The sequence below is a fragment of the Balaenoptera ricei genome, chromosome 2 (assembly GCF_028023285.1).
Source record: "Balaenoptera ricei isolate mBalRic1 chromosome 2, mBalRic1.hap2, whole genome shotgun sequence".
NCBI classification, from domain to species: Eukaryota; Metazoa; Chordata; class Mammalia; order Artiodactyla; family Balaenopteridae; genus Balaenoptera; species Balaenoptera ricei.
Window position 1 is genome coordinate 124,337,934 of NC_082640.1, and position 549,528 is coordinate 124,887,461.

General features: G+C 38.9%; 7 protein-coding genes, 1 non-coding gene and 1 pseudogene across 24 annotated transcripts; 4 read left to right on the plus strand and 5 right to left on the minus strand.

The window, feature by feature from the left end:
• Positions 1-35,432: 35,432 nt before the first annotated feature.
• Positions 35,433-38,207, minus strand: CFL2 (cofilin 2). The gene is made up of 4 exons (XM_059914085.1): positions 38,074-38,207; positions 36,684-36,991; positions 36,489-36,565; positions 35,433-36,405 (listed from the first exon to the last, which is right to left on the minus strand). Exons 1-4 carry the CDS (start codon positions 38,074-38,076, stop codon positions 36,293-36,295), a joined length of 501 nt encoding a protein of 166 aa, XP_059770068.1. The 5' UTR covers positions 38,077-38,207; the 3' UTR covers positions 35,433-36,292.
• Positions 38,208-43,988: 5,781 nt separating this feature from the next.
• Positions 43,989-46,305, plus strand: LOC132360830 (nuclear receptor coactivator 4-like; annotated as a pseudogene).
• A 19,725-nt stretch (positions 46,306-66,030) lies between these two features.
• On the minus strand, positions 66,031-157,158 carry BAZ1A (bromodomain adjacent to zinc finger domain 1A). 2 transcript variants are annotated; one of them, XM_059914088.1, is made up of 27 exons: positions 156,949-157,158; positions 156,314-156,484; positions 145,951-146,229; positions 122,814-122,957; positions 120,124-120,225; positions 113,585-113,672; positions 109,650-109,784; positions 108,431-108,530; positions 107,475-107,641; positions 105,452-105,547; positions 104,617-104,755; positions 103,155-103,301; positions 98,839-98,934; positions 98,499-98,723; positions 96,886-97,051; positions 96,540-96,653; positions 93,415-93,539; positions 90,218-90,814; positions 88,277-88,440; positions 87,404-87,558; positions 86,930-87,078; positions 73,269-73,516; positions 72,950-73,176; positions 70,975-71,444; positions 69,194-69,336; positions 66,780-66,867; positions 66,031-66,328 (listed from the first exon to the last, which is right to left on the minus strand). In XM_059914088.1, the coding sequence occupies exons 2-27, from the start codon at positions 156,424-156,426 to the stop codon at positions 66,132-66,134; spliced, it is 4,674 nt and encodes a 1,557-aa protein (XP_059770071.1). In that variant the 5' UTR covers positions 156,427-156,484; positions 156,949-157,158; the 3' UTR covers positions 66,031-66,131. The 2 variants fall into 2 exon arrangements, with proteins under 2 accessions (XP_059770071.1, XP_059770070.1); XM_059914087.1 differs by lacking the exons at positions 98,839-98,934; positions 156,949-157,158 and having other exon boundaries at positions 156,314-156,451.
• Positions 157,159-212,843: 55,685 nt separating this feature from the next.
• Positions 212,844-237,366, minus strand: LOC132359671 (uncharacterized). Its single transcript, XM_059914095.1, has 8 exons — positions 237,227-237,366; positions 226,757-226,878; positions 225,003-225,141; positions 221,949-222,070; positions 219,933-220,043; positions 218,195-218,301; positions 214,598-214,688; positions 212,844-213,120 (listed from the first exon to the last, which is right to left on the minus strand). Exons 1-8 carry the CDS (start codon positions 237,321-237,323, stop codon positions 213,004-213,006), a joined length of 906 nt encoding a protein of 301 aa, XP_059770078.1. The 5' UTR covers positions 237,324-237,366; the 3' UTR covers positions 212,844-213,003.
• A 117-nt stretch (positions 237,367-237,483) lies between these two features.
• LOC132359669 (signal recognition particle subunit SRP54) lies at positions 237,484-315,455 on the plus strand. 5 transcript variants are annotated; one of them, XM_059914094.1, is made up of 18 exons: positions 237,484-238,004; positions 238,949-239,062; positions 247,090-247,200; positions 249,454-249,545; positions 250,517-250,601; positions 254,471-254,575; positions 255,377-255,443; positions 255,522-255,579; positions 265,345-265,495; positions 266,572-266,720; positions 267,024-267,124; positions 267,631-267,717; positions 271,237-271,310; positions 271,521-271,629; positions 276,095-276,265; positions 279,412-279,507; positions 313,026-313,123; positions 314,758-315,455. In XM_059914094.1, the coding sequence occupies exons 3-18, from the start codon at positions 247,123-247,125 to the stop codon at positions 314,962-314,964; spliced, it is 1,728 nt and encodes a 575-aa protein (XP_059770077.1). In that variant the 5' UTR covers positions 237,484-238,004; positions 238,949-239,062; positions 247,090-247,122; the 3' UTR covers positions 314,965-315,455. The 5 variants fall into 5 exon arrangements, with proteins under 5 accessions (XP_059770077.1, XP_059770073.1, XP_059770074.1 ...); XM_059914090.1 differs by lacking the exons at positions 313,026-313,123; positions 314,758-315,455 and adding an exon at positions 280,380-280,911 and having other exon boundaries at positions 237,487-238,004; XM_059914091.1 differs by lacking the exons at positions 238,949-239,062; positions 313,026-313,123; positions 314,758-315,455 and adding an exon at positions 280,380-280,911 and having other exon boundaries at positions 237,487-238,004.
• A 2,036-nt stretch (positions 315,456-317,491) lies between these two features.
• Positions 317,492-341,911, minus strand: PPP2R3C (protein phosphatase 2 regulatory subunit B''gamma). 8 transcript variants are annotated; one of them, XM_059914102.1, is made up of 14 exons: positions 341,704-341,903; positions 335,915-336,016; positions 335,324-335,451; positions 332,436-332,540; positions 331,604-331,716; positions 331,102-331,199; positions 330,179-330,249; positions 327,150-327,282; positions 325,539-325,594; positions 325,386-325,461; positions 324,438-324,574; positions 321,834-321,971; positions 319,602-319,661; positions 317,492-317,793 (listed from the first exon to the last, which is right to left on the minus strand). In XM_059914102.1, the coding sequence occupies exons 3-14, from the start codon at positions 335,414-335,416 to the stop codon at positions 317,605-317,607; spliced, it is 1,269 nt and encodes a 422-aa protein (XP_059770085.1). In that variant the 5' UTR covers positions 335,417-335,451; positions 335,915-336,016; positions 341,704-341,903; the 3' UTR covers positions 317,492-317,604. The 8 variants fall into 8 exon arrangements, with proteins under 8 accessions (XP_059770085.1, XP_059770084.1, XP_059770082.1 ...); XM_059914101.1 differs by having other exon boundaries at positions 335,886-336,016; XM_059914099.1 differs by having other exon boundaries at positions 335,882-336,016.
• A 440-nt stretch (positions 341,912-342,351) lies between these two features.
• On the plus strand, positions 342,352-469,305 carry PRORP (protein only RNase P catalytic subunit). Of its 3 annotated transcripts, none has more exons than XM_059914105.1 (8): positions 342,352-342,405; positions 342,737-344,019; positions 345,753-345,800; positions 346,285-346,417; positions 398,303-398,410; positions 464,122-464,270; positions 466,968-467,163; positions 468,987-469,305. In XM_059914105.1, the coding sequence occupies exons 2-8, from the start codon at positions 343,031-343,033 to the stop codon at positions 469,116-469,118; spliced, it is 1,755 nt and encodes a 584-aa protein (XP_059770088.1). In that variant the 5' UTR covers positions 342,352-342,405; positions 342,737-343,030; the 3' UTR covers positions 469,119-469,305. The 3 variants fall into 3 exon arrangements, with proteins under 3 accessions (XP_059770088.1, XP_059770091.1, XP_059770089.1); XM_059914106.1 differs by having other exon boundaries at positions 342,375-342,453; XM_059914108.1 differs by lacking the exon at positions 466,968-467,163 and having other exon boundaries at positions 342,359-344,019.
• Positions 397,635-397,769, minus strand: LOC132361449 (small nucleolar RNA SNORA1). The gene has a single exon (XR_009501737.1). It is a non-coding gene; the product is annotated as a small nucleolar RNA SNORA1 (small nucleolar RNA).
• Positions 469,306-486,034: 16,729 nt separating the features above from the next.
• On the plus strand, positions 486,035-507,492 carry PSMA6 (proteasome 20S subunit alpha 6). Of its 3 annotated transcripts, XM_059914111.1 has the most exons (8): positions 486,123-486,202; positions 493,949-494,163; positions 499,781-499,875; positions 500,336-500,417; positions 501,147-501,302; positions 503,898-504,076; positions 505,350-505,444; positions 507,268-507,492. In XM_059914111.1, the coding sequence occupies exons 4-8, from the start codon at positions 500,402-500,404 to the stop codon at positions 507,323-507,325; spliced, it is 504 nt and encodes a 167-aa protein (XP_059770094.1). In that variant the 5' UTR covers positions 486,123-486,202; positions 493,949-494,163; positions 499,781-499,875; positions 500,336-500,401; the 3' UTR covers positions 507,326-507,492. The 3 variants fall into 3 exon arrangements, with proteins under 3 accessions (XP_059770092.1, XP_059770094.1, XP_059770093.1); XM_059914109.1 differs by lacking the exon at positions 493,949-494,163 and having other exon boundaries at positions 486,035-486,202; XM_059914110.1 differs by lacking the exons at positions 486,123-486,202; positions 493,949-494,163 and adding an exon at positions 486,310-486,460.
• Positions 507,493-549,528: the final 42,036 nt, after the last annotated feature.

The following is a 549,528-nucleotide window of genomic DNA, read 5'->3' on the forward strand; positions in this document are numbered from 1 at the left end:
ATTATAACTCTGAAAGGAACACTGGGGTGTTGAATTTTTTTCCCTCGCTACATATACATCATGATGATGGTGATAGTGATGGTGATGATGAAGTTAATGACAACAGCCCTTAAGTAAATATGCTTAAGTTATTACATGAGGAGAAAAATGGTCTTTTGCAGGAAAATCAAAGGTCCTTTCTTTGACATGTAAGAGATTGTATATTATACCCCTGTTTACCACAGAATAGAAACCAGAGTCTCTAAAGTACTTTAAACTCTCAAAATTAAAAATGCTGAACTCTGCAGATGCATTCTGTAAATGTATAAGTATGGCAGAAAGCCAGAAAGTTCCTGGAAGACAACAGGATGTCAGCCCAGCTTTATGAAGCATATGTATTTTCATCATATTCTTTGTTTTTTCTATATTTTCAAGTTGTCATAGATCTCTTTTTTTAAAATAATGCATTACTGTCTTTTTAAAAAATTTATTTGTTTATTTATTTATTTTTTGGCTGCGTTGGGTCTTCATTGCTGCGCACGGGCTTTCTCTAGTTGCAGAGAGTGGGGGCTACTCTTTGTTGTGGTGCGCGGGCTTCTCATTGCGGTGGCTTCTCTTGTTGTGGAGCATGGGCTCTAGGCGCACGGGCTTCAGTAGTTGTGGCATGCGGGCTTCAGTGGTTTTGGCCCACGGGCTTAGTTACTCCGCGGCATGTGGGATCTTCCTGGACGAGGGCTCGAACCTGTGTCCCCTGTATTGGCAGGCAGATTTTTAACCACTGCGCCACCAGGGAAGCCCTGTATCACATTCTTTAACAGACCAGGAGGAAGCAGAGGCATGGGCCACATCCTTGACATAATGTATTTCTGCAATTCTAAGGAACACCAACAGCATTTGGGAGAAACAAAAAAGGCAGTGCATTAAATGTTCACACTAGCAATAGGCTACATCCATCCTGATTTCGGAACTTTAAAGTGAGAACAATAAAACTGTATCTTAGAAGTAAGGAGTATTGTACTTTCTGTTTAGGTCTTTTACAGCACATTATTCTATATCTTGAAGAAAAAGTTATTTCAATAATAGTGTTGCTAAATACATGCAAAATTGGCTTTCAAATAGAAACGATAGAATCAGTACATTCAAAACTAGGCATAAGGTTAATTGAATACTCTTTTTCTGGACTCAACTGTGGAATATAAAGATTTGGTAAGGCTATGAATAGTAGAGACCAACTTCTCTAAGCCTAGTTTTCTCATCTACAAAACGGGTAAATTAAAGTACCACCATCATAAGATTGGTGTGAAGACTGAATGAAATAATACATGTAAAGTGCTTAGCATAGTGCCTGGAACACAATACTGTCTCCTGCTCTGAAGAAATTCAGAAGGAACTGCAAAGAAGGGGCTGGGGGATTACTTATTCCTGGTACTATTCAATCCAATCCAACAAACATTTCATGACCACCTACTGTATGCTAAGAATTGGGCTGAGAAGTGCATTAGGAAGAAATAAAGAAGAGTGTTGTGCCCATCTTGTCTTAGGAAGATGAGAAATATTGGGTACATTTAATTTTATTAACTGAACTTTGTACTTAAATATTGACTGCTATACTTAAGTTATCAAATATTATTAAACTTTAGGTATTAAGCACGTTATGTTGCTCTAAATATACATACTTAATTTAATGTATACTGTTTTATATACATGACTTCGGGATAATTTTGTATTTGTCAGTAATGCTAACCAAAGAATATTTTATTTTAAAGTGGTACTCACCCTTGCTTCTGCAAGAAAATTAAAATAAATGAGCCAATTGGAGTAGAGCTCTCACCTCTAATTACTGGGCCTTAGGAGTAAACGAATGAAAAACTACCCTTTAGTTCTGAAATAGCAAACTTGGAGATATACTAGGACATGGCAGGTCCTTGTTCCTGATGATAAGGGTGAATGGCCTTGAAGGACATTTGAAGATTAGATGTTATCCTAGGTGTGTGTACTAGTCAGTTTCCAAGATGGCCCCCAGTGATCCTTGCCTCTGATAACAGCTGCCCCAGTCAAAATCTGATTGCTTTCTCACGGAAGACCCCAAGCAAGAATTTCCTGGCCAAGCCCTTTCCAAATTCCTGACCCATACGTGATTGCAGTTGTTTGAGGCCACTACATTTTAGGATAATTTATTACTGATACAGAACGTATTGAGGTAAGGTTAAGTCATTGAAGGTTACTAAATAGAGAAGTAAATGGTCAGACTTGCATCTTAGAAGTAATTCTGCCTGCGAGGTGGAAGTTGGATGAAGGAGGTGGACGCTGAGAAACTAAAGGCAGGACACTAGTGAGGGAGCGATCATACCATCCAAGGACGAGGTGGTAGGGACTGAAACTGCATGGCAATCAAGCTGGAGGCTAGAGAAACAGATTGTTAACCAAAACTTCAGAAGCGGAGACCTGACTGAAATAAAAAGTGTTTACTTGTGGTTTGTTAGGACTGCATCCGGGGAGACACAGATTCTAGAAGCACTTGAATTGTGTTTGGCTGTACAACAAAGTGCGGGAGGCTTATAAAGGCAAAAACTGCAAGGTTACAGTCAGTTAAATGAGTTTTTATCGAGAATTGTAATTTGGAGCTGGCAAGATGTAAGGGTGCTTATTAAGTAAGGATTGGATGGGGTCTGAGATCGTTGCACAGTTATAAGGGGAGACCCTGAGACCATAACGTTGCAGCTGGCAGGTGTTGTTCTGAAGACAGCTGGTGGTGTCCTTGGGTCTGCTATGGTTCAGTAAAGTTCAGGTTCTCAGTGGTGCAGAGACTGTCTGAGACCAGATCCTCAATGGCTCCCCAACTCCATTTTTGTATGCCTGAACTGCGATTACTCCATTATAATTTCTACTTGTCATCAGGATCAAGCAGTGTTTATAAAAGATAGAACTGCCTCCATTAAGTGACTGATCGCCTGTGGCAGGAAAGGTAGAGACTAAAATGGTTTCTGTGTTGTTTTTTTCTTCTAGAATCTTGCCATATTTATAGATTCCCCAGCTTTGACTACTTGCTGAAGAAAGAGTCAGTCTCATGCTACTTCTCCATCTCAGCTCAGAAATCTCCCTTTGAAGGTCTCACTCTTTTATCCAAGATAAATGTATTTACCTAGTTGCACTTCGTGGATTTAAAATAAGTACTAGCTATAAATATGTTCCCATAACTCGGGGGGTATGTGGGTGTTTTCCTTAAACTAAGTGTTCTTTAAAATATTTCGTTCTTCAAGATTTTTCTCATATCAGCGGTTTTCTATTTATTTGAAGAAACCCTAAAAATGTAGTCTGCATTTCATATGTTCTTTTAAGCTACTTAAACAATATTTTTAAGACATCAGTGATGTAATCTGTTTTTAAGAGCAATTGACTTACTTTAAATTAAAACTTAAACATATGCCCATTAAGAAATTAGCCAAGAAAAAACAGTAACATTAATCTCCTAAGGTTTTGTTTTTCAAAAAAGGTTTTCTTTTTAAGTTTGCAGAAATCTTTTGGGAATAATTAGTTTTTACTTTGAAGAAACATTTATCGGAAGTTTAGCAATTCTTTCTATTTTAAATCAGGCTCTCCCCTTGGAACCAATGCATGCCTCTGGACCCGTTATGGCTTTGACTCTAAACAAGGCTCTCCTGGGGACTTCCCTGGTGGTCCAGTGGGTAAGACTCCGCACTCCCAATGCAGGAGGCTCGGGTTCGATCCCTGGTCGAGGAGCTAGATCCCGCATGCATGCTACAACTAAGAGTTTGCATGCCCCAACTAAGAAGCCTGTGTGTTGCAACTATGAGCCTGTATGTCACAACTAAAAGATCCCACATGCCACAACTAAAGATCCCAAGTGCCACAACAAAGAGCTGGTGTAGCCAAAATAAATGAATAAATAAATATTAAAAATAAAATAAAATGAACAAGGCTCTCCTTCTTTGCTCAGGCAGTACTGTGAGGGATTTCCCAGCTACCTGTGTGAACCTAAGAAACTATAACTCTTCCCTGTAAAAACCCCTGTGTTTGGGACTTCCTTGGTGGCGCAGTGGTTAAGAATCCACCTGCCAATGCAGGGGACACGGGTTTGATCCCTGGTCTGGGAAGATCCCACATGCCACGGATCACCACAACTACTGAGCCTGCGCTCTAGAGCCCACAAGCCACAACTACTGAAGCCTGCGCCTAGAGCCTGTGCTCTGTAACAAGAGAAGCCACCCTGGTGAGAAGCCCACACACCGCAACGAAGAGTAACCCCGTTCATTGCAACTAGAGAGAAAGCCCACGCACGGCAACGAAGATCCAACACAGCCAAAAATAAATAAATAAAAATAAATAAATAAAAATAAAATTAAAATCCCTGTGTTTGAGCTCATAAAACTCAATAAAAACAAAAACAAACAAACAAAGAAAACAAACAACCCAGTCGAAAAATGGGCAGAAGACTAAATAGACATTTCTCAAAGAAGACATACAGATGGCCAACAGGCACATAAAAAGATGATCAACATCACTAATTATTAGAGAAATGCAAATCAAATGTACAATAAGGTACCACCTCACGCTGGTCAGAATGGCCATCATTAAAAAGTCTACAGATAACAAATGCTGGAGAGGGTGTGGAGAAAAGGGAACTTTCCTACACTGTTGATGGGAATGTAAATTGGTGCAGCCGCTATGGAAAACAGTATGGAGGTTCCTCAAAAAACTAAAAATAGAGTTGCCATATAATCCAGCAATCCTACCCATGGGCATATAATTAAAAAAGATACATGCACCCCTATTTTCATAGCAGCACTATTCAGAATAGCCAAGACATGGAAACAACCTAAATGTCCATTGACAGATGAATGGATAAAGAAGATGTGGTACATATATACAATGAAATACTACTCAGCCATAAAAAAATAATGAAATAATGCCATTTGCAGCAACATGGATGGAACTAGAGACTATCATACTAAGTGAAGTTAAGTCAGAAAGAAAAAGACAAATATCATGTGCTATCACTTATATGTGGAATTTAAAATATGACACAAAAGCACTTATCTATGAAACAGAAACAGACTCACAGACATAGAGAACAGACTTGTGGTTCTCAAGGGGGAGGGGGGTGTGGGGGGAGGGAGGGATTGGGAGGTTGGGATTAGCAGATGCACACTACTATATGTAGAATGGATAAAGAGCAAGGTCCTGCTGTATAGCACAGGGAACTATATTCAGTATCCTCTGTTAAACCATAATGGAAAAGAATGTGAAAAAGAATATATATATATGTAAAACTGAATCACTTTGCTGTACAGCAGAAATTAACACAACATTGTAAATCAACTATACTTGAATAAAAATAAATTAAAGAAAAAAATCCCTGTGGGGAATTCCCTGGTGGTCCAGTGGTTAGGACTCAGAGATTTTACTGCCAAGGGCCTGGGTTCAATCCCTGGCCAGGGAACTAAGATCTTGCAAGCCACGCAGTGCAGCAAAAAAAAAAAAAAAAAAAAAATCCCTGTGTTTGAATCATTTCAAAGAAACATAGAGCATAGATCACAGTAAGGTTCACTTCAGGATAAGCTGTGTGGTATGAGTCGGGGGCACTTGGGAAAACTCCCTTCCAGAGACTGCTTTTCCTTTGTTTTTCCACAGAAACTGGGATCCCATTATTAGATAAGCATGATTCTGGCACTAATTCTGATGGGTGGGTTTTTTCCACCACACTAAGCAATTCTCCGACACCAGCTGAGTGTCCTGCAATTCAACTCAATTCTGACACTATCTGCCCAAAGATAGCATCAGATCCCACAGGTTAAGGGCTCTGTCTTGCAAGACTGTCCCTACTTCAGATGCCAATCACAAGTCCAGGTTGTTACCTGTGCTTCCGACCCAACAGCTATACATTAGAGGTTTCCATGACTCCCTTCTTGGGTTCGATTAATTTTCTAGAGCAGCTCACAGAACTCAGATACCAATTTACTCACTAGATTACTTGTTTATTACAAAGGATATTAAAGGATTCGAATCAACAGCCAGATATAGAGATATATAGGGGGAGGTGCCGAACAAAGGAGCTTCTGTCCCCATGGAGTTTGGGGCCCAGCACAGTGGCATGTGGAAGCATTCTTGTTCACCAGCCTAGAAGCATTCTTGTTCTCCAAATCCCGTCCTTTTGGGTTTTTATGGAAGCTTCATTACATATGCACAATTGATTAAATCATTGGCCACTGGTGACTGATCAGCTTCTAACTCCCCTCTCCTCCCTGGAAATGGGGGCGTGGGACTGAAAGTTCCAACCCTCTAGTAGTAGGCCAGGAGAATCAACCATATTCTCCTGGCCTACTGCCCTCAATCTGAGGTGAGGTCCAAAAGTCACCATTAACATCACAAAAGACACCTTGGTCACTCTCTTCACTTGGGAAATTCCAAGGGTTTTAGGAGCTCTGTGCTAGAAAAAGGGACTATGACCAACTATATATTTCTGATTATGAATAACAATATCACAATGAGTCATTATTAGATGACTCCAGGAGTCCCTTACTAAATTGTATGTGACCTTTGTCAATGAAAAAATTAATCAGTAGCAGATCTAAGAAAGAAATGGAAAATTGTATTGGCGCCAACCTGAGGATTATAACCTGGGAGACGGTCTTTCAGAAAGCTCTGAGGACTATTTCCCTCTTTAGAGGTCAAAGTACAGTTATCTTTGAGACAAAGGGCTATAGTCAATTGACAGTTTACACAATCCAGATTTACACATGGGTCTTGGCCCTTTACAAGATTAAGAAGGAAGGTTATCTCGTTTATGAGATTAAGAAAGAATGTTATCTCCTAAAGAGGTCTGGTTAAAGCAGATGCACAACATGCACCAAAGGGAAGGGAGGCGGCCCAAACAGGCAAAGAAAAATTTCATGTTTAAATTTTTCTTATCTTGCCATAAAATATGAATTTTATTTCATCACCTTGTAGAAAGGGATTTTCCACTGCCCCCTAGGTTCATTCTCCACCCTTCTTCGCCCTGATTTGTAGGGTGGCTGACCCGTACAGACTAGTTCAATGCCTTTGACTTCTAGTTGGGTTCAACCAATGAAGACCCCCAGGAGAGATCAGAGGAAGAGTGGACAGTGAAGGTGCTGTTATTATTATTTTTTAAAATTTATTTATTTTTGCTGCATTGGGTCTTCATTGCTGCGCACCGGCTTTCTCTAGTTACAGGGAGTGGGGGCTACTCTTCGTTGCGGTGCACCAGTTTCTCACTGCGGTGGCTTCTCTTGTTGCGGATCATGGGCTCTAGGTGCGTGGGCTTCAGTAGTTGTGGCACGCAGGCTCACTAGTTGTGGCTCTTGGGCTCTAGAGCGCAGGCTCAGTAGTTGCGGCACACAGGCTTAGTTGCTCCACGGCATGTGGGATCTTCCCAGACCAGGGTTCGAACCCGTGTCCCCTGCATTGGCAGGCAGATTCTTAACCAGTGCACCACCAGGGAAGTCCTGAAGGTGCTGTTATAACTGCCCAACTTCAACCCTGAAAGGTCACCTTGGGCTGCTTGGGTCCCCTGACCAAAGGTCACGGCTCCTCTTCTGGCAAGCTCCATGTCTCTCTGGAGAAGCTGCTCCCTCCCTTCATCCTTCTGGGACTAGGGGTGGGAATAGCCCTGGGACTGCTGTTCCTTGTGGTCTCTCCCTACACACTACACACACTTGTGTAAATAGTACCTTTATTAAACCCACCTTGAATTATCCTAATTTGAGTGTGCCATCTGTTTCCTCCTGAGACTTTGACAGATACTCCTTGATAGAAGCAATTTACCAAGCTATTATTGGCCATAAACATCCAATTATAAATTATGAGATTGCTTTACAAGGTATAACTACCGAATGGTAGTGGGACTAGGACAAATAAATCTTCACAGAGATAAAAAAGAAACAACACAAAGCAACAGAAAGAGCAAGAGGTTTGAAATTAGGAGATCTCAGTTTGAGTTCCAGATCAGCAGTTTACAACACTTCTGGGCCTCATTTTTCTCACCTATAAAGTATGAGTTTTAAAACTGATCAGTGGCTTTCAATTTGTATTTCACAAAACCCCCCAGTTTCATAGAGGTACTTCAATGTCCACCAGCGTGGGAGGGGAGAGAAGCAAAGAAAAGATAGGAGGAAAGAGACAGAGCCCCATCCCTACTCCAGCTAGGGCAGCTGTGCTGTCAGATTTATGTGGAACAAGATAACCAAGGACGTGACTGAGGAGTCCAGATCAAGGACAGGCTACTTTGCTCTGGAGATTTCTCAGGTCATGGATGCAAAACTGGGTATTCCTGCTGCTGGTCCTCTAGGGAAAGGTGGGCTTTCATATGTGTGTGTGTGTGTGTGTGTGTGTGTGTGTGTGTGTTTGTGTGTGTGTTTAAAGAGCAGTTTGGGATTTCTGCCCTTTGTGTGCAGTAACACTGGGTGCGGAAGAACACCCTCCCTCCCTCTTCTAGGACCCATTGCAGGTATCTGCGGTGGAGGACAATCCAGGCAATGCTGGGGGTGATGGAAACCAGCCTAAATCTGAGTCCCCAAACTCCCAGCAGAGACCAGTAGGCAAACCAAGTGGAGGACTGGGTCCCAGCCTGAGTCAACCCTCTGATGTTCATGGATTTATTACTGAGAGGAATTCTGGGGAGGGAAAAAAAAAAAAAAAAGATTTTCCTGGGATTGGGGTGTGTGTGTGTGTGTGTTGTTAGTTTTAATGTTAAAAGGAATGTGACTGAATTTTAGACCCGTATTTGGTAGGAGCGACATATATTCATGACTGTGTGTAGCACGTAATAGGTGCTCAATAACTGTGGAATGAATGAATGCATGGATGAATTCTGGGTAACACTGCATTAGAAGATAAAAATTCTGCTTTTAAACACATGTATGAAAAGCAGTAATCTAGTTCACACTGGAAGTCCGGTTTGCTCTGATGGCCGACGAGCATGGGCATACCTGTTCTGGCTATATCTTTGCAGGTTCCTCAGGGACTATCAGGAAGGGCTACTGGCCACGAGCAAGAGGAGAGCAGGGAGGGAAAAAGAATAGAAAAATCAAAATTTCAATTGATGCACAATTTTTTTTTTAATGCTAATACTCTTTTTTAAAAAAAATAATTAGGCTGTGTTGGGTCTTCATTGCTGTGCGCAGGCTTTCTCTAGTTGCAGGGTGGGGGCTACTCTTCGCTGCGGTGCGCGGGCTCTAGGCGCACAGGTGGCTCGCGGGCTCCAGAGAGCAGGCTCAGCAGCTGTGGCGCCCCTGCATTGGCAGGCGGATTCTTAGCTATTGTGCCACCAGGGAAGTTCCACACTTCTTCTTTTTTTTTTTTTTTATCTTTGTCTTTGGTATTTTCTTTCCATTACGGTTCAATAAGCTCAAAAAAAGCTTTAAATGATTTAAAGCTGCAAAGTAAAGTCACTAGATTTTTTTCCAGTTTTTCATTTTGAAATCTTTATAGATTCACAGGAAATTGAAAAGCTAGTACACAGAGACTAGTGTACGCTAGAAACTGTATACCCTACAACAAAATATATTTTTTAATGTAAAATCCAGTTAAATAGTTTGGGACCACTTTATTCCATTTAATTATTCTTCTGAAATGCTGATTAATTTATTATTTTTTATAATTAATTAATTAATTAATTTATTTTTGGCTGCGTTGGGTCTTTTTTTTAGCATTTAAAAATTTTATTTATTTTATTTATTTCATTTTTTGGCTGCATTGGGTCTTCATTGCTGTGTGCAGGCTTTCTCTAGTTGCAGTGAGCAGGGGTTACTCTTCATTGCGGTGCATAGGCTTCTCATTGCGGTGGCTTCTCTTGTTGCGGAGCACGGGCTCTAGGTGCGTGGGCTTCAGTAGTTGTGGCTCGCGGGTTCTAGATTGCAGGCTCAGTAGTTGTGGCACACAGGCTTAGTTGCTCCATGGCATGTGGGATCTTCCTGGACCAGGGCTCGAACCAGTGTCCCCTGCATTGGCAGGCGGATTCTTAACCCCTGTGCCACCAGGGAAGCCCTGCATTGGGTCTTCGTTGCTGTGCACGGGCTTTCTCTAGTTGCAGCGAGCGGGGGCTTTTCTTCGTTGCAGTGCGCGGGTTTCTCATTGCAGTGGCTTCTCGTTGTGGAGCACAGGCTCTAGGCATGCAGGCTTCAGTAGTTGTGGCTCACAGCCTCAGTAGTTGTGGCACATGGGCTCAGTAGTTGTGGCTTGCGAGCTTAGTTGCTCTGCGGCATGTGGGATCTTCCTGGACCAGGGCTCGAATCTGTGTCCCCTGCATTGGCAGGTGGATTCCTAACCACTGCGCCACCAGCGAAGTCCCTGAAATAATGATTACTTTAATACTTAGGATCCAATAGAATTGATCACATTTAAAATGGTATGTCAGACGCACTTCTGATTAAGGAATCAAGCTGGTACCAAAAAAAGTCATGACGCTCTCTCTTTCAGATGATAAGCCTTTAGAAAAAGGTCACTCAATGGGAAAGTTACAGAGATAAAGGGTTGTATTTATGGTGTTTCTAATAATTTGAGTCCTCTGTGAAACTATCAGCTGCCTGGCTTTCTGGAAGGTAACCAGTAGAGGGCACTCTAGGCCTCAAAGACTGCAGAAAAAGCTCCAGGATTGCCAGAAGCCTCAATCGTTTACCTTCTTCAAGATACTTTCACCTTATTATGAGCTTGCCTGCTGGATGACTGCAGAGTAGGGTTTTTTTTTGTGCGCATGTGATGAAAATAAAAAATTATGAACTCTCAAATAACCATGTTAATATTACACAAATAATTTTTTTTTAGATCCAAGGTTCTTGCATCAGTGTTCCCTAATTATTCAACTTGGTTTTTGAATCAGTTACTTTTATGATACAGGATTCCTGGACATAACCTACCCACGATTATCAGGATTTCATAACCCTGAACACTCTTGCCTGAATCCATATACATTGCCTGAACCTAAGTACAATGCGGATCTATTTCTACGCCAGCTTTTAATTAACCTATAAAACACTGACGTGCTCCCAGCAGTTTGGCAGGGGAGCAAAGCATGCTCTTTTTTCACCTTTTATAAACAGTGTATAAAATAGGATTATAACTTCCCCATGAACATGCAGATACAACTAGAACTTCACCACAAACAAACCAGCGGGTACTTTAGATGCATCAAATTTCCTCTGGAAGTGGGAGGAAAACTAATATTTGCCAAAGATCCAGCATACGTCAGGCGCTTGCTAGGTGTTTCCTGCACACGAGCTCATTTCAGGCTCCTATTGTCGTGCCTACTTTACAGCTGGGGAAACAAAGGTGCTCAAGGACATCCAGTTAGCTAGTGGCAGGGGGAGAAGCAAACCCAGATGTTTCTGGCCTCGTGTGCCTCTTTTTCCCCCGGGGAGCTACCCTGGTCTCTGTTCAGCCACTCTGCCACCATTTTCCCTGTCACTTTCTGGGACTGTACTTCATAGGCGGGTTCATTTTCAGTGATTCCTGGTTGTCTATATTTTGGAATTTGCCTGTTAATTGAATATGCCATCTGTTGTTGTGAAACTGATGAAACTGCCCCAAACAAGGGTAATAGAGGTTTAAAAAGAAAAAAGAACTTTTTTGTAGGGGCTGAATGTTGGGAGAGGGGGGTTGGGCAAGGGCGGTGAAGGGAGACTTTTGTTTTTCAGTCTGTTATTTCTGTAACGTTTGAATATTTTATGATTTGAACATAACATATTCATGCAGTATTTTTTTTAATAGAGAAGGAGAAAAAGAAACTTTCTGGGAAAATATGAAAAAACAAGGTAGAAAGGGCCACAATACAGTATATATTCTATTTTTATGATATATTTATAGTAATTTGAAGATAAAGACCTCTTTTGAGAGAGCAAAAAAGACCAAAGTCTCATTATATGGCTATTCTCTTCTCTTCATCCCTCACACCCTATACTCAGAAACACAAACAAAAGCCTCTTTTTGTTTCCTCTGACGGAACAATGATGACTAAGTGAATAAATCATCCAGTCACCAAAACTTCATTCCCAGTCATTTGACACCATTTAGGGAATACTATGTTGGAAATGTGCAGCTGTTCGAATCCCCACCAGCACCACCCCTTCAGATGAGCGCATCTGAGGAATAGGAAAGAAGTAGTCAATACTACAGTTTCTAAATGAACGGTGGATGTTCCATTTAAACAGTTATACTGTTAATTTGAAGGTGAAAAGGGTGGAAATATGTTCCCCCCTTTCTTCTCCTTAACTCCAGCACAGATTATTTTCATAAGAAATTGAAGGAAATAAAGTTAAATTTTTTAGGGTTAAATTTACAAACTACAGCCTGTTAAATTCATTCACGGTCCTGTAAACAACTCTAAAGTAAGGTTTGTACCAGGAAACTGAAGTACGATGGTGTTAAATTTTAGACACGAAAAGGGTTTAATAATCTCCCCCTGATGATTCAGTATCTGCTGAGAAGAGTTTACCGCAGAGAAACTCGACAATAGGAACAGTGTCACCACACTTCCCCCTCCTCTATTACTCATACTGCTTTGAAACCTTATTAAAGCTGGTGCATTGTGAAAGCCCTATTTATTCTAGTTATTCTGGCAAAAATTCCCTTGTTAGGTAGCAAGAGCACCTCAAACCTCTTTTCAACTTTCAGCAGCCAGTATCCTACTTTCCCTCGTTCTCACCACCTGAATAACCTGGAATGCTTATGTATTCAGCAGTGCTTCCTGGGTGAGGCAAATTTTGTACATATTTATTATTATATATACACATGTATACATATTGTGTGTGTACACACACGTGTATATGCACACGCATTACACATATATGTATATACATGTGTGTATGTTCATATGTCTATCTTAAGAAACTGAGGGCCTACAGAGCAGATTTTCCTTTTGCCTGCCTTTACTGGTTTTCTCTCTGATCCTTTTAAAATCACTGAGTTACTGGCGGATAGATTTGTTCTTCACAAACCTTTCAAGGTAATCATATGTGTAAGATCTAGCTAACAAGCTGAGTGGATTTGCTGCAGTCATTGTGACTATGTTATGTTCACCTATTTGATATTTTTGCTTCATTCTCTTGGTTCTCAAGATTTCTTGGCAAATATGCTTTTCAGAGAGCTTCTTAATTCATCAACTTAGGTGGCCTTTTGTTTTTAATAGTATGAAAATTTATTATTTTACGTAACAAGAAGTCCAGAGGTGGGGCAGCTTTGGACTTGGTTAACTCAGTGGCTCAATGTTGTCAAGGACACAGATTCTTTCCACTTGTTCCCTGGCCATCCCAACTGAATTGGCCTTTGTCCTCCCGTTTGTTCCTTCATGGTCTCCTCGGCAACTTCTCTTCCTGATAATTATTCTGGATTCTTTCTCCGGTTTCCTTACCTGAAGCAGTTTTGCATCAGGAGATCTGTGTGGGGTTTTGCACCTCTAGCTTGCCCACCACCCTCCCCTCCAGAAGGTTACCTGATCTGACTCCAGCTGGTATAGCTCTGGGTCCCAAGGTCCCTCTCCTGGCCTGGTCTTGAGAATTAATTTGCACCTTGAATTTAAATCCATACGCAGCTAAGGGGTGGGACTCATTGTTTCTTCCTCATTACCTGGGCACCCCACCCCCTGGTTCTTCTGGGTCTCCAGCGTGTCCTGCTGCTTCTCTGACCTGGAAGTCTTCCAGGGTTCAGACTGGTCCTCCTCACAGAATGGTCTCTCCCCTGGGAAAGTCACCGTTCTGTGGCTCCCCCTCTCACTCCTCTGTGACTCCCCCTCTCACTCCTCTGTGACTCTCTTCACCTTACCTAGGGAGAGATTCTGGTTCCCATCTCCAATCATGGCATGTTGGTCTTGTCACCTGCATGTTCTGTCATTACTGTGACTTGAACGTGCCCCAAGCTGAATGCCTCATTCCTTCCCCACCCAGACTTGTCATTGTGTAGCTGCTGTTAACATTTATTATTGTATTTCAATGTGGTTTAAAGCTAAGATCTGAAAAATAGTGGGATTATATTCAGTACAAGCCACTTCTTTAAGAAGTACATGGGCCAAAATGAAGATGAAAAATTGCTGCATTTAGTTATGAGGTCCATTGATGTAAATGAAAATTAAGAGGAAAACAATAGCTCTAGCTCCAAAGGCGGAAGGCCTGAATTTCAGAGTGACTGGATGAGACATGACAATTAAATGCAATGTGTGATTTTTTTTTCCCTTTTTTTTCTTTTTGAAATCTAGATTAAAAGAAAAAAAAACCTACAAAGGATATTGTTGGGACAACTGGGAATATCGGAATATGGACTGTATTTTAGATTACACTAGTGCATTAATGTTAAATTTCCTGAGTGAGATTCTTATTCCATGTAGAAGGAATGTCCTTGTTCTTAGGAAATACATACTAAAGTATTTTGGGATGAAGTGTCAGTGTCTATAATTAACTCTTTTTTTTTTTTTTTAATCATAAGCTCTTTTTTAAAAAATTTATTTAATTTATTTTATTTTTGGCTGCATTGGGTCTTTGTTGCTGCACGCGGGCTTTCTCTAGTTGCAGCGAGAGAGGGCTACTCTTCGTTGTGGTGCATGGGCTTCTCATTGCGGTGGCTTTTCTTGTTGTGGAGCACGGGCTCTAGGTGCGCGGGCTTCAGTAGTTGTGGCACACGGGCTCCAGAGTGCAGGCTCAGCAGTTGTGGCACGCGGGCTTAGTTGCTCCATGGCATGTGGGATCTTCCCGGACCAGGGCTCAAACCCGTGTCCCCTGCGTTGGCAGGCGGATTCTTAACCACTGCACCACCAGGGAAGCCCTATAATTAACTCTTAAATGGTTTAGCTGAAAATTAAAAATTAAAAAGCAGAAAGAGAGAAAGCAAATGCAGTGAAATTCAGTTGATAAATCTAAATGAACAGCATATGGTGTTCATTGTGCTACTTGTAACTTTTCTGTTTGCAATCTGTTTGAAATTCTTCAGAATAAAAAGTTGGGGAAAAGCAGTGACTGGTGGAGAAAATCACTTTTCTGATTCAAGGACTCCGTGTGTGTGTGTGTGTGTGTAGGGGGTATCAAGGTTTAAGTTTATATTTAGAAATTTCGGAGGTATAATCATTCAAGAAACAGATGTGATCATTGCCTGTTTAAAACCAATGACAGTTTGAACTGTTCTAACGGGTGGAAGGGCTGCTTAGGAATGCTTGCTGAAGACAGGGGTTGCGTCAGTCTGCTCTCTGAAGGCCTCTACCACTTGGCAGACAGCCCTGTTCTCTGGACATACGCCCCGTGAAGGAATTGGGCTGCATATCTCAACTGCAGTGCTCAGATACAGGAATGGTCGCCTGGCTCTGTCCCACGGATTGGGTCACCATGGGAGGTGAGAAGTAATGCATTGATCCTGTCAGTTGTCAGGCTCTGTTCTAGGCTTTCACGTACATCATCTCTTACCATTGCACAGCTTCCCGGTGTGGTAGGAATTCTCATTCCTGGCTACAAATGAGAAAATTTTTTTTTCTTTTTGAAAACACAGTTGAAACTAGATATGGTTTTTATTTCCTTTTTTTTCTTTCCAGAAGAAAGGTTTTTTTAAATTTTAAAAGTAATATTTTTACCAGATCAAAATCTGTAACAAGAGCTGCTAGTTGTTGATACGGCATAAAGTAGTCTGATTTATGTATATTATGTCATTTGCCTCTTGCTGCAACCTCGTAGGTAGGTATTCCTCTGAAGGGAGGTTAAGTAACTCACCCAGCTCACTCAGCTACTAGGTGGCAGAGGTAGAGCTAGAACTGGAACTCAGATCAGGCTAACACCAAAGTCCATGTTCTTACTTACAGCTGCCTTCTAATTATAAATATGTATGTGTTTATTGTAAAAATATTTGAAAAATACAGAGTCTGAAGAAGAAATAAATTCCCCTGAAATCCTGTCTACCAAAATAAATCGCCAGTAACATTGTTTTCAATCTTTTTCTCTGCATATATCTTTTGTATATATAATATATATATTTGCATAAATATTAAGTGAAAAGCAAGAGACAAAACTACACTGAATAATTCTACTTTTCAAAAATATGTGGGGCACTTCCCTGGCGATCCAGTGGTTAAGAATGCACGCTTCCAATGCAGGGGGTGTGGGTTCGATCCCCCATCAGGGAACTAAAATCCCACATGCTGTGTGGCATGGACAAAAAAATAAAATTAAAAAAAAAAAGAGAGGCTTATTTAAAAAAAATGTGGAAATGATAAATAAACAGGACTCTTACTCCACATTCATTTTTAATCTAACATTATGTAATGAATGTTTCCCAATATCATTAAATATTACTCAGAAGCATGATTTTTTTAATGGCTGCATATTTCATTGTGTACATTTTCTGTAATTTAGCCTTTATATTGATTCTTTTTTTTTTCCATCAAAAAATGGTGGGAAATATCTACATAAATTTTTGTTCTATTTTTATGAATGATCAGATATATACTGAGCTCCTACTGTGTGCCAGGTACCTCTGTGCTCGGCACGAGAGACAATGGTGAGCAAAAGAGGCACAGTTCCGTCCTTCAGGGAATTAGCAATCTAGTGGGGGAAATTTAATAAACATTAATCCACTGATCATATACAAAATTGTAAATACATCCTGTGATAAAAAGGGAAGGCACATGTTGCTGGACGGCACATACCACCAGAAAAACCTGTCCTAGTGTGTGGGATCATGGAAGGTCTCCCCAAGGAAATAATATTGGGCTTGAGATCTGAGTGAAAAGTAGGAGCTAGCTGAGCAAGGAAGCTGAACAAGAGCATTCTAGGCAGTGGGAACAGTGGATGCAAAGTCCCTTTGACAGGAAGCAGCACAGGGCATTGGAGGAAGAGTCAGTGTAGCAAGTTTACAGGAGGGGGTACAATCCTGAAGCTGGGTTAGGAAATCTCTCTTTTTCTTTCGTAAAGAACCAGTTTTTACAATCTTGGTTTAACTGAAAATTTAAAATTTAGGAGTTGTTTAATTTCCACATATTTGTGAATTTCCTAAATTTCTTTCCATTACTAATTTCTAATTCCACTCCATTGTGATCAGAGAACATACTTTGTTTCAATCCACTGAGTCAAACTAGAAAAGCAAAGATAATTTTTTATTTGTTTTGTTTTCCTTTAATCTCCCAAGCCTGGGCACGGCGCATAGTGGCAGTAAACAGAAGGACCAAAGTATCACCCCACAGATTCGCTTACTGGTTATAGGGGAAAACACAGCTTTGTAATGAGAGGGATCAGACTGCAATCGTATGACTGCACTGATCGATCTTGGCCTCAGTATTGGTGGGGCAACCAGATATTGTGTGCACCTGACATGATGTAGTATAAAGGACACAGCATTACCTATGAAGTATTCTCACCAAATATGTTTAACCTGAATCTAACCAACCTTGTATATCCAACTACCAGCTTACAAGGAATAGAGGAACAAGGGAAATGACATCCCAAGGAAACCATCAGACAAAGTGAGAAGGTAGGACATTCTTCAGGACATACTGAGTTCTTCAACAAGTCAATGGCATTAAAAAAAAAAAAAGTGGAGACTATACTAGATTACAAGAGACTTCTGAAGAATAAAACAAGGGGCTTCCCTGGTGGCGCAGTGGTTGAGAGTCTGCCTGCCCATGCGGGGGACACGGGTTCGAGCACCGGTCTGGGAAGATCCCACATGCCGCGGAGCAACTGCGCCCGTGAGCCACGATTACTGAGCCTGTGCTCCGCAACGGGAGAGGCCGCGATAGTGAGAGGCCCGCGCACCGCGATGAAGAGTGGCCCCCGCTTGCCACAGCTAGAGAAGGCCCTCGCACAGAGACGAAGAGCGAACACAGCCATAAATAAATAAATAAATAAATAAAACTTAAAAATAATCTGTTTGTACTTTAAAAAAAAAACAAAAACACAACGAAATGCAACATGTGGATTTTGTTGGACGGTGGTTTGAACACACCAGCTGTAAATGACATTTTGGGGAAAACTGGGGAAATTTTAATATAGATCAGGTATTAGATTATATTAAGAAATTGTTAATTTTGTTAGGTGTGATAAAGGTCTCTCTCTGATGCACAGCCAGGGCTCAGAATCTCAGGTTCGGGCTCAGTGAGACTCAGGCAGCAGACCTAGGTGTCCAACAAGACCAATAGTAGTCCTAATCTCCCTGGATTTAACCTCAGCAGGGAGAGAAAACCACTGCTACAGGAATACCTCTGGATAAAAAGAAGTGGTTGCTAAAGGTCTGATATCTGAAAAGTATGCATGGCAGGTCTGTAATACATAAAAATTCCAGTAAGTCCAATAGATCCTTGGGAAGAACGTGGATTTCACTGGAGTGAAAATTGTTCTGGAGCTCCCAAGGATCCAATATTATGATTGATTCTTCAGAATAAATCAATAATAAGTAGAGTCATGTGCTGCCCTATTTTTCACCTGTTCTATGTCACTGTCCAGGAAGAAACTAACACTTCCTGTTGGAATTTTTGGTAGAACTTCAGCTTTGGTCAGTTCTCTCTCATAACTCCTTCCTCATGTCCACACACAAAATGTGGGGATGTGAAAAAGCCTGCATTAGTAAATGGGATTTCTTATTTTGCCTTAGAATAGGCTTGTTTGTGCATCATATGAGCTGAAGTTCATGCTACCTTAAAAAAAAAAAAAGTTGTGATAGTTTAAACTGTCTGTTTTGTTTTCTGTTAATTTAACTGTTCATAGAATCCATCACCCTAATAAAGTTAACCACAAATCGGACAGCTGGATCACCACAGTTTGGATGGCCACCTACCTAGTTCCACTGACTGGTCCAGGAATACTGCAGAAAGTAAAGTCCATGAATCTTTATTTTAGATCTCACTTCTCTTATCTTGATGTAGAGCTTGCAGCCCCAGATTCTACATAATGTTTCTAAGTATTGGGAAAAGGAGGAAAGGAAGAAATTCACATGTATTGAGTAGCTATTATTGGTCAGGCATTATACTAACTACTTAATCTATTTTCAATCATTTAATTGGGGATGAATATAAAGTAGTAGTTAAGAAGGTTGACTCTAAAAAAATGAAAGCAGAGGGAGAGAGAAGGATGGAGGGAAGAAGCAGGGATGTAAAACTGGTAAAATATTAACAATTATTGAATCTAAATGGAGGGTATACAAGTACTCTGTACTATTCTTTCAACTTTTGAAATTTTTCACAATAAAAAAAAGAATGTCTTTAAATAGTTAAACATAGTTGTCATGTGACCTAGCATATGACTGCTAGATACATAACCAAGAGAAACGAAAGCCCGCATCTGCATACAAAAAAACTTGTACACAAATGCTCACAGTCCCATTACTCATGATAGCCAAAAGGTGGGAACAACCCAAAAGTTGAAGAATAGATAAACAAAACTGGTATATCCATACAATGGAATATTATTTGGCAATAAAGAGGAATGAAGTCCTGATACATATGCAAAAATATGGATAACTTTTGAAAGCATTATGCTAAGTAAAAGAAGCCAATCATAAAAAAACACATATTTTATGATTCTATTTACATAAAATGTTTAGAATAGGCAAATCTATAGAAACATGAATTAAATTAATAGCTGCCTAGGGCTCGAAGTAGGGGATTGGAGGTGGAGTGGTTGTTAATGGATATGAGATTTCTTTTAGGGGGGATGAAAATGTTTTAAAATTAGATTGTGGTGATGGCTGCATAACTTTGAATATAATAAAAACCACTGAATTTTACACTTTAAGTGGGTGAATTGTATGACATGTGAATTATATCTCAATAAAGCTGTTTAAAAAAAAAAAAAGAATGACAAGTCTGGAGTCAAGACTGCCTGAGTTTGGATCCTGCCTCTACCACTTCCTTTGTCACGTAAACTTGGGCAAGTTATTTAACCTCTAAGCAACAGTTTTTAACCTGTAGAGAAGTACTAGCACCACTACTAGCCTTGTTTGGGGGGATAATCTATTAGAAAGTCTACGTGAAGTGCCCACAGTAAATGCTCAATAAATATTAGCTATTATCAATATTACTGGTTATCCAACAACCCTAGAGGTTGGCATTAATCCCATTTTTCAGATGAGGACTCTGAGCCCAAAAAAGTTAATACTTTGACTATGGTTACGCATCTAATAGAAAGTAACAGTGGGCATTCTGATGACACATGACTGCAAAAGCCAGGCTTTTCCACCATAAAATTTTGCCTGTCAGAGTAGATGTATCTTTTGTGGTATAATATGCATTTATAGAAAGTGCTTTAAGAGTCATGTAACTCATGTGAGAAATCAATATGTTGAAAAAAAAACCACTTCTAATTTTGACATAGCCTTTTATGCCAAAGTGATATTATTTAATATTCCCCAGACTTCTCTAGCTTGATCATCTGATATAAAGGGGATCAATAAGATCACAATTTGTCTTTGTGAGAAACAAGCATACTTTCCCTCTATTCATGTGGTATTCTGAATGGCCCTGGGCTATTTTTACAGCCAGGTTAATGGAATTAATAACATATTATCTAAGCACAGCACTGAACACTTTCCACCTGTGTTAAAGCTGTTGACATATTTCTTCTCTTCCCCTTCTCAGCCAAGCTCCTTTAGGGCGGTTAAGGATTTTATTTTATTTTATTTATTTAGTTTTTGGCTGCATTGGGTCTTCATTGCTGCACGTGGGCTTTTCTCTAGTTGCGGTGAGCGGGGGCTACTCTTTGTTGCAGTGCGCGGGCTTCTTACTGCAGTGGTTTCTCTTGCTGCGGAGCACGGGCTCTAAGCGCGCAAGCTCAGTAGTTGCGGCACACAGGCTTAGTTGCTCCGCGGCATGTGGGATCTTCGCGGACTAGGGATCAAACCCGTGTCCCCTCCATTGGCAGGCAGATTCTTACCCACTGCGCAACCAGGGAAGTCCCTGGGCAGTTAAGGATTTTAAACATAGAATGTATTCAGTAAATTATTTTTGAATGAATGAATAAATGAATGAAGGAACAAATACATGCAAGCCACACCCTTCAGCAGTCATTGGCTCTAATGTGGCAATAGATTTTCCTACAGATTGGGTACTTCATATTAAGGACCAGATGGAGAATAAGATTTACAAATAAAGAGTCAAGGTCCTCCTCATCCCAGAAATGGGCAAAAAGCCATAATAATCCATATTAAGCTGTAAATTCAACTACCACTTATTTCTGAAAAATACTAAAAGTTCCCTTTAATCATCTCCCTCTCTACCCCACTCCCAAAACCAAACACATATACGCAGCTGGGATTTTCCTGTTTCCTCCTTAAACCTGTTAAACAATGTCTGATTAAGGTTAACAATCTAGAATAGGATGTACTTTAGTGGCATAAGTGGTCTATACTATGGAGAGCCTTCCAGCTACCATAGGAAACAAGTCTGTGTGAATACTTAAATACAGAAGTCTAGCCTGCTACACCAATTAGACCTGAGTTTTACACCTCCCTAGAGGGAAATTATATACCTGGCACATGTGTGTCTGGCACGTACTATGCATTCAGTAGTAAATGTCTGCTGCCTGAATGACAGAAATAGTCCGCTTTTCTTTGGTTCCTATTCATATTGCCCATATTTTAGATTAGAATTCTCATTTTTCCAGTACAAATTTGAGTTCCACTGTGCGGGTTAGGGGCAATGCTACAGATGAGAAAATAAGAGGAGGTTTGAAAATCAGTCCCATTAGAGAAAGAGGAAAGTGAAGAGGTTTATGGAAAACCAGAGTCCTTTATACTAGATTATTCACTTGGGTTTTAACTCTCTGCCAGTCAATTCAGTTCTCCTTATTCTGTGGTCATGGTATGGCCTCAAACCTGTCTAGACTTTTTTTTTTTTAAAATAAATTTATTTATTTATTTATTTTGGCTGTGTTGGGTCTTCGTTGCTGCACGCGGGCTTTCTCTAGTTGCGGCGAGCGGGGCCTACTCTTCGTTGCGGTGCGTGGGCTTCTCATTGCGGTGGCTTCTCTTGTTGCGGTGCACAGGCTCTAGGTGTACGGGCTTCAGTAGTTGCGGCACGCAGGCTCAGTAGTTGTGGCTCGCAGGCTCTAGAGCACAGGCTCAGTAGTTGTGGTGCACGGGCTTAGTTGCTCTGCGGCATGTGGGATCTACCTGGACCAGGGCTCGAACCCGTGCCCCCTGCATTGGCAGGTGGATTCTTAACCACTGCGCCACCAGGGAAACCCTAGACTTTTGTTCATGAATGCTCACAAAGAGGGGAGAGGAGGCAAAGCAAGAGGCAAATCCACTCCCAATTTTGAAAAAACAAAAAAACAAAACAAAAACCCCCTCATAGCACAGGTCTTACTAAGTAAAAGTCAGTGATGTCATCTTTGAAAACAGAGGGCAATGATTTAGTGCACTCAAAGACTGTGAAGATTGTGGGCCTCCCTGATAATTCCCTGACCATAGGCAAAATAAATATCCAGAGATAAATGAGGCAGGATATTCTACTGTAAAATCTGGAAACACAGGACCACTAAGATCCTCCCTAGTTCATATGAAATTTCATTCAATTGTTCAACAACCTTTTAATTAATTAATTTTATTTATTTTTTTGGCCATGCCATGCGGCTTATGGGATTTTAGTTCCCCGACCGGGGATCAAACCCAGGCCCTCGGTCGTGAGAGTGCCGAGTCCTAACCAATGGACTGCCAGAGAATTCTCAGCAACCTTTTAATTTAAGTTCTTTCTATGTACCAGGGAACTATTTTAGGTGTTGAAGATCCAAATTAGGGGCTGAAAAGAATGTGAAACATGAAGAACGTTAGGAGACAGCTGTAAGAAATAATATTGGTAGAAACCTTCTCTCAACCCTATAAGGCCCCATAGAGTACTGGCTATTCTCCCTCTTCCTTGACAGGTAAACTTCTTGAAAGAATAGTGTGTACCTATGTTACTGTATAGAATTATGAATAACCGTCCAGAAGCTTGTACAGCAATGTGAGATGGTCATGACACCCAAGCCTGTCATCAGTGGACCTGTCTTGTTGAAAAGAGTCTAGATCAGTTTGGTTGTCATCCAACCCTTAGGGTACCTTACACCTGGTGCAAGCGGCATGCTAATCACGCACAGCCATCAGTCCACGACAGGTTAGAAATTACAGATATTGTGCTTCACCACGGACATTTGAAAAGCACAGGTTTATACCACACATTCTCCACATCATCGCTCGTTCAGTCTTCAAGCCCTTTCAATCTGGCATCTGCCCTCCTCACTCTGCTGAAAATGCCATAGGAAAGGTCACTCTCCTCCTTATGGCCAGGTTTGGTGGATTCTTTTCTGTCATCATCTGTGACATCTCAGCAGCACTGACATTTTTTTAAAAAATAAATTTATTTATTTATTTATTTTTGGCTGTGTTGGGTCTTCGTTGCTGTGCACAGGCTCTTCTCTAGTTGGGGCGAGCGGGGGCTACTCTTCGTTGTGGTGTGCAGGCTTCTCATTGTGGTGGCTTCTCTTGTTGTGGAGCATGGGCTCTAGGCACACGGGTTTCAGTAGTTGTGGCACGCTGGCTCAGTAGTTGTGGCACACGGGCTCTAGAGCGCAGGCTCAGTAGTTGTGGCACACGGGCTTAGTTGCTCCGCGGCATGTGGGATCTTCCTGGACCAGGGCTCGAACCCGTGTCCCCTGCATTGGCAGGCGGATTCTTAACCACTGTGCCACCAGGGAAGTCCCCCTTTGCTTCTTTAACACTGCAGAAATTGTGTTCTCCTCCTACCCCTCTGACAACTCCTTCTCTTTGTCTTCTTTCCAGGCTTCTCTTCTTCTGGCTTCTCCTTGGCCTGTTCCTCATGTCAGGCTACACGCACACAGATTATTGCTGGGCAATCTTACTGATGTTCCATGCCTTCCACTACATCCTGCTGACTTCTAAATCTCTATTTATAAACTTGATGGTATACTAATGTGCTGAGAATGTTTACAAAAGAAATAAGTTTTAAGTTAAAAAAGCAAGATAATCAAGTTCTTTGTTTACAATTGTTTTCAAAATTACACTTTAGCCCCAGAAACCATTTTTATTCCAAATGAAATTTTATATTAAATTCTAATACATAAAACAAAATAAAAGCAGTTTCTTTGAAATGGAGGTGAGCCCTATTCATTCAGTCTTTTACTTTCCTGGGGCTTCTCAATAATCACTAAACTACAGGGTTTCTTAACCAGAGGTCTTTGGATCCCCAAGGGATCCATGGAAAGAATTCAGAGGACCCATGAAAAATTACACCTTCATTTTAACTAATCACTATTTGAAAACTACCAGTTCCTTCAATTATAAATATAGGCCATAAACCACAGTATTATCAACAGTATCTATGTGTTCATCACCAATAGAAATCACAGACACATACAAGCCATCCTGTGTTGTTGCAGATATCTCAAAGTATCATTTACCTTCTTCACAACATATTACGGTAGTTATTACTGCCCTAGATATTGTTGTACAATGTGTTAAAAAAAGCATACGTATGAAGGTTATCACTTTTGATTGATACATAAGAGGTATATTATTAAAACATTATTCAGAGAAGGGATTCATGGGCTTTACCAGACTGCCAAAGGGATTAATGGCACAAGAAAATGTTTAGAACCCCTGTGGAAACTCAGGGCTCCACGACAATTTACCCACATGAAACACAGAGCTTCCAGAGTAAGGTCTCTACTTTGGCCCTAGTCCTTCTCCAAACTGATTTAATGGAAGTGGTGATAAAAAGGCCCTTTTTGTTCTTGATGTTAAGGAGATATTCTCAGTGAAGAGCCTCTTGGAACCTCATTTTAAATAATAATTTTATATTTGAAGTGAAAATATCTTGATTTTTAAAAAATATTTACTCCCAGTGCTGTTTAAAACTCACTTCTAGGAAATCTTTTCTCTTTTTTTTTTAAAATTAATTAATTAATTTATTTATTTTTGGCTGTGTTGGGTCTTCGTTTCTGTGCGAGGGCTTTCTCTAGTTGCGGCAAGCGGGGGCCACTCTTCATCGCGGTGCGCGGGCCTCTCACTGTCGCGGCCTCTCTTGTTGCGGAGCACGGGCTCCAGATGCGCAGGCTCAGTAGTTGTGGCTCACGGGCCTAGTTGCTCCGCGGCATGTGGGATCTTCCCAGACCAGGGCTCGAACCTGTGTCCCCTGCATTGGCAGGCAGATTCTCAACCACTGCGCCACCAGGGAAGCCCAATCTTTTCTCTTTTGATCCTTCCTTTTTGCTGCATTCCCTCAATGTTTATTCAATTGTTTATCACTGAATACTTATTAGTTCACAGGTCTATTTTGTCTCTCCAGCTGGATTATAAAAGTGCCCTTGAGAAGTTTATTTCTCAGGATGGCCAGAATAGTATTCTACAAATAGACACTCGATAAATGCTTCCTGATGAGTGTAAGGCTTTTCAGAAAAGTGAACTTATTTGCCATAAAAGCAACATTAAAAACCAATATGGCTGAGTAATTTTATTACAAGGTGGTAAAAAAAGAGGAGTCTCAGATTCTGGACAGTACCTGTGAAAGGAATTAAGACACTATGTTTATAAATAACTTTTATTTACTAGTAAGGATTAAAAGTCTTCTTTAATAGAAAGTGATCCCTCGGATGACCTGAAAATTCTATTTTCTTTCACCAGCAGAGTGGGCCAGGCTTTCTCTAATGAGCAGATTATGTGATGAAGAACATTGCTAAATTCTTTCTAAAGTCTTTGATCCAGGAATTCAGCCATGGCTTATATGTGGATGGACACGAGTTTTACAATCAAAGCTCAAGCACAGAATAATGGAAAATACAACCATGATTTTTAAAACTATAGGATATTCCACTTCAAAGATGCTATAGCTATGGTAGATTTAAATTTTCCTTATCTATTGAAACCACTGTTGTACGAAAATTACTGCAAATCAGGCTTGTAAATCTAAATTCAAATAGCAGACCTATGACATTCTAGTTATATGATTTATTTCATGCTTTCAAAATGTTACCTTCATTAAAAATGTATTTAATATTTTTTTCTTTCCAAATTACAAATTTCCTGTTAAGTCTTTTCTGAGCCAATCTGATGCTTAAATGATCTCAAATGTCAACAATACTAAAAAAACAGCTAACATTTTTCTAAATGATGATTAAAGCCTTGCACCCTTTAATTATGAAATTAATCAAGTCCTGTCAATTCTCCTACATACCTCTCAAACATACCCACCCCAAATGCACTTGCCACTGCCTCAATCCAGGCCTAATTGCCTCCAATTTCTTCACTCTCCCATACACTCTCAATATGGTCACAAAGTAATCAGATTTGTGTTTCAGAAAGATCACACCACCCTTCTGCTGAAAACCCTGCTCTGGTTCCTCACCATGCACAGGCCTCATGTTCGTTAGCACGGTACCCATGGCCCTCAGTGATCTAGCTCATACCCACCTCTCCTGCACTTCTGTCGTCACAGTGCTTCACACTAGACTAATCAGCTATAAAGAACTATCTGCAGGGCCCTGTACAGCTTTCCTTTCTCCAGGACCATCCTTTCATACTGAGTTCTGGTGAAGTCCATCATCCTTCACAACCCAGCTCAAACATGACTTCTTCTAAAGGCCTTCTTGAAGCCCATCCAACTCCAAAATTAATCACTCTCTCTTCTAAATCTTGTAACATATCATTGTACTTACCATGTTGTATTATAATTGTTTATAGGCTGGCCTTTTCTACATTACTGTAAACTTTTTGAGACCATGAAACGTATTTCATGTTTGTTAAATCGAACTGAATTTGATCTAACGATCTAACTGGGTAACAGAGATGGGATGTTTCCAGAGTGATTCATAGTGGCCAGGATGATCATGTTTCTCCACAGCAAACATAAATCTTACGTTTCTTTAATCACAGGGATTATCAGACCCTCTTGGAATGGCATACAAAACACAAACTCTTAAATATAGATTATTTCTGGCTTAGTGCAAAATATATACATTACAGGGCTTCCCTGGTGGCACAGTGGTTGAGAATCTGCCTGCCAATGCAGGGGACACGGGTCTGAGCCCTGGTCTGGGAAGATCCCACATACCATGGAGCAACTAGGCCCATGAGCCACAATTACTGAGCCTGTGCATCTGGAGCCTGTGCTCCGCAACAAGAGAGGCCGCAATAGTGAGAGGCCCGCGCACCACGATGAAGAGTGGCTCCCACTTGCCACAACTAGAGAAAGCCCTCGCACAGAAATGAAGACCCAACACAGCCATAAATAAATAAATTAAATAAATAATTATTTTAAAAAAATGTATATATACATTACTTTTTTTTTTTTTTTTTTTTATAAATTTATTTATTTATTTATTCATTTCTGGCTGTGTTGGGTCTTCGCCTCTGTGCGAGGGCTTTCTTCAGTTGCGGCAAGCGGCGGCCACTCTTCATCGCAGTGCGTGGGCCTCTCACTATGGCGGCCTCTCTTGTTGCCGAGCACAGGCTCCAGACGCGCAGGCTCAGTAATTGTGGTTCACGGGCCCAGTTGCTCCGCGGCATGTGGGATCTTCCCAGACCAGGGCTCGAGCCCGTCTCCCCTGCATTGGCAGGCAGACTCTCAACCACTGCGCCACCAGGGAAGCCCTACATTACGTTTTATCTTAAATTTTTTGGCAGGGTACATAGTAAATTAAAGGATGGTTTACTTACACTGTGCACTAGGAACTGGCATCTATTAAACTTTATCATACACATACCAGCAGAAAAGTAGAGTCCTAACGATACTGGAAACTTCTGTAAAATAATTCCATTGGGGAAGAGTAAAAATTATGCAAAGGGTGCCTATTATCACATCCCAATGGAACAAAAGTAGGTGGCATGAGAAATATAGGGACATTTTGTGGCTTCAAATATTTACACTGGATGGCCCCAAGTCATACAGTAAGCATTCAGGTAGGTGCAATGCATAATTTTCAAGATCTAAATCCGCTCCTCTGTCTGTATCTAGAGCCACAGCAAATTTCTTTCTGGGGTGAAAAATACTAAGGAATGTGCACAAATAATATTTAAGGATAAAATCTCCCCTCTTACCAGCATATACTAATAACTTAAAACTAGTTTTAAATACAGCAATCTCCCAATTAGTCGTAATTATTTATTATTATTATTATTTTAAAATTTTATTTTATTTATTTTTGGCTGCATTGGGTCTTTGCTGCTGACCACGGGCTTCCTCTGGTTGCGGCAAGCGGGTGCTGCTCTTCCTTGTGGTGCGCAGGCTTCTCACTGCGGTGGCTTCTCTTGTTGCGGAGCACGGGCTCTAAGCATGCGGGCTTCAGTAGTTGCAGCATGTGGGCTCAGTAGTTGTGGTTCACAGGCTCTATAGAGTGCAGGCTCAGTAGTTGTGGCGCACGGGCTTAGTTGCTCTGCGGCATGTGGGATCCTCCCGGACCAGGGCTCGAACCCATGTCCCCTGCATTGCCAGGCGGATTTTTAACCACTGCGTCATCAGGGAAGCCCAGTCGTAATAACTTAACACAGAAATTAACTCATGATTAACTTTCTTATTTGTTCTTTTCTGTATTTTGCAAAGGTTCTACACTGAACACGTTATTTTTGAAATACAATTATTTTAAAGAGTTACCCAGAAGAATATCAAACATATTAGCTTTGCCCAATTTTTAGGTTTTTCCTATGAGAATGTCATTAGATTTTCTTTGTTTCGCCTAAGGCTCAGTTGCAAAAATTCTATTCATTTCTTTTACATATTGCCAAGAGAAAATCTGAGTGAAATAAAATATCTAGCTCAGAGAAGGAAACTTTTTGTTACAGTGGCAATGACACGTCAACTAATCCCAAAACTTTTTTCTATAGCCAGGGCACAGGATATCTAATTCAGTCACCTGGTATTTCTTAAGAACTGCTATACTGTGATAACCATAAAGCATTTTTTTTAGCAGGTAGATAAACAAAACTAAAATAAGGAGTGAAGTAGTGCTAAATCAACTTCGTAACAAATATAATTCTAATGCAGCAATTATTCAAATTGTACATATTACTCAATATGTAATAGCATTAAAAATGGTAAATCAACAATTTTATTTTTTTTTTACTTTAAAACTCAGTTAAGCCTTAAAAACAAAATAAAACAAACAAACAAAAACCCGGATACATTCTAAAACCTAAATATAGTTCAAATTAGGAAAATGGCTAACACCAGTTTTGCTAGCTTCTCATCCCCTTTCTCCCTCATGTAAAAGACTTTTTGAAGTGGAAACTATAAAATTTCTACACATTTCTTCATAACACAGTTATCAATAAGCAGTAGTGAGTAAAGGGACTATCACTCTTTTTCTCTCTATCCTTGACCCACAGCTATTTTACACACAAAAGGTTTAATTAATTTAATCTTCACATACGATTATTTTCTACTTATTTCATAAAGTCTGCATCTCTTTCATATCTTATTTCTTGTGTGCTATAGCAGAGTTTTATGATCTCTAGAACAAAATACTCTGCTGCCATTTTTATACTTTATAAAACTGTGTCTAATTATGCCAATTTGGGAACTGCCTTTCTTTTTATCTGGTGATTTAGTTTGCAGCTAATAAAAAAAAGCCCCATCAGCTCACAGGAACACACAGAAAGCTTTGGGCCACATGCCCAGGAATTTTGTGATTCACTCAGTAACTATCATCTTCCCAAAGGAAATATTTGAAATTCCACTATTAAACAAGAAAAAAAATGCTACTAGAAAATATACCGTTAACATAAGTGCTTTTTTATTTCTGTGAGAAAATTATACATTTGAAAAAATCTGTTCCAAATTTTTGTTATGCCGAATAAAATACCAAAATGTCGTACCTGCATAATCAAATTAGCTGACAGAAAAAAGAAAATGAAAAATATTTATATACCTAGATGAAAAATAATCAAAGCTACTTCCAAGTGAACACGTCTAGGGTACACATAAGAAAAACCTAATAAACTAAAAAAAAGTCAACTGACGTTTTATATTTTCAAAGATTTATCAAATGTTTGTTCTCAGATACTACTGTTTCAATACTCTAAAGTTGGATCAAGAATAAACCTTCTTGGGCTTCCCTGGTGGCGCAGTGGTTGAGAATCCGCCTGCCAATACAGGGGACACGGGTTCGAGCCCTGGTCTGGGAAGATCCCACATGCCGCGGAGCAACTGGGCCCGTGAGCCACAACTACGGAGCCTGAGCGCCTGGAGCCTGTGCTCCGCAACAAGAGAGGCCGCGAATAGTGAGAGGCCCACGCACCGCGATGAAGAGTGGCCCCCACTTGCCACAACTAGAGAAAGCCCTCGCACAGAAACGAAGACCCAACACAACCAAAAATAAATAAATAAATAAATAAATAAATAAATAAATAAATTTAAAATTACCTTTCTCTAAAAAAAAAAAAAAGAATAAACCTTCTTGGGGCTTCCCTGGTGGCGCAGTGGTTGAGAATCCGCCTGCCAATACAGGGGACACGGGTTCGAGCCCTGGTCTGGGAAGATCCCACATGCCGCGGAGCAACTGGGCCCGTGAGCCACAACTACGGAGCCTGAGCGCCAGGAGCCTGTGCTCCGCAACAAGAGAGGCCGCGAATAGTGAGAGGCCCACGCACCGCGATGAGGAGTGGCCCCCACTTGCCACAACTAGAGAAAGCCCTCGCACAGAAACGAAGACCCAACACAGCCAAAAATAAATAAATAAATAAATAAATAAATAAATAAATAAATAAATTTAAAATTACCTTTCTCTAAAAAAAAAAAAAGAATAAACCTTCTTGGGGCTTCCCTGGTGGCGCAGTGGTTGAGAATCTGCCTGCCAATGCAGGGGACACGGGTTCAAGCCCTGGTCTGGGAAGATCCCACATGCCACGGAGCAACTAGGCCCGTGAGCCACAACTACTGAGCCTGCGCGTCTGGAGCCTGTGCTCCACAACAAGAGAGGCCGAGACAGTGAGAGGCCCGCGCACCGCGATGAAGAGTGGCCCCCCCTCGCCACAACTAGAGAAAGCCCTCGCACAGAAACGAAGACCCAACACAGCTAAAAATAAATAAATAAATAAATTTAAATAAATAAATAAACCTTCTTTCTCTTAATAATGGGAACAAATTCTTTTGTGTGCCTTTAATGACACAAGTACAATCAAAAGCAAATATGACTTCTTTAAATATTAATGATGTTTTAGACACCTCACTGGGATACAGTAATATCTCTTTTACCTATAGCTCAGTTATTTTACAAACCTTACTGAGAAAAAAAAATAAAACCAAAACCCAGACAATACACCAAGTTCTTTGAACAGCCATAAGGAATGTTAGAAGGCTCAGTCAGGCATTTTGCTCTCAAGCCCTCACTCTGAGTCTATTCAATTCCTTCTATACAATTCTAACAAATGTAGCTTTCCAAGTCACATGAGATGAAAAGTAACAATAAGAGAAGCTGCCATAGGCAAAGCATACTGATAACAGCAAAATGCAGTATCTGAGAATTTACAAGTATGAAAATCAAAAGGAAAGCAAAACAAACAGAAAAGGCATAAAAAGCCAAAATTGACCTTTCTGAGGTTAATTACTTAAGAGCAATCATATACTTCAGGAGACTCTCAAGTTAGTATGCTAGCACATTGTATAATTGAAATGATGACCTTGAGTCTTCAATACAATTCCTTCTATTTAATTATCACATGTTGGTATCAGCCTGCTTTTTGATAGGGGAACTGGTTTGCTTGGGACTGTACCAGCTTAAGCCTAGCATAATTATTATTATATAATTATCTCCAGGTATAATTATTACTAGCTCTCCTTTTCACTCTCAAAAAGAATGGTTTGGACTGTAAATTTTAGAGTCATCCTACTGAATGCTTACTATGTGCCAAGAACTATTCCAAGGGCTTTCATTTATCCTCACCGTCCTGTGAGATGGGGTATAATTATTATCCCCTTTTTTAGATGAACTAAGGCTCTGAGAGGTTAAGTGATTTTCCTAATCACTAAGATCATTCAATTAGGAAGTATTAAAGGCCTATATTTGAACAACCCAGACAGTTTGATACCAAAGTCCTAGTGTTTAACCACCATAAGACACTGTACTATTTCTCTTTAGAAAGATGGGTAGAAGAACAGCGAGAGGGAGATATCCAAGCTTTTGGAAAAGGATTGAGAGGTATCAGCTTTCTAGAAAATGCGTGTATACAAACTGTCCCATAAACGGATTTCGTAGTCCCATAAACTTACAATACTGAAACATCCCATAAACTTACAATACTGAAACATCTAAGAAAAACTTTGAAGTGTAAAAATATTTCAGATTTTTATGAGCATGGGCTTTCTTAGAAAACAAAAATTCCAAGACTATTTTTCAAGTATTCTTGTGATGCTACTTTAAACACATACTAAATAATTAGTTATGTCCTGCTCAAAAAGTCAGATTATTCCATCTTTTAAAAAAGAAAATTAGTAACTCACTGTACGTTACTATATGAAGGCAGAATGAAAAGTATACTGGACTGCAATCTGTTTTGCTACTCAACAGCTGGGATGTCCCTTAACTTCTCCAAACTTCAGTTTCTTCATGTGCAGCAGAGAAATATGGTTTAGCTTGTTAAGAGGACCTAAGGAGATCAAACGGATTTCAAGTGCCTTGAGAACTATAAAGGATTACCTAAATTTAGAGTATTAATTAATTAACTAATATACAGTCATAGATTTTCAACAACCTGGATCATAAATTTATGCCACATATTCCAAAACGATAATATTTCTTTATTTCCTCTTTAATTTTTACTTCAAAATTTGGGGAAAAAAACTATAGTCTTTGGTCACATGTGAAAAAGAAAATTACACTAAAAAGATTAAGAGCAGCCATGAACAACAACTCAGGGGCTACACTTTATACTTCATTCTGTAAAACAGACCCTGTTTATCAGGTAATTAGTCCTTAAACAACCTGTGAGATTAAGTAAAATAGTTACAATAATAAAATAAAGAGGTTCAAAGGCTTCCAATAAATCTTGTTAACGTGGTTCTTAATTATATTTACTTAGAGTGAAGTTTAAATAATTACATTTATATAGTATTTTCCTGTCTCCCAGAAAGCATTTCCATATCTGATCCTCAGCAACCAGGTATGGTAGATAGATATCATCATTCTCATATAAAGAAGAAACTGAGGTTCAGAGAGATTAATTTGCACAATTGCTTTCTGACAGGAAATTGAAGTGGAAGGATGACTCCTGATCTACATGGAAAGAAAGCAATTATTTGGATGCTCTAGAGCAAAAGAAAAGCCTCAGACCTATTTATTGGCTGAGATGAGACACAGAACATTTATACATTCATGCTGTCCCAAAAGCAATATTCATTGGAGCCTGCCTGCACATCTCTAGTAGCTTTAATGTTCATAGAAAAATGAATATTCATGTCTGTTTGGGATCTCAAACTATTATTAAATTTGCAAGCAAAAACAGGACCAGTGAAGAACTGAACCAGATTATTTTTTCAGAGTGGCAAACCTAATGAAAAGTGTCCCAACCCCTCTATGATTTACCATTGCTGAGATTATTCCTTACCAAGGAAACACTTAAAAAAATTTTCTCCCAGAGCTCATTTGCTAGATTCCATAAATTAGCTGTTACAAAGAATCTGTATCAGAGAAATTCAAACCTAATAAGAGGCTTTTCTTCCAACCTACTAAAAAGGCACATTAAATACACAACATTGGCCACATTATTTTAGATAATGATGGAAAACAACAGCTGATAGCCAGTTTGGGACAAATGCCAACTGTTTCCATTTATCTGAAAATGTCAAAACTAATTGCTACAACACTCAGTTTTCAAAGAATATTGATATCTCTAAATGAGAAAGTATGTCAACCAAAAATCCTAAAAAACAGACTAAAGATAATGGTGCCTCCCTGATCTGCAATATTAGTTAAAAAAAAATTTTAGCGTCCCAAAGTAAACACATCTCAACAGCTTTACATATTTTCATATACTTTATTTTTTAAACACTTATAATTTTGCAAGCTAGCAGTAAAATATTGTCCTCAATATTTTACTAATTAGCACCGTATACCTTTTAAAGCTAACTGGAGCATTGTTTTATTTAAATGATTGTGAAATAAAATGATCATTTCAAATACCTAATTAGTCTCAACACATGAACCATTAATTATCATTATTTTTGGCTTTATGCACAAAGATGTATTTCAAAGATGAACTTAATATTAGTATCAGTTCTGTCAATCTAACAAATCAAAGTACCACAGTTTAAAGCAATATTTAACCTCTGAAATTATTATATAATTAAAGAGGCATATAAGAAAGTTGAGAAATCACTATAAAAACAAAAGATACTGCACAACTTTAGAGTCCCTTATTTTTTAGAAGAATGAGGAAAATAATGAAAATTTTCATGGTACAAGTATCAGTTACATATATGGTTTAGTATATATATGTCAGTATTCTCACGCTTTGCTTATGAGTTTGGCCTTACCAAAAAGCCATCAAAATGTCCAGGATAATTCACAGGGACAGCTGGAAGCCTGAAATAAAATTGCTCAGTGCAAAAGATCCCAAGCCATTCATATAACCAGGATATTTAACTCCTATTTTTGTTTCCATCTGAAAACCCTGTTGAAAATATGGAAAAAAATTTAACCAAACTCAAATTACTTCCACATATTAAAACAAGGGGAATTTTTCATTTCCTGTTTCCTAATAAGAGCATTCTTCAGAGCTATGGGTTTAAGTTCTAAGCTACAATCCACTACTTACTAGCATGCCTGTTTTGCATACCAGTAGAATCAAGTCCAGTTTTGCCATTTGTGGATAACTATGACAAGATACAAAAGCATGTGTTTGCCATAAATAGCTCTGGCTAACAGCAAACTGCTCACACTGAACAGATCAAATTCTCTATAAGGAGAGCTGCCTGGACCACAGCCAAATCCCACTACTAATGTTTAAGACTGCTGTATCAATTTTTTTTCAAATTTGTGAAGTATATTAAGAAATAGTAGCTGAAAGTTCCTAAACATGAGAAGTATTATTAAACTTTTGAAGGACATTTTACAAATTATTTTCATTATGACCAAATGTGCAATAAGAGCTTCCTGCTTCTTCTACTACTAGTCAACTAATTAGAAATGTAAACGTGAATTAAAAAATAACTACCCTAATTTATCCAGAGAACAAATCAGATATTGAAGAGTATTTATGTCAAAGTGCAAAAAGATAATTCCTGATCATTATTAACACATAAGGAAATAAATAAAGCTTATAAAAGTACACCTCTATAACGTTAATATTTTGTATTAGTTGGCTTTAGGATAGAATATTTTTTTAACCAAATAAACACAACAAACTGGAAAACATCACGCAAGAATGTTGTACAAAAAAATTCTTAAATGACCAGTGCAGAGATTAATAATAGCTGTTTACCCTAGGAGTTGCTTCACATGGTATTCTGCAAAATGTCCAAGGAAAACAAGGCAACATTCTGTAATATGCCACAATTTTTATTGCAACGTGGCCATTTTTGTGAGGGTGCGGTTTGATCTCAAAAACAATGTTCCATTTAAGGCTCTTTTATACAGAAATTGCCATCATGACTGATATTCAAAGTATCTTTAGTGTCGCAAGACTAACATGGTAAACATAAAACTCCTACACTTATTCAGTAGTGTACACTCAATGGAAAACAAAAAGGCATTAATAACAGCTATTTCTTTTAAGAAGATACGCAGGTAACAGGAATGAACACTGAGGTACTAGGATAAGTTGATGACACAGTTAACTTAATTGGCATTCCTTTTGGGGTGGGGGATTAAACTCATTACAAAAAAAGTGCTTTCAATGCATAGTATTATATTTGCGCTGCCATGTCACAAAAAATAGGCTTGCCAAGGCAGGTGAGGTGTATGAATGCTCAAGCCTCACAGAACTGCAATCAAGTGCAACTATAAATAATACTGAATAAAGTTTACCATCTCACCAGTGGATAATACTTTCAAGGCATTCAATTAGCTTAACCCTTTGTAGTGTTCTAAGCTATTCACATTGACATTCACATTCATTGTAGTGCTTGCTGCAAGGGAGGCATATAACCAGTTGTTTTGGCTAAAATATGATGGGAAGGCATTCCTTGGGTTCTACGTAAAGGTAACAGTATCAAACAGTCTAATGGCAATCACTGATAGGCTGCTTACATGAATGATATTTCCTTCATTCACTGTGTTGGAAGGACCCAGTGGGAAGAGGAAGAAAAAAAAAAAAAACCAAAACCTAATACTATTCCAATTGACTGAGCTGGAGAAATGGAAGCTCCTTAAGATCCAGATGGCACTTGACTGTCATTTTATAAGGGTTTTCCTTCAAGTGAAACTACTACGTTGCCTCCCAATTTCTCTCCAAGTGTTGAACGGTCCTTTATATCATCCAAGCCATTTACTTGCCACTCATGTTTAATACCTAAAAAGAAAAAACATTATCCCGTTACTTTATTATAAGTAAGAGAGGACAATTCTTAAGCACAAAATATTCAGTGTTTGTACCTGTAAATTTCTTTTTAATGGCATCTTTAGAGCTAGCATAAATCATCTTGCTTTTTAAAGGTGCACTTTCAGGAGCCCTACAGGGGGAAAAAAAATTGTTGAATCCTATTTAAAAGAAAAAAGAAAGGCAAAACTGACTATGTTAATAATAATCCTTGCATTTTAAAAGTACTTTTTTCTTTTGTTTTTACACACCAGAATATAAATACTAGGTCTTCTTTCTTAGACTCTTTTGTTTCGTATGTGGCATCGTACAAAGCATATCGGCAATCATTCAGAGGTAGCAACTTCACAAAAGATGTGTAGGGGTCCTCTACAGTATCACCAATGTCACCCACCAAGATCTGCTTTGCTTCCTCTACAATTATTTGTCTTTTGTCATCGCTTAAACAGAAGAGAACTGCTTTCTTTCTTTTTTTGATCTCCTCTTGTGTAGAAGATTTCCTTACTTTCATATCATTAAAAACTTTGATGACTTCATCATTCACTGTAACTCCAGAAGCCTGAAAATAAAGAAAGAACAGTAATTTAGAACAAGTATTTTGGTTTTAGCCAAAATTACTGTTTGCCTAGAGAGGATTCACTTTAGTCTGGCTATCAAAAGTTGCATCATACCATGTAAGTAGTCCCATCAGATTTGCAACTTTTTAAGTATCAGTATATGATGCACCTAAGGATTCTAACTCATCCTGCCCCATTCATCCTTTTTTAAAAAGGGGTTTGGAGGGTGAAGTAATTGGCAGGTAGAGGGAAAGGGACAAATACAGGCTGTCCCATCCCTGAAATGTTTCCTATTTCACTGGGTGATGTCAGAGCTTCAGGAGCAGCAGCAAAAATACCTTCTGTATTGTGTCAACCCGGCAGGCCTTAAAAAAACACTTTCGGATTTCAGTTAATGCTTCTACTATTTTTTTCTTTAAAGTCATCCTAGCCAGGGCCCTTTCCTCATAAGGAAAGAGAATCAAGTGTGAACTCCAAACCGCCCACGGCTACAACATAATTGCCTCACAGCTCAAATGCAGACGCTTCAAAACTAACGGATCGCGTGTAAAAGCTTTTTACCGCGAGAAAGCGTGTTCAAGAGTTTTCCCACCTCCTTAATCTCCCCCTAAGGGTTTTACGACAGGCCCTCAAGACCCCCACCGAAAGCGTCCAGCAAGGGCTTTACAGCACGTACCAATCTGAGAGCGCGCGTGGGAATAAAATTAGCAAGGGGAGGGCAAAGGCGGCGAGCGGGGTGGGGGTAAGGCTCGGCGGACCCTCCCGCGCCCCCAGCTGCCGCCCGCCCCACTTAGGCCCGGACCCTCGCCCCGCGACCCCCGCCCCGCGCCCAGGCCCTCCCCCCGCCCCCCCCAGGAATCCGAAGAGCGGCCGGGCCGGACCTGACGGCGGGAGGGCAGGCCGGCCGGTGGAGAGAGAGCAGCGGGGCCGCAGCGCAGGAGCGCCCACCTTGGAGGCCAAAATCAGGTTAAAATGGCGGCCTCAGGCCCAGGGCCCCGCGGTGCCGCGCGGGGGGCTGTGCTCGCCGCGCCCCGGCCCCCCGGCCCCCCGACCCCCGGCCCCTGTGTCGGCGCGCCCGCCTTACCATAGCGCCCGCGGCTGAAGCTGCGGCGGCGGCTCGGGCTCCGGCGGTGTGGCGCTGCGAAAGGAAGGAGGGGCGGCCGGGAGGCGGCGAGTGCGGGGCACGCCGGGAGTGCGGCCCAAAAGGCGGCGGCCGCTCGGGGGGCTGCGGCGAGGGCGGGGTGGTCACGTGGGCACGCCCCGGGCAGGCGCTCCAGCCCGCCGGCCCCCCCGCGTCCTCGGCCTGACCCAGCGCGCGCGCGCGCGCGCAGCCGCCCCCGCGGGCTGTGCGGCCATGGTCCGAACCCCGGGCCCCAACTCGGAGGCCTCCAACGCCGGGGCGCCACCCGTCCCGTCCGCCGGCTCCCACTGCGGGCGTTTCCACACTGCCTCCCGAGGGCCAGGGCGCAGCTCCAGGGGTTGGGCGCGTGTGAGGCGAATGGCGCTCCAAGGTGTCTCTTTTATTCCCTTGTGGTTTCCACTGAAAGGGGCTGGATTCCTCCGTTGTGGGACTTTTTGGAAAACCCCCATCAGAGATGGCGCGAATTATTTAGATCGCCTTCCATCAATTCAATGAGAATAAACACTGGGGGGGGGGCGGAGGGGGTTACCCTAGTTGATTGAATTACTCAGCAAAAACAAAATGATAAACAGAGGTGGGAAATCGCTTTCTAAAAGTCTGTGGTTGGAATAATAATAATAGGGGGAAATGTGGGGTAGTAACATCCCCTGGTAATATCCTTTTATAGATTAGACGTGGTAGGAAATTGATTGCACTCTCTGCCAGTAGTCTTCCTCAGGAGGCCCCAGCTACAACAGCTGCCATCAAATAAGTGGACCCAAGAGAAGAGTCCTCCCTCTTTGGCAACCACAACCTCTTCTAGCAAAACCCATATAACTGAGCCAAGGCTCTTCTCTAACTAAACCTTTTTGATACTTGTTACGAGTATCCATCGCATTTATCATAGAAAAAATTGGCACCGTGTACTTTGAGGAAATTTTTCATGAAGATTCAATGCTTTATGAGTGTATAATGAAAATGTTTTAAATGAAACACTTTATGTGGTTACGTTTAATAAAAGGAAGATTTAATAAAGTATTTCATTCATCAGTGTTTGGGCTAATTTATGCTACCTTTTTTCCTGAACATTTATCATTTCTACCTTTCTTCATTTGTAAAATTGGTAATATGAATTTAAAACTCTGATTAATAGTTGAACTGATTTTGTGAAGAAGACTTGCACTAAAAAAGTAGAATTGTTGAGTGACTAAAACTGTTGGAAACAAAATAGTAAGTGAGTGCAGATAAACCTTAAGGTGAACTAAGCCAGAAGTGCAGTGTAACGGCAAGAACTTCGGGCTGGGAGTTGGGAAACGAGTACTAATCTTGACACTGCCCCATCTCTGTAAATTCGAAGGGCTTTCAATCCCTGCAGACCTTCATCTGTATTATAAGCTGTGATTATCTTTAAAGTCCTTTCCAGCTTTAAAATTCAGTTTCCTAGTATGCCAGTGTTTCTCAGGAAATGGTGTGCATATGTTCTCAGGATTCAGTAAATTTAGGGATGGAAAATCATAATGAGAAGGGTTATGCCCTAGTTTGTGTGATAAATTCTTATACCCAAAAGTTAATATATTATAAATGGAGCATGTTAGGTATTGCACAGGAAACACCTATTATTTATGTCCATAGCTTGTGCTTATTTTCTTAATGGGAAGATTGACTTAGTTTATTTTTATTTTATTTTATTTTTATAAATTTATTTATTTTGTTTATTTATTTTTGGCTGCGTTGGGTCTTCGTTGCTGTGTGTGGGCTTTCTCTAGTTGCAGCGAGTGGGGGCTACTCTTCGTTGCGGTGCATGGGCTTCTCATTGTGGTGGCTTCTCTTGTTGTGGAGCACAGGATCGAGGCACACGGGCTTCAGTAGCTGTGGCACACGGGCTCAGCAGTTGTGGCGCAGGGGCTTAGTTGCTCCGCGGCATGTAGGATCATCCTGGACGAGGGCTCGAACCTGTGTCCCCTGCATTGGCAGGTGGATTCTTTACCACTGCACCACCAGGGAAGTCCCTTAACTTAGTTTAGAGACAAAAATTGGGAAGAAATTTCCCAATGTCTAAGCATGAGTCTTAAGCAAGTAGGTAATAATACTTTACATTAGGTGGTACATTACAGTTTATGAAACCTTTCCTTTTCTTGATGTCTCTTGAGGCTCCGAGAGAATCATGGAGAATGAATCTCCAGAGCTCCAGACATTTGCTCTGTGTGGGTATCAGCAGTTTTCCTTCTTGAACTCTTCCTCTCAGGGTCCCCCTCCTTTCTCAGCCTTGAATTTTGCATCAAAGAGATTCTACAGGGGCTACAGCCCCAGCAGAGACCAGGTCTGGGGACATGGGGAGCTAGATTAGGTGTTAGAACCTCGCCTACCAAAGCTGGGGATTCTGAAGATGTTAATTCCCCCCCCCCTCAGCTGTGATATCAACCCCTTTCCAAGCCTCCCTGTCCCTCTCCCCTTCCCCAGAGTTCACACTTCCCATGTACTAGGATTCTTTTCCTGAAGATGTTTTCTTGTCTTTGCACATATTTCATTGCCTTGTAATCACTTGTTTACGTGTTCTGCCACCCCAGTAGATTGGAAGCTCCTTCCAGGATCGGAGTCCTACTCATCTTTGGATTTCTGGAATCTGGTACATAGTAGGTGCTCAATAGATGATAAAGTAACAACTTTAAGGTGCTTTAGTGCTATAAAGAGAATAAAAAGGAAGCTCCCGAAGACTGCAAGGCCTTTCTACGTGCCCTTGTGAGGCCAGATCTTAGACCGTCAGAGTCAGTAACAACTCTTCACACCTGTTGTTTATAACCAGAACTTACCGCCACTTGGTAAAGCGACAGCATTACCAAGCATTGATGCATGAATTTTGGCCTCTGTGTGGTGGAGGGGTCTGAGTGTCAGACATCATGTGTATCAGTTTCCTGTGGCTGCTGTAACAAATTACCACACATTTAGTGGCTTAAAACAACACAAACTTATTGTCTTACAGTTCTGGAGGTCAGATGTGAGAAATGACTCATGGGGCTAAAAGCAGCACTTCATTGCTTTTGGAAGCTGTAGGAGGAAAATCTGTTTCCTTGCCTTTTCCAGCTTCTAGAGGCTGCCCACATTCCCTGGTTTGTGGCCCCCTGAGAGCACCTCTGCTTCAGTCATCACATCTCTGATTCTCTCTCTCCTGCCTTCCTCTTTCACTGCTAAGGACCACTGAGATTACCACTGGGTAATTTAGGATAATCTCCCATCTCAAAAATCATTTACTTAACCACATCCACAAAGTCCCTTTTGCTGGACTTCCCTGGTGGCGCAGTGGTTAAGAATCCGCCTGCCAATGCTGGGGACACGGGATCGAGCCCTGGTCCGGGAAAATCCCACATGCCATGAAGCAACTAAGCCCATCTGCCACGAGGACTGAGCCTGTGCTCTAGAGCCTGTGAGCCACAACTACAGAGCCCGCATGCTGCAACTACTGAAGCCCCTGTGCCTAGAGCCCGTGCTCTGCAACAAGAGAAGCCACTGCAATGAGAAGCCCGTGCACCACAACGAAGAGTAGCTACCGCTCACCGCAACCAGAGAAAACCCGTGCGCAGCAATGAAGACCCAACGCAGCCAAAAATGAATAAATACATAAATAAATTTATTTTTTTTAAAAAGTCCCTTTTGCTATGTCGGGTAACATATTCACAGGACAGGGACATCTTTGGGGAGCCGTTATTCTGCCTACCGTACCACATCTGTTCTCTTTAGCAGTTTCAAGCCCAAGGAAATGATTAACGGGTGGGACAGAAGGACCCTAAACAATCCCGTACTAGAAGGCACACGTCTAAACTCTAACTTTCCATTTGCTGGACCACACATGGTTGACAGCAACAAAAAACCATTAGGAACTAAGTGAGAGTAACTTCAAAGAGGATGGATCAGCTCTGACACAGCAGTGGTGCAATCTCGGGCTGTTTCCATTTAGTTAACTGCTCCACGGCTGTTTCCTCGTGTGTAAAATGGGGCTTATGTTACCTCCTCCCTCTCAGGGTTGTGGTGAGGATCAAGTGAGATAATGTACGTAAAGCTCCTTCCAGCACAGGAAAAGGTACCCTGGGGCCATTACCATCAGTGCAGAGTGAAGGGGAGAGCATGATTTTACCAACTCACAGCCAACAGTCATGAAGCAATCCCAAGTCTCACTGGTATTGTTTTGTAAGACTCAGCTAAAGTTTTTGCTCAAGATTTCTTAGAAAATTGGAAAAGTGAATACCCGTAATGCATATTCTCCCACAAAACAGACTAGATGGAGTTTCTGTGGCATGTAAAATTTCAGAATCATTTTTCAAGTCTTCAGTAAAACAGTGAATCTGGAAGATTATGTAGATAAATTCTGTTCAAGCCCCACTCCCTGTCAAGACACATCATACTCAGCTCCCACAGCCACTTCCTGACAAAGACAAGTGTAAACGTAAAGATGCTCATCACTTCCAAATGTACTTTTCTACCCACATACCTGCTTCATTTGACATCTCTTTCCTAGCCCACACCTGAGCTAAAAGACGGGTCAGGAGGAAAGTCATGCATTTTTCTAAATCCAAGTTTGAACTTAGAACTAGAAAATAAACATTGTGGGAGATGTGTGTTGGAGTCTGATCTCTGTGACTCACTCCCTGATCCACAAAACTCACTTTGCGTCTTCCATGTCTCATCCTTAGTTCTTTCTAATTTAGGAAGATGACTTCACAATAAAGGAACTTAGCAGTCTATGTCAAGGGAAGAGGGGATGAGGTAGAGGGTAGCAGTAGTGAAATGTAGTAAGTAGTGAAATGTAATTCAAAATGGTCTCAAACTCTACAGTTATAAATGCTAGTTTCAATTTATTTACTCGCAAACACATTTATCAGATCCACCTATCAGTTGTTTCTGATATTAATTGAATTCGTTATAAGTAGCAACTGGTTACCTAAATTATACAAACCATACAAAAACAGCATCTGAGAAAAGAAACTTGCTAGTAATTTATTTAAGGTGGAGAGCCTTTGTTGAGCTTACTTTATTACAAAAGCTGTGGATTTTTATATCCCAGAGAATCATACAGACATGAAAAATGTAACATACTAAAACTGTATGTTAACAGACATGAATAAGAGTAGGCAAGAGATCGAAAACCAAATCAAGAATGAGAAGAGTTTATTCATTTCATTCATTCATTCATTCCTTTATATCATTCACTGAGCATCTCTGCTAGGGTAAAGAATGCAAGGATAAGAATAACACAGTCCCTGCCTTGAAGAAAGTCAGTTCTGTGAGAATACATCAAGGAAGCCAGTATCTATGGGACAATCCCACGCATGCTCCAGTGGGGTATGTACAGGATGCCTTGGGAGCAGAAGGAAGGCCAGCTCAGTTTGGAGCGAGTTGGGTCTTTTTTTTTTTTTTTTTTGGCTGCGTTGGGTTTTCGTTGCTGTGCCCGGGCTTTCTCTAGTTGCGGTGAGCGGGAGCTACTCTTAGTGAGTGTGCGGGCTTCTCATTGCTGTGGCTTCTCTTATTGCGGAGCATGGGCTCTAGGCGTGCAGGCTTCAGTAGTTGTGGCACGTGGGCTCAGTAGTTGTGGCATGCAGGCTCTAGAGTGCGGGCTCAGTAGTTGTGGCACACGTGCTTAGTTGCTCTGCAGCATGTGGGATTTTCCTTGACCAGGGCTCGAACCCGTGTCCCCTGCATTGGCAGGCGGATTCTTAACCACTGCACCACCAGGGGAGTCCCATGAGTTGGGTCTTAAGGGATAAGTGGAAGTTAACTAGGCAGATAGGGACAGGACATTCAAAGCAGAGGGAACCAAATGTACAAAGCCTCAGCAGTACCAGTATAAAGCACAAGAAACCTCAAGTTGCTAGCTACGACTGGAGCCTATGAGCTTGGTAGAGAATGAAGATGGAGTAGTAGGAGGTACCAGTTCTTGTGAGCTTTGTATACAACCGTACAGTCAGAATTGCATTCTGCAGGGCATAAGGGAGACAATAAAGACTTTTCAAAGGTGTTTTTTTTTTGCGCGTGCTCCGGCCAGCCCGTCGGACGCTGCCAGGCTCGCGGGCGGGGCGCAGCTTGAGGGTTCGGGGAAACTTTGTCACCCTGGTCCCGGAGAAAGCAGCGTCCGGCTTGCCGGGCAGCTCGCAGGGCGGGGACCTGGCCTGCAAGGAGGAACAGGGGGCAGAAGGAGTACCTCACGGGACCAGAGTGGCTGCTCCAGTAATAAAGAACCCCTTTTGAGGTGTTGTGATGCACGGAGGGACTTGGTGGAGTTCTTCGGGCTGAACAGCAAATTAAAGATAACTTGCGAGAGGTCAAAGCCCAGATTCACAGCTGCACAAGTCATCACCGGGAATGCCTTCGAAGCCATGAGGTGTGGCTGTATGAACAGGTAGATCTCATCTATCAGCTTAAAGAGGAGATGCTTCAGCAGCAGGTCCAACAGCTCTACCGGTTACTGGGCCGGTTCAATTGTCTTATTCATCAGCTGGAGCGCACCCAAAACAAAGATGTAGCCAATCAAGTCTCCGTGTGCCCGGAGAGACTGGGCAGTTTGACCCTTAAACGTGAAGATTCGACTGTCCTACTCTTTGAAGCCAATAATAACTGCCCTGCACCAGGCAATCACCACGTTTGGGTCTCTCAAAACCATTCAAATTCCTGAGCACCTGATGGCTCATGCTAGCTCATCAAATATTGGGCCCTTCCTGGAGAAAAGAGGCTATATCGCATTGGACAGCAGAAGTCAGCATCCAGCACCACAGCGGTCCCTCTCATCGAATGGCTCCTTGGAAGCAAACCTGCCAGCGGTTGCCAGGCTCCTTACATACCCAGTACCAATCTGCAGGACTGGCTCACCCAAAAGCAGACCTTGGAGAATAGTCAGACTTCTGCTAGAGCCTGCAATTTCTTCAATAATGTCTGGGGCAACCTAAAAGTCTTGGAAAACTGGCTCCACAAGAGTCAGCAACAAGAAGTTTCTGTTGCTGGTAAACAAGTTACCAAAAGTGTAACAGCTATTCTACTACCAGTTCTTACTCCAGTGAAATTGAAAAGGTTGGAGATCTAGTGCTTCTTGATCAAGATGAGGTGGAGCTTTCTGATTGGCTGGTGACTCCCCAGGAATCCCATAAGCTTGAGAAGCCTGCGAATGGCAGCTGTGAAACCAGTGAGAAGTTTAAGCTCTTGTTCCAGGTGTTCCAGGAGTCCTATAGTGTGAATGATTGGCTCGTCAAGCCTGATTCCTGTACCAGTTGTCAGGGTAAAAAGCCCAAAGGTGTGGAGATTGAGAACCTGGGCAATCTGAAGTGCCTGAATGACAACTTGGAGGCCAAGAAACCCTTGGCCACTCCCAGCGTGATTACTGAGGATTGGCTTGTCCAGGATCATCAAGACCCATGTAAAGTAGAGGAGGTCTGCAAAGCCAGTGAGCCCTGTACAAGCTTTGCAGAGTGCGTGTGTGATGAAAATTTTGAGAAGGAAGCTCTGTGTAAATGGCTTCTGAAGAAAGAAGGAAAGGATAAAAAAGGTATGCCTGTGGAACCAAAACCTGAACCTGAGAAACATAAAGATTCCCTGAATATGTGGCTTTGTCCATCCAGAAGAGAGGAAACAACAAGCTAAGGCACCAAAGGCAATGGCTTCTTCTAGAATTGCTGATTCCTTCCAAGTCATAAGGAACAGTCCCTTGTCAGAGTGGCTCATTACCCCCTCATGCAAAGAAGGATGTCCCAAGGAAGTGCCTCTTACAGAGGACAGAGCTGGCATACCATAGCTTACAAGCCACTTGGCCACTTCCTGGTGTCCCTTTAACACGGCTGACTGGGTCTTGCCAGGAAAGAAGACGGGAAATCTTAGCCAGTTATCCTCAGGAGAAGACAAATGGCTACTTCGAAAGAAGGCCGAGGAAGTATTATTTAATTCGCTCCTACAGGAGGAACACAACTTTCCCCCAGACCGTTACGGCCTCCCAGCAGTTTGTGATCTCTTTGCCTGTATGCAGCTTAAAGCTGATAAAGAAAAATGGTTGTATTGAACTCCTCTACAGATGTGAAGGAATGGAGTACTAGAGTCAAGCAAATTTTCTGCAGATTATCACAAATCCATGAGCTGAGTGACTGCGGCTTGCCAAATCATTGCGTTTCTGGGTCTGATGTAGTTCCTTTTCTGCCTAATTTTGAACTAGTGAAGAGAAATAATAAGTCATCAAATTATGTTACCATGTAAAAGAAAAAGGCTGTTTGTTGACGCTGAGGTGATTCAGTTTCTTCTTACAGAAGTATTAATTCACCCCTACACTAGAAACACAGCATCATAGTGGGTAGGTCTTTTTCATAAGCCTCCACAGCTCCTTAGTTTGGGTTGTTGTTAGAAGTACATTAAAGCACTGTAGTTTTAAAAATGAAATAGTTCTATAATCAAGGTGTGTTGATGTATTCTAAAACTAGTAAACTTACCTAACCTTTTGATTGCCCTTCTTTGGATGCTTCCCTTGTTGTGGGTTTTCTTCCATTAACGGTGAATTCTTCTGTTTAATTAATATAATTTAATATAGTATAATATATTTCACACAAATAATTAACCTTGCCAATATAGTGGTTTTTCTTACCAAAACATATATTAACAATCTTGGCAATTTTTGACATTAATTACAAAACATTTTAGCTTACATGCCAGATTCTACATTATTTTTCTTTTTTTGAAACAAACTCAGCTATTGCAAGTTTCATCTTAATTCCCTTCTCTAAACGCTATTATTAAAGTATCTAGACAGCTCTTTCAGAAGGGCTCCATATTGCTTGAAGACTATATTCAGGGTAAATCCTAGCCTCTTTCAAAATATTCTGAAGAACTACAGTAGGAAGAGCCCCAGTGCTGACTAATCAAAAAGCAAAAGGCAAGACATGTTGGAAATGTAGTACTTGAATTATTCACTATCCTAAGTGTTACTGGTGCATCCTGTGTAAATGGAAGCTGAACTGGAAACCTGGTGCTTTTAACTAGGCATAAATTAAATGTCCTCTCACTGCAAGCATAGCATACCTATTCCTTATAATGCAGTGACATTTTAGTGAATAGGCTGTTTTGAACACTGTGCCTTGGGGTGTTTATTGAAGCTTTATGAAAACTATTGATGTTTCCTTAGTATCCTTAAAATTATGTCCATGCTTTAAAAAGTTTCTCTGTAGGAGAGGAATGGTATTTATACCATGTTTTAAAATTCTGTAAGATGAGACATCTTAGTTGCTTTCCAGGCTTTTAAACTATTAAGCCGCTCAACTTGCCTATGTGTTATTGGAAATACTTTAAAAGTTTGTGATGTGGTCATCTAGAAAGCCCTTTTGGGGAAACTTCACAGTCCCAGTGTCATTGCCATACAGCTTCCTTAGAATTCTTGAACCACAGCTGAAATGAGCCTATTATTTTTAGTTCCCCCAGATACCATTTAGAACTTTAAAACTAAAGGTGGTGGGTAAAAACTTAAGGAGCCTTTCCATTATCTTAGGTTGCAGGAAACTTTGTAGTATTTGAGGTTTAACACATTGTGTATCACTAAATTAACATTAATCACTATGCTAATGAGTATGTAAAACACTGTTTTGCGTTGATGCATTTTGTACCTCCCTCCATTAAAAGTATAACAGCCAAAAAAAAAAGGTGTTTTTTTAATAACAGCTATGTTGAGATATTGTTCACATACCATAAAATTCATCATTTTAAAGTGCACCATTCAATGCTTCTGAGTATATTCACAGTTGTGCAACCATCACCACAATCTAATTTTAGAACATTTTACTCACCCCCCAAAAGAAAACCCCATATCCATTAGCAGTCCCTCTACATTCCCTCCTCCCCTCAGTCCCTGGCAACCACTAATCTAGATTTTTGTAGATTTTCCTGTTGTGAACATTTCAGATGAATGGAATCATATGTAGTCTTTTGTGACTGACTTCTTTCACTTAGCATAATGTTTTCAAGGTTCATCCATGTTGTAGTATATGTCAGTAATTCATTCTTTTTTATGGTCAAATAATATTCTGTTGCATGGATATACCACATTTGCTTTATCCATTCATCAGTTGATGGGCATTTCAGTTGTTTGCACTTTTTGGCTATTGTGAATATTGCTACCATGAACATTTGTGTACAAATTTTTGTGTGAACATATATTTTCATTTCTTTGGGATATACACCTAGGAGTGGAATTACTGGGTCATATGGTAACTTCATTTTTAACCATCTCTCAAACGTTTCCAAAGTGGCCACACCATTTCACAATCTCACCCACAATGTACAAGGGTTCCAATTTCTCTATATCCTTACCAACACTTGCTATTGTTCGTCTTTTTTATTTTAGCCATCCCTGTGAGTGTGAAGTGGTATCTTATTGTGGTTTTGATGTGGATTACCCTAACGGTTAATGTTGAGCATCTTTTCATGTGCTTATTGGCCATTTGTACACCTTCTTTGGAGAAATGTCTATTAATATCCTTAGTCCATTTTTTTCATTGTTATTTGTCTTTTTATTGAGTTGTAAGAGATTTTTAAAATATATTCTGGATATGTCCCTTATTAGACATATGATTTGCAGAAACATTCTCCCATTCTGTGGATTGTGGGCTGTCTTTTCACTTTCCTAATGGTGTCCTTTTTTTTAATTGAAGTATAGTTAGTATAGAATATTATATTTCTTAATGGTGTCCTTTGAAGCTGAAAACTGAAATTTTGATAAAGTCAAGTTTATCTAGTTTTTCTTCTGCTGCTTGTACTTTTGGTGTTATAAGAAACCATTGCCTAATCTAGGTTTATAAAGTTTACTCCCATGCTTTTTGTTTTTAGTTTTTTCTAAGAATTTTATAGTTCCAGCTTCACAGATAGGTTTATGATCTATTTTGAGTTAATTTTTTAGTATGTCAATGTAGGGGTCCAACTTCATTCTTTTGCATGTGGATATCCAGTTGTCTCAGAACCATTTGCTGAAAAGATTATTCTTTCCCTTAAATTTGTTTTTTAAATGCTGTTATAGGTATGCTGGCAATGACATTCTAAAATGCTATTAACTCTTAGATTTATGATTGCTTGCTGACAAATTAAATTGACAACAAGAAAAGAATTTCTCTTGTATTTCACAACTAGATGACTTGTGTGTCTGAAAATTAATTTCTCAATAAGCATGTCAGGAATGTAGTTTTGTTTTCTAAGTATTGAGTTTCTACCGTGCGCCAGAAAATGTGCTTGGCGCTGAGTATAAAATGAACAAAACAGACACAGCCCCTGCCTTCATGGATCCTGTAGTCTAGTGAGAAATTAACAGGGGGTCCTGATATAGTTTAGGGAAATTGAGGAAGGCTTCTCTGGTTGAAGAGTCCCCCCAAAAAACAACAGCATGAAAAGAAGACTGAGCAAGGAAGGAGCTTGACCTTTGGGGGAAAATAAAAGGCCACTGGAGCTACAATGTTCCAGACAAGGAGAGAAATACAAGATGAGGCTGAATAAGTGGTCAGGGCCGGTGAATGGAGGACCTGTAAATCATTTCCCAAACCGTCCGTGAAGGCTTCCCGGTGTCCCAGCAAACTCTCGGGGACGCCGCTTTTGCTTTGAATTTTAAGGGAAACATAGCGCCATCTGTCGGACACAAAGGGAACTACTCAATCGTGCTGGTTTACACTTTAATTTCAGATGCCTCTACGTTCCATCCAAGGGGTACTCGGCAGCTGGTGTGATAAAAAGCAAGTCCCTCGGGAAAATCAGTGTGGAGCTGGAAATGAGGGTGATTGTGTCCAACCCGATTCCAAGGTTTGAGAACTTAAGCAGTGCCCAGCAGGTGCAAAGCTGCTAAGACATAAATATTGTTTGAACCTAATTACTTAATAAACAGAACTGGTAGGTATTTCTTTTGGCCCACGAATGCCCTGAAAAAACTATTATGATATTAAGGCCACCGTGAACAGAGAAAAGTTGGGAGCCTCTACTGTTAAGGATGTTGGGGCTTTATTCCAAGTGTTACAGGCAGTTATTAAAAGGTTTGAAACAGGGAGAGTGACATGGAGGCTTTAAGTTTTTCTAGTAAAGTGATATTTTAAAAATCTAGACATTTTACCTAAAGTGATTTTGCTTTCAATTACTTGTTCAATTTTAAAAATGTCTTAGGTTTAAACTCTAATTAAGGACTCCAGTGTTTTCCTCCCTAACAGACACTTTTGCCCCAAGGTGAGAGACCAATCAAGAACCCAAGCAGAGGTGGGCTTCTTTCACTGGCTTAAAGTTGTTCCTCCCTCCACAAACTGTCCACAAAAAAGGAGAGAAGGGGCAGGACCCACTACTCTGATGGCTCTTGGTTCACTTAATGTTGGAAAGGATGGAACAGAATTTTAAACATAGGTTAGGCCTGGAAAGCTGCCTCCTTTTTAAGTTGCTTGAAATTTGTATCCTCTCAAATGGGTTTGACAATTGTAGCAGAGATTGCTGGTCCTACCAGTGTCCACTGGCCCCCTTCTACTTTAATAAAAGAGCATCAGTCTCCATTTTATTTGGAGTTATGCCCCCCTCCCCAGCTAACAGACTGAATTTTCCAGCCTCTTTTGACTAGGAGATGTGGCCATGTGACCAATTCAACTGACGATATGTGACCTTCCCAGAAAGCTGCTTAAAAGGAGCTGAGTTAGCTGGAAGGTGTATTCTCTTTGCCCTTCTGCCCTTCCTTCTTTTGGCTTGTGGCACAGATTTGATGGTTGGAGTACTACCAGCCCTCTTGGACCATGAGATGACCTTGAGAATGAAAGCCAGATGCTAGGGTGATGGAGCAGAAAGGTAGGGGGAGCCTGTGTCTGTGATAACTGTGGAGCTACCATACTAGTCCTGGACAGCCTTCCTCTGGACTTATATATGTTAACCTAAAACAAATAGATATTTCTCCAGCAAAGATGGGTTTATTCAGGATCAGCAAAGAATTGCAGTTCAGGGTCTGCAACCATGGTGAGCCGCATGCAGTTCCTCTCTGGGCAAGGGAAGGAGAATGCTTTTTATTTTTATTTATTTATTTTGTGGCCACGTTGTGCAGCTTGCTGGATCTTAGTTTCCCAACTAAGGGGTTGAACCCCGGGCCACAGCAGTAAAAGCTCAGAGTCCTAACTACTGGACCACCAGGGAACTCCCTGGAGAATGCATTTTATATGAAAGGAAGTGGGCGGACTCTAGTAAACAAAGGGTCTATGGTTTTTCATTGGCTGAGTCCTTGCCGGGAAAGAAAAGTCTTTCTTCTTCCTCTGGGGGCTCTGCTAACCTCGCAGGGCATGAGAGCTCCCCCTTTTGGTCTCCCAACTTTATTTAATTGAGGTTTCTGTTGATTCATTTTTTATATACATATTTGACAGAGAAATTTCTGTCTTATTCAAGCCGCTGTTACTTGGTCTGGACTGTTTTTTGTTTTATGCCACAAAATCTATCCTAATAGTCCTCATGTATGATTACCCAAAATAAGGTCACAGCCATTGAACCCTTTCCCCAAGGTGGGGATTGCCAGTTTCACAGATGGGTTTTATTCAGTATCAAAGAATATTTTTTTCCTCTGGAAACTGTTTCAGCCCCAACTTTATTCTCAATATTTTTTTTTCTTTTTTTTTAAAATTTTATTTATTTATTTATTTATTTATTTATGGCTGTGTTGGATCTTCGTTTCTGTGCAAGGGCTTTCTCCAGTTGCGGCAAGCAGGGGCCACTCTTCATCGCGGTGCGCGGGCCTCTCACTGTTGTGGCCTCTCTTGTTGCGGAGCACAGGCTCCAGACGCGCAGGCTCAGTAATTGTGGCTCATGGGCCCATTTGCTCCGCGGCACGTGGGATCTTCCCAGACCAGGGCTCGAACCCGTGTCCCCTGCACTGGCAGGCAGATTCCCAACCACTGCGCCACCAGGGAAGCCCTATTCTCAATATTTTTAGCCAGTGCCCTCCTGTGTCATTATTTAGGCAGGAGAGAGAGAGAGGAAAATCCTTTCCCATCTTGATATAAAAATATTTTCTTATATATTCTTCAAATAATTTTGAAGTTTTGTTTTTTGCATTTAGGCCTCTAATTGAGTGACTCTGAAGGAACACCATAGAAGAGCACCAGAGAACAGGCTTTTATTGGGCTATCCAAAATGCTCAAGAGGAATGCTTGTGTGGTTGGCTGGGTCGTATGACAATCTTTGTCCTTGGAAACCCCTTTCCAAACCAATGAGGACAGTTTGCCTTGGCTGTGTAGAAACATACTTTTTGACCCAAATTTGAAAAATCCCTATGAAATAGGAATAACCAAAGGAAGTACTTGAAATTATTAAAAGATTTTTAAAACCCTTGGTCTCTTTTTGACCATTTATCCCTTTTCGGCAGTAGCTCAGAATATTTTTAAAAATGTAATGATTGCATTATTTATCTATGTAAGATAATTTTGCTAAAGCCTTCATCTCAAAAGTTTGCCCTTCAAGATTCTGCCCCTGGAATTCCTACCTTCAAACATGCCCATTTAGAGAGACAAAGAGCTCTTGTTACGTTTGGGGTGGGGGCAGTGGAAGATGTTTTTGAATCTACTAGGAAAGAGTTCAAGCTCAGAGTCTTTGATCTGCTGGGATTTCTAACACATGTGAACCCTCAACACACTTTCTCTAATTCTACCAGATGTAGCCAAGTTGTTCAGAGAGAGTCCATCAACTCATAAGTTGCTTTAGTTACAGATCTCTTGCTTTATATTATACAGGATGGATTTCCAGATGTTCTTTTGATTTGTAGTTTGCTCATTTCCCTCCAAGAAATTGTCAAGAAATGGTCTGGACTAGTGGACCCTTTATCTTTGTTTGCCCTAGGAGGTGGCATTGTTAGGGCACTTGGCAAGTTAAATACAGTATTTTGTACACTCTGACACTGTTATTGTTTAGACTTTAGAGAGAAAAAGAACAGAGTTGAAATGGAGGAAGAGTATTAGGAAAGAAGCAGATGGCTTGAAAAAAAATTTTTTTTCTTCCTCTGAAATAAAATGAGACTGCCCAGCCTTACTGAGATCCAGGAGATCTCAGGATGAAGTTAAATATGCAGTTGTAATACGACCCAGCACACATCTCTTGGCTTTCCTGCAGATTTAACAGCCATGCTATTTTATTGAGTATCCACTATGTGCCTGGCACTTTATTGGCCCAACTCTTTCTACAGAAAGGCTTAACCAACTCATTACTAACTCTAATGGTAAACTAAGCAGAGAATTCAGTGATAGTCCTTGAAGCAGACATAAAAGTGTTCAAAGAGGTACATTCTGGTTGTATCTGTTTATCTGTCCTTTCAATTAAGAACAGATACTTGAGACTTAGGAGACATTTTCATTTCTACCAATTCTCAACTTTTAATAACCAAAAATAAGCACCATTATAAAATGAGATAGAGAACATTGAATACTCAACTGTCTCTGCAGCTTCCATTTTGCCCTGAGAGAGGCAAAAATACTTCATTGATGAGCTTACGTCACTAGCATATTTCTTATCATTTGATCCATAGACTAGCATCAGCATCCAAGAACTTTGAAAGTGTTAGTCTTTTGCTACCACAATGTTGCAGACTGAATCATTCTGAATCATATTGCTTTTTTTAACCCTTCAAATGAAAATTTGCAAGCTTTGGATGAACATAGAAGAATAACAGAGATGGAATAGTTGAATAAAGTTCAGGAGTAGGGTAGAATCTGAGACAATGAGAAAATGACTGTAGGGGTAGTTCCATCCATTTGTTTATTTACACAGAAAATTCTTCCAGAAAAAAAAAAAGTTTAAAGTTGCTTAAAAGACACAGGGTTGAGCTATCAGTATATTACATTTTAATTTTCAAAAGGGCACAGGGATGGTAAAACAATAAAGTTTAGCCTTAAGTTTCCTGGTGGTCAAGGCAAAAGGGAAAGTCCTTGAGTTAAATAGCTCTAATTAGCTAATAAGAAGAAGCATAAAGTTTGTAAGGAGAAAGTCTTTTTCTGGGACTAAATTCTAAGAGGAATTTGGTTAAATAAAAAAATTAAAAGTTGAATAATATATGTGAGGAATTTTTGCATGCTTTTTTCTCATTTAATTCTCACAAAAGTATTGTGAAGCATAGTGCGTCATATTCGTCTTACAGATGAGGAAACTGAGGATCAGAGCAGTTATATTGACTGGACACAGCTGGGTTTTGAACCCTGATATAGCTGAATTGAAAGCCTACACTATGCACCACACTGCCTCTCAGTGGACACTCATGTATATTGTGTAGTTTTGGACTGTGAGTTCATTTTCAGTGGGGCTTTATCTGTGGCAATATTCTGCAGCCTGGATTGAGGCATAGTCCATCCACAATAGTTTTGCATTTGTTTCTGTTAGGCACTTCAGGTATGACTAGTCCCCAAGGGCTTCTTTTTCTAGGATCTTGAGGTGAGACCTTAGATTATTAACTTGAGACTTTTCCTCTTTTCTAATGGATGCATTTTAGTGCTATAAATTTTCCTCTTAGATCTGCTTTAGCTGTGTCCCACAGATCTTGATATGTCGTTTTTTTCATTTTCATTCTGTACAATTTTTTTTTACTTCTCTTGATACTTCCTTTTTTTAATATTTCTTTCTTTCTTTTTTAGATTTATTATTTATTTATTTATTTTTGGCCATGTTGCGGCACATGGGATCTTTGTTGAGGCATGCGGGATCTTTCATTGTGGTGTGCGGGCTTATCTCTAGTTGTGGCATGAGGGTTTTCTCTAGTTGTGGCGCGCAGGCTCCAGGGCACGTGGGCTCTGTAGCTGTGGTGCATGGGTTCCAGAGCGCATGGGCTCTGTAGTTTGCAGCACTCAGGCTCTCTAGTTGAGGTGTGTGAGCTCAGTAGTTGTGACGTGTGGGCTTAGTTGCCCCGCAGCATGTGGGATCTTAGTTCCCTGACCAGGGATCAAACCTGCATCCCCTGCATTGCAAGGCGGATTCTTTACCACTGGACCACCAGGGAAACCACTTGATACTTTCTTTTTGAAGTATGTTCTTTAGTTTCCAAGTGTTTGGAGATGTTGTTATGTTTCCATTGTTGATTTCTAGTTTGATCCCATAGTGGTCACAGAACACACTCTGTATGATTTCAGTTCTTTTAAATTTGCTGAGGTTTGTTTTATGGGCCAGGATATGGTCTATCTTGGTATATGTTCTGTGGTTATATGAAGAGAATGTATATTCCACTGTTGTTGGGTGGAGTGCTCTATGAATGTTGATTAGATCCTATTGGTTGATGATGTTGTTTAGATCTATATCCTTGCAGATTTTCTGTCTAGTTGTTCTACTATTTTTTTTAAATAAATTTATTTATTTATCTATTTTTGGCTGCATTGGGTCTTTGTTGTGGTGCGTGGGCTTATCATTGCGGTGGCTTCCCTTGTTGTGGAGCATGGGCTCTAGGCATGCGGGCTTCAATAGTTGTGGCTCACAGGCTCTAGAGCGCAGGCTCAGTAGTTGTGGTGTACAGGCTTAGTTGCTCTGCAACATGTGGGATCTTCCCGGACCAGGGCTCGAACCCGTGTCCCCTGCATTGGCAGGTGGATTCTTAACCACTGTGCCACCAGGGAAGTCCTGTTCTACTAATTGTTGATAGAGGGATGTTGAAGTCTCCACTTTTAACTGTAGATTTGTCTGTTTCTCTTTCCGGTTCTATTAGTTTTTGTTCCACATGTTTTGCAGCCCTAAATGCATACACATTTAGAATTACCATTCTTGGTGAATTGATCTTTTTATTATCATATAATGGCCCTCTCTGTCTTTGGTAATCTTCATTGCTCTTAAGTCTACTTTATCTGATATTAAAATAGCCACTCCTGGTTCTCTCTTTTTTTAAAAAACTTATTTATTTATTTTGGCTGCACTGGGTCTCATTTGCGGCATGCGGGATCTTTAGTTGCGGTATGCGGACTTCTTAGTTGAGGCATGCAGACTCTTAGTTGTGGCATGCCTGCAGGATCTAGTTCCCCGACCAGGGATCAAAGATGGGCCCCCTGCATTAGGAGTGTGGAGTCTTACCCACTGGACCACCAAGGTAGTCCCACTCCTGGTTTTCTTTTATCGATGTTTGCATGCTATATCTTTTTCCACCCTTTTAACTTTCAAGCTACCTATACAGTTAAATTTGAAGTGAGTTTCTCGTAGACAGCATATAGTTAGGTCATGTTTCTTAATCCATTTTGCCAATCTCTTTTTTTAATTAATAGTCTATTTGAGCACTTTTAGGTTTACAGAAAAATAGAGCAGGATGTACAATGTTCTCATATAGTTCCTAACCTCAGTTTTCTGTATTAGTATTATCTTCCATTAGTGTGGTATATTTGTTATAATTGATAAGTCAATATTGATACACTATTAACTGAAGTCCATAGTTTACAATAGGATTCACTCTTTGTGTTGTGTGTTGTATGTTGTATGGGTTTTAACAAATCTATAATGACATGTAGCCACCATTATAGTATCATACAGATTAGTTTCGCTGCCCTCAAAATCCCCTGTTCACAGCAAAATTGAGTGGAAGATTCAGAGATTCCCCATATACCCACTACCCCCAATACATGCATATCCTCCCAAATTATCAACATACCTCACCAGAGTTGTGCATTTGTTACTACTGATGAACCCACATTGACACATTATTATCACCCAAAGTCCATAGTTTATATTAGGGTTCACTCTTGGTGTACATTCTACGGGTTTGGACAAATACATAATGACATATATGCACCATTATAGTATCATACAGAGTAGTTTCCCTGCCCCTTAAACCTCCTGTGCTCCACCTATTCATCCCACCCTTCTCCCTAACCTCTGGCGGCAACCCCTGATCCTTTTACTATCTCAGTAGGTTTGCCTTTTCCAGAATGTCATATAGTTGGAATCATACAGTACGTAACTTTTTCAGATTGGCTTCTTTCACTTAGTAATATGCATTTAAGGTCCTTCCGTGTCTTTTGACGCTATGATAGCTCATTTCTTCTTAGCATCGAATAATATTCCATTTGTCTATTTGTACCACGGTTTATTTATCCATTCACCTACTGAAGGACATCTTGGTTGCATCCAGGTTTTGCAATTATGAATAAAGCTGCTTATAAACATTCGTATACAGGTCTTTGTGTGGACATAAGTTTTAAGTTTTCAATTTCTTTGGGTAAATAACAAGGAGTGTAGTTGCTGGATGTTTTGTAAGAAACTGCCAAACTTTCTTCCAAGGTGGCTGTACCATTTTGCATTCCCACCAGCAATGAACGAGAGTTCCTGTTACTCCATATCCTCCCCAGCATTTGGTGTTGTCATTGCTCTGGATTGTGGCCTTTCTAATAGGTCTATAGTGGTGTCTCGTTGTTCAATTTGCATTTCCCTGATATATGATGTGGGGCATCTCTTTATATGCTCATCTACCATCTATATATCTTCTTTGTTGTCTTAAGGTCTTTAGTCCATCTTTAAATTGGGTTGTTCATTTTCCTATTGTTTTGTTTTAAAGAGTTCTTTGTATACTTTGGATAATAGTTCTCCAAACATGTCCATGTCCTAATCCCTGGAATCCCTGTGAATGTTACCTTACATGGCAAAAGAGACTTTAAAATGTGATTAATCTAAGGACTTTGAATGGGGGAATTATACTAAATTGTCTGGGTGGGTGTAATCTAATTACATGGGTCCTTAAAATCCGAGAACCTTTGCTGGCAGTGGTCAAGGAAGATGTGACAATGAAGAAAGACACAGAGAAATGTAATGTTGGTAGCTTTGAAGATGGAGGAAAGGGGCCATGAGCCAAGGAATGTGGGTGACCTCATGCAAACAGAGCCTTCAGAGCTTCCAGAAAGGAAAGCAGCCGTTTGGAAAGTTTATTTTAGCCCAGTGAGACTCCTGTCAGACTTCTAGAACTAAATTTGCATTGTCTAAGCTGCTAAATTGGTGGTAATTTGTTACAATATCAGTAGAAATCTAGTACACTGAAACTTTCTATTTTTTCATCTGTTTCAAGTGTGTTTATAATTGCTTATGAAGCATTTTTATCATGACTGCTTTAAAATCTCTGTCAAATAATTCTAACAGGTTATCTTGGTGTTGCCATCTTTTTTTTTTTTTTCTCCTTCAGTTTGAGCTCTTCCTGGCTCTTGGAATGAATAATTTTTGATTGCATCATGGACATTTTTGCATTATGAGACTGGATCTTATTTAAACCGTTTGTCAGTAGCTGGCTTTCTCTGACCCCACTGACAGGAGAAGTTGGGGCTGAGCCTTGTGACTGCCAGATGCAGACAGAAGTCAGTTTTCCACTCAGCTTGTGTTGACACCAGAAAGGGGGTGCTCCTCATTATTGCTGGGTGAGTTCTGCCCCCTCACCTGGTCTCCACTGACACTGTGTGGGGAGAGAGGGATACCTCATCACTGGCTGGTGGGGATGAACCTCCAGGATCTCTGCTTGGTCTTCTGTGACACCACTTCAGTGGGCGGTATTGGGCACTTCATTTTATCCTTCTGAGGGTGGAGGTCTAGGCTCCCCACTTTGTCTTTGCTGGTGTGGTTGGGGTTAAGGCCAGTTTCGTCTGCTGGAATAGAGTGGTTATTGTTTGCATGCTTTGTCTTGTTAGGCTGCTCTTTCCTGATCCTTTGGCTAGAGAAGGATTTGGTTGAGGCTGGCCTTTTTGTTCATGCCATCTGGAATTTCCAATTGCTGGCTTCTTCCGCACTGTCTCGATACACGCGTGAGTCAAAAAGGAAACCCAGGGGACTTCCCTGGTGGTGCAGTGGTTAAGAATCCGCCTGCCAATGCAGGGGACACGGGTTCGAGCACTGGTCCCGGAAGAGGCCACATGCCGCAGAGCAGCTAAGGCCGTGCGCCACAACTACTGAGCTTGCGCTCTAGAGCCCGTGAGCCACAACTACTGAAGCCTGCGTGCCACAACTAATGAAGCCTGTGTGCCTAGAGCCTGTGTTCTCAACAAGAGAAGCCATCGCAATGAAAAGCCCGCACACCGCAACGAAGAGTAGCCTCGCTCGCCTCCACTAGAGAAAGCCCGTGCACAGCAACGAAGACCCAATGCAGCCAAAAAATAAATAAATGAATAAATAAATTAAAAATAAATAAATAAATTCTAAAAAAACATAATGACATTTGTGTAAAAAAAAAAGGAAACCCATGAAACTCATCACTGTGTTTTTCCTCAAATCCCAAGGTCCCTAGTCAGTCTGCCTTCATCTCCACCTTTCAGTCTTAAGTTTGCTTTATACATAATGTCCAGGGTTTTTAGTTCTACTGAGAGGGAGGATTGGGGGAAAGGATGCCAACTTTATCATCCTGGAAGTGGAAGTCTGCCTAAAAGATCACTTTCTACATTTTTTTTTTTAAAGTTTTAATTTTTTTGGCCGCACGGCCTGTGGGATCTTAGTTCCCTAACCAGGGATGGAACCTGCGCCCCCTGCAATGGAAGCGTGGAGTCTTAACCACTGAACCACCAGGGAAGTCCCTAAAGATCACTTTTTAAGGTTGGCTTTTCTTCTTATAGGTTTTTGGACAACGTATTGGCAGATTTTTTTTCCAGTTCACATTTTTAGTAAAGGTGTAATCCTATGAGGGTTTTGGCTTTATATGGATTTTCAGTCCAACTCTGATCTGAATGAGCCCCAGGAATTATCTGCATGTAAGTTTTATAACCCAAGCCCCTAGCCCATCAACTCTCCTTGAGCTGCTGCCCATTCACCCCAGTACAGCTACAGCTTCAGCTTATGTCACTGCCAGAATGTTTTTTCAGCCACTCTCTTGTGAACTCAGCTATGAATTTAAACAGATGCTTGCTGTGTTTTAGTTAGCATTTATGGGTGTTTAAAAAATTTATTGTCGTAAAATATACACAACATAAAACTTTCCATTTTAACCATTTCTAAATATACAATTCAGTGGCATTAAGTCATACTATCATGCAACCATCACGACTATCCATTTGTAGACCTTTCCATCATCCAAACAGAAACTCTGTTCTGGGTGTTTTGAACAAGTTTTTAGGTTATCTGTTTCCTGCTGGTGAAGTGGTAGTCAAAAGACATTTCAGGTGGAAGATAGAGCAAGGGAAAAGGATGGAGCTTAGAAGAGTCCTAATACCTGAGAGACAACGGAGTCCAGTGTGACAGGAACCAATAGATAGATGGTGTGGTGGGAAGTGATAATGAGGCTGACAGAATGGTGACAGATTGTGCAGGCCAAGCTAATCCCACTGCAGGTAATGGGGAAAGGAAATTTGTAAATAAGAAATTGAGTTGCTTAGTGTTGTTATTTAGGAAGATTGCTCTAGTAATAGGGAGATCTTGCAGACATAACAGTCCTGTTAGGGGAACCACTGACAGAAACCACCCTCCCTGGCCAGGCATGATAGTAACCACTTGCATGAGTTATCTTACAACAGGAGGTCCTGGTAAGGAACGTGGAACTAACAAGCGACCACCAACCGGAAGAATTCGGGAAAGGTCAAAAGGAGAGAGGGGACTCCAGTCTATGTCCTATCAACCTCCCAGAATCCTTCTCGCTGGAATCCATCTTGGCTGAGCGATGCACACCACCAGGAAGGACCCTGAGTCAGAGTGACTGGCCAGAGACAACCCGGAAACTAACCCCATTACCATAAAACCTGAGACAGTGAGCCACATGGCAGAGCAATCCTCCTGGGTTCCCTTACCCTGCTGCTCTTCCCCCCGGGGTGCTGTTTCCCAATAAAGTCTCTTGCTTTGTCAGCACGTGGTGTGTCTCCTTGGACAATTCATTTCCGAGTGTTAGACAAGAGCCCACTCTAGGGCCCTGAAAGGGGTCTCCATTCCTGCAACACTCCTACACTTCCTATTATCCAATGTATGAAAAGTTTGCTGATATATTTTTAGTTTTCTAGTTGTTTACAGCAGGATGTCAAATCCTGCACCAATTCCTCCTCCGTGGGTGGAAGCAGAGGACCAGCATAGGGTAGTTGCTAGGTTTCACTGTGGGACTGTATGCGATTGCTCAGGGACTACACATATAGAGCTAGATTCAAAGACAACCAAGGATGAGAGTACAGGTCAATCTCGACTTTTAAGGAGTGGCCAGAGCAAGGACCAGTGAAAGCAATTAGGAGTTCTTCCTATTTGTCAAACACCTTTGTTTAAATTATCTCTATGTATTATTATTCATTCCAGATCAGGGATCAGCAAACTACAGCCTGCAGGCCAAATCTGGCCCACCACTTGTTTTTGCAAATAAAGTTTTACTGTAATACAGCCGCACATTAATTTATGTATATCTCTGGCTACTTTTGTGCTACAATGGCAGAGTTGAATAATTATGTCACAGGTAGATGGTTGTCAAAGCCTTAAATATTTCCTATCTTGTAGAAAGTTTGCTGAGCCCTGTCCTAGAGGACTGTGGGGACTGAACAGTGAAAAGTGCATGGGATCAGGCAAAAGAAGAAATACCACAAGAAGCCAAGGCAGGAAAATATTTAAGATTAAATGTCTATTAGCTGTAGAAATGCTACACCACCCCATTATCCAATTTTTAGTTTTTCACTCTTCTGATCATTAGATCATTTTTAATGATCTGATTACAGAAGCAGTTATATACATGAAAATGACTAGCTGTTTAAGTAAATGCATGACTGGTGTATCTGAGAGAACGGTTCCAAATGAGGTGAGTCCTAGACACAGTGGAATACTAGACAGCACACAGATGAATATAGTATCACAATGTATTCCACTAAGTGAAAAAAACTGCTTAAAATATGATTTGTATACCACGATCCCATTTTTGCTGAAGAAAATAATCTGAAAAATTATACATCAAATTTATTTCTTATATATTTATTGTTTTCTATTCTTTGGACAATAACCATTAATTAATTTTATATCTAGAAAAAGTAAATTTTTCATTTTACTGGGGAAAAAAATAATACACCTCTAATATTGACCAAATCAAAGGCTTAAATCACAACCTTAAATTTTACACAGAGATTTGTCCATCAATACTCTGAATGTATTTCCTCAAATTTCTTTGATAGGAAGAGTTACTGGTTCCCAAGATAAAACTTTAACTGAGAAAAAGAATGAATGGAAAGATTATAAAGGGTTGCTCAGTCATTTATATACCATTAAATTACTTATACACTGATGTTCCTGCATATTTTTTCTACAGGTTTGCTTTGATATCTTTACTTAATACTACAAGTTCTCTTCAACAGTGAGTATAAAGGCTAATGTGGAATTTGTAGCTTAAGTACAATCTTCCTCTTGTTAGTGAAATTAACCTAAGCATTCTGCCCATTTTTCTGAAATCAAACAACTTACCCACGCGTGTAACTCACCATACCTCCTTTTCTCTCAAGAAAAGGTCTAAAATTTTAAAATATTCTAACACTGGAAAAAAATAGCAAACAAATAAGAGACTGAATGATATTGCAAGAACTGCTACCTCCAAAGCTTGGCATAGGTATTAAATTTCTGCTTCTCACACGTTTCTGCATATGCTTAAATATTAATAAGGACCCTGTAGCCAAAAATACATGGTAACTAAATCCAAAGTTCGGAAGACTGCAGCTTTTACAATACAAATGCACCCTTCAGTACATGAATAAAGAACATTAGGACAGAGATCCTGAGAACTACAAATAAAAAAGGAAAAGAATCATGTGTTTACAATGAATATTGCTCCAAAAAATGCGATGTAGATTATTATCTGACACGAATAGACGTACATATACATTCTCTATTTTCCCTTTTGTCCACCCTTTTACAGTGTTCACAAAGATAAGTCTGCATATTTCTCATCTTCTTGGAGGCACCCTAGTGTACCAGAAAGATGGAACGTTGACAGCCTGGTATCATTTACTCTGTGATCTCGGGCAAGTACTTAGAAAAACAAAATCCATCTGAGTCTAAACCTCATTTGAAAAATGGAGAGAATAACAACAATAACAAAACCAATTGCTTTATTTATTTATTATTATTTTAAAAATAAATTTATTTATTTGTTTTTGGCTGCGTTGGGTCTTCGTTGCTGAGCGTGGGCTTTTCTCTAGTTGCGGCGAGCGGGGGCTACTCTTCGTTGCGGTTGGCGTGCTTCTCATTGCGGTGGCCTCTCTTGCTGCAGAGCACGGGCTCTAGGCGCACAGGCTTCAGTAGTTGTAGCATGAGGGCTCAGTATTTGTGGCTCACAGGCTCTAGAGCGTAGGCTCAGTAGTTGTTGCGCACAGGCTTAGTTTCTCCGCGGCATGTGGGATCTTCCCAGACCAGGGCTCGAACCAGTGTCCCCTGCATTGGCAGGCGGATTCTTAACCACTGCGTCACCAGGGAAGTCCTTGCCTTATTTAACATAAAAAGCATTTCCCATAGTTATTAGATACAAAGGATAAAAACTTTTATATTAATGGGCTTGGTATGTAGCAGGATGTGTTAATTCCTTTCCCTTCTGGCACTCTCTTGCAATTACAAATCAAGTGCTGTTAGAAATATAATTCATCTGAACTCAGTAAGAGATACCCAACTGACTGAAATGTCTCCTTCACTGTCTTAAGTTTTCTCAATCATGTTTTTGGTCTACTTGTTCCATTATGCAGTCCTCTCTCCTTGAATAAAACTGTAAAAGCAAAACAGAAGTCAAATAATGCTGACTGCTTTCTTGATCATGGCAATGTGACAGTCTCAGCCATTACCATACATCCTTGTGTGTTAACCTTGTTGCTCTGTAAAATTTCAATTACTGCAGATATGTATGGGAATAAATGCTGCTTTTTGTATATAAGACAATCTGGCTGGGAGGTTAAAAGGCAATGTCCTGGGAGTTCCCTGGTGGCCTAGTGGTTAGGATTCTGGGCTTTCACTGCCATGGCCCGGGCTCAATCCCTGGTCGGGGAACTGAGATCCTGCAAGCTGTGTGCCCCCCTGCTCCCCAAAAAGTCAGTGTTCTATTTTAACTGAGTCTGAGAAAGGCAACATATAAGATAAATTGCATGTTTTAAGACTGACTTTCAGACTTAATAATTCAACAATTAGTTGATCAGAAATGACCCCTTTTTATGTTTATTGTCTTAGAAGAAAAACAAATATAAAAGTTACTTGTTATTAAAGAGTGAAGAATATTAAGTAATCAGGTAATTTACTATTAAAATGTAATTATATTTTAGAATTCTCTTTTGAATATTTAAATGCTTTTTTTTTTCTTTTTGGCCACATGGCTTGTGGCTTATGGCTTATGGGATCCTAGTTCCATGACCAGGTATCGAACCTGTGCCCCCTGCAGTGGAAGCACGGAGTCCTAACCACTGGACCGCCAGGGAAGTCCCTTAAATGCTATTAAGTAAAACTTTCTAAGAAATTTGGTTATTGGCGTATGAAATTATTACAAATTTACCAATGGTTACAGATATGAACATATTCATGTAAAGAAGCCAGGGAATTGATCATCTCAGAGTATATGAAAAAGAAATGAAAGCAAAGAGGGATAACTTCCCAAACAAATGAACCTAGTTAATTAATTATTTATTTATTTTTGGCTGCATTGGGTCTTCGTTGCTGCACGCAGGCTTTCTCTAGTTGCAGTGAGCGGGGGCTACTCTTTGTTGCAGTGCATGGGCTTCTCATTGTGGTGGCTTCTCTTGTTGCGCAGCACGGGCTCTAGGCACGCGGCCTTCAGTAGTTGTGGCTCGCGGGCGTAGTTGCTCCGCGGCATGTGGGATCTTCCCGGACCAGGGCTTGAACCCGTGTCCCCTGCATTGGCAGGCGGATCCTTAACCACTGCGCCACCAGGGAAGTCCCCAAATGAACCTCGTTAAATCCTCAGGATTTTAGATGAGAAAATAGAGGGATGGTTCTGTTTCCTGACTCCCTAAAAGCCCTACAGAGGATACCTGACTTCCTTCTGCATCCTAAAAAGGAACAGCTATTCCTCCAAAACTGAGGCCCCTATGTTTTCCATACCTAGGAAAGAGCATTTATTTTATTTAAAAAAAATTTTCAGGGTTGTGGGCGTATTCCAAACTTTCTTTTCTCTTTTTAATGAGAATCCCTGCCATAGAATGTTACTGTTACTGATGGGAGGTATCTTACTCCTCAAGGGTTTGGGCAGAAAAAGATGCAAATCACTGCTATAGAGACTCAGGTACAATAAAACATTGGTTCCTATGGTCTATTTATCACATGTAGAAGTCCAATTCTGATTTGTAAAAAATTCCAGAAATTCAGAATATTTGAAAAAAAAAGCATCATTTTACTTGTACACTTAAGTTGTACATAGAAACTTATAATACAGTTCTGTAAAACTGAAAGAATTGCCAGGGAAAAGGGAGGGTGTTACCTTTTATTGACTGATCATTAAGGAAGTTAGAGAAATAAAACAAAAACACAATAAAATGTTTAAAAAATTAAAGGACATTTTCCAGGTACAAATTTTATAAATACAAAACAAATTCACAAATTACTTTGAATGCTAAATAAATATCTAGTTAATAAACTCAGACTCAATACCTCCAGCCAGCACTGGTACAGCACTTCAAGGAATAAAGTTGGATTCATTCATGTATAGTGTTGAAAGAATCTGCTCATTAAACAATTCTTAGACGTATACACTTTTTTCTAAACTGTGCTATCATGGAAGATTTATCTGTGTAAATAAATCTCCCTTAACACCACACTTCTAAAAAAAAAGTCAATGACAAAATAAATCATAGGTGAAAAAATATTTTTTGAGATACTGGGACACATGAATGATCTCAAAATGCACAAAAATCTCTGTAAACCAGTACTGTAGCCAATACATCTATCAAATTTATTAGATACTGAACAAAACTGTAGCAAAGGAAATCTTTCCTACATTCTCCTGAGTGCTTAATATTAAAGTTGAGAATATAGTGCAGGCCACACTTCAATGTGGTCAATCAGTTGTTATTGCTTTATACATATATGTCTGCTTTAGAGCATGATTTAAATGTTCCATTTTCATGAACAATATGTTTTCTTCAAATATATCCTTTAGAAAGACAAAATCAGATTCGTGACTTTTTTGCAGCTGGTGGTGTGCTAACTTGATCCACACTCCCAGGTGTGACGTTGAGTCCAAGTTTTTGAGCCTGAATATGAAAAAATGCTTGCAGCCTAGTTCCAGCTTTTGCTTCACTTGTGTTACGAGGGTTGTACTCAAAGCAGTTCGAAAACATTAACTCAATATCATCGATAAACTCAGCTAGAACGAAAAAACCAAATGAGATTAGAATGAAAGAAAGTAAATTATAAATACAATCTTTGTATCATATCTGGAAATGTCATTAAGAAAACAGAAGTCCACATTTTTCTTTAGAAATTGATGACTCTGAAACAAGGTGGCAGAACTGAAGCTTAAAATTGTTTATAAATACTTTAAAAAACTGTTTTATTGAAATTATACAATTATTTAATTAGATGTATTTTATATAACTGAAAAGAACATCTATTAAGATGAGATTCTATAAAATATCTTTAACTCATTCAATCCCCATCCATCTTTCATTTCCATATATGCATACATAAGCATTTTAGGGATTTCTTGGGATGCCATCTATACAATTATGTTAATATACATCATTTAAATAAAAAGAAAAACAGCCTTTACCTCCTTAAAGGAAAATAATTATCAGAGAAAAACATAAATTACTCACATGCTAGTTTATATTCACATTTGTTCACTTTTTCACGAATTATATTTAAGGCAATGGGCTTTTTGATGATGTCATAATAGTCTGGGACCTGTAAAATAATTCAAATATATCTCTCCTATAGAAAATTTATTGAAGATAAGTAGTCAAATACATGCAAGTTTTGCCCTTAAAAGCAACTGAATATTAACTTCTGAATACTATTATTCCATTAAAATTACATAATACATTTCAGTCATTGTAATGTTGTAAAAGCTTATTTGATACTATAAAAAATGTTAATGTATTGTGAAAAACAGATTATGGGTTTGCTTGTGTGTTCTCTTCCTTTCTCTGTCTCTCTCTCTATATAGATACATAAATGTATTTATAAAGAAATTTCTGTAATGACCATGACTGAATTTGTAATAAAGAATAAAATACATGTAACAAAACTTAATTCAGCACAAAACTACTCAGGAAAAATAAGTTACAGTCCAACTGAGAGTTAATTTTTTTGTTGTTGTTAAATATTTATTTATTTTTGGCGGCATTGAGTCTTAGTTGCGGCATGTGGGATCTTCTGTTGCGGCGCGTGTGCTTCTCTCTAGTTGCCCCACGTGGGCTTAGTTGCCCCGTGGCATGTGGGATCTTAGTTCCCCGTCCAGGGATGGAACCTGTGTCCCCTGTGTTGGAAGGTGGATTCTTTTTTTTTTTAAATATTTATTTATTTATTTATTGCTGTGTTGGGTCTTCGTTTCTGTGCAAGGGCTTTCTCTAGTTGCGGTGAGTGGGGGCCACTCTTCATCGCAGTGCGCGTGCCTCTCACTGTCACGGACTCTCGTTGCGGAGCACACGCTCCAGACGTGCAGGCTCAGTAGTTGTGGCTCACGGGCCTAGTTGCTCCACGGCATGTGGGATCTTCCCAGACCAGGGCTCGAACCCGTGTCCCCTGCATTGGCAGGCAGACTCTCAACCACTGCGCCACCAGGGAAGCCCAGAAGGTGGATTCTTAACCACTGGACCACCAGGGAAGTGCCAGAGAGTTAATTTTTATAAGACGCTATTCAATGTTAATTAATCTTTCACATTCTGGTTCTAGAATTCTCAAAGTAGAATTCTGACGATGTCACTTTTTCATTCAGAAACCTTCACCTGATACTGACAAGTGAGGCCCTTTACAATCTAGTTGTGTCTGAGCCCCTCTAACACACCCTCTGCTCCATTCAAACCATCCATCATTCCCATATTCTCATTTCTAGGTCTTAACTTGTTGTCCCCTCTTCCTAAAATGTCCTCACTGTTGAAATTCCATCTTTCTTCAGTGACCAGATCAAATAGTTCTTCCATAAAAAAACTTTCTAATTCCTGCTATTCCTTCCTCCTGAAATGCTCAAATCAATTCCTTCTCGTCTCTACTTCTGAAAGACTATTAAACTTCTAGTATAACTAACACTGTCCTACCTCTGCTATGGCACACATCACATTCTGCCATACCTATATATAAATAACAGCTCAAATCCCTTAGTTAGGTCAGGCTATCTCTGTTATTCAAGAGTACCCATCTTTTACATCAGTGTTTCTCAAAATGCTGTCCCTGGACCAGCACCATCAGCATCATTTGGGGACTTGTCAGTAATGCAAATGGTTGGGCATCATCCCAGACCTAGTGAAACAGACTGGGGTGGGGCCCAGTCAGCTGTGTTTTAACAAGCCCTCCATTGACTGTGGTGTATGCTAAAGTTTAAGAAACACTGTTTTACATAATAGAAATGCCAATAATGGTACTCAGTTGAATCAATTCCATTCATATTCATTACACAGAATAAAAAGTGAGGTTATTTCAACACATTGTCATCATTTATAAGAATCAGTCACAGGGGCTTCCCTGGTGGTGCAGTGGTTAAGAATCCACCTGCCAATGCAGGGGACACGGGTTCAAGCCCTGGTCCGGGAAGATCCCACATGCCGTGGAGCAACTAAGCCCGTGCACCACAACTACTGAGCCTGTGCTCTAGGGCCCGCGAGCCACAACCACTGAGCCCGTGTGCCACACCTACTGAAGCCAGCGTGCCTAGAGCCCATGATCCGCAATGAGAGAAGTCACTGCAATGAGAAGCCCGTGCACCACAATGAAGAGTGGCCCCCGCTCGACGTAACTAGAGAGAGCCCACGTGCAGCAACGAAGACCCAACGCAGCCAAAGATAAATTAATTAATTAATTAATTAAAAAAAAAAAGAATCAGTCACAGGACTAGAAGGGACTGAGGAGACTATGCTAGCTCCATTTTTTTCAATATAGGAACAAACGTTCCAAGATTTGTTTTGTTTTTTAAGTAGACAGTGACTAAACAAGTATTTTGACTACCTTAAAGTTGCCATGCAGACTAAATCAGATAATACACATGAATACATTTTATAAAGTCTAGTAGTATTACCTGGATTTTAGAAACGAGTTTCAAAAAAGGCCAGCTGTCATCATGCCGTACCAATTCCACAACAAGTTGTTCAAAAGCGGACAATTCATGAACTCCTCCCTGTCGACCTGAACTCCTTCGATTAAGTGTCATAGGAGATGATTCTGAATAAACAATTATGTTAACTTTAGGTGATGACAAAACAAAATATTTGATCACCATAAGCTAATCAGGACATATAAATACAAACTAAATTCAAACAGAAAATCGACACTCTACACACTGAGATGTTAAACTGACTTACATTCTGAGAAATAGGTAAATCTGGACCAAGTATTCGTTATTTCCTTTCGATCTTAAAAATTTCCAATTGAAATAAACACTCATTAGGAACAGATTGTAAAAAGAGTGTAATACAAAAGGAAATTCTAGAACACAAAGTTTGTGGGTTGTTACTCCATTTTATTAAAAATATGTTTTTAACTACAGTAAAATGAAATCCTCTGGCATTTCCTGAAATACAACCTTAGGAAAATAACCTCTTCAGATTTAGAAACTTGGCTTCTTTATAAATTACCTTGCATAATAGAAAATATTTCTCAATGACGAAATAAAAGATTATTCTTATAAATCTAATTTTATATGGAGAATTTTCTTAAAGCAAAATGCTTTCTCATAAAATGTAAGGTATATAATGAGATCTAAGGTGAATGAATTAGTAGAAAAGAGTAGTATAGTCCATATATAGATCTAGGTGTTTAAATTCTCTGCTTAAATGTTAATCCACACATTTCCCCCTTTATTTGTCCTTAGAACCAGGCTAGTAAGTTCACAAATCAATTAACAACAACAATATTTTTTTCAGCAGAGTTTTTTTTTTTTTCTTTCTTAAAACAAAAATGCTTCAGGTGTACTATTTTCCAAATAGCTTGGAGTTCAGGATTGGGGAAGAGCAAAACACATAAGGGGATAGGAAAAGCTAAATTAGATCTCGGTGCAAAGTTACCTGATACTACCCCCACCCCGCTGCCAAACCTGACGACCTGGCGACTGCATTATGTTCCATTCTTCCACCAGTGAATTCCTTAATCCTGTCATGGGTTTGAATAACTATCTAAAATTCTTCAAAGAACAGTAGTAGCATTTTTTATGTTTAACTTCATTTTTTGAAATATCAAAGTTTTACTACTACTGACATTAAAGAAAAAAGAGGATAGGATTAGAAATAAATGGGTAAAGAGATTATTACATGGATAAATATTACCAACAACTTACATAAACAATTTATATAATATATATATAAATATTAAAACAACAATTATCAGAATCAAAAAGACAGCTGGTAATCACTCCCTAACAATATTACTGTTCCCAACTCTCCCTGCCCCGAAATTCAGTATGTCAGGTGGGAACCTTATCAAATTACCTAATGTAGCTTGTCTAGGTGATGATAAGTACATGTGTTTTGAAGGAAGCAAAGGTGGAAGAGAATGAAACGTGTTATAATGTGGTATACTGAGGCTGTTCAAGTATTGGCCAAATCTCTCCATTAAACACAGAACACTGTTTGCAAATTTCTTACAACTACCCTACTACACTAGTAGAAATACTGGTACTGTAGTTTACCTTTATTCCAAATACCTGCCCCTTCCTTGAACATTATGCTTCAGGTCAGGTTGCTCCCTAATAACTCTGTATAGTGGACAGCCTTTCAAAAATGATACAAAGTATCTCAACATTCAATCTTTCCAAATTACTCAATTTTCTTAGGTAAGAATAGCTTAAATTAGACTTCTTCATACCTGTAGATTGTCTTTTCCTGCCTCTTCTCTTGGATTCACTATCTTGGAGAGAAAGTTTTGAAGCAACATTTAGAGATCTTGACTGCTCACTTGACTTTGTGGCAATGACTCTGAAGTTAGGGAAGTTGGGACTATTTTCTGGTGTATTATTAGCACTTTTCCTGCCTCTGCATTTTCTACGAGGACTAAGTAGTTCCACGAATACATCTGCTTGCAGTGGGCCATGACTCTGGCGAGTAGAACGACTGGCAATTCTTAAAGATTTAGTTTCTGTAGGAGGAGCAGATTTTATCTTTCTTAGGCTTCTACCAGTAGCTTTAGAAGAAACAGTTGTTTTTGGTGTACTCTGCTGACTCCTTGAAGTATATCTTCCAGGATCTTGTCGTTGGCCACGACTTGAGAAAGAAGAGCTAAGTCTCCCTCTTGTTTTAATTGGTAATGTAACTTGTGTTCTTCTTCGTTTTGGTGGGCTATAAATAGTGTTAGAAAACAATTATTGTACAGACCAATGATGAACATATGAATTACTTCTATCCCCCTTGTTCTACTACTCAGCCAATGAGTTCTACATACATAACTTTTGTGTTACTGAGACTTATCCTGTACTCAGTTCTTTAAACTTAGAATCAACAAACTCTTCATGGAAATCTAAAATGTGCTTTCATATATTTCTTTGTAATGCAAAGACAATGTTTAATAATTTCTTGGTAACTCCAGGACATCATCATGAAAATCAAATCCTAGGTTGTGATAAACTGTAATAAAATTCTCAGGAGAACCGAAAAAATGGACTTAATCATGTTGAAAAACTTAAAATGCAAATCTTTTGTCTCCTTATGCTACAGGAGACTGTCACTTTTCATTACTATTGATACTGAGGTAATCTACAGTTTTGGCCAATGGATCCCACAAAAGTAGGCCTTAAACCTACTGTTCCTCAACACTAAGCCAAGAATCTCTTTGCCATCTTTTGATTCTTACTGTAAGATACAAAACTAGATTCAACCCTTTAATTGCCTTTCAGTTGTAGACAAGGATGATACAACCCCATTAAGCCTCCTTATATCCATCTCCCCCCATACCTGAACTTCCAGTTTACTTAAAATATTTCCAAAAATTCTCCAAGTTCTTTATCATCCTTATGCTTAACACAATACTGTCATTACAAGCTACAGGGAAAATGGCTCCTGCTAGTTGGAGCTATTGAACAACTTGTTTAAAGTAGAGGGGGTGGCTCTCTCTACTCATCCTCCTCAGTCTTTGGCCTTTTTGTACTGTGTTGGTTCTAGGTTGCCCTTGCTTCACATTCATTTTCTTGATTCCACAAGAATGGAGCTCAAATGTTAAAAACAAGGGGAGGTCTTAGGGACAAATAAAGGGAGACTGCCCCAGTGCTGCCACGGCAGGAATAACCAAAGCCATTCATTAGGCCTGGGTGACACAGCTTGCTAAGCTGCAGAATACTTGGCTATACAGTAGTATAGAAGTTGTTTCTAGGTGCTGATGTGGTACGAGTATAAAAATACAATGTGCTTCCTGGCATTTCTCTCTCTCTCTCTGTAGTCTGCCAAGATCACCAATATTTGGGTATAACTGCTTGAGAAAAGCAAAAGAGGCATTGGGAGCTGCATTCATCTCTATCTCATGAATATCCTCTGGACTGCTTATTTGCTGCTTTCAGCAAAAAACTAAGTAATATCAACCTTGATGTGGCTCTGAATTGACATCCTAACCAAACTTAAACTTACACTTGATTTTATGATCTGGCTAAATTCACAAAGTGACTATACTCCCTTGGGAATAATTTCATATGTTTATAATACATACAAAGCAAGGGGAACTTTATGACACTATATTGCACACTAGTTTTTTGTTTTTAAATTATGGGCCCCAACCATTCCATTTGCATTTGAAAAGTCAAGAGACTGTCTAGTTAAAGACTCGAACTCTCATTTTATTGCATGGTAGGACTTACCTGACATCTTCCTCTTCTTGAGAATCATCTTCATCTTGTTCTACCTCATACTCTTCCTCCTCACTTTGACCCTCTTCATCATCATCATCAACTTCATCATCCTCACTTTCCATACTATCTTCCATCTCGTCATCACTTTCCAAGGATGGTCTCTGTCTAGAGGAGAGTCTTCTAGAACGTTGCTTTGGCCGACACTCTGGACAAAACCAATCTCCTTCAGGCACAGTCTGATAAATCACATAAATGATTATTAATCATCTGTCACTCAAAATCTCAGTGTCTCAATTCTAATCTGAGAAGCAGAAGAAGAAAAAAATACCTTGAGCTTTGGTCGAACACAGTAGGTATGATGACCCCGATCACAGCCATCACAAAGTACCATGTTTTCAGCATCACCCTTCTTTCGGCATATCTTGCAACGGGCGTTCAGTATAGACTTAGACCATATTACACTACGATCCAAGGTGGAGAGATGAAGAAAGACTTGGGATAGACTGGCAGAAGAAAGGAGAGACTCTCTCCAACGGTCCAGGACTGTTTTATAAGAACGCCCACTGTCACTGGCATCTTAAATGAAAAGGGAAAGTGATTAAACTTCCTAGGCAAACCCTAGATATCTCCTATAACTATTTTCTTGGTAGTGTAAATAGGTTGGAATTCACAGTTCTTCTCTCCTGATACTTCACAAAAAGACCACGTTGATATTAAAAACAAAAACCTCGTGTTAAAGAATATTTGCTGAGCCACATCTTATTTATGACATAAGGAATTACTTAAATCCGTAAACCAAATGCTGGGGGATTTCAATAGTTAAAAGAGAAAAATAACTTAGGCAATGTATTCTCAATCTAGTAATCTAGTTCTTTGTATCAAATCTTGACGTAATTTAGAAAGCTCGCTATATATGATTACAAGTCAGCTACTATTCATTTGAATCAAGAATGTTACTGCCTCATTTCAGATAAAAGATGGACTGCTCTCTAAGTATAAATCATATTTAAGGTTTCTTTTGGGGATAATGAAAATGTTCTGAAATTAGATAGTGGTGGATGGCTGTACAACTATGAATATACTAAAAACCACTGAACTGTACAATTTAAAAGGGTGAATTTTATATATGCGAAATATATCTCAATCTAACTTATTAAAAATATCGATTATGTATAAATGCCAATGATATTGTCTTCTATACCTAAGAAAGTATTATTTTTAAAATAAGGTAAATTAAAAAAATGTTAATACCCCCTTAAAAAGAACTTTCAGCACCAATTTTTATACGGAAACATTTGAACCTATTAAGAGTCATTTAGGAAGTTTTCAAGATGGCGGAAGAGTAAGACATGGAGATCACCTTCCTTCCCACAAATACATCAGAAATACATCTACATGTGGAACAACTCCTACAGAACACCTACTGAACGCTGGCAGAAGACCTCAGACCTTCCAAAAGGCAAGAAATTCCCCACGTACCTGGGTAGGGCAAAAGAAAAAAGAAAAAACAGAGACAAAAGAATAGGGACGGGACCTGCACCAGTGGGAGGGAGCTGTGAAGGAGGAAAGGTTTCCACACACTAGGAAGCCCCTCGCGGGCGGAGACCGCGGGTGGCGGAGGGGGGAGCTTCGGAGCCACGGAGGAGAGCGCAGCCACAGGGGTGCGGAGGGCAAAGCGGAGAGATTCCCGCACTTCCCGCACGGAGGCTCGGCGCTGACCAGCACTCACCAGCCCGAGAGGCTTGTCTGTTCACCCGCCGGGGCGGGCGGGGGCTGGGAGCTGAGGCTCGGGCTTCGGTTGGATCGCAGGGAGAGGACTGGGGTTGGCTGCATGAACACAGCCTGAAGGGGGCTACTGCGCCACAGCTAGCTGGGAGGGAGGCCGGGAAAAAGTCTGCAGCTGCCGAAGAGGCAAGAGACTTTTTCTTGCCTCTTTGTTTACTGGTGCGCAAGGAGAGGGGATTAAGAGCGCCGCTTAAAGGAGCTCCAGGGACGGGCGTGAGGGGCCGCTATCAGCGCGGACCCCAGAGACGGGCATGAGACGCTAAGGCAGCTGCTGCAGCCACCAAGAAGGCTGTGTGCAAGCACACGTCACTATCCACACCTCCGCTCCCGGGAGCCTATGCAGCCCGCCACTGCTAGGGTCCCGTGATCCAGGGACAACATCCCCGGGAGAACGCACGGTATGCCTCAGGCTGTTGCAATGTCACGCTGGCCTCTGCCGCCGCAGGCTCGCCCCGCATTCCATACCCCTCCCTCCCCCTGGCCTGAGTGAGCCAGAGCCCCCGAATCAGCTGCTACTTTAACCCCGTCCTGTCTGACTGAAGAAAAGATGCCCTCAGACAACCTACACGCAGAGGCGGAGCCAAATCCAAAACTGAACCCCAGGAGCTATGTGAACAAAGAAGAGAAAGGCAAATCTCTCCCAGCAGCCTCAGGAGCAGCGGATTAAATCTCCAGAGTCAACTTGATGTACCCTGCATCTGCGGAATACCTGATTAGACGATGAATCATGCCAAATTGAGGAGGTGGACTTTGGGAGCAACGATATACATATATTTTTCCTTTTTCTCTTTTTGTGAGTGTGTATGTGTATGCTTCTATGCTTCGTTGTGTGATTTTGTCTGTACAGCTTTGCTTTTACCATTTGTCCTAGGGTTCTGTCTGTCCTTTTTTTTTTTTTTTTTTAGTATAGTTTTTAGCACTGTTATCTTGGTGGATTTGTTTTTTGGTTTGGTTGCTCTCTTCTTTCTTTTCTTAATTACTTTTTTTTCATTTTTAACAATTATTTTTTATTTTAATAACTTTATTTTATTTTACTTTTTTCTTCCTTTCTTTCTTTTCTTTCTCCCTTTTCTTCTGAGCCGTGTGGCTGACAGGGTCTTGGTGCTACGGCCAGGAGTCAGGCCTGTGTCTCTGAGGTGGGAGAGCCGACTTTAGGACATTGGTCCACCAGAGACCTCCCGGCTCCACGTAATATCAAACAACGAAAGCTCTCCCAGAGATCTCCGTCTCAACGCTAAGACCCAGCCCCACTCAACGACCAGCAAGCTACAGTGCTGGACACCCTATGCCAAACAACTAGCAAGACAGGAACACAACCCCACCCATTAGCAGAGAGGCTGCCTAAAATCACAATAAGGTCACAGACAACCCAAAACACACCACTGAACGTGGTCCTGCCCACCAGAAATACAAGATCCAGCCTCATTCACCAGAACACAGGCACTAGTCCCCTCCACCAGGAAGCCTACACAACCCACTGAACCAACCTTACCCACTGGGGGCAGACACCAAAAACAATGGGAACTACGAACCTGCAGCCTGTGAAAAGGAGACCCCAAACACAGTAAGTTAAGCAAAATGAGAAGACAGAGAAACACACAGCAGATGAAGGAGCAAGGTAAAAACTCACCAGACCAAACAAATGAAGAGGAAATAGGCAGTCTACCTGAAAAAAAAATTCAGAGTAATGATAGTAAAGATGATCCAAAATCCTGGAAATAGAATGGAGAAAATACAATGTTAACAACGACCTAGAAGAATTAAAGAGCAAACAATGATGAACAATGCAATAAATGAAATTTAAAATTCTGTAGAAGGAATCAATAGCAGAATAACTGAGGCAGAAGAATGGATAAGTGACCTGGAAGATAAAATAGTGGAAATAACTAGCGCAGAGCAGAATAAAGAAAAAAGCACGAAAAGAATTGAGGACAGTCTCAGAGACCTCTGGGACAACATTAAACACACCAACATTCGAATTATAGGGGTCCCAGAAGAAGAAGAGAAAAAGAAAGGGACTGAGAAAATATTTGAAGAGATTATAACTTGAAAACTTCCCTAATATGGGAAAGGAAATAAGTCAATCAAGTCCAGGAAGCACAGAGAGTCCCATACAGGATAAATCCAAGGAGAAACACTCCAAGACACATATTAATCCAACTATCAAAAATTAAATACAAAGAAAAAATACTAAAAGCAGCAAGGGAAAAACAACAAATAACATACAAGGTAATTCCCATAAGGTTAACAGCTGATCTTTCAGCAGAAACTCTGCAAGCCAGAAGGGAGTGGCAGGGCATATTTAAAGTGATGAAAGGGAACAACCTACAACCAAGATTACTCTACCCAGTAAGGATCTCATTCAGATTCGACAGAGAAATTAAAACCTTTACAGACAAGCAAAAGCTAAGAGAATTCAGCACTGCCAAACCAGCTTTACAACAAATGCTAAAGGAACTTCTCTAGGCAGGAAACGAGAAGGAAAAGACCTACAATAACAAACCCAAAACAATTAAGAAAATGGTAACAGGCACATACATATCGATAATTACCTTAAATGTAAATGGATTAAATGCTCCAACCAAAAGACACAGACTGGCTGAATGGATATAAAAACAAGACCCACACATATGCTGTCTACAAGAGACCCACTTCAGACCTAGGGACACATACAGACTGCAAGTGAGGGGATGGAAAAAGATATTCCATGCAAATGGAAATCAAAAGAAAGCTGGAGTAGCAATTCTCAAATCAGACAAAATAGACTTTAAAATGAAGACTATTACAAGAGACAAAGAAGGACACTACATAATGATCAAGGTATAAATCCAAGAAGGAGATATAACAATTGTAAATATTTATGCACCCAACATAGGAGCACCTCCATACATAAGGCAAATGCTAACAGCCATAAAAAGGGGAAAGCAACAGTAACACAATCATAGTAGGGGACTTTAACACCCCACTTTCACCAATGGACAGATCATCCAAAATGAAAATAAATAAGGAAACACAAGCTTTAAATGACACATTAAACAAGATGGACTTAATTGATATTTATAGGACATTGCATCCAAAAACAATAGAATACACTTTCTTCTCAAGTACTCATGGAACATTCTCTAGGATAGATCATATCTTGGATCACAAATCAAGCCTTGGTAAATTTAAGAAAATTGAAATTGTTATCAAGTACGTTTTCTGACCACAATGCTATAAGACTAGATAGCAATTACAGGAAAATATCTGTAAAAAATACAAACACATGGAGGCTAAACAATACACTACTAAATAACCAAGATATCACTGAAGAAATCAAAGAGGAAATCAAAAAATACCTAGAAACAAATGACAATGAAAACACGACGACCCAAAACCTACGGGATGCAGCAAAAGCAGTTCTAAGAGGGAAGTTTACATCAATACAAGCCTACCTCAAGAAACAAGAAACATATCAAATAAACAACCTAACCTTACACCTAAAGCAATTAGAGAAAGAAGAAGAAAAAACCCACAAAGTTAGCAGAAGGAAAGAAATCATAAAGATCAGAAATAAATGAAAAAGAAATGAAGGAAACGAGAGCAAAGATCAATAAAACTAAACGCTGGGTCTTTGAGAAGATAAACAAAATTGATAAAACACTAGCCAGACTCATCAAGAAAAAAAGGGAGAAGACTCAAATCAATAGAATTAGAAATGAAAAAGGAGAAGTAACAACTGACACTGCGGAAATACAAAGGATCATGAGGGATTACTACAAGCAACTATATGCCAATAAAATGGACAACCTGGAAGAAATGGACAAATTCTTAGAAAAACACAACCTTCTGAGACTGAACCAGGAAGAAATAAAAATATAAACAGACCAATCACAAGCACTGAAATTGAGACTGTGATTAAAAATCTTCCAACAAACAGAAGCCCAGGACCAGATGGCTTCACAGGTGAATTCTATCAAACCTTTAGAGAAGAGCTAACACCTATCCTTCTCAAACTCTTCCAAAGTATAGCAGAGGGAGGAACCCTCCCAAACTCATTCTACGAGGCCACCATCACCCTGATACCAAAACCAGACAAAGATGTCACAAAGAAAGGAAACTACAGGCCAATATCACTGATGAACATACATGCAAAAATCCTCAACAAAATACCAGTAAACAGAATCCAACAGCACATTAAAAGGATCATACACCATGACCAAGTGGGGTTTATCCCAGGAATGCAAGGATTCTTCAATATATGCAAAACAATCAACATATTGATTAACATACTAACAAATTGAAGGAGAAAAACCATATGATCATCTCAATAGATGCAGAAAAAGCTTTTGACAAAATTCACCACCCATTTATGATAAAAATCCTCCAGAAAGTAAGCATAGAGGAAAGTTACCTCAACATATAAAGGCCATATATAACAAACCCACAGCCAACACTGTTTTCAATGGTGAAAAGCCGAAACCATTTCCACTAAGATCAGGAACAAGACAAGGTCGCCCACTCTCACCACTATTATTCAACACAGTTTTGGAAGTTTTAGCCACAGCAATCAGAGAAGAAAAAGAAATAAAAGGAATCCAAATCGGAAAAGAAGAAGTAAAATGGTCACTGTTTGCAGATGACATGATACTATACATAGAGAATCCTAAAGATGCTACCAGAAAACTACTAGAGCTAATCAATGCAGTTGGTAAAGTAGCAGGATACAAAATTAATACACAGAAATCTCTTGCATTCCTATACACTAATGATGAAAAATCTGAAAGAGAAATTAAGGAAACACTCCCATTTACCACTTCAACAAAAAGAATAAAAAACCTAGGAATAAACCTACCTAAGGAGGAGAAAGACGTGTACTCAGAAAACTATAAGACACTGATGAAAGAAATTAAAGATGATACAAACAGATGGAGAGATATACCATGTTCTTGGATTGGAAGAATCAACATTGTGAAAATGACTATTCTACCCAAAGCAATCTACAGATTCAATGCAGTCCCTATCAAACTACCAATGGCATTTGTCACAGAACTAGAACAAAAATTTTCACAATTTGTATGGAAACACAAAAGACCCCGAATAGCCAAAGCAATCTTGAGAAAGAAAAACGGAGCTGGAGGAATCAGGCTCCCAGACTTCAGACTATACTACAAAGCTATAGTAATCAAGACAGTATAGTACTGGCACAAAAACAGAAATATAGATCAATGGAACAGGATAGAAAGCCCAGAGAGAAACCCATGCACATATGGTCACCTTATTTTTGATAAAGGAAGCAAGAATATACAATGGAGAGAAGACAGCCTCTTCAATAAGTGGTGCTGGGAAAACTGGACAGGTACATGTAAAACAATGAAATTAGAACACTCCGTAACACCATACACAAACGTAAACTCAAAATGGATTAAAGATCTAAATGTAAGGCCAGACACTATCAAACTCTTAGAGGAAAACATAGGCAGAACACGCTATGACATAAATAACAGCAATATCCTTTTTGACCCACCTCCTAGAGAAATGGAAATAAAAACAAAAATAAACAAATGGGACCTAATGAAACTTAAAAGCTTTTGCACAGCAAAGGAAACCATAAACAAGATGAAAAGACAACCCTCAGAATGGGAAAAAATATTTGCAAATGAAGCAACTGACAAAGGATTAATGTCCAAAATTTACAAGCAGCTCATGCAGCTCAATATCAAAAAAACAAACAACCCAATCCAAAAATGGGCAGAAGACCTAAATAGACATTTCTCCAAAGAAGATGTACAGATTGCCAACAAACACATGAAAGAATGCTCAACATTACTAATCATTAGAGAAATGCAAATCAAAACTACAATGAGGTATCACCTCACACCAGTCAGAATGGCCATCATCAAAAACTCTAGAAACAATAAATGCTGGAGAGGGTGTGGAGAAAAGGGAACCCTCTTACACTGTTGGTGGGAATGTAAATTGATACAGCCACTATGGAGAACAGTATGGAGGTTCCTTAAAAAACTAAAAATAGAACTACCATATTACCCAGCAATCCTACTACTGGACATATACCCTGAGAAAACCATAATTCAAAAAGAGTCATGTACCACAATGTTCATTGCAGCTGTATTTACAATAGCCAGGACATGGAAGCAACCTAAGTGTCCACTGACAGATGAATGGATAAGGACGATGTGGCACATATAGGCAATGGAATATTACTCAGCCATAAAAAGAAACGAAATTGAGTTATTTGTAGTGAGGTGGATGGACCTAGAGTCTGTCATACAGAGTGAAGTAAGTCAGAAAGAGAAAAACAAACACCGTATGCTAACACATATATATGGAATCTAAGGAAAAAAAAAAAAAGGTCATGAAGAACCTAGTGGCAAGAAGGGAATAAAGACACAGACCTACTAGAGAATGGACTTGAGGATATGGGGAGGGGGAAGGGTAAGCTGGGACGAAGTGAGAGAGTGGCATGGACTTATATATACTACCAAATGTAAAATAGATAGCTAGCGGGAAGCAGCCGCATAGCACAGGGAGATCAGCTTGGTGCTTTGTGACCACCTAGAGGGGTGGGATAGGGAGGGTGGAAGGGAGACACAAGAGGGAGGAGATATGGGGATATATGTATATGTATAGCTGATTCACTTTGCTATAAAGCAGAAACTAACACACCATTGTAAAGCAATTATACTCCAATAATGATGTTAACAAAAATAAAATAAAAACCACCACCAAAAAAAAAAAAAAATAAGAGTCATTTAATTGGATGCCATTAATCTAGGCAGTCTCTCATTGTACATTGGCCTGTGATATCCACCTTCGATTGATCTTCAATACTGCAACAACTACCTTAGTTTTCCTAAGACATTACACTTAATTATAAAGGGCCTACCACATCATGTCAAAATTCTGCAAGATATATGACTCCACACACAGTTTGGTCCTATCACACCATATTTTCTACTATTATCCTCAAATAAAACCTCATGTGCCGTGTCATAATAATTAAGAGAATGTAGGCTATGGAGTCAGTCTGTCTTGAGGTTGAGTACTAGCTCCCCTATGTGAGCCTGGGCAAGTTCCTCAACCCCTCTGTGCCTCAGGTGCCTCAGCAGTAGTATGTGGTTAGTTTATGCCTCTGAGGGCTGTTGGGAAGATTAAATGAGATAATACATATAAGACATGTAAACTGTCTGTCATGGAGTAAATGCTATTGTTGTTATCATTATTCCTCCATCATACTGTTCCTCCAATATGCAGTACTTTAAAAGATATGAAACAAATCTATTCTATGGCCCCTGACTTTAAGAAAATTTTAATATAGCTGGGAGGGTGAAGATATACACAATGAGTTGAAGTCATAAAGCAATAGACCTGCCAAACACTAGTGGATCTCGAACTTCTGTCTGACTGTTGGGCAGGGAGGGAGAGACAGGACATGAAACCCAGGGCCCACTCAATGTGGTGAGTCCTCTCTTAAAAGTTAGGACCCCCAAAGGCTACACCTGAAAGCATCAGGGTGGACACAGCTGCTACAAAGAAAGAGGTAGCAAGTAAATCTGCTCATCTGGACCTTGGTGTTGGGTGGAAAGGGGAAGTAAGTCTACTACTATGTAACTACAAGCAAAGCCTTGAACAGGTTTAAAACCTGAAAAAACACAAACTAAGATTTTAAAGTGGTCCAGGATTCATAGTGACCTCAGGTAAATGGCAGAAACAAGGGCAAATCTTTGCAAATGCTCTCTGAAGAAATTGCCATAGATTAAGTTCTGAGGAATGAGAGTTAATAGTCAAAACCCACAAGGCACATGTGGAAACATTTTAAGCAAGAGCCTGCAGAATCTGACCCATAAAGACAAGAGATGCAGAATTAGACACAATACAAAATAACTATGTTTGGGACGTCCCTGGTGGTCCAGTGGTAAACAATCCGCCTTCCAATGTAGGGGACTCGGGTACGATCCCTGGTCGGGGAACTAAGATCCCACATGCAACTAAGCCCATGCGCCTCAACAAGAGAGAATCCGCACGCCACAACTAGAGGGAAGCCTGAGCGACACAATGAAAGATCCTGCACGCCTCAACAAAGATCCTGCGTGCCACAGCTAAGACCTGACGCAGCCAAAACAAACAAACAAACAAACAAAAGACCCCCCCAAACTTGTAAAGAAAAACAACTATGTTTAATATATCTTAAGAAATAAACATTTGAAAGTATGAGTAAATGACCAAGCTGTTTGAAAAAGCATCTGGACCTCTAAAGATAATTGAGATTTATAACTCAACGAGAGAGGGAAAAAAAATGGATGGGTCAAATGACTCCTTAGACAAAGCTAAAGAGAAATACCAGCAAAGAGGGATATAAATGCAATAATACAGTCCACTTGATTTATTTCCACCCTCTCATTTTGAGCTTTCTATTTATCTTGATTTTCTAATATAAGTCTTCATGAAAAGTTCTGGCCTGAGTGGGACCTCCAAGGAAGAAGGCAACAAGAATTGCTAGTTCAAAGATCTTGAAGAAATCTTTCTGTATAAATCAGAGAGCATTCTTATTGGTAATGGCAAGAAATAAGGTTGCAGAGGCCAATGTGGAACAATGGAAGAAAAATTATGAAGAACTTTTGGAACCTAGAAAGTCAGTTTGAATGGTTCTTAACTCAAAGGCTGGTGAAACACTATGGGTTTTGATCAAAAAGGTGCTTTAAGAAAATTAAACCAGTGGTAGTTCAAGGACCAATTTTTATCCCACCTACTCCTATCCATTTTAAATATTCTAAATATACGATATAAATGGATGTCCACATTTTTCTATTTTCATATAAGTACTTAAATAAGGATAAAAAACAGTATATAAAATTGATTCTATTTTTCTGTTAATTGTTTTTTCATCTTAAACTTTGCTTCTCCAGATTATACAGCTCTCAAGGGCAGAAATGTCTTGTTTTATTTTCCATTATGCTAGCACAGATAAATTCCTCAAGATATTGCTAATTAAAAGTTTTTTACTAGGGACTTCCCTGGTGACACAGTGGTTCACAATCCGCCTGCCAATGCAGGGGACACTGGTTTGATCCCTGGTCTGGGAAGATCCCACATGCCGCGGAGCAACTAAGCCCATGCACCACAACTACTGAGGCCTGTGCTCTAGAGCCTGTGAGCCACAACTCCTGAAGCCCACGCACCTAGAGCCCGTGCTCGGCAACAAGAGAAGCCACTGCAATGAGAAGCCTGCGCACTGCAATGAAGAGTAGCCCCCGCTCGCCGCAACTACAGAAAGCCCGCGTGCAGCAATGAAGACCCAATGCAGCCATAAATAAATAAATAAATAAATTTATAAAAATATTTTACTAATATAAAGTAATGGTAGATTCATATGATCAAATATCACACTGGAAGATTTTATACTGTTAACTGCCACTATACATTAATCCATGTCACCATGCCATGTAAGCTTCTCTAGGAGATAAAACAATAACATCTCCTACTCCATAATTCTCCCTATGCTAGTAAAGGAAAAAAAATGCTGTGAATAAATACTATATGTAGAATAAGTAAATATACATTCCATAGCTGTTAACTCTTTTAACTAATAACTAAGTATACTAAGGTTCAACGATGTCAATTTTTTATATACCAGCTTAAAAGAGTTTGATTAGCTGAGGTATGAAATGTAGAAAGAAAAATGTTAGGAAGATGATATTACCCCCCCAATGCCATTCTCTTCCAAAAAACCAAATCCAAGGTTTTTCCTTCAAAAGCTAAATGTGTAAACCACTATTCAGCAGTAAAGAAAGTAAAATCATAGTTCTTTAAAAATACAGAATTCTTTAAAAAGTTAAAAATTTACCATCTGTCACACTAGATTGATCTTCCTCTCTCTTTTTCTTGTCTTTTTTTTTTCTATCTCCCTTTTGATCTTTATTAATTTCTGTGTTACCTAATTTCAAATTGATAAAGTTAGTTTGACAATTTTTTTCCCCATAGCTTAAGGGTTTAACCATATGGATGACTTTATAAATGATTAAATTATCAACTTAAACAATTCTCACATGTTACCTAAAATCATTAATTGAAATATGATTATGTTCCCCAAGTTAAAAAAGCCTAGTTTTATCAATGTGATTGATCACTAGCGTAAGAGGGACATACTAGAGAAGGTGGAACATAAGTAGAAATTTTATTTCTTACTTGGTTCCTCAAGAAACAAATAATTTCTGAAGCTAAACTGGGAAAATTCCTACTATAGTTAATTTGCTATGTTGAAAAATTATCAGGAGAATGGAGGATTTTAATAAATATTCTATTTCAAACATTCATGAAGTGGAACCCCCTTTTCTCTTCCGGATTAAGGATATTCTTGATTACCTTGCTCCAAATATTTAGACTATCTTAAAACTCTAGAGGTACCTCCATTTTCTGTGGTCTCATTCAAAACAGACCGTTCAAAGGCTTAAACAAAGAGTTACAGACACCAGTTCTTCTATTAACTTTGAGGCAGCAATGGTAGATGGTAACATCCATATTACAAATGATCAACATCTGACTCTGACCAACATTTACAAAGTAAGTAAGGTAAGTTGAACTTGTCTTATTTCATTTATTTTTTTAAGATCCCCAATTAAAATTGTTTCTACGTCTCAGGATGAAATGAATGTTCTAATGCTGCTGTATACAAACAAGCATAAGGAACACTATAGTTCTCTGCTCTTACATAACCTAGGAGATGTAAGTTGCAACATCTCTCAGTGTTAACTTTTTCCCTTTGTGTAAATATTTAATAAAATGTACTGAAGAAAATACAAACACACTAAATAATTAATTTGATCCCCCCCCAAACTTATAAATAACTTTAATTTATGGCAATTTCAGAAGTGGGAAAATCAGCAGAATTGCATTTTATCCCTCACCCCTTTAGGAATCACAGAATTAATGAGTAGTAATAACATCTTACATTTATAAGAGCTCTATGACTTACAAATAACTTCTAATTGAAGTAATTGTAAATTCACACGTGTTTGTAAGAAACAATACAGAGATCCCTTGTACACGTAATTTGATTTGAACACAGAAAATATTAAGAAATACTGAAGACAAAATAGCAGTGATTCAACAAATACAAACTTGAATATCTTTATGGTCATATGTATTTTATTTCTTACAAGTGCTACTTTTGATGTGAAAAGTGAGTTATTAAGCTCATGGTGGAATTATCAATTTATAAAAAATATAAAAATATGGATAGGTTTATTAGAACAATGAGATACTAGCCACAAATCCTTCAATTTAAAAATAACATTTTACAAATATATTGACGTGCCAAAATTGCTCTCATAGCATCATCTATTTATGAAAGCTTTGTTCTTACTACTCAACAAAGTAACATTCAAATCATTTTTAAAGGATTTTCGTCTCCTCAAGTTGCTCTCTCAATACGAGACCAAAAAGATATGGTTTAAAAAAACTGTTTCTTCTAGTACCCCACTATTGAGATACAAACTATCTCAATATGATGAATTATAAATTAATTCCATTTTTCAGAAAGACCACAGGGAAGTAGAGGCAGTTATGACATGAAAACTGATTTGGAACTTGACACATATATTTTCCTAAAGACATAATGAGTATGTTCCTAGATTAGTCCCTAAAAGCATATTAATTTCACAATTGCTGAAACACATTCCTGATAGAATTATTTCTGTCATCCTAACCATAAATTACAGAGCATTTCCTCATCTGTGTACCCTTTAACACCTGGTATTTCTGATCTGGTACTTCGTACACAGTGCTCAGGTGAGTGACCACATTATTAAACCATACCCCTAATGGGGGACATTTAAGTAGCTTCCTTGAGGTTCTGTTTTAAATAACAACAACAACGAATTTATGTATAGTCTTTGATTATTCAGGCTAGTCACAGGATTTGGTAATCTTTCTTCAGAAGACAAGTTCATAAAAGAAGAGACTGACAGAAATAGTTAAATAGACATTCATTAAATACCTAGAAAAAAATTTTTTAAAGTATTTAAGTATTATTAAAAAAATAAATCTCACCTGAAAGAACTCACATTTTAAAATGAAAATGCAATCTTAAAATTTTCAAATTAGTCAATCAATTTTATTGTCAGCCAATAAAGTTCTATCAACTAAAGGGCAATTCAAAAGCATTTAAAATATAACTAATATTTTGAATTAAAAACAGATACTTACCAAGTGGCGCTTTGAGAAAACGCCGCTCAATGCCCTGCTCTATTTGAAAGAGTGCCATTGCAAGATAATGAACCACGTTGCTTACTGACTGCGGTGTACTTCCATTAGTTGAGACAGTACTTGGAGATTCTGTTTTTATGCCCAAAAGTCTACAATTAAAACATTGAACAGTGAGCACAGGGATTATCTTATTCCCCATAGCACCACACATAAAGTTTTGTTAAGAGCAAGTCTTCAATCGAATCCACAAAATAAAGAATAGGCAATTAAGGAATACTTGAAAAATACTCCCAGTTTAAATCTGTCATATCTACAGCCACATATAACAAGGATCTTCAGTGGTTACAAATATTAAGGTCCTCACAATAAGATTTTAAAACAATTTTTTGAAGAAAAAGAAACATTTACTTTAAAAAAAAAAAGTATAAAATGGCAAGGAAAAGTGATGATTACTTTAGAAAATCCTTTTTGTACCTGTCTTTTACTATGACCTTTGCTTGCTCATCAATTTCCATCTCCTCTACATCTTCATTCACAGTTTTAATTATACCATTTTCCTTGTTCTCTTCATTTAACAGCTCATACCGCCCACTTTCTAATGCTGATCTCCAGACGTTTCGGTCTGTAACCTGTAACAAAACCCAAATTTACTAACCCTGAAAAATGACATATACTGTTCCTAAGAAATATGAGGTTCAATGTACATATGAAAAAGTCATGAATATTCTAGAACAGATTGTGAATCAAAAAGGGATCTAAAAATAAGGTTACTAAGTGGCCAAAATGGAATTCGTATCATTCATAGATGGAAGCTTTAATACCTTACTCTCTATATAGTGAAATCATAAACAATTCTAAGATTGGTCACCTGACAGTAGCAAAAAAGTGACAGATGATAGCAAAGGAATGAACAGAACACACATACCAAGCATGAATTACTTACAGATTTTAAAAAGGTAACAAAGAAACCAATAAACAAACCAGACTCAGCAGAGGAGGCAGGAGCTAGTCAAGGAAGAAGAAAATATCCTTACACATTTCAACATCTCGGATGAAAATGCCATAAAACAGATACTTTTTAAACACCAAAAGTTAATATTAAAAAAGGTCAATTATGTTCATTAAATTCTGTTTAAGAAAGCAGATAGTCATATAGCATATTTAAGAAAGATTTTCTATCTATATATAAACAATTTGATACAGGGGAATAAAGTTAGTTTTCATAAAAAATATATCACTTCCTGGTATTTATTCAGAACACACATGCCTTGACTATATCAAATAAATTAACAAATATGGCCAAAATTCTGGTAATTAGGCAAATTTAAAATGGGAACAGGTACAAACCTTGATTGCTCCTAATGTTCCTTGGTAAATTCTGTCTTCAATATCCAAAAGAAAATCTCTCAGCCTCAACTCAAGCTGCCTTTCTGCAGACATCTGAGATGGATCATATGCATTGGAAGATCTTCCCCGACTATATGTAGGTTTGCTATCAGTTTGAGGTTTGTCTGAAATAGTTATCAAATATCTTTATTATTATTTTCTCATTAAAAAATACAGTTACTCATCTGACTGTATGATTGTGAGACAATGGATATAAAAACACTCAGTAAATCCTCAAGTGTGGGGGGAAAAAAAAAAAGGAGAAAATGTTTGCACATCATTTATCTGATAAGTGATTTGTATCTAGAATATGTAAAGAACTCTTACAACTCAATAAAAAGACAAATAATAGAACTAAAAAATGAGCAAAGGATCTGAACACACTTTTCTTTCTTTCTTTTTTTTTGGCTGTGTTGCGAGGCTCGCGGGATCTTAGTTTGCCAACCAGGGGCCCACAACAGCGAAAGCTCTGAGTCCTAACCACTGGACCGCCAGGGAATTCCCCTGAACACACTTTTCTTTAAGGAAGATATACAAATGGCCAATAAGACCATGAGAAGATGCTCAAGATCATTAGTCATTTGGGAAATACACATCAAAATCACAATGAGATACCACTTCACACCTCTAGAATGGCTAGAATCAAAAAGTCAGATAATAACAAGTGTTGACAGGGACATGGAGAAATTTTAACCCTCAATATAAAATGGTGAGCCACTTTAGGAAACAGTCTGGAAGTTCCTCAAATGATTAAACAGAATTACCATACGATCCAGTAATTTCACTCTTAGGTATATACCCAAGAGAAATGAAAACATGTGTCAGCAAAAATTTGTACACAAATGTTTATAGCAGCATTATCTGTAACAGCCAAGAGGTGGAAACAACAGAAATGTCCATCAACTAACATATGGATGAATAAAATGTAGTATACAATGAACATTAATTGGCCATAAAAAGGAATGAAGTACAACTTAAATGAACCTTGAAAACATTATGCTAAATGAAAGTCAATCACAAAAGACCATATACTACATGACACCAGTCACATAAAATATTCAAACAAGGAAATTTACAGTGACAGAAAATAGATTTGTGGTTGCTTAGGTCTACGGGGGTGGCAGCTAAAGGGTATGGGATTTCTTTCTGAGATGATGAAAATGTTCTAAAATTGACTGTGTGATGGTTGCACATATCTAAGAATATACAAAAAAACCACTGAATTGTACGCTTTAAATGGGTGAATTGTACAGTGTTATGAATTAAAATCTCAGCTTTAAAGCTGTTAAAGAATTGTGATCAACAGTTTTTAATCCTGAAGAGAATTAAAGTAGTCATGGTAATAATATGACCCTAAATTTAAGAGTTCTCTACCTAGAAAATTTCACCTAAAAATGCCTTACTGCTAAAATTTACACCTAAAAATGCCTTACTGCTTTCTCTTATCTGTCATCAATAGACCAGCCATCAAATAAGAAATACTGCTACCTGATCTGTCCTTGCAGCCCATCTCCAAAGGCGTGATCACTAATGGAACCTGTCCCTGGACCCTCAGCCAAAACCTTCAGTGAGTGACCTCACTCACTATTAGATCTCAAAAACCGATGGTAACCTTAGTGCCTCAGGTGTTCAATCTACTGGTCAAGGAATGAGATCAGGAAGAGTACGTAACTGCTCACATCGTCAGCTGTGTTTCTCATAATCCAAACGGAAGCCAGTGGAATCTAGAAAACCTTATTTCTCTAACTGGCAAACTTTCCCTAACTTAGGAACTGAGAGCATAGTCCAAATGAAAGAGAAGTTGTTTTAAACACAGCTCTAATAGTTTGAAAAATGTTTAATCCTGAGCCAGAGATTATTGGGAAAGAAAAATAAAGGAAATAGGTTCCATTGAAAATTTACCTGAAAAATGAAATTTCTCTTCAGAAAAACGGGCTAGCTGTGCATATATTCTGCGTTTCTCTTGCAACAAAGTTTCTTTTAAGGCACTTTCTCTATGTCCTCTAGAATTAAGAGCTTCAATAAGCTGGTCCAGCTGTTCACAAGAACTGTAAAAGCACCACCGATTTGGCTTATGCACTGGTTTTGGCAGCTGCACAGAATCATCACACGGACCTTGGTCAATGCTGGAGGTAGATTCAGACATCAAAGAATCTCCAGTTTTAGTGGATACCTGAGGATCTTGAGACTGTACATTATCCTGAAATGATGAAGGCCTCGGCAACAGCATGTCTTCAGTGAGACCAGAATAATCCTCTTCAATAAACAATCCAGGAATAGAAGGGAAAATCCAATACCGCCTATACATGCGGTCGCGGCCCAAGGGAAAGATATTGGTACATGCTATGGCACTTTGGATTTTTTCTAAGAGCTCTTTCTCTTTTCGCTGGTGTTCCTGTTTTAAAGCTTCTTCCTCATCAGCAGTAAGAGGCTCTCTTGTTACACAGCTGACCTCTTCTTGCCTTGTACATTCTTTAAATCCATTTTGTCCCCTTCTCCCTATAATCGAAACAACCTTTGATCACCATCATCATACTTTAAATTTTCATTAGAAAAATACGATACAAGCTACCCCAAGTTACTATACGTTTTGGACTGAACTGTATGCGCCACCCCCCATACCCCCAATTCATAGGTTGAAGTTCTAAACCCCAATGTGACTAAATTTGGAGACAGGGCCTTTAACGAGGTGATTAAGGTTAAATGAGATCATAAGGGCAGGGCCCTAATCCGACAGGACTGGTGTCTTTAAGGAAGAGAGACCAGAGCTCCCTCTCCACTTGTGGGCACAGAGGAAAGGTCATGTGAGGACACAGTGAGAAGGTGCTATCACCAGCTGAGAGAGGCCTCACCAGAAATCAACCCTGCTGGCACCTTGATCTTGTACTTCCAGCCTCCAGAACTGTGATGAAATAAATTTGTTGTTTAAGCCACCCAGTCTGTAATATTTTGTTATGATAGCATGAATAGACTAATATACTATGTTAATAAGAAACTGGCACACTTAAATATGAAGGGACACACAAAAATCTTCCATCTCCATACTGGAGAGTGTGGGCACAGTCTGTTAGTTATTTTGCAACATACATTCAGTCCTTCCTCTAAGGCAGGAGTTAGCAAACTACTTTTGTAAAGGGCTAGCTAGTAAATATTTTAGGCTGTGTGGGTCATATGGTTTTTGTCACAGCTACTCAACTCTGCCACTGTAGCATGAAAGCAGCTATAGACAATATGCAAATGAATGAGCATGGCTATATTCAATAAAAACTTTATTTATGGTCACTGAGTCTGAATTTCATGTAATTTTCACGTCACAAAATATCATTCTTCATAAAATTTTTTCAACTATTTAAAACTGTAAAAACTCTTTTTAGCTCATGGGTAATATTAAAACAGGGGGCAGGGCAGATTTGGCCAATGGGCTATAGTTTACTAACCTTTGCTTTAAGGTAACAGAACCCTTAATTATTAGGCACCTAGCAATCCAAAAGAAGGACAACATTTCCCAGACCCTCTTTCCCTAGTAAACATGGCTACATTAGAAACTACTGGTCAAAGAGGTGGGAGCAGAAGCATTATATGTAACCTCTGGGTTATGCCTCTTTTTCTTCTTTCCCTCTTCCAACTAGATAGAATGGAGACAAGGTGATAAATCATTTTGGAACATGAGGATGGCAGCAAAACCCTAAGGATGACAGTACCAACAAGACAGAAGGAGCCTGGATTCCTGGTGACCTGCCTGGACTTTTATGCTGTGTTGAAGAATTAGACTTCTCTCTTGTTTTAATCATTGTCATATTGCTTAAATGGTTGGGAAGTGTTTCTTCTTTCTATTTCTTTTGCCTGAGTTTGTGTAAGATTGGAATTATCTGCTTCTTTAAAATTTGGCAGAATTCACCATAAAGTTGCCTAGGACTGATGTTTTCCTTATAGGAAGGCTTTTAATACGAATTCAAGATGTTTAATGGTTTAGGACAATTCACATTTTAAATTTTTTCTTTAATCCATTTTTATAATTTGCACTTTTCTAGGATTTTGCTCCTTTTTGGCCTCTATTTTCAAATTTACTGCTATAAAATTGTTATGTTATCCCCTTATCATTAAATTTCTGCTCCATCTGTAGTTATGTTGCTTCCATTTTTAGTCCTAATTTTTTATTGTGACCACCCCCCCCCCCCAAATCAATTTCAACAAAGGTTTATCCAGTTTGTGTCTTTTTCAAAGAACCAACTTTTGGCTTTGTTGTTCTTCTCTATTGAAGTTTTATCTTCTATTAATTTCTACTCATATCTACTGTTTCCTTATATTTGGGGAGATTATTCCAGTTTCTACCTCTAACTTCTTAAATGAATGCCTAGGCTCAATTTGCCTTTCTTCTTTCCTAATTTGCATTAAAGCTATATAAACTTTCCTTTAAATAGAGGGACTGTATCCAACAAGTGTTAATATGCAGTATTAATTGGTTTTAAATATTTTCTAATTTCCATTAGGGTTTCTCCTTTGACCCATTACTTGGAAGTTTGTTTTAAACTCTAATAATATGAGGTTTATTTGCTTTGGATTTCTAAATCAACTGCATTGTAATCAGACAGTACAGCCTCCATGATACAAGAGATTTTCTGTCTACTTACAATAACCATTTAGAAAATAAAGCAAAAAAAGAAAAGATACCATCCAAATTAGAGGCACAGAATAAACTTAAGGATCTCCTTAATAGTTATCAAATGAAGACGGTTAGAGATCCTCAGAAGTAATTTGTACCAAGCTTTCAAAAAAATGTATTTCCTTTGATCCAGCAATTTATGAAATTATTTTACGGCAGCAGAGATATCCATTCCCAGCAATATGACACCAATTACAAGCATTACTGATCTCTTGTACCTCTAGCAACTAAGAGGCATTCAATGCATGTAGAATGAGTATGTTATAGAATAAAAATTTCTATTTGGTCAATATAAAGTAGTAAATATGAAAACTCAACAAACACACCTCGGAATCTCAAATGGAAGCAATCTAATATATATTTCAGAATAGTGAATTAATAAAATGCCTTATCAATTAAAAACAAGCAAGAATGCCCTAAAGAAATTCTGTATTACCCCTTCTGCTTCTTTTATGTGCTCCTGGGTCATCTTCATCCTCAGTAACTGTGTCTTGATCTTGTTCCTTTTGCTCTATTTCTTTGCTCTCAGTGCTAGTATCAAAATCTTCCCTTTCTTCCTCCCTTAAGGATGAAAACAAAAATTATATTCATTAATGAATATATACTTCCATGCATGAAATATTTATTGCCTGCGTATGAAGTGCCAGGCATTATGCTTAGGAAGTAGTGAACGAGATAACACAGAGTTTACAGTCTTGCAGAGAAAACAGATAATTATATAAATCATTGTAAAATTAAAATATGTAATAAATACTAAAAAAGGAGAAGTTCAAAATGCTATGAAAGCATTTCCAGGAGAACCAAATCTAGTCTCAGGGATCAAGAGAGGCTTTGCTTAAAGAAGTGACATATAAACTGCGAGACTATGGGGACTGGGGAGGGGTAAGGCGGCAGGTAAGAAGAAATCTTCATCTCTAGCAGAGGGGACAACATGCTAAGGCACTGAGCTCAAAGGAAAAGGAAGGAGCTTATAATTTTGAGAAGGTGTAAACAAAAAAGAAGTAATTCAAGATATGAATGAGAAAAAGCAGGGCTAGGTCATACTGGGCCTTGTAAGGCATCATTCAAAACGCAATGGGGAAAAAAAAAAAAAAAAAAGCAATGGGAAAAACGTGGACGAGTTTAGAAAAGGGAAATGACATGATTAGAAGGCACTTTTGCTGCTATGTGGAAAATCATTTGAGAGAGAAAGTAGATGAGGGGAGACCAGTAAAGAGGTCACTGTAATAGTCCAGGTAGCTGGCTGGGAGGTGATGGTGGCTCAGAGTATAAAGGAGATAAATAGACAAACAGTGGAGGAGGAAAGCAGACAAACTTCAGATATAATAAGTAGGAAGAATGAGCACAATATGGATGTTTTATCTAATCCACTATATTGTTCAAATCAAAACTAAAGTTGTATGAAACCTGAGTTAATTCTACCATTTATGTTCTACATTCAAAGACAGTTTTGTAAACTCAAATGTATTCAGGAACCAGAGAGATAATGTAAATAAGTGAGGCTAGATGAGTACAAAAAATATGAAGTGGTGGGATCTGTAACATGCCTATTTTCCCTTTTTAATAATTTGAGATATCACAAGGAAAAAAAATTTGTAACTATGTGAGGTGATGAATATTAATGAAACTATGGTCATCATTTCACAATATATGCATTTATCAAATCATTGTTTTGTATACCTTAAATGAATACAATATTTTATGTCAATTACATCTCAATATAATTGGAAAAAGTTTATAAAACGTAAAAAAAATTGAGAGATAATTCACATACTGTAAAAATCACCATTTTAAAGTGTACAATTCAGTGGTTTTTAGTAATATTAACAAGGTTATACAATCATTGCCTCTATCTAATTCCAGAAGATTTTCACCATCCCAAAAGAAAAACCACATAGCCATTTTCATTTCCTCTTCCCCCAATGCCCCTGGTAACCACTCATCTACTTTCTGCTATGGATTTGCCTATTCTGGACTTTTCCTATAAATGGAATCATATAATACATGGCCTTTTGTGACTGACTAGCTTCTTTCACTTAGCATAATATGTTCATCCATGTTGTAGCATGTATCAGAATTCCATTCCTTTTATTGCTGAATAACATTCTGCTATATGGATATACCACAGAAGGAATATATCATTTTGTTTATCTATTCATCAACTGATAGACATTTGGGTTGTTACCATTTTTTGGCTATTAAGAATAACGCTGCTATGAACTTTCGTGTATACATTTTTAAGTGAATGTATGTTCTTAATTCTCTTGGGTATATACCTAGGAGTGGAACTGCTGGTCACATGGTAACATATGGTTTAAATTGTTTGATGAACTGCCAAACTTATCCAAATCAGCCACACCATTTTACACATCCCTGTGAGCAATGTATGAGAGTTCTAATTCTTTCATATTCTCACCAACATATGTTACTGTCCCTCAGTTGAATTATAGCCATCCTAGTAAGCGTGAAGTAGTATCTCATTGCAGTTTTGATATAAGTTTCCCTAATGACTAATGATGTTGAGCATCTTTTTATGAGCTTCATGTATATCTTCTTTGGAGAAATGTCCATTAAAATCCTTTGCCCATTTTTTAAATTGGGCTGTCTTTTTACTGTCGAGTTGTATGAGTTCTTTATATATTCTGGACGTCAGACCATCATCAGATATATAATTTGCAAAAATTTTGTCCCATTCTCTGGGTTGCTTTTTTTTATTTTCTTGATAGTGTTCTTTGAAGCACGGAAGTTTTCAAATTTGGTGAAGTCTATCTATTTTTTCTTTGGTTGCTTGTACTTTAGGTGTCATATCTATTAACTTTCTTAAGGTATCCAAATAAATTCCTTAAAGTATTACTGATGGCCATATAAAATACAACTGATGCAAGTTTGTGACCTATGATCTTAAGATGTAATAGGTATTTTTACATCAAAGTATAATCGAAAGTCAATACACTAAATTTGGAATACTGAGATTTTTAGAACTTCCTTGGCAGATTTTATTTAAAAATGATTATTTCTGCTAAATTTGAATATGATTTGCCATCTATAGTATGGGAAAAATTCCGACTTGTCTTCACAGCCAATCTTCATCCCTAATATGCTGAAATGCAATGAAATACTTAGGCAGTCACTAAATTATTTAAGATGCTGACATCCTCTCCCTACACCTTCTACCAGAAGCTCCAATCTCATCTCTATTCCTCAAAAGGCTTGAAGGAGCTCTGTAAACACAGTGTACAACTGTGATGATGATGGTGGAGAGGAGAGATCCTACTAGTAATGCTAGAAACTGGTTAACAATAGCCTATTGAAAGTTTTCTGGGAAATTATAATTTATAACATTAATTCTATGAGAAAATGAGTTCTAGATTCCCTAGAAGTGCTTTTTTTTTTCTTTTTAAACATAACACATGTATATCTGAGGACTGTCTGTATGTAAATTTCATAGGCTTGCTGACACTATCATATGTTTTCTAAAACTTTTGAAAGCATTTTAAGAGTTTAAGGTGCTGATTTTTATTCTTTATGTGATCCAGATAAGCAGTGTAATTCAAACCATACCCAACAGATATATCTGCAACTGAATTTCTTCGCTCATCTTCCTTTAGTTTTTCTTGTTTCTCCTTCATTTTTTGTTCTTGCTCCTTAAGTTTTTCTTCTTTCCTTTTACGAATTCTGAAAGTTAAAATAAAATATTATAGTCTATCTGATACTTTTAACTTTTAGTATCTTGCCTTTAATCATAAAATTATAGAAAATGCTCCAAATGTTATCACAAAACCATAAAGTAGTTAATCTATTCATAACCTCTCAGTGTGAGCCAATGCCACACTGCAGCCCAACATGGTTTCAGATGTAAAGAAATAAACAGCTTTCATTAGCACAACTGACTATAATTATTTCTTACCTAGCAGCTGCTTCTTCCCTCTCTTTTCGATGTTGTTCTGCTTTTAACTCCCGAAACTCCTGCTTTGCCTGCCGTAATATGTCAACATAATCTTCAATGAAATCCCTAGTAGAAACTAGGGTCAGTAGTTTCCCACAGAGAGCATGAAGTATCTTCATTTTTTCTCCTGTCAAAAATTGGTAAATAACTTCTGGATTATCAATGACAAGAAAAATTTTAATTTGTGGCTCAATGTGAAAATGTTTAATAAAGACCAGGGAAAAGTTTCTTAAGATCAAACATGCCAATGGCATGTACGGAAAAAAAGCAACTTTGAATCCAATTAACAGTTATGTGATAGACAAGGCATTTCAAATACTAATGACTACCTTATATACTAATTAAACAGACATGAAAAATTTTCTAATTGCAAAGAATTAATTTTCAAGTTTTAATTTTCAGGCTCATGTATGAAGTTCAAATCAAAACTAAGTTATAACCACATGAATTAAAAACAAAAAAAGGCAATACGCAAATTGCTACTCTGAAAAGACTGCATAAAAACACTACTATAAATTATAAAAGTTATATGTTAGATCAACTATATCTCAATAAAAAAAATTTTTTTAACTATATGAATCTTAGGAATTAGGTACCCTTATTATATGTTCTATTAAGCATATTAAATTCAATTCTATATATTTGTACATTATAATTTTTTATTTAGAAAAAGGGAAAAATAACTTCATCTTATTTTTACACATTGTGCCTCATATGTAAACTTGAGGCACAAACACTCAAATGAATATTAGAATTTTGCAGCTACAGCTTAAATTTCTGATATACTAATAAGTAAAAGTGAAAGCTAGCTACTTCTCACTTATCCTTCTAAACTTAGTAGATGTAGTAAACTAACCACAATTTGTTTGGTTTTTTTTTTTGGCCTCACCACGCAGCATGTGGGATCCTAGTCCCCAACCAGGGATTGAACCCACGCCCCCCGCAGTGGAAGCGCGGAGCCCTAACCACTGGACTGCCAGGGAAGTCCCCATAAATTTTTAAAGTAACAGAAAATCCAAATAGAAAAAGAAAAAAATCATAAATAATTAAAGCTAATATGAATAACAACAGTAGTTAATTTACATCACTGTATTCCAACAATTTTTTTTTAAAGACTGCTTTCTCTCTCTTTTTTTTTAAATAAATTTATCTATTTATTTTTGGCTGTGTTGGGTCTTCGTTGCTGTGCGCGGGCTTTCTCTAGTTGCGGCGAGTGGAAGCTACTTTTCGTTGCGGTGCGTGGGCTTCTCATTGGGGTGGCTTCTCTTGTTGTGGAGCATGGGCTCTAGGCGTGCAGGCTTCAGTAGCTGTGGCACGCGGGCTCAGTAGTTGTGGCGCACAGGCTTAGTTGCTCCGCAGCATGTGGGATCTTCCCGGATCAGGGCTCGAACCCGTGTCCCCTGCATTGGCAAGTGGATTCTTAACCACTGTGTCACCAGGCAAATCCCTCTCCTTCTCTTTTAAAACTGAATATCACCTAAAATTTTCTCATCAGCTACCAAGTTTTCCGGGCGTAAGAGGATAAGAGGGTAGGAAGTAGGCAGATTATACAAATTCTAACTTGCAAAGTTTACCTGGTGTCAAATCATACACTGAAGTGCTTGACAGTTTCTTCACTAGACTGGGGTTGCTCAAACGAAGCTCCATACAGGCATCATCTGTAGCATCAAATCCTCCTCGTTTTTGATACCTGTACTTTGCATTTGCTGATGTTACATCAGCACCTGAAGCTAAGATGTGTAGTCTGAGGATTTCAGAAAGTGTGCAGCTATCAAGATCCAAGCTTTTCAAACTGCAGCCTATAGTTGTTAAAAATGATATAGTCATTTAGAATATAAACAATAAGTCCTCAGCAATGTAAAATATACCTTTATAAAAATAAAAAAGCAAACAAAAAATAAAACCTACACATACCCTGGTGCAACTGCGGCCATGCAGCTGCCAAAGTTGCAACTGCAGACAGTGCAGATTTTGTGGGGTCTGCATCTTCATCCAAAGCCTCCGTTAAATCTTTAAGGAAATAAATACTTCATTCTAGTGCAAATCAAAGCTTGAATATTTGGGAATAATACCCTTTTAAAATGATGAAAGAAACAGCAAACAGCTTAACATTCAGGAACCTCAAAAGAACCAACACTAGGTACAACAAGCATCCTTCACATTCTGCCTAGTATCCAACTAAAACTATAAATCCTAAGACATGCACTACACACTAATTTTTCCCTTACTTAACAGAGAGAAGACAATTTCCAAGTTGCAAACAAGATGCACATACACATTCCAAAAAAAAAAAAAAAAAAGGTAAAATACACTTTAGAATGAAAAACAAATCTCCTTGCTCAACCATAACTTTAGAAAAGTCTACTTTGAAAATCAGAATCTGTTTGAAGATACCCAAATCTTTTATAAATATTTTAAGGTTGAATCATAACAAAGTATAAGTTGTAATCATCACAAAACCAGCACAGAAAAAGAGCTAAAAGAACTTAAAGACAGTACTGCTGTCACTTAAACAGAGATTTATCCTCTTCATTTAAATTGCTTGTTTTTATTTTGAAAACTTGCCGATCCATGAAACAATAGGAAGATATCCCTGTATTTTCTAAGTAAATTCCTTTAGCTTTGAAAACAGTGCTTAGCCTACAAATAGGACTAAAGAGCAAATCTACTGGCACAAATGTATTTAAACCATTAGGATGTATAATTATTCCTTACATAGATAATAAAATTAAAATGTCACCTATGAAAAAACTTTAAGCTGATAAAAAGCCCTTCTGTTATACCAAAGTACAGCAGACACAGCTTCAGACTAAGAGTCAGATAATGTATATTCTAGTCTTAACTCTGCCAATCCCTAGTTCCTAGTTACGTAGGCTTTAGACCAGTCACTTAATTGGCTTCATTTTTCTTACAGGGGTAAGTCTAGATCAGCAGTTTTCAAATTCTTCAAGTATTTCTTGGAAGTACAATATAAAAGAGATAAAAGATGCCCTTGTTAAAGTAGGGAATAGAGATGACAATCCTGCCCATTCATTTTTCCAACTCTGCTGCAGTAGCACAGAGGAATCCCCGTACAATTTGTAGAGTTCCATGGATTAGAGCTGGAAAATCACTGGGCTAACCTGGTTCTGTGGTTCCTTAACTTTCCACTATATGATTCCCTCCCCAAAGTTCACAAGCTGAAAAAATGAACCTTAGAGAACAGAAGTGCTGTCCTTTACTAAAGGAAAAAGGCGGCTCTGGGATTATGTCTGATTACAGTCATTGACAATTTCATGGCATTTTAAAGCATAAACACTACCACACAGGAGAAGTTATCTGACTAAATGCTACATATATGCATAAGTTATTCCTACCAGGCCATGAATCTAGTCAAAATGACAGACATTATATTCTTCCTCAATAGGGAAATAGTAGACCTAAAACTTTTTCAATTTTCATTTTACATATAAAGCCAAACAAACTTAAAATTAATACAGGCAGTCTAAAATTAACAACAGTCCTAGTTACAGAGCTGTATAAGTGTACTGGTTCTCTTCCTTTGCAGCAATTCAACCTATTTTATCTATAGTAAGTTATAATTTTCCTAGGACAAAGGCCTTAGGAAATGGACAACCAACAAAATGACAGCTTACTTTTAGTTGTGTTTAACATGTTAAAATATGTATTCTTTAACTCAGTTATCCACCAAATTGCACTCTCAAGAAACTGTAAATATCATTCTAGGATTTGCCGAGACAGTCACTCAGGTACATCATACCAAGAGAATATAGCTGAACTGTATATGGCTTGACTATGTGAAACAGATACATTTATCACCATCATAATCTAGAATTAGGTGCACACAATTTCAACACTAAACAATAACATCTCAGCAAATACACAAAACTATTCTGTATAAGGAGAATGCTCTTTTTCCTGTACTTTGAAAGGCACTAAGTTCATGATGTAAGACTAACGAGAGGAATTGATATTTTTAATAGAAGAGTTAAAAAATTGCTGGTCAAAATTTCCAAGATTTGATATAAAAACAGGGAGACCAAAGACCAAAGAAATCAGATGTTCTGGAAGACAGATAATTACTCTTTGCCATATAATAAGGTAATATAACAGTCATTATGAGGCTCTAGGCCAGAGTGCCTGAGTTTTTATCCTGTCACTTTCTTATTAGCCAAATGTCTTTGGGCAAGTTAATTAGACTCCTTAAGACTAAGTTTCTTTGTGTGTAAAAGGCAGAAAATACTTACATCTTCCTCACAAGGGTGGTATGAGGATTAAATGAAACAACGCATATATAGTGTCTTACTAGCTTTGTGGTCACTTACTATCTTTGTGATCTTCAGCAAATAACCTCCCTGAACCTCAGTTTTTTCATCACTAAGATAAATTCATGCTTTTATCTTCTGCCCAATTTCCCGATTTCTCAAAATAGCAAGAAACACCTTACATAATAAGACCAGCTAAAGAGGAAGTAAAAGAATATTCAATCCCATTTGATTATTCAGTGGCTTTCAGGAAGACTATGGAAGAGCTTTTTTGTTTCTGAGATGGGAGAACATATGAAAAATATCCGGGGGAACAGCCTAGGGCCCTTAATGAAACTGAAATAACCATTTAAAATGTGGCCAATAATAATACACAAGTGAGAGAAGGGTGAAATTCCTTGAGTATTTTTTTCTCCCTCCCTAACATTTAAATAGTTTCAAAAAGAGCATTAAAACCTTTATTTAATGGTCAATACATATTCAGAGGTAGACTTTATAGACAGTTCTATATAGGAGTAGAGCTATAAAAATTGCAGATCAAACAAATCATGAATAGAAAATATAATGGCAATACAAACGTCAATATTACATATATTTTTCCTTTACATTAGCTGATTTTCCAATACAATTTCCTTTTGACTCCACTGTTTGTCATCAGGATTTCCAAAACTACAAAATTCACCTGCTTCAAATCCTGAATTAAAAAAAGCTTTTTGTCTTGTATTAAGGTCAGAATTTGGTCAATAACCCTGTGATGTTATTGGTCATTAAGAAAACCTAAAGGCTAAAAGAACGAATATATGTTACATTGTCTCTCTTAGATAATCCATCTTTAGTGCTTGTCACTAGAAAATCTTTAGGTGTTTTATAAATGGATTTACCCTTTTGTCTTCCCTTTAAGTAGAGTTTCATTTAATTGACTAAATCATCTGAGATGACAATGAGGACCACATTGCTGAAATGGCCTTGATAAGGGACCTATGGTGATTAGCACTCAAGCTAGAGAATATATTTTGCTTGAACTCAGCCTGTAAAATCAAAAGGCAGCTGACATTGGCTACATACTCATAATTATCCTATTGCTTCATCGACCAGGCATAAAGGAAATTAGCTCAAATTATCTATGGCCAACCATGCTATCTGAATGGAGGAATGTTCCATTTTTTTTCTACCAAGATTCTGCTATCAAGATGTCTCCAAATAGTTATCTCTTATTGTAAATTTTTATGGAATACACTAAAGTATTGTTTAATAGTCCCATCTCATAATGTGGCAAAATTCACAGAGAGTATTATTCAGGAAGTCAAATCAACCTTTTAATATAAATGCTTAACAATTCCCCTGATTGAGGTAAATCCTAAATAAAACAGTGAACATACTCTACTCTGTATTAAAAATAAAAAAGGGTTTCCCCAAGAATTATTCCTACAGTAATATGTACCACACGCTGACTCTAGATACTTAACTGTATAGAATTTAAAGAGCAAAATTTCTAGTTCAAACCAATTACTGAAATTTAAAAACTAAATTTTACTTAACTCTGGTCTAAAAATTGTCAGATAGGAAATGAAATCAGTGGTAATATTTTCAATTTAAAGTATTAATAACAACAATTGAAGTAATTCCTTAGGTGGGGGAAAAAAATCATGCTATTTAGTAGAATTTCTTGGAATTAGATACTAGTCAATGAAATCTGTAATGCTCCTAAATAGCAGGAGAAATCTAAAGGAGTAAAAAAGCAAGACAGACTGGTGGGGTGGGGGCTGCAGCATTTTTAAGGCCATCAGAAACAGGATACATTAAAACAAAGTTGTTCTAAGACAACTGATGATGTGTTGCTAGTATATGACTCAAAAATCAAGTAATTTTATAACTGTAAAAGCCAAGTAAAGTTAAAAATTAACTAATCAAAAATTAGTTTCACTACAAAGCTACTATCAGCAAGCAATAACACTGAATTCTGACCTTTGGTGTCAGCATCAGTTATTTGCTCTTTGGCTACTTCCTCTTCTTCTTCAGCTATCGCCTGGAAGATGGCAGTCAGGAAGAAAAAAAGCAATTCACATAGTGGGCCTTCACTGTCATTTCCTACAAGAGCTTCCTCTAACACTTCTGCGAATAAAATGTTTAAAATGAATTTAAAGTTCTGGTCATGTACTGAAAAAACAACTCCATTGGAATAATAAACATTTTAATCAACAATAGCCTGTGTAACTATTTTCTTAACTGCCCATTTATCAAAGTAGAGCCAAGTATTATTCAAGCCAAAATCAAAAATAATTTATAATGATTACAATAAAATACAATAAAATCAAAAGCCAAAATCACTGCATTCAAGAAAGCCAAATTAGTCTCAGTAGACTGATACAGTATTTCATCTAAGTTTAAATTTGAGACGCAAATTAAGGCATATATTAAAAATTATAATTTTACTCTAATTTGAATAACAATGCCAAAGATTTATTATTGTTGTCCCACTGTTCTGAAGAGCTATGTGGGACATTACTGTTTACCAAATAGTGCACATAAGAGGTAATCATCAGCATTAGGTGTAATCCTAAAATTGTGTTCAAGTCATAAATGTTTCTCATCTAATTCATCTAACCTAAACTTCTTACCTAAACCAGCGTTGTTTAGACCTTCTTGATCTGTAAGGCACAATGATTCATGCTTCATCTAGCTCATAAAGAAAAACTGAGGGAATGTGAAAGCCCTCCTGAAGAATTTACTCTTATTAAAATAAGAGTGGCATTATAATTCTGTCTTTGAGAATCTTTATTTGGATCTTAAGAAAATTATTTTGCTATTGGTCAGCTAAAAATCTAAAATGGGATCCAAAGCCCTTCTCATACTAATTTAGCTCTTATAAATGATGTAAATAAAAAGTAATAGTATGTAAGTGCAGAGGCAAAACAGAATCATAAATTAAAGTTAGGCAATAACTTGTCTCCAAATACGGCTGTCAATTTCTCCCCTCCCTGCACTTACATACCATGCCACCCTCAAGAAGTAGAGTCTATTCCTTTGCCTCCTTGAATCCCAGCAGGCCTAACTAATGGAATATGGCAGAAGTAAGGTTTGCTAGTTCCAGGCCTGGCCTTTAAGAAAACTGGCAGTTTCTGCTTCCAGCCTCTTGGAGCACTCAGCGGCCACATAAGAAGTGCAGGCTACTCTGATGGAGTGGGACACCATGTGGAGGAGCACCGAGGCATCAGGCACGTGTGTGAAGAAGCCATCTTGAACATCTAGCCAGGTGAGCCTTCAGATGACTCCAGTCCCAGCCACTGTCTGACTGTAATCACATGAAGGACCCCAAGAAAGGACTGGACAGCTGGGTCCAGTGACTCCACAGAACTTTGAGAGAGAATAACTTGTTCCTTTAAGCCACTAATTTTAGCGTGAACTACAACACAGCAATAGCACTTGCCTAGGGTAACTCCCTCAGGAAACTCATCTTGAAGATCAAAAAGCTCCCCAAATGCATTAAGGAACTCCAAAACCATCAGAGCATCACCAAAGATTTCAGGAGGTAGTCTAGTTTTCACTGGAGTTGGTTCTGGAAGTTCCTGCAAGATTAAACAATTTATATAACTATTTGAACTAAGTACAGGAAATTGTAAAAGACAGATATGATATACTCTTACCTAAAAGAATAATTTCACGTAAAGAATTATTTCATGTGGTTCTCAACACTGGATGTTTATCATAATCCCCTTTGGAACTTTAAAAATTATAGATGCTGTGGCTTTATTCCAACTTTACTAAATCACAGTCTCTAGGGACTTTTTCCTTCATCAAACTAAGAACATAACTTTAGGCTGAACTATACTTCTGACTACCTTTCCTAGTTAAGAAGGACTCCTAACCTAGATTCTGAGGTCAAGGCATTAGCCGTGTCAATATGATCTTCAATGCAGTATTTTCCTTAGGATATGGAACAGAATTAATCCATCATCTATTGACTTAGAAATGGTTCCTTATAAACTGAGATGAACGAGTTTGGTTTGGATACTTTGGTTATTTCTGGAGAGGAGCAGACTCTTTGTCTAGCAATCAAACTAAATGTATGCCTGGCCCCAGTGGTTACTGGACTACCAAGGATAGCACAGATGACCAACTATTTCCACAGACTAAGAATCATTATCAAAGCTTGTTATAAAATACTAACAATGTTACTTTGGAACTCTAAATATAAGCATTTGCTTAACTGGCTACTTCCTCTGTTGCACAGGTGTGTGAAACATCACAGAACAAGCTCATACCTTAAGATCATCACATTCCATATCTTCTCTAGGTTTACTCCACTGTTTTAAGTATTCCATATACTTTTTCTTTTCTTCACGCAATTTCTCTCTTTCCTAAAACAAAAGGTTAATAAAAATTCTGATAAGAAATTTATAAGGCAGCATCAGCATCACCTCAGAACTAGTAAGAAATACAATTACTTGAGCCCTACCTAGACTTATTGAACCATGAACTCCGGGGTTGGGACCCAGCAATTGATGTTTTAATAAACACTTCTGGTGATTCTGATGCACATTAAAGTGTTAAAACCACTGATGAAAACAATGCCTGCCTGACAGAACTGCTACAAAGACGAAAAATGTTCAACACATAGCAGCTCCTGGATAAATATTAATTCAATCCAACCCTGTCTATAGCAGCTCTCCCTCTACTTTAAATCAATTAGATCTTAACTAAAGAGGTAAGAAGTTCTTAGAGTACCTAAAATAAAACCTCCCCTTATATTTGTAATACATTTGTTTTCAAGATTCATTTAAACCTGACTAACTGCCTAGAGACACACAGAGGGGACAGTATACAATTGGTGAACTTTTCGCTCACTTGGTCTTTTGAAACCCTTACTTCTTGTTTCTGGTATTTGAAACTGCAAGATAAATACTGACCCTAAAAAGTCTCTAATAAAGCAAAATGTAAACAAAATATTTTATTATAATTATTTCCAATAAATATATGTTAATGTATGTAATAATATATATGTTTATGTTAATATTCTTTCTTTGAAATTTAGTAACACTGAAAGTAAACAGATATACACTTATCAAATTTAACATGAAACAACTAGATAGTTACAGAATTTATTAACTGTGCTTCGAGCGGTCTGCTGAAATAAACTCCCCCTCCCCCCAAATAATTCTTGCAGGATGTAATGAGATGAGTATTTTCATTCACTGTTGCTAAGTGAATATACATAAGTACATCTGGCAAACAAATATCTATGTCCACGATGTATAGAAAGTTTTAAAAATGTTCTTACCCTTGACCTATTATTTCAGTTCTACAAATTTATCCAGACACAATCCAAAAAGAGGAAAGACTTTTGTTCATAAATTTGAACAAAGTATCATTATTTATGAGCAAAAATTCTTAAATGTTTACCTATATCTATTTGATTAACGATTATATGCAGTCACTAAAAATTCCACCTCACTTGTTTAGTTTATTTAATACCATGATGGAATGTTTATAATGTTAAACAAAAAATATATATACAGAATTATAAATACTGGATCTTATTCTTTAAGGCCCAGAATAAAGACTAGAAATAAATTAATCAAAGCATTAATGCTATCTCTAAATGTTACCATTTAGATTACAAGTGGTTTTTTTTTTTCTTGTTTTCTACTTTTTTCTGGAGTAAACATGTATCAGACACTCCCTACTCCCACCCAAGGGGCTATAAGAAATAATTCAAGAAACACATGCAATTTAAATGAGCACAATGTGTAACACCTAGGCTACTTGTGAATATCCCAGGAAACCAATGACAATGACTGACTTTAGAAGAAACCAGCTATAGAATTCTCTAAGGAATATCTACCGCTGAAGGTTATAATCAAAGATTTGCTGAAATACCTATTATCACAGATACCTTATTCTTTAAGGAGAATAAGAACACTGCACTAATTCTTATTAATCATGCATTTTATTGTACTTTTCTAACGATGTATTTTACTTTTGAAAGTTTTACATATATTGTCTTCCCTAAATATGGAAGTCTAAATAATGAAGAAAATCAACTTTAGAATTGTACTTTAGAAGAGGCTTTGAGGTGTAAAGGCATGCATATATGTTGAACCTTAAATCATTCATTAAATCTTCCAAAGCAAAAGGGAGATAAACCAGTACTGTTTATCAGTGCTCTATGCACAACTATGAATGTAAATGAAAGTGATAAAAGCATTTGAAAATTAACCATGAATTTAAATATATAAAGTACTATTAACTATCTGTGGAGGGCGTAACTAATATACTTGAGTATACCTTTTCTCTTTCTATTTTAAGCCTCTCTTTTTCTTCTTTCTTCTTCAGTCTCTCTTCTTCAACAATTTTCTTCAATTCTTCCTTCTTTTTCTCTTTATCTTCCTTTTCTTTTTTCTTTGCCTCTAGGGCATCTGCTTTTTCTCTTTTTAATTTAGCCTTTTCAAAAGCTGTGGAGAAGGTCAAACTTAGAAAAGTACACAGACAGAAAATAACACATTTTTTTAATGTAACAAAAGAATCCCTGAAATATCTTAAGGTTAAATCAAGAGAGACTCCCAGGGGTTGTAAATTACTGGAGCGAGTCAGCAAGTGATTAAAATGGGAAGAGCAAGTTGGCTGTGTTTAAGACAAACTACTGCCGTGGGACAAACATATACCTGCCTTTGAAAGCCCTGCTATTCAAAGTGTGGTCCTAAGACCAGCAGCAAGGTATCACCTTGTTGCAAATGCAGAATCTCTTCTCCCACCCAGGCCTACTAATTTAGAATCTTCATTTTTAGTAAGATTTCTAAGATTCCTGTGTACAGTCACATTTGGGAAGCAATGTTTTATAAGGCTGTAGGAATCAAACAAAAATGGACCAGAACAGTTTGAAAGCCCTAGAAACTTGCCAACTTGTGCTTAATCTAGCGTTAGGTCAGTTTAACAGGGGATATGTTATACCCTGAAATACTGTTTTAAGAGATAAACAGAGGTCTCATTTAGTAAAGAAATTAATTATAATCTGAGGGAAAAAACTATGTTTAATAAAAACCAAAACAGAAATATGCCATTTTAGAAACAACCCCTGCCTGGGCACAGAGAAATATTCTTTCCTATAACTAACAGTTTTTGGAGAGAAAAAAGGTGTTAAGAAGGCAGACAACAAATGAAGTTGAAGGAATTGGAGAACTAACATTTATTAAGCCTGTTCTGTTTGCCAAGATCTTTGGTATATCCTTTACATTAAAACTCACCCAGTGACTTCATTTCTTCTTGTTTCAAAAGTTTGTCTCTTTCTTTAGTAGCTCTGTTCCTATAACCTGCAACAGTCTGTTTATTAGCAATGCTGTCCTCCTAAAAAAAAAAAACCAAAAACAAAAACCCAGAAAACTAAAGTTGTAGAACCACTAAAGTTGTAAACTAATCGTCTGCTTTGTTCTTACAGTAAAAATAAAAAACAAAAAATTCAATTATACTTTATACTAAGGTTTTATTCTAAAGTATAACTGAACATTTATTAACTCTAATCATAGTAACATACAGAATATGAGTTAATCCTATAGTTCTACAAATTAGTACAAAAACCTCCCAGGAAAAACAACCAGTAATATATAAGAGGAGCCTTAAAAATATGCATTAGAAAAACAAACAAACAAAAATCTTCCAGGGAACTTTATAAACTAGATGGTGTAGACGTCAAATAAGAAAGAGACAGAGAAAAGACATGTCAGAGACATTTTTGTAGCCAATATTAAACATGTCAAAAGTTTATTTTTACTTTATTTCTTGGGAGATTAAGGTCTCTAGCCTGCTTAATTGTGATATCATTATCTCGTATCTTTTTTTTTTTAATTTTTTTTTTTTAATTAATTAATTTTTGGCTGTGTTGGGTCTTCGTTTCTGTGCGAGGGCTTTCTCTAGTTGGGGCAAGCGGGGGCCACTCTTCATCGCGGTGCGCGGGCCTCTCACTATCGCGGCCTCTCTTGTTGTAGAGCACAGGCTCCAGACGCGCAGGCTCAGTAGTTGTGGCACACGGGCTTAGTTGCTCCGCCGCATGTGGGATCTTCCCAGACCAGGGCTCGAACCCGTGTCCCCTGCATTGGCAGGCAGACTCTCAACCACTGCGCCACCAGGGAAGCCCCTATCTCGTATCTTTTAAATGATCTTTACATTTCAATTCCATAACTTATTCCCTGTATTTCATTCTGCTTTACATTTTAGTGATTGCTTATAGGCTTGCTTCCACTTCAGTATAAAATCCCTGTGGCATGAGAATCATGTCTAATTCACACTTGAAACTTCTACAAGCCTCACTGCTAAGCAGTTATTAACATACAGTACCCACCTTTTTTGTGTGTGAAGGAATGTGTTCCTTCTTACAGGCTACAGAGGTGAAGGGAGCCAAATCCCACTCTTAATTTTGGTTAGTTTTATTAAGAACTACAATGTAGTTTTTATCTATTCTCTACTTACCTGACTAACAGATACTCGTTTGGGAGGTCTCCCTCTTCTTCTGTTAGCCAGACTGAAGATAAATGTGGGTGGATCATCAGGGAAAAAATAAGAAAAATCTTGTTCTGCTATTTTATATGTTGAAAGAGATGATGCCTTCATTAAAAAAAGACACAGGGTACAATAATAACACATTAGTAAACCATATACAGATAAGTGCTAACATGTCATATGATTACTGTTAAAGACCAGGTCAAAACCATTAGAATTTTATGTGTATTATGCAGTAACATATATTTTATTTCTTGATCCTTTTAAAAACTATATAATTAATCAGATTTACCATAAAGAAAACAACAATTCAAAGGATTGCTTCACCATAAAGTACTCAAGAATGCTTCAACAGTTTCCTGAATTCTAAAACTATCTCAAAATTACATTTATACAATAATCTTTTTTGTTTGCTTTTGACTAATTTTGTATGAGATTTTCTATGTAAATAAATAATCCATATATTTAATATTAAAAAATCCACTGTATTAAACCAATACATTCTTAGCCATTTCTAACTGCTGAACATTTAGATTCCCCCCCCAGTTTGGAGTGATAACTTAGATACTTTATGTATCAAATTTTAAAGTTGGTCTGGATAAAAACAGAAATATTGATCAATTCCTATAAAGTTTCAACTCAAAATTTAAGTTCGGAGAAGTCAACCTCATCTTTACCATGAGTGGTGTGGTTCTAGGATAATTTGCTAAAATCAAGAGTTTCTCTCCTTCTACTTCATATTCGGAACTTGTTCACCTTTCATCTATGTCCAACTCTAAACTTCTTCTTTTTAAAAAATATTTATTTATTTAATTGGCTGCATCAGGTCTTAGGTGTGGCACGCGGGATCTTCGGTGCGGCATACGGGATCCTTAGTTGCGGTGCGCAGGCTCCAGAGCGCGGGCTCTCTAGTTGTGGCGTGTGGGCTCTAGGGTGCGCAGGCTTAGTTGCCCCGTGGCATGTGGGATCTTAGTTCCCCGACCAGGGATCGAACCCGCATCCCCTGCATTGGAAGGCGGATTCTTTTTTAAAATAAATAAATAAATTTATGTATTTATTTATTTATTTTTGGCTGCATTGGGTCTTCGTTGCTGCACGCGGGCTTTCTCTAGTTGTGGCAAGTGGGGGCTACTCTTCGTTGCGGTGCATGGGCTTCTCATTGCGGTGGCCTCTCTTGCTGCAGAGCACCGGCTCTAGGCGCGCGGGCTTCATTAGTTGTGGTGCACGGGCTTAGTTGCTCCGTGGCATGTAGGATCTTCCCGGACCAGGGCTCAAACCCATGTCCCCTGAATTGGCAGGCGGATTCTTAACCACTGCACCACCAGGGAAGTAGAAGGTGGATTCTTAACCACTGGACAACCAGGGAAGTCCCTAAACTTCTTAATTTTGATTAAGCAATTCTGAAGATTACTTTTGGTCTAACGGCCAAGATCATCATTCTTTCTTTCTCTCCAAAAAAAAAAAATGCCATTTACAGAAATACAGAAAATGTGATGATACAAAATTTTAAGTTATTAACAAAATAGGAATGCTTCTACTTGGAATTCAATTTTCTATATAATATTTTTACTTTTGGTAGAACATAGCTTTTAACACCTAAAAGTCAATCAGTTCTGGCCATCAGAGTAAATCTAGAGTCCATTAAGATTTTACATTAAAGTAAATTCCATTAAGATGGCTGTTTACTATCCCACTTAAATAACCTGTGAATGTAGAGAACTGCCCTTTAAGTATGAATGGGTGGTTTCTTCTCAAATACATACCCAAAAAAGGTCAAAATAGGTTTTAATATATTAATCGCCAAGGTGTCCTCATTCACACACACAACACACACAATAAACAAAAATACCACATCTTTGTGTTCTTGCAGGTACTCGTAACAACGGTCTACACTCACACACAGGGTATCAAACTTTGTTGTTGTTGTTATTTATTTATTTATTTATTTGGCTGTGTCGGGTCTTAGTTGTGGCATGCAGAATCTTTCATTGCAGTGCACAGGCTCTCTAGTTGTGGCTCGCGGACTCCAGAGCACACAGGCTCAGGAGTTGTGGCACACAGGCTTAAGTTGCCCTGCGGCATGTGGGATCTTAGTTCCCCGACCAGGGATAGCACCCGCGTCCCCTGCATTGGAAGACGGATTCTTTAGCACTGGACCACCAAGGAAGTCCCCAAACTTTGTTGTTTTGAGGGGGTGTGTGCATGTGTGCAAGTACACTAGAATATCCACTAACCGTCTTTCATTATACTCTAAGAGAAAAATGTTTACTGTCACCTTAACTTTCAATATTTATTAAGTAAAGTTGAATTTCTTTTCATGTTTACTGACTTTGTTTTCCTTGGTGAATAACTGCTGATGTCCTTCGACATTTTTTCCCTAATTAGGTTGTTTTTGTTCACTGATGTGTAAGAGATCTTAGAAAGTTAGGTGAATTAGCCAACTGGCTATTTATGATACACATATGCAACTATTCACACATTCACTGACTGCCTGTCAAGTGTCAGGCACTGTTCTAGCCACTTATCACAAGTATCTAAATCAACTTCTTGCAAGCATCATTCTACATGGCTACCTGTTCAATACTATATAGACAGAATGCTTAAATTATCTTCTCTTATCAAAGACAAATATTTTAGAAATTTTTCTTTCAGATGATTCTACCTTATGTGTTTTCAAGTTTTAATACTTCATCCACTGTGAATTTTGATCATGTCTGTCTATTTTTCTAATGGGGTGTTTATGTTTTATAATTGATTTGAGCTCCTCACTGTATTCACTGAAAGTATTTTTCCTCCAGCACTTGCCCTTGAAATATATTCATGACATTTTTAAACCTACGTAAGTTTATACTGTCAAATCAATCTCATCTTTGGTACATCTTTTCTACTGCTCCTTCTAAGTACTTCAGCATAAATGACATTAAGAGTTATCTCATGTCTTTTTTTTTTTGAGTTAGACCCAACTTTATTTTTTCAAATAGTTAACCAAGGGTCCCAGTTCTATTTATTAAATAATCTATCTTGGTCTCTAGATTTGAAATGCTACTTTTCACAAAGAGTAAATACATCTATTCTTTTACTTCATATCTTTTCTTTTGATGTAACATTTACATATGATGAAATGCACAAATCTTAAGCATACAGTAGCTGATTTTTGACACATGCATACATCTCTCTAACCCATTCTTTTGCTTTTTTACTTAATGTCTCTCTCCCAGTATGAGTTAAATATTTCTCATTTAAAAAAATCAGTTTTAGTTTCACCATTTAACTTTTTACTTAGTATACAATGTGAGGTATCTAAACTTGATTTTTTCCCTCTGAATGGTTATGAATAAAATATAATCTATCTGCTTAGTATTGGTCTCTGAGATTCTTTTTATTATATATATATTGTTTTCCTAACTAGTAGGATCTATTTTAGCATTGTTCTTTGACTCTGTTTTTGTGAGCCAGTACTACACTATTAGAAAGCACTAGTTGCCCTACACGCATAACTTTTTCTTTTTTTTTCAGCCGCGTGGCTTGCGGGATCTTAGTTCCCCAACCGGGGATTGAACCCACACTCCCTGCAGTGGAAAGGTGGAGTCCTATCCACTGGACCACCAGGGAATTCTCCCCATAACTTTTCTTTCTCCAAGTTTTCCCTCTATTCTCATCTGTCTTGGTTGATCTTTTTTATACACGGAAAAAAGTGGAAGTACCTGACCCACTTAGCTATTCTAGCAATTGCAAAAAACAGTATTTAATCCAATGAAAATTACTAAAACTGGCTCCAGATAAAAAGAGAGCTATTTTCAACCAAATTTGGAGTAACATTTCTGCAATGTTACAACTTTATAACACCGCTCATTTTTCTCTTTTTTCCCCTTCTTTCCAACAAATAATATCACTGTTCTGATTACCTTAATTTTAATGACTCCATCTTGTGGTTCACAGTGTTGCTTCAGAAAAAGCTTTAGTTTATCACGAGAAAATAGGTGTTTTCTCCGGCTACAAGGGGAAAAGGAGGAGAAAGAAGAAAGTGTTAGTATCAAAGAATTCAATCTGAACTCCATCATCTCTTTTGAATGCATAACCTCAATTTCAAGCCTAGGAAAAGAAGAAAATTTCATTTTCCGATAGTAGTTATGTAGAAGTTACGAGAAACTTCATATAGAAGTATTTATGTAGAATGTTATAAAATCAGCTTGAGTGGATCTACCATGAAAGTCCATTACAAAAACAGCATATGGGGCTTCCCTGGTGGCGCAGTGGTTGAGAATCTGCCTGCCAATGCAGGGGACACGGGTTCGAGCCCTGGTCTGGGAAGATCCCACATGCCGCGGAGCAACTGGGCCCGTGAGCCACAACTACTGAGCAACTACTGAGCCTGCGCGTCTGCAGCCTGTGCTCCGCAATGAGAGGCCGCGACAGTGAGAGGCCTGCGCACCGTGCTGAAGAGTGGCCCCCGCTCGCCGCAACTAGAGAAAGCCCTCGCACAGAAACGAAGACCCAACACAGCCAAAAATAAATAAATTAATTAATAAATTAAAAACAACAACAAAACTTTCCCTCCCCCACTCCCCGCCACAGCACTTTGACCTTTAAAAAAGAAAAAAAAAACAGTATATGCATTTGTTGCTTAGGAACCACTCAGAAATCAAATAAACCTCAAGGAAAATATACCACACAGAGTAAACCAAATTTTATAAAACTAGATGATCATTCCTACAAGTATCACCATTAAAATTCTTAACATAATAAAAATTCATAGATTACCATATATTATCACATAATACTATGTAAATCAACATTCAAAAGGATATTGTGAATAGAACTGAACATGGGTTTTTATCAAATTCTAAAATATTTTGTATTTAAACATCATATGGCAGCCAACAAATTCATGGGATTAAAATTAAAGAGAGTTAGAGTTATTATGATTCTAAAAATACACCTTTTCATTTTCCCTTGCTCCCAAATTAAAAAACAGAACCACCACCATACACAGAGCAGAACAAAAAAATAACACACAAGTATTTCTGGAAAGGTTCTGGAAAGAAAGCAAATGTTTCAACTGAATTTAAAGTATTCCTTTCAAGAAAAAGCCAGGTTAAAAGCTTCTATGAGTAAACAAACAATATAGGAGTTTTTAAGTAGTAGCCCTCCCCCAAATATATATTCTTTTCCTAAACTACAGGAAGGACTATACGAATAAAAGGATCTGAAAAAGGATCCCAGCACCATACAGTAGCTGAGAAGGTAATTATCTTTTGACTATTGACTAAATATACTAGTCCTCAAGAAATGTATTGTCCTACCTGGCACGTATTGGCCATATATATATATTTTTTAAAGACTTTTTTGATGTGGACAGTTTTTAAAGTCTTTACTGAATTTGTTACTATATTGCTTCTGTTTTATATTTTTGGTTTTTTTGGCCAAGAGGCTTGTGGGATCTTAGCTCCTGGACCAGGGATTGAACCCGCACCCCCTGCATTGGAAGGTGAAGTTTTAGCTGCTGGACCACCAGGGAAAGTCCCTGTTTTGTTTTTTTTTGTTTTTTTTTTAATAAATGATATTAAAATTAAAACTTCAGTTCCTCACTATTACTAGCCACATTTCCACCATACTGGACACCACACATATAACCTTTCTATCATTGCATAAAGTGCTACTTGTCAGAGCTACTCTATCATATCAAGTCTTCCTTACAGGAGTATTAACATTTCTTTATTATAGGAACAGTATTATCTTTTTTTTTTTTTTGGCATCCATAACTCAAATACTTCCTCTTTTCCATATTATGTGAAGCATATTCCAGACACTGTATTATTTCATCTGTAAGTTTTTCAGTATGTATCTTTAAAAGAGAGTAGCTCTTTAAAAAATATAACCACCAAAGCATTATGTAAAATACTATAAATTAGTAACAATAATTCCTTAATATCATCAAATGTCCTTTCAGTGTTCAGATTTAGTTGTTTTGCTTCGTTTGTACAGTTAGTATATTTGAATCAAGATCCATATAAGGTCTGCATATTATGATGGGTTGATCTGTCTCTGAAGGTTCCCCTCTACCTCTTTTTTTTTTTTTAACGTTTTTATTGGAGTATAATTGCTTTACAATGGTGTGTTAGTTTCTGCTTTATAACAAAGTGAATCAGTTATACATATACATATATCCCCATATCTCTTCCCTCTTGTGTCTCCCTCCCTCCCACCCTCCTTACCCCACCCTTCTAGCTGGTCACAAAGCACCGAGCTGATCTCCCTGTGCTATGCGACTGCTTCCCACTAGCTATCTATTTTACATCTGGTAGTGTATATATGTCCATGCCACTCTCTCACTTTGTCACAGCTTACCCTTCCTCCTCACCGTGCCCTCAAGTCCATTTTCTAGTAGGTCTGCATCTTTATTCCTGTCTTGCCCCTAGGTTCTTCATGACCATTTTTTTTTTCTTTTAGATTCCATATATATGTGTTAGCATACGGTATTTGTTTTTCTCTATCTGACTTACTTCACTCCGTATGACAGACTCTAGGTCCATCCACCTCACTACAAATAACTCAATTTCGCTTCTTTTTATGGCTGAGTAATATTCCATTGTATATATGCACCACATCTTCTTTATCCATTCATCTGTCGATGGACACTTAGGTTGCTTCCATGTCCTGGCTATTGTAAATAGAGCTGCAATGAACATTGTGGTACATGACTCTTTTTGAATTCTGGTTTTCTCAGGGTATATGCCCAGTAGTGGGATTGCTGGGTCGTATGGTAGTTCTATTTTTAGTTTTTTAAGGAACCTCCATACTGTTCTCCATAGTGGCTGTATCAATTTACATTCCCACCAACAGTGCAAGAGTGTTCCCTTTTCTCCACACCCTCTCCAGCATTTATTATTTGTAGATTTTTTGGTCATGGCCATTCTGACCAGTGTGAGATGATACTGCATTGTAGTTTTGACTTGCATTTCTCTAATGATTAATGATGTTGAGCATTCTTTCATGTGTTTGTTGGCAATCTGTACATCTTCTTTGGAGAAATGTCTATTTAGGCCTTCTGCCCGTTTTTGGATTGGGTTGTTTGTTTTTTTGATATTGAGCTGCATGAGCTGCTTGTAAATTTTGGACATTAATCCTTTGTCAGTTGCTTCATTTGAAAATATTTTCTCCCATTCTGAGGGTTGTCTTTTCATCTTGTTTATGGTTTCCTTTGCTGTACAAAAGCTTTTAAGTTTCATTAGGTCCCATTTGTTTATTTTTGTTTTTACTTCCATTTTTCCAGGAGGTGGGTCAAAAAGGGTCTTGCTGTGATTTATGTCATAGAGTGTTCTGCCTATGTTTTCCTCCAAGGGTTTGATAGTGTCTGGCCTTACACTTAGGTCTTTAATCCATTTTGAGTTTATTTTTGTGTATGGTGTTAGGGAGTGTTCTAATTTCATTCTTTTACATGTAGCTGTCCAGTTTTCCCAGCACCACTTATTGAAGAGGCTGTCTTTTCTCCATTGTATATTCTTGCTTCCTTTGTCAAAAATAAGGTGACCATATGTGCATGGGTTTATCTCTGGGTTTTCTATCCTGTTCCATTGATCTGTATTTCTGTTTTTGTGCCAGTACCATACTGTCTTGATTACTGTAGCTTTGTGGTTTAGTCTGAAGTCCGGGAGCCTGATTCCTCCAGCTCCGTTTTTCTTTCTCAAGATTGCTTTGGCTATTCGGGGTCTTTTGTGTTTCCATACAAATCGTGAAATTTTTTGTTCTAGTTCTGTGACAAATGTCAGTGGTAGTTTGATAGGGATTGCATTGAATCTGTAGATTGCTTTGGGTGGTATAGTCATTTTCACAATGTTGATTCTTCCAATCCAAGAGCATGGTATATTTCTCCATCTATTTGTATCATCTTTAATTTCTTTCATCAGTGTCTTATAATTTTCTGCATATAGGTCTTTTGTCTCTTTAGGTAGGTTTATTCCTAGGTATTTTATTCTTTTTTTTGCAATGGTAAATGGGAGTGTTTCCTTAATTTCTCTTTCAGATTTTTCATCATTAGTGTGTAGGAATGCAAGAGATTTCTTTGCATGAATTTTGTATCCTGCTACTTTACTAAATTCATTGATTAGCTCTAGTAGTTTTCTGGTAGCATCTTTAGGATTCTCTATGTATAATATCATGTCATCTGCAAACAGTGACAGCTTTACTTCTTCTTTTCCGATTTGGATTCCTTTTATTTCTTTTTCTTCTCTGACTGCTGTGGCTAAAACTTCCAAAACTATGTTGAATAATAGTGGTGAGAGTGGGCAACCTTGTCTCGTTCCTGATCTTAGTGGAAATGGTTTCAGTTTTTCACCATTGAGGATGATGTTGGCTGTGGGTTTGTCATATATGGCCTTCATTATGTTGTGGTAAGTTCCCTCTATGCCTACTTTCTGGAGGGTTTTTATCATAAATGGGTGTTGAATTTTGTTGAAAGCTTTCTCTGCATCTATTGAGATGATCATATGGTTTTTCTCCTTCGATTTGTTAATATGGTGTATCACATTGATTGATTTGCATATACTGAAGAATCCTTGCATTCCTGGGATAAACCCCACTTGATCATGGTGTATGATCCTTTTAATGTTCTGTTGCATTCTGTTTGCTAGTATTCTGTTGAGGAGTTTTGCATCTATGCAACAGTATTATCTTTTGGTGTTAACAAAGAGCTGCAAGTCATTTAAGTCTTCTATTATCAAGTATAACTTTCCACCTTATAATTCTTTGCCTCACCAATTAAGAAGAAAATGAGTTAATACAACTGAAACCAAGATCTAGCAGAATTATATTTACAGTATAAGTCAAAAAGTAAATAGAAAAGTGAAAAATATTAAATAGGGAATTACATTACATAAAAAACATATCTTGAACTAAAACCAAAAAAAAAAAAGGAAAAAACTCAACAGTGAATAAGGAAAACATTGGTTGTCTCATCTATGCTATTCATTAGTCCATAAACTGAATAAATTCAAAAGTTTGAATAATTCATGAGCATTATCTTGGAAATGCTATTTTTCAATATACAATAAAGTGGAGAATGCTCCAGAGATCTTACATTAATGATAGGTCCCCAAAAACAAACAAAAAACTGCACAGACCCATACAGTTTATAGAAAGTAATATACCTGACTCAGGATCCACTCAATATTTATAATATTGTTATCACTTTTCTTTGGACTCATGAGTATATGGGCGGGGAGGGGGGGGGGTGGGCAACAGGGATGAGAGAATAAATAAAATTATTTTACATAAAACAAAATGCAAGACTGATTCCTAGGTGGCAAGTTGATAGTTGGCTGACGATGTCAACTACTTACTTGCAGGTGACTAAGAGACTAACCTCAGCAGGCAACAACAGGGATTTTCCTAAAATATATCAATGTAACCTAGAGCCAGTTCTTTTAAATATTAACCATTCAGTACTTCTCTTTCTCTTTTTATTTTTTTATTTTTTAAATCTTATTGAAGTATAATTGATTTACAATGTTGTGTTAATTTCTGCTGTACAGCAAAGTGATTTGGTTATACATATATATACATTCTTTTTCATATTCTTTTCCATTATGGTTTATCACAGGATATTGAATATATTTCCCCGTGCTATACAGTAGGACCTTGTTGTTTACCCATTCTATACATAACAGATGTACAGAATGCAAAGCATCTACTTATCCCAAACTCCCAATCCATCCCTCCCCCATCCCCCTCCCCCTTGGCAACCACAATCTATGTCTGAGTCTGTTTTTGTTTTGTAGACAAGTTCATTTGTGTCATATTTTAGATTCCACATATAAGAGATATCACATGATGCTTGTCTTTCTCTGTCTGACAATTCACTTAGTATGATAATCTCTAGGTCCATCCATGTTGCTGCAAATGGCATTATTTCATTCTTTTTTATGGCTGAGTAGTATTCCATTGTATATATATATATACCACATCTGCTTTATCCATTCATCTGTCAAAGGATATTTAGGTTGTTTCATGACTACCTCTATCTTTTGATTAGGTCACAAACAGGAATTTTTAAACATACTCATTTTTTATTAGTTAACTTCCTCAGAAATGGGCAGAGACTGATCAGATGTTTGTGTCTAATGAACATAATATTACAAATGTGATGTATTTCTAAGCACCAGGTTTCTCAGCTTTGAAAACTGAGTTCTCTCATGAGAAGTGCTTCATAAATAGAATCCTTCTTAATTTTTTAGATGTGAAGACTATTTGGAGTTAGTTACTAAACTAGACAAAGGGCTCATGGTGCATTAGGAATCACATTATCAGTCTATGAGCATATAAATATACATGTATTTTAAAAAGGGAAGCAATCACTCGCTACTACCCATTTGTTCTACAGCAAATCTCCTTAACTGAACATAATTATTCTACTTTAAACCACCATACAGAAGATATGGAATTTTACCTGATTTGTGTTGCTTTAACAATAGCACACTCATACAATTCTTTTTTAGTGGGTTGCACCTTGTACTTGAATAATAAGGGATCGATTGTATCTTTCTTCTTCCTAAAAAGAGCAAAGACACAAAATAAATTAATAATTTGTTTGGGGGACTTCCCTGGTGGTGCAGTGGTTAAGAATCCGCCTGCCGATGCAGAGGACATGGGTTCGATCCCTAGTCCAGGAAGATCCCACATGCCGCAGAGCAACTAAGCCCGTGTGCCACAACTACTGAGCCTGCGCCCTGGAGCCCATGCACTGCAACTACAGAGCCCACGCACTACAATTACTGAAGCCCACGTGCCTAGAGCCCATGCTCTGCAACAAGAGAAGCCACCATAATGAGAAGCCCACGCACCGCAACGAAGAGTAGCTCCGCAACTAGAGAAAGCCCGCACGCAGCAACAGAGACCCAACGCAGCCAAAAATAAATAAAAAATTTAAAACAAAAATTTGTTTGGAAACATGATATTTTACATGAAATGTAGTTTCTAAGGACATACTATAACAGAATCTAATGCATTTTAATTTTAATTATGATTTTAGAAGTTACTGATATGCCTCACTATTTTATTAGCCAAAATAGTACAAAGCACTATTTTATGTTTGGTAGCTACTTTAATTACTCATTCAATAAATTTTCCTTGCGTGAAGAAATTAACTCCAGATGAATAAGCAGACTATCCAGTTTAGGTTAGATAAATTTATAAACAAACAAATAGCTCTTGGATTTACTTTTAAACCTTTTTTAGCTATGTAATCCAAGAGCAAAAGTGGAGATAATGTAGTTTACCCTGTTTCAAGAACTAGCAAAGAGGCTACACATTTAATTTCCACCCCTACCAATTTCTCATTTTTTCTTCTCTTTTGAGGGTATATTCATTCATTCATCCATCCATTCACTAAATAGTTAAGAGCCTACAATGTGCCAAATACTAAAGAATAAGGATTCACTGGTGAACAAAATAGAAATACAGTGGGGAGACAAACAAAACAGACAACAGGGTAGGTGGTAAGTGCTATGAAGGGAATAGAGTGCAGAGTGAAAGGTCTCTATTTCATATAGGGTGATGATCCCTGATAAATTGACCAGGTAGGGCTTCCAAGAAGTTGACATTTAAGCAGAGATCTGAAAAAAATGTGGGAGCAACCCATGAAAAAACTCTTGGGGAAATGAGTTTTTAAAGGAAGAAAGAAAAGAGTGTGTAAAGGTCCTGAGGGGGAAGCATGCATGGCTTGCACAAGAAGCAGAATAAACAGGGAGAAAAAGAGGAAGGTTCAGTCAGAGAGGCAGCAGCAGGGCCAGACTACGGGTTACCATTAAGGGCTTTCAATTTTACTCTGAGTAAAGACACCAGAGGAGGGACTTCCCTGGTGGCGCAGTGGTTGGGAATCCACCTGCCAATGCAGGGGACATGGGTTTGATCCCTAGTCCGGAAAGATCCCACATGCCTCAGAGCAACTAAGCCCATGTGCCACAACTACAGAGCCCACGCGCCACAACTACTGAGCTCAAGCAGTCCAACTCAAGTAGTGCAACTACTGAGCTCAAGTAGTCCAGCTCAAGTAGTGCAACTACTGAGGCTCGCGCGCCTAGAGCCCATGCTCTGCAACTACAGAGGCCACCACGATGAGGAGTCCGCACACCATAACAAAGAGCGGTCCCCACTCGCTGCAACTAGAGAAAGCCCTCACGCAGCAGTGAAGACCCAACACAACCAAAAATAAATAAATTAATTTAAAAAAAAAAGAAAAAAGACATCACAGGATTCTGAATAATGGGGTGATAATGATTTAACTTACACTTCAGAAGGATCATTCTGGCAGGGATGAGGGGAACAGAGTGCAAACAGGGATACCAGTTAGAAAGCTAATGCAATAAAACTAAGTGAGAAAAATGTTGGCAGTACAGACTAAGAGGGTAGTGGTGGCAGTAGAGGAAAGTGGTTAGATTCTGGAAAAGCTGCCTCTGTGAATGCAATCGTATATGTAAAGGGGATATAAGTGGGGGTTACAGAGAAGAAAATGATATAAAGGATGATAAAGAGAAGCATTGGGCAATTGGGTAATGAAAGTAAGATACAGTCCAAGTGATATAAATACAGTACACACACTGCAGACAGTGCCAATCTATAAGGATTTATATGATTTTTCTCCAAGAGCACTCAGCTGACCAAAGCTGTTAATTGACTAAATCTCAGAAACTTACAGTTTCTTTACTATATGCACCATAAAGTGAATAATAAAGGACAGAATGAGTTTTCCCAGGTAAACAAAAGTGGAATGTATAACTGAATGAAGTGAGCTTCAATTGTTCTTGAGCAGCTGACTAGAATTAACTAGGTAAGTTTCAGTTTTTGCAAATTCTAAGGTGTTGTTGAACCATATTGTTTAGATGCATAGTGTACCACTGTATGACTAGAAAGGAAGAGAAAAAATTATTTCAATGGGATATCAGTACCCAATTTGACATATATACATACTTACTTAAATAAATAAATACATACATACATACATACTTATTTATTTAGGCTGTGCCACATGGTTTGTGGGATCTCAGTTCCCCGACCAGGGATGGAACCCGGGCCTTTGGCAGTGAAAGTGTGGACAGCCAGGGAATTCATACATTTTAAAAATTATTAAAAATCACCTACCCATTTTGAAAAGAACTGTTTTGTGTTTCTGAATCATCACTATCACTGATGATAATAGTTTCTCCATCTATATTGCTGACATGTCCATTAGCAAAACCATTTTGGTGTGATGGAGGGAGGACTTCCAAAATCCTACACTGTAACCTGAAAGAAAATGATACATTTAAAAATGCAAATCATTTGATATTTTATAATCAAACATTTCAGAGCAATCTATTTTGAACAAATGAAAAGCAATTTTGTAGAAACTATGGCTGATTACTATAACCAATTTAATAAAAGAGAAAATCTGTAACATCCAATTTAAGTAAAGGTTAGCTACGATTTAACACAATACAAGACTATTTTAAAAATCAATTTATCACGATACTTAGCAATTATATTCATCACTAAAGTTACTGTCTAGAAATCAAATACTGGCATAATATCTCATTATACAGATTAGGCCTTACAAGAGTTTTTCAAAGCATTCAATATTTTAAATTCTCAAATTCTCCTGATCGTAACCTTTTTTATTCTCTTTGTAACTTATATTGTGATTTCTGATCTCTGGAAAGCTTCCTATTCACTAACTCTACCCTATTTTGGCTTCCCTTACCTCTGCCTGTTGTGTCTGGATTTTATAGGCTGCAATTTCAGACTCACTCACCACAACTGAAATATGTCCCAATCTCATTTTTACTGTGCCGATTTTCAATTGATAAATAATTTAAATTTGCTATAGCCATACAATGGAACATTATTCAGCAAAAAACAGGAATGAAATACTGATGCACTCTATAGTATGGATGAACCTTTAAAACATTATGGTAAATTAAAGAAACCAGATGGAAAAGGCCATATAATATATGACTCCAGGGACTTCCCTGGTGGCGCAGTGGTTAAGAATCCGCCTGCCAATGCAGGGGACATGGGTTCGATCCCTGGTCCAGGAAGATCCCACATACCGTGGAGCAACTAAACCCCTGTGCCACAACTACCGAGCCTGAGCTCTAGAGCCCACGAGCCACAACTACTGAGCCTGCATGCTGCAACTACTGAAGCTCACGCGCCCAGGGCCCGTGCTCCACAACAAGAGAAGCCACAGCAATAAGAAGCCCATGCACTGCAATGAAGAGTAGCCCCCCGCTCGCCGCAACTAGAGAAAGTCGGAACGCAGCAACGAAGACCCAACGCAGCCAAAAATCGATCAATAAATAAATTTTTAAAAATTAAAAAAAAAAAAGATTCCATTTATATGAAATATCCAGAATAGGGAAATCCATAGAGACAGAAAGTAGACTAGTGGTTACAAGTAGTTTGCCCTTTTGCCTACATGTTTTCAAAATAAATTTTTGCATTTACAGCCAAAACAGAATCATACAATTCCAGAAAGACAAACAGTATACTTAGAGCTGATTCATTTTGGGAAGCTGGTGAATTTTTACAAGGTAATTGCACTTATTTTCATTAGTGTACATTTTAGCGTATGCTTGCTTATATTCTCCTTTAGGAGAACATCTTTAGTATCCCCAACAAAGTCTAATATTGCTATTAGGCACAGAGAAAATCAGGACCATGGATTTCCTGCTAGGAACTTTGCACTATACACAAATAGAAGAAACCAACTGGTTCCACAGCACCCTGAGGTTTAAGAATCAACAAAATGTAGACTATGTGGGTGAATCTAAAACTCTCAAAGCATCTTATCCTCCCCCCTCAACTCACTTCCTCTCACTCTGAGACTTATAAACATTCAATTAAAAGTATCATATGTGGGGACTTCCCTGGTGACGCAGTGGTTAAGAATCTGCCTGCCAATGCAGGGGACACGGGTTCGAGCCCTGGTCCAGGAAGATCCCACATGCCGCGGAGCAACAAAGCCCGTGTGCCACAACTGCTGAGCCTGTGCTCTAGAGCCCATGCTCTGCAACAAAGAGAAGCCACCGCAATGAGAAGCCCGTGCACCGCAACAAAGAGAAGCCCCTGCTCACCGCAACTAGAGAAAGCCTGCGTGCAGCAACGAAGACCCAATGCAGCCAAAAATAAATAAATAAATAAATAAATTTTTAAAAAAAGTATCATATATGACTCCTTAATAATTTGCTCCTAAAAAAAGAATTGAGAAAAGAGAGAAAAGACTCAAATTACTAAAACCAGAAGTAAAGTTGGAAAAGATTATAAGAGAATACCATGGACAACTATATGCTGACAAACTGGATAACCTAGATGAAATGGACAAATTCTTAGAAACACACAAATTGACTCAAGAAGAAATAGAAAATCTAAATGGATCTGTAACTATTAAGAGGGTTGAATCAGTAATCAAAAATATCCCAACAAATAAAAGCCCAGGACCAGATGGCTTCATTGGTGAGTTCTACCAAACTTCTAGAGAATTAATACCAATTTTTCTTAAAATCTTCCAAAAGATTGAAAAGGAGAGAACAGTTCTTAACTCATAAGGCCAGCATTACCCTGATACACAAACCAGACAAAGATATGGCAACACATATAAAGAACTCTTAAAACTCAAAAAAAAAAGAGAAAAAAATCCAATTCAAAAATGGGCAAAGGACCTAAATAGACACTTCTCCAAAAAGGATACAAATGGCAATAAGCACATGAAAAAAACGCTCAGCATCATGAGTCATAAAGGGAATGCAAAATCAAAACTGCAATGAAATACCATTTCATACCCACTAAGATGGCTATTATTAAAAAATATGGAAAATAAAGAGTGTTGGGGAGGATATAGATATTGGAACCCTCATGCATTACTGGTGGGGATGTAAAATGGTGCAGCTGCTGTGGAAAACAATATGGCAGTTCCTAAAAAAAATTAAACACACAATTATCATATGACTCAGCAATTCCCCTTCTATGTATATACCCAAAAGAACTGAAAATAGGAACTCAACAGACACTTGTACACCAATGTTCATAATGACATTATTCACAATAGCCAGAACGCAGAAACAACTCAAGTATCTATCAACAAATGAATAGACTAAAAAATGTGGTATATACACATACAATGGAATAGTATTCAACCATAAAAAGGGATGAAGTTCTGATACATGCTACAATACAGATGAACCTTGAAAACATTATACTCAGTGAAATAAGCCAAACACACAAAAAAACAAATATTGTATGAATCCACTTACATGAGGTATCTAGAATAGGCAAATTCATGGAGATGTAAAGTAGAATAAAGGTTACCAGGGGCAGGAAGGAGGGAGAAATGGGGAGTTATTGCTTAATGGGTACAGAGTTTCTGTTTGGGATGATGAAAAAGTTCTTGAAATAGTAGTGATGGTTACACAACACTGTGAATGTACTTACTGCCACTTAATTATACACTTAAAAATGACTACAATGGTAAAGTTCATGTTTATGTACCACAATTAAAAAAAAATTTTTTTTTGTCCTAAGAGTAAAGCTGAAGAAGGCCCAATTACCAAGCCTACATTGGTAGCAAATGGAAATGGTGTCAAAAGAACTGCAGGCTAACTTTCGCCACTGGCTGATAGAAATAAACCAGTGTTTCTAAAGAGGAACAACTATAGGAAATTATATCAGGCAATTATGTAGTCTAATGGTTAAAAGGTTCTGTAATTTAGTGACATGAACTGCACGAAAATAAGGAAGGAATCAAATGGACCCACTTTTGAAGGGCCTAGGTATGACATCCAGGGATCATATGGCTCAGGGTTCCAGGAGGTGATAAAGGAAGCTTTTCAGTGAACCTGTGACAAGGTTCTTCAAGTTAGAAAAAGAGGTAGTTTTCACTTGGCAGAGTCCAGGTGAGTGCCCCTAAGTGGCAGTAGTGGTTGTCATCAGAGAAAAAGTAAACGGGTCTACACTGGGCACAGGAATGGTTGGTGTGGTGCCTAAAATGGTCTGACAATCCATTGAAGGGAATAGTCTATGATCCCAGTAGGGCCCACAGAGCTACAATAATTTAAGAACTAATTCATTTAAAACTAACAGAAAATTAACAGAAATACAATTCTCTGATAGAGGAATAAGGGAGAAGGAAACCAGTACAGCTTAGAGACATTGTCTATAATGTAGTAAATGTTTTATATATAAATTATCCTAGTTATTTTCAATGCTACTATTAACTTTGTACCACACCCAAACCACAGGTCAATTCTTGCTAATCAAGGCTAGGCCTCTCACTGGTGCTTAGCTAAACTTCAGTTAACCGCAAGATGTCAGGTCAACACGTTCTAACAGATTTCCAAAGAGACTTAGTCTATGTCTTTCAAATCCACTTCCTGCAATTTCTTGGTTCTAGGGAGTCCAAAGAAGATTGGGGTGTAAAAAAGGTTAAAGAATCACGAATTAAAACCCAGCTAGTGGGTCTTGGAGAGTACAGAAACTCTAAATTAATGTTATGCTCCATTCTTTGAGGACAGAGTGGAGGCTGACAATCAAAGAAAGGTCCTTATTATTATTAGCGTTCCTGTGTGCCAGATAAGTATATCACTTTCACATATTTCTCTCGTCGTATCAACTCTGCAAGGTACACGGTTTTCAGTAGGTGAAATTCAGGGTCAGAGAAGTTAAAGCATTTGTTTATGGTCACACAACCAGTAACGCTACAGCCAAAACTTTAACTATTTGACTCTGAAGCCCATATGTTTTCTAATCTTCCACTCTACTACTGGAGTTGAGGGGTAACACAACACTATATTGACCCAAGGGTATTTCAGAGCTTTAAGTCCAGGTAGTCAAGAGGCACTTTTGGAGCCTCTCCGAAACACATTTCAAACTTAAACATAGTTCAGAGTGAAAGCAAGTCTGTGGAGCAGCACCAAGCACAGAATGAGGCTAGAGCGAAAGTTCGCCATAAACTTCTAACAGTGACCAGCTAAACATGGAAAGAGCCTTCTATGAGAATATTCTGGAATGGTATATATATATCTCCCCCCAAAAGTTGTTTTTGTTTTAATAGTCATTTAACAATAGTTATATTTCAATTTATATCTCAAAATACAAATTCATTAAAACAAAAGCAAATTCTAGAATTGAAACATATGCAGAATATTTACAAGGTATTTGGGTAGAAGATAAATAATTAACAGCAAAAGGAAAGAAGAATAGAAACCTGGGGAGACCTACTTGACATAAAAGGGCTGCCCCTCTCTGTTTGGGTCTCTAAAAATAGAATATGCTGAATCTATGGCATGCTTCACACCTGCTCACCTGTGCTGCCTCATTAACCTTTTATTTTCTTGTAATACAGGTGCCAAGAACATTTATTTTTAAAATGCTATGCTTGAATAATTACTTCAACTTTATAGGTAGAAACAGAGTAAACCTGCTTAATTTTAAGTTTAGAGTTAAAAAAAATTCAAGTTAAGGAGGTTAGGTGATACCTCATTTTAAGTGGAGGAAACCAGACCGCTCAACAAGTCTGCCTACTTCAAACAAAAAGACTGTGAATTATGTTGATTACTTGTCAGTGGGGAAGAAGCAGTCAGAAAACGTTGCTTTGTTTGTAACCTCTCACTTTTTAGACAAACTGATCAGAGCAGCTCAAAGAATGTTTCATTTTGAACTGTTCTGAGACTCTTTATGGACCAGAGAACCACATCTTATTATTTCTCCAGTTGGCATTTGACCTATTATAAGCCTAAATATCATAAGACAACTAGAATCATTAGATTCTTGCTAAAAACTAAATCTGTTATTAAAAGGTATACATAATACAAATAAAAATCTTTGGAAAGAAAATTCTAGATATAAGATATATGAGTTAAATCCTACATATCTCTAAAGCTTCAAACTTCTGGATATTATCAGTATACTGTTAAAACTCTTTAGTATTCAAAATTATCATCTTAAAGCTACATGAGTTAGTTTGGTTAAGGTATCAACCAAATTAATGAAAGCCTCACCAAAATACTTTAAAATTCCAATTAGTGTATTCAAATTAACAGACATTCAAAGTGTTTGTGGGCTCAGCTTTATGTTGATCTGACATACTGATGCCAACAGAGATGATAACCTCGTGAGGAGGCAAGACAAACACACGCAGATCAGAGAAAACAAAACATTAAATATAATGAAAAGCCACCACAGACTTAGCAGCAAGTGACTTCTGTTTCAAAATGATAATAGTATTTCAGAACACTTAACTTGCCTCAATGTGAAGGATGGATAGGAAAGGAAGAGAAGCAGGCTTCTTGCCTTTCCTCTATCTTGCTGCCATCCTGAACAAGGAAAACAATGGTCACAACCTTGGGATGACAGAGCAGAAAACAGGAAAAAGCCTGGGTTCCTGACAACTTTGTAGACCTGCCCTAACACTACAACTTAAGTACTTAGTTCTACATGAGAGAAATTTCTATTTTGTTAATGTCCCTAAAATTTTTCCTATTATAGGCACCCAAGTCAAATTCCAGCTGAGGAAAAGCAATATAAGCAATCTATTAGGTATACTAGGTATTTTTATTAAACAGTAGTCAGTTTATAACCTGATCTATGTTAAATTTATTTTGAGTCAGAGTACTGCATTCTTCAGCTCAGCCAAAAATGCTGAATAAGATTTTCAAACTTGAAAGTTACCAAGTCACTGGCAATACAGATTTTTCAAGTCATATTTGTTTCAGAAAACAAAGTCTGAAGTAGAAAAATAAATTTAACAATCTATGATTTGTGGGTGTGGCATAAAAGAGCAACATGAGGGATCCCCGCAGTGACAGAAATATTCTGTACCATGACTATATTAATGTCAATATCCTGGTTGTGATACTGTACCACTGGGGGAAATTCTGTATTATTTTACAACTCTATGCGATTCTAGTTATCTCAAAATAGAAAGTTTAGTTTAAAAATGCTAATGATAAACATTAGGAAAATATTAACTCCAATTAAAAGCATACATTTCACATCACGGGGGAAAAAAATCAATAAAAAGACGAAAGTAATGTATATGTATCACTAAAAAGCTACAGTAAATAATGACACTGTAGTTTTGGCAGGATAGCCATACAGCTCAATAGAAGGGAGTCCAGAAATAGACCCAAAATTCCATTTATATTCATATTCTGGAAGGGTCAAAATTATAAGGACAGTAAACAGATCAGTGGTTGCTAGAGTCTAGAAGGTGAGGGCAAGGGGTGACTACAAAGAGGCACAAAGGTCACTGGAGGGAGTATGGGTTCGATCCCTGGTTGGGGAACTAAGACCCTGCAAGCCATAGTAAAAATGTGTGATGGGTTACACGACTATGCATCAAAAGTCAGAGTCAGAGCTATACAATAAAAAGGATAAATTATATCATAAGAAAGTAATGTACTTTAATTAAGCTTTATTAATTTAGATTACTTAGGAATAAAGACCTATCTGAACGTAAGTTATTTAATTTAAATTATCCCTTAACTTAAAAGTAAAACATTTACTCCTTTTCTTAAAACAATATATACGAAAATGGCTAACTGAAGTAGGTCTACTTGTTAGAACTTATTGAAGTATAGATGGGTCCTGCTACACTTATCAGAAGACTAGCCAGAGAGTTCTTTGTAATGCAAAAACTCCATAAAGGGAGTCCTTTTCTATAATTTGTTTCCATTTCAACTATAAACATAATAACAATTCATCTTAAAATCCCTATTTTTCATGGAAGAAGTTCAATATATTGGTGTTCTCTCTTACAACGTGAGATAACCAAATCAAATAAAGTCAGATGATTTCTGTACATCAAAATACAGTGCATAGGGCTTCCCTGGTGGTGCAGTGGTTAAGAATCCGCCTGCCAATGCAGGGGACACCGGTTTGAGCCCTGGTCCGGGAAGAGCCCACATGCCGCGGAGCAACTAAGCCCGTGCGCCACAATTACTGAGCTTGTGCTCTAGAGCCCGCGAGCCACAACTACTGAAGCCCACGCGCCTAGAGCCCGTGCTCCGCAACAAGAGAAGCCACCGCAGCTAGAGAAAGCCCGCGCACAGCAACGAAGACCCAACACGGCCAAAAGTAAATAAATTAAATAAATAAATTTATAAAAAAAAATACAGTGCACAAAAAATAACTACAAGAATTTGCAAAGAAATTATTATATAACTAACAAATTAAGATGACAAAATTATACTTATTACTTCCTGCATTCTCGAATTTTTTGAGCTGGAAGCTCAAACAAAATAACCCGAATATTATCTATTATCCTTATGGTCAATAAGCATTCTTAATATGACAACAATGAAATCAACATGCTGACTGACTGACTGACTAGAAGTAGATAAAGAAAGATACACAAACATCTTTATAAAGATAAACAGTAAACATCAGCCCATTCTAATGGCCAATCACAGCAAATTATTAATGGAGCACTAAATTAATTTAGCATTACAGTACCTTTTATTCATTCTATTTCAATGTTAGTGATATATTCACTAGCCAAGTAAGACTTACCTATGCCCTTTTTTGCCAGTTTTATTGAGAAATAATTGACATATATCACTGTATAAGCTTAAGGCATACAGCATGATGGTTTGATTTATACATATTGTGAAATGATTACCACAATAGGTTCAGCTAACATCCAGCAACTCATATAGTTAAAAAAAAAAAGAGAGAAAAGAAAAAAAATTCTCCCTGTGATGAGTATTCTTAGGATTTAATCTCAACAACTTTCCTATATATCATGTAGCAGTGTTAACTATAGTCATCATGTTGTACATTACATCCCTAGGACTTACTTATAACTGGAAGTTTGTACCTTTTGACTACCCTTCCTCCAATTCCCCTCCCCTCTATGTCCTCTTAATGTATTTATCTTATTTAGTCCTTCATTAGTCATTCATATGTATTTTACTTATCTTTGCCCTACAAATTCTATTCCTACTACCAACAGACTATATAATGTTTGAGAACAATAAGTACTAATGCTTTTCTCATATTTGATTATCTGCTTGCATCCAACACAGTGGTTTTTCAGAGAAGATACTGAATTTAATTGGCTAAAACAAAAAATGACTCAAAACTATCCCATCAAGCTTTATTTTCTTTACAGCCCTAATCAGTATCTGAAATTATCCTGATTTGTGTTTTTCTCTCTTGCACTTGAATATAAGTCCCTAGTCCTTATCTTATTCACTACCCTCTTCCCAATACCTACAATAGCACTGAGCACACAATGTTTATTGAATGAATCACAAAAAATTGGCTTTGTGTATACTTTAAGTACTAAATCAGAATATTCCCTACCACCTCTAAGAAAAAGTCATAAGTAATTGCATTTTTCATCCCTGGAAACTGTGCCAAAAGACAGAAAAACAATAAATAAATAAAAGTGCTGGGACTTCCCTAGTGGTCCAGTAGTCAAGAACCCACCTTCCAAAGCAGGGGACGCGGGTTCGATCCCTGGTCGGGGCCGTGGGGCAACTAAGCCTGTGTGCCACAACTACTGAGCCCGTGTGCTCTGGAGCCCCCGCGCCACAACTAGAGAGAAACCCGAGCGCCCCAACAAAGATCTTGGCGTGCCGCAACTGAGACCCGATGCAGCCAAATAAATAAATAAAAATAAATACTTAAAAAATCCTATCAAAAAAATACATTAAAAATTTCTATTTTCCCCATGCTTGCAGTCACCTTTTGTTGCCACTAGATAGCATTCTTTCCCCTGCAAGCAAAATATTTGAAAAGAAGAAAGCTTAATCAGCTCAGAATGCAGAAGTAAAATAATTAAGGCACCCTCTGATGAGTACAGCGGTTAAAAAATATAAATAGCAGGAGAACCTGTTTAAATGAAGGAGCTTTTTTCCCTTTGAATCAATGATCATAAAATGCTGCTGATTTTCAGACACTCAACAATATGGATCACTCAGAGTGAATGATCAAAAGCTTAATCTAACCACATTATATACAATCCTATTTGCTTCACACTTTGACAGAAATTATAAAATGCGCAAATAAAGTGAAAAGTTAAATAGTGAGTAATCAGTAAGTACATTCAATTTATAATCTTTCAATCCTGCTTAAGGGCTATCTTCTAGTATTTCTTTCACACTCATTCCGCCCACACAGAAGCACTGCCTGTGCTTGATAACTTCATCACTTGTGACCTTGGGCAAGTTTTAGTTAATTAAGCTCTGTGTATGAACTCCTCAACTGTAAAATGAGCAAATGAGCACCTACCACATATGGCTGTTGTGGAAATTAAATAAGATAGTGTAAGTAAAAAGCTTAGAACAGTGCCTGGCATATAATAAGCTCTCAAAAGTTTACTGGTATTGTCATCATTTCCCTAAAATGACATACAGTGAACTCTGAAGAACAGTGACTGTGATGTAAGAAAATTAGGGACTGGCTACAAAAAAAGATGAGTCATCACAGCTGGCAGGCTCTTCACTTGTCCCTGACAAGCACAGGAAGGATCTAACATTTACTGAGTGCTTTATGTGCCAGGCACTATGCTGGGCTCCTAAAAAATATTAACCACTGTGACAGACTGTTACAGTTATGGCCCCCACTGAGTCACAGGCCTCCTTGATCCCCCTGCCCACACATTAACTCTGGACTTGCTCATGTGACTTGCTTTGGTCAATGGAACACTAGCAAACATGGAGCAAGCTGAGGCTTGATATGTGCTTGCACACTGGAGCTTTGCCTTCTCTTGCTGCTGGGAACTCTATTCCTACCCTGGCAACAAGTTCGGATTGGCCTCCTGAAGGATAAGAGGCCACATGAAAATACCCACCCCAGTCTGAGGCCTCAGACATGTGAGTAAGGCTACAGTAAGCAACCTAGACAATACAGCCCCAGACAATAAGAACATTCCAGCCCACTACGGAATCATAAGACTGTTTATTGATTTAGGCCACTAAGTTTTGGGGGTGGTCTGTTATGCAGCAAAAGCTAACTAATACAACCGCTATATGAATGTAGATATTACTTGCTTTACAGATTAGTATAGAAGATTCCCAGAACTAGTAACTCAGTTTGGTTCCAAAGGCTTTTTCCACCATACCAAGCCACATCTACATGCCATACTCTGAGGTTCTAGATTAAAAGGGTATCTCTGGGGACTATATTCTTTAACCCTTATTTCAGCAGTAATCTTTCCTCTCTACCAGGAGTCAGCACACTATGGCCAATGGGCCAGATTCAACTCACTGCCTGTTTTGTGTGGTCTACGAGCAAAGAATGGCTTTTACATTTTTAAATGGCTTAAAATAAAAATAAGAATATTTTGTGACATGTGAAAATAACATGGAATTCAAATTTCAGTGTTTATAAATAAAGAATTACTAGAATACAACCATGCTCATTCATTTATTGTCTATGGCTGCTTTTGCACTATAACAGCAGAGTTGGCTGGCTGTGACAGAGACCATATGGACATCGAAGTCTATAATATTTCCTATCTGGTCCTTTATTTTTTAAAAAGTGTGCCAACCTCTACTCGGAATTATTCTCTTGGCATATGTTTTTGAGTTAAACAAAGGATTTTGCCTGGCCTTTAGTGATGAGCAGACTTTTTTTGTACTTTTATCTCTCCTTTTCCTTTCATTGAAAATTATTTTAGCTTATCTCATTTCTCTTAGTTCTCTTTTAACTTTTATCTTTGGACAATCTCTGAATTTGTCTAAGAAAGGCAGATAACCCCATTTTATTTATTTATTTTTTTATACAGCAGATTCTTATTAGTTATCCATTTTATGCACTTTAGTGTATACATGTCAATCCCAATCTCCCAATTCATCCCACCACCACCCCCCTGCCGCTTTCCCCCCTTGGTGTCCATACGTTTGTTCTCTACATCTGTGTCTCTATTTCTGCTCCAGATAACCCCATTTTAAAAATGGTTATTCAGAACCACTGTGATCTTATATTGGCTGAATGGAACAGACCATAAAGGAGGTAGAAGATGATATAGGAGAGAGATTTTATTCAGAAGACCTCTAACTTCCCAGACCTGAACCTATGTAATAACCACGTAGAAATGGACTTCCCTTTTATTCCTAACAGGGATTTCAGGACAGAAGTAGCTATACATAGTCTTCTCTCTTTTGTGAGATTCGTCTCTAATATTCTCCTGCCATAGTGAACTAAGAACTTCAGGACTACTACTAGTCTACTTCACCATCCCGCTGCTAACCAGTTCAATGAGACACAAATTGAAGTAAACATTGTTTTCCTTTTATAATAGAAAAGAGGTGAACCTCAATTTACTTGCCATCCCCCATTTTTATCACTTTTCTTACTACAGTAAGACTCCCACAATAAAGACCTTAAGTCCTTGTGGAGACTCAGCTGACTCTTTGCACTTGGTATTAGTACAGAGGATCAATAAAGAGGTTGCCAGAGAAACCAACCACCCTCCTCCAACATTTACCATTCAAAAACTTTTGAGAGGCATTAGGCAGATCCTCCTAATGGCCAATGCAAATTTGAAGGTCCTTAGAACACCGAAGAAAATGAATACATTTGTATGATCAGTCTAAACTTCACTGAACTATTTTGTTAAGAATCGAGCAGTTGAATCCATACAGACATATTTACAACAGAAGCTTTATATGTTATTTGAATTAAACACGTTTAGAAAAACAAATTCATTTTCATTTATTTTTGTGACTACTTAATAGGGATTTTTAGGATATAAAAAGGGTTTCCCAGGATGGCCTCCAATTTATATTATTATACAAGTAAATAAGGATTCTAAATTTTAACTGTTCAACTTGCAACAACAATCCAGCAGTCAGTCAGGCTGTAAGTCTGGGTCTCCGATACATACAACAATATATATCTAAAGAAGACTCTAACTAGGAATTCCAAGGAAAGAACAGCTGTCCCAAATAGCCTTTTTTTTTTCTATTAATAATTATATCATCAGCATACTAGGGTCATCAGGAACTAAAGACTGAGACAACAATTTGAGGATGTTCCTTAGGACTCTCCTTGGCTAAGAACCAGGAATTTTGACCTTAAAAGGGCAGTAGTATAAACTGACCAACAGAAAGCCTTCTATTTGAAAGAACTACAATAAACTTAATTAATATACGTTGTTAAAAGTTATATGCTATATCTGCACCTAAATAAGAAGCCTTCCTCCTCAATCCTTTCTACTAATTTATATTTTTCTCTGTCTTCAAATTTCTAGTCAAATAACCCTTTTCCAAAAACTTCTCCTTGGATTAATCCCACCTGGATCCACTCACTGATATCCAAGCATGTATGTTTAAATCAAAATAACTGTATTGTTCCTCACTTACACCTTTTATGTTCATCTTATCTCCTCAATATATTTAGTATTTCCCTTTGTCCTCAACATTAATGCATTTTAATTAATTATGATGCACTAATATAATTTAGGTTAGCAATACAAAAAGGAGCTCAACGATTAAAAAGTCCATTTTCTCATTTCCAATTCTAATATATAATAAGTACCTACTCTCTGTATTTTAGGCTTTTATGCTAATTTTCTTTTATTCATTAGACTAAAGTGCTTGAAGCATTCCACCAATGCAACATAGAAAGCCACAGGGAATACACCTTGATATCTGAATAGATAAGAGCTCGAGGTGGCTGGTCTCTATTTGATGCCAAAATTGATATCAGTTTGTAAGATTAAAAAGAATTTCATAATCTTCATTTTACAAGGCAGTTCTAAAAACAATACTGAACTGTAGTCTCTTATGCTTCTTGACTAGATAGCATTTCTAAATGTTAAATCTAAATAGTATGGGGATAATATTGGGGAAAATCTAGCTATCAGTGAAACTCCGGTGCAAATCCAATTCTGCTATTGTATTGATTTAACCTACATTGGAGAAAAGGTCTGTCATTAAGTCATAGGTCAGAGATTACGTGGAAGAAAATGCAGTTCATTATTTTCAAAGAGCAAATTCACACAAGGCTAACAAAAGGACTAACCTTCTCCATCCTCAGAAAAAGGCAATATTCCAAGTAAGCTTTTTAGGAACACACAGTTTAGCGAGTTTATGCAAAACCAATTAGAAGTGGTGCATGTGGTTTTCTAATGTAAGAAGACATCCAAATCATTACTAAGTGAAAAAGCTACTTTTTTTTTTTTTTAATTTAGTGTAGTATAGAAAAAAAGAGAACTACGCACTAATTTTTTGACAGTGGTTATCTCTGAAAGGAGCGTTTGGGAAATGCACTCCAGGCTTTCACCTTTTACTTTTCTCTCTTGTATATAAATTTTTATAGGAAAAAAAAAAAAGCAGATTTTTTAAAAATTATAAACTTCAGCCTTGATAAGCAGAGCATATAATTTTTTTTTAATTTAAAGACTTTGGTTTTTTAGAGCAGCTTTAGATTCACAGCAAAATTGAGAGGAAGACAGAGATCTCCCATATACTCCCTGCCCCTGCCACATGCATAACCCCTCTATCAATATCCCACACCAGAGAAGTAACACTTGTTAACAATCAATGCACCTACATTAACACATCATTATCACCTGAAGTTCATAGTTTACATTAAATTTCACTATTGGGGTTGTACATTCTATGGGTTTGGACAAAAGTATCCAGTACCACCGGGTATTTTTACTGCTTTAAACATCCTCTGTGCTCAACCTATTCATCTCCCCTCTACCCCATTCAACCCCTGGCAGCCACCGATCTTTTCATTGTCTCCATAGTTTTGCCTTTTCTAGAAAGCCATATAGTAGGAATCATACCACACATATCCTTTTCAGATTGGCTTTTTTCACTTAGTAATATGCATTTAAGGTTTGTCCATGTCTTTTCATGCTTGAAGGCTCATTTCTTTTTAGCACTGAGTAATATTCCATTGTCTGGATGTACTGCTGTTTATTTATTCATTCATCTACTAAAGGATATCTTGGTGCTTCCAACTTTTGGCAATTATTAATAAAGCTGCTATAAACATTCGTGTGCAGGTTTTGTGTGGACATAAGTTTTCAACTCTTTCAGGTAAACACCAACAAACAAATAACCTTTTCAAAAATTCTGGGTCACCCATCAATATCATGAGAATTAAAATGAAAGCATCTAGCACACTGCCTAGCATACAGGAAAAGTTCAATAAATGCTAGCATATTTTTATTCTGCAACGTTTTCTAACGTTACCAAATTATATACTGAGCCAGGCCAGTATACTTTGTAGTTAATGTTTACTCCATGTCCTCCTTTGCTATAAGGTCCCACTTCTTGCTTCTGTCAGTATATCTGTTGGGTTGGCCAAAAAGTTTGTAACATCTTACAGGACAACCCGAATGAACTTTTTGGCCAACCCAATACTTTTAGAAGTACCTTCTCACCTGCTGCTTCACATTTCCTATGAATCTTTCAGCTCCCAGGACATCTTGACTGTGCTTATAAAATGTCTGAAAACAAGTTGCCCAAAGCCTACTTTAACTAAAAAAAATTACCAAATATACAATTATATTCTGACTCATTTTAAAAAATTCTTTCAAACTCTAGTCCTTTCTTTACACTGAATGATGACTCAACAGTCCAAAATGTTTTTTGTTGTGTGATTTCTACCTCCTTTTTCCTGATTCAATTCACCAGTTCTAGGGCTGGGGAGAGAAGATGAGCTTATCATGCAATTATTTGAGTTCTAGCTCACCATCCTCCCAATCCTTTATTAAACAATGGTTATCAGGCTCGTCAAAAAAAAAAAAAAAAAAAAAAAAAAAAGATAAAGTTACTTGAAACTTGGATGTCTTGAAATCTGCTTGTGTAGCATTTTTAGAAGATCACATACAAATGAGGGATGATTGTCTTCAAAAACAAACAACTATGTCTTTCTAAGACACTGATATTGTTAACTATGGGGTTTCCGCTCAGAGTTGCAACAGAGAAATTTGATTCCAAGTTACAGTGTCCCAGGCAGCTACTGCAGCCTCACATCACTACTGGCATATCCCAACAAACAAACAAAAACAAAACAAAACTGCATGACCCCCAATAAACAGATTCAAATACTAACAAGACACCTACATCAAAAGGCAATATTGGGACTTCCCTGGTGGCGCAGTGGATGGGACTCCGTGCTCCCAGTGCAGGGGGCCCGGGTTTGATCCCTGGTCAGGGAACTGGATCCCACACCCATGCTGCAACTAGGAGTTTGCATGCCGCAACTAAGGAGCCTGCTTGCAGCAACTAAGATCCGGCGCAACCAAATAAATAAATATTTTTTTAAAAGGCAATATTATATAATACAGCTTTTAAAAATTCACATTCATTATGTCATTTTACCCTGTGAGGCAACCCTGTAAGGCGGGGGTCCATTTAACACATGAAAAAAGACTAACACTTAAGAGTTTAAATTACTTGCAAAGAACCATACAGCTAATCACAAATGGCAGAATCCAAAACCAAGGACACAGTGATACTGAGAAAGAAATGATTTTGTAAGTCAGCCCTATCTGAATTTAATCCTACAATTTACTACTTGTAAGATTAGAATGGACGCTCCACGACTTTGCTTTGTTCACTGTTGTATCTCCAGTGTCTGGAACAGTGCAAGTATCAATAAATAGCAGGTATCATTAAATACATGGTAAACAACTATCAAAAAAAACACAGCTTCTTTGGATCTCTGTTTCCTCATCTGTAAATAGAAACCGTAAGCCCTTGTCTCGTATCTGCTGATATAATGTATATACAAAGCATCTGGTAGTTATTTAAGAATTAACAGACCTGACTACCAGTTTAGTGTTTTCTTCACAAGACCAGCCATCCTCTCACTTTTCCCATAGGCTCCAAAGGAAGCAGCAGAAAACAAATGGCAGCATGATTGGCAGGCAAGCTGGTGGTAATCAGGATGGGGCATGTAAAGAACTAAACTGGTGTGGTTCAGTCAAGTAGTCTGCTGTTCTCTTTACTTCATCTGCAATAGCAATGACAAAGGATCTTCTAGAAGAATCTGTCTTCGGATTGCCAATTTCAAAACAGAAAGTCTTGGTGGGTAGGGAAGCACCTAATCTATACTTGTAAGGTGCAAAAAGAAAAGAAGAAGGGATATCTAAAGGTAAATGAGACAATAAGAATACTGAAGTGAGAAGATCCGGAGTACTCATACTGAAATAATTCAGCCTAAGAATGGGCCCAGGGCTTCCCTGGTGGCGCAGTGGTTGAGAGTCTGCCTGCCAATGCAGGGGACACGGGTTCGAGCCCTGGTCTGGGAAGATCCCACATGCGGCGGAGCAACTAAGCCCGTGTGCCACAACTACTGAGCCTGCGCGTCTGGAGCCTGTGCTCTACAACAAGAGAGGCCGCGATAGTGAGAGGCCCGCGCACCGCGATGAAGAGTGGCCCCCGCTTGCCCCAACTAGAGAAAGCCCTCGCACAGAAACGAAGACCCAACACAGCCAAAAAATAAATAAATAAATAAAATAAAATTAAAAAAAAAAAAAAAAAAGAATGGGCCCATCCACTTCTCTGTAACATAGCACGTTCTTTCCAGTAAATCTAATCCAGTAATTCTAATGGATGAAGAAGTCTTTAGGACCACTGCTAAATTCTGCCAACATAGATAGAAACAAAAGGTAGATGTGATTGACAAGTAGCACAAAAGTTAAAAGCAAAGGGAGACCGCTTGCTGTGGCTGGAGAGGGCCCTCACGCAGAAACGAAGACCCAACACAGCCATAAATAAATAAATAAATAATAAAAGATCACCAGAGATATTAGCTTCATTTAAAAAAAAAAAATTAAAAAAAAAAAAAAAAAAAGCAAAGGGAGATGGTACTGCAAATGGTACCGTAAAGAATGTGAAAAGACAACTCACAGAATGGGAGCAAATATCTGCAAATCATATATCTGCCAAGGGACTTATACCCCAAATCACAAAGAACTCTTACAACTCGGTAATAAAAAGATAAATAACCCAATTTAAAGATGAGTAAAGGACCAGAGAAGACATTTCTCCAAAGAAGATACACAAATGATCAGTAAGTACATAAAATGATGCTCAACGTTATTAGTCACTAGGGAAATGCAAATCAAAACTACAATGAGATACCACTTCACACCCACTAGGATGGCAAAATAAAAAAGACAGACAATAATAAATTGTCCATACATATGGCTTGGTGAGGATGTGGACAAACTGGAACTCTCATACATTGCTAGTAGGAATGTAAAATGATGCAACTGCTTTGGAAAAGTTTGGAGATTCCTCAAATGCTAAACATAGTTACCAAATGACTTAGCAATTCTACTTCTAGGTATATACCCAAGAGAACTGTAAACATATGTTCACACAAAAACTTGTACAGGAATGTTTGTAACAGCATTATTTATAATTGTCCAAAAGTGGAAGCTCAAATATCTATTAACTGACAAATGGATAAACAAAATGTGATAGAGCCATACAGTAGAATTTGTTTCTCAATAAAAAGAAATGAAATACTGATACATGCTACAACTCCGATGAACCTTGAAAACATTATAGTTAAGTGAAAGAAACCAAACACAGAAGGGTACATACTTTATGATTCCACATATATGAAATGTCCAGAATAGGCAAATCCACAGAGACAGAAAACAGATTAGCGGTTGCCAGGGGCTGAGGGGAGAGTGCAGTGGGGAGGGCCTGCTAACTGGTACAGGACTTACTGGGGTTATGAAAATATTTTGGAATTAGTGGAAATCATCACATAACTAAAACCCACTGAACTGTACACTTTAAATGGGCGAATTTTACAGTGTGTCAATCATATCTCAATAAAGCACATTTAACTTAAAAAGCAGAGGGAGATGTATGTCCTGTGGAAGGAAATTCTTGTAACGTCACATTCTAACTTTCAAAGAGTGGAAAGTGGGAGTAGGAGCACAGACATCTCATACTGTGGATCCTATGGATCCCATGAAGATAGTAAGTGCCTGCTATTTCTCAGCCACTGGGAGAAATCCACTGAATTCTCTAAATAAGCTTTGTAAGGATAAGCCTCAAGCCACAGTCAGATACAAAGGCCACAGGAGCCTGCAGATGAAAGTCAACAGGGATACTGAGGAAACTCAACCTGGAGCTTCTCTCATCACTGAAGCTGGATTTGCCCTAGTTGACCCCCTGAGGACGCCAGAACCTTATCACTAGCATCATCACCTCAAAACTGAACTGAATCCCAAAGTTACACAAGCAGATGTGAAGCCAGAAGGGACACATGTTCCTTGGGGTCTAGAGCACTTTCCAAATGAAAAGCATCATGCCAAGTCCTCTCCTCGTATCAGTGTAATAGAATAAGAGTTTACAAGCATGACAGAGAACCAAAAAAATCAAAATGGAAAAAGATGGACTCTTTTTACTTGTCATTTATTGAATACTTGCTGTGTGCATGGAACATCACATACAGCATCTCAGTCAATCTTCACAATAATTCTACTACATACACAAAGAAGAGATAAGTGATGTTAAATAACTTCCCCAAAAGTTACACAAGTAGTACGCAGATGGGAGAGGTACAATTCCAACCAAAGGAAATCTAGTCAAGTTTATATATTAAAGTTATTTTAACTGAAATTTAAGTTAAAAAGGTGGAAGGATAAAGGTGTATGCAGGAACTAGTATCGAAAGTTGCAGAAATCTCAAGTCAGGCTTGAAGCTTAATTATAATATAAAATAATAGAAAACCTAGCCAATAATAGAAGAAAAATACTAACTTCCATATAACCCTCTTGGGTCAACAGGAGCATTATTCCCCTAGTAAAATGTCACTATATTCTACTTATATAGCAATTCAAAAAGGTGCACCCCACACACACACACTCATTTTAGTCTCACAATAAGCTGAAAGGATGTCATTGTCCAACAAGGTCAGTCTGACTCCAAAGCCTAAACCCTTCACTACCACACAATTCTGCTTCCCATAAAACTAAAAAACTTTTCTCAAACTATAAACAAACATCAAAGATAAAGGTATTCTATTAAAACCAAGTGTTGAATGTGTATTTATTGAAGTTTTATCCATTATTCCTTAATTCTATCATTATTCTTCACACATATTTTTAAGTCCTTTTTACATTTACCACACATTTAAGAAAAACCAAAAAATGAAACAAAAATATTTGCAACAAAGTGACAAAGAGTTTAATATGCCTAGTATTTAACAAAGACCTTTCATAAGTCTACTGATGACAAAAAAGCCAAAAGAAAAATGAGCAAAGGACCTGAAAAGCAAATAAACACTGAGATATCATCAGATTTGGCAAAGATGAAAAGACTAAAATAACCAGTGTTAGTGTGAGTGTAGGAAACCCAGGCCTAGCCTCTATGGCACTCTGGACCTGGATGCTCCTGAATTACCTCATTCATTCGTTTATTTTAATACCCGGCAAGTTGACATGTTTTGTCTCTCCCTTCACTGAACTCTTTAAGGACATCTTAATCCTTGTTATATCCCTAGTAACTAGTGTCTAGCCTCTAAGTGACACTCATGAATCACCTAAGCAACATGTCTGTGAAAGGCAAAATCAGAGCAATCAGAAATATCTGGGTCTGAGATGAGAGCAAAGATGGCTAGACTCTGATAGTATTACTTTTTGAGGCCTCTGCATCTTACCATCTACCCAGCTGCTGAAGGCAAAAAAGTCAATGAGCCATCCAAGATTTCTCCTTTCCCGCACAAAGATTAAGAATGGCCAGTATGTACCATGAAAATTAAGCCTTAAAAATTTTTCAGAAAAGTACCAATTTCTTATACTTTACAATTTAAAAGCTTCATAAGCCAGAAGAAGTGTGTTTTCTTTTTTCTTTTTGAGGTTCCCATTGAATCCACTATAGGATTCTTTTCTGAAAATTAATTAATTAATTTTATTTTTGGCTGCGTTGAGTCTTCATTGCTGCATGCGGGCTTTCTCTAGCTGCAGCGAGCGGGGGCTATTCTTCATTGCAGTGCGCGGGCTTCCCACTGCAGTGGCTTCCCTTGTTGCGGAGCACAGGCTCTAAGCGCATGGGCTTCAGTAGTTGTGGCAAGAGGGCTCAGTAGTTGTGGCTCACCAGCTCTAGAGTGCAGGCTCAGTAGTTGTGGCGCACAGGCTTAGTTGCTCCGCAGCATGTTGGATCTTCCCGGACCAGGGATCCAACCCATGTCCCCTGCATTGGTAGGAGGGTTCTTAACCTCTGTGCCACCAAGGAAGTCCCAAGAAGTATGTTTCTAATGAATAATCAATAAAATTGTGACTCTCAGATTTCCCATTTCTACAATGTACCCTAGTTTACTACTGTCATTAAAGCTACAACTATCTGAAGCCCATTTTTAAGGTACAACCAAAAAAAGCTATACAAAAAACACTGAACAACTATATTTCTAGATGTAAGCAATATTTAACCTAATGTTAAAGGTTAACGTATCCCAATGATTTTTAAGTTAGAAAACACTTGTGGCATAAGTCAAATAAAACAATGACTATAAGGAGAAAAAAAATTGTCCTGGTCCCCAAACAGGCCCTATTATTCCTTTTGGTGATACAGATTGGTATGTTCTCGGTGGGATTACTGGTGACATATCAATCTTTCCTCTTGAAAATAAAGATTTTTTTTCCCAAAAGTCATGAGACAAATGAAAAATCCTTCAATTTTTACCATTTGTTGCTTTTACAATTAAAAAAAGAACTTCTTCAACTCTTCACCAAAATCAAATCCAAGCGAATTCAGATCTTAATATAAACACCTCCTGGCTTTTTAAGACTCATGCAGAGTAGCATTTAATAACTAAAATGGATTATATTAAAGACATTATTCTGAAATTACATAAAAACTCATGATGATTCTCCAAAATAAGATAATAAAGAACATAATTATTGACATATAATTAAGAACATATATAGTGGGGCTTCCCTGGTGGCGCAGTGGTTGAGAATCTGCCTGCCAATGCAGGGGACACGGGTTTGAGCCCTGGTCTGGGAGGATCCCACATGCCACGGAGCAACTAGGCCCGTGAGCCACAACTACTGAGCCTGCGCGTCTGGAGCCTGTGCTCCGCAACAAGAGAGGCCGCAATAGTGAGGGCCCCGCACACTGCAGTGAAGAGTGGCCCCCACTTGCCACAACTAGAGAAAGCCCTCGCACAGAAACGAAGACCCAACACAGCCAAAAATAAATTTAAAAAAAAGAACATATATAGTAAGTTTTGACTGCTAAAGTTTAAAATTCAAAAAGAGGGACTTCCCTGGTGGTCCAGTGGTTAAGAATCAGCCTTCCAAAGCAGGGGACGTGGGTTCGATACCTGGTCTGGAAACTAAGATCCCACATGCTGCGGGGCAACTAAGCCTGTGTGCCACAACTACTGAGCCCGCGCACCGCAAAGAAGAGCCCATGCGCCACAACGAAAGATCCCACATGCTGCAACTAAGACCCAATGCAGCCAAATAAATAAATAAATAAATAAATAAATATTTAAAAAATAAAATTCAAAAAGAAAAAAATTTTCATTCAGGCTAACAAAGGGGAAAAAGTATCCCAAAATAGTCACTGCCTCAAAAGTCAGGAGGCTATAAAAAGTTTTAATGCAAATAAGGATTACTGTAATAAATATCAGTGACTAGCCAATCATAAATGCTTAAGATTTCAGGAAAGTAATGATACTTTTTAATTTAGTGCCATAGATAAACTCAATTTAACTTTGCAATATGAAAACCCCACTTTTTTCTTGAAGACCTGGGTAAAAGAGAAGAGAACTTAGTAGAGTATATAAAATTCAGTTTTCATCTTATCAAAGAACTACTAAAACCCAGCAAGAAATACAGGCATATTTAAACTAATAGGTAACGTAATGAGAACACAGTAGGTATCTTTAAGATTTTTTACTCTTAAATAAAGGTGAAACTTCGATATAATAGAACATACAGTAAATAAAAAAGAGAAGGAAGGTGGTTTATATAAAGTAATGGACTAATCTTCAAGATATGTTGAGTGAAAAAAGGTATAAACTACAGTATGTTACCTTTCGCGTTGAAAGGAGCAGGAGATTGTGTGTGTGTGTGTGTGTGCACGCGCGCATATGTACATGTTTTTGGTGGTCTCTATAAAAATTAGCTTTGGAAAAATACATAAGAAACTGTTAACACAAGGGCTATCTTGGGGAAGGGTAACATGGTAGGTGGAAAATAGTAAAAGGTAAGCTTTTCCTCAGTTCATCCCTGTGTGTACTTTGAATTTGATCAATGTGAATGTATGTATAACAAAAGAAAAAATTAAAAGTACTTTACCTTGCACCATTGTTCCTAATGACTTCCACAGTTTCTTCAACAAAATATCGATCCTTGACATACGCAAAAATATCATCACAAATTTCATGTAAGCGTGAACGATGGGTAAGGTTGGTCAAGTATAAAACTGGAATAATTAGTGGTTCTGGAAAACTCTGAAGATTCTGTCTTGCTTTTTTTTCTGACTCAAGTGCTTCCTGATAGGTCAGTCCAGGTCTACCCGTCACAGCACAACTCCACACCAGACTGTTGCACAGAATGGTTCGTTCAAAAAAGTCACTGATGAAAAAACAAAAACAAAAATCCATTACCTATCATTTCACAAATTTTACATTAAAAGCTGATAAAGGATTGTTCCTTTATTGCAAAATTTTACACAGAATCATAGAACTCAAACAAAAGTTTAGTAACTGGTCAACTTACACATTAATATTACAAACATAAGAAAAAGTATATTTAAACTAGACATTTATATTTTGCAATTTACAGGTACATTCAGCCAAAACTGGACTTTGATTTCTATCAGTTTTGAAACTGAAGTGAAACAAAATAAACTCAACCTTTCTTTTTTCCTTCTAATTTTTAAGCTTTTTGTTCCAAAGCAGTCAAAACATTGTCAATTCAAGCACTTAACTATGAATTTTGAAAGGCTTTAACATAATAGTGAAAAACTGGGACATCTAAGCATCAAACAATAAGAGAAAAGTTAAATAAATTATAGTACTTCATATAATGAAAAATCACAGTCATGAAACAGAAGGAGAGTTCTTAAATAATGTAAACAGGGAAAACAACTTTCCAGTCTGCTTCCCTCCTATATTTTTTCAGAGTAAAAGCTTATCCAAACAATATATATAATACGGTCCCACCTGTGTTAAAATTAAAAAAGAGAAAGGAAGAAAAAGAAAGGGTAGAAGGAAGGAAAGAAGGAAGGAAGGAAGGAAAGTAGAGAAAGATAACTTAAGGAAGCATAAAATATTCCTGGAATGTTATACAAAAATCAAGGTAACAGCTACAGAATGGGGATGGGACTTAGGGACCATTCTACCCAGTGCTTTTCTGCACTGTTGGGATTTCTTACTATAAGCCCTAATTTCTTTTCCAAAACTCTATTCAGTTATTTTTAAAATGCGAGAGACCTACTATATGGAAAGATTTCTAAGGTATATTAAAGAGAAAAAAAATCACTGAATGACATAATTCCATATGCATTAATTATAATAATAGCAAAAATGTGCAAATGTTCGTATTTATACAAATACCATAAACAGATGTTCCCTATGGAGAAAGGGAGGGACTGGGAAGGAATAAAGAGGAAAATTTGTTATTCTAAATATTTCCATATTGTTTGAATTTTTATAATGAGCATGTATTCATATTGTTTTTATAATAAAAATATTTTTTAAACAGAAAAGGTTAGACATATGCAAAAAGATTAACAGTAGTTGCCTCTAAGTGGTTAAGATATGGGTAAATATTTTGCCTGCCTCTATATTTCAGTCTACTTTTCAACAGTTATATGTAACCAACATAATTCACTATTCTCTTTTTCTCCTTCCTGAAATACCCCTTTCCTTCTCATCGTTCTAAAAATTATTAAAACTGTTACATGTTTATTTCCTTGTTAGTATATCTGTACAGGTTACCCCTGTAGTAGTCTGATGTCCAAAGAAGATTTGGAGTAATTCCATTAAGATAGTTTCATTTGCAAATTTGTCTGTAGATTCTACGAGAACAACAAAAACTGAAATCTATGGAAGTAAAGAGAAACTAATCATACCTTAACATAAATGAGATCTAAAGAGATAATATACATATGCCAACTTACATGACTAATTCAGTACAAGGGAAATCCTTTTGAAGTATGTACCCTTTAGTAATGGAGATAATGGGTGTATATCATTAAAATACAAAGTAAAAAGTGATTATCTTTACAAAACAGAGGCAGATATCCTTCGGGAATTCAGAGGAAGGGAAGGAGGAGAGGCAGGCACAAAATATCAAGAAAAGTACCACATTTAAAAATTTTTAAAGAAATACTAATGAAATTAATATATTTTATTTAACCCAATATATTCCAAAATAGTTCAATATGTAATCAATATTGAAATAATTTACTTTTTTTTTTTTTTTGGTACCAAGTCTTCAAAATCCAGTATGTATTTTACATTTACTGCACATCTTAATTCTGACTAGTCACATTTCAAGTTCTTAATGACCAATGGCTCCTGCATTGGACAGCACAGCTCTAGCCATAGCAGGTGGGTATTTGATAGCCTGGGGTATTTGGTGCCATGGCAGGCAGACAGACTTTAGACTGAGCTGCAGTAAACACTATTTAGATTTGTTACCATTGTTCAAAATACCAAGGAGAAGAATGGTACAAGTGCCACAAACCTCCACTAAACATGTGGATAGACAGTAACCAGAGACAGTACAGCTACCCTTCTTCACCCAGGTTCCCATAGCCTCCTGCAAAGTGTTTGTTCCGTATGCTTCCTTTGTGTCTATCTACCCTACAAAGGTCTTACATTATAGCCCTGCTGTGCACAAAGATCCACCCTCAGGAGGAGGGAGGCAGGACACACTACCACAGCGGCCATTTTTTAAAATTAATTTTTATTGGAATTTTCTTTCACAGTGGCCATTTTAAAGCCCAAGGCTACTTCTCCCTATTCATCACTCCCTATTCATCATGGCACCATCTCTAACATTATATACCTTCACTTACTTCCACTTCTATATTCTGCTCTTCACCCATTCATCATACACATTCAAATGTGTAGGATTTTGTTAATAATGCTGAACTCTAGGGGATAGGTTACAGTGCCTCTTCAATTTCAATATTATAAGAATATAAATAACGAAAATTTTACAAGAAGCACACTTTTATTATTGTGAGTAAAACTTAATAAAATACAAAGTACTATTTTACATCAGTTTAGACTAATACAGGTATGTCTCCAATTTATTGCTACATTCCTTCAACAATCCTCTTCACTAGAGATGGGCGTACTACTGGCCCGGAGGTCAAATCCAGACTTCCACCTGTTTTTCGAGTTTTATTGGAACACAGCCACACCCACATCTTTAGGTATTGCCTATGACTGCCTCCTCACTACATCTGTAGAGTTGGGTTGGTGCAGCACACATCTAATGGCCTGAAAAGCCTAAAATATTGACAATCTGGCCCTTTAAGAACAAGTTTGATGACCTCTGCCCTTTGCCATTATTTCTTAAGGAAAAATTGCTTCTGAGTTACCAGGTCAAGTACTGGTAAGAACACACTTCTAAAATAAAGTCAACAAATTAAGGAACAAAGGGCAACATACTGTTAACTTGCTGGGTATTTGGAAAACTAAAAACCTAAGAGAAGAAGATTAAGAATGAAGTGACATAAAAACCAGAAACCAAATACAATTCAGAAAAGATAAATGCAAAGCATACTCTATTTACTTAATGGCCCAAAATGTATTAACTAGAGGTAAAACAAGGTAAGAAAGATACAGCCCAATACTGCAGAAGAGATCTAAGGGACATAAGCAAACTCCTCTGTCTACAAAATAATTAGTAACTGAGAAATGCAGCCATAGGTTAAAAACTAACACAATTCCTGACTAAAACAGCATATGGTAATGCAAGAGAAGGGAAGTATGGTTTATAAGCTTAGAAAAGTAGTAATTGCTAAAAGACAGCATGGGTTGTTCTAACAATTTCCTTCACTGAAGGGGTTACAAGAGCAGGAGATTAGGTGATCATGGGCATGGCAGACTACACATGCCTTATAGGGAGAAATAACTGCTAGATGAAAATTACATTTATTACATTTATTCATAAATGGTGAGGGGGAAAGTTCAATTATAAAGCTTAGTTTAAAAAAACATTTTACTATTACTTTGCACTTTACTTAGTGCTGCCTCAGACAAACTTAGATAGTGACATACGAGGCAGGCTCTTAAAATCTGCAGGTGACATTAAGGTGAGGAATAGCAATACAGATTTTTAAAATCTGGACACTGAAGCCTTAAGTAGAAATCAACAAAGGTGAAACATAGCTCCATCTTTCAGGACCCAACTCAGACGTTATCTCCTATCTGAGGGCTTCCTCAATTCCCCAGCAGTTATCAGTTCCATTTTCTATGTTTCCATTACACTGGCTCCTCAGCACATATGTGATTTATGCCGCTGTGTTATAGACATACATTCACTTCTCACTAGAGGGGGACAAATTATCTCAGCATCTCCAAAGACTTTCCAAAGTACAGTGTCAAGAATAAGCAAATATATTCTCATTGGCAGTCCACATTTACTTTTATGTGTATCTAAAAAGAGAAAGTACACATGTGAATGGGAAGAAGAAAGGAAAGAATCTGAATCTCAGCTTTGTCACTTGTACAATATGACTTGGGTAATTTATACAAACTTCACTGAACCTGGTTCCCCTTCTGTAAAATGGGGACAATGTGTTCCATAAACAGTTAATATGAAAATTAAATAATACAGTATGCCCAACATACTATATGTGCACTCAATAAACATATCAATTCTTACTGTTTAGGTACCCTATTCGCAGAGAGATCCTAGAAGAATACACAGAAGAATAACCTGTATGATAGAGCAACAATGTCAGAAGAACACATATAAGACCTGAGAATCTTTGAAGAGAAAGTTTGGCATTGGGAAGGAGGGTAGGAAAAGGAATTAACTGTAGATGGATTATCAGTGAACATCCAAAATCCAATCTGGATGACCCAAGTATAAAATCTTATCAGTTGCATAGTGGTAGACTATTTGCAAAGAGGGTTGAAGGTGTGCAGGCTCCTAAGAAATGACTTTCATACTCTTCTCACAAGAGGTAGAGTCTATTTCACCACCCCTTGAATCTGGGCTGGACCTGAGACTGGCTTTGACCAACAAAATACAGAAATGACATTGACAGATGTCTACTCTCACCCTCCTGGAACCCTGAGACCAAGGTCTCAGGAAGAAGAAGCCCAAGTTAGCTTTCTGAGGATGAAAGACCACATGGTGAGAAATGCCATCCCAGTATATTAAATTATCACATAGCACACTTTAAATATCTTACAATTCTATTTGTCAATTATACCTGAATGAAGCTGGAAAACACACACACACAAAGAAAAGCCATCCCAGCTGAGGTCCCTGACATATGACTGAGGCCACCTCTTACTCCATCTAGCCTCAGCCAAGCCTGACTTCATCTGACTTCACCTAAATGAAAGAGCACAGAGAGACGAGCAGAAACCACAATGGCAACCCAAAGAATAGTGGGCAAACAAAATGCATGGCTGTCTGAGCCACTAAGTTTTAGAGTGGCGTGTTATAGATAACTGATAGATATATTCCGTCTGCAGAAAAGAAACATGGTAGCCTGCTAAGCAGATAAAAGGTTAAAACGCAAAAAAAAAAAAAGTATTTAGGAATCTCTGTTATACCATCCACAGAAAAAGGACTCATAGACCCAAATACCTGGGCCATGTGGCAGACTTATTCCTAAAGAGGAGCTGAACATCTAATTTGAAGACGCTAGCTATTAAGATTATCCTACTCTCCTTGAAAACCCTATTCTCATGAAAGGGCCTTCTGATAATAACTAGATTTCATACATAGCTGATTATCAGTTTGGGGAGTGGTCTATGTGAAGGGCATTTTTCCCTACTATAAATTAATGGCATTCTGGTTTTTACATATAGTATCTAGAATTTAATCACTTGGGAGTGTAGTAAAAAAAGTCAAATGTCTGAGCAGACTGTAGATAATGGTACCTACACAAAGATCTAGGCAGCCAGCTTGAATTCCAAGCAATGCCCCTATGTTTTTGGTGCATACTTATGCAAACTTTAACAAATATTAGGAAGAATACTCTATAATAAGCACTACGTGATGGTAAATATGAACACAAACTCTAGAGTCTTAGGTATGTGAGTGAGAACTCTAGTGTCACCAATTGCTAGATAGGTAGTTTTTGAACTGATCTTGGACTTACTCTTCCTTCCTCAATCCCAACCTCCTCATCTGTAAAAAGAGGACAGTTGAAAGGACTGAATTAACAAGTGAGGAGCTGATGAACAATGAAAACAGGATGCTTTATAAATTAGTCAAACACTTTTCACTGGACAGCCAGGTTGAAACATAAGCTGGTCTGTCAGCGATGTTGTGGAAGAGACTCCTACACTGTATATGAAAAGTGTGATTCACTCACAGATGGGAAATACATTCCAATTCCAAGAGTCTAAATGCCTAAAAAAAGAAGTCATTTTATTAAGGAGATTAAAGTCACTAGGTAATACAAACCATTTTCCTAGCCCACAAATCTAGAATTTCTGGTATTCAGACTTGACTGCTCCTTATTTGAACAATCCACAGACAAAAAAAGAAAAAAAAATTTTTTAAACAAAATTGTTGTCTGCTAACTAAATTACAGAATAAATTTTTATTTCCTTTAAAAGATTAAACTATGCACTTTATTCTGTTCTCTTTATCTACGAGCTTCGTTTTTCTTATATTTTTTCCCCTAGGTTCCATATATAAGTGAGATCATATGGTATTTGCTTTTCTCTGTCCAACATTTCACTTAGCATAATGCCCTTGAGGTCCATAGGTATTGCTGTAAATGGCAAGATTTCATTCTTTTTTAAGACTGAATAATATTCCATTGTGTATATGTACCACATTTTCTTCACCCATTTATCCATCAATGGACACTTAGGTTGTTTCCACATCTTGGCTATTATAAATAATGCTGCAATGAACATGGGGGTGCATATATCTTTTCGAATTAGTGTTTTCATTTTCTTTGGATAAATACCCAGAAATAGAATTGCTGGATCAATATGGCAGTTCTGTTTGTAATTTTTTGAGGAACCCCCATACTATTTCCCATAATGGCTGCACCAATTTATATTCTTATCAATAGCGCATGAGGGTTTGTTTTTCTCCACATCCTCCCCAATACTTGTTATTTCTAGTCTTTTTGATAACAGCCATTCTAACATGTGTGAAGTGATATCTCATTATGGCTTTGATTTGCCTTTCCTTGATGATTAATGATGTATAGCACCTGTTGGCTCTCTGAATATCTTCTCTGGAAAAATATCTGTTCAGATCTTCTGTCCATTTTTAAATCAAGTTGTTTTTTTTTTTTTGCTATTGAGTTATATGAGCTCTTTATGTATTTTGAGTATTAGTCCCTTGTCAGATATAAGATTTACAAATATTTTCTTCCATTTCGTAGGCTACCTTTTCATTTTGTTAATGGTTTCCTTTGCTGTGAAGAAACTTTTTAGTTTGACGTAGTCCCACCCACTAGGTTATTTTTGCTTTTATTGCTTTTGGTGTCAAATTAAAAAAAAAATCATTGCCAAGACGTATGTCAAGGAGCTTACCACCTATGTTTTCTTCTAGGAGTTTTATGGTTTCAGGTCTTATGTTCAAGTCTTTAATCCATTTGGAGTTAATTTTTGTGTACGGTGTAAGACAGTGGCCCAGTTTCATTCTTTTGCACTTTATGCATTCACCTACAGTTAATGTGCTATTTTTAATAAGTCTTCTTTATTTATGGAAAGCAGGTCAAACAAGAGCTAGCAATTAGTTAAAGAGCATATAGTTAAAAAAAACAAAAACAAAATGAAGGAGTTTGAACTGTATAATCACCAAATAACCATCTTTGTCATAGTCCCTGTCTCAAAGAATTCAGGGTCTAGGAAAAGAGAAAATGTGATGCAACAAATACATTGTATTACCATGCAATAACTGCAGATGTTACACTAGATAAAATGGAGGGTGACCGTTGCTGCTAGAAGGACAAAGGAGGAAGTGTTAGGCTATAATATCAGGTAAGACACACAAAACACTATTTAGCAATTAAAAGGTCACTGGCAACCTGTAGTAACCAGAGTTAGAGGCAGTTACTTTGCATTATGCTGGGAAGTGAAAAAGGTGCGGAGGTGTAGTAAAACTCTTTGAGACTGATTAGAGAAAGTTATATTCAAGAAATCAAAAACATGAGCAAATAGGTGAGCATAGTGATCTTCAGACAAATACAAAAGAAAAAATTCAAAATAATGTACTTAAAGGATAATCTTCAAACAAATTCACATAAACCAATTTGTGATTCAACGAATTAGTGAAAACAGATGTTTCCTTCATAGTTTCTCCAGACTTGTGGCAAGGGTCAGATTACCATCATCTGCAGACCACCATATAGCATCCACCATGAATGTATTTTTAGAAAGATCTCTTTGTAATCATCTAAGAGAAAGTAATCCAAATTTTAACACAATTAAATGGCAGTCTTCTTCCAGTTTTATGCCAATTCCAAGTCATAAACGTTAATAGCTAAGAACATCAGTAGTTCTGCTTTGGTCAGGGTAAATGATTAAATATCTTTGCTCCCAAACCAATCACCTCTCCTAAACTGCTTGTAATTTCCAAAAACCCAAACGCTTCAGCACAGAGCAAAGAGAAAACAAAACATTTAAATTTTAATGTCATAAGACTACAGGGGACACAGTTCCTTAACATTAATGGAAGGTAGGTTTGGAATACCAAAAATCTCTTCCTTTATCATCAAGAACCTAAGTATCTGAAAAGTGTTCAAATTCAAAGAGGCTAGGGGCCATATTTATGCTCCCTTCTAAAGTGAGAGGAGTGTCTCAAAAAGATAAGACTGCTTACATAAAAGCAGAAAAGTTTAAATTTAAGCCCATTTCCTATCTTGTTGGCATTTTTAAATACAACTTCTTGAAAAAATTCAGAATTACCAAGGATTTTAACCTAAATCTTCTTTAAAAATAAGACATCATCCTTGTCAAGTTACTTAATCCAAATTCACTTAGGTAGTTATAAGACTGAACTCTGAGTAACAAAACAAGTCTGTACAGGAGCAGAGTAAGATGTGCACTCCTATTTAAAAGTACTGTCTGCTGAAAAACTTCTCTAGATATGACATGTTTACGTGTAACTCCTTCTGTGGAGCCGAAGAAAAAAGAAGGCTTGCTTAAAATAAAAGCTCAAAGGAACTGTCCTTTCTAACTTCACTAGTCATTTCTCAGACAGGTGCAGAGTTTGCTTAACGCCCTCCCTCCAGCAAGCCCCCACTCAGAAAAGGTGCCTCCTACACCCAATTTATTTGGTTGCTATAACACTTGGTTTCTAAGCCACAAAGGGACTCCTTCTGAGTGGAGAGGATAAAGCGTAAGAAAAAGGGAGGATCAGGCTGTTTCAGCGATTGATCAATTCAGGTTCTCACTTGGAGATCCTGTTTACACACAGAGCTCTAAAACGCCCCGTTATTTGGTGTCACGGGACAAGGGGATCTCTCGGGATAAACCAGGCAAGGGACTAAAAATTGAGGGGTTGAAACTACACAAGCAGCAGCTCCGGATTCTTGTCAAAACAAAAGCGAGTGGCACATGTCAGGCGGCCCCAAGCGCAGGGGGATAAAGAGGAGGCTGGCTGGGGTTGGAGTTGAACTTGTCTTAGCCCCCTCCCCCAACTCCCACCGCCGCGCTCCGGGCTACGCAAAAGTGAAAACGAGGGGGCGCCCAGGGCCCTGCTCTCTCCCCCTCCTTTTCCCCCGCCCAGTCCCGACTTCTTCCTCACCCGGTCTCCCGGGGGCGGAGACGCCGAGTTCCCCAGGGCCAGGAGTTAGTCACCGAGAAGAGGCGGTGACAGAGCGCACGGCTCGCTTCGCACACTCCGAGGCCTAGCCGCACCGGACCAGAGGCGGCCGGCGGAGGCTCTAGCGTCCCGGGCTTGCCGAGGAGCCCCCTCCCCGGAGTCTCAACTCCGCTCCCACCCCACCCCCGCCCCTACCCCGGGCAGCTCCAACGTCAGGCTCCACTCCCGACCGAGGAAACGACGCCCAGCCCGGCCGTTTCCTGCCCCCGGGGGCAGGGATTCCCTCCCCGGACCGGGGGACCGCGACTCCATGCCGCTGACCCGAGCGGGGATCCCCTCGGCCGCCGGGCGGGGATCCCGGAACTGGCCCCGGAGCGCGCGTGTGGCCGCGGCGGGGAGGGGCGAGGCGGGGAGTTTCCGCCGCTCGGCGGCCGGGCGGCTGCCGCGACTAGCAGCTGTCCCCGCGGCCGGCCAGGGACCCCAGCCTCCTCTGCCCCGGCCGGCTCTCCCCACGCACGCCTCGGCCGATCAGGCCTCCCGGGGGCCCCGCGCAGTCACCGTGTCGGACGCGGGGGCCAGAGAAACGCGGGCCCGCGGCCACCCGTCACTTTCCAGTCGCCCCGCCAGAAACCCGGGGCTTGGAAAAGGAGAGAGACAAAAGGACGCTGGGGAGGGAGTCCCCACACTCCCTCGCACCCCCCGCGCCCGGCCCGGCCCTTACTCGTAGTGGCGGAAGATCTCGTTGGTGACTTTACAGTAGAAAACTTCCTCGTCGGGCCGCAAGTCCGCGGGCGGCTTCTGTCTCACAAACGGCTTTCGGTGTAGCAGCGGCATCTCGTCTCCGGCCGCGGGCTCACCCGGACCCTCGGCCGCCCGCGCCGGCCCCGCTTCCCTATCAAAATTGGAGGGAAAGGAAAACCGGTAAGGTGGGGAGCGCTCGGCGGCGGCGGCGTGGGCCGGTCCGCGCGCCGGGGGAAGCTCGACTGCCTTTTGTGTGATTGACGCGCCGCGGCTGCCACCCGAGCCGAGGTCGCTCCTGTCGCGGTCGGGGTATTGAGCCAGCGGAGCCGCCCCACCTCCGCACGCCCGGCTGCCGGCTCACAATGGGACCGAACGCCCCGCCGCGCGCAGGCGGTGCGTGAGCGGCAGCGGCCCCCTCCCCCAGCGCCCGCTCCCTGCCCGCCGCCGCAGCGGCCGCGGGGCTCACAACGTGCTCGGCGCGCAGCCGGCCGGCCCGACGCCGCGAGGGAGCTCGCTGCGGGCGGACCCCGGCGCCGCTCCGCTTTGTTCGCCCGCTCGCCTACACTTCTCTGCCGGCGCTGGCCGGCTCCCGAGCGACCACACCAAGCCCCTCACCTGCGAGCACGCCGGCTGCCACTTCTCCACCTTCTCAACTACAAAGGCGGCGAGGGGAGGCTCTGTCCCCCCGGGGGGTCGCTTCTCGCCGGCCCCGCCGCGCCGCCGGCCGCCGCTTCTCCAGCTGCCACGGCCTGGCTCCTCGCGGGGGATCGCGTCCCACCGCCACTTCCCCGCCTCTCGGAGCTCCTGGGAAGTTTCTGATCTACTTTCGGCTCAGAAGGAGGAAGAGCTGTTGGGAGGAGCTTTTCACTTCTCGCTTCTACCTTTTTATTGGCTACTCGATGACTTTTACAGCCTGTCACTGATACAGGAAGAGACGGCGGAGAGCCTGGGAGAGCTACATTATTAATTAATGAAGCAACCCCTTGTGAAGAATCAGAAGCATCCTCCATGTTTGCGATTATCAGCCCAAAGATCTGGGAAGAGCGCTGGGGTTTCAAACAAATAGCTAACAAAGTAAAGCCTTCCTCTTCAAGTCTGACACCAGCGCTTGGTTCCACAATGGGAAAAGGATTCCAATTAAGATTTAACTTGTATTTTAAGGATGGGAAGAGAGATGAGGAATAAGAAGTGAACAGTATTTTGAAATTTTCTTCTTCAGAATTAGAATTCACCTGTCTAAAAAAATACTTTGCTTGTGTAAACATTCGTCTTGAAAATACCTTTCTTGACACCGTGCTCTTTAATACTTAGGACAATTCAAAGTCTTAGCACAGGAAAAGACCAAGAAAGTATACGTCAGAAAATGTCATCATGCCTATAGGACCCGCTCATATTTAAAACTAAAAACCACACCTTTAAAAAGTAATGTTTAGAATACGCCGCTGAATATATTATGCAAGGGATCAGTATTTAATTCAATCACTCAGAATTTTAAAGATTATGAATTTACTAGTGAAATTTCCCCTAAAACAACTGTCCCATATCTATGATTTCCATTTGTGGAACTAATTTTAATGCATATAATACGTGTGACTTTTGAAGTAAAAAGTTTTCAAAACTACAAATAACTCCAAATGTTTGCCAGCTTTGTATTAAATGGTCATTTTTGCTACTGCCCTTGACATTTGCTTATTTGTAGACTAACCTGTAAGAATGGGTCTAAAAGACAATAAGTTTGAAGAAGTCCTTCAACAAAGGATGTAACTAATTACTAATACTATGAAATGATCTCAGTTGTAAAAACAATGTGGGATCATCTTTGTATCTTCAAATTAAGTACATATGTGCATTGGAGCAGAAAGTGTAAGGAATCTATCCCAATCTCAAGAGTTATTATTTTTAAACTTCTTTTAAGATACTTCTATGGTGGCTAGCAAAATAAAATTTTGTGATTCAAAAATCATTAATAAAATTAATGCACCTTAGTGTACAGATACAGAAGTCAAAGAGGCTTGGAAATGCTCTGAGTAGCAAGTATATTCCTTAGCCTGGATAAGGTCTTCAAAAAATTATGCATGCAAAGATTTGGTGTTTTAAACTGGCCTCCAACTAGTACACTGAGTGACAATATAGAATTCCCTTCATAGAAAGTAATTTCCCAGGTTAAAAACTTAGAGCCTACAAAAAATGGGGACAAGGAGGATAGATAATTTTCAACTGATATTGAAGCATCACTCTCACAATTCAAAATCCCACCTTAACTGTTAAGCTAAAAATAGATGAAATTTTATTTTATTATATAGTATTTATCTTTCTTAGATCTCACTATTTGCTAAGCTGCTAAAATAATCTTGTTAGAATCACCATCAAAAATAGTAATGTTGATTTTACTTTTATTAAATACAAATTTTTTAACAACTGGATTCTTTTTTTTATACTAACCTAAAATGGAAATTTTATTCTACTTCAAAATACTATCATCTCAATGTCCCTACTACCATACTCAGATTTCAATACCATCATAACTTGGTTCTCTGAGTTACATACATAGGATTTATTTTAATTTATGATAATTAACCAATGTTATACATAGTTATTTCAGAACGTGTTTAGTAAATTATAAATAATATATTAAAAGGTTTAGTTTTTATATGTTTATAATGTTTGATCAAATTGATAGCATACCTAAGCTACCTCAAAGTAACACTTCTCTTAAAGTTATCCTACATATTTACTACTAAAAACTTACCTAATATTTATTTCATATTTTGGTATCATGATCACCTCCTTGCTTTACTACTACTTCTAGACTTTTGAGAGTGAAAAGCTCATTGCTGTATTCAGAAAGTAAAGGATACTGTCATAAAATAGGACATTGTGTAAAAAAAAATTGGAAATATTGTAAAGGAAACTATAAAAGTTAGGATATCACAAAGGAAAAAAGGAGAAACAAATTAATTTAAATTTTTAATAATTTAATTCAGTTAAACATTTGTCCTCCATTTATGTGCCAAGACACTGTACTAGCTCATGTAAGGGATACAATATAAATGTATCCTGGCCTCAAAAAATGTACAGTCTTGTAGGTAAGAGATGATGTAAAGACAAACAATACAAGGATTGTGTGAGTCCTAATGATCATGAGTAATATAATGCAAAAAGAGAAGTAGAAAAGATTAAAAGAAAATGTACAATAAAAGCGGGACCCAGGGTCGGTCCTAAATGAAGTTATCCACAGGGCATGATTTGAAGGGCAACATAAAGCTCATGTTCCAGCGTATCCTCCCCAGTCTCAAGATGCAACCCTCCACCCTCTGTCACCTCTCTGGGTGAAGACACCAGTAGCCCCCACTTAAATGTAAAATGTAAATATACTAGTTAGGGCATATATCAATCTAATATCATCAAGACCTAGTTTAATATTTGAGAAGGTATACTGCCTTGGATAGGTAAAGATAAAACAAGACTATGAAATATATATATTTGTAAAAGCTTGAGCTAGTATACTTTTCCTGTCTTCTATTGACTGATTAAGAAAGGCTTTACTTAGGTGGTTTGGTGAGACAGTAATTACTTAGAACTGAAAGAAACTTTTGGGAACTCTTAATTCTCTCATTTTGCAGCTGAGGAAATGGAAGCTCAGGAACTGAAATCTAGGCCTCCTGACTCCTTGTCTAGTCTCTTTAGACCACACTGCTCTTTCTGTAGATTTGATAATATCTAATTTTCTTGTATACCCTACTTGCACTGTATCTGTAAATGAGCTAAAATACTATTACAAATCCCTCCTGAACTGCTAAAATGTGTATGGGGATAAGATATATTACGCATGATCAGAAATAATAGTTTTTGAGAATTATCCAGAAAAGCAATAGTAGTAATACGAATCTTAAATTTGTCCAATTGAAGAGCTGACAAATCCTATCTCCATGCTTCAGTTAACACATCTAACAAATATAAACACTTCATGTCCCTTACCTCTAAGTAGCCGTGATACAAGTATTTAGAGTATAGCTGAGAAAGGTGTCTTATAAATATATACAAGGAGTATCTTCAACTTCGTAACTCCTTTCCTTAGTATCCTTACCTGACACCTGTCTCAACTCTTCTATGATCTCTTTTTAATGTCTTTCTAGTTCATGGCATTTTGCCTATAAAAGATTTATATATATTGTTCTTTGGAAGCAATGAATATCTGAAACCATTGGCCTAGTATTAGGTTAGTGGTGCTAGACCTTAGCTGCCCATTGAAATCACCAGAGGGGTTTTTGAAAGATACTGATGCTTGGGTCATACCCTAGACTAGTTAAAACAATTTCTGGGGTAGGGACCCAGGCGTCTGGGGTTTAAAAATCTACTCAGATGATTCTAATGTACTGCCAAGGCTGAGAACTACTATGCTTAGAGGAGATTGGATTGTTAATGCTGAAGTAGTAATGTTGGCAAATTTGGAATTCATTTTTTATCCAACCACTTGGATAGTCATGAATTATGGGATGGTAGGAGGGGTTGAAAGAATGTCTATGGCCATCATCATTATCACAGTAATAGTTTACATTTAATGAATGCTTCCAGCTTGTCAAGCATTGTGCTAAGGGCTTTAAGTGAATCATCTCATGCAATTCTTACAACAAAGTACTATTTATCACTTCCATTTTACAGATGAAGCCATTGAGGCACAGAGAGGTTAATTAAGTAGTTTGCCCAAGGTCATACAGCCCAGAAGCAGAAAAGCCAAAATTATCAACTCTGGAGTCCAAGCTCCTTACTATTGTACTACTGTATATTTCCATGGGACTGATTTGCTAATCTAGCTCAGATATAAATTGAAACAGGAAACTTGAGCCAATGCACTAAACGGTTTAGAACTTGTAATGATCAAGAATGTTTGTTAGAGGAAACCATGGAGAATTTAAAAAATTATCTCAGAGTGGGGAAAGCCTAAGTACCATAACACAAAGCCCAGAATCCATAAAGATAATTCTATAAAATAAAAATTAAAAATTTCTGCACGACAAAAGCTACCACAAAGTTGGAAGATGAATATCAAACTGGGAAAATAATTATTTGCAACTCACTGACAAAGGGATAATTTCCCTAATATATAATTTCCTATTTCCCTATCATCTACTAATAAATCACAATAACCTAAGAGACACAGAAAAAGAAATATAAATGGCTTTTAAACATATGAAAAGATTCTCAGCCTCACTCATAATAAGAGAAAAGCAAATTAAAACTACACTGAGATGACACATTTCATCCTTCAGATTTGCAAAGATCACCATCATATGTTGGTAAGTCCGGAGAAACAGGCACAATCTCTATTAAGGGCAAATTGGTGATATTTATCCAAAATTACAAATGTACATAAACGTTCTATCTCTAGGAAGATATCCCACAAGTATATTTGAATATAAGGCTCTTTAGGGACTTCCCTGGTGGCGCAGTGGTTAAGAACCCTCCTGCCAGTGCAGGGGACACGGGTTCGAGCCCTGGTCCGCGAAGATCCCACATGCCGCGAAGCAACTAAGCCCATGCGCCACAACTACTGAACCTGCGCTCTAGAGGCCGCGAGCCACAACTACTGAAGCGCGCGCGCCTAGAGCCGGTGCTCCGCAACAAGAGAAGCCACCCACAATGAGAAGCCCGCGCACAGAAACAAAGAGTAGCCTGCGCGCTGCAACGAAGACCCAACGCAGTCAAAAATTCACAAAACAAAACAAAAAACCCCACAAAAACTTTAGTTTGGCTTTGTTAGGAATGGCATAATGTTAAAATTAATGGAAATGTCTATGATTAAACAAAATTATGGTGTGTTCATACAATGGAATGGTATGCAGACATAAGAAAGAATGAGAAAGTTAAAAAAAGTTCATTAAAATATGTATGGGGGGCTTAATATATATACATATTTGCTTGATATATTAAATGGACCTGGAAAGATATATTGGAAAATAACACATTTGTTGCCTCTGGAGAAAGAGTTGCTAGGGGACAGGGATCAAAGGAAGACTTTTCACTTCGTAGAAAGATGAATAAAAATTTTTAAGATACAGAGATTAGATGCTAAAGCGGCAGGTCAGGACAGATAGCTGATATAATAAAGTCCTCAATGCAACAATTGGAAATAAGTTTAGAACTGCAAATAAAAAGTAAAAATGTCTGTTAAATATTTTACAGGGCCTAGCATAGTGCTCTTCCCATGACAGGAGTTCAATACAAATTTGTTGGATGGATGAACGGTTAGATGGATATATAAAATACAAACTTAATTTGATTATAGTAAAAGAAACAGAGTCATATGGGTGGCTGATTTCATCTTAACCTAGAAATAGAATTTAGATTACACATTTCCAAGAAACTCCCTCTAGACTGTTTATGTTAATTATTAGCTATATACCAATTTACAGAACAAGTCATACTATATTCAGCCAAATAGATTTATTATTATTTTTTAAAACAAGACATACAAGGAACAAGTAGAAGGTTTTAAAATTTGAAGTATAGGGTTCTTTTTCTTATTTTTATCAACTGCAAAACTAATTTTTAAGTTTTAGTTTATCTGGTAAAATAGCTACCAGATAAAAGTTGCACTAATATTTACCATCTCATTTACTAATTTCTGTTAATACTGAGTACAAAATACTGGAATATACTACTTTGTTCCTCTTTTTCTTTAGTGTTCAGGCTATAACCTATTATCAGATATTATTTTAGATATTACTATATAATTTTTTAAATCCTTTAAAAAAGATTTACTACCATGCCTGGAACACAGTAGGCACTCAAAACCTATTATAGAAAAGTACTAAGTTCTTTCCTTTTTCTTATTTTCTTATAATATTTAAATAAATATTATTTATAATATTAAATTTATAATATTTATAATTAGGACCATGTCTTTTTTTACCAGTTAGCTCAAGTGGTTGAAGCATGGTATTCATGGTATACTGCAAGTGTGACACTGATAACTAGCCCCATATTGTAATGCATACATGGACTACCTGGCAATTATGGATGAAGAGACAGAATTAAGACAGTTAAAATTCAGAAACCAGTTCTGAACATATTACCGCTAAATTCTAATCTAAGAGTTCCTGGTGAAACACGTGCTAATGCTACAGGCAGTATAAGATAAAATATTTAGGGTTTTCTCCCTTTTACCTCTGTTGCCATCATCATACCTAGAACCCAGGAGTCATGCTACTATCCTATTTTCTCTAGTCTAAATGTTTAGGTCAATAAACATCTTCGGGTGTATCTTGGCACTGTGTCTTGACACAACTGAAATTTATCTTTTTCAGCTGAAAAAGCTTTTTTAGCTACCAGCTAAACTCTTTCTCAGTAACTTTTTAGCATCTAGAAACCACATACCTGGCGTCTAGGAACTAGTTTACCTACCAGAACAAGCATCTTGCCTATTTCAAGTACAAAAACCAAATTCCCCAATACTAAACACCTCTCTTTTTACCATTTCAAACTTCCCTCTTAAAATAAAGACCTCACTCTCAGTTCCGGTGTGGTAGGCAGAATGATAGCCCCCAAAGATGTCCACAGCCTAATCCCCAGAGTCTGTGAATAGTTATCATACATGGCAAAAGAAACTTTCAGATGTGATTAAGGTTAAGGACCCCGAGATGGGGCAAGCTGCCTGGATTATCCAGGTGGACCCAATCTAATCACATGAGTGCTCAAATGTAGAGAACCTTTTCTGGGTGTGGTCAGAAATAGATGGGAGGATTGAATAAAGGTTAGAGGAGTAGGATGTTGCTGGTTTGGAATGGAGAAAGGAGGCCACAAACCAGAGAATGTGGTGGTCTCTAGAAGCTGGAAGAGGCAAGGGAACGGATTCTCTCCTAGAAGCCTCCAGAAAGGAACATGAACCTGCCTACACCTTTATTTTTGCCCAGTGAGACCTGTGTTGGACTTCTGACCTACCACTAAGTTTCTGGTAATTTGTTAAAGTCGCAATAGAAAAGGAATACATCCAGCATGAAAATATTCTTAATTCTCAACCGATTTTCATAGCAATGAAAATCATAACAAATGATATCTTTGAACTTTAATGAAATATTTAGATTTTTCAAGCTGAGGTTATTAGCAACTCCTATTTCTAGAGTTTTCTGTCATGATTCATCCAACTGCTACTCCTCCAAATTGCAAAAAATTCATCTAGTCATTTCATAATGCATCTTCACCTTAACCATATACAACCATACCATATATAGAGTCAGAATGAACATGTATATAGTAAGAGGATGATTATAAACAGACAAAGACTTTTTTCCCTCATTAGTTTCTATCTCCTCAGACCTCCAAAGGGATCTTGCTCCATCAATCTTCCTTCTATCCAATATCAGGCTTTCCTTCACCATTGAGATCTCTGCCCTTAGGCTGTAATCTAGTGCAAGTTTCTTTCATGGGGGTGGGGGGGTGGAGGATTAAGTATATCTTTCTTTATCTTCAGCACTATTTCTCTTCTCTTCTCAACCAACATTTAAAAAAGGAAACCTAGGCTCCTTGTTTCTACTTTTTTATTTCTTAACCTTCTGTATCCTCCCCATCCTCCCCTAAAGCTGCTTTTGATTCTTGAATCCCTAATTGCCAAATCCAATAGACTCTAACGAAGGAAGAGTCCACCTTATTCATTCTGCTCCTTGACGTCCTCTCCTACCTTGGCCTTTGTGACAGGCTCTCCCCTGGTTTTCCTCCTACCTCTCTGAACTGCCCCGAGTCTCTTTGGCATCACCTCTTCCTCCTCAGCCTATTTCCCTAAACCCTGGTGTTTCCCAGCTTTCTTCCATCCTTTCTCATCTCCCGTCACTCCTCAGGGAAACCTGTTCTAAACCAGTATCTCCTCCTGACTACATTAACTGCCCCTATTCTCAATGGAATATGAGCTCTTCTAGGGTCTTCTTGTTTCCTTGGGGACTCTACCACAGCTTCTTGAAGATTTTTGAGATGAGGAATGAGTCATCAAACTGACATTTTATAAAGATTAAACTGGGTGTGGTATGTAAGACTGACTGTATTGGGTAGAACCTGGAGGCAGGGAAACCAATTGAGAAGACACATGAAAAGTACGAGTGTGGAATGACAACAGCCTGAATTATTGCCAGGCTGAATTAAAGCCAGGGGAAATATTTCAGTGGACATATTTAGTGACAGAACTTGATGACACATTAAAGAAAGGAGAGGAAAGGTCAGAGATGACTCAAAAATTTCAGATCTGGGAGACTGGAAAGGTAATAACATTAACAAAATTGGGGTAATCGGGTATAGAAATAGGTTTGGGAGGAAGATGAAGCATTGGATTTTAGATATGGAATAGCAAAGCAGTTGGAAGACTGGGCTCTGAAATCAAAAGAGAAATCAGGATTGAGGCTATAGATTAGGGAACTGTTCCCAGAAATATGATTTTAAAAGCTACTAAAGTTGATGGGTATACAGTAAATAGTTAATCCTTGCTAAATAAATAAACCTCTTGATATTCTTTCCTCTACTCAAGTGCTCAGCTCAAGTAACAGGATGTTCTAGACACTCACCAGCACTCCTGTTCCCACCATGGGTAACCCCTGGCGTTTGCTTTCTGTTGCCTCTTCCTGATTGATCACTGGAAGGTACTACAAAACGTGCTCTCTAATCTTAGGGCCTCACAGACACATTTTAGGGCCTCACAGACACGCTAACCTCCTTTAAAGTCATCTCACGTTGACATTCTATTGAATACCCTACAACAGTTTTTCTAAACCTCTTTTCATTTTTCTCAAGCCTCTCACCTGATCTTCCTTTCTTAGCCACACCTTGCCTCCTAATTTATTTACAAAATCTGGGCCATTCAGATTGAGAACAACTTCTTTTCTCAACCCAAATTTTCTTTTCACCCCACCTTCTTTTCCTTCACTATTGTCTTCACCTTTCCAGGGCTACAGCTGTGCCTTTGATCATATTTCTTTCAACCTCTAGGTTCTTATTCCATGACTTCTTTCTCTTGTATCTCCCCACTTCAGTTGCTCCTTTTTTTTTTTTTTTTTTTTTTGCCTACTAACAAATTCAAGCCCACCTTATCCGTAAAAAACCTTTTTTCCTTCAATTTGATTTCCTCAGAGCTACCATCTTATTCCTCCTTTTTGGTGTTACTAAGTAATATAAACTTTACCACTATATGTCATCTTGATAGTGGTTTGAATTCTTGCTGGAGCAGTTTTACTTATGTGAGTATGTCCTATATGTTTGTGTCATAGTCTCCAAAATGTAAGTTTCAGTAGGGCAGAAATCATGTGATAAATTAATCATAAAATATTTTTAGTTATGACTAATCAAGAAATAGTTGTGAGAGATTTGGGATGCTGATTTCTGAGAAACAATAAATAATATAATACTACTTTGCCTTTATCTGTTTCGAAGGAGTTAAAATTGTAAATGCACTTAGAGTTGTCATGTGATGGTTATCTCTTAGTCATAAGTCAGGATTTTTCTGATGTCTATAACAATAGCAATTATACTCATTTAAGGCTGTAAGCAAGAGTCTTGGGTAATCCTTACGGCAACAAATGTAGAAGTTAGCATAAGAAGTGGGCAGTCAAGTTTTAAACCTAGTAGGCACCTTGAGAACACTAATTTTTTTCCACTATTAATTTAGATACAATTAATCTTACTTCATAGAAGTTATTTATGTTTTAGAACTTTCTAGCAGGAAAGTTGACAGTGCCTTCCCCTCAGTATGCTACACATACACCTACGTTTCTCCTTCTATCATAAAAAGCTACCTTTTCACCCTGGTCCACTATAGCTGCCTTCCTAATTGTTGATGAAGTTAGAGAAAATGCCAGAATGTATTGCTAAGTATTTGGGATTTAAGAGCTAAAGAATGAGCTATGTAAAAACTAATTAATTTGTATAACCATCTTTTAGAAAAAGTTATTTTTATAATTTTACAACAATAAAATATGTATTTTATGTTATCTCAACAAAATTAAGGCCCCGCAGCTAGAAAACTTCTGAAAAATATCTAAAGATATTATGATCTATAATAAAGCAAGTTTATTCCTTATAATTAAGTATAAAAATTCAATTAAAAATCATTTAGAGAGCAACTGCTAGGTATAAAGCACTTTGCCAAGCACTGAGCTTAATATTTAAGTATAATATAAGAAAGTCATAATGCATATATGCACTAATATGTATAAAATAGATAACTAATAAGAACCTGCTGCATAAAAAATAAATAAAATAAAATTCAAAAATTCAAAAAAAATAAAGTCATAATGGCTCAGATTAAAAGTCTATGTTACAAATATGTATCGGAGAACTACATTCTATATTATTATTCTTGTCTTAGAGATAATAAAGCTGAGGTATATCAGGGTAAAGAAATCGTTCAAGACCCCACACTGTGCAAGTGGAAGAGCTGGGATTCGAATTCAGATTGATTAGCCATCAAAGTCTATATATTCAACAAATACTTCTGAGTGCCTTTTATATGTTAGATACTGTTCTGGAGACTTGGGCTACATCAGGGAAGAAGACAGAAGATCCCTGCATTCTTGGTGTCTACATTTGTTAGCTGACAACTCCTCTGTCTTCTCCCCTGCCGCCCATCTACACAGGTAAAGACGAATTTACTTTCCCAAGATTAACCCTTCCACCAAAGTTGTTGATTTTATCACCTTTATCGCAAGTCTCCTTTGAAACCTGGCTTAATTATTGTCTCTTCCACTGGACCCATCCAACTACATTAAATACACGGGTCTCGTCTTGAAAAATGACTCTACTTGTCCCTATTTCCATTCCTTTTTCTCGCTCCACACCATACCCCATATTCCACAGCACTCTTCTAACCGTCTGCTACCTCATTTTCCTTCGAAAGGTTGTTTATAGTCCTCATGCCATTCTGACCACTCCTGAAAAGTCCTTCCGTGATTGATGAGAAGTCACCTTATCCTGGCTTTAAAAGAATTGTATTTCTACATCCATAAGAGTATCTTTAAGAAAGGAACAGGACCATCTCCTGTGAATACTGTCATCGCAGTAAGATGTTGAATAAGTCAGAAAATTGGCGAATTTTTTTCTTGAAATCAACTAGAGGAATTTTTCCTTTCACATTTTTTTAAACATCTTTATTGGAGTATAATTGCTTTACAATGGTATGTTAGTTTCCACTTTATAACAAAGTGAATCAGCTATACGTATACATATATCCCCATATCTCTTTCCTCTTGCGTCTCCCTCCCACCCTCCTTATCCCACCCCTCTAGGTGGTCACAAAGCACCGAGCTGATCTCCCTGTCCTTTCACATTTTTAAGAGCTTTCTAATACAAACAAGAAGATACAAATTCATATTTATTGTATCATGTATTTCATTGGAAAGTAGAGATAACTACAAGCTAGTATAAAAGTCAGATTTCATTTCTACCACTCAGAAGGTGACTCAGACTGCTTCTGACTCAAGGTACACACTCAGAACCAGATACAAGAACTTAAGAAGCATGGATTTGGAGTCATTTAATGGTAGGACAAAAATTTCCACATAAATCAAGTGTATTCTAGCCCAGTAATACCAACAATTTAGTGCCTCTAAATCATTAAGAAAAGATTAAATTATATTCAACATACTATTCAAGAGTCTGAGCGTGTATATACTATATATATGTATATATACTCTATATATACACACACACTTTAAAAAAAAATCCTTTCTATTGTGAATTACATGGAACAGCGCACAAAATAAATACACAGCTCAATGAATTATCACACACGCACACAAACACTACCCAGGTAAAGAAAGAGAATATAGCCTGTACTCCAATGTTTATGAGATTCATCTATGTTGTTACACATAGCTGTAGTTTATTCATTTTCATTACTATGTGGCATTCTAGCATATGCATTCACCATAATTTATCCATTCTTCTGTTGATGAATATTAGTTTGCAGTTTTTGCCTATGAATATTCTTGTGCATGTCTCTTGGACACGTGAATGTATAGACAAGAGTGAAATTGTTGGGTCATAGGATATGCATATTTTTAGCTTTAATAGATAGTCAAACTCTCCCAAAGTGGTCATACAAATCGGCACTCTCACCAGCAGCATTATATAAGTTCTAGTAACTGCATATCCTCACTAATACTTAGTATTGGCTCTCTTTTTAGCCATTCTGGTGAGTATGTGGTAATGCCTCACTGAAGCTTAAATTTGCATTTTCCTGATTGCTAATGAGGTTATCTTTTTATATGTTTATTGGCCATTTAGATTTTTCTTTGGAATATCCTTTTTACATTTTAAAAGATTTTTATATTAGGTGGTAATAAACAATAAATTTTGTTAGGTGGAACAGGGACAAGAAACAGCCATTAAAGTGCTTTAATTTTGCTACTGGTCTCTCTGAGCAAGGCAAGAAAAGACCAAAAGTTGCTCTGTACAACAAAGGAGAGTCATTGTTTCCATTGACTGAGCTTGAGGCCAGCAAATATAGAGAAAATATTATTTTCTCAACAGGCTTTAGAGAAATTTAACTATGTTTCAAAGCTTCGTTTGTAAGTTTTGTGGAGTCTAAAAGGACAAGGAGGCTGCAGCCATAGAGATACTACTCTTGTCATATCCCCTTGTAGGCCTGAGGAGAGAGAAGGCATTAACTTAAAGAATGGACTTCAACCAGTTTCTAGTGGCTTTCGGTAGCAGCAGAGAGTCTCATAACCAGAAAGAATATTTTCAAGAGAGAGTATAAGCCTGACTGGTCCTCCCCCATAGGCTAAAAGTGAAGCTGCGGTGGAGGCTGGGATGGGAGGGACAGCTAACCACTGGGTGATCATATATGGGAAATTCACAAATACAGAAGTTTCATTTCCCCTCCACGTCAGATTATTGAAGATTTTGGTAAATTCTGCTCGATCAGATGAGAAGAATCCCTTATTTGCCAGATGTCCCTATAATAGTTAAGGCTAATTAATTATGCTAGAGAAGCAATAGGCTGTTGCAGAAAGCAAATGCCTTGGTAAGACTGGGGTTTTAAATTTCCATTTGGCACCTAAAGCCTTGGGAAATGAAGTTTACTCATCTATAAAGCGTAGAGGTAGATTCCAGGCTCATAAATGTTTCTGTGCAAATTCAATCAAAACTTTGAGGCATACATACATTATAATCAATAATATCTAATCTATTATAGAAAATAGAATGCTATGGAAAGCTTTATTATTACTCGTTTTATAAAGTTAGCATAACCTGAGAACAAACTCTGAGGCACATAGCACACACACACAAAGAAAACCACAGATTAACACCATTTATGAAAACTGATGCAAAAAAATCCCAAATAAAATATTTGCAACCAAATTCAGTAGTATATTAACAGAATAACACACACTAACCATGAGGGCTTATTGTGAGAAAGAATAGATTGTTCAACATTAGGAGATCAATAAATTAATTTCAACACATTAATGGATCAAAAGAGTAAAAATCCAAGAGTGCTTTGAGAGAGAACAAAAGAGAACTTGATCAAATTCAATGTCTGTTCCTGGTTTGTAAACAAACAAAAGTGTAAATGAAGACACAATAAGGCTTATGCTTTATACAACAAATTTCAAACTTAACATTAAAACTTTAGTTACATTTCCACCAAAATCAAGAACAATAAAAAATCCCCACTATTGTTGTTATTCTTCATATCTGTTCAGGAAGCTAGCTAATAAATAAGACAAGAAAAATAAATAAGAGGTATAAGTCTTAAAAAAAGAGAGAGAAATTTATCACTATGTGTAGATGATCTAATTGTCCAGAAGACGAAGAGTCAACTAAAAGACTATTACTACTAACAAGAGAGGTTCAGAAAGATATTTGGTTACAAGAAAATTTTCCTATATAGTAGCAGTAACATTTGGAAAATATAAGGGAACTGAGGATGAAGGTACATGGAATCTCTCTGGCATTTTTTTAAACAACTTCCTGTGACTCTACCATAATTTCAAAATAAAAAGTTTAAGATGTTACACAGCCCACAAGTGGAAGCTAAGAAAATGAACTGCTAGAGTCTGTGGTATACCAGACCCTTACTGGACTCACCTAGGATGTTTTTTCCAGAGAAAAATGGGACTTAAAAACAAACACGCTGAGATAGATAGACCACCCTTTCTACATAGCAGCAAAATCAAAGTGGTCAATGTTTTTATTTGCCCTCCCACCAAGAGAGGAACTACTCATGCCTTATCTCTGCAACTTGAAAGATCTCTTTTCTACTTTTAGGGTTTCATGTTCATTTTAACTTGATTTTACCTTTTAAAAAATGCTGGGCAAAAAAAAAAAAAAAAATGTTGGGCAGGCACACAGTTCAACACGATCTGGGCCCAGCCCTCTCTAGAAATTGTCCTAGTGTCCTCCCCTCAAAGTTACAGCTGCACTCACACATTTCACCTCTATTCCTATGCTGTTTCTGTTCTTCCTCAGAGTTCCTGTAGGCCCCCTGATCTAACTCACTAAGAACACCTGCTCTGACGCCTCTATGCTACAGCAACAGCAAAACTTTACTTTTCTAGGAAGGTCCTTGGGTCACATGGTAGCTCAATGCTACTCACTTTAAAAGTAAGATTCTTTGGGACTTGCTCTCTGTGGAGTATTTATTTAGTCTCCGACTCTCCCAGGATTTAGCTTCCCAACAAAAAGCATATTCTCTCTATTCTAACAAAGTAGGAGGTTTTGTTTTAGCCTGAATATTGCTTCTCTGTCTTTTGAATGGTTTCAGGCTTACAAATCATCTATTAGTAGCATAACTTTCCATGCATGTCCTCAAGGACAGCCTAAAATTTTGCTGTAATTTTGCTGTAACTCTGTTCTTCATAATAATGGGGTTTCTCAACTATGTAGGTTCCTGTATCTTCTGGAGTCTACTCCTACTGTATGCTTGGACCTTGGGAAGTATATTCAAATGTTAAGATTCCCAAGAGGCAATCAGCACAGAAGGTTCTCTGCAACTTGCACTTATCTGTTTTTTGCATTATCTGTGTACAGTTTAAAGCTTGAAGCAAAGTAGCAGGTCTAATAAAAAGCAAATTTTGAACTGTAGTGTTTTTGTTTGCCTTTTAATTTTACAAACACATTCCAAAGCTGTTGCAACCAGTCTGTTCAAGAACAAAAGCTCATTAGTATGTCTCAACAGTCAGAGAAAACATAAATTGCAATAAGTAGGGCTAAAATTTCCAAAATAATCAGGACCTAGGAAAGTTCTTACATAACTTTAATTGGCCTGAATAAAAACTACTATTGCGTCTAAATTTTGTACAAGTCAGATATACTTCCATAGCCCAAGCCCTTGTTTTGCAAGTACAGATTAAGAAAATGTATTAGACTAAGCACTATCTTCTCAAGGAAGCACTTGCTGTACCTCCACCCCCAAACATCCATAATACTCCTGTTGCCCTTACTCCCCTACAGACCTCCTATGACACATTGTATCCATTTGTTTATATGCCAGTCATCCTGGGATAGGGGTGGGCAGGGACCGTGCCTTCCTCCTCTAAAACAAGACCTGACATACTGTAGTCCCTTACTTAATGGATCCTGAAGGAAGGAATACAAATGAATGAATGCTATGAAGAATCTGGACTGTATTTTTGCATCTCTATTGTACGAATTTATAGAGAATTTGAAATAGTTTTTCCTTTCTTGAATTATGAACAAGGTTGGAATAAATACATGTTAAAGGTGGGATGGAAAGAACACCAATGGAAGCCAAGAGATTTAGTCTCTTCCATTAACTCTATTCACCAAACTTCTGGAGGTGGGTTAACAAATCCATCAAATAAGAGGTTTAAATCAGATGCTTGTCACAGAACTAGCTGATTCATAGATTTTGTGAGGTCCCTCATTATTCCATAGTACAAAAATGTAGCTTTGTGCTTTAGAGAAATTGGTGTTATTAACAGTCTTTGGAGTGATTGTTATTAATTATAGGAAGGTATTTTGTCTTTTCACATGACATTGTCCTTGTGCATTAGTAGAAGAGCACTTTTGTAAATACCCCTGTTATAGCACTTTTCACTGTAAGAGCTTATGGAAAAACCCGAACGAATTTTTTGGCCAACCCAATATAATTATTTGCCTCCTTGATAGTTTCCATCATTAGACAGCTAGCTCCTCAAGGAGAGGGGCCAGTGCTGCTATATCTTATGCATCCTTGTATTACCCCCTCCAGCACATGTCTGATGCAGAGTGGGCCTCTACAAATATTTCTGGAAGAATGAATTAATTTTCAATATCTTAGGTCCACCTTGAACTAGTGCAAGCATAAGGTTTCACATATTTCTAAAGGAGCTCTATTTTTGAATTTAGGAGTATTCATGGTTATTTTAAACTCCTTTGTATTTCTCTGTGGCTTGTGCCATTATTGTTATTTAAATTTTTTAATTTCACTTTAAATATGTAAGAGAGCTTATTAACCAGGAACTGATTCATATATCAAGTGGGTAGAGCACAGAATTTAATTACCTATTAACTGTTTGTCAGAGGGGTTGTGAATCTTAATATCTGCAAAGGCTTTTACCGTGCTGGGATAAAAGACAATCAAGACTAATGCATCATTAGCAACAGGGCAACCACAATCTACATGCACAAATTTGAAAGTACATCTAAAATACCATTTCAAATTTTGTAAGAAGACATGTAAACGTGCCACATCACAGCTACCACCAAAAACAGAAATAATTTAGATTTTTACTAATGCTTTTTATAGTCAATGACTTCTGGGTAAAATATTTTATCTTTGTTAACAGAACTTAATGTTCAGCTACATTTTAGGAGGGTTTTTGTTTTGATTTATTGCTGAGGTGGTTGTTAACACAGTTAGCTCCCAAATTACTTTATCTCTAAAGCATGCCAATATTTCATAGTAAAACCACTTCATTGTCCCTCAATTCCCATGATCCAATCCATAAGAATACTTTTCTTTTAAATATCACTCAAATCAAATTTAACTTTCCTACTTATCACCATGATCACCATCCAAACGCAAACCAATCATCTCTGGCCTGAAATAGTTCCATGCCCTCTTACTCTACCTGTAGTTATTCTTCCTTCTCTCTAGCAGCTCTCCATGCTACAGATTTTTTGTTTTTTAAATAAGACCTAATCATGTCACTTTCAACTCTACAGCCTTCAGTGTCTTCCCATTGTCCTTAAAGCTCACACTCCTTAGCGCAGCCTTCGAAATCCTGGTCATCCTGGTCCCTCACCTACTCCAGGTTCCTATTCCAATCACTGCTCAGGCGCCCTTCTTTGCCAAACTCACCTTCTTTCATTCCCTGGTACTCCTGATCTTTCCTGGTGCTGCTTTCTCTGCTGGGAATATTTTTCCCACTGTTTTTTGCTAGTTACTTGTACTCATCCTTCAGAGCTCATCTGTCTCTTCCTCATGGAAGCCTAGCATGACTTTCTTAACTAAATTAAATCTGTTTTCTATAATTTCTCAGAGCACCATGTGCGTCTCTTCATAGCCCTTACCACAAGGACAGCTTTCTATTTATTTGAGTGATTATTTGATCCTTCTGCTTCTCCCACTAGACTGTATACTCCATGAGGGCACCATTTGTTCACCATTAGAGTCCCAGCTCCTAAACAGTGTCTGGCACATAGATGCTCAATAAATACTTGTTAATTCTATTCTATTAATGTTTCATCTAGATTTACCACCGCACTAAAGTAATAAATAAAGATTTTGAAAAGCAGAATCCTAAAAAATGAAATCACTTTCCAGAAATAATTTTATTAGTTTAATTATTAAATCTGATAATACAGAATTACATGAGATCAGAAGATTTATGTTACAAAAATTTTTACCAGTAATAACATTTTTACTAGCACATATCAATGTCACTCTCTCCTTTGAACTGTTACTATGAAATAATAATAAAAATAACATGACATTTATTGAATGCTTACTATGTGCAGGCACTGTGTTAAGTGCTATATATGTATTATCTCATTTAATCTTCATAATACCCTCGATATAGGTATTATTAAACCCATTTTACTCATGAGAAAATTAAGGCTCAGAGAAGTTAAGTTGACTTGCTCAGTCAGACAGCTACTAAGTGGTAGAGGCCGTATAGCCAATAGTCAACCCAGATCTGTCTGACTCCTGATTCCTTTCCCCATCACTTCTTAACCACGAATATCAGTATACTAAGAGGTACTAGGACATCATAGGCTATGTTAGACCAGCTCTGACTTTGAGACTCAGCTGTGGCACTGACCAGCCACTTGATCTTAGACAAATTACATAACCACCTCACTCCCACCCCCAAACCTCAGCTTCTACGAGTATAAAATGGAAATAATAGCACCTATCATGCAGGGTTGCTGTAACAGTTAGGTATACTACTACATTGTATATAAAGTGCCTGACATATAATAGGTAGTCAATAAATCACTTTTTATTATTGCCTTATATGGTGTCTTTATTTTTTTTTCAAGTAACTTGTATTTGGCAACATTGTGTTTTAGATTGTCCAGGATAGTCCTCATTTCTATGATTCAGAAGCACAGTCACCAAAGATATATTTGCCAGAGCATGTGTCCTATTTTTTTGGTTTAGAAAATAGGATCATTATACTCAAATATCATTTAGCCGAGTGCTACGCCTATAAAAGATACCTAATAAATCCATGTTAAATAACTGAATGATTATTGTACAGCAAATGTTTGAAGAATTCACAGGTAAACAGAAAAATCTGCTTAAAGTGGATCAGAAAGAATAAGCAGAGTTCACAAATTACCTCTGAGTTTTATCTCTGATTTATTCAGTTCTGAAATATAGATCCACTTTAATTTTTACAATTTGATGCAATAATGAAAAAGCAACATCACTGTCTTCACATTTAAGTCTATATTACTGATTAGTCATAAAGTTATGATTCAGCATTCATACGAGCAAAATAAATGAGCAAATATAATGTTAAAATGATGCACAATATTTAATCATGCTCATGGGAAAATACAAAAAAAATTTTATTTAACTGAAAGAAATGCGTATGATTCAAATTGTCTACAAAAGTACTGAAAGTTAATTGAACTATCTGGATGATGGTAAACATATACAAGAACCCTCCAACGTAATTACTGAAAACAACTCTGCTTTCAAAGCTATGTCAATTTTTTCCCCAATTTCTCCCTCAGGGAGAAACCCAAATTAGGTACTATAGTTTAAAACCAGATTCATGAGGTCTACAACTGATATATATACTGTGTATGAAATTTAAAATTATAACTCAGTTTATATCAATCAGCAGTATTGATTTAAAACCTATAATTAGCGCTAATGTAAAGTGCCAATCGCTTTCTTATTTTATTGACTTGCTAAGTAGGGAAAAATTTCACACACACAAAAGTTAAATTCTATAGCAAATTCATTTTGAGTGTCTAACACTTCCAAAGTTTTATCCACCCTGATTTAATATTGATATGAATTAACATATTATACATGTTTTAAATTAGAAATTTATAATGCTATATTTAAATCTGTGTACTTTTATAAATGGTAGTATTGTAGAAAACCACAAGATTATGATTTTAATCTCATAATTATTATTTATTTTATATTTATAATGTAATGAATAATCATTAATTGCCATTACATTCCTATGAATATGACCACATTTTATTCCTATTTTATAAAAGATTAATATAAGAATGCATATAGGATATCTAATAGTAACAAGGCCAGGAAAAAGATGAGTTTCTGCTATGTGATTTTGGCATCAGTTTCCTAATTCTTACTTCAAATCTGGATGTTAAAAAAAAAAAAATTCCCACACGGAAGACACAACAAAAGCTAAGCAATAGCCCCATGATAAAGAACTATTTTATATTTAAACAATACATCCTTTCCAAATGTAAGTACTTGTCAATTAATTTGGTTAGGAACAAGACCACTCTTGGAAATAAGCTAATTAATCTGTTTCCCAGGTGGGATTTGAAAGCCATAGGGAGAGGCCTTTCTCAAACCTCTTCCCTAGGTTCCCAAGGCAGCTGTCAGCCACTGACGTGTTAGTTTGAATAAGTTTATCCGTTACCAACCCGAGTAAGACTTGCAGGAAACAGGAGCTCAGTGCGGAAAGGGAAAGAAAGGGACAGCTGCCAGGCTAGTGAATCCGCAGTGGAGACAGTAGGCAGTTTGGGGAGCAGTCCCTGGAAGAATGGAGAATGCAGAAAGATGCCACAGAAAAGGAGATAAAGGATTCATGGAGAAAAACTTCACCTAGTTCACAATTTTTCAAATAAGCTGGAGTATTTAGACAGTTGATTCCAAGCAGTATTCAAAATAGTCAAACTGTAAATACTAAATGCAGTTACAGATAACAAAAGTTCTAAACAGCTAAGAAATACTTAAATAATTACCTTTTTTTGGTGTTGGAAAGTTATAGGCTGAATTTCATATTGCTGTGAATGTATTATATTTATTCTACTGTTTTTTTTCCTTCTGGCAGTTAAAAACCAGTAACTTACAGGAAAACAGTAGTATAATCTCAACATTCTATTAAAGTTGCCCATAATCAGTAGCTGAGCCAATACTGAAGTGGTAAGGTGATTTACTGTCAGTTACAGTGAAGTAAAGATATACATGTGTTTTTAATCTCTTTTATTAGAAAAGATGAGATTACTCAACCTTTAAGTTATTGCAGAAAAACATATTCTTACTGTTTCTCAGTTATTCTTTGTACACAATTCTGATATATGGGCTATAATCAGGTGTTGAGTTCAAAATCTGAAAACATAATATAGATAAAGTATTTGGGGGAGGGTATATGTCCATATTTTTGTCTGTTTCAGACATGTGCAGGGATGTCAAAGACAGAAGAGAAAGCCTATATTCAATAGGCCCTCTGGGCACTATTGAGCCCATGAAGCTCTCCTCAAAGAATAGAGCAGAGGACCTAGAAAAGGACCATCCCCCCACCCTTCTTTTTTTCATATTTCCCTGAAGGAAATCAAAGTGTTTTATTAAAACAAAGCAAAACAAAAAACCAAAAACCACCACCACAGACACACAATAAGGATGGAATTAACAAGAGATGAAATTGCTTAGTCAGCAGCTTCCAAGCATCATTTCAAATCTGAGTCTTCGATATCCCCCTGACAACTTGAAGGCAGGCAGGAAGGTAGGCTTTACCCACTAGTGTAGCAAAGAACAACAGCATATAAGAGAGCAGTTTGTATGGTGGTTCCTCAATTATGCCCTGAAGTCTGGCAGGCTGGGGTTTGAATTCTAACTCTGGCACTTTAATAGCTGTGACTAAACAATGTGTGTCAGTGTTTACTTCCTGATCCTGTGCCTATTTCCTGATCAATAATGGAAGTTAGTGCCTTCCTCAGAGGGTTGTTCTGAGGATCAAATAAAATAAGCACCTGACATGGAGTAAATATTAGCTATTCAGGCATCATCATTAACTCTCTCCCCTACCACTATTCTGAAGTTGGAAAAGGCAGATTTTGAGGCAGATCATAAAATATGTTACGACTGACTTGTTGATAAATATTTGTTGAGCCAAGTCTGCCTTTAGCATTCTAGCTGTATGCCCAAGATACTGAAGATGTTAAATTTCTGTCTTGATAATAAATATTCTTTCTTTATCTTTCACCTGCAGATTCTCTTCAGGAGCTTGTGGGAAGAAACACTTCAAAGAAGAAATAGGCCTACTGCTTGAGGGAAATGATATGATTTTAGTAGCTGAAAAAAAGAGAGTTGAGCTACTTGATTACTATATTGCTTCCATCTTCTAAGCAAAAAGAAATATTTTCAAGCTGGAAAAAAATCAAAATACTACTTGGAAACGGGTCTCCAGCCCCTTCAAGATAAAACTCGGAGCATTATCCACACCCCTAGGACAAGCTTTAAAAATCTGCAAATCCATAATATCAGTATCAGAAATTCAGAACTTTAAGGCCAGCTACACACAGAATTTCATCTACCCCATCCAATCTACTGCATTCACACAAGAGTGTGTATTGGTGGGGGACATACATATTGCCACCTCCAGATGGAGAGTAAACTCCTTGATTATTCAAGTTTGTCCAAGTTCAGCACACTGGTGCTTCATTCATGTATGTTAAGTGAACAAACCTAAAGGCAGACTAGAAGTTCACAATATGTGAAGAAATAATAAGAATTAGCCATTCCAACAGAGTTCAAGACTCCAGGACTCCTGAGAATTACACATTTAGATGCTGGAAAAATTTGGCCGTTGATTTCAGTGTCAGTGTTAGTAATCTCTGAGAAATAGTGTATTAATAAGGGATAGGGGTGAGCAGGTTTCTGGAACACTGTAGACTGGTCACTTTTCAAATTTTCAATAGTATGTATTTCAATAATTACACAATGTAAAGCTTGATTCTGATAGCCTGCAACATGGAAGTACATAGTGATTATTAGAAGCTAAAATGTATTCTCTCAGAATGTAATTCAAAATGAATCCCCTTTCCTCTTTTGCTAAAGTTACTGGGTTGGTATATCAGGGGAATTCTATAGCCTGCCTTCGCTAATCACCATGGGTGAACAGTAAGAGGAGCTGACCACTATGAGAGCCATTCATGAGTATGGAATTTTAACTGTACAAGGAAATAAAATCTCTCAAATCAAACCTGGAACTAGTAGGCAGGGATCAAATTATATCAGGTTCATGAACAGGAATATTTAAGGCAGTAGTACAGAAACACAGGCAGGAATCAATCTATGGCTGCTTATTAGAAATGGCAGACAAGTCAGAAACCTTTACTGGGTGTCAGAACAGAAAGATGAAGAGGTGGTTATCCGGAAGCAAGAGTCATTTATCAAGGAAACCAAAGAAATGGTGAGGGGAAAAGCCAAGCGAGGTAGGCATGACAACTAAGTTCTGGGGATACAAGTTACATGGATAACACTTTTGGATCACAGTTTTTTTTCCTAATGACACCGCATCAGATGATAAAGGCATCCTTCCTGGTTTTTAAGTAACCAGGACCCTAACAATGGCAAGCTGTAATTCTAGAGCACTGTTTCTCATCTCTGGCTGCAATTAGGGGTTTTTAAAAATACCAGTGCCAAGGGTCCCAACCCTAGACCAATTAAATCAATCTCTAGGGGTACAGTCCAACCTTCAGTATTTTTTAAAAGCTCCCCCAGGTGAATTTAATGTGCAGTGAAGGTTGTGAATTACTATCCTACAGGGAAATCTCTATTGTACACTGCTCTCAAACTTTAACGTGTGTACAAATCACTTGGGGAATCTTGTTAAAATGTAGATTTTGAATTAGTAAGTCTGGGTTAGGGCCTGAGATTCAGAATTTATAACAAGTTCCCAAACAATATTAGTGGGGTTGGTCCAGAGGCCATACTTAGAGTAATAAGGCCTAGGACAATGCTATAGGCCTCTAGTTCTAGCCCTTTTCTATTGAAAATTTTATATTGGATTAAGATCTATAGGCATGGTTATCAAATATTATGATCATACAAAGAGAGAGATAGCAAAACAGTATCTCAGAATTAAGATTCAAAAATATTTTCATAAGCTGAAATAAACAAGATGAAATTTATTCCTTAACAGGGACCATCTCAAATCTATCTTATAAGCTAAGACAATTCTGAAAAAAAAAAAGATATTAAAATATATTATAAAGCAATAATAATTTCACATTGTGGCAATGGCTTATGAATAGACAGATTAATTAAATTGAATAGTAATTAGAGAAATACATTTTAAAACAAAAGAATTTGGAATATGATAAAAGTGGCTATTTAATATGGGGAGGATTGTTCAGTTAATCAAATTGAAACAAAAGAAAAAATGTCTGGCTTATTTCACTTAGCATGATGTTTTCAAGGTTCATCCATGTTGTACCATGTATCAGAATTTCATTCCTTTTTAAGGCTGAATAATATTCCATTGTATGTATATATGACATTTGTTTATTCATCTGTTGATGGGCATTTGGATTGTTTCTACCTTTTGGCTATTGTGAATAATACTGCTGTGAAAATTGATGTACAAGTATCTGTTTGAGTTCCTGTTTTCAATTCTTTTAGGTATATACCCAGAATTGGGATTGCTGGATCTTATGATAATTCTGTTTAATTTTTTGAGGAACTGCCATATTGTTTTCCAGTATGCACCATTTTACATTCCCACCAGCAATGCATGAGAGTTCCAATTTCTCCACATCCTCACCAACATCTATTTCCTTCTTTTAAAAATAATAGACATCCCAGGGCTTCCCTGGTGGCGCAGTGGTTGAGAATCTGCCTGCCAATGCAGGGGACACGGGTTCGAGCCCTGGTCTGGGAAGATCCCACATGCCGCGGAGCAACTAGGCCCGTGGGCCACAGTTACTGAGCCTGCGCGTCTGGAGCCTGTGCTCCGCAACAAGAGAGGCCGCGATAGTGAGGGGCCCGCGCATGGTGATGAAGAGTGGTCCCCGCTTGCCGCAACTGGAGAAAGCCCTGGCACAGAAACGAAGACCCAACACAGCCATAAATAAATAAGTAAATAATAATTTAAAAAAAAAAAGAATGAATCTCTTAAATAATAATAATAATAATAATAATAGACATCCCAATGGGTGTGAAGTAGTATAAGTAGCATCTTATTGTAATCGTGGTTCGTGTTTCCCTAATGACTAACATCTTTCATGTGATTATTGGCCGTTATATATCTTCTTTAAAGAAATGTCGACACAAGTCCTTTGCCCATTTTTAAATTGGGTTGTGTTTTTTGTTGTTGTTGTTATTGAGCTCTTACATATTTGGGATATTAATTCCTTATCAGATATATGATTTGCAAATGTTTGCTTTAATTCTGTGGGTTGTCTTTTCACTCTCTTGATAGTGTCCTTTGATGTGCAAGAGGTTTTAATTTTGATAAAGTCCAATTTATCTATTTTTTTTCCTTCTGCTGCTTCTGCTCTTGTTGTCACATCCAAGACAACCCTGCCAAATCCAATGTCGTAAAGATTTCCCCCTATATTTTCTTCTTAGAGTTTTATAGTTTTAGCTCTTACATTTAGGGCTTTGATCCATTTTGAATTAATTTTTGTATACGGTGTAAGTTAAAAGCCCAACTTTATTCTTTTGCATCTGGATATCACCAGGCCTTTTAGTAACATTTATTTTTCTCATTTATAAACAGGATTGTAATAGCTACATCCTACATTCTCTTTTAAACCTATTATATATAACATCATATTGTTAATAAGATGACTACACTGTGGGCAATTTAAGAAGTAGATTTTAATTCCATAAGACATTTTTTGTTGATTGTATTTCGTAGGTTGACTACACTCTACACCACAGCGTCTTAGCGGCCTATAAAGAAAGACATCAGGTGTGTGGAAAAAAGAAATGGACCAGGGGCTGAATTTAAACAAACAAACAAACAAAAATACCGCCAGGGGTTGTTAGGAAGAGGAGTCAACTCTAGGGATGAGCGCTGTCTTCACCAATAGGTTTGGAGACACGTAGTGTTAAGACCCCAGCTACCATTAAGGACTTTTATAATTAGAGTCTAGAAGAGTCCTCTGATGCTCTTGTGGAATAAAGGCATTTCTTGGTAGTTTGCAGCAGACCAGTTTTGTTTTCTGCTCGGCGTTAACCCAGGAATTTTACCACTCACCCCGGCTGGGCTGCGCGGCCGCCCTCCCGCCGGGCCCGCGCTCACCCCTCGCGTCCGGGTCGCCCTGGTCGCGGTCCTCGCATCCTCCCCGGGGTCCGCCGCCCCTCCGCGGGCCTTCCCATCCTGCCTCCCCTCCTTGGAGCCGGCCGCTCCTCTTGAGCCGCGGCACTCGCGCATCTCGCGGCTCCTCCGCAGCCGCCGCTCGGCTGCAGAGGCCAGCGCTCCACCCCGAATGACCCCGTGGCGGTTTGCGGGGCTGTGCTGTTCCAGCTCCCGCAGGGCGAGCCCTCCGGCGTGGGGCCCGGCCCTGGAGTGTGGCTGTGAGCCCCAAGAGACCTGCAGACCTCTTCAGACCACCGTGTATCTTTCAGGACAGGATTTCTGCGGACAGCATTTGGAGTGTCTCCCGCCAAAAGCAAAACACTCGGGACGACAGAAGCTTAACTCTGCTCTTACCCCCAGCAGAGCTTCAGAAGGTGGGGCAGGTCGCGGTTGAGCAAGGGAGGCTGGGTCGTTGGGTCGCTACGGGGATGGGGATACGGGTGGCGGCAAGCAGAACGGACCTGAACACGTTTACAAATCCAGCCTCTTGTGAGGTTATGAATCGCGGCCTGGTCCGACGGTTATGACCTAGTGAGACAATTACCTACCCCTGGTCACCTACACAGCACTGCCTTTGACTGAACGATACCTTTTCAGAGCAGATGCTCGGGCTTCCTCCGTTAATATGTACATGTGGGGTGGATATCATAAGTCATAAACTTTAGTGAGAAGTAGGCTGATATCAAAAATTAAAAAGCAGAAAAGAACCTCAAGATGATTATGCCTAAAAAGTCTGCTTACAGACAAAATCATAGAAAACGTATTCTCTTCTTGAAGATTCCTAAGTATGGAGATTTTAAAAGATTATTTAGATAGTTAAGTTCTTCAACACATGTAAATGTAGTTCATGTACGAATAAGGCAGCGTGATAATAACGGGAAAAGTCAAGAACTTGGAATCAGGGCAAATGTAGTTGAGTCCCGGTTCTGCCTCTTTTTAAATTGCGGACTTGGGCAAATCACCTAACCTCTCCCCGCCTTAATTTCGTCATCTTTAAAATAAGAATAAGAATAGCATCAACGTTATCATACTGTTACAAGAAATAAATGAGGTAGAGTATATTAAAAGTATATTGTAAAGTGCTATATAAATATTAAATTTTCAACAAATGTGTGTTGAAACTTACACTGTAGCCATTTATTCCCAGAACGACTTATTTCTATTTTTTATCTTTATAATCAACATTGACACTTTTCTCTACATCATTGTATTGGTCACTGCACACCACTTTAAAATGGTTTTTTGTCATCATATTCTATAACTTTAATTTTGGTAAGGCCAACCTTATGAAAATTTATTATTTTCTGTGAGCTATGACATTTACAATTCAGATGCCACCAAGTGGATGGTGGTGCCTGTTTTATGGTTGTGTGGGCTTACTGGCTAGCATATTCTCTGATTTGGATAAAAGAAAATAGATTAGTCTAGAACCTAGCCAATTTTTTCTATCATATCTATTTAAAAAAATAATAGTCCTAAAGTATGACCTACTTAATTACTAATGACATATGTTGGATATCTTATTCAATAAGACATAGAGACACACAAACACATATTCAAAGCCCTTTCCTCACTCAATTTCAACTTTTTTTTTTTTAATAAAGGGATTCTTTTTTTAAAAATAAATTTATTTATTTATGGCTGCGTTGGGTCTTTGTTGCTGCGCATGGGCTTTCTCTAGTTGCAACGAGCGGGAGCTACTCTTTGTTCGTTGCGGTGCACAGGCTTCTCATTGCGGTGGCTTCTCTCTTTGCGGAGCATGGGATCTAGGCGCGCGGGCTTCAGTAGCTGTGGCATGTGGGCTCAGTATTTGTGGCTCATGGGCTCTAGAGCGCAGGCTCAGTAGTTGTGGCGCATGGGCTTAGTTGCTCCGTGGCATGTGGGATCTTCCCAGACCAAGGATTGAACCCCTGTACCCTGCATTGGCAGGTGGATTTTTTTTTTTTTTTAATTTTTATTTATTTATTTATTTATTTATGGCTCTGCTGGGTCCCCGTTTCTTGTGCGAGGGCCTTCTCCAGCCGCGGCAAGCGGGGGCCACCCCTCACCACGGTGCTCAGGCCTCTCACCATCGCGGCCTCTCCCGCCGCGGAGCACAGGCTCCAGACACACAGGCCCAGCAACCGTGGCCCACGGGCCCAGTCGCTCCGCGGCACGTGGGATCCTCCCAGACCAGGGCTCGAACCCGTGCCCCCCGCACCGGCAGGCAGACCCCCAACCACTGCGCCACCAGGGAAGCCCGGCAGGTGGATTTTTAACCACTGCACCACCAGGGAAGTCCTCAACTCTTTTTAATAACAACTTGCCAAAACCATCAAAGGTTCTTTTGGAGTTGAAGCCAGAGCTGGAATGTTGCAGCTATTAGAATGGATGAAAGGTGAAGGCAGTAGAGAGCTACTGGAGTGGTGCATTCCTGAAAGCCCTGAAGAACAGGTGGGTCAAGTTACCAAAGTAGAGCAGGTAGGGTAGGAACCAGAAAGGAGTTGTGGTATGCTCAGCATTAGTAACTGGGATGTCAGGGAGAATGTTGACATCAAGTCAGTACCAAAATGAGCCAGGAAATTAGGACACCAAAAATGATGCCTTACCAGGGCAGCAATTAGGGACCAAGATGAGTCAGGCTGCCATGGGAAAAAGCCAATGTATCCTTGTATTAAATCTTGTATGCAAACGAATGCCACCTGGAAACTAGAATCTCCCTTTGGGTTGATGTCAACAGCTTTCCACAGTTGTCTTCCTTTTTAAAAAATCTGATGTTTATTGGGCACTTGGTATGTGCCATCAGTGTTCTAAGCACTTTATTTGTATTATCTCTTGTAATTTTTATAACAATCCTATGAAGTAATCTATTTTTCTGCATTTTGTAGAAGAAACTGAGGCAAAGGAGGTTAATCAGCTTGTCCAAGGTTACTCACCCAATAAATATTAGAGCTGTGACTCTATTTCAGGCAGACCTCAGAGCCTATGCTCTAAGCCACTATAGTACATGGCTCGCCGCAGTTTTAACACATGCTTATCAACTATCACCATTTCACCAGGCTCAGCCTTGAGAGAGATGGCTAGAGGCATGCATATCAGGCCCAGATATTATTTAGTCTATTGTTTCTGTTAAGGACATAATATTTTAATAATTTTTAAAGAAGTATAACTTAAGGGGAAAAAATCTTTATCTTTATTCCCTTTGAGGTTAAAAAGCCTCTATATAGTTTTCTGCATAAAAGCACTTGAAATTTTGCCATCAGAATTCTTCATCGTGGATTCTGCTCAATTTTTTTCATTTATGGAAGACAAGTTAGCTTTATTGTTCCTCCTTCAAGGAAAGACCACATTTACCTCTCTGCATTCTAACTCTCAATCCCTGCATCTTTTCTTTGTGGAGGCATATTGGATTTAAAGGGATTTCAGGATATCCAAATGAAAATGTCAGCAAATGAGATATGTGGGGTTAGAAATCAAGAGAAATTAGGACTAGAGCTATGAATGTGGGTGTTACTCATGGAGAGGTTATAGTTTAAGTCGTGGGAAAATATTCAAAAAATGAAAAAAGAGAGCTCAATCCAGATGGAAAAGACTTTATGGATCATTCTAGTTCAGTCGTTTTCACAAATCTCAACTCCCCAGAACAAAAAAAATCCAGCTCTACTGCTGTACCTGTGATGATGGAAACTCATTACCCCCTGCATTAGTTTCCTCTTGTCACTGTAACAAATTACCATGAATTTAGTGGTTTAAACAACACAAAAATACAGTCCTACGGTTCTGGAGGTCAGAAGTCCAAAATGAGTTTCACTGGGCCAAAATCAAAGTGTTGGCAGGGCTGAGTTCCCTCCAGAGGCTCTAGGGTAGAACCTGCTTCCTTGTCTTTTCCCGTGTCTGGAGGCTGCCTGCATTCTTTGGCTCATGGCCCCTTCCTCCATCTTCAAAGCCAGAAACATAGCATCTTCACATCTTCCTTCGTCTCTGGCCCTCTGCTTCCATCATCACATCTTCTTTGATTTTTCTGCCTCCCTCTTTCATCTTTTAAGGACCATTATGATTACACCAGGCTTATCTGGAAAATCCAGAATAATCTCCTTAAATTAATCATATCTTCAAAGTCTCTTCTGCCATGTATGGCAACATATGCAGGGGTTCCAGGGATTAACATATGGACATCTTTGAGGGCCATTAGTCTACCACACCCTGCAAAGTAGCCCACATCCTAATGGCTAGAAAGTTCTTATATTGAGCTAAACTTTGCCTACATTTTGTGCATTGACCCAGGCTTTGTCTTCTGAAGTCACAAATATTAAGTTTAATATCTGCCACATAACTCTCCTTCAGATACTTGAAGATATATTGACCCCCTCTCCCCCAAACAAAACCATTTCTTCAGCAGCTTAATAGGATATAGTTCCAAATTCTATTATCTTGGTTGGACTCCTGTGGAAAACTTTGTTTTATCAATGTTTATTTGAAAATGTGGTGTGGCCTGATCAAGCAAGAATAGGTAGGGCCAATATTCCTCTGGTTCTAAGCACTGAATTTTAATTAACGAAGCCCATGATTGTAGTCTATTAAATTGCTGTCTTTCCAAATACTACTGAAGGACATGTTTACCTGAGCTATAACTGTAAAGTTGATTTTTAACTAAAATACTGGCTTTTACAATTAGGTTTATCAAATAACTCTTTAATGTCAATGAACAAATTAATAATCCTTAACTACATGTGATCTACACACTTAATTACATGTGAGTTCCTATCCAAATCATTAATAAAAAAGTTAAGTGTGATGGAGCCCGTAACAGAGCCTTGCAGCATAACTGAAGGACTTGTCCAAGAGAACATTTATCTGCTTTCTTGGGCCTAAGTCCTTCAAACAAGATCTAACTGCATTATAATCTGAGCCACAGTTTTTCATCTTGTCCACAAGGAGTTCAATGTTTTATGCTCTTCATATAGCATTCTCCTTGACTACCAATCTACCAATATACCAATATTATCTGAAAAAGAAAGAAAGTTAGTGTAGCTTAAGTTATTTTTGGTAAACTCAGGCTGGCTGCCAGTGATCAACATCTTCTCCTTAAGTGCTCTCAAATCACCTATGAAAATACATTCTAGACTTTTTCCTGGTACTAATATTAAGTTTGCCAGAATACAGTATGCAGACTATATTTTCCTTCCCTTGCTGAAAATTGTCTTGTTCTGACTTTACAGTCTTTTGATCCCTCTCTTCTTCCTTACAGTTCCTCAACCGTGAATCATTGTGATGATGTACAGCAGGAATGGCCTCATCTGGAAACCCTCTTGGTCCAGGCTGGGTTGTGAGGCATGTTCAACTCCTCAGAGACTAATAGTAAGGAACGCAAAGAGTAGTTTCATCATGTGAGAGGAACGGGGTAGATGGTATATGTGGAGGCTGTATCGATGATTAAGTACAAAATAAATAAATTTCATTACTTTCAATTTAATTGTGTATTTACTTAGCTTCCTTACAAGTCTACAAAGAAGTTAGAAGGTGACTAGAGGAGCAATAGGAAACTTTTTGTTCTGAAGCGTAGAGATCTTTGATCAAGTACATACTGGTAAGAGACTTACCAATATATAACCAACACAACCAACAGTGAATAGGTTTTTATCACAATTTATCACTTTCCAGGCTAAAAAATCCTATTTTTACATGTGAATAGTTTATACTCATACCATTAATCAAGAAAATACGGCAACAGAAGCATAATCTACAATTTTGATGATTTTTAATAAATAATCTGGTGAAAGACTTTTAGTGGGATAGGTGCAATTAGGTACATACCTGGTTTGGGTACTGGTGCTCTTAAACATTTGTGGAGGTTATAAATTTAGTCTGTTTCCACAATATAAGAATACATAGATATTGAACAAAGACTAATTTAAAAACTGACTTTTTTTTTTTAATACCATATATATATATATATTTTAAATTAATTAATTTATTTTTGGCTGTGTTGGGTCTTCATTTCTGTGCACGGGCTTTCTCTAGTTGTGGCAAGTGGGGGCCACTCTTCATCGCGGTGCGCGGGCCTCTTACTGTCGCGGCCTCTCTTGTTGCGGAGCACAGGCTCCAGACGCATAGGCTCAGGAATTGTGGCTCACGGGCCTAGCTGCTCCGCGGCATGTGGGATCTTCCCAGACCAGGGCTCGAACCCGTGTCCCCTGCATTGGCAGGCAGATTCTCAACCACTGCACCACCAGGGAAGCCCTTAAAAACTGACTTTTAAATGTCAAATGAGAAAGATTTTTGGAAATGGTTATTCTCCTCTTGGGAAAACTTGCTCATGGTAGACTTCCAATTGATATTTGTTAAATGATTAAAAACTTGGTAGTACCATCCAAATTATTGGTTTAATTAAAATTTGTCTATGTTAGCAAACTCTCTCTCTAGCTGCTAAGGGCAGCATTAATAACTTGCATACAGAGAGAGAGAGAGAGAGACACTTGTGTAATGAGATGCCATAGACATTTCTAATAATTATATTTTTATGAAAAAAAATAGAGAAAAAATCCTCAATTCTTTAGATATTGAGATGTCTTTGCATTTTTTTAGATTTTTCAACTTGTTTTTCTTAGTTTTTATAACATATTTCATATTTCAGCAAGGAAAAACTTTAAAAACCTCTGGCATGTATAGCACCATGTTTTTAATTAAAATGCCAAGACTATTCTCTTATAATGCTAGGTAGATGTGTTTATTAGAGCATAAACTCTCTGAGCATAGAACTTTGTGCTATTTGTCTTTATATCCCCAGTACCTGGGGCAGGAGGAGTTCAGTAAACGTTTGTATAAATGAAAACATTACCTTTCAGATCATCTGTATGAAGAGAACAGAACAAAAGAGGATGTATAAAGATTTTCACTTACTTAATTTAGTACATCGTCTTTACAGATGTTTGGTGTTTATCGTCTCTGGAGAACAAAAGTGGTCTGAAGCTGAAGAGATAGTTCTTCATGACTTAAGCAATGAAGAGAAATGAAGAACTAAGTTCCATGTTTACCCATTTGACTTGCTCTTAAACTTTAGTCTGAGTTCCTTATATCCCCTCCACAAAATGGGCCAAGTCAGTTAAGTAAGGTTACCAAGAAGTTTTGAGGATATGTGAATGAATGTGAAAAACCATTCATTATAACAGCTACATAAACATTGTACACATTTAAGAAAAGAATAGTGCTATTTAAATTTTATATGTATACAAAATTAACAAATCCTCTTTGGTCTATATCATTCTAAACAGCATTTTTATACCTACAGTTTGGGATTTTGACCTTTTGGTTAATCCAGAAATTTGGTCCAGTTAGTTCTTTCACACATGTGTGCATGGGTGTGTGTGTGTTCGTGTGTAAATTTTGGTTTTGCTCTCACGTCGGAATTTCTCATTTGTCTCTGGCAGTCATAGATAACATTACTTCACAGAACCACTCTAGGAGGCGGTTTAGAATAATTATTTAGTTTTATGGTCTTGTGAAGCTAGATTTGTTTTTTGATAGAATGTATGTAATACAAATCTTTCTCATTAAAGTCCTCCTAACAATAGAGAAAAGTAAATATTACTATCTCAACTTTCCACAAAAGATCTGGAAACCAGGGTAGCCCTAAGATGTTCATCTTTATCAAGTCCCATTTTTAGCTTTAAAAATTCATGGACTATTTTGCCAGAATATGTATGTTCATTATCTTGATTGTGGTATTGCCACAGGTATGTACATATGTCAAAACTCATCAAATTATACACTTAAAATGTAGAGTTTATTGTACATCATATATCCTAAGAAAATTGTAAAAAAAAATGTAGCTTCATGGAAGAATGAGTGAACTATAGTAACACAAAACATAGATGAACGCCACAAACATAATGTTCAGCCAAAAAGCCAGATACAAAAGAGTACATGATATGTGATTCACTCTTAAGGGATGGTAGTAACTCAAAAGGAGTATAATGAGGTCTTCTGAGGTGATGGTGATTTTGTTTCTTGAATTGGATTACATGGGTCCATTTACTTCATGAAAATTCATTGAACTGTGCTTTTATGCACAGGATCTCTGTGGTGAGGGAATAGTTCTGTATCTTGATTATGGTGGTAGTTATACAAATCTACAAAGATGTGATAAAGTCTCGTAGATTTTTTATACACACATACAAATGAATGCATGTAAAAGTGGTGACATCTGAGTCTGAGTGGTGAAGTCTGTGGATTGCACCAATGTGCAATCAGTTTCCTGGTTTTGATATTATACTACAGTTATGTAAGATGCTACCATTGGGGGAAACTGGGTGGAAACTCTCTGTACTGATTTTTCAACTTCCCGTGAATCTATAATTATTTCAAAATAAAAATTCTATTGTGTAAAGTAGTATTTTAGTATGTGAGCATCTTTTCAATTTTCTACTTATATCCCCTTTCTAGAAATTTCCCTCCTCCCCCCGCTCAGGATTGTGGTGAAAGCTGTTATGTTCAGTCTAAGTGGTCCCAAACCTAGATGGCAGTTGATTAGTCCAGGGGTGGGCATCTATCCTAAAGAGGGAATTAGAGCCTTTTCCTGAAAAAATGGCATTTGGACTGGGAGCTGTCTCTCTTCATGTGCCTATACCTTGTGAATTCAAGAGCTTTCCAGAGTGTCCTGTTTTCCATTGTGTAGTCAAGGGTAGCAGAGGAACCTGGTCTACAGAGAAAAGGTGGTATGAAGTAGATGTACAAAAAGCAGGAGACACAGGAGAGGGAGAGTCCTTTGGACATTCTTGGCTCCTTACGTGCAGCTGAATTCCCATCCTTTGGTTTGCAAGAGCCTTCTATGCCTTTATAATAAATCCATCTTCCTATCTAAAAAAGATCCATTTGGATTTCTATTAGTTGCAATCATAACGAATCCTAATAAATACATCTAGGAAGATAAAACCATATTTATCCTCAGGCTTACACTTAGAATGTTTTTTTTTTAATTTTTAAATTGAAGTATAGTTGATTTACTATGTTGTGTTAATTACTGCTGTGCAGCAAAGTGAGTCAGTTATACATATATGTACATTGTTTTTTAATATTCTTTTCCATTATGGTTTATCAATTTTTTTTAAATTTAAGAAGTATGACTTTACAGTATCTGAGATAAAGATTTCCACTTCCCCATAGTGCAATCTCACAGGATGTACAAAAAATTTAACCCGTCCCTCACATTTTCAGGTGAGAAAACTGAAGCCAGAAAAGTTAAGGGACTTAGCCAAAATCATACAGTCAGCTTCTAGAAGATCCAGAATCACTGTCCTGTTACCTCTCTCACTCCAATATTACATTGTATGTCCTGGAGGGAAGCCCCAGGTTGCTCCATTGAAGGTTTTATTTGCTTGTTTTTAGTGTAGAAGCTGCATAACTAATGACTCAGAACGTGGTTAATAAGGACCTACTTGAGAGATCAAATGAATAAGGGGTAGGGAATAGGGCTATAAATAGAGTTATAACTATAGGCACTTAATACTAAGAAAAACTTTAACTTTTATCATTATTAGTCATAGAGCTATTCCATTTATGATTAGGACAGATATACAGTCTTTTGAAAGTCAAAGGAAACATAACTTCAGGACAGATTAGGCGAACATTTTAATTCAAATAGTGAGTATCTAGAATTGAGGGAAAAATTTAAGACTATATTAAACAGGATGTCAATACTCAGTTTGACGTACACTTCCTGAGAGGTGGAGGTTTGCTCTGAAACTTCCTGCTTGGTCATAAAGGGGAACAAAGCAACTGGAACACGTTAGTCTTTCTCTCTCAATCTGGTCCAATGTGGTTGATGAAAAATGCTGATTTGGGATTATTCTTAAAAAAACAAAAGTAGCTGAAACACAGCTTCGTGTTGACTGTATTTCAGGAGGCACCTGTAAGGTAGGAAAGAAGTATTTACCCAGTTTTTAAATAAAGAGAAATCTGATAAACACGTGACTTGCTGGAAATCAAAGCACTGAATAGAAGAAGTGTAATTTGCAGCTTTCAGTTTCTATGTTCCCTTAATGGAAGTAGCTGCTCTTATCACTGACAATGCATTGGCCCCCTAAAGTTGTAGCTGTCTACTTTTTGATGAAAGTTGTCTGTTGATCGTGCCCCAAATGTCTCTGCTGGGGCTGTGGACCATCACATAGCCCTCTGTTATGCGTACCTGTAACTCTCACTACTCTTGTTCTCCCCTAAACCGCAGATCGTCTTATCTTTTTAGTAATTCCACTTGTAGAGGGGCGTTTTAATATTAATTTCCCAAGAGTAGGGAACCCAGCTCCATCACCACCTCAGGTGCATATGGGTTGTGCTTGGTCTTGATTTCCTGGAGCTGTACTCTCCCAGAGAGCAAGCACTCACTCACTCACATGCTTAAGACCTTAAAACCTTTGGGCTAGGGGGAAAGAAAAAATTTTCTCACTATACAGTTGCCTAAGAAAGCAAATAACTGAAAAAAGATAAAAAAGGAAGGAAGGAAGGGAGGGAGGGAGGGAGGAAAGGAGGGGAGGGGAGGGGAGGGAGGGAGGAAGGAGCAAAAAAGAAATAAATAAAGGCTTCCCGGTTTCTTAAGATGTCTTCTGAGGGAGGGGTGTAAACAGGGCAGGAAAGGCTTCTTTGACCCTCATGGCAAGTACATTTCTTCTTGTACTTGAGTAGAGCCCCAACGCTTTCATACTCAGTTGGCTTCCCAGTGTCCACACTCCTTTCTGGAACATTTTCTATCTCTTCCCGGCCTGCAGCATTGCATCTTCATAATATTGCTTTGCAAACAAATATATCATGCCTGTGGGTTTGCTACTAGCATTTGGCATAATATTAATTCATAACCCACTCCCAAGTCCCCATTAGGCACAGTTCCAGCTTGCAACTCTGTCACAGAGTTATCCTTATAAGTGTATTCAATTTAATTTAGCAAACACTTGTTAAATAGATACGGTGAGATAAATTAGAACTCATAATCCTATAACTTTGAAACTATGATAAATATCCAACATTGACAGATGATATTAAAAAGGTACAGACAATAAATAGACACTCAGAAAGTGATGACAGGAGAGAACAATTCCAAATGAGAATGGTGGGATTTTAGCAAAGTAGAACCTCGTTTGAAAAAAATTACTATTCTTTTCTTTGATGACAAAAAGAATACCAGCTTTTCATTCTTAAAAGTTTGAAAAACACAGAAAAGCAGAAAGAAAGAAAAAAATACCCACCCCTGAGATAATCACTTTTAACGTTTTGGCATACACATTTCAACATTTCATTTACATACAGCCACCAACACACACACATACAACAGGGATCTTATCTATGTAACACTCTGTAACATTTTTTAACCTAGCAATATTTTGTGAATATTTACTTACATCCTGAAATAGTCTTATATATCTGATTGTCAATTCCAGAATATGGATGGTCTATACTTAATCCCTGCTATTAGATATTTAGTTTGTTTCCAATTTTTAAACATAAACAACACCGTTGTTAACTACCATACGGAAATCATTTTGTAAATATCAGGTTATTTTCTTAAGTTCCTAGAAATTGAACTGCTTAGTTACCTATTTAAACATTTTAAGGCTTTTATGACACTCCTACCAACAACATGTGAGGACTTCCTATGCTGATGGGTAAAACTTTTCTAGGGGTGACAATATCCCTTCTTTGAAAACTTGATTTGTTTTGAAGATGCAGAAATTGTATAACAGAGATTTTCCTTCTTGATATGTCATACCAGGAAAAAGACACAATGCTCTATCCATTCTACCCTGCCAGCTTGGTGTTTGGGCGGAGAAGGGTAAGTTTGTGTTTAAGGTGGTATCACACCCTTGTCACGTGAGCTACAATACGTAGATCAAAGAGGAGAAAAGTTTGGGGCGGTTCTTTTCATCTCCAGTTTGCTTGTGCTTAATGCCTTCTGTGCAATACTAAGCAGTCTACTACAAGTGGACAGTATGGGTCTTTCTTACCTGAATCTTCTCCCCTTCAAAGATAACAAATTCATTATTCATTATTTCATCATTTCATTAAATATTCATGAACTGAAAGATCAGGTCTACGATTTTTTTGTGTGTGTTTAATTGTAAACTATGTAATTTTTATTAAAAAAAAGAGAAAAAGAAAACCAAGTGGCATTAACTTGATTTGAGTATATGCATGATGAGGGTTAATCCCTTCCTGTTTTAATGACTATGGCATTAAGTGTATATATATCTCAATTTTTAGTGCAGTGCAACCTATCATTGAGAAATTTCAAGACTATTATTTAAGATGTTGATTGTATGATATATAGGTGTCATATGTGTGTGGTTTAACCTAAGACACACTTAGGATAGGGGACAAAGTATATTGTGGCTTTATTACAAACCTGTATTAAGAAGTACATAGTAGGGCTTCCCTGGTGGCGCAGTGGTTAAGAATCCGCCTGCCAATGCAGGGGACACGGGTTCGAGCCCTGGTCTGGGAAGATCCCACATGCCGCGGAGCAACTAAGCCCGTGCGCCACAACTACTGAGCCTGCACTCTAGAGCCCGCGAGCCACAACTACTGAGCCCGTGTGCCGCAACTACTGAAGCCCGCGCGCCTAGAGCCCGTGCTCCGCAGCAAGAGAAGCCACCGCAATGAGAAGCCTGCGCCCCACAACAAAGAGTAGCCCCCACTCACTGCAAGTAGAGAAAGCCCACGTGCAGCAGCGAAGACCCAATGCAACCAAAAATTAAATAAATGAATAAATAAATAAATTAAAAAAAAAAAAAAAGAAGTACATAGTAATATATATATGTATATATAGTAATCCTGGAATAACAATAGGTCATATATTATTGAAAAATATTATGTGAAGCAAAATTTTAACTAGTGATTTATTTTGCTTGTCTAGCACTCACCACTCCTACCCCTCCCCCAAGTAGAATATAAAGACTGTGAGCTTGTCTGTCTTGTTCACTGCTGCATTCCTATCTTGAACAGTTCCAGATCTGCAGTAAAAGGCTTACAAATATTTGCTGAATGAATGAAAAATAGACATAATTTTAAAAGAATAAAAAATGGCCTTAATTTATAAAAGTACTATAAACAAAAGTTCTAAAGGCATCCAGTTATAAAACAAACCAGATTTTTCAACAGAGTTGCATGTTTAATCTAATTCCAAACCTTAAAGTGGTAGCACAAAAAAAAATAAAGTGGTAGCACGCATTACTGGTTCTCAATGAATGATGTAGTTGGATATTAGTAGTAATAGTTAAAATGCAGGTGACTAATAAAGGCATAGAGGGGTTCATAATACCAGTGTCATAGTTAGCCTTTGGGGTTCTGACTGAACATTTGAGAAAGGACAGAGCATCAGTCCATGTGGGCAGGTGTTTAAGCCTATAGAGGATGAAAAAGGAGGTAACTGCAGTAGTAATTTCTCTTTTTCTGATTTTGTGGGCTTCTATTTAACTTTTGTTTTTCACCCTTTATCATCCCAAATTAGAGGATCAGTTAACTCCGGGGCACCTGAGTAACTGATCTTTGGTAACTTGATAACTTACATAATTTTAGGAGAATTAATTAAAATATGTTAAACGTAATGGAAGCTTAGCAAGCCCTATCTTTTTCCAGATGACTACCATGTGTACCCTTTAAACTTGAACTTTTAGCGAAAGTCTTTAATATCAGAAAAAGGCAGATTTTTTAAAACTCATTTTTATTATGAAATATATACACCAAAGAGCATATAAAACATAAAGATTTTTAAAATAATGACTAATGAAACATCTATGTACCCACCAGCTTGAGAATAATTTCTTTTATATATATATATATATATATATATATTTTTTTTTTTTTTTTTTTTTTTTTGGCTGCATTGGGTCTTCATTGCTGTGCGCGGGCTTTCTCTAGTTGTGGCGAGCGGGGGCTACTCTTTGTTGCAGTGCGCAGACTTCTCATTGCAGTGGCTTCTCTTGTTGGAGAGCACGGGCTCTAGGCACGCAGGCTTCAGTAGTTGTGGCACGTGGGCTCAGTAGTTGTGGCTCGCAGGCTCTAGAGCACAGTCTCAGTAGTTGTGGCGCACGGGCTTAGTTGCTCCACAGCATGTGGGATATTCCCAGACCAGGGCTCGAACCCGTGTCCCCTGCATTAGCAGGTGGATTCTTAATCACTGTGCCACCAGGGAAGCCTGAGAATAATTTCTTAAATTAACTATTTATGAAAACTGTCAGATGAATTGTCTGTTCTCCAGTTGAGCTTTCACAGAATGGTTTAATTAAATACATAGGTCTATTAAAATCCACAGCTCTGATAATTTCTACTGCAGAGTACTTATTTCCAGAATTGAAGATAGTTACTACAGAGTTAGGAGTATACTATTTTTCAGAATAGTGGAGAGCTAATTAGATACTTATGGCTTGTAAAAATAAAACCTCATGATTTTTAAAAATATTTATTTATTTTTAATTTATTTTGGTCACGCTGGGCCTTAGTTGCACCTCGCAGGCTCTTTGTTGCAGCATGCGGACTTAGCTGCGGCATGAGGGCTCTTAGTTGAGGCATGCGAACTCTTAGTTGCAGCATGCATGAGGGATCTAGTTCCCTGACCAGGGATTGAACCTGGGCCCCCTGAATTGGGAGCGTGGAGTCTTACCTGTTGGGCCACCAGGGAAGTCCAAAAGCCTCATGATTTTTTAACGGAAAAGTGTGACTGGAAACTACAGTTCTTTTTTAAAAAAATATTTATTTATTTATTTATTTATTTATGGCTGTGTTGGGCCTTCGTTTCAGTGCGAGGGCTTTCTCTAGTTGTGGCAAGTGGGGGCCACTCTTCACCGTGGTGCACGGGCCTCTCACTATCGCGGCCCCTCTTGTTGCGGAGCACAGGCTCCAGACACGCAGGCTCAGTAGTTGTGGCTCACGGGCCCAGCTGCTCCGCGGCATGTGAGATCTTCCCAGGCCAGGGCTTGAACCCGTGTCCCCTGCATTGGCAGGTGGACTCTCAACCACTGCGCCACCAGGGAAGCCCCGAAACTACAGTTCTTTAAGATTAATTTCTAAACTGAGAAGTGAGGTCATGACACAATCTCTAGGCAAGTTTCTAAGATTTTTCTGGGCAATAACTACCTTAACTGGGTAAGGAATAAATCTCAGATGAATATTAATTTCTTCTTTGAGTGAGATTTGAGCTAAGGGTAAGTTAACATTTATCAAATGGAATCTGTATTAGTTTTATCTATTGCTGCACAACAAATTACCACTTAGTGGCTTGAAGCAATAAACATTTATCTCACAGATTCATTTCATTTTGAATAATTTCAATTGCTGTATCTTCAAGTTTACTGAGCTTTTCTTCAGCAGTGTCTGGTCTGCTGTTAAGCGCATCCAGAGTGTTGTTCATTTTAGACGTTGTTGTTGTTGTTTACCTCTAAAAGTTTGATTTGGGTCTTTTTTATATTTTACATACCTCTTCTTATCATGCTTGTACTTTCCTCTACCTTTTTGAAGGTATGGAGTATATTTATAATAGCTGTTTTAAGTATACCTCACAGAGTTTATGGGTTAGGAAGCTGGGTATGGCTTAGTTGGGTCTTCTGACTCTGGAACTCTGGCAAGGCTGCAGTCAAGGTGTTGGCTGTTGCTACAGTCTTCTTAATGCTTGACTAGACCTGGATCCACTTCTATTTCACTCAGGAGGAGGTTGGGAGGATTTAGTTCCTCTCAGGGTGTTGCACTGATGGTCTCAGTTCCTCACTTCATGTTGACTGGAGGCTGCCCTCTGTTCTTTGCCATCTAGACCTATCCACTGGGCAGTTCACAGCAGGGCAGTCTCCTTCATCAGAATGAGTAAGTGAGAGATCAAGAAAGAGAGGAAGATGGAAGTCACAGTGTATTGTAATGTAATCTCAGATAGGACATCACTTTTGCCATATTCTATTCATTAGAAACAAGACACTAGGTCCAGTCCACCCACAACGGGAAGAAATTATACAAAGGTGTGAAATCCAAGAGGTGGGGATCATTAGGAGCCTCAAAAAGGAGCAGAAGATGTTTTATTCCTGGGCAGTTAGTGGAGGGTAATAACCACATCCCTGGCCCATTGACACCCTTATATAGTAGCATTTCTACTTTTATCAGTAGCCTTGTGGGCTCCTTTCATCCATTTGTCAGGAATGCTGACCATACAGCTTTTAGGTGATTACGATCTAGGAATGCCTACTGGAGAGGTCACTGTATGATAGTCCCTCTTCGGTTGCACCACCCCATATGAAAACTGTGTTTGAAGCTTTCCATGCTTTTTGTCAAAACCTAGAGGTGATTATTTTTCTGTTTGGAAAATGTGGGATAACCCATCTGAGGTGATTTTTTTAAAAATCTCACAGGGAAAAATGTATTTATTATTTCATTTTGAAATTTTTCTTTTAAAATAATTTCTTCTGAGTTGCTGTCTCTGCCCTGTCATTCTGTGACTTGTGCTGGAAAATGATTCTACTTGTTTTTGGCTTCATTATAGTAACAAGTGACTACTTGAAAATTAAGTTTTATGCTCAATGGCTTCCATAAGTAAGCTAATTTGTCAAATTTTACTTATGAGCAAAATTGCAGTTGTACGGTGGGTTTTTAAAACGCTGCTAGACCTAGAATGTGTTTAATACTTGAAGCTGTAAAATCAAGATATAATAAATGACTAAAAGAGTTTTTGATGTGTTTTCTAAAAGCCTTTGAGGTGTTACCTAAGCTGCTTAAGCTGGTACTATATTTTGGCAAAGTGTCATGATTGTTTTTCTCATTTCTCAGTTGTTCATTTTAGGCTTTTTTTGTTTTTTCTCTGCTTCCCACGTTTTTAGCTTCCTCCATCTTGTGAAATGATTCAGAAATTTTTTAATGTGGATTGTTTATTGAATTAAGAAAATATTAGGAAATAAAAAATTTATGGTATCACTTCTGTTATCAGTATGGATGGCATAACAGGGACCAGAACTAGTCTCCCACCTAAAAAAATTTTTAAACTGAACAAAATGTGTGAATATTTTTCAGGTAGCAGATAGCAGGCAGTGCAGGACAGTGATTTCTCAGGAAGGAAATAAACAAGCTGAGTCCTATGATTGCCCCTAGCTGCAGGAGATTTTGCAGGCTGCAGCATAAGGAGAAGGAACCCAAACAGAGATCAGCTACCCCTTTGAGTTGAGGAAACAGAATTTGAAGATCTGGGAGGTGAAGGCATCAGATTTTGATGGTGAAAACCAGAGGAAAGAGCTGCACAGAAGAAGATCTTGGATCTTCAGCTGAGTACTGGTCAGTACATGCATGTGAGAAAACTACCATGGCTGGAGAAAGAATCACTGGAAAAGAATAAACGGGACACAACTTGGAGTCACACAGGCCAGGAATAATTTGTGTTCCAATCAGATAGAGTGGAAAGACCTCCTAACATGTAGTGCATCGAATAGAGTCTTCAGAAGGTTATTGCCTCAGTAGTTGGGCCAAATAAGCCCTATATTAAAGGCTGTTCTGGACCTGCCCAACAAAGCTTAAAAGTAAGCTTCGAAAGGGTCAAATTGTTTTCAAGTAATGTAGCTGCATCCCAGAAAAAAACCCCTAAATATGTAAAATTCCTTTACATTCCTTTGCATTCCTTTGCATTCCACAAAACTCCAACACAATGGCATCTAGTCAAAAATTAGAAGGTATTCAAAAAAAGCAGGAAAATACAATCTGTAATGAGGAAAAAAATCAGTCAATAGAAACAGTCCCAGAAATGCCACAGATGATAGAATTAGTTAAATTAGTTAGGGATATTAAAACATCTATTATGAGTATACTCCATACCTTCAAAAAGGTAGAGGGAAGTACAAGCGTGATAAGAAGAGGTATGTAAAATATAAAAAAGACCTAAATCAAACTTCTAGAGATAAACAACAACAACGTCTAAAATGAACAACACTCTGGATGGGACTAACAGCAGACTGGACACTGCTGAAGAAAATATTGGTAAACTATATATATTTTTTAATATTTATTTGTTTGTTTAGGCTGCGCCAGGTCTTAGCTGCGACATGCAGGATCTTTGTTGCATCTTGTTTAGTTGCGGCATGCGGGATCTTTAGTTGTAGCATGCAGGCTCTCAGTTGTGGCATGCATGTGGAATCTAGTTCCCCGACCAGGGATCAAACCCGGGCCCCCTGCATTGGGAGCACAGATTCTTACCCACTGGACCACCAGGGAAGTCCAAGGTTTAGTAAACTATTGCTATGAAGACATAGCAATAGAAATTATTCAAAATCAAGTGCAGAAAGATAAAAGACTGGGGGAAAAAAAGAGTAAAGCATCATCGAACTGAGGGATGTCATGCAGCCCAGCACATATGTAGTTAGAGTCTCTAAAGGGGAGGAGGAAGATGGAGGGATGAAATAAATATTTGACAAAATAATGACCAAAATTTCCCCAAATTTGGTGAAAAGTATAAGCTCACAGATCCAAGAAGCTCAATAAATCCCAAGTCAAAGGAACATAAAATATAACACACCAATGCTCATCAAAATGAAATTGCTGAGGACCAGTTACGCAAAGAGAATATTAAAAGCAGCCAGAGATTAGTGCAGATTCCTAATCAAATTAATTTAAAATGAAAATAAAAGAATACTTTAATAGCAAAAAAAAAAAAAAAAAAGCAGCCAGAGAAACAAGATACAATTACAGAGAAACAAAGGTAAGAATGACAGAAGCAGTGCAAGCCAGAGTACATAAAGCAACATCTTTAAAGTACTGAAAGACAGAACTGTCAATGTAGAATTCTGAATCCAACAAAAATCTTTCAAAAATGAAGTCAAAATAAAGACATTTTCAGATATGTAAAAGCTTAGATAATTCATTGTCAGCAGTCCAGTTGAAGAAATGGAAAAGGTAGTTCTTTAGGCACAAGGAAAATTATAACCAGTTGGAAATGTGGATCTACACAAAGAATTGAAGAGCTCTAGAAATGGTAAATGTGTGGGTAAATATAAAAGTCTTTTTCTTTTAAAATATTTTTGAAATAATGGTCTGATTAAAGCAACAACAACAACAACATATCGTGTGATCTATATGGAACTAAATATGTATGACAGCAATAGCACAAAGGCTGGGCGGGGACAGAGGGAAGCATATGGTTATATATGACAAAGGGAATATATATGGCTAGTATATAGCACAAAGTCTGGGAGGGGACAAAAGGAAGTATATGGTTATACAATCTTTATACTATACAGGAATTGGTATACTTTTTTTTTTTGGCCACGCCGTGTGGAATGCCGGATCTTAGTTCCCCAAGCAGGGATCGAACCCGTGCCCCCTCCATTGAGGACGCAGAGTCTTAACCACTGGACCGCCAGGGAAGTCCCAGGAACTACTATGATATTATGTAAGGTAGCCTGTGATGCGTTAAAGATGTATACTGTGAACTCTAGAGCAATCACTAAAAAACCCAAAGATCTATTGCTAATTAGCAGATAAAGATAAAATAAAATCACTGAAAGTATTCTAATTAATCCAAAAGAAGGTAGGAAAAGGGAAAAAGCAAAGAACAGATGAGACAAATAGAAAACAACTAGAAAAGTGGTAAATTTAAATTCAATCCTGTCAATAGTTATAGTAAATGTAAGTGGTCTAAACACACAATTTGAAGGTAGAAATTGTCAGAGGCAAGCATTAGCCTAACAACCAGATCAGACAAAGACATTTCAAGGAAACAACAACTACAATCTACACACCAATATCCCTTGTGAACATGGATTCAAAAATGCTAGCAAATCAAACCCAATAATTTATAAAAATGGTAAAACATCATGACCGAATAAGGTTTATCCCAGGGATATGAAATTAGTTTAACATTTGAAAATCAAACAATGAAGTTCACAATTTTTACAGACTTAAAAAGAAGAATCATGTAATTGTCTCAATAAATGCAGAAAAATAATTTGACAAAATTCAGTATCCACGCATGATAAAATTCTCAGCAAACTAGGAATAGAGAGGAACTTTATTTAACTAATAAAGGACATGCACAGAAAACCTATAGCTAATATCATACTTCAAGGTGAAAGACAATGCTTTTCCCTCAAGACCGGAAACAAGACAAAGAGATTTGTTCTTACCACTTAGGTTCAACATTTTACTGAAAATCATAGCTACTGCAATAAGGCAAATAAAAGAAATAAAAGCATATAGATTGGAAGAAAAGAAATAAAATTGTTTTTCTAAAGAAATCAACAAGAAACATACTAGAACTAATAAATGAATTTAGCAAGATTGCAGAATACAGGTCAATATACAAAAATCAACTGTATTTCTATATACTACCAAGAATCAGAAATTGAAAAGATTTTAAATACCATTAATTGAAAATATTAAAAATATGAAATGCTCAGGAATAAATTTAACAAAAGAATTACAAAATCTGTACTCTGAAAACTATAAAATATTGCTGAGAGAAATTAAAGGAGACCTAAGTAAATGGAAAGATATACCTTCTTCATGGGTGAGAAGATTCAGTATTGTTAAGATGTTTATCCTCTCCGAATTGATCTCTAGAGTCAATGCAATCACAATGAAAAGCCCAGCATGCGTTTCTGTGGAAATTTACAAGTGGATTCTGAAATTTACATGGAAACGTAAAGGACCTAAAATAGCCAAAACAATTTTGAAAGAAAAACAAAGTTGGAAGTTTTACAATGCCTTATGTCAAGACTTATTATAAAGCTATAGTAATCAAGATAGTGTGGTATTGGCATAAAAATGGAAGAATAGACTAAGAGAACAGAATAGAGTCCAGAAATAGACACACATTATACGGCTAAATGACTTTTGACAGAGTTTTCAAAGCAATCCAGTGGAAGAGGGAATAATCTTCTCAAAAATGGTGTTGAATAATTGAATATCCATATTCAGGAAAAAAGCCAAACTAGTTCTTTACCTTATACCACATATATATGTATGAGCAAAAGTGTAAAACTTCTACAAAAAAAATAGGAGAAAATCTTAGTGACTGGGTTAGACAAAGATTTCTTATATAGGAAGGACCACAAAAAACACAAGCTATAAAGAAAAAATTGATAAAGTAGACATCATTAAAGATTTTTGCTCTTTAAAAGACACCACTGAGAAAATGAAGTCAAGCCATAGACTGGGAGAATTATTTGCAAAACATATCCTAAAAAGAATTTGTATTCAGAATATATTTAAAAACTCTTACAACTCAATAATAAGACAACCCAGTTTTAAAATGGGCAAAATATTTGAACAGACATTTCTTCCCCCAAAATATACAGATGGCAAATAAGCATGTGAAAAGATGCTCAACATCATTAATCATTAGGGAAATGAAAATTAAAAGCAAAATTAGATATTTCTATATACCCATTGGAATACTTAAAATGAAAAAGACTGGCTATACTAAGTTTTGGTAGAAGAACTGGAACTTTCATACACTGCTGTTTGCAATACAAAATGATACATCTACTTTGGAAAGCGGTTTGTCAGTTACTTAAAAATTTAAACTTATATCTCTCATGTGACCCAGCCATTCCAGTCCTAGGTTTTTACCCAAGAGAAATGAAAGCATATAATCGCACAAAAACTTATACACAAATGTTTATAGCAGCTTTATTTGTAATTGCACAAACTGGAAACAACCTGAAGTCCATGAAATGGTGAATGGGTAGAAAATGGTAGTATATCCATACCATGGAACATTATTCATCAATAAAAAGGAACAAACTATTGACACATACAACAACATGGATGGATATTCAAATCCTTATGCTGAATGAGAAAAGTTTGACCAAGAAAGTGTATGCAGTATGATTCCATTGATATAAAGCAAACTGATCTATCATGACAGAAATCAGATCAGTGTTTGCCTGGGGCAGAGGTCAAGAGAGGGATGGATGACAGGGAGAGAAATCTCTAGAGGGGATGGAAATGTCTATCATCTTGATTGTGGTAATGGTTTCAAAGGTGTATGCTTATGTCATGGTATAGTTACTAAACTTATTGCAACTTATTGTATGTTGATTGTACCTCAATAAAACTGTATGGTTTGATACCAATATTAACATCAGATGTAGTACATAGAAGAACTAGTTAGAAATTCTAAATGTGTATCTTAATAGAGCCCTACAAATTGGTTTCTACAAACTGTTTTACCTGCAAAAATTGTAGTCCTTTTGCCATAATCAAAGATATATTTTATCAGTGCCACCTCTTTCTCACACAAGTCACTCTGATCCTTCAGTTTTGAGTATGCATGCATTAACCAGTCCCAGTACCTATGATCAGTTTCCCAGCAAACTCATAAAATACAGAGAAAAAAGGACAGCATATTCCACTGCTTTTAGGCCTGCTGCTCATTGGTTTTTGGAAAATTTGCTCTCTTTTAGAACTTGGTCAGCCAGACATGTTCAAAAAATCTTGTTTCAGGTCTACAATTATAAATGTAAGAGTTATCTTTAGTGCTAAAAAATGTATGAAAGCTATGAAAATTCTGGATATCCATCCAGGGACCTCAGTGGACTTACATGAGAGGAGGAATAGAAGACCACTGGTTTACAGTGTTTTCAGACTTACAACTTTCTGTCCACATATATATGAAACAGTAGGTGATAGTACTAAAATTATCTCATTCCTCCTAACGAGCCTACTGAGATTAAGACAATTTTTAATACAATTATTTGCCTTCTGAAAATCAAGCATGTACTGGTTAAACTAAGTACAGGTAGTTCTCTCACTTTATAATTTAATAATATCAACACTGCTGTGCTAAATAATTACCCAACTGTTACAGGATAAAGCCACAGATTGTTTACAACCTAAGGTACTTTTTTTTTTTTCTACCTCATTTCCTTGTTTTTTAAAAAAACAGTTTTATTGAGACGTAATTCACATACCATACAATATATGGTTTCAACCATTTAAAGTGTATAATTAAACAGTTCTTAGTATATTCACAGAGTTGTGCAACTGTCACCACGATCTAATTCTAGACTATTTTTATCACCCCTAAAAGAAACCTCGTACGTGTTAGTAGTCACTTCCCATCCTCCCTCTGCCCCACTCTCAGTCCTAAACAACCACTAATGTACTTTCTGTCCCTATAGATTTGCTTGTTCTGGACACTTCACATAAATGGAATCATACAGGGACTTCCCTGGTGGTGCAGTGGTTAAGACTCCGTGCTCCCAATGCAGGGGGCCCGGGTTCGATCCCTGGTCAGGAAACTAGATCCCACACGCATGCTGCAACTAAGGAGCACTCCTGCTGCAACAAAGACCCGGCGCAACCAAATGAATAAAATAAATAAATAAAATAAATATTAAAAAAAAGAAACGCTGTGGTTTAAAAAAAAATAGAATCATACAACATGTTATCTTTTGTGACTGGCTCCTTTCACTTAGCATATGGTTTAAAGATTCATCCATGTTGTAGCATGGATGAATATTTCATTTCTTTTTATTCTTAATAAATTAATTCTATGCATCAGTTGGCGGGTATTTGTTGCCCCTATCCTACTTTTTGGCTATCATAAATAATGTTCTGTGAATATTTGTTCATAGTACAAGTTTTTATGTTGGCTGTATATTTCCCTTTCTCTTGGATAGTATCTAGGAGTGGAATTACAGGTCATATGGTAACTCTGTTTAACATTTTAAGAAACTAGCAAAACTTTTGCAAAGCAGCTACACCATTTTTTATTCCTACCAGCAATACAGAAAGTTTCCAATGTCTCAACAACAACCTAATGTACTTTTCAAGTTTCATTTTATCCCATAAATTGTGGGTCTCATGTTGCCAGAACACAGATATATTTTAAGGAAGTTGCTTTTTCCCACTTTGCATAGAAGCTCCAAATATAATTTTTCTTTTTCTAAGAAAATGGAGTTAGACTAGTTTATCCTAAGGTGTCCTCTAACTCTAAAAGTCTATCCTTCATCTTCCAACAGAAAGAATGGCTCTTGTTATTTGCACCTTACAGTTTGACCTAAATAATGATGTCTGTTTGGCAAGGAAAAATAAACAAAGTTGGAGTCCAAAAACTGAGTCATTGTTTTAAGGAAATCATGTATAGTCTCTCTCTACTAGTTGCCCTTTCTGCCTGTAAGCCAAAATCTTAGCATATTTTCCATGTTTCCAGTTGATTTTGAAAAGCTCAAGTATTATTTTATTATGTATGTACAATTTAGTAAATGGGGGGAGAAAAGGAAGAGACTGAACCTACTTTATATGTAGGTAACTTTCAATGTGAAAATAGAATCACATTAATAATTACCATCTAGGATGTTATATTCATAGTATCAAGCAACAACAATAAAAATGTAAAAGCCCTATTGTGCTTCTCTTTTATTCAAAAGCCACAAATTTTGAACTATGACCTAGTTGTCATTTTTCCTCTTGGGTTGAAGGCCCAACAGATTTATACATCACGGCTGTAGCTCATACGTTTGACAGTTACTCAAGCATGTTGATGAGGAATCCAAAGGCAAAATGAAGAGGCTTCTCTCCATTAGAATCTGTAGATTTTGTCATTAATATTAGGCCGTGAAATGTAAAATATAGAGGCAGCATAACAAAAGAGCATAGGCTTTGGAGTTCAGATAGAAAATAGGGTTGAATCTTGGCTCTGCCATCTACTAGATGAACAACTTTGGAAAGTTTCTTACCTTCACTAAAACTCAGTTTACTCATCTGTTACTCATCTGTTAATAGCTCTTACTTCACTGGGTTGTTGACAGGATCAATAACACACTGTGCACAGGTGACACACTGTGCCTAAAATATGTGTTAATAAATTTTAGTGTTTCTTGTTTTCTGAAAATGTTGCTTGAGGGCTCAGGATTTAAATATATATTACCTTCCTGGTCTGGGAGTCTGTCTTGATTTAGGTCAGTATCGAAGTGTCTTAACAGAGCCTAGTTAAGGATTGATTCCTTAGTTTGTGATATTTTCCTTCCATTAGATTTAGGTGAGGTTTTCCATACATTTTTTTTTCTTCTTAGTCTACAGAATTACATTTTCATTAATCCATGTTGAATTTATTCCTAGGAGCTTATCTTGGGCATATTTTTCTTTTCCTCATCTTCCTCAAAGAAAGCAGAAATTTGAGAAAATCAGTAAGTTTTAGACAATTTAACAACCAGATGATGATCATAGTTGTTGACAAAAAGCAATGTGAAATTCGACTCTCTTAGAAATGAGCACTGATACAATTGCTTGATACAGTTATGATTATTGTATCTATCAGTTTTCTTGGGACACTTCTTTAGATAAAAAGACTAAAATCAATTTCCAATTCTATTTACGTGCTTTTTCATGTGTGTATCTCAAGATATCTATCATTCAGTTAATGTACATAATACTCCTGTGAAACTCATGGTTTGAAAATATGAATTAACTTATTTTACAACTGGGTGAACTGCAGCCTAAAATGGTTGAGTTGCTTAAGGCATCTGGACAAGTCTAGGGAAGTTAACAGCAGCCCAAGTTCCAAGGCCTGTATAATTAACATTGTATCCAGGAAATGAGTTCCTCTTAAAAGCAGAAAACTGTTACTGTGCTAACACATCCCCAGTGAAACCCTTAAGGGTGTTTTTTTGTTTTGTTTTGTTTGTCTGTTTGTTCTCCTGGCTAGATTCTTATTAATTTACATGAAAAATGTTTGAAACTTTATGTCTCAACCAAATCCTTCTCTTCAATGCTAATAATATTGTTTATCTTGTGTGTGTGTGTGTTTCTCACTCTTGGTAGGTTCCTTTTCTAGCTGTTTTCTTAATTTTTGCTTCCCAGCGTTCTTTTTTTTTGGCCATATACTTAGTATTTAACCATTTTCTTATGCTGATAGTATGAGATTCCATTTATTAGATTTCTTGCTATTATCTTTTAACTTAGTAAATTTGCTGTAATGCCTCATTGATTTTCTTATGCATCTTTAGAAATGTAATTTAAAAAATTCTATTCACTCTGGGTCTATGTACTCCCCCAACAAAGTGCCAAGGCCTCCTAAATACCTCTGACTCTTTTCTTTTCCCTCCAGCCCCCGAGATGCTATCTTAGTTCATTCTCATTGGATTCACTGGACCACCACAGTGGCTTTCTGACAAGGGTATCCTCTTGCCTCTTGTTTTCAATCATCATAGATAATGTCTCCAGAATCATGTTTCTATAGTTTTATTCTGACCATATCAGTATGCTGCTTAAAACCTTTGAATGGCTCACCGTGACTCAGCATAAGATGGGATCTCCTTGGCATACCATACCCTTCCTGATCTGGCATCCATTTACTTTGCCAGCCTCATGTAGTCCCACCCTGGACTCTAGTCACACTAAAATACTATCCTCTTTGCTTCTGCATATACTGTCCCCTCCACGAAGGACATCTTCCCTTACCCTGTATCTATTGTATCCCTCTCTCTCCGTAGAGTGTGAGTTCCTTCAGGGTGCAGCCAAGTGTACCATTTTTGTATTTGCAGAAGCTGGCAGAGTGCTAGGTATACAGTGGGAGCTTAATATGTTTGTGTAATTAGTGCAATTAATAGTTGAATAGCTGTGGAATTCACCATCAATGTAAAATAACTTAAAATGTCTACTGATGAAGTTTTCATGAAATTCTGAAATGTTTAATCTGTGGTATCCCAAAACAGGACCTGGTTGGGACCTCAAGGGGTCTGCATTGGTAGAGGAGATTGGAAATTGGATGAAGGAATGAGGTGACAAAATTTGGATAAGCTCTATGAAGTTTAGTCATTTTAAAGGAACATTGGCAGTAAAAAGTTCTATAGTTCTAATAGGCAACTTTATTTTGTTTTCTATCAATTTAACTTTCATCAAATTGGTCATATATTTTTACGATGTAAAGAGCTAAATAATTCAAACGTTTACTGTAATCTTAATGTTTTCACATGTTTGAGCACCAGTAATGCTGTATGAAAAATTGTTTTTCTTTTTGTTTTGTGTACTTTTCATTTGGTGGCTGAAATATGAAAATATCTTAACTCTGCTACCCCCACCCCCCAGACTGGAGCCTTTGGAGACAGACTGCATCGACATCAGAGGGTGTAGAGGGAGGATGAGGCTTAGGAGTGACAAACTACAAGAAGTGTAAGACTGGGCTTCCCTGGTGGCGCAGTGGTTGAGAATCTGCCTGCCAATGCAGGGAACACGGGTTCGAGCCCTGGTCTGGGAGGATCCCACATGCCACGGAGCAACTAGGCCCGTGAACCACAATTACTGAGCCTGCGCGTCTGGAGCCTGTGTTCCGCAACAAGAGAGGCCGCGATAGTGAGAGGCCCGCGCACCGCGATGAAGAGTGGCCCCCGCTTGCCACAACTAGAGAAAGCCCTCGCACAGAAACGAAGATCCAACACAGCCAAAAATAAATAAATAAATAAATTTTAAAAAATAATAATAATTCCACGTACAGAATATTAATACTGGAATAGGAATGTCTCCTCAATATCCTATTAGTTCTAATATTTGCCTCAAGCATTTGTTTAAAAATGTGTTAAGTATATACATGTCACACAGAGTATTTTCCAGTATGTTAGACTGTTTATACCTTTTTTTTTATTCTTTCAACTAAAGATCCACAGTTGAACATCTAAAATCATAGCAGTGACAACAATATTTAAATAATCATCCATTTTTTCTGTAACTTTAATCACATATCTATGGAAACCACCAATAATCTGTACTCTTGACTACATTCCACTAATGATGGCTGAATACTTATTTTTATTTTACAGATGAGGGGCTGAACGATTTGAAACTAGGTTTACAAATAGACTTCCCCTCTCATGATCCAGAGTGTTGCTAGTACTCTCTCTCTGTCCTGTCAGGGCCTTCTGGAATGGGTGTTCTGGTATTCACCCAGGGCCATAGCAGCAGATTTTGCTTTAGAGGTTCATACTTTTGAGGAGCAGTCAAATCAACACTAGGGCAACTGGGATTCAGAGTTTGGCAACTATAGTTTCTCAAGAATAGGCACAGCATAAAGTGAAATTCCATTAAGTGTTACGTTTATAATTATGTGTCATATTACTAATAAACTCATTTTTTATGGATGATTACTATTTGTATCTTACGTAATGCTCTATTTGCTATAGCTAGTATTCTTTGTTGTGTTTGAAATCTAAGTGCCTAAACATAAGTTATTACAATAAACCAATAAATTTTTAATTATATATAAAACAATCATATAAATAACAGCTACAAGCTATTTTAAAATACTTTAAATTAAAATTTCTCCTTTTCTATAAATCTTTCTAAAAATCTCAGAAAATCACAGCGTCCTGGAAACATCCATCAATTGTTACTCAGATATATCAGAAGTTCTGGGGGGTTTTCGGTTTTGTTTTATTATTATTATTTTTGGCCATGCCTCACAGCTTTTGGGATCTTAGCTCCCCGACCAGGGATCTGCCGGGCCCTAGGCAGTGACAGCATGGAGTCCTAACCACTGGACACCCAGGGAATTCCAGAAATTTATAGTGACTTCTTTTTGGGTGACCAGCATGGTAAGAATGTTTAATGGCTTAGCAGGAATAAGTAACTCCTGTATGAACAAGAAATTATTGGAATTCCAGCATTTATTCTGATATTCAATATTACACCAGATCCTAAATATTAAACTTATTAATATCAACAGTAAAGGTGAAGTTCCAAACTTCTATCTTTTTATTTTTAGCATTTGTTTGCCTACTGACCAACAATTTTCTTTTAAAAGTTAGAATTGACTGCCATTGCAAATTCTTTTTCATAAGCAAGTGATGACAAAAAGTGTATTAGATAAATCCCTTTCAAAAGATAGATCTCCAAAAGGTTCTGCAATTCCAAAATGTGGGTTAGTTTAGTTTAAAAAAGTAATTTCAATATGCTAAATATGAAATTACTGGAACTAGTTAAGTGTTCAAGTTTTGATGTTTCACTGTATTCTTGGAAAAAAAAAGTTTTGCTTCTCCTGATTTCAAAAGAAAGTCATTACAGAAAAAATGGAAAATTCAGAAAAGTACAGAAAAGAAAAAAATAATAAATTACCAGTAATTGTTCCACCTAGATATAACCTCTATTTATATTTTAGAGGCTATCTTTCTAGTTTTGCTTTTTCCTAGCAACTGCAATTATTTTTTATTGTAGTCCTTGTGCTAGCCTCCTCAGAGAAAGCTGTGTACAAGGATCTTACAGAATAGAGATCTAATAAATGGGGTACAATGTAACCTACCTTCTCCTCCACCCCTCCTTCATAATAGAAGCTACTTCTGGTCTTTTTGGGGGCCATATCTGGACTTGGTATATAGAGTTAGTGACTAAAGAAGGACACATGTTGGGACTTCCTTGGTGGTCCAGTGGTTAAGACTCCGCACTCCCAATGCAGGGGCCTGGGGTTCGATCCCTGGTCGGGGAACTAGATCCCTCAGGCATGCTGCAACTAAAGGAGCCGCATGCTGCAACTAAGACCCGGCACAGCCAAATAAATATTTAAAAAAAAAAAAAAAGGGACTTCCCTGGGGGCGCAGTGGATAAGACTCCACGCTCCCAATGCAGGGGGCCCAGGTTCGATCCCTGGTCAGGGAACTAGATCCCACGTGCATGCCGCAACTAAGAGTTTGCATGCCACAACTAAGGAGCCCTCAAGCTGCGACTAAGACCCGGTGCAACCAAATAAATAAATAAAAATTCAAAAAAAAAAAAGTACACGTTTATATTTTTAACAAAATAAAAGACACCAGGGGAAAACCAAAATTTTTTCACACAAATATTTTAATAAAATTATCACGCAAAGTTGTATATATATACATACAACTATTTACAAATATGTGAGCATATGTACAAAGACTAGAAAGGAATATACAGAAAAAATATGTGTTAGGATACTGGGGTTCTGTTTCTTTTAAATTATTTTGTAATTATTTTACACTGAGGTAGGACTATTGTAGTGTTAGAGAATCTTGTATAAATGTATTTGTTCAAGAGCTTCCCTGTCAATATCCTTTTCTGGGTATACATCATAGTTCAGTGGTACCTCTTCAACCCAGGGAGATAACTGTATATTAACCTGGAAAAAAAAAGGTCATAAACAAATATGAAAATTGCAGAATGAACCTATTCTCTTGAATTTCGAGAAATCATGACTAAGTAATTGAACACAAAAGATTTTTATTACAATGAGAGGGACTAAGTTCTACATGGTGCCACATAATTCTTTGTTGTATTAAATGGTAGGTTTGTGGATTCAGGGACTTAATTAATTTACCTTGATTTTGGAATTTTAAAGAATAAAGAACATATAGTATAATTATTTTAATGTAAATAGTTTAATAATTAAACTAGCTTAAACAATAAAAGATTAAAACAACAATGGGAGTACACAGAGAAACGGTTCATATACACACAATGATGGTGCTAAGAGGTTGCACGAGAGGGGGCAATCTCCCTCCATAACCTTTATCAGGCCCTTCCCTTCACACTGCAAACTTGGGTCTCCAGGATACAGAAATTCTGGAGCCACCAATGGATATATTTGTTTAAAGAAGTTTCATTAAATAGGAAAGCAATAACGTTATTCAAGAATTCATATATAAGGACTCTTTCAAAAATATTTTACTTTGGTAAGTGAAAATCACTGAATTATTTCAATACATATAGACATTATAAACTGGAGAGCACATATTTTAAAAGGTATGTTTTTATGAGTATGGAAAAGTAGGGTAGAATCATACCACTCATGAGATAGGGATCTCATGGGGAGGGAATTAGGTGGGGGGAAACTGGGGAGATCAACATCGTTTCTTTATATATCTCTGGATTATTTCCCTTGTTATGACAAACATGAATTACTTTTGTAATTTAGATGATTGACAAAAATTTTTAAAGACAGTATTATTGATGATTGTTTAGTTTTTTAAAGGAAGAAATATATACTTAAATTTGGCAGTGCTTATATGCAAGGAAAGAGATATTAAAGAAAATGATAATTCGACTCTGTACTAAGAAATGCCACAGTATCTTTCATCCAGGGATCTCAAAGAGCTTTACAAACATTAATTAACCTATGGGTCAATTTATTGGGCTGAATCTTATTATTAAGTATCAGCCTTATTTTGTACGGAGAATCTGAGGAACATAGAAGCAGTTTGTGCAAGATTCCAAACTTGACCTAGAAGCTCAACTGTGTTCAGGATGTGGGCCTCCAGTCCCCTTACTGATTCTAGAAAGCTGAACAGCTCTGTTCCTTTTGTTCTCAGGGAAAAAGTTATGATGTGGGTGTTCTAAGTCTCTTACAAATATTTAATAGCATTTGTTAACCTAAAAAAAACTGTAACCCCACAGTTGGAAAAACTGGGTGGAGAAGCAAAGGAATCTGTACACTTTCAGAGCTCTTGATGCCAGTGAACAAACAACAAATCAGTTCTTAAGCCATAAGGTTTTGCTATTCTTTCTAACAGAACATTTCTAGAATATTTTAACAGCTATCAGAAAAAAGCAGAAGAAAAGTTTTGACAATAAAAATGCTGGGAAAGAGGCTTACATACCTGAAGACCTGAGAGAGAATCTTCAAGACTTGGCACTGTCACTAATAAGGATCCTTGTTTCCTTACATTATGGCTGATATATTCCCAGGCTCTATAACACATTCAAAACTTATATGTTATGCTTTACCAGACACTGGATATTTTTTCAAAATGAGGATGACAAAAAAAAATATAGCCCAGGTGATATGTAGAAATCCAGATGGGTAAAAATGTTTGCCAGCAGAAAACAGGACCACAGCAAGATGCTAGAAATTGGTAAATTCAGTTCCTGAAGGGATGTTGGCAAAATTGTGAAGTTACAATATTGAGAGAGATTTAACAAGATGGGGATTAGGGTTAACACAAGGGATTGTGAGTAAGGCCAAAAGGAAGTTTTCATAACTGATACAGAAGTCAAAGTTGGATTAGCGTTACAGCCTCTTCAATTCTTTATGAACTGTCAAACTTTCTGCAGAATGGAACAGGGCTGAGGGGTGTGAGTGGGAAAGAGTCATGGAGAAAAGCCACAGAAGCCAGAAAACAAGCAAAACTAAAATAAGAGTATAACATATAGATTAGATCTTTTAAAATAATATCAAGAGTGAAATCATACTTTATTTGGCTGTCAGAAATATTCAATGGAAAGAATTCTGGACACTATGGCACCTGAGAAGTTTAATGAGATCAACTAGATTTAAAGCACGATGGCATGCCATGTGCATATATATGTGTCAGAGGGCAGTGTCTGACCAGTTCTGATTAACCTGTAGAGCAGACATGAATGGGATTTCTACACTGTGCACGAGTCTTGACAGTACATCCTGCTATTGGGGAGCAAGGGTCAAGCAATGCAGGGATGTGCACCCCTTGTAGTGGGGCAGGTGGGCAGCAGGGCAGCAGTATCATTTGCATTTATTTTAGTTACAGCAATGGTTATTGGGTTTAGTATATTCTGGAGCTTACTAGGCAAAACGATACAAATGTTCTTTTTTTCAGGCTAGATATAAAACCAAGAAGCAGTGTTTGATAATAAATATCACTGTGCTTGGGCTAGAGCTAAGAGTGATATTTATTTATTTATCACTGTGCTTGGGCTAGAGTTTGTTGTCTTGATGTAGTTCCTTAGAAATTATATATTTTACAAGTCTATTTAGTAAGACTGAAGAAGCTGAGTATACTGGCACGGTTGGGCATGGCTCTCAAAATAGCACTTGCTGTTTCTGAGAAGCTGTCATTGTAGTAGCTGTATGTTTCACCTACTGAAAAAAAACAGAGGCACCTTTTAAACTAAGAATTACTCTACTTGCTACAATACAAAATTATATAGGTAAATGATCAATTTTGTCAGAACGATTCCAATATCAGAATGCTTTACTGTATCTTCTAAACTTTCTCCCGTGTACTGTCAATCATGATGAAGATAATTAACCATGAGAGGCTATAATCTATCTATATTTAGAATTCACTGCATTTGATTAACTTGGAGAAATGACTGAACTAACTAACACATGGTCAGTACCTATTTGGTGAGTCATGCAGAGTTTGTGAATTAATTTTCCAAGATAGTTTTTTTTTTTGAGATTATTTTTTTTATTTATTATTTTTGGCTGTGTCTGGTCTTAGTTGTGGCAGGCGGGCTTCTCTCTAGTTGCGGCGTGCGGGTTTTTCAATGGACCACCAGGGAAGTCCCCCAAGATAGTTTTTAAAACAACCCAAACATGAAAATACTTTCCAGTATCAAGTTAACAGGTAGCATTCATCATTCTTCAGCATTCAAAATCTTCGTATATGAATCTGTGAAGAGTTTAAGGCATTTTTCTCTTTTAACTTCTTATACAGCATAAACCTACTATATTTCATTCTCCAACAATTATGTAATGTTTTGACTACTGGTCATGAACTTAAAAAGGTAAAAAGCTATACATACTTTGTCCACTGGAAATTAAGCTTAAAGAGTGCACTATGATTAAAACAACTTGTTCATTTTGTGTTTCTGGCATTTAGCCTGTGACCAAAAAATCATCACCCATTCTGGCTGAGCTTTTAGGATATGATTAGCTTTCTGTTGAACTAGTTTCTTTTTAAACTATTTACACTGTTAATTTTGTACTAACCTTAACCTACAAGTAATAGATATGTGTGTGTATGTGTGTGAGAGAGAAAATATAGACGGTAAAGGGGTGGCAGGATAAAGAGGGTTACTCATTCAGGATTCTACTCCATATTAACTGTTTATGGTCTATAATTATGTCTTTTTATTTCTTGCAGTAGAAACCTCACTGATGCACTAATCCAAACGTGTGTAATGCCCTTTCATAGATATGGAAAGGAGGTTTCCTGCATCTAGAGTATACGTATGTCATTATGATAAATAAATCAGCAAGCCTAACTGACCAGAAAATCAGTGTCTCAGACTACAGGAATTTTCTAATTAGAGGAACTTATAAGTCCTGATGAGAAGTCAGAAAAGCGATCACAGGGAATTCCCTGGTGGTCCAGTGGTTAGGACTCCACACTTACTGCCCAGGGCATGGGTACAATCCCTGGTCGAGGAACTAAGATCCCACAAGCTGCGCAGAGCAGCCAAAAATTAAAAAAAAAAAAAAAAGTGATCAGAGATTTGCTAATTTTTCTATTGCTTGAATAGTGGAATAAACTCCAGGAACCTACTATTACCACATTAAGAACATTTTAAAAATTTGATCATTATTCACTGTTTCCTAGCTGAATATTCTTATATCTTGTTTTTTTAAAAATTTTCTTTACTTATTTATCTTTGGCTGAGTTGGGTTTTCGTTGCTGCGTGCGGGCTTTCTCTAGTTGTGGCGAGCGGGGGCTACTCCTCTTCATTGCGGTACATGGGCTTCTCTTTGTGGTGGCTTCTCTTGTTGAGGAGCACGGGCTCTAGGTACGTGGGTTTCAGTAGTTGTGGCAGATGGGCTCAGTAGTTGTGGCTCGCGGGCTCTAGAGCACAGGCTCAGTAGTTGTGGCGCACAGCCTTAGCTGCTCTGCGGCATGTGGGATCTTCCTGGACCAGGGCTCGAACCCGTGTCCCTTGCATTGGCAGGTGGATTCTTAACCACTGCGCCACCAGGGAAGCCCTATATCTTGTTTTATAGTCATTTATAGGCACCAGTTAACTCCCATAATTTTGTGATAGGAGAGCATAGGACATGTTTTTTCAAAGAAAAGAAAACTGAGGCAGAAAAGAATAAGTATAAAAACCCACTGGGAATTGATAACTTCTTGCATCCCAGACTGCAAAGCAAATGCTTGGGTCATGAAACCATTTTATAACTACTCAAAATTAGATGTAATATTTACAAGGTTAGACAACCAAAGTTTATTTTGATTTTCATTTAGACATAACACATTTCCTTATTAATATAAACTCCTGACATTTGAGGTCATTTCTGCAAAGTTTAATATCACTGCTGGGGCCCCGGGTTTGATCCCTGGTTGGGGAACTGAGGTCCCACAAGCCTCGCAGTGTGGCAAAAAATAAATAAATAAAAAAAAAAATAAAAAGTTTAATATGAAAACACTTCTACCAATCCCTTTTCATACTTTGTTAGATATATTTTAACAACAGATTTCTTGCTTGAATAAATAACGTACCTGGCCTGTTCTGCCTCATTAAGAAAATATTCAAAGACATTATTCATTATAATAACATCAGCATTTTGCAGAAGTGAACCTTGTGTACAGATGTCTGCATGAAGCACCTAAAAAAGAATGAGTTCATGTAAGAGAACAAAGACACCATATCATATAATCACGTAAGAAATAGCTATTGATTCAATGATGTTGTGAGGCAATATGGGAGATTCACACTTCTTAAAATGGGAGAACAGTATATTTAATACTACTACCTATGGAAAATACTTAATACCTAATAAAAACCATAAACTTGTGAAAATTTTATTTGTTTTAGATGGAATCATTTATATAGTTATAATTACACTCTTTTCACTTCCAGTTCAGAGCTTTTTCCATTATATCACTAGCTATTCTGGCTCCATCATCAACTGGATTTGTACCTTTGGGTAGTCAGTGTCTTCATAAATAAAATGGAGTAATATATGTCCTGATTCACAGAATCAAATGGGACCATATAAAATTTAAAAAGTAATTTATAAATTGTAAAATGTTAATACAAATATGTTAACTGGCCTTGTCCGACTCTTCATCTAAAATTCACTTGAATATATTATCTATCCAAGAAAGCAAACAAAACAATTTATTGAAAAAACTATATACCTCAAAAAATTAACTTCGACTATAATCAACAAGTCTTGTAGACCACAGGCAAGATAATAGGAGGAAACATTTATTTGCTCAAGAGCAAAGCAAATAACTTTTATTTTAAAAAGAAGAGAAAAAGTTTTTTATATCATATGATTTCTTTCCAAAAAAGAACTTAGCCTTACAAATAAATAATATCCAGAATGTTTAAATCTCGATTTCTAATTAAATCAATATTCCTGTTAGTTATGTGATTCTTATTATGTAAGAGCAGTGTGTTTTTGTTCATTAAATATGGGATAGTGAGAAAAATCCATGAACTTATTATTGGACAATGAATTCTCTTTGATCACTTGCCTCTCAATTTCCAAGATGAGAGAGACAAAGAGAAAAAAAAAGGAAGGATGGAAGGAGGAAGAGAATGAAAAGTTTTCCTTCTATAAGAAAGGGGAAAGCTATATCCTTAATCTTACTAAGATATGTCTTTCAATATTTGATTGCATTGAATACCAGAGATCCTTAGATACACAATACTTCTGTGCATTGCCATTAGAAGTGTAGGATCGCTAGTGAAATGACAAGGATTACTGCATCAACCAAAAAACTTCCTTTCCCCTTTTTTGTTATTTTTCCCCTTACATATAAGAAACAGAAAATTTCTGTCATAGCCCAACCCAGGACATCATTCTCCCATGAACTGCTATTCTGTGGCACCCACAATTCCTATTGAAAGCTTATAAAAAGATAAAAACTGTGAGCATTACTTAACCTTTTTGTTTACTTTCAACATTCAGAGTTTAATTAAATACACTTCTGACCAACATCAAGAGATTCAAAATTACTGCTACCAAAACTATAGTTGATATGAAGAAAATTAAGAAAAAATTCTACTTTCTAATAAAATTTGTGAGGAAGAGAAAAATGTGAGTGGAACATATTGATAATAATTCATCTTTATTATCAGTGTTTTAAAATATTAAGTTAACTCAATCTGTTTCCACACAACAGCAATCAAGAATAGATTCAAAAAGAGTTTCCAACTCCAATGCGGAAGAAATTTGGCTAAACTATGCTATACGGTGGATAACAGAATAAACATTTAAAAGGGTACCTTTATTCTGTCAGTGAACTGGTACTTTTTTATGACCATTTCCTGCAACTGGCAAAAGTCTCCATTCAATTCTACTCCATATAGTTGTGATGCTGAACTGTAAAGATAACCCTAAAATATGAAGATACATTATGATGCAAAAGAATTCACTTCTAGTTGTGGGTTTATTTCTACTTGAAATTTTAAAAGTCAAACTTCTTTTTTTTTTTAAGTCTTTATTGAATTTGTTACAATATTGCTTCTGTTTTATGTTTTGGTTTTTGGCCGCAAGGCCTGTGGGATCTTAGCTCCCCAACCAGGGATCTAACCCGCACCCCCTGCACTGGAAGGCGAAGTCTTAACCACTGGACCACCAGGGAAGCCCCTAAAAATCAAACTTTTAAAAATAGAATTCAATAAAGTAAAAATAAAGATAAAAAGGAAAGATAAATAACATTTTATAATTTATGTAAAACAACTTTTAAGAACTTAGACTCTTACTCATCGAGACCTTGATTGTAGTTTATTAATTTCCGTTATTTAAAAGTAATCATATTTTTAAAGATTGATTTACTTTTCCTGATAAAACTGTGCATTCAACAAAGTTGGAAATGAGGAAAGTGATCACATATAGATTCTTTGTTTAATACCCTACTTCTGTAATTTCTTGGGAAGTTACATCAGGGGAAAACAAGAAAGGCATTAACCTGTGGGAAATATAATGGAAACTCATGCACAGTCTGACACAAGAGGAGGGTGGCTGGAGGTGTGTCCTGTTTGACTTTGAGAAGTCAGCCTGGTGTCTGGCAATCCACCAAAGATACTGGCCATTAGTTAACAAGGATCATCAAGAACTGACTATATATTATTATGTATCTATTTTTGGTTGTAATCACAAAAAATAACCTGGAAGGAGAGGTCAAATCATATTCTGAAGACCATTATACATCAACTAACACTTACGTGTAAACTAAATTTATATTTATAGCTCATCATGGATTTTTAGAATATGATCAATGGAGCATATGTAAGTATTCAAAAAATTTTTGTTGACTGAATCAGTGACGTACTATAGAGGAAAATGACAATATGTTTAAATTCATTAATGCTGCCAAATACCTGCATAGCCACAGTTATTTCAGCTATATACTTTTCTAACAAATAAAAAAATTAACAAGAATGGACAAAATATGGTAAACAAGCGTAATCTCTAATGTTCTCCAAACAAAGCCATCTGATAAACTGTACTTTCTATTATGGCTATTTTTCCTAATTGTAGAATAAAAGTCAACACTGAAAAATAAATGAAGCATGAAAGAGTTAACTGTTTCTGTTTAGAGCAGGCAGTGATGCTGGGAACTGATAGGGCCTGTTTCTGGCATGAACATCTACTGCTGTTGGCCACATGTTTTAACACATCTGCTAATGACAACCAGAAACCACATTTCAGTTTTTTGATAAAACCATTTAAGAATATTAAAAATGCTCATGATTTGAATTTTTAAAAAAAAGCCACATTGAAGACACAAAAGTCTACATTCAAACTTTGGATCATAGAAAACTAGAGCACGATGTGTCCTGGATATCATTTAGTTTGCTCACTTACAGGTCAGGAACTTGAGGCACAGAGGTGTTCAGGGACTTGCTCATAGCCATAAGCAATTTCCCAGGTCAAGTAAATTTGTCAGTTTTATAAGAGCTCTTATCAAAACTCAGTATACTATACTATTTTAGCACAGTACAGAAAATGGAGTTAGAAGGGCAGTAAGTGAGTGACAGAATAGCAAAGTGTTATGAGGGTCACCTGTTGCTGTTTTGCTGATATTCCTTCACTTGTGTCACAGAGTCAAACTAGTAAAGGAAATCAGAGAGCTGGCCTTTGAAAGTCCAAATTCGATACACTATTTTAACCATATTATTCTGTTACTCTAATAAATAAAGCCAAGCTGTCACCTTGGATGGTGGCAGGCAAAACTGATGCTAGTAGGAGAAGAAAGTATTTCCAAATGTTGAGTATGTCCACAAGCTGGACTTTACCCCGTAAAGGACGATGCCAAGCCTGGAGCCAACGTCAACCAAGACCTTTCCCGACAGATCAGGGAGTACATGATGATAAATGAACTTCAATTCCATGAGAGAGAAGGAATGAGAAATAAACCCTGGAGAATTAGAACAGAGTAAACATTAAATTCTGCTTGGGGATTAACAATTCCATTCTGTATTTCTAATTCTTTCACCTGTAAAGTGTATTTCATGCTTTTCTTAATCAATGAAAGCCATTCAGAGGTTATTTAGAAAAAATTAATGTGATAATTTTGTATTCATTCACTCTGAGCTGTATTAGACAAGAACAAATATGAAGTCTCTGACATTTAAAAGGCCTCTAGAGGGAATTCCCTGGCGGTCCAGTGGTTCCACTGCACGGGGCACGGGTTCCATCCCTGGTCAGGGAACTAAGATCCTACAAGCCGCGCAGCATGGCCAAAATCATCATCATTCATTATCATCATCATCATCAAAGGCCTCTAGAAAACCGCTACTCAGCTGCCTGTCCCTACCCCCATGCTCCTCATTTCCTTCCTGCTGCTGCTTAGGGTGTCCTGGGTTTTCCCCTTCCTCTTCTCCCTCTGACCTGCTGTTCCCAGCAACTGCTTCCTAACTCCCATACCATCCGGCTTTCTCACCCTATCCCAGAGCCAACCACAGGGCTTCCACCTCTTGCTGCATAGACTGTAAACTACCCAATGAATGACCATCTCTGGAGTGGAACAATGTGGCAGCCCTGACCAACCTAAAGTGTGTTCTGGAGTACAGGAGAGGGGTGGTATGTAAGGAGGTTAAGACACTCCTAAACTGTTATTTCCCTTAGTTTAATTGCTACAATTTCTAGTCTCCTAGCCCACCTTCTCACTCCATTATTTCTGTAATGAAATACCTGGGAGAGCCTGAGTCTGTTTTTTCTGATATGGAGGTAACCCAAAGACTTTCTCTACTGTATGCTACATGATATAATGGTCAGGAAGGGGAGAAACTTTGATCATAACTAATGACTGGTGGCAAAGAAAACGGAAGCAGGCAGGCTAATCCCTTGGAAGAAAATAAAGGATGACTAGGCCTCAGAAGTAACACTGGAGGTGATGGGGTGGAGGGGGGTTGACCACCATAGTCCTTATCTCCTCTCATCCTCACGATCCTCTTTGCCACGTTAGTGCTCCTGCCCTGGGCTACAGAGTCATCGTTAGTGTCTTGTAGCTGGACAAGCCCCTTTCATATAGGGAATAAGAGGCCCACACAGTGATAGCTTTTTCAGAGTCATTATAGCTATCTGGGCTGGTCTGGGTGTCCAGACACTATTTACAATCTGGTTTTTATGTGAAAATACATCCTAACCTCCAAATTTTTCTGTGTCAAACATAGCTCTTCTGTAAATTTCTGTACATCAGATCTGATATGGTGTTATTTACAATTCACTTTTTAGTTTTCCCTCTATTGTTCTTTTTCTTTTGGCTGCACTGGGTCTTTGTTGCTGTGCGTGGGCTTTTCTCTAGTCGAGCAGGGGCTACTCTTTGTTGTGGTGCACAGGCTTCTCACTGTGGTGGCTTCTCTTGTTGCGGAGCACGGGCTCTAGGCGCACGGGCTTCAGTAGTTGTGGCACACAGGCTTAGCTGCTCCGCGGCATGTGGGATCTTTCCGGACCAAGGATCGAACCCGTGTTCCCTGCATCGGCAGGCGGATTCTTAACCACTGCGCTACCAGGGAAGTCCCTTCCTCTACTGTTCTTGTCTAAGTCCTTTTCTATTCTGTGAACTACTTCAAATGGAAATAAGTACTATCTAAAAATAGAATCTTAAATCAGTAAACCAGGGTAGTTTAATCCCCAACTACAATACAGGTACAATATATTTGTATTAGCAACATACTACAAATTTGGTAGTAGTTAATTTTTGAGAATAATATTATCTAAGATCAGTAATACAAGCACAATATTACTTACCCACTCTAAGCAACACCTCTAAATCTAAGTGAGCAGGGAGATTGAAATAGCATGTTTAAATTAACAGCCTAGCCAATAATATCCAGTTTGAACAAAAAATATATTAACAGAAGAGTTAACATCTTAGCAGCATGGAGTCAGTCTAGTTTCCCATTTGAAACACAGGTGCTGCATCTGAGGGACAGAGATGCAGGAGACTGTCACTAGAATTGTTCTGGGTTATAGACCGAAGATGCTCCAGGATGTCAAATCATGGCCTGAATAGACTGTCAAGATTATCTATATCCGTCCTCTGAATCCATGCCCATCCAACAATATTTGATTACTATCTGACTTCTCAAGTAGATGTTTCTATGGGGAGAACGTTTTCAGCCCCCTTGGCAGTTATATTTCTCATTGTAAATAAATCAGCACTATGGTTAAATGTGAATCTCTTTTGAGTATATAAAGTATGAGTCAGTTTCCCTGTATTCATTCACTCTGACTAGTTGCTGGACCTGAAAAGTCACCTCCAATTAAACATGCTCAGTGAAAAGCAGAAATATCCCCCTGGGAGAGACATGAAGTGGCCTAGCCTCCCTGGACGATGTTTCTATTTAGTTTCCCTGACTGCAATAATTGGTAATGGCTAGGCTGCAGGTTGTCCTTTTGCTTTCAAAAAACAGTGAATGCTTGGGCAAGAATCTGCATACTCGGGACTTCCCTGGTGGCGCAGTGGTTAAGAATCCGCCTGCCAATGCAGGGGACATGGGTTCGAGTCCTGGTCCAGGAAGATCCCACATGCTACAGAGCAAATAAGCCCGGGAGCCACAACTACTGAGCCCACGTGCCACAACTACTGAAGCCCACATGCCTAGAGCCCGTGCTCCGCAACAAGAGAAGCCACCACAATGAGAAGCCCGCACACCGCAATGTAGAGTAGCTCCCACTCGATGCAACTAGAGAAAGCCCACGTGCAGCAACGAAGACCCAACGCAGCCAAAGATAAATAAATAAATAATTAATTAATTAAAGATATTTAAAAAAAATCTGCATACTCATGACATGTAAGGAAAAGTACACACGAAGTCATCAGGTTTGCAGGCTTGAGTGCCCACCTAAAGGTGCCGTCTGGTGTGAGCCGCACACCATACAGTAGTATCTGCTCAGTTTTCCTTCCTCACATAATGAATCAATAAAGTCTTCATCATAAAGGAATGCATCAACGTGAACTGTGGGTTCTGGCTGCTGCTGTATCTGGTGGAGAGAAGAAAAACATCAAAAGAAACAAAGTACAAAGAAGTCTCTTTTTATTGCTAAATAAGGCAAAACATCAGTGGTTCATATGCTAAAATTCTGAGAGCAACGACAAGGCCCAGGAAGACAAGTTTTGATTATGGAAGTCAGCAACTCTGCTCTGCTTTTGCTTTATTTTTCAGACACTAGCAACTTGTTATTTGACATGCCATGATGCAAAACATGGCTATGAGAAATAGATTAAAATTTTAGTTGAAAGGAGTATTTTGAGACCATCTTGTCCATCCTAAGTAGTATATTTTACAAATAAAGAAACTGATACCCAGAGAGATTTCTCCCAAGAAATGATACTAGTTAGTTAAGAACGGGAAGAACTGAAACTAATATCAGGTCTTCTGAGTCCCAGTTAGTTAAGAACGGGAAGAACTGAAACTAATATCAGGTCTTCTGAGTCCCACATGTCAGTGACTTACCCATCAAAATACTTAGCAAGTAATCTTTGCCCAGAAGCAAAGTTTTCAAATAATAACAATGTTAATAAAACTCCATGCTTACAAATAATAGCACTTTATTAATACTGGTGGTACATGATATAATAGCAAGCAGCTACAGAGAAAAATATGTCTGATTCCTTCTACTTTAACACTAAATAAAGAATCAACCTATCTGCTTGGAAATCTACAAAATTATATCTACATCTATACACACACACGCATATATAAGTATATAAAATGTATGAACACATACAAGGGCCAGAAGGAAACAAAGGAAGAGAAAAACTGTTGGGACGGGGGATTGTGGGTCCACCATTAACATGCAATGAATACTTTTTTCTCTCTTTATATATTGTGTTATATCATGAGACTGCTAAGATTGTTTTATTAATAACATCCAAACTGTATTACAAATATTGCTCTGTTTTTATACTACCCACTATTTTCCTCCTGTAAATGACTGGATGATTACTAAGATTTACTGAGTGCTCACAGTGTGCACAGAACTACTAAAAATGTACAGGATTTAGTACCTCTGCTCAGGAATTTACATGCTGAAAAACCACAAACGCTGCTACTTTCAGATTAGTGGGGGAAGAAGAAATTATTATTCTTAGTTTTGCTTTAGGAAACAGTATTCATAGCATATGTATCCCATAAGAGTTGGGCTTTGAAGGTACTTGAATGAGGGGGCTGTCTGGAGAAGAAAAGTGAGAATTCTAGGAATAAAGGAATAGAAGAAGCAAAAATTGTGTAATGCTAAAGTAGGAGAAGGAAACAAAGGGGTGAACTTCACCCTTGATAAAAGCCACGGAAATGGAACAGGGAAGAGAAAACCAGGACAATGATGTAGGCAGGGACAGATTAATGTCGTGCCTTGATTTTGGGGGTGGGGGTGGGGTTGAGTGCTTGGCAAACAGGACACCCTCAAAAAATATCTGTTGAATGGATGGTACTAGGGAGCCAGAAGGTTACAGACTCAAAAGAATTGGGGACATGATTGAAGCACCAAACGAAAAAGCAGAATTCAGGACTGATTAGACTGGAAAGGCTAATGGGGTTAGGGGAGAATAGGAGAATCCTCAAGTAGCACTAAGAGTAAATTAATTTAACATATTTACTTTTTGGAGGGCTAGATGTTCTGAAGAAAGCATGGTTTCTAGAGGTAAGCAATTCCGAAGGTCTTCTGCTATGTTTTTCAATATAATGTCATTATTGTCTTGAATGAATTCATCAAAATCTCCTGCAAAAAAAAAAAACAAAAAAAAACAACCAGATACAGCTTTTATGGTTGTACTCATACCTAGACTAAGTGATTACAATGGATGGATATTTTCCATCAGATAGCATCAATTTATAACAATAAATAAACCTTCTAACCAATGAAATATTTAAATTTTAACAAATGTTCCATTGAAAACATTGAGTTTTTCCTTTTTCCAAACTGCTTGAAAATATAACACTTGACTATTTCAGCCTGTTATAGAACAACAAAGGCATTTAAAAAATATGTATTATTTTTCTACTTTATTTTTACTTAAGAAAAGTACTGCCATTAGTTTTTAGGGTCTTAAACTTACCAGTAAGTAGTCAAATATTCCTTTTGTGACCATATAGATCTTACAAGTTTAGGAGGCACCACACAGGGATTACTAAGAAGATAACTTTAATCTGAGCATCTCTGCCTCCAGTAAAATGTACTCAAGACTTCGGATAACAAGCACTAACAGATGGCACCAACTATAGAATAAACTTTATCAGAATCATGTTGCTCCACTGCATTTGAACAGCAGATAAAATGATCATTAAAACAGCACATTTCTGATGGCTGTGGCCTACCTTTGGATAATCTGGCAAAAAGGGAAGTGTGTGTGCATGCCGATGTATATAGCAATAAAGATGGAGAAGGTAAGAGACTGACGGTGAATCTAGGTGAGGGTATAAAAGTGGTGTTCATTGTTCTGTTTTTTCAACTTATCTGTGTGTTTATAAATTTTTTTAAATTGGCTCTACAAAAGTATGATTTCTAAGCAGCTCATATAATTTTAACTAGAATGTGACTTATCTGGAAGTAAAATACTCTAGTAAAATTAGCTATAGCCTGAATGCCAAATATAGACTGGAAAGGACTACTAATGAAAACATTTTACTTTTTTCTTAAAAGACTTATATTGATTCTTCCTAGAGTAAAAGGACCTCGAAGGGGTTGTGTTTTTCTTACTGTTTTAAAACAGCTATAGAAGGAAAACAAGGAGATTCTGAAGAAAATATCATCCATCTCCACATCTTGCCCCCCAAATCTTTGGTTGTTTTAAAATAAATTCATGATTTCCTTCTTAAACATAATAATTCTTGTGTTGGGTCAGAATGCAATTTTCATGTCACAAATAACAAAATTTGGATAATATTTTCTAGTTTGCAAAGTTCTTTCACATAGAAACTAGGTCATTTAAGTATTATAACATCCATGTAAGGAAGACAAAGCAAGATTATATTCTCTGATTTACAGAGGAGGTAACTGAGTCTTTTAAGGTTAAATGAACTGTGAAAAGTTACAAAGCAGGCCAACAGCAGCACAAGAAACAAATCTAGGTTTTTTGCTTCTAAATAAAGCTACTCTTCTTTTTCACTTTTTCCATTCTGTTTCCCTACGTACAGAGGTTCTTTCTCTGTATAACTTCCTTTTGAGCAATAGTAGTTAATATGAAGATACTGATATATTATTTGGCTCCCTGAACTAATGTAGAAAGGCCTTTTAGCTCTTTTTTCTTTCCTCACCTATCTAGTATAATGACCTAAATTGTTGCTTCAAATTATTTCTAGAAGAATGCAAAATATAAATTATAGAGAAATGAAAATACTATGAAGATTTGTTCCAAATTGTTTTAGGTGGAACTTAAATAGCACCTGTGATGCATTTTTTAAAAAACTGGCCTTTTTAAAATGGTATTCTTAAAATCTAATTAAATTTTCTCAAGGTGTTAATTAATACCTAACATCTGCTTAGCTTCTCTCTGTAGACGGAAAACTGTCTAGAAGCCTCTATGACTTGCATTTAATTCTAATAATATCACTCACACCATTGATTCTTAGCAAGTTCTCTCAATTTGTAAATGGTATAACTGAAGAAGCCAAAAAAAATCACATTATACCAAACTAAGATATTTCATAGCCCAACTTCTTTGGATTTAATTCTGTAACATAAACAACCATGTTAGGAAAACATAGTTTTCATAAGGGCCGGCCTTATAAGAGTCTTACAGTGGAAAGGGAACTTAATTACGAACTATTACCAAATGGCAGAATCCATCCATGCATCTCTGACATATGACTGTTTTTCAGTCTTCGCCTGAACACATTCGGGAACAGCATTTCTTCCACGTGCTGAGCCAGAATCTGCCTTTCCATAACAGCTCATTTTTCTAATTTCAGCTCGAGAGGAATCATCATCTTTAATGCTATACGGTATTTATTGAATGAGCACTTTTAAGGCATGCTAAACTTTGTGCAGTGCTTTTCAAACACCGTCATTTAATCCTAAGAATCCTATATGTGGTACTATTATCACTTCTATTTTATAACAAAAGAAGAATGTGAGGTCAGAATTTAAGTTACTTGTCTCAGGTCATACTGGCCAGAAAGTGGTAGAGTTGGAATTTGAATGTAGGTCTAACTCTGAACTCTTAGTTACTATACCATACAGTCTCTCTAAGGGAGCTCAGAAGGCGGCTGGCTAGTAAGCGCTCCCCTATCACTACCTTAGCCTTCTCTTCTCCCTAGCTCTGACCACGGTTCCTCATATATTGTGGGAACCATATCCACTGCCATCTGGTTGCCATCTTCTGGACTTGTTCAACAGCCCCTTTAAATGTGGCCCTGGAACTGAACTCGATTTGGCAATTTAGTTCTCTAATCCATGACTACCTTAGCTTATTTTCCTCTTCTATCACTTTGTAGTGTCTAGGGCTCTGATTGCTACTGCTACTGGGTTATTAATAGACTTGGAAGGGGTGGTGGTGGTGAACCATCTTAAACAGTCATATGTGAAGATTGAGGGAGCTGGAGAAATGAAAGATGGGAAGGGCTGCAAATTCTGAACCATCACAATAGATTTCCCCATGTCTCCCTAGTTAAATATCTTTATTTGGGAGTCAATCCCCCAATTAATGTAAGCATCGCCAGGCAAGATGAGAGATATTATGAAATTGTGTGTTAAATTACTCAGTCATTTTAAAAAGGCAGTATTAAGTGAAGACTCATTCCCAAGGATACCAGGTGAAAATGAGAACTGACACCTCTTATCCTGGACAACAAACTCTGATTCAACTACATTCAAGGGTAAAAAGAGATTCCTTCAGTTACAGCAGGGATTCTTCACCATGGTCCTAGTTAACAGGATCCACATATGGGCTTTATGCAGTCCATAAAAGGCCTAAAGTTGCATGCTTGGTTGTATACATAAATATGTATACTTTTCCAGGAAGAAAATTCTCAAAAGATATTTCATAATAATAGTTAATATTTGTTGAGCACTGTACGTAAGGCACTGTGGAAATTTTTAGCTCAAGAAGGCTAAAATTAGTTTCATTATCTGTAGTGGTTGGCAAATAACTTCTGAAAAGAAGGGCAAGACATTTTTGCCCTAATAATGGCTATAAAACAGGTGGAAAAGGCATGATATGATAGGATATTACTGAAGTGTGTAAAACTGGAATTCATTTAACATTCTATCATCATAAGTATTTGTTATTAAAATCAAATTCCTTAAAACATTATTTTAAAAGGCTGTGTAATGTTCCACCATATGTATATTACTTAACCATTCAGTCCTACTACTATACATTTAGATACAATTGTAACTGTGAAAAATTGCACTGCAATTTACACTGCAACTAACATTTTGGCATACATCATCTCTCTGTATTTATTTCCTTACTATAAATTCTTAGAAGTAGAAGTACTTAAACATTTTAAAGGCTTTTGCTACATATTGTCAAATTTCTTTCCTGAAAGATTATACAAATTTAATCTATCAGAAAAGAATATGTGTTTCATTAAAGCCTTATAGCATTGAATAGTACCATAAAAACAAACTTTGTTGTTTTAATTTGCATTTCTTTAATTACAAGTGAGGCTGAACTTCTTTTAACATGTATAATAGTTATTTCAGAATGTGTGGTAACAGTACGTTGCTTGGAAAAAGTTAAAGAAAGGTGTTAATCAGTTGCCTAAGGACAGTAAGGTTTTTCTCAAATTACGTATGTAGGTGGGAAGGGAGCGGAGAAAGAAGAGCTTCACTAAAGAGCAAAATTCATTCTTTAAAAATTTCCTACTTATATTTAATTAAATACATGGGGACAGAGAAGTCACCAAAGCTGACAGTCTATGAATCGAACTCCACTTTTTACATCTAGTCAGGTATCAAGTGCTATCACTTTCTCTTTTGAATCCACTTCCTCTTTATTACCGCTTCAACTACCTCATAGGCACGCACAGGCACCACCTCACATTTAGAATACCAGGACAAACTCACAATTAGCTCCTGAATTATCAGTTTCCCCCCGATATACGATATCCTGCACACCGATTTTAAACTAATCTTGCTTAAACTTCACTTTGTGTCACTCCTTCTCCTTACAATTTTGGGATAGCTTTTCACTTTTCAACATATGAAGTGTCACTCTAGACTTTCAAGGCCCTCTATATCACCAGAGGCTAACCATCCTATTTTCTATTCTCATTACTCTCTAACATAACTTTTGCTCAAGATGTGCAAATCTCCTCAGGTGTTTTCCATACTCCTTCCTGTTCATACTGTTCCTTTCAACTCTATGACCCTGCCTTTTGCAATAAGGCCCTGCTCAAGTTACTTCATCTCCATGAAGTCTTACGTTCAAACTCTGGCCTTAACTCACCCTTATCCTTACCTCTGATGACTTACAATACATAATTAAACATTGGGTTATATATTTCCTATTATTCATTCATATCTTATATTACTCTGAAGTTCTTATTCAAATTTTAAAAATTTACTGAGGGGACTTCTGGTCCTAGACAAGATGGCTACTTCCCTCTTTTTCCCCTGCTCCTCCCCTCTAAATACAATGAAATATCCTGGAAATAAATCAACAGGCAACCATAAAGGACTCTGAAAGCTAGAAAAAAGGTAAACTGTCTAGGGACCTGAGGATTTAAGGAAGGAGGGTCACCGCAGTGAATTCCCTCCTGAGTTTTCCTTTTATCTTCCATGTAGCCTGGACTGGGCCCTGGAGAGGCCTGCATCTCAGAACTACCAACAGCCAGACTGAAAAAAAAGAACAAAATAAAAACTAAGAAAAGCTTGCTCTCTCTCACCAGACTGTAAAGGGGAAGAACAACAGAGACGTACTGGGAAGCCCTAATCCCTAGTCCACACCTGGGGCTGTGGCAGGCTATCTGGTAACAACAGGGGAGACTGCTGTCCTCAGACCCTCTACCCAGCAGGATAGAGACCCAGGCCTGAGGTCTCCCAGCCTTCTGCCCAGTGGCCAAGAGCAAACCAGGCCCTGTACTGCTTGTCCCCTACTCCCACTGGTGGAAGGTAGCTCAGTGACATAGGGTGATCCAAGAAACTGTCTTTCTCCATGCAGGCAACACCAGCATAGATTGAGCAGGAGCCCCAGCAATTTCAAGGAATGAAGCAGACCTGAATAGCACTGCAAGGGCACTGAAAACTAAATTGTTATCAGAGCTACAGCCCACAAAAGCAGGCCAGAACCAACAGGTTAAACTTAAGCAGGGTAACTGCCTACTAAGATAGAAGATTTGAATAGGATCAAGTCAGCATAATATCTAAAATATCCAGGATAAAATCAAAATTATCCTAGCATACAATCAGAATATCCAGGATACAATGGAAAATCATTTATACCAAGAACAGGAAGTCATTATTTGAATCTGGCAATCTAGATGCTAACATGTAAATTAATCAGAATTTGGATGATCAGACAAGGTTTTAAAGCAGCCATAATAAAAATGCTTCAATAAGCAGTTAAGAATTATCCTGTAACAAGTGAAAAAAATAGGAAATCTCAGCAAAGAAGTAGAAGTCATAGAAAAAGAAATAGAAACTATAAAACTAAAAGAACAAACAAACAACAACAACAACACAAAAACACTTGTTGAATGGGTTCAGTAGTAGAGATGACAGAGGATAGAATCAGTAAACTTGAGTTGACAGATCTATAAAATTTATTCCATCTGAACAACAGAGAGAAAATAGACAGAAAAAAAATAACTGAACAGAGCCTTAAGGATCTGTGGAATAACAAAAGATCTAACATTAGTATCAGAGCTCCAGAAGTAGGGGAAAAAGTGTGGGGCTGAAAAGTATTTCAAGAAATATAGCTAAAAACTCCCCAAATTTGGTTGAAGACATAAACCTACAGATATAAGAAGCCAAGCAAACTCCAAATATGATAGACCCAAAGAAATCCACATAAGAACATACCATGAACTGCTAAAAACAAAAGAGACAAAGAACAAATCTTAAAAGCAACCAAAGAGAAATGATTCACTCCCTATAGGGAAACACCAATTTAAACAGTGAATTTTTCATCTGAAACCATGGGAGCAGACTTCCCTGGTGGCACAGTGGTTAAGAATCTGCCTGCCAACGCGGGGGACACGGGTTCAATCCCTGTTCCAGGAAGATCTCACATGCCGTGGAGCAACTAAACCCATGTGCCACAACTACTGAGCCTGTGCTCTAGAGCCCGCGTGCCACAACTACTGAAGCCCATGCGCCCTACAGCCTGTGCTCCACAACAAGAGAAGCCACCGCAATGAGAAGCCCGCGCAACACAACAAAGAGTAGCCCCCGCTCACTGCAACTAGAGAAAGCTCACACGCAGTAACGAAGACCCAACGCAGCCAAAAAAAATCCAAAAAACCCCCAAAACAAAACAAACAAAAAAACCCCCAAAAAACAAAACAAACAAAAAACCAAAAAACAAAACAAAACAAACAAAAAAGCCATGGGAGCCAGAAGATTACAAAATTTTTCAAATGCTAGAAAAAAAGGACCACAAACTGTAAATTTTATATCTGATGAAATTATCCTTCAGGAATGGAGAAGTAAAGAAAACCTCAGATGCAGAAAAACTAAGAATTTGTTACCAGCAGACCTACCCTTAAAGAACTGGTAGAGGAAACCCTCCAACAGAAGGGAAATAGCAGAAGAAGGCTTGGAACTTCAGAAAGGAAAGAACAACAGAATGGGTAAAAACAGAGTAAATTCATTAGACTATCTTTCTCCTCATTAGCTTCTTAAACCATATTTGATGGTTAAATAAAAATTTATAAAACCATCTGTAATAGTGCTCAATGTATATAGAGAAAATACATAAAACAACCATATTTTTAAAGTGGGGGAGGGTAAAGGGACCTACATGAAAGTAAGATTTCAATACTTCATTCTAGTGATAAAACATTGATACCAGTAGATGGTGATGTTACATATGTATACTGTAATAGAGTAACCACAAAGAAAACTATACAAAGAGATATACTCAGAAACACTATAAACAAGAACAGAATTCTAAAACTGTTCCATTTACCCACAGGAAGGCAAGAGGAGGTAAGAAATTGAGAAACAGAAGGATCAAACAGGAAACAAAGATTGGAAAATCTGTAAGTTATGTGGCTACTTCCTCAGTGGTAATAGCAATATAATATAGAACTGCAGTAGTATGCTGTTCGACAAATGTAACTAGATCCCAGGCTTTGCTTTTTAGATTTGTCGGAATTTCAAAGAACCTCTAACAGCTCTGTAGCTGCTGTTCAGCAACAGGTTCAATTCTGCTCAATGAAGATGTATTTAAAATACAGGAAACAGAAAAGCTTCTAAAAGCTTCTAGTCACCTACTATTAACTTCTTTAAGCACTTAAATATTTTCTTGATTATTTTATTAATTTTCTTATAGCACACTTTAATTTTCTATCCTTTATAACTTGATTCTTAATAGAAATTTTTATGAGTTGTTGGTTTGACATCTTCATTTGTATTTGCATATTCAGGAAAAATTCAGAGGCTTCAGAATGGTGTTTGTTAACAGATAGCTGTTAATAAAATGTAATTTTTAATATGCCTATTGGGGACCTCACATACAGTTCTGGCTCTCAGCTCCCTTCACTTAATGGATTGCAGTCACTCTCCTATACTTTGAAAGCTAGATCAAGAGCCCACTATATACATATACAAGAAGTAGAAAAGAACAGATGCTCTGCCACAAGATTAGAATCAATGAGCTGAAGTCCTGCTGTATTTTTTACTCCTTTTATTTATTTATTTGAGGGGGGAGTTGTCTTTGTGTGCTTTGTCCCTCAGACATTTTTCATCCTTCTTTACTGGTGCTCATTTGTTTCCTAGACTTTGGCCTAAGCTGTACCAAGGTAAATACAGGCTCTATCTTTATTTTTTCTGTATCTTCAGTTTATATCATACTTTGACATGTGCTTGCCTCTGTCCTGGTCCAAGCTTTTGGTTCTCAGCCTGATCCCAAATGACCTCAGGTCTTGGCATGATAATCCCACTATTCCTTCAGAGACCAAGAATATCATTCTTCCTTTTGTGTATTTAAAATTATTGTGATTTTTACCTGTTAGCAATATGTAGATTTTTTTCAGTTTCAGTAAACTCTGTGAAACTCAAAACCAAAATCATGCCTATTATTATCTCTTGCTATTCCATTAAACGGTATAAAAATTCAAGGAGAGTTATAATTATCAAAGGTCTAAGCAAATGTCATACAAGTAAGACATTATGCAATAATTTTTTTCCTGGAAGAAGGAAGTTAATTCGGAAAATGAAAAATTGTTGATTGGAAGAATCTTTTGTGCTGTATTTCATAAAAAAGTACACTATAAGTGTCAGTTTGGGAAGATGAGAATGTTCTGGAGGCAGATGGTGATGATGGGTGCACAAAGTAAACGTATTGTACTTAATGTACACTTAAAAATGGTTAAAATGGTAAATCTTGTATTATGTATATATTACCACATAAAAAACATATACCAATAAATTACACTACTTTTAAAGATTCATATTAAAACATACTCCTTCATTTTAAGCTAAGTGACACTCTCATTTCTTAAAATATTCATGTAATAAACATTCTCCAGAAACTCAGTTTGTGTTCTAAATTGTTTAACAAATTGCTTGAGCTTCTCTACTACAGGATCGGCTGGAGAAAGGCACAGAACGTGGTGTTAGAAAAAGTAAAAACATCTTCTTTAGCCAATGGTATTGGGCCTTCTTGTTTACAAAATCATCATACAAAACATGCTTTCAACGAGTTTGAAAAATGGAGTCTCAACTGATGCCTCTAAAACTGGAGATTTATTAGATTACAAATGGCTCCACAAAACTGAAATCTTGAGGGCAAGGATGTTTTAGTAATTGTGCAATTGCCAGAATCAGGCAGTAGATGGCATTTTTGTAGGCACCCAGGGCTTTTGGAATAAAATATCTTGTAAATTCCTACCTTGAATCTCGTCTGTGTGTATAAATATGAAGCTAGCTCTTTGGTTTTCTCTACTTCCCAGGCTAAATCTCACTACCAGATGTCCAAGTTAATTTTAGTTTGGCATCTTATCTAAAATGATCTTCCAAAATGTGTAGTAGTAGTAGTAGTAGTAGTAGTAGTAGTAGTAGTAGTAGTAATAACAATAATGATAATACCCAAACGATTGATTCACTCTAACATCACAAAGAGAGAAAGTTCTAGGAAGAACCTCACGGATGGAAGTCTAAAATTGGGAGTCATCAGCAAACAGGAATATTTCAAGTCATGAGTCTAGATGAAAATAAACATGGAAATCAACGTTTAGGGGTACAGAAGCAGAGCATGGTTTGGAATAGTTCTCCAACAAGGACTATCCTATCCTCTTGTGCTTTCACCAGGCTTCACTTTGCCAAAACAGATCTATCCCATTCTTCAATAACTCGACCTAATAACCACATTTCCTCGATTCTAACTTGTGCTTTTTTAGTATTACTATCATTGAAAATCAAAGTCCTGTCCTCCCCTCCCCCTTTTCTACCTCTCCCCACCCCGGAACACCTGCTATTAAATTGATGGCCCATTTTACAATTGAGAAAATAAATGCACTAGCTACATGTGATTTTGCCTACAGGGTAAAAACTTTCAGCTCTACAGCCTGAAACTTCTCTTGCAAAGGGTTTTTTCAGGTAGTATCCTACTGGTCGTCCCAAATTTGTGGGAGTAATGGGGAGGAGAGCTAACCCATCCCCCCGCCCCCCCCTTTTTTTCCTTCAGAAAAGAGGTGAGACACAAGGCGGCTCTAGCCGCTTGTCTGAAGTCTGTAGCGGAATCACAAACCCAGAGCCAGGTCCTCCTGCACCCAATCCTAAACTGGATTCTGAAACTGACAAAAGTTTGCTATGTGCCCCCCTTCAACCCGCTCCGTAGCAGAGCAGAGACCAGCACAGCTACCCCATAGAAGGCTTCTGGCCTCACCCTAAGTCCCCAAGGTCAGTGCCCATAGCATATTCTTGCCCCAACCGTCTGACTCTGGCTCTGATCGCTTACGGGTAGTTCTCATCCACTGGAGAAGAGCTGGGAGGTCTGCTGGAGCCACCGTACGGAGTAGCTGCAGTACTGCTTGCCGAGCTGAGCGGAATTCCATGTTGGAGGAAAAAGCAGAGAAGGGGAAGGTTCGCACTGCGCACGCGTAGGCAGAGGCGGGTCCAGACACCTGATTCGACCCGGGGTGGAACCCGCCTCCCTAGGCTGCGAAAGCCCTAAGTCCCGCCCCTTCTTTGGAGTTTTCACTTGCTCCCGGGAATTCCTACACTCAGACCTCCCTACACCCCCGTCTCTCTTAGCTGGTGGTGCTCAGCCAAGTCATTTTTTCTTAAGGTGGCGCCTGGAGGCTGGACTTCTTTCCTGAGATCGCATTCCTAGAGAGCTTCCTATCTTAATACTAACTTTAATGCCGCAGTTATTGAGCGATAGAAAACGCATGTCAAAAGCCAGTCAAAGCAAAGAAACAAATCAACAAACCCTTTCGGTAAACGCACTGAAGGAACGCGGCGGGTGCCCCGGAAGCGGAAGTGCATCCTCTTCATGAAAGGCTGGACTACGCCGAGTGGTGACGTTACCTCATTGGGCGGAAGGTTCGGTGGCAGTCATCGGTCTTCCAGCTGGTGGGAGTTGGCGTTGCGGTGCTGGGCGCTGGGACCCTAGTTTATGTGGGGTAGCACCTCTCTGTCTGATCCCCGCTTTCGTTGGTTTCCTCCCACGGCGTGGGGCTTCGCGAAGGACTCCCCGGCCCCTTTGGGTCACGGCTGTAGCGGTGCCTTTTGCGGTAAGTGTCTGCTTTTTCCCGCTTAACACTACCGACTAGCAGCTAGGGGCAGCCCTAACCCTACTTAGGGGGGCTAGACACTGGAGGGAGTCGGCGTCCTTGGCCACCGGCTGTCGTCACCGAGAGGAAGGTGCGCTGGCGCTTTTTCATCTCGTATTTCCCATCAGAAGTTTTATTAAAAGATGCGCTGTGACCCTTTTAAAATTGTCTTCAGATTTACCCGATCCAAAATAAACGTAAGCAGTTGCAGGCTTGACTTTGTTTTGCTGTCGTGATCAAGGATTTAGATGTGGCTACTTCTCCGAAAATCTTTTGACTTGTACCAGATTTTATTTTTCCATGTTAACTTGTGCCTAATTAACACATTGTTCCGCCTATAGTAGGCTTTCAAAAATGAATAAGGGATACCAGTTCAGTGCCATTGACGACTTAAAGTATACTGATGGCTCTTTCCGTAGCATTTGGTGCTGCTAACCATTTCTTGAAGCTCTTTCGCCTATTGGCGTTCTGGATGCTATTATCACCTAGTTCTTTCATATGTTTTATTCAACAAAATATTTACTCATTCTTAGCTATAGTGATACAGAAATTAGTGACACGAACCCTGGCATTGAAGAGCTAACAGTACGGTGAGAGAGAGGCACATAAATAAATATACATTACACCAAGATGAGTAATGAGAAATTCTAGTAAGGCAAAAAGAGCCATGAGAGCTATGGGAACACAGATGAGAGTGTGCTACTTAGGAGATTTGTGACCCTGAGCAAGTTGTTTTTCTGATCTAGCCTCAGTTTCCTCATCTACCTAATAAGCTTAGTATGAGGATGAAAGATTAGGTAAGGTGTTTGGTACAGTGCCTAGAATACAGCAGTGGTGGTGCCAAAGGGGAGGGGAAATATTTCCCTCAAACCTCTTTCCTTTGATTTTTTGATCTGATCAATTAGTATTTTCCAACCGAATGTGAAGTACTGTGCGAAAACATCTTCAAGCCCTCCTTCAAAGAGATTACTCCTGTAACTCCACCTGTCTGGAAATTCTGGACCTGCCACTGGAATACAGTAAGATACCCATTAAGTGGTCACTTTTCTTTGTTTTCAATTGATTTGCTTCTGAATGCCTTCGGAGAGGGAAAGGGAATTAGTAAAAGCTTCTATCCTTTTGATTATTCTCAGTCTTCGTTGACTCTCTCCTTTTGGTTGGCCCTTCACCATGGCTCTAACCCAAATGCTCTCCTTGAGAGCTCTCATCTACTTCCATGGTATTATCCTTGTATGCCAACCATTTCCACATCTTTTTCTCTAGCCTCTGTTTCATGAAATAGTTCTTTAGTTTCTGCAAATTCAATAGGTCTAAAACCAAACTCACTCTCTCCACCTTCCTTTTTTTCCCTTTTTAAATGACATACGTCCTACACACAAAAGTGCATAAAAGCAGGGATTCCTAGTGTACCTTTGAGTTTTGGCCCCATGTTTCTAGTTAATTTTGTGATATTTGTTTGTTCCGTTTTAAAAAGGATAATAAAATGAGCACTCAATATCCAACCTAGTAGAAGAACATTACAAATAACCTTTAAAGCCCCTTGAATCTTTTCTCTATTAACTCTTTAACTTTCAACCCAGTTCTCTTTTTGCCTTCCATTCATTGGTTAATGGCATCACTAGCCACCTCGTTAGTCAAACTAGAGGCCTTAGAGTCATTTTTGCCTCTGTTTCTCCTTCATTCTCCATAACCATTTGGTCATTAGGTCCTATAAATTCTGCTTTATGGTTAGCCCTTGGCTTGAGCCCCTTCCCCTCATGTTCTTCAAGCCCACATCTCTTGAATAGACTTTTGGAGTATGCTTAGTGTATGTAGTCTCCTTGCTCTCCCTTCAATGCATTTGCTACATTGTCTCTAATTTTTAAATTATAGAACAGGTTTTTCATTCTCTTGTTTCCCTTGAGGAGTGTTGCTTCATGCAGTGATTATTAACCCTGGCTGCACATCAGTATAGCCAGTGAAGTGTTTCAAAACGTAGATGGCTTGTTTTGCTCTCCTAATCATGAATTTAGATGAGGCCACTTCCCCCATAATCTTGTGATGTTACCATCCCTAGAGATTGTGATTGAGTATTTAATTTTTAGCTGACAGGTGTTAGCTGAATGTCACTGAAATTACCCATCGCTTGAGCATATGCCTCATCCCTCCTCATCCATATTTTCAGTCTGTGTTCTTTTCAACTTCAAGGCAAACTATTTCCAAGGAATTCTTTTGACTTTGTTTTAATTTTCCTCTTGGTAACAGTTTACATAAAGATTCTTTTTATGAAGGACTTGACAGCCAAAAAGTATCTTAAAAGAATTGATTCCCATTGTTTTTTGAGTTATTACCCATTGTTGCTTATTGAATTTTTGGTATACCTTTTATATTAAAATGAGTTTTAAATTCAAAAACAGAATTATTTTAATAAAGGGAATATTTCCTGATACTACTTTGGTGCAAAATAAGGCAGGGAAGTCAGTGGTGGTATGATGCATAATTTATCTTCTGAAATTAACAGAGGAGTCTTGTCTTTGTTAACTTGATGTAATTTATTGATTTGGAGTTAGAACTTTTCTCATGCTGGTACAATTCCTGGAGCACATAGTAGGTGTTTAATGAGTGACTAAAATGAATAAGTCACAACACCATCTCAACCTCTAGTATAATATCATTCTAATTCTCACAGAGCATTTTGAAAAGTAATTAATTTTCCCCTTAACAAAAAATAATACTCTAGTCATTACCAAAAACTTGAAAATTGCAAAAAGATATAAATTAGAAAATAAAAATTACTAGTTATTCACCATCCAGAGATGACAAATATTATTATTTTCTAAAAGTTTTACTGAAATAAAATTAACATACCATACAGCTCACCTAAAGGGTACAATTCAGTGGTCTTTAGTGTATTTGCAGAGCTGTACAACCATCACCACCATCAATTTTAGAACATTTTCATCACTCCATGAAGAAGCCCCATACCCACTAACACTCACTCCTCATTTTCCCCCGTTTCCCAGGCCCTAAGCAACTATTAATCCACTTTCTTTCTTTACAGATTTTTCTCTTCCGGGCATTTCATATAAGTAGAATCATGTATATTCTTTTGTCACTGGTTTCTTTCATTTAGCATAACGCTTTCAAGATTCATCCATGTTGCAGCATGTGTCAGTACTTCATCTCTTTTTATTATCAAATAATATTCCATTTGGTGGGTATACCACATTTTATTTATCCACTCATCAGTTGAGGGATATTTGGCTTTTTTTCACTTTTTGGCTAGTATGAATAATATTGCTAATGACCATTCAAGTACAATTCTTTGTGTGAATGTGTGTCTTCCTTTTTCTCACACGTACCTAGGAGTGGAATTGCTGGGTCATATAGTAACTCTGCGTTTAAAATTTTGAGGAATTGCCAGACTTCCAAAGGGCTGTACCATTTTACATTCCCACCAGCAGTGTATGAGGGTCTGATTTCTCCATGTTCTCACCAACAGTTGTTATTATAGCTATCTCAGTGTGGGTCAAGTGGTATCTGATTGTGCCTTTGATTTACATTTCCTTCGTGGCTAATGCCATTTTTTGGATATTAGTTTATACAAGATACGATATATGCAGTTTTGTAATCTGACTTTTGCATATAAGCATATTTTTAGCATTAGCAAGAATATTTACAAAAGATTTTCCCTCATTTCTTCTTTCCTCTTCATTCTCCCCAAACCATAATTCTTATGAAAATTTGCCTAAATTATATGCATAAAAAATAAAATCTATGGGAATGTATTCCAGAGTATTATTGGTGGTTATCAGGGGACAAAAGAGGGGGTAGGGTTAGGGGAATTATATTTCTACCTTTAATGTTTCTGTAATGTTTGAATTTTTATAACAAACGTGTATCCTCTTGTAATCACAAAACATAAAAGTGACTTATTTCTTTAGAGGACTAAGTATATTCAGAATGAAAAAATATTCCTAAATTTAAAGTCATTAACATTATATTAGTTATTCAGATATAATCATTTTACCAAATAAAATACCAATAGGCCACTTTATTAAATAGTTTACTTTTCTATGGTTCTAGACTATGAATACATAATGCTATGCAGAATTTAAAAAAATATATATGTATATACACACACACATATATATATATATTTAATATTATAGTCAGGAAAGCAAGTATTGGTTTGGGCTATTGACTAGTTTATAGAAAAGTATATAATATAGAAGTCATTTTTCTAAAGATATTTACTAATAATAGTATATTTGTATATTTAGTTCTTTAGTCTAATATTGATCCAATAAGTTAGTCATTGACTCGGGCTTAGAAGAACTTTTTAATAGGCATTTTCATTATAATAAGATTTGGAATCACTGATCATTAGGATCTGTTTATATAATCTCAGATCAGGCAAGGTTCTGGCAGGATTATTTTTAACTGCTTATGTAGAGAAAAGTGGCTGTTTGGACACTCCAGCTTCTATTGAATAATAACCAGGTACATGTAATTCGCACTAAATGTTAAGTATTCTGGGGGAGTGATTGCTGAGTAGTGGGACAGTCACTTTAGTAGTGTTCAGAAAATTTCCAGTTTACTCACACTTCAGTTAACGTTATAGGGAGAGCCAATTGATATCATTCAAGAAAAGAAGGAAAATAATAGTTAATATACTGTGCACTTGCAGGCAGTTTTATACATATTGTCTCATTTAATCCTCACAACAACCTTTCAGGGTAACTACCTTGATAATGGTATTATCTCCATTTGGCAGGTGAGGAAAGTGAGGCTCAGAAAGATTAAGTAACTTGCCCAAAGTAACCCAGCCAGTATGTAACAGAGCTGGGATTTGAATCCAAGTCTGTCAGGCTCCAAAGTCCATGCTCTTTCCAGTACTTCACACTACAGCAGGTAAGTATGATACTTGGCCCTGTACTTGCCTTATTTAGGGCACCCCAAACTTGAGACTGTTTCCATCACCTCACAATCCAACTCTTAGCCAGACTCTGTTAGAAGAACATGTGATGGGCCAAGATCAGTCCTTGCACATCCTGATTGCAGTGGTACTTATCAGTTCTTTCTGGACATTGCAATTATTACTCTTCCATGAAGAGGAATGTGCATCTTTGCTTTCAAAATATGATTTCCTTTCTTGTAGTATAGCAGCAAAATTCATCCCAGGAGTTTGCCAGCAGGCGTATTCAACCGTATCGTCTAAAGCATCCATCATTCATACTCTAGGACCTAAGGCTCTGTATCCAAGGGACTGTAGGAAGTCATTATGCTTTTTTTGTAGGGAATGGCTGTTCCATTCCTTCACCTGCTTATATGGTAAAATTGTTGTGAGGGTGGAATGAGATAATAGATGTTAAACTATATGAAGTACTATATAGTAATCCCTTACCTTTCCAACAGCCCCATCTAAGTAGAGATTCTTTTGTGAAACTCTAGTACAGGTATACACATAATTATTTCTATAAATCTTTTTAGTTAGCAGAGAGAATTTTGAGTGAGGGTGCTTAAATAGTAAATTATTCCAATTTGAGATATAGGGTTAGCTATTAACATTAAAAAAGATATTTTGTATTTTAGTGTGCATATTAGAACAAGGCGAAGTTAATTTTTAAGAATCTTGTTGGAAATTCTGAAAAGTTATAATAAATAAGGCAAATGAATACTAATTGTACAATATCAATTATCTAGGTCATTGATTTTTTTTTTGATTTGTCATGTTATCTTCATTGGTTTATTTTAGTGGTCTTTTGAGAGAGATTTGTAAGGCCTTTCATGACTTTGGTTCCCTAGTCATGCTTTTTCCCTAAGGTCTTAAATACATCATTCACCCATAAGGTTAATTTTTACTAAAGGCTTACTACATAGGCTGAAGATAAATGAAGCAGTGAGCCACGGAAGAGAGCAAAAGAGGCAAAAATCCCTGCCCTCATGCAACTTACGTTTCAGTTGAGGGAGCTAGACTGCAAATAATATACAGTTGACCCTTGACGACAAGGGTTTGAACTGCGTGGGTAGCCTGATGTGCAGATTTTTTTCAATATAGTACCTGTATTTTCATTTTACAGACTTTTAAATTAAGTGTGGGGATAAGTTTGTGTTCAATTAGAGATCACAATATGTGGAATCATAAGAACTAGGGTTTGAGTCAATTCTATCCAAACTGTTTCAGCTTCCTGCCTTTGGGTGAGTCAGTTTCTTTGTTTTTGAGGCACAGAAAGCAGTGCGTGGATTTTCTGTGGAAGGGGTCAGTGCCACTAACCTCCCTTTGTTCAGGGGTTAGCGGTAAGTAAATCATGTTAGTTGGTAAGAAAACAATGAGAGAAAAGGAAGAGAAGGGAGGCTGCAGTTTTAAACAAGTGATGAGGGAAGGCCTCATTGAGAAGTTGCATCTGGACAGCAGCAGTCCGACAGAGATGAGGGAGGGAGCCATATTGTTAACCAGAGGATGAGCATGCCAGCTGGTGCTAAGGCCCTGAGGTGGAAATGCGTAGCAACAGCAGCAAGTAACAGAATCCTCGGGGAGGGTGAGGAGAGGGCCTTATAGTCCATTCTGAGGACTTCACCTCTGTGTGAAATGGGAAGTCGTTGAGGTTTTGGACGGAATTTTAATACCAGAGTTTTCAGAAACACATCCTTGGAAATTGCAGGGGAAACACTGTATTAATAAAAGGTATTATTAGATATTATTCCCTTACTGAAGTGTAGGTTTTTGTAATCAGGCAAATATATTTTAAAATATGCTACCAATAAGTACTTACGTAGGAAAACTGTATTGGAAAACTTCACAGAATTTTTTTAATTTTTAATTTAAAAGAGCCAGTCAACATGGGAAGGTAAGAGTTAACTAGTGTAGCTTTTTAAAATGGAGGATGAAAAAATAAATAAATAAAATGGAGGATGATCTGTTTATGACATGAACTCTAAAAAAGCTAATTGTGATGTCATAATTAGGATTATATTACTCCTGGTAATGCAATGGTAAAGGAGATAAACTGAAACATCTATCAGATAACTGAATCTTATCTCTTACCTGAAGAATATTTACTTATGCGATAATAATTTGGTATAATGAGTATGGAATAAGAAGTTAAAAGTTCTGGATTTTTTCTACGAAGTGGTTGCTCTTCCAGCTTAAGTAACCATGTAATTGTAAAAAAAAAGAAAATTATGGTAAGTACATCTTTTCAGTTCCATCAGGTATTGGTAATAAGTTTTTAGGTTATAATTTACCAAATTTTACCTGAATGGAAGTGTAGTGTTTAATGTAGAGCTCAACCTGGAATATCTCTTTGCCAGTGATAGGTCCTTGAGTGTCTTTTCCCTTCCTGCTTCTTTTGACTCCCCTCATCTTTCCACTTCCTCTATGTTGAATGAGTCAGCTCTTTTGTCCTCCTGTTTCTATTATTTTTAATCTTCTCTTTACTCTATAGATAGGATCTAGTCTAGGTAATCTTGGTTGACTAAATTAGACCAATTAGCTTGGAAGAGTTACCAAAACAGCTGTTTTGAACACTGAACTTTTCTGCCAGTATTGTTTATATTTCTTAACCTGGTTTTCAGAGCCCTTTACAACCTGTATTTCCTTCTAACTATGTGGCCCTCTGTCCTGATGAGAATGTTTTATTTACTGTCTTCAAAATAGTACTCAATAATCTATAAGTAAAATGTATACATAAAATATGAATATGTCCCAGGCTTTTCCCTGTCTCCATTTCTGCTTATGCCATTTCACCTTCTTCAAACTCCCTTTTGTCCTTTTCTCCACCTATCCAACTACTACCCTATTTCAGGATCAAATTCATGTTCAACCTTCTCAATAAGGCCTGTTCTGTCTACTTGAGCTTATTTTTTTCTCCTTTGAATTTTTACAGAAATATTCATTGGCAGTTGACCATAAAATTTTATTGCTAGTTTGAACTACTACTTTTCTGGTGTTAGTCAAGGTTCTCCACAGAAACAGAACCAATAGGGTATGTGTGTGCGCGCACACACACACACACACACACACACACACACACACACACATAAAAAGAGATGTGTTATAAGGAATTGACTCACATGATCATGGAAGCTGATGAGTCCTAAGATCCACAGGGTGACTTGGCAAGCTGGAGACCCAGGAGAGCTAAGCCGATGGTGTATTTCTAGTCGGCAGTTTGACAGGCTTGAGACGCAGGAAGAGCTGATGTTTCAATCTGAGTCTGAAGGCAGACGAAAGCCTATGTCCCATTGAGAAGGCAGTCAGGCAGAGGAATTCCTAGATTCACTTTATTTTGCTGCTCATTCATGTGCCTTGTCTTGCTAGCTAGTAGGTAAGCAACTTGAGGGCAGGAAATACCAGTCATATTTGCTTGCTTACCATCCATGAATCCTTGCATCCTGACTTACATGTAATAGGTACACCTACCTATTCTATAAAACCGTAACATTTTAGAGCTGGAAGGGGCCTTGGAGGTTATCTTGTTTTAGAGTTGGGGAATCAAGAACAGCTTTTTAATAATACACCTCTTTCCTTAGTTTTTAGAAGAATGAAATGAGATAATGCAATGTGCATGAAAAGTTAAGTGATTTACAAATTTTAAAACTTTTTTTTTTTCACTTAGAGCATAAATCAAAATAGTTGTCCTTTAATTAGACAATATTCCTGGGTGGAGATTTCACCTTTTTCTTTGTCTTTCTCACCCTTTTTTTCATTTAAAAATGTATATAACACATCAGTCAGTTATTCATATTTAGAAGTATGTCCAAAATGAATACGTTTAATTTGAGATGTCATCATTTCTTCAAAGCATATTATCTGACATGTTAAATTTGCTGATTCATACAGAATATTCCAGTTAGGTATTCAAATATAAGGCATCATAACCAAGTGGTAGCTTCAGCTTCTGGACCTGACAGTATTGAAGATGCAGGTTGAGGCTATAAAAGTTGAAGTTACAGTATCTAAACACTAGAGTACTTTAATTTGAATTTACTCTTCTTTAGAAGTCTTCAGTTATGGGAACTGGTGTTGATTGTTTTTAGATGTTTTAATTTTTTTCCTTCCTAGAGTTTCTTGTAATCACGTCTTAAAGCCTTCAGGATGGTACTAGCAGACCTTGGAAGAAAAATAACATCAGCATTACGCTCATTGAGCAATGCCACCATTATCAATGAAGAGGTATGTAAAATATGTAAAATACATGTGATTGTACATCATCACTAGCATTGGAGATGGATGATTACTAATCTCTGTGTAAATACCAGTAGATAAAACCCAGAAATGGATACACTAGGTAGCGTTTTTTATTGAGAAATCAACTATCTTAATTTCAACTTTCAATAATGAATTACCCCCCAAAAAACAAAACAAAAACCACCTTAACTTACATGTAATAATGACGTACCTTTTATATTTTGAAAATGGCTTAGACCTGGAAATATACTTTTGCTTTCTCTCTTGACATAGGCCTAAAACTTTAGTATCCTGCTTCTTCCTTCTTGGCTAGGCATGCATGTATCTGACCTTTTCTCCTTGACTTTTATTTAGCATTCTTATGAAAGGCTAGTATTTCCATCTTGGCTACTTTGATTCATTTCCTCTGTAATCCTCATTCAGTTTTTTGGAAATTTTGTAAGCTGACTCCTTATATGGTATCTGAAATACTTTTCCTCCAGGTTTTATTATTTTAAGTTTAAGGTATTTCTTTCTCCCATTTTTTTCTCCACACATTGTATCTTAATGGTTTGTCAACTGAAAAAAGATTATAGTATACTTTATATTTTGTGGTACCAATGGGAAAGTACTGAATTTGGTTTTAGAAGACCTTGTTTAACATCCCACTAAACAAATGGTAGAAATTTGAGCAAGTCAGCTTCAGATTTCTTAATGTATAAAATGAGAAAATAGCATTTACCTTTCAAGATGATTTTAAGGATCAAATGAAATAATAGATAAAAAGTACTTTCTAACTTGGAGGTTTAAGAAAATTCTAAGATAGCATTTGATATCAACACTTTAATAAGCTAATGGAATTAAATAATTTGGGGACCATCTTTGAGCTCGGCTAGTCCAGACTCTCATTTAACAGCAACGGAAAGTCAGTTTCACGTGTTTATTTATTGGAAGAACCAGGGTTAGAATCTTTTTTCTAATTCCTGTTTTTCTAATTTCCCTAATTCCAAGGCTTTTTCTAATAATTATTATTAAGTAATAAATCATAATTTAAACCATTGTTTAGCCTTTGAAATTCTGAACAAATAAAATAACAGCTTTCCAAACAATTTTCCCTGTTGTATAACCCTTATGCTGTTTGTGTTTATGGTAGGAAAAAAAAAAAAAAAAGAAACCAGGGAGAAGAGGTTGGTGGGAAGTAAAATAACAGATGTTGCTTGAATTGGCAGTTTCTCTGTTCTTGGTGCTGTGCTACTAGGGAATTAACAAGGAGAAATCCCTCTAATGAGAGATCAGTTCCATTTTTATCAATCCCTTTAATGAGGGATAGAGAAATCTGATAAGCCGCTGTATGACATATGACCGAAGTTGATGATGAGAATTCATTCAAGAAGTAATTGAGGGCCTACATTTTTGCAAACATTTTTGCTGGCACCAGGGCTATAGCAGTAAACAAAGTAGACTAAAATTCCTGTCCTCATGGAGCTTACATTCTAATCTGTAAACACTTATTTCCATGAGCAGCTAAGGGGTTATCTTTTTTAGAGATTTTATAGCTTGTGACCATTTAACCACAGTGCCTTGCACCTCAACAAATACGTGATGATAGTGAGTTATTAATGGAGGATAGTTTCCTTTTCAACTTTGTTCCTCTGCTCTGAGTGGAAGTAGTAAAGCTGCTAGGTCAGACTGAGTCATTTTCTTTTGTCACATTTTTTGTCACATTTTCCTCCATGATAGTCCATGATAGCAGATGTTGTGAATATACAGTGCTGCATATCAGCAACAGGAATTCAATGACATAGAAAACTTTAATGGCAACATGTATTGTGTAGTAACTTTTTGACTTGTATATTGTCTTTACTATTATTACTTTAACGTAGGGATAAAATTGTGACGGTTAATACCTGGTTGAATAAAACGAAATGGAATGTCTTTTTTTTTGGCCGTGCTGCATGGCTTGCGGGATCTTAGTTCCCCTACCAAGGATCGAACCCTTGCCCCCTGCAGTGGAAGCTCAGAGTCCTAACCACTGGACCATCAGGGAATTCCCTGAAATGTCTTATTTTGACAAAATGACTAGACATTTAATAAGATTCTCTCTCGAAGACTAACTGAGAACCTTTCCGCCCCCCAATGGTGTAGTATTGTTTTTATTAATATTAAGTTATGGTAGTATATGATTACTGGTCAATCATTGTTTTTGTATGGTTGAAATGATACACTGGGCATTTTAAGTTTTTATTTATTTATTTGCAGGTGTTAAATGCTATGCTAAAAGAAGTATGCACAGCATTATTGGAAGCAGATGTTAATATTAAACTAGTGAAGCAACTAAGAGAAAATGTAAAGTAAGTTAAATTAATCAAGTAAAAAACAGGCAAAACTAAATATAGTTTACTGGGATGAGGAGCTAACTAGAAAAGTCTGCTATATTTTGAAATGTTTTTGCTATACAGCACTGGGAAATAACAGAACTCATATGTTGGAAGACTTTGTTTATAGTGCATTTCCATTATGATGGTTCAGAGAATAAACTACATGTGGCTTTCATTTAATTATGGATTTCTTTCCATTCTACTACTCCTTTATCTGAATGGATTCAATCGTATACTGTATAGTATTTTAATAGAAAAGCCTGTTAACAATTTAGATTCATCATAGAAAAGTGGTGCCATTTTAATCCTCTTCAGACTAAAGATGACATTAATCAGCCTCCTTCATTATTGGAGAATTGTATTCTTTTTTGTCCCCTTTTGGTTTCTCTGTCCATATTTGAATAAAGGAGTAACGTGTGTGGTCTCAGTAATTGTGGTAATTGGGAGGGGCACTGACTGGGACAGGGCACATAGAATAATTGAGAGCACCTCAACTAGCTGCTTGAATCCTAGCCCTTGTCGTGCTCAGGCCATCCCTCCTTTTCATATTGTCAGACTGGGTACTAAATAGAGAACTACTAGCATTTAAGCATTTAGACTACAGCAAGTAGTCTTATTTTCTGCTAGGTGTGAACATGTATAAATTCTGTATGCTGCCAGAAAAATAAAATCAATACTTTACAGTAATATGAGGACAAATTAATACTTAGACTTTCAAAAGAAAGCCTTGAAAAACTAGCAAAAGTCTTGCATCTAATATTTTATGGTAAATTCTTTATGGTATGGACTTATGACTCTGTAGTAATTGTATGCATGTTAATTAGAAGACTATTAATATGGATGATTGAATATTCTTACATTCTTTGGGGCAAAAGCTAATTTTGTTTTTAGAGTGTCTTAACTGACTTTTCCCCCTTCTACCCTCAAAAACCGTCATCATGAAGGTCTGCAATTGATCTTGAAGAGATGGCATCTGGTCTTAACAAAAGGAAAATGATTCAGCATGCAGTATTTAAAGAACTTGTGAAGGTAAAAGTATATCTAGCTTGTGCTGTGAATTTCTGTAGACTCACTACATTAGCACTGCAAACAGTAATACTGTTTCAGAATACTTTTTTGTGTTTTTATAGAATATCTATCTGTATTAAAAATATTAATTGAAGGATTATTAACTTTTCTGAAGTGGCTTATTTTTATCATAGGCTTTCCTGAATGCAAAATTCTGAGTACAGGTATGAAGGCCAGTATTATTCCTGCAAAAAAATGCCAAAGCCAAGTTACAAAAAGTAAAACTTCACTATATATTAATTGATGGAAGAGCCTCTCTGAGTTTATCCTCTTTTAATATCAAGTTTTGCCTATTGAGCGTCCTGCTTTTGTACAGAAAGTCACTCTTGGCAAGAGTTCTTTTCTACACTTTCATTGTGTCAAAAATTCCCTTTGAAAAGATCAGATATCCCTATTCTTGCCTAGATTTTAGGCAATTTTGAATTAGTGAAGTTTTATTTTGCAAGTTGTAAATATAGCCTTTTGCCCTGTTCCACATTAGAATTGATATTGCTGCTGCTGTTGTGAAAATTATGATGAGAGTCTTAGAGCTTTAGAAAATATGTTTGAGTCCAGTTGTAGGGGAAAAAAAGAAAGGAAGTAAAAAAAATTTTTTAAGAGCAACAAGTATCTGCTAGTGGTCTCGAGTATTTTTCCCTATATTGTGTGAATAGTTTCACTTAACTCCTTTGTTTCTAGCAGAGCTGATTGGTACTTTGAAAAAGTCTAGTACCTCGGATGGTTGTGTCATTTCAGTTTAGTCCTGTAGACTAATTAATTTAAAAAGAAATTCAGGAACTTCCCTGGTGGCACAGTGGTTAAGAATCCGCCTGCCAATGCAGGGACACGGGTTTGAGCCCTGGTCTGGGAAGATCCCACCTGCCGCGGGGCAACTAAGCCCGTGAGCCACAGCTACTGAGCCTGTGCTTTAGAGCCCACGAGCCACAACTACTGAGCCTGTGTGCCACAACTACTGAAGCCCACGTGCCTAGAGCCCGTGCTCTGCAATGAGAGAAGCCACCGCAACGAGAAGCCCACGCACCCCAGGGAAGAGTAGACCCTGGTCGCCTCAACTAGAGAAAGCCCGCACGCAGCAACGAAGACCCAGCGCAGCCAAAAATAAATAAATATATTTATTAAAAAAAAAAAAAAAAAAAGAAATTCAGAACCTAAAAGAGGTCAGGAAATTTATCCAGTTTTCCTTCTCAGTTTGTGGTTGAGAAAAGTAAGACAGTTAGTGGTAGACCCAGGTCTGATCTCTAAACTCCTCACAATATTTCCAGATTGCTTTTCATCTAACACCTGAGGTCAGCACAGGGTGAGTGAACATTTTTATTTTTAGGGGTTGGAATCTTTAGGCAATTCTGGAGCATCAAGTGCTTTGTTAAGATGGCTTTACGGAGTACCTACTTTATTCCAGGCAGTATGCCAAATACTGCTGATAACAAAGATGAAAAAGACTTGACCTTATACTCAGAAGCTCATGGTCTAGGACAGTGGTGTACAAAGCAAGGACAAAACTGTTTTCATAATAACACTAAGACATTATTTGCGTTTTTTCAGCCTTCTTTACTGCAAAAGCAATGGTGGGTAAAACCACTGGGTAAAACTCCCTAGCATGAATCAAGGCAGTGGTACCAAACTATACTAGTAGTCATTGAACTCTTTCCTCCCACACACTTGCGGTGAAAAAAAAAAAAAAAAATGCCAGTTTCATTTAAGAATGTCTTTGATGGAGCAGTAGAGATTATTAGTAGTATTAAATCTTGACCCTTGAATACACATGTGTTTGTAAGATTTTGTGTGATGAAATGGGAAGTATGCAGAAAGCCCTGTTGCTGTGTACTGAAATTTGATGGTTGTCTTGAGGAAAGCAAATGTATAATTGTTTGATTGCAAGCTGAGCTAGCCACTTCTTTCATAGAACGCCATTTTTACATGAATGAACAACAGACATAATCTGTGGTTATTTAGACTTGGGCCTTTGGCAGATATTTTCTCCAAAGTAAATAAAGTGAGCTTGTTACTTTAAGGCAAATAACTAACAGTATTGTAGCCAGTGATGAAATTCCAGCATTCAAGTGAAAACTAGAAGCTTGAATCTCTACCATGAGTTTCACAGTGTTTCAATATTTAACTTTTCTGGTGAGATCAGTATTGATATTAATAAATAAAATGTTTTGATGTTGTATAGTGCAGTGTGTCAACAATGGAAGATCTTCCTAACTGAGTGAACCAATATTCTCTAAGTGACTAATGTATGATGTTACAAAAGCATGTACCAGGATAAGATCGATTCAAAGTCCAAGATAGAATAACAGATTTTAATGTAATAGAGTATGAAAGTTCAGTACTGCTGTTCTAGGATGAAGGAGGAAGAGAAGATATATTTATTTAAAAAAATCATTATTCAATAAAACTTATAGGTTGCAAATAGTAGGTTCATAGAGAGCTGAGTGATTCTGCCATGGGATATAGAGAATGGAGGTGAATATGGGGCAGCATTAGTGTTCTGAAAGGATCTAGGAGGAAGGGCAGTGGATTTATGTTTAAGATAGATTTTGTTTATTTCAGCCCTGTGCCTGGGAGGGAGATAACAAAATGTGTTTTCTTTTCCTTCCTTTTCTACCACATGGCTTTCCTTGAAATTCACGTATAATATGGATTATGTAACCTTTATGGTATCATCTAGCATGGGCTCAGCAAATTTCTCTTAAGAACAAATAGTTTCGGCTTTGTGGGTCATATGGTCTCTGTTGCAACTACTCAGGTCTGCTGTTATAGCACAAAAGCAGTAAATGAATGGGCATGTCTGTGTTCTATTAAAACTTTATTTACACATAGTTGTAAATATGGTTTACGTCATCTGGTCCTAGGACATTAACTACTATTATGGTTTTATTATCATATGGAGATACAGGTTTCAAGCTCTGAACAACTGACTTGGAAATGAATTATTTTTTTAAATGAACTTTAAAAATGCCTCATGCTTGTTAATTTGGGGACTGTCCATATATGTATCAATGCCTTAATTTTCCACTGATTGTCATTGTAAAATTAGTGATTATTTTTTACTAGCACTTTAAATATAATAACTTTATAGGACAGTATATCTTTGGCATTGGAGAATTTAATATTTGACTGACCTGGAAAGTCTTTCACATGTAATTTGTAATTTTGTTCATATATAAACATTTGTCAAATTGAACATGAAGATAGGTGCTGTCCCAATATGGTAGCCACTAGTCACATGTGGTTATTGAGCACTTGTAATGTGGCTAGTCCAAATTGAGATGTGCTGTAAGTAGGAGATACACGCCAAGTTTTAAGACCTAGCATGGCAAAAGGGAATATAAAATATCTTATTAATTTTTAAATATAGATTACATGTTGAATTATAATATTTTAGATATATTGAGTTAAATAAAATATTAACATTAATATCACTTGTTTTTACTTTTTTTAATGTCACTACTAGAAATTTAAAAATTCATATGTGGCCTGCACATATATTTTATATTTCTGCAGTGCTGTTGTAGTTTGCTCCTTTGGCTCAAACTTGGTCTCACATTCACACTCCAGCTTGTTCTAAAAAATATTTTGAGATCCTTACCTCTGAATTGGTTTGGGAGTATAGGCTTGCTTATGACTTCACCGTGTACTATTTTAAATTCTTAAATTTCACTACGTGTGTACAAAGGGAAATAGAGTTGTATTAGAATGGTAGGATTATGGTTGCCACTTACATTGAAATGTCTATAAATTACTTTTTCAAGTTAAAAGTTGTGGGGAGAGGGGTTTTGAATGTAAGCGTATGTTAACCTGATTTTATTTTTGTTTTTGGTATGTAGCTTGTAGACCCTGGAGTTAAAGCATGGACACCCACTAAAGGAAAACAGAACGTGATCATGTTTGTTGGATTGCAAGGGAGTGGTAAAACGACAACATGTTCAAAGGTAAATTATACTTAATTAAAAAAACAAAGTCATGGAGAAGATATGTTTGTATAAATCAAGTTTTACGTTAAAGTCAGGATTTGTAGTATTGTTCCTTTACAATTTTGTGTTGCTTGATGTATCTATTATGTTTTTGTAATAGCTCTTTGTAGGATAAGAGCAAAGAATCCCAGAGTCTTTCTCGTGATAGCTTTTTGCAAGAATGGTAGACTTCTATATAACTATGCTATTTCTTTTACCAAAAAGACTGTTCCTGTCCTTTAAGGAGATGAGGATATGATTTTTGGAGAAGTGAACGTGGAAAGTTTACCTTATCTCCTATGGCTCAAGACTCCCTTTTCACAATGTCTCACCCAGTGTAATACGTATGAATCTTCATTTTGCATATCTTCTTGCTAATTTTAAATTCATTATACCACCCCTTCCTCCATAATTGGGTGCCTCAACTTTGTTACAAGATTTTACTTCACAAGCCTCAACTTTGTATAGTTTAGAAAGAAAAAAGGGGAAAGGATTATTTCTTAGAAGGTTATGTTATTGTTCATTTTTAATTAACGTTAATAACATTTTTTACTATGGTCATTTGTTGCTTGATCGTTTTATATCTTTTGAATGTGACTGTGTGGCACTTAGAATTTAAACTCTTCAGGAAATTTTCTGTATTCAGAATTTAATAATATTACTTTTAGGAGAATATGAGCAGTTTTATTTTACTCCTTAAGTAAATAACAAGTGTAAACAGAAACAATTACATGTATAATAAATTTGTATTTATTGATTTTTAAAATCTTCCTTTCCCAGTTAGCATATTACTACCAGAGGAAAGGTTGGAAGACCTGTTTGATCTGCGCAGACACGTTCAGAGCAGGTATTGTGTTGAAATTTGAAAATTGTTTTCTGAAATTTGTATTTTCAAGTTTGAGGACTCATTAACTCTATTTCTTAGGGGCTTTTGACCAACTAAAACAGAATGCAACCAAAGCGAGAATTCCATTCTATGGAAGGTGGGTTCCAGTTTTTATTTTTATACTCATGTGTCTCACCTTATCTGTCTGACTTTATTTAATGCTATCTGGTCACATTTTAATATATACTTATAAGCTTAAATCCTTTCTGGAACAAAGTAGAGGTATAATTAATACATTGTTATCTTTTATTATTGTAACATGACTCTTCTGACCCAGCCTGATAGATCAGAGCAGATGTTGTTTAGTTTATAATTCTGCCTGTACTTATCATCCTGCCTTGCATGCTTTCCAGCATCCTTCTGCTTCTCTTCCAGTTGTTTAAGACCTATCTGAAGCATTCCTCCAGTCAACACACTGGTGAATTCCATATTGTCTATTTCTTTAGTACATCATCTTTGAAAGTTTGTGTTTGATCATCCTAAAATGCTTTATTCTGATCATTGCTATCCTTCATTTGCTACATTACTGTTCAATTAGGTGGTTTGTATATGTTAAAATGACTAATTAAAAGAATCGAGTCAAGATTGAATTTAGAAGGACTTATATGAGGGAATAGCATTTCTTTTAATGTTATTAATATCAATATAAAAAGGTTATTAATATAGAAGGCTTAAAGAAGCTAAAATTTGAGGTAATTAAATGAATGATATCATTTTGTTGGTCTTTATTTTCTACTTTTTGGCTGGCCAAAAAAACTGGTGAACTTTAGCTATGATATGTTCTTTATTTAAATTCTTTTCCTTTTAGTGTGGTTTTTTTGTTTTGTTATGGTTTGGTTTTGGCCATGCCACATGGCTTGCAGGATCTTACTGTTTCTCTGACCAGGGATTGAACCTGGGCCCTTGGCAGTGAAAGCGTGGAGTCCTAACCACTGGACCACCAAGGAATTCCCTCTTTTAGTTATTTTTTTATGATAATTTCTAGCAAGTAGATTAAAGAATAATGTTAGGAATTTTATTTTTAGGATAAGAACTTTTTCTCACATAGATTTAAAAATCAAGGGATAATAAACAGCTCTACCTTTAGGGTTCACAATTTGCAAATGATATAATTTAGCTGATAATTACTTGAACTATCAGCCAAAGCCAGAGCATTGATTTTTAACCAGTATTCTCAGTACCGTTTATTAAATAATCTCTCCTTTGCTTATGTAAACTTTAAAAACATACTACGTATATGGAGTAAAGTATTAGCGGTCATTGTTTCCTCCAGAAAAGATGAAATGAATGGGGCTGGGGGGAGGACTTGAACTGTATCTCCAATATTAAATTTACATATTAGCATTTATTGGGGGGGTGGTAGATATGTTTGTTATAGTATCATTCTTTTTAAAAGAAACACTATTTTAATTAAAAATTTTAAAGAAGTGAAAGCACTAACGGTTTCACTTCCCAATTATCAGCTTGTAGCATGTCCATCTGTGCTTTTTTCAGTGTCTATATAAACAAATACACAGACATACATAGATAATTTTTAACTGAAATGGACTCTTATGTGCTTTGTACCTTGATTGCTTTGGTAGTGGTTATATATGGGTTGTGTAAATTTGTCAAAGCTCGTTAAAATGAACAATTAAAATAGTGCATTTTTAGTATGTAAACGTACCACTATACAGTTGATTAAAAATGGGATCTTATGACAAGGTAGTTATTACTCTTGGGAGGGAGTGAGGTGCTAATTATGTTGTTTTCTTGATCTGGGTGTGTTTGCTTTGTGAAAATTCACCAAGTTTATAATTGTACAGCTTTTCCACATATATGTTATACTTCATTAAAATGTTTACTTAAAAATGGGATCTTAATAATTCTGGGCAATATACTGTTTAAGATAATTCTTTTTTATGACATCATTGTATTCCATTGTATGCATGTGTATAATTAATCAATCCCCTTCTTATGAACATCTTTGATAATATTTCTTTCCACATTTGTAAGTTTTATTTTAATAGTATCTTTATCTTTTTTTTTTTTTTTTTGCATACGTTGGGTCTTTGTTGCTGCGCACGGACTTTCTCTAGTTGCGGCGATTGGGGGCTACTTTTCGTTGTGGTGTGAGGGCTTTTCATTGCGGTGCACGGGCTTTTCATTGCGGTGGCTTCCCTTGTTGCAGAGCATGGGCTCTAGGCACATGGGCTTCAGTAGTTGTGGTTTGCAGGCTCTAGAGCGCAGGCTAAGTAGTTGTGGTACATGGGCTTAGTTCTCAAACACTGTGCCACCAGGGAAGTCCTTCTTAATCATATTTTTAAATAGCTGGTAATGCTAATTTTTGTCTTCTTTTTCAACATTTATTGCTTCTTTCACCTGCTTATTTTCCTGGGTAAATTTTAGATTTTTTTAATCAAGTTCTAGAAAGAAAAATCTCCCTAAAGTTGTGATTAGAACTACAGTGAAACCAATTAATTTAGGGGAGAACTGACATCTTTACTATACGTGTATAGTTCCATTCAGGAACCTGCTATGTCCTTTTTGTTAAAAAATTTTGTCCTTAAGTATAATCATTTTCTTCATTTAAGGCTCACATATATTCTTATTAAGTGTATTTCTACTTGATTTTTGTTGTTAATTTAGGGGGAAACTTTTTGTTAACATTATATGTCTTTTCATTTGACAGTATTAAACTATATCAAAAGTTGCCACTAATCAAAGGAAGGCAAATTAAAATGAGATCTTTTTTCTTGATTTTCAAGTTCAATAGAGTTTTGGTTTTTTTGTTTTTAATATTTATTTATTTATTTTTTATTTTGGCTGTGCTGGGTCTTAGTTGTGGCACACAGGATCTTCGTTGTGGTGTGCAGGATCTTTTAGTTGCAGCATGTGGACTCTTAGTTTTGGCATGCTGGCTTCTTAGTTGCAGCATGTGGACTTCTTAGTTGTGGCATGTGAACTCTTAGTTATGGCATGCATGTGCGATCCAGTTCCTCGACCAGGGATCGAACCCAGGTGCCCTGTGTTAGGAGGTCAGAGTCTTAGCCAGTGGACCACCAGGGAAGTCCCAAATTAAATAGAGTTTTGAGGATTGTGAAAATGTAGTAAAATAGGAATGAAATTAAAGTTTTGTGACGGACATTTTCCTTTTAAAAACCAAAAGCCTAAATGATCAGACCATTTGATCCAAATTCAACTTGTAAGAGTATGTCATAACAATTTCAAAGAAACAACGTTACTTACTATTCATTTTGGCTATAGTTTTAAGACCAAGAAATTGGAAAACCTTAAACGGCCAACAGTAGGGCATTTATTTAATAAATGATAGCATAGCCATCTGATAGAATGCTATATAACTTAAAAGTCATGTTTTACAAGAATATTTAATGATTTTATAAAATGCTTACAAAAGGATGGCTATCATCAAAAAGAATACAAAAGACAAATGTTGGCGAGGATGTGGAGAAAAGGGAATCCTTGTACACTGTTGGTAAGAATGTGAATTGGTGCAGCCGCTGCGGAAAACAGTATGGAGGTTTCTCAAAAAACTAAAAGTAGAACTACCATATGACCCAGAAGTTCCACTCCTGGGTATACATTCGAAAAAAAACCCCACTAATTCGAAAAGATAATGTACCCCAGTGTTCATAGCAGCATTATTTATAATTGCCAAGATACATCCCCAAACACAGTAAGTTAAACAAAATGAGAAGACAGAGAAATATGCAGCAGATGAAGGAGCAAGGTAAAAACCCACCAGATCAAACAAATGAAGAGGAAATAGGCAGTCTACCTGAAAAAGAATTCAAAGTAATGATAGTAAAGATGACCCAAAATCTTGGAAACAGAATGGAGGAAATACATGAAACGTTTAACAAGGACCTAGAAGAACTAAAGAGCAAACAAACAATGATGAACAACACAATAAATGAAGTTAAAAATTCTCCAGAAGGAATCAATAGCAGAATAACTGAGGCAGAAGAACAGATAAGTGACCTGGAAGATAAAATAGTGGAAATAACTTCCATACAGCAGAATAAAGAAAAAAAAATGAAAAGAATTGAGGACAGTCTCAGAGACCTCTGGGATAACATTAAACACCCTAACATTCGAATTATAGGGGTCCCAGAAGAAGAAGAGAAAAAGGGACTGAGAAAATATTTGAAGAGATTATAGTTGAAAACTTCCCTAACATGGGAAATTAGTCAATCAAGTCCAGGAAGCGCAGAGAGTCCCATACAGAATGAACCCAAGGAGAAACATGCCAAGACACATGTTAATCAAACTATCAAAAATTAAATGCAAAGAAAAAATATTAAAAGCAGCAAGGGAAAATCAACAAATAATATACAAGGGAATCCCTGTAAGGTTAACAGCTGATCTTTCAGCAGAAACTCTGCAAGCCAGAAAGGAGTGGCAGGACATATTTAAAGTGATGAAAGGGAACAACCTACAACCAAGATTACTGTACCCAGCAAGGATCTCATTCAGATTTGACAGAGAAATTAAAACCTTTACAGACAAGCAAAAGTTAAGAGAATTCAGCACCACCAAACCAGCTTTACAACAAATGCTAAAGGAACTTCTCTAGGCAGGAAACACAAGAGAAGGAAATGACCAACAAAAACAAACCCAAAACACTTAAGAAAATGGTAATAGTAACATACATGTCAATAATTACCTTAAATGTAAATGGATTCAATGCTCCAACCAAAACACATAGAGTGGCTGAATGGATGCAAAAACAAGACCCGTATATATACTGTCTACAAGAGACCCACTTCAGACCTAGGGACACATACAGACTGAAAGTGAGGGGATGGAAAAAGATATTCCATGCAAATGGAAATCAAAAGAAAGCTAGAGTAGCAATTCTCAAATCAGACAAAATAGACTTAAAAATGACTATTACAAGAGACAAAGAAGGACACTACATAATGATCAAGGGATCAATCCAAGAAGAAGGTATAACAATTGTAAATATTTATGCACCCAACATAGGAGCCCCTCAATACATAAGGCAAATGCTAACAGCCACAAAAGGAGAAATCGACAGTAACACAATAATAGTAGGGGACTTTAACACCCCACTTTCACCAAAGCACAGATCATCCAAAAGGAAAATAAATAAGGAGACACAAGCTTTAAATGACACATTAGACAAGATGGGCCTAATTGATATTTATAGGACATTCCATCCAAAAACAACAGAATACACTTTCTTCTCAAGTGCTCATGGAACATTCTCCAGGATAGATCATATCTTGGGTCACAAATCAAGCCTTGGTAAATTTAAGAAAATTGAAATCGTGTAAGTATCTTTTCCCACCACAATGCTATGAGACTAGATATCAATTACAGGGAAAAGACTGTAAAGAATACAAACACATGGAGGCTAAACAATATGCTACTAAATAACCAAGAGATCACTGAAGAAATCAAAGAGGAAATCAAAAAATACCTAGAAACAAATGACAATGAAAACACAACGACCCAAAACCTATGGGATGCAGCAAGGGCAGTTCTAAGAGGGAAGTTTAGAGCAATACAATCCTACCTCAAGAAACAAGAAACATCTCAAAGAAACAACCTAACCTTACACCTAAAGCAATTAGAGAAAGAAGAAGAACAACAGCAAAAAACCAAAGTTAGCAGAATGAAAGAAATCATAAAGATCAGATTAGAAATAAATGAAAAAGAAATGAAGGAAACGAGAGCAAAGATCAATAAAATTAAAAGCTGATTCTTTGAGAAGATAAACAAAATTGATAAACCATTAGCCAGACTCATGAAGAAGAAAAGGGAGAAGACTCAAATCACCAGAATTAGAAATGAAAAAGGAGAAGTAACAACTGTTACTGCAGAAATACAAAGGATCATGAGAGATTACTACAAGGAACTATATGCCAATAAAATGGACAACCTGGAAGAAATGGACAAATTCTTAGAAAAGTACCACCTTCCAAGACTGAACCAGGAAGAAATAGAAAATATAAACAGACCAGTCACACAAGCACTGAAATTAAAACTGTGATTAAAAATCTTCCAACAAAGGAACTTCCCTGGTGGCGCAGTGGTTAAAAATCCGCCTGCCAATGCAGGGGACATGGGTTCAAGCCCTGGTCCAGGGAGATCCCACATGCCGCAGAGCAACTAAGCCCGTGCTCCACAACTACTGAGCCTGCACTCTAGAGCTCGCAAGCCACAACTATTGAGCCCACGTGCCGCAACTACTGAAGCCCGTGTGCCTAGAGCCTGTGCTCCACAACAAGAGAAGCCACCGCAATGAGAAGCCCATGCACCGCAACAAAGAGTAGCCCCCGCTCACTGCAACTAGAGAAAGCCTGTGTGCAGCCAAAAATAAATAAATAAATTTATTAAAAAAAAAATCTTCCAACAAACAAAAGTCCAGGACCAGATGGCTTCACAGGCGAATTCTATCAAACATTTAGAGAAGAGCTAACACCTATCCTTCTCAAACTATTCCAAAATATAGCAGAGGGAGGAACAATCCTAAACTCATTCTTCGAGGCCACCATCACCCTGATACCAAAAGCAGACAAAGATGTCACAAAAAAAGAAAACTATAGACCAATATCACTGATGAACATAGATGCAAAAATCCTCAACAAAATACTAGCAAACAGAATCCAACAATACATTAAAAGTATCATACACCATGATCAAGTGGGGTTTAACCCAGGAATGCAAGGATTCTTCAATATACGCAAATCAATCAATGTGATACACCATATTAACAAATTGAAGGATAAAAACCATATGATAATCTCAATAGATGCAGAAAAAGCTTTCGACAAAATTCAACACCCATTTATGATAAAAACTCCCCAGAAGGTAGGCATAGAGGGAACCTCCCTCAACATAATAAAGGCCATATATGACAAACCCACAGCAAACATCATTCTCAATGGTGAAAACCTGAAACCATTTCCTCTAAGATCAGGAACAAGACAAGGTTGCCCACTCACACCACTATTATTCAACATAGTTTTGGAAGTTTTAGCCACGGCAAACAGAGGAGAAAAAGAAATAAAGAATCCAAATTGGAAAAGAAGAAGTAAAACTCTCACTGTTTGCAGATGACATGATACTATACATAGAGAATCCTAAAGATGCTACCAGAAAACTGCTAGAGCTAATCAATGAATTTAGTAAAGTAGCAGGATACAAAATTAATGCACAGAAATCTCTTGCATTCCTATACACTAATGATGAAAAATCTGAAAGAGAAATTAAGGAAACACTCCCATTTACCGTTGCAACAAAAAGAATAAAATACCTAGGAATAAACCCACCTAAGGAGACAAAAGACCTGTATACAGAAAACTATAAGGCACTGATGAAAGAAATTAAAGACAATACAAACAGATGCAGAGATAATACCATGTTCTTGGATTGGAAGAATCAACACTGTGAAAATGACTATAATACCCAAAGCAATCTACAGATTCAGTGCAATTCCTATCAAACTACCAATGGCATTTGTCACAGAACTAGAAGAAAAAATTTCACAATTTATATGGAAACACAAAAGACCCTGAATAGCCAAAGCAATCTTGAGAAAGAAAAACGGAGCTGGAGGAATCAGGCTCCCTGAGTTCACACTGTACTGCAAAGCTACAGTAATCAAGACAGTATGGTACTGGCAGAAGAAACAGAAATATAGATCAGTGGAACAGAATAGAAAGCCCAGAGTTAAACCCACGCACATATGGTCACTTTATCTATGATAAAGGAGGCAAGAATATACAATGGAGAAAAGACAGCCTCTTCAATAAGTGGTGCTGGGAATACTGGACAGCTACATGTAAAAGAATGAAATTAGAACACTTCCTAACACCATACACAAAAATAAACTCAAAATGGATTAAAGACCTAAATGTAAGACCAGACACTATCAAACTCTTAGAGGAAAACATAGGCATAACACTCTATGACATAAATCACAGCAAGATCCTATTTGACCCATCTCCTAGAGAAATGGAAATAAAAACAAAAATAAACAAATGGGACCTAATGAAACTTAAAAGCTTTTCACAGCAAAGGACACCATAAAGGAGGTGAAAAGACAACCCTCAGAATGGGAGAAAATACTTGCAAACGAAGCAATGGATAAAGGATTAATCTCCAAAACATACAAACAGCTCATGGAGCTCAATATCAAAAAAACAAACAATCCAATCAAAAAATGGGCAGAAGACCTAAAAAGACATTTCTCCAAAGAAGATATACAGATTGCCAACAAACATATGAAAGGATGCTCAACGTTTCTAATCATTAGAGAAATGCAAATCAAAACTACAATGAGGTATCACCTCACACCGGTCAGAATGGCCATCATCAAAAAATCTACAATCAATGCTTGAGAGGCAGTGGAGAAAAGGGAACGCTTCTGCACTCTTGGTGGGAATGTAAATTGATACAGCCACTATGGAGAACAGTATGGAGGTTCCTTAAAAAACTAAAAATAGAACTACCATATGACCCATCAATCCCACTACTGGGCATATACCCTGAGAAAACCATAATTCAAAAAGACACATGTACTCCAGTGTTCATTGTAGCACTGTTTACAGTAGCCAGGACATGGAAGCAAACTAAGTGTCCATCGACAGATGAATCGATAAAGAAGATGTGGCACATATATACAATGGAATGTTACTCAGCCTTAAAAAGAAACGAAATTGAGTTATTTGTAGTGAGGTGAATGGACTTAGAGTCTGTCATACAGAGTGAGGTAACTCAGAAAGAGAAAAACAAATACCGTATGCTAACACAGATACATGGAATCTAAAAAAAAAAAGGTTCTGATGAACCTAGGGGCAGGACAGGAATAAAGACGCAGACGTGGAGAATGGACTTGAGGACATGGGGCGGGGGAAGGGTAAGCTGGGACGAAGTGAGAGAGTGGCATTGACATATATACACTACCAAATGTAAAATAGCTAGTGGGAAGCAGCTGCATAGCACAGGGAGATCAGCTCCGTGTTTTGTGACCACCTAGATGGGTGGGATAGGGAGGGTGGGAGGGAGACGCAAGAGGGAGGGGATATGGGGATATATGTATATGTATAGCTGATTCACTTTGCTATACAGCAGAAACTAACACAACATTGTAAAGCAATTATACTCCAATAAAGATGTTTAAAAAAATGCTTATAAGAGGGTGTTAAGTGGGAAAGTATGTTTAAAACACTATGTAATACAAGTTCAGTTATTAAAGAAAATGTAAAAAAAGTTGAGGGATTCACAGCTCATTCAGAAAAGATACGCAGCAGAATCATACAGGATTTCTGGCTTCCCTGGTGGCACAGTGTTTAAGAATCCGCCTGCCAATGCAGGGGACATGGTTTCGAGCCCTGGTCTGGGAAGATCCCATATACCACGGAGCAACTAAGCCCGTGCACCACAACTGCTGAAGCCCGTGCACCACAACTGCTGAAGCCCGTGTGCCACAACTACTGAACCCTGCATGCCTAGAGCCCGTGCTCTGCAACAAGAGAAGCCACCACAATGAGAAGCCCGCGCACCGAAACGAAGAGTAGTCCCCGCTCACTGCAACTAGAGAAAGCCTGCGTATAGCAACCAAGACCCAACGCAGCCAATAATAAATAAATAAATAAATTTATTAAAAAGAAAAAAGAATCATACAGGATTTTGTAATTGGAAAACTGGTTACTGCTTCATGCTGCTCTAGAAGTGGGTTGTTATATTTAATACGTATTAGATTTTATAATTCTAAATTGACATTGTGATCATTATGACTTTTTCAGAGTAGATTAAGTGTGCACTAACAATTTCCAAATTTTTTGTATTTGGAAGTTTTGCTGCTAAGTCATTTTTCCATGTTAAATAGCTATACAGAAATGGATCCTGTCATCATTGCCTCTGAAGGAGTGGAGAAATTCAAAAATGAAAATTTTGAAATTATTATTGTTGATACAAGTGGCCGCCATAAACAAGAAGACTCTTTGTTTGAAGAAATGCTTCAAGTTGCTAATGCTATAGTAAGTAGCTTAATTTAACAACATTATTAAGACTTTGGTTAAATTAATTATAAACGCTGATTGAGTTTATGAACCATATAAATTATTTTTTGCCTATAAGACAGATTCCAAGTAATTTATTTTTATTTTGGGCTCCTTTATCTGTATGATAAGGACTTAATCTTCTGTACATTAATATGAAATTTTCATGAGTATTGAAATGTTTCCTTTCTCACTTAATCATCTTATTAGTATGTATAAGAAAAAGTAACAAGCAAAAAAAATGAGAATTAGCCTTTAATAGCTGTTGAATTTCCTTTCTGTAAATTATTTAAATTAAATTAAAAACATTTGCTTTAGGTGAATTTTGAAAGACTTTTAAAATGAAGCATTTAAAAATATTAATCATCATTTAGTGTCTCTTTAAAATTGTGATGGAAATAACTTGGGAAGAAGAAGTGGTTTATAGGTAATCTATAGCACATATTATGAACCCATGTTTTGCCATTGAGGTGTTGGCAGTAATTCTTTGGTTAATGATTAATACTAATACGTTGTTTTGTTTTGTTTAGCTGTGCCATTATTTTGACCTAGGTGAACAGACCTAAGGGAAATATCCTCATCTGTCCTTTATTTTGGTTTCAGCGCACACTCTTCTACTTTTTTTCTCTGATTTACTTTTGCTATTCCATTTGTCTAGAGTGTGATTCCTCTAGATCGTTGCTTAACTTTTTCCTCTTTATTCAGGCCTCAGCTCAAATGTTACCTCCAGACAGGTCTTCCCTGACCACCCTACAAAAAGAAGCCTCCCACACCTCAAAACTGATTTTCTCTGTTCCATTTTAATTGTTGTACATCTGAAATATTTATTTGCCTATTTTTTTAATCTGTCTCCAGTGACTAGAATGTAGGCCCCACAAGGACAAGGATTTTCTTATTCATCTCTTTGACTGAGGACATAAATGGTGCCCAATACATAGTAAATCAGTAAATACTGATTGATTGAATAATTATAATAAATACTTTTTATAGCTTCTAATGATGAAATTTGCTTAAGGTCAGTAAAAATATATATCTTTTCTATTTAAATTTTCTAGCAACCCGATAACATTGTTTATGTGATGGATGCCTCCATTGGGCAGGCTTGTGAAGCCCAGGCTAAGGCTTTTAAAGATAAAGTAGATGTAGCCTCAGTAATAGTGACAAAACTTGATGGTCATGCTAAAGGAGGTGGTGCACTCAGTGCGTAAGTATCATTGATGTTATTGTCCTGTGTCTTGGGCTTAGTGTGTGTGTGTGTGTGTGTGTGTGTGTGTGTGTGTGTATTTATGGCTTTCTTATTAATCATTTAAAATATATTCCAATATATTCCAATATGTTTAATCATTTAAAATATATTCCAACAGAATTTTGGAGTACCTCTGATGTAGTTCTCTTTTAGCTAGTGAAAAGAAACTTGAGCTATGTACCTTTGTCTAATTACCTTTGAAATCTTCTAGAAATTTGTTTTCCTTTTTGAGGTTATTTTGTGTTTTCTTTTTCTTTGCAGAGTTGCTGCCACAAAAAGTCCAATTATTTTCATTGGTACAGGGGAACATATAGATGACTTTGAACCTTTCAAAACACAGCCTTTCATCAGCAAACTTCTTGGTGTGTACAGTGGTGGGGATATAGAAAAATCTTCAAGAAATAGTGTGAATTTTTAGGACAGATTAGGATTTTAATTCTGCCCTCTCACTAACTAGCTCAGGAAAATCATTTTCTTCTATGATTTATCTTCTTTACCTGCAAAATAAGGATGGTGGTTATCTGCTTCCTGTAGCTAGAGTGGTAAAATGAGCTATTAGATGGAAAGTTCCTTGGAAAAGTTTTAGAGCTCAATACCAGAAGCATGTTGTTGTAGTAATAGCAGTGATAATGGCAGCAAAACTTTCATAATGTCTCCAGGTGTTCGAGAGCATGGAATTTGGAATTAAACCCCGGGCCTCAGTTCCTGCTTTGTCACTTAACCTCTAGCTTCAATTTTTCACCTGTGAAGTGCAGTAGAAATATCTGAGCTGCCTATCTCACAGGCTTATTATGTATGTGCATGCATTTTGCATAATGTAAAACAGATACACTATTAGTTATTAATTTTACTTTTTTGGGTCTTATAGGTATGGGTGACATTGAAGGACTGATAGATAAAGTCAACGAGTTGAAGTTGGATGACAATGAAGCACTTATAGAGAAGTTGAAACATGGTATATGAGTAGCAAAAAGCATTTGATCTCAGATGACTTACCTGGATTTCTTTTGATAAAGCTATAATTTGTTTGAAATGATACGTCCATTAAAGTCAATTCTTCAAATGTTTACTGTTTTAGATTTATATACAAATCATTTTAAATCTCAGGCATCTAAGCAATTGTAGAATGGAGTGTTTTTATTTTCTTTCTTGTAATCAAATTGCATTAAGATTAAAATTGAAGCTTTCATTGGGTTCCTTGGAGTAAAACAGGTTAAAAGTACGTTAGAATACTCTCTTCTGATTTGTTTGTTTACTTATAAATTTTATATTTATATGTAATAAAACATATAAAAAGAAATTTAAAAGAATGAGATTAATTACCCACACATGGTTTTCTTTACTCACATTGAAGACAACTCCTACTGAAACGTGATTAAGAGCTCAAGTTTTTTAACCTAACATGTGACTTTTTCAAATTACTTAACCTCGGACTACCCTGGTGGTCCAGTGGTTAAGACTCCACGCTTCCACTGCAGGGGGTGTGAGTTCGATCCCTGGTCTGGGAAGTTCCACATGCCGCGGAGTGAAGCCAAATTAATTAATTAATTAATTAAATTGAAAAAAAATCATGTTCAAATTACTTAACCTCAATTTTCTTATGTGTAAAAAGTAGATAATACTAAGTATCTTCTTCATAGAGTTGTGAAGATTAAATTAGCTGATATATGTAAAATGTCCAGCATGTGAGAAGCATTTAACATATTACTGACGATTTCTGTTTTTCTCAAAATGATATTACTCTTAATTTCCATGGCCGCATACTATCCTGCCTCTTTGCTCCTTCTCATTCATCTTGTCAGGTGCCTATGCCTTTACTTCTCAAATGTTGATGTTTTCCAGGGATCATTCTAGGCCTTCTTCTTTCTCTGGAGCTTCAGGCTCATATCTGTATGTTTCGATGCTTAGATCTTCCTTAGACGTTTAGTTCAGTTTATCCTTGTCTTCCCACCCTAACCTCCCACCCCAATGTTATCATCTATGAATTTAACATCATTGTCTTGTTGCCAAAGTCAGAAACTTGGATGTTGTCATCAACTCATCTCTTCCTCACTCTGCCCAGTCCTTTTCCCATCAGTCGTTAGTCCTAGTGATTCTACCTCCTAATTATCTCCATTCCATCCCCTACTTTCCAGCAACTATGCAAGTTCATCTCTTATCTAGATTGTTTATTCTAAGTCTTTTAACAGATATTCCAGTTTTTTGGACTCTTCCCCTTGGATCAGTTTTTTATACTTCAGCTGAAATGATCTTTCAGAAATGCAAATTTGATCCTATTACCTTTCTTAAAATCTTTCAGTAGCTTCCCATTTCCCTTAGAGTATTTTTGAATGACTCCACTATCTAACCCACATCTTCCGAGTCGTGTTTTGACACTGTTGTTTTTAGCATTCTGTGTGCTGGTCATGCTGAATTTCTGTCAGTTTCTCAGATGTACGCTGCTGTCTCTGCCTTTGCCCTTGCTGGTCCCTCTGCCTGTTAGATAGTTATCCTCTCTTCTTCCTACTTCTGTGCTTCTTTATCCCAGCCAAACTGGCTAACTCCTACTCATACTTCAAGTCTTTCCTTAAATGTGCTTCAGGGACATTCTACCTTATCCTTAGACTAAGTTAGAACCCCCTACTGTATGTTTCCATTGGATCCTGTAATTGCTGTATGAGTCATCACAATGATTTGATGTCTGTCTTCCCTGCTGGAAAGTGAAGGTAGGTTTCATAGCTGTGTTCTTCCTCTTTTATGTTCACAGTACCTAGTACAATTTCTGGCACTTAGTAAGTCTTTAGTAAATATTTGTTGAATGAATGAATCTATCCTTTATTGCCTGATTCTTTCCCCCTGCCTTCCTCTATCATAAATAGCCCAACCACTGCTTCTACTACGACACTAAACTGGGTAATATATTCCTAGTCAGTCTGCTTTCTGACTCCTAGGTCTCTATATCTCTGCATTTTGCTTCTGCTTCTAACATTCTACTCATTTCTGATATCACCAAGGGCCTCCTAATTTCCAAATGGAGTGACCTTTCTCTTTCCTCTTGGCTCCCAATATTTAACAGTGTTATCTGCCTTTTATATTTTCAAACTCTTCACTTGGGTTCCATGACAGTGGATTTCTTATGTTTATCATAGCTTCAATTGTCATTTCTGTAATATGTATTTTAGCCTTAACCTTCTCTACCACTGTTTTATTCTGCATTTCTAGCTGCCGGCTATAACATTTCTTTTAAGATACTGTACTGCTACTTCAAATTCAGAATGCCTAAAACCAAACACCATTTTTGTTTATATCTTAGGACAAAAATAGAAAATAATCTTTCTCCTTTGTCTTGTTCTTTCTGTTTTTCTTCTTAACTGAATTTACATAATAATGAAATGCTCACATTCTAAGAATATCATTCAATCAACTTTGACAAATGCACAATAATCTACACTCCATCAGGAAAGAGAACATTTCCATTACTCTAGAAAGTTTGCTTATTCCCCTTCACAGTAAATACTTCATATTATAGGAATCCTAGAGTGTATCTTTTTTTCCCACATGGTTTCTTTGACTCAGCATAATATTTTTAATATTCATCCAGGTGGTTGTACTCACCTGTAGCCTGTTCTTTTATTTATTTATTTATTTATTTATTTTATTTATTTACTTTTGGCTGCGTTGGGTCTTCGTTACTGCACACGGGCTTTCTCTAGTTGTGGTGAGAGGGGGCTACTCTTCGTGACAGTGCATGGGCTTCTCATTGCGCTGGCTTCTCATTGCAGAGCACGGGCTTTACACGCATGGGCTTCAGTAGTTGCGGCCCGTGGGCTCAGTAGTTGTGGCTCGCAGGCTCTAGAGCGCAGGCTCAGTAGTTGTGGCGCTTGGGCTCAGTTGCTCCGCGGCATGTGGGATCTTCCCGGACCAGGAAGATCCTGGTCCGGGAAGACCAATGCAGATTCCTTCCTGCATTGGCAGGTGGATTCTTAACCACTGTGCCACCAGGGAAGCCCATAGCCTGTTCTTTTATTGCTGAGAGTAGTATTTCATCCAGAGTCTATCCATTTTCCAGTTCATGGACAGCTAAGCTGTGTAAGAAACTCCAAATAATCTTCTAAAGTGCTTTTGCCCATTTTACAATTCTCATCAGCAGTATATGAGAGTTCTGCTTGTTCTACATTCTCTTTAACTTTTGGTGTTGTCAGACTTTTTAATTTCAGTTGTCCTAGTAGGTATAGTTTGTCTCCTTTGTTTTCACATTTCCTGTATTTATGTCCATTTTCTCTGATAGAATATGAGCTTCTCTAGGATAGGATCTGTCTGTCTCCGCTGTATTCATCCTGTGATCTTGTGTGTAGTAACTGCTCAGTGAATATTTATTGATTGGATATTTTATAAGTGTGCTTCAAGATGAACCCATGATTAAGGAAAATATTAGTTTTATTGACTGGAAATGTTCATTCTCTAATATATCTGCATCATTTATATTGTATTTCAGGTCAGTTTACGTTGCGAGACATGTATGAACAATTTCAAAATATCATGAAAATGGGCCCCTTCAGTCAGATCTTGGTTAGTTATACTAAAAAGTTTTTTTCTAACCTCTTTTGTTTCTGTTAAAATTTCTAAGAACAGATATACTTGCTTTAATTATTTTAATATTTGGGTAAAAATAGATACTTTTAAAACTTAGTATCAACATTAAAGCCATTAGTTAAATGTGAACATTCTGAACAATTAATCTCAAGCTATTATTGATTTTATGTTTAATATATCTTTTAGGGGATGATCCCTGGTTTCGGAACAGATTTTATGAGCAAAGGAAATGAGCAAGAGTCAATGGCAAGGCTAAAGAAATTAATGACAATAATGGATAGTATGAATGATCAAGGTAAGTTGGTAGATTATTTGACTTGGAGGGCAATGTTCTGAATATCAGCAAGTTGAGAGTTTAACTGTGTTCTTGTGGACAAGATGGGGAAAATTTAGACTGAAAGATTATTGTTAGGGAGATTTCTAGCTGCTTGAAAGCTCTTGCTCAAAGGGTTGTGATTACTGGGTTGACCTCCTCATTGAGAGAAATGTCTAGTATAGGGCTTCTCCAAATGAGTTCTGTGGAGAGAACACAAGTTCTTTATGGTGTTGATAGAAATAACTTAAAAGGGGAGTTCTGTAGTCAAATAAATTTGGGGGAATGGTGAGTTTAAAAAAAAAAAACTAGTAAGTTTATTTATTGTATGTCTCCTCAGAGCTCTAATATGCTAACATGAATTGGGAATCTGTAAGAGAGAGATAGTTTATGCAGTGTTTACCAGCTTACTTTGCTCTGTAACTCTCAAGGTTTCGGTCTTCTCAAGTACACTGCTCTATCTCTAATCCTACATTATCCCTCTCTCCTGTACTTTCAGGTCCTCAGCCCATGAACATTTCTAGACCCATGACCTCTTTATCTTTTTCCCAGTTTTTTTAGCACCCTTTCTGATTCAACCCAGCAGGCATGCCAAACATTTATCACCCTTTTGTAGGCCTTCTACTCTTGATCTCTGTTCTTATTTACAAAGAAATACAGGCTTTGGGCATTGAATTCTTTCAGCCTTTGGCTGATTTACCTATGAGATTGTGACAGCCACAAACCATTCTTAAAGCTTTTTCAAGGACCTCTCTCCATCAGTAAAATCCTCTCCTATATCTGCAGTCTCTCCTTACCTACTGACTTTTTTCCCCCATCAATATATAAACATTCTTTCTTAAGTTCACAATTTCACATTTTCTAGACTTTACTTCTCCCGCATGCTTTTACTCTATCTCTCTTTTCAGTCAGGCTTCTTAAAAGAATGGTTTATGTTCCCAAACTACTGAAATCTCTCCCCACCATTACTGTGAAATAAATCATATAAAGATTTTCAGTAACCTTCTACTGGTCTACTCTAATGGATACTCTTCAGTTTTTTTCTTGACCTTTATAACATTGGATGTTAATCACCTTTTTTTCTTGGTTTCCATTATACCATCTCCCCATTTTACCCTTACCTTTCTTGGTTTTTTTTGTTTGTTTGTTTTTTTGTTTTGTTTTGTTTGTTTGTTTGTGTTTTTGGCTGTGCTGTGTGGCTTGCAGGATCTCAGTTCCCAGATCAGGGATTGAACCGGGGCCATGGCAGTGAAAGCCCTGAATCCTAACCACTAGGCCACCAGGGAACTACACATACCTTTCTTGTTCACTTAGTCTCTTTCACTGGTCTCATCCTCACCCAACCTCTTAAATGAATATATGCTACAGGGTTCTGTCCTCAGCTAATGTTTCTTATCATTCTGCTCAGTTTTGAATAATTTATCCACATCTATGCTTTGTCTACTGCCTGATTATTTTTTGTAGTCTCTACATCTTTCCTGATCTCTAGGCCTTCATAGTAACCCAAATAATGTTCCTCTCTCATCTCTGTATCTTCAACACTATTAAAAGTTTTGCATGTAGAATTAATAACTGCAGCTGTATCTAGAGTGTTTATTCTGCCCTAGGTACTGTCCTGAGCACTTTACATATTTTAACCCACAACAACTCTTAAGGGACAATTCTGGGGTCAAAATCCAATCTAGCTGTTACAGATTAGGATACAGGGAAGTTGAGTAATCTGCCAAAGGTCACTAGTTAGGGAATGGAGAGGCTGGGCTTCTGGCTTGAGAGTCTATACTCTGGATCACTTCCTGTCTAGGTGCTCACTGAATGGTGGACAGACATCTCTATTACATGTCTGAGAGTTTTCTGAGGTACATCAGGTCAAAAATGTAGTGCTTCTGCTTTGGTGAGTGACACTTCCATCTATCTATTCAGTCACCCAAGCTAGAAACTGGGGTCAACTTAGATTTACTATCTAGTCATTCTATTGATCATGGGTATAGAGGTATTGAGATGCCTAACTTTTCTCCTTTCAGTTGTGTCAGTTTTGCTTCGTGTATTTTGAAGCTCTTTTGTTGGGTGCATACACATTTAGGATTGTTATGTCTTCTTAGTGAATTGACCTGACCCTTTTATCATTATGTATGTAATGTTCTCCTTTGTCCTGCTCCACTTTATCTGATACTAATGCAACCACTCCAGCTTTCTTTTAATTAGTTGTTTGTATTGTATATCTTTTTCTATCCTTTTACCTTTAACCTACCTGTATCATTATATTTGAAGTGAGTTTCATATTAACAACATGTTATGTTTTTTCTTTTTTAATAATTCTGATAATCTTTTAACTGATATATTATTCATATATTAGGATTTAGTTCTGCCATTTTATCTTTTGTTCTGTTTGTTCACTCTGATTTTTTTTCTTCTGTTTTCTCTTTTCTACTTTCCTATGGATTGTTTGAACATTATTTATTATTCTATTTTAATGTATCTGTATGTTTTTGAGTTTGTTTCTTTGAGTAGCTTTCTTAGTGGTTGCTCTAGGTATTACAATATATATACATATTTAACTTATCTCAGTCCATTTGTATCAGTATTTCATCACTTCAGGTACAGTATAGAAACCTTAACATCACCTTAGACTTAGTGAGTTATACTTCCTAAATATTTCTCATATCTTCTCTCTCCTCTTTGTCTCTATATCCCCTGAATTAGTTCATACACTCATCATTCCTTACCTGGATTGCTACAGTAGCCTCCTGACATTTCCCTTTCTCTTTTTTCACTCCTCTTTTAATCTGCCTTCCTCACTGCCACAAGAATAATCTTTCTAAACATAACGGTTCTGGGATCGAAATCTTTCAGTGGCTCTACGTTGTCCTCGTGATGAATTCCCAACTCCTAAGCCTGGTGTACAAGTTCTGTTATAATTTTGTCCTTACTTACTTGTATAACCTCTTAAATCTCTCAGCTCTTATCCATGCTTTGTTCCTTCTACACAAAACTGTTTTCATTTATTCTAGGAATCCATGTTCTGCTTCCTAGAATATCCCTTGCTCCTTTCTCTCCTTTACTTATACTTGTCCTTCAGGACTACACAGTTAAAGAGAAACCACCAGCACGGAGCCTTTCCTGACTTCCTTTCTTCTTTGAATTATGTCCCCTTCTGCTTTTTGCTTAACTGTGTCCTGTTGCTTGCCAGGATGTGCTGTTATTCGCTGTCTTCTTTCTCTCACTCCATTTGAGCTCTTGGAAGGAATATGATACACATTTCTAAATGTTTTATCATGAAGATGTGGCTTAAAAGCTGCATTTATGAAATGGATTTAGAGGTTTTAACGGACTATAAGTTTATTATGAGATAATTTGATCTTTATTTGTATTACATGAGTAATTAGTCTTCCCCTGGATTTCAGTTCACTTCTGGACAATATGCTTAGAGGGCATAGACAAATTAGAAAATGTAGTTAGGAAATCAGCATGGTAAATGGGGTGCTAAACCATGTTATAAGAGGAACAGTCAAAAGAGTTGGATATTTGTCACCTGGAGAAAATTCACAGGAGTCATCATGGCTCTCAAATAATTTGAAAGCCTTATTCTTTGTGCCTGGCAAGGAGACATGTATGCAAAATAGGAAGGAATGTCAGGCAAACATATTTCATTTTAATATGTGAAAAGATTTTCCATAATTACAGATATTAGAATGGCATAGATTGACTTATTTTGGATAGTGGGTCATCTCTCCTGGAGTCGTTAAATCAAAGTTAGGTGATCACTTATTGGGGGATATTGTGGAGAGAATGCAAACATAATAGAAATTTTGTTCCTGAGATTGCATGCAACTAATGCCATAAGAAATGTACCTCGTATTCTAAGAGTTATCAAAACACTGGAAGGAATTAACTCATTCTTTATGTTACAGAAAGCATTAAAAGACTAGTAGTAATTACTTGATTATATAGGAAATATACAATTATTCTGTTGATTATAGATAGAACCTACCTACTTCTACTTGCTTATATGCCTAAATTTATGATTTAAAGGATAATAGTTATTTAGAGCTAAGGTGAGCACTTTTGTTCCTTTTTGAAATATACCTTATACCTCTGGCATATACTCTGAGGAGCAGTTGGATATGAGATATAGAAAGGGTGGACAAAGAAAATTTTTTCAAAGAAAAATTTTCAGAATGTTCTATTTTACTTAAACTGTAGGGTGAGTAGATGCGTATTTGTTTTATTGTTTTTATAGCTTATGGATATTATAAATATTCTTTTGAATATATTCCCTGCTTATTTTTTAAAAACCAGATGCAGACACACAGCAGATGATAACAACATTTGTTAAATCTGGTTGGTGGTTTGACCACTGTATTTTCTGTGTGTAAGATATTTGCATGTAACTGCTTTGACAATGAACGTTAATTGTGTGTACGAGAAAGTTATTGACCCTTGCCTACAGAACTTGACAGTACTGATGGTGCCAAGGTTTTCAGTAAGCAACCAGGAAGAATCCAAAGAGTAGCAAGAGGATCAGGTGTGTCAACGAGAGATGTACAAGAACTTTTGACACAATATACCAAATTTGCACAGATGGTAAAAAAGATGGGAGGTATCAAAGGACTTTTCAAAGGTAAGAAAAATAACAAGCTCATCATTAGTTGACACACCGAAAGGAAAGAAGGAGGTTGAGAAACTAAAAATTAAAGCCAGGGAGTACTGCCAGTATTAGAAAATATACTGCTGAATTTCATGTTATATTCAAGTACTTCCAGGATTTATAGTGCAATCTGTGATTTATCTGTTTTCTGATTCAAGGTAATAAATGCTAATATTTAAAAAAATCACACTTAATGACTTTATTTTTGTGACGTTATAGTATATATTAAAGAAAATTTAGAGAATATAAGGAAATATAAGAAAAAAATTTAAAACACCCATTACCTTTACTCCCCAGAGAATCCCATGGGTCTTATTGCAAATAACATTTGATATAACTAGTGTTTTTTCTTTTCAAACATCATGACTTTTTTTCCATATTGTCAGATATTCTTCAGAATATAACTTTTAACCACTGAGTACTATTCCAGTTACGCATGTATCTTTGTTTAGCACAATGCATCTTTGTTGGATGTTTAGGCTGATTTCATATCAGTATCAGTTTCTGTGCAGTCTTCTGTGAGGCCAGGGATTTTGTCTGTTTTGATCAGAAATATAGTAGATGCAGAATAAATTTTGTAATAATTCAGTATTTCCAGTTTAATGGTCAAATGTTTTTCAATGTTTTTTCGATTACTCACGTTTAACATTTCTTCGTACATTTATTGGTTTGAATTTTCTTGGTGAATCCCCTCTTACTTAGGTTACTTGTCCATTTGTTTTATTTTTTTCCTTATTGCTTTGTAATAACTCTTTAAAATTCTTGGACTATATCTGCAAATAGTTTTCCCAAAATTTCATTTGCCTTTCATTTTTATTTATATTTTTAATTAAAAATGAAGTTTTTATTTTTTAAAATTAATTAACTAATTTATTTATTTGGCTGCATCAGGTCTTAGTTGCGGTATGCGGGATCTTCGTTGAAGCACGCGGGGTCTTTCATTGCAGCACGCAGTCTCTTTGTTGTGGCGCGCGGACTCGAGAGCACGCAGCCTCAGTAGTTGCAGCGTGCAGGCTTAGTTGCTCCGCAGCATGTGGGATCTTAGTTCCCCGACCAGGGATCAAACCCACATCCCCTGCCTTGGAAGGCGGATTCTTAACCACTGGACCACCAAGGAAGTGCCTGTAGTTTTCATTTTTAATGCAGCCAGGCCTTTTAGTTTGGTTTCTTTTATACTCATAAAAGCCTTCCCCATGTTGATATCACAGTAGTCACCTATATTTTCTTCTACTTGTTGTTGGTTTTTTTTTAGGTTTTACTCTTTATCCCACCTAGAATTTATTTTGCTGTGTATTGTCTAAGGTAAAAAGATAAGTTTGTTTTTCCAAAGGGTTAAAATCAACTGTCCTAGCCCTCTCTTTAAAGTTTTTTTCTATATCATAAACACTATTAAGATGAATTATTTAAGAAATACTGATTAGGCAAACTCCAAAGATGAATAATACCACTGAATAGCTTTCTAAAAAAGATGGGTATTTACATAAGTTTTTATCACGTTTTGTCTTTGACAGTTTCCTTATTTTCCTTGCCTGCTATATCCTATTTTCTTTTTTGTGACAAGGGAGAAAAGTTAGGCAAACAAATTTAAAATTGGTTATAATTCCTAACGTCACATACTATTTCAGATAGTGATTTATAAACACATTAAGTCAGTTTAACATCTTTCCCAAATGACCCTGACTGTTCTTGATAGAACTACTGCAGATCTGTTGGTCAGATCTTGTCTAAGCATTAACTGCTCAATAAAGACACAACCAAGGTGAAGTGGGCAGTGGATATGGTACACGTCTTTGTCACACCAAAGTCTTAATAATTTTTTGAAGTTTTAAGTCCTCAGAGACAAAAACTCTTACCACAAATCACCAGTGGTCGTAGAATTCACATCTTACACAAATTTATTAATTATGAAACATTTTTTACAGGTTTTATCATCTTTTATAAAAACACATTTTCTTTCATTCATAGTTCTTAATTCATTTAATTTATTCATATTAGCCAGCTTTGATCAGAGAATCAGGGTCATCTTTGATTTGCATTTTCACAAATGTTCTTGAGAAGTACCAGAGTTAATGTTCCTTTGAAATAAATAGTTTTGCTGAAGCAGCTCTACTTATTCATTGCTATTGTATCAATGATGTCTTTGGCTTTCTGTCTCTTAAGAGCACAGCAGTTATTCTCTAAAGGATGCTCTTATCGCTTCTGCCCCAGTGTGCATCTCTTTCATTGGCTGCCTTTTTACTGTGGAGTTTCGACTGAGTGTGTAGAAATTCATTAATAAATGGAGTTACATTATTCTTTCTATTCTCAGGAGCTTTTTGTTGTTTATAATAGCTTCTTAGATATACACATCTTCAGGTTCTCTCATACTCATTCTTTCATATCCATTTATCAGTAATCCACTCTCTTTCCCAATTAACCCATATCTATAAAGTTTTTTGTTCAGCATTCTACCATGTCACTATTAAACAATTGTTATAGCTTACTATTAATAACCACTGGATATGGTTTTGCTTATAGTGGCTCATTCACAGATATAAGTAAAAATGTTAACAAAAATTGTAGCCCTTAAGAAAGTTCCTTAGGGCTTCCCTGGTGGTGCAGTGGTTAAGAATCCGCTTGCCAAAGCAGGGGACACAGGTTCGAGCCCTGGTCTGGGAAGATCCCACATGCCGCGGAGCACCTAAGCCCGTGCACCACAACCACTGAGCCTGCACTCTAGAGTCCGCAAGCCACAATTACTGTGCCCATGCACCTAGAGCCTGTGCTCTGCAACAAGAGAAGCCACCGCAATGAGAAGCCCATGCACCGCAACGAAGAGTAGCTCCTGCTCGCCGCAACTAGAGAAAGCCCGAGCGCAGCAACGAAGACCCAACACAGCCAAAAATAAATAAATAAAATAATTAAAAAAAAAAAAGAAAGTCCCTTAATATTGAATTTCACTTGTTCTTTCTCAAAAATATGTATGTAATTGGGATAAAGAGTAGAAGGGAATATGTACAAATAGAAATCATTGTATTAGAGTGATAAGATTATAGGTTTTTTTCTTTATATTTACTCAATTTCTATGATACCCTGATTATATTACAGTCTATATTGACTCAAAACCTTTTTTTTTTCAGGTGGTGACATGTCTAAGAATGTGAGCCAGTCACAGATGGCAAAATTGAATCAACAAATGGCCAAAATGATGGATCCTAGAGTTCTTCATCACATGGGTAAATACAAAGTTGTTGCCAGTTGCTAATACTTGGTTTAGTTTATAAGGGTTGAGTTTTAATAAGTCTTTTGTTGTGATATGAAAATCTGTTCAAACAATGTATGATGTAAGTAAAAGGACCATCTAACTTCTAAGTTGAATGGTTGTAACAGTGCTGTATAAGCTGAAGTTTTATTCACTCCTCTACTGCTGTTTGTGATTTTTGAGCAAGCTACTTAATCATCTTTTGTTAATGCTTGTTCTGGTGACCTTTTGCCTTAGTTTAGAATCTGGATAGTTTCATTGATGAGACTTTGGAACTATATAACGATTTTGAAAACCCAGTTCCACTTTTACCATGTAACCTATAAAAAGTTCCTTAAACTTTCTGAACCTCACTTTCCCCTTCTGTAAAATCACAGGCAATAGCTCGTCAGGAAATTATGATGATTAAATGAGCTAATAGATAGGAAAGCATTTAGTACAGTTCTGGGCATAGAGTAGATGTTCAATAATGGTGAATTGTTTTCTTACTTTAAGTCCTATGAAATAACTACCCCCGATCGCTGCCCCAAATTATTACTATTTACAAGACTCAGACTTCCCAGGAAAAAAATTTTTGTTTAGATTTACTGACTCCCTACTGTGTGACAGGTACTGTTCTAAGATCTCTTCATGTAGTATGTATTTCTCATAATGTGATGAGGTAAGTTATTCATTCTCTTTTATAGATGAGTATACTGGTTATAATACAAATTTGTATGTACTTTAAGGCTGATGCAGTCAGAACCCAGTATATTTTTTAGAAGTTCAGGTACTTATTAGGCAAAAGTAACAAATGTTTCAAGTTGTGTTTAATAATTATCTGATTTTATTCTACTCTCACTTTAGGTGGTATGGCAGGACTTCAGTCAATGATGAGGCAGTTTCAACAGGGTGCTGCTGGCAATATGAAAGGCATGATGGGATTCAATAACATGTAAAGAAGATGCCTTAATATAAACTGACTCAGTTGATTACATTGTTTGCTGAGACCTCAGAGTTTCCCTCCTTTTTGCAAATGGGAAAAAAAAGTATTTTTCTTGTCTGTCTTGTGCCTTTTCTTTCTCTTCTCATCTTTTTTCCCCCTCCTTTTCTTTTTCCTTCCTTCCTTTTTCCCTCCCTCCCTTTCATATAAGGGAGGAATATATGGTTTTTGTGGAAATCATTATATTTTTGCTTTAGAGTTTCTTCTGTTAGTTTTCAGCCATCATAACACTTCTTAAGTTAAGCAGATCATGATGTAACATTTTAGTATTGATACTTAAAAGTTTTTAATTGTCTCAAAGGCCAAGCATTGCATTTGTAAACAGTCCTGGTCAGTAGTTACATGATGTCTCAATAAAAGTGCTGTAAAATAAACTTCAAAGTCGTTATAAGTTAAGGGGTTGTTAACTTTCTTTATGGCTTAAAATTATCAGTGTATCATGTTAAAAGGCAGACAGAGGAGCTAATATGTAAAACTATTCTCATAAGTATAACTTTATTGGGACATATGATAGAGTAACCTAACCATTAGTATTAGGAATTTTTGTTTAACTTGGAATAATCAAGATAATTTTGCCGTAGAAAATCTTAGGTCTGCCATTTAAATTGAAATTGTGAATTTGGTTACAGTTCACAATTTAATGTTTTGTATATAACTTGCATTTTTTTTACCTCATATTTTTGAAGCCTTAATGGCAATATTTGATTTTCTTGAGAAGCCAATTTTGTTATGTTTCTTACATACCAAAAATCTGCTTGAAGAAATTGATATACTTTGATGATAATAGCTAATGTATAGACCTCCTAATGGGAATATAACTGCAAATATTAGGCTGTCACTATTATATATTAAAAATAATGAGACCATGACAAGATTGACTTGGTTGTTGGTTACTTTGGATTGCTGCACAGTTCAATTAGGACAATGGCTTTTCAGTAAGTTATGGAATTAATTTAAAATACTAGAATAATTATTGTACCTACTCATTATTGACATCATGAAGATAATAGATATGGTATAACAGTTTATTTTGAACTAGAGTGAACTGATTTTGAACTAGGATGAACTGATCTTCAGCAAAGAATTGATTTGTAGAAGTAGAAGAGAGTGAAAGAAATAGCTAGTTTTTATAGTATTAATTTTTTATAACTCAAGTGTTTTAAAAGGGTCTTAAAATCCAAAGTATCTTCAGAAAATAATTACATAGAGAATGCAACCGATTTTCTTGTTTATTTGGGCAAAGATTTTATATACCACCAAATCATTTTCACCAGCCAAAAACTTTAATATCCCTATAGAATATTGGTATACCCTGTAAAAATTACGTATCTTGCATTCTGCAGAAATGTCATCACAAGGTCCAGCTACAGAAATTTGACAATGGAGAAAATATTGTTCTCCAAATTAGTTTCTTATTAAACTGATGCATACCACCTTTTCTGGGCATGCATTTTTGTGATTTCTATCCTCAGGGTACCACTTTTTCATTTTGACCAAAAAAGGAAATGAGGCACTTGGCCAAACTTTATGGCTTTGGGCATTGTTGTTAGTATTTTTGGGTGTGATGCAAATTATATTTTTCAGAAGCAAAAATAACAGTGGCAAAGGACAACTAAAGGTCCAGAACATGTAGGTCAGCTTCTGTTTCTCTTGCCTCTTCTATAAAATGAGGAAATTGGGGATGTTCTCTGAAATTCTGATTCCATTAATTCCTCAACCTGGCATCTTTTCAGTTACAAAAGCTATCTTTCAGTTCTCACAGTTTTTATCAAAGTACTCATTTTTTGAAAGCCATAAGTACTATATACCAGAATTAAATTCTTTAATAATTTGAACAAATGTCTTTTTATTTTTCACTGTTGTTAAAATTGGTTCCTTAGCTTTTTGATATATGTTCTATTTCCAACTTAGACCACTAGCTAGATCTAATATCATACAACATTGGATTCTTCTTGGATTTTATTATAATGTTACTTAAATATGTACGAACATAAAATTAGGTATAATTTCTTGCATTTACAATGCTTATGTAATTTTAAAACAAAACCAAACAGAGCTTAATTATCAGAAAACTACAATACCTAGAAAAGGCAAATTAATAATTTAATCTGATGGATGTCAGTGTTCTGAAAGTATCATATTTGCTAGCATGTAAAATATAAGGTGTATACACAATGCATTGCAACTTTATGGAGGAATTTTTTGGAAAAAATTAATTAGTTTTCATCATGTAGTAAAAGCAATTTTAAAGTGTGTTACATAAATCATTATATTGTTCAAATAAATACAGTGTGTCATAATGTGAGAAGTCCTAAGTTCTGATATGCAGTAATATTGTACTAACCTTGAATAGACATATAACTAACGCACATAGCTAAAAAGAAATGTATTGTTATCAAAAATACTGATATAGAGAAGACAATAAGACCAGGAAATTACTAGAACTAAAGTTTCCTCATGCATATTAATGTTGGAAATATTACTATAATATTAATACCTTATGTCAGTGAATGTAGAGGTTCTGAAAATTAAACCATAATATAAAATAAAATTGAATGAATTTCTTTTACAGGTAGCTCTAGTACATATAAACAAAAATTTGAGTAAAAAATGGAACAAAGTGTTTAAAATAAATGTGAAGGAATTTCAGCTTGTTGATTGTGTATGCAGTAAAAGCAAGTATTTTACTATAATAAAAAGTAATAGCGGGCTTCCCTGGTGGTGCAGTGGTTGAGGATCTGCCTGCCGATGCAGGGGACACGGGTTCGGGCCCTGGTCTGGGAAGATCCCACATGCCGCGGAGCAACTGGGCCCGTGAGCCACAACTACTGAGCCTGCGCGTCTGGAGTCTGTGCTCCGCAACGGGAGAGGCCACGATGGTGAGAGGCCCACGCACTGCGATGAGGAGTGGCCCCCACTTGCTGCAACTAGAGAAAGCCCTCGCACAGAAACGAAGACCCAACACAGCCATAAATTAAAAAAATAAAATAAATAAATCCAAAGTTTAAAAAAAAAAAAAAGAAACTTTATATATTAAAAAAAAAAAAAAAAAAAATAGTAATAGCAACCACAGAATTTGAATGAGCCAGGGAGAACCATGGCTAAATAACAACTAAATGTAAATAAGTTTTGGTCTTCCTTAAAACCTGGCAATAATTATTAATAAAGCCAAGTAAGGTGCATATTCAAAACTAGAAAGCCATCATCACAGCCCAAATCTGTTTCTGTTCATTGCTGGCATTCTCTGGATTAGAAACGTAGTCATCTTTAAAATTCTGCTCTAAACTCCAGTTACCATGCTCTGAACATTAAGCTATTGCATTACAGTTAAACCTAATGCCTTTTTTGCTTCTGAGCCATGAGTTACAGGAATGATGAATTTATATCTCAAATTTTGAGGTATTAATTTAAATTTTACTTCTAGATCACCTGTATAGTCTATGGCTTGTTGTTGATGTGATGTGAAATTTTGCTATGAGTCTTTTCCCAACACTTTGCAATTAGGGGTAGATAACTATTTGTGCTCATTGTTGAGTAGTTGCTAACGCAAGCCTCTAGTCCATATCCTTCTCTACTGACCTCTTGTCTGTAATATGGGCATATTGAGTACAAGGTAATTTTTGGATGCTTTTAAAGGAAGCTGGTAAATTATGGCACATTTCCTTTGGTAGTATTAATGTGGTGCATAAAAGCTGTTGAGGTTGGCATGCCTATGCTACTGTTTGCAACTCTCATTACTTTTCTTTCTCTTCATCCAAAATGATTATTTGAAGTGCATTTAGATCTTTTAGCTTCATTTGGCTTAAAAGTTTCTCTCATTAGCCTAAAACAATGCATTTCTTGTACCAGTTGGATCATAAATGGAAAAACAATCAAGAAATTGCACAGCAGTACCTGTTTGTAGGAGGGATAATTTAGATGAGTCTGACACTAATAAAATCCCCTATGTGGGGCCTGAGACTCCTCTGACATAAAGACTTTCTTCTCATGGGAAGCAGAAGTGAGTAATATCCTGTGATCGTGGTCTATTTTTCTTAACACACGCAAAAGTTTTATGACCTTCCAGGGAAAAGTCCTGTGTAATGTCTGCATATCTGCATAATTTATGTATCTTGTTTGCTTTTTTTTATTTTAAAATAGAATGAGGGAAATTAAAGAGGTAACCCAAAAGAGGTAAGGGTTGTTACTGGATATATTCATGGACCAGAAATTCCCAAAGTTTCTGACTTTGGGAATCAATTAAGTGGTTCAGAATTTTATTTCTGGCAGAAGTAGTACAAGAAATACCCACCTGTTTCTTGACATTCCATTTGATAGGAAATATAGGGAGTGTGAAGCCCTTCTGTTGATGTGTGTCCTTTGATTTTTTACAGTTTCCTTCTTACAGGTTACCAAGAATTTGGATTGGAGGGTAAATTTGCTCTATATACACAATTAGGTTATCAAGCGCATCTCATCTGTTACTAGGGAAAGGTATGGTTTCCTTAGTACAGAAAAGGTACAGTTCTCAGGATTGTTTTTTCCTTTTGGCAACTCAGCCAATATCAACAATTTTATTTGAGAGAGTTCAGCGAAAGTTCAGCGTGGGCAGTGAACCTGGAGCTCTTCAGGGCACGTCTCAGTCATTTATGCCATTGTTCCTTTCACATTTCCCCCTTTTGCTCATAATTTTTCCTGGAGAAAATATCACCAGGGCAACTTTTAGTCCCACATAGCTGGAGTGGCTTGGTTGCCTGTTCTGGATTCATCATGTTCCTCAGAGTGGGGGTTGGGTGTAAGAGTCAATAAATGGATCAGGAAAATCATTGGCGGCATCATGATATTGTGCTGCCTCAAGCATAGTGGTCTGTGTGAGCCTTAACCAAGCAGAAGAATGGTTAAGTATAGAAGTAATCAATTTAAGCAAGGACTTTATCAACATAAAGAAGCTAACAGCTATTAAGAGCAATAACCCAGTTTGCAGAACAGTTCTGAACCAAGATCCAATGTTTGAGGGTAAACAGCTGAACAAACATTAGGGGAGTGTTAAGGGTATCAGAATGAAGCCAAGCGGGTTTCTTTTGTAGGATCTCAGTTTGAGTTTCTACTATACCAGAAGTATTTATCCAAGTACCGCAGGTGGCATTTAAGATGGCACAGATACCTCCATGTTCTGCCAGAAGGTAGTCTAAGACAAGTCAGTTATGTAACACAACATGAGTAAGTGAGTTTAGGGAGTTAACTTGGTCACTTAATGCTATGACTATGGCATTAGCTATGTCTGCTATGGTGGCAGATTTCGAACCAATTTGTCAAGGGTTCCAATCCTCCACTTGGGGAATATAATTCTTAGATATTTCTGAAATCCCTTAGAAGAGATTTCTCAGCAGAGGAAGGAAGTAGAGCATGTGTGCTATTTGGAAATTTCTGGAGAATTTAACACAGTCAAAGGGGCCATTAAAAATCCTAGGGGACATTGAGAACCTGGGGCTAGGGGGGGTTGAGGCAGGTCATCTTCCAACCACAAAGATATAGCAGATGGAGCACAAAGAAAGGAGTTGTCAAGGTGAAATTAAACCATGGGTCAGTTATATTTGAGCAGCCTAGAAGCCTTCCTTGTTGGAATATGTGGGGGGTCATCATGAGGACATATTCTGCTGCACAGCAAGGTAAAGATGAGAGCCAATGTTTCTGGGTAACCGCAGGGTACTGTTGGAACAAATTGTTCCTAAGAACTATTGGGGGTTTTGTCTGATTCTATTGACCAAACAGGAAAAAGGAGCTGTGAATTCAAGTAGGCAAACATGGTATGCTGGGAGAATAGATGAATTCTGAACAGGACATGGTGGAGGGATATTAGTAAGATTGGAGATAGCTAAGGCAAGGTGATCCCAGTGTTTGGTAAATGATTTGGGGTGCCAATGGCATAGCCAACAATCTTAGATTTCCTCCAGTGGCTAGACTTTGGGAAATGCAAACTAGGGCATTACTCTTCCAGGCATAAGGGTTCTGGATGGATTTTAAGCAAGAATAATAACAGAAGTCTAATGAAAGAACTATCCAAGTAAAATCAGCCATTTTAATATAAAGAGGAGAAAGGGTGGCTCATGGCCTTGGTTAAAGAAAGAATCCTAAGCTGAATAGATTAGTTGAATGGCCAAGAATTGGAGCCAGAGGCTTCTTCCCAGGAGAGTTCTGGCAAGATATATGGTTTTCATAGAATTACCGCCAAAGGAGGATGCCCACTGTATGTAGTAGGGCTAAGAACATTAATAAACCTGAAACCAAAAGGAGGAGTCTCAGAAGTTCAATTCTCCAGTCCTTCATAGTCAAACTTAAGGGACCAAAGGACCTGGGTCATTTCCTTTAAACTTTCATTCCAAGCACACACCCGTGCATGAAAATTTTCACTCCTTGAGAATGTGTCTATAAGGAGTATAAGAAGGAGAGTGGCAAGTTGATATATCATCAATTATTACATATCTAAGGAGACATAGCAACTCTGTGATAATGGCAATTAGAACAAAGGTAAGAAGAGAGATTTCATTAATGGTGATCATGGAGTCTTGGGAGAGTTGTCTATATCAGGTGTCATTTGCTTCACTTTTGGGTCAGTTTCAGCTTTAGGTCTCCCAACTGTTTCAGAGGCCCATTCAGGTGGGGAAGCCTTTTTTAAACGAGAAACGTGAATCTAAGAATCAATGCCTTTATTGGCACAGAGGTTGGTTAAGAGTACCTGATAGGGTCCCTTCCACCTGGGCTGCAAGGAATCCTTTAAAAGATGTCTTTTCCAATAAACATAGTCCCCTGGTTGTAAATTGTGATGTTCTAGGTCTTCATATCCCAGGAGCGCTTTACTGTGTAAAGGTTTTTCAACCAGGTGCTCATTTTTCTTTAGTCTTAATGAGACTTTGGCAATAATGTAAAAGATCTCCCTTGACTAGAAGGGGCTCGTATAGCCCTGAGTCAAGAATCCTAAGTGTTCCAGTAATTATTTCAAATGGTGACAACTTGTGTTTTCCAAAGGGTGTAGATCTTAAGTTTAATAAAACTGTGGGTAGTAATTTAGACCAAGGAAGACTGATAGCCTCAGAGAGTTCTGCCAGTTGTGTTTTGATTATCCTATTGGTTCTTTACACTAGACCAGAGGACTGAGGATCATGGGCGCAGTAGAAATGTTGTAGTATAGGCCAGATTTCACAAACAGCATTTAGAATTTGTCCAGTGAAATGGCTACTTTTATCACTATGTAATTCCAAGGGAATTCCCCAAGTAGGACTAATCCTTTCCAACAATATTTTGGCCACTGCAAGGGTGGTTGCTCGTCTGCAAGGAAAGGCTTCCACTCAATGGGAATACATACAAACCATCACAAGAACATATTTGTATCTCTGAGAGAGAGACAGCTAGATAAAATCCAGTTGCCAGATAGCAAAGGAACCAAGAGATAAAGGAAAGTGGCCTTGAGAATATGAATAGGTTTTCCTGGGTCATATTTCGGATGATCTGATACCTTTGACATATTTCAGTCGCTACTATGGGAGGTTTCCAAAAGTATTTTTTTCCCCAGGCTATCGTTTTATCAGTTCTTTAATCAGTCATTTCATGTATTAATTTTAAGATGGTTTGTTGAGTGACACCAGAAAGAGCAGGGTAACTATTTGGCCCATACCAAAGCCCAGGATGCTGGTCAAATATGCATCCTTCAGAAACCCACCTCTGCTGTTCCTTAGCTGTAGCATTCACTTGCCCATCTCTGATAATATCTTTTTTTTTTTTTAATTTGAGTATAGTTGCCTTACAATGTTGTGTTTCTGCTGTACAACGAAGTGACTCAGCTATATGTATACATATATCCCCTCCCTTGTAGACCTCCCTCCCACTCCACCCCATCCCACCAATCTAGGTCATCACAGAGCACCAAGCTGAGCTCCCTGTGCTGTACAGCATGTTCCCACTAGCTAATGATTTTACACATGGTAATGTGTATATGTCAATCCTAATCTCCCAGTTCGTCCCACCCCCCTTACACCCACCCCAGGCCCACACATTCGTTTTCTGTGTCTGCATCTCTATTCCTGCCCTCCAAATAGGTTCATCTGTACCATTTTTCTAGATTGCACATATATGTGTTAATGCACAATATTTGTTTTTTTCTTTCTGACTTATTTCACTCTGTATGACAGACTCTAGGTCCATCCACATCTCTATAAATGACCCAATTTCGTTCCTTTTCATGGCTAAGTAATATTCCATTGTATATGTGTACCATATCTTCTTTATCCATTCTTCTGTTGATGGACATTTAGATTGCTTCCATGTCCTGGCTGTTGTAAATAGTGCTGCAATGAACATTGGGATACATGTGTCTTTTTTAATTATGGTTTTCTCAGGGTATACACCCAGTAGTGAGATTGCTGGGTCATACGGTAGTTCTATTTTTAGTTTTTTAAGGACTCTCCATACTGTTCCCCATAGTGGCTATATCAGTTTACATTCCCACCAACAGTGCAAGAGGGTTCCCTTTTCTCCACACCCTCTCTGGCATTTATTGTTTGTAGATTTTTTAATGATGACCATTCTGACAGGTGTGAGATGATAACTCATTGTAGTTTTGATTTGCATTTCTCTACTAGTTAATGATGTAGAGCATCTTTTCATGTGCCTCTTGGCCATCTGTATGTCTATTTAGGTCTTCAGCCCATTTTTGGAGAAATGTCTATTTAGGTCTTCTGCCCATTTTTTGATTGGGTTGTTTGTTTTTTTAATTTTGAGCTGAATGAGCTGTTTGTATATTTTGGAGATTAATCCTTTGTCAGTTGCTTTGTTTGCAAATATTTTCTCCCATTCTGAGGGTTGTCTTTTCATCTTGTTTATGGTTTCCTTTGCTGTGCAAAAGTTTTTAAGTTTAATTAGGTCCCATTTGTTTATCTTTGTTTTTATTTTCATTACTCTAAGGAGTGGGTCAAAAAAGATCTTGCTGTGATTTATGTCAAAGAGTGTTTTTCCTTCTTTTTCCTCTAAGAGTTTTATAGTGTCTGGTCTTACATTTAGGCCTTTAATCCATTTTGAGTTGATAATATCTTTTAAATGTTGGGTGTCCTTCCAAGAAGTATATAGTTAACTTGGTGTGAACAGAGTGACCAATGGGAGGAGGTTTCTTTATGAAGCCTGAATCTGGTAATGCTGCAGTCTTAGCAACTCTGTCGGCCAGTCAGTTTCCCTTTCCTTCCTCAGTGTTGTCTTTGGAATGCCCTGCAACTTATTGCCAATTGTTGTGCAGCAAGATTGCATCCAGCAAAGCCTTAACAAAGGGGTCGTTTTCAATTTCATTTCCCCCTGAGCTCAAGAAACCTCTCTGTTTCCAAAGCATTCCAAAATCCGGAGCTACTCCAAAGACATACCTGCTATTAGTGTAAATGTTAGCACATTTGCCAGAGGGCAAAGTGCAGGTGCAAATAGTGTGTATGGTTCAGCTTGTTGGGTTGAAGAAACTGAGGGGCAGAGCACTGGATTCTATTATAGTGAAGGGAGTAGTGATAGCATATCCAGATTTCAGTTGTCCAGCAGTATTTCATAGATAAACCAAGAAATGTCAAAGTTGTCTAAAGGTGTTTCTTGCAATCTGGATGCGGACTAGTCAAAAGATCAGTTGTGGTTATGTAATCATGTGAGATTTTATCTGTTGCTGATGGTAAGAGGGTAGCAGGATTTAGGGAGTTACAATGTGACAAAGTGACATTTGGAGAGGAAAGCAAGATTTCATAGGACGTCAGTCAGCTAGCAGATAAGTGTGTGTGATGTGACTTCAGGAGTGCCTCAGTAGAGTGAGGGACAAACACCTGTAAGGGAGACCCCATAACTGTCTCTTCTGTAGCCTGCAGAAGGGCAGCAGTGGCTGCTATTGCTTGGAGGCAAGGTGGAAGATCTCGATCTATAGGGTCCAACTGGCTCTAAAACCCAGTAGGTCTCTGTTTGCCCTCATGGGCTGAATGAGCACTCCAAGGGTGTTTCCTGCTAACTTCATGAATGAATAGAAAGTGAAGAGAATAATTAGGGTGTCCTAAAGCAGGGGCTGTGGCCAACCGAGTGTCTAAAGTTTGAAAAGCTGATTCAGCCTCATTATTCCAAACAAGAGGATCAGGCCTCTGTCATTTAGAAGGGAAAAAGGAGTTGTGCATACAGGAAGAAATTAGGAACCCAACTCTGCAATACCCTGTTAGCCCAAAAAAAAGCATCTCACTGGCACTTGGTGGCATGAAGCGGGAAACTGAGATATGCTCTGGACACATGTAGGATCCAGTGTTAGCCCTTGAGGGGTTAGCAAATGACCCAAGTATCTTACCTGGGTTTGAACAGATTGGAGCTTTTTCCTTGAGACCTTATGCCTTTGTGTGCTGGCTGAGTGAGGAGGTATAGGCTGTCCTTGAGGCTTGCTTCCTCAGTAGGGGAACATAACAAAAGGTTATCAACATATTGAAGTAAAGTAGAGCCCTGGGCAAAATTCACATTGGCCAAGTCTTGTCTCAATATCTGTGAAGAGTAAGTAGGGTTTTCTGTGTAGCCCTGAGGCATAGTGGTCCAAGTATACTGATGTCCTTCCCAAGTAAAGACAAACAGGTATTGGCTATCGGGATGGACAGGAATGTTGAAGAAAGCACTACGTAAATCTATGACTGTAAAGAACTGTGTGCTCAGAGGGATTAAATTGAGGGTGGTGTGAGGGTTGGGGACTATGGGGTAATGTGATATGACTCTACTGTTTACAGATTAGAGATTTTGAACAAAATACCAACCTTGGCCATGAGATTTGCCCATGGGAAGGATTGGTGCGCTACAGGGACTGGTGCATGGGATTACGGGGCCCTTCTGGAAGTGTGCCTTGACAGTGGGACGAATTCATTCTAGGGCCTCAGGCCTGAGACCTGTTGAGGTGAGGCAAAGGTTTATTAGGATCTACCTGGATCCTAATTGATAGCACCTAATGAATGTGTTCTATGTCATTTGAAGAGGTAGACCATAAGGTAGAAGGAACAGAATCTAACAAATCCTTGTGATTGGGAATTGACAAGACAGAAGCAAGGAGGGGAATCTCAATATCAGGACTAGAGCTGGAAGTAGACCTTGAGGAGTCAATTGCAAGTGTATTTCTCCTTTTTGGGAAAAGGAAATATTAGCTTGTAATTTTTCCAGGAGATCTTGGCCCAAAATGTGTACTGGGACCTAGAAGGAACAAGAAGGAACTGATGAGTTCCCTGCAAAGAACCTATCTCAAAAGGCAAGGCGGGGGGACTTCCCTGGTGGCACAGTGGTTAAGAATCCATCTGCCAATGCAGAGGACACGGGTTCGAGCCCTGGTCCAGGAAGATCCCACATGCTGCAGAGCAGCTAAGCCTGTGCACCACAACTACTGAACCTGCGCTCTAGAGCCCACGAGCCACAGCTACTGAAGCCCGTGCTCCGCAACAAGAGGAGCCACCGCAATGTAGCCCCCATGTGCCACAACTAGAGAAAAACTGCACAGACCCAAGGCAGCCAAAAAAAAAAAAAAAACAAAAAGGCAAGGGGGCCAACTTGCTTACCTTCATAACCGTGTTGGGAACTCACACCATTTGGACCATTTCAGTATTCTGAGGAAGAGCGCCTTGAGGCTGGTGGGGTTCAAGACAGACAAAGTTGTTCCTGTGTCCACAAGAGTGGTAATAGCCTCAGATCCTATTAAAAAAAAAAAAGGTCCAATTCTCCCAACGGTGTTAGTGGAAGTACCGGGAAGATCCCAACACTTTCCTCGGAGCACCATGTGTCTACAAAAGGGAGGTGCTTCTCAAATTTCTCAGAAAGTTCATGAAAAGGGTCAGAGTGAGTGGCTTTGGGCTGCGAATAGGGCCTTCTTTTCAACTTTGGGCAATTCTTCCAGTGGCCAGGCCACTTATGATAGTGGCAGGGACCTGGGCTTAGAAGGAACTCTGAAGAGAATTTTGGTCTTTCCGTTGAGGTAGCTGCTGAGTGGCAGTGGTCGGATGCTGCAGCTGCAAATTCACGATTTTAGTGGTCTTGCATTTCTCTGTGTGTTTGTTTTAGACAGCTTATTAGCCAAATTGACCAAATCAGGAGTGGCCATTGCTTTAAATCAACCTAAAGTGCATTTTTATTTTTAACACCTTTTTTTTTAATCTTTTTCCTTATGCATGATTGATTATGAAACTATATCCCCCTATTTGAGGAGTGGGTTAACCTTAAAAATATTCTTTACTAAAATATATATGTAGCTATGTTAAAACCACATGGAAGTCTTGTTTTTTATTTGATGGACTCTCCTCGTTATTGAATTTTATTCAGCTTTGTTGTCCCAGCCATTCACGGAAATAGGTAGATCTAAATTTACCTTTTTAGCTATATATGCATCATTAGATAACTAAATTTAGGTAACAGTTATGTTTTCAAGTAAATTATAGTAATACCTGAATTTATTTTTTGTCATAGTAATACAGTACAACTTATACTACAAAGTGAAAGAGAGAAAGATTTGGCATGTTGCTTTGTTGTCCATTTTAGTTGATCTATGACAGTCTGGAAATAATGACAAAAATGTCAATGTCCAAAATAAAACCATTAGAATTTCTATGCTTTTCTGTTGCTATGAGTTGTTTGTTTGCAAAAGACTGCTCTTCAATTGCATATTTGTGTTAAAAAATAACTCTTCTTAGGAAATACTTCTGGTTCATGCTGGAATGTGACTTGCATTTTGAATTTTCAGTAAACTAAGAAATGTATTTGTAAACCATGAAAATAAGTTCTGCCTCCGCAGTGAAAATTGTAATTTGATATATAATTGCCATTTTGCAAAATAAAATCATGCATTTATAAACATTCCACTAATTTTTAACGATAAAAGCTGTTGACTACCCTTCTTGCCAGTAAAAGGAAAGGGATTTTTGAATACATGTAATGTAGAACTGTCTTGTTTATGAAAGCCAATTCATGAAGGCTTTAACAATTGGTTCTTTATTTCTCTTTTCAACTTATGCAGTTTTTGCTGCTTTGGATTGTCTCAACCCCATGCTAATGTCACTAGACAGCACTTGTGAACCTTGGCAACAAGCTAGTTTGATTTTATTACCAGAATATACATTATGAATTTCCATCCAATTAAAAAAAAATATAGATGACTTTCAAATAATCAACTTTTGTTTTTAAGGTTTTCAGTTTGGTTTTTAGGTTATCACAGTCATACGCAGGATAGAAAGTGTACAAAAATACTAAGCAGAGAGTAAGGAAAAAGAACTTTTGCACAGGAGAGAAAGGAAGAATTAAGGTTGTATGGGTGTTGGGCTTGCTGTTGCCACGCTGAATAGAAGATATGCCGGGCCATAACTCTGGGGAGCATTTATGAATTTGCCTGGCATGAAAATGGAATCTAGGGTATCGAATGAAGCCCCTCCTCCACGGCCAAAAGAATGTATTTTATTTTTGACCTCTACAACTAGTGAAAATTGCCTGAAAACGCTCATACTAAAACTACAATTAAAGACCATTTACATGGAAATGTTCCAACTAGAGTAATGCAATAATCATTGTAATCATGACTTTTTAATTTGGTTGAACACTGGGAAAAATCTGAAAAGTCTGAAATGTTCCCTCTTACACACACACACACACACACACCCCCTAAACAGATAATAAATTATTCCTCACATTTGTTAAAAATGGAAGCTTGCTAGCCCTCTGCTCTCCTTCAGGTCTCACTTAACTTTTTCTACAGTTACATATACTTAAGTACTTCAGACAGGTGTAAAAGCAAAATTCGCCTTTGAGGTCTTATTTCAAGGGTATTTTGACTAGACTGTCATCCACATGAGAAATGGAATAAGTAGCATGAGCCGTTCATTAAAAAATATATTTTCAGCAACCACATCTCGTCACAAGCCTTTGAAGCACACTACGCAGCCGTTCTCATTTCACGGTGCAGAAACCAAAGTCTGGGAGGTGACTGCCCAGGATGCAGCTGGTGAGCGGCTGAGCCAAGATCCAGAAGCCAGGTTCCCGGTACAGGTACGAGGCATGACGTCACTGGTGGTGCCAGTCTGCGAGCTCGGGACGCGGGCCGGGCCGTAAACTGTACTGCAGAAAGCCCCACCCCGTCCCGTCCCGTCCCGTCCCGCCCCGCAGGAGCCGGGAGTTGCGCAGTCCAGGCGGTGCTCAGCCGAGCCCCGGGAGCTGAGCCGGGTGGGCGGGGGCGCCGAGGCCCCGCCCCTCAGGCCTGCCCCACCCCCAGGTCCGCCCCGCCCCGCCTCGCCCCGCCTCGCCTCGCCTCGCCTCGCCCCGTCCCGTCCCTCCAGCCGTGGCTTGGCGGGGCTCGGCGCTAGGTGGGCGCTGCCGGTGAGTCCCACTTCCTGACAGCGGGTTCGGTCCGCGCCTGGGCGGGGACGCGGAGAATGGAAGCGGGCTTATCGGCCATTACTTTGTATCTCGCCAGCGCCAGCAGTCCTGTGGTGGCGACAACGATGGACCGGAAGCCAGTGAGCCTTGCGGAGGGAGGAGAAGCAGGGGCTGCCTCGGGAGCTGCGGCCGCCGCTCCGTTCAGGGAATCGGCACAGCAGGTAGGTGCGGCCGCCGAGGCTGAGGCCGGGAGAGCCCAGCTTCCTGTCTGCCTTGCCTGCCGCCTGCTCTTTTGGCCTGCCCGGCCTTCCTTCGAGCAGGCCGCCCGCCGGAGGTGCGTCCCGGGGTTCCTCTTCGCGGTGTCCCCGGCTCCGAGCGTCGGCTTGAGGGAAGGGGCGGACGAACCGCAGTCGGAGCGCCGCTGGGCATCGCCTCCTCTGACAGCGCCGCAGACTCCGGGGCGGCCTAGGATTTCGAGGGGTGAGGTTGCAGCTTCGGGTCTGCGAGCGCGAGAAGGAAGGCGTGTCCCCGAAAGGCTGTTCTTGGAGTAGCTGGAAGCCAGGTGACGCCGGCTGCGATCACTTCTCAGTCTCTCCTTGTGGGAGTGCCTGACTTGGCATCTGCCCTTTGGTTAGCAAATAGCAACTGGGCGCTATGCGTTTACAGGCTTTTTACCACCACTTAATCCTTATAACTTCTGCATGAGGTGTGAGTTATCCCCATTTCACCAGGGAGGTAACTAAGGCTCAGAGCTGCGCTGTCCAATAGACATATAATGCCAGGCGCATTTTAAATTGTACATTTTCTCGTAGCCACATTAAAAAACTAAAAAGAAACTGGTGAAATTAATTTTAATATTCTATTTTATTTAACTCAATTTATCAAAACATTTCAACATGTAGTTAATATGAATTGAAATTAATTATAATATTCTATTTTATTTAACCCAATTTTGTCAAAAACCATTTTAACATGCAATTAATATGAAAGTTATCACTGAGATATTTCACAGTCTTTCTGTGGTACTAGTCTTTGAAATCCTTTGTGTATTTCAGCACATCTCAGCTTGAACTGGCCACATTTCAAGTGAGCATTAGCCACATGTGGTTACTCTATTGGACAGCGTAAGTTTAGAGCATTAGGTAAGGTTTGGAGGTTTGTTTTGTTTGGGATTTGGTAGTCTGAAGTAGTAGTGTAGGATCTTTGGCCAAGTAAAACTAATGAAGAAATGGCTTTACCTGAAACCGGCTCAGGAGTATACAGTTTTGATGTTAAAAACCTGAGTTGCTTCTGTGTAGAAATCTTCCCACCCTCAGTGAGAACAAAGCTTTTCAGTGGCCTCATTTTTGAGACTAACTACCTGAATGTTAGTAAGACATTTCCCCCAAACTACAGATTCCTAGAGAATGGTGCCCGAATGTGAGTATAGTTCTAATATTATAAGAGGTAGTTTGCATTAACAAAAGCTTTTTCTCAGGCTAGTCTTTATATGGAATTGTTTTTTCTCCTACTTAAGAAGGGGGAAGGTAACCTGCAAAAAGGAATTCAGGGAAAACACTAATTGATTAGGAAGCCCACTTATTATGTTCAGTTGAGTCGAGACCTGTTGTTGACAGGTGTACTTGAACTGAACCTTTTTAGTCCACAGTGTTTGATGTATTTTCCATTTGATTTTTCCTTCTGTTACTATAATTGTTTTCATCACTACTTCAGCTTTCAATCTTTCTAATAGCAAAGTAAACCTGTACTGATATACCAGATAAATGTTGTTTGAAGAGAGGCTCTTTATTGTGGCTTAGTGCTAATGTTATTTTCACACTCTTGGTTAAAAAATAATAAAATAAATAAAACGTAAAGAAGGCCATAGAGCAAAAAGTAAAAAGTCATAGGAATACTCCCATCACCCGTTTCTCACATTCACATTCCCCAAAAGTAACTGTTAAGTTTCTGGTGTATTCTTTCTGGGATTGCCTATGCATATATAATCTTTCCTGTTAAACACAACTGGGTTCATACTATACAAACAGTTTTCTAACTTTCCCTTTGTGCTCTCTTATTCACATTCCTGAAGCAGAGACATTTCCGGGAACCCCAAATCTATGCCTACTTGACCACAGTAAGAGGGGAGAGGCCAGTGAGGTGGAGACTTGGGTGGCAGGAGAGGCTGCCATCCTGTACTCCTTCATCGGTTTGTCCGAACTGAGAAATCCCAAGTGTCATGTAGGGAAGGGAGTAAGAGTTAGGAGCTTGGGTCTGTGTTCAGAATTAGGCCTCAAACCAGGACATTCAGCAGCTTATCTGACTAGACTTTTGACCAGAATCTCAGCTTCAATATTATTAAAGGAGTTAAAATTTCAGTACTACTTGTTCATTTATTTATTTAGCACCCCTGCTACCAAGCACTTACGATGTGCCAGGAGCTGTAAGCTAAAGGATATAGCAGTGAAAGATACACACTGTGCCTACTCCCATTTTGCCGATCACCTATTTAGGGAAGGTGACGCAGAATAAATTCCAAGTGTAATACATGTTTTTATGAAGTTCTGTGTGCTATGGGAGTATGTGAAAAGAAAATTGCCACTATAAACAGGCCCCAAGGAACAAGATAAGCAGATTTACAATACTGTTAGCCATAAAATGTAATAAAATGTTAATTGACATTGCATCTCATAATTTCCTGGTGTTAGGAAATTGTCTTTTCAGATCTTTGGAGTTTGTTGGAGTTTGTATAATTGACAGTGAAAATTTTCTGACCTGCAGGTTGACTATTTATCTGTAAAAATGAAATGTTTGCAAATTCAGAGAATAACTTTCATTTATAATTGTTGGAAATTTTGAATCAAATTATTTTCTGGTTGGTTTTACCCATCAATACCTCCCTTAACTAACCCCACACTCACCTCTTTGCCAAGTAGAGGTTGGGATCATATGGCATAGATTCTTTCACAGATTTTTTTACTTGACAATCTGGTTCTTTAAGATGAGGGGTTGACAAACTAGAGCCTATGGGCCAGATCCCACCCGCCACTGATTTGTATAAAATTTTATTGGAATATAGCCCATTCATTATGTATTGTCCATGGCTGCTTTTGCAGAGTTCAGTAGTTGTGACAGAGATTACATGGCCCTCAAAGCCTAAAATATTTACTATCTGTCCTTTATGGGAAAAGTTACTCACTCCTGCTTAAGATGATAAACCTAAAACTTGGGTTTTACTGTATCAAAAATTAATATTAAAATTTTAAAAGAGAGCTTTTAAATGTCTCTTTAATAAAAATCTTTATATGAAATGTGATGATTAGAACAAATAAAATACCATTTACGTATTATGTATAGAGAATATTACTCAAAGGTCTGTTTATAATTGACTGACTTTGGTATTAGAATGAAAAATATGAATCACCTTTGAGCCTTCACCTTTGTAGATTTTTTTTTTTACCTTTTGGAAAAACTATAGCCAAGAGTCAGTTAATGAAGTTAGTAGATAAGTTTAGTCCTGTTATTATAATCCAGCCAGAATGTTTTTATTTATTAAAGTTGTCTAAGGAAGACAAAGTAGTGAAGCCAATGAGAGACACCCCTTCTCCTTTGCCTGTGTCTTAGAAAAGACAAATTAAGCCAGTGAGAGATTGGTAGAGGGAGAATGAGAAGCTGCTTGCTCTGATGGGGGTGGGGTGGGGGTGGAATAAGGCAGGGTGATGTACTGTGAAAGGGCTCAACTCTGTCCATTGACTGGGACTGTTGCTTTCACATCAGATCCATCCAGTTAGTATGATAACTGGAGATCCAACCCAGCTCCTCTGACTTTTCCTTGCCTATAAAGTCATGGTCCAAAAGGAGACATTGGTGTCAGGACAACCATAAACCAAATCTCATATGAGGGAAAATGAGATTGGGTAGGAACGGCTCACTATGCTTAGGGACTGGTGATAGAAGAAAGATGGCCTGGGTGGACCATTTGTTGTTCATCTTATTTATGGACACAATGAATGGGCTGATGTTCCTTTATTAAGGGCTGGGATATGTTTGAAACCTCAGGACAGGCTAGGGAGAATTGTGGTTTTTGTTTTTTCTGGTTAATACATAGGTAGCCCATGCTGTCAAGGTTTTCATGGTCTCAGTTTGCTCTACAGCAATTATAGTTGCTGTCAGTGATGTTCATGTGTATCATGGAACAATGCGTGTGTTCTTTGGGTTGGGTATACTTGGATTCAAATCCTGGCTAATGACTAAACTTACCTTTGGGAAGTGAAGGACAGAGAACAGCCATATCAGTTTTCTAAGAAGAACCTTAGAGGATTAAGAGGAAACAATGCATAAAAATAAAGTTACATATACTTGCATAACTGGGCAATTCTAGTCCACTATTTTTATCAGTACAATTCCATCTCTGCAAAAGCAGTTCAAAGAACTTTTCTAGGGTTGAACAACAATCATGGGTTTAAATTATGTGTGGTCATATCTACAAGTGTAAGAATCCTTATAGAGGATGAAATTTTTGAACTCTGGACTGTCTTGGACAATCCCACTGATATGGACTCTAATCATGGCAGTCCTGTAGTCCTGTATCATTTTGCTTTGGTTTAGTTTTAAAATTGTACCAGAGCATATTCTCATCATGGAAGTAAAACAACAACAAAATACAAAAAGAATAAAAAGCCCCCTTGACCACTCCTTTACCTGTACCTCCTCCCCCATCTTTGTACCTAACCCCAAGGGTAACCACTGTTGCCAGATTTTTCTTTACAATTACTTGCACTGTGCTTTTTGAAATCTTCTAGTAAGAAGATACAACAAAGACTTTCTTAGGAATTTAAACTTGAGGCAAAAAGACAAGGAAAAGCTCTTCATCCTCTCCCTCAAAATGCATTTACAGTGAGTTTGGAACATTGGCTATATGTGTGAGGTAAAATTAGTATTTCCCTTGGAATGAAATTTAGATGTAATTGGAATTCTATAGACTATTATAGTTTTAAAATTTGTGAAATCTTTTTACTAGCAGGAAAACTGTGTTGTCATCTATATATTAGTGACTGAGAAATGTAGAAGTTCAGATATAGAATACTGATGCCCTGCTTTCCAGATCTGGTTTACAAATGAGTTTTATTTGGTCTGCACAGTGCTTTAAATTTTTTTGAATTTTAATGTCTTTGGTTGCAGCATGCTTTTCTTCAAAGGTCTACTTTTAATCTATAGCAGTATTTACTCATTTTTGGTACCTGCTTGGACCTAAAAGGCATCTTACTTCGGGACTCCCATTTTGGAAAAGGAGAGGTTCAGAATTAAGCTGAACTGGTTTTGGTTTGCCCACATGTAACTAAGCTCAAATTCAAAGACTTAGCAGGGTTACCTTATACAAACATTTTATGTTACGCATCTAACATATGTACATGCATCTATATGATTCTCCTTTGATATATCAACACATTAATCCCTCCGTAATTAGCATTGTTCTTTAAAATTATTGATGTCCAGCATGTCTACGACATTGGAATTGCTATGACTTGAAGTGTGTTGCTTGATTTCTTTTTTTTTTTTTTTTTGATTTCTTAGCTTTTGACTTAAAAAGTTTAATTGGTGAAGTTCTGTTTTTTAACCTGGGCAGTGAGTATGCAGAGGTTTGCTTTACTATTCATTAAACTCTTCGTTTATGCTGTTGATACGCTTTTCTGTGTACGATCTGTTTTATTGTTTAGAAACGGTTTAAGGATTGGCTTATATTTCTTTATTCCCTAAAATAAAGCAACCGAAAAATTTTTTTTGTTATATGAAAGAAAATTAATCTCACTTGAAACTCTTCTTTTCTTAATTTATTATTTGACATTAGATGAGTAATGAAAGAGGCTTTGAAAATGTAGAACTGGGAGTCATAGGAAAAAAGAAGAAAGTCCCAAGGAGAGTCATCCACTTTGTTAGTGGTGAAACAATGGAAGAATACAGCACGGATGAAGATGAAGTTGATGGCCTGGAGAAGAAAGATGTTTTGCCTACTGTTGATCCGGTAGGTTTGATGCTGATGTTCCTTTTGTCAGTGGGTTTTGTTTTGACTGATTTGTTTCCCTTAAACATTTAAAAATATATATATATATATTTATTTATTTATTTATATTTTTGGCTGCGTCGGGTCTTAGTTGCGCGGGATCTTCGTTGTGGAACTCTGGCTTCTCTCTAGTTGCAATGCGCGGGCTTAGTTGCCCTTAGGCACGTGGGATCTTAGTTCCCCAGCCAGGGATGGAACCCGTGTACCCTGCATTGGAAGGCAGATTCTTAACCACTGGACCACCAGGGAAGTCCCTGTTTCCCTTAAACATTGAATAGAAGGGACCTTTGAGGTTTAAATAAACTGTATTCTGATTATAAAATTATACATTATGATTTTGGTGGAAAACAATATTTTTACAAAATATGGATGGAAGTATTTTCTGTATTTCAGTAGCCTGAATAGTTTATTTTTGAGTGTCAGAGTTCTTTTGTCAGTGTGGATAGGTTTCTTTAAGATTTATTTCACTAAACGGCGTAGTTGAATTCCAGTCCTTTTGTATTAAAGACGATACCACCATGATGGTTTCCATTTAAAGCTTAGAAGTTGTCAGTTCTTTTTTATATTGCCTCAAGTTTTGATTAGAAGATAGGAGTGTACAGTTCTTAACTTTATGTTCCTCACCAGCGAAATTTAAGAATTTCTAAGTTATAAATGATGTGACTGGGGACTTTACTGGTGGCGCAGTGGTTAAGGATCCGCCTGCCAATGCAGGGAACACGGGTTCAATCCCTGGTCCAGGAAGATCCCACATGCCGCGGAGCAACTAAGCCTGTGCACCACAACTACTGAAGCCCACATGCCACAACTACTGAAGCCCGCGTGCCACAGCTACTGAAGCCCATGTGCCTAGAGCCCGTGCTCTGCAGCAAGAGAAGCCACTGCAATGAGAAGCCCGTGCACCACAGCGAAGAGTAGCTGCCGCTTGCCGCAGCTAGAGAAAGCCCGTGCACAGCAGCAAAGACCCAATGCAGCCAAAAAGAAATTAAAAAACAAAAACAAAAACAAAACAAAACAAAAAGATGTAACTGTAAAATTATAAGACTAGCTGTACATTTTTTTAAAAGAAGTGTTGCCTTTCTAAGTAGTCATTTTGAGAGTTCAGTTGATCAAATATTTATGGACTTTCTAGGTGCTGGTGATACGGCAATGGGCAGTATAAATTTCTGCTCTTATATGCTAGTGGGCAGAAAGGCAATAAGCAAGTATATACTATAATTATCAGACTATGGAAAGTGCTATGAAGAAAATAAAGCAAAGTAGCAGAATAGAGAATTATTAATTTAGATTTGGCTTAAAAAATGTTATTACTAATTTTTCATCAGATTTGGTTCTAAATAAATTCTAGTTATTAAAAAAATATCAGATCCAGATTCTCTGCTATAGACAGTATTCAAAGGACTGTGCAGTATACTCTGAAGGCAATTCCAAATGCATGCAGAATGTTGTAGAAGTGTTTCATGCAGTGGAAGAATTGTTGAAATAAATGTCTTTCTTCTAAATTACTTTGAAGGGGTTTTTATTTGTCTGTATAAATTTGTGTATATATGTATGGTTTAAAAAGTCTTTGTCTCAAAAATTGTCCTCTATTTACATAGGAATCGGTAATAAAGACATTGCATAGAAAAAATACATCCTTACTACTTTCCTAAAGGTTTACTCTTTAAAAAAACTTAATTGAAATGCAGTCCACGTAGCATACATTCATCAATTTAAAATTTGCAGCATTCACTGATAGACGCAACCATTACCACAGTCAATTTTTAGTACATTTGCATCACCTCAAAAAGAAACCCAGTACCCTTTAGTTATCACTCCCTACCCTTCATCTCCCCAACCCCTGATGACCACTAATCTATTTTCTGTCTATTGATTTCCCTATTACGGACATTTCATATGAACGAACTCGTATGATATGTGATCTTTTGTGACTGGCTTCTTTCACTTAGCGTAACGTTTTCAAGGTTTATCCATGTTATAGCATGTGTCAGAACTTCATTCCTTTTTTTGATATACCATGTTTGTCAGGTCAGAGACATTTGGTTGTTTCTACCTTTTGGCTGTTATGAATAATTCCGCTATGAACATTTGTGTACAGGTATTTGTGTGGACGTATGTTTTCATTTCTCTTAGGTATGTACCTATGAGTGGAATTGCTGGGTCATATGATAACTCTATACAGGTATCCCCTGCTTTTTGAAAGTTTGCTTTACACCACTTCGCTTTTATGAAAAACCTACGTTAGTACCTCTTTTCGCTAACTGAAAGAAAGCCGAAGAGGATTTTCACTTTTATGAAAAAAGGTAAAAAGTAAAAATAGCGTCCAGAATTTGTTTTGCAGTGAGCCCTTGTAGAGGTGGTGGGCACCCTGAACAGTGAGAGAGGCACCTTGAAGCTCCTTCCCTGGGGAACTACACAGCATCACAGCATCAAGCCGCCATAGCTTTGAACTGTATCTGTGAGCATTTGTGCTTTGTTTCGATTTATTTTGTTCAGCTGTTTAGTAAGATGTGTCCTATGGTAAGCACTTCTTTGCTTTACACAGTTTTGCGTTATGAAAGGTTTCATAGGAATGCTCTACTTTTGGATAGCAGGGAAATCCTGTATTCAGTCATTTGAAGAACCACCAAATTGTTTTCCAAAGTGGCTGCACCATTTAAAATTCCTGCCAGCATTGAATGAGGGTTCTGATTTCTCTACATCCTTATCAACACTTGTTACTATCTTTTTTATTCTAGTTGTCCTTGTGGATGTGAAGTGGCATCTCATTATGGTTTTAATTTGCATTTCCCTGGTGGCCAGTGATATTGAGCATCTTTTCATTTGTTTATTGGCCATTTGTATATCATCTTTAGAGAAATGCCTATTCAGATCCCTTGCCTGTTTTTGTATTTTTTAAATATTTATTTATTTTTGGCTGAGGATCTTTCATTGTGGTGCACGGGCTCTTTGTTGTGGTGTGCGGGCTTCTCTCTAGTTGTGGCACACGGGCTCCAGAGCGCATGGGCTCTGTAGTTGTGGCACATGGGTTCCTTAGTTGTGGCGTGCGGGCTTAGTTGCCCCGCGGCATGTGGGATCTTAGTCTCCCGACCAGGGATTGAACCCGTGTCCCCTGCATTGGAAGGCAGATTCTCAACCACTGGACCACCAGGGAAGTCCTGCCCTTTTTTAAAAAAAAAATTAGTTAATTAATTAATTTATTTTTGGTTGCATTGGGTCTTCGTTGCTGTGCGGGGGCTTCCTCTAGTTGCGGCGAGCCGGGGGCTGCTCTTTGTTGCGGTGTGCAAGCTTCTCATTGCGGTGGCTTCTCTCATTGTGGAGCATGGGTAGGCATGCGGGCTTCAGTAGTTGTGGCATGCGGGCTCAGTAGTTGTGGCTCACAGGCTCTAGAGCGCAGGCTCAGTAGTTGTGGCGCATGGGCTTAGTTGCTCCGCGGCATGTGGGATCTTCCCAGACCAGGGCTTGAACCTGTGTCCCCTGCATTGGCAGGTGTATTCTTCACCACTGTGCCACCAGGGAAGTCCCCATTTGTTTTATTGTGGTTTTTTTTTCCCATTTGTTTTTAAAATCGAGGTATAGTTGATGTACAGTATTACATTAGGTTCAGGTGTACAACATAGTGGTTCACAATTTTTAAAGGTTATATTCCACTTATAGTTATTATAAAATTTTGGCTATACTCCCTGTTTTGTACTGTATATCATTGTAACTTATTTCTTTTATACACAGTAGTTTGTAACTCTAAATTCCTTACCCCTAAGTTATCTAATTTATTATTAAGTTATTCATAGTATTCCTTTATAATCCTTTTTATTTTCCTCTTCAGTCTAGCTAAAGGTTAATCAATATTGTTGATCTTTTCCAAGAACCAGCTTTTGGTTTCATTGATTTTTCTCTCTTTTTCTTTTCTCCATCTCATCAATGTCCATTCTAGTCTTTATTATTTCTATGCTTCTGCTTGCTTTAGGTCTCATTTGCACTTCTTTTCCCACTGTCTTGAGGTGGAAGGTTGGGTTATCTTTCTTATTTCTTAATTAGCTATGAATTTCCCTTAACATTGCTTTAGTTACATCTCATAAGTTTTTATATGTTACATCTTCGTTTTCATTCATCTCGAAGTATTTTCTCTTTTCCCTTTTTTTTCTTTGACTTGTTGGTAATTTGAGTATGTTGTTTACTTCTCACATATTTGTGAGTTTCCCACATTTTTTTTCTGTTATTGATTTCTAATTTCACTCCATTATGGTTTGAGAACATACTTTATATTATTTCTGTCCTTTTAAATTTATTGAGGTTTCTTTTTTCTTTTTTTAATATTTATTATTTATTTATTTGGCTGCATTGGGTCCTAGTTGTGGCACGTGGGATCTTCGTTGTGGTGCGCAGGCTTCTCTCTAGTTGTGGTGTGCGAATTTCTCTCTCTAGTCGTGGCGTGCGGGCTCCAGAGTGCTTGGGCTCTGTAGTTTGCAGCACATGGGCTCTTTAGTTGAGGTGCAGGGGCTCAGTAGTTGTGGCGCATGGGCTTAGTTGCCCCATGGTATGTGGGATCTTAGTTCCCTGACCAGGGATCAAACCTGTGTCCACGGCATTCGAAGGCGGATTCTTTACCACTGGACCACCAGGAAAGTCCCTGAGGTTTCTTTTGTGTCCTAGCAAATGGTCTGTCTTGGAGAATGTTCCATATGTGCTTGAGACTAGTGTATATTCTGTTGTTAGGTAGAGTATTCTATAGATGTCTAACAGGTCTGGTTGGTTTATAGTGTTGTTTGTCTTCTGTTTCCTTGTTGATCTTCTACCTGGTTGCCCTATTCGTTATTGAAAATGGGGTATTGAAGTCTCCAACTATTATTGTTGAATTGTCTATTTCTCCCCTCATTTCTGTTAGTTTTTGTTCTGTTGAGCCACTCAATTGAAATTTTCATTTCAGTTATTATACTATTTCAACACCAGAATTTCCATTTGGTTCTATTTTATGATTTCTCTTAATTGATATTCTAAATTTGATGCAACACTGTTACCATACCTTCCTGTTTTTCTTTAACTATGGTTTCCTTAATTCTTTGAACATACTTATAAAGGCTACTTTGAGTTTTTTCTGTTAAATCCAACATCTGGTCACTCTCACAAGTAGCTTCTGTTGTCTGCTTTTTTTTCTAGTGTACGGGTCATGCTTTCCTGTCTTCTTTGCGTGTCTCATAATTATTTGTTTGAATAACTGGACATTTTAGATAATATATCGTAGCAACTCTGGGTGCTGCCCTCTGCTTCCTCCCTAACCCTCACCTCCCAGGGGCTTGACTTTGTTATTTGCCCATTTGTCTAGTGACTTGATGAGTTATTTTAGTGAAGTCTGTCTCCTCCCCACTTGCTGTTTTCTGCTTCAAACTAGCTGAGCTATAGTTGAGCCTGTATCTTCATAGAGTCTAAGAATTTCTTCCCAAGTACCTTTTACCAAAATCTCCACTGATTTTGAGAGTACCCTTAAGCTTGGACTTTTCCACTTCTGTTGCAAATGAAGTCAGTTCACATGGGAAGAAATTAGGAGCTATCTGTCTTATGGCCTACTTTTTCCTCCTGGGCAAAATCTTTTAGCCAGATCTCTGAAATTGGGGGGTCTGGATAGTAGTGCATTTCTCTGTGACACCCCTACTTTAGCAGCCGAGCGCTCGGTTGGGGTTGGGAACAGAAGCCTTAGGTCTTGGCTCACCTCTTCTGGCATGCAACCACTGTCTTAGGAACTGGGGTAAGGGCGATCAGTGTGCCAGTATTCTCAGTGGCACCATGCTCACGGTAGAGCCTCCATTATGTTAGTGGGGGGCTGATGGAAGGAGGGAGCCCTCACCTGTCACCTGCACTCACCTGGAAGTTAGTCTCAGTAATGGGTAGCTTGTGGGCAGGTTGAGAAATGCTGATTGATGTCCTGTTCCTCCTGGGAGGAAAGCCCTCCACCTGGAAGCTGGGGGTAGAAGGAGCCCTGTGTTCTTAGCTGTACCAGTCTGGCAGTGAATTTCCACTTCACTTTGCTGGGAAGGCCAATGGTCTTGGTTCGCTTACTTCATACTCTTATTTTCTTGTCAAATTTTTATTTATTTTCTTGAATAGATGTTTTTTCATTTGTAGTATATCCTTAGGACCATTTCCAGAGGGTTTAAATGTTTATTTTAAATAATTTTCACTAGTTTCACTGGGTAGTGGGTCCACAGAGTTCCTCCTGCTGTTGTGCTGTAAGTCTATATCCACTCTTTTTTTTAATAGTTAATTACCTTGTATATAGTATGTTGTCATTCGAATTTATTTGAATTTTTAGGCCTAGACTAAGACAAGAAACCTGGGTGATAAGAAACCTGTCTGTTTCCTTCGCTGGGAGGCAGCATACATAGTCAGAGCTGGTTTCAGTTCTGGCTTAGTCCTGGAGTAGTCACCTCCCTGTGATAAAGACTTAATCCCACTGCACTTCAGGTTTCACAACTATTAAAAAAAAGATAACCTTGTCTCATCTACATTAAGAATTGTTTTTGAAGATTAAAAAGATAGTATATATGAATACTCATTGAAAAATGACTAAGAACTATATACATGTAAGGTAGTATTAGATAACAAAGCAAATATAGTAGGTAGCACAAGGAATCTTGCTCAAAAGGTAATTTTAGAACTCTATTGGAATTTGAAAACCCATGACTAATTTAACAATTTTCCCTACATTTCTTATTCAAGAATCATTTGAAAGTTTATGAAATTAACTTGTTTGGCTTCATTCCTGAAATATCCATTTTGAAGTTTTAAAGTTATATTTTCCTTGGTGGTAATTGTGTCTCCTAGTGATTTTTTTAGGCAACGAGTAGCTGCTATTATATACTAATACCATATATATGTGTGTGTGTGTGTGTGTGTGTGTGTGTGTGTGTGTGTATAAATACTGCCAATAGGAAGCTTATGTTATAAACTTAGTTGGAAGCTGAGAGCTGACATTATACTTGACTTCTAAATAAAATTTTCAGAAAAAAATCTGGTACCATTCATGAAGAATTTATAATTAGCAAATAGGACTATCTATGTTGGCTAAGTTAACCAAGACCAAAAAATAACAATTACTTAAATCTTTTGCTAAAAGAGATACAATTCATTTTTTGGATATTTTTAATTGCGGCCTGAACTCTAAATATCTTCGTTTGGTTTATTACTTATGCATGCACATGTTAATGTTAGTCATCATTTTTTTAAATGCTGAAGTCTAATGTAGACTTCTGCTCGTAAAGCAAACTTGCAGATAGTGTTTTTCCTCTTTAATGGGGACACTTAGGTTGTTTCCATATCTTGGCTACTGTAAATAATGCTGCCACTAACAGGAGAGTGGAAATACCTCTTCAAGATTTTAATTTCAGTTCTTTTGGATAAATACCCAGAAGTGGAATTGCTGGATCATTTGGTGTTTGTATTTTTTATTTTTTGAGGAACCGCCCTACTGTTTTCCATAATGGCTGCACCATTTTACATTCCCACCAACAGCATCCAAGTGTTCTAATTTCTTTACATACTCACCAACACTTGTCTTTTTTTAAAAATAGTAATCATCCTAGCAGCTGTTTATAACTAAAGGCAAACCTAGCATCACTTAATGTGAAAAGCAGACTTTCCAATTTCGATTTGCTTCTAATGCATCATAAATCTGATAGGACAAAGGAATTTGGAAAAGGTATTGTTGTATATTTACATAGTAGATATGTAGAACAGACCCAATTAAAGAAAAACCCTGATATCTAAAATAAAGATTTAAGAATAATACTCCTGGGACTTCCCTGGTGGTGCAGTGGTTAAGAATCCGCCTGCCAATGCAGAGGACACGGGTTCGAGCCCTGGTCTGGGAAGATCCCACATGCAATGGAGCAACTAAGCCCGTGCACCACAACTACTGAGCCTGCGCTCTAGAACCCGCGAGCCAGAACTACTGAGCCCACGAGCCACAACTACTGAAGCCCATGCGCCTAGAGCCCATGCTCCGCAACAAGAGAAGCCACCACAATGAGAAGCCTGTGCACCACAATGAAGAGCAGCCCCCGGCTCGCCGCAACTAGAGAAAGCCCACGCGCAGCAACAAAGACCCAATGCAGTCAAAAATAAATAAATAAATAAATGAAAGAATAATACTCCTGGCATATGATACTTGATAGAAAGTAAGAAATGGAGACCTAGATCTTTTTACAATCTTATAATTGTTTTCCTTAGATTTTTACCTTAGATGAACGTTAAGAGTAAACATATTTCCAGTAATTCATTTAACCATTGATTTAGTTTCACTTAGGGTTCCTTAAATATGTGTATATGTGTGTATCTAACTATACATATTAAAAACTTAGATTATGCACGTAACTGTTACCTATATAAATGGACTGATGCCTTTCTTAATATAGTCAGAACTCAAAATTATCTGGGCTCATTTTTGCCTATCAAATTTTTAAAAAGGAAAAGAACAATATACTGTAATGAGGGTACAAGGGAATGGACAATCTCATACATTACTGCTGAATATTTATTGGTAAATTTTCTGGTGTGAAGTTTTGCATTGTGAAGGGAGAGCTTTCCAAATGATTAAATTTTTGGCCTAGTTATTCCACCCTTAGGAATTTAAGCATTTGGGAAATATGCTTAATATTTTCAATATAGTAAATGGGAAAAACAGCAGGATAGAAAAAGTATAGCAATGTTGTAAAACACATATATGCTTAGGAAAAGACTGGGAAAAATATACTAAGATGTTAATGATAATTATCTATGGATGGTGGAAAAATGGGTGACTTAAATTTTCTTTATACTTTTTCCATTTTGTAAGTGTTTTGCAATAAATGAGCAAATATAATAATATTGCTTGCTTTTATAATTTAAAAATAAGTTGTTTCAAAACAAAAGATAGCAAGTCTTAATAGTTCTTTATTAAGGAAGAGATGGAAAATTATGCAGGAAGAAATAGATAATTAAATTTTTGAAGAAAGAGATGAATCTACTTGAGTTTGCACTCATAAATTGGAAGTCTTAAAGACTCAAGATCTTGTCCCAGTTCTGTTACTGGGATGGTGGTGGCGGTAGTGATGCTGGCAGTGGTGGCAGGGTTCCAGTGTAGACTGTGGGTCAGTGTCTGCACAAAGGGCCCTATCCATTCATTCTGTATAACTCTGTGTGATAATGATAGATGGTATTCCTGAATCCTTATCCAGTGTCTCAGCTCTGGAGCAGGTTTGACTCTTTGGTAGTCGCAGCCTGGATATTAGCAATTGTTCTCTCTAGAAACAACCCCAGGAGAATTGGTCCACTGAGAAATGCATGCTTTTCTCCAAAAGCATGCTGAGTCCTTTTCTAAGTAGTTTCTTGGCCTTATCACTTATTATGTGTTATAGAAATTGTTTCCATTCCCTATGTTTCTGTACTGTCCCATTTGCTGTTAAAAAAAAAAAAAGTAAACACTAAAGTCAGAGCATCTTAAACAGAGCCCCTAAACTAACCCTTATCCCCACCTAAGAGATGCCTCCTGCTCTGAATGTAGAAGATATAGCAGATTTTTATCAGGGAGTCAGAAATATACAGTGTTTTCTTGAATGTATTTGTTTGCTTGGACATCCATTCTTGTGTAAAGAGAGACTAAGGAGCTACCTTACTTTTGTGTCTTTTCAGAAATGTTATCACAGGAATTGATATACCTACTTTTCATTGAAAGACTATGTTACATGTTTACTCCTCTCTGCTTTAGCCCATCTGCCCAGTCTTACAGATGTTCCTTTTTTAAAAAATATTTAAAATATAGAACTTTGTTTTTAAATTAATTTGCATAAGAAGTTGATAAGACAGACAGTGGCCACTCAAAATGACTTTGAAAACCCTGAGGTGAAAAATTTTCCTTAACCAGCAAGAAAGGAAATAACACCGAAATTGGCAACTTCGTTAGCTTTAGACAGCGGAGAAGGAAGATACTTCCATTTCACCAATAGAGAAAAAAGAGTCATTTCCAGTGTCTACAGTTTTCAGTCTTACAGATACTCTTGTATTTGCTTTTTTAACGCCCTTATAATCATCAGCATATCTTATCTAAGAAGATTATGGACAGGTTTATCTTTTCCTTCTCTCCCTGGAACCAATATTCAAATAATTACTAATGTGTTTGATTGATTGTAGGCTCTATACTATGTTTTCTTTTCCTAAACAAAAATATTGGTATGATGAATCATGCTCCTATTACTGATTTCATCCACAGAGGCAAACTGTCATCTATGTGGCAAGCTTCACAAAAGTATTCTATGGAATTACCAAGGTTAACTATGCAGGTGTGTAGTGTAGATTGCATTCTGCCAGTGGTCCTAGCCTGCCAAATAGATACTAAACTTTTCTTGGGTTATATGCTCTAGTCCCTTTTTAATCCTTGAAGGAACAGCAACAAAAAACCTCATCTTGCCACTTACTGGTTACTTATTTTCTCACCATTAAAAGTTCATTTAATATGCCCTTAATCTGTTTAATTTCTCTGAACCTTAATTTCCCCACTAAATCATATGTGTGTTGTACTGTATGATTTCTTAGATCCCTTTCCATTGACTGTACACACTCTCTGATGTGCTTTTGAACAATGAAGACAAAAAAGCAACAAGACAGGAGAAAGGAAGGCTCTGGATAACTCATAAATAATTAAGGTTATGACTTAACCCACTCCATTTCAGTGGCTGCTGCCTTTTTTGGTTATTCTGTGGACTTAAGGTGGTGATAGTTGTATGGGTGAATGTAAAATGTCTTTGTGACATTCTCTCTACAAAGCTTTTAATTTTTTTATTGGCTTGTACTCTGTTTATAGTATCATCTATAGAATATTCTAAGTGCCCACCAAGTATTTGACTACTTCTTTCTGGCCTAAATGTATAGAATGAATTTAGGTATGAATGTCGCTAACCTAACCTCTTGTTGCAGACAAAACTTACCTGGGGCCCCTACTTATGGTTTTACATGCTTCGTGCTGCCACATCAACCCTCTCAGGTATTACTTTTTTGTTTGAATATTGTATAACCACTATAATATGCTCCCAGAACAGGAGCTTTGCTAAATAGGGTGTTTCAAAATTGAAGGAGAAACAATTGGGAGTTAGTCACTCCCTTCTCAGCAACTAGCTAGCTAGCTAGCTCACATTGGAAGATATTAATCTAACTTGTACTTCATCTTAAAACATTTTTTAGCTTCTGGATATGCTTTAAAAAAAGGACTAAAAAATAGCTATATTAATTTAGATACAATTTTCATGTTCTTGAAACTTTCCTGTTAGCAGTTATTTGGCTATTTTGCCATTTGATTCCCTGATATTGTTCTCATTCTAACTGCTTATTCTAAAGCCTGTAGTTATAATTCATTTATGTTTTATTTGATTAATATTTCATTTCTTAAGTTGAGATATAACTAAGTCATATTTGAAGGAAATGAATTATCAGCTTATGACTTAATCGTGCTAACTTTAAATATGCGTTTTAAATCATAAAGCTTTCCTCTGCTTCCCATTTTAACTCCCCCATAGCTTCTATTACTTTATGCCTTTCATTAGATCTAAATGTGAATAGTAATTCATTCAACAAACATTTACTGAGCACTCAATATATGCTAGACAGTCTAGTGTTATGAAAAGAACATGAGCTTTACATTCAGACCTGGATTGAATTTTGGATCTGCTTTGTCCGCTTGGGCCAGTTCTTCAACTTCTTTGAGTCTAACCTTTCATAGTGCCTGGCATGTGGCAGGCACTCAGTGAGTGCTATAGTATAATCCATTCCTTTCTCCCAGCCCAGTGATATCCCAGCCCTCTGAGAGTATACATTTTTCTTGAAGAAATAGACATCTAACAGATAATTATGACACCTGGTGATAAGTGTTATAGTAAGAGGTATGAGCAGTGTTATTGGGAGCCCAGAAGGAGCCACTAGTGCTTCTTGGGGAAATCAAGGAAGATAGACAAAGGAGATGTACTGAATGTTCATTATCTCCCCGAGGGTGGGGACTGTAACTTTTGTATTCGTACAGTGCTTTGCACATAGAAAGGGCTCAAGAAATGTTTATGGAATTATGTAAGCCATTTAACTTTTGTATTTTTAGTGTGTGACTTTCTCGGAGAAAAGATTGCATCTGTTTTGGGCATCAGCACCCCAAAATACCAGTATGCCATTGATGAGTATTACCGGATGAAGAAGGAGGTGTGTCTCCTTTTTACATTTTCTTGATTCAGTTTGGTTTGCTGTGGACTTCATGGGTTGTGTAATGAAGACACGTATCCTCTAGCTGCCCCAAAGATAGCTCCCTTATACTAGGCGTTTCATTCTCAAGTCATTAATTTCTTTATCAAATTAGCATACATTTTAGAATTTTTTAATACTGAAATTCCCCTACGATCTATGTGCACAATTAAGCTAGATTTCATGTGCTAGGTGCTGTGAGAGGTGCCTTAGATATGTTATTTAATTTAATCTTCACACACCTCTCTTTGAATTATTATTCCAAATTTAAGATGAGGAAACAAGACCTGGTCTCTGTACTTAGGACACATAGACTGGATGTGGGAGAAGTGGAATGGGTTTGCTGCACAGGAAATGACCAGTACTAGAAATGTGTAAGTGCCAGTTGTTAAGGCACAAAGATATGAGGCAATTTTGTGTGCAGATGTCATGAGGTCTTAGGATGAGGGTGAAATGAGTTTAGCTTTAAAGAGTGAGTAAGCTTTAGCATTTAAGAGTGTGGGCTCGAGAACCACGTGCCCTGCCACTTCTAACTTTGTAACCTTGGGCAAGATACTTAACCTGTATAAGCTGCAGTTTCCTCATCTTTGTAATGAGGAAAATTGCAGCATCCATGCTCAGGGTTGCTCTAAGGATTAAATGAGTTAATATGTAAAATGCTTAGGGCAGCACCGAGTATATATTGGTGAGCTTGAAATAAATATTAGAATCTTTCATTACTCTCCTTCAAGCAAACAAGGAGGGCAATTCAGGTAAAGCTACGATGTAGAGGCATGAATCTGGAAAGCTCAGCTCAGCTGACTATTTGTTATGTGGTTCCAAAAATGTTTTATAACAAATGAGTGTTTTTAACTCTACCAGCCTTGTTTAGAGCCTCATTACCTCATCTGGACTATTGTGATAGTCTCCTAAATGGTCTTTCTCCTTCACTCTCAGGCAATCTCTAGATTAATCATCCTGACAGGTTACTCACTCTGTACTGACTCACCGTACTACAGGGACCAATGCAAATGCCACCATTTCCTCCATCAATTTAGTAGTTCTGGAACTAGAAGTTATTTACTCTCTAAATCTCTATAGTGGTTATTCCTTTCTGTTTTAATACTCTTCTTAAATGTCTTAACTTCCTTCCTAGACTGTAAACTTCTTGAGGGCAGGGACTGCCTTATCTGTCTACTAGGTGCTTATGGGAACACTAATCATGCTATACCACTTAAGTGAATAGACCACCCTATTCCACTGAATAGGCTGACACCCTGTAACTGTAGTGATACAGTATTAGCTAATTTTTTATTTAGATTAGAATTAACCTGAAGAGATCCAGCCCATGTCAAAGTTAATTCAGGTCTCATCTAAGCTAAGCAGTGCTATACTGTGTTTTAAAAATAGCTTCACTACATATACTTCATACAATAGTTTTCAATTTGGAAACAGGGGAAGGGGAAGTATGTTTTGTCTTAATTGGATGAAACTGAATTGGACATGACACTAATGTTTTGGTTAAAAAAAAGGCATAAGCAGCTGAAAGTGGGAGAAAAATACTATTCCTTTTGGACATTTATATTTCAACTATTCTTGATATTTCCTCCTTTTAGGAAGAAGAAGAAGAAGAAGAAAACAGGATGTCTGAAGAAGCAGAAAGACAATACCAGCAAAATAAGCTGCAGGCTGATTCCATTGTTCAGTCAGATCAACCAGAAACACTTGTATCCAGTTCATTTGTGAATCTCAATTTTGAAATGGAGGGAGATTGTGAAGTAATTATGGAGAGCAAACAAAATCCAGTCTCTGTCCCTCCGTAGAATGAAATGATTATCAAACTTCTAAGGTAGTTTTTATACCAGGAACTTTCACACTCTCTATTCAAAGGGACTTAATAGTTATTTATATTTTAAATTATTAAGTTATCTGGAAAGGGAAGAATGTTCCTTTATTCTTAGGCTCTATCTAGCAAAAGCCAGATCTGAAATTTGGATATTTGTACTATGCTTTTACTATGTCAAATTAGTACTTTGGTTTTAAAATGATCTTTTAAAAAAAGTTAAGGACATTCTAGAACCCTAACCACCAATTAAGAAGAGTTAAATTATCAAGCTTGTCTGTTATTTGTGTAAGAAAAAAAAAATAGGTAAGTTGCTGAATAAGGCTAACTGGAGCTGATATTCGTAGTCTCAGATTAAAATGAGGATTTTTCCCCTAGATCTTCTTGTTATGTCTTACATTTATATATTTAACCATTCATTTCATACTAAGGATGGTTCACTGAATGTGTAATAAAAGGAGCAATATGAAAGCATTTTGAATTTTCTTTCCTTGAGAATTAACTTTATTTCATGGGAAGGTGATTGAGTTTATAACACCACCAAATATTAAGATGGGTTTCCATTTTTTAATGAAGGTTCATCTTACTTTCTCTTTCAGTAGTTATTCAAACTTAAATAACTTTGGACATAATGTTAAAAACACTAGTTATGGGATGAATTTATTAATGTATTTGTATTCAAATGGTAATACCTAGTGATTACCCACATGGCATCCTGCTTATGTCACTCTTTCAGCCCTGAATGCCTCCTATGGGTCAAGTAGCTGCTTATGTCACTCTTTCAGCCCTGAATGCCTCCTATGGGTCAAGACTGGGGGACAGATGAAGACTTAACCCTCCAGGGCTCACTGTTAAATATTGTACAATGTGCAATGGTAGCATAATGAAGTTACCTGTCATTCACCACTTCGAAGCAACAACAGTGGATGGTTTGCCTGACCCAGTTGGCCATCTCTGTACCCACTGTGCCATTAGCAGACCTTACAAAAGTATATGAAACTAATTTTGAAAATACTCCTATATGTGTTCAGAATCTTATATCTATATGACTTAGATTTATAACTAAATGTGGGTAAGGAGAAATATGTAGATTATTTCAGATATGCTGCTCTTAAAAACCTATTCACAAACTTAAAGAGTTCTTAGGATTAATGGTTGTTAATAGCCTTCTAAATAGCATTAAGCTTTCAATCTTAACTATATCTCTATAGCTTCAAAGAAACAACATAGGTACAGTGGGCTTATTATGGAAGTCTGTTAGCAATGAACATGAACATCTGCCCACTAAGTTCTTCAACTGAAATTTGAAGGATTTAGGAAAGATAATTCTTCATTAGGAATCCTCAGTTACATGGATTCATGGTATGGTGGTTCATGGCATGTGATGGTGATTTTTTTGGTCATGGGTATAAACTATATAATTTAGTGCTTAAAGGATTAATTGTCAGATTATGTAATGTCATAAATTATAGTTTACCAGTAGCTCTAAAGAATGCTAATCTGATGTGTTCCCTATAATTTTTTGTCTTCATTTGAGAAGATATTCAAGCTCAAATATTTATTTGGTTATCCTGTAAAGGCAAGCATATCTAAAGGCAATCTGAATCTTCTCTCCCTAGAGGCACTAGATCTAAAAGAGTTGACTCAGAAACTTTTCTGATTGTAGTAGAAGGAAGATAATGATTAATAAAGGTTTTACATTTCTTGAATTTTACTTTTTCTACTTGTCCAACAGTGGCCAGTTTGTAATGTTTATATAGTTATTCACTGTGCCTTAAATTTTTATACTTTTTATTTATGCAAACTATAAAATTTCCCATAAATGCATTAAATGGTTTTGTCTTATTTTTAAGCCTCTTTCACTTTTTCTTCCTTTTCAACCCTTTTAATAGTTACTATTCCTTCTGAATCATAGTCATGATATTCTACCCTCTTCTATTCTTTCATCTCTTAAAAATTAAACAGTATAATTGAGAATCTTTACACTTAGTTAACAAATTCTCTAACAAAAGTCCTTAACAAAATGGAGTTAAGTTTTGTAAAATGTAACCCTGGTGATGGTTAATAAAGGTAAGACAAATTTTTTTTTATAACAATGATTTTAATTAAAGTAAAATACTAACTTGAATACTTTTTATTGAAACATTCTATTAAAATAAACATCATGTCCAAATACTTCCCAGAAATGAAATGGCCCTACTCTGATGAATGGGGAAGTCTATAATCTTTGATATACATAATACTTTAGAATATTCAAGGTTAAATGATATAATTTAAACTATCTTTCAAGTATTCAAATTCTTAGTGACTAATGTCAGAACTATTCCATTAAAACTTCCTTTATTTCTAAAGAAAGATTATACAGATTTAAAGTGGACTCCTACCTTCACCAGATCACACTTGCCATATTTGAGCTAAGTGAAACCAGAATTTACTGACTCCTAATTTGGTCCCATTTCTTCCAGACCACTACAACCAAAATTCCAATAACCAGAACATTTGCTGTGTTCTATAGACATATGAAGTGTTTTATTTAGACCATTTCTAAGGATTCTGCTTCAAAGGTTTTACATGCAGCATTCAAGCTTATTTTAATGAATACAGTCTAGTCTTTGAGAGATCATGTATCATCAAGGTCTGCAGAGTTTTCATTATCATTTGCAACAAGGGCTTCTCTATTCTCGTACGTCCAGAAGCCATTCAGATCAATTAGAATGGTGGTGACTGTGTCTCCTTGATTACTGTTGATTAAATCCTGAAGAGAGATTTTCAAAGGATCCTTTGGTTTTACCATGTCAAAGATTTCATCCTGCAAGAGAGGAAAAAAATACAATGAAATCTGATATCTGATTCACTTAATTTCTATCATACAGTGATCTAAAATTCAGGGCTGGCACTTGAGCTTATGTAGAATTTTTTGTTCCAGTTTTTTGTTTTTCATTTAACAGGGAATCCACCTCTTCTCTATATGCACAAAATTTTTTGGGAAGATTCCTTAGGTACAGGCATACCCTTGGAGATATTGTGAGTTCAGTTCCAGACCACCACCATAAAGTGAATATTGCAATAAAACTAGTCATGTGAAATTTTTGGTTTCCCAGTGCATATAAAAGTTATATTTACACTATACTGTAGTCTGTTAAGTGTGCAATGTCTAATAAAATATACATACCTTAATTAAAAAATACTTTATTGCTAAAAAAATGCTAACCACCATCTGAGCCTTCAACGAGTTGTAATCTTTTTGCAGTAGTAACACCAAAGATCACAGATCACCATATAACAAATGTAATAATAATAATAATAGAATATTGTGAGAATTACCAAAATGTGACACAGACACCAAGTGAACAAATGCTGTTGGAAGATGGCACCGATAGACTTGCTTGACTAGGGTTGCCACAAACCTTCAATTTATAAGAAATGCAATGAAACAAGGTATGCCTGTATGTGTCTTATAGAGAAACTGAAGCTCAGAGTTTAAGCTGCATAGCTAATTAGCAGCAAAACGAATGCAGTGTTCTTTGAATATATGTTAACTAACTGCTTATATTTTTCTGTTGTCTTCTAACTGGTGGTAAAGCAAGGCCTTGATTTAAGTGCAAACTTGGCTCAAAGTAAAAACTTAAATGCTTTAGAGCCAAGACAGTGACAAAGCTTCATTTCCAATAATGATGTCAACCTTTTACTCTGGACCTGGAATGGGTGGGGGGAGCTCGGTATTAAAGAACTAGTCATCCACAGTGACACCAAATTGTGCTAAAAATGACTGGAATATATGGAAGAACCTCTTCTATATTATGAAGTGTACTATAAGATTACTTACGGGGAATTAGTACATGTTTTCTAATCTGTAGTAAAATCACTCAGTATTTAATAGCATTTAAAGAGGCAAATTGCATTTTTAAAGGTTAGAACAATTCAGGTGAACAAAATGCATGAACTTTTAATCTTGTGTGTATGTGAAACGTCCCTTTCCAGGTTGGTGGCAGTTTAAAATTACTAGTTCTTAAGTTGCCAGTTGCATAATTTCAAATTTGTCTCACTTATATTAAACCAAAATAGCCCTTTATCTCATTATACTTGGTTAAAACTGGATGGGTTATTTTATTACATTACTTCACCTGAACCAATACTGGATACTCAAAGTGTTTCATAGCTGGTAAAAGTCTGATTACTAAAATGCTAAGTAGCAGCATGTATTTCAAATAGTGGTAGTTTTCATACTGTAAGATTGATATCTCCTTAAATACCAAAGCAAGCAAGCCCTTTGAAGTAGCAGACTAAAAACGTGCCTGAACCTAAATAGCTCCCCCAAATTCAGTTTACAGTGGAATAGACTACCAAAGGATACAGGCTGTACTGATTCTCTTAGTTTTCAACCAAAATGAATGAATGCTTCCAATGAGAACATGAGACTGACAATGCTAAAATCTTATACTGCACAAATCATTAGTCCAAGTATGTTCTCAGTTTCTAATGACTTAAATATTAATTCAGAACAAATAACAGCAAATACTTCATTTGGTTCAGTATTTCATAAGTTGCTTTCAGGTAAAAACCTCATTTAATGCAAATGATTATGTGGTGTTATGTAAATTAAAGGAAAAAAGTAACCTTGACGTCTTGAAATGAAACAGGATCCTGTCCATGGATTTTCATTAGTTCTTGTATGGCCTGTATTTAGTAGAAATAAATCTTTAAATAAAAAACAAAATACGCAACATTCCCTGTCCTGTCCCATGGTCCCTTTCCAGTTCCATTTCCTATCCTATCAGACCATAGGCCTCATCGTTTTAACCACTCTTGCCAATATTCTCAAATTCCTTGACCTTGCTTCACATCTGTTGAGCAAAACCTAAACGCTGGATCAGTGTAACCATCAACCTTTCTAGACCTACACCTTAGCTATGGAGAACTTCATAAAGAAAGTATACAAGAGTACAGATTACTATTGCATAGGAATGGTCTCCACCCCCAGATGGGCCTTTAACAGGCCTAGCAATTCTGTTACGACCTGCTTCTCCCATTTTCCAGGAACGCTGTTCATACCTTCACCATTCTTTAAGGCACCCAATCCACCACCTCCCCTCCCACCCTACACCTTCTCTTCTACTTGACAGAAAAAATGGAGGTAAACCTCCCTCAAACTCTTCTCTTTTATGAACTTTAACAAAAAAATACTGACTGAGAAACTACTGTGATCCAGTTGAACTAACAAATGTTTTAGGTGGGAGTCATTCACTGGAAAATGTGAAGCTTAAAATTCTTGGAAAATAATCAATATGTTCCAAGTGCCTACTCTGTAGTGCCACTGATACCAGAATGTGCACAGGGCATCTCTTTGCAGCAGATGAGAATCTGAGTACACTCGAAGCTACTAGAGCAGGAGACCTGGATGGAATGATCTACAGTGCACCATCTGGGCCCAGCTTTTATCACTGGGATACTGATGTACAAAGGCTCTAACAACAGTCCAGGACCGCAGGGCTCAGCACCAGTAACTTTTTACCTTGGCCCATACAACCAAGCCTAAATAAACTTTGATAAAATAAAGGTATGAAATATTTTCAATGTATTTAATAAATAAAATTTAATTTTCAAAGAGTAGAGGATACTATAAAAAATCTTTATGAAAAGGGATTGTGTATTTATTCCAAAAGATGTATTTACTTTGTTTTCCTAAAACTGAATTTTCTTTTAACAGGTCTGCCTAAAGTGGGGGGCATCCCTATGATGGGTGGTATTATATTCTCAGATGAGCCACTGATATAAGCCCACGTAGCATTCAATTTTTTAAAAATGCATCCTAATACTGGGATTGTAATTTATCCTTATAATAATCTGCAGTCATTACTACCTAGAAAATCATAATAGAAAGCCTTTCAGGGACTTTAACATGAAATTATGAAATATATACTCTGAAACTCAGAAATCAGATAAAGTTATTTTAAAAGTATCAAAAATTTTTTAAGTGGAAAAGAAAAAGCCTCTGGGGGAAAACTTCTTATGACAAAGATGTGAAAATGTCATTTTTATTGTTTAAAAAAAATTTCTTCTTACTATCGATCTTAACCATATAAAAATCAGATGGTCTTCTGAAAACTAGCTATAGAAATGTGGCAATGGAATGGAACACTACTGTACAAAACCTTTCCATCAAGCAGAAAAGTCACCGTTCAAACTGAGGAATGATTTATCTTTTTTTTTTCTTTTTTTAACATCTTTATTGGAGTATAACTGCTTTACAATGGTGTGTTCGGATTTATCTTAAAAGGGAAGACATTCCTACATTTACACCTGCTGCAGCTGAATGCTTATCAGGTAAAATACAACCAAATTCCACTTCAGAGCTCATCATGCTATTCTCTGAGACCACCTACGGCACAGAATAAGTATTTCAGCAAATCTGTTTCACACTGAAATGCAGCCCACAATTCTAGCCAATTTTTAAATTTATATTTTTTACAGCATAGCAATTAAAAGAATCTACAGGTACCAGATGTGCAAAACTCCTGTGGAAAGGAGTTACCTTTTCTGTACTGTATAATTAAAGTTTCTGTAGGATTTTACATACTAGTTTTTAATCACCTAGAGCATACAATTTCTCAGGTATGTCTGTATCTCCACTGACTATCTACGACTAATCAAATCAGTACTGATTTAGCCCATTTATGTTTTTAAAAATAGAAAAAAACAAAACTAAAACCTGACTTGATATCCTTCTGAAATCTGTTAGGTAAATGCTTTTGTTAAATTTAAACATCCCAAGTTAGATAAAATTGTCATTGGGTAGGTAATTTAAACCAAACTGTATAACAAAGACACATTTACACAAATGAGACTTACCCTAAAGAAATAATTAAGGGAAAAGACATTCAGATATCCTTTGTTCTCAATGTCAAGCAATTTGAAAATATATTGCAGAGCTGCAGGTTCTTTTCGGTTTTCTAATGCAAGAACAAAATCAAGGTAGGTCTTATAGTCCTATAGAAAAGAAAATGACATTCATTAGAGGCATTATTTGTAATTAACTTTTCAAGTGACTGATGATTTGAAGATGTTTGTAATCAAAGATGGCAAATTTTTTAAAAATATGAAATGAGAAATCCATACTTAATGTATACTTAATGTTGGTTTCTAGGAATTCTACATAGCAGTTAATCTGTACAGGACAGTTTGAGGGGGCACAGCTCATTTTCTTATGAGAGATTTGCTGTGTTGTTAAACCATAATTTTCATTCATTAGGCTTTTGAAATGGACAGGACAGTGACTAACCTTTGCATGTTGCCACTAAATTTGTATTTTCATTTTGGTGTGGTCATTCTGAAATAGTTTTAAAATTTTAATTCAGATGATTTCCAAAAAGTCATCTTAAGAGTGCCAGAGTGGCTTCCCTGGTGGCGCAGTGGTTAAGAATCTGCCTGCCAATGCAGGGGACACGGGTTCGAGCCCTGGTCTGGGAAGATCCCACATGCTGTGGAGCAACTAAGCCCGCAAGCCACAACTGCTGAAGCCCACGCGCCTAGAGCCCATGCTCCGCGACAAGAGAAGCTATCACAACGAGAAGCCCGCGCACCGCAACGAAGAGTAGCCCCCGCTCGCCGCAACCAGAGAAAGCCTGCATGCAGCAACGAGGACCCAACACAGCCAAAAATAAATAAATTTATTAAAAAAAAAAAAAAGAGTGCCAGATATCCTACAGTGATCTGACACTGTTCTCATCCAAAAAGGGGGCAAGAGAGTACAAATGAAGGCTGAAAAGACATGAAAAGAACAGAAAGCTTTCTCTACGAAAAAGGGATAGTCACAGATTACTTTTTTTGCATGTTTAAAAAAAGTAAAGTACTTGGGAGATTCTCACTTGGAAAAGTTTATAATCTTGGAAAGGATTTTCTTAGGCTAAGATTAAGAATTCTTTTCTGCATAAATTGTAGTATAAAGAGCTAGAGATGCAGCCTCATCATGGTCTAAACTCCATGCCTAACTGTAGCTTCTGATTTTCTTTATTCACCAGGTTATTAGCATACTCCAAGCTCCTCACTGTTAACCGTAGGCAGCTGTGGGAGTCATGAAGCAGAGTTTTTGCGCCTTTCCCCCTTTCCCTTTGCAGTTGGCTAACAATGGTGTTATTTAGAAAACTGCTATTAAAGCTAAATGATAAAACCTAAAACCCTGATTCTCTTCTGACAATATGACCATTTCTTAAACATCATTGGTTTGGAAAAGTTATCAGATCCTTAACACATATTTTTAATAGCAAGAATGGTGATTTAAAAATGCTATTTAGAATTTTCTTCTCAAGTATTTTGCATTGTTGTGATAAAAGGACAGGTGCATGTTAGTAAATCTTTAGCTACTAAGGTAAATCTTTAGCTACTTAGAGTAACACAACCTGATTCTTAGATTTAAATCATGGCATATGTGGTACTGTATCTGACCTGGTAATTTAATGAATGAACCATCTATATGAAAATAGTCAATAGGATTTGCCTGTTTTTCAGATTTTTTTTTTTTTTTACTAGTCCACACTCCTCTACAGTAGGTGCACCGACAATGAAATGAACAAAAATATTAAAATTTTCTGTTTGCCCTGAGTCCATGAGGGAAGTAACGTTTTTAAGCAAATTTACCTTAGGATCAAAGGCTCTGAATCTCAAATAATTTGATCAGTTCACACTTCTTCTTAAGATACTGTTATACACTGATATGAAAATAATGCTGTATCATATCAAGAAAAAGGCTTCTGTGATTAAGAAAATGGACAGAGGACCTGAAGAGTCATTCTTCTGAAGAAGACATCAGATGGCCAACAGGCAGATGAAAAGATGCTCAACATCACTAATCATCAGGGAAATGCAAATCAAAACCACAATGAGATATTACCTCATACCTGTCAGAATGGCTACCATTAAAAAGATAACTAACAAGTGTTGGCAAGGATATGCAGAAAAGGGAACCCTCATGCACTGCTGGTGGGAATGCAAACTGGTGCAGCCACTATGGAAAACATTATGGAGGTTCCTCAAAAAATTAAAAATATAACTACTATATGATCCAGCAATTCCATTCCTGGATATTTATCTGAAGAAAATGGAAACACTAATTTGAAAACATACATGCACCCCAATGTTCACAGCAGCATTATTTACATTAGCCAAGATATGGAAGCAACCTGAGTGTCCATCGACAGATGAATGGATAAAGATGATATGGTATACATGTACAATGGCATACTACTCAGCCATAAAAAAGAATGAAATCTCTGCACAGGCAATATAGTCAATATTTTACAATAACTCTGGTATGTAATCTATAAAGACAGTGAATCACTATGTTGTATACATGAAACTAATATAACATTGTAAGTCAACTATATTTCAATTTTAAAAAAAGGCTTTTGGAAATTGTGGGAGCCTAAATTTTTAAAACTTAGAGATTGAAACTACTACCATTTCTCCATCATAAGTGAGACACTCCTGGAAAACACGGTCTAAGAAGACATTGGTCATGGTTGCCGTTCCATAGCGGGAGAGTTCTTCCTTACTGAGCATGCCATTGTGGTCCTTATCAAGATTCAGATACTGGCCTTGGGAAGAAAGATGATAAAAGGACACTTAGGACCAAAATAAAATTCTAACTAAAAGACAAAAGAATAAACACTAACAAAAAGTTATTTTTATTGGTTAATATTTTGATTTTTAAACTAATTATGTTACAGTCATGGTAGACATCTGCTATCCCTGCAATCTCTATCAGAACAACTGTTAAGCCAGAACCAGTCAAAGAAAACTCATCATAAAGGTCATGCCTTTATGCTATTTCACTTACATCATTATTCGTTTTCAGTTTGCAACCTTTTTATTTTTTTGCAACCTTTTATAACTTTCCTAGGATTCTAAATTAGATGGAGGTAGGGGTCAACCAACATAAAGCACTGAAAGGCTGGCCCTTGAAAGCAGAGGTCAAGGTTGCCAAAATGAGTCAGAAGACCACCCAAAAGGACAATGTAACAGACTAATGAAATTCAAGAAAAAAAGTAAACTAGGCCCTAAAACACACCCCTCTGTGGACCCTGAGAGTAGCATTTTATCACAATGCAAGATCACAGGTGATGTTCATAATAATGTTCCTGAGTCAACAATAAAAAAATCAAACTACATTCTTTATGTTAAAGTGTTAGAAATGTACTAACTTAAATAAGAGTCACAAAATTATAAAACGCAGGTATTTAAACAAGTAAAATTTAATAATCTAGAATATAAGCTCTTAAGAAAATTAGAATACTTTGATCTTAAGGTAAATTAGGCTATGTATAAAACTGTCCTTTGAACACCAGTTAATGAAACATTAACTGAGGAACGGATAATTCAAATTATAGCATTATGATAGGAACATACCATACACCCGTAGGGCAGAAGGAGCAGAAAACCAATTTGTTTCTTGACTCTCCTTGGACAGTTCCTCATCCCTTAACTATATGAGCATAGAGACATAATTACAAGAGAGCAACTGTGAAGTGATATAATTAAGTAGTTTAAAAACATATTTACCTCCAATAAATCATCTAGGAAGCTGCATGCTAAAATATCTTGAATTTTTATCTTCCCTTTAAAGAACATAAACACAATTACTTAATTTTAAAAACAACAGCAACTCAATTTTATAAAGGTATTATTTTAGAAAAGCAATCGCACAACTGATATTTTAAACTTTCCTAGCTCTCATGCTCCAAAGTCCTTACTATGCATTTCTGTGAAAAGGGAAATCTGCAGGGAATATTTAATAAAATCTCATATAGGTATGTCTACCTATATACCCCCAACTATATACATCCAATCGAGAAATTCCAAAATTACATTGATACCAGATTCCAAAAAAAGTTGTGTTAATTTTTTTGTGGTAATGGATATGATACTGTCAGTAGTCAAATAAAGAGACTGTTTCAGTTTTCCTTTGCAGGTTCTGGAATAGAAAGCAATATAGAAGCGTGGTTAGGAGTAGAGAGATGGGATTTAAATGCCACTTCTAGACATGCAATCCTTCTAAGTCTTAGTTGCTTCACACATACAATGTGGGTAATAATACCTTCCTAATGGAGTTATGAGAAGAAAATGAAAGAATCTATGTAAAATGCTTAGCACAGTACTTAGTACATAATAAACAGTCAAAACTGTTGGCTATTATTATTGCGTAAATTTCCAAGGAAAAAGATGTGTGTGTGCCTATAATGGAGGCGTTTAAAAAAACTGACAGCTACCCCGTTCTGTGATGGACTCACAGCTGCATTTTCAAGGACAGAAGGAGTATCAGGGGCTTTGATTTGGGCCTCTGTCCCAGACACATGTATTTAAGCCTAGCAGGTTAGAATAGTTGATAAATGTACTGTTAATGAGGCAAAATTTACAAATCTGATCCTCATATAGGACAGTTAACTTGAAAATGAGAAAAACACATCATGGCTAAATGGTCCTCCTATCTCCCAATTCATATTTTTTTTTTAAAATATTTATTTATTTATTTATTTATTTATTTATTTATTTATTTATTTATTTATTTATTTATGGCTGTGTTGGGTCTTCATTTCTGTGCGAGGGCTTTCTCTAGTTGCGGCAAGTGGGGACCACTCTTCATCGCGGTGCGCGGGCCTCTCACTGTCGCGGCCTCTCTTGTTGTGGAGCACAGGCTCCAGACACGCAGGCTCAGTAGTTGTGGCTCACGGGCCCAGTTGCTCCGCGGCATGTGGGATCTTCCCAGACCAGGGCTCGAACCCGTGTCCCCTGCATTGGCAGGCAGATTCTCAGCCACTGCGCCACCAGGGAAGCCCCAATTCATATTTTTGATCAAAAAGAATAATGCTCCAGTATATTACCTATCAGGGATAGCAAATTATATCAGAATACCTGGCTTCTTAGAACTGGAAAGAATATACTTTATTTTAGAGATGAAAACATTGTAAAAGGTTAGGTGATATTCCCACTGTCACACAGCTGATTATGGTTGGCACAAGTAAATCAAAAGATCTACATATCAAAAGATTTATATATTAATGGCAATAACATGTTAGGAAAATAAATAACATTTTAAAGACTTTTCTCTAGTTATTGAGATTTAGAAGTAATGATAATCTCATAATATCTAAGTTAGATAAGATTTTCTTTTACCTGTTCTTAGAGGGTCTAAAAAGAAGAAGAACTTCCTAACTGCTGTACAAACATAAAAGGAGTAAAAAGATTTTTCCAGCCCATCTAATTGTGGCAAAGTAGGGATAAGTTCCAATATGTAGTTTTCTAAATCCTGAAAGAACAAAACAAAATAAAACTTTAAAGGGTTAAATGTCTGATCTTGTTTCTTCATGAGATACTGGAATATAATTTCAGTCCTAAAAATTATTCAGTATTAAAACTATATGAATGATGAAATAAATTCATTTGTGACTGAGTTTCAGATATTTTTCTTGGCTTGTTGTTTTCTTTAACTTTGTTTATGATGGTCTTTGTTCTCAGATTTTTAAAAATTTAGCTGAACTCATTGCTTCTTAGACTTCTGAGCTTTGTCATACTTAGAAAGGCTTTCCCTATTCCAAGATTATATATTTAAAAGCCTCTCATGGTTTCTTATATTTATTTTAATAATTTCATTACTTTTGCTTTATCCATTGTAAAGTATAATGTTTCTAGTTCATTTGAGACACTTTATAATTTAAGTTGTAGAACAGATGGCATCTCAAACATGGTGTGTCCAAAATTGGACTCTAATTATCCCCAACCCTGGTCCTCACCCATTTTCCCCTATTCCACCATTTATTCAAAGTAAAAAAGTTAAACTTGGTTCCTACCTTTTCTTCACCAAGGCCCCCACCCCTTACCCCCAAAATCTAATCTAGCAACAAATTTTTGTCATTGTTGGGGTGTGTGTGTCCAAAATATATACTGAATTAATCTATTACTGGCTTCTACAGACATCACCCTGGTCTGGGCCACTATCATCTCTCACCTGGACAACCACAGTAATTTCCTAATTATTCCTTCTTTGACTCTAGGCTCCTTAGAATTCATTCTCCACACATCCAGTGATTTTTTAAAATGTAAACCAGGGAGTTCACTGGTGGTCTAGCGGTTAGGAGCCCGGAATTTCACTGCTGTGGCCAGGGTTCAATCCCTGGTCGGGGAACTGAGATCCCACAAGCCACATGGCCAAAAAATAAATAAATAAAATAAAATGTAAACCATATCCTGACAGATTTCAGCTTAAAAATTCTGATGGCTCCCCATTAGTCTCATTATAAAATCCAAACTCTTTATCATAGTCTAACAACCCAATATGTGGCCCTGCCTACTTCTCCAACTTCACCTCCTGTCACTCTAACCCTCGCTCATATGCTCCAGCCACACTGGCTTCCTTCTGCTCCTAGAACAGGTCAGGTTTAACTGTGCCTTGGGGACACTGAACTTGCTGTTCTCTCTGCATTACGTTTTCATAAGGCTGGCTTCTTTCTCATCCTTCATGGCTAAAACTCAATCACTATCTCAAAGAGGCACCTCTTCCATCTTATCTAAAATAGTTCCCCAACCCCAGTCATACACTTTCCTAGTACCCTATTTTCTCCTTAGAACTTGTCACTTTTTGAAATCATGTTGCTGATAATTTAGTGTCTGCCTCCCCACTCTGCTAGGAAAAAAGCACCATAAGAGTAAGGCTTAGCAATGTACCTGGCACAAATAAGTGTTTGGTAATTGCTTATTTAATAAGATTTAGTAAGTGAATGAGAGTTTGCCTATACTACTCAAATTACAGATGTTGGCTCTGGAAATTACTGTCTTTTAAATAAGGAAGACACAAAATCTGGTTTCAAAAGGCAAAGTGCCAAGGTTAGGAGAGTTATTTCTTTTCTTTGAGAGAAATGTTTTCTTTCATTGAGAGAAGGGAACATTACTCCCTTTTAAAAACAACTACAGAGATATTCTGTTGCTTTTCTCTCTCCTCCTCCCATTCCTCTTTCAATTTTTGTTTCCATTCATGGGAAGAGCCAAGAAAAGTTTGTTTTGTAAACCAACTAATGGCTGACAAGAATTCTCAGAGCTATAGAAGTACTCCAATATCTGACCTGAGTAAGTATCAACCAGTGTTTAATACATCTTCCTTGCTAGAGATAGATGGATAGAAGCAAGAACCTTTTACTGTCAAGCTGATCTGAACCTTAAAGGACAAGAATTATAGTGTGGCCCTAGAAAGGTTTTTAAGTGTAAATATCCAGTATGAGCTAACAGATTCTATCTATAGGAATCTGGATAAAACAGAGTGCAACAAATTATAACAGGAAACATAAACTATAACAGGGAATTTACATCTCTTTTAAGTTTTATATCTGAATATTTATTTAAGTGATTAATTAACCTGGTTCATATTTATGCATAACTCCCTTCCCCCTTTGTATATATTTGGGAAAAAAAGCCTGAGCTGAAACGATAGATAGATTGATTGACTGATTTACTTATTTATTTATTTGCTTGCTTGCTTGCCACGCTGCGCAGCATGTGGGATCTTAGTTCCCCGACCAGGGATCGAACCCGGGCCCCCTGCCTTGGAAGCTCGGAGTCTTAACCACTGGGCCACCAGGGAAGTCCCCATATAATTGAGATACTCACACTTATAAGAAGAATAGTGATTTGGATCATGAGGCTATAACATAATTCTCTGTTGATAACCTGTTGATAAGTACATTAGTGCCTAATGGGAAATAAACAGCCTCTTGGTAACTGACCTTACAACCCAAACCTGCAGGTGGGACTACAGTCACATTATTTTTCTTATATTTCCTAAAAAAGGAAAAACTACTGCCCCTTACATTTTAAAACAGTCATACACTGATAACACTCATGAATAACCAAAAGTTTTTCACTGTTTCTTCAATGATTTTTAATCCAGTTAAAACATTACATTCTTTTCTTCTCCTTTAAAAGGATTTTTTTTCTTTAAAGGTTGGAGAAAAAGAATTTAGAAAGGAATTTTTGTGACCAATATACACTTAAAAAGTTCTTTAGTAACACATGTTATTTGTAAAAACAAACAAAGCAGAGAAACAAAATAAGAATTATCTGTAATCTCAACAACCAGTGATAACTACTGTTTAGCATTTTGGTGTCTAGAGCATTCTGGTGTCTAGCATTTATTAAAGTAGGTTAATACTTACAGATTCCCGAAGATACCCTTGTCCAGCAACATCATATAAACTGAGGCCTATTCTTGTTTGATGAAGCCAAACTGACAATAAACAAGAAAATGAAATATAATTATTAAGATCTATCCTTTAGTATATATATATGCATAAAAGGAGATAGATTAGAGAGACAAGCTAATTTAATGACTCTATAAACATATTTTTCTCACATGTATTACTTATCTCATTAATCCAAAAATTGTTTGAAACAAAATAAATATACCATAGAATTAACTGCAGATATCAACAATTCTACCATGCCTAAAGTGACGATAAAGTTGATGCCCTTGAGAATAGTGGTGTGCCACCAAAACAGGAGTTCTGATATTATGCCTTTAATGAAGCAGCTTTTATTCTACTGAGGTTAATTACCACAACCAAATATTAAAGATGGTACACACAGGACTTGACAGTCATTATGGAACTTATAGGAATCATAACAATTCCAACTTGTTTAATAAATACTCCTTGAGATGATGCTACAGTTGTGAGTTTGAAACTAACCTCTCAGGCAACTCAACCTGTAATATATTGGCGAAATAAAATTACCAGTGAATTAAAGTATTTCAAATAACCATCCATTAAAACTCTTGGTTCAGCTTTTGATATATCTAGTTAGCTAGTATCTTCAAGATACATGAGGCTTTTGTTTTGTTTGTTTTTTATAATAATGAACCCAAATGTATGGTAGAACCCAAATGTATGGTAGAAGCTCTAGTAAGTTCCAAGAGAGAATCATAATAATAGGAAAACAAATCTTGGTCAAAAGACAAGAATTCTGTTATTCAAATTTACTAAGAGTTGTTTGACATGGAAGGGATACTATAAAAGCACTGACTGGAAACCTACTTGATTCCCAGATAGAAGGAGTTCAAGTACAATGAAAATGAAATCACCTTTTCTCATGACATAATTAAAGAACTGCATGATGGAAATTCTTCCATAAGAATCTGTATGAAGGAGTTTAGCAAAGACTTTCGCTGCGAAAAATTGCCTAAGGAATGGAAATAAAGATTAAATCATCTGCCAATATAATATAAAAATGACTTCTGTATGATTTAGCAGACAACAGCATAAATTCAAACAATTAAAAATCAAAGTGGTGGGAAAAAAATCAAAGTGAGAACTATAGTTCAAAACTTAAAATATTAAGCCATACATCTTTAATTCTATTAAGAATGAGGACCTATAATGCTGTAAATAAGCTATATTATTTCTTTTAATAACTTTATACCAATGTAATTTTCTTGACTGTAAATAATTTTATTAAACTTTATTAGTTTAATGAAAAGCTGACTCAAATTATCATATTATTGACTTAAATTTTCATTAACATTTACTTGAGGCATTTAAAATGCTTAACATAACATACCCCTTTGTTAATTATATTATTCTTACTTGCACTTTGGTCCAGCTTTTTCACCAACCTTTAAAAAATTTTCATAATTAATCATTGCTTCCTCTCCAATCATGGGTGGTGTCTGGTGCTTGTCCAGCAAAAACCATAAGTTCTTAGGAGAATTGCAGAAATTAAGATGTTATAATCAACTGAACAAAATTTAAAAACGTAGTTAAATGTGTTATTTCCATTAAAGTGATAGACTACTGTAGGGTCAAAATGCAAGGGTTTAAATCCCAGCCCTGCTCTGTGATCTTGGACAGTAGACTTAAAGTTTCTGTTTCAATTCTCATCTGTAAAGTAAGGATAACAGTGTCTACATCATATAGTTACGCAGATTAAAGAGGAACTGTATATGAAAATTTCAGAACTTAGTAAACACTCAATAAATGCTAGCTTTTTTTTTTTTGCCGTGCCACATGGCATGTGGAACTTCCCTGCCCAGGGATCGAACCCACGCCCCCAGCATTGGAAGCGTGGAATCTTAACTACTGGACCAGGGAAGTCCAACGCTAGCTATTTTTATCATGTTATGAGTAATCAAAAGGATAATAGGAGATGATAGTCTTCTTAATATTACTCCCTATAGTAGTGGTTCTCAACTTTGGCTGCACATTAAAATCACCTATGGACTTTAAAAAACAATACAACACTATCCTTGGGACACACAAGCTTTGCAGCTGATTCTGGTGGGAACCATCGCTACAGAGCCTGTGCTTTCAGTCACTCTGCACTACTGGCTCCATTTAGGCACCCCGAGATCCCACATGACACATGTAGTACAAATAAGAAATGGCGAACCTCCAAAGCAAACTTTTATTCCATTCTTACCTGTAATTCTTCATTATCTAACAGTTCCCTGCTTTTCCTTTGCAGAAAGACGGCTCTGGATTCTTCTCTTAATTTCTGTAGTAAGACTTCATCTTCAGCTGGCAGCTAAAAATACACTGTAGAGTTAATTTCTACACTTAAATTCTAGACTATTGGGTTATGTAAAATGTATTTGGCCTCATAAAAAACTACATATGCTACTGTCTCAAAATTACTTTTTGTATCTCAATCTTGCTTAATTTCAGATCATCATTTATTTTAAAAGTTCATTTAATAAAAAGAGATCCACAGAGAATTCAGTGATCAGTGAGGCCAGTTCTGCCTGGAAAAGGCTAACCGTCTAGCCCAAGTTTCTTTATTTAGATCCGTACAGGTTTACTTAAAAACTAAACACAACATTTAGTATGTGCCCACAATATATCAGGCATCAATACACATGTTCTAATTTAATCCTACTAGCCCTGTGAGATGCATTTCATCATACTCAATTTAGAGGTGAGGAAATCAAGAGATGGATGACTTTATCAAGAACACATATGCAGTTAGCCAGTCCCAGACTAAAGATTTAAATCTTCAGAGTCCAAGTCTGTTTTAATTTCTTATGAGTTGTTTGGTTTGGTTCCCTGTACTCCTCTGTCCCCTCAATTTCACACCTAATGTTAATGACTTGCCCAAAGTTGTGCAACTAAAGTAACAAAATTTGAATCCAGGTCTTCTGACATCAGGGATTTAGTGTATTTTCTCTTCTCCATCTCATTTCCATTACTGGGTAGTTAGGTACCTCTCCCAATTAAGTAGACTTTAATGCTATTTCCTAGTGACTGCTAGGAGTAAAGTACTATGACAGATGTTCAACGTAGGGTAACCATCCCCAAACTAAATGTGTCAGAATGTCATGCTCTTATTTTACTTTATGACCACCATTTTTTCTATTTTCTCAATGTAGCTCAAGTTTCATTTTATATTTGTAGAGCACTGTTCCCATTGTAACCTTAGACTAATATAGAACCGAATCAGGATTGGCTGAAGAGCAACAGTTTTAGCCAAATATGCTTTCTGAGACTGGGTCATCTTACTTCTTAGAGATAATTAAGCCAATGTCTACTAGTTGGCCTCCAAAGCAGAGGTTCGTCCTCCTGTGGTGATTTCCTTAAGCAGGGCTTTAAAATGACTCATTCTAACAACTTCAAACAATTTGCTTTGAGGATTTCTTCTTACTTTTCTGTAACTTTGCCCCATTAAATGTAGCTAAGTAACCCACAGTCCAAATTGGGGGCTATGGTTTTCACTTTTTATTTCTAAGAACTAAGATGCCATCCCTCCCATCAAAAGGGATGGAGAAGGAATATGTATTAGGAGGTGAGGCTGGGGCTGAGACTGGGATTGTGCTCCAGTGGCTAGTCAACCAGCTAACCAGCCAAGGAGAGAAGTGGTGACCAAAGATGACAGGTGGTTTCTCTAAAGCAGTGGAGTGGAAGTAGAGGAAGAAGAAACAAGGGAACGAACATCCCACAAATCCACATCTGCAGACCAGAAACCATCTGGGATCTGGAAGAGGTCAGAGAAGAGACGGAAATGGGGGAAAAGGGGATTCCCTCAGAAAACACAAGGGGACGGTTGGTACTAGAAATACAGGAAAGTTGAGTCCTGGGAATGGAGTAATGTCAGCATCTGAGGGCTGTTCCTGGGTTAGTAAGATACACTTTCACAATCCTGATTACATGAAATAATGAATATAAAATGCTCTGAGGTACGTAGACACTCAATAAATGGCAGTCCCCTTCCCACTCCCCCAGACTATAAAAAATTCTCAGTTGTCTAACTGCCTCTGATTAAGAAAGTGTGAAATGCAAAAAAGCAACAGCAGTATGTATGATGTGACCCCATTTTTGTTAAACACACACACACACACACACACATATATAGAAATATGTAGAAGGATTCATGTAAAAATGTTTATTTACATCTCTGGGCAATGTTATTATGGGAAAATATCAACTTTACCTGTTTTTTCTCTTTTCCATGACAAACGTGGATTAGTCATATAATTCTTAAAAGGCTGGGAGACATATAGTACTACAAAAAAGTTTCCAATAAAATGGTTCACATGTACACAAGTACAAAAAAGTTTGTACTTGAAGAAATAAGTTAAAATTATCTGGATAATCTACCTCACTCCTTGATGCAAGCAAAACAAAATATTTACTTTCTTTGCAAATAATGTTGTAATTAATTGAGTTTAGGAGGTAACAGGTTTAAGAGATATTCAGCTAAAATTCCAAAGTTAACTTTTCTATAGTAGTTACATTTCCCATAATACCAAATAGGACTTATTCTTTTCAGTAGCCTTCAATTTCAGCTGTAAATATCTTTCTTAAAGTCTTACTGTTTTATCTATAACCCTCCTCAAAGCCTTCTTTACCATTTTGGCACAAGGAAACACATAATTAAGTATAACTCTTAAAGTTTTCCACTCTCAATCTATTTTTCAGTTTAGCCTTGAGCAAAACATTTTACACCCTATGAGTAAAAGACAAAGTTAAACATTGTGATTAGCCAAGTAAATCTAAGTCTTATAGAAAGCCTGGCAACATAATCCAAAAGAATACCTACTACTAACATCCATAATAAAAATTAGGAGGAAGGAAAAAGCCTACAGTTCAAAAAAAGTGGCAAATAACAACTTTGTGTTCTTACACCTACTTATATGAAAAACCAAGATTTAATCAGGTCAAAAATAATAAGGTCAACTAGAATGAAACAATAAATATACAAAATTTAAAATATAATCAATTTGTTTATTTATAAAATATAAGATTTTTAATCCCATTTGAAAAATTACATTTCATTTACAAACTCTGCAAGACATTTGCTTAGATACCACTTACCCTATAATAAAACCGGGGAATGGTCTTATAGAATTCATTTGTGTTTTTTCTACCTCCTTTCCATTCTGAGTAATACTTGGTAAATAAATCCATTTCTTCATCTTTTAATTCTTGTTCACTTTTTTTTTCTGGTAACAAAACACGTTAAGGAGGGGAAAGCACTTTTAAAATCAAACAATGTTTTTTTCAAGACATCTATACACTACGGTGTAATTACAGTACAAAAAAGGCCTTCACAATTGTACTTAGACACTAAGCATCTGTATTAACTTTCTTGAAATACCAAGAATCACTATCTTCAACTGAAACAGCCTCCTCTACATCTTCAACCAGTTCTCAGATGCTCCCTCCACTTATTTTTATCACTATACTTGTCTCTTTCTCAAGTCATTGCCTCTCTTATAGACCTGACATGTTCTAATTCATTCAATCCAAAGTTCTCACTGAGCACCTACTCCAAACAGAGCACTGCACTAGACATTGGGGTTAGAGCAGCGAGAAAATAGGCACAGCCCTTGACCTCATGGAGTTTCAGTGTCATAGTCACTGTTCCTCTACCTACAGCAGACGCCTTCCATCTGAAGCTCACACCTCAGGGTGCTATTACCCAACCCGCTTGCTGCTGGCAGATGGCCATCTCATTTAGCCATTCTTCCATCATGAACCATGAGACTGGTGCACAGCTTTCTTCACCTGCAATCATTAAGGAAGAATAAACATTTATGTGGGTGAAGGTGCCCCCTCAACTCTGAAGGCTTTCACCTCTACTGTACTCTGTTCATTCAGCAAGACCACAGATCTTACCTGCTCCTGTTCTGAAATCTTAAACTCTAATATACTCTCAAAAATTTTCTCTCCTCTGGTTGTTATTCAAAACCTCACTGCACTGGCACAAAAACAGACATACAGATCAATGGAACAGGATAGAAAGCCCAGAAATAAACCCATGCCCCTATGGTCAATAAATCTATGACAAAGGAAGCAAGAATATACAATGGAGAAAAGACAGTCTCTTCCATGAGTGGTGCTGGGAAACCTGGACAGCTACATGTAAAAGAATGAAATTAGAACATTCTCTAACACCATATTCAAAAATAAACTCAAAATGGATTAAAGACCTAAATGTAAGACCACATACTATAAAACTACTAGAAGAAAACATAGAACACTCTGACATAAATCGCAGCAATATCTTTTTGGATTCATCTCCTAGAGTAATGGAAATAAAAACAAAAGGGACCTAATTAAACTTAAAAGCTTTTGTACAGCAAAGGAAACCATAAACAAAACGAAAAGACAACCTACACAATGGGAGAATATATTTGCAAAGAATGAGACCAACAAGGGATTAACTTCCAAAATATACAAACAGTTCATACAACTAAATACCAAAAAAAACCCCCAAAAAACCCCAACAAAACCAAACATTCCAATCAAAAAATGAGCAGAAGATCTAAATAGACATTTCTCCAAAGAAGACATACAGATGGCCAACAGGCACATGAAAAGATGCTCAATATTGCTAATTATTAGAGAAATACAAATCAAAAACTACAATGAGGTATCACCTCACTCCAGTCAGAATAGCCATCATCAGAAAGCCTACAAATAATAAATGCTGGAGAGGGTGTGGAGAAAAGGGAACCCTCTTGCACTGTTGGTGGGAATTTAAATTGATACAGCCACTATAGAGAACAGTATTGAGGTTCCTTAAAAGACTAAAAATAGAGTTACCATATGATCCTATAATCCCACTCCTGGGCATATATATGGAGAAAACTATAATTTGAAAAGATACATGCACCCCAATGTTCACTATTGGAGCACTATTAACAATAGCCAAGACATGGAAACAACCTAGACGTCCATCGACAGATGAATTGATAAAGAAAATGTGGTATATATATACAATAGGATATTAATCCATCATAAGAATGAAATAATGCCATTTGCAGCAATATGGATGGACCTAGAGATTATCAAACTAAGTGAAGTCAGACAGACAAATATCATATGATATCACTTATATGTGGAATATTAAAAAAAAAAGATACAAATGAACTTATTTACAAAACATAAACTCAGACATAGAAAACAAGCTTATGGTTACCAAAACCTCACTGCACCTCAGCCTCATTGAGATCTTCAATTCTGTGATCTGTTTTCTCAAAAGTTTTTCCTCTTCCTGGTCTCACTTCCTTCTCAACGTGCGTGTAGTTGTTTCTGAAACTCCTGCCTGCATTTCTGCCATATCTGCCTTGTTGATTTTTAACCTTGGACCAATTTTACAATCTGTTTACTACTAATGCTCAACGGTGCTGGAGAAAACTGCCAAATTTTGCAAATATTTGGTCCCACAAATTTATTTCACAGTTACTAATAACTCAGCCTCCCCAAACCACCAATACATATTTTATTTGCGCTTGATGTCCTCTTGGTGACTGACTGCTCCAGACTTTCACTACATTCCTCAAGCCCCCTGTGTTCACCCTCAACAGATGAGAATCCCACCCAGTTCACCAACAACTGAGTCTACTGGGCATGGATACCCACAAACATCTGAGTGGGAGGACAGGAAGGTATCAAATCTGCATCTTACTTTCTTCCTGCCAGTTTCAGGGGAAGACGTAGCTCTTCTCTCACCCAAGGCTAACCCCTCATTCTCCCATCTCCTCCCCAAAACTCCTTCCTTTCTACCTGTTGCCACACATAATTCCTTCTTCCTCATCCACTTTCTCAAATGAAAGGCCTGTGTTGGCGATCTCTACTTTCTCACCTCTCACTATCTCTTTATGCAATCCTGCCACTCTACGGAGACTGCCAGGGCAACATGTGACCTAATTGTTTAGTTTAATGGACACACCTGTCCTTGATTTCTCTGTTAAATTTGATACTGTCAATGAGTCTAAACTTTTTGTGGCTTTTATGAGACCACACTCTGTTGATTCTCCTATTTTCTGGCTATTTCTTCTTTTTTCTTTTTCTTTTTTTATTTAACTGATCTACTTGTCTGTCTTTATTTATTCCAATTTTTATTGGAGTACAGTTGATTTACAATGTTGTGTTAGTTTCTGCTGTATAGCAATGTGAATCAGTTATATATATACATATATCCACTTTTTAATTTTATTTATTATTATTATTTTTTAAAAAATAAATTTATTTATTTTTGGCCGTGTTGGGTCTTCGTTGCTGCACGGGCTTTCTCTAGTTGCGGCGAGCGGGGGCTACTCTTCGTTGTGGTGCGCGGGCTTCTCATTGTGGTGGCTTCTCTTGTTGCGGAGTATGGGCTCTAGGCGTGCGGGCTTCAGTAGTTGTGGCACGTGGGCTCAGTAGTTGTGGCTCGCGGGCTCTAGAGCACAGGCTCAGTAGTTGTGGAGCACGGGCTTAGTTGCTCCGCGGCATGTGGGATCTTCCCGGACCAGGGATCGAACCCGTGTCCCCCGCATTGGCAGGCAGATTCTTAACCACTGCGCCACCAGGGAAGTCCCCTCTTCTTTTTTCTTAATCCTCTTCCTCTATCATTTCAACTTTCATAGTTTAATCTCCAAGCCCCAAACCTATGTCACTAACCCAGACACTGCTCTTGAACACTAAACTCACGCATTCAAAACAAAATATTTTCATTCTCATGCTCCAACATACCTAGAATAACTTTCTCTATCCCTCACCTTACTACTCTTCTTCTAATTCCATATTTCCATCTCAGTAAGTGGTACCACTATCATCCAATCACCTGAGCCCAAATTCCAAGAGTCACTTTCATTACATCATTCAACTATTCTAAGGATACACAAGTATAAGTGTGAGTGGATGAGTGCATACACACATGCAGTTTTCAACAGTGTCAGGGATACTGACTCTCTCACTGAGATAAAATTGACCAAAAAAAAAAAAAAAAATTTAAGGTGAGGAAGCTGCCTATCCAGATATCCAGGGGGAACTGCATTCCAGGAAGAAGAAACAGCCAGTGCCAACGCACGAAAATGGGAGTGTCCCTGGTGTGTGCAGGGAAGAGGGAGGCGTCCAGTGCAGTTACAGCAGAATGAGCCAGAGGGAATAGCAGGAGATGAGGGACACCAGATAATGGGGGGGGCGGGCAGGCCACTAGGCCTTTGGAAAGACCTTGGCTTTCATTCTGATGAGGGAGAGAGCCACCAGAAGGAATTAAGAGGCTAATGCAGTAATCCAGGTGACAGATGGCGGTGGTGTGGGCCAGGGTGGCTGCAATGGAGGTGGTTAGGAGTAAATTTATTCTGGATATATTTTCTTTTTAGTCCCAGGATTTGCTGACACACTGGATGTGGGTATTGGAGAAAGAGAGCAGTCAAAGATGTCTCCAAAGGTTTTGACCTGAGTAGACGCGATTGCTGGCAACTAAGATGGGAAAACTATGAGTGAGCAAGTTAGGAAGGAGAGCGGGAGTTCAATTTCAGACAAGATTAACATATCTATTAGATCCAAGTGGCCATGTCAGGTAGACAATTATTGATAGATATATGAACCTGGAATTTGGGATGAGGTCCAGGCTAGAGGTATACATTTAGGAGACATTAGAAAATAGACATCATTTAAAATCGTAAGAAGGTGAGTGTAGACAGAGAATAGACGCTGGCCAAGGCCTCAGCCTTGGGCCCTCAAATGTTAAGTTCTTGGGAAGAAGAGGAAGAAAAAGCAAAGACTGAGAAGGGATGACTGGTGAGGTAGTAGGAAAACTAAGAGAGTGTGTCTCCCAGAAACCAAGAGAAGAAAGTATGTGTAAGAGGAGTGAGTGAACTACTATGTTCCTGGCAGGGGCTGCTGGCTGGTCAAGTAAAATAAGGACAACTGAGCACTGGAACAATGTGGAGATCACTGACAATCATGACAAGCAGGAATCAGAGACAAGGACAGATTCAACCAACAACTCTTTTAACAAGTGTTGCTATAACGAGGCATAGCTACCGGTGGAAGTTAAGAAAGTTTCTCTAAGGTGGGAGAAATACCACCATGTTCATATGCTGATGGGAGTGAATGAGAAAGAAAATCTCATGATGCAGGAGAGAGAGGATGACTGTAGGAGTACACCCTTGAGGAGGCAAAAATGGGATCTAGCACACTGATGAAAGAAATAGCCTTCAACAGAAGTACAACCTATATGATTTACTTACTATTTTATCATCTCTGCCAACACCAAATTGTAAGTTCTACAAGGACAAGGATTTCTGTTTCCTGCTATAGCCTAGGTTATCCAGATAACAGACATGCGATGGAGTGGGTTTAGGAGTGAAGGGGAGGAGAAAGCACAAGTACAGGTCAATTTTCTTAGAAGTTTTCCTATAAGGGGTGCAGAGAAATGTAGCAAAAGCTGGAGGGGGATGTGAGATCAAATGATTTTTTTTTTAAATGATGGGGGATATTACAGCATGTTTTTTAGAGCTGATGAAAATGAACCAGTAGAGAAAGAAAATCTGATGGTGCATAAAGGAGAGGATAAGGCCAGAGTGAAGTCAGTGAATAAAAGAAAGAAACGCGATCTAGCGTTGGAGTACAGGGACTGTTGGCCAGTTCACCATTTTAACAGTGAAGGCAGAGTGCACGGTCGCCTGTAGGGGGTGGGGAGTGGGGGGCGCTGACAGAAATGGTAAATGGGAACAGGTGAGATTCTTCTTTGATTGCTTCTACTTTCTCAAATATATATACTAGTTCATCAGCTAAAGGTAAGGAGTAGATAGGACATACTGGAGGATTGGAGGTTTGGGAGATGAGAAGGAACTGCTTTAGAGTGTAGGAGAGTGAATGTCTAAGGAAACGCGGAAGAAGTGTAAGTGAATGACTGAAACACCTACTTTAGGTTAGTGGACATGAATTAAAAGTGAGGAAATTCACCAAGGTTCCGTTTTTCTCTAACCACTTTCAGCTGTCCTGGATGCAGCTGTGAAATAGTAAAGATAGTTTTAACCAGGTTGATTAACAAACGTGAAGTAGAGGGAAAGAGATAAGGAAAAATGGATTATTAAGTCTAAAATGGATAAGGAGGGAAGTGAAAAGTGTGACAATAAAAAGGCAGTAGGGGTAATGGTAGGTTCTGGTAGGATCAAAGGGTTGATGGCGCCAGGACTCTCAATTATCCCTCACAAGTCTAGGTCAGGACCATGCAAGTGCGTGGCTAAGGTAGCTTTTCATTCCCGCAAATCCCTTCCCAGGGAAGTGTGGGTCAAAACTCTCTGGATCCCTAAACCACATCCCAGTCAGCCTCTTTTGTCAGGAGAGGTTTTACCGAAGCGAAAGGCACGGCTCCCAGGTGCTGCTCCTCCTCCCCATCCATCCTCCCCCCACCTCCCGCGGTTTAGGGCCTGGCTCTCTCTGCGGGCGGCCCCTCCCAAACTCACTGTTTGTACCGTTGTTGGGCGTCGCTATCCGCCGGCGAAGAATTTCTTTCCAGTCCATGGCTGACTCCGGCCCAGCAGTTCCCGCATTTGCTGTTTACTAACCGCTCCACCCCCTGCCAGCTCCCGCGTCAACACTGCCCAGCCCCGTAAAGGTTATGAAGGCCGCTTAATCGCCATCTTGGACGCGGGCGGAAGTCGGCTAACCCGGCCAAATCGATCACCGTAACCACCGCGGAGAATACGGCGATCACGCGAACAGCAGGGAGAGCAGACGTGAAAGAAACGGAGAGGGAGCCTCCTTAAGGCAGCTTTCCAGCTTCAACACGTCGTATTTTAAAGGCGCAGAAGGGAGCCCGCGGTTTTATTTCATCTTGGCCCTTTGGCACTTGTGCACCACGTGACCCCGGAAGTCCTTTGGCTCTTCCGGTTCGAGGAAAGAGCTTTCTAATTTCACAATTTCTTTTCATTGTTCATGGCGGATATCTGGAAGCCCTAAAGTCTCCCTGAATGTAGTAGGCGCCTTCAGCAGCCGCTTGTGCCCCCTCCTGCCAGTAAAAGAGTCAGAGTCGCCTTTTTCTCGCCACCAGGCCGGTCGGAAGGCCTGCTTCCAGCTCAGCCAGGCCTCCGCGGCTGCGCCGTCGCGGTGCATTGTGGGCGGGGTAGTTTCCGCCGCGCTTATGGTTGCGTGGTGCGTGGTACGTGAGTGCTGCGGTGAGTGGTTGAATCAAGTGAACTTCGTTTGTGATAGATCCGTACACAGTAGGTGGTCCCCTCGTGGACCTCCCTTCCTTGCTTGTATCGCTGGCTCGGCTCAGCTCTCTGCCCCTTCCCCACCCCCATTTCCTTATTTGACGAGTTTGGCGGCCAGGGCCCCTAGACTCGGGCTTTCGCCTCTGCCCTGGCTGCCGGTGGGTCTGGGGTAGGGGGCTTCCGACTTTTCGCCCCTTCTGCAGCCTGGCTCCCGTGGGATCCGGCCCCTTTTCAAGGACAGTTGTGATCCACGTGAGTCAACTGGCCGGTCTTCTTTGTGCATTTTCCTCAGGTTCGCGGACTGGAATATAACAGGCAACAGAGGGTTCCTTCTCTGTCCCCTCGTCCTGGAACTTGCGACCAAGGTTGGATGTCCCCATATCCTTGTTTAATGGAGAGAACTCAACCAAGCTTCGTTGCTGCTAGCCCCAGAAGCATTTGATTTGTCTGTGAGAAGCTGAAAATCATCTTTTAGAAAGTTGCGCTTCGAATCTCCGCCCCCTACCCCCAAATCCCTTAATTATGCTATAGAAGTTGGGGCTTTTTGAACATCTCTCTCACAATCTGGTGCTGATTTAACTGCATAATGACTTTCTATTTCACTGGTATTCGAAGCTTTCCTAAACTTTGGAAGAGCAACCCATACCTTGGGCTAGGCCCAGGTCACTCTTCTCTCTCTCTCTTTCTCAAAGACTGTTATGGCATCAGGAACCAAGAGAAGTGGTTTTCTCTTAAAACCGTGTCTCCACAAAATGCCAAAGCAATGAATCTGCTGATTGCCAAAGCCAGATATGTCAGGAAAAAAGATGAGGGCAGTAATAAGCAAGTTTCTGCTGATTCTCCTCACATGTTTGCAGCTGGAGCGGCTAAGAAGAGATCGCAGATGAATCCTCTGAGTAAAGAGCACGTCTTGCCACCTGTGAAGAACATTTTTCAACTCCCGACAAAACCTTTGAATTCAGAGGAGTGGGATAAACTTAAGGAAGATTTCAAAGAAAAGGCTAACTTTGAAAATTGGATCATTTCACAGATGGTTAAATGCCATAGCTCTGTCGATGTGGCCAAATCTGTGCTGGCCTGGGTAGCTGCAAAAAACAATGGTATTATAGGCTATGATTTGCTGGTCAAGTATTTGTATCTCTGTGTTTTTCATAAGCAGACATCAGAAATTATTGATGTCTATGAAATCATGAAAGCCAGATACAAGCGTTTAGAATCTGGAGCGTACACTCTTCTCATCCGGGGATTAATCCATACAGACAGATGGAGAGAGGCCTTGCTGCTGTTAGAGGACATCAAAAAAGTCATGATTCCTTCAAAAAAGAACTATAGTGACTGTATCCAGGGAGCCCTCTTTCATCAAGATGTAAATGTAGCTTGGAATTTGTATCAGGAGTTGTTAGGTCATGATATTGTTCCTATGTTGGAAACATTAAAAGCCTTCTTTGATTTTGGAAAAGACATGAAAGATGATCAGTATTCAAACAAACTGCAAGACATTCTTTTGTATCTAAGAAATAATCAGCTATATCCTGGGGAGTCATTTGCACACAGTATAAAAACATGGTTTGAAAGGTAATTTTGATTTTTGTTTATATGTATATTTTTATTTTAATACCGTTACCTAAAACTAGCCTCCTCCTTTTTTTTTTTATTAGTTGCTGAGAATTACTGTAGTCAGATTATACTTTTTTCTGTCTCTTAGTAAGATTGTTTCCCCTTTAAGACAAAGTTTTCTTTCTCTTTAAAAAAGTAGCAGCGTAAATAAGTTGTGCTAATCTCTACTCATCACATAAAAAGGAAATTGAACACTTGTTTTTATGTATTTTTTCCTTTTAGAAGGATCATTTATTTTGTTTTCTGAGGTGTCTAGTATGATGTGAATATTTTCAAATAGCACTTGTGGCTGGAGTTCATAGCAAGAAAACTGGAGCTGTCTTTGGGTCATATTAGTATTTTCAGAAGTTCTTCTGAAAACTAGTAACTGGTATGATGTGCACATATATATTCTGTTTAATCTATGCATTTCACCAACTTGAGTAGTTAGAGGGGAGAGAGGAATCCTGCTCAAACCTGATATGTGTTAAAGAAGAAAATCTTCATCCTTCCTGTTTTTGATCATACCATCATTTGAGTGCTCTCTCCAAGGCTCTCCTTTGCTTTCCCTTTGCTTTTATTCATGTTACTGGCTGTGTGCGTGCTGATTTATTTCTTCAGTCTTTTGTTCTCTTATTTCTTTACCACTAATTGGCTTCAGGCTCTTTCCTACAGATTCATTCCTTTTGTCTCTGTTTTTCTCTTGCTTTTCTACTATATATTACCTTTACAGAGCTTTGAAGTAGCAATCATGCTTAATTATCTTTCTTAACACATTTATTGAATATCCACAGAGGAGCTAGGTTGTGAAAATCTTGGAATGCGAAGGATTTTGGATTTTAATATGTTATCAAGAGTGCTGGTCTTGGAGTAGTTTTTAAAAAGTAACTGCCAAAACAGTGAGAAAATAAGATTGGAGAGGAATTAAGATTTGAAGCAGGGAGATCTGTTTGGAGGCAATTGTAGGTTTGAATGAGGGATGATGAGATCTTGAATTAAGAACTGGGAAAGGAGAGAAGGCAGAATCAACAGGAATGGATGGTATTATCTGTAAGAGGAAAGAAGAAAGGATAAGTTGATTGAGCAAATAAATCAATAAGTAGTTTTGAATGCCTCCAATTTTAGACTTAGCACTGTGCATGTTCTGTGATGTAAGATCTATTATAATGGCATTCATGACCTAATTGGGAATACAATAGTAGACAGTTATCTCAGAGTGGTGTATAAAATGATAGTGTAAGAGAAGAAATTACTCTGGGCCAGGAACAATCTCTGGCATCTTTATGGAGAAAGTTAGAGTAAAATTTTTTTTTTTTTTGGCTGGGCAGTGCGTCATGCGGGATCACGACCCGTGCCCCCTGCATTGGGAGGGCAGAGTCTTAACCTCTGGACCGCCAGGGAAGTCCCTAGAGTTGAGTTTTGATTTAGAGGTCTGGGCTGCTTTCTGGGCAGGTCCTGTGAAGACAGATTTCGAGTTAAAGATGAGGGTCAGATGACGAGAGAAGCAAAGGGAAGGAGATCCAGAGTAGAGTACCATCAGTTACTTAGCCCCATCACAGTGTAAGCAACCACTCTTCTAATTGAACCGTTCTAGGGAAGTATCCTGAACTTCTCAGAGCTCTTTCCTACGGAGTTTCTAAATACAATGAATATCTTTCTGTTCAGTAGGGATTTGACCCTCTGGTGATTTGGTTTTGCAATCTTTTTTGTAGTGTTCCTGGAGAACAATGGAAAGGACAGTTCACCACAGTCCAGCAAAGGTAAAGGCCAATGTTTTATTTTTAATTTGTTCAATTCAGGTTTAGTAGGTTGTTGTTACTTATTTTTAAAAAATTTAAGAATACCTTAGAAACAGGATAATTAAGTTAGTTAGGATAGCCAAGAAAAAAGTCACGTTTTGCATTTGGAGAATTTGTAGTGCTCAAAATGTTTCTTTCAGTAGGTGCTGTAAGCCTAGTGTGACGCCTCCGAAATGTTTTTCCCTAGAGATTTGGGACCCAGTTGTGTTTTAGGAATGACTTTAAAAACTTTATCTGGGTGCCAGCCATCTACTCTTTTGGGTATTCTGGCACACTATTTTGTTACATTATCTGGATTACAAAAAGTGAGATGTGTATGATGATCACAGAGGTTATAATGTTCTTTTTTTAAACTACCTTCCAATTTCCTCATGTCCTAGAATTATTCATTGTAGAAAAAGTCCTTTTCCAGGACATTATTTAACACATTTAATTGTAATTACAGTGGTCAGTGTTTGGGCTGTGGAAAAACTGTAGAGTCTATTCACCTGAGTTCAGAAGAGTATGAATTTCTCAAGGAAAAAATCATGAGGGATGTGATAGATGGAGGTGACCAATACAAAAAGACGACACCTCAGGTGAGTCTGGAACAGGTCTTGTTGATTCCTGGATTGCTTGTCTTGGGCAGGGGTCGACAATTTTTTTCTGTAAAAGTCCAGATAGTAAGTATTTTAGACTTTGGGGTACGTGACGTCTCTGTTGCAGCTTTTCTACTCTGCTGTTGTAGTGAAAACAGCCACAAAAAATACATAAATGAATACAGTAAAACCGTATTCATGAAAATAAGTTGCGGGCTGGATTTGGCACACTGGCCATGGTTGCCAACCTTTAGGAGAGATTGCTTTCGCCTTTCATAGAATAATTGGGTTAGACTGTCATCCATTTATTGAAGTCAATCCTATTTTGTCTGCACACAAGTGCACTTAAGCCAAAAAGATAGATGCTTATTCTTTGTCTAGGTGCTTCCAGAAAACTGTTCAGTAAACTCCCATGAAAACATTATGGTTTCACAGAAGTTTTCTAGTCAAGAGAGTTTAAGGTAACTTGACAAAATTATTTCCAATTCTTCTTTTTATCGAATTTGATTCTCGAAGTCATTCTTAATAGCTTTATTTTGCTAATCTTCAGTACTTTATGTGGCTTTACTAAGATTAAGTTGAAGTAAAATGCTTTTACCTTGGGGAAAGGTTATCCTTGAGGAAAGGCTGCCTATCGTCTCACTGAATGCTTTTTCTTCAAGATACCAAATAAAAACGAGAAGCGAAAATTGTTCTGCCTTCTCACGTTGACTTAAAATTATCAGAAAATGCCCCTAATGTGAAGACTTTTAATCCTCAGAATAAAGTCAGAATCTGGTCCATGAAAACATTATCTTCATTTTATGGAATACCTTTTAGCTGACTTTATTGATAAAATTATAGTTAACATTTATTAAATGATCCTAAGAGCTTTATATTCATTATCTTATATCTTATTTAACCCTTACACTACCCTATAAGATACTATTTTATTTCTGTATTACGGATAGAGTGATTGAGACTTCAGGAGGTTAAATATACCCTAGGACGCTCCACTAGTAAAATCAAGGTCAGACTGACCCCAAAACTTTTGCCTTTATACTCTGCTGCCTCTCACTGAATGAAAATTCAATTCGTAGTTCTATATGTACTTGACAGCTGACTGGCTGTAGCAGCTCTTAATGCCTTAGGAATTTCTGCCAGCTAAAATGATTTCAACAAATTTCCTTTCTCTCATCCAATATCTGCTGAACACTTAATGTTTATCTTTGGAAGCAGGTGTTAAGATAGATGCAGGGTTGTGTAAATCATGCTGTTTGCTACCAAAGACTTTACATTTCTTTTGTGGGCTAATTGAACATTCTTCCCATCTTCCAACTTTTTATCTAATAAAATTTTCAACCTAAAGAAAAAGTTAAAAAATAGCACAAGGGACAGCTACATACTCTTTGTCACAGTAACCAGTTATTATTCCACATATGCTTTCTGTCTCTATGTGTGTTTTTATGAACCATTTAAAAGTGAGTTGGTAGACATGTTACCTTAAATATCTCAGCATGTATCTTCTTTTTTTGTTTGTTTTTGGCCATGCCGCCCACCTTGCGAGATCTCAGTTCCCCGACCAGGGATTGAACCCAGGCCACAGCAGTGAAAGCCTGGAGTCCTAACCACTGGACCACCAGGGAACTCCCTGTATCTAAGAATAAGAACATTCTATGTAATTAAATGCTATTATCACATTTAAGACCCTTCACATTAATTCAGTGTCATTTAATAAAAACTGCACATTCAAAAATTCCCAGTTGTTCCCCCAAAATCTATTTTATAACTTTTTTCTTCTGACCCAGGATTGAATCAAGAGTCACTCGTTGCTTTTGGTTGTTATATCTCTCTAAATCCAGAGCAGCGCCTCCCCCCCAACCCTGCCTGTTTTTGTTTTTATGACATTGATTTTTTTTGAAAAGTCTGGGTGGTTTGTCTTGTTCAGGGCTTCTCAAACTTTGTAACTCAGAGTCACTTGAGTATCTGTTTAAAATGCAAATTATGACTCACTTGTCCAGAGTGGGGTCTGAGATTCTGTATTTCGAACAAGCTCCCAGGTGATGGGATTCTGGTCTTTGGACCACTTTTGAGTAGCAAGACTGTGGACTAATTGTCTGATGGCTTTCTCTTCATTAATTCAGTGTAAAAGCTTTTGGGGTATGTTACACAGGCAATGCTGTGTGCTTCTTACTGCATCAGAGCAGTCACATATCAGGTTGCTCTCTGTTGCTGATGCTAAGTTTGATCACTTGATTAAGAGGGTGATTGCCAGATGTCTCCACTGTAAAGGTGCAGTTTTTCCCTTTATAATTTCGCTTTGTAATTAAAAATTAAGTAATCTGTGGAGTAATACTTCAAGACTATGCAGATATCCTGTCACCCATTAACTCTTCACCCAGTGTTTTTCACATGACGGAGATGAACTCTGCCTTCAGGATGGTGCAAAGTGATGATTTTCTAGTTCTTTTTTTTTTTTTTTTTTTTAGATGAACTGTGTTAGACTCCATTACCATCATTATTCTTTTTGATGCTCGAATTGTCCCAAATTTGGCCTGTGGGAACCCCTGCCAAGCCAGCTCCTGTGTGTCTTTGACATCCTCCTAGCAAACCCGCCCCCCAATCATTTTTTGAGCATTTCTGTGCTTTCTGGCACAAGATGTCCCAGGTTTTCACCTTGAATTGCTCCTGCCCCAGTCGTGGAATCACTAGTTGAATACTTTTGTTTAAGACTCTTAACGGCTAAACATTGCCATAATTTCTTCTTAATGATTCCTTCTGACTGTAATTCTAGACTAATAGAAGGAAGATTTGTTAGTTTTCTCTGCTGACAAAGATTTAGAACCCAGAGCAAACCTTCCCCTCGGAGAATGTTATACTGCAGGAGGAGTTTCAGGCTCCAGACTGGTGAGAATAGCAAAGAGTAGTCATACATTTAATTACCATAATTCACAAAGCAACTGAATATATTCACAGAAGGATTGGGACATTTTATGACAAGGGAAATTGTCTCCTTTTCTCTTTCCAGGTGTTCTCCCCTTTCCTCGCTGCAGCTCCCCAATTCTGTATCCCATTTTTGTGTCATCTGCCTTTCACCTTTAAGCTATAGATTTAACATAATAATAACATTGCGACCATTTATGGAATGATTACCCTATGTCAGGCACTTCTAGGCCTGTTACACTCACAGCACTCAACAATCTTGAAAGGATATCACCAATTTGAAGATGGGGAAGCTCAGGATGAGAACCATATCCATGGTTAACAGGCAGTGAAAGAAGGCATATGGCTGGATTGGTTCAGGGTTTAGCTTTGGTAATATTGGTGAAGCAGAAGGGGCAGAGATGGATCCAGAGCATTTCTGGTAGATTGAAGTAGAACCAACTCTTTTTGGAACTAGAGGAAACTGCCGCAGACCGGCTGCAGAAAGCTAGAAGTTCCTGGTGGTGAGGGGTAAGGAACTGAAAAGCACCAGTATGGGGTCAGAAGGGCCAAGACAACTGATGGTTGCAAGGCAAGTTTATTCAAAGAGCATGAATGTATATATAGGTTTAGTACGGAACGAATACCAGACAACAAATCAGCAAACCTTGTATTTCCACATAATTCTGTTGCCACTATCTATGCGCCATTATCTATGCGCCATTATCTATGCACCATTATCTATGCACCACTATCTATGCACCACTATCTATGCACCACTATCTATGCATCACTATCTATGCATCACTATCTATGCATCACTATCTATGCATCACTATCTATGCGTCAGCATGCCTTATGGGCCATTCTTTGGAGATACAGACTTCCCCCTCAGGGCAGCATGTCCTTCTTCTGGGGAACAACCAGGGGCTCTTAGATCCAGAGCAGGCACCTGGAACGAAACTGGCCGCAAGCCATTTTCCTTTTTTACGCTCAATACCGCAGCGTCAGGAGTGCATACCAAGAAAGAGACAAGCAGTTCTCCGGAAAGCAGAAAGCTGAATAAGCTTACAGCTTGGGGGCCACCACATTTCCCCCTTTTTTATTATTTTTTTAAAGCTTGATAATGTAGTTTTAAGCCATGAACATCCTGACGCAAGACAGTGAAGCGCCCCATTATAAATCTAACAATACAAGGTAATAAACCGATCACCAATAAAAGTAGTACACCAATTGATATCAGGCCTGAGAGCCCTCCATGAATCCATTGTATCGGATTTAGCCCTTGTAGTTGATCTAATAATCCTTGAATCAAATTCTGGGGTCCATCTTCGTCCAGGTGGGCCTCTTGAATAGCTTGTATTTCGGCATTTAACTTTTGAATATCAAGGCTAATGTGTCCATCAGTCCATACACTTAATATATGCATTTTTACTTTTTCCCAATCCCATTGTGAATCATTATATAAATGTTGAGTTACACAAATCCAGGTATATTTGGCATGACAAATCAAACGCATTTTTAATTTTAAAGCCATAACTTGATCCCCTATTCCTATTAGAACATTTTTTAATTCATCTACTTCCGTTTTTAGTTGGGTATCAATATGACTTTGTAGGGCTAATGCTACACTAGTATTTTTAGATAACTGATTAACATAATGAGCCTGGTGAATAGTTTGTGAAAGAGCAATCCCAGCAGTGGCCGCAGTAGCAGTTAAAGCTGCTAAGGCTAGGATTGCACATATTAGAACACCTATAAATCTCTTTGGTCGTTTTAATGCTTCAGTCAGTTCCAGCCAGGCTTGCATGCCAGTGTTATGATACCATGGTTCAGACAAATTAACAGGTAACATTATATAAGAAGGTTGCTTCATAATCATAACAGATGCAGATCCTTTAACGGGCAAAACACAACTACTAAAGATACAATTAACACAAGTAATATTATAACCCATAGGATTCATAGTGTTTTCTACAATTAAATCTCCAATCAATAAAGCATAAGGAGGAGCGACGCAAGTAATCACCGGTCTATAAGAAAAGGATAAGGCAAGTTTCCAGAATTCCCATTGTTTGTAAAAAACAAGGCTGTTATTATTAACGGGGACAGAAGAAACTAGTATGGTGCCATTATCATAATCTAAAGTACACCAGACAGAGGCTTTAGTCCATGTATCATTACAAACAGGAAAATCAAACTGCGGGAATTCAGAAGCCATAAAAGCAGGAAATTGTAGTCCTGTGACAGTCTTTACGACCGTAATTTGATGTCCAGCTAATAACGTCCCTTGATTACCTATGGTAGTTTCAATACGCAAATAATGTCCAGTATCTTCAATCCTCAAGCGATATATGCATAGAGAATGATCCAACGAAGTATTAGAAGCAAGCTTAGTTACTCTAGCATTCATGTGAATGGGAACGTTATCCTTATACCAAAATACAAAGGTGGATAAATCTTCTCGTCTAGGAACAGTCAAGTAATTTGATTTCGATCTCCCCTCGCCTCCCTGACAAGTTGTCTCCTACTCCGTCGCCGCATTCTTCTCGTCCGCCGGGGGAACCGGTTGGGGTGTGCTGTGGTCTATTGCGAGAGCCTCAGGCGACGCATTCTTCGAGTCAGGGTGTTTATTGGTGATGGCATGATAATGTCGAACCAAGCGCTCCGGGAGCCACCGCGGAGAGTCTGCCTCCCTAGGGAAAACACAAACATGGCCTCGGCCCCATACTAAAACAGGGTCTGGTCCATGCCAAAGGTTAGTCATGGGATCTTTCCATTTAACAAGCACTTTTTCAGGAGGGGTTCCAGAAAGACCTGTAAACAATCGTTCATAAGGCGTGTGACTAAATGCATCTAAAGTTAAAAAATTTAAAATAAATAAAGCATGATTAAGCATAATCTGAGGAGATCTATCATATTCCCCCTTTTTTATTTTTTGTAATGTAATTTTTAATTGTTGGTTGGCACGTTCTACAATACCTTGACCCTGAGGATTGTAGGGAATGCCTGTTTTATGTGAAATATGGAAAGTTGCACAAAAATTGGCAAAAGCTTTACTCGTATATCCTGGAGCATTATCTGTTTTTAAAGCTTTAGGAATTCCCATAGATGCAAAACAATGAAATAAATGAGTAATTACATATTTAGTAGATTCCCCAGCCAAAGGCGTAGCACATATAAAATTAGAGTAAGTATCAACAGTTACATGAACAAATTGTAATTTACCAAAAGAGGGAATATGAGTAACATCCATTTGCCAAAGATGATGAGGGAGTAAACCCCGAGGATTGACTCCAAATTGTGGAACAGGAAGGTGGGGTAAACATTTAGAGCAGGACTTAACAATGTATCGGGCTGTTTCTCTAGAAATAGAGAATTGTTTTTGAAGCATAGCAGCAGATTGATGATGTAAATTATGTGATTGAGTAGCAAGATCCTGAGGTTGAGATAAACTTAAGCCTATAATCTTTGTATTTTCGTCAGCCAATTGATTTCCCAAAGACAATGGGCCAGGGAGACCTGAATGGGCTCGAATATGTAATATGGCTACAGGAAACTCATGCTGACGAATAATCTTTTGTAGTTGAAAGAAAGTCTGAAACAATTGAGAATCAACAGTATTGCCAATTATAGCAGTTTCTATGTTACGCAAAATAGTAACCAAATAATGGCTATCTGTATAGAGATTAAAAGAACAATGTGAAAAGATTTGAAAAGTCAAGGAAATCGCATGTAATTCAACTCGTTGGGCAGAGGTATGATCTGTTTGTTCTTTATGAAGTAAGTCATCAGAAATAACCACAGCGATGCCATTGGCAGAACCATCAGTAAAAACATTTGGGGCATTGAGAATAGGAGTTGAACAGATAGTTTTAGGAAAAATAAATAGATGTTGAGTAGCAAAACGAAGGAGCTTATTAGAAGGATAATGATTATCAATAATTCCTGAATATCCAGCAAAAGCAAGAGCCCAAAAATCAGAGACAAATAATAGCCAAGAATATTGATAAGTAGTATAAGGTATAATAATAGAATTTGGTTCATATCCTACCAACTGAATATTTCTTCTACGACCCAATTGAACAAGGGTTGCTATTAACTCATAATAAGGTGTAATGACTTTATTAGGCGTATTTTTCATATGAATCCATTCAAGAATTCCTGTTTCTTGCCATAATAAGGCGGTAGGGGTATGTGACGTAGCACAGATTATTAATAGTATAGGTAAAGAAGGCTCAATTCTAGTTAGCTGAGCAGATTGTATTGCTTTGTTTACAAGCTTGAGTGCTTGTTGAGCTTCAGAAGTTAAAATACGAGGGGAAGAAGGATCAGGACTTCCCTTTAGGATATTAAAAAGAGGCTGTAACTGACCCGTAGTTAATTTTAAAGAAGGTCGCAGCCAATTAATATCTCCTAATAACTTTTGAAAATCATTTAAAGTTTTAAGAACGTCAGTCCGTATCTCTATCTTCTGAGGTGTAATATTTTAATTTGTGATATACTTACCAAGATATGAGAAAGGTGGGTTCATCTGTACTTTGTCAGCAGCAATGACTAGTCCTGATCGTGACAAATGACTTTGAAGGGAATTATAAGCCTTAAGTAAAATATGTTTATCAGAATAAGCAAGTAATAAGTCATCCATATAATGAATAAAATATATCTGAGGGAACTGTTTACGAACAGGGGCAATAACTTGAGCTACAAACTGTTGACATAAAGTAGGACTATTAGCCATACCCTGAGGCAGCATTTTCCATTGATAACGTTGCATAGGTTCTGTAAAATTTAAAGAGGGTAAGCTAAAAGCAAATCGCAACTTATCAGCCGGAAATAGAGGAATAGTAAAAAAGCAATCCTTAAGATCAATAATAATAATCATATAATTTTTAGGTATGGCTGCAGGAGAAGGCAAACCTGGTTGCAGAGCTCCCATAATTACCATAGTTTGATTAACAGCACGTAAATCTTGCAATAAACGATATTTTCCCGATTTTTTCTTTATAACAAATATAGGAGTATTCCAAGGGCTATTAGACTTTTCTAGTCTGCCCAAAGCAAGCTGTTCATTAATTATATTATGAGCCGCCATTAATTTCTCCTTAGAAAGGGGCCATTGGTCCACCCAGACAGGATTATCAGAAATCCAAGTTATAGGGTCAGCATGTGGTGGAGGAGAATCCAAGGCCCCTAGAAAAAACCCAAGCCTGTTTTATCCCGTTTATTATCAGTCTGTAAGGGTAATTTATTTCCCTGTTGATTTTTTCCCAAACCATTCCTAGGATCATAACCTTGATTTAACAATATATTAGTTACAGTAGGGTTGGGACTAAGCAATAGGATTCCCATTTGTTGCAATATATCTCTTCCCCAAAGGTTAACTGGCAATCCGGGCAATACGTAGGGTTTGAATATTCCTTGATTACCTTCAGCATCCTGCCAATGTAGGTATTGCGAACTTTGTTGTGGAGAATTAGATTGGCCAATACCTTGCAACTGTGTAATGGTTTGGTGCACGGGCCAATTTTTTGGCCAATGTATAAACGAAATAACAGAAACATCAGCACCAGTATCTAATAACCCAGAAAAAGGCCTTCCATTTATTTTTAATACCAATTGTGGTCTTTCCCTACCAATTTGTTGAATCCAATAAACTGCATCAGAGGAACCGAAAGCCCCAGTTCCTCTTTTGTTATGTTGTAAAATTTTTCCTTCTGGTATGAATGGAATTAATAGAAGCTGAGCTATTCGCATACCGGGTGTGATAAGAAAAGATCCTTTTGATGTTTGAACCATAACCTTTAATTCCCCTTCATAATCAGCATCAATCACCCCAGGAATAATAGTTAAGCCTTTCATAGACATACTACTTCTTCCAAGGATTATACCAACCGTTCCCTGGGGTAAAGGCCCAAAAGTTCCCGTAGGAAGGGCTTGGGGTCCCATATCCGAGGTTAATAAGAATTGGGTGGAGGCACAGAGGTCCAGTCCTGCACTATTTGGCGTGGCCCTTTGAAGGGAGGAGATTCCATTCCCTGAGGAACAAAGGTCTGAGCTGGAGGCGGTGGAGCAGGTTGTGAGGGGATTATTGACATTGCTCCAATTGTTTGATGGGGCCGGAGCAGGCCCCTCCGGAAGTTTCCCGACAAGGGAGTTCCATCTTTATGAGTCACTGATCAACATTCTTTAGCCCAATGCCGTCCTCTTTGGCATCGGGGACAAATTGTGGGAGGAGGAGATTTACCTTGAGGCACAGAATTTACGATAGGCATATTAGGAGTATCAACAGTACAATTTTTTGCAAAATGACCTGGCTTCCCACATTTAAAACAGTTTTTACTTTTAGCATTTGGGCCAAATCCTGCCTTAGTTAGGGCTGCAGTTATAGCTGCTCCCTGTAAGTAAGATGATCCAATATCAGAACAAACTCGAATATAATCCTCTAAATTTCCTTTCCTTTTCCATGGACGTATAGCTGCTTGACAAATATTATTAGCATTTTCGAAAGCCAATTGTTTGACGATAATTGCTCCAGAAGGACCATCAGAAATAATTCTATTAACAGCCTGTAATAATCTAGCCACAAAATCAGCATAAGGTTCATCTGCCCCTTGCCTTATTTTAGCAAGGTCTTCAGTCCTAGTGGAGGCAGGTAAATGTTTCCATGCATGTAGAGCTATATGATTGATCTGAGCATAAGCCACAAAAGGGAAAGCTAATTGATCCTGTAATAACTGATGTTGTCCTTCACCAATCAACATCTCATAATTTACTAGCACATTATGTGCAGTATTTCTTTCAGCTTGTTCAGCAGCCTTTTCATAATATTCTGATTTCCAAAGTAAATAGTCGCCACCAGTGAGACAAGCACGAGCAATAGATTTCCAGTCTGCTGGAGGCAATGCTTCTGTTGCAATAGTATCCAACATAGTAATAGTGAAAGGGGCTGTAGGCCCATATTGTGCACAGGCTGCTTTTAAATCTTTCAAAACCTTAAAGGAGAGAGGCTGATATTCCCGATTATTTTGTTGTGGATTTTGAGGATTGGGTCGTTCCACCACCGGGCAGCAGAATAAAGGATCCTCCCCTCTATTAAGAGCTCCCCGTACTGCTTGTTGTAAAGGACTAAGCTTAGGAGGGATAGGGACAGAGACATGTAATTGCTGTAACCGCGGAAGAATATTTTCATCAGGATATTTTTCAGCCTCATATTTGGCTTCTTCACCCGCTAAATCAAAAGAAAAGTCATCATCATCAAGTGAATTAACACTCTTTATCCTCGGTGGCAACGGAGGAGCAGTATCTACTGCAGCAATATGTTCTACAGATTTAGCTGTTAATTTTGGAACTGAATCATAAATTGGATTAAAACAATCTCTTATTAAATTCCACAAGCTAAAAATGGAAACTGAAACAGAAGATGGTCCATGAGCTTCATGATATTTAGATAATTCATCTCCTACACGAGTCCAAATTGCTAAGTCCACTGATCCTCCTTCAGGGAACCAAGGACAAGCATCATATATTAATTGCAAAAATTCCAGAAGTTGTGAGGTAGTTACCTTAGTTCCACGGGCTTTTAACATTGAAAGCAAAACCTGAGCAAATAAATCACGCTCCTTAGAGCCCTTTTGTCCCATATTATTTTACTTCTAACTCTTTCTCGAGTTACCGTCCTAAAAACGAAATTATTTCTTGTGGCCACACTATCTCACTCGAGAGTTCTACTTACCTGAAATCTTCCGAAATGCCTCACGCACTCAGGTCCCTGTTCGGGCGCCACTTGCCGCAGACCGGCTGCAGAAAGCTAGAAGTTCCTGGTGGTGAGGGGTAAGGAACTGAAAAGCACCAGTATGGGGTCAGAAGGGCCAAGACAACTGATGGTTGCAAGGCAAGTTTATTCAAAGAGCATGAATGTATATATAGGTTTAGTACGGAACGAATACCAGACAACAAATCAGCAAACCTTGTATTTCCACATAATTCTGTTGCCACTATCTATGCGCCATTATCTATGCACCATTATCTATGCACCACTATCTATGCACCACTATCTATGCATCACTATCTATGCATCACTATCTATGCGTCAGCATGCCTTATGGGCCATTCTTTGGAGATACAGACTTCCCCCTCAGGGCAGCACGTCCTTCTTCTGGGGAACAACCAGGGGCTCTTAGATCCAGAGCAGGCACCTGGAACGAAACTGGCCGCAAGCCATTTTCCTTTTTTACGCTCAATACCGCAGCGTCAGGAGTGCATACCAAGAAAGAGACAAGCAGTTCTCCGGAAAGCAGAAAGCTGAATAAGCTTACAGCTTGGGGGCCACCACAGGAAACAAATTAAGAATAGTGGATAAGTTAAGTGTGTAGGGTACAGCAAAGAGTTTTTCTCTGAAGAGCCGGAGAATTTTCAAATTGGTCATTTGAAAGTGAGAGAATGTTTGATAGTCTGAGAGCGCTTAAGGACAATTTTAAGCCTTGGAAGTTTGGGTTATTTGTGGGAGAACTGAAGAGAGTATCGCTGGGTGGTGCTGAAGTCCCAACAACTACACTTGTAAGGGCATTGATCTGTGAGCCATTTTCAGCAGTCCTGGGCCATCTAGGTAGAGAGAAGGCAGCTGGATGGGATGGGATGAGATTTTGCTAGGGTGGTACCATCGAGGGAAAAGGGAAGACAGGAGTTGAGGGTGTAGGTGAGAGGGTGGCTTAATTAACAGACCATGAGATCAAGGTTGGTAGAAGGAAGTAAAGATGAGTAGGAGCTCACAGATTAGGAGACAAGGGAGATAAAAGTGGACCGGAATCTCACTGAGGTTGGAGAGCAAGCATAAAGGGAGTGAGAGTGATTAGTGTCTATTAGCGATTCGATTTGAGAGACGGAGGGCTCTGGAGTGGTGACAAAATCCAGGGTATGAGAGTTAAGCAGATGAAGAAACTGAGAGCCTAAATTGCTAGGTGGTCATCCGCAGAGCTAATTAGAGTGTCCATATGATAATTTTTAAAAATAATAACTGCAACCACATTATGGAATGCTTACCAACTGCTGGGCTGGTGATGAAGTCTGTGAGTCCGGTGCCAAATTCTTAATAAACGTACAGATGCCTGGGACAACACAAGGTGATAGCAAAGAGGAGTCAGCAAACTATGGCCCACAGACCAAGTCCACCCTTCCACTTTAAAAAAAAAAATTTATTTATTTATTTATTTATTTTGGCTGTGCCGGGTCTTAGCTGCAGCATGTGGGATCTTTGTTGCAACATGTGGGATCTTTTAGTTGCAGCATATGGACTTCTTAGTTGTGGCATATGGGCTCTTAGTTGCGGTGTGCATGCAGGATCTAGTTCACCGACCAGGGATCGAACCCGGGCCCCCTGCATTGGGAGCGTGGAGTCTTACCTGCTGGACCACCAGGGAAGTCCCTCTACCAATTGTTTTTGTAAATAAAGTTTTATTGGAACACAGCTACAGTCACTCATTTATATTCGGGCATGCCTCGTTTTATTGCACTTTGCTTTATTGTGTTTTTTAAGAAATTGAAGGTTTGTGGCAGCAGTGCGTTGAGCAAGTCTATTGGCGCCATTTTTCCAACAGCATTTGCTCACTTTGTGTCTCTGACACATTTTGGTAATTCATGCAATATTTCAAACTTTTTCATTATTATGGTATTTGTTATGGTCATTCATGATCAGTGGTCTTCGATGTTACTGTTGCAAAAAGATGATGACCCGCTGAAGGCTTAGATGATGGTTAGGATTTTTAAACTAAGGTATGTACATTTTTTAAAGATATAATGCTATTGCACACTTAATAGACTGCAGTATAATGTAAACATAACTTTTAAAACAATTTTTATTGGACTATAGTTGATATACAGTGTTGTGTTACTTTCTGCTGTACAGCAAAGTGAATCAGTTATACATATACATATACCCACTCTTTTTTAGATTCTTTTCCCATATAGGTCATTACAGAGTATTGTTTTTTGTTTTGTTTTTTTCTTTTTGACCACACTGCGCAGCATGCGGGATCTTAGTTCCCCGACCAGGGATCGAACCCATGCCCCCTGCGGTGGAGCGTGGAGTCTTAACTACTGGACTGCCAGGGAAGTCCCATTACAGAGTATTGAGTAGAGTTCGCTGTGCTATATAGTAGGTCCTTATTAGTTATCTATTTTATATATAGTAGTGTATATATGTCGATTCCAATCTCCCAATTTATCCCTCTCTCCCTTCCCCCCTGGTAACCATAAGATTGTTTTCTACATCTGTAACTCTATTTCTGTTTTGTAAATAAGTTCATTTGTACCATTTTTTTAGATTCCACTAACATAACTTTTTACATGCACTGGGAAACCAAAAAATTTGTATGACTCGCTTTATTGTGATATTTGCTTTATTGTGGTGGTCTGGAACTGAACCAAACATGTATGCCTGTCTTGTTTGTGGCTTCTTTTGCCCCCGCAGAGTTGGGTAGGTACAAAAGAGACCATGGGCCTGCAAAACCTAAACTATTTACCATCTGGCCCTTTACAGAAAACAATTTGCTGACCCCTGGTATATATGAACATCATAAGCCTCAGTTGAGGTGGAGAAGTAGCAACTTTGAAGGCGCAGTGGGGACTAGGAAAGGGTCTCTCCTTTCCCCTCAGTCCTATAGCATGCTTTGAGAGAATGAGCAGATACCACTTCAGAACTAAGTAAGGAGACTTCCCTGGTGGTCCAGTGGTAAAGGATCTGCCTTACAATGCAGGGGATGCAGATTCGATCCCTGGTCAGGGAACTAAGATCCCACATGCTGTGGGGCAACTGAGCTCGCATGCCTCAACTAGAGAGCCTGCGTGCTGCAAACTACAGAGCCCACATGCTCTGGAACTCGCACGCCACAACTACAGAGCCCATGCGCCCTGGTGCCTGCGCGCCACAACCAGAGAGAGAAAACCCGCATGCCACAACTAGAGAGGAGCCCACGCACACGCCGCAACGAAAGATCCCTCCTGCCTCAAGGAAGATCCTGTGTGACGCAGCCAAAAATAAATGAAATAAATAAATAATAAATAAATCTTAAAAAAAAAAAAAAAAGAACAAAGTAAGGGGTCATTGATGATCTTCGGAAGAGCAGTGTCAATAGTACACCGAGGGCCAAAGCCAGCCAGGTTATAACAACTGAGTGAACACACATTGAGGTTAAACTCTCCTTTTGAGAAGTTTAGATGAAAACAGGAAGAAGGCAATGGGATAGTGGTGGCTAGAGTTTGGTAGAGGTCAAGGGACGGTTTAGGGAGATGGGAGAGATGTGCATGTTCATAAGATGAAGAAAGGGTTGTCAGTAAAGATAAAAACATTGAGTAAGCAGGACAAGTAGAGAGAATGCGTTACTGATGAGCAAGGTTCAAAAGTAGGAGGGGTTGCCAAAAAGAGCACAGATGGGGAAGTTAGAAATGAAAGAAACCTCTCTGAGACTAGAATAGAAAGAAGATGGGTGTGGATACAGATATATAGATAGGAGGCAAGAAGGCTGAGGGTAATGACATGTGCTGTGTTCAGTGGGATGCAAGGTGAGAGATGGGCATCAGTGGAGGACTAGAGAGAGTGAAGAAGGCTTGGGATGGTGCTTGAGAGGAATGGCAGAGACGCTAACTCAAGCAGAAGGATGTGGCAGGGAGTGGGGTGCTGAGACTTGAATCATTGAAGTTGTAGGCATCACTCTCCGTGAATACGTGCTTTAATATTTTTCCAACAGAGCATGGCTCACCCAGAGTAGTAGTGAAGACAAAATGTAGCATTGGTTCAGATTTTGGGTTTTGTTGGTTAGATGTGGCAACGTAATAGGGAGCAGAGGAAGGTAGTTCTGATAGAATAGTTAACACAATCACCATGGGGCCCAAACTAGATAGGGAAGGAAATAAGGCCAGAGAGCACTTGTCTGGGAGGGCTCAGGGCCTCGTAGTCTCACTGTGGAGTAAAAGAGAAGGTACAGTGACAATAAGGGAATGAAAACTGGAAGGCTGAGGTCAGAGAGCAGGTGACTAAAAATTTGAGACTAAGATTTCAGAGGACAAGCCATTCCGGGCCCTGTCCAGATCCAGGGTAGGGCTCTCAGGGTGTGGCATGTGCCCCAGGGTAAAGTTCAGCTCCAGAGTGTCATTCCCCCCAAATTTTTCATCTTGTGTTTTTTTTGCTTACTATGTGTGTTAATTTGCTAGGGCGGCCATAACAAAATACCACAGATGGAATAAACAACAGAAAATTATTTTTGCACAGTTCCAGCATCAAAGTATAGGCAGGTTTGGTTTCTCCTGAGGTTTTTTTTCTCTCCTTGACTTGCAGATGGCCCGCCTCTTGGTTTGTCCTCACAAAGACTTCCCCTGTGCTCAGGCATCTGCAGGTGTCTCTTTGTGTGTCCAAATTTCTTTTTCACATGAGAACACCAGTCAGATTGGATTAGGGCCCATCCTTATAATCTCATTTTACCTTAATCACCTCTTTAAAGGCCTTATCTTCAAATACAGTCACATTGAGAGGTACTAAGGGTTAGGACTTCAAAATACAAATTCTGAGGAGGCCACAGTTCAGTCTATAACACCATTCATTGCAAATATGTATTAAAACTATATTGTGTTCAGCATTTTAAGTTATTTTGTACTGGGAACAAACAGTTGGAACTTCTTTCAATATTACTTTTTAAAGCTTGTTTATAACTTGGGAATGTGAGGTATAAACCAAGGAGTAAGTACTAATCCATGTTGAGTTTGTCTACTTAAGAAAAATGTATGATTTCAGCTCACCTCCATAAGCATCTAAAAAGAGCATTATCAGAATTGTTTCAGGCTTATATGTTTTTACCAAGTAGTATGCTTTTGTTCAAAACAAAATAAATGAGATGGCACCCTTTAATGAAATGGTTCTCAACCTCAGCTGCTTGTTATAATAGTTCAGGGGATGTTTAAAAATTACTGATGCTCAGACCCCACCCCCTAGAGATTTTGGTTTTAAGTGTACAGTTCAGTGGTATTAAATATATTCACATTATTGTGCAGCCGTCACCACCATCCATCCCCATAACTCTTTTCATCTTGTAAAACTGAAACTCTATTAAACAATAACTCCTCATTCTCCCCTCCTCCCATCCTCTGGCAACCACCATTGTACTTTCTGTCATTATGGTTTTGACTACAAGTACCTCATGTGAGTGGAATCATACAGTATTTGTCTTTTTGACTGACTTATTTCATTTAGTATAAGGGCCTCAAGGGTCATCCATGTTGTAGCGTATTACAGAATTCTCTTCCTCTTTAAGACTGAATAATATTCCATAGTATGCTTACACCATACTTTGTGTATCCATTCTTCTGTCAGTGGGTGCTTGGGTTGCTTCCACATTTTAGCTCTTGTGAATAACGCTGTTATGAACATGGGTCTTTGAGACCCTGCTTGCAATTCTTTTGGGTATATACTGAGAAGTGGAATTGCTGAGTCATATGCTACGTCTATTTTTAATATCTTGAGGAACCTCCATACTGTGTTCCACAGTGGCTGTATTATTTTACATTCACACCAATAGTGGGCAAGGGTTCCAATTTCTCCACATCCTTGCTAACACTGGTTGTTTTCCTTTTCTTTTTGGTAGTAGCTATCCTAATGGGTGTGAGGTGGTGTCTCATTGTAGTTTTGATTTGCATTTCTCTAATGATTAGTGATGTTGAGCATCTTTTCGTGTGCTTATTGGCCATTTGGCTGTCTTCTTTGGAGAAATGTCCATTCAAGTCCTTTGCCCATTTCTGAATGGGGCTTGGGGTTTTTGTTGTTGAGTTTTAGGTTTTTGTTGTTGAGTTTTCTCTATATTTCGACTATTTTTCCCTATATATGATTTGCAAATATTTTCTCCCATGCTGTGGGTTGCCTTTTTATTCTGTTAATAGTGTCTTTTGATGCACAAAATTTTTAAAATTATCATGAAGTCCAATTTGTTTATTTTTTCTTTTGTTTCCTATGCCTTTGGCATCATATCTAAGAAAATCATTGCCAAATCCAACGTTGTGAAGCTTTTGTTCTGTTTTTGTCTCTAAGAGTTTAATTGTTTTAGGTCTTACATTTAGGTCCTGGCTCCATTTTGAGTTAATTTTTGTATATGGTATTAGGTGAGGGTCAAACTTCATTTTTTTGTGAGTAGATATCCAGTTTTCTCAGCACCATTTGTTGAAAAGACTGTCCTTTCCCAATTGAATGGTCTTGGCACTCTTGTTAAAAGTCATTTTTAAAATATATGAGAGGGTCTGGATTTATTTCTGTTCCATTGGTCTATACGTCTATTTTTATGCCAATACCACACTGTTTTAATTACTGTAGCTTGATAGTAAGTTTTGAACTCATTAAGGGTGGCTCCCCCAGTTTTGTTTTTGATTTTCCAAGATTGTTTTGGCTATTCAGGGTCCCTTGAGATTCCATTTGAATTTTGGGATGGGTTTTTCTATTTCTGCCACACACACACACACAGAAAGTCATTGGGATTTTGATAAGGATTGTATTGATTCTGTAGATTGCTTTGGGTAATGTTGACATTTTAACAGTATTGAGTCTTCTGATTCATGAACATGGGATTTATTTCCATTTACTTTCAGCAGTGTTTTGTAGTTTTCATTGTACAGGTTTTTCACCTCCTTGGTTAAGTTTATTCCTAGGTATTCTTTTTGATGCTATTATAAATAGAATTGCTTCTGTAATTTTCTTTTCAGATTGTTCATTATTAGTCTATAGAAATGCAACTGATTTTTGTGTGTTGACTTTATATCCTGCTACTTTGCTGAATTGATTTATTACTTCTGACAGTTTGTGTGTGTGTGTGTGTGTGTGTGTGTGTGTACTTTTATGGTTTTCTCTATATAAGATCATATCATCTGCAAACAAAGACAATTTTACTTCTTTTCCAATTTGGATGCCTTTTGTTATTATTTTTTTTCCCCTTGCTTAACCGCTCTGGCTAGAACTTCCAGTACTGTGTTAAGTGGAAGTGGTGCAAGGGGGCATCCTTGCCTTGGTCCTGATCTAGTCCTGAGGAAAAGCTTTCAGTCTTTCACCATTGAGTATGACGTTGGCTGTCGGTTTTTATATATGGCTTTTATGTTGAGTTAGTTTCCTTCTATTCCTAGTTTGTCAAGTATTTTTTGTTTGTTTTTTTGTTTGCTTTTTTAATGAGAGAGTGTCAAATGTTGTTAAATGCTTTTTCTGCATTATTTGAGATGATCGTGTGTTATTTTCCTTGTTCTGTTTATGTGGTGTATTATATTGATCAATTTTCATATATGGAATATCCTTGCATTCCAGGAATAAAGCCCACTTGGTAATGGTGAATAGTCCTTTTCATATGCTGCTGAATTTTGCTTGCTAGTATTTCGTTGAAGATTTTTACATCAGTATTTATAGTTTTCCTTTCTTGTAGTTTAAAGACACTTTAGTATCCAGTTAACGCTGGCCTCGAAGAATGAGTTGAGAAGTGTTCCCTCCTCTTTAATTTTTTGGAAAAGTTTAAGAAGGATTGGTATTTGTTCTTCTTTAAACGTTTAGTAGAATTCACCTGTGAGCCATCAGGTCCAGGATTTCTTTTTGTTGGGAGATTTTTAAATTACCAATTCCCTCTCCTTACTAGTTACAGGTATATTCAAATTTTCTTCTTCTTGATGATTATACCTCTTTGTCTGCATCTCTGTGATCAGAAGCAGCGGTCTGCAATCAGAGCACAAATCCCCAATATTTGGAGGACAGGGTCCTTTTTGACCACCCTGACTCCCATAAGCTGTGAGCAGACTGCTTCAGGAACATGTGTACAGCTGCCTGCCATGTGGCTTGGGATGAGAGGTGGGTAGCTATTGCCGTTCTGAGAGCTAAAACTGATTAAATTAACCACTGTTCATCATTTAAGGCTTCCCCTGGAAGTTGCAAGCCTTCAACAGACTTCAGAGTTGCAAATTGTTACAAGATCAGACAGATTCTGTCAGTGCACTGTTGTCTAGTCTGTCTAGGGAGATTGATTCCTGGGGCACTTTTCTCTGCCATCTTCCCCTCAAATTGATGAGTTTTGACACGTGTATACACCTGTGGAACTGTCAGTGCTGTCAAGATAATGAATATATCTATCAACGTCAAAAGTTTCCTGCCACTTTATAATGACTCCCTCTTGTACCCACATACCACTCACTCTTGCCACCTCAGATGAACACCATGGGAATCATATAATATATAGTCTTTTTTTGTCTGACTTCTTTAATTCATAATTATTTTGAGAATTCACTTATGTTTTGTGTCTCATTCATTCATTTTTATTGCTGAGTAGTATTCCATTGTGTGGCTATATCACAGCTGTAAATTCATTCACCTGTTAATGGATGTTTGGGTTATTTCCAGTTTGGGGCTATTACAAATAAAGCTAATAACATTTTGTACAAGTCTTTGTACTTTGTGCTTTTGTATTTGTTTCCTAGGGCTGCTGTAACAAAGTACTTCAGCCTGGGTGGCTTAAAATGACAGACATTTATTCTCTCACATTTCTGGAGGCTAGAAGTCTGAAATCAGGGTGTTGGCAGGACCGGTCTCCTTCTGATGACTCTGGGGAGATTCTTCCCTTTTCCTAGCTTCAGAAACGCCCAGCTTCTGGCAGTGCTTGGTGTTTCTTGGCTTTTAACTGCATCACTCCACTCCTCCTCCTCTTCTCTATGTGTCATCTCTTCTTTTTTTTTTAATTTATTTTTTATTTTTGGCTACTTTGGGTCTTTGTTGCTACGCATGGGCTTTCTCTAGTTGCAGCGAGCGGGGGTACGTGAGCGGGCTTCTCATTGCGGTGGCTTCTCTTGTTGCAGAGCACGGGCTCTGGGCGCATGGGCTTCAGTAGTTGTGGCACGTGGGCTCAGTAGTTGTGGCTCGCGGGCTCTAGAGTACAGGCTCAGTAACTGTGGCTCACGGGCCTAGCTGCTCCGCGGCATGTGGGATCCTCCCAGACCAGGGCTCGAACCCGTGTCCCCTGCATTGGCAGGCGGATTCTTAACCACTGCGCCACCAGGGAAGCCCCGTCATCTCTTCTTATAAGGACATCAGCCATTTGATTTAGGGCCCACTCTATCCCAGTATGACCTCATCTTAACTAATAACATTTGTGAAGATCCCCTTTTGGATAAGGTCACATTCCAGGTAGACATGAATTTTAGAGGGGACACTATTTAACCCACTACAACTTCTCTTTCTGTTGGGTACACATCTAGGAGCGGAATGGCCGGGTCTTATGGTAGGTATGTGTGTGGCTTTTTAAGAAACTGCCAAACTGTTTTCCAAAGTGGTTGTCCCATTTTACATTTCTACCAGCAGTGTGAGGGGGTTATAGTTGCTCCACATCCTGGCCAGCACTTAACATGAAGGTCAGCCTCTTCACTTATAGCCATTCTAATGGATGTGAAGTGGTATCTCATTGTGGTCTTTTTTTTTTTTTTTTTTTTGCATTTTTTTTTTTAAAGATTTATTGATTGATTGATTGATTGCTATGTTGGGTCCTCGTTTCTGTGCTAGGGCTTTCTCTAGCTGTGGCAAGCGGGGGCCACTCTTCATCGCGGTGCACGGGCCTCTCACCATCGTGGCCTCTCTTGTTGCGGAGCACAGGCTCCAGACGCGCAGGCTCAGTAGTTGCGGCTCATGGGCCTAGTTGCTCCACGGCATGTGGGATCTTCCCAGACCAGGGCTCGAACCCGTGTACCCTGCATTAGCAGGCAGATTCTCAACCACTGCACCACCAGGGAAGCCCTCATTGTGGTCTTAATGTACATTTTCCTAATGACTAACAATGTTGAGCATCTTTTCATGTACTGAATTGCTGTCCATATATCTTCTTTGGTGAGGTGGTGTTTAGATCTTTCGCCCATTTAGAAAATTTGGTTGTTTTCTTATTACCGAGTTGTAAGAGTGACTCTAGGTGCAAGTCCTGTGTCAGATATATCTTTTGCAGATATTTTGTCTCAGTCTGGCTTGCCTTTCATTTTCACAAAATAGAGATTCTGATTTAATTGCTCTGGTTTGGGGCCCAGGCATCAGGACTTTCAAAAACTCCCAGATGATTTTAAAGTGCAGTGGGGTCAGAACCACTGCTTCTAATGTGAGATTTTGAAGAACCCTAATGTGTGTATGACAGCTTCTTTTCTACAGGATAATTTTGGGTGAAAACCATAGTCATAGGTAAATTGTTAGTTTTTCTGTTTTAAAACCTTAATTTACTGTGCTTAGACATCACAACCAGCAGATGGCAATAGTGTAACATGTAAAAGATTATTCTAGGTTGTAGCCAGGTCAGTCAGGTTAAAGGATTTGATGAGCTTCTTTATCTTTCTTAAACTGCAAGATATCTGTGTAATTTTTGTTTGTCAAGTTAGTTATAGTAGATAAAGAGGGGAGCTGTATATGTAAATTTTAAGTGAGTGAAGCAGAACTCCAAATAATATCTGTGTACTACTGATTCAACTACATGAAACTCATTGACATCAATGAAGATAAAAAAGGTGAATTTGGAGCTATGTGGACAGTGTTAGTTTAATATCAGTAAGATTTTTTTTCCTCTCATTTTCCTTCGTTCTAACAATAACATTAAATTACAGCCTTTTTTTTCGTATTCAGCTGTTCAGGTATGAATTTGTCTTTATTTAATCTTCTTGTTAGGGAAAATTTGAAACATGCAAAAGTAGAGAGACTAGAATAACAAAATCCTAGCTCAATGATTTTTTTTATTAATTTATTTAATTTATTTATTTTTGGCTGTGTTGGGTCTTCGTTGCTGCATGCGGGTTTTTCTCTAGTTGCGGCAAGTGGGGGCTACTCTTCGTTGTGCACGGGCTTCTCATTGCAGTGGCTTCTGTTGTTGCAGAGCATGGGCTCTACGCGTGTGGGCTTCAGTAGTTGTGGCACTCAGGCTCAGTAGTTGTGGCTCACAGGCTCTAGAGCTCAGGCTCAGTAGTTGTGGCGCACGGGCTTAGTTGCTCCGTGGCATGTGGGATCTTCCCGGACCAGGGGTTGAACCTGTGTTCCCTGCATTGGCAGGCGGATTCTTAACCACTGTGCCACCAGGGAAGTCCCAAGCTCAATGATTATTAACTCACGGCCACTCGTATTTCATTTATACTCCCACCGTTCCTCCCTTGCCACTCAGATAATTGTAAAGCAAATCTGAGCTTAATCATTTGTCCTATAAATTGTAAATTCATTTTTAAGCAACTTTCTTTGTATCTCTTATCTTAAGAAATACTCCTTTGTAGAGTGATATTTTTCTTATAGAGTAGGAAGTCCTTTAGAATAGCAATTCTCAAACGTTTTGGTCCCAAGACCCTTTTACATTCTTAAAATTAAGGACTCCTGAGAGCTTTTGTTCATGTGGGATTGTACCGTTTGATAATTACGGGATTAGAAATTAAAACTGAGAACCTTAAAAATATATATATTTTTTTAAATTAATTAATTAATTTATTTTTGGTTGCGTTGGGTCTTCGTTGCTGCGCGCGGGCTTTCTCTAGTTGCCGTGAGCGGGGGCTACTCGTCGTTGCAGTGCGCGGGCTTCTCATTGCGGTGGCTCCTCCTGCTGTAGAGCACGGGCTCCAGGCACGCAGGCTTCAGTAGTTGTGGCACATGGGCTCAGTAGTTGTGGCTTGCGGGCTCTAGAGCACAGGCTCAGTTGTTGTGGCGCACAAGCTTAATTGCTCCGCGGCATGTGGGATCCTCCCAGACCAGGGCTCGAACCCGTGTCCCCTGCATTGGCAGGTGGATTCTTAACCACTGTGCCACCAGGGAAGCCCTAAAGATATTTTTAATTTAAAATAACAATATAAAAACTACTACGTGTGAACATAAGTAATACCTTTTCTCAATAATAATTCTGTCATCTAAACAAAAGCAGTATGTGAGAAGAGAGGCATTGTCTTACATATTTGTAAATCTTTTTAATTATCTGGCTCAATAGAAGACAGCTGAATTTTTATATCGGCTTCTGTATTCAGTCTGTTGTGGTTTGTTATTCTGCTGGAAGCATATGAAGAAAATGGAGGCTCATAGAGATAGGTAGTCTAAAAGGGTGAAAGTATTTTATTGGCATTTTCAGATAATTGTTGTTATTCTTCTCTGATATTATACCAAATCTCCACTGCACACTTGTGAGCAAATGAGCATGAAAAAGGCAGGTAGTATCTTAGTATTACTATAAAAGTAGTTTTTAACCTTACAGATCCCTTGAAAAGGTCTTAAAGATGCTCAGGGGTCCTCACACCAGAGTTGAAGAACCACTGCTCCAGAAATACTCTGCTTTAGATGTGGTTTCCTTTTTCTTTCTATTTGAAAAGTTTAAGTAAAATTTATTTTCCTCAATTTTATTATACAAACATATTAACAAAGGAAGTTAAAACAAAAACAAAACAAAGCAATCTTACTACTCAGCATATCTTGTATTTACTTTCTTTTATCCTCTTTTAGTTCTTATTCTTATTTCATCATCTTCTTTCACTTTCCAAAATGGAAAATAAAAATAATATTTATTAATTATAAAAAATTTTCTGTTGAAATAGACAACTGAAAAGAAAGAAATAGTAGCCCACCACGGTCCTCTCATTTTGAACTTTTAGTGGAGCTCTTTCTTTGGGTAACTTTTAATGAAACTTTAATCATGATAGCAGTCCCCCATAATCCTGTGATTTAGAACTTCTTAAATAAAACTTTAATGACTTGGGATTCTGTTTTCTAGAAAAGAAATTGGAGGAAGGCAAATTGCCTGTAGTACATTTAATTGAGTTTTTAGGGTTAAGTTTAAATCAAACCATTTGTTCTGCTTGATAATATCTCTTCAGTTAATTGACAAAAGGGAGGCCTTCTGGTGTTTCTCTTAACTACAGATTTAAGACAGCACATGTGACCCAAATGAAATGTCAGTATAAAAACTGATCTAATGTAGGTTTTTTGTTTTGTTTTTTTAAATTTGAGAGTGGCAGCTGCAAACTATGAAAGATGTGAACCAGCTGAGCTCTTCATCACAGTCTTCAGAACCTTCCACTCTCATCTTCTGTGGGTTTGAAGACTTGGTTATCTGTAAGATGCATATGAGGTTTTCCCCCAGACTTAAAAAAAAATGTTGAGTGGTAAATGGCAAACTTTGGGGATTTGGTAGTTAAAAAAAACTGAGAAATTTAACGATTTGCAAAGTATAGTTTTAAAACCATGTGTTCTGAAGTCTGTTTATAAAAAGCCCATTAATGGATAAATGGTCCTCAACTTGCGAACATTTTACCCAGTACATACTTAATTAATCACTAATGCTCTTCCCCACTTCCTCTTCTTCAGCTCCACAATTAAAAACTAGAAAACAGGCATGTGATCTCTGGATCATCCAGGTGTATTGGTGCAAGAATTGTGGCCAAAAATGTGAAACTTCTAGAAAAATCAGTGATTTCAGAAGCCCAGGAAGGGTAAAAATGTGAAAAGAGAAGCAGGCTGACTCCTTGCAGTGGCCTTCTTAACATCAAACATTTCCATTTCTTCATCCTTCATTTGCTCTAAGATAGCACTTGCTGAAATTGTACCACTTGGGATCCAATCATTTTTATGAGAATTAGCTTGAAGCAGTGCATTTCCTCCTGATGGCTAGCTGAGTTCTGCTTTACAAGGGAAGGAGAATTGTGTGTGGGTGTGGTTGGTTGCTGCTGTTTTAGATTTGGGTGGGTGATGTTTAGACGTGGAGAACATTTACGGGGGGCAGCTCTGGGGAGGATGCTCGAGTGGGAGGTCTCATGTAGATTACAGTGCTGGAGGCAGAGGGACAGAAGCACCTTTAGTTGAGGAAGTTTGAACAGGGGAGGAGTGTGCTAGGAGAAACTTATTTTTTTCTTAGGCCAAGGGCAAGAAAGCCTGGTCTTTTTTACACCCTGTGATCTTTTCTCCCTCAGATGCAGGCTACTACTATTATTATTATTTTTTAAAATAAATTTATTTATTTAGTTTTGGCTGCGTTGGGTCTTCGTTGCTGCGCGTGGGCTTTCTCTAGTTGCGGTGAGCGGGGGCTTCTCTTTGTTGTGGTGGGCGGGCTTCTCATTGCAGTGGCTTCTCTTGTTTCGGAGCTTGGGCTCTAGGCGCGCGGGCTTCAGTAGTTGCAGCATGTGGGCTCAGTAGTTGTGGCTCGCCGGCTCTAGAGCGCAAGCTCGGTAGTTGTGGCGCATAGGCTTAGCTGCTGCGCGGCATGTGGGATCTTCCTGGACCAGGGATCGAATCCGTGTCACCTGCATTGGCAGGTGGATTCTTAACCACTGCGCCACCAGGAAAGCGCAAGGCTACTACTATTATTGTTATATTGTAGCCCCATGATATAGTTTGGCACGGAAACCAAATCATTTTTTATAAATTTGTATTTATGGGAAAAAGTATTTTGAGTTCTAAGTAACCGTTTTGTAAATGAATTTTTTTTTTTTTTTTTTGCTTAGAAAATGCTTCCTCAGATTTCTGATTCAGTTTTTGTTTCACTGTTGACTAAAGGTATCAATTTTTATTGCCTTTTCATTTGTTCTCCCTAGAGGATAGAATAGTATAAATAAGACAGAAGATTAGAAACGATAGCACATGGGTACTGAAGGCTGACAGCTTACTTCTGAGGGAAGAGAAAACTGCCAGTGTGAAAGAGCAGCTGCTGAGATGTTGAGAATAATGACAAAGGCCTCCTCCATTCTCTACAGCACCAGACGCCTGATCTTTATACAGATGCCCCTCTTGCATTCTTTCTTATCTCAGTAAATAGAACTTTCTTCTTCTGGTTATTCAGATATCAAAAATGGCAGTCAACCTTGACTCCCCTCTTTCCTTCATACCCCACTGCCAATCTACCAGAAAATCCTGTTGATTTACTTCAGGGTGTATCTGACCACTTCTCATCACCTTTACTACTACCACTTTGTGATCCAAGGCACCATAATTTCTAGACAGGACAACTGCAGTAGCCTCCTAACTGTTCTCCCTGTTTCCCATCACCCTGTTATCAGCCAGAGTGATCCTTTTCAGTCCATGTCAGATCACGTCACTCCCTTGCTTAAAACTCTCCAGTAGCTTTCCATCTCAGGCTGAAACACAGAATCTTTACGGTGACCTGTAAGGCCCTTCACAATCCTACCCCTGTTAGCCTCTTGGATCGTACTGCGTTCAGCCATACTGGACTCCTTGGTGTTTCTTGGTCCTACCAGATATGCTCGTGCCTCAGGACCTTTGCACTAGCTATTTCCTTTCCTCCAGATAGCTGTGTGATTATTCGTCTACCTGCTTCAGCTCTTTTCTTAAATATTTCATTCTTAGAACGGTTCTTCCTGACCACCCTATTTAAAATTGCATGTATACCCTCACCCAAGCACTCTCTGTTTTCTGTCCCTGATTTATTTTTCTCCATAGCACTTACCACCATCTGACATACTGTATATTTTATATGCTTTTATTATCTTGTCTCCATATTAGAATAGAAGCTCCATGAGAGTAGGAATTTTTGTCTGTTTGAACCCTGCAGTATTCCTATAATTTAGAACAGTGCTTGGCATAAAATGCTCAATTTGTTCAATTAATGAATAATAGTTGCCACTTATTAAATGCTTGCTATGTGTCAGGCAGTGTGCTAGGGTCTTTGTTATTTCTGATCCTTTTGTTAATCCTACAAGGAAGGCAGAATCTCTTTTTTGCTAGGCCTCAGAGAGGTTAAGTGGCTTTGTCGAGCCAAATTGGTTAGTAGCAGAGCTAAGATTAGAACCCAAGTCTGTCTGTCTCCAAAATCTGAGTTCTGTTCGTTAAACTTCCCTATGTTCATAATGAAATACTGGGTCCCTAAGAAATGTAGTAAGATATCGTTTAGCGGTCTTCATTTGATAAAGTATGCAATGCATTTCTAACAACAGTTTCCATTTTGGATTATCTTCACTTTAAAAGATTAAAATGAAATAAAATTAGATGTCTAAAGGAACATGCCTTAGTTATCTGGAATGTTTACTTGTATGTAAAACACATTATTCCTCCAAAGTACAAGGTAGAAGGGAGTATACTTGTATTCTTGAAGAAGTCTAAGAGATCTTTTCAAATATTACTTCTGCTTCTTAATTTGTTTTAATGCTTTTTTTTCTAAAGCAAACATTTATATAAGGCTTATTATATGCTAGTCACTACTATAAGTACCTTACAACTATTAACTCATTTAACATCATCTTTATAGTAACCATGGGAAAGTTGCTTCAAGACTCTTGTTCTGACTGTTGCCAGGCAACCTAGTTATGTGTTAAGAAAAGTCAGATAAGGTCATCTTTTCCTAATGGGGGCAGAGATGAGGGCAGAGCCCTGAAGACAGTGCAGGGTAGAAGAGGAGGCTGTGATTTAGGTGACTGAAAGTGCAGAATCTGTATCTAGCACAGTGTCAGTCTGGAAAGGAGGAAAGGGACATCAAATCATTGCTGACGTTTTGATAGTATGAAGCTGTTTAGACTACCTCAGTGCCTTTCCTTAATATCTTTTTTTAAATTAATTTTTACTGGAGTATAGTTGATTTACAATGTTGTGTTAGTTTCTGCTGTACAGCAAAGTGAATCAGTTATACATATACATATACGTATATCCACTCTTTTTTGGATTCTGTTCCCATATAGGTCATTACAGAGTATAAGTTGGTAGGTCTCAAGCAGAGCCCATGACACCTCCTTATTATCCAGCACTACTTGTTAGCTATAGGTTGAAGCTTAGCAAGTGGTTCTTCTCCCTCAGGATTTCAAGAAATAGGAAATAGAAGAGTTAAGAATTTGGTACATGAAAATATCAAACTTGAATCTGATCACCATCTAAAGCCAACTACTAATTTACAGGAAATATATGGGACATATCCAATATTATACCTCAAAGATACAATCATCAAATCCAAGCTAGGAAACTATAAGATAAACAACCTAGTTTTTCCCAATAAATCAATAGCAAGCAGAGAGAAAGAGAGCCAGAGAGAGGGAGAGGGAGAGGGAAAAGACCTATAGATCAAAAGCAATTTATGATTCATCAATCATTTGCAGTGTATGGACTGTATTGGGCCATTAATTCCTCATCTGAACAGTCAAAGAGATCTGAACATCAGTTGTTGGAGATGTTAAGAAGTTATTGTTGGGAGTTCCCTGGTGGCGCAGTGGTGAAGGATCTGCCTTCCAATGCAGGGGACGTGGGTTCGATCCCTGGTCAGGAGCTAGATCCCACGTGCATGCTGCAACTAAGAGTTCTCATGTCGCAACTAAGGAGCCTGCTGGCTGCAACTAAGGAGCCCGCCTGCTGCATCTAAGACCTGGCACAACCAAAAATAAATTTTTTAAAAAAAGAAAAGAAATTATTGTTGTTTTTTTTTAGGTGTAATAATGCCAGTGAGTTGTGGGGTTTTTTTTGGCCGTGTTGGGTCTTCGTTGCTGTGCACGGGTTTTCTCTAGTTGTGGCGAGTGGGGGCTACTCTTGGTTGAGGTGCGTGGGGTGGGCTTCTCATTGCGGTGGCTTCTCTTGTTGTGGAGCACAGGCTGTAGGCGCACGGGCTTCAGTAGTTTCAGCACTCGGGCTCAGAAGTTGCGGCACGTGGGCCCTAGAATGCACAGGCTTCAGTAGTTGTGGCATGTGGGCTCAGTAGTTGTGGCTCATGAGCTCTAGATCGCAGGCTCAGTAGTTGTGGCTCACGGGCTTGGTTGCTTCATGGCATGTGGGATCTTCCCGGACCAGGGATTGACCCCATGTCACCTGCATTGGCAGGTAGATTCTTAACCACTGTGCCACCAGGGAAGTCCCGAGTTGTGTTTTAAAACTCTGTATTTTAGGGAATTCCCTGGCAGTCCAGTGGTTAGGACTTGGCTCTTTCACTGCCGAGGGCCAGGGTTCAATCCCTGGTCGGGGAACTAAGATCCCACAAGCCGCGTGGTGCGGCCAAAAAAAACCCCCAAAACCATAAATATTTGAGAGCTACACACTGAAATATTTATGGATGACATGATGTGATGGGTGAGATATGCTTCAAAAATAACTGGGAAATGGGGGATGGGGTAGGTGGGGTTACATATGAAGCAAGATTGGCCATGAGCTGATGAAGTTAGTTTATGGATTCATTGAGATTTGTTATTATATTATTCTGTCTACTTTTGTATATGTTTGAAATTTCCATTGTAAAAATCTTTTTTAGAAAACTGACATGTTAAATAAATGCTTATGTACTTTCAGGATAGAAGTTATGAAGAGGGAGATTATAAAATAATGCATCCTTAGTGAATTTCATGCAGAGGCAACATCTTCCTGTAATATTTTTCCCCATACTCATTATAAAAGATGAAAGTAGTTTAGAAATGTAACCATAGAAAGTGAAAGTCCATTTCTTTAATCAAGTAGTATTTTAAAAAGACTGAAAATTGTCATGTCATTTGCACATGGTAACATATTTCTGTTTCCATTTATGAAATGTGTGAGAGAGGAAATTTAGATCAGAGCTGGAGAGAGATTTCCTACTGAACCACATTGTTTTTGCTTTGCAAAAGGGCTATTAATATTTGTTCTGGAGTTAAAAAAAAATCCTGTACATGTTATTCCATTACGTAGTGAAAACTATAGCTAAAGTGGCAATCTGGAATGCTCCAGTGTGCATCTACCCCAGCCGTTAGTGCAGACAGCAGCTCCCGATTGATTCTGGGTGGTTAGGCCTTCCATGAAGGGAAATTTGAACCTGAGAGCTTATACATCCTCAGCAGTGCTAATTGGGAGATCTGGAGGAAGGGGATTTCCACTCTTTGTAATAAGCTCTCCAGGCACATTTCCTCTTTGTTTTTGCATTTTCCTCAGCTGTGCAGCAGCTGCAGGGAACTAAAATGTGATTTCCTGCACTTAGGAGTGCTGGCTTTTCTTTTGGAGACTTATAATTGAAAGAGTGGAATGTATATGGATTGAGCTACCTACACAGATGATTTCAACACTAGTTTTTTTTTTTTTAATAAATTTATTTATTTTTTATTTTTTTATTTTTGGCTGTGCTGGGTCTTTGTTGCTGTGCGCGGGCTTTCTCTGGTTGCGGTGAGCAGGGGCTACTCTTCGTTGCGGTGCGCGGGCTTCTCATTGCGGTGGCTTCTCTTGTTGCGGAGCACGGGCTCTGGGTGCACTGGCTCAGTAGTTGTGGCTTGCGGACTCCAGAGTGCAGGCTCAGTAGTTGAGGCGCACGGGCTTAGTTGCTCCACGGCATGTGGTATCTTCCTGGGCCAGGGCTTGAACCCGTGTCCCCTGCATTGGCAGGTGGAGTCTTAACCACTGTGCCACCAGGGAAGCCCCTAAACACTAGTTTTTAAAAAATTGGTTCCCTGCTTTTGTGCCAGTGGTAGATTTGCTCAGATGATTTGAATTAGCAGATAAACCCAGGCTTCTTCAAAGGCAGGCATCCCTCTTGATGGACCATTGCTGTAATTAGCAATGTGATTCTTTGCAAGCTGACTGAAAAATGAAGAATGGCAAAATTACATTATGCTATATTAATAAAAATACTATATTTTTTTGGCAGATTCATGCCATATAGATGCTTATGTTTGGGGTTGACCTGAGTATTTAACCTGTAAAATTCTCCAAAATGAGAAAAGTGAGCAGAAGGTATTTTTCAGGGAAATGAGATAAGGCCTCATCAGGTATGTACCCACATGCATTGTCACTGGGAAATGAAAAGAACTTAGTAAATGCTCAGGAGCTATTAAACATTAGGTGAAAGATGAAAGGCCTTATCATAAGTTAATACCTTTTCTGCAGTTGTTGTCAATATCTCATGACCTAATAACTGTGAGTCATTTTTTCAAAATATATTTGGGGGCTTGCACTACGTTTAAAGATGGGCCAGGCCTTTGGAGATAGAAAGTGTTGAAGTGACCTCTTCCCAGGTTGCTCACTATTGTGTGGATGATACAAGGTTTCTGGGCCTGCAGAGAAACACCATATGATTATTAGAAAGCAAGAACTGAGTATTATTAATTTTAAACGTTTATAATTTTATTTTATTTTTCCAGTTTCACTGAGGTATAATGGACATATAACAGTGTATTAGTTTAAGATGTAAGTAGACTACCCCTATGAGTAAAGGAACGATAATGGATTTGTGGGGGAGAGGAAAGGACCATAACTCTTCCTTTCCTTGCTTTATGATTAATCCTTGGTTTTCAGGTTTTGTTCCATGGGATTCTGAACCCCCAGAAATGTTGGTAACATTTTGTGTAAATATGCGTGCAGTGTTCCAGGTGGGTTATGGACTAGCAGGTAGATACCACACATAACATCCAGGGTAAAATTAGATAATTCCTAGTTTATATAACTAAGAATGCTGGAATGTATCAGAAAGTGGCCAGATAGAGAAGAAGCACGTGTGGTATACTTCAGCGTGCTTTCCCTAGGCCCCTGGAGCCCCCAGTGGGGCTGACTAGGCAGCAACAGTGTCCACTCAAGGTAAGCTCTCTATCTTAATTCATGTTGCATCACAGACCTTTTATACTTAGGCTGACACCACTGTTCACAAAGATTTATGCCACAATCTTTGTGCCTCTTTTATGAATATTGGGCTTTCCTGGACTCCATGTCCTCTCCTCACCAGAGGAAACCCATTTTCCTGCAGTGAGGGTGTATATTTTTCTCCTGGAAGAGGACCCAGAGCTTTTATGAGTGACCCTGATGGGATTTCTTCCTCAGCTTTAGTTCCTTCTTGTCCAAGTGACTCCCAGATTGTTTTCTGCTTGTGAGACATTTCTATGTGAATATGCCATTATGAATCCAAATTCAATGTGTCAGAGATCAAATTCTTCATAAATGCTTCTTTTCTAGCCTCCGATCACACACTGTTGAGTTTCCTTTTGTGATTTCCCCTTTGCCACCCAGACTGAGGAGATTAAAACTGATTTTGACTCCTTTCATATCCTTAACCTTTGTGTCAAATCTGTTAATAACCCTATTGTGTGGCACTTCTCATATCTGCTTCTGCTCCATTCCCACTACTTCTATTTTGTCTAGGCCTTGTAGCATCTAAACCTCAATGTCTGTGTTACCTCCTAACTGGTTTTCTTGTGTCTATACTCTTCCTTCCATCTTTTTTTTTTTTTTTAATACTCTTGCTAAATCAATCTTTTTAAAACACTGGTTTAATCATATTATTCCCTTGCCCAAAAAACTTCTGCAGTTTTCCATTCCTACCCTGAAAGTAACTCCTTCTCCACAGTTTTGCTACAACCTACTTTTCAAGCCTCATCTCTTACTACTGTTCTTTACAAACGCAGGTTTCAGCCGGAGCTGGCTACTCACTGGCTCTGGACTGCATTGCTGTTTTCTTCCTCTGCTTTTTCCCTTCATCTAAAATGTACAGGAGTACATTCCTATCCCTCTTTGAGGAACAGGGCACCCAACTTTGTATTCTCCGCAATGTTTGGCATCCAGTAGGTGTGCAATAAGTATTATTTATATAGTAAATCATCCAAGGTTTATATTTCTTATGTGATAGTTACTATTTATTTAATTATACCTTTTAATCATTACAATAACTTTGAAGGAAGGAGTATTTTATATACGTTACAGAGAGGAAACTGAGGCTCAGAGAAGTTTATTAACTCGCCAAAGCCACACAGTTTAAGTCACGAAGCCAGGATTCAAACCCCGATCTTTGGATTCAGTTACACATGCTGTTTACGCTATACCAGTAATTCTACTTCCCTTTTAGTTTGGTGTATGTCTTTTGAGGATGGAAGAGTGCTTAATACTTAATACTTACTTGCTTAATTAACGGCAGCACAAGAAAAGGTGTGCAGACATGAAGTAGCAGTAATTGCTAGCAGGAATAATGAAACACATGCAAACTGTGTCAAAGTTCACAGGAAAATAGAATTTCCCTTAATCTCTTTTATTACTGGTGGGATGACTCATCTTCCAGTTGTACATTGCTGTTAAGTTATTTGATATTTGTATAAGTTAGACATGGGAGGGAAAACCACTGATGAGATGTACAAGACACGTCATTTGAGCTTGTGACTTCCCGGGATATCCCCAAGATTTCTACCTGTCTTCTTGCCTCTTCCATTTACTGTTTGACCCTTTCACCTTCTGAGTTTCTTTCAGAGTAAAATCACTTACCGTTTTTTCCCTGCCCTCCATGTGGACAGCTTCCGTAGGCTACTTTCTTACTACTGCAATGCACAAAGATTTACTATATGCTTATTTAACGTAAGTCAGACTTAGTATTGTTTAACTTAAGCACTAGAAATTCCAGGATTTAAATTTTTCCCTTCTCTATTCTTCCTCTTCTATTCTTGATTTTTTTTTTCTTTAAAAGAGGATGAAAAGATAGCTCAAACCATTTTTCTTTTTAAATTAGCAATAAAATTGAGTATAGATGATAGTAAATTCTGCTTCATGGCTATGAGAACATTTTAAACTTTGGTGGCTTTTGCAGATACAACTGAAAAATTGTTGTTCCTGCTTTATAAACAAAATAAATAGCTCATTCAGCTCAAAGAAGTGATGAGTTAAATAGGAGTCAGAAATAGAGGTTGTATGTTTTTTATGTAGTCATTAACTTGGTCTTTTTTTCCCCTCTGCATCTCAGTTTTCTCACAGGATTGTTTTGAGGATCCAATCCAAAGATATATGCATGTTGTAAAGCGTAGAGTAATCTGCAAGGATGCACTATAGGCAATCCCCATCAGAGAACACTTGATCTATGAATCATCTATACATACATGTGTACTGCAGGGGCAGTGGATCTAGCTTTTCTGAAGGGGATGGGCTGAATGGTCTCTTTGGCCTTTGAATCAGAATACATGGGAACAAGTGACATGTAGACATGCTTTTCTTACACATATGGAGGCAGCTGGGTTATTACTACTTCAGGGATTCAAACATTCTGCCACCATATGAAGACAGAAACCCATTTGTTAGTCAAGGAACAGGAAACAGGCAAAGTTATTTTCCTGGTATCCTGTTTTAAAACCCAAAGAGTTAGAGATGGTGACAAACTGTTGGTAGAACGTGTACTGTTACCTGCTTACCAAAGCACATGGGGAGGCTTTTGTAGTATAGACTATTTATAGTCAGCTCATTTAATTTTACTGAGTCCTTACAAAAGCCCTTTGAAGTAGGCAGCCCCACTTTACACCGAGGCCCAGAAAAGTGAAGTGCCTTGACCAAAGTCATATCAGCTAGTGAATGGCCCAGCAGAGAATATGCAAACCCAAATCGGCTTATCACTGCCAGTCCAGGCTCCCTTAGCATCCTCACAGCTGCTTTGAGGGCTCCTGTATGTACCTGAGGAGGATAATAATAAAATTGTATCCAAAGTTATTGTTAAAGGAAACATTTTGAATTTGGTCACTTTTTCAGGGTGAACAATGAAACATCTATAAAGACTCTTCAAAAGAGCCCTGGGCAACCCTCCATAATTGCTTTTCTCTGGAAATCTTTTTGAGGAGTTTGAGTTAAGTTTTGTCTATGTATAGTGCTCAGTTTTTCTACAAGACTTTTCTCTCCCTTATTTGAAAAATAAGTGTTTACTTTCTGATTTTGGGGGGAAAAGACTTCCAGTGAATTTTATCTGTGCCATACTTTTATTTTCTTTTGTTTTGGGATCATCCAGTGAAAGGACTTAAATATTTTGCGTGTTTGCTTCCAAGGACGGGGAGAAATTAGGCACTAAGTTGGTGTTTTAGAGCCGGTTCCTGGTTGGTTGTGAAGCATAGGGGATTTCCAGGATGTGTAAGCATGGATGAACTCCTTGAACTGAAAGCAGAATTAAAAAAAAAAAAAAGTGGTTAACAGCATTTCTGGGTTTCCAGGATCCAAGCCATGTTATTGCCTTTCCTTGCCTGATTTGTTCCTTTCTAATTTTGGAGCAAGATTCTATGATGAAAAATATATTGTCTTTTTGCCTTTCTTTTAGCTCTTCTCTGTGTCTGTCAGGATATGATATGAAAGGGAAGGGGAGTGGGATTAAAAAGAATATAGCTTTTTGTTCTACCTCTTAGTTTAATTTCTAAACTATCTTTTTATTTTTTTAATTTTTATTAGAGTATAGTTGATTTACAATGTTGTGTTACTTTCAGGTATGCAGCAAAGTGCATCAGTTATACATATAATTTCTAAACTATCTTTACCTGAATAAGATATATTTCCCCAAATCCCAGGCAAGATTTAAGAAGTAACTTTATCCTGTGAGTAAATATATTCTGCCTGGGATATTTAGTAGGAAAATCTACTTGGAAATATACCTGGCTGCTAGAGAACATGTCTTTAACTCGTGATTCTAGATGGTTGAGAATTCTTTAGTGAAACTTTTTCAGTCTTTTATGTAATTGATACTGGGCTATCATTTTGTATTTTAAGACAAAAATAGGTTATGTTCTTCCTCCTTACCCCTGCTCCTCTCTCCTCTGCCTCCTCTCTTTTTTCTCTTTCAAGCTGTATAGTTTTCCATACTGTCGAATGACCATAATTTAATTACTTGTTCAGTCTTCTGTTAATATATATTTAGGTTGTTTCAGACTTTTACTACTACAAAAATGCAACAGTGAATCACCTTAGACATTTGTAATTTCTCACATATTCTAACACAGATGTAAGATTCCTGCAGATTGAATTGCTAGGGCAGTGGAGATGTATCAATTTTGATTGGCCTTCATGGAAAATGTATCAGTATACACACATACTGATCAGCAAAGTATGAGAAGTCTTGTTTCTCCACACCCTTGTGTTCCAGTGTGTCATCAAACATTTTGATCTTTGCCTATCTGAAGAGAAAAATGGAACCTCGGTATAAGGTTAGTTTACCATTTTCTTAATGGGTAAGTCAGGCATCTTTCCATAGCTTTAAAAGCCACCTGTATTTCTTTTCTGCAAAGTGCTTGCTTCGGTCTTGCCCATTTTTCACTTGAGTTATTGAGGTTTTTTAACTGATTTGTAGCAGCTCTTTATTTGAAAAATTGTGATTTGAATTTCAACTTTTTGAGGCTTTTTTCCTTATGCACATTTTAAAATAGACAAATATATCAAACTTTTCTTTTATGGCTCCTGGGTTTCATACTTAGAAAGGCCTTTTCCTTTACAAGATTATTTAAGATGAATAAACACAAATACAAGCCTCCTTTTGCCCCCTACTACTTTTGTTGTTTTTCCTTTACATTTTTGATCCATTTGGAATTTTTTCTGGTATAAATGTGGTAGGGTTCCAACTTGATTTTTTTTCTTTCCTTCAGTTAATTACCTGGTTATGTCAACACCATTTATTTAACAACCCATCTTTTCTCCCACTAGTTTGGGATGCCACTTTCATCAAATATCAAATTCCCATATATATTTGGGTCTGCTTCTGGACTTTCTATTCTCATCCATTAATCTGTGCACATGACCACACTGTATTGACTATTGTAGTTTTGTAACATGTCTTAATATGTGGTAGAGCTAATCCTTAGAACTGGGGTTTTGGCTCTTTCTTTATAAACTGTCAAGGGTAAATATTATAGACCTATGATAAAATATATTGATAATGTTCCCTGGGGCAAAATCGTGTTTTGTATATATGACAGTCCCATTACCAGTGTCTTTTAAACATTTTTGACCACAACTCAAGTACAAAATACATTCTATGTAACAACCCATTTTATAACTGACAGAAACATTTACATGCTGTTGCTACATGTGTTGGACTGCATTTTAATGTTAACTTATTTAATCATAACCTCAAAAATGCTGGTTGCAACCTATTAAATTGATTTCATGACCCAGTAATTGGTTGTGACCTGCAGTTGAAAAAATACCTCAGTCGATTTCTATTTCAGTGAAATCCCAATAGTCCTTATTAGCCTTTTTTGGAGTGGGGAGCAGGAGAAGGAGGGTTATCTCTCCCTAAATAAATTAGGGAGACTACATCAAAGCAAGTAGGATTTCTCAACAAAAGAATTCATGAACGGCATTTGCATTTCTCTCCCATTTTGCAAGTACCTTGTAAGGAAGGGCAGTATTCTTGATTGGCATGCCTTCTTAAAAACATAGGCCACAGCTTACTAATGTGTGCTGTTCAGGAAAAGGAAAAACTGTTACAAGGCAGGTGCCAGGAGGTTCAGGTCCATGTGAGGACTCTTCTACCATCTTCAAACAGAGTTGTTTTGTTGTCTTCTGGCTTTTAGGGTTCCCAGCTTGGTTATTGTTGCTCTCTTCCACTATACCTCAGGTGAGAACATGGATTTCTAGGTTTCCAATCCAAGTCTACCACTTACTAGTTATGTGATTTACTTGACTTCTCTGTACTTTAGTCTCCTAATCTGTTAAGTGGGGAAAATGATAATATTGATACCATTGATAAGGGAATAAAAGAGTTAATATATGGAAAGCACTTAGAATTCTTGTTTTTCTGTATTTCTGTGATCTACATAGCACATGGAAAGCACTGTAAGTATCTTTGTGTTATTATTATTATTTGGCCTGGATGTTTATAGGATTTTTTTCTTCAACTTCAAAATTTAAAGTTTTGTGGGAAGAGGAGTAGGTGAATTTTTTCATTAAGTTTCCCGGAATCTCATGAGTCCTTAAAGACATATTTTTGTCTTAGGAAATTTTTAAAAAAATTATTAGTTCTCATCTTTTTGTTCTGATTTATTCCCGAGAACACCCTTATGAGGCTTAAGTTGGATTTCTGTTCTCTGTCCTTCATATCTATAATGTTCTTTCTTTTATCTTTTTGTTCTTTTCCTCTTCATTCTAATAGAATTTTTCTAAGTTTGTGCTGCATTTCACAAAATCCATGTTCTTGTGTATTACTTCCAATCTCTAATGCTTTCAATGAAGATTTTAATTCTGTTGCGTTTTGTTTTTTCTTGCATTTCTGTTTTGTTTTTGCCAGATACCTTTGCATCTGTTGCCATTCTCTCCCTAAAGCTCATTGCTCTTTCTTTACAGATACAACTGAACTTGTCCTCTTACATTAAGAGGACAATAATACAGTTTGTCCTCTGCCTATCCCTTGAGTTTTGGGTGTTTCCCAGGGCTCTGGGTTCCCACAGCTTCCTTCCTCTTTTCCTACTCAGTCCACTCCCCCTGTTCATTTTCATCCCCTCCTCTGTATGCCTCTCTACCACCTGTATGCCAGTGACTCACAGATCTGTATAGCTCCAGTCCTCGCATTCTCACTGAACCCCAAACTTCCTGTTGGGCATCTTCCTGAGTAACATTCTTTCAGTGACAGGATAAGAGTGGTAAACTATTTAATTCTTTGTCTGAAAATGTTTACTTGAATGGTAGGTTAACTATAGAGAATTTAGTATTTTCCCTCAACACTGTGAAGATAGTATTCCATTGTCTTCTGGCCTCTGTTTTAGTTACTGTTGAAGAGTTTGCTTTTGGTCCAATCTTTGTTCCATCTCCATCCACCTTGTTGCTCTTAAGATTTTTTTTTCACTTCTGTTGTTATATTATAATGGGTATGTATGAATGTATTTATTTTTCCTGCTTGGGATTCACTGAGCTTCCTGAATCCAAGGTTTCATGTCTTGAATCAATTCTGAATAATTCTCAGGCCTTATATCTTCAAATATTGCTTCTCCTGAAATTCCTATTAGACTTTTGTTGGGTCCTTTCACTCTCTCCTCCATGTCACTTACTCTCTCTTTCATATATTTCATCTCTTTATCTCTCTGAATTGCATTCTGGGTAACATCTTCAGATCTATCTTCTAGTTCACTATTTCTCATCTGAGATGTGTCTGTTCTCTCTACCCATTTGTTGAGGGGTTTTCCCCTAATGTTTCAATAATTTACAGAGCATAAAATTGACCCATTTTAGGTATACAGTTCAGTGACTGAGTAAATCTATCACTTGTCTGACCATCACCACAATTCAGTTTTAGAATACCTCTGTCACCCCAAAAAGTTTCATCATGTCCTTTTGAGGTCAGTCCCTACTCCTAGTCCCAACTCCAGTCACCACTGACCTGCTCTCTGTCTCTGTAGTTTTGCCTTTATTAAAAATTTTGTATAAATAGAATCATATAATCTGTAATTTTTTGGGTTTATTTTTCACTTAACATAATCTTTGTTTTTGCAATATATTAGATTGAGTTTTAAACATAATGTTTTTTTTTTGTATGCCCACAAAATTTTTATTTATTTATTTATTTTTGGCTGTGTTGGGTCTTCGTTTCTGTGCGAGGGCTTTCTCTAGTTGCGGCAAGTGGGGGCCACTCTTCATCACGGTGTGCGGGCCTCTCACTATCGCAACCTCTCTTGTTGCGGAGCACAGGCTCCAGATGAGCAGGCTCAGTAGTTGTGGCTCACGGGCCTAGTTGCTCCGTGGCATGTGGGATCTTCCCAGACCAGGGCTCAAACCCGTGTCCCCTGCATTGGCAGGCAGATTCTCAACCACTGCGCCACCAGGGAAGCCCCATTTCTGTATTTTGCTTCCTTCCTGGACAACATTAACATCAACTCTTATCCTTACCATTCTGATTTTCAGATCTGGCTTCATCTCTGGCAATTAGAGATTTATTTCACTTCCTTTCTTAAAAGTTCACCGAATATTAAGTATTTTATCCAGCCTTTTTAGATATTCCTAGGAGGAAGTGTTTTTTGTTTGTTTTTTCATCTTACTGGAATCAGAAAATTCACATAAAATTATAAGTATTTTTAAATAGGATTCTACATGATAGTAATTATAATTACTGAATGAAAAAAACCATCTAAAATATAACTTGCTATTAAATGAGTATAAACTTTCTAAAATTATTAGTTATGAAGTTGAAGTGACATTTTCCAGACCTGTGACTTCATTTTTCCCAGGCTAAGTTAAGGCAGTCATGCTAGTGTTCTTCCTATTGAGGATTTATTTGGATCCCATGGTTTAAAGAAGGCACATGAAGAAATTTGGCCATTTGATGCAAAGATGCATTTTTTTTACTGTTGTTCCCATGTTTAGAACAGTGCTTCTAACCAGAATAACTGGTATTCCCCTGTTTTTCCATATCCACTGTGACTAAAGCCAGTTGTTTTGATATTCCGTTTCTTCTAAAGTTTGGAAAATATTATCTGATGTTTCAGTACATTGGATATAATTGACATGTTAAGATCACTGCTTCTTTTATGAAATACAGTTTTGAGTATATGTTATTGTAGTCCTCCTGGTTCTCCTTAGTTGCTATTCTAGAGTAGGAAATTAAACAAAATAAATGAGAGAGATCTGTTTTTAATTTTTTGTGAAATTTGTATCAAAGTCTCAGAATAGAAGTAAACTGTCATAAACATATAGATCATCATCCCCAAAATTTGAAAAAATTTAAGCTCTTCTAAGTGGAAAGCTAAAAATGAAGTTAGTGTCTCTTTGCATATCATTTGTTGAGAAAAATCAGTTGCTTAACCTGTTTGTTTTCTCATCCATAGTGTAGAAGAAATAATAAATAGAAGAGTCAAGTTAATACTGCCACGTATGTCGTGAGAGTTATTTATAGTTATGAAGGCAGCTTTTTGATGGCAGAAGCTGGAGTCACCTCCATTCTAGATCTCATGTATCAAGTGTAGTGTGTAAGGGCCATTCTTTTATTTCTCTTTCTTGCTATTCATCTTTGGATCTTTCTGCTACTCATTTGTGATTAGGTGACAACCACAAGTCAACAAATATCAGTTCTACTTCATTGTTTCTAATAAGAGGTTGGATAAGACAGGGGTCTGCAACCCCTGGGCCACGGACCCCTGTTAGGAACTAGGCCGCGCAGCAGGAGGTGAGCGGCGGGGGAGCAAGCGAAGCTTCATCTGCTGCTCCCCATCGCTCCCATTACCGCCTGAACCATCCCTCCCCACCCCACACCCCATCCGTGGGAAAGTTGTCCTCCATGAAACCAGTCCCTGGTGCCAGAAAGGCTGGGGACTGCCGGCCAATAAGATAAAGAATTTAAACTTTTGATTAGCTGTTTTAGAATTGTTTTACATTTATTTACTCTTTTCCATGTTGTAGCAATAAGCAAGAGGTTTTTTTTTAAAATTTAAGCTCAAACTGTAATTACATAAAGACTTTATACTTATTCTTTGAAGTTTCTAAATTGCCTAGTTGTTAATCCTCAAACATGCCAAGCTCTTTGGTGTTTCTTTTTTTTAAAAAAATAAATTTATTTATTTGTTTTTGGCTGTGTTGGGTCTTCGTTGCTGCACGCGGGCTTTTTCTAGTTGCGGTGAGCGGGGGCTACTCTTCGTTGCGGTGCGCGGGCTTCTCATTGCGGTGGCTTCTCTTGTTGCGGAGCACAGGCTGTAGGAGCACGGGCCTCAGTAGTTGTGGCTCGTGGGTTCTAGAGCGCAGGCTCAGTAGTTGTGGCGCAACAGGCTTAATTGCTCTGCGGCATGTGGGATCTTCCCGGCTCAGGGCTTGAACCTGTGTCCCCTGCATTGGCAGGCAGATTCTTAACCACTGCGCCACCAGGGAAGCCCTCTTTGGTGTTTCTTAAGGGCCTTCATGGTTCTTTCTTTCCTCTGCCTAGAGGGCACTTCCTCCAGAGGGAGCATGGTTTACTCCCTCACTTTATTCAGGTCTTTGTTCAAAAGTCACCTCATTAGAAAGGCCTTCACCAAATCTAAAATACAGAGGGACTAGGGAAGGTGATGCTAATACCCTGCCTGGCTTAATTTTTCTTCAAGGCACTTTTCTCTACATGAAATTAAGTATTTGTTACCTTGGTATTGCTTGTTTCCTTGGCTAATATAAATTCCTTGAGGGCAGGAAATGTTTTCACTTTTCTGTTCCTAGGAATAAGAACATTATTTTGCACATACATTTGGTACTTAATGAAAATCTGTTGACTCACTGACCAAGTGAAAGTATTATGAATTTGTGGCCTAAGGGTGAGATCTAGCCCATATTAGTTTTTTTGTTTGAGCATCTTTGTGTTTTACGCTTTTAAAAAGTTATTTCACATGTTTCAAAATGCCAGATTTTTAAATTTTCTTTCAAAAATCAAATCTGCTAACCCTGGGTCTTTATTTTTGCTAACCCTGGGTCTTTATTTGTGTGTGGCAACAATTATCTGGACCGAGCACTGGGCTGTTTCCTTTATAAGGGACCTGCATTCTCCAGTTTGGTCATAGCCGTCACCTCCTTCTGTCGAATCTTGGACAATGAGATCTGAGTATTTGCTAATTATCGTTTTGCCTGCTCTTATGTTTTCTTAGACTTGGCCTATTTTACCTGTTTATATCACCTACCTGGTCCCTGTAGTCATCTGAGTTTACAACTTCTTTTGTACAGTTTTTATAATTCCTATGCAGTTAAACTTCTCAGATTTAAACTTAAAAGTATAAAATGAATTAAGACGATTGAAGTTGTGACAGTTATTGAAGGAGATATATGTTGAATTTATAAAACCTGTATGTTACGAAAATGAAGAACTCCCTTTAGACCAGTGAGCACATGAAAAGATGCTCAACATCATTAGTCATTAGGAAAATGTACATCAGAACTGCAGGGAGATACCTCTTCACACCCACAAGCATGACTATAATAAAAAAGACATAAAATAACAAGTTTTGGTTGAGGATGTGGAGAAATTGGAACCTTCATACATTGCAGTTGGGAATGTAAAATGGTGCAGCTACTTTGGAAAACAGTCTGGCAGTTCCTCAATGAGTTAAACAGAATTATCACATTTGGTAACTTGACAGTTTCATTCCTAGATATATATACCCAAGAGAAATGAAAACACACATCCATGCAGAACTTGTACACAAATGTTCATAGCAGCATTTTTCATAATAGCCCCAAGGTGGAATTAACCCAAATGTTCATCCATTAATGAATAAGTAAATAAAATATGGTATATCCATACAGTGAAATATTACTTGGCAATAAAAAAGAATGAAGTACTGATACATGCTAAACATGGTTAAACCTTGAAAATATTATGCTGAGGGAACTTCCCTGGTGGCACAGTGGATAAGACTCCATGCTCCCAATGCAGGGGACCCGGGTTCGATCCCTGCTCAGGGAACTAGATCCCACATGCATGCCACAAATAAGAGTTCTCATGCCACAACTAAGGAGCCTGCGTGCTGCAACTAAGACCCAGTGCAACCAAATAAATACATAAATAAATATTTTTTTAAAAAGAAAGAAAATATGCTGAATGAAAGAAGTCAGTCATAGAATACCACATATTTGTACAATTCAGTTTATCTGAAATGTCCAGAATAGGTAAATCTATAGAAACAAAGTAGATTGATTAGTGGTTGCTGTGTGGTAGGTGGGGGAATGAGGATTGACTGCTAATGAGAATAGAGTTGTTTCTTTTTTTTCTGTCAATGCTGCATGGCTTGCAGGATCTTAGCTCCCCAACCAGGGGTTAAACCTGGGCCCTCGGCAGTGAAAGCGCAGAGAGTACTAACCACTGGACCTCCAGGGAATTCCTGGAGTTTTACTAGGAGGGACAGACTATTCTAAAATTAGATGATGGTGATGTAGCACAATCTGTGAATTGTACATTTCAAACTAGTGAAGTGTGTGGTATATGAATTATGTCTCCATAAAATTATTTTTTTTAAATTAGAACTTCTTTTATTAATAGCCAAGAAACAAGTGATCAAAAGGTTGGTGGATTTTCATACCCCAGATCATAAGCCAGTCTGCAATCAAGTATAACTCTGGCAGTAGCCCTAGAAAGAAATAATTGTTCTTTGCTTAAATTTACCATCCATTAGAACAGCTAAGCCTGCATATTTGTATTGCCCTATGCCATAGTTAGTGTGCTGTCTCAGTAGGTCAACTCTTTCTTTTTCACGCCTTCTCAGCGTGGTCTATTCAAGGGCTTTTGTGTGCAATGACATAAATTTGTTTAGTTCGGAAAATGAGCATCTTGGGGACCCACCGGAAGTATTACAAAGTAGTAAAAGTATTACTCCCTGACTAGTAACATATTTACTAAGCAGAGCTTTAGTAATGGGGAAAAAAAAAACAACAACCCAACCTCTTGGATTTTTCTGTTTGTCTATTAGAAGACCTGGATTGGGAGGATAATCTTTGGATGAGATTATATTTTACACATCCTGTGATTGCACAGAGGTTCCTGAGACTCACCTTTGAAACAAAACTTCTCCAGTATACCCTCTTCCATTCTGTGGTTTTAAGGGATTTCCAAGAGTGGTTAACATAGAATATCAGAACTGGAAGGGGATTTTATAAGTTATCTATTTAGTTTAACTCTTCATTTTTACAGATGTCCATTTTCCCAGTAATACTGAACTACCTTAGTTTGTCATTACTCCTGAAGTGAATATAATGGGTACCAAGAGCAGCACCAAGATGATAAGTTGGAAGTATAATGGGAAATCTTTTTAACGTTAATTATTAGTGAAACCTGAATTTTAGAAATTTAATGCACTCGTTTTCCTTGGTTCGTTCAGACTGAAACAAGAAATGGTCATGTTGTATGTGAACTGTTTTAATTTCCTTGATAGTTTTATTTCCATTTATAAAAAATAGTATTCCCATTCCAACTAATATTTAGTTAGTTTTGATATGAATTGGAACTTTCTAAACATTGTATAGGAAATATATTTGAGCAGAGAAATTTTAAAACAAAGTGTTCTGCTGAGTAGAAGGGAAAGAGGATGGTTCCGCACAACTGCAGTTGGCAGGGATAGAAAAACTAAAGAAGTCAAGTGACATATGAAAGCACGTATATGGACCGATGGTTATCTTAAAGGTGAAATATTTATTACTACTAGGATGTTCTTCCTTTTGTTTTTTAATCAGCTTTATTAAGGTATAATTTACATATAATAAAATTTGCCAGTGTACAGTTCAGTGAGTTTTGACAAATACATGCAGTTGTGTCATAACCTCTATAATCAAGATATGGGACCAAGTATATCATCCCCCAAAAGTTCCCTTGTATTCACTGCAGTCAGTTCCCTCTCCCTCCTTCCTGGAACCATTAATCTGCTTTCCGTTTGTATAGTTTTGCCTTAAATTTCATATAAATGAAATCATACAGTATGTATTAGCCTTTTATGTCTGCCGTTTTTTTAATTTAGCATAATACTTTTGAAATCCATTCAAGTGTTTGTGTGTATCAGTAGTTTCTTTTTATTGGTGAATAGTATAACATTGTCTGGATATACCACATTTTTTTCCATTCATTCACCAGTTGATGGACACTTGAATTGTTTCCAGTTTGGGACAATTACAAATAAAGCCATTATTAACATTCACATACAAGTCTCTGTGTGGATGCATGTTTTCATTTCTCTTCTTTCAATACCTAAAGGTGGAATTGTTGAGATATAGGATAAATGTATGCTTAACCTTATAAGAAACTGCCCAATTGTTTTCCATAGTGTGGTTGCATTTTGCATCCCATTAGCAATATTTAAAAGTTCCAATTGCTCCACATGCTTATTATGGTCAGTCTTTTAAATTTTAATCATTCTGGTGGGTGGATAATGATTTCTCAGTGGTTTTAAATTTGCATTTCCCTAATGACTAATCATGTTGAGTGTCTGATCATGTGCTTATTGGCCTAAAGGGGGTTCTTCCTCTTTGTAATTTTGATACAATGATATTATCTAATCCGCAGTTGATACTCAGTCACAATTATCACTTGTCACAATAATGTCCTTTGTAAGTTTCTCCTTCCCCCAGATCCAATCCAGGATTACACATTGGGTTTAGTTGTCATGTTTCTTTGGTCTCTTTTCAGCTGCAACAAAAATCCCAGTTTTCTTTGTCTTTCTTGGACCTTGATTTTTTTTTGAAAACTATAGACCTAGTGTTTTGTAGAATGTCTCTCCGTTTGGGTTCACCTGATATTTCCTTATGATTAGATTCAGACTATGCATTTTTGGCAAGAATATCACAAAAATGCTGTTGTATCCTTGTCAGAGGCATCGTATCAGGAGGCACACTGTGTGAATATTGGTGAGGACTGTGTTGCCCAAGAAATTTGTGTCTATCCTGATGTTATGCAGAATTCTCTTTTCTTCTAGGTTTGGCTCTTAGGTTTAGATTTCATAGTTTTGGCTTTTGGGTTTAGACTTATGATCTATAACAAAATAATTTTTGAGTGTGATGTGAGATAGAGATGGGGGTTCATTTTTTTCTCCAACATTTTCCCTTGTTAGTTTTCTTACTTTTCTGTTTCTCTGATTCTACTCTTTATTATTATTATTACTTTCTTGAAATTGATTTGCTCTTCTTTTTCTAGCTTAAAGTGAAAACTTGGATCAGTGATTTTAGACCTTTCTTCTTTTCATGTAATCATTTAAAGCTAAGTATTGCTCTAATGCAGGCATGAATTTTGATATTTAATATTTTACTGTCACTTAATTCAAAGTATTTTCTAATTTCCTATGTAATTTTCTTTTAACCCATAGGTTATTTAGAAGTATTATTCAGAAATACTTGGAACTTTTCTAGATATCTTACTGCTCTTGGCTTTCTGTAGTCATTGCACCAATTTACATTCCCACCAACAGTGTACAAGGGTTCACTTTTGTGTGTGTGTGTGTATGTTAGAGTAATCAGCAAATATAGTTTTTCAGATTTTAATATTTATAAATGTATTGAGACTCATTTTATGGCCTAGAGCTGTGGTTTGTCTTGGTGTTCCATGTGTACTTAAAAGGAAGAAATATTCTGCCATTGTTGGATATATTGTCCTTTAGATATCAATCAAGTCAAAGTGGTTAATAGTAGTTTAGGTCTTCTCTATCCTTGCTGATTTTTATCTACTTGTTCTATCAATTACGGAGAGAAAAGTGTTGAAATTGCCATCTATGATTATAGACATTTATGTTCCTCCTTTCACTTCTGTCAAGTTTTGCTTCGTGTATTTCGAAGCTCTGTTCTTATTTATGAATATGATTTCCCCATATATTGATTTTGTTGTCATTGCAAAGAGTACCTTTTTATTTTTTGTAATACTCGTTTTCTTAAAATCTATTTTGTCTAAAATTAATGTTGCCACTCCGACTTTCTTAAGCATACTGATGCATGATATGTATTTTCTTCCTACTTTTCACTTTCAGCTTATCCATATCTTTATATTTAAAGTACATCTCTTATAAACAGCATTTTTGATAGGGTTGAATTCAAATATTTTAAACAAATGGGACTACATCTAACTAAAAAGCTTTTGCACAGCAAAGGAAACTGATGACTTAATGAAAATGCTGCCTACTGAATGGGAGAAGATATTTGCAAACGATATATCAGATAAGGGGTTAATATCCAAAATATACAAAGAACTCATACACCTTAACATTAAAAAAACAAACAACCCAATTAAAAAGTGGGCAGAGGACCTGAATAGACGTTTTGCCAAAGAAGACATACAGATGTCCAACAGGCACATGAAAAGATGCTCAATGTCACTATCACCAGGGAATTGAAAACAAAAACCACAATGAGATATCACCTCGCACCTGCTGGAATGGTTATTATCGAAAAGATAACAAATAACAAGAGCTAGTGAGTATGTGGAGAAAAGTGAACCCTTCTACACTGTTTGTGGGAATGTGAATTGGTGCAGCCACTATAGAAAACAGTGTGGAAGTTCCTCAAAAACTAAAACTAGAACTACCATATGATGCAGCATTTCCACTCCTGGGTATTTATCCAAAGAAAATGAAAACATTAATTTGAAATGATATATGCACACCAGTGTTCACTGCAGCATTATTTACAATTGCCAAGACATGGAAGCAACCTAAGTGCCCATCAACAGATGAATAGATAAAGAAGATGTGGCATGCATGTGTATATATATGTATATATCACAACAGAATATTAGTCATAAAAAAGAATGAAATTTTTTCATTTGCAACAACATGGATGTACCTAAAGGGTATTATGCTAAGTGACATAAGTCAGACAGAGAGACAAGTACTCTATGATTTCACTTTTATATGGAATCTAACAAACAAAACAAATGAACAAACATAACAAAATAGAAACAGAGTCATAGATACAGAGAACAAACAGGTGGTTTCTAGAGGGGATGAGTGCGGGGGCTGAGAGGAATAGGTTGAGGGAGATTAAGAGGTACAGACTTCCCAGTTACAAAATAAATGAGTCACGGGTATTAAAAGTACAGTGTGGGGAATGTAGTCAATAATATTGTAACATCTTTCTATGGTGGCAGATAGTAACTAGACTTATCGTGGTGATAATTTTGAAACATATAGAAATATCAAATCGCTATGTTGTGCATGAGGAACTAACATACAGTTGTAGGTCAGCTGTACTTCAAAAACAAACAAGCAAACAAATTCACAGAAAAAGAGATCAGATTTGTGGTTATCAGAGGCAGGAGGTGGAGGAAAGGCAAATTGGATGACGTTAGTCCAAAGGCACAAACTTCCAGTTATTTAGATAAATAAATACTAGAGATATGATGTATAACCTGATAAATATAATTAACCCTGCTGTGTGTCAAATTTAAGAGTTGTTAAGAGAGTAAACCCTAAGAGTTCTTGTCACAAGAGAAAATTTTTTTTTCTTTTTTATAACATTTTGTGTATATTAAGGTGATGAATGTTCATTAAAGTTATTGTGGTAATCATTTCATAATGTATGTAAGTCAAATCATTATGCTGTACACCTTAAACTTATACAGGGCTGTATGTCAATTATATCACAATAAAATTGGAAGAAAAAACAAAGTATGTCTCTTATAAACAGCATTTTTGATAGGGTCGAATTTAAATATTTTATTTTGCTATTGTTTTATATTTATCCAAAAAAATGTTGTTTGGTTCCTCTGTTCCTACTTTCATGTTCTTTTGGGTTAATAAAATTTTTTTAAAATTAATTAATTTATTATTTTTGGCTGTATTGGGTCTTCGTTTCTGTTCGAGGGCTTTCTCTAGTTGCGGCGAGCAGGGGCCACTCTTCATCGCAGTGCGCGGGCCTCTCACTGTCGCGGCTTCTCTTGCTGCGGAGCACAGGCTCCAGACGCACAGGCTCAGTAGTTGTGGCTCACGGGCCCAGTTGCTCCGTGGCATGTGGGATCTTCCCAGACCAGGGCTCGAACCCGTGTCCCCTGCATTGGCAGGCAGACTCCCAACCACTGCGCCACCAGGGAAGCCCATGGGTTAATCAAATTTTTAAAAATATTTCATTGAATTCTTCTGTTGGCTTTTTATCTGTGCCTTTTCTGTATTATTTTTAAATATATGAGTTGGGATTATAATATGAATCTTCAACCTAGTCCACTTAGAGTTTAGGTTATACCATTTCACATAAAATGTAGGAACCTTGTAGCAGTAGAATTCCATTTACCAAACACTTCCTGGTTTTTGTGCTATTGTTGTCATATATATCACACCTGCATGTTTGATTTATCTTTGATTTATCCTGCTTTGTATTTTCTTTGTATTTATCCTGCTTTGAGTTTGCTCTGCTTCTTAGATAAGTTATATTTTTCATCAAATTTTGGCCATTATTCAGATTCCCTTTTCTATTTTCTCCTTTCCTCTCCATGACACATTTAGACTTTTTAGACTTTTAGACTCCAATGACACATATGTTGGTCTGTTTGGTATTGTTCTACAGGTTACTAAGGCTTTATTTATCTTTTTCTTTCGATCTTTTTTCCTTCAGTTGCATAATTTCTGTCGCTCCGTCATTTGTGTTCACTGACTCTTACTTTTCCCATCCCTAATCTGCTGTAATGTCCACCCTGTGAATATTTTATTCCACATGTGTGCTTTTTGGCTCTAGAATGTTCATTTTTATAGTTTCCATTTTTGGTTTTTTCCTTTCTTTCCATTCATTATAACTATATTTTCCTTTAAATTCTTAAATCTATTTATAGTAGCTACTTTAAACTTCTTGCCTGCTAACTCCAGCATCTGGACCTGGATTGATTTCTGTTGACTTTCTTTTCTCTTGACTGTGGGTCACATTTTCCTATTTCCTCTCATGTTTATTATTTTTTAAGTTGTATGTTGGACATTGTGAGGGGCATGTTGCAAAGGCTCTGGATTCCATTATCTTCCTCTGGAGGTTATTGATTTTCTGCTTTACCAGACTGTTAATAAGTCTTTCATCTGTTGTTTTTTTTGCTGGGCTCCTTGGAGTCTCCTCCACGCATGTACAGATCAAGAGTTAGCCAAGGATTTGGGCAGATTTATACACAGATTTTTGCAGTTCCCTCTTTTCTAGCATTCTTTCTGTAACTTCCCAGCCTCTCTGGCAGCCTCAAAGTCTTCTGATTTCTCAAACCAGTCAGTCTGTGGCTTTCTGCTTGATTTCCAGCTGCCCCTGCCAACCATGCTGACTAGAGAGTGACCTCTGGCAAAAAGCCACATACAGGCAAATTTCTCCTGCTGCAGTTCACTTATTATCTGGTTATCCATAAATAGATAACAAACCACCCCAAATGTAGTGGCATTAAACAGAAACAGTCACCTATTATTATGATTATATCATCTCTAAGGTTTGACTAAACTGAGTTGTGTGATTTTTGCTTGGTCCTTCTACTGTTGTAATCAAATGAAGGCTAAGTTCATCTTGAAATCTCCCTCACTCTCATAGATCTGATGGTTGATGTTGGCTTTTGGCTGGGACTCAGTTCGACTGTCAGGTAGAACACCTGTACATGACCCATGACCTCTGCCTGGGTTTTTAATGATGGTTGGGTTCAAAGAGCAGGCATCCTAAGAGGGAGAGCCAGATGGAAGCTGTATTGCCTTTTAATACCCAGTCTTGGAAGCCACATAGTGTCACTTCTGTCACACTCATTCATTGAGGCAGTCACAAAGAAAAGCCTCTATTCAAGTGAAGGGAGTTAGAATCTACCTTTTGAGGGGGGAGGAGTGTCAAAGAATTTTCAGACATGTTTTAAAACCATCAAACCTTCTTTCAAATGTTGTGTGCCCTCCAATTTCTGCTTGCTTTTGGTCATTCTCTAGTACCTTCAAATAGTTACTTTTTATATAGAAAATATTATATTATCTGGTAATCCATTACGGGCTACTCCGTCATTACCAGGAGTGGAACTCCCTCTCCTCCTTTTCTTCCATCCATAGCACTCATCACATTTGACATTTAATATATTAACTTGTTTATTTTGTGTCTCCTCCCATTAAAATGCAAGCTCCATTAGTTGGGGTTTTGTCTCTTTGGTAACTGCTGGGCATACAGTAGGTGCTCAACAAATTTTTTTTTCCCAGAAGTTAAATATAGCAAGTACATTGCTATTTATTCCTTCATCTTTTCTAATGTTGAAAAGCCTTGTTATATCCAATTTTTACTTATGAGCCTAGCAAAAAATATTACATGTTTCATTGTCACCACTGCAATAAAATTACAGTGATGGAAGCAAAACCTGTGTTCTCAATGTAGCCACATTAACAATTTATGGACACCATGAACAACAGTGCCCATTTTCAATAGAATGAGGCTTTCAACAAATGTTTGTTGAATGAATGAATGAATTTTCAACTCTTCAAAATAACCATAAGTAACCAAATCCTCTTGATGACAAGAGAGGAGTACAAGTTACAGAGTCTTGTTTTTTCAACATGGCTGCACTGATAGACTGGCATATCAGAGATTCGCATCTCCTTGGCTTATAGAACAGGGCATAGAGATTTTGACATTTTATTCTCATCTGACTACCATGTGTGTCAGTGTAGCACACTAGATAACTGGTTACAGATCAAATGAAATACCACGTGAAGTACTTTGTGAAGTGTAAAGCGAGATTATAAGATGTATCAGATAATTACATGCAGTTGCATCTATTAGGCTGGTCTTTTCAGATTTCATTTTGAAAGCATCTCTGTGTGTGTGTGTGTGTGTGTGTGTGTGTGTGTGTATTTTTAAGGGATGAATATTTTGACTTACCAGAACAATAATGAAAGTCATAGCAGTGTGTTTATGATAAAGACCTTACTAGGTTCTTATTAATATTTTATCTGGCTTTTCTTTTTTAGGAACTTAAGAGATTTCAGAACTTTGTAAAATACCATCCTCCTTTTGATATTGTCATTGATGGGCTCAATGTTGCCAAAATGTTTCCTAAAGCTCGTGAATCTCAAGTTGTAAGTACAAGTTTTATTTTGTTATTCCAAATCTCTAGAAGTATTTATTGTACCCATTTTTGATCTTCCTTGGGTCTCTTAGTTTCCCATTTTACCTTCCTCTAAAAATAAGTTCCCAAAAGTGACCAACCAGTCATCTAAGATTCAGTGTTTTCATCTCTGGCAAGTAAGTGGCTCTTACAGGCAGGGCAAGAGTGAGAGATTAAAAAGTCTATGTAATAAAGGGCCAGTTCAGCCCTTTTTGTGTAACCTTTAGCTAACCTTCTCCTAGGTCTCTACTCTTTGGGGTTACTCTATTTTGTCCCTGTGGATCACATCCCTCCATTTGAAATTTATCAACATATACTATTAAGAGATATTAATCATAACTCACATTTGTGTTTTTCCAAACATACTATGTTCATAAATTAACCTAAGCAGTTCTTTTTTTTGTAAGGTAATTGTTTGTTCTGTCAATTTCTCAGTGTCCTAGTAGTTTCTAATAGGAATATCATGATTTTTTATAGCACTAGTGAGCAATTATTTTAATCCCCATTTTTACAGATTAGAAAATTAGAAAATTAAGGTCAATTTTGTACAGTAAATCCTTAGAAAGCAGTCATAACATCAAAAGTTGATTGTAGAGAGTTCCTGGGTTTCAGACTTGTGGCTCTTATTGCTGGCAATCTATGGCCGTTCATCTGTAGTTAAACTATTATTTCCTAAAAATTACTGCCAACTTAAAAGCTTTTTCTCAGAGATGCTAGTAGTCCAATTTGACCATTTATACTCAAAAAAGTTTACAGGTACTAACAAAGGACAAGGTAGATTTATAGAAAATTTTTTGTATGCCTTTCCTTTACGTTTGTGCCTACATTTTTATGGTCAAGTATGTACTTTTTACTCCTTTATTTTTAAAAAGCACAAAAGTAAGTTGAAAATATTTCTATCTCTTAGGTACCTGAAGGGCCCTTTGAAGCAGTAACATTGACAAAAGCAAAGCCAGAATAGGAAGCATGAAATTATTATCACTAATGCATGGTACAGCTCAGAATCAGAAGGGTTCATTCCCATCTAAACTGTGAGAATGAGAAGTTTCCTATTTGTTTACCTTCTATTTGACTTTCAGCTTCACACAAAGCACTAAAAATTGGCTTGCCAGAAATATATAGCCCAAATGGGAATAACTTATGCAGGTACCATGTTGAAGATGATGTAGTAAACACATCCCCCAGCATTGTGGGAGAAAAATGTGCACATTTTTAAAGATTTTAGCAGATTTTGGCAGAGAGGCAGAGAACAAATGATGGGCCAGGGAAATCATAGGCATCTGCCACTACTTTTAGCTTTTACTCTTAAAATAATTTAATGTAAGCCATAGTTTATGTGACAAGTAATTGTTATTACCCAGCTTTTCAGAGCACTGTTATGTGTGGTAGTGCACTGGCATTATATTTGGGAAATCTCAGCTTGGAGACTCAGAGACACCACCTGAATAGCATTTAATAGCATTTTAAATAGCTTTAAAGTAGCATTTTAGTTTAGAAATTAAGAACAGGCATTCTGGAACCAGACTTTTTATATTCAATCTACCACTTTTAATTGCTTTCATAGTTTGAGCAAGTTATTTAACCTATCTGTGCCTTAGTTTCCCAATCTGTAAAATAGGCATAATAATAGTACCCATCTCTTAAAGATGTAGTGAAGAATACTTGGCACATACTAAGTACCTAATAGGTGTAACTATTATTGTGATTACTATTCAAAGTAACTTCCCAAATGGAGCCGTAATCTTGCTTTCAGCTAACCCCTGTTTGGCAGTCTAAGATTTTCTCCTGTTGTGTCATCCATGTCAATGGAGCTAAAAGAAAATACAAATCTCTGCCTTAGTATTAGATTTAGTATTAGTGTTAGACTCTAGGTGAGGTACTCAAACAATACTTGATTGAGAATTGAAGCCAGTACCATCAAAAACTTAAGAAAAATTTAAAATTTGATTTTAAGAAATGTTATTTTCTTACGATTGTAAAAGTAAGGCCTGTTCGTTGTAGAAAATTTGGAAGTTACAGAAAAGAAAATCATATATAATCCTAACATTCAACAATAATCACTGTCAATGTTTTATTTCCTTGCCGTATTTTTCGGTTGTTTTTTTTTTTTTTTTACCTAATTGGGCTCCAACTGTGTAAATAATTATAAATCTATATTTTAACTTACAGTTGTTGAAAGCTCTCAGTAAAAATGAAATTGTAAAAAGAATAGGAGAAATCATGTACTTTTTAAAAATATTTGAGATGGAAGGACCTTTGAAGCATATATAAAATTCAGGAACCCTAATGGGAGGAATAGAGAAATTTGCTAGATAGTAAAAAATACTAGTAACATTGTTTAAAAATAAAAACCAACTGAAAAAAATTGTTTACAACACATGTGACAAAGGGCTAATTTTGTGACTGTACCAAGGTCGCTTATAAGTCTACAAGAAAAAGATGAACCATGCAGTAGAAAAATGGCTTAACCCTATTCATAATTCTAGTTATGCAAATTAAAATGTTTATCTTCCAGACTGGCAGAGATTTAAAAGTTGGTAGTATCCAGTATTTTGAATGGTTTGGAGAGGTAGAGAAGAGGGTATCAGTACAATGTTTTTTTGGTGGGTGATTTGGCAATAACTTTGGATGCCTAAAATGTTGAAATTCTACTCTTAGAAACAAATATATTCACACTACTATATAAAGTTATGTGTCCAAATATCTCAGTTATAGCATTGTTTGTAAGCAGAAAAGTGTAATCAACCTAAATATCTGTCAACTTAGGACCTGATATATGTTGAAACATCTATTTTAAATGAATGAGAGAGATCTGTATGTACTGATGTGGGACGATACCCAAAGTAAGTGTAAGAAAAAAGTTGAAGAGCAACAAACTGAATATGGCCCCACTTGTGTTAAAAGCAAACCAAAGGATTACCCATATATAAATGTTTGTTAGGTAAGTTTGTATATGACTAGAAAATTTCTAGAAATTACACATAAAAACTTAACAATAGTTAACTTTAGGAGTTGGGGATAGAGTATAAGACAATAAGAGGATTTTAGTTTTTCATTTATGTTTTTAAAATTTTCTTTACAATGAGTATATATTACTTTAAAATTAAAAATAAAATCACCATCAGGAAAAGTAAAAAGGCATTCTTGGTAAATATTCTAAAATAACTGTATCTTATGGATTACCACAATTTTTTAATCATTTCCCTGTTGGTGGGCATATTAGATTGTTTCTCATTTTTCACCATGGTAAATAATGCTGGGAAGAAGATCTCTGTGCACGTTTCAGATGATTTCCTGTGAATAGATTCCCAGAAATAGAACTCTTGAGTCAAAGGGTAAGGATATTTTTAAAGGTCTCACTACATATTGCCAAATTGCTTTCCAAAATGATTGTAGCAATTTATATGGCCACCAACAGTGTATAAAAGTGCCCAAATAGAACACATTTCTTCAAAGTTGCTTATTACATGATTGCTTCAACTATTTAGTTGCATTTGTGCCATGAATCTGCTACGTGAAAAGCGCTGGACAGTTTTAACCCAGACTTCTTAGATCAAACATTTTTAAAATTTGTAAACAAAGTTTAATAAAATAACCCAGAAAGGAAATATTCTTGACCTTCTTATTTGTCCTCTTTCTCTCTCTCTCTCTCTCTCTCTTTTTTTTTTAACATCTCTATTGAAGTATAATTGCTTTACAATGGTGTGTTAGTTTCTGCTGTATCACAAAGTGAATCAGCTATACGTATACATATATCCCCATATCCCCTCCCTCTCGCGTCTCCCTCCCACCCTCCCTATCCCACCCATCTAGGTGGTCACAAAGCACCGAGCTGATCTCCCTATGCTATGTGGCTGCTTCCCACTAGCTATCTATTTTACATTTGGTAGTGTATATATGTCCATGCCACTCTCTCACTTTGTCCCAGCTAACCCTTCCCCCTCCCCATGTCCTCAAGTCCATTCTCTATGTCTGTGTCTTTATTCCTGTCCTGCCCCTAGGTTCTTCAGAACCATTTTTTTTTCCTTTTTTAGATTCCATATATATGTGTTAGCATATGGTATTTGTTTTTCTCTTTCTGACTTCACTATGACAGACTCTAGGTCCATCCATCTCACTACAAATAACTCAGTTTCATTTCTTTTTATGGCTGAGTAATATTCCATTATATATATGTGCCACATCTTCTTTATCCATTCATCTGTCGATGGAGACTTCGGTTGCTTCCATGTCCTGGCTATTGTAAATAGTGCTGCAATGAACACTGGTACATGACTCTTTATGAGTTATGGTTTTCTCAGTATATGCCCAGTAGTGGGATTGCTGGGTCGTATATGCCCAGTAGTGAGATTGCTGGGTCGTATGGTAGTTCTATTTTTAGTTTTTTAAGGAACCTCCATACTGTTCTCCATAGTGGCTGTATCAATTTACATTCCCACCAACAGTGCAAGAGGGTTCCCTTTTCTCCACACCCTCTCCAGCATTTATTATTGGCAGACTTTTTGATGATGGCCATTCTGACTGGTGTGAGGTGATACCTCATTGTAGTTTTGATTTGCATTTCTCTAATGATTAGTGATGTTGAGCATCCTTTCATATGTTTGTTGGCAATCTGTATATCTTCTTTGGAGAAATGTCTATTTAGATCTTCTGCCCATTTTTGGATTGGGTTGTTTGTTTTTTTGACATTGAGCTGCATGAGCTGCTTGTATATTTTGGAGATTAATCCTTTGTCAGTTGCTTCCTTTGCAAATATTTTCTCCCATTCTGAGGGTTGTCTTTTTGTCTTGTTTATGGTTTCCTTTGCTGTGCAAAAGCTTTTAAGTATCATTAGGTCCCATGTGTTTATTTTTGTTTTTATTTCCATTTCTCTAGGAGGTGGGTCAAAAAGGATCATGCTGTGATTTATGTCATAGAGTGTTCTGCCTATGTTTTCCTCTAAGTTTTATAGTGTCTGGCCTTACATTTAGGTCTTTAATCCATTTTAAGTTTATTTTTGTGTATGGTGTTAGGGAATGTTCTAATTTCATTCTTTTACATACAGCTGTCCAGTTTTCCCAGCACCACTTATTGAAGAGGCTGTCTTTTCTCCATTGTGCATTCTTGCCTCCTTTATCATAGATAAGGTGACCATATGTGCATGGGTTTATCTCTGGGCTTTCCATCCTGTTCCATTGATCTATATTTCTGTTTTTGTGTCAGTGCCATACTGTCTTGTTTACTGTAGCTTTGCAGTATAGTCTGAAGTCAGGGAGCCTGATTCCTCCAGCTCCGTTTTTCTTTCTCAAGATTGCTTTGGCTATTTGGGGTCTTCTGTGTTTCCATACAAATTGTGAAATTCTTTGTTCTAGTTCTGTGAAAAATGCCATTGGTAGTTTGATAGGGATTGCACTGAATCTGTAGATTGCTTTGGGTAGTATAGTCATTTTCACAATGTTGATTCTTCCAATCCAAGAACATGGTATGTCTCTCCATCTGTTTGTATCGTCTTTAATTTCTTTCATCGGTGTCTTATAGTTTTCTGCATACAGGTCTTTTGTCTCCTTAGGTAGGTTTATTCCTAGGTATTTTATTCTTTTTGTTGCAGTGGTAAATGGGAGTGTTTCCTTAATTTCTGTTTCAGATTTTTCATCATTAGTGTATAGGAATGCAAGAGATTTCTGTGCATTAATTTTGTAACCTGCTACTTTACCAAATTCATTGATTAGCTCTAGTAGTTTTCTGGTAGTATCTTTAGGATTCTCTATGTATAGTATCATGTCATGTGCAAACAGTGACAGCTTTACTTCTTCTTTTCCAATTTGGATTCCTTTTATTTCTTTTTCTTCTCTGATTGCTGTGGCTAAAACTTCCAAAACTATGTTGAATAATAGTGGTGAGAGTGGGCAACCTTGTTTGTTTTTGATCTTAGTGGAAATGGTTTCAGATTTTCACCACTGAGAATGATGCTAGCTGTGGGTTTGTCATATATGGCCTTTATTATGTTGAGGTAAGTTCCCTCTATGCCTACTTTCTGGAGGGTTTTTATCATAAATGGTGTTGAATTCTGTCGAAAGCTTTTTCTGCATCTATTGAGATGATCATATGGTTTTTCTCCTTCAATTTGTTAATATGTTTTATCACATTGATTGATTTACGTATATATTGAAGAATCCTTGCATTCCTGGGATAAACCCCACTGGATCATGGTGTATGGTCCTTTTAATGTGCTGTTGGATTCTGTTTGCTAGTATTTTCTCTCTCTTAATACAGTTGCCTTTAAGTGTGCACAAAGGAAAGATTAGGAATCTTAGTTCTAGAATTTTTCATCTTTGTGTGAAGAAGTTTCCAGGGTTTTTTCTGTGGAATAATGTACAGGTCATTTATGTTTTTTCCATGAACCCTCTACATAATATGTGACAAATTCTTCTTGGTCCTTTTCTATTAATGGTCAATTACGTATCCAGCATTGTTCTCTGTAAGTTCATAAATTAGAAAAGACCATTTTTACATTCATTATTTAGGGAGTAACACCTTGATCACATATCTTGATCTCAGAGTCTACAGTTTAGGGGTGATAGTGATTTAAGGAGCTAAAAATAAGTTCTGGTTGTGAATTTATTTTCTCAATTTTCATATACACTTTTTTATATTTTAATTTTTTTGAAGTCAGATTATGTCTTATAATTGATGTCAGTAGAAACTTGCCAGTCACCATGTAGAGCTGAGACTTACTGGTGGTTGTCATTGCCTGGGAATGTGCAAATTTAGCTGTACACAGCTATGTCTATTCATCCACTTGTGACCTCAGTTGAGTTAGTTGTATTGGCAGCTCCACACGCTGTTTAATTTTAACCTTAATCTTAACTTTAAATATTTGCTGATGGTTTTCTAACCATGCAGTAAAAGGTGGTGGTAATTGACACATTTCTCAGAGCAACGTACAGAATTTTAAAGCAAGGAGAGGTTGTTAGAACCGATTTTTGCAGAATGGCATAATTCATTGAAAGAAAAAGCAATAATCAAATATGAAATGCAGGTAAAGCCCCAGTATTCTTCACTCTGTTTTTGCTGTTGGTCTTAAAAGTGATACAAAAGTAAAGGTGAAGAACACAGGTTCTCAGGAGAGTAGTATGTATGTTACATGTCATAGAGCTGCTATGGCCAAAAGTAATTCAGAAGAGCCTTTAACTCAGATATGAAGATTCCTATTTAAATGTTACTTGTGATTCTGAAAAAAAAAATACAGCATGGAACTATGATTAATATATAATTTTGTTTGTTACTGAAGAAGAAAACTTTTTTTGTTTTTTGCTTAAAAGTTATTACTAAATCCATGGTTCATCTTGTAGTTTCTGGTGTCTTAATACCATTATAGGATATACTGAATGGAACTGGAGATTGTAAAGTCCCCGGCTAGATTTCACTTTTGGCAGTTTTGATCAAGTAATGTCTCATTTCTTTAGTACCTACATTGAGGTATAATTCATAAGCCATAATATTCATCCTTTTAAAGTGTACAGTTCAGTGAGTTTTAGTACAGTGAGCCCTCTGAATCTGCTGGTTCTGCATCTTCAGATATGGAGGGCCAACTATGCCATTTTTATAGAAGGGACTTGAGCATCCATGGCTTTTGGTATCTACCAGGGGTTCTGGAACCAATCCCCACTGGATACTAAGGGACAACTCTATATTTACAGAGTTTTGCAATCATTATTGCTATCAAATTCCAGAATATTTTTCATTCCCCTCAAAGTAACCCCATACCCTTTAGTGGTCACTCTCAGTTCCTTTCTCCCCTTACCCTTGGTAACCACTAATCTATTTTCTGTCTTCATGGATTTGCCTATTCTAGACATTTCGTATTTTACTTAGCATGCTTCCAAATTTCATCCATATTGTAGCATGAATCAGTGCTTCATTACATTTTTAAAATATTTATTTATTTATTTATTTATTTATTTGGCTGTGTTGGTCTTAGTTGCGACACACAGGATCTTCGTTGTGGCACACGGGCTTCTCTCTAGCTGTAGCACGCGAGCTCTAGAGCGCATGGGCTTAGTTGCCCCACAGCATGTGGGATCTTAGTTCCCCGACCAGGGATCGAACCCGCATCCCCTGCATTGGAAGGTGGATTCCTAACCACTGGACCACCAGCGAAGTCCCAGTACTTCATTACTTTTTTTTTTTTTTTGAACTTTTAAATTTATTTATTTATTTATTTATTTATTTATTTATTTATTTATTTATGGCTGTGTTGGGTCTTCATTTCTGTGTGAGGGCTTTATCTAGTTGCGGCAAGTGGGGGCCACTCTTCATCGCGGTGCGCGGGCCTCTCATTATCGCGGCCTCTCTTGTTGCAGAGCACAGGTTCCAGACGCGCAGGCTCAGTAGTTGTGGCTCACGGGCCTAGTTGCTCCGCGGCATGTGGGATCTTCCCAGACCGGGACTCGAACCTGTGTCCCCTGCATTGGCAGGCAGATTCTCAACCACTGCGCCACCAGGGAAGCCCCTTCATTACTTTTTATTGCTGAATAATGTTCCCTTGTATGGATATGCCACATTTTATTTATCTCTTCATTAGTTTGTGGAGATTTGGATTGTTTCCACTTTTGGCTATTAAGAATAATGCTACTGTGAACACTTCATGTACATGTTTTGTGTGGGCATGTTTTCAGTTCTCTTGGGTATATACCTAAGCAGTGGAATTTCCAGGTCATATGGTAGCTCTCTGTTTAACCTTTTAAGGAACTGCCAAACTTCCAAAGCAGCTGCACCATTTTACATTTCCATCAGCAGTATGTAAGATTCCAATTTCTCCACGTCCTTACCAACACTTGTTATTACCAGTCTTTTTTATTATAGCTATCCTAATAGGTATGAAATGGTACCTCATTGTAGTTTTGATTTGCATTTCCTAATGGTGTATGATGTTGAGCATTTTTCATGTGCTTTTTGGCCATTTATATATCTTCTTTGGAGAAATGTCTATTAAAATCCTTTGCTTATTTTATAATAGTGTTACTTGTCTTTTTATTGAGTTGTAATTTTTTCATGTATTCTGAATACTAGGGCTTTATCAGATATATGATTTGCAAATATTTTCTCCCATTTGGATTGTCTTTCCAGTCTCTTGATGGTATCCTTTGAAGCACAAAAGTTTTTAATTTTGATGAAGTCCAATTTGTCTTTTTTTTTTTTTTTTTTTTGCCTGTTGTTGGTGTCCTATCTAAAGAAATCATTGCCTGGGACTTCCCTGGTGGTCCAGTGGTTAAGACTCTGTGCTTCCATGCAGGGGGCTCGGGTTCAGTCCCTGGTTGGGAAACTAAGATCCCACATGCCACGCTGTGCAGCGTGCATGCATCAATCGATCAATCATTGCCTAATCCAGGATCATGAAGACTTATGCCTATCTTTTCTTCTAAAGTTCTATAGTTTTAGTTCTTGAATTTATAGTGTCTGCATTTTTTTTAAACATCTTTATTGGAGTATAATTGTTTTACAATGGTGTGTTAGTTTCTGCTTTATAACAAAGTGAATCAGCTATACGCATACATATATCCCCATATCTCCTCCCTCTTGCATCTCCCTCCCTCCCCACCCTCCCTACCCCACCCCTCTAGGTGGTCACAAAGCACCAAGCTGATCTCCCTGTGCTATGTGGTTGCTTCCCACTTGCTATCTATTTACATTTTAGTGTCTGCATTTTTAGAGAAACAATCTTTTTTTTTTTAAATTGAAGTATAGTTGATTTACAATGTTGTGTTAGTTTCTGGTATACAGCAAAGTGATTCAGTTATATATGTATATATCTTTTTCAGATTCTTTTCCATTGTAAGTTATCACAAGATATTCAATATAGTTCCCTGGGCTGTACAGTAGGACCTTATTGTATATCTATTTTATATATAGTAGCTTGTATTTGCAAATCCCAGACTCCTAATTTATCCCCTGTCCCCCTTTGGTAACATTAGTTTGTTTTCTATGGCTCTGAGTCTGTTTCTGCTTTGTACATAAGTTCATTTGTATCATTTTTTAGATTCCACATATAAGTGATATCATATGATATTTGTCTTTGTCTGACTTAGTATGATAATCTCTAGATTCATCCATGTTGCTGCAAATGGCATTATTTCATTCTTTTTTGTGGCTGAGTAGTATTCCACTGTATATATGTACCACATCTTCTTTATCCATTCATCTGTCAATGGACACCTAGGTTGCTTCCATGTCTTGGCTATTGTAAATAGTGCTTCTATGAACATTGGGGTGCACGTATCTTTTCAATTTAGAGTTTTCTCCAGATGTATGCCCAGGAATGGGATTGCTGGATCATATGGTAACTCTATTTTCAGTTTTTTAAGGAACCTCCATACTGTTTTCCATAGTGGCTGCACCAATTTATATTCCCACCAACAGTGTAGGAGGGTTCCCTTTTAAAGAAGCAATCTTCAATAGATGATAAACCAACATAATTTAGAGTATAGTGAGATTTAGACAGGACTAGCCTTGACCCTTTCTAATTCATCTGTTGAACCTTTAGTAAATCTGGGCAAAATAAGACTTGTTACTCACCTTGTAGATGTTTTTCAAGTGTTAAGTGTATTCTGCTTTTCAAAAATATTTATTTGGTTGCAGTGTTTCAGAAGAAGAAAGGTTTTGGTTTGTATTTTTATTTTTGAGAAGAGGGAAGGGTCTGAGTGACTGGCAGGTTAATTATTGATGTATAGCTTCCATTTTGAGAAGAACAGTTAGAGCATCTTAGCAGGGAATTACAATGTAGAATCAGTTACTGTTTATCGAGCAACTGTTCCATGCCAGATACTGTTTTAAGATGTGAGGGTATGTCTATAGGCTGATAAATGCTATGAATGCTGGAACATGATTAGGCTGATGGTTATGTTATCTAAGCAAGAAATTCATAGTATATTTTGCATCTTGTTGTCTATTGAGAGTGATTCTTGTGTTTGTGTATGACTCTTTTCTTAAAAATTTACTTGGAATGTAAAAATGGAGAATAATGTTTACCCAAAATACATGGGATAAGAATTAAAAAAAAGAAATTTTAAGTATTGCAAAATGGTTTTGTAACATTCAGTTCTCCAGAACATGTTGTAATTTGGGAGAAACAATGACTAGATTAGAAAGTGTTAGGTATGAACCCTTGTATGGCACTTGAGCCAGCCTTTATGTAGCACTTAGACTAACATTCCTTTTTCATTACCTGCAAGGTGTAGTGTTTTGGATTTTCTTGAATCTGATTTCTTTTAATTTCATAAACTATGTTTTGGGAGCAGCATGGATTTTTTTATGAACAGCCATCTCCCAACAACATGTTATTTAGGCTCTTACAAATACTTCTGAGGAAAAGCACTGCATAATGAGAGGTAGAAATTAAATTGTATCCATATTTTTTTAAGCTCAAGTGAGTGAGTAATTGGCACCACCATCCTCCAAGGATTGTAACCTCAACTACTCTTTTTCACTAGCCCCACGTCCAGTTGACTGACAAGTTTTAATGGTCATGATTCCCAAATATATCCTGTAATCTAATCACTTCTTTCTATCTCTATTAACATCATCTCTCACCTAAACTCCTAAGTGGCCTCCTTGCTTTTTCATCCTTGCCGCATTGACTTTGCAGGATGCTTAGGATAAAATCCAAGTTTCTTATCATGGATTATAGTACTTTTCATCATCTGATCTTTACCTGTTTTCAGCCTGATCTCTGGTTTTTTTCTCTTTGCCTTTCACTGAATTACAGACACACTAGGATTTTTCCTGTTCCTCAGACATTCCAAACTTGTTCCTTCCTCAAGATCTTTGTACTTGGTATTCCTTCAGCCTTTAATGTGTTTCCTTCTTCAAACAACTGGATCATTATCAGCATCTCAAAGATCTTCCCTGATTCTTCTAAAGTAACCCCACTCTGCTAACCCAACCTATGCCTGTATTTTCAGTTACAACAACCTTATTTGTTTCTATGGTGGATTAAAAATGGCCACAGCTTCTTTGCAGTTTCCCTCATCATGAGATGGAGTCTGGTTCCCCATCTCTTGAATCTGGGGTTGCCTTATGACTTGCCTTGCGAATGTAACAGAAGTGACATTGTGGGACTTGGGCTCAGAAGGCCATGCAGCTATGCTGTTACTCTCTAGGAACTACACCTTACGAATAAGCCGAGGTTAGTCTCATTGAGGAGGAGATGCCACATAGAGGGGGGGGGGTGGGGGGAGAGAGAGAGAACTCAGCCTTCCCAACTAAGGCGCCAGATGTGTGAGTAAAGTCATCTGGGACCGACAACCTCCAGGCAGCCTGCCAAATGATTGTGAGCACATGAATGAGCCTACCCTATACCATGTGGAACAGAATAACGTCCAGCTGAGCCCAACCCAAATTGCCAATCCATAGTGTTGTGAGAAAGTAAGAGATTATTTTAATCCAAGTTTTTGAGTGGTTTATCACACAGCAGTAGATAACTGATTTAATTCCTTCATAGCACTTAGTATCTATAATTACCTATACATTTCTCTGTTAACTTTGTTACTGTCCTTCATTACGATGCAAATGCCCTGAGATTGAAGATCTTGTGTACCTTGCTTGCTGTTTTATCCTCAGCACTGAGAAAAGGGCCTTGAACATCATAAGTGCTCAGGAGATGCTTAGTGAATGATTGAAAGAATGAACAAATGGATATACAGTAATTCAGATAACCTGTTAGAAATAACTTACCTGCTTTTCAGGATTAACTGAAAACTTCTTGAGTTTTATTCTTGGCAGCTTACTTCACACAGTAGCTGTGTGACCTAGGCTAAGTTACTTAACCTCCTGGTTCCTATGTGATGATTAAATGAGCTAATCCTTGAAAAGCACTATTGCAGTGCCTGGCACATAGTCCAATAAATGCAAAAGAAAAAAGACACAACAACCCTGTGAGTTCATTTAGTTGTCTATGGTCTTAACTCTGTAGAAATAAAAGCATAGTAGTTTTTTATGATGTGTTTAGTCTCCTAATTTAAATAACTGACTACTCTTGTAGTTTTTTCAGTTTGGGGTCTTCATGCTTTTTTTTTTTTTTTTAACATCTTTATTGGAGTATAATTGCTTTACAATGGTGTGTTAGTTTCTCCTTTATAACAAAGTGAATCAGCTATACGTATACATATATCCCCATACCTCCTCCCTCTTGCGTCTCTCTCCCACCCTCCCTATCCCACCCCTCTAGGTGGTCACAAAGCACCGAGCTGATCTCCCTGTGCTATGTGGCTGCTTCCCATTAGCTATCTATTTTACATTTGGTAGTGTATATATGTCCATGCCACTCTCTCACTTTGTCTCAGCTTACCCTTCCCCCTCCCCGTGTCCTCATTCATTCTTTTTGAACTGATGCTTAGAACCTAAACTTGAGTCTCTAAATAAATAGCTAACTTCTCTGTAGAGTAAGTAAATGAGAAATATATTAACAATATAGAGAAAACAAAAGACAGACTATATTAGCCAGGATAGGCTAGGTAATGCTGCAGTAATAAACTGAAAATTTCATTGGCTTAAAATGAATTATTTTTTTGTTCATGCTATATGTCCATTTTAGGTCATCTTTGTCATCACCATTCTCATTCCAGGACCCAGAATAACTTTCTGAAATATTGCCAGTCACTGTGGCAGAGGGAAAAGGGAAAGTGGTGAAGCACACACTGACTCAAAGCTTCTGCTCAGATATGATACCAGTTAATACAGGTTACATAGCTACACCTGAGTTCAGCAGCATAGGAAAGGCAGTCCTACCATGTGCCTGGAAGGAGAAAGAGGATTAGTATTTTTTAACAGCTCTGATGACTACCGCACTGAAGTTGGTGATGTCTTGCTTGTTACAGTGGTCAAGTCCAGGAGTCAGATATGAGTTTCATCATGTCAGTGCAAACTGTGCCTAGATTCCTTTTTTCAATATCAAATTCCTTCACTATGGTTTTATGTGGAAAGAACTGATGCTTTTATTGACCATTTTTCCCAGAATGATGAAGTAGGAATTCTAAACTCTCCATAACTCATACTTTACACATACTTTCACAACTTTCATTTTTAGACGGATTTTTCTTTTGAGCCACCAAGTCATTATTAATAATGGGTGATATGAGATTGCCTTGAGAGGACAGGGGCAACATCCTAAGCTTTCACCCAGAAAACAAAGGATATAAAGTAGAAAGCTTCTCATCCTGCATTTTTGCTCTTGTCATCTCCTCCCCACCCACCGGCACTCCCACCCCAACACACAGGCCTCCCCAGGAGTCAGTCCTTTTTTTTTTCCCCTTGCTCCTTTTGCAGGTTGCATTTGGGGTTTTCAGTTGTTCATAAGCTCCTCTAGTAGAGGGTGTATAGGGGGAAAAGTACATCATTTTAGTTAATCTTGCTAGCTGTTCAAAACTCTGTTCCCTGTTTTTGTAGATAACTAAGAATTGGTTAAAATGGCTTCCACAGAAAGAAAATTTATAATGTAATTTAAAAGAATTATGGCCAGACATCAGCACCTAATGCTTTCATTCTTACAGCATGCTTGGAGCATTGAATAGAAAGTAGTTGGGTAGAAACACTGCAGAATTTGTTTTGATTGCCATCTCTTAGTTGGTTTTACTACAGTGAGAGAAAAATGGAGGAAGAAAGGGTATTAGCCATTAAAAGTCATTTGGCAGTAGCATTTACTTGGCAGTGAGTTCTCGTTTTTTTCCTGCCACCCAAGTTATTTTATTTCTTTCTGTTGATTTACATAACCTCTTGTAAATGTTTCAATACCATAAAGAACCTAAAATAAAATAAACTATGCTCGGTGGGTTTTTTTGTGTTTGTAAATCCTGGGCATATTTTTTTTTGCCCAAACTATAGAAATGTTTGGAGTTTGATACCAACTGTGCTTGAAATTATGTTTCAATAATGTTATAGTAGCAAGGAAACTCCTTCCTATGTTTGCAAGGGCAAATGTTAGATTAAGTGAAATTTTTAGTACACCTTCTTAACTTTTAGTACTCTTCTCCATCTGATTGTTTCTCGTGCTTAAAGACTAGCTCTTAAGGGCTGGCTTTAGAGGTAGAAGGTCTTGTAACTGGGTCTCAAAACTTGGGGGTCATGCTGCTTTTATTGCCTTCAAAGAAGGCTGTCCCCATGTCTACTCTGAGAAGGTATTTGAGTAATTTTTTTCCTATATTGAAATCTAGAATCAAAAACTTGTCATTTTTCCCAGTTTACTTTCATAAATTTTGTCGAGTACTAATGATTGGAAATAAGTGATCGGAGATTACGTCTAAGCATTCTAATTTTAGTCAACTACTTATCAATAGTTTCTTTCCAGTGGATTTTAAAAAGTGGTTCTTTCAGTGTTTTTAAGGCTAGGGGTTATGGGAACAATTATTAATCCAGTTATTCCAGGTTAAACTCTAATCCAGAAAGGGACTTCATTTTTTACTTTCTAGAATTGTATATATTTATGAGTACTTATTACATTTCTTTAAAAAACAACTCACATATTTTTAAAGATAAGAAAATTTAAAATCTTTAAACTTAACCACTGATGTTTCTGCTATACTTTAGAATATTGATTCTCAAACTTTAGTGTGCATCAGAATCACCTGGAGGGCTTGCTAAAACAGGATTTCTGGCCCTGCACCGAGTTCCCGATTCGGAAGGTCTGGGGTAGAGCTGATAATTTACATTTCTTAGAAGTCCCTAGGTAATGCTGATGCTGCTGGTTTGGGGACCACGTTTTGAGAACCACTATTGCATAAAAACGTTTTCTCAGAAGTGTACTCATACTGCTTTACAAAAACAAGCAATTGTATAAGTCAAATACTCAAAACTATTAGAAGTGTAAATGATTCTTAGATTAGGAATCTATTTTTTAAACTAAATATATGAAATTCATTTTAAAGTACTAAAACCTGTTCCAAAGAATAATATACTTCTTCCACTTTCAAAATAGAAGTTTGTCATGTTTCCATAACCAACAGTTATGTTATCAAGTAGTTATATTAGCATTATGATGGTTAAAGTTACCTAGAGTATGACTTTTAAAAAACTATGTTAAATAGCCCAAAGAGAATATGTTAATTGGAGAAAACCTGAGACTGAAAGTAATTATATGGAGTATCAAACCAATGGAATTGCATGTTTCTTTATAGTGCATCTGAAATAATCACCCAAATAAGTCACTGTTAGTATGTATTCAAAAGCCTGAAGATTTTTTTTTTAATCAGTGGAAACCATAAACTTGGACTGTGAATCTTAAGGCAACTCATCTGGTGGCAGCATTTAAGTCCTATTTCATGGGTTCAGGAAGGGCTGATAAGAATTCTCTAATCTATAAGTTTATTACATGGGGTGGGGTAGACCTAATCTTGACTCCTTATGTTTAAAATAGTTAATCTAGCTAGTCAAGGGTGACCCCCCCCCCCAAATGACATGGGGAAATAAATAAGCATTAATGGATGACGCCAATCCAGAATTCACTGAAGAACACAAAAAAATGGTTCTTGGGTATTTTTCTTACTATTTATCTTTCATGACATGATAAGTCAGGGAAGTCACATTGCCCTAGGTCAAATAATGCCAAACTGACTAGATGTTTCCTTCCATCCATGTGCCATTCCACCCATTTCACCTGCTTGACACTGGTAAGAATTCTGTCTTGTCATGCCACTGCTGGAATAGTCTACATCATTCAGAATTATTCTTACATGTACCAATTGCTAATGAAGTGAATGATCAACTGTTAGATAAGTGGGTTTTTAGTAAAGTGATCAAAGAAGTAAGTAGAAAGACTTTGAAGGAAGTTGGGCAAAGTTTCTGTAATGAATTTGGCCTCATATCCTTTTCTTTCCAAATATCCCCAAAAGGTATACTCTGCATAGTGTTTGAAACAACATTTCCCCAATTGCAGTAGTCAACTGATCGGGTATCTTAAAACAACATTGTTAGGAAAACAGCATTGCCAAACTCGCAGATCTGTTTTCTCTCTGGCAAAATCTTAATGGCAAGTTGATGCTCCTCTTGATGTGTCACTGATAATTTTGGTGTGATAACTATTTAGGGTGTGTTGAGATTGTCTTTGTGAATAATTGTTGTGTGTACTTTGCTTCTATGACAGTATTTCAAAATACGCTTCTTAGGAATGTGGTAGGTAGAGTGAAAGTATAATACTCACTTTAACTAAAAAGTTTTTAAAATATTTGTTAGGTCTGGCAAGCAGCAATTCCAGAGTGAGTAGTAAATTTACTTAAGCATGTTTTTGAATCTATATAAATTATTCTTACTTAATTATTATAACAATGGTACCACTTTATTCATCATTAATTTTGTGTTAAAATGCTTATTTTAAGATAAAAATTTTCCATTTAAAATAGTTTCTATTTCAGACCTACCTAATTAACTATGTTTTTTAGCTTTTAAAAAAGAATGTTGTACCAGTAGGGAATTTTGTAGTGCCAGAAGTGAGGAAGTGCTTAAAAAAACACACAATTATGGAGGTATGTCAAAGGAACATGGGAGTGAACAGAAAGCTTGTAATTGCCAAAGCTAAACTAAGTGAACAGCAAAATAAAGTAATATTAGGTTATAACCCAAAGTATAAAATAAATATCCATGAGTTCATACTACTATAAATAAATGATTAAATAAATAACTAAGTGGAGGAGAACAGACACATTTCTCGAGCAGAAGAATTCCAAATAATTAGTGTAAATACTCTGCCCCCAGGGAGGTAGAGCATAACTGCCCCCTCTTTAAGTGTGGGCTGCACACTGACTTCCTTCCAAAGATTACAGTATGAAAAGGGGGAAAAAAGAATAACTTCACAGTGGAGAAACTTGACAAACACTTCCTCAGCCAGGTGATCAAAGTTAACATCAACAGTGATGTCATGTTGATAGTGTCTACTTTTGCTATGATGTTGTGGGAATGGCATCTTACCTCTGTGGTCTTCCTCCCTCAAACCCATAACCCCAGTCTAATCATGAGAAAAGCATCATATAAATCCCAGTTGGGGGACATTCTACATAATACCTGACCAGTACTCCTCAAAAAACTGTCAAGGTCATCAAAATCAAGGGAAGTCTGAGAAACTGTCACAGCCAAGAGGAGTCTAATGAGACATGACAACTAAGTGTAATGTGGTATCCTGGATGGGATGCTATGACAGAAAAAGGACAGGAAGTGAAAACTAAGGGAATCTGAACAAAGTATGAGCTTTGGGTAATGATAATGTATCCATGCTGGTTCATTAATTGTGACAAATATACCACACTAACAGAAGATATTGATGACACAGAAAACTAGGTACAGGGTACATGGGAACTCCCTATATTATCTTCGTAGCTTTTTGCTAAATCTAAAACTATTCTAAAATAAACCTTTTTCTTTGAAGGAAAAATGCTATCCCCTTTTTTGATTACTGAGGATAATAAAAAGGAAAGGTTAGTGTTTTCTCTGCTTTTACTCCATTTCTCAAAATCAAGTAATACTTGTTTCTGCCACGTAGTGTAACAGTTTTGCCCAGTCAGCTTTGGTTTTTTTTTTCTTTTTTTTCCGGAGGTTAATCTTGTTTGTGGTTTGCCTGTTGTGGAAGATCAGCATGTATTTTGGATGTTCTTTTTCCTCTTCTGTCTCCTTAGCAGTGGAGTAGGAAGGGTACTGGTCAAAGGAGAAACTGAAATAATAGCATAACTTGTTCAGAGCAGCTCTCCTATTCCTGTGTCTCAAGTAATCAAAAAGTGGTTGTTACCCAACTGATAACACTGGTTACCTCCAAAGGAAATAGTTATATAGATTGTTGGTTTTCATTATGATGCATTTGTGTAGTGTTAGAATTTTTTAAAATAATGAACTGATATTTCTTTTATAATCTGGAAAATAATCGAGGTTTATTTTTAGAGTCAGTGGAAATGCAGAGAAAAGAACTTACCCTTTCTGTGGTTTGAAATGCTTTAGAACTTAAAACCTTTTTTCCACACTTGATACACTGAACACTTTTGGTTATTTTGCATCAATTTTGTTTAGCTCTACCTGTGTTTTTCACTAGTTTAGCTGTATTAGTGAAATGGACACATCTGCCCAATTATGTAACTGCAAGATTACATTTAGCATTTAAAGGTTACTTGGAATTCTGTGATGATTGTCTCGTGTGTAAGATGTCTCTTTAGCAAGGTTATAAATATATTATAGGTAGAGATCACTTTTTATGTATTTCTCTTAAAAAGACATGCAGTTATTTTGGTGCGTTGCTGTAGAAGGAATAGGTAGGAATCTTTCCCACTGTTTCTTTGTTCTGCTGCTTTTCCATGCTGTCCTGAGACTTGATTTCTTTCTTTCTTTATATCCATTGGGTTTTCTATTCTGTACCTGCTGAGCCTTACACCCTGAGATTACTTATCTTTTGTGTCCTTTTTCTCTCCTTTAATTCACCAACATAGACCTGCCAACTCAAGGAAACCCTTCTCCAGATTTTCATGGGATATGGCATGGTCTCAAAATGAGAGTGCCCCTGTGGCCACTAACCTGTGTGCTTTCCAGCTCCGGAAGGGAGCAGCTCCACTCTCTTTATCACCACACTGCCACTCCCCCGCGCTCCCCCCTACCCCCCACCCCCCGCCAAAACAAAAAAAGCTCTTGCTACCCATTTAGAAATTAAGATATTCTAAGTTTTAATAGCAGAAAGAATAAGTAAAACATTGATAGAGCTTTATTTACATTTATATGTGTCACTTTAGAAACCATAAAATATGTCCTTTTGTCCTCTCCAAGTGGTTTTTAAAATTTAATTAATTAATTAATTAACAGCTGCGTTGGGTCTTCATTGCTGTGCATGGGCTTTCTCTAGTTGTGGTGAGCCGGGGCTACTCTTCGTTGTGGTGCACAGGCTTCCATTGCAGTGGCTTCTCTTGTCGCAGAGCATGGGCTCTAGGTGCACGGGCTCAGTAGTTGTGGCTCGTGGGCTCTAGAGTGCAGGCTCAGTAGTTGTGGCGCACGGGCTTAGTTGCTTCGCGGCATGTGGGATCTTCCCGGACCAGGGCTCGAACCCGTGTCCCCTGCATTGGCAGGCGGATTCTTAACCACTGTGCCACCAGGGAAGCCTCTCTCCATGTGTTCTTATTTTTATTTCAGTATAACATGCACAAAACAACCAAACATTTATTTTATATAACTCAAAACCAAAAGGGGTTTGTTTTAGTATAACATTTTGTTTGATGAAGTTTAAATACAGCTATATATAGTCACTTTCTAATAAAATTGGTATCTTCTACAAATCAACAAAAATAAGCTTAATTATCTATGCCCAAGTTCAGTTCAACAAATGTTAAGTGACTGTTACGTGGTTGTGGAAATGGCCATATGGACTTTGCCCTCAAGAAACTTACAACCCGGTTTTCCTGGTGGCGCAGTGGTTAAGAATCCGGCTGCCAATGCAGGGGACACGGGTTCGAGCCCCGGTCCCGGATGATCCCACATGACGCGGAGCAACTGAGCCCATGCGCCGCAACTACTGAGCCTGCGCTCTAGAGCCCGCGAGACACAACTACTGAAGCCTGCGTGCCTAGAGGCCGTGCTCCGCAAGGAGAAGCCACTGCAATGAGAGGCTCGTGCACCACAACAAAGAGTAGCCCCCTGATCGCCGCAACCAGAGAAAGCCCATGCACAGCAACAAAGACCCAACGCAGCCAAAAATAAATAAAGTAAAATAAATAAATTTATTTTAAAAAAAAAAGAAACAACCTAGAGGAAGTGACAGATATATCTATCTATCTATATCATAGATATATATATCACTCATATATATGAGGGGAAATATTAACACCATAAATAAAGTGTAGATAAGGAGATTAGGGAAAGGCTTCATGAACAAGGTGGCATTTGCGATGAACCTTCATCAGGCTGAGTTAGTGGAGAGGGTGTTCTAAGCAGAAGCAATGATTTCAGCCATAAGTATTCAGAGGCAGAAAATAAAGGCATACTTGAAGAACAGTAGGCCACTAATAGCTGGAGCATAGCTTACTTGTTTGGTATTAGTAGCTAGTAGTGCTTGTATGGTAGGGTTGGTTGTGGCTATCGTTTGGAGTACCTGGAATACCATGTTGAAGAATTAGAATTTTCTTTCAGTCATTCAGCAGCTAGTTTGGGGATACAGTGGTAAATAAAAACAGACATGACCATTGCCCCCGTGGAGTTTATAGCCTGACATTAATATAATAATCATAGAAATACATGTAAAATTGCAGTTATGATAAGTGGTACCAAACAAACAACGAAAAAAGGTACATGGTGCTACGAAGGCATTTAAGAAAAAAAACTTGAGCTAGACAAGGAGATCAGGGAAAATTTCCTTGAAGAAATGGCAGGTGAGTTGAGATCAGAGGGATGAGTAGGCGTTAACTAAGTAAAGAAAGATAACAAAGAAGGATGGAAAGAGTGTTTTGGGTAAAGAGAAGAGCATGTGCAACAGCCTTTGGGGTAGGAACATGGCACATATGAGGGACTGAAAGAAGGTTGGTGTGGTAGGAGCCTAGGGGCCAGACCTTGTAGACTTCAAGGACTTGTGTCTTTATCCTAAGAGTGATAGGAAGCAGGGAATTGACATAATCAGGCTTTCATTTTTGAAAGTAGAATTCTAGCTGTAGTGTAAAGAATGGGTCTGTGATTTCTAGTCAAAATGGTTCCATAAATTCATACTTTGATGTACCACCTCTGCACCAAATACATACCAATGATAGATGAAATATAGAAACAGAAAACCAAAAGGATACCTCCAACCCCCAAAACAAAACAAAACATTAGAAACATAAAATCTTGAGGAGAGCCAAAATCACAGGCTTGCTTAATCTTGAGTCCCAGTAGAGGCATAGAGGCAGGGAATTCAACTCCTTTGGGGTAGTAAAGACTAAAAGTGTGCCATGTGAGATGCGGGCAAAGGCAGATTTATTGCTTAAAGCTAGGGCAAGAGCAAGACTCCTCAAAGTGGCAGAGGAGGCTGGGGCAAGAAAAACACCTTTTCGTTACCATTTGAAGTTATGACCTGTAGCTAGCTGCAAGCCCCAGGAGTAAAGGCAAGAAATAGCCTGGCAGTGCACCAGTGACCAGTCTCAACAAAGGACTCAGGAACTAAGGAGGCGAGTACCCCCAAAACTTTTAAGCAAGGATTAGATCAGCGTAGAGGAAGTCAAGAAGAGAGAAAGTGTTAGAGAGGAAAAAGAACAAACAAAAACTCGAACCTGAAATGCAAATGACTCTGCAAACCAAAAATGTGAAAAAATTTAATGCAAAGATAAACAACCAACAAAGTCAACAATTAAGTCATAAAATTACAGTAGGGGTTACGGGGTGGGGGCAGTATAGGGGTAGGGAAAAAAGAAAGCATTATTGTGGGATCATATGAAATCATGTGTGTGAAACTTTTGTAAATTGTAAAGTACTGTAGAATCTTTCATTCACTAAAATTTTTTTTAATTTTAAGAAGATAAATTTACAGATGAAATTAATTCGATGAAAGTTTCAAATATTTTAAAGTGAGTGTGTTTAATATGCTCAGATCAAATAAATATATTCCATTTAAGACGAGCAAGAGAATATGACACAAAAACAGGCAGAAATGAAACAGGAACAGATGGATGTTTAAAAAGAATCAGATATCTTGAATGACAAACAGTCATTGAAATAATGAATTCAGTAGACATTATAAACTCTAGACTGGCTACAATGAAAGAATTTATGAATTGCAAGTTGGTACTGAGAAATTCACCTAGAATGAAGCACAGAAAGACAGATTTAGAGAGGGAGAGACAAGTAGGAAGTGGATGAATCTTCAAATATTTAGGAAATGAAACTGAGAGAATCTCATAATGAGCTACATGGAAGTGTATGAATTAGAGAAAGCAGCCAAGGACAACACCAAGGCTTGGGCTCATTTAACTAGATGGATGGTGATGCCGTTTACTGAGAGAGGTTGGAAGAAGTTTGGAGGGAAAATCATGAGTCTGTCTGCCTTTAGATGTGTTGAGTTTGATGCCTTTGGGGTATCTAAAAGGAGATACCTAATAGTTGGGAATATAGGCCTAGAGTTCAGAAGAAAGGTCTGTGCACTTCTGCCTCTGTGTAGAAGTGGCCAAGCTTGCGAAGAAGATGGAGGAGTGGCTGCAGAGGTTGGAGGTAGACTAGAAGAGTGTGTTATTACAGCAGTCAAGGGGACAGAGTGTTTCGAAAGGGAGGCAGAGGTTAACATTTTCAAATATTGCAGAACTATCACGGCGAACGAGGATCAGGAAATGTCATTGGATACTGTGATATGGAGATCATTGGTGACCACAGAGTGAGCTGTGGAGGTGGAAGGAAGGGACCAGCAGCCAAAATGAAGTGAGTTGAGGGGTTTATAGGAAAAACACACTTCTCTGTGTCTGCCTTTTACTACTCACGTAGAACATCCCACACTTCACTTCTGACACCAGATGTATGGGTTTTCCACACATCTAGCATTCTCTGCACCAGCAGCTGGGTGTCCTACAGTTGAATTTAATTCTAACACCAACTGGAGTTAGTGCAGACTGCATAGGTTAAGGGCCCAGTCCCACAAGATTCCCCATACCCCTCGGGCACCAACTGCAAGTCCCAGGTTGTCACCTGTACTTCTGACTGACCAGCTATAATTTGGAGGTGCCCATGACCCCACCTCAAGTTCTGTCATTTGCTAGAATGGCTCGCAGAACTCAAGGAAACACTTACGATTACTGGTTTATCATATTAAAGGATATGATAAAGAATACAGATGAACAGCCAGGTGAAGAGATATTTCCAAGTATGGAGGGTTCCGAGTGCAGGAGCTTCCATCCCCGTGGAGTTGGAGTGTGCCACCCTCCCTGCACCTAGATGTGTTCATCAGCCCAGAAACTTTCCAAACCCCATCTTCTAGGATTTTTATAGAAGCTTTATAATAGGCATGATCAATCATTAACTCAATTTCTAGCTCCTCTTCCCCTCCTGGAGGATAGAAGTGGGCTGGGGCTGAAAGTTTCAAGCTTCTAAACATGGCTTGTCTTCCTGGTGACCAGCCCCCATCCTGAAGCTATCCAGGAGCCCCCCTCATTAGAACAAAAGACATGCCTAACACCCTGGAAATCCCAAGGGATTTAGGAGCTCTGTTTCAGGAACTGGGATCAAAGACCAAATATTAGAACAAAAGGTGACCTTAGTACCCTTATCACTTCGGAAATTACAAGGATTTTTGGAGCTCTGAATAACTAGAAAAATGTTCCTATTTATAAAGTGTAAATTGAGTCTGTTAATTATTTCTCAAAAATGAATCTGTATTCTTCCTTTCTCCACTAACAAAATGTTTATTTAGTTTTCGATCATGAAGATGCTTCATCTCATTCTCTCTCTCTCTTTTTTTAATGTTTAGGCTATTCCATTTCCTTCCTTCCCTATGTAAATTTATTTATTCATTTAGTTGCACCCAGTCTTAGTTGCGGCTCGCAGTCTCCTTAGTTGCGGCTTGCCAGCTCCTTAGTTGTGGCAGGCAGGCTCCTTTTTTTAAATTGCGGCTCGAGGGCTCCTTAGTTGTGGCATGCAGACTCTTAGTTGCGGCATGCATGTGGGATCTAGTTCCCTGACCAGGGATTGAACCAAGGCCCCCTGCATTGGGAGCGTGGAGTCTTAACCACTACGCCACCAGGGAAGTCCCTCATTCTCTGCTGTCAAATGGTGTCTTTCATCCAGAAAGTGGATGAGGAAAAGCCCCAGGTCATATAAAATATATCTGATTTCAGATACATCTGGGTGGTTTTTATTTTTAACTTTTAGCGTGGGGGTCTTGACCAACCCATAGGGAAGACTTAGACTGGGAAGTCAGCAGGAGTGACAAGAATAGCTAGTATTCTGACAGTGGCAGAATTTTGCAGGAAGAGGCTCATGTTGGTAGGTATTAATTATCTTGAAAAATCAACACATGTGACTAGCTAGAAATACCTGAAATGTTGCCTACTTTAGATATTGGATAAATAGATTGATTTAGATTTCTGGAAGACTAAGACATGCCTACTGAGTTTCTGATAAAAAGAGCAAAACAGTTCCCCTCCTCCAGTTTTCTTCAGCAAAGCAAGTCACTGTAGGCTTCATGCCCACATCACATTGCATCTTAATGGACAATGATATATGTAAAGGACTGGCTCGGTTGCCACAATGGAACTGATGAACATTTTTTAGTGGGTGTATAACACTGGAAAGATTATTTTTAATGTTTTTCGTAGATACCCGTTTTATTCATACTTCGCAATTGCCTTGTTCATCTATTTGTTTTTGTTTTCTAACAGCTTCCCACCTCCCAAGAATGTAAGTTCCATGAGAGCAGGGACCTTACCCCTTTTGTTCACTGCTGTGTTCCCAGCACTTAAAACCATGCCTTGCACATAATGGCTGCTCAGTAAATATTGTCAGAAAAATGAATAATTATCTTTACAGATTCATCAATAGACAGATAACTATCAGCCAAGAGTAAGTATCTTATCCCCAGTGCATCTGCTCTGTATGCTTTAAAGACCGTCAGTGCAGCTAATGATAAAAGCTACACATTATCCTTTACTCATCACTTGTCAAAATATTCGTTTCTTTTTGTCAATCATCTTTCAATTAAGAGGAAAACACAGGGTGTTTCAAAGAATACTGTCTGTCAGGGAAGCAGGGTACTACTCAGATCTAGGAGTAGGAAAATGATAAAAGCCAAAATGGCAATATCTATACTATTTTATATTTTTGGAAAAGAGTTATGTACTGTTTCTTTCCTTTTATGAATTGCCATTCATCAGCCAGCCTGAATAATGAAATTTTAGGACTTTACTCCAGAATAATATCCCAGTACACTAGTTCAGTTATATAGGAACAGATTTTCTCAGAAGCCCTGAAATAATATTGAGTCTATTCTCATTAAGATTTTATTTTCTAGAATTAAACAGAGTGATTTTACTCTGTCATCTCCTGTTGCTTCTTTTTAGAAGAAGATGTATTATTAATAGACAAATGCAGAAGTTGTGAGGTTTATAAATTCTTACTCTAATTTGTATCAAGCAATAGGCAAGAATGGACGTGTCTTTCTAAAATAATACTTTTAAAGGCTGGGTGCCTAGAGTGCCTGTTGAGTATAGGCCTTCATACTTACTCAAGATTGGAAGAGTATTATTATTTTTTATCTTTAAAATATTTATTGAATAAAGAATGGGAAGATCAGAAAAAGAAAGCTCTGGTTAGGATCTGATATGGAGCTGTGTTCCCAACTCTGCTGCTACCTCCCTTTATGATCTTGGGTGGTCTCTTCTTTTTGAACCCTAATTTCCTTATATGAAATGAGGAGACCAGGCTTAATAATCTTTAAAGACTCTCAGCTCTAAAAATTTAGTGATTTCAGCAGGCTCCCAATGAAGAACAATGCATTTCTTCCAAAAGAGGGTGCTGTGGTTATTTCTGAGTGCTGTAGCATTTTCTTGAAAGGAACTGAACAGAGGTGGAATCTGAGCTTAATTTTGTATCTTCAGACTCCCAACCTTTGAGAAAAGTGTCTGATTCCTTAAATTTATTTAGTTGAGGTGATAGAAACCAATTCTTGATGTTATTGATACTTCTAAAAACTTTTTTTTTGTATGTTGATTTTAGAACATCTGGCAAATAAAGTTTCAAAGAAAAAAATAAAAAATACACATAATCTCACCAGTCAGTGTTAACATTTTGGTGTATTTCTATTTTTTTTTTTTTTGTCTCATTCAATTTTTTCCATATCATATTGCCAGAGAGAGAGGGAGAGGGAGAGAGAGATTTATTTTGCTTTTGATTTCTCCCATCTGGTGAGACATCCTATAGAATTAAATGTGTTTTGGAAGCTATCATTTACATAGCCACTTTCCTATTAGTGAATATTTAGGTTTTTCCCATATTTCTAATATTAAAAATAATGGCATGAAGAATATCTTGTATGTAAATCTATCACATAATATGTACAGATTTCTGAGTCAGAAGCTATAAACATTTTAAGATTCTTGATACCTTTGTCAGATTGCTTTCCTGAAATATACCTGTTCTGATCAAATCATATATGGAATCATGCAGTATGTGGCTTCTTGTGTCTGGCTTCTATCTTTTTTAAAATTGAAATATAATTGACATATAACACCATATTAGTTTCAGGTGTACAACATAATGATTCCACACTTGTATACATTGTGAAATGATCACCACAGTTGGCTTCTTTTATTTAGCATAATGTTTTCAGGGTTCATCCATGTTGTAGCATGTATCACTACTTCATTTTTTTTTATCACCAAATAATAGTCCATTGAATGGATATACCACATTTTGTTTATTCATTCATCAATTTTATTGTTTCCACTTTGGGGCTCTTATGAGTAATGCCACTATGAACATTTGTGTACAAATTTTTGTGTGGACATATATTTTTGTTTCTCTTGGGTATATACCTAGAAATGGAATTGTTGAGTCATATGGTAAGTCTTTGTTTAACCATTTGAGGAACTGCCAGACTGTTTTCCAAAATGGCCACACCATTTTATATTCCCACCAGCAGTGTATAAGGGTTTCTCCATATCCTCACTCACACTTGTTATTATCTATCTTAGTCATCTTAGTGGATGTAAAGTGGTATCTCATTGTGGTTTTGATTTGCCCTGATGGCTAACGATGTTGATCATCTTTTAATATGCTTATTATCCATTTGCATATCTTCCTTGGAGAAATGGCTATTCAGATATTTTGCCCATTTTTAAATTGAGTTAATTTTATAATTTTATTATTGAGTTGTAAGAGTTTATTTTTATATATATATAAATAATGTATATCCAAAATATGTATATTTTGGATACTGGACCTTTATCAGGTAAATGGTTTGCAAAAGTTTTCTCCCATTCTTTGGTTCTTTTTACTTTCTTAATGGTATCCTTTGAAGCACAAAACTTTTGAACATTGATAATGTCCAATTTATCTAATTTTTTCTTTTGTTATTTTTGCTTTTGTTTCATATCTTAAGAAACCATTGCCTAATCTAAGGTCACAATGATTTTAACTCTTACATTTAGATCTTGATCAATTTGAGTTGATTTTTGTTTTTGTTTTGGGTTTTTAAGTATTTATTTATTTTTATTTTATTTTTTGGCTGCGTCAGGTCTTAGTTGCGGCATGTGGGCTCTTCATTGTGGCGCACGGGCTTCTCTCTAGTTGTGGCCTGTGGGCTCCAGAGTGCGTGGGCTCTGTAGTTGCAGCATACAGGCTTAGTTGCCCCACAGCATGTGGGATCTTAGTTCCCTGACCAGGGATTGAACCTGCATCGCCTGCATTGGAAGGCGGATTCTTAACCACTGGACCACCAGGGAAGTCCCTTGAGTCGATTTTTGAGTATGGTTATTTTTGTTTGGATCTGGACCCTCAATTCTATTTCATTGATCTATATGTTTATCCTGATGCCAGTACCACACAGTCTTGATTACTGTAGCTTTGTAGTATGTTTTAAAATTGGAAAAAGTGAGTCCTCCAACTTTGTTTTTCTTTTTAGGGCTAGCTTGTCAGTTTCTACAAAGAAGCCAGCTGAGATTTTGATAGGGATTGCATTGAATCTAGGGTATCTTGTTTTCATGTGCATCTTTAAAACAACGAGGGTGACATTTTTCATGTTTGTTAACAGTTTTGTGAATTCATGTCATTTCTATCAGTTCATGTGTTTATGCTTTTCTCTGTTGGGCTTATTAATATTTATTTACTTTGTATGCCTCTTTGTAAATTAAGTGTATTAGCCCTTATGATATTTATTGCAAATATTTTCCCAATCTACCTTTTAATGTTGTTTATGATATTTGGCATACAGAAGTTTTGAGTTTTTAAGTGGTCAAATCTTTTTTTCTTTGCTTTTTTTATTTAGAAAATCTTGCCTCTTCCTAAATTTATTCTTAGTAAAGTAGGTGAATCTTGGCCACCTTGGTCCAGGAAGTCAGGTTAGGTAAACTTAATTTAAAGGTAGATTATTACATTTTTTAACTCATTTATTCCTAAAATATATATAACAGACCTGTTATGTTAGTATTTTTTTAAAAAATTTAAAATACTTTATAATACTCATATCACAGATATTCTCAATCTATCTTAATCCCTTAGGTTTTTTGTTTTGTTTTTTTCCCACAAACCTCACCAGAATACCTTGCTGTAATTTACAATATTTACTTAGTGTTAAAGAGCATTTTATGCGCATGCCTGTAACTGTGCATTCAGTAGAACTGTGTAACTTCAAGTTCATTACATTTAGCCTCCTTTAGGAAGACTAGTCTTGATTCTCCTGTTTCTACTTTTAATTCTGAGAATGACTTTCATTTGACTTTCCTCTCTTATGCTCTGTTCTTCTTTCCATGTGTCAGAAACTGTAAAAGGAAGAGTAGTTATTCTTTTCTCTCACCCCCCACCTTTCTTTCTCTCTCTCATTCCCTCTTTTCTGTCTTTCTCCTTCTCTCTCTTTCTTTCTTTCTGCTTCCCATTCTAATTGGCCAGCTTTGAGCTACAGAGTTTCTTCTTTTTCTCTGCTGAATTTTTTTCACCCACTACCCCTTTCATCTTCATTCTTTTTTAAAAAGATTAATTTTTTTATCGACGTATTGTTGATTTACAGTGTTTCAGGTGTATAGCAAAGTGATTCATTTGTGTGTGTGTGTGTGTGTGTGTGTGTATGTACATTCTTTTTCAGGTTCTTTTCCATTATAGACTATTACAAGATATTGATATAGTTCCCTGTTCTATACAGTAGATCCTTGTTGGTTATCTATTTTATATATAGTAGTGTGTATCTGTTAATCCCAAATTCCTAATTTATCCCTCCCCACCCTTTCCTCTTTGGTAACCATAAGTTCATCTTCTACATACCGGTCCACGGCCCGGGGGTTGGGGACCCCTGATATAAGGGATGCTTCTGATATAGCATCAATCTATAGAGCTAATGGGTGGAAAGTAAGGCTTTTATTTGGTTCTAGTTTGGGGAGTAGAGAAGAAAAGATAGTGAAGAAAACAGGATTGGGATAGGAATTTACATCTTGGAACCAGAATGGTTGGTTTGTCTTTGTCAATTCCAGGATTCTTAACTGAGGGATGATTTTGCCCCCATGACACATTTTGGTTTTCACAATTGAGGAAGGTGGGGAGGGAATGCTACTGGCATCTAATTGTGTAGAGGCCAGGGATCCTGATAAACATCCTATAATAAATAACGCAACCCCACAACAAAGAATTATCTGGCCTAAAATGTCAGCAGTGCCAAGGTTAAGAACCCCTGGGCTATTCTGTCTGTCCGTGCGTGCACACACACACACACACACACACACACACAATGGAATATTACTCATCCATAAAAAAGAATGAAATAATGCTGTTTGCAGCAACCTGGATGGACCTAGAGATTATCATACTAAGTGAAGTAAGTCAGACAGAGAAAGAGAAATGTCATATGATATCACTTATATGTGGAATCTAAAATATGATACAATTGAACTTATTTGCAAAACAGAAACAGACTCACGGACATAGAAAATGAACTTATGGGGCAAGGAATAGCGACTGTTTGGAAAGCCAGCAGACTGAGAAGATGGTGGACTAGTGCCCCAAAGAACCATCTTGCCCTGGTTTGGATGCAGTTTCTTGTATAGAACAGAGAGAAAGGTGAAGAGGTAAAGCAAAAAAGCAGTAAGTTGTCGCAAATATTTCTTGGTTCTGGCCAGACTCTAGAGGGGACGTCTTAATTTCTTCTTTTCTGCAGCCATTCACAGGTGGGCCTGGTCAGGATGTTTCCTGTGAGCTTAAACAAAGGTATTTTAGTTTAACGGAGGCATAGCAGGCAGGGTTCCCAGAAATGAACCATTATATATACTTTAAGCTACAGGCAACATCCCTTTAGTGATTAACTGGTTGCAAAAGCAATAGAATACAAAGGTTAACGTAAAAGAAACAAATCCAATATGGAGTTAGATATGCTCTTCCCTATTGCAAGGGTAGCTTATTCTAACACCAACCGAATAATAACTTGAGAGACAGGATGACAGACTGCTTAAGATCTCAGAGCAAAGGTATCGGGGTTTGGATCTATCACTTATTTATTTATTTTTTTTTTGCCCTCCCCGCCACTCCCTCTCCAGCCCACCCGCCAGCTGGCTCTCCGGGTCCCCCGGCGGCGCCGCACTCCAGCAACCCCTATCACTTATTATCTGTGTGCAACCCAACGCCATCACATACTAGGCTGTTAAATAAAATAGTTTTGTGATCAGCAAATAAAACTTTAATGGAAGGAGAAAAATACTCCTTTTTATTCAAAGTATTTTGTCTTATAAAAATAATTTAGAGATGTAAAAAACACTATTTGGTGCCATATAGTCAAGGTATATTCCTTTGTTTTAGTTGTACTATGCCCCTTTTTAATTAACAACCAGAAAATAGGTGTGAAATTGGAACATCATTATTTTGGAGTATTCACATTTTCTTCAAAAGCTTGTGAAGTACTCACAGACTTTTATAAGCCCATTTTGTACATTAACAGCAAGTTAAGGGTAGAGTGAGATGGGCCTATAGCAACATTTTTTCTACAAAGGGACACAAAACATTTATGAAAGCTAGTGGCCTACATTTGACAGTGTTTAGACACTGGGGTCTTGGAAAGTATTTTGTGGCCCCTCAGAAGAGCATACTTTGGCTCTCACCTGCATAATTTGGATTAGCCACCATTCCCTAAGTGACCATGACATTTGGATGGCACCCATCTAATGGCACCCTACATGTTAGACACAGCTTCATGTATTTGCTAGAGATAGGCTGGTACTGTGAACTATGTAACATCATAGTTAATTTATTGGTGAATTTCTGTATGCCTACTTGCTTGTATCGAAGTATATCTCCTCTTGTCTATTGTCTGGAGAGTAGAGGTATCAGTTTCTGGTAACATTGCAGAAAAACTTTCCTAAGTGGTAGCTTTCCACATGGACTCTGTTATTATTATTTTTTTCCACTAGGCAGGAAATAACTAGAAACAAAGATTCTTAGCTTTAGAACACCTTACAAGTGTACTTGTCTAAGTTCCCCCGCCTCTGTCTTCATGTGACCGCCTTCTCTGTGCCTCCTGTCTTTCCTTTTGTCTCTTACGTCACTGGATATAGGACTCACCTGGATAATCCCGGATGATCTCATCTCAAAGATCCTTAACTTGGTTGCAATTGAAAAGACCCTTTACCCAAATAAGGTCTCATTCACTGATTCCAGGCGTTAGGACACGGATATGTCTTTTTGAGGCTCACTATTCAATACTGCATCTCCACTGTCACTCCAGTTTCTGCCAGGTTCACTCTACAGCATGCTGACAAGAAGTTGCAAGATTTGTGGTCATGGCTCATTCGTCATTTCACGTGTCTACTCATTCTGTTTATGAATAGCTCTAAAGGTTAACGATTCTCATGTTGAGCCAAAACCTATTCTAGGATAATATTGCACAGTGGGTTCTAGGTCTCTCCTGCAGAGTTATAGGGGACAAGAACAACTGATGCCATGATTTTCAGGTTGAAGGCGAATAACACAGGTACCGCTTCTTCACCATTCTGACACGGTATTCACCAACGTACAAGATCCACTCTAGCATATGTACTACCACCACCACCCTCCAAAAAAAAAAGCAATCCCAGACTTAATGAATACTTAATGCCATTGTGAGCCAGTTGTGATGGAAATGTAATGAATCCCCTCCAGGAGGAGTGGGAGTGGACAGAAGATTGAGAAATAGCTATCTCAGCCTCCTTCCTCAGATAGATGAGGACAGCTATTTATATTTCCCTGAGTCTGTTCTCTGCCAAAATCAACACTTTTAATTTCAGCTTATCCCCTGTGACACGGCTTCCATGCCATTCATTCAGCAAATATGTATGGAGGGCCTAATACGTGCCAGGCACTCTGTTAGGTATTAGAGTGATGCAGGGGTGGATATCCTAGAATCCATGCCATCTAAAGTAGTAGTCGGGGGAGGATGTAAACCAGTTGTGGAACACTGATAAGTATTTGGCGATAAGTATTTTGATACGCTGTAGTATTATATGCTAGGGCAGCGGAGAACACCTAAACCAGTAGTGAAGAAGAGATATCTAAACCAAGACCTAAAGATCAAAAGGAGAGGAAGGAGGCAGGATAGATTAGTGTTCCAGGCAGAAGGAGTATGCACACTCACCTCCTGTTGGAGAGCCAGGCCTCCCGTGGGGGGAATCAAAGATGGCTCCGGACAGTCCCTCTTGTTGCTCCCTGGCAACTAGGGGCAGGCGTGGGGCTGGGGTGGGGAGAATGAGGCACTTACCTTAGTGGCAATATTTCAGGGAATGCCAAAAAACCGCAGTAATTAAGAACTGTTTTAATGCAGTATTTTTAAGAATCACAATTAATGCAAAACATCCATGATGAACAAAATATGAAAAGTTTGAAGAAAGGATCAGTAGTATTGATTTTCCCTTTTGCTTTAGGCACCAGTACGGTTTGGCATGGCACTGTTATTGAGCCTTTCTTTAAATTTTAATATTTTGTTCATCATGGATTTTTTTTCATCAATTTTGATTTTTAAAAATATTGCATTAACATACTACTTATCTTGATTAGTGAGTTTTTGGGTGCCCCTTTAAATTTTGTGCCCAGTGCAAGTTCCTCAGTCACCTCACCCTGGTCCCAGCCCTGTTGCTAAGACATACACATAAGATCCATGCTTAGCCAGTTGGGCTCTCTCTCCTGGGGCTTTGACCCTAGAGGGTGTAAAGACACAGATGTGGTTAGAGATATCTCACAGCAATGGCAGTGGAGGTCTGTATCCTACCCTACTGTGACTGTGTGCGCATGCGTGCACAGGCCCGCCTCTAGAGGCTGGCCCGAGGCAGTGTCTGACACCCCTCCCGTGCCATCACCTTGGTCACGTTACTACTCTGGCTCCCCTTGGTCTTGCTCCTTTTCTGAGCTGGTGGTGTTGTATTCAAGATCCATATTTCCTTTCTTTTTGAAAATCACAATCATGTTTGTTTATCTCCAGACTTCCATTCTCCCTTCTTTAGAGAAAACCAGTAATGGTTGCATGATTGTATATGTAAGTTTTCTTGGTGTCTTAGGATGAAATTCACCCAGGCCTAGAAAAATGAACTCATTTGAAGTAACTTTTTTTCAGTCACTTCCCTTGTCTTGTACTTCTTTTCTCATTCAGTCTTTTGACCAGAATTTCTAACTTGAACATAATTTTGAACATTTATTTTTAGTCATCATTTCTTAATATTGCACTAACTGTCCAAGCACAAATAAAAAGACTTTTTTGTTGTACATAACTTAAAAATAATAATAATAACTAGTCATTGGACCTGAATATGTGAACAGCAGAGATTAATGAATGCCAGACTCAGAGGATCTCACTAAAGGCAAGTACCGGAGGCATCCATGGAGGAAACAGCATTTACCAAGAAACAGCTGGAAGATTCAGAGACATTATTCAGTAAGAACCCGTGCCCAAACTCCAGTCTTTGTAAGGAATGGCTCCCCAAATTGGCATATTTGCAGCAGTACTACAGGTTTGGTTCAAGAATCTCAGCAGAGCTCAAAAAATAAAAATTCAAACATATTCGGTAAAAGCAACAAGAAGCTTAAAAATAACAATTACCTGAGGGAGAAGTCAAGAGAAATATGGGTACTCCTCACCAGATCCACTGATGGGACTGGCCCTAACTCCCCGATTTCTATAGCGCACCTGGCACCCTCAGTCCAAGTTAGCATGTCCCTATTGAAGGTCCCTGTAGACTCTTCTTTTCGCCATAAAATAGCCTATTTTCGATACCGCCAACATCCTGACATATACTGCCTATTCCCCATTTTGGACTTCCAAGTTCTTTTCCCAGGCTGAAGCTCTAATTCTTTGGGCTCTTCATTCATAGACAGAACATAACCAGCAGTTCTGACCTGCAAGAGAAAAAAAAACAGTGTGGTAGGAAAAAAATATTTACCTCATTCTGGGCATTAACTTTCCTGTTATTTTTATAGTGAGTTTGTGCCACTTTATGCACTCATCCTTTAATAAATGCATCTCTACTTGTTTTTCTTTTTCCTTTAGTTGCTTCCCTCCTTTTTCCCTCATTCGAGTCAATAGCATATAATTTTGTTTTTAAAGCCTTACCTTCCATTTGTCTTAGGTTACACTCCCAGTTAAGAGTTTCTAGCTTGGAATTACCTCCATCCGATCTCTGAACACTTTGACATTTACTCTCTTAGGGTCTAAGGTCCTCCCATGTGAAAGGTTTCCTTCCTTTGCTATTTCAAAGTCCAAGCTAGCAAGCACCATCACTTCTTTTGAAGCTCTTGTCACTCCTACATCACCTACTGTTTCCTCCCTGTCAGTCCTGAATAGCAGTTTTCTCTGTCATTTCCTCTGCTTTCTGAGAAATGAAATTGTCAATATGGTATCACCTTACCAGGTGCTCTACTTTTACCAGAATGAAACCTCTCCCCAGTGCTGGGAGAGGTAACATTTCCCGTTACCACTGTACATTGTGTCTGTATCTGTTTTGTAATCCGTATTAGGAAAGCATCATGGTGTGTCGACCACGATAGCATCATTAAAATAGAACATACCTTTCCAGTGTCATGAGTCTCAGTGACACTTGCCTTCTTGTGTTAACCTTTCAAGTTTACTTTTCTTGTTATTCATGTTCTAGAGATTGTTATTAGGAATGAGGCTATTAGCTTGCTCTCCATCTACTTGATTTTTTGCTGATAAATTATTTAAAGGCTCTACTATATTATTCTTTAGGTATCACACCAGCACCTCTATGTTGGAGCTCTTCTTGATTTTACATAATCTTGTTGAGACCTCAAACTCCACCCTATCATCAGCTTTAATGCTTACTGTCATATATCTAATAAGAAATGATATATGTCCTCTTTTCCCCCTCTCATTTCCTGTGGAGCATGGCAGATTTGGAGGAAATGAACACTTATGAACCCTGAGCGGGAGGTGTACTGTTTCCTGGATAACTGCCTTTTAACTATCATTATTGAGGCAGAGTTAGAAATCATGGGGGTGGGGGAAGAAGGACAGAAAATAAAGTCAAAGCAGGGCTTCTTCAAAAATAGAGAACTTTTAAAGTTCTGCCTAGTGTCATCATGATATGTATATATCTGGAGATCTTCTCAATCATGGGGGCCAAACTTTTTCTTACATCAGATGAAATCTAAACTATTTATGACAGATTTTATTTTGCAAACATTCATATGGCACTTACTGTGAGATATACGTCCAAGGTGATTTATAAACAGTAAATTAATTCATTAAATTAGTTATTTAACCCTCATAACAAACAAATCCTCCTATCAGAGAGGAACTAGTATTAGTTCCCATTTTATAGATGAGGAAACTGAGACTTAGAGAGGTTAAAATAACATCCCTAAGGTCACACAGCTAGTAAGTGAGAGAGCTGGAATTTGAAATCAGGAAATCTGGCTTGAGTCTGTTCTCTAAACACTACCTAATGCAGCCTCTCCAATTTATTTTCTTCCTAAAATTCCAATGGAGAAAAATGTTACAACCTACACCAGAAAATACCTGATGAGCATGAAACATTACTTAAAAAAACAAAGAAACTAATTAAGGACTTTGTCATCTGTGTAGCACCTTGAGCTTCATAGTTATATCTTTCCCCAAAGCTACCTAATTACAATAATGTTCCCTCCCTGTTATTTGTTATCTGTTTGGTTCTCCCACGCATTTCCCGACTTTCAAATGACATGGTTTGTATCTAGCTCTTGTTTGTGTACTTTTGACCACAAGCTCCTTTTTGTTGGTTGTGGTATATTGTGGGATTGTGGGAAGTTTGTTGATTATGTCCAGGGTTAGACTAATGAGGTCCTTTCATCTATTTCTCTTTTAGCTTAATTATAATTCTTGCCTGCTGGTTATTTCTATCTATCCGTGTTCACATCTAATTTTATTTTCCATGGACATTTTGCTAGTATCAGAAATTAATTCTTTTCTATGTCTCTGTATAGATTTTCTGTTCTTCTTTTCTAAGTGTGTTAATCTTGTTTTAATAGAAACTTTTATAGTTAATTTCATATAGTATAACATACGACATACATAAATTTACTAGGGGCTCTGAATAAATCTATGAGGGCTTGGACACTTTGGTAGGGCATTTTTCTACTTTAGCAAAGGGTACCCCAAGAAACAAAATCAGTAAACATAAGGCTAAGGATTCTGTTTAATACTTGCCTTTCTTCTCAGCATTTGGCATGTTTTAAAATTTGTTTATGCTTTCCTTTCTGGTAGTTGTGACATCTCCCTGGCAACAGTACAACCTGTCTAATCTATAAATTAAAGTAATGATTAGAAAAGAGCTTAAGAAATTTAGCTCCTGGTAAATCACATACCTTAGCCTAACCAAAGCTCTACCAAGCTGTAACGTTAAGTTGTCAATAAACTGCTGGTGACTGAATGACACTAATTATTACTCTCATAAAAACCATGAGTTTAAATGTGTATATTTTACTAGAGTTCCCATAGGTTTTAACTTTCCTTGTCCAAGAAATATTTAACAAAGATCCTCTGTTGTTGATCTTTGTGCCATGATGTTTCTCAAAAGAACTATTTGGTTTATTATGAGCCATATAAACTTTCAAATGTAAACATATATTATTTATTAGATTGATTTCCTATCCTGTGCCAGGCACTGTGCTAGGTACTGACATGCAAGGATGAATAAAATGCAGTTCTCTCTTTGTCAAGGAACTTATAATCCTGTAAGTACTTAAATTGTTAATATGTAGACTATTTATAAGGGCCCTAAGAAATGTTTAAGAGAAGAGCTTTAAAAACTGCATAGGCTAAAGAAAGGTTCTTCTAGCTAAGGAGGAATCAAAGAATGCTTTATGGAGACATTGACATTTAATTTGGGTCTTGACAATTAGGTCAGATTTTCAGAGCTAGAGTTAGGAGATGGGAAAGGAGAGGGGCTGATTCCATATCCAGACAACACTATTCAAATAGCACCATGTAGCAAAGTAGTACTTAGGAAGTAGGGGGTGAAGAGTGGGGGAAAAGTAATAAATATCAGCTAATTTCTTTTTCTGTTATCAACGCATGGTAACCTTACTGTGATGTAATTTGAGAAGAAAGATGAAATTTAATACCCAGTTGGGAATAGTTGGTTAAACAAAGCAGAAAAATTCTCATTGTCCTCTTAATATTATTGGTTATCTTTGGTTATCTCCAAAATCAAATTTCTTTTTAATTCTAAAAATTAGTTTTAATGGAGTCCACTTATTTACCTTAAAAGTTATGTTATGATAACATAACACAGTGGTCTAATGTCCTCTTGAGAGCATGAAAATCATCTGTGGTCTGGGATACCTTCATTCAGGCTTTTCCAGCTTTCACCTGTAAATCTAAGTCAGTCTGTTCGCTTTTGATATTCTTCTTCCTCTTCTTTCCTGTCTATCCCTAGGTTAACCTACTGGTCAGAAAAGAGGAATCCCACCAAAAATAAGAGATTATTTTTACTTCCTACGGGGACTCTTTTTACTTCTCCTTGGAGAGTCCCAATTTGTATCTCACAGCAAGATGAAATAAATGGGAATTGGGGCATATTTAAAACATTTCTTTAAACTCTAGTTCAAAATTATAAATTATTTTTTCTTCATTGTTCATGGTTACATAACATGTAATTTAAAAACTTAAGGTTATAAGCTCTAGATTTATGATATTAATTTTTAAAAGATAATAACCAGCCCACTGAGTATTATTGCCTTTCCTTACATGTGGTAATGAGAAAATATACCATGTAACTTTGATACATGCATATATTTAAAAGGGTATGATGATGTCAGCCTATATAGTATGCCAGGCTTTCATTTCAGTTACTTGCCCCCTAAAAAATACCATGATTCCTACATGTACTGTAGATGGCAGTATGGGTGGAAAATATAAGTTCATACAAGAGATTTGAGAATGATTAGCAGATGGAGTCTTAATGAGTAAAGTTCAGTTGAAATGTTCTTTGTTAATTTTTCTCACTCACTGGATTTTTTTTAAACAATTGTAAACTTTCTTTTTCATTTAGGATGTTTCTGTTCAGTTTTCTTCCACCATCACCTGACCTCCCTCCCCACCCCACTTTGGTTTCAGAAATCACATGTTATACAACCATTTTCTCTTTAGATGGCAGTGATTGGAAACTAGTTGATTATGCACACGATAGGATCCTGTGTGGTTTTGTATGAGTATTTTTTCCCAAGCGGATTGAGTGCCAGATGACATTGCTGTAAATTCTAACAGGGATGGGGAAACACTGTCACATATGTTTCAAATACACCTTCATTACAAATTTATAGTTCTAGGGTCAATCAAGTCTATCTTTGCATGGAGGGAAGAAGCTCATTCAGGAATATGAAAGTCTCTCCTGTTCTCCCTAAACATTGGGAATTTTGCTGTGGGATTCTTTCAGTAAATATTTATTGAATGTTAATTATATGCTAGGCACTGTGCTGGGTAGGTATCCTGCATTATGCACATGAAAGGACATGGTACCTACCCTCAGACACCCTTCCCAAGTATATTATAAAGTGTGGTAATTCCTATAATAGAGGCATGTAGAAGATACAGTAAGACATAGAACAGGAATAGATGGTTGTAGCAGATATAAAATAATCACAAAATACTTTGCAAGTCTGCTGGTCTCAAACTCCTTCACAACACAGAACTTGAGGAAGCTGCTTTTCTATCAAAAAAGACACGCCAGAAGAAGCCTGTTTCCTATCCATGGCATAGTGGGAGGAGTGTCTAAGAGTCTACCTAGAAGTGGTATACATTATGCCACCAATTGTGTAAAAGAGGGTAAGGGAAACACACACACTTGCTTGTTCCTGACTCTCTAGAAGGCTGCCCAAGAAATGGTTAACGTTGGTTGCCTTTGGGGAGAGGAGCTATGTGGCTGGGGCATAGGGTGGGAGAGAAACTTTTCATTGAATAACCTTTGGTTTCTTTTGGAGTTTGAACCATGTGAATATATTACCCATACAAAAATAAAGTGAAATTAAAGCTTTACTTCTTTGGTATATCACATTACCACATCTGAGGAGAATATATACCAGTTGTCTTTTATTTATACCTATATTAGTATACCTATATTAGTGTACCTATATTAGTAGGTTGTGTAACCTACTAAACTCCTAAACATATACTGGACAGGAGAAAAGTATTGCTAAGGATCACTTAAGTATCTGTAACATTTTTTGTTTTGGTTACAGGGAACTTCCCACTCTGTTTCTCACAGCTTTCAACTAGTATAGCCCGATAAACATCAAGTGGCTGTGAGTGGGAATGCTTCCTCCCAGAGAAGCTACTAGAGTTTAGTTTGTTTTGTTTTATGCAGTGAAGAGCTATGTGTTTTTGTTTTTGTTTGGTTGTATTGTTTTAATGGAAATTACAAATGGTGTGTGCCAAAAAAAACCCTGGCAGAAAACACATTGTGAACAGAAAAATGTGGTTAAGTCCCTATGCGTTGCTGAGAATTTAGAGCAACTTAGCAGATTTCCTTGTTGAGATGAATTGTTTGTGATATGCCATTGGAGGAGTCATAAGAGGACATATATAGAGGCATCAGCTCTCTTGAAATATATTTTTGTAGCTGAAATTTTTTTTTTAAATACTGGGAATTTTAAAAGAAATTCCATTGAATCAGCCATTGCCCATGTCCTTAGAAATTCTGTGTATGTTTATGGATCGTGTAAAGGTGATGTTGAGGGTTGTAAAGAAACAGAGCTTTAGGTCTAGTTGAAACCTGATAAATAAAACAGAATGAAAATCAAGGAATAGTACAAGTTACCTATTTTATATAAATGCATATATGCTAAGGCTCAAGGTATGGTCGGTGGACATTAATTAACTGGTTAATCTTTATGAACTCTGTTTCTATTAGTTGGATACTAAAACAGCTAACATTATGGTTGCATATAACAGTTTACAGATCACTTCTGCAGTGTTTATCTTACTTGATCATGTGTTCAAGAATTTATTTGGAGTGGGTTGATATTATAATAAAAATCATATCTTTTCATCTGACTTCCATCTCCCTGTATGGTTATGGCCATGTAGATGCTTTTGATTGAAAAAAAGCCATTGAGTGAACTTTTCTTGACATACTTAGCCTGTTACCTAAGAAGAAAATCTCCCATCTATGCTACATGGTCTTTCCACCTCTCTTTATTATGTAATTTTAGCTCAGCCCTTAGTAAGTCCATGCCAGAGCACAGTAACATGTGGCAAGACAGTCCAAACTGGTTCCTTCCTCCACCTCCTTCATAACAGGTAGGAATTCCATTCCAAAGTCCTGGAGTTATTTTGACCCACTTAATATCTTCCAATCGTAAGGAATCCTGTTCTAACATATACTTCATCTCTCTGCTCTCAAACTTAAGTTTTGCCCTTTTCTTTCATTCATTAATTCACTCCCTCATTCAGCAGATATTGATTGATTATCTTAAGCACCAGGCCCTGTTCTTCGTGCCAGGGATACAGCAGTGAACAAAATAGAGAAAACTCCCTGCCCTCATGGAGCTCACGTTGTTTTTTAATACATACCTACCATGAGGGTTGCTGCTGTGCATAACTCCACAGGTGCCTGTCATGTTTCCGTCTGTGTGAAGATTTCGCCCCCAGAGTTGTATGGTGCACAGCCAGCTCAGCTCCACACAGTGGTCCTGTCTACCATGCTTCATTTAGCTGATTGTCAAAATTCATTTCCTACAGTAAAGTCAGTCAGTTGCCATGTTCCAACATTTGCCGGAGTACAACTCTTTTCTAAAGGAGAGCATGCATTCCTCTCCTGTGGGGTGGAAGAGGATTTTGTGAGGAAACCAACCTTTGTCTTTCCTCAGACCACCTGTGTTAAGCCACTCTAAAATTCACTTACTGCTTCTTTCTTTATCTTCAGTAGTAATTGAAGGATTTTTTTTCTTTGCCTTGAGGAGTTCTTTAATTTTTTTTCTTTGTATCGTGAAACACAGGATGTTTTTTCTAGTTTCTTTTCCCTCACAATAATTACAGCATCTTCTTTTTTTTTTCCCTGAGCTGTGTAGTGGTTCTTCCACCTTGATTTGTGACCAGTAAATGTGCAGTTGGTAAGGAGTCTGTGCCCTGTATTTTGAAGACAAAGTTGCATTTCACGTATGTATTGGATTGGCCAAAAAGTTCGTTCGGACTTAAACCCCGAACGAACTTTTTGGCCAACCCAATATGGAAAACCCGAACGAACTTTTTGGCCAGCCCAATGCTAGGAAGAGACATTTGGGAAAAGAATAGCATTGGATTCCATTATACCATTATCTTGCCTTGTAACTGCTCAGTTCTAAATTCTTTAAAGCTCAGGTTTTCCTTGTGATCAAAATATGGAGTTAAAAATGCCTATTAATAATACCCCCACCCCCCACCAATCTGGAAAATAACTGAATTTATCTAAGAAAGCTGTCATGTCAAGACTCATTATTAGAATGAAATGTGTGTTTGAAGAGAATAATTCTTTGCATATGTAGGGTTGGAAAATTTGATAAGTATGTTTACTTGCACATCATTATAGTTGAAGTCTGATGGAAAGGTTTAGAGATTGTGCAATTAGGGAATGTTTTCTATCCACAAATTCCCTAGCTGTGTACTATACCTTCACTAATAATTAGTCTCAAGGATGCTTGGATTCAAATCTGCTAAGGAAACTAACTTTCCCAAATATTTTGTTTCCTAGATCTTTGCTGAAATGATCAACATCAGACATCAACTCCACCAGCTTTCTTCCCTAAAGTGGCCTTGTTTGTCCTTTGATCTTTTCCATGTCCAGCCTCCTAAAACTTCATCTCTGTTGTAAATCTTATCCTTTATAGACCAATGAGGGACCTCTATTTCAAGTAATTTTTGGATGTGGGCGAATCACATATAAGACATGAGGGCTCCTGTTCCCCTAGCCTCACTTCGCTCTTGGTACTTTACTTGCTTCATCCTTTTTAGACTTCAAACATGGTTAATGCTCTCAAATCCTTTCCTCTTTCGATTCTTGTTCCTATTTTTAATATTTCATAACTGAATGCCTTAACCCTGGGCAACTTAGCATACATCTTAACTGCTTAAATTGAAATGACACTTTTTAGTGTTACCAGTGACTTCTATGGGGAAATGAGAGCTCATATTTGTTGAGTACCATCTCTGGATCAAGCAGAAGGCGCCTGTGCTAGGCACTTTGATATGCAGTATCTCATTTAGTTCTCACAACAGTCCCATAGGTAGTGATGTTCCCTTCTTAAGGATGAGAAAAGGTTAAGTATCTTGTCTCACAGCCAGTAAGTGGCAAAGTCACAGGATTAGACATACCTCATTCCAAAATCCATGTTCTTTCTTCTGTAACAGATTTATTTATCCCCTCTTTCTTGAAATACCACTCTGAGCTCTTTGTGACATGCTTTTCTGATTGTCTGATCTCTTGGATTGCCACTGCTTTAATCAATAACTCATAAACAGCTAGCTTGCTCTGGTCTCTTTCCTCCTCATCTAAACTTCTCAAAAGACTGGCATACAGTTTCTTTCCTGCTACCCATTTATTCCTTAACTCCTAAGGGATGGCTTAGCCCCCATTGCTCCATTATAACTGCTCTCGCTGAGGCCACCAGTAATTTCCTAATTACCAATTCCAGTGGACATATTTTAGTCCTTGTATTAGTTTGTGCTGCTATAATAGAAAGATCATAAACTGGGTTACTCATAAACAACAAACATTTATTTCTCGCAGTACCACATTTTTGTGCTTTCATGGCCTAACAATAACAATATGTAGTCTTTTACAGCTTACTAAGCCCTTTCATAGTTATTATCTGATTTTTATCCTCACACATCTCTATGGAGTAAGTAGTTGCATTTTTGTCATTTTACGTAAAAGAAAACTGGCTCAGAAGCTAAAAGTGACTTGCAGGGAGGTAACAGTTGTCTAGTACCACACTGAATCCACATCCTGTGCTTTTTTCAAAAATGTTCTGCCTCCCTGAAAACAGAAGTTTTTTTTTTTTTTTAAGCTGATGATCAAATTGGAGCCCATTTTCTTCTCAGCATTTGAATGCCAGCTTGACAGCATGTTGCGAGTTGGTTAGATCAGGCAGTGAATGGATGAGCACAAGAAAGACTCTCTGATTCATGCTATGGACTGAATTGTGCACCCCCACCAAATTTATATGTTGAAACCCTAACGCCCAGTGGTTAGGTTTGGATGAGGTCATGAGGATGGGCCCTTGTGGTGGGGTTAGTGTCGTTATAAGAAGAGGAAGGGACACAGAGCTGTCTCTCTGCCGTTGGAGGACACAGCAAGATGGTAGCCATCTGCAAGCCAGGAAGGGAGCCCTCACCAGAACCTGACCAGGTTGGTACCCTGGTCTCAGACTTCCAGCCTCCAGAACTGTGAGAAATAAATTTCTGTTGTTTAAGCCACCCAGTCTATGGTATTTTATTATGGCAGCCTGAGCTAAGATAGCTCATAAAATTATTTTCTTGTGATAACTCCCAAGCGCAGTATATTCAAGAATTAGATGCTTGATCTATGTCTTATAAACAGGATACTTGTTCCCTTTGACAGGTGACAGATACATGACACATTGTTCCTTCTGCATTTCATACATTGCCTCTTAACAGTTTGTAAATGAAGCCATATCAGTGTCATACCAACTCAGTGGCATGTCACATTGAAACAAGTTCCCTACTCACATGAATTGTCCTGCCTTGTCTAACTAAGGAAAACCAAGGGTCTTCTGCTCTGGCCTCTGTAAAAAAAAAAAAAAAAAGAAAGAAAAGTTGTTGAAACAGAGTGCTTGACCAGGAATGTTATATGGACTGGCAAAGAGTTGATGGTTCATAAATCATTTCACTAACACTAAAGTTACTACTCAAACTATTTCCTTGAATTCTGTACATACACATTCTAATTTTAGCATCCTTTAAAAATATTGTGGCTACGACTTCCTAGATAGTGGTCAACTTTTAAACCGTTCTTTTCTTTGTTTTAAAATTTACCCAGGTGGGTTTTTCAGTTTACCTGTTTCTGTTTTGGAAAATCATTCCTTTGAAAACAGGTTTTGGATTTTTTTTTTTTTTTTACTTGTCTATTCTCATTCGTACATGGATACATTTATTGCACGTGTGCATAGTCACAGACGTTTCTAAGGCAACCAGTGTTTTGAGATGGTGCTACTAATGCGAGAAATTGTTACCTTGGAAATGGAATGTACAGCCTCACATACTTGGGGGTATTTATTTTGGTTTGTTTTTTGACACATGTCAGTGTGAAGGTGTTTCATATTGAATGAAAATAAAGGAAGACTGACCTCCCATGACTCAAGTCATATGCAAGTACAAAGTGTCTTGGAACCTTACTTGTTTTATCCTAAAAGTTAGTGCAGATCTTACATTTAAAGATATCACAGCATCTCTGTTTGTTTTCAAATTAAAACCAAGATTCTCCCCCAAAATAAAACCTGCAATAAATTGTCACTTCAGGAGGATATGCCTTGTTTATCCTATGGCTTCACGAACCCCCAGCATACTGCCAAGTGCTGCTTATGTATAGCCCAGTGTGAGAAATACAGTGTTAGGCTTTCAAACAAAAGTACCTAGGGATTTCCCACAACTCACTTAGGAAGGATGGGGCAGTAGATGCTACTGGAAAAATCATAGTAACAGTTAGCTGTAGAATAAGGAGCAGGATTAAGAAGGGAACGTTTTGAAAAGAAAGGAGTTAGGATTGAGAGTTTATATTGTAAAAGAAGGTTACAGATTACAAAAGTGGGTTTGAGATTAGAATTACCTCAGATTGAAACCTAGCTCTGCTATTTACTGGCCTGTAACCTTGAGCTACTTCCTTAACCTTACTGAGCCTGTTACCTCATATTAAAAGGGTATTTGGAGCAGGGTGGTAACAATGGTACCAAATTCATGGGACATCTATGAGGATGAAGTGATGATGTATATAAAGACATGTAAGGTGCATCATAATTGCCCCGTAAATCAGAGCTAAAGGGAGACAAGTTGAAGATTCTACTTTTTGATTTATGTGAATTTTTAATCTATATGCCTGAAAAAAGATCCTCAAAACAGCTCTTCTCCCAAGAACCCACTCGGTCCACCCATGTCTCCTCCTTGATTAGAGAATCAAGTACACTTGTCTCCTTTTATATCTAATTCCTCCTCTCGAATCTGTCCCTCACATCACATCCCCATTATTGCTTCCTGTCATTTCCAGTTTCTGTGTCCCCATTTCTGCTAAGAAAAGCAGAAGTGAGGGAAATGTGAGGGTTTGGGGATTTCTAAAAACTGTTCCTAAGTCCTCATTGTTATGTTATTACATTAAACTGTAGTTATGTGAATATAGTACTTGCCAGATCTTTTCTCTGGGAAATGCAAAGGAATTTCCCCATTCGAGTCTTATGTTTTAACTTTTTAGAGGACAGGATTTATAGTATTGTGCATACACAATAGGAGAGTTATACAGTTATGAGAGTTCATTACTCTTAAATTGCCTGGGGTTTTTGTTTTTTTTTTTCCACTCTGCATTTTGCCTGTGGGGAAACTTAGGCTCTTAACTTGCCTCAAGGGCACAAGGTACATTGCTGAGCCTGAACTGTTAGGTTTAAACGTATGAGGTTGCTATTTTTGTACTTCAAAAATGGTAGAATATTGGCAGCTTCATGTGGTTCATAAAACAAAGTCTGTGTGTGTGTGTGTGTGTGTGTAAAACATATCATGTATAAAGAAGACTTTAAATGTAAATGTATAATGTAAAGACTAATAATAAAACTAACACCCCTATACCCACCACTTGGGTTAGGAAGCTCCCTAAGTGCACTGACTAACCTTTTCTTTCTTCTCCTAACCTCTTCTTTCCCCTACCCCACCCCCAGCCCTAACCAGGTAACACCACCCTGACGATGGTGTAAATAATTTTCTTGTTTTTCGTTGTTTAGGTTTGAAAACCTGAGTAGCAAAACTCAATCCCAGCTGTGTAAGGAAAGGGCAGTATTGTCACTATTAGATGACAGCCCCCTGGAGATACATTCTTTCAGAATTTTAAAGACAGTCTATCATGTTTCCAGAGTTACCCTTGAAGTCTGAAGACGTTCTGAATCCTGATCTTTTCTGTGTGATCTGCTTTTTTTTTCCCCCTCTGGAAGCTTTTAGAATCATCTCGTTGTCTCTGGTGTTCTAAAATTTTATAGAACAACTTAGTATTGTCTGTTTGCCATCCATTAAGTTGGATATGCAATGGACTATTTCATTCTAGAAACTACTATCTTTCTGTTTGGGGAAATGTTCTTTGGTTATTTCATTGATGACTCCTTCCGTCTGTTTTCCCTGTTCTCTCTCACTCTCTGTTACTCAGATGTCAGACCTCCCAGACTAGTCCTCTAAATTTCTTATTTCTTATCTCTTTGCTCCTTTCCTGGGAGGCTTCCTCAGTGTTCTCTTCCTATTATTTGTTTTTATAATTATTATTATTCATGATGGCAGTCATGTTTTAATTCTCAAGGGCTTTTCTTTATTCTCTTCCTCTTAAAAAAGTCTGTTTCTCACAAAAGACCCCGAATAGCCAAAGCAATCTTGACAAAGAAAAACGGAGCTGGAGGAATCAGCCTCCCTGACTTCAGACTATACTACACAGCTACAGTAATCAAGACAGTATGGTACTGGCACAAAAACAGAAATATACATCAATGGAACAGGATAGAAAGCCCAGAGATAAACCCACACACATATGGTCACCTTATCTTTGATAAAGGAAGCAAGAATATACAATGGAGAAAAGACAGCCTCTTCAATAAGTGGTGCTGGGAAAACTGGACAGCTACATGTAAAAGAATGAAATTAGAACACTCCCTAACACCATACACAAAAATAAACTCAAAATGGATTAAAGACCTAAATGTAAGGCCAGACACTATCAAACTCTTAGAGGAAAACATTGGCAGAACACTCTATGACATAAATCACAGCAAGATCCTTTTTGATCCACCTCCTAGAGAAATGGAAATAAAAACAAACATAAACAAATGGGACCTAATGAAACTTAAAAGCTTTTGCACAGCAAAGGAAACCATAAACAAGACGAAAAGACAACCCTCAGAATGGGAGAAAATATTTGCAAATGAAGCAACTGACAAAGGATTAATCTCCAAAATTTACAAGCAGCTCAGGCAGCTCAATATCAAAAAAACAAACAACGCAATCCAAAAATGGGCCGAAGACCTAAACAGACGTTTCTCCAAAGAAGATATACAGATTGCCAACAAACACATGAAAGAATGCTCAACATCATTAATCATTAGAGAAATGCAAATCAAAACTACAGTGAGATATCATCTCACACCGGTCAGAATGGCCATCACCAAAAAATCTACAAACGATAAGTGCTGGAGAGGGTGTGGAGAAAAGGAAACCCTCCTGCACTGTTGGTGGGAATGTAAATTGATACAGCCACTATGGAGAACAGTACGGAGGGGCCTTAAAAAACTAAAAATAGAACTACCATATGACCCAGCAATCCCACTACTGGACATATACCCTGAGAAAACCATAATTCAAAAAGAGTCATGTACCACAGTGTTCATTGCAGCTCTATTTACAATAGCCAGGACATGGAAGCAACCTAAGTGTCCATCGACAGATGAATGGATAAAGAAGATGTGGCACATATATACAATGGAATATGACTCAGCCATAGAAAGAAACGAAATTGAGTTATTTGTAGTGAGGTGGATGGACCTAGAGTCTGTCGTACAGAGTGAAATAAGTCAGAAAGAGAAAAACAAATACCATATGCTAACACATATATATGGAATCTAAAAAAAAAAAAAAAAAAGGTCATGAAGAACCTAGGGGCAAGATGGGAATAAAGACGCAGACCTACTAGAGAATGGACTTGAGGACATAGGGAGGGGGAAGGGTAAGCTGGGACAAAGAGAGTGGCATGGACATATATACACTACCAAATGTAAAATAGATAGCTAGGGGCTTCCCTGGTGGTGTAGTGGTTGAGAATCTGCCTGCTAATGCAGGGGACACGGGTTCGAGCCCTAGTCTGGGAAGATCCCACATGCTGCGGAGCAACTAGGCCCGTGAGCGACAACTACTGAGCCTGCGCGTCTGGAACCTGTGCTCCACAACAAGAGAGGCCGCGATAGTGAGAGGCCCACGCACCGCGATGAAGAGTGGCCCCCGCTTGCCACAACTAGAGAAAGCCCTCGCACAGAAACGAAGACCCAACACAGCCAAAAATAAATTAATTAATTAATTTTTAAAAATAATAAAATAATATTAAAAAAAAAAGATAGCTAGTGAGTAGCAGCCACATAGCACAGGGAGATCAGCTCGGTGCTATGTGACCACCTAGAGGGGTGGGATAGGGAGGGTGGGAGGGAGATGCAAGAGGGAGGAGATATGGGGATATATGTATATGTATAGCTGATTCACTTTGTTATAAAGCAGGAACTAACACACCATTGTAAAGCAATTATACTCCAGTAAAGATATTTTAAAAAAATCCTATGAGATAACATATTGTATTCAGAAACAGACTTTTTTTTTTTTTAATAAATTTTTTTTTTAATTTTTTTATTTTTTTTGCTGTGTTGGGTCTTCATTTCTGTGTGAAGGCTTTCTCTAGTTGCGGCAAGCGGGGGGCCACTCTTCATCGCGGTGCGCGGGCCTCTTACCATCGCGGCCTCTCTTGTTGCGGAGCACAGGCTCCAGACGCGCAGGCTCAGTAATTGTGGCTCACGAGCCCAGCTGCTCCGCGGCATGTGGGATCTTCCCAGACCAGGGCTCGAACCCGTGTCCCCTGCATTGGCAGGCAGGTTCTCAACCACTGTGCCACCAGGGAAGCCCCAGACTTTTTTTTTTAATATTTTCTGTTTCTTCCTGGTTCAGTCTCGGAAGGTTGTGCTTTCCTAAGAATTTGTCCATTTCTTCCAGGTTGTCCATTTTATCGGCATATAGTTGCTTGTAGTAATCCCTCATGATCCTTTGTATTTCTGCAGTGTCATTTATTATTCTCCTTTTTCATTTCTAATTCTATTGATTTGAGTCTTCTCCCTTTTTTTCTTGATGAGTCTGGCTAATGGTTTATCAATTTTGTTTATCTTGTCAAAGACCAGCTTTTAGTTTTATTGATCTTTGCTATTGTTTCCTTCATTTCTTTTTCATTTATTTATTTCTGATCTGCTCTTTATGATTTCTTTCCTTCTGCTAACTTTGGGGTTTTTTTGTTCTTCTTTCTCTAATTCCTTTAGGTGTAAGGTTAGGTTGTTTATTTAAGATGTTTCTTGTTTCTTGAGGTAGGATTTTATTGCTATAAACTTCCTTCTTAGAACTGCTTTTGCTGCATCCCATAGTTTTTGGATCGTCACGTTTTCATTGTCATTTGTTTCTAGGTATGTTTTGATTTCCTCTTTGATTTCTTCAGTGATCTCTTGGTTTTTTAATAGTGTATTGTTTAGCTCCATGTGTTTGTATTTTTTACAGATTTTTTCCTGTAATTGATATCTAATCTCATAGAGTTGTGGTTGGAAAAGATACTTGATATGATTTCAATTTTCTTAAATTTACCAAGGCTTGATTTGTGACCCAAGATATGATCTATCCTGGAGAATGTTCCATGAGCACTTGAGAAGAAAGTGTATTCTGTTGTTTTTTGATGGAATGTCCTATAAATATCAATTAAGCCTATCTTGTTTAATGTATCGTTTAAAGCTTGTGTTTCCTTATTTATTTTCATTTTGGATGATCTGTCCATTGGTGAAAGTGGGGTGTTAAAGTCCCCTACTATGATTGTGTTACTGTCAATTTCCCCTTTTATGGCTGTTAGCATTTGCCTTATGTATTGAGGTGCTCCTGTGTTGGGTGCATAAATATTTACAATTGTTATATCTTCTTCTTGGATTGATCCCTTGATCATTATGTAGTGTCCTTCTTTGTCTGTTGTAATAGTCTTTATTTTAAAGTCTATTTTGCCTGGTATGAGAATTGCTACTCCAGCTTTCTTTTGATTTCCATTTGCATGGAATATCTTTTTCCATCCCCTCACTTGCAGTCTGTATGTGTCCCTAGGTCTGAAATGGGTCTCTTGTAGACAGCATATATACTGGTCTTGTTTTTGTATCCATTCAGCCAGTCTGTGTCTTTTGGTTGGAGCATTTAATCCATTTACATTTAAGGTAGTTATCAATATGTATGTTCCTATTACCATTTTCTTAATTGTTTTGGGTTTGTTATTGTAGGTCTTTTCCTTCTCTTGTGTTTCCTGCCTAGAGAAGTTCCTTTAGCATTTGTTGTAAAGCTGCTTTGGTGGTGCTGAATTCTCTTAGCTTTTGCTTGTCTGTAAAGGTTTTAATTTCTCCATCAAATCTGAGTGAGGTCCTTGATGGGTAGGGTTATCTTGGTTGTAGGTTTTTCCCTTTCATTACTTTAAATATGTCCTGCTACTCCCTTCTGGCTTGCAGAGTCTCTGCGGAAAGATCAGCTGTTAACCTTATGAGGATTCCCTTATGTGTTATTTGTTGTTTTTCCCTTGCTGCTTTTAATATTTTTTCTTTGTATTTAATTTTTTATAGTTTGATTAATATGTGTCTTGGTGTGTTTCTCCTTGGATTTATCCTGTATGGGACTCTCTGCACTTCCTGGACTTGATTGACTGTTTCCTTTCCCATATTAGGGAAGTTTTCAACTATAATCTCTTCAAATATTTTCTCAGTCCTTTTCTTTTTCTCTTCCTCTGGGACCCCTATAATTCGAATGTTGGTGCATCTGATGTTGTCCCAGAGGTCTCTGTGACTGTCCTCAATTCTTTTCATTCTTTTTTCTTTGTTCTGCTCTATGGTAATTATTTCCACTATTTTATCTTCCAGGTCACTTATCCATTCCTCTGGCTCAGTTATTCTGCTATTGATTCCTTCTAGAGAATTTTTAATTTCATTTATTGTGTTGTTCATCATTGTTTGTTTGCTCTTTAGTTCTTCTAGGTCCTTGTTAAATGTGTCTTGTATTTTCTCCATTCTGTTTCCAAGATTTTGGATCATCTTTACTATCATTACTCTGAGTTCTGTTTCAGGTAGACTGCCTATTTCATCTTCATTTGTTTGGTCTGGTGGGTTTTTACCTTGCTCCTTCATCTGCTGTGTGTTTCTCTGTCTTCTCATTTTGCCTCACTTACTGTGTTTGGGGTTTCCTTTTCGCAGTCTTCAGGTTTGTAATTCCCGTTGTTTTTGGTGTCTGCTCCCAGTGGCTAAGGTTGGTTCAGTGGGTTGTGTAGGCTTCCTGGTGGAGGGGACTAGTGCCTGTGTTTTGGTGGATGAGGCTGGATCTTGTCTTTCTGTTGGGCAGGACCGCATCTGGTGGTGTGTTTTGGGTGTCTGTGACCTTATTATGATTTTAGGCAGCCTCTCTGCTAATGGGTGCAGTTGTGTTCCTGTCTTGCTAGTTGTTTGGCATAGAGTGTCCAGCTCTGGAGCTTGCCCGTCATTGAGTGGAGCTGAGTCCTAGCATTGAGATGGAGGTCTCTGGGAGGGCTTTCGCTGTTTCATATTATGTGGAGCTGGGAGGTCTCTGGTGGACCAATGTCCTGCACTCGGCTCTCCCTTCTCAGAGGCAGAGGCCTGACACGCAGCCAGAGCACTAAGACCCTTTTGGGAAGTCTGAGGTCTTCTGCCCGTGTTCAGTAGGTGTTCTGTAGGAGTTGTTCCTACATGTAGATGTATTTCTGATGCATTTGTGGGGAGGAAGGCGATCTCCAGGTCTTACTCCTCCGCCATCTTGAAGGTCTCCCTCATACGATATTTATGAGAGGTTTTTGTGGGGGTTTTGCCTTCTCCTTTTATAGTCTTTGCTTTTTCAGGTTTTTGTTTTCTTTAGTTCTTTTAGAGTCTTACATTTTGCAGTCTCTCCACAGCTGTCTGATAATTCTTTGCTGTCTGCTTATGGTTAAAGATGATCTAAAGAGCTGATTGGAAGCTCTGACTGTGTAGGTGGGGCTTGCGGTTGACTTCACCAGCCGGCTGAACTGGGTGGGTCATTTGTTGGGTAATTCCCAATAATCAGAAGCTTTAGGGTTTTTTTCCTTTTTCACTGGTCATATTCCCCAAAGGAGAGTTTTCAGTCCTTTGACTACAGGGTAAAGGCCTTCCTGCCAGCGTTCTGAGAGCCAATTAGGGGGGAAAATCTGAGTTTCTCTGCATTTTGCTTTCAATATGCATGCATTCACTTAATCTCTACTTTCAGTATGGTGATCACAGTGTCACATGTGCTTGGTATGCCAGGCTAGATTTCCTCTGACTTACCACATCCACGTAATGAATCTTCAGACTTCCCTCCCCCACCCCAGCAGGGGCAATATGGATGGGGGCGGGGGCACACAAATCTAGGAATCTAAATTTTCTTCAGCAGCTTTTACCAATTCTCCTTAGTTAACCACACACCCCCATTTAGCCTCACCCCTTTGCTTCTAGTTCTGGAGTCTTGAGAGGTTTGGTTGGATCTTAGCTGACCCATCTTCAGATTTGACTCCGTTGGATCTGCAAGGTCGGTTACCACTTGTCCGTCTGCTTTCCAGCTTCCAGATTTTACTGATGTTGTCTCCCCTCTTACTCTCCACGTTTCTGTGGGTTTGTCATTTTAGAAAGATTCTGTATTATAGTTTTATTGGGAGATTCAAGTGGGATTAAGGTTAGATGCACATGTTCTTTTTGCTTTCTAAACCTGAAAGTTTATGTTCTACTCTTAACATGTTGAGATATTAACACAAAAATCACCCAAGTCTGTGATAATACCAAAAGAATCTCTCTTTTCTTTCTCTTTTTAAATTTTATTCTTTTTCCTTTCCTTTTCCTTTTGTGTTGTTTTTTTTGGGGGGGGGGGATGTTTGGGGGGATCAGTAGGGCTTGGGAGGTCTAAATTTACTAATCCAGACTGTACTGTCTAATAATAGCTAATATTTATTGAATACTTTTCCATGTGCTTTGTATCTACATGCATTGAAATTAATCTTCATAATAAGCCAATTTGTATCTCCATTTTACCAATGTTGAAACAGAGGCTCAAGAGGAAATGTAACAGAGGTCACACAGCTCTGACCTCGTAGAACCAGAATTTGAACCCAGGCAGCTGGATGCTAAAGCTTGTGCTCTTAATTACTATTACTATTTTCTTACTTAATCACTATGCTATTAAATAGTAGATATAAATTGGAAAAGTCTCTTTTATGTCTCTATTAGTTTCGTTTTACTGTGTAAACCCTTCTACTGTACAGATAGACAGCTTGGAACATTAACTGGAGATGTCCAAGGTATCTTTTATATACCTAAGTGTTTTATATGTTTTGAACTGACAGGGTTGTTCCAGAAAACAAAGCAAATTGCCATAATGTACAATTGTGTATGGCTCTGTACCAAGACAAAAGCTGTGTGAAGCAGTGCAGCCATGGAGAAGCTACACAAAATTTCAGTCCTCCAGAGCCCTACTTATCATATTCTTTCTCTTTTAGTCATTAAATGGTGGCTTATGAGCCTGAAAGTGTTTACATACTTTCCCAGTGTGAGCAAATTATTCCCTGTACATGGACGGGATCTAGAACCCTAGGAGAAGTTTTTAATTAACTTTTAAAAGTGGAAATTAGTATGCATCAGAATAAGTTAATTTAATCTTCCTGAAATTAGTTTTCAATCTTCAAAATGCTATCCTTTCCTGCCTCACAATGATCAAGGAAACACAGATATTTTACAGAAAAACTAAAAAGGCCAAAGAATGCATGTAAATGTTTGGAGAAAAGTCACACTGTGAGTCAGGAGCCAAATCTGCTGTCTTCTAGACAGCTCTGACTCTCAGCTTGCTGGGGAAATCCATCCAGCTAAATGTTCTAAACATTTAGAAAATGTTTAATCATTTTCTGAAAGGCTGGATAACTGTGTGGGCACTAATGGCATCGGAGAAGACATGGCAGGCAGGAAACACATCCCACACTTGACAGGATGTTCCCAAGGCAGGAAGGGCATTTCTCTTCCTCAGTAGAATTGTTTCATTGACTAAAGACAACATGAGATCATTGAAATCTCCCTAAAATATCAATGACTAACGAAAGCAGGATATAGGACATGGTGAGTCTCATATAAACCAGTGGGATCATTTATGACATCATAATAAAATAGTAGTATTTTGTGTATATACTTTCTTCCAAGAGATTCAAAGAGCTTTATAGACTCAGTCAGTCATCAGAGTTTTAAATCTGTGCTTAAAGCACATGGTCCCAGAGGTGGGAGCAGGACTCCAGCTCAGTGTCAGCCTCTCTTCTCTGGAACTATGCCACCAGGCTTATGAAATTTCCACTCCTTGAATACCACCCAGTGAAAGCTTCCCTCTCTCCTCACCCCAGCTTCTGCTGCTTCTCTAAAACACTTCCTTTTCTCAACTTCTTCCAATACTGCTATCCTCATTAAATGCTCATCTGGATCTTACATGGTATACAGCTCTTGAACAGTTCAGCAAAGAAATATCATTGACCTTCTTTAAGTAAAGAGTGATATTTCTCCCTTCCACTCTCTCTGGCAAGCAGCAGTAACTCTCAAACGTAGAACTACCAGTGAGTAGCTGGCAGATGAAAACATGGTGAGAGCCTTGAGCCACAACCTTGGTGAGTTTCCTGCACTCTCCTCCTCGGTGGCATTTCCAGAGGTACACAGAAAAATGGTGAATTCAGCATTCACTCAAGGACTATTTCTAAGACAGGGATTCTCGTTCCAAAACATAGTTCAAGAGAAAAGTGAAAGGAACAAAGACAAGAGAATGAAACTGGATATTAGCTTACCTGCAGACTGTAGGAACATAGAAACAAGTAGAAAACTCCATTGTTCTGGTATAAGTTATGACTTCCCTTGTTTCTTCTGCTGTAAACTTTGTGGAATGCACGGTGCATCAGTTACAAACACTGTGTTTGTGGTCTTCTGAGTTTGACAACACTGCCTCCATAGAGTTCATCAATCATTGTGCCCTGAAGTGGTTTCATTTTGTCTTAGTTTGTAGGAAACAATTGTCAAAATTAATTAATGCATGAAAGAAAATGATCCAAAGAGTCTTTATTTTCTTTTCTTACTTTCTCTTGTCTGCCTTTGACTTAACACCATCATATCCTGAAAGACACCCAGACTCAAATAGGAAACCCCCACGGACCATCCATCCTAGTTCACGCCCCATGTTGCCATGAGGTTGTCTTTAGTGAAGCAATAGCATGAAAAGTGGACATGTGTTTCCTGGCTTTAGGATTCCAAACAACCAGTGTGTAACTGGTGTGTAATCGGTATCTTTTTATGTTGGAACAATATGCAGGCTATTTGTGGTTGTTTTAAGAATTTCTCTTTGATTTTTTATGGAATTTTAAGTTTCTCCACTTATAAATAACTCAAAATAGTCTCTTTAATGTCAACATTCTGTTTAAAATTAATCTGCTTTCCTTCCCCAGCTCAGGTGCTAAACTACAGGTTGTGTGTGTGTGTGTGTGTGTGTGTGTGTGTGTGTGTGTGTGTGTAAAGAGGGGGTAGGTCAAAGATGAAATCACCTCATGTCCTCCTTGGTGTGAGCACTTGCATGGTTTTATCTGAGAAAAGTGAGGCCTCCAAAAGCTTAGACCCATTGAGTGCATGAGGCCTTGCTCCTCAAACATGCTACCTGGTTGCAATTTGCACCTATAACAGCTTCTAACTGTTTCCAGGGAGAATAATTTCTACTTTAATCAAGCTCCCGTTCTATATCAGATCCTTTAAAGAAAACTATCCAGGGCTGAGTGCAAGAATCTTCAAACTTTCCTTGGTTCCTGAGAGCAACTGACATTCATTTCACACATCAAATGGCAGCATCAGAAGCTGCCAGGGAATGACACTGGGTGCAGTGTCCACGGAGTGCTGGGCTCTAACAGCAGAAGAGAATTGGGGGGCTGCGCCTAGGGCTAAGATAAGTAGAGCTTCTCACAGTTCCCCCACTGATTCATTAAAGGGGGGCAGGGAGGTTGGACAGAAGGTGGAGAGAGAGGTAGCTGAGGAAGGAAACAGACTTCAGCACTAAAATGCAGCCCCCGGGACCACCTTATCAAATAGACCCTTAGGTGTTTCCTGAAGTCATTAAAAGGAAGAGACATTGTCAGAGAGAGCCTGCCCTGAAAGCCAGGTGGTTTGGAGATCATTTCTCCAAAAATCTTTTCATTATAGAAATTGCGAGTGATGACATTTTACATGTTTGTTGATGATGACTTGATAAATGACAACGCTGTTAAGGAGGGTGGGGGGCACCTTATTCACATTTTAGAATTAAAGAGATCTGAACAAATAAATGAGATAGGAATTTGGAATTCCTGACTCAGGCCAGAACCCCAAACCACAGATCTTATACTATGTAAATATCAATTGGGACTGGTATCTTTAATAGTAAATAGATAGGGAGAGTGATATTAGATGACTGCTGTTTCCATTATGGTTCCACCTGGAAATGCCTTTTGACCAAATGTTTATGTGGAGCAAGGGGCAACCGATCAATTGTTATCCCGATCATTATCCCACACTGCAGCCAGGATGCAAAGGGCTGTACATCTCCCCATTGTCCCCCCTGCTGCCACCTCCAGCCTCGCCTGGGCTTTTGCACTTTTACATCTGCAGTCCGCTCGGCTCCCACCCCCAGTCTCACGCCAGCTGCATCTCATCTGCGCCACAGGCAGCCCTCAAGCCTCCTCTACCACCCCCTCCAGTCTCCCTGGGCCACTGACTCACGTGTGGCACACAGAAAATGGAAGCTATCAGGAGGAATGACCTCACGTGTTGACGTATTCACCGCACGCACATGCACCAACCACGCAATCAAACCAACGAGCCTGTGCTCAAACTCACCTCGGTGCAAGAGGTATTCTCATCGCCTGTTCTCTAGATCTCCCCCTTTCTCAGAACCTTGTTCTCGCAATTATCCCTTCTATGCCTGTATCTTCAGCCTCTACCTTGCTGTTGACTTTTTCTGACCAGAATATAAACATTCTCAAGTCTCTTCCATCTTAAAACAACAAAACCAAAACCTCCTCCTTGCTCAGTGAAGCTTCTGGAAGGTTGGAGGTTCTAAAGAGGCCACACCACTCAGTATCTGAAATGAAAAGCATAATTGATCGTGATTTTTGGTAAGCAAAAAAGAGCCGTGCTTGTAAGACAGTCTCTCTGGACAAAGCAGACTGCAGCTTTATATAGAGAGTTTAGGAAACCAAGCGAATTCACCCTCCTGCCCCCCATGGCATCATCAAAATGCCGCCTCTGGGGTGCAGGCCATGTTTTGGTGTTTCTGTAGCGCTGAAGCCTAGTCTCTCCTTCCTTCTTGAAATGCTCCTTATAGTCTTTCTGAGAGACTGGTCAGGAAGAGACTGGTCACTGTCTCCTGGTTTTTCTTCTATCTCTCTGGCCATTCCTCAGCTTTCATTAATGGCTTTTCTTATAACTCTATCTTATCAGTAATAGTATTCCTCAGTTTTCATCCTCTGCTCCTTTCCTTCTGAGTCTGTTAGACCTCTTCCACTCGCTGATGGCTCCTGCCAATATGTGTTTCCTGATGACTCCAAATCTTTATTTTATCTCAAAGCCCTCTCCTAAATGAGTCACCTAACTGGCTGCCCATTAGCCATCTCCCGCCTGGGGATATCACGAGCTCCGCCTCTCATAGACCCTGTCTTGCTGCCATCATCCATCCAGTTGTCCAACTCTTCTTTGGTTTATTCCTCTCCCTGTTTTCTACATTCAGTCAATGACTAAGTCTGATCAGTTCTGCTTTACTCACAGAGGGCTCTCTTCTCTCCATCCTTAATGCCAGCACCTCAGTTCTCATTATCTGTTACCTGAATTACTGCAGAAGCCCCCTTACTTGATCTCCCTATTCTAGTCCAGCCTTCTTGCAATCCACAATTTTAACCTCTCTAAATGTGTAGTCATGTCACGCTCCTGTTTAAATCCTTTGTTTTTCTCCACTGCTTTCAGGTGGTAAAAGATTCCTTATCATGGTTTACAAGGACCCCTGTGATCTGACCCCTACAGTCATTTCCAGCCTTATATCTCACACTCCCTGTGTCATCCTCCCACACCTCGGCGGTTCCCTGAATTCAGCGCACTAATAAAGAGCCCCCACCTTCAACATGCTGCTTCTTGTCCTTGGAAACTCCCATTCCTTGCCTGGATTAATTCATCTGAAAACGCAGCTCAGCCGTTGCTTCCTTTGTGGCGACTTCCCTGACCACCGTCCCTACCCCCGGTCTGATTTAAGTACCCATTCTTTGTCCTCCTCCTTAGCACTTTTTACATCACATTTCAATCATTTGACTGCAACCTCCTGGAGGCTAGGGATAAATGTGTCTTTATATCCGTATCTGCATCCCCAGTACCCTCTGCCTAGTGACTGACAGAGAAGTTGTCGTTCATTTTTGATGAATGAACTGACCTTTTCACTTTATCAGGGCCACAATTTTAAATGTACACATGCACACACACTCATACATACCAAAAAACCCCTTGAATCTGATCAAGTCTCTAGGTCTAACTACCAATTTATAGGAAACATAGAAAGACTAGAGAATATGTTACATGATACCACCGGGATGCTGTTAGCAAAATCTAAATGTGGGAACTTCCATCAGACTAGCCTCCGCATTTCTTTAACTGCAATCAAGCAATCGCGATGTATGGAGTTCTTTTAGATGCTGATTTTTTAAAAAGTATGTAACCTAGAGAAATATAAATACTGATTGTATATTTGATATTAAGGAATTATTGTTAATTTTTTTAGATGTGATAATGGTATTATGCTTTTTTTTTGAGTCCTTATATTTAGAAATACATTCTGACATATTCACAGTTGAAATGATATGATGTCTAGGATTTGTTTCAGAATAATCCGAGGCAGAAGTAGGTGCGGATATAGATGAAATTGGATTGGCCATAACCTGATAATTATTGAAACGGGGTGATGGGCACATCATGCTATTCTGCTTATTTTTATTTATATTTAAAATTTTCTGTAATAAAACTTTTTATTGTGGTAAAATATACGTAATGTACAATGTATCATTTTAACCATTTTCAAGTGTACGATTCAGTGGCATTAAGTACTTCACGTTGTTGTGCAACAACCCCCGTCATCCATCTCCAGAACTTCTTCATCTTCCCAGACTGAAACTCTGTACCCATTAAACAATAACTCCTTATTCCCCCTTCTCTGGCCCCTGGCAACCACCATTCTATTTTCTGTCTCTGTGAATTTGACTACTCTAGGTAACTCATATAAATGAAATCATACAATATTCGTCCTTTTGTGTCTGACTTACCGTCTTCAGGGTTCATCCAAGACCAAACTGGGCCTTCATAGGAAGGATAAAGGAGTATGTGACAAATATCCATGTGTACAGAATGGTCGATATCCTAGAAAAGGCAATCCTCCCCTTGAGACTCTGAACAGGGATTAGGTTTAAATGAGAGAGATGTGGAAGAGTTTCCTTGAGTTCAGGGCAGTCCTGATGAGAGAAGCCAAGATCCACTCTGGGGGACTTCCATGGTGGTGCAGTGGATAAGACTCCATTCTCCCAATGCAGGGGCCCCGGGTTTGATCCCTGGTCAAGGAACTAGATACCACATGCATGACACAACTAAGAGTTTGCATGCCACAACTAAGGACCCCGTGTGCCGCAACTAAGGAGCTGGCGAGCCACAACTAAGGAGCCCGCCTGCTGCAACTAAGACCCGGTGCAAGCAAATAAATAAATAAATAAATACTAAAGGAAAAAAAAAAAAAAGATCCACTCTGGGATGTTCTCAACCTGGAGAACCCAGAGATGGTGAGGACAGTTCTGGACTTGCCTAAGGGGTCTAGAATCTGAGCCACACAGTAGAGCAAAATGCACAGTACAGCTGATTCTAGAGAATATTTAAAATTCCAAATTGATTCCAGAACTCTGGGTACTCAGTATCTCAAGGTTAAGCTGGAATCAGATCTCACCCGCCTCCCCTCCCACACTGCTCCTTAAGATGTCTAAAGGATGATTCTCCAAAAACCAGAAGAGTAAAAACAAGTTGCAGCTTAATATTTGGTGCAAACATTTTCTGGTTTGGCTTCTATTCTAATTTGATTTGTCTCTGGTAGGAATACATAAGAGGGTTGTTTTTTTTTTTTTAATTCATAAGTGACATTACTCATAAGTGACTTACTTTTGGCATAAAACTGCTGAAAGGTAGTTCCTGAGCTTAGGGTAAAAATACAATTGGCAGAGCTACATGTGGTAGAAATAAGTGCATAGGGATGCTCAGGAAATAGAAAAGCTGCCCGAGAGGTGGGAGAGGGCAATGAGAGCAAGAGCTTTTCTGAGTAATCCTAAATAGCAAGTGTAACTTCCTCTCCCTATTCTTAACTTTTTACCTCCCCCTCTGCAGTCTCTGACATTTCCTGAGTTGTGTGGACTGTAGATCTTCAAAACTCTAAAGTCTTTGGGATCTGATGTCTACAGACATTAGAAGTTCTATGCCAGTTCTTCCAGCAAGATAGCTATAATCAATATGCCTCGTATATAGGAATATTCATTACAGGATAAGTTCAGGAAGGAAGGTTTTGGAAACAACCCAAATATCCATCGACATGAATAGGTAAACAAAATGTTGTATATACACACAATGGAATACTATTCAGGCTTAAAAAGGCATAAAATTCTGGTATGTGCTCTGTCTTTTAATTGATGTATTAAAACCCTTTATATAATATGTTATTATTGATATGTTAGGGCTATATGGCTGCCATTTTATTTTTTGTTTTCTATCATCTCTGTTTTCTGTTTCTGTTTTGTTTTTCCTGCCTTCCTGTGGGCTACTTTAACTTTTTTTAGAATTCCATTTTTATGTGTCTATAGTGGGTATTTTGTTTTGTTTTTTAATCATATTGTTTTTGAGTATACTCTTTGTATAGCATTTTTAATGATTGCTCTAGGTATTACATGTGTATACACACACACACACACACACACACACACACACACACACACACACATAACATCACAGTCTCCTGGTGTTATCACTTCAGCAGGTTCTCTGTGTTGCTAGACTGCGTCTTTTCTGGTCCTTTGGCTAGTGAGAACTGGCCTTTGTTGGTCGTTTTTTGGCTGCATCCATTGGCATTTCCAGGTTGCTGGCTTCTTGATCTCCAAGTATAGGATATATGAGGCAAAAAGAAAATCCAAGCAATCACCAACATGTCATTCCTCATGTCCCAAGGTCCCTAGCCAGTCTGCCTTTTTGTCTCTACTTTTCGAAGTCTTGTGTTTGTTTTATATATAACATCTGGGGTTTTTAGTTGTACATGGTGGAAGAAATAGGGAAAAGTACATCCACTCCATCTTCCCAGAAGTGGACATTTCTCCCCATCTTATTTTTGATCTAACATAGAATTAAGGAGAATTTACTTTTTCTTTACTATTCTGAGTATACCGATGACTCTGACCCAGCCCACTGGATCCAGCCTTGGAATTTACACCAGAGGAAGTAGGCTCATAGCTAGATTGTCCACAGAATTTCAGGCAAGTGCCTCTATTCCGTACACTCATCTTTCTTTCCTGTGTCTTTATTCTCCCTTGTTTGCATCATTTTCAGAGAGCTGCTACTAGTAGAGACCTCTCAGCCACAAGATGGTGCCTCAGAGTAGTTCAGGCTAAGCCTTTTCTGCTCTTCCTTGGGCCCCTACCTTTAACTTAATATTAGTAAACTCAAGGCTATTTATCTAAACCAAGGTATAGATGTGAAGACCCAATTGTGTTTTTCTTTAAGCCATGTCTTCTCAAATGCATGGAATCAGTATCAAAAATTGGTTTTGTTTGATTTTTTTTTTTTTTTGTATCTTTACAACTTTGTGGGAATTCATATAGGAATTTTTAGAAAGCAATCGTCATTCCTCTTAATGAATCCAGTTGTCATTTTGTATCTGGGTTCATTGAAAATAATCTGTAATCTCAGCATAGCTTTAATAAAGGAATGTTATAAATGCACTTTGAAGGAGATGCACTCTCAATGTCTTTTGGGGTGTTTGAATCCATGAACCAAACTTTTTTAGTGAAGATGTTTATTTTTAATTACTAACCCAACTTTTAAAATAGTGGCTTATAAGATTATGTAAAAATGCATAGAATAAATAGACTGTCAAAAACATGTTAGCAGTCTTTGGGTAGTGAGGTATGAGTGATTTCTTCTTTCACCTTCTTGTCTATATTTTTCAAGTTTTCAATAATGAGTTACTTTTATGATAGATTAAAAACAGAGGTAGGCATATTCTTCAGCTAATCAGAAAATGTTTATTAACCATCCAGTATATGTAAAGCCAGCATATACATCTTCCCAGGCTTGATAGTTGGGTAAGAAAATTATTAGGCACTCCCTCACTAAAGGCAGGGGCCATGTCTTTCAATATTTTGTAAGCTGTGATACCTACCATGTGCCTTATACATAGAGAGGCCTAACTGGGAAATAACTGTTGAATGAACACAGAAGCCATTATTCATAGCTTTGAAGGGAAGAATTTTATTTTACTGGTCGTAAAGCTTTGGGTCAGAGTCCTCACACTGGTCTTGGTACACTTCTCTGCTTGAGTATCAGCTCACATTCAGTGGCCAACTTGTGTCTATTCTGTCCTTTAATTCTAGAACTAAGAATTCGTGATAATAAAACTCACTACTGTTTCCTAAAATAATAAGATTAGTAATGGAGTTGGATGGGCCAAAAAAATACATAAATCCAAAGCATTAAACAGTAATTAAAAAATTCAGCCCTTATTAATTCATTATTAGACTAACAGAGAGTCTGCATGTGTATTAGACATAACAGGTACTCAAGCAATATTTGACAACTGACCAAATAAATAAATGAAATTTTATTGATTAGAGAATTTTAAATAATATCCTGAAAGTCTACATGGGAAGAAATTTATGAGTAAGGGGAAGCTAGACTAAAGAAAATGCCTTTTCTAACCAAGACCCAAGAAAATTAAGGATTTCTTCAGTGACTTTGAACTTGTGATTTTTGTAGGCCCAGAAGTTGTTTTTTTTTTTTAATTAAAATTTTTTTTTAAATTTTATTTCCTTTTGGCTGCCTTGGGTCTTCGTTGCTGCACATGGGCTTTCTCTAGTTGCGGCGAGTAGGGGCTACTCTTCGTTATGGTGTGCGGGCTTCTCATTGCGGTGGCTTCTCTTGTTGCAGAGCATGGGCTCTAGGGTGCACGGGCTTCAGTAGTTGCAGTGCGTGGGCTCAGTAGTTGTGGCGCATGGGCTTCGTTGCTCCGCAGCATGTGGGATCTTCCCGGACCAGGGATCGAACGAGTGTCCCCTGCATTGGCAGGCAGATTCTTATCCACTGCACCATCAGGGAAGTCCCAGCCCAGCAGTTTTTATAAATTACAGAACTTTTATACTTCCGATGCACTATTATATAACTTAAATTATAGTTTTTCATTAGCTTTTACATATTATACTTAGTAATATCCATTAATAGCTTAGTTTAATAGGTTGTACATAAAAGTAATCTATGGACTTTTCCTTCTGAAAGAGTGAATGTAAGCAAGCTCACCAAAATACTAGATTTACTAAAATCCCAGTCTAAACTTTTTTTTTTTTTTATTTATGGCTGTGTTGGGTCTTCGTTTCTGTGCGAGGGCTTTCTCTAGTTGCGGCAAGCGGGGGCCACTCTTCATCGCGGTGCGCGGGCCTCTCACTATCGCAGCCTCTCTTGTTGCGGAGCACAGGCTCCAGACGCGCAGGCTCAGTAATTGTGGCTCACGGGCCTAGTTGCTCCGTGGCATGTGGGATCTTCCCAGACCAGGGCTCGAACCCGTGTCCCCTACCTTAGCAGGCAGATTCTCAACCACTGCGCCACCAGGGAAGCCCCCAGTCTAAACATGTGCGCACAAGACATGTGGAAAGTGGAGAGAATGGGGAGTAGATTCACTGAGTGGAAAATAAGCTAGAGAATGGAAATTGACAGACCTTTGGGAGGAAAAAGGGATTTCAGTGGAAGGTAGCCATCTCAGCAGAGTCATGACATGGAAAAGTTGACTGAAAAGTCAGTATTCTGGCCATTTACAAACTTTAAAAAAAAAGAAGTAGAACCCTTTACTCAAATAGAAGCCTATGCACAATACCAGTATATAAACAGTGTATACAAAAGCTGAGCTGTTTGGGTTGAAATGTGGTCGGGAGTGTGTAGGAACCAAACCCCACCCTTCTTAGCCCCCCTACCTCTATCCCCATGGGCTCTAGGGAACGCAGTCTGTGCTTAGAAACCTCCCCAGCTATCCAGTGTAGCCTGGCCGGTGGGCAGGTGTTAGACATTAATTTGTGACAAGGGAGCATTTTCCTCATGCTTATTTGCAAAGATGGACTGTTATTTTAAGGAATGTTTTCTCACCTCTTACCGGAAAAGACTATTTGACCATTGAGATTACCATCTGCAAGAATCACTCCCCTTACTTGAGATTCTTCCCTTGACCCTCTTGGGAACTGGCTTTGTGTTTTTTAGCTCTTGGATGTGGTCTCTCAACTAGCCAAGCAGAATCTTCAAGTGCTGGTCCTGGGCCGGAAGCATATGTTAAAGCAGAATTCCCGGTGGAGGAAGGATGATATGGAAAAGGTGCAAAAGCAAGCCAGCTTTTTTTTTGCTGACAACATGTAGGTATTGAAGTTATTAAGTGAATTACACTAGGCCAGTCATCTGCTTGTTAACCTATTTTTTGCCATTTTTAAAAGTGCATGTGTGTGTATGTATGTATACTCAGCCTCATTCCAAAAAAAAAAGATTGGAGACAGCTTACAAAAATAGTTTTTACGGCAGGATAAACTTAAATAGATGAGGAAATCAGGTTAAAGGAGAAATGAGTTAAAGCCCAAAATGAGATTAGTACACAGAATGCATGCCATAAATTCCTAAATAGATCATTTAACAAATATTTTACAAATGTGAGCACCTTCTGTGTTCTTGGAGAAACAGCAGTGAACAAGACCAAGTCCCTGCCCTCTTTTGACTTAACAGTAAACAGGTAAACAAATAAACAGGTAATGTAATTCCAGGCAGTGATCAAAGCTGTGAAGACAATGAAGCAGAGTAAGGAGCTGGAAGGGGACTAGGTCGGGGATAGGTCAGAGGGGAGTGGAAAAAGCCTTTGGGAGGGGGCAGATCTGAAGGGAACGAGTGAGTCATTTGAGAAAGGGGGAAGGGTGGTGGGAAGAAGCTACCAGGCAGAGGGACCAGCAAGTGTTGAAAAGGGCCTGAGGCAGGAATGAGGAAAGCTGGCAGGCCAGTGTGGATGGGCTGGGGGCAGCAAGAGGGAAGGTAGTCAGTTCTGAGGGCCGAGAAAAGGCAGGGACCACATTGCAGAGTTCCTCGTGGGCTCTGGATTTTATTCTCAATGTAAAGGGAATGTTGCTATGAGCTACAGCTTCCCAGGAAGCCAAAGGAACATGGAAAAGATGGTCAGCGACAAAATATACAGTGTCCATAGAGTATGAAGAAAGCAGCTAATCAGGAGGAGCACAGATCCACAACAGCACGTATTAACTTTTAGCATGCATTTAGGTTTTCATACTGTTTATGCCGACAAAGGTTTATTTCCGACTTTGCACGGATAATGAGCGCACCTCAGCCCCAAGTCTAGGTTTCATTAGGTTGAATGTTATAACTTCAAGGTTTGTCAGTATTCCCCAAATCATTTCTTCTTAAAAAGGTCAAATGGGGGAATTCCCTGGCAGTCCAGTGGTTAGGACTCGGCACTCACTGCCGTGGCCCAGGTTCAGTCCCTGGTCGGGGAACTAAGAATCCTGCAGGCTGCACAGCGCGTTCCCCTCCTCCGCCAAAAAAAAAAGGTCAAATGGCACTCAGTGCACAAAGCTGGAAGCTAACCCCTCCTTCAGATCCCAAACCAAATCCCATTTTTCTTTAGCTAAGTCCTTTTATTTATTCATGGGAGGGGGGTGCTTCCATCTCTCCAGGACTCTAAGACTATAATAATGCTCTTCACGCAGTCACCTTAGGCAATACTGGGTAAACCTTAAGAGCACAGGCTTGGGAATGAATACACCCAGGTTTAGATCATGGCCCTGCCACTTCCTGTCTGGGAAGGCGTTTCCCTTCTCTGTGTTTTCTTTTCTTCATGTGCAACCCTCATGGGGATTAAATGAGAAGATACTTGCAAATCATACAGCACCAAGTACATGGAAGGCGTATATGTTTGTTGCTGTCACCATCATCATTATTTTTCTTAGGTGGAAGAACTGGATAAATGCAGTGTTATAACCAAGAAGCATGTTGGAAATTGGTCTCATGTTTGGTTTGGAGCCTGTATTTATTGCATACACTGAAGTTCCAAACCCAGTTGTAAAGATTGATTCAGGGACATTCTATTGCTTTGGATTTGAGTTTTTACATTTGTGACATTAACCCTGTTTTCCATTAATGTGCCAAAGAAGCCTGTTCAACCATACAGTAGAGAGAGCAGTATAGTGAATCCCCACGTGACTGTCACCCCGCTCCAGCAGTCACCATCATTTGTTAATCTTGCTCCATACAACCTCCACATGTTTTCTTTTTTCTTTTCCTCTCTCTTTTTCCTGGAGATTTTTCAGACAGATCCCAGTTGTTTTATCATTTCACTTGAAATACGTCAGTATAAGGTAAACTTTAAAGGGTCCACTTTGGGTCATTTGGATCAAGGCATAAGGCTTATCACATGTTGCTGTCCAAATCTCCTGAGCCAAGGTAGCCACCGCTGTTTCTACAGCACATGTATTCAAGTGGTCAGTGCTGATGTTGAGGGCCCATTGGAGACTTTGCGCTCCTGGCTCTTCTCTCGTTGGAGATGCCTTTGGGTGCTGATCAGGATGACTACCCAGAAGCTGCTTGGGGATAACCAGTTTCAGCTTTGAGGTCAGCCCCTTACTTTTGCAAGAAATTGTCATCCTGCCCTGTTAGTATTATGAATTCGAGTGAGGAAAGGAGACGGGGAAAGGTGTGCTCTGTGGTGGATGAAGCGGATAGGAAAAACACCCTGGGAACACAGAGACCCAGCTTTTGAGTATGAAGAGAGAATTACTGTTAGAGTTCTCCATTCTAGTGGAAGAGCCCAGTTGAGCTGCTAAGAATCCCTAGCATTAGCATTCCTTTCCCCTTAGCTTTCCATCTGTGTTCTAGATAGTGTTGTCTACCAGCTAGGACTTGCAGGCGGCTCTTACGGATCACTGAGATCATGTCAGTTAAGAAAGCAGAACACTTCTGAGGAAAGTAGAGTAAGAAGAAAACAGCATGGTGAAGAATGCTATTCTTTGCCTCTTTGGGCGTGTGCTTGATTGTGTTCTTTCTTACGCCCGACTCAGCTCAGAGGACGATCCATTCCTTCTGTATGCCACACTGCACTCGGGGAACCACTGCAAGTTTATCACAAAAGATCTGATGCGGGACCACAAGGCCTGTCTGCCTGATGCCAAGACCCAACGCCTGTTCTTTAAATGGCAGCAGGGACATCAGCTGGCAATTGTTAGTAGGCATCCAGGATCAAAAATAACTTTTCAGGTATGTTACCTGTTCTCTACATAATGTCAGCAGAGCCAAGTAGATAGTAAGAATGTGGCATAGTCAAAGAATGTTGCAACTAGTTCTCAATGTTTTATTTTACTTTTAAATATTGATTGATTGATTTATTGATTGATTGATGTATTTGGCTGCACTGGGTCTTAGTTGCGGCATGCGTGCGGGATCTAGTTCCCCGACCAGGGATCGAACCCAGGCCCTATGCATTGGGAGCACAGAGTCTTAACCACTGGACCACCCGGGAAGTCCCTCAATGTTTTACTTTTCTCAGCTTTAGTTTGGTATTTGGAATTACCCAGATCCTAGAAACACAGAGTCTGCCAGAGCAAAGTTTTCATAGGCCAACCCCATGTTAATTGACATATTGAAAACCTGGAATGTCATCAGTTGTGACATCAATTATGTCATCAATTACAAATCCTCATATGTGTTTTTTATTCTCCTATTTATTTCCAGTAGCTCAAAATTCCATATTCCTTATGGTTCATCATAACTTCTATTTCTGCTAAATAACTCCTTTTTCCTGTTTAATCCACTGCTGTGGCACAGTCTCAATTGAGTTCTTTTTTGATTCTAGTTTAAATACCTGTAAGTATAAGGATGCCTCCTGTGTGAAAGCAAAGGGAGAAAATCTAAAGGCGAGTTACTACAGAAAAATACACTAGCCAATGATAAATATGGTCCAGTGGTCAAAAAATATATAAAACGACATTTATAGGAAATATGGTATCAAATTACCACAGAGATACAGTCAGCAAAATCAACTGTGAGAAACAATACAGGACAACTGACCTGGTTTCCTCAACAACAAAAAATTGCAAGAGAAATAGAGTTGAAAAGAGAAGCTCTAGATTACAAGAGAATTCAGCTAGTCACAATGTAATAACCTTATTTCAATTCCTATTCAAACAAATAAACTGTAAAATACAGTTACACACATATAATAATTGGGAAAATGTAAACAGTAGAAATTTGATGATGTTAAGGAATTATTAATGCTTAAGTATAATAATGATATTCCTCTTATATTTACAAAACAAGTCCTTACCTTTCAGAGATACATACTGAATTATAGAAGAAATGATATAATATCTGAGATTTACTTCAATATAATCTTGGGTGGGGGGTATGGATGAATGGGTGAAATAAGATTAGCCATGAATTGATAATGGTTGAAGCTGAGTGGCAGGTACATGGGAGTTCATTGAGCTATTTCTATATTTTTGTATATCTGAAAATTTTCTCTTTCACATACAAAATCAATAAAGGCAAAAAAAGGAATATATATATATATATATTTTTTTTTTTAATTTTTTAAGAGAGTCCTTAACCTTAAAAATGAAACCTCCCCAAAAAGAACTCCTAATAGTAGGGGGTCATCTTTTTTTTAATTGAAGTGTGGTTAATTTACAATGTTCTGTTAGTTTCAAGCATACAGCAAAGTGATTCAGTTATACATATATATGTGTATATATATATTCTTTTTCAGATTCTTTTCCATTATAGGTTATTACAAAATATTGAGTATAGTTCCCTGTGCTATACCGTAGGTCCTTGTTGTTTACCTATTTTACATATAGTAGTGTGTATGTGTCAATCCCAACTCCTAATTTATCCCGCCCCCTACGGCCCCCACCCCCGGCATTCATCTTCACAGAGTTAGCTGCTCTTTCAAAATCCATTGTTAAGTAAGACAGAGAATACGTCTCTGAAGCAAACTGAGAAGCTGTCAGAAGAGAAAGGGAAATGGCTAGGTATTCCTTTAGTGTTGTTCTCAATGTGTGGTTCCCTTTTTAATTCAACAGCATATTCTCATCTATGACACCGTGGTGCAAACAACGGGAGACTCGTGGCACATACCTTACGATGACGACCTGGTGGAAAGATATTCCTATGAAGTGCCAACCAAATGGCTTTGCCTTCACCGGAAGACATAAAGACGCTTACCCTCACGCTAAACTTGTGTTTGGGTGTCCTCCTGGTTGGCATCAGAGCTCTTAAGTTGATGCTTGTTTAGAGCATTGCTTCTGTCCTGTCTGATCCAGTTTGTCCTGTTTGGTCCAGTTGGTTTGCATATCAATAAATTGATTTTTTAATTAAATAAGATATAATATCTTTTCATAACCGGTTGCATTTTTTCCCCTAACATTTGTTGGGATTTGAGGCTTATCCAAAGTTGGGGAACTTGGTGCAGAGTGATACCTACCTTTCTCCTATTGAGCCAGCTATTCCACTTACTTGGGCAACAGGGTCTTCTGGTATCCATTTTGCTACCCTTCCAGGTCCACCAATAGCAGAACCAATCCATCTGGCCCTGGGCTCCGGGTTGTTTGTAAACCCTTTCTGCATTTCTGATATCATCTCATCCTCTACATGTTATCTCCTTCCCACACTGAATCACTTGTGGTCTTCTCTGATGAGCTGGCCCAGATGTCAGAGGTGTATTAGCAACTTTTACTTATCACCCAATGATTTGGGTTGGAGGAAGATTATGATTGTTTCTTCTTCATCCTATTATGCCTTTTCCAGACTTCAACATTTTGTGAACACTATTAATTCCATCACTTGGTATGAGGGCTTTCTAAAGTATATAGATTATTTTCATTTTATCAAGTTTGACTTACTTTACCAAAGTGAGTAAGTTGTTGCCTCTCTGTTTTACTCCCTTGCTAGGCAGCTTATATCTTGATTTTAGCTGAAAATATTCGTGTCTGTAACACTTCATAACAGTTCTTTCCTTACTCATACATACTATATGATTTGATATTCAAGAGCAGACAAAACCAGTCTATGGTGGTAAAAATCAGAATACTAGTTGCCTGAGGAAAAGGGCACAAGAGAACTTTGTGGGGGTGATGGAAAGTTCTGAGTGGTGCTGACATAGGTGTATGTATATATTAGTCAAATTCATCACACTAAACACTTAAAATTGATGCATTTACGACAACGTAACTGAAAAAAGTATGTTAGCATAAAAAAGTTATTTACATGAAAAAACAAAGACTTCATTTATATCAAACAATGTACATGGATATAAGTAAGGTGTGTATTATGCACAGAGAGACAATCCAGGAAAAACAGAGGAGGGGATGTTTTACCTCCTTACGCCATTGTTGGATTCAACACTGCTGCCCCCTAGAGGAAGGAGCTCTCCAGACAAGTGCCTGATAAATTGAGGGCATTGAAAGATGCTGAGAATCGGAAAGCTCTCATAAATCCAACCTGTTTATTTTCTAGATTTCATGAACTACCTACTTAGAACACTGTGCTTTCAGCGAGCTAAACTTTTTTAAAAGAAACTATCCTAGTTTTAAGAAAATTAGGAAAGAAAGCATTTGTTAAATAAGCTTGTCTAAAAGCTTAATGCAAATTCCTCACAAGTTGCTCTAGAGATGGGAGAGGATACAAAAAGAATCGTAGAACTTCAGAGCAGGAGTGAACCTTGAAGACCATAAAGTCCAACAGTCGCATTTTATAGAGGAGGAATAGACCCAGGAAGATGCAATGGCTCCCTTGGATCCCACAGCTAGTTAGTAGAGACATTTCAACCATAACCCAGCTCTTCTGATTCTCAAGTCAAATAGTCTTTCTTCTACTGTACACTGTAACTTAGACTAGAGTAGTTCATAAAAACTCAGACAGACTGAATGGTAGAGCATCCGGTATGTAGATTTAGAAACTTTGTTAGCCACATAAGAGAAAGTGGGGAGAATGAGAGGAAGGGAACAGGCAGGACAACCTCTTAAAGGGCCCACGTTTACACGGTGGCTCATCAGGGTAGAAAATTGTGTTAGGGAAACTACATTATTTTTGAACTCTTTAATACCATTCCAAAACAAAACCCTGATTTCTGCTTGAGGTAAATTGAGGTGCATCTGTCATTTGTCTGGGAGTAGGGGAATTCTAGGGCTGCTCAGAGTCAATCGCACTGACGCGGGACCTTGGAGAGTTCAGGGATTATCTGAATGGAGGCAGCTGGTACCCAACACTTAGGCTGCCTTTTGTATTCTGATCACCTGAGTGAGACAAAAGCTAATTCAAGGTCCCAGACACAGTGGGAAGAAGGAATTCTTTAACAACCTGTGCCCTGGATTGAGAGTATCTTTAGTAAAGTCGGCCAGCCATGAACAATGAAAGCTTTGAAAGGGCACTGACTCTGCCACTGAAAAGTATGTCTAAAATGCTTTGTGCTTCCCTCTGGCATGCTCCTGAATTTATACTCTCTTTTCCTCCCGCTGTTCTCAGACCCAGTAAAGAGAAAATCTCAAAGGAGAAACCTGAGCTCATTCTCTCAGGGCTCCGCTGGGACTGCCTCACCTCAGGTGCCTTGTTCTTCACATTAAATGAATTTTTCTCTTCAAGTTTGCACTTAAATATAATTACTGCTTCCCTGTTCCTTTAGCAGGTTTCTTGCTTTTTAAAAAACTGTCCTAAGGTGCTATAAAATGCATATGTGTTCACATTAGATTTCTTTTTCCCTGATAGCTTCATTCTAGAGCAGGCATGGAAAGGAAGTGTATGTTATGTAGGCACCTGAATTCTGGCCCATCATGGTGAGTCTCATCTTTGCTAAAAGTCAAAATTATCGGGATACTTGAGGGCAAAGCTAAATGGAGTCTAGATCCGGTACTTTGCCCATCCTTCAGCAACTTGGAATTTCCAGAGTGAGAAACATCTAAGGGAACCCTTGTGGGAATGACTGGGAGTAGAGGAACATAGACCACTCTGATGAAATTGTGGGATTTAGATTTGGGTTCTTTGAGGGCTGGGACTTAAGCAGAACTAAGAGTTCTTAGTAAGTGGAACAAGGCAGCTGCTGGAGCCTCTTATAACCCCAGGGTGACAGTAGAGTTGCCAGATAAAATACGGTCTCCCAATTAAATTTGAATTTCAGATAAATGACAGTTTTTTGTATAAGCACGTCACAAGTACTGCAGGGACATACTTACACTAAAAATATTCACTGCCTATCTAAAATTCACAATAGGGCATCCTATATTTCTATTTGCTACATCTGGCAACCCTAGGTGGGAATTAGATGAGAGGATGAGGGGTAGTGGGAAATGAGGCATCTCTAAAGCCCACAGCCCTACAGGAGGCCGGAGGGGAACAAGGATAAGAAAGGATCTAAGGGACTTCCCTGGTGGCGCAGTGGTTAAGAATCTGCCTGCCAATGCAGGGGACACGGGTTCGATCCCTGGTCTGGGAAGATCCTACATGCCGCAGAGCAACTAAACCTGTGCTCCACAACTACTGAAGCCCGCGTGCCTAGAGCCTGTGCTCCGCAACAAGAGAAGCCACCGCAATGAGAAGCCTGCGCACTGCAACGAAGAGTAGCCCCAGCTCGCTGCAACTAGAGAAAGACTGCACACAGCAACAAAAGACCCAATGCAGCCCAAAATAAAAGTAAAATAAATAAATTTAAAAAAAAAAAAGATTCCCTGAGGACTTTTCTCCCCAAGTTTTGTCTCTGTTGGCAATACTTGATCTGACGGATGCTTCCAGAGACTGTACATATACAACTTGCCTTCAACCAGGAATTGAAATAAACAGGAAGACAATTATCTAGTCACTGATAACAGCTAAAAATTGTTTTGCTACCAGAGTACTCTCAGAAATACACTGTTATCAAATGGATTAAGTTATTAAAATAACCATGATAATTTATTATAAATAGCAGTGTTATGTAAAGGGTTTCTGGTAGCTTCTGACAAGAAAGTTGATGTAGAATTAATTTCATCCATATTTAACTGATTACCTCATTAATCTCTTTGATGTTAGTTAAAATTCAGCCCAAGAAGCAAATACTTGAGAAATCACAATTTCTAATATGGTAGAGACATAAATTCATTTTAAGGAGACCAGTCTCAGCTGGGCTAGAACATTACTAAGAATCAAGTTTAGTTCACATCTAAATATTGAAATTCCATTTTTTTTCTTTTTTTAAATTTTTATGTATTAAAAAATTTTTAATTGAAGTATAGTTGAATTACAATGATTCAGGTGTACAGCAAAGTAATTCAGATATATATATACATATATATATATTCATTTTTAGATTCTTTTCCATTATAGGTTATTACAAGATATTGAATATAGTTCCCTGTGCTATACAGTAGGTCCTTGTTGCTTATGAAAGTCCATTATTAAAGCAGATTTCTTGTGCTTTCTATGACTGCATCAGAACAAAGAATGTCAGTGTCCGGAATTCCCTGACAATTCTACTCCTCATTTGGCTCGCTGGGACAGAGTGGCATCCTGGCCTGGGAGGATACTATGGGGCCTCCACCTCCATGAAACAGCTTCCTTGGGAAGTGGTTATGGCAGGTTGTCCGAAAGGTAAGTCCCTCGCCTAGACTCATTGCTTAAGATGTACTGTATTACTAATTCTTTAAAAATAAATCATTCTTGTATTTTCTTCCTTTTTTCAGTGACCTTGTCCTAGAATCCAAAGCTGAATGAAACAGGTTCCTTTGGAAGTGGTTATGGCAGGTTGTCCGAAAGGTAAGTCCCTCACCTAGACTCATTGCTTAAGATGTACTGTATTACTAATTCTTTAAAAATAAATCATTCTTGTATTTTCTTCCTCTTTTCAGTGACCTTGTCCTAGAATCCAAAGCTGAATATTTTTATCCTCTGCTCCAAAGCTGAGTAGTCTAATGCTATTAAGTTTTTATACACATGTATGCCTTTCATATATATATACACACATATATATATAATTTTTTTAAGGATCATTCATTCTCTATAAGCTCTTTTGTAATGCAGTTTTTTCCCACCTGACAGAAAATGAAACTTTTCCTTGTTCTCATAGTCTTCTATCATTTCTTCCTCATGTACTCCAAACATCATAATATAAATTCATAAAATGAGGCAGTCAGGTTAAGCTAGGGCATTGCTGTATACCATAAAATACTATTTGCATCGTTGTATACTCACAAACTACTCCTCCAGGTTTCCTTGTGTTCAGAAGGAAATTTGTGTTCCAGGAAGCTGTCACCCTGATGATAGCTACTGGCTCAAATTAAGGATCGTGTCCTTTGGCACTTAGCCCTGTTCTGGCAGAAGTTCTCAAATCCTTGAAGAAATGGGTCTTTTCCAAGTTAGGCCCTCTGATCTCCAGCTCCTAAAGAAATAAACTCTGGTCAGACCAAGTATTTGAAGAGAAAGCCTGAGGAAGTTTTGCTGCTTGACACAGATAGAGAGCTTTTTATTTTTTAAAGTAAATCATCTGGCTCTTTTTGTTCTTTGATACAGCAAGGGAGTTTTCTGTGAGGAAATCGGTACTGAACAGTTTGTGCTTTATAAATGTCAGTAGATTTTTTTCCTTCCCAATCCCACTGCCATTATCCCCAGAGATTTCAACACCATCCATATTCTGGTCTCATCGTTTCTTATCCACTTAAACTCTGATGATTTTCGGCCCCCTGTGAGACGCCAACCTGGATCTTTTAAACTACTCAAAAGTGCTCCACTTTCAGGATATCAGACTTTTGAGCTCTTCATTTTGACTACAACCTCCTTAACCTGCTCCATTCCTTCATCCCGACCACCAGTTCCTAGATCTGTTCTTAGGCCTATTCCTTCCTCACCTAGAGGCCTCTCTTATCCATCCGCATCTGGCTTCGCTTGCCTTCTTACTCACCCCACTCCATCGTCAAACCACTCATTTCATGGATGACTTCAGTAATACTTCAGATCCTTTCATTCATTTCACCTCCTGTGGTACCCATCTTATCAATTCTAAACCGAACTTTGGGTAGCCCCATACCATTCCACTTTCTCCTCTCCTATACCATAGTATTGCTAGAAAAGTCACGAAATTATGCTACTAGTACTTCACTCCCATTTGAAGGTCCTTTGTTTCACCTTTCAATGAATTCCCTGTTAATTCCCTGAAGGAGCTCTCCCAACTTTTGCCATCTTAACTTGAAAAGAGCTCATCTCCTGCAGCCTCCATTTCCTTTTCTGTTCAGTGGGGAAGAGGGTGCCAGCGTACTTCTCAAACTCTAATGGACATGGGATCCTGTTTAAAGTGCTGATTCTGATTCAGGTCTGGTGTGCCTGGTGATGCCAAGGCTGCAGACCATGTTTCTGAGTAGTAGTTTGAGTAGTCTCAAATGAGCTCCAAGTTTATTTAAAAATAATAATAATAGTGCAACACTCATGATTCTAAGTCCTGAATCATAACCTGGCCACTCTCACTCTCAGCAGATGACTTAAGCAGGAACTAAAAGCCATCTGTTAAGAGCCTCTTCAGCAATTTTTGCCCTTTCTAGCAACTTTCTTTCCTCACCCTTTTCTCCCTTTTCTAGGTTACTTTTTCTACCTGCCTCCATACTATCCTTTCTTGCTAACTTGAGAACTTGTTTTCTCAGTTAATCTCTTTCCATGGGCTCATTCCCCCATCTAACTACAATACCTTTTGGCTTCTAGCCTGACAAAACTGTGCTTCCCTAGGGATAATTTAACAGCCAAACTTCTCAGAGGAAGGAGCCATCTCTACCCCAGCTTTCTTTCCAATTCTACATTTGCAGCTGAGCATTTCTACCTTGGTAGCCTGTGGCCCCTCAAACTCAACCACGGTGAAAACAATTCATCTTCACCCCAACAGAGTGACCTCCTGCCTTACTTTATGTTATTTTTTCCTGCTCCTTTCCCCCTACTTACATACCTAATCAATTAGCAAATTGTGTTGATTCCACCTTCAAAATATCTGTTGTAGGCTAATTATTCAACTCTTAACTACCTTTCCAAAGGAAATAATCCTTTTCTAAAAAATTTGTACATGAAGGTATTCTTCATAATAATGTTATTGATAATAATAACAAAATTGGAAATAACGAAATGTTCAAAACAAGGGAGGGAAGAAATAAATATAATTTTAAACGTTACAGTGATTAAAATGATACTTTGTGTGTTGGCATGGGTTAAATGACAAAACATCTACAAAATGGTATGTTTAATATGATCCCATTTTTTAAATAGGAAGGAAGGAAGGAAAGAGACATTTGGAGAAAAGTATCTGAAAGAAATAATATTTTGTTGATTCCAAAATGTTAATAGGTATCTCTGCATGCTGGGATTGTGGTTGATTTTTAGTTGTCTTCATCTTCTGCACAATCTGAAATTGTTACATGTGTAATAGGATGTTAGAATAGGACTCTTTCTGCCTCAGTTTCCACTGAGGCACAAATACAGTAGATACCGAGATTCCCAGGTAAATGTGAGGTAGACAGTACATATGCAGAATTTACAAAAAGAATAAAGGAGAATCTGCCTCACAACTCCCGGACCCTTAATCAGGCCAAAGATATCAAAGAGTCAGAGGAAGGAAAAAGATAAAGATGTTTCCTTGTAGAGAGCTGTGGCCAGGCTCCTGGTTCCTTAGGTACCCTCTGACCCCAGGACCCCAGGAAAGATGCCTCAATAGGAATACTTAGAGCTTCTCTTGCAGTCTGTGGAGCCCAGAACTTCAGAGAAAGCTGAAGCCTCTGTGGATGGGCCTGACTCTGCAAAAGTTACAGGATGACAGCAGGGCTGACAAGAGACATTGGAAACGAGCCAGAGAGGGCTACTGCCTTGGACTTTCCTGGCACTGCAGGTTTCCTGAGGTCCAGATGGGGGCCAGATGGGTGGGAAGAGAGTTGCCTTAGGTTGTCTTGGGCTGGAGGGGAACTTCGGGATGGCCAGGGGTTGAAGGAGTGCAAGTGGCCACCTACATATAAAAACCGATGGGCTCAGCAGAGAACCACTGAAGAGCCTTAGAAGAGTGGCCAAGCGGAGAAGCATCAGCTTTAACCATCTGTCAGGCTCACCAGAGACTCCAGCTATAAACATCTGCTCGGCCTAGAAGGCATTGAGCCACCCACCCTTACCTATCCTCCACTGCCCATCCTCCACCTTGGCTGGGGCGGGGCGTGTGGAGGGTGTGAAGGAGGTAAGGGTGGAACTGAGCCAGGAGTGATTAGGGAGGAAAAGTTAACCATGCCCCCACCCCTTTCCACTGGAAGATTTAGTACGAAACCGACCTAAGCTGACAGAATAGAAATGATGCAGTGCTGTTTGGAATCTATTGGTATAGAACGGGATATTCTAATTTCTGAATCGATACTGCATTTGTTAAAGTAACCGTAGCACTGCATATTATCTAAGAGGAACGGAAAAGTAAGGGAGCATACCCGGGTTTTCATCTAGAGGCAGGAAAAATGAAAGGAAGAGTGGGAGAACAAAAGTCAGATTGTAGTTTTATCACAGTCTGTTCATCACACTTGTTACCAGAACCCAGATGCCCCCTTGCGCTCACTTCCATCATTTCTTGCCTCCATAAAGGTAACCACTGTCTAGTCTTCCAACAGTATAGATTCCTTTTGCCTGTTTTTGTGCTTTATGTAAATGGAATCAGTCAGGCTGTGCTCTTTTGTGGCTGGCTTCTTTCATTCAATATTGTGGGAGGTTCATCTATATTGTCACATGTAATTGTATCTCCTTCATTTTCATTACTATATGATGTTCTATAGTGTGAATATACCACAATTTATTCGTTCTACTGTTGATGGGCATTTGGATAGCTTCTAGTTTTTGCCTATTACAAATAGTGCTATGAATAGTGTATCTCTTTTTATAATGGGCGGAGGGCTATTTAAAAGTCTCTGGCATCTTCTTTCCTTTCCGTTTCCATAACTACCACCCCAGTTCAGGCCTTCACAAACGTTCACTGGGACTATTAGCAATGGCCTCCTGATTGATATGCCCATCTACAGTTCATTATAAATACTGCCACCAAGTTTATCTTCTGAGAGCATAATTCTAATCATGCCATTTCCCTTACTCAGAAACGTCAAATGTCTCCCCATTGCCTTCCACCCAGAGCAGAAGTTCCTTTTCTTGGCATTCAAGGCCTCCTCCCTGCCTTTGTACTCCAGAACATTTTTGTGTCCTAGTCAAGCTAAGCCACTGCCATGCCCTAAACACAGGCTCTTTTTTTCTTCCTCTGCTTCTCTGTTCTTGCCACCCCGAGTCCATGTTGCATTGTGGTGCCACTCACACTGTTCCTAACAGCGAACACAACTGTCAGAGTGCTTGTCCTCCCAAGTTGAGCTCGGATATATTTCTTTCAGCAGGCGGCTTGCATTCCCTTTGGCCAAAGTCATTTCCCATCTGCAGTGCTTTGTTGGACACTACCTTACATATCGTGTGCTGCCTCGTGTTAGTATTGCTCTCATTTGTGTTTCATCTTTCTTCCCTACTGAACTTTCTTCCCCATCTGGTTCATCTGTGTGTCTCCAGAGCAGTCAGCCCAGCTGCTTACCCCTAGAAGAGGCTCAGTAGACGTTTGTTGAATTATTTTGGAGAAGTCGTTTGAAAATGTCTTCCTGATTTTTACCTCTGATTCCCACTTCTCCTTTGAGTGAATTCCCCTCTTGCTCCTTGGTATTTTGTGTGTGTGCCGGCTAGCTCGGGAACATACTCTTTGGTGTCTGATGCTTCAACGGATCCTCAAGAAATAATGATAACTTCTCAATGCCACCCTCTTTAATCATACCATTTAAGCCCCTCCCCGCATCTTAAAGGAATTAACTATTTATTTATTAGGCATCTATTTTGTACATGGACCATGAAAACTGGAATAAAATTTGCTCTGCACTTGCAAGACATCATTGCAGAGTTTTTAATCTTGAAAATGTTTTAGTCTGTTGTCTATGGTTGACTTTTGAAACTTGCCTTTGTTTCACCACGATGGATGAATTGCACACTGGATGAAATTCACGGATCTCAGTTGCGGTTTATCAAGTACTTTCAAAGCAAGTAGAACATAACACTGGAGCACTCTCTTGCTTTCCCATCAATACCTGGGTTCTCAAGAACTAGTTCCTCGATTAGTGATGGAAAATATTGGTTATAATGATCAGACACCTCATTCATTTGCTCTCTCCCCCAGTTATCTCAAGGGAACTTGGCTCCTTCTGAGCACCAGAGATGACTTAATTTTGCGGTAAGAAAATAGGAATTAGAGGAAGCCAATTAGGAAACCTCAAGGAAGAGGAAGTGTCTCCAGGCTGAAAGGAAGGCTGTTGAGTCTTATTTCCTCTCTGTTCTTGACTCATCCTCTCGGTGCCTGACCAACTTCTGCACCACCCTTTCCCCACCTGATCGGGGGGCTGAAATGGGTGTGGGGTGAGATTGGGGGTAGTGAGCAGAGTGAATAAAGTCAAATAACATTCATAAAGACACCAAGATGTAGGGATACACCATGGGTGTGAAAATCTCAGTGAACTCATTGATGCTTACGATTCCCATCCCCGTCCACAGTCATGGGTGAGGCTGCATGTACGCAGGATAGGGTGAGTGAGAATTGGCTGCTTTCTAAGTTAAGAAAACAGACTGAGTTTCACTTCTGAACAATAGCAGAGTGCAGTGCAGGCTGGTGCAGTACTTGGCTTCCTTCTGTACTAGGGATAGATCAAAACAAAATAACCAACGATCCGGGCTTTATTCACCAGTGTCCCCTCCTTTCACAAAGAGAGAAGCTGAGTTCAAGTCTATTAGTAGGTGACTTATTTTCATTGTGTTTAATATTGTTTTCCTCCATGCCTGTAAGGTGGGTACAGCGTGCTCACCTGTTTGAGAGAAGAAACCGAGGTGGTGGCCACCAGGTGATCACTGGCAAGGCTCAGATTCAAATCCAGTGCTTCTGACACGCAAAGCAAAGCCTGACCATGTTCAGGACTCAGGCCCCTCCCTTCCCCATCTTATTTTTCACTGGAACATTTGCTGTTCTCTCAAGCTATGAAAGGCTTCCTGTGTTATCATGCTTAAGGGGAAGTTGTATGTTAAAAACCACCAACGGTTAAGCCCAAGCCAGCTGGGGTCTTCCATTGCTTCTTCCAGTATTCTGGGGAGACCCATGAGAATTCTTAGTGTTTCTCAAAGTCCTTAGCTTTCAGAAACAAGAGCTCAGTCATCAGTCAAGCATTGGGTCTTCATTTAAGGGACAGTTTGGGAAAACAAGAGAAACATCAAAAGTTGTAAGAGTTGTTTTAGCTATAACAACTTCAGTATGAAGTTGTTATAGCTAAAAATCAAGAGTGACCTGAAAGCTAAAGGTTTTGGCTCTCTAGAAGGGGTTCCTGGAGAGATTTAGTTAAATGTCCTTTGGGTTGAGCTGCTACAAGTTTATTCCCTTTCAAATCAAAGGACAGCATTATCATTATTGGAGATGACTGACAGAAGCCAGACGCAGAATTATATTGACTGGAAAGGAAAGGATGGAGTAGCAGGGAAATGATAGCTGTATGACTGCTATGTTGAACCCACCATTGGTATTGGAGGGTGAGAGAACCACACTAGGTGTTATGGGGGAGAGCGCTGGGGAGTGTTGCCTTATTGGAATATGGTTTGAAGGGCTTTTGAGTAGAAGCATAACCAAGTGCCTCATATAAGTCACGGTAGCACTTCCCACACCACGTTTGATGCCCCATTTGTCCCTCTCCTTTGCCCATAAATTATAGGACTGGAGTACAAAGAAATCACCCTTTTCTTTTTCCCCAAGACTCAAACAGATTGACAACTCCTAGGTAGCCAACCATAGCTACTGGGGTACGGGAAGAGCTTTAGGGTTTCTATTGGTATGAGAAAGATACAGATAGGGAGAAATACGAACGGAACTAGGTTCTTACCCTCAGTCCCCTGAGGAGGCACCTGATGGCTCAAAGTCTGACCAGGGAGCTACCTCCCTTCTACTGTCCACACAGGGCTGCCACATCCCTAGCTCTGTTGTGGCCACAGTTGACCTCTGGGGCCCCTTAACATCAGGGAATCCTAACTCTCCTAAGATACTCTATTACCAATGTTTCAGCACCTGCTAATATCACATGGAAACACAGATAAGCTTCATTTTTATATTCCCTGGCTCACTGAAACCACCAGCAGAGCGTCTTAAGCTAAGGGCTAAATTCTTATCTTGCCTTTAAACACCATGTGATTCAGCATGTCTGCAGTCACTGGGAATCTACGCGGCCAGTTTTTACCTTTGCCTTGTGGGTAACCCCTACCTTCCACCTACCTCCACCCCCAGGGGAGAATGTGGGCCTTGTCAAATGGAGGCCCCCAGGAGATTTTCCAAGACTCACGAGATGTCAAGTCATCTCTAAAAGTTTTCAAAAAACCAGAAAGTCATTTCAGAAAGTCTAACTTAGTGGCCCAACAGAGAGGAGGGTCAAATTTTCCATACAGACACAGCAAGTCTGCCCCCATAGGCTTGTGTTAAAGCTGCAGGAACACTGGTCCCCAGACTTCTGTGAAAGCTCCCCAACCCAGGGGGAAGTCCACCTGGGTGAGTAGATTAGCTGCTGCTTGGTACCCAAGGCACATATTCGTGAAGCCTGCTTCCTGGGGATTTCCCTTAGCAATGGAATCAGCAAGGGGTTCGTCTTTCTGAAAGATTTCCCAGAGGAATCCATTGGCCTTGTGGAAAACCCTCAAATTCTAATATAAAATCTCTGGGCTTTTAGGTTTTTGAGATTTGGATTTTTCATTTATTCACAAATCTCTTCAAATAAAAACAGTTCAACATAGTAGAAAACCCAAACAGTGAGAATGCATATTCAGTGAATGATCAGAGCGCCTCCTTCATGCTAGGTACTGTTTGGCACTGAGGATACACCGGGGAGCAAAACAGATGTGGCCACTGCCCTCAAGGAGCCTGATGTTCTAATTCTAGCTTTCAGTTTGTGTTGTATTGAAAATGAGGTCGATTCCTTCCAGGAACTATCCTTTAGGGTATTAATATGTATATGCCATCCAAAATCCTATGCCTCTTTTAGGGCCCAGCTTAAATGCAACCTCAACAGAGGATCAGAATTTGTTTGAATGTGTGAAATAATTTTCACAGCCTGAAGTGTGTGTGATTTTAAATATCCCATCATTGCATGGCAGGGAACACCCAGGGATGCTTCACAGCGGGTCGTGTCTATGTGGGAAGGAAAGGCAGCTATGAAAGCATTTCTCAATTGTTCCCTGTCTTTCTACAGTTTTTAGTTCAACTTGACAGTCATTTACTGAACTTTCATGAGCCAAGCCCCATGCCAGGGGTGGTAGAGAATACAGAGATAAGAAGTATTCAGGCTCTGCCCTGCCAGTCTTTAGTGAAGCCCCTACACACAACTCTTTAAGGTAAACCATATGATTACCAATACTTGACGCTTTTGACCTACAGAAATGGTCATTTCACTTGGTTCAGGCTAATAAAAGAATCAAGTTGTATGCACTAGGCATATAGGGGAAAAGAGGCAGATTGGTGGATCTGAGCTTCTTAGATGACGAGATGGGAATGAGTGTCCTTACAGGAGGAACAGGAGTGTCGGGGAAGGGGAGAGCCTGAGGAGGGTCGGGTGGTGCTTCTCAGAGCTGTGCTGTGGAATGTAGCCCTGCAATGGAAGTAGGAGGATGAAGTGGAAGACAAGGATGAAAAGATAGGTACAAGGTCAGCTAAGCTCAAGGCTGAATTTGATTCAGGAGCTCAAAGAAATCTGGGCAGAGAAGCAACCCACTGAGATCTTGCTCAAGAAAATGAATCCAAGAATGTGGATCAACAAGAAGAGATGCTACTGTGCCAGACCAGGCAAACTGGAAAAGGGGTCTTAATCCAGACAGGGGCAGTGGGAGTGAAAAGCAGATGGAGTTACCCCATAGGAATAATCAAGAGGATTTGGTGACTGACCAGACAGGAAGGCAAAAATCACAGCCGTTTAATGAGTGCTTATTATGTGCTAGGTATTTTGTTTAACACCTCATTTTCTTGCCTTCTCTCATTTAATCCTCACAACAGCCCCCATAAAGTGGATCTTACCCAAATTTAACAGATAAGGAAATCCAGACTTAGGGAGGTTGCATAAGATCACATATCTGGTAACTGTCACAAATGGGATTTAAATTCAGGTTTAAATAGAAAGGGATGCACTCCTAATCCCTATGCTGTAAGGGATTCATTCATTCTACTAATATTTATTGAGCACTTAATACATGCTAGGTATTGTTCAAGCTGCCTGAGCTATACCAGTGAACAAAACAAAGATTCTTGCCCTCATGGAACTTGGGTTGGGGGAGGAGAGACAATAAACAGTGAACAAAATTATGAATTATACAACAGAAAAGAGGAGAGCAGAATAAGAAGGATCAAGACTACATGGGGGGGCTTCCCTGGTGGCGCAGTGGTTAAGAATCTGCCTGGCAATGCAGGGGACATGGGTTCAAGCCCTGGTCCGGGAAGATCCCACATGCCGCAGAGCAAATAAGCCCATGTGCCACAACTACTGAGCCTGAGCTCTAGAGCCTGCAAGCCACAACTACTGAGCCCTCGCGCCACAACTACTGAAGCACCTAGAGCACCTAGAGCCTGTGCTCCGCAACAAGAAAAGCCACCGCAATGAGAAGCCCGTGCACCGCAACGAAGAGTAGTCCCCGCTCACCACAACTAGAGAAAGCTCGCGCACAGCAACGAAGACCCAAGGCAGCCAAAAAAAAAAAAATAATAATAATAATAATAATTTTTAAAAAGCTTGTGTTAAAAAAAAGACTACATGGGGACAGAATAGGAAGTTTTGGGGAACTGAAGGCTGCTGCAAGGTTTTGGCTCTGAGGACTTGGAAAGTGTGGTATGAGGGACAGGAACTGGCTTGGGAGAAAAGAGATGGAATGAGGTGTTCTGTTTTATTTTATTGATTGATTGATTTTTGGCGGAGTTGGGTCTTCGTTGCTGTGCGCGGGCTTTCTCTAGTTGCGGTGAGCGGGGGCTACTCTTCGTTGTGGTGCACAGGCTTCTCATTGTGGTGGCTTCTCTTGTTGCGGAGCTCGGTCTCTAGGTGCGCGGGCTTCAGCAGTTGTGGCGAACGGGCTTAGATGCTCTGCGGCACGTGGGATCTTCCCAGACCAGGGCTCGAACCCGTGTCCCCTGCACAGACAGGTGGATTCTTAACCACTGCGCCACCAGGGAAGTCCCAGGTGTTCTGTTTTAAACATGCTGGGTTTTGAGGTACCATGTATCTCAATGTGAAAAATGTCATATATGCGATTAGAGAAGACTCAGCACCAGAGAAGGATCCAGCTAGAGACCTAGTTTTGAGGAAATATCAGCATAGAGGGGGCTGTTGAATGAGTTCACCCTCCTAGCAGCCTTACAGAGAACTCATTTTATCTATGACTCTTCAGGTAAACTGTAGGAATTACAGTTTAGGAGGCTTGCTCAGTGTCTGAGAAAAAAAAAAAAAGTACTCAAAAGGTCAGGAGGGCTTCCCTGGTGGCGCAGTGGTTGATAATCTGCCTGCCAGTGCAGGGGACACGGGTTCGAGCCCTGGTCTGGGAAGATCCCACATGCCGCGGAGCAACTGGGCCCATGAGCCACAATTACTGAGCCTGCGCGTCTGGAGCCTGTGTTCCGCAACAAGAGAGGCCGCGATAGTGAGAGGCCCGCGTACCGCGATGAAGAGTGGCCCCCACTTGCCGCAACTAGAGAAAGCCCTCGCACAGAAACGAAGACCTAACACAGCAATAAATAAATAATTAATTAATTAATTAAAAAATATATTTATATATATACGAAGTATTGTCATAAAATTAATTTAAAAAAAAAAAAAAGGTCAGGAGGAGCTGGTGCTGAGGATAGGGACCTAAACCAGAAGCAAGGGACAACTTTTATCAGTACATTTGGGAATCAGACAGAGCTGGAAAGTACCCTGGGTGCCAGAGATGATGTCTGCACTTAGTATTTTCTTAATTGAGTTTCAGTTTTGAATTTTCTTTTTCAGTAATGAAATAGAAGTTTATTTTTTAATAAACACTCTTGAGAAATTGGAACTTCCATAAGAAACTCCTTCGGAGGCTCTTACAAAATTTTTTCTTTTAAATGGAAAGTGAGTTTAAGAGAAAATACATTAAAGAGGTAAGAATCCCTACTTCAGTATTCATTACAGCTGGTACTGAAGTGCCAGAAATCTTGGTATAGCTGGCCTTCCTGGCGCACGAACTATTGGGCAGAGGGGGCGGGCGATACTAGCTTAACATCTGTTTTGCATTTTATATTCACTAAATAGGAGCGTGCCTTGAGGTAGGTCAAAATAGGCACATTTTACAGTTCCAAAAGCCACCTGCTGTTCTCCCGGAGCTACCTTGTCTGCTTGGGAATTATTCTCATTAGTTCATCTAACGCCGGCCTGCTATGAGCCTTTCCCTTCGGTTCTTGTTCATTATCAATCAAGGCTACTGATTCCTGTATTATACCTATATTTCAACCCCAGTTCCACTTTTAAGACAAAACTGTCGGGGGCTGTTGGCCAAAGGAAGATCTTGCCTGGCCAGAAGAAAATTCTGCTCTGGAGTGGCTAGCAGAACCCGCTCCCTTCTGTACCTGAAATTAACGGCTGCTGCGGGAGCAGCTGCAATCCATTTATTTCTCCCTCCAGTAGCAGGAAGCAAAGTGGTTGGGTAAAGAGGTTAGAAGAACGCCAGCAAGCCAGAGCCAGGCTGGATATACAGGTGCCAAAACTAACGAGAGACTTGTTAAATACGCGATCCCACAGACAGGCAACTCCCTACTCATGGCCCCGGAAAGCTTTTTTGTTCTTGCTATAGTCAATTCATTCTCTAGATGAAAGCTCTGTAAGCCACCTCAACGAGAACTTCACCAGCCATCTTAAAGCCGCCCACACATGGAGCTGGCGCATGCGCACATCGAAAACCTTTGGTCCGCTCTCCCCACCCTCCACCAGGGGCGGGGCCTTGGAGTTCTCAGGCGCGCGGGAACTGACGCTAGAGTCGTGACTTCGGGGCGCAAGAGCAGATGAAGCCCGCCAGTGCCCCGGAAGCAGTCGCTGCAACTTCCGGAGGGGCTTGTACACCTGGCGCGGGAGCTACGGGGCCCCGGGACTGTGCTTGGAGTAGTGGTACACCATGTCCCGTGGCTCCAGCGCTGGTTTTGACCGCCACATTACCATTTTTTCCCCCGAGGGCCGGCTCTACCAAGTAGGTGAGTGAACCGGGTTTGCCTTTGGTCCACTCGAATTGCTCTGTCATGGTACGGCCTGGAGCAGGAAGCCGCGGCCGGAGTTTAGTCCCGGGCTGAAGCATGGCCGGAGCTGGGACGGGAGGAGGGCCGAGGCCAGGTCGAGTCCCGTGATGTTCCCACCGATATCTGCAGGCGGGGATGGGAGCCCGAAGGCTGAAGGCCTCGGGCTCTCCAGGGCAAGCGGCCGCACTGCCTGGACACTGTAAAGCGTTAAGGAAGGTAGGGCTGTTTGACGTGAGTGGGCCCAACGTCTGTAATCCTCTAATGGGTGATTGGTTCCTTGACCTTGCAATTAAAACGTCCCCCCTCCGTTTTCCTTTGTTTGCAGCATGGACTTCTTGGTCCTGTGGTTAATTCCGCGTAGGCATTCAGAGCCTTGTGTGTGCCAGACGCTGTGCTGGTCCTGGGGGATGCAAAGATGTCACACCCTCACCTATACTGAAGCTCACAGCTTAAAGGGAGTGACAGATACGTAAACAAACGGATAAAAAGAAAAATAAAAAGCGCCAAATTACAAATACCTACAGAGTTCAGGACATCTTTGAAAAACTGGTGGACAGGATGAGTGGCTGTCAGTTCTAGAGCTGCTCTTGAAACTAGCATCTTAACCCACGTGTGTCTGAATGCTGCTATAGTTTAAAAGCTGGTTCTGAATTGTAGGTGAGGTATGGTGAACTAGCTGTTTCCTGAACAGCTTCAACGGAAATAAACCCTAAAGTAATTACAGTTATTCAGTATAGTAATATATTTTGTTGGATCGAAAAAGTGTCAGGGTTTAGGGTATGATTATAACCCCGGACCCTTAACCCCTTTTCCTGGAGAATTCAGTATCAGGAGAACCTGATTTACAGCTGGCCGGAGATGGTTTCATTTTTGAGTGAATTTAGCACCTCAGTGCCTTGGCGAGGACAGTGATAAAATCGTCTGTGCTTGGAAATCATAAGGAGAGAGTTGGCCTATAAATGAAGTTCTCTTCACCTGTAAATTTTAGAAATAAAGATAACTTGGAATGAAAGCAGTCTACTATATGGCTACATACTGGATATAACGTAGCAAGAAACAACATCATATTGGGTAATTCAGTAACCCCTTAACTCATCCCCAATTGAAAAATATGACCTAAGGTAGAACAGAGAGATGATAATTGTATCTTCAAGGAAGTTTCATTTTTAAAGTTTCATTCCTGAGTTGTAAAGACTTTTTCTATATTAGACTATGCTTTGAATGTTTTATTTCATGGTTTTTAATATGCGAACAGGAAAAGTCACTTAGACCTACACTTTGCTTTTGTATACTATATTTTGAAATCTAGCCATAAAGCATAGGCTTTAACGCTTCCCAGATTTGGTGAGTAGAGAGGCTGAATATAGTGTCATTTTAATAGTTTTAAAAGATTCAGAATAGAACATATAGTTCAAAACAAGTTAAATATCTAGACAGAATAATTTTAAGCTCTGTCTTGTTGTATAACACATTCCCTCTGCTACTCAGGGCACTAATTAGACATTGCTAGGAAAAGGAAAGTGAAAGAATAGTTAGTATGAGCAAGCAGTATAGTGGTGAAGAGTTCAGGCCCTGGAGCCATACCTGGATTCAAATTCCTGCTCTCCTCCATACTAGCTTACCTGGGCAAGTGATGTAACTTTAGCCTTAGTTTCTGTTTGCAAAGTTGGCCTAATAATTCCTTCCTTATAAGGTTGTTTTGAGGATTAAATAAAATGATATATGTAGAGCGCTTAGCACAGTCTTAAGTCCTCAGTAAATGTTATTTTTTGTTTGATTCTTTGGCTTATTTTATTTTTGGTCTATTAAATTAGTAGCTCTATTTTCTTCTTTCATTGTCCATCCATGCTTGATTCTCTAGTGAAATATATGTACATTGTCATAATGTTGTAAATACTGTTTATTAGTTTATAAACTTTAGAATCTGCCAAAGACAAAACGTATAAGAATTATAAAGTGCAAATTGTTAACCATAACAGTGGAAAAATAATACAAGAAAAATGGAGAGATGACAAAGGAATGGAAAGATGAATGGAAAGGCATCCTCATCTTCCATAGTTGGGATTCAAAAGATAAATGTAGTCTAAAGTTGGTAAATTAAAAAAATAGAGGTATAAATTTAAAGTTACAATGCTAACTATAATCATAACAAATTGTTGGCAGTGTTTGTTCCCAAGGAGTAGAGAGAAAGATTTTTGATTGTTACCTGTACCTTGAAAATTTTCTCTCAGTGAATGTATTCAAGGGGTAGGTGTGTGTGTGTGTGTGTGTGTGTGTGTGTGTGTGTGTGTGTGTGTGTGTGTGTGTGTGTGTGTAGAAAAACTGTAGCGCTATATACAGAGCACTTATCAGTGGGGAAATGAAGGCCCATAAGCCTGACTTCTTTCAGGCCTCTCTTCTGCTTGCAGGTCTTTTGCTGGATATGCCTGGCAAGGGAGGTAGGAGCAATCACTTGAATTTGCCTCCCAGATGAAAGTGAGCGCTGCCTGGTTGCTTCTAAGAAGGGAGCATGCTGATAAGGAAAGGAAAGAAATGGTCTGGTAGAGACAGACTGGAGAGGACAGTTTTCTAATCTAGAAGTGGTACTGTGTACTGAAGCCAGGATTCCTGGGGAGTCCTTGCGCCACACCAACTAGGAGAACTTTCTACATATGTAAAATAGAGATAATAATTCCACTTACCTTATAGGTCTCTAACGATTTAATGAGTTAATAGATGTAAAGTACTGAGTGTCTGTCACATAGTAAGTGCTCAGTAAATGTTTCTGTGAGGGATGCTGTCAGGAAGAAACAAGTGGCTGATAAAAATGGAATCAGGAGTTTCACAAATAAATGGACTGAGAAGTACTTACTGTTTGCCTCTTTTGCTGTTAAAAAAAAATTCTTGTTTTAAAGTAGTGTTTCTCAACCCAGACTTCTCATGCCCTCTTGAATCTGATTTGAAATTAAATGTGTATATGTATACATACGTGTATATATTCATAAATACATACATATTAAAACTACACAAAAATAATGGGATCAAACACTGCTATGTTTTCAACCTCATATTCCCCCCCCCCCCCCGACACACACACAAACGCCAAGATTTCCAATGACCCCACCTGCTTGAACATCACCATTTTAAGGAGTGTAATATTTGGAGGCACTGTGAAATGAGACACACTTCCTGCTTAAGTTATAAGGTTAGGGAAAGACAGAATGGCAGTTTTAAAAAATCTTAACAAAAAGTTTTTAGTCGTACAGCATTCAAATTGAATGTAGACATATCCTGCAGAATACCTGCCTTGCCCCAGTAGAACATCTCTTATTTTTTTGATAACCAAACTTCGAAGAATGTATGGACCATACATTATTTTTCCAGCCCATGTTTATATGGGAAAAAATCATGTTTTCCAAAATTCAGTACAGGTTTTTGTTTTTAAACGTCTATTTATTTTTTCCCAGTCTTGTAAGTTAGAAGTCTGGTAGGCTTAGGGTCACACAGGCTGAAAATTAAGGTGTCATTAGGGCTGCATTCTCTCTTTTATTTTTTTTAGTTTTAGATTTGTGTTTTATTGGGGTAACATTGGCTTATAACATTATGTAAGTTTCATGTGTACAACATATCTGTTTCTATTTCTGTATACCCTACATCATGCTGACCACCAAAAATTTAGTTTCCATCTCAGTACAGCATTTTAGACAAAATTATGGGTGGGATAAATCTTGAGTTACATTCCTATAGTTGGCAGACTTTCAGAATCACCTGTAGATGCTTCAAAATGAGCGTCCGTAAATGGGACGTGCATCGCTGCCGTCGCTAGCGTCACACTGAGCAGCTCATACCGTGAGCCATTGCTGGGCACTGTGTGCTTGTCCTGAACATTGTGTCACAGTACCTTTTATATTATCTAGCCCCTGTTTTTTCCTAGTGTTATACGAATGAGTCCTGGAAAAGTTGGGAGTGTTGAGGAAAATTGTAGAGGAGGAAGCAGAGTGTGTAAGAGACTACTGTGGAAAAGAGGTCTCTATATACAAACAACTGTTTATTAACCATTTTATTTGTAATCAAGGAAGCAGTTTTCATTCTAACCTGTTTGTTGTTAGGTTGAACCTTGTGAAACTGCTGGTGTTCGACTGGTTTTTACTTATAAAAATAGCTCTTTTGTGTGGTTCAATCTAATACATATATAATAGGTAATTTACTATGTATTTAAGTTACTAATTAAGAAATTTAATATGTAACTTAAATCCATTATAATCTTTCCCATTTAAAATAATAAATCCATTATAATTTTTCCCATTTAAAAAATGAGAAATGGGCTATCATTTTCCTGCATAATCTTGGACATTCAATAACAGCTTACTGAGATCAACATAACAGTGTTTGCTAGTTTTGTAAGTTTCTGAAATTTTATCCAAAAAACCAAATCTTTAGTGATGGAGATAAAGTGTTTAATTACTATTTCTGACATGTGAATTCTGACTTTTAAAAACTAAACATGCCTTTTAAATGCTGCCTATAAACTATTTTCTCTTAATTGGGCTTCATGTTCACCTCTGCTATAAACTGTGACATTACTTTTTACTCTACCAGTGTTCCTTTAGAAGATAGTTTTTGGTTATTGTCTCTAGATTCTTTACTTGGCAGTTTCCATTTTTGTGGAAATTACTGTAACATATATATTTTATGGTGGTATTGTTATTTAAATTAAAATTTTTTTAATTAAAAAAATTTTTTAATTGAGGTATAGTTGGTGAACAATATTATATAAGTTTCAGGTGTACAGCATAGTAATTCACAATTTTTAAAGGTTATACCCCATTTATAGTTATTATAAAATATTGGCTATATTCCCTGTGCTGTACAATATGTGTCTTTGTAGCTTATTCATTTTATGCTGGTGGTAGTGTTATAATGGGGATTCATTTACACAAAATTTTATTGAAAATTACAGTGCAGTGCACCATGGTAACTACTAAAATATCTGTGCAAAAAAGGGTACTTTAGGAAGTGACACTCACAGGAAGAGCCAGGAAAGTTTCCTCAGAGAAGATAAATTGATCTACATGGAGATTAGATAAGGAAATTCAGGGAGACCAGTGTATTGGTCAGTCAGTGTGGTTGGAGCAGACAGTGATGACTGGAAGAGTAGATTGTAGCAAAATTTTGAAAAGATTTGGATGCCATGCTAGAGTTTGGACTTTGTCTCATAGGTTTTGGACATAGCCGGCAGAAATCTTTAAGAACAACAAAATTATTAAGTAAAATAGAAGAGTTGAGTATAGAATTAGAGTAGAAAGGGACAGATGACAGGAAGACCACTTTGGTCATATAAGCCCTAATGAGTGAACTAAGGTATTGAGAGAGAAAGGCTGGAGAAGGGGAGATTCTTGAGTTTTATTTTCAAAGATTTTATTATGGAAAATTTCAAACCAAAGTAGGTAGAATAATACAATGACCCACATGTATCCATAATCCATCTTCAGCGGTTGTCAGAATTTTATCAATCTTGTTTTCCCATATACTTTTCCCCTCTCTGCTGGAGTATTTTAAAGCAAATCGTAGATACGAGTGGACATTTCTCTGATGAGAGAGAAGTGAAGAGTCAAGAATGGTACCCAGCTTGAAAACTTGAGTGGTTAGTAATTTGAGATAAGGACTATAAAAAAAGAAGGAGGTTTATAGAGAAGAGGAGTTTAATATCAGACATGCCTGTGGGAGAAATAGGCATTTGCAAATGTGGGTTCAGAGCTAAAGATGACATAGTTAGTGGTGATTATATAGGATAAAATCATCCAATGATAGGGAGAAATGATAGAATTCTGGGGGATACCAGTATTTAAGGAGTCAGCTGAAGAGATGGAAGCAGTGAAGGAGACTGGAAAGTAGGAGATTAAGAGCAGGAATGATATATATATATATATATTTATTGGCCGCGCCACGCGGCATGTGGCATCCTAGTTCCCCACCAGGGATGGAACCTGTGCCCCCTGCGGTGGAAGCGTGGAGTCTCAACCACTGGCCGCCAGGGAAGTCCAGGAATGATATTCTTTTTTTTTTTTTTTTAATTATTTTTTATTTATTTATTTTTTGGGCTGTGTTGGGTCTTTGTTGCAGTGCGCAGGCTACTCAGTGCGGTAGCTTCTCTTGTTGCGGAGCACAGGCTCTCGGCCATGTGGGCTTCAGTAGTTGCAGCATGCAGGCTCAGTAGTTGTGGTTCACGGGCTCCAGAACGTAGGCTCAGTAGTTGTGGCGCACGGGCTTAGTTGCTCTGCGGCACGTGGGATCTTCCCGGACCAGGGCTCGAACCTGTGTCCCCTGCATTGGCAGGTGGATTAACCACTGCACCACCAGGGAAGTCCCAGGAATGATATTCTTAACTAGAACTTTAAATTAAATTAAAAATTCAGTTCCTTCATTGCACTAGCCATATTTCAAGTGCTCAGTAGCCACATGTGGCTAAAGGCTATTATATTGGACGGTGCAAATATAGAACACTGCCATAGTCACAGAAAGTTCTGTTGGACAGCACTACTCTATATAGAGAGGGAGAGAGGACTAGGACTCCTTTAATGAATTCTGGCTAATTCATAGGCACATTGTCTATTGAGAGACATTTTCTATGTGTAAAAAATATTTTTTTTATATTTTGTGGGACAAAATTTTATTATCTGGTGAGGGCTGTAGCTCTTTCTTTTGTGGCCTTTTATCTTTTGCATTATTTAAGCAGACCAGATAAGTAATGCACATGAGTGAAACCGGCTGGTGTGATAGGAGGAGGAATGATGGGTACTGTGAAAAACTGCAGAACACATGCCAGCCCTAGATGATTTTTCCTCTGCAGGACAGTTGCTATGTGGGAATGAAGGTCAAAAGATACCAGAATTTTTTTTTCTAAGAAAAACGAAACCCTGATTTTATTTTATCAGACTTTTAGTTAATTAAAATCTTTCTAGAAAACTATGAATTCTAAACCAGTTTGAGTAAGCTGGATTGGGTCCATGGCCAATCTTTGACTTAGTGTCTACCGGTTGCAGGTGTAATTTTAAAGTTCCTTGGTTCCTACTTTCTTTGACTATCCATTTTGGTGGTGGAGGGGGAAATACACATTTGAAAATGCTAAAATTACTGGTGAGATAGGAAATACTATGGGAATTCAGAGAAAGGGTTGAAGAGTCCCTTCTAGGACAATCAGAGAAAGTGTCCATGGGAAGTGGAAGAGGCTTGAGGGGAAGGGCAGGCTTTGGCTAGGTGGAAATAAGAGTGATAGGGCAGTCCAGAGAGGACTTGAAGCAGCAAAGACATGGGTGTGGGAAGGGTCAAGGTCTCTAAGCAAAAAGTACAGTGTAAGAGGAGAGATGGTAAAAATTGCAAACTAATAGCCCTGTATAACCATAGATGGAATACTTTTTAGGCCAGAATTGTGTTCTGAACAATCAGGTAATAACAGACAGCAAGCAGTTGAAAATGTGGAACTGAAATTAGGTGAGATCAAGGATGGTGACCCAGATATATATCTGTATAGAATTGATTGTCCCTAATGTTTCTTTATCTCTATAGTATGTATAGTGATAACCCATCTTTTATTCCTGATAACTGGTCATTTGTATTCTCTTATTTTCTTAGTCTGGCTAGAGGTTTGTATGAGTTTCCTGTGGCTGCTGTAACAAATCACCACAAACTTGGAGGCTTAACACAACAGAATTTATTCTCTCACAGTTCTGGAGGCCTGAAGTCTGAAATCTGTATCACCGGACCAACATCTAGCTGTCGAGCAGGGCCATGCTGTCTCTGGAGGCTCTAGGGAAGAATGCATTCCTTGTCTCGTCCACTTCAAGAGGCTGCCAGCATTTCTTGGCTTGCGGCTGCATCACTCTAATCTTCAAGACCAGCATTTTCAAATCTGTCTGCTCCCTCTTCATAGCACCTTCTCTGTGTGTATAAAGTTTCCCTTTGTCTCTTAATAGGAATGCATTTAGGGCCCACCAGGATAATCTCCCCATCTCAAGATTAACTTAATCACATGTGCAAAGATATCTCTCTCTCTCTTTTTTTTTTTTTTTTGGGCTATATATGGTAGTATTTGCAGGTTCCAGGGATTAGGACCTGGATATCATTTGGGGACCGTTTTTCAACATACCAAAAGGTGTATAATTTTGTTTTTTTTTTTTTTTTGGTTTTTTGTTTGGCTGCGCCTTGCAGTATGTGAGATCTTAGTTCCCTGACCAGGGATTGAACCCATGCCCCCCGCATTGGGAGCGCAGAGTCTTAACCACTGGACTGCCAGGGAAGTCCCATTGGTTTATTGTTTTTTGTTCAAAGAATCAATTTTTGACTTTGCTCGTGTTCTCTTTTTTGTCTTTTTCATTGCTTTCTGATCTTTATTATTTCTTTTCTTCTAATCTGGGTTTACTTTGCCCTTTTCTAGCTTCTTAAAGTGGAAACTTAGGTTTGCAGTGTAGGACTGAGGGCCCCAACTACCTTCTGTCTGTTTACCAGAGGCCACCAGTGGTTCTTGCCGCATAGCTACTTATCAAGCCAGCAAGAAGAATCTTAAGAGTGAGGCTGCTAGCAAGGTGGAGTCTTATATAATGTAATCAGTAGAGTGCTATCCCATCACCTTTGCCATATTTAGTTTGTTAGAAGGAAGTTAAGAAATCTTGCCCACACTCAGGGGAGGGGATTACACAAAGATGTGAACACCAGGAGGCATGTATTGTGGAGGGGAGGCCACCTTAGGATCTGTCCACCATAGCAGTAAAATTCCTTCTGAACACTTTTAGCTGCATCCTACAAGTTTGATACATTTTTATTACCATTCAGTTCAAAATATTTAAAAATTTCCCTGGTGATTACTTCTTTGACGCATGGATTATTTAGAAGTGTGGTTTTAAATTTTCACATTTAAAATTTTCCCTAAGTATAGGGATTTCAGCACTTTAAAAATTGAGACTTGTTTTACGGCCTAACATATGGTCTGTCTTGGTAAATGTACCATGTACTGTTAATACCATGTGCCTGTATATTTTTCAGTTATTGCCAATAGTATTCTACAGATACCACCTAGGTCAGGGTGGTTGATGGTGTAGTTCATATCATGTATGTCTACTTATTTGGTGTTTGTCTATTTCTAGCGGTTGCTGAGTGGCAGTGTTAAAATCTTTAACTGGGTGTGATTGTCCATTTCTTTTTTTAACTTGGTCAGTCTTCCTTTCATGTATTTTGAAGTAGTCTTAAAAGGTGTGTATACATTTATGAGTGTTATGTTTTCTTATGAATTGTTTCTTCTGTCATTTTGAAATGTTTCTCTTTATTTCTGATAATACTCTTTGTCTTGAAGTCTACTTTATCTGATATTAATATAGTCCCTCCAACTTTCTGATGCTTACTTTTATATGGTATACGTTTTTTCATCCATTTGTTAAAGTGTGTCTCCAGTAGGCAGCATATATTTGAGTCTTGCTTTTCTATCCATTCTGACGGTTTCTGCTTTTTTTTTTAATCTTAATTAAAATTTTTTTAATTTGAATTTTATGTATTTTTTATACAGCAGGTTCTTATTAGTTATCTATTTTATACATAATAGTATATGTATGTCAATCCCAATCTCCCAATTCATCCCACCACCACCACTCCCCCCTCTGCTTTTCCCGCTTGGTGTCCATGCATTTGTTCTCTACATCTGTCAGTTTCTTTTAATTGGAGTATTTCATCCATTAGCATTTTTTAAAAATTTATTTACTTATTTATTTATTTTTGGCTGCGTTGGGTCTTCGTTGCTGCGCGTGGGCTTTCTCTAGTTGGGGTGAGTGGGGGCTATTAGTCATTGCGGTGTGCAGGCTTCTCATTGTGGTGGCTTGTTGCGGAGCATGGACTCTAGGCGCACGGGCTTCAGTAGTTGTGGCACGTGGGCTCAGTAGTTGTGGCACATGGGCATAGTTGCTCCACAACATGTGGGATCTTCCCAGACCAGGGCTTGAACCTGTGTCCCTTGCATTGGCAGGCAGATTCTTAACCACTGCGCCACCAGGGAAGTCCCCTCATCCATTAGCATTTAGTGCAGTTGTTGACATGGTTAGATTTAAACTTACTATTTTATTTATTTCTGTTTGTCTTTGTTTTGTTTGTTTGTTTATTTGTTCCCCAGTACCTCCTCCCTTGCCACCTTTTCAATTTTTTGAGCAGTTTTTAGAATTTCATTTTAATCTGTTAGCCTTTTGGCTACTTCTTAGCATCCTTTAGTGTTGTTCTAAGGATTATAATATACATGCTTAACTTCTTCCAGTCTTAGAGTTAATATTTCTCATTTCACATAAAATGTGCAAGCCTTGAAACATTGAAAGTCCATTTACTCCCTTTCTTTTTTATAAGTAATACATGTACATATAAACTCCACAAACGTTGTAACTTTTGTTAGGTATTTTATATATATATATATAAAATCTATCTATCTATCTATGTATTTATTTATTTATGGCTGTGTTGGTTCTTCATTGCTGTGTGAGGGCTTTTCTCTAGTTGGGGCATGTAGGGGCTACTCTTCATTGCAGTGCGTGGGCTTCTCATTGAGGTGGTTTCTCTTGTTGCAGAGCATGGGCTCTAGGCACATGGGCTTCAGTAGTTGTGGCATGCGGGCTCAGTAGTTGTGGCTTGTGGGCTCTAGAGCGCAGGCTCAGTAGTTGTGGCGCATGGGCTTAGTTGCTCCGCAGCATGTGGGATCTTCCCGGACCAGGGCTCGAACCTTGTCTCCTGCATTGGCAGGTGGATTCTTAACCACTGCACCACCAGGGAAGCCCTTGTTAGGTATTTTTAAAGAATTAAAGAGAATAAAATAGTCTTTTATATTTATCCAGCTATTTACCATATTTTGATGTTCCTCATTTCTAAAGATTGGAGTTTTCTTTTGGTATCATTTACTTCAGCCCAAAGAACTTCTTTTAGCATTTTTGTTGCAAGTCTGAAAGTATCTTTATTTTACTTTCATTCTTGAAGGATGTTTTTGTTGGATATAGAATTCTGAATTGATGATTTTTCTTTCCACACATTAAGGATGTTCCACTGTCTTCAGGTGCAATCATGGAATTCAAATCATTGTTCTCTTGTGTATAATCTGTTCTTTTTCTCTGTTTTCAAAATTTTCTCTGCTTTTGGTTTTCAGGAATTTGACTATAATGAGCACAGGTGTGGTTTTCTTTGTATTTATCCTGCTTGGAGTTTGCTGGTTCTTCAGTATGAAATTTTATGTCTTTTGCCAAATTTGGGGCATTTTAGCCATTATTTCTAAAGATTTTTTTTGGTCTTGTGCTTTCCTCTCCATATGGGACTCCAGTTACACACATTATACCTTTTGATGTTGACCCACAGACTTGTTTTGTTAAATCTGTTTTCTCTTGTTTAAAATTGGATAGGGAATTCCCTGGTGGTCCAGTGGTTAGGACTCTGTGCTTCTACTGCAGGGGGCTTGGGTTCGATCCCTGGTCTGGGAACTAAGATCCTGCATGCCGTGCAGCAAGGCCAAAAAAAAAAAAAGGGGGATAGTTTGATTCATTTTCAGATATCTCCTTTCTGCAGTTAAGTTCACTTGGTGAATTTTTAAATTTCAGATATTGTATTTTTCAGTTCTGTAATTTCTATTTGGTTCTTTTGTACTTTACTGAGATTTCTTATTTCATCTTTAATATTTTTCATTATGTCATTGAACATAGTTTTAATAACTTTGCCTGCTAATACAACATCTGGGTCATCTCAGGGTTGGTCTCTTGTAAGTAGATCATGTTTAACTATGTTTGGTTTGGTTTGTTTTCTTTTTTGCTATGTTGAGTAATTCTGGTTTATATCCTGGGCATTTGTGAATGTTAGGTTGTGAAGACTGGATTCTGTTATATTCCTCCAAAGAGCGTTAATTTGTTCTAGCAGGTGGTTAATTTGGGTGGCAGCTTAAATCTCAATTCTTTTATCCTAGCTAGGCTGCTTGGAGTCTGTCTTTTGCGTGTGTGGTTATGGAATCAGCTAGGGATTTGGGCAACATAGGAGTTGGGGCTCTCCCTCTCTGGCTCTCTCCTTTCTCTCCCTCATTTTCCAGCAGCTGTGGTTACTCCCCCAAGCTGTTCTCTAGCTCTTCAGGCCAAAAGGACAGAGTTTACTGTGGGTATTTACGCTTGACTGGGGCCTGCATGCAAGCTTAAGTCATGAAAATGGGGAGCTCACCCCAGTCCATTGCCATCTTCAAGCATTGCCTCCCTCTCTGGAATATGCCTCTTTTGGCCTCTTTCTGGTGTCTTTGGGTAGTTTTGTCTAGAGTTTATAGTTTACCTATGGAGGGTTGATCTGGTAGAGGCTTTATTGACCATATGAGAAACAGAACTGAGAAGCATTATGAAACATTATATTTTAGAAGTTGTTTGTGGTGTAATGGGATCGTAAAAACAAGCTGTTGTAATTAGCTAGTTAAATGTAAGTTAGATCTGAGGATTTTCTTTGAGGTGATTTTTCTAGAGTCTTTTTACTCTTTTGTTCTCTTCAATATATGGCCATTTATAAATATTTGACAAAGGATTTTTATCACAGCTCCTATTAAAGGAAATTCTTTGGTGTCATAGGTAGTATCTTCCTCAGATGATCTTCATCACCAGTGGCTTTTTGAACCAAATAAGACCAGGCCTCAGACCTGGTGCACAGAGTAAAAGCATCTATTATGCATCAAATGTAGGTAACAGTTGGAGTAGTGAGTAATTTTTTTCTTTTACATTATCCTTTATATTTTCTACAGTGAGCATATATTAATTTTTGTTGCTCTTTTCCTAATTACAAAATATATGTTTATATTGTTTAAATATTACAGAAATATACAATCTAGAAAGGGTTAGTCTCATCTGTAATTCTACTCTCCACAGGCAGTCATTATCAGCTAAACCACATGGTGCCAAAGTAGTTTGTTTTTATAAGTCACTTTGATTCGGCTGTTTTAACATGGGAATGATTTGACAGCAGCTAGAGAAGTGCACAAGCTGAAGTTTGTTATAGATAAACTAAAGAATCTTATAGTGTAGGTAACATGAAAATTGCAAAAAACATGATCCAGAAAATTTCAACTTGGTAGAGGGGGGATAAAAAGGCAAAGTAATCTAACAGCAGTTAAAACTGCATACGGTCAATTAGTTATTGACCAAAAGTTAACAGAAATAGTAAATCTTGAGAAAATTTAGATCATCAAAATTTGACCCAGGGAAACCAGACTTGGTAGAAATAATGGCTACAAAACAAACTTTTTAAATGATAAAACATAATTGATAAAGATTTGCTATAATAAAAATTAATTAAATGTTTATTGGAAATTTGGTATTTGTACCTGATGAAAATGATCAAAATGGAAAGAAGTGGAGTTGGTTTAATTACGATTTATTATTATCATTATTATTTTGACTTTGCATGTATTGGATGGCATTCCGTGTTAGTTCATAAAGCTCTTTATTTTTAATAACTATGTATTATTCCATTGTATGAATCTATGATCATTTATTTCACCTCTTTAAAAAAACTTCTATTTTCCAGAATATGCTTTTAAGGCTATTAACCAGGGTGGCCTTACATCAGTAGCTGTCAGAGGGAAAGACTGTGCAGTAATTGTCACACAGAAGAAAGTACCTGTAAGTAGTACTGCCAAGATAGCCAGTTGTTGCAGAATGCAAGAATGTTTCATGAGTTTGTACAAGGGTATATTATTATATATGTTAACATTATTTTTGCTTTGACCCTGCTTTCCTGTCTGTCATCCAAGAAGAATTTATTGACAATTTAACTGAGTAGACAGAATTGACATGTTGAACTTTGTGGTATGATTATAAGCACAATGGGATTTCTAGGTCTTTTGTCTTCAGGGACCTCAAAACACACTTTGGTGAGCTATAATTCTTGCCCACAGGAAACATATCATCTGAAAAAGGAAAACAGAGTCGTGCCCCTGCCCCCATTTTTTATTGGTTTTAACTGTAAAATGAGCAGAAGACATTTATTATATAGTTCATTGTTATCATTCCATAATATTTTTTTGTCACTACACAGAGACCTGTGATTTTTTAAATTATCTTGATTTATTTTTTTCTTTAGGACAAATTATTGGATTCCAGCACAGTGACTCACTTATTCAAGATAACCGAAAACATTGGCTGCGTGATGACAGGAATGACAGGTGATTGACTTAATGCCTACTTAGATTTGTTATTTTCTTCAGATTATTTTTGAGTTTTGTATTAATTTTAAAAGTCTTCCTTTAGTGTCGGATATTCAGGTGATATGAGTAGATTTGCAGTCTTCCAAGGCTAGTATCGATATCTTCAGAGTATTGCGAGCTTTTTTGAAACCATAAGTATAATAGAATTAGATCTCTATGCTACAGTCAGGGAGACTGAGCTGAGGCCCCTCTCCTAGATGATTTATTTCAGATATGGTTAGTAATTTAAGGGGACATAAGTCAGTATATCTCAAACCTGGTGATAGTGACACTGGTTAGAAGTAGGTGAGAATTATAAAAATAACATTGGGTTTTTATTTTCTGAAATCAAGGGAAAATTCAAGCCCACAAAAAAAAGATTCAGAGAAACATTATTTTCTTTCCTTAAAACCTGTTCTTTGGGGAGTTATTAGATACTTTTAGAAACTATTTTGACAGCTGATGAAGGGCTCAGCATAAAAGAGCAGTGCTGGATATAGAACTTCATTTTTTAAACTTTTTTCCTTTTTTGTCACATACTTATTGCTGAGTCATGCATTATACGTTGGTGGGAGAAAAAGCCATAGTGGACCACTTCTGTTTTCCTTAAGTTATAATGGAGATATATGTATATATTGGGGAAATTATCTGAATTGAGGTTCATTCTTTCCTTCTAAAGAAGTAAACCTTTGTTTTTTATGCTCTAAGCTGACAGCAGATCCCAGGTACAGAGGGCACGCTATGAAGCAGCTAATTGGAAATACAAGTATGGTTACGAGATTCCTGTGGACATGCTGTGTAAAAGAATTGCTGATATTTCTCAGGTCTACACACAGAATGCTGAAATGAGGCCTCTTGGTTGTTGTGAGTATGCAAAGAAGTCTCCCAAATAATTGATGAATTATGATTTCTTTTTAGCTAACATGCGTAAAGAAAGTTATTTCAGTAACACTTGGGTTTGGAACATGTGGTTTGGAAGTTATAAAAGGTGAAGAAATCTTTATAATAAATCAGTGATGGAAGGATAGGTTTCACAACAGTATTTTAGGCACTACCTTTAAACTTCAGATGCTATTAGGCTTTTGTAATGGAGATTCTACTGCAATTCCAGATTACTAGTTCGATGGAAATGCCTAAATTTGGCATCTTAACAATGTAGTTTCTTTGGACCACCCTAAAGAATCAGGGTCACACATATATGCCTGTGATTCATATACTTAGAAAAAATTTCTTTAAAAAACAAGTAAAATTTTATTGGGAGAGGAATAAGCTTTACTGCTCTGAGATTTAATGTAATAAATTAGCCTGAAAAATTCAACATGTTTGTTTCTGACATTGTGTCATTCATTTATGAGAATTAAAGCAGTCAGTGTAACGATTTTTCTTTAGCATCTGACCCTATTTTTGACCTGTCACTTAAAAATTCTCCCTTGATTTCTTCAATGATATTCTTCTCCTCCTGTTTCCTCAGCTCATCCTCTTCTACTGGTCCCTTAAATGTTGTTGCTCATCAGGTTTCTCTCCTTGGTCCTTCTCTCCTCTTTGTTCTTCTGGGTGATCTCATCCACTTTGATGGCTTCGTTTACTACCTATATGCCAGTCACTCCCTCATTAGCTTTAGTCCAGTCTCTTCCTTCATGTCCCACAGATACTTCAAACTTGAAATCATTGCTATTTTCCTACTCTCATCCTCAACTTCTGTTCTACCCCCATCTCACCTTCCCTGGTCATCTCTTTAGTCATCAAGCTTTACCTTAGAATATCTGCCCCTTCCATCTCCTCTGTCACTTTTTCATTGTCTCTTGCCTCTGCCACCTAATTTACTGCCTTTCTTCCTCCTTACTCTTTCCTAGTCTGTTCCATATTCCTACATGAGTTATCATTCTAAAATCAAATTTTGTTGTTTTGTTGTTAATATGATGTGCAAGGCCCCTTACAGTTTACTCCCAAGTTGCCTCTTGGACCTGAAGCTCTGCATTTCTCTTTCGCCTGAAGCTCCTGTAATACATGGATCTTTTGTCATTCCCTGGGTGTGCCCTGACCTTTCGTGTGCCTTTGTGCATGTTCCTTTTGCCTTGATTTCCTTATCATCTGTTAAACCTGCTCATTTTGCAAGACCCTGAAGTAAAGAAGTGTTTCTTTTTTCCCCCCAAAGAAGTAAGTGGATCTCTCTTTTGTGGTGCCCTTGTACTTTGTATCACAGCTCAAGTATAAAATGTAAAGAAAATTACAGGGTAACATAACATTAGAATAAAATGGATAGCTGATCACTGTCATAGTGTTTGTCAATAAAATAAGGTTCAAAATTCCTCATTACTAGACTCTATAAAACATCTATAAATGTGAATAAAGTCATTGAATAATACCAAATCTTGTAAGAAGACACTATATAAAAAAGGTTCAAATGGGGTTAAGCTATTCTTTAAATACTTTGTTACCTGCTCTGCTGAGTAGAAAGAAGTTTGGTGGTGGTTGTTTATTTTAATTGTATGTCATTACAATAACATAATTATACAAGAAAAAGTATTTCTTGGCCAAATAAACCGAAGAACTACTGAGCTAAAGTAGGTCAACCTACAGCAGAAGATTTTAGAACATTTAATATGCTTTTGTATATTATTTTTTCTAAAAGAAGTATGTGAAAAGTATATTTTCCAAATTTATTTGACCAGTTAACGTCTTGAGGCATTAGGGTTCAAAGGAACATGCTTTGGGTAATAGCAAGGATTAGAGAATTGTAAATTACATTTGTGATCATTAAAACCTTTTAAAAATCCGTGATAAAACCTTTTGGAAAATAGAAATTTGTTAACCTAATTTATCTGTGGTGATAACCTATGTTTTGTTATTAGTTTTCTTAAAACAAAACACATCCTTTAAAAAATACTTTTAGGGCTTTCCTGGTGGCACAGTGGTTAAGAATCTGCCTGCCAATGCAGGGGACACGGGTTCGAGCCCTGGTCTGGGAAGATCCCACGTGCTGCAGAGCAGCTGGGCCCGTGAGCCACAATTACTGAGCCTGCGCGTCTGGAGCCTGTGCTCCGCGACAAGAGAGGCCGCGATAGTGAGAGGCCCACGCACCGTGATGAAGAGTGGCCCCTGCTTGCCACAACTAGAGAAAGCCCTAGCACAGAAACGAAGACCCAACACAGCCATAAATAAATAAATAAACAAATACTTAAAAAAAAAAAAAAAACTTTTAAAAGAACGGTGAAATTGGCTAACCTGATTTTCTTTGCTTTCATGAGTTGTCTTTTCTGTAACATCATTTAATTTCCACATTTATTGAGCATTTACTGTCACACATTAAAAAACCTGTTCTCAGGGGAAAAAAAAAAAAAATCCTAAAATAGACGGCAGAGTAATGATTAACAACAGCTATGTGGCAATACCAAGAGAGAAGAAATCTTGTTGTATAAAGGCATAAGATATTTAATGAGGGTCTTTCTTTCTGTTTAGGTATGATTTTAATCGGTATAGATGAAGAACAAGGCCCTCAGGTGTACAAGTGTGATCCTGCAGGTTACTACTGTGGGTTTAAAGCCACTGCAGCAGGAGTTAAACAAACCGAGTCAACCAGCTTCCTTGAAAAAAAAGTGAAGAAGAAATTTGATTGGACATTTGAACAGACAGTGGAAGTAAGTTAGCTGAAAGGAACTGACCTTTTTTTTATGCTATATAGAATAATGAGGATCATTGCAGAATTGACAATCTCTATAGGCTATTCCTGGGTTATGTCATGATATCCAAGTTTGTCAGGTTAATAGTAAAATTGATGTCACATGGGAACAGTGAGGACTGTTTTTATTCATCTAATTCCCTATCTCATTTCATAATGTATTTGAAACTGCTTTCAACAAAACACATATAAATTGGGAAACTATAACTAAGAATAGGAGTCAAGACCAGGTCCAAAGACCTGCACGGTTGTGATTCAGATTAGGCTTACGCCAACTGGAAGCAGAAGTGAAAAAGTTGAGTCAGTAATGCTGCTCTTATGGTCCTAAAGGAAAAGCAGCCACACACCAAATTTTCAAGGAAGCAGACATCTTCACAGTAAAAGAATATGCTCACAGGATGACTTGGCAGAGAAATTATATCTGGGACACAGAAGTAGAGCTGTTTTATTCAGGGTTCTTGAGGGGATTGTTCATTATGATTGGGAAGTTTTAAATTGACAGGACAAGACAAAATTCTTACACAAATATTTAGTAACCTTAGACTAAAGAAGTTTCTTATTTACTGCCAAGAAGTTAAAAACAAAATTTTAGTGGATTGTGGAAAAGAGGGTCTGGGATACAGCAATTCTAAAGACTAACAACATGATTCTGATAAACGAGAAAGGAAAAATTACCATCTAATACCTTTGTGTTTGGTTGGCAGTATTATCATACACTAACAGGAAATAAGCTAGTTCTCATCTGGGAGGCACTGTTCAAATGTTTCTTAAAGGTTTTTTTTTTAAATTGCAATTCATAGTTACATAAGTAATTAATCACATCAGGTACAAAGCCACTTAAAACATTCTTAAATTGTTATTACTGTAAATTCCTTGAAAGAAGACTATCATTCATCTTTATCCTCTCCCCATCTCACTCCAAGTGCTAATAAGCATATTGCCTGGCATGTAGTAATCACCAGGCAAACAGACTGTTTTGTGTAAATCACCCTATTTTTGTTGTTGGAGCCCTTTAGTTTATAGTTCGACTTGGTATAAACAAGTTTCTTGTCATTGGCAGGCAACATGTTAGAATTAAGCAATCTGTGTGGCTGTAGAACTACATCACCTCAAACATGGAGCAAAAATGAATAGCTTGTGGTTAACTCATGACTTGAGTAAGTTTGGAATGAGAAAAATCTTGGAATCTCTGAAAACTACTATATTACTTTAACGTTGATACTTTTTTTCAGACTGCAATTACATGCCTGTCTACTGTTCTATCAATTGATTTCAAACCTTCAGAAATAGAAGTTGGAGTAGTTACAGTTGAAAATCCTAAATTCAGGTGAGTTATATTGTCGGCCAGGTACTTAAAGAAGTTTGCCAAGTGATAAATTCTAGTCTAGAAAGGTGGAGGTGTGTTGGTTCATTTGTCCTGTAACTTGAGGAAAACACTTTTTTGAACTAGAGTTAGGTTTTTTTTTTTCCAGCACCTGAGAGATCTGTTTTGAAACTTATTGGGTGTCTCCTTAAGACAGACATAAACTGCTTTTCTTCTCATTTCATTTATTTTATATCTAATACCAGAGATGATGTAAAATAACCTCCTTTATCTGAGAAGTAAACTAAGCATAAGTGTTTGTGTGTTTTTTTTAGCTTAAGGCCAATAGAAATTCAGCTCCCAAACTAGTAGTTTTCAGATGGAGCTTTGATTATTTAGTGGTTATTTAAGTGGAGCTTTGAAGAGCAGTATGAAATACTGATGTACCTCAGACCCTATTTGGATATCTTTGAAACCCCTGAATTTTGCATACAGCTAATTGAATTGCAGATGCTGGATCCTTGTCTGTTCTTACTCACTAAGTGACTAACTCCCACATATCAACTTCACAGCTTCCATGAGTCAAATCTATGCTGGGTGCTTAACATACATCAGTTCACTTAATCCTCCCAGCAACCCTGTGTGGTGATTGACTTTTACCATGAACCTGAATACTCCTGTGAATAGTAAAAAATGCTTCAGTTAAATCCACAGATTCAGGGAACCTGCTGGAACGCATGTTGACTACTATGTGTATTTACTCTTAGGTCACAGTTATAAAGACACATGGTCATTGTTAGGGATGGGAAAAAAAGGTAGTAAACTAAGCTTAACCAGACCTTGAAGAGTTTTGTTAGTACATTTTTCTTCTCTAATTTGTTCTTTTTGTTGCTTGCAGGCAAGTGATGTAAACATGAAAGATTTAAGAAAAATTTATAGAATTTTTTTAAAAAACAGAAATGAATTCCCTTCTGTCCCCCATAGGAAAAGGTTGCCTTTTTAAAAAAAATTTTCTTAAAGCAGTAAAATTCCAGCAGGAACAATCTCTCTAAAGGATCTACAAATAGTTCTTGTTTTCTATTCTGAGACCCTCCTATAACCTTTAAAATCTTTATATCCATCTACTAGTTAAATAAGTAAGAAACCAAATATCGTATGTCTTCAGAAAAACTCTTGTATCATTTATAAATACTGTGATAGTAAGTATACTTAAATAATAACTAGAATATATGACATAAGCATACACAACTGTATAAACTACTTACATTGCCCCAGTTTGCACTAAAAAATGTCACTTCGACAAATTTCACTTTTAAAAGTTCACTAGTAATGGGTCACATTAAAGATTGCCAAGCAATTTTTATTTCTTTGGGGCAAACATCATTTAGAAAATAACATGTTCAACATGGAGTGCCTTCTTGTCTCTAGGCTGATACAAACTTGAGTTATAGTAGGTATAAAAGCATTTTGACATAGGAGCTAAGATAGAATACATTATGTATAGTTTAGTTTTATATTTAATTTAAATAGTTGCTATCATAATTGCAACCAAAAGGGTTTTTCTTTCAAAAGACCTAATTCTAGATCTGATGTCAAAGAGGTAAACATTAGTGTGTATAGATGAAGTTGATATGATGTCTGGGAATTCCTTCAAAATAATCTGAAGGGATGAGTGGTGGGTGTATTGATTTTTAAAAGATTAGCTATAAATTGATAATTGTTGAAATTGGGTGATAGGTACACAGGAGTTCATTACTATCCTACTTTTGTGTGTTTTTTGAATTTTGCATAATAAAAAGTTTTCAAAAAGTAAATAGTTGTGGGGGTTTTTTCCCTTTGCCTTCCAGGATTCTTACAGAAGCAGAGATTGATGTTCACCTTGTTGCTCTAGCAGAGAGAGACTAAACATTGTAGTTAGTTTACCAAGTCCATGACGCCACTTGCCTGTGTGTTTCGTAACAACAGACCAGCGTTATGTGGGCCCCTGAATTGAAAAAGGAACCTCTCCCACTCCTCCTGCCACTGAAGTGGTTAGGACTCTGTATAAATAAAAACAATGCTTTTGGAAATAATTGCATCCTGTCTTTTTTACCTCCAGTTTTAACTATTAAGTCTTTGGTACATGCAGACAGTTAAATAAATGTTCACCATCTTCACATTGTAGCTTTATTCATTTTGTTGAGAGATCCAAGTTTCTTTGGCTTAAGGAACTTACTAGCCAGAGATTTAAACTATAGCTATATGGCATAATTAATAAATTGCAAACTAAAACTCTGGTTTCAAAACTTGCTCTGACTATAGTAAGTGGGCATGTGAGGCAAGGCCTCTTTATTTTACAATTCCTCATTCATTCCTGAACCTGGACTCCAAGTTGCATTGGAGGTTTTAACTATAGTAAAATGGTTAGCATTATTGATCTTCAGTAGTTGAGATACACATTTAATCTATACTCAATAAGAACCAATATTTTTAAGAGCAGAAATTGTAGTTACCTTTGGGAAACAATAGGGTTAGAAAAGTTGTAGAATATGTGTATTTTTTATGCTGCCTTGAGATTAACTATTTAAAGCAGACTTTAAGGAATTGGCCTATAGTAAAGTAGAGATACCACCATAAACAACCTTAGGGGAAAAAGAAGAGCAAACTATATTCTGAGTAATCTTTTTTTTTTTTTTAATGTGTAGAATTAAGGTTTTAAACTTCCCAGAGTAGTTCCCTGGTGACCTCAGCCACTAACTGTTATAGAGGATCCAAAAATCTTGGAATGTCTAAGGCCAATACATTTCATTTGCACTGGGTGAGACTGGTGCTGTTGGTGTTACCTCATGCAGGTGAGCATGGCTGCTGGTCTGATACCAGTCCCTGGAGTCTGTTGTCCTGGTTTCTGTAGCCGCCAGGCCCGCAGAAGGGGAGGCCGTGTGAACTTCGGACCACGAGAAGCAGGAAACTTCACCGACCACATCCTCTTCAGAGCTGAGTCATGCGTTGTAAAGTGTCCTAAAAGGGAAGCAGTGTTCTTCCGATTCAGGGGCTGCTGCCCTGGAATTACCCATCCAAATCCACTAGGCTCTATAAAGGTGCTGCTCTCATTTTGAAAGGGGGGTCTGCATGAAGGGCTGCTCCCCTGAATAGACTCTGCACTCCTATACCCTTAGGGCCTTGACTGTCTGTCTTCATCCTTCTGGAATCATGGGTGAGAGACTAGCAAATAACTGGATTTTTCTATAAGAAAATATCTTCGAGTGATTGATAGAAAATGAAAATTTTCTCATTTGTTAGGAAAATAAGTTTTTACATTATAAAGCAAAATCTAGCTGAATTAAGGGTTTTGAGTAAGTATATTAAATTGGTTATTTTATGTTTAAAAGAACTGGAAGAAATAGAAGAGATCCATTTAAGTATGCGAACACTAAATGCTCTAAATCTGTTTTTAACACAGTCTGGGATCGCTAACAGAGTTAACATGGAAATCTTATACAAATGCTAAGAAAAATATCGTAAAAATTTAAATATCTTTACCCAAAGGGCATTTTGATAAACTCCTGGTAAGAAATACACAGTTGAATACTGACATTCAGAGGGATATGACATTTGATATGACAGTTGATACTGACATTCGAGACATTCGTGAATGTGAAGACCTGTGGGTAGACACATGGCTCTCCTCTTGGTACCCACATGAAGAAACAGCTTTGTACCATTTAGATTATATGTGAACAACAAACCAGGTACTCAGCTCCCTCACTAGCCCCAAATCCAACTTTCAGATTTGTACCACAACCAAATTATTACATTAAGGATCTTCACGGTCTCCCTTAAAGAGTCAGAAATGCTAAGGTTAAATATGTTCCAATCATCTATTACATTTCCAAAATATAAGAAACAAGTCTTAACAGCTAACATCATAATGGCACTTCCACTGAAACAAGGAGCGATCCCAGATGACTGTTAACCTCCATTTATTTTACATTCTGGGATATCCAACTAATTCGTAGATTTCTCTGCTTCTCTGAAGTCCCAGGCCTTCTCTAAAGTCAGGAAAGCCTGCTCAGTCTGTGCAAGCCTAACGCACCTGAAAGTGTGGTGTAAATAATGTCAACCAAAGCTGGTGGATAAATGTCCCAGCCTCTTGTGGGGCATTTCTGGGATGGGCCATAGAGGCCCCTAAAAACTCTGAAACTTCAAAGATTAGTGCATGTCTTAATTTTCTGGGAGAGACCCGTAGCTTTCATCAGATATTCAAAGAAGTCTATTTCCCAATAACCACTGGCAGAAAGGAAGCAGTAGAATGAAAACAGTAGAATGTGAACAGTGATTATTTCTTGTAGAAATTATTTTGGTTATTTATGGTGGAGTTTTGAGCATATTTAATTTTTTTCTTTATACACTTCTGTATTTTCAATAAGGAATATGCATGAAGACGGTAAAGATGGATGTGCTAACGTGTTAACTAAGAGCTCAATAGAATGTTTTGCTGCCATTAAAAAAAAAAACTGTTTTTTGGCCTCACTGCACGGCTTGTGGGATTTTAGTTCCCTGACCAGGGATTGAACCCAGGCCCTAGGCAGTGAACGTGCAGAGTCCTAACCACTGGACCACCAAGAAATTCCCTAAAAAAATGTTTTAAAAGAATTTTAAATGATACTGAAAAGGCTTATGATATAATTGAGAAAAAAACAGGATATAAGATTGTTTACGAAGTCTATGACCTCAACAATGTAAACAATACGTGGAGAAAAAAGCTCCTGGAATACTAAGTGTTTATAGGAAGGTTGCAGGATACAGGTTAATACACAAGTCAATTGCTTTGCCACATACCAGCAATGAACAATTGGAATTTGAAAATAAAACACAACAATACCACTTAACGTTAGTACTCAAAAAAGGAAAAAAAAGAAATACTTAGATATAAATCTAACAAAATGTGTACCATATCTCAATGAGGAAAACTCTAATTAAACTGCTGTAAGAAATCAAAGATCTAAATGAATGGAGAGAGAGTTCATATTCATGGGTAGGAAGAGTCAATATTGTCAAGATAATAATTCTTACCAACTTAATCTATAGCTTCCACACAATCCCAATTAAAATCGCAGCAAGTTACTTTGTGGATATTGATAAGCTGATTCTAAGGTTTATATGGAAAGGCAAAAGACCCAGAATAGCCAACACAGTACTAAAGAAGACAAACAAACTTAGAGGACTGATACTATCTGATTTCAAGACTTGCTACAAACCTACAGTAAAGACAGTATGGTATTGCTGAAAGAATAGATAAATAAAACAATAGAGATCCCAGAAGTAGACCCACACACATATAATGAACTGATCTTTGATAAAAGGAAAAATAGCAATTCACTGGAGAAAGAATAGTCTTTTGACAAATGGCGCTGTGACAACTCTATATCCACAAGCAAAAACATGAATCTAGACACAGATCTTCACCTGTCACAAAGAGTAACTTAAATTGGATCACAGACTTAATGCAAAACACCGAACTATAAGACTTCTAGACAATAACATAAGAGAACATCTAGGTAATCTTGGGTTTGGCAATGAGCTTTTAGATACAACGCCTAAAGCACAATCCATGAAAGAAAAAATCGATAAAGTAGATTTTATTAAAATTGAAAACTTCTGCTCTGTGAAGACATGTAAGAGAATAAAAAGGCAAGCCACAGACTGGGAGGAAATATTTGCAAACATATGTGTTTGGTATCCAAAGGATACCAAGGACTAGTATCCAAAATATCAATATATAAAGAATTCTTTGTGTGCATATTAGCTATAAAGAATTCTCAAAATTCAACAATAAGGAAACACCCAATTTAAAAATGGGCAAAAGATCGTAACAGCTCACCAAAGAAGATATACAGATGGCAAATAAGTGTATGAAAAGAACGTCCAACATCATATGTCCTCATAAATTGCACATTAAAACAATGAGGGAGAACAGTATGGAGGTTCCTTAAAAAACTACAAATAGAACTACCATACGACCCAGCAATCCCACTACTGGGCATATACCCTGAGAAAACCATAGGTCAAAAAGAGTCATGTACCAAAATGTTCATTGCAGCTCTATTTACAATAGCCAGGACATGGAAGCAACCTAAATGTCCATCGACAGATGAATGGATAAAGAAGATGTGGCACATATATACAATGGAATATTACTCAGCCATAAAAAGAAATGAAATGGAGGTATTTGTAATGAGGTGGATGGAGTTAGAGTCTGTCATACAGAGTGAAGTAAGTCAGAAAGAGAAAAACAAATACAGTATGCTAACACATATATACGGAATCTAAGGAAAAAAAAAAAGGCCATGAAGAACCTAGTGGCAAGATGGGAATAAAGACACAGACCTACTAGAGAATGGACTTGAGGATATGGGGAGGGGGTGGGGTGAGATGTGACAGGGTAAGAGAGTGGCATGGACATATATACACTACCAAATGTAAAATAGATAACTAGTGGGAAGCAGCCGCATAGCACAGGGAGATCAGCTCGGTGCTTTGTGACCACCTAGAGGGGTGGGATGGGGAGGGTGGGAGGGAGGGAGATGCAAGAGGGAAGAGAAATGGGAACATATTGTATATGTATAACTGATTCACTTTGTTATAAAGCAGAAGCTAACACACCATTGTAAGGCAATTATACTTCAATAAAGATGTTTAAAAAAAAAAAAACAAACAATGAGATACCACACTACACATCTATTAGAATGGATAATTTTTTTTTTTGAAATCAACAATAGCAAATGTTGGTGATGCTTCAGAGCAGCAGCAACTGGTGAGAATGCAAAATGCAACAACTTTGGAAGACAGTTTGGCAGTTTCTTACAAAGGTAAACACACTCTTACCGTAAGATCCAGCCAGCTATGCCCACACAAAAACTTGCACACAAATGTTTATAGCAGCTTTATCCATAGATGCCCCAAACTGGAAGCAACCAAGATATTCTTCAATAAGTGAACGAAAAACAAACTGTGGTACACCCAGGCAATGGAATATTATTCAGTGCTAAAAAGAAATGAGCTATCAAGCCACAGAAGACATGGAGGAAACTTAAATGCATCTTGTAAGTGAAAGAAGCCAGTCTGGAAAGGCTACCTACTGTATGATTCCAACTATAAGACATCCTGAAAAAGGCAAAACTATAGAGACAGTAAAAAGACCAGTGGTTGGCAGGAGTTTGGAAGGGGACTGAGGGAGAGTGGGGAGCGATGACCGGTGGAGCACAGGTTTAGGGCAGTGAAACTATTATTTGATACTGTAACGGTGGATACAGGGCATTATGCATTTGTCAAAACCTGTGCGGCCCGACCAAAAAAAAAAAGAAAAGAAAGGTACAACACAAATGGTGAACCCTAGAACAAACTGCGGACTTTAGTTCATACTAATGTATCAATATTCATTAACTGTAATAAATGTACCACACTAATGCAAGATACTGATAATAGGGAAAACGTGTGTGTGGGGAGGTGGGTGTTAATGGGAACTCAGTACAATTACTGCTAGATTTTTCTGTAAATCTGAAACTATTCTTAAAAAAAAATGCCTATTAATTTTTTAAATGCAAAATGTTCATACTGGTTATGAATAATTTCTCATTTCTTATTTTTAAATGTATTTTCAAAGTGTTTTTCGATAGATCAGTTATTAATCATAGAACCAGGCAAAAATTAAGCCCTGAATTCTAAAAAACTACGCTGAAAAGCACGAATTTTTAAAAAAATTTGATTAAAGTTTTCAGTCCTTTTAAGAGAAACAGGCCCAAATTTTCCCAATAAAATACCAGAAGTGAAGGTACGGGTATTCTTACCCATTTCTGGAGTGTTCACACATCCTAGCATTACCTGGAGAGGAGCCTTGCTCAGCTGGTCACGTGCTGGTCAAGCTTCCTCGTGCAAACCCTACGCGTGAGCGTCGCTTTCCTCAGTTCCAGACCACAGAGAAGCGCTACCCAGGTGGCCCAAACTCTGCGCATGCGTGAAGTGCGTTCCCATTTACCGGGGCAGAGCCGTGGGCTCTACCCACAGCGAGGGTGCCCCCGCAGGGGGAAAGCTGCCTCCAAAGTTCCCTGGCTGCACAATCTCACCGTACTCACCTGTTATCCATCTGACTGACCTCAGATTTCAGCGGCCCCCCCTCTAGCCCTAGGAACCCGCCTCTCTTGGCCTTAAATGAAAGCACACCATCAGGTGTTGGTGTTTGCTTCTGACTCAAAAAGAGCTTCCTGGGGAACAATATGCATGATTTGCCCCATGACCCCTCTACGCAAGAAGGAAATCACCGAGATCGGTGTGGTTTGAAATCTCTGTAATACCACTTTCCTATGCCCACATCCCATGAGGGTAAGCAGTGAAGAATTTTAAACTGAAATGTGCTAGACTGGCAGTTCTTAGCCAGGGATTCACATCAGAACCACCAGGGGAACTTTTCCCAAGTGCAGAGTCCTGGCCCCCTGCCTTGATCTATCACATCACAGGCTCCCAGGATGCTGCTTTGGGCATGTGTATTTTGAGGGCGCTCCCCAGTCAGGTCTGGTGTTTGCTGCTCCTTAGGAAACACCGTAAGACAGGGGTCCCAACCCCGGGGGCCTCGGACGGATACTGGTCCACAGCCTGTTAGGAACCCAGCCGCACAGCAGGAGGTGAGTGGCGGGCTAGCCGGTGAAGCTTCATCTGTCGCTCCCCATCGCTGGCATTACCGCCTGAACCATACCTCCACACCCCCCCCACCCCATCGTGTCCGGGGAAAAATTGTCTTCCACAAAACCCATCCCTGGTGCCAAAAAGGTTGGGGACAGCTGCTGTAGGAGGTAACTGCAGGTGGCATGGTCACAGTCAAGGGTATTTGAGGCTCTCATCCCACCTCTACCCCTCATTTTGTCAGTGGGCCGCTTACCGGTGTGCTGAGGAGTCAAGCAGGTTTCCAGGAACTGACCCCCATGCATTGGGTTCTCGGCATCTGTGTCTTTGCTGACCTCATCTTTGACTCCTAAAGCCAGTCCCGGGGACAAAAAATGCAAATGTCCAACAATGATTAACATCTCTCGGCAGCCCAGCTTGTAGCAACCTCATCCTGGGGGCCCCTTGCAAAGGCTTGATGCTGCTCCATCAGGGCTTTCTGTAGACCACCCCCCGCCCCCCGTCAATGTGAGGACTCCTCCAGATCCAGAGGGACATGGAGGGAACACAGGGGAATGTGCATGTAGGAGAAGGGAACGTGCCATTGTCCCAGATGGCAAATGGTGTTGCAGAAACTTTGCTGAAGCTATTGATGCCTCTTTTGAGCAGTTACCACAAGAAGACAGTCTGCATTACAGACATCAACATCTAAACTTATTCAGGAGTCGACATGCAAACCTCGGAGTTAACCCAGTCATATAGGTTTTACCGACAATTGTAGTGATTAAACCTCCACTGGCCACTGGAATGAGGGTGAAAAGGAGAAGCAGAAGAAGAACAGGAAAGATCTGGTTTCCCTGGGCAGAGTAGGGATGAACTGGGGGGAGCCCCAGCTAACAGCCTCAGAGTGCCCGCCCAAGCTGGGGTTTTCCAGGGATAAGGCTGAGAGCAGCACCTTGCTTATCAACTGGATCTAGCTGGTTAGTTGATAACTCCCATCAGAGCCGGGTTTGCCTAGGTCATATAACTGGGGCCATAATCCTTAGTCAGCCTCCAGGGGCCTGGTGGACACTTGTTTCTGGGAGCTTACATAAGTTCCCACTAAGACCAAAGGGAAAAAAAATTCTGTGAAGATGGCCATGCTGGTGTCTCTTTTTTTTTTTTTTTTTTAATAAATTTATTTATTTATTTATTTTTGGCTGTGTTGGGTCTTCGTTTCTGTGCGAGGGCCCTCTCCAGATGCGGAGAGCAGGGGCCACTCCTCATCGCGGCGCGCGGGCCCCTCACCATCGCGGCCCCTCCCGTTGCGGGGCACAGGCTCCAGACGCGCAGGCTCAGTAGTTGTGGCTCACGGGCCTAGTTGCTCCGCGGCACGCGGGATCCTCCCAGACCAGGGCTCGAACCCGTGTCCCCTGCACTGGCAGGCAGATTCTCAACCACTGCGCCACCAGGGAAGCCCCATGCTGGTGTCTCTTAAGTGATACGGGTCAAACTCTTTTTTTCAAAAAAATTAATTAATTAATTAATTAATTAATTTTTGGCTGTGTTGGGTCTTCGTTGGTGCGTGCGGGCTTTAGTTGCAGCGAGCAGGGGCTACTCTTCGCTTTGGTGCGCGGGCTTCTCATTGTGGTGGCTTCTCTTGTTGCGGAGCACAGGATCTAGGTGCGTGGGCTTCAGTAGTTGTGGCCTGCGGGCTCTAGAGCGCAGGCTCAGTAGTTGTGGCGCTCGGGCTTAGTTGCTCCGCGGCATGTGGGATCTTCCCGGACCAGGGATCGAACCCGTGTCCCCTGCATTGACAGGCGGATTCCCAACCACTGCACCACCAGGGAAGCCCAAGCTCTAAGTTTTGAATGAACACAACATCAGACAAAATCACCCCCCTCCAAAAAAGTAGCTCATTGATCCTGATAGAATGGCTGTAGAGACTCACTGTTGCAGGGTGACCTGGAGGAGGCCACCAGCTTCTCTGCGCCTCTGTGTCCAGCAGCCACCTGAGAAAATGTGCTTCAAGAGGGACTCAGGGAGGAGTGCTGTTGTGCAAGGGCCATGTGATTGTATCATCTCCTGTCAATGTAGGGAAAGTCCTCTTAGCTCTGACTGATCAGCAAAAATTTGGGGCCGCCTACAAGTCACACCCTGCCTTGGGGCCTGGGGACACAGTGATGAACAAGGCAACACGGGCTAAGTCTCTCCTGGGACTAAGAATTTTGGCCTTTGCATCTCTTGCAGAGTATCTCCTCCAAGTGAGCTGAGAGAGATTTGTGGCAGCTTTGCATCCTGTCTGCATCCAGCAGGGTGAGGGTTTGCCCCTTCACAGAAGCAGATTGGGCATGAAGGCCTCTTGTGCAAAACCAGCCTCCAGGCCTCCTTCCAGACAAGCTCTGTTAGGGGCACCCCCAGGGACGGGCAGCCACCTGCCCAGGACCAGTGAGAGGATGCCTTTAACAGCTCCAAACTCTAATATACGTCGTATGCTCCTTTCCTTCCACAAACTACGTGGCGGTTCCTTTCTGGTTTTTTCTTTTCTTTTCTCTTTTCTTTTCTTCTCCGTGTTCTTAAAAAACAAAATGTCACTGTAAAACAGGGTATAATGCGGCTTCTTCTAAAGCAGGAAGGGCTCCAGGTGCTCACTGTTAATTTCCCATTTCTGAAAAACCCCAGTCCCAAGACACAAAGTAGGGGGGGGAGGGGGCGGGGCTGATGGCCTTGGAGGGAGGGGCTTTCCAGGGAGAGAGAGAAATAGTCACATGAACCTCTGTCCAGGTGCTTGGACACTGGACGATACAGCAAAACTAGGATTGGGGAGATTCCTGCTGAGAAGGTCACGGCCAACAGCTCCCAAAGGCTGCACACCAGCACCAGAGTCCCAACTCTGCGTTTGCTCCATTTCAGACTGGGCCTCAAGGAGACCCAGGTGACAGAGACATTGACTAGAGAGGTGGGGAAAGGGCCACCTGCATCCCCAGGCTTCCATCCCTGATTCAAGTGCCAGGGACTTCAACTCTCCAACAAAGAGCCTCTCTCAATTCTCAATCCACAGCTGAGTACTTTACAGCCTCAGTTTTCTCTTCTGTAAAATGATATAATCATAGGATTCATCTCAAAGAGATGCAGTGAGAATTAAATGACATAACACATTTAAAGTGCAGAAAAGAACAGTATTACTGTCTCTCAGCAGGAGCTGGTGAGCTCTTTCAGAATGGCTCTTAAATGCTTTCAAGGTTTGAAAGCACCCTGACCTTCCAAAATATGACTTCCTGAGAACATTTTCACCCAAGTAATGGGGTCAGCAAGGCAGAAGCCAGCCTACAGGTTAAAAAACCTCCCTCCTCAGCCAGAGCTGAGCAGGTGTGGCCTTGGGTAACCTGCAAAACCAAATTTGCGGTTCAGCCTGCGAGCCAAATTCCTGCTTCTCTCTGGGTGAAGAGGTTCCTTCCTGGGCCCTCCACTGCTCGTTTGCCCATGACGCACACAGGCTGCAAACTTTCCTCATGGGGTCCCTGGCCTTCAGGACAAGGGCTGCCCTGGCTCAAGCCTTCTCTTGCTGGAGAAGATGGCATCGGACAGCAAGCTGCTTCTGACCCTGCCATGAACCAAAACAGCCTCCTGGAGCTCTGAGGGGAACCTGGGCTTGGGTGGGCTCCCACTCCCCTCTCCTCCTGAGGCCTGCAGAGCCCTCAAGAGCCCTAGTGCTCTGGTTCAGCTGGGCTGCACCACCCTGTCTCCACCCCCGTGGCACGGAGCTGTGAGGCCCCTGGCCTGCCCCCGGAGCATGCCCTCCCCCAGGCTCCTCAGCCGGGGTGTCCTGGGGACCGGGACGGGGTCAATGGAGGGGAGCCAGCGGGCAGGTGCCGCACCCAGGGAGCGTGAGTCAAGGCTAACTGGGAGGGAGGGGCAGACGTGGAGGAGCCCTGGGGCAGCAGAAAGGGGTGGAGAGATGGAAACCTGCGCTGCCCAGTTCCTCTCTGTAGCTCTGGGCCCAGTCGGGGACCCTGAAGAAAGTCGCTCTGACAGAACGTCCAGGGCTCTTCCACCTTCTCTTTATATCCTCGTTGGAAAACCGTGGCCTCTTGAAGCCTACCTGTGCCGGAGAATTTTGCAACTTGCCGGTGGCTTTTGTCACCTGTGGAAAACGACACAGGTCAACTAACAAACGAGCTTGCTTATCAGGAGATTGGAGCCAGGAAGACTGCAGGCCTGGGGTGGGGAAATCCTATCTTGCATGGCTTCCTTCCTTCCTCCTTCTGACTGGGTCCCACAGGGGTGGGGAGGCCTTCCTGGACCTGGCACCCTGGCTGCTGGGCTCCCAGCCACGTGTCCAGAGGATACCCTTCCTGCCACCTGGGTCCTTCTCATCTTCCTGGGACACAGGGAATGTGAGGCGCCTTCTCTGGAGACTAAGTGGGAAACACCTGCATCTCCAGGGCCTCGAAACAGCCTGCTCTAGCCTGGCTTTCTGGGAGAAGCTGGGGGAGAACACTGGTTAGGAACGTTCCAGTCTGGCTTCGTACCGCATCAAGTATGTCCTGCTGGCGGGGCTCTTCCCAACAAGGACTAAACAAGAGACTCTATGTGAAGGCGCCAGCACACAGTAGGTGCCCATGGACGTTCTTCCTCAAGGCCCCGGGCCCAGCAAAGGCTTATATTCATCAGTATTAATCCAACCTGAGAGTGTTTGCACCTGAGCTTTAATAGTGACTTAAGTTTAAGATCTGGATATGCTTGTGGAATGCTGCTTGATTTGTTTAAACAAACACAGCCCATTTTTTCCGATTCTCAGCCGTTTTTGGAGGGTTGCGGGACCTCCTTTATATGCAGAAAGCAGGTCTGTCTTCTTTCGTTTCCTAATGGCCTCCCCATCCCTACCCAATAAACACACCAACCAAGCCCATAGTCAGGCCAGTTTCCAAGATGCAAGAATAAAGAGAGAGGTCAGAGACCGAGTCTCCATTCCCCTCCCCTGAAGTTGTTCAGCTGCCGTTGCCCCCAGCGTCTGCCCTGCCAACCGTCATGCAGTCGGGGCCTGCCCGGAGCTGGTGCCTGGTGCCTCTACCCCGGCCGCAGCTCAGGTGCAGGAGCGCTGTGGGAATTTTCCATCTGACTATGCAGCCTGCTTGGCCCCTCCTCAGATCATTATCCTGCCACCGACAAGCTTGCTGGGCTGGGCAAGCTTTCCTGCAGGTCAGCGCGGGCAGTAGCACCCCTGCCTGGACGTGCTCAGGCCGGGCTTCCTCTCTGGAACTCGCAAGGACAGAGGAGGGGGTCAGGGCCCCAGATACCCCTCAGCCCAACCTCAGGCCAAGGCCTTGTTTTCCCCGGCTGCCTGCAGCCTCAGATTCTGCCTCTGCCCAGGCCTGTTTCCTCCTGGCCTCCTGCTCTCCTGTTTCCTTCAGCTTTCCCTCTGGGCGGCTCCCAGCTCTTCCAAAAACCCCCTCCAGGAAATTTGCTTGTTGCCACAAAATAATGCAAATGTGCTCCTGCGGCTGCCCACCCGAGCAGCAGCGATCTCTGTCTCCCAGAGACCTGGGGAGGAAGGAAGAGGCAGCCAGCGCCCCTCGGTGCCCCCTCTCCAGCCGACAACAGCAGGCCGCAGCCACAGCAGGGCCTCGGGGCCAGACAAAGCCTTGGCACGTCGTCTAAGGGAACCAAGTTCAACCCAGAGAAAGGCCACACAAGACCCTCAGACACTCCCAGGCCCTTTTTGTGTGTGTGTGTGTTTGTGTGTGTGTGTGTTTAATATATAAAAATGGTTTGGATAAAGTTTGTGTTCGTGTGTAGCATTTGTTTATCTCTGTTTATCTAATTCAAACTCCTTGCCCTGTCTGGAACAGAAAGGGAGGACACAGGGACAAACACCTCCAAGGCCCACAGTCCTGGGGAGGGATGAATGCGGGGACAGAGGAGGGCAGCTGATCCTGGCTGTACGGCGTCTGGGAGCTGGGTCCTGACCTACGCCCCTCAGTCATAGCGGCCTGATGCCCTGCACCCCCAGTGGCATAGGGCAGGAGGCTGGGGTGAGGGCTGCCACCTCCAGAGGAGAATGGGGTGGGGTAGGGCAGTGTGAAGTGTCCGAGGCAGGCTGGAGTGACGACAGAAACCTCTCAGCTCTCCCCACCCCTCTCCTCACCATCACGCAGGGTCCCGGGGCTAAGGGGCTGAGGAGAACGTGACCCGTCCCCGGCTCTCCTCCTCTCTTGCGGCCGCTGCCTCCGTGATGGGGCCGTGATTGCCCGGGAGAGGAATGGAGGCTCAGAGGGATTCCCGAGGTCACACAAGTGGTAGGTGGTGATTCAAAGCCAGGTGTGTTTGGTATTCAATGGCTGTGGGGTCTTTCGCATTTACGGGGCTGCTGTCAACCAGGATACACAGCCCTCGCCTTGAGAAAGCCGGTACCTCCACATTCTCACTCAGCGCCGAACTCCAAGTCCCATAGCGTCTTTGCACCTATAAATGGGAGCCCAGAGACTCCCTTGAGGCCCCTAGAAACCACAGGTCTTTGAAAGCTCAGCTTTCTGGATTGGCCTGGGACTGACTGGATAAGAATAATAGAGCCGTGGGAATTCCCTAGCGGTCCAGTGGTTAAGACTCAGGGCTCTCACTGCCGAGGGCCTGGGTTCGGTCCCTTGTCGGAGAACTAAGATGCCACAAGCCGCACGTTGTGGCCAAAAACATTAAAAAAAGAATAATAGAGCAGGTGACGCTGTCCCGTTTTCACATTAAGCCTCCAAATTAGGACACAGACCAAATGAGGTATAAGGCCTAATGAGAAGGCAAGCCAAAGTAACTTTGCCTTATGATTGCAAGGAAGAATTGGCCTCATTTTGGGTGGTATTATCCAGCTACATTTACTCATGTGGCCCATTCTGTGGCTCTCACCAGCCAGAGAGCAGGGAAGGATTTAGGGCTCTGGGGCTGAGCCCGTAGGCCTGTCTCCCTTCAGAAGTGCGGTCCCTCCTCTCTCCCCACAGCAGCTCTTAGGGGATGGAAGGCTACAGGCCAGGGCTAGGACTGGGGCTGGAAAGGGGAGGGAATTATCAGGGCAAAATCTCTGTCTCCCACAAAGGATGCTGAGATACTGGTGCAGTTTGGCAAGTCCTAACACAGGCCTCGTCTGCCCAGCCCCTCAGTGAGGGCCTTGGGGCAGCCCCACAGAAGGGACACCCGTACCCCAGACCACCCCTGGGCTTCAGGTCACGCACGACCTAGGAGACAGGCCACAGGAGGGGATGAATCTTAATTGAGGCATGAAAGCTTGTGAAAGGAGGCGCATCTGCCCCCAGACAAGAGCTGCATGCCTCTGACCCTGGAGAGGGTGGCTGGTTGAAGGCAACATCCTTGACCTGCCCAAGGTCCCCCTTGGGACCGCTCCATCCTCTTCTGACTTTTCTCACCACCTGTGCCACTCACCCCTGCCTGCCGTCTCTGTGGCCTAATATGGGGGTGGGCAGAGGCGTTAAGCCCTGATGCCTCCAGATTCGCAGCAGCTGTGTGCCTTCTCTGTTGCCTGGTGGTTTCAAGCCTGTCTTCTGGAATGTTCAGCTTTGTCCTGACAACATCTCCATCAGCTGTGAGTGCCGAGAGGCCGAGGACTTACGTGTAGGCAAAATGCATTTCAGCCTTGGCTTCTCAGACCGGAGGGAACCACAGATCCTCATGTGTGCTCTGTTGGGGCATTTTTCCTGGTGGAAAAAAACATTACTGAGAGTATGGGGGAGGGGGGCTCTCGAGACTAGAGTAGCCTTTGTTTGTCTGTTGGAGCACAGATGGAGCCGGTGGGGATCCCAGGGAGAAGATGAGCCCCTTCTGAGACCTGGTGGCAGAGCGGCGTGTGGAACTGATATGGATCAAAGGAAAAGTCCTGCGGTCTCAGGAGCTGCCAGGCCCACAGCAAGCCACCGGATCCCAGCCTCCTCCTGGCTGCCGCGCCATGTAGGCCCAACTTCCAGGGCTCTGGACCCACCGGCTGCCTGCACCAGAATCGCCTGGGTGCTTGTTAAAATTGCACGATCCTGGGTCCAACCCTAGACGTTCTAGGAGAGGAAGAAGGACAGGGAGTGTGGCTAACAGGCCCCCCTGCCCCAGATGACTCTTGTCCCTCAATTTAGGAACCATCTCCTTGTGTGCTCAGGCCGAGCCAGACCGGGGGCGGCTCCGTACAGAGAGTCCGTTTCCTCTTCCCCAGCAGCTCCCCGCCCCTGGACGTCTGTGTTAACGACCAGATATTCAGGAAGAGCAGCATTTCTCCTGGAGCTCTCCGCAGAGGAACGAGTGGCCAGGCCCGAGAAGCAGCCTGTCCTCGCAGGGGCCCCTCTGCAGAGACTTCCACGCTCATAGCCCTGCCTGGACCCTGCCCCGCGGGCCTCTGGCCAGGTTGACGGCATGGGAAAGCCCCGTGCGAGCTGCAGAGGCGGGGAGGTGCCCCCGAGGGCTGGGCACGCGTCCTCCCCTGGGGGCGCCTTCCCCCTAGGGGTGCCCTTGCGCGGCGCCCCATCCCATTGCACCCACCTCCTCCTGCTTCCTCCTCTGCACTCCCGCAAAATTTGGATCCATCTTTCAAAACCGGCCTCAGCTCCCTCACCTTCTCTATGAATCGTCGTGCTACCCCGACGGAGCACCGATGTCCCCTTCCTGTGGCGAGGTGGCACGACCCTCCTGCCCCTCGCGCCCAGGGCCTCCCGTCAGCCCGCAGAGCAGCCCTGCAGGCCTCGCCTCTGGGAGCAGCCGCAGCTTGGAGTAGGTGTGCGGGGAAGGGGGTTCTCAGTTGGGCTTGTGGTCTGGAGGTGGTTCAAGGCTTGTTTTTCCTCTGACAGGATTTGGGTGGGTTTTCTATTATTTCATCTCAGAGGTGAAGCAAGACCAGCTCAGTCACACCTTCAACACTTCATGTAGGCCCACTGCCCTCCACTTTGGCTATTTCCTCCCTGATGCTTATTGCCATCTGCAATTATTTTGCTTGCTTTCTTGGTTTTTTGATTTGTCTAGAATGTGAGTGAGGACGGGGTGTATTTGCTTCCCTACTGAGTCTTCAGACATGATGGTGAGTGAGACCCAGGAAGTGTTCACTACATGTTTGCTGACTGAGTGAATAGGGCTTCGAGATCCGTGTTTGTAAATCTAAACATGCTTGTGAATTGTGTAAGGATAGGTGTGACATAAAATCATTGGTCCTGCCCCAGTGGACTCATCTGACAGGTAATTTAGCCTCGTGGTCTACATTTTTCGGGTCAGATGCAGGTACCACACTGACTTCTGATCTCACTTCCACGGGCTCACCCCTCCTTCCAATTCTATGTGACTCAGGCCACTCGGGATGAAATATAATTGGTTTGGATGTGACCTGCCACAGGGGCAGAGGCTAGTCCCCAGGCACGGGAGGACGTGGAAGCAAACAGCCTGGGGAATAGGCGAGGGGTCTGGGCTTCCTCAGCCAGGGCCCTCAGACTACTCTGCCAGCCTGCTACTCACCTCCTGGGCTGAGAGCTCACCCCTAAAGCGCTGATGACCAGGCCAGATGTGCAGTCCTGAAAGTGTCACCCTAGCCTCAGGGGAAGGGCTCCCAGGCCAGCAGCTGTCCCAGTGCCCAGGGCCCCTCTCTGATGCTCGACCCCCCTCTGACCCTGGCCTGTGGGCACCAGGTACCGGCCTGCATAGGGCCCTTGTGGGCTTCGGACAAAGGTGACCCATTGTCCAGATGGTCACAGCCAACACGGGCTGGATCAGCCCACACCTGCATGGCTGTACACAGCAGCCCTGACCCCAGGAAAGTCCCCAAGATTGGCAGGAAGCGGAAAGGCGGACAGTGCCTTCTCCATCAGGCCCCTTCTCCGGGCCTTCCCCAAGCATTCCATCCCATCTTGCTCCACCATATCCCAGCCGGCTGGATCTTGGGCCACCCACCCCGCAGGAGGACCCTGGGCCCGGGACCCTGGAGAGGGCTGGACCTGCCCCACGGCCACGGATTCTAAGTGAGATTCCTAGCTGGAGCCAGCGACTGGTCGGGCTGCCCCACCTGGCTCCCCTTCAAGGCCTGGCTCGGGCTGCTGCCCGCACCTCCCCGCCCTCTGTCCCCACGCCCCCCTGCCGTGTTTACCACACAGGAGGCCGGGCGAGCCAGCGAGCTGGGAAACTCCCGGCCACCTCCAAGCCACTGCCGCCAGCTGAGTATAATTAGCCCCGCCGCTCCCAGAGCGGCGACACTGTGTGCTTGCCAAGGCCCTGCCTTCTACAGCTTGGCCGCGACTCAGGGCAGGCGAGCCTCCCAGCCTGCCTTCACCCGGGGAGAAAGTCAGAGCCGCGAACAGGAGAAGAGGGAAACAGAGCCCAGATGGGGAGGTCTGAGCTCGGGGCTGGTCCCAGAGCCCAGGGTAGGCCTTGGAGTGGCTGTCTCTCGAGTCACCCCCTCGTCCCTCGACCGCTAAGCCCTCAGCCATCCTGGGCCCTGTGCAGGGGTGGGCAGCTGCCCTCGCTGGCCACGGGTTTCTACAGCAGAAGCCCCCGGGGCTGTCGGGGGCTGGCCTCAGGGGCCTCAGCGGTCCCAGCTGGTGTGTTTCAAGTGGTTTTGCTTTTGAGGAACCTTCCCCCGGGACTTCAAGGGCCTCCCCTGCCCCATGCATGTCCCAAGGCCTCCACTGGCCACGGCCCCATTCCCCACCCCACCCCTGGCTCCCACCTCCTCGCTGCCGGTCCTGGGCTCCTGTGGCCGAGGAGAGCTGGACGGACGTTGGCAGATGCATGGCCCTTGCCCCTAGAGTGATTCCAGGCTCTGTCAATACTCTGGAAGGTGGGCAGAGCCAGGGGTTACTCTGAGGCCCAAGCCTCCAGCAACAACCTGTCACTCCCCAGCAATGACCCAAGCCTCTAGAGGCCCCCAACATACGCCGTCTCCTCACGCGTCCCCCAAGGACCCTGCCCTACTTAGAGAAACCCTGGCCCCTCGCTTGTGACTCCAGGGCTGATGCAGAAAGGAAGAGGAGCAAACCCTTCTCGCTGTTGGGGCAGCTGGGGGCGGTCATGGGGTCCATCTTGGTTCTCGCTTGGTTCTCCCCTAACCCACAGCCAGGGCACCACAACCCATCCAGGCAGAGTTTTCAGGTAGGAGGTAGGAGGAACCACCACCATTTTCTTTCTCCTCCCCAAACATCCAGCCTGAAAGCAAAGGCCCTTTGGAGGGTCAGAGCTTTGGGTACTCTTGACCCCATGTTCTTATAAACCCTTAACACAATGGTCTTTCCTGCAAGCGTTCATTTAGGAACTTTGGTGCTAGAAATCTAGGTATTTCTCACAGTTCACAAATGCCTCTGTTATAGTCCCTGAACAAGCCAAGCTACGTCTCACCTCAGGGCCTTTGCCCTCTCTGTTTCCCCGGCCTGGATGACTTTCCCTAGTTTCTAACACGGCAGATGCCTCCGTCTACTTCAGGTGAAATATTAATTCCTTGACCATTATTTCTAAGGACTCCTTGCACGCTTTTCGTTTCTGTCATTGCACACACCACCATTTCAAATTATCTTAGATATTTGTTTACCATGTATCTTCTACCACAGGAATGTAAGTTCCAGAAGGGCAGAGACCTTTTCTGTTCTGCTCCCTGAGATTTCTGCTGAGGCTGCCTCAGGCAAGGGGCTTGACCCCTGGGCCTTCCTTCTCTTACCGAGGCCTAAGGAGCAGCCTGATGTTCACAGGTATCATACATCATCCACGTGATGCTGGAAGGGGCTGCCGACCACTTGATCTACATTCTTGCTGATAAAGATCCCATCTGCCCAGCACTGGCCTTGCAGACAAGAAACAGAAGTGTCTGGTGTGCGGTCCCTTGGCCTCTTTCCCAGCATGACTTCCGTGTGCACAAATGGGAGGGGCAGCCACTTCCTCTATGGTTTGTCTTACTTCTCCCTGATGTCCAGTTTTATTTGAACTTTGACACTCAAGGCAGGACTGGAGAGGGCAAGGGAGAGATGATCGAGATGATCTAGAATCATCTCTAGGTGATTCCTAGTGCTGTCTCAGCCCCTGAGGATTCAGCACAGCAGGACGGTCGCAGGTGGTTGAGAAGTTATGCACGGGGTATCCTGGAAATACATTGATGGATACAGAACTACATCTGGACGGACGTTCTGGCCAGGGACTGCCTGCTTGGGAGAAGTCTTGGGACTGTAAGAAAGGGCTCAATTGCTCCCCATCTCAAGAGGGGCAGAACCTCACCCTGGAAACAGGGCCAGGATCAGAGGAGGTGATGGTCCTGTGGCCTTGGTGTCCCCCATTCTGGGCACTGGGGAGACGTCGGCCTCAGACGTGGGTGAGGCCTCAGATGGCCTCAGACGTGACCTGAGGGTGAATCGCAACCCGCCCCCCTCCCTCAGGAAGCAGGTGGCTTAACGGAAATGCAGAGAGAAAAGGCTTCCTCCCCACATCCTGACTTCCCTGGTACTGCCAAGGGGGCCGGCTTACCCCCAACCCCTCCCTCTCCCAGGCCGCCAACTTGAGCACCCACCAGATCCTGTCAGTCCTCTTACCACCTCTCAGGCTTCCTTGCCTCCCTTTCTAGGCCCTTCTAAAGACGCTGTCGGGGATTCCCTGGTGGTCCAGTGGTTAGGACTCTGCACTCTCACTGCCGAGGGCCTGGGTTCTATCCCTGGTCAGGGAACTAAGATCCCACTAGCCGCATGGTGTGGCCAAAAAACAAACAAAAAAAATAAAGCCTCTGTCACCTCGAGCCCCCAAATAGTGACCCTGACACCAGTTCCTTCTCTAACCTCTCCTCATCCCTCTGTGAGATAAATCTTCCTTGCAGTCTGGTGGCGTCACATCACTTTTCTGCCTCTGTACTGCCTCTTGGGTAAAATCCTCTCTTCAGCCTCCCGTCAAAGCCTTTCCCACGTAACCCAAACTGTCTTCCCAACCTCATCACCACTCTACCTAGGTCTGTTTGTCCTTCAAATATATCAATCTTCCCTCCACTCATTCGTTCATTTATGTTTACCAAGAACAGGGATGAAAATCATCTTTCCTCTTGTGAAGTGGTGGAGACAGGGAGCAAGGAGGGACCCACACACCCATCCACATGTGAGGCGGCCTCGGACTTTAAAAATTTGTTAAGTATTGACTGAGAAATTGGGTGTATTATATTTGTGTGTTTATAAAATAATGTATTTTAAAACTTCAAAAATAAAATTATTTTAAAAGATAACATGTACATTCAAGCAAATAAAAAGCTTATTTATATTGGTTATCCCAATATTTTAAAATAACGAAAGAAAAATTATTCTTGGTACTTTCATCACTTTAATATTATTCCTGTACTTTAACTATATCTGTCTCTAAATACCATGCCACTGGTAGTTTTCTGAAAAAATGCATTACTTTCAACACGGGCTTATAATTTTTAATTTTTCATAAACTTGCCTGTAATCCTCTTTAAATTTTCATTTGAAAGTTAACGAATTTGACATTTCAGACACTTTTCATCGACTCTTTTAATTGACCATAATATTTTTGAACGAGAATTTACCCTTTGTATAAGTGCCTGGTAAGCTCAGAGAGATTCTGGAAATAGTGGCTGTTCTAAATTCTTTTTTTTTTTTTTTTTTTTTAATAGTTATTTATTTATTTTGGCTGTGCCGGGTCTTAGTTGCAGCATGCAGGATCATTGTTGCGGCATGCGAACTCTTAGTTGTGGCATGCATGAGGGATCTAGTTCCCCAACCAGGGATGGAACCCAGGCCCCCTGCATTGGGAGCGTGGAGTCTTACCCACTGGACCGCCAGGGAAGTCCCACTGATCTAAATTCTGATATTACAACTTGTAAATCTTTCACGGACTGATTTGCTACAGGAACACTTAGCAGCTGGGAGGAGTGTAGCACTGAGAGCCCAGCTGGGAGGAAGGTTTTCATTAGCTGTGAGCCCTTCGTCAGGGGCTTCCCCTCCAAGCTTTAGTTTCCCCCCTTTGTAAGGAGCAACGATTCCACCCAGCTGGCACCCAGCTGGCACGTGTGGTGAGGGTTTCATGACAGTGGACACAGCAGGCCCGGCACAGTGCTGACAGTTAGAGGTGCTCAATGAATCGGTATTACTGTTACTCCCAGAGGCCGGCCTCACCCGGACACTCACTGCTGGCTCCGCCTCCTGCCCCCCCAGAACGGCCCTGCTCCATTGCACCCTTCCTTGGTAGGAGCCAGGGAAAGCTTTAGGTCTCACACAGCAGGCTGTAATAAGTGACAGTCACTTCACGTGTACAGTGCTTACCCTGTGCCCGGCACTGTTCTAAGCACTTGACGTCAATATTAACAAATTTAATTCTCATAGCAGCTTCTAGGATCGCTACGATTATTACCTCGTGATGCCCAGGTAGTGAATGACGTAGCTGGGCTACATGCCCAGGCAGGCTGTCTCCTCAGCTTGCAAGCTGTCTCTGAGATTGTCCCTTTGTCCCTCCAGATGCTCTCCCCACCCTTTTCCACCCAGTTCTGTGTCTGGAGGAGGCTGACCCCTGTGACCAATCCTGCCCGGGCCAGCGCCCTTGCCCACTGGCTGCCTTTCAGTGTTGGCCAGTGGGGAGCCCAGGAGAGATCAAAGGGAGGGAGAAGAGAGAAATCTGTATTAATTCCCCTGATGCCCTCCCTGCAATGTCACCCACGCTGGCTGTGACCCTGGAAGGAAAGTCACAGCCTCTGTCAGGCAGCCTCTTCCACCGATTTTCTCCTTGATTCCAGTAAGTAGTACGAACGCCGAGCACCACTGCTATTGAGTCCAGGGGCTGCTCCACCCCCTGTGCTCTCCTTCTCCCGTTACATCTTTGTAAATAGCTCCGTTGTCAATGAACAAGCTACCACCCTGCACTGCCTCTCAGCCAGCCCTTCTGCAAGGCTTAGCTTGCCCTTGGGCCCTATCAGTTTGCTGCCTCTTTTATTTTTAATTTTTTTCTTCTTCTTCTTTTTTTTTTTGGCCGCACCACGCAGCATGCAGGATCTTAGTCCCTGGACCAGGGATCAAACCAGTGTCTCCTGCAGTGGACGTGGGGAGTCTTAACCACTGGACCACCAAGGAAGTTCCTTTCTTACTTATTTTTTGAAAAGATTTCTATGGTTACAAAAGGATGTACAGTGAAGTCTCCCTTCCTCTCTTTCTTGAACACTCCAGTTCTCCCCACAGGCAACTAATGAAATGTTTGGGGTTTTTAAAATTGTGGTTAAATGTAATATAAAATTTACCATTGTAATCATTTTTAAGTATGTACACTTAAAACTGCAGTTCTGTGGCATTAAGTGCATTCACATTATCACCACCACGCATCTTCAGAACTTTTTCATCTTCCCCATCTGAAACTCTGTACCCATTGTAAGGAAGGAAAATAATTTTTTCCTCTACGCTTCCAGGTTCTTGCCTGAGACACCTCTTTTTTAAAATTTATTTATTTTTGGCTGCATTGGGTCATCGTTGCTGCGCGCAGGCTTTCTCTAGTTGTGGCGAGCGGGGGCTACTCTTTGTTGCAGTGCGTGGGCTTCTCTTGCTGCGGAGCACGGGCTCTAGGCTCGTGGGCTTCAGTGGTTGTGGCATGCAGGCTCAGTAGTTGTGGCTCGCGGGCTCTAGAGCACAGGCTCAGTAGTTGCGGCGCGTGGGCTTAGTTGCTCCACGGCATGTGGGATCTTCCCGGACCAGGGCTCGAACCCGTGTCCCCTGCATTGGCAGGTGGGTTCTTAACCACTGGGCCACAAGGGAAGTCCTGAGACACCTCTTTAATGAAAGAGAGATTAACAGGAGAAAAACTACTTTAATTTAATTTTGTACGTACCAGGGCCCCAAAGATATGAGACCCAAAGAAATGACCAAAGTAGGCATAAAATCTCCAAAATGGGAGATTTTTTTTTCCTGCTTTCAGAGGGACAAAGGAAGGTCAGAGCACCTGTCCTTCTTGTACCAGCTATTTCTTAAGTAACTTTAATTCAAAATAATCAATATGCCAAAGTATCATATTTGGGGGTGGCCTGCCCTGAACCCCATCACCATTAAACACAAACTTCCTAAAATGTTTTTTTGTGACTCCTTCCGGAGACATTTTATGCATAGTCAAGCAAATAATATAAATAAAACCACAAATGGTAGCTTATTTTATACACTGTCTGCATCTTGCTTTTTTCACTTAATAATATATCTTGGAAATTATTTCACATCGATACATGATGCAATTTCTCATCTTTCTGCTCAGCCTTCCCTTGTATGGATATTCCCTGTGGGTTTAGCCCTCTCCACACTGATGGAAACGGAGGGTGTTTTCAATCTTTTGCGGTACCGATAGCTATGGTTTGCTTCTAACCTCCCGTTTCCTCTCCCAGTTCATGAGCTTGCATCTCCTGCTCTGCTTCCCCACGGGGAAACCAACAACCACTGTGACTTCAGGGCTTTCCAGTCCTCTGGGCTTCCGACTTGCTGTCCCCTCTCAGGGGACTACCTGATCCTTCACCCCTGGCTCTGCCGTGACCCCAGCACATGTCTCCTGGGCCCAGTACCCTCCCTGGTGGCCTGTGTTCCAGATGTGACAAACCAGGGACATAAGGTAATGGAAGAGGGCATGGATGGCCCCATGGCGTCCATGGGGGTGCCTTCCTACTGCAGGCTCCTGGGGAGTGCCCACACTGCACCTGCGGGGCTGGGGGCCTGGCTCGTGTCCATGTCCTTAGAGGCCAGGAGCTCAGCACTAGGTTTCCAAACTTTATTCAGTCCCAGCTGAATTTGCTGGCATCTACTTTGGGAGGCGAGGCTGCCCGATAGCCTTTTTATCTTTCCATACATACCCTACACTGTGTTTCCTCTCTAACACTGCCACCACTATCCCCACCTTCTAATTAAATAAAGAGTTGTAGGGGACTTCCCTCATGGTCCAGTGGCTAAGACTCCGCACTCCCAATGCAGGGGGCCCGGGTTCCATTCCCGGTCAGGGAACTAGATCTCACAGGCCGCAGCTACGTGTTCACATGCTGCAACTAAAGATTCCGCATGCCGCAACTAAAAAAAAAAAAGGTCCCACACTCTGCAACTAAAAGATCCCGCATGCCACAACAAAGATCCCACGTGCCACAACTAAGACCCTGCGCAGCCAAATAAATAAATAAATATTTTTAAAAAAGAATTGTAGGAAAAAGAAAATGTAGAGAAAACCCCCCTCCCCTCCAAAAAAAATATGACTCAAGATTTATGCTAGATGGATGGGGCAAGATCACTTACAATGAAAAATGCTCTTCGCAAAATACTATGAATAATAGCGTGTGTTTTATAAACACCCACGTGTCACCCATGGAGCCCTCACCACCCTGTGAGATAAGTACTGTATTTTTCACCACTTTACCGATGAAGAAAGAGGCCCAGGGAGGTCAAGAGACCATCCAGTCAATTCCAGAGGTGGGGCTCCCCTAATGTCTGCATTTCCTGCTGAGTCTGGCCTTCAGCCCTACGACAAGCATGCTGGTGGATGGTGCTGCTCAGAGATGCTACCAAGGGACTTCCCTGGCGGTCCAGTGGTTAAGACGCTGCACTTCCATTGCAGGGGCCGCAGCTTTGATCCCTGGTCGGGGAACTAAGATCCTACATGTCGCGCGGCACAGCCAAAGAAAAAAAGAGATGTTACTGAGGGGAGGATTAATTAACATAAAAGATCTACAGGCAGCAAGGCCTCGGCCTCGGTGGGTAACCGGCACTGAGGTGGCGTAAGGGAGCCAGCAAAACTAGGTCAGGTTGCAGCTGAGCTCATGGAGGATGCTGGAGGGAACAAGTAGAAATGGCGGGAGGACTGGAGACCAACTGAGGACGTGTTTGCACTGTCCTGAGAGCCGGCCCTGCCCAGGAAAGAGAAAGAGGGGCAGGGAGAGGGGGTCCTGGGTGGGGAGGACCCTCTCGTGCGCAGGTGGCTGGATTTTATTGCAATCTCCACTTTCAGGAAATGTGGGACCTTGCAGAAAGGACCTTGTCCCTTATGACCAGAAGGCTTATAGATGGAGCTTTGATTTGGCTGGAGGCAAAGGAAAGGTGGTGCCGGGGGTGTGGTAGGGATGAGATGATAACCCTATGAGGAGTGAAGTCAATTGTGTTCAATGAAGCTCGGTGCCTGGTACCTTCCCTACAGCTCCGCCCCTACAGCTGCCCTTCCTGAGGACCCCAGGTCTGAGGTCACTTTACACTGTCCAGCCCCCTGGCCTGAAGAAACACCAACATAGCAGGGATGGAGGCTGGGGAGACAAACGAGTGGGGAGGCCTTATCCGCAGACAGAGCTCTCTGGAGAAAACCTGTTTCCCCTGGTTCCTTGGAGCTCAGCTGAGGAAAGCCTTTGGGAGAAAGCAGAAGCCGAGGAGGCCATCTGGGGGGACACCCTAAGTACCCCCCTCACTGGTGCCCTACCCATCTGGCCTTTTTGGAGAACCCCCAGGACAACAACAGCCTGGACTGTTACAACCGTGCCTCAGCGCCGCGCACCTGACCAAGTGCCCAGGTGTGTGAGGCCCACGGGGCGGGATGACACCAAGGAGAGTAAGACGGGCCACCCCCGCCCACAAAGGGCTTCCAGAGAAGGGGCACCGCCAGCACTCAGACCACAGAAACCCCGACTGTGTCAGCTGGGGGCTTGAGAGGATACAGGTCTGGAGAAGCCAGGGGTGCGGGTGTGGGCAGTGCACAGGGTTTAACATCCATCTGCTTTCCACCTGGGAGTTCCTGATGAGCTTTGGGGATGTGATGACAGAGGAGGAGAAAAATATATAAAAAGTCTTCCTGATCTCTGAAGTCCAGAATTGCAACTCCTCAGAGGAATGGAAGGCACAGGAATAGATTGGGGAGCAGTTGGAGGAGGAATAGCGAGGCTTGTCAGAGCCCCTGGGCTTGGGAGCAGAGTTGGGGTGTCGTGAGATGTACGTAGATGTTGGTGGGATCCTGAGGAAGGGGCCCTGACCCTGTTTTCTGGCATGAGCCAAGAGGAGGTGGCAAAGGTCCAGGTTAGGAAGGGCCGAGTGGGGTGTCAGGCAGGTGGGCCTCTGCACCCCTGCGGGTGGCAGAGGAGTCCTGTGCACTCCGCCTGTGCTGCGGGGCCGGGGAGGAGCGCGCAGCCTCGGAAGGGCCTTGTGGACAAGACGTGACCGGCAGGCAATTCCAGTGGATGCCAGATGGACAGCGGGCCTGGAGGATCCAGTGAGCTCCTCCCACTGTGTAAGCCCACCTGGACTCAGGACCACCCCAGGAACCTTGAGGGGATGAGGGGACCAGCCAGTCTCCGGATTGTAACGATGAAGTGTCTGCCACCTCAGGGGAATGGGGACTGAAACGTAGAACTGAAGATGAAGTACAACAATCAATCCTTGCACACCTAAATGTGTGTAGTGAAATTCTAACCTGCTATAAGACAGAAAACCCAGAATCTAAGGGCAACCTATATATAATAAAAGCCTACAGACAAAAGATAAACAATAACTGGGGGAAATTATTACACCATATATAACAAAAATATTAATTTCCTTCATATATGAAGAACTCCTATAAACAAATAGGATAGTTCATAAAGGGTATAAATAGGCAGTTTACAGAAAAAGAAATACAAATGACTTCTTAGCATTTGAAACATATTCCTAAGTCATAATTAGAGAAATGCAAATTAAGATTATAATGAGATACCATTTTTCACCTATCAGATGGGAGAAGGTTTATAAGCTTAACAAAGCCTGATGCTAGTGAGAGAGAGGACAGGGAAACAGCCTCTCTCCATGATTCTTGATGGGAGGGTAAATTGGCACGGCAAATCTATCAAAATTCAAATACACGTTTCTTTTGTTTGACCCTGCAGTTACAGTTCTAGGAATTTACCTTGCACGTACATCTTCACATGTCCAAAAGGATGTTTGTTCAAGGTTGTTCACAGTAACGTTGTTTGTAGTGGCAAAAAAGTGGAAACAACCCAAATGTCTATTAATGGGGGACTAGATAAATAAACAAATCATGACACATCAATGAAATACTAAGAGACCATTCAAAATGAAAAAGATCTGTGTATGCTGACATGGAAAAATCTTGGAGATACACTGTTAATCAAAAAAAAAAAAAAAAAAAAAAAAGAAAGCCAGGTGCAGAATACTATGTATAGTTGTCTTCCAGTTGCATTAATAAAAAAGAATCTATATGCAAATATATGCATGTTTATGCATAGACATTTCTAAAGAGGCACAGAGGTTAAACAAATATCCATATATTCTCATGGGATAATTTTGTGCTGTTTGAACGGTTTAGCATCTGTGGATGTTTTATTTTTATAACAGCATTATGAGGTAAAGGGGCGGGTAAGAGCAAAGGAGCGGTGGGAAGAAGGCAGAGCAAGCCCTTTTGCTGGCTGAGGGCCGAGTGGGCGGCGGGTTTGTGCGTAGGGAATTGTTGTTTTCCACGTGGATGGCCTCAGACTTCAGGGACAGGGGCTGAGTCACAACTGTGACAAAAGTCCACAACCTTCCTAAGGCAGGCATTGCTGACGTGTTCCAGAACAGTTTATCCTTGAGAAAGGAGCCCTGGAGTGGCTCCAGGCAGGGCTGGGAAGGACTGATAAGGATTCTTAGCAGAATCTACCGAAGCTCAAAGGTGAGATCAGCAAAGAGTTTTAAAGAGTCATTTTAGATTGTTATTGGGAAGGGTGCAATTGCTTGCACAAGGTAAAAGAAATCCAAAGCCTAGTAATAGATGAGCAATGAGGGAACTAGAAACATAAATTCAAGCAAAGTCAATTCAAATTCAAACAGGGAGATCTCACTCTCCATCCATCAGATTAGTAAAAATGTTAAGGATTGCTACTATTCAGTAGCATTGGTGGGGATGTGGAAAAACAGGGGCTCTCAAGCACCACTGTGGGGGGCAGTGAAAATCACCCCAATCTTTTTGGAGAACAATTAGGCAGTAGCAACAAGTTAAATGTGGATTCACCCTGATGTAGAAATTCCACTTCTGGGACTCTGCCCTCTGCCATTCTCACAAAGGCATGTACAAGGATGTTCAACACACCGTGGTTTTTCAAGCAAAATGTTAGAAACAACCTAAATGGCTATCAATCAGAGACCAGATAAATAATTTATGGTACATCCACACCATGGAATCCTTAAAATCTTTGAAAGACTGAAGCAGATTTACATATACTGACAGGGCATGGCCTCTAAGGCATATTGACAAGTGAAACTAACAAGTCAAAAGCGTGGCACATATAGTGTAATTTATGTATTTAAAGTCCTTCCCAAATCCTAAGACCATATCATACATAGACACAAGTCTAGGGAATTCCCTGGTGGTCCACTGGTTAGAATTCCAAGCTTCCACTGCAAGGGGCCGGGATTTGATCTCTGGTCAGGGAACTAAGATCCCACAAGCTGCGCAGTGTGGCCAAAGGGGGAAGGAAAACAGATCTAGAAGGATGTACACATACCATACACAGATTGGTTACCTCTGAGAAAGGAGAATTGGAAGGGGGTGACAAAGAGGGACTATAAGTTGTACTACAGACATTTCTGTGTTTTTGGATTTTTGTTTATTTATTTATTTTTAGACAATGAACCTTGATTAATGTATTGCTTAGCTGCAGTATGTATGACCATGGTTAGTGTAGACACTGGCTTTATTAGTTATTAGCTGTGTAAGAGTATAAGAGGCACATAACTAAATCTCAGTGAGCCCCACTTTTTTTTTTTTTTTTTTAAGGAAAATAGGGCTAATAATGGCTTGTTATAAGGATTAAACTCATAGAAGCAAAATGCTTGGAACAGAGCCCGACACTTGGGAAGTGTTCCGATTATTACTACTTGTGTAATTAAACATTAACTTTGTTTCACAAGTAGGCTGTGCCTGCTTGGATGGAGAATCCCTCACTAACAAGGCCAAACTTATCCAATCAAGGGCTTGAGAAGGGAGGGACAAACTTGCTGTATATGTTTGTGTTGAAAGGAGATTCACCTGGAGGGCAGGAGGCCAGGCTAAGAAGGCACAGAAGACCTGCTCCCTGAGCAGCATTGGGCTGGTGTGGACAGTTCTTTCTGTGGGACATCATGCTGGCATGATGCAGTTTGAGGTGACCAGTGTCACTGAGCAAAGCAGGGGGAGCCCAGCTGGTCTGAGACCCATGAGCTCTTCTAGGGAGACACTGAGGAGCACGTGACTTTGGAAGATGGACAGTTGTGTTTGGGATCCTCCTGTGGGTTCTGGTCAGGAGCCACTGGTACTCAGTGCCGATAGGGAGATGCTGGGAGCAAAGTCAGCTGGGCCTTGGACCAGGAACCACTTGTGTAGACCTTGTGCTTTGGAGACCCATGCAGACTGCTGAGTTTCCATCAGCAGCAGATTCCAATGATAACTTTAAGGACATTAAAACTTTTTCTCAATTGATGATATTTTCCTCTCTCTGTTGATAGAAATTAGGCACGACTTTTTTTTTTCCCCTTCACAGACAACATACTTCTGGAAAGGGAATTCTTCAAAAGGGGTGATCAGCCCTCCCTGAAATGAGGTCTTTATTAATGCATGCCGAGTCAGAGTGGGAAGATAAGCAAGACTAGAATGATCCATGCGGTACTGGATTAGAGTTGGAGGCAACAGTAAGAACTCATGTTTAACTTAATATAGACACAGATGGTTACATATAGAAATAGTTATAGACGTGTATCTATACAGGCAGGCAGGCTAGTAGACACATGTTTGTCTTTGCTCTGTCACCTGAGACACGACACCCTAGTAGCAATGAGCACACCAAGCACCCAGATCTTGGTTTCTAGAACCATTCTCTAATAACAGGAACCGGGGCTCCTTGGAGAATGGTCTGATTCTAGGGCTGAGGTGGGAAATGTATAAGATGAAGCTGGAGCATCTTGTAGTGCTGGAAAATAAGGACGAGCTCACAACACAAACACATGGATAGGGGAGTGTCAAAGGGGCATAGGAGCCAACAGAAAGAGTTCCCAGTGGCTAAACTGGAAAATTTTGAGCAGTACAATAAATAAAGTAGTATTGACTATAACCCAAAGTCTAAAACAAGTCCATATTTATATAAATAAATGATTGAATAAATAAGTTCATAAATTCATAAATGCATAAGAGACGTATCTTCTGTGCAGAACAATTTAAAAACAGAAATTCATGTAAAGTCCAGAAAGGCGGAAGACAATGCTTTGGCATTTTTAGGGGGGTAAATATATATATGTATATTACTTGTCTATAAATATTTTGCTTAGAAGAGCTTCAAAACTCTCAAGGAGGTGCCATTTTTACAGCATTTAAATTTGCAAATATATATACGTATGTATATAATACATACACTTACAAATGTAAATGCTGAAAAAAATATACATGTGCTGTAACACTTCAATCCTGGCAAAGCTGCAAGAAACTTTAGCACAAGCCTCCATCCCTGTGAGAAATATAAGTTCATACATGCTTTTTGGACAGCACCTTGGCAATATCTATCAAGAACTAGAAAAACATTCATACCCTTGCGGTAGTTTCTTTCTTTTCTGAGAATTAATCACAAGGAAAATAAATCCAAGAGAAAAACCAGCGAGAAAAGCAGTTTTGCTGCTATCTTATTTAAATGAGCAAACCTGAAACTATTTAAATGTTCCATAGCAGTTTACAAAATGATAGTCACTTGGTGGACTATTATTTAATTACTAAAAAGTATGATATGAGGACAAACATGGAAAATGCTTATGAGCACTTATGAGAAAGAAGTATAAAAGCAAAACATGTAACTGTACCACTGTAATTATGACTTTATAGAAGCACACACACATGGGCCGGGGGCCTGGGAAACTGAGCAGCTGCACGGCTGGCACCTGGACCCTTCCCACTTGCATCACGCACCCAGCCTTTCCTTCCTCCTTCAGGTCCGACTGCAGCCAGCTGAATTCCTCACCTAGTGAGCTCCCGGGCATAGAGAAGAATGTTTTTGTTTTGGAAGAATGTTTTGTTAATATTGCTGTGATGTTCTCCAGTACCACTTTAAAAATTCTCCTAAATATTTACTGGTGAACATGAACTCTAACTTGAACAGTGTCTGTCAATGCCTCAGCCCCACTGAGGCCTAACCAAAACCACCCACGACTCACACATTCTATTCAAAGTTTCCATTACTATCACACAGCCACCTACCGGCTCTCTCCAACAAGAGTGCGAGAAAGCCCCTGCGCGCCTTCAGATGAAGCAGAGGATTTTAAAAGGTCAGGCAGGTCAGAAAACAGCTGCTTAAAACACGAAAGGATTTTCCAGGGAGATGCTTGGATCTCGCCTGGAAAACCTAAGAATCAAGGCACCACACACCTGCGCTAGTTACGTTCAGTCCCGGGAAAGGGGCGGAGCGAAGGACCTGGACAGTTTGATGGGAACTAGGAGTAGGGCTGTGGCCGCACTGCGCTGGATGGTTCCCCCTGGGAGCAACTAAGTGGAGTGCAGGCCACGGATGTAAATGTTCTAGGAGCCACATTAAAAAAGAGTAAAAAATAAGTGACGTTAATTTTAATATATTTTGCTTAATCCAAAATCTCCAAAATATTATCATTTCAGCATGTAATTGATCAAAATCATTTTTTAAAAAATTTTACACTCTTTTTTCATATTAAATCTTTGAAATCCAGCTTATAGCGTATCTCAACTTGGATCAGCCATATGTCAAGTGCTCAATAGTCACATGTGAGCAGAAGTTACCATACCAAACTGCACAGATCTAGAACTTTTATGTGTCTCCTTTTCTTTCCTTCTCCCATCCCTTCCCCCACTTTCTTCCTTACCTCCCTCCCCCTCCCCACCCCCTTCCCCTCCCTTTCTCTGGTCCTTCCTTCCTTTCTTCCTTCCTTCCATTCTTTTCTTCCTTCCTTCCATTCTTTTCTTTCTTTCTATCTATCTTTTCTTTTTCTTTCTTTCTTTCTTCCTTTCTTTCTTTCTTTCTTTCTTTCTTTCTTCTTTCTTTCTTTCTTTCTTCCTTCCTTTCTCTTTGAAAACAGATCATTTTTAAGAAATTGAGACATATGTCTACCTGCCTACAACATACACCTAAGCAGAAAATCCTGGGAATTCTCTGCTGTCCAGTGGTTGTTCCCTCCTGCATGCTGTAGCAAACATGTGAGCAGACACCTTCTTTAGGCTCCTGGACCCCTCATTAGACTCCCCTGGACACATCCAGCCCCCACAAGCTCATCCTCCGTGGTTGTAGGTAACCAAGGTGAGCTGGCTCTCTCCGTGGGGAGATGGGGGCAGGTTTATGCAGACCCTTTATTCTTTTCTGGCAGAGTCTTCAGTATTTGGCAAGACTTCCCAGGTCTTTTTCGTGACTGGAGTTGCACTTTGCATTGAAAGTTGGCTGGTGGCCAGAGGCTCTTCTAGCCTGGAGAGTCCCTGCATCCATTTCTGGGCCTGAGGGAAACTTTGAGCCCCAAAGTAGAGGTCTCATGGAGCTAATGACATAGATTGTCACATGTCCCTTAGCAATCCTGGTAAACTGCTCTGGGAACTAAGCTCCTGGAGGAGAGATCTTGAGAGGAGGACTTCTGAGGGGATGGGAGGGATAGAGAGTAGAAAGTCATTTTCTAGGCATAATTTTACCAGAAGTCATTACTTTTTTATTTGCATTTCCTCTCATTATCAAAGTAAATACACACACATACACACACACACACACACAATTGCAGTTATGCAATGGCTTATGCAGTTGTTGTGAGCCCGAAAGCACTTGTGCAGCTGTGTGTGAGTCGGCATATCCCTGGCTTCCCGCACTCGGGGCAACAGGAGGCGCTGGGAATTTCTCAAATGTTCACAAGAATGTCGAGAGGGAGTTCTGAGTAATCACAATTCCTTGAACTTCTTGTGGGAAAATAAAGCCCCAATTTCCTTTTAAAGTTAACTGTCTTTGAAAGCTGTTTGCCATGAGAGTTTTTGTTTATGGTGCAGAGAATGGTAAAAACGCACTTCTGTGGAAGGTCCCAGCAAGTAAAAAATCCCGCCATGGGGACGCCCTGGCCCCAAGCACGGAGCAAGCTTGAATCCTCCAGCTGGGCACCAATGCTCTGCTGTATTTCTGATCCACCAAAGTCTGGGGTTTTAGCCGTGAATGTGGTCAGTCTAATACACTGTTGGTGTTCTTGCTACTCCTTTCTCTCACGGACCCACCCCTTGGTGTCTCCCCTCTGCCTCTGTTCTCTCCTGCCCTATAGGTGTCTCCCAGGTGGATGCTCGGGAACCAAGTGTCCAGGGATACAAGCGGGATCTGCCTGCGTTGTGGGCGGGTCCAGGAGCCAGGCCTCACCCAGTCCTCGCCGCTGAGCCCTCCTCCCCATTGGACGCCTCTGTTCAGTGCTGCACCCTCTCTGGCTTCTGGTCTCCACCAGCCAGGCTGATAATTAGATTAAGTAAGGAGAAGGCAAAAAAAGAAAAGGGAAGAGAAAAGGAAAGGGAAAAAAAAAAAAAAAAAGCCAACCAAGCCATGATGCCTGGGTCCTCTCTTTGCAGTGGGGAAGAACTGTGTCGGCAACTGCTCTCCGACCCACAGGCCCAACTGAAGGTGGAGATTCTGAGCCGTGGAGAGGGTGCCATGTCTCTGGTGGAGCCCGCAGTGTGGGGAGCTGCCTGCCTGCTCTGTCGCGGCGGCACGACCATGCTCGTCTAGCCTGGGCTCTCAGCACCTGTCAGCAGGCTTCTGTTTTTTTGTAGAGAGCACAATAATTTAAAAATAGGGAATAAAGACGCAGACCTACTAGAGAATGGACTTGAGGACATGGGGAGGGGGAAGGGTAAGCTGGGATGAAGTGAGAGAGTGGCATGGACATATATACACTACCAAACATAAAATAGATAGCTAGCGGGAAGCAGCCGCATAGCACAGGGAGATCAGCTCGGTGCTTTGTGACCGCCTAGAGGGGTGGGATAGGGAGGGTGGGAGGGAGACGCAAGAGGGAGGGGATATGGGGATATATGTATATGTATAGCTGATTCACTTTGTTATAAAGCAGAAACTAACACACCATTGTAATGCAATTATACTCCAATAAAGATGTTAAAAAAAAAAAAAGATAGCTAGCGGGAAGCAGCCGCATAGCACAGGGAGATCAGCTCGGTGCTTTGTGACCGCCTAGAGGGGTGGGATAGGGAGGGTGGGAGGGAGGGAGACGCAAGAGGGAAGAGATATGGGAACATATGTATACGTATAGCTGATTCACTTTGTTATAAAGGAGAAACTAACACACCATTGTAAAGCAATTATACTCCAATAAAGATGTTAAAAAAAAAAAGATAGCTAGCGGGAAGCAGCCGCATAGCACAGGGAGATCAGCTCGGTGCTTTGTGACCACCTAGAGGGGTGGGATAGGGAGGGAGGGAGGGAGGGAGACACAAGAGGGAGGGGATATGGGGCTATATGTATACATATAGCTGATTCACTTTGTTACACAGCAGAAACTAACACACCATTGTAAAGCAATTATACTCCAATAAAGATGTTAAAAAAAAAAAAAGATAGCTAGCGGGAAGCAGCCGCATAGCACAGGGAGATCAGCTCGGTGCTCTGTGACCGCCTAGAGGGGTGGGATAGGGAGGGAGGGAGGGAGGGAGACGCAAGAGGGAGGAGATATGGGGATATCTGTATATGTATAGCTGATTCACTTTGTTACACAGCAGAAACTAACACACCATTGTAATGCAATTATACTCCAATAAAGGTGTTAAAAAAAGCATTAAAAATAAACAAACGAACTCTTTTGAGGGTCTCAGCCAACATAAACTTTATCATTCCAGAAATAGCCCAGATACAGAGTGACCGTATTCCCTCAAGTGGTTCCAGTCCACCCCCTACCTTCTCGGAAGGAGGCAGAGGGAGGGCAAGCCCCTGGGGTGCATGGACCTCTTTGTCCCCGGCTGACCATCAGATCCCTCTGCGGAGGTCCAGGCGTCCTCATGAGGATCACACAAGCATCACCCCTCTTTGCTAAGAAGCAAGACAGCAGGGAGTACCTACGTGGGAAAGCATGGGCTTTAGGGTTTGTACCAGGTTGGCCTCATTTTTCTGTGTTCTTCATTTAGTCATCTAACAGATACAGAGCCGAACACCTCCCAGTCCTGGCTCTGAGGGCCCCTCCCCTGGGCAGCTGGAAAGGCCCACCTCCTGTGCAGCCTGGTTTTCCCTCAAGGAGGCGGAGAGCCCTCACTTTGAAAAGTGCCTGCAGAGCATTTTCAACCCTCTGTGAATGAGCCTTGGCAAGCACAAGGTTGAATCACAGTCTTGGTGACACAGAGCGCGTGGCTTTAAATTACGCAGGAGAATGACTGGCACCCCAGCCTGTGCTCCTCACCCCAAAGGGCTGAGCCAGTGTCAGCACAGAACAAGGGATCCAAAGATTATCCTTCTCGTTTTCTAAAAGCCATCTGTTGAGTTTCAAGGCCTTGTCCTGACATGGTGAATTCCCTGAAGGCAGCTGAAGTAACTACTGATTTTTTTTAAACTACCTAAGCTAAGTGCCTTTTTCTGAAAGGAGTAAATTCCTCAGTGTGACTCCTGAACTTGAGGGGAAGGTAGAGAATGTCCTTACTTGGGAGTTGAGTGGGGCAATCAGGCCCAGTTCAAATAGCTTGCTGGGGGCACCTCGATTCCTGATCCCGGAAGCTCGTGGCTGACCTGTTCGGGAGCTGGTGATGGTCTGCCTCAGTCACCGCCATGCCAGCCACAGCCCGGAACTGCTCCCAGCTCCTGACATGCTCTGGGTCTGGTGTGACCCACAGTGGATGGCTGCCTGACCATCCCTGGAGCGGCCCCGCCTCTCCTCTTCAGGATGGAACAGAGATGGGAGAAAGCAGGGGGCAGCCGCTTGTGTTCACCGAGTCAGCTGGAAGCCAGGCAGCTGGTGGCTTGTCAGTGACAAGCTGAGCCTGACTCATGGCCCTGTCACAGCGCCTGGTGGCGGACTGACCCACAGAGGAAATTACACAGCACTCTGTGGCCATGGTAGAGGCAGGGGCTTTTCCAAGTGCATCAACTGGGAAGCAGCCTTCACCCACGCTGGGAGCTCGGCTTGGGGACCCCCACTAACTTCAGGTTAGTCCTGGTGACTACGGGAATCAGGTGGCCAGTGCAAACCCCTTCCATAGCTCCCCACTGGCGGCGGGACACCCACAGCCCCAGCCCACCTGTGACGGAGCTGCCACACTCCCCAAGTCAGCCTTCCACACACAGTTCCTGGGGTGGCAGCTCCCAGTCCAGCCTCAGTCATTCAGCCAGAATCTACACTGGCCCCAGGAGCTTGCTGAGGGACCCTCAATCAGAAAAGGACAGTTCCTCCAGTAGAACCAGAGGCCACTCCCCTCAGGTGGCTGTGTGACTCTGGGTAACTAAACTCGCTGTATCTCAGTTTCCTCATCTGTGAAATGGGCCTAGAATGCCTACCTCTTAATGTTGTGGTGAGGATTAGATGAGAATATATGCAAAGGGCCTGGCACAGTGCCAGGCACGTAGCTGGTGCTCTAATAGACGTTCCTTGTTCTAAGCCTGCTCTGAGGCAAAATTCAAATTGGCACCAACCCCCAGGGCTCAACTCTCAGAGCTACCCCTCCCCCATATCCAGACTCCCAACTCTTCATGCAAATGTGTGGCTCCTGAGGAGACTGAAGCTTCATCATCATCAATGAGGAGCTGATTCTTCTGGGCAACGTGAAGGGGTGGCCTAGCTTGAGACACTCCCCTAACGGGCGGACCACTGAGGAGGGTTCTTTTCCACCCTCCCCTTGTCCACTCCGATCTGACACCCCAGGGCCATCGTGCAGGGAGCTCTGGAGTGGAGGGGGACCGGCTACCTACCCCCAAAGCTGGAGGAGAAGGGTGAAAGGAGAAAGCAGGAGGGAAGAAGTGATGGGCGGCACCCCAGGCCCCGTACCTGGAGTTAGACCTAGGAGCCACCTCTGGAAGAACCTTCAGCCCCATGAGGACTCTGATGGGTTAGAATGTTCCCCTGGAACCCAGAGGGCAGGACTCTCTTATAGATTCTTCCAGCCCACCTGTGCTGTCAGCTGGGGCAAGGGCTGCACTGCCCTCTCCTTCCATGACAGGGGCCCCATGCTGGGATTACCATGTGCCAGTTATGGGGAGACCTGCAGGGGTGGGCAGCCAAGGTCTTGCCTCTCCTGCAAGTACCAAAGGAATAAATCAAGCAGATGTGGCACAAGAAAACGCTGCCCGAGGACCCTGCCTCCTCCTAACCTGCTTCCCACAGCCACCCTGGAGCTCCCGACCCCTTCTGTTGTGCCTGCTCTTCCATCAGCCCAGAGGCCCATCCACCAACACGCCCGGCCCTGAAGCACCTCCCCAAGACGCCTGTTAGGGCTCCAATTCTCTCCTGCGCTCAGGGCTGCCTCAACCACCAGCCTTGGAGCTCCCAGAGGCTGAGGCCAGCTCTTGTGCCTGGTCCCCTGAACCTTGTGCAGTGCCCAGCACATAGTGGGTGCTTGGCGTTTGCAGAAAGTCTGGTGGTGAGGCCGAACGCGGTTGTGTATGTGCTCACACGTGTGTAAGGGGAGCAAATTCATTGTGCACCTGCTATGTGCCGGGCCAGAGCTAGGCACTGCACTCAGGGTATCTCAGCAGAATCCCTGTTTCCTCCTGGAACCTGGGAACTAACTGGGATGGGACATCTCCCTTCATCCCAGGTCTCCAGCAGTTCAAGGGTTCTCGTGGGCTAATGGCCCCCTCCCTGCAGCAGCCTGGCGGTGGGGGCAGCCCACGACTCCACGTGGCTAGGGAGCAACTCTAGGGCCTTTGCACACCCATTGAGGCTGGTTTATTTTAATCCATTCCATCCTCAGCGGAGCATTAGAATGCAGTTTGGGGTTGGAAGCATGGGTGTTTACACTGAGGAAAAACTTGTAGTTATTCCACATTTGATCTTTATGAACACCCTGTATGTGGGTACGTGGGGAGGACAATCATTATCTCTAATTTACAGATAGGAACTCTGAGGCCCAGAGATTAAGGTCGCTCAGCTGCTACTCTGGGTGTCTTCTGAATGCCAACTCAGGGCCACTTTCTACCACCAGGTACCCAGAGGCAGGTGCCTGGCATGCGGGCTAGAGGAGGAAGGGCTCGTTCTGGGACATCTCTCCCCAGGGAACAAAAACCAGGCGATCCATGGGTCCACTAAATGGCTGGCTCGCTCTGGGTGTTGAGGAAGCCTGGAAGCTGTGGTCTGCTGGGGTGGGAAACAGAGACTGTGCATGGCCTCTGGGTTGGCACGTGATCGTAGCAGGTACTGAGGTAACACGACCATGTTACAGTGTCCCACACATGTTTCAGATACTTTCCAGACATGGACTCATTTAATCCTCACAAAACCCTAAAAGGCAGTCTGATTATTCCCATTTTACAGATAAAAGGACGGAGGCACAGAGAGGTTAAGGAACATGTCTGAGGTTACACAGCTAGGAAGTATCCAATAAATGTCACTTTCCTTCAGCTCTTTTTAGACTATGGACTCCTATGGCAGAAAATGAAACTGGTCCCTAAAGCTGTGCCCTGAACATCAGGTCAGGTGTCCCTAATCTCTTTCCTCATTCCTCTGCTTACAAAGGCGCACTTCTGCTTGGCAGGTACAACTGAGGGTAGTTTACTGGATTCTGTAAAAGCAAAATTCCTTTTAATATTGTATGCTGTTGGGATAAGTATGTTTGTTTTCATTTTTCAGTAATTTGCAGCCACTGATGCTTTGCACCAGCTGGGACTCTGCACAAGAGTGTCCTGGAGAAGGGGCAATGACTGAGCAGCAGTCTCGGTGGAACGCGTGATCCAGGGCTTTTCTGGACACAGGGCCCGGCCTGCTTGGGCTGTGGGCGGTGGTGACCTTGGGGCCGTGATCTCAGTGAATGGCCAGAGGACATGCAAGCCCAGCATGAGGCCAGGCATTTTAGGGTAACTATGTTTGACTCTTGAGACATCTGGGTGCAGCTCTTTTTAACAGTTATTTCTAAACTGTAGCACCGGAAATTTGCCCCCGTGGTTCCTCTCACCAGTGCCCTTTTCTCCGTTGAGGTCAAGGCTGGGCTCAGCCTAGGGGGACACGGTGGAGATGCGCGGCGGGAGATGAGCGGGGCCCGGCCTATTCCCTTGCCCCTCTGCAGGCTCTCTGGGCTCAGGTCCCACCACCCCACCCGTCCTCCTGCCCCACCAGGCCTCAGGGGACACGGAGGCTACTGCGAGGCCCAGGCCCTGGCCCTCGCCTTTCTAAACAGCCCCTTTATGAAATTCTCTCCAATTACCCACTGCGCGGTGACAGCTGGTTGCTGCCTGTGACACTTCTGATGTGCACAACAGATATTCGGACCCAGTCCTCACTCCCACTGTATCCTATCAAAGTGACCTCCGCAAACGCCGCCCTCCATTCTGAGGGGCCCAGAGCCCAGGAGATCCCAGCTCATTGTACGTGAAGGAGCTGATGGGCCTGGTGTCTGGAAGCCTGGTTACATCCTGGGGGGAGGTCCCGCAGGAAACTGACAGACAGCTGTGCGGAGCGCAATCCTCCCGGAGCCACCGGGGTCGGTCCGGCCACCCACGGATCCGACTGAGACCTCCGCTTGGTCAGAGCCTGTGCTGCGAGCAGCAGAGCGCACGCGACCTTCAGGAGCTTCCAGGCTTCGAACTAGCCCCTTCTCTCCCCTCACCAGCTCTACCAATGCGAGGACGGGGATGACGCCTCCCAGCTCCTACGTCAGCCACCAACGAGCCGCGCGGAGGCCACGCCCAGCGCTACAAGAAACAGGGGAGGCCGGGAGGTGGGGGGACTCCAGGAGATGCTGTCCTCTTTGGCATGCGCTGCTCCCGGGATGCTGACCGCCGGCCTGTCAGCTTTCGGAGAAACAGGAAACGCTCACAGGCTGGCCTAACCTTGGCACTCTCAGTTTTTTCCAGGTCCAGAAAGCAATATAAAACGCATCCTGTTACGGTAATACGAGTCAGCTGAATCCTGCTGGGGTTTCTCCCCCAGGTGCACAGACGTATGGCTGGGGCCGTGGGGCAGGGATTGGAGAGTAAAGGATCATAGACTTTGTAAGCGGGAGGAGGGATTGGTAAACTTCTGACCAACTCCCCAGTCACCCTAGTTTCACAGACAAGGAAGGGACCTGGATTGCAGAGTCAAGCTGGAAACCGGGAATGCCAGCTCCCAGCAGCACCCTTGCATCCAGCCCTGTTTTCTGGCACTGAGGTTTTTTTCTGAGCAGTTTTTCTAAACCTCTTGCCGAAGGCCTGGAGGCTCAGGTCAAAGACGCTTTGTTGAAAACTGGTTGTTCAGAAGCTGGGGAGAGAATGATCCTGGCATATTAAGGAAAGTAAATGCTGCCTCCTGAAGCCCTTCCTGATGACCCCTGTTGGAGTGTTTGTTCCCTTTTCTGAAATCCTCTGTTTCTCGGGATCTCCCAGAGTAGACTGTAAGTTAACATTCACCTATGTCAACCCCCATTTCCAGGGTAATGTCAGTGCTCCTTCTTCTTGCACAGTATGCAGATTCCTAGGCCACTTTCCATCCTCCTTCATACCTAACCTGAGGAGAGTGTGTTGAATTTGGATGGATAGTCATCCTAGGACAGAAACCACAGAAATCCAAGGACTGGGATTAAAGAAGATCTGAGTCCCGATGCCCAGGCCACCCCACCTGGGACAGGGCTTTCTACAGCCCAGACAGGGATGGGGGTGGGGACGGGGATGGAGGTTGGTGCCAGATTAACAGGGGCTAATTAGGGTTGTTTTCTGAAGCAAGGCAGATAAGACTTCCTCTTCTCCCCTCTACCCTACAACTAATATTAATAATTATATTATTGAGAGCTTACCATGATCACGCATTTGGATTGCTTCTTTCAACCCTATAGGTTGGAACTACCAGAACCCCCAGTTTATTTATTTATTTATTTATTTAAACTACCCCGATTGGCTCCTAGAGATTTTTTTTAAAATATATTTATTTATTTATTTATTTTTGGCTGCGCTGGGTCTTCGTTGCTGTGCACGGGCTTTCTCTAGTTGAGGCGAGCGGGGGCTACTCTTTGTTGCGATGCACGGGTTTCTCATTGTGGTGGCTTCTCCTGTTGCAGAGCACGGGCTCTAGGCGCACGAGCTTCAGTAGTTGTGGCCCAAGGGCTCAGTAGTTGTGGCTCGTGGGCTGTAGAGCTCGGGCTCAGTAGTTGTGGCGCACAGGCTTAGTTGCTCCGTTGCATGTGGGATCTTCCCAGACCAGGGCTCGAACCCATGTCCCCTGTATTGGCAGGTGGATTCTTAACCACTGCACCACCAGGGAAGCCCCAGAATCCCCAATTTAAAGATGAGAAAACTGAGGCACAGAAAGGTTAAGTGATGTACTCAAGGCCTCATGGCTGGCAAGTGGTGAGGCCAGGAGGCCTCCATTAACTCCTATGCTCTACTGCCCCTCCCCCCAAAGTGATTCCACTGTGCCCTCCCTGCCCTTGATGGGCATTGAGGGGTCCTCTGAGCAGAAAGTCACAAAAGCTGCCCAGGCAAGGCAGGTTCCAAGATCAAGAAGTTTTTTCTTTGTTGTGTCTTTTCCATGACCCCTGAGCTGTGAGAAGTCCTTGCCCAAACTATACCCTTGGGTGCCCAGTGGGCCTCTGCAGTGAAAGATCGGAATTAAGAGGACAGCATGAGGAAATGCGCCCAGCCGCCCCCTCATCCCATCCCTGGTGCTGCCTACTAGGTCGGGGGATGGGGTCATGGAACCCTCACCAGAGAGCCTGGTTATTCAAACAGACTGCAAAACAATAAGGCTGGAAACCAAGCCAAGATGCAGGGCTAGGAAGCCAGAAAAAATAGGAAAGCTGCCTTCCCTTATCAAGATCACAGAGGCTCAGTTCACTGAGCAGCTAGAACAAAAAATTCCAATTAAAACTCAAAGTAGCCGTTGAAGGAGACAATTTGGGAGGAAAGTCAGCACTGTGTAGGCAGTCCCCACCTTTCCCAGGGCAGGGTCTGGGCAATCTTTCCTATGTCTGTGGGTAGAGCTCACAGCACACAGAAAGGGCACGTCCACCTTAGACTTCCTGAACCTGAAGCAGCCCTAGCTGTCAACACCTGTGCCTTTCTACCTTCTGTGGCATTTACTAGGCCACTCATTGTACTAATTTCTTAATCTAGGAAAAATGAAATAGAAAAAGTCTTGGGAAATCTAGGAAGCTCATTGCAGGAATACCTCAGAAAGGTGACTCAGCACTTCTTCATTTCACAAAGGGAACCAGAAGTTTCACAAATACAACGTTGTTCTCACTAAATAAGGGGATTGAACCAGGAACGTGACACCTAAACTCTTTGCTGCTTGCCCTGGGCTTAGTTACAGACTCTTGGTTGGCAGGAAGAGTGCGCTCACCTTTTCAGAAATGATTGAGTCTGGAATGGCTGAGTGACCCGATGTGGTTCAGCAGAGGATCACAGACTGATTCGGGCCTGGTAGCCAGCG

Bases quoted from the DNA above. Each gene is read 5' to 3' on its own strand.
- PPP2R3C (XM_059914096.1), bottom strand. From the start codon at position 341,752: ATGGACTGGAAAGAAATTCTTCGCCGGCGGATAGCGACGCCCAACAAC. The intron at 324,575-325,385 runs GTATGTTCCTAT...TTTCTTCCCAAG, and splicing joins TTCTGCCCTACGGGTGTATG to GCCAGTATCTGAATCTTGAT. The intron at 321,972-324,437 runs GTAGTAGTTTCA...TCTTTTCTATAG, and splicing joins TCACTTATGATGGAGAAATG to GACTATAAGACCTACCTTGA.
- LOC132359669 (XM_059914094.1), top strand. From the start codon at position 247,123: ATGGTACTAGCAGACCTTGGAAGAAAAATAACATCAGCATTACGCTCA. The intron at 255,444-255,521 runs GTATTGTGTTGA...TCTATTTCTTAG, and splicing joins CGCAGACACGTTCAGAGCAG to GGGCTTTTGACCAACTAAAA. The intron at 313,124-314,757 runs GTGTGTCTCCTT...TCCTCCTTTTAG, and splicing joins ATTACCGGATGAAGAAGGAG to GAAGAAGAAGAAGAAGAAGA.
- LOC132359671 (XM_059914095.1), bottom strand. From the start codon at position 237,323: ATGGAATTCCGCTCAGCTCGGCAAGCAGTACTGCAGCTACTCCGTACG. The intron at 222,071-225,002 runs GTGGGCACTCAA...CTAATTCTCCAG, and splicing joins ACACCAGACGGCACCTTTAG to GGTTTATTTCTCATTCCTTC. The intron at 214,689-218,194 runs GTACGTTATTTA...AATGTGTTATAG, and splicing joins AATGAGGCAGAACAGGCCAG to AGCCTGGGAATATATCAGCC.
- PRORP (XM_059914105.1), top strand. From the start codon at position 343,031: ATGACTTTCTATTTCACTGGTATTCGAAGCTTTCCTAAACTTTGGAAG. The intron at 464,271-466,967 runs GTAGGTATTGAA...CGCCCGACTCAG, and splicing joins TTTTTTTTTGCTGACAACAT to CTCAGAGGACGATCCATTCC. The intron at 467,164-468,986 runs GTATGTTACCTG...TTAATTCAACAG, and splicing joins GATCAAAAATAACTTTTCAG to CATATTCTCATCTATGACAC.
- BAZ1A (XM_059914088.1), bottom strand. From the start codon at position 156,426: ATGCCGCTGCTACACCGAAAGCCGTTTGTGAGACAGAAGCCGCCCGCG. The intron at 113,673-120,123 runs GTAAAATTCCAT...TTCCCCTTGTAG, and splicing joins GTTAAAGCAACACAAATCAG to CCGGAGAAAACACCTATTTT. The intron at 87,559-88,276 runs GTTTGTACCTGT...GTTTTGTTACAG, and splicing joins GAACATTAGGAGCAATCAAG to GTTACAGACCGAAACGTCTG.
- CFL2 (XM_059914085.1), bottom strand. The intron at 36,566-36,683 runs GTGTGTAAAAAC...TTCCCCCTGTAG, and splicing joins GACCTAGTATTTATATTCTG to GGCTCCTGAAAGTGCACCTT. The intron at 36,406-36,488 runs GTACAAACACTG...TTTTCTTTTTAG, and splicing joins CATTAAAAAGAAATTTACAG to GTATTAAACATGAGTGGCAA.
- PSMA6 (XM_059914109.1), top strand. From the start codon at position 486,127: ATGTCCCGTGGCTCCAGCGCTGGTTTTGACCGCCACATTACCATTTTT. The intron at 486,203-499,780 runs GTGAGTGAACCG...TCTATTTTCCAG, and splicing joins GGGCCGGCTCTACCAAGTAG to AATATGCTTTTAAGGCTATT. The intron at 505,445-507,267 runs GTGAGTTATATT...TTTGCCTTCCAG, and splicing joins GTTGAAAATCCTAAATTCAG to GATTCTTACAGAAGCAGAGA.